The 434,041-nt window shown below is 36.7% G+C and overlaps 55 protein-coding genes and 1 long non-coding RNA gene across 94 annotated transcripts; 26 read left to right on the top strand and 30 right to left on the bottom strand.

The window, feature by feature from the left end:
* Positions 1-16,256: 16,256 nt before the first annotated feature.
* On the bottom strand, positions 16,257-19,565 carry LOC140765048 (G-type lectin S-receptor-like serine/threonine-protein kinase SD2-5). The gene has a single exon (XM_073103964.1). It carries the CDS (start codon positions 18,750-18,752, stop codon positions 16,257-16,259), a length of 2,496 nt encoding a protein of 831 aa, XP_072960065.1. The 5' UTR covers positions 18,753-19,565.
* A 2,137-nt stretch (positions 19,566-21,702) lies between these two features.
* LOC140765384 (uncharacterized) lies at positions 21,703-25,399 on the top strand. Of its 2 annotated transcripts, none has more exons than XR_012105180.1 (3): positions 21,703-21,917; positions 24,916-25,153; positions 25,260-25,394. It is a non-coding gene; the product is annotated as an uncharacterized lncRNA (long non-coding RNA). The 2 variants fall into 2 exon arrangements; XR_012105179.1 differs by having other exon boundaries at positions 21,705-21,917; positions 24,916-25,009; positions 25,260-25,399.
* On the bottom strand, positions 21,927-27,788 carry LOC140765382 (G-type lectin S-receptor-like serine/threonine-protein kinase SD2-5). Its single transcript, XM_073104441.1, has 2 exons — positions 24,887-27,788; positions 21,927-23,157 (listed from the first exon to the last, which is right to left on the bottom strand). Exon 1 carries the CDS (start codon positions 27,401-27,403, stop codon positions 24,908-24,910), a length of 2,496 nt encoding a protein of 831 aa, XP_072960542.1. The 5' UTR covers positions 27,404-27,788; the 3' UTR covers positions 21,927-23,157; positions 24,887-24,907.
* A 1,921-nt stretch (positions 27,789-29,709) lies between these two features.
* Positions 29,710-33,732, bottom strand: LOC140765111 (G-type lectin S-receptor-like serine/threonine-protein kinase SD2-5). Its single transcript, XM_073104031.1, has one exon. The coding sequence runs from the start codon at positions 33,394-33,396 to the stop codon at positions 30,898-30,900; it is 2,499 nt and encodes an 832-aa protein (XP_072960132.1). The 5' UTR covers positions 33,397-33,732; the 3' UTR covers positions 29,710-30,897.
* A 962-nt stretch (positions 33,733-34,694) lies between these two features.
* Positions 34,695-38,684, bottom strand: LOC140765811 (G-type lectin S-receptor-like serine/threonine-protein kinase SD2-5). Its single transcript, XM_073105063.1, has 2 exons — positions 36,182-38,684; positions 34,695-34,710 (listed from the first exon to the last, which is right to left on the bottom strand). Exon 1 carries the CDS (start codon positions 38,537-38,539, stop codon positions 36,482-36,484), a length of 2,058 nt encoding a protein of 685 aa, XP_072961164.1. The 5' UTR covers positions 38,540-38,684; the 3' UTR covers positions 34,695-34,710; positions 36,182-36,481.
* A 2,098-nt stretch (positions 38,685-40,782) lies between these two features.
* On the top strand, positions 40,783-47,732 carry LOC140766183 (uncharacterized). 2 transcript variants are annotated; one of them, XM_073105644.1, is made up of 8 exons: positions 40,783-41,013; positions 41,776-41,831; positions 41,909-42,033; positions 43,317-43,476; positions 44,012-44,412; positions 44,585-45,082; positions 46,389-46,470; positions 47,201-47,732. In XM_073105644.1, exons 1-8 carry the CDS (start codon positions 40,945-40,947, stop codon positions 47,346-47,348), a joined length of 1,539 nt encoding a protein of 512 aa, XP_072961745.1. In that variant the 5' UTR covers positions 40,783-40,944; the 3' UTR covers positions 47,349-47,732. The 2 variants fall into 2 exon arrangements, with proteins under 2 accessions (XP_072961745.1, XP_072961744.1); XM_073105643.1 differs by having other exon boundaries at positions 44,012-44,424; positions 47,201-47,730.
* Positions 47,733-50,004: 2,272 nt separating this feature from the next.
* On the bottom strand, positions 50,005-52,665 carry LOC140764860 (U-box domain-containing protein 4). Its single transcript, XM_073103680.1, has one exon. The coding sequence runs from the start codon at positions 52,507-52,509 to the stop codon at positions 50,311-50,313; it is 2,199 nt and encodes a 732-aa protein (XP_072959781.1). The 5' UTR covers positions 52,510-52,665; the 3' UTR covers positions 50,005-50,310.
* A 4,371-nt stretch (positions 52,666-57,036) lies between these two features.
* Positions 57,037-61,431, bottom strand: LOC140764233 (uncharacterized). Of its 2 annotated transcripts, none has more exons than XM_073102695.1 (7): positions 61,173-61,431; positions 61,007-61,075; positions 60,726-60,893; positions 60,320-60,490; positions 60,039-60,248; positions 58,201-58,286; positions 57,037-57,974 (listed from the first exon to the last, which is right to left on the bottom strand). In XM_073102695.1, the coding sequence occupies exons 1-7, from the start codon at positions 61,252-61,254 to the stop codon at positions 57,327-57,329; spliced, it is 1,434 nt and encodes a 477-aa protein (XP_072958796.1). In that variant the 5' UTR covers positions 61,255-61,431; the 3' UTR covers positions 57,037-57,326. The 2 variants fall into 2 exon arrangements, with proteins under 2 accessions (XP_072958796.1, XP_072958795.1); XM_073102694.1 differs by having other exon boundaries at positions 60,726-60,896.
* A 1,471-nt stretch (positions 61,432-62,902) lies between these two features.
* On the bottom strand, positions 62,903-68,031 carry LOC140765682 (uncharacterized). The gene is made up of 5 exons (XM_073104882.1): positions 67,646-68,031; positions 66,191-67,066; positions 64,241-64,441; positions 63,954-64,149; positions 62,903-63,382 (listed from the first exon to the last, which is right to left on the bottom strand). Exons 1-5 carry the CDS (start codon positions 67,811-67,813, stop codon positions 63,204-63,206), a joined length of 1,620 nt encoding a protein of 539 aa, XP_072960983.1. The 5' UTR covers positions 67,814-68,031; the 3' UTR covers positions 62,903-63,203.
* A 1,839-nt stretch (positions 68,032-69,870) lies between these two features.
* LOC140764601 (probable LRR receptor-like serine/threonine-protein kinase At1g07650) lies at positions 69,871-84,095 on the bottom strand. Its single transcript, XM_073103246.1, has 24 exons — positions 83,834-84,095; positions 82,978-83,146; positions 82,783-82,854; positions 81,885-81,953; positions 81,708-81,779; positions 81,553-81,624; positions 79,209-79,280; positions 79,061-79,132; positions 78,867-78,938; positions 78,674-78,745; positions 78,519-78,590; positions 75,804-75,875; positions 75,594-75,671; positions 75,361-75,420; positions 75,238-75,273; positions 75,091-75,140; positions 74,611-74,981; positions 73,911-74,106; positions 73,676-73,816; positions 72,976-73,124; positions 72,321-72,531; positions 71,951-72,185; positions 71,131-71,281; positions 69,871-70,402 (listed from the first exon to the last, which is right to left on the bottom strand). Exons 1-24 carry the CDS (start codon positions 83,982-83,984, stop codon positions 70,022-70,024), a joined length of 3,096 nt encoding a protein of 1,031 aa, XP_072959347.1. The 5' UTR covers positions 83,985-84,095; the 3' UTR covers positions 69,871-70,021.
* A 1,564-nt stretch (positions 84,096-85,659) lies between these two features.
* Positions 85,660-90,400, bottom strand: LOC140765784 (B-box zinc finger protein 22). Its single transcript, XM_073105016.1, has 4 exons — positions 90,020-90,400; positions 87,128-87,553; positions 86,413-86,719; positions 85,660-86,205 (listed from the first exon to the last, which is right to left on the bottom strand). Exons 1-3 carry the CDS (start codon positions 90,215-90,217, stop codon positions 86,441-86,443), a joined length of 903 nt encoding a protein of 300 aa, XP_072961117.1. The 5' UTR covers positions 90,218-90,400; the 3' UTR covers positions 85,660-86,205; positions 86,413-86,440.
* Positions 90,401-91,886: 1,486 nt separating this feature from the next.
* LOC140764276 (E3 ubiquitin-protein ligase CCNB1IP1 homolog) lies at positions 91,887-96,847 on the top strand. 4 transcript variants are annotated; one of them, XM_073102751.1, is made up of 9 exons: positions 91,887-92,133; positions 92,870-92,986; positions 93,150-93,222; positions 93,469-93,514; positions 93,598-93,628; positions 93,925-94,180; positions 94,289-94,452; positions 94,700-94,940; positions 95,192-96,847. In XM_073102751.1, the coding sequence occupies exons 2-9, from the start codon at positions 92,917-92,919 to the stop codon at positions 95,196-95,198; spliced, it is 888 nt and encodes a 295-aa protein (XP_072958852.1). In that variant the 5' UTR covers positions 91,887-92,133; positions 92,870-92,916; the 3' UTR covers positions 95,199-96,847. The 4 variants fall into 4 exon arrangements, with proteins under 4 accessions (XP_072958852.1, XP_072958853.1, XP_072958850.1 ...); XM_073102749.1 differs by having other exon boundaries at positions 91,934-92,133; positions 94,670-94,940; XM_073102752.1 differs by having other exon boundaries at positions 94,700-96,847.
* Positions 96,848-98,139: 1,292 nt separating this feature from the next.
* On the bottom strand, positions 98,140-101,792 carry LOC140764275 (trifunctional UDP-glucose 4,6-dehydratase/UDP-4-keto-6-deoxy-D-glucose 3,5-epimerase/UDP-4-keto-L-rhamnose-reductase RHM1). Its single transcript, XM_073102748.1, has 3 exons — positions 101,605-101,792; positions 99,112-100,682; positions 98,140-98,958 (listed from the first exon to the last, which is right to left on the bottom strand). Exons 2-3 carry the CDS (start codon positions 100,660-100,662, stop codon positions 98,494-98,496), a joined length of 2,016 nt encoding a protein of 671 aa, XP_072958849.1. The 5' UTR covers positions 100,663-100,682; positions 101,605-101,792; the 3' UTR covers positions 98,140-98,493.
* Positions 101,793-104,649: 2,857 nt separating this feature from the next.
* LOC140766016 (uncharacterized) lies at positions 104,650-106,389 on the top strand. Its single transcript, XM_073105391.1, has 2 exons — positions 104,650-104,767; positions 104,852-106,389. Exon 2 carries the CDS (start codon positions 104,854-104,856, stop codon positions 105,889-105,891), a length of 1,038 nt encoding a protein of 345 aa, XP_072961492.1. The 5' UTR covers positions 104,650-104,767; positions 104,852-104,853; the 3' UTR covers positions 105,892-106,389.
* A 137-nt stretch (positions 106,390-106,526) lies between these two features.
* LOC140766017 (early nodulin-like protein 3) lies at positions 106,527-109,145 on the top strand. The gene is made up of 2 exons (XM_073105392.1): positions 106,527-108,400; positions 108,549-109,145. The coding sequence occupies exons 1-2, from the start codon at positions 108,229-108,231 to the stop codon at positions 108,971-108,973; spliced, it is 597 nt and encodes a 198-aa protein (XP_072961493.1). The 5' UTR covers positions 106,527-108,228; the 3' UTR covers positions 108,974-109,145.
* A 1,280-nt stretch (positions 109,146-110,425) lies between these two features.
* LOC140765978 (uncharacterized) lies at positions 110,426-118,414 on the bottom strand. 2 transcript variants are annotated; one of them, XR_012105253.1, is made up of 13 exons: positions 118,074-118,414; positions 117,917-117,981; positions 117,624-117,722; positions 117,227-117,359; positions 116,553-116,612; positions 114,985-115,044; positions 114,708-114,830; positions 113,566-113,637; positions 113,323-113,460; positions 112,412-112,567; positions 111,417-111,518; positions 110,675-110,757; positions 110,426-110,483 (listed from the first exon to the last, which is right to left on the bottom strand). XR_012105253.1 is itself a non-coding variant. In XM_073105338.1 (12 exons), exons 1-12 carry the CDS (start codon positions 118,296-118,298, stop codon positions 110,725-110,727), a joined length of 1,266 nt encoding a protein of 421 aa, XP_072961439.1. In that variant the 5' UTR covers positions 118,299-118,414; the 3' UTR covers positions 110,426-110,724. The 2 variants fall into 2 exon arrangements, 1 of the variants encoding a protein (XP_072961439.1); XM_073105338.1 differs by having other exon boundaries at positions 110,426-110,757.
* Positions 118,415-123,062: 4,648 nt separating this feature from the next.
* On the bottom strand, positions 123,063-125,933 carry LOC140765620 (wax ester synthase/diacylglycerol acyltransferase 4-like). The gene is made up of 5 exons (XM_073104791.1): positions 125,613-125,933; positions 124,525-125,079; positions 123,836-124,186; positions 123,494-123,631; positions 123,063-123,378 (listed from the first exon to the last, which is right to left on the bottom strand). The coding sequence occupies exons 1-5, from the start codon at positions 125,829-125,831 to the stop codon at positions 123,235-123,237; spliced, it is 1,407 nt and encodes a 468-aa protein (XP_072960892.1). The 5' UTR covers positions 125,832-125,933; the 3' UTR covers positions 123,063-123,234.
* Positions 125,934-132,314: 6,381 nt separating this feature from the next.
* On the top strand, positions 132,315-136,568 carry LOC140764608 (uncharacterized). Its single transcript, XM_073103257.1, has 3 exons — positions 132,315-133,979; positions 135,251-135,706; positions 136,086-136,568. Exons 1-3 carry the CDS (start codon positions 132,942-132,944, stop codon positions 136,356-136,358), a joined length of 1,767 nt encoding a protein of 588 aa, XP_072959358.1. The 5' UTR covers positions 132,315-132,941; the 3' UTR covers positions 136,359-136,568.
* Positions 136,569-138,284: 1,716 nt separating this feature from the next.
* Positions 138,285-146,700, bottom strand: LOC140764607 (probable serine/threonine-protein kinase At1g54610). The gene is made up of 8 exons (XM_073103256.1): positions 146,113-146,700; positions 144,825-145,109; positions 144,288-144,605; positions 143,394-143,621; positions 142,150-142,250; positions 141,630-141,741; positions 139,779-140,219; positions 138,285-139,030 (listed from the first exon to the last, which is right to left on the bottom strand). The coding sequence occupies exons 1-8, from the start codon at positions 146,446-146,448 to the stop codon at positions 138,752-138,754; spliced, it is 2,100 nt and encodes a 699-aa protein (XP_072959357.1). The 5' UTR covers positions 146,449-146,700; the 3' UTR covers positions 138,285-138,751.
* A 4,281-nt stretch (positions 146,701-150,981) lies between these two features.
* LOC140765206 (mannan endo-1,4-beta-mannosidase 2-like) lies at positions 150,982-152,999 on the top strand. Its single transcript, XM_073104165.1, has 5 exons — positions 150,982-151,387; positions 151,466-151,663; positions 151,736-151,858; positions 152,083-152,297; positions 152,380-152,999. The coding sequence occupies exons 1-5, from the start codon at positions 151,037-151,039 to the stop codon at positions 152,774-152,776; spliced, it is 1,284 nt and encodes a 427-aa protein (XP_072960266.1). The 5' UTR covers positions 150,982-151,036; the 3' UTR covers positions 152,777-152,999.
* Positions 153,000-155,916: 2,917 nt separating this feature from the next.
* Positions 155,917-157,207, top strand: LOC140765400 (uncharacterized). Its single transcript, XM_073104465.1, has one exon. It carries the CDS (start codon positions 156,280-156,282, stop codon positions 156,886-156,888), a length of 609 nt encoding a protein of 202 aa, XP_072960566.1. The 5' UTR covers positions 155,917-156,279; the 3' UTR covers positions 156,889-157,207.
* Positions 157,208-161,019: 3,812 nt separating this feature from the next.
* Positions 161,020-161,686, bottom strand: LOC140766086 (early nodulin-like protein 7). Its single transcript, XM_073105498.1, has 2 exons — positions 161,475-161,686; positions 161,020-161,377 (listed from the first exon to the last, which is right to left on the bottom strand). The coding sequence occupies exons 1-2, from the start codon at positions 161,662-161,664 to the stop codon at positions 161,034-161,036; spliced, it is 534 nt and encodes a 177-aa protein (XP_072961599.1). The 5' UTR covers positions 161,665-161,686; the 3' UTR covers positions 161,020-161,033.
* Positions 161,687-162,517: 831 nt separating this feature from the next.
* On the bottom strand, positions 162,518-167,682 carry LOC140766052 (protein phosphatase 1 regulatory inhibitor subunit PPP1R7 homolog). The gene is made up of 6 exons (XM_073105452.1): positions 167,210-167,682; positions 165,903-166,133; positions 165,543-165,689; positions 165,286-165,428; positions 165,096-165,210; positions 162,518-162,934 (listed from the first exon to the last, which is right to left on the bottom strand). The coding sequence occupies exons 1-6, from the start codon at positions 167,459-167,461 to the stop codon at positions 162,854-162,856; spliced, it is 969 nt and encodes a 322-aa protein (XP_072961553.1). The 5' UTR covers positions 167,462-167,682; the 3' UTR covers positions 162,518-162,853.
* Positions 167,683-168,085: 403 nt separating this feature from the next.
* On the bottom strand, positions 168,086-169,210 carry LOC140765791 (uncharacterized). The gene is made up of 3 exons (XM_073105023.1): positions 168,979-169,210; positions 168,780-168,839; positions 168,086-168,432 (listed from the first exon to the last, which is right to left on the bottom strand). Exons 1-3 carry the CDS (start codon positions 169,048-169,050, stop codon positions 168,238-168,240), a joined length of 327 nt encoding a protein of 108 aa, XP_072961124.1. The 5' UTR covers positions 169,051-169,210; the 3' UTR covers positions 168,086-168,237.
* A 4,797-nt stretch (positions 169,211-174,007) lies between these two features.
* LOC140765164 (homeobox-leucine zipper protein ATHB-15-like) lies at positions 174,008-181,433 on the top strand. The gene is made up of 18 exons (XM_073104109.1): positions 174,008-174,973; positions 175,062-175,221; positions 175,325-175,425; positions 175,506-175,596; positions 175,693-175,792; positions 175,885-175,994; positions 176,095-176,178; positions 176,296-176,451; positions 176,596-176,670; positions 176,920-177,026; positions 177,102-177,291; positions 178,145-178,330; positions 178,460-178,537; positions 179,028-179,162; positions 179,280-179,599; positions 179,777-179,882; positions 180,500-180,649; positions 181,133-181,433. Exons 1-18 carry the CDS (start codon positions 174,771-174,773, stop codon positions 181,277-181,279), a joined length of 2,499 nt encoding a protein of 832 aa, XP_072960210.1. The 5' UTR covers positions 174,008-174,770; the 3' UTR covers positions 181,280-181,433.
* A 158-nt stretch (positions 181,434-181,591) lies between these two features.
* LOC140765165 (uncharacterized) lies at positions 181,592-184,169 on the bottom strand. Its single transcript, XM_073104110.1, has 2 exons — positions 183,976-184,169; positions 181,592-183,619 (listed from the first exon to the last, which is right to left on the bottom strand). The coding sequence occupies exon 2, from the start codon at positions 183,613-183,615 to the stop codon at positions 181,930-181,932; it is 1,686 nt and encodes a 561-aa protein (XP_072960211.1). The 5' UTR covers positions 183,616-183,619; positions 183,976-184,169; the 3' UTR covers positions 181,592-181,929.
* Positions 184,170-191,719: 7,550 nt separating this feature from the next.
* Positions 191,720-192,828, top strand: LOC140765167 (uncharacterized). Its single transcript, XM_073104112.1, has one exon. The coding sequence runs from the start codon at positions 191,875-191,877 to the stop codon at positions 192,547-192,549; it is 675 nt and encodes a 224-aa protein (XP_072960213.1). The 5' UTR covers positions 191,720-191,874; the 3' UTR covers positions 192,550-192,828.
* Positions 192,829-199,673: 6,845 nt separating this feature from the next.
* On the top strand, positions 199,674-208,336 carry LOC140764390 (casein kinase 1-like protein HD16). 3 transcript variants are annotated; one of them, XR_012105033.1, is made up of 17 exons: positions 199,675-200,260; positions 200,821-200,955; positions 201,058-201,131; positions 201,210-201,279; positions 201,391-201,446; positions 201,534-201,605; positions 201,716-201,810; positions 201,928-201,994; positions 202,130-202,259; positions 202,347-202,565; positions 202,659-202,801; positions 204,598-204,772; positions 204,899-204,989; positions 205,084-205,241; positions 205,347-205,535; positions 205,613-206,900; positions 206,991-208,336. XR_012105033.1 is itself a non-coding variant. In XM_073102946.1 (16 exons), the coding sequence occupies exons 1-16, from the start codon at positions 199,946-199,948 to the stop codon at positions 205,348-205,350; spliced, it is 1,725 nt and encodes a 574-aa protein (XP_072959047.1). In that variant the 5' UTR covers positions 199,674-199,945; the 3' UTR covers positions 205,351-205,485. The 3 variants fall into 3 exon arrangements, 2 of the variants coding, with proteins under 2 accessions (XP_072959047.1, XP_072959046.1); XM_073102946.1 differs by lacking the exons at positions 205,613-206,900; positions 206,991-208,336 and having other exon boundaries at positions 199,674-200,260; positions 205,084-205,112; positions 205,192-205,241; positions 205,347-205,485; XM_073102945.1 differs by having other exon boundaries at positions 205,613-208,336.
* A 1,374-nt stretch (positions 208,337-209,710) lies between these two features.
* On the top strand, positions 209,711-222,098 carry LOC140764718 (kinesin-like protein KIN-14M). 4 transcript variants are annotated; one of them, XM_073103437.1, is made up of 25 exons: positions 209,711-210,127; positions 210,218-210,375; positions 210,464-210,550; positions 210,644-210,920; positions 212,178-212,305; positions 212,397-212,480; positions 212,625-212,702; positions 212,772-212,864; positions 212,987-213,016; positions 214,505-214,972; positions 215,047-215,128; positions 215,230-215,325; positions 215,421-215,600; positions 215,761-215,867; positions 215,966-216,144; positions 216,343-216,507; positions 216,581-216,834; positions 216,926-217,089; positions 218,218-218,569; positions 218,645-218,753; positions 219,446-219,540; positions 220,142-220,210; positions 220,592-220,767; positions 220,868-220,921; positions 221,457-222,098. In XM_073103437.1, exons 1-22 carry the CDS (start codon positions 210,106-210,108, stop codon positions 220,204-220,206), a joined length of 3,273 nt encoding a protein of 1,090 aa, XP_072959538.1. In that variant the 5' UTR covers positions 209,711-210,105; the 3' UTR covers positions 220,207-220,210; positions 220,592-220,767; positions 220,868-220,921; positions 221,457-222,098. The 4 variants fall into 4 exon arrangements, with proteins under 4 accessions (XP_072959538.1, XP_072959537.1, XP_072959535.1 ...); XM_073103436.1 differs by having other exon boundaries at positions 212,208-212,305; positions 218,218-218,753; positions 221,457-222,097; XM_073103434.1 differs by having other exon boundaries at positions 209,712-210,127; positions 218,218-218,753; positions 221,457-222,080.
* A 280-nt stretch (positions 222,099-222,378) lies between these two features.
* LOC140764717 (ABC transporter G family member 42-like) lies at positions 222,379-231,894 on the bottom strand. The gene is made up of 23 exons (XM_073103433.1): positions 231,327-231,894; positions 230,530-230,739; positions 230,344-230,428; positions 230,045-230,204; positions 229,853-229,929; positions 229,726-229,779; positions 229,027-229,117; positions 228,205-228,506; positions 227,561-227,842; positions 227,162-227,478; positions 226,878-227,038; positions 226,677-226,792; positions 226,320-226,473; positions 226,039-226,194; positions 225,751-225,929; positions 225,231-225,563; positions 224,563-224,853; positions 224,356-224,439; positions 224,050-224,183; positions 223,670-223,897; positions 223,382-223,553; positions 223,030-223,284; positions 222,379-222,952 (listed from the first exon to the last, which is right to left on the bottom strand). Exons 1-23 carry the CDS (start codon positions 231,743-231,745, stop codon positions 222,683-222,685), a joined length of 4,530 nt encoding a protein of 1,509 aa, XP_072959534.1. The 5' UTR covers positions 231,746-231,894; the 3' UTR covers positions 222,379-222,682.
* A 2,567-nt stretch (positions 231,895-234,461) lies between these two features.
* LOC140765922 (B3 domain-containing protein Os01g0723500-like) lies at positions 234,462-239,448 on the bottom strand. 4 transcript variants are annotated; one of them, XM_073105253.1, is made up of 5 exons: positions 239,260-239,448; positions 238,786-239,161; positions 237,938-238,179; positions 235,925-236,083; positions 234,462-234,588 (listed from the first exon to the last, which is right to left on the bottom strand). In XM_073105253.1, exons 1-5 carry the CDS (start codon positions 239,347-239,349, stop codon positions 234,541-234,543), a joined length of 915 nt encoding a protein of 304 aa, XP_072961354.1. In that variant the 5' UTR covers positions 239,350-239,448; the 3' UTR covers positions 234,462-234,540. The 4 variants fall into 4 exon arrangements, with proteins under 4 accessions (XP_072961354.1, XP_072961353.1, XP_072961352.1 ...); XM_073105252.1 differs by lacking the exon at positions 234,462-234,588 and adding an exon at positions 235,431-235,545; XM_073105251.1 differs by lacking the exon at positions 234,462-234,588 and having other exon boundaries at positions 235,686-236,083.
* A 2,854-nt stretch (positions 239,449-242,302) lies between these two features.
* Positions 242,303-245,310, top strand: LOC140765163 (small ribosomal subunit protein eS24z-like). Its single transcript, XM_073104108.1, has 4 exons — positions 242,303-242,514; positions 242,602-242,772; positions 244,724-244,810; positions 245,057-245,310. Exons 1-4 carry the CDS (start codon positions 242,398-242,400, stop codon positions 245,096-245,098), a joined length of 417 nt encoding a protein of 138 aa, XP_072960209.1. The 5' UTR covers positions 242,303-242,397; the 3' UTR covers positions 245,099-245,310.
* A 7,763-nt stretch (positions 245,311-253,073) lies between these two features.
* Positions 253,074-255,065, top strand: LOC140765507 (protein DETOXIFICATION 51-like). Its single transcript, XM_073104631.1, has one exon. It carries the CDS (start codon positions 253,215-253,217, stop codon positions 254,781-254,783), a length of 1,569 nt encoding a protein of 522 aa, XP_072960732.1. The 5' UTR covers positions 253,074-253,214; the 3' UTR covers positions 254,784-255,065.
* Positions 255,066-260,329: 5,264 nt separating this feature from the next.
* LOC140764978 (auxin-responsive protein IAA16-like) lies at positions 260,330-263,494 on the bottom strand. 2 transcript variants are annotated; one of them, XM_073103875.1, is made up of 7 exons: positions 263,037-263,494; positions 262,651-262,946; positions 262,426-262,531; positions 261,251-261,510; positions 260,917-261,064; positions 260,733-260,796; positions 260,330-260,623 (listed from the first exon to the last, which is right to left on the bottom strand). In XM_073103875.1, the coding sequence occupies exons 2-7, from the start codon at positions 262,934-262,936 to the stop codon at positions 260,582-260,584; spliced, it is 906 nt and encodes a 301-aa protein (XP_072959976.1). In that variant the 5' UTR covers positions 262,937-262,946; positions 263,037-263,494; the 3' UTR covers positions 260,330-260,581. The 2 variants fall into 2 exon arrangements, with proteins under 2 accessions (XP_072959976.1, XP_072959975.1); XM_073103874.1 differs by having other exon boundaries at positions 262,651-262,949; positions 263,037-263,492.
* Positions 263,495-268,605: 5,111 nt separating this feature from the next.
* On the top strand, positions 268,606-279,797 carry LOC140766230 (uncharacterized protein C3F10.06c). Of its 5 annotated transcripts, none has more exons than XR_012105305.1 (9): positions 268,606-268,968; positions 269,123-269,283; positions 269,966-270,686; positions 271,642-271,745; positions 271,851-271,959; positions 272,102-272,161; positions 278,676-278,903; positions 279,118-279,346; positions 279,475-279,796. XR_012105305.1 is itself a non-coding variant. In XM_073105711.1 (8 exons), exons 1-7 carry the CDS (start codon positions 268,686-268,688, stop codon positions 278,867-278,869), a joined length of 1,632 nt encoding a protein of 543 aa, XP_072961812.1. In that variant the 5' UTR covers positions 268,606-268,685; the 3' UTR covers positions 278,870-278,903; positions 279,118-279,796. The 5 variants fall into 5 exon arrangements, 3 of the variants coding, with proteins under 3 accessions (XP_072961812.1, XP_072961814.1, XP_072961813.1); XR_012105304.1 differs by having other exon boundaries at positions 279,478-279,795; XM_073105711.1 differs by having other exon boundaries at positions 279,118-279,796.
* Positions 279,798-281,072: 1,275 nt separating this feature from the next.
* Positions 281,073-290,541, bottom strand: LOC140765513 (nuclear poly(A) polymerase 4-like). Of its 2 annotated transcripts, none has more exons than XM_073104641.1 (12): positions 289,816-290,541; positions 289,648-289,725; positions 286,853-286,960; positions 285,430-285,492; positions 285,182-285,343; positions 283,961-284,074; positions 283,811-283,873; positions 283,402-283,731; positions 283,144-283,308; positions 281,927-282,976; positions 281,739-281,815; positions 281,073-281,607 (listed from the first exon to the last, which is right to left on the bottom strand). In XM_073104641.1, the coding sequence occupies exons 1-12, from the start codon at positions 289,939-289,941 to the stop codon at positions 281,559-281,561; spliced, it is 2,385 nt and encodes a 794-aa protein (XP_072960742.1). In that variant the 5' UTR covers positions 289,942-290,541; the 3' UTR covers positions 281,073-281,558. The 2 variants fall into 2 exon arrangements, with proteins under 2 accessions (XP_072960742.1, XP_072960743.1); XM_073104642.1 differs by having other exon boundaries at positions 281,073-281,639.
* A 5,611-nt stretch (positions 290,542-296,152) lies between these two features.
* Positions 296,153-298,138, top strand: LOC140765377 (protein IQ-domain 26-like). Of its 2 annotated transcripts, none has more exons than XM_073104435.1 (3): positions 296,153-296,946; positions 297,040-297,249; positions 297,339-298,138. In XM_073104435.1, the coding sequence occupies exons 1-3, from the start codon at positions 296,563-296,565 to the stop codon at positions 297,927-297,929; spliced, it is 1,185 nt and encodes a 394-aa protein (XP_072960536.1). In that variant the 5' UTR covers positions 296,153-296,562; the 3' UTR covers positions 297,930-298,138. The 2 variants fall into 2 exon arrangements, with proteins under 2 accessions (XP_072960536.1, XP_072960535.1); XM_073104434.1 differs by having other exon boundaries at positions 296,159-296,946; positions 297,336-298,138.
* A 5,028-nt stretch (positions 298,139-303,166) lies between these two features.
* Positions 303,167-306,428, bottom strand: LOC140766218 (profilin-1). The gene is made up of 3 exons (XM_073105689.1): positions 306,263-306,428; positions 304,218-304,355; positions 303,167-303,598 (listed from the first exon to the last, which is right to left on the bottom strand). Exons 1-3 carry the CDS (start codon positions 306,383-306,385, stop codon positions 303,464-303,466), a joined length of 396 nt encoding a protein of 131 aa, XP_072961790.1. The 5' UTR covers positions 306,386-306,428; the 3' UTR covers positions 303,167-303,463.
* A 1,689-nt stretch (positions 306,429-308,117) lies between these two features.
* Positions 308,118-311,956, top strand: LOC140766245 (early nodulin-93-like). Of its 2 annotated transcripts, XM_073105734.1 has the most exons (5): positions 308,118-308,279; positions 309,325-309,386; positions 309,644-309,719; positions 310,696-310,742; positions 311,640-311,956. In XM_073105734.1, the coding sequence occupies exons 1-4, from the start codon at positions 308,201-308,203 to the stop codon at positions 310,701-310,703; spliced, it is 225 nt and encodes a 74-aa protein (XP_072961835.1). In that variant the 5' UTR covers positions 308,118-308,200; the 3' UTR covers positions 310,704-310,742; positions 311,640-311,956. The 2 variants fall into 2 exon arrangements, with proteins under 2 accessions (XP_072961835.1, XP_072961834.1); XM_073105733.1 differs by lacking the exon at positions 310,696-310,742 and having other exon boundaries at positions 308,119-308,279.
* Positions 311,957-313,162: 1,206 nt separating this feature from the next.
* On the top strand, positions 313,163-317,798 carry LOC140764301 (uncharacterized). Its single transcript, XM_073102785.1, has 3 exons — positions 313,163-313,466; positions 313,800-314,062; positions 317,542-317,798. The coding sequence occupies exons 1-3, from the start codon at positions 313,204-313,206 to the stop codon at positions 317,556-317,558; spliced, it is 543 nt and encodes a 180-aa protein (XP_072958886.1). The 5' UTR covers positions 313,163-313,203; the 3' UTR covers positions 317,559-317,798.
* Positions 313,960-322,727, bottom strand: LOC140764299 (endoribonuclease YBEY, chloroplastic-like). Of its 5 annotated transcripts, XR_012105008.1 has the most exons (13): positions 321,935-322,727; positions 321,138-321,389; positions 320,949-321,044; positions 320,228-320,417; positions 320,022-320,099; positions 319,830-319,930; positions 319,570-319,662; positions 319,230-319,301; positions 317,947-318,066; positions 317,812-317,862; positions 315,942-316,130; positions 315,190-315,597; positions 313,960-314,098 (listed from the first exon to the last, which is right to left on the bottom strand). XR_012105008.1 is itself a non-coding variant. In XM_073102783.1 (12 exons), exons 1-12 carry the CDS (start codon positions 322,256-322,258, stop codon positions 315,526-315,528), a joined length of 1,626 nt encoding a protein of 541 aa, XP_072958884.1. In that variant the 5' UTR covers positions 322,259-322,727; the 3' UTR covers positions 315,023-315,525. The 5 variants fall into 5 exon arrangements, 4 of the variants coding, with proteins under 4 accessions (XP_072958884.1, XP_072958882.1, XP_072958883.1 ...); XM_073102783.1 differs by lacking the exon at positions 313,960-314,098 and having other exon boundaries at positions 315,023-315,597; positions 320,240-320,417; XM_073102781.1 differs by lacking the exon at positions 313,960-314,098 and having other exon boundaries at positions 315,023-315,597.
* Positions 322,728-323,876: 1,149 nt separating this feature from the next.
* Positions 323,877-326,714, bottom strand: LOC140764720 (acid phosphatase 1-like). The gene is made up of 3 exons (XM_073103445.1): positions 326,162-326,714; positions 325,498-325,707; positions 323,877-324,159 (listed from the first exon to the last, which is right to left on the bottom strand). Exons 1-3 carry the CDS (start codon positions 326,569-326,571, stop codon positions 323,982-323,984), a joined length of 798 nt encoding a protein of 265 aa, XP_072959546.1. The 5' UTR covers positions 326,572-326,714; the 3' UTR covers positions 323,877-323,981.
* A 5,901-nt stretch (positions 326,715-332,615) lies between these two features.
* LOC140764719 (NAC domain-containing protein 75-like) lies at positions 332,616-337,894 on the bottom strand. Of its 6 annotated transcripts, XM_073103444.1 has the most exons (9): positions 337,801-337,893; positions 337,504-337,568; positions 336,974-337,131; positions 336,664-336,847; positions 335,707-336,293; positions 334,998-335,261; positions 334,461-334,559; positions 333,261-333,352; positions 332,616-333,176 (listed from the first exon to the last, which is right to left on the bottom strand). In XM_073103444.1, exons 3-8 carry the CDS (start codon positions 337,094-337,096, stop codon positions 333,272-333,274), a joined length of 1,338 nt encoding a protein of 445 aa, XP_072959545.1. In that variant the 5' UTR covers positions 337,097-337,131; positions 337,504-337,568; positions 337,801-337,893; the 3' UTR covers positions 332,616-333,176; positions 333,261-333,271. The 6 variants fall into 6 exon arrangements, with proteins under 6 accessions (XP_072959545.1, XP_072959541.1, XP_072959539.1 ...); XM_073103440.1 differs by having other exon boundaries at positions 332,616-333,352; positions 337,504-337,592; positions 337,801-337,894; XM_073103438.1 differs by having other exon boundaries at positions 332,616-333,352.
* Positions 337,895-339,909: 2,015 nt separating this feature from the next.
* LOC140766130 (uncharacterized) lies at positions 339,910-342,753 on the bottom strand. Its single transcript, XM_073105570.1, has 4 exons — positions 342,366-342,753; positions 341,789-342,073; positions 340,580-340,735; positions 339,910-340,475 (listed from the first exon to the last, which is right to left on the bottom strand). The coding sequence occupies exons 1-4, from the start codon at positions 342,651-342,653 to the stop codon at positions 340,074-340,076; spliced, it is 1,131 nt and encodes a 376-aa protein (XP_072961671.1). The 5' UTR covers positions 342,654-342,753; the 3' UTR covers positions 339,910-340,073.
* Positions 342,754-343,513: 760 nt separating this feature from the next.
* LOC140765556 (mitochondrial-processing peptidase subunit alpha-like) lies at positions 343,514-349,141 on the top strand. 3 transcript variants are annotated; one of them, XM_073104700.1, is made up of 13 exons: positions 343,514-343,727; positions 344,323-344,568; positions 344,666-344,962; positions 345,035-345,202; positions 345,291-345,458; positions 345,558-345,638; positions 345,756-345,822; positions 346,150-346,247; positions 346,507-346,579; positions 346,672-346,742; positions 346,822-346,871; positions 348,607-348,719; positions 348,808-349,141. In XM_073104700.1, exons 1-13 carry the CDS (start codon positions 343,689-343,691, stop codon positions 348,858-348,860), a joined length of 1,524 nt encoding a protein of 507 aa, XP_072960801.1. In that variant the 5' UTR covers positions 343,514-343,688; the 3' UTR covers positions 348,861-349,141. The 3 variants fall into 3 exon arrangements, with proteins under 3 accessions (XP_072960801.1, XP_072960802.1, XP_072960803.1); XM_073104701.1 differs by having other exon boundaries at positions 344,326-344,568; XM_073104702.1 differs by having other exon boundaries at positions 343,515-343,776.
* A 933-nt stretch (positions 349,142-350,074) lies between these two features.
* Positions 350,075-353,090, bottom strand: LOC140764206 (deSI-like protein At4g17486). The gene is made up of 4 exons (XM_073102642.1): positions 352,812-353,090; positions 351,682-351,969; positions 350,647-350,727; positions 350,075-350,505 (listed from the first exon to the last, which is right to left on the bottom strand). Exons 1-4 carry the CDS (start codon positions 352,942-352,944, stop codon positions 350,369-350,371), a joined length of 639 nt encoding a protein of 212 aa, XP_072958743.1. The 5' UTR covers positions 352,945-353,090; the 3' UTR covers positions 350,075-350,368.
* Positions 353,091-354,016: 926 nt separating this feature from the next.
* On the top strand, positions 354,017-357,863 carry LOC140766028 (pentatricopeptide repeat-containing protein At1g51965, mitochondrial). Of its 3 annotated transcripts, none has more exons than XM_073105410.1 (3): positions 354,017-354,799; positions 355,231-356,743; positions 357,447-357,863. In XM_073105410.1, the coding sequence occupies exons 1-2, from the start codon at positions 354,071-354,073 to the stop codon at positions 356,434-356,436; spliced, it is 1,935 nt and encodes a 644-aa protein (XP_072961511.1). In that variant the 5' UTR covers positions 354,017-354,070; the 3' UTR covers positions 356,437-356,743; positions 357,447-357,863. The 3 variants fall into 3 exon arrangements, with proteins under 3 accessions (XP_072961511.1, XP_072961509.1, XP_072961512.1); XM_073105408.1 differs by having other exon boundaries at positions 355,231-356,554; XM_073105411.1 differs by having other exon boundaries at positions 355,231-356,554; positions 357,454-357,863.
* Positions 357,864-359,420: 1,557 nt separating this feature from the next.
* Positions 359,421-362,908, top strand: LOC140765489 (nudix hydrolase 8-like). Its single transcript, XM_073104607.1, has 9 exons — positions 359,421-359,657; positions 360,167-360,411; positions 360,491-360,556; positions 360,707-360,844; positions 361,003-361,080; positions 361,464-361,514; positions 361,624-361,658; positions 361,890-361,998; positions 362,074-362,908. Exons 1-9 carry the CDS (start codon positions 359,552-359,554, stop codon positions 362,281-362,283), a joined length of 1,038 nt encoding a protein of 345 aa, XP_072960708.1. The 5' UTR covers positions 359,421-359,551; the 3' UTR covers positions 362,284-362,908.
* A 5,052-nt stretch (positions 362,909-367,960) lies between these two features.
* Positions 367,961-373,724, top strand: LOC140766022 (ATP-dependent 6-phosphofructokinase 3-like). Its single transcript, XM_073105402.1, has 14 exons — positions 367,961-368,374; positions 368,943-368,989; positions 369,125-369,164; positions 369,347-369,409; positions 369,494-369,631; positions 370,553-370,711; positions 370,851-370,904; positions 371,137-371,205; positions 371,309-371,438; positions 371,841-371,881; positions 372,019-372,243; positions 372,521-372,566; positions 372,664-372,818; positions 373,304-373,724. Exons 1-14 carry the CDS (start codon positions 368,123-368,125, stop codon positions 373,523-373,525), a joined length of 1,641 nt encoding a protein of 546 aa, XP_072961503.1. The 5' UTR covers positions 367,961-368,122; the 3' UTR covers positions 373,526-373,724.
* Positions 373,725-373,961: 237 nt separating this feature from the next.
* On the bottom strand, positions 373,962-377,120 carry LOC140765563 (serine/threonine-protein kinase Aurora-1). Its single transcript, XM_073104709.1, has 9 exons — positions 376,957-377,120; positions 376,321-376,422; positions 375,948-376,094; positions 375,726-375,821; positions 375,391-375,486; positions 375,224-375,320; positions 375,014-375,131; positions 374,410-374,482; positions 373,962-374,295 (listed from the first exon to the last, which is right to left on the bottom strand). The coding sequence occupies exons 1-9, from the start codon at positions 376,990-376,992 to the stop codon at positions 374,194-374,196; spliced, it is 867 nt and encodes a 288-aa protein (XP_072960810.1). The 5' UTR covers positions 376,993-377,120; the 3' UTR covers positions 373,962-374,193.
* A 6,125-nt stretch (positions 377,121-383,245) lies between these two features.
* LOC140765422 (zinc finger CCCH domain-containing protein 35-like) lies at positions 383,246-384,416 on the bottom strand. Its single transcript, XM_073104504.1, has one exon. It carries the CDS (start codon positions 384,397-384,399, stop codon positions 383,599-383,601), a length of 801 nt encoding a protein of 266 aa, XP_072960605.1. The 5' UTR covers positions 384,400-384,416; the 3' UTR covers positions 383,246-383,598.
* Positions 384,417-392,332: 7,916 nt separating this feature from the next.
* Positions 392,333-394,576, top strand: LOC140766163 (probable inositol oxygenase). Its single transcript, XM_073105622.1, has 11 exons — positions 392,333-392,489; positions 392,576-392,684; positions 392,761-392,842; positions 392,927-393,131; positions 393,215-393,274; positions 393,368-393,420; positions 393,530-393,652; positions 393,736-393,805; positions 393,885-393,963; positions 394,064-394,145; positions 394,234-394,576. The coding sequence occupies exons 1-11, from the start codon at positions 392,459-392,461 to the stop codon at positions 394,258-394,260; spliced, it is 921 nt and encodes a 306-aa protein (XP_072961723.1). The 5' UTR covers positions 392,333-392,458; the 3' UTR covers positions 394,261-394,576.
* Positions 394,577-395,761: 1,185 nt separating this feature from the next.
* Positions 395,762-413,837, top strand: LOC140766161 (K(+) efflux antiporter 4-like). Of its 3 annotated transcripts, none has more exons than XM_073105618.1 (21): positions 395,762-396,140; positions 396,714-396,757; positions 402,305-402,363; positions 402,492-402,570; positions 402,701-402,762; positions 402,851-402,926; positions 403,062-403,136; positions 404,048-404,119; positions 404,217-404,300; positions 405,654-405,722; positions 406,905-406,982; positions 407,175-407,263; positions 408,130-408,226; positions 408,338-408,391; positions 410,447-410,542; positions 412,158-412,346; positions 412,435-412,512; positions 412,701-412,745; positions 413,149-413,244; positions 413,336-413,399; positions 413,542-413,837. In XM_073105618.1, the coding sequence occupies exons 1-21, from the start codon at positions 395,894-395,896 to the stop codon at positions 413,565-413,567; spliced, it is 1,779 nt and encodes a 592-aa protein (XP_072961719.1). In that variant the 5' UTR covers positions 395,762-395,893; the 3' UTR covers positions 413,568-413,837. The 3 variants fall into 3 exon arrangements, with proteins under 3 accessions (XP_072961719.1, XP_072961721.1, XP_072961720.1); XM_073105619.1 differs by having other exon boundaries at positions 395,763-396,140; positions 413,336-413,432; XM_073105620.1 differs by lacking the exon at positions 413,336-413,399.
* A 2,050-nt stretch (positions 413,838-415,887) lies between these two features.
* Positions 415,888-417,530, bottom strand: LOC140765364 (transcription factor MYBS3-like). Its single transcript, XM_073104415.1, has 3 exons — positions 416,958-417,530; positions 416,543-416,739; positions 415,888-416,450 (listed from the first exon to the last, which is right to left on the bottom strand). The coding sequence occupies exons 1-3, from the start codon at positions 417,247-417,249 to the stop codon at positions 416,142-416,144; spliced, it is 798 nt and encodes a 265-aa protein (XP_072960516.1). The 5' UTR covers positions 417,250-417,530; the 3' UTR covers positions 415,888-416,141.
* Positions 417,531-423,339: 5,809 nt separating this feature from the next.
* Positions 423,340-429,575, top strand: LOC140764930 (ABC transporter C family member 8-like). Its single transcript, XM_073103797.1, has 12 exons — positions 423,340-423,498; positions 423,658-425,600; positions 425,689-426,009; positions 426,088-426,174; positions 426,276-426,893; positions 427,044-427,208; positions 427,320-427,614; positions 427,717-427,931; positions 428,018-428,323; positions 428,475-428,538; positions 428,637-428,876; positions 429,256-429,575. Exons 1-12 carry the CDS (start codon positions 423,486-423,488, stop codon positions 429,408-429,410), a joined length of 4,422 nt encoding a protein of 1,473 aa, XP_072959898.1. The 5' UTR covers positions 423,340-423,485; the 3' UTR covers positions 429,411-429,575.
* Positions 429,576-430,549: 974 nt separating this feature from the next.
* LOC140765515 (abscisic acid receptor PYL2) lies at positions 430,550-432,423 on the top strand. Its single transcript, XM_073104645.1, has one exon. The coding sequence runs from the start codon at positions 431,638-431,640 to the stop codon at positions 432,193-432,195; it is 558 nt and encodes a 185-aa protein (XP_072960746.1). The 5' UTR covers positions 430,550-431,637; the 3' UTR covers positions 432,196-432,423.
* Positions 432,424-434,041: the final 1,618 nt, after the last annotated feature.

Consider the following 434,041-nt stretch of genomic DNA (forward strand, 5'->3'; position numbering starts at 1 on the left):
AATAATACTCTATAGTTTGGTCACTATTATATTCTCAATATAATAAGTTATATACTATCTTATGACCCAAATTTGACTTTTCTTTGCCTTCTATAATACAAGGGATTGGATGAGGCGTAATTACTCCTCCAAAACTAATAAATTTTAATCTTTCTGGTGAACGGGATCAATGTGGTACACGAGTTCATGACGTATCATAGCAGTGAGTGAGCTTTCCAGGTGAGATTGTGCACTAAAATTTGCAGGAGAAATTAAGAGAGATGGAACGTATCACCTGCCGTATGTGAAAAAATCTTTTGGAAGAAAACAAAGAAATGGATCTGTCAACTAACTGACGGAGAATGACGTGAGACCGTGGACCCACGTATATTGGTAGAGATGGAACACGAGGACTCCAATTTTGGAACGCATGAGAAGAACTAAACTAAAGAGATGAAGATGAAGATGAAGACGATGATGATTCAAGGACGGCTTTTGCGTTTCAAGGTCAATAAGTTCAATTATTCAAATGTCAAACGCGATGGCTCGTGAAAATCATATGCCCTACGTAAGTTTGATATCGTAATGCTTAAGTAAAATGTCCTAAGTTTTGTCCTCTTTTCGATACACATAGGTTCAAAATAAGGACAGTTTTGGTTTTAACCAGAAGGGTATCTATCCCTTCTTTTTTATCCAAGGTAATAAATGTCTCGATATTTGGTACAGCCTAACGTCAAAAAACTAAAAATAAATAAAAATAAAATAGAAGAGAAGGACAAGTTAAGAATACGTAAACATCGTATACCAATCTTATCTTATTTTCAATTTTATGTGCCTGCATGACCCCAGAGTGTACAATCTTTCAGACGAACGTGTGGTGTGAGCTGTTTAGATCACACATTGGTGCACGGCAAAGCTGGCAGACCTTTTTTTTTTTTTTTTTCTCATTCATGAGCCCCAAGATTAGAAGACATTTTAAATCCCACCAAGATTTAGTTGTCTAATTTAGACTTCAAGTCATATATATCGTCAACCAATTACTTCGAATCAAACGCCGCCAAGACCTACTCCAAACTGTTGCGTTGCAAAGTTGGCAAACCTTAATACTCTGTTTTATTAGTACCAATATTTTTCACTATAAATAAAAAAAATTGATCAAATTACTTCTACTATTATTAAATTAGATTATATTTATACAGGGGTAATTAAGTTTTTTTTTTCTTAAAGTGGTTAAGTTTGAAATACATATGGTAAATTAAAATCAGGTTAAACTATAAAAGTGTAAATTATAATTTCTTTTAATATTTTTTTATTAGATGAGCTAACAGGTTAATAAGAAATAAACTCTCTATAATGTATCACTTACAAATAATGCCTATGAATGCTTAGTTTCTTAAGACTCATGCTGGTCAACATGTAGTGCTGCCAGTTAGTCAAGTAAGAGGCTTGCTATTAGAGTTTTGCTTCATCTCCTCTGTTTTTTCTATGTTTAAATTATTATTATGATACATGTGTTAACCGTTGTTCAGTTTGTACTACAGTCTAAGTATGGAGCTTGCTTTTAGGTCACTTATCTTATTTTCTCTTATCATCCTTTATATCAAGTTGTAATCAGTATATTAAAATGAATGATATGATCGGGTCTATGAAATTTTTTTTTTAAATACGCATAGGTGCACCTCATTATGAAAGTAAGATTATATTCTAATGCTAGGAGTGTCACAAAAAGATTGGTATCTCGTGAGTTAATGGAAAGGGATTCAAATTTATCATCTAGAGTTAAGGAACTCGGTAGAAATTAGCTCGATTTGTCTCCTAGATTAAATGAGTTCAACTTGGCTCCAAGCTTTTGATTTGGTTCTCGTTTAATTTAACAATATTTATGGCATAACCAATAATTAAGTCCCCTGTTAACTTGGTATGAGCCAAGCAGATCATGAATCTGATTCAGATCAAATCCAATCTAATCTAACTCAATAATATTGAACAACTTATCATTCGTTTGAAGTAAAAAGGAGGAGATGGACCCAATGGTCGATCGGGTTTGAAAGAAAGAAGTAACAAAAACTTTGGGATCACCTTATCAGTTCTTTTCTGTCAGGATTAAGATTTCACCTAGGTTGTCTCTTTTTTCTAATTGACTCATGTTGTTGCTTGAATATATTTATGAAGTGAATTCTTCTTCCATACTCTCCTTTCCATACTAGTGTTTAATATGCAAAAAATAATCTAGCTATCAATGGACTTGCGTATATAAAGAAAATTATGTTATGTGAACAAATTTAAATCAAACTATATACTGGTTATGAATCAATATATTGGATCTGAATCCTATCTTCAAAAAAAAAAAAAAAAAATGAATTCAGTTTTTAAGTACATCATGAGACAAAACAGATTTAATATTAATTGGAGAGAGAGGGTTAAAGTAATTCTTATTATTTTGAATCATATCAGACGGATTTGAATCTAACATTTTAGTGAATGGTTATCTTTATATATTCAAACCGATAAAGGAGATGTGTTTCAGACAAGAGATATTAATAACTTTCTAGTCCTTAAATTTGTGATTAATAAATTCATAATTAAAGAGGTATTGGGAAACCAGTACCTAATTAAAAGATAAGGAAACCAGATAAATATATCTATTGTCTTAAAATTAACATTAGGAATCAATTAGGATATTGAAGTATTTACCTTATGAAAAAAACTATATTTATAAATAATGAAAAATACCATGTTCCAAGCAGAATAAGCCAAATAACACAAGGTGCTAAATAGAAAGATTTTATCAAATTCAGCTGATTACATACAAAAAGTTCTTTTTTTTGACAAATTAAGCCACAGCTTATGTTTCATTGAAAATTAATTAGTAATGATTTTCCACCAAGATACACTAAGAAAATCAGTTACAGCAAATGGATCATCAACGAACCCTGCTAACAACTTCTAACAAAACAATCACCCTAATGACCAACATTAATTCACGGATAAAACATAATCTCAACTACTAACAAAACAAGATAAACCCAAACTTCTACCAAAACAGTAACATAATCCCTACTACTAACACATATAAAAAGTTATTAAGTTCCCTATATACTGCCCAACACACACACACACACACAGATAACAAAACATGATAAACCCAAACTTCTACAAAACAGTAACATAATCCCTACTACTAACACATATAAAAAGTTATTAAGTTCCCTATATACTGCCCAACACACACACACACAGAGAGAGAGAGAGAGAGAGAGAGAGAGAGAGAGAGAGAGAGAGAGAGAGAGAGAGAGAGAGAGAGAGAGAGAGAGAGAGAGAACTATAGCTGCGGAGGTGGATTGCTGGGCAAATCTCCTTTGGCAGTGGGCTAGCTCTAGATGGGTGCTACTCTTTTATTACATGCAAAACAAGTAGTAGCCAGTAGCAAGCTCCCCCCCTGCCGAAGGAGATGAACCCCAGCAATCCACAGCTCGCACTTTGTGATGCGGCGCCTTGATCTTTCCTAAGTTTTGATGCACTCTTCTTTAGCTTTTTTATAAGCATCGAGAAGTTAAAAGTTATACACTGAAAGGGAGCAGATCCCACGTCTCCGGCCCACTAATGGATGAGCTTGCTACACTCAGGGCACCTGGCAGTTGATGATCGGTTGCCAAGAATGCCATGCTCGATGATTCCCGACTGCAGAAAGTTCCAGTTAATTAGGGTTGTAGACGATCACCGCTCAGTACTGAAACTATATATTCGCATATCTCGAAGCAATGTAACTTTGAGGACGTGGATATCATGTTATCACGTCCTGTTGTCTTGTTCTTCTATCTATGCTTGTGGTGAAAATGATTGGCCTACATAGCATCAACATGTATCACTAATATTTTGTCTAATTCTAAGATAATATAATAAAAAAATACCTTATATTTTATTTTTATTATCATTTATGCACTATCTTATGAGTATTATTCCTAAAAAAAATACTCTAATATTGATTCTCTTAATCGAAAATCATTATACACATTAGTTAACTTAATTATGATATAAAATAATATTTATACACCTAAGTAATCAATTAATCTAAGTTAAGTTAAATGCCACATCATCTCCTTTAACAGTACCTAATCTATCCTCTCATACCTTTTCCACCTTATCATTTTCCTTTTAATCCTTTAGCATTTCTTATCTTTTCTTTCCCCACCTTACCTCAACTGGTAAGCAATAGCAATCTCGATGCAGAATCTTGTCGGAGAGTGTGGAATTCGGGGAAGAAGATTAGGAGCTGAGGCCGCTTTATCATTTGCCTCTTTGACGTCCAAAAGTTGAGATGGGTAGGAGAGAGAATGGATGAGAGATGCTAAGGAGAGTACAAAAAAAATATGTTTAATGGGGTAGGGGAGGAAAATGTAGGGAAGAAATCAAGAAGATGATGAAGAGATCATATTTCATGTGTAGATAGGGAAGAGATCATATGCTTCTGGAATGCGATTGGAATGTTATGTTCAACAAATTAACTTGGGAGAAAGTCAGTAGGGTCGTAATTAAGATGGATCACAATTTGCCTTCTAATCTAGTTTTGTTACACGTACATGCATGCGTGCTTATCTGTGTGCGTACGTATTTGAGTATATCTGTGTGGCGTTCGTGTAGAACTATACTGTAGAGAGTTTATGTTAATTAAGCTTCAGTAAAGAATATCGAGTATTAATCTAGCCACGAGTTCACCTTGAGATCTGTAAATTCCTGATTAATTCCAAGGTGGAAAAGCAAAATATAAGATCTCTCATCAAATATTTGATATGAAGTTTAACTCTATTTCCCCCACCATATGTAGACACATAGATATAAAAGAACATAATCTCACTCCTTTTGACTTTGGAAGCGTAGTGGTCGCTTTGAAGTTCTTATCTCTTGGATGATTTGAGATTGATACCTAATTCCATTCTCCTAGATCTGTTATGCGGCTATTCGGAGGCCCTAATGGTTCCCTCCTTGTCGGTAAAGTCTCTTTGTTTTCTGCATATAGAGCACTACTACTTTGAAAGTACCTGATCTGCAATCTTCGCAGACACTGGTGATGAGCATCGAATCAGAAATGCCATGAGGATGTTCGACGACAACCAAGAGTTCGCGCACAAAGCATAGCCCTCATGGCTGTCATGAGGACATAAAGGCGATTCGCTTGTGGATCCACTGATCGATATGCCTTCAGAAGGTACAGCATGCCATGCATTCATGCAAGAGATCATGAACACGATCACGCGTACAAGAATTTGACATGCATGCATAAATATTACATACCTATATGTTAAAATACTTAGTCATCTAAAGCTATTGTTCGACAGATTGTGTGAATAAAAGAAGAGTGTAGATTTTAGCTGAAATGCTGAGAGGATGAGCACATTCTCAGGTGCAACTCAGAAAGGGAAGGAAGCTCCCAAGAATAGTTCTATCTGGTGAGCATATCCAGTAGCATATCCAGATTTGGAGTGCAATAAAGTCGCTGCATTATAACTTTGTGGCAAGTGTTCGACGAAATGACTCGAGCATGTGGGGTATGAGAATTACAGGGCAGTTCTCCACTGGCATGAAGCCAAAGCAGGCAATGCTTTATGCTGCTGCTATTCATGCCAAAGGAGAATCGCCCTGCGATTCAATTCCACAGTCTTCTGTTCTTCTCTCCTCCAAAATGCAGTATCCAGGAAGGTATTAAATATTCATTTGCCTCCCATATATATATATATATATATATATATATAATATCATGTGGGTGGTCAAAATTTTGTGAATAGTTCATGCTAATAGTTTTGAGACTGACATTGGAAATCACTTCGCGGACTCAACTCTAACTCACCCCATTAGCATGAGGTACTTTTAAGCAGATATATGCACAAATTAATCTTCCGTTACACCTTTATCTTATGGGTTCTAATATCTGCTTGAGCTGATGAAAAAACGATCACAGATGTTAAAAATACTCGTAGAACATTGAAAAGATGTGAAATTAATACTGCGAAAAATGTGATGCACCATCAGCAAAACTGCTCAATCTTGCATTGCCAACAAATATTTAGCTTGCTGCATGCAACCTAAGAAAAACTAAGAATATTCATCTCAAAGCAGTTAGTAGTGATGGTGTATCAATGCTAGTATAGTTACAAACTTTTTATACTAGTATACGAGAGCTTATTTCTATTGTCGAACTCGTTATGGACATCGCCATTACGCACTCGTTGCAAGGCCTCTTTACTTCAACTATCCTCTCTCTTATTACAATCTCTTGAGATAAATGAAAAAGACACCCTTCCAACCAAGAGTGTCTCTCAATAGATCTCCTGCACAAAGATGTTGGACATGGCGAAGTACCGCTCAAAATATCAATGGCCATCTTTTTATCCGACTTTATTACCATCCATTGCAACAACCTCTTACGAGTCTATTGGTATCCCACAGTGACAAACTCAAATTCCATTGGCATAATGCTAAGTCCAAAACTCGATTAGTTACTTTTATTTTTTAATCTTAATTTTTTTAAAAATAAATTTAATTAAGTATGAAAAATATATTTATGAGTCATTGAACCGGTTCAGGGATTTTTAAACTCAAAAGGTAACAAGGCTTAACTTATTGTAAAATTAAAAAAGCATTTGTTTTAAATTAAGTCTCTTTATTTATTCTGTTGTAGTAATTAACAACTTAACTTTTTCTTATATAATTATATATTATTTTCTTTTCTCTTATCTATACAACTTTTAAAAATTAATTTAATAATAATTTAAAACTACTATTTTACCCTTATTAGATAGCACATAATTACTACTATTATTTTATATATAATTAAGAGTATTTTTATTATTTAGTTTAAAATATTATTAATATTTAATAAAACAATAAAATAGCTTATACTGTTATTACCTCCTTTTCTGATATTAAAAATTAGAATTAAAATTCTTCTTCTAAATTTGGCCCTATTACACAAGTGAAAGTGAACGGGCCTAATAGAACTGCTTGATCAAGTGTCTATTCCATCCATCGTCCTCACTCGTTGACTCCTTCAAACAAACATCCCCCTCGTCCAATGCCATGCACACTTATTGGGCAAGGAATTTTGTCAAAGAGGGTGCGAGCCAAGTCAAACAGATTTAAGCAAACACAAATTACTTCGTTCTCTCGGTCGCCATTGAAAATACTACGCAATTCCTTTGAGACCATACAAATTCGTCGCCATGTCTGAACACAGTTCAGAGAGACTTTAACGCAGCACTATATATATCTAAACAGAACCAAGCTCTCCCAACTCAGCAGATAGTAATGGTGGCAGAACCAAACTAAAAGTTAATGCCACAAACAGTTATGCAGACAACGAAAGGATGATAGTACAAATCTAGGATGCAAAACGATCTTCTGGGAAAGTAAGATTAAGTTGAGCAGCAGCCAACTTTCGTTACTGCAGAAACATCATCCACATTTGTTGATTCCAGTGAAGAACACAGTGGCCTCTTCTCCCCCAAGAGAAATGAGGGATTTTGGTAGGAAAGTGGAAGAGCCGATCGAAGAGAGTGACTTTAAAGCCGAGGTTCAAGGTGGCTGTAATTTAAGACAGGTAGCGTGAGTTTAGCAGGTGAGGGAGCTGAGGTGTAATTGGCTGACATGGGCGAATGAGTGATATGGTTAACAATAATCTTTTCCATCTACCTCTCCTAAACTACTATTTACTACACAAAAAATAACTAATAAAAATCTTTCAAATACTCATTTTGTTAACTTGCTATGATATTTTTTTATAAATTATCACATGTAAATTATATTTATAGTTATATGACATATCTATTGTCATCATTATACGACATCTATCTCTACGAGTCTTCTCTAACCATGGCTTAGAGCTTATGAATTTCTAGCCTATAACACTTATAGGAGAAGAAGAGACGAAGAACAAAAGATGCATGACATCTTCATCTCTAACCGCTCCCATGGGCTGACCCACTTCATCGTCCTCCTCTGTTGCATCTCTCAGCTATCTCCCCCTCGCCTCCGCCGTCGCAGATATATAGGAGGTAACCGATCCCCATCCCCATCTCTTTCTCTCCTCAGATCTCCGACCGATCCCCATCCACGCCCATGATGTTGCCATCCCTATTGGTCGCTCTCGCTTGATCTACCTCTCCTACCATCTTCGAAACCCCATAGCCCTATGCCCCTCTCCACCAAAGCTGCCTACCGCTTACCGCTTTGATTTCCTCCCTCCCTAACGATCTCCTCACGCCTTCCCCTTCCTCTTCTCTCCTCAAATCTCTGATGGATCCCCATCCTTCTCTCATGCCCGCGTCATCGTCGTCGGCCGCTCGATCTGCCTCATCAGCCATGGCGCCACCATCCTCACTTGGACTGGCCACGTCTCTTCCCGCTGTCCGACCCTCTTCCCCCATAAAAAGTTCGTCGCCGCCGCGATCGCCGGCGAGATCTATGTCGCTGTTGAGTAGCGACTCCTTCCACACCTCCGGCGTCGAGGATGATGGGTGGAAGTTCATCACGAGTTGGAACTATAATTTCTTAATGTTTGATGTTGTTCTATGGATTTTGGTTAGAATTGAATGTAAGGTTAAATAGTTAAAATTAACATTTGTGGGTCGTATAAAATATTATTTGTGGGTTGCATAAATTTTGTAAAGATATCCTTTTATTTGTATGGTAGATCGTTTTATACTGAGTGAGTAAATCAGTAACTATTAATTTTTATATATAATAAAATAATAAAATATTAAACATTAGTGTATTATTCTATTTTATTAACATAACTCGTTTAATATCCGAATCATAATCTTATTTATAATATTATTTATTTATTAATTAGATTATGCTTGTATTAAGATAAAACTAATCCGGCTAAAATCTTATCCGACCCGAACCCATAACTATATAGAGTAAGTTTTTTACTTCTAGTACGAGTGTTCTTCTTCCACCCCTATCCTCGAGTCCAAGTCATTGCCTCCATGCAATGCCAAGACCGGCCCAACTACAACTTGATCATATAAAGCCAAGACTAGCGCTTAAGAGCAAATGAGGATTTAACACAAATAGAATAACTTATTTTAACTCACTCACCTAAACCTCCCGCTATTATATGGAGACGCATTTCAGTCTTTTTCATCAAAGATGTTAGGAGAGAGAGAGATTTCAATAGCTCAAGAAATTCGATGTGTAAAAATAAAATTCACTCTTTCGAGCTAGTGAAAACCTTCCAAATATCCTTACATTAGTTTCTATATAGCGTATTTCTCTTATTTTTAAAGGGGAAAAGTGTAAGGAATTTCGTATACCAAAATACCCTTTCCTTCTCATAAAATCGATGTCTTAACTTCTCCAACTAGCTACAGCGGCATCCCATCTTCTCCAATCCCAATATCCTTCTCATCTTATTGCAAGATCCCAACCATTCCCAACAAGGTGGGCATCCTACCCTTCTCCATTCCAAGTTCTCAACTTCAAATCTCAAGATTCCAATCTTTTCCGACAAGCTGCAGTGTTCCTAACAAATTTTAACTCCTAATAAATCTCCAATCCACAAGTCTCTAAAGCTAATCTAGTTAAATATTTGTTGCTAGGATTGATAACTTCCACAACTAAGATAGGTTAATTACTGCACTGGTGGGTAGCAGTTGCGTCATTATGCAAACCGTGGGTTTATTATGTACTGGTTGCAATCTTTCTACTACTATGTTGTAGTAGTAGTACTTATTTCTTCTGGAACTACGTAAAATTGAACGGAAAAAGGAAGAAGGTGATTGTGGAATGATCAACTTCTTGTTTGCCGGAGCACGCACCAACAATGCTTTATGTGCAGCTTCTACATTCTCTAGGCGCCCCTGCCATGGCTCCAGATAGTGTTTTGAAGGAGCTCGTGCGATGGAATCAGTCTTATAGGGATCTCTCTCTCATACTCTCTTTAGGTTCAAAGTTCTATTAGATAGTGACAGAGAATTGGTAAGAGAGGAAGGGGATCGCTGCGAAGGAGAATAGGGAGAGAACTAGAGCTCAATGGAAAATAAGACTGTGTATTAAAAGGTTTAGAAGGTTTAGAAGGATGAGAAATTCTTTTAATAATAGAGTCTATGTGTATCAAAAAAGGTTCAGAAGAGATAATATAGAAATTGAGTAATAATTCATAGCATCGGTGTGGAATCATCCACTTATAATTTAATAAGACTGATCTAGTTTATGTTGTGGCGTATATGATACATAATAAACAATGGCATCCAAAGCAAGACAATTTAATATAATTCCCAACCTTAATTGTCTCTTTTAACGTTCTATAATTGTCGGAAAAGTTAGTTGATGTTTTGTTTCCTTAGATTAGGTTATTCAAATTGGTAGGTCTGTTGGACCATCATTTTGCAACCATACCTTAGGAAAAGATGAATTGATATGCAAATAAGTCGATTTGACATAGTTTTAGTAATTAATGGGGAAATGGGTGATGATTTAAGACAAACTATTTAGGTATATACAGTATAATAGAAGATCGTCTCCATTTATTGTTAGAATATACGCTTAGGCTGGAGCCAAATTATTTTCTTACATCATGTATACTATTGCCCTTTTGAAATATTTTTCTAGTACGTAATATGATTCTTTGGTGTGTTAATGTTGAGATCAATTAGCTTATCAACGATTTATACTCGCTGTCCTTCTGCATACTAACTCATTGGAAGTTATAGGTATGCAAATATTATTTATTTGTGAAGTATAAATATGTAGGCCATGTTTATATAACTAATGTTCTCCAATGCATTCGCATTTGTTTCATGCACTCTAAAATATCATTAATGATTAAAATACAAATTATAAAGAATTATCACCTATAATCATTTAAGTTTTAAAGCAACTAATGAGTTAATGTGGTGACCAGATGTCTTAATTAAAATCTTATTAATACATGAGAACATTGCATGTTTAATTTTTTTCCAAAAAAATAATATTACATAATTTACGGAATTAATTATAGGTGTTATAAAAAATTAATGAAGAGGTGTATGTAAACACAACAAAAGTTTCAGAAATCTAAGAATAATTAACCTTAATAATAAATATAGAAATTATATTTAATTTCTGCTAAATTTTCAAAATATCATAATTACAATATTTTTTTTAAAACATATCATAATTGCGGTTGAAATCTTTGTACTCTTTTAAAAATATTATTTCGTTAGTTAAATTTAGACAATCATAATTAAAATTAGATCAAAATACTGTTTTATCTTTGTATTAACTTATTTAAAATTGTTCAAAAGCTATTTAATATTTTACCCAATATATATCATAGTATCAAGAAAATTTTATCTTCCTTTATGTATGCCACAAATCATTCTACAAGACAGAGGAGTATTTTAATAATTCACATATGCTTGTTAACTTTAACAATAATTTGTTAGAAATATTTATTAAAAATTAACTATAATAATTATTTTAAAAGAGTCAAAAGATTCTACTAGTAATTATAATATTTTTAAGTAATGAAAATACAAGTATGATGTTTTTTTAAGTGCAATTATGTTAAAATAAAAATAAAAAATAAAAACCCTCATAAATATAATGGAGCTACTAACCACAAGTTTGCTTTGTAAATATCATTCCCCAATCTATTTGCCCAACAAATCAACAATATATATAAAATAGACCAATAAAAGAGAAGCAAGCGAGTGGACCAATTCTAACATGCAATTTGACCATCTCATCATGCTTCCCACGTCCACTTCTACTATTCAACTCATACAACCGACATCCACGTCCCTTTCCCTCCCCACTCCCACCCTCCTCAACAAACCTTTCTTTTTCCCCCATATCCCCCATCCAAACATACCAATTAAGCAAAGCATCTCCTATTCCTCTCTTCATCTCTCTCTCCCTCTCTTTATCTCTACTCCATGGGAGATGCTCACATAGCCCATTCATTAGATTCACCAACCTCAAGCTCAACCTCGTCAGGGTCTACAAGCCTATCTCATGAACCATCGAGAAAGATCCAATTGGTGTCAGCAAAAGTCTCCGACGGTCTGCTCGTCAAGTATCCAGACATATCGGAGCTCGATTTCGAATACGAGAAGAGCGGGCTCTGGTCGCCTCCGGTGGCCCGCGCCGTCTTCTTGAGCTCCCGAGGGCATATTTGTACCAATGACCACATGCTCCAGAAGCTTAGAATCGCAGGCGAAGGGCGGCGGCGGAGAAGGAGGAGAAAGGTTTGCAGTAGATAATGAACGTAGCAACAATATCTATATATGTTCTTAAGAAGGAAGTCTTGGTTTGGTCTTGCAGGTATTCTGGTGCTGGTCATCAACGAATTGAGTTTGGTCTCTGATGTGGTAATGCAAGAATGTGTACAGGATTGAGATTTTTATTTGGTGGTAATTAATTTTACCATTCTTTTATTGGGCAGTTTCATAGTTTCTAATTGAGAAATACTTTCCATTGATCTTTTAAATGGAAATATGGATCTTGTGTTCTCTTTTCTTTTTCTATTTTTTTTTTGGGGAGGGGCTCACATTGTCCAGATCTATTTTGTTTCTGAGAACTAAATTGAAAAGATGTGAAGATTATTTACAAGCAAGGGTTTGATTAGATGGAGGTATCAAGCAGATGGAGTTAAGTTGGGCTTGGAATCTTTCCCTGGAGTAACACCTGACAGATATGCTGGAAATCAGAACATGGAGCATTCCAGCTGCTTGGTTGTAACTACTGGGGAGTTGATTATGAAGACAACAAAGTACTCTTTAAACGTCATCAACTCCACGTGATTCTGGCAATATTTTTAACTACAAAGCCATCGCTTTAAAAAGACCAGTTGCTGGGCCATGTATGTAATGCAATGAGCGTGCTGGAAAGCAATTCAATCTCAATCGTTCCTTGTAAAATAGGATATGAACAAGTACACAATTTTTCCATACTTTCTTTTATCCTAATAATTGTTAATCTATTTTTTTTTTTAATTTAAAAGCTCGTAGGATATAAATTAAACAATAAAATTAGCATCTTGGAAATTAAGTTTGGACAGACTGCACTCGGTAATTCATCAAGAGGTCCAAGTTCTAATCATTTGTGCTGCAGTTGGACTTAATTGCCAGATGCATCCGATGTAACAAAGAAAAGTATTTATTATATGGAAAATCACTAAAAGAAGGTCTTCTATTCCAAGTTGCTGACTTGAATTGAATCATCAAGATGTCGTTATTGATGTGCAAATACCCAAATTGGTGAGGAGAGCCGAAGTAAAATCTTTCACCCTTAAATAAATTTAAATAGAATAGTAATAATTTGGGACAAATTAAATATTAGTAAAGTTAATATCAATATCAATATGAGAATTCCAAATACAAGATGCTAATTGTAGAGAACTTCAAATACTCAAGGTAATCACAAATATGAACACCAAATCAATGTAAACCATAAAGAAAAAGGAGGGAGAAACAAAGTTTACATGATTCGACGATGTACCTATATCCAGGGGCGGAGCAATCTTCAATCCACTATGCAAATATTCAAATACAAAGAGTTTACAACTCTAATCTCACTCTAAATAATGGTGGCTCTCCTCTACAAGTTTTTCTCTCTTACAAAATGCCCACACAAAACCTTAAAATCCAACATTTCTATTTATAAGGCTAGTTCACATTGGGTTTTTCCGCGTCGCGTTTGAACGCAACGAGCCCAATATCAAAGCAGTAGAACCAAAGAAGCGTTTGAACGCCCACGGGGTGCGTTTGAACGCGCCCAATGCAAATACAGACTGACATTCAAATGCTTGCAGAAATAGTTACTCTCGGGTTGGCTCGCGTTCAAACGTGGCTGGGCAGTTCAAACGCCTGCATCACCCAGTCTCTGTTTGGGAACTGTGTTCGAACGCCCCCTAGGGCCCATTCGAACGCACTGGCACACTAAGCGTACAAAATACTGAAATCTGAATTTGAGTCAAATTCCAACAGAGATTACATCTCATAAAGTTTTCTATTCACGGATCATCACAATTCACAAATGTGCACAGTAAGCAAATTTAACTCTAAGCAAGAAAGGAGGTAATTGAGGTGTTGGTTTAAGAGCTAACAGTAGTAGACCAAGGTGTATATGTATTGGAAACAAGTTTGAAATCTCTTAAATGAGATGCTTGGTTTTAAATAATGGTTCTTATTTTTGATTTCTTCTACCGATGATCTCATAGATTGCTTAGCAGTCAGTAAAGAATCATTAGCATTTTTAATATGCATCATAAGGAAAAGAGAGCAATACTTGAAAGAGAAAGGCGTATAATTTAACCAAAGGAATGATATGCGAACAGACAACTTACCATCATAGAATGACGCCCTTTACCATCCTACAACTCACCAAGTCGACGACGACGTCGTCGTCGTTGTCGTCGACCCACAAGTCTTATCAATAGGATGGCTGTGCTTTTATTGTTCCTCTTTGTCGCGATCTCGATCTGTCCCTTTTCTTTTGTCAAGAGAAAGCCCCATAAACGAGGAACTTCCTTGGAACATTTGGATGATTAGGAGCAGAAGATTAGGGGATGGCATTGTGTACACAGTACACCGCATCTTGAATTTTAAAATATTTATTAAATACAAAATTGTAGAGGATAGAATAATTCTACTAACATACCAACCAACCCTGGTATATTTTTCCCATGGCTAAAGATGTCATAGGTTCGACTCGAACTCAAAATAATAATGTGAAGAAATTATTTAGTAGTTTGATGACTTAGCTTAACGATTCGATTTAGTTGATAGCTTAATAGTGCAACATACATAACTTAAAGCCTAGACTAAGCAGTCTTTCTGTATCTAAGGAATGTTGACCCTTTGTCCAGCCTACATTTAGCCTTCTGGTTGATGAAGGATTAGAAAAAAAAAAAGAAGTCTACTACAGGTATATATATATATCTATTTATATATTTATATATTTATATTATCTGAAATCGATCAGTATTTATTTTTAAATACATTAAAATCTCTAGTAACCATTTCAAATTTAATCTATATTTAACTAAAATATATGTTTTATTATATAATGAAATCTGTAACAGGTGAACTGAATTTAGATCTAACCATAATAAAATAGATATAATTTACGCTCACAGCTCGGGCAAGGACAAGCGCAAAGGGACAGTATCTAACGGTTCTGCCACGATCAGCGGGACACGAACGATCCTGTGGCCTAAAAAAGCGGCAAGCAGGCATACTTCAACCCATATACTTATTGTATTTTATAGGAGGTGGGTATGCGAGCAACCTGTTTGAAGAAATGCCGAGTAGGACTTTTGTTTTTTCTTGGAACGGATTCTTGTGCTTGACATTTTAGTTTGTGATTGCAAGTGCTAAATCACGACGTCTTGCTTTACAAGCTGATGGGATTTAACGCACCGTGAGGACATGGCGGAAGAAACAGAAACGACTATATTTGATCTGTGCAGTGGAGTTGAACATCATTACGAATTTGGGACATGTACCCAAAGGATTTCTCTGCAAGTGCTGCATCTTGCTCTCAAGAGTTTATGAGGGTTAATGGCTGATCTCGTGATTAAAGGAATAAGAGGGATGCTGTAAGTTTTAAAAGTTTGATATATTAAAGATTCCTCAACACCTTCGTGAAAGTAGATGTCCTGCACATATAAGAAGTTTTGGATGTTGGAGCATTTATATGTCTTCCGCAAGATGATCAACAAGAGAGATAGCTCTGATCAAAATTTTCGGTGACAAATATCCATGCACAACATAATTTGCCTGTTTTCCATTCAGATGAGCGCCCATAGTTGCATTACTTTCTATGGAAGCTTGAAGAACTGTGGAATTATTGCAAGTAAGTAATATTGTAAATTCCATTGTTTCAGTGTACCATTTCCCTTATTTTTGCTTCTAGAACTATTTAGTAGATAGTGAAATATGAGAAAAAAATTCTACATATGCTTTTTTTTTTAAAATCTTTTTTTTCCATATAACAATGTTTGTGCTACAATATTGATAAAATGCATATCTATCTGTAAGGATTCCTACCCATCAGTATTTATTTGACAGAAAGTTACGATCCTAACACACCACATCAGGAATCTTGGAGATAGGAACTGCATCAAAGAGATAATTTCACACAGTTAAAATAGACGAAGCTTCTATACAAGTATAGACACCCAGCAATGTTGTACAATAGCTGTTTAGGAACAGAAAAATAAAAGAATACAAGATAATGTTCCATAGATGGAAACAGAATAGTAAGAGAACATCTTTAGCTTATATGAAGTCTCTTCATCTTCCTGATGTTAGGAAAGCAGATGGAGAATCTGGGCCATCAAAAATATCTCCTTTCCCTGACAAGGATGTAGCTGCAGTGGTAGACTCATAGTCCAGATTAGATTCTGAATCGGTTGCACCTTCTAGAACTTTCACTACCTGTGACATGGAAGGCCGTCTATTGCTGTCACGCTGTAAGCACCAGATAGCAAGTTTTATCACTTCAATTGCTTCTGAACCATGCAATTGCATATCAGAGCTCTGACTGTCGACAATGTCCAGTAACTTGTCTTCTTTAATCTTATCTTGCAGTAGATTAAAAAGGTTCGCACTTCCTTCAGGCTGAGAAGAGTCCAAATTCTTTCTTCCACTCACAATTTCCAGGACGACAACACCGAAACTATAGACATCAGCCTTCTCAGTAATTGACGAGGTCAACCATTCAGGTGCTAAATAGCCTCGTGTTCCTCTGATTTTGGTCATTACATGGCTCTGATCCCTGTCAATAAGCTTAGCTAACCCAAAATCAGATATCTTTGCATTGAAATTATCATCTAGTAAGATGTTCCCTGGCTTAATATCTAAATGTGCAATTTTTTGCCTGCATTCTTCATGGAGGTAGGACAGACCCTTTGCTACATCTGTGATAATCTTGCATCTGGTTTTCCAATCAAGAGCACCACGTCGATTTTTTCTGAAGATCCATTTATCCAGTGATCCATTGCTCATATGCTCATAGACAAGTAGGCGATGTGACTTATCAGAACAAAATCCTATCAACCGTACGAGATTTATGTGGTGAATGCTACCAATTGTCATGACCTCTGCCAAGAACCCTTCCTTTCCTTCAGAAAAATCACTCAAGCATTTCACTGCAATTTTAACATTGCCAAGCTGTCCCTCATAGACAGGCCCAAATCCTCCTTCCCCGAGCTTTTCACAGAAGTTGTTCGTGGCTTCCTTCAGGAGCTTATAAGAGAATCTTGCTGGCATTCCTGCTGCTCCTTTAAAATCCTCCTCCTCTTCCATCTCTGTTGCTTTCATTTTTCTCAGTATGATAAGGATTGTACCAAAGATGATGACTAGAATAACCAAAGATGCATGAGAGATAGCTGAAATCAGTTGATCCTTAGAAGATGTGGACTTGCCTAGTTTCTGCACCTTGAGATATGCTGATGAACTATGATCAATTACTTCAGGCTGATTGTTCATGAGTGAGAAAACCTGCGTCCTCAAGTAACAGGAACCATTAGAAGCATTTTCGCCATATTGGAAAAAAGCAGCTTTACAAGAACAATTCCGTAAACATGCCTCCTTGCAAGTTTCTTCATCAGTAACCCAACCATCCATGAAGTTGAAGTACGTAACATTGTCAAGAAGTAGAAGCTGGTGATCTTGCATCGATTCGCAAGACAGGCTGGTAACAAGGGAGCAACCAAGATTAGGTTGTCTATCATTGACCTGTCTGAAAAATGCAGAATTATCGCTAATTTCGCTAGGGCAACTGCACTGCCCTTTTGAGCAAATTCCATATTCTCCACATACCATGGGATAAGCACAATCATCAGGGTAAACATGCAAGACATCACCTAAGTAATTCCAAGTACCATCCCATTCATAAATGCGCAAATGTCCATCAGACTCAAGCCTCATATATTGAGCTGATGAGGATGAAGGCAATGATATTCCTGCATATTTAGTACCAGGACCAACAGAAATTGATAGGTTCCCATTAGTAAAAGTAACACGCATTGTGTTATTCTCTGCTGTCTGAGAATATGCTGAATCCACTGCTTTTGTTACATTGACTCGCTTTTGATAGTAAATTTGTGGAGGACTTGCATCAACAAATGCATACAGCCCATCAGCGAGGATGGTGATATAGAACTGACCTCTTTTCCAATTTGTGCTGGAGACACTGGCCGTCAGCCTCTGCCCCTCCCTCAGAGACTGCCCAAGAATGAGCGAGTCGGTTGGGTGATCAAACGACTGCCACACCGATGCGCCAATTGAATCATAGAGAACAAGATTTCCAGACTTTGTCAGATAGATGCCGGAGACAGACCTGCCAGAAGTGTTGGTGGACCAGACTGCAGCGCCATCAAAGTCACGGAGGACCAAGTCGCCATCTCCTGTTAATTGGAGAGTGGCATTATCACGAACAGGACGGTCACGGTTGGCAGACCAGATGACCTGGAGGCCAGTCCTGTTGTGGCAGGTGATGTTGCTGTTACTGCCACCGCAGACGGTGAAAACCGCAAAGAGGAAGCCAGTACAGTTGCCATTACAGAAGAAGCCACAGGCAAAAGAGGGTTCAGAGTTTCCAAGGCTTTCTTGGAGGAGGATGGCGCGAACGGTCGAGCCATCCAGATAGCTTGCATTATAAGGGAGGGAATTGTTGTTGGTCCAAAGAGAAGAGAGAGTAGCAATTGGGTAGTCCAAGGACCAGGCTTGGAGGAACAAGGAGTTGGCCAGGGAAAGCAGGAGGAGAAAGCAGTGAATAGGATGCATGGTTCTCCCACTTCTTGGTTTAGAAGCAGTGGTCCGGCAATCACAAACTTTGAGGTCGCAAGGTTGAAGATGGCCAAACAGTTTGATTACGCGGGAAGACTAGAGAGGCTCCCACGTTTCATAATTCTCATTTCTCAAATACATTGCATTAGCCATACAGCTATCTGTCAATGGATAAATGGCAAGTTGTGTGAGTGGAGAAGTAGTGGTATGCCTGTTAGATTAAGATCATACAATAATACGTTTTTATTTTCAACGGGAGAGGAGAACAATTCAATACAGTGCATATTAAAATCATGTCCTACTTACTGTCTCTAACTGTCTATTAAACTCATTATCTCAACATGTGATATGCTTTACCAAATAGAAAAATATAAAGAAGATATAGAAGATTATGCTTTTGCTAGTGTGACCAAATATTTATTGTGTTGTAGCATTATGTAGCTATTTGAATCTCAAGTCTCTCTTTCAATTAAAAGCAGGGAAAAACCAGTTGGACACAGATGATTTGTTTACGGTATTAATTCTCGTATCAAGTCAGAAGATCTGAGTGAGTGTTTTGCTTTAGGAAATGTGATCTACGAAAGGTTCTTGAAGGATGCCATTAAGTATTGAGAACACAACAGACCTTCAATTCTGCAGTAGACTTCTCCAAACGAATAATTCAGCTGATTGTTGTATGAAACCGGGCTCTCTGACAGATTATTTTGCTTCAGGAAATGCAGTCTATGGAAGGCGATACTGTCATTTGCCTTACGATCTAGCTTGTTTCTATTATACTTATGTACATGTGTTCCTCGCAAACATATTTTGTCAAAGAGAGATAAATTGTCGGCGAGATTCTAAATCATTTCCATCTCTTTGAGCAAGGTCTTTGCCGAGTGATGTTAATTATTGTACTCATACATTAATAAAAGTAAAGATATTGTAGTCATACAACTACACAAGCAAAGGGACATGCAAGTATGAATGTTTGATCTAGCTTTGGTACTAAAGACAGAAGAAAGGAAGAGAGAAACTTAGTCGGCAAGGTATATTTGATAGATTTTAAAACTAGATTTACTTTATAGCAGAGTACAAATTGAAGATGACTGGGGAACACGCTTCCTATGCTATTATGAACTAGAGACTTAATTGGATTAAGACTTGCCAAAGTTGTTGCATTAACATGTTTGCTTTGAGTTTAGGGATCTCTGAACTAGTTTAGGAATCCATAAACTAGTTCGGTAACTAAATAATTTTTTATTTTTTTTATATCTAATCAAGTTTACTCTTAAAAAAATTAAGACTAAAAAATGAATTTAACTAATCGAGTTTGAGATTTAGTCAAAAACCAAATAAGGCCTTCTTAATTCCTAGAGACTTTAAAAATATTTATAAATCCTCATCAAATTAGTATTCTTAATTGGAGGATCTCCGAATTACTTTTTTTAGCAAATTGTTCGTATGAAAGAAATATCTATCTTATATGGTTTATCATAATCCAAGGGACTCCCCCACCCTTCTCTACAGAGCCTATAAATAAGAGAGAAAGTTAGCGGGTTACAATTCACAACATAGCTTAATATTATAAGAGATTATGAGAGATCTTATAAAGGATTATGATGCAAATATATAGAGATGTGTGAATCTTGTAGCTACAAGAGAAGTAGAGAGAGATAAGTTATGTTGAATTGAGAGTGATTTTTCTTTGCATTTTCTCTCGTGATCTACATAGTTAAACCGATGAGATCTCTATGGACATAGTCCACATTTGTTGAATCACGTAAAACTTTTATCTCTTTTATAATTATATTTCTAACTTTTTTTCTTAAATTCAGTTAACCTAGAATCCCATGGTATTTATAATATCGTATACACTCAATGAGAGTGATTTTTACCACTTTGATTAAGATAAAAAAAAAATGAGCAGACAATAAGCACATTGCATCACTTTAAATGCCATGATCTCATCTCAACTATTTTGCCTCCATTTATATATTTTTTAAGGAATAATTCCGTTTTGACCTCCTAAACTATCACTAATTTACATATACTCTCTAAACTATTTTATTACACTCTTTTAGCTAAGAAAAATATTCACATATGCTCTTTTAAACTAGGGGTGACAATCAGATGGAGTTTGCTAGTTCAGGTCATGTCAAGAAAATGTAAATATGAGCATAGACCTATTTATATACTTGGTTAGAACTTCTAAACACTAATACCACACATTTATTAAACGAGTTCATGGGACATAAACAAGATATCGAGTGGCATAGGTTGTTCAATTTTATTTAAGCTATTCATTTTGGAAACGAGTCTTTTCAAGTTATAAACAGATTGTTTTTAGCTTATAAACGAGTTTCTTCGTATTATAAACTTATAATAGGTTAGACTGTTATAAATAGACTAATCGGGTCGTAAATGGGCTATCATATCATAAACGGGTTGGCGGGTTGGATTAAATAGGTTAAAGTAGTAAACCTAGACATGACCTATTTAATAAACAAGTTAGAAGTCGGGTTATAACGATAATTCAGGGGTCCAAATGAAATTAACTTCTTTCTATTTATAGATGATCTAATGATGAGCTAAGTTGGTAAGTTAATCACAAAAATAGATAAAAACTCTAGTCTTATTTGATTTAAGTTAGATAAACAACCTAACTCTCTTAATAAATCAGTCAAAACACTATATGTATATAGTGCTCTAAAATCAACAAAATAATAGACCTAGCATCCCATAATCTATTGAACAAGTGGAATAAACCGTAGATCTTAAAAGAAAAATAAAATCTCACTTCGAACTTTTGAATTATTATTATCTTTTTTAAAAAAATTTGTAACATAATTTTGGTCCAATTTTCTTGTTTTTAGTTTAGAGATATATATAATTATCTTTTTCTTAGTTTAAAAAGTATATATAATTTTTTCTTAGTTTAGAAATTGTGAGTGGGTAATAAAAAATTTCTTAGAGTTTACATGTAAAACAGTGAAGGTTCTTCAGATGGAGAAAGTAGAATTATAAAAAGAGAAGATAAAAAACGAGGCCTTCTCGGAGCTGAATTCCTCTTTGTTGTCTTCAAATCATCGCGGACGCAGTTTTCTCGGATTCACGGCGGAAATTGGAGCCCTAGATGTTGTACCCCAGATCCACTCTCTCATTCACGGTCAACTCCAAGTGGTAAATCAGATTCCCATCGTCAAATTTCTGTTCGTTTCTCTTAAATCTGATGCACTTCACGGTTAAATGCACCTCTTTTTTTTTTAATTTTCCTTTAAGTGTTCTTTGTTGATAAGTTCCTCGAGTACACTTATGCGCAGTTAGGTTTGGAATTATGTGAAATTATTGTTAAGAAGGGTGTTCCAGATTCATGTTGCTGACTTGGTAGTATAAATTGATGTTATTGGGCATTTTGGAACCATATGGAACTTCGAAGATTAGTGAAGTATATGTTTATAATTTAGGAATTTTTTTGCTTGGATGTTTGGTTTGGACTCTGCGAAAGTAATGAGTTTTATATGTATTATAGATAGTTATTGAATGGAACGTGTTTCTGCTTATGTAACCTCCATTTTCCTTCTTCCTCCTGATTTCTCTCCACCTTTAATTACTTTTTCTTCTTTCTATAAATCAAGATGATCTTTTTGTTCACTCAATATTAGAGATCGATCCTATCCTGGCCTACTCTTTAACCATAATTGATGGAGATCTGAGGTTACATCACCTCTTATATATGGGTACCTTCTTTGTTAGTCTTTTTATTTGGCTGATCTGGTATCATTTACAGGGATATTGGTGACTATCAACAGTGAAATATCTTATACCTTATGAGAATGCTTTAGAACTAGAATAAGAGTTTTGAAGATTCTTATTTTCAGTTTCTTTGATACTTTCCCAATTACTTTGTTATTGAAAATTTTCGCTTCCTCTAAAGATTTCTTAGTTTTCAAACAAGTTTGGTACTTCTGATCATTCTGCAACACCATATTCCCCAATTTTCTGAAGCAACCAAGCAAGGTTGGGATATTCAAGCCATTTTTTTGAAAATAAAAGGAGGTCATTGCATCTCTTACTCCTATACAACCCGGACAGGTGATCTTTGGTTAACCCAATACCAGTCTTAGCATTTTTCTTGATTTTGGTGAGGAATCAACTTAAACTCAAATGATCTTCTCAAAAAGATCTTGCGGACAGTCTTGTAACAAAATTATGGTGAAAAACTTTGAGGATAAATTGAATCGAATCATGAAAGCAGTTATCATCATAACATTAGACAATACAAACATAAAAGTATCACCAATAAGTCCACACATAATGTTTACAAACAGACAGAGAACTTTAGTCATGAATCAACAAACTTGCTTACAATGTCGGGATCACAACATTCGAAGTTACTTAAAATGGCCGCAATCCTTGATCTCTGCAACACAAGGGATGAAAGAAATAACAAGACTCAATAAGTATCAATATAATAATTGCTATCGTAGTGGACAAAATAATCATGCAAATAAAATAATTGTTGCAATATCTCATTTTAGTGAGTTTCAAGTTTAACTATCGTGTCCTCACAAAAAGCCGAATAACCAAATGCAACTTCTAGAATGTGAATTTCGCAGTATAACTTTTGAAAAAACTTTCCTTGTCTTGATCTGTAACATTTGAGATGTCCTGTGTAACACTACAATGAGATAAATGCTGGTAGTTTATGAAAAACAATCACTCTTTAATTATTAAAATGGTTACCGGCAATTCTAGCATCACAGATATGTCATCTTTGACTGACAAGGGGCAAATGAGAATGAGAGGGAGAGGAAGGCCAAGATAAATTGGAGGCTAGGGTGGTTATCAGAACTTGTAATGGTTGCATAATAGGTTTGATGTTCTATGTGATTTTCATCATAAATCCCTACTAAGGTTCTTTGCCTATTGGAGATTTTGTATGATATTGTTGGGTGTATTTTTTTTATTTCTTCTGGAGTTTTGGGTTGTTATGCATGTGCGAGTTGTTTTTGTTCTTCCAAAACCTTGTTTTTAGATTTATTATATATCAAGTACTATTTTTATCTTCTATCACATTACTTGGTGTTAATTGTCTTGGTTATGGCATAAATAGTTCTTGCACTCAAATGTGGCACCTCATTTTCATGATAATAGTTCTCACATATTTTGCATATACTGATGCTGAATTCATGCAGTAAACTGCCTTAATAAAGTTCAGTAAAATACTCCAGGAACCTGTGGTAATGTCCTAAACCTTGCGGCAACCACACAGTATTATCTAGACTCTTGTTCTTTCTGGTTTCATATTTTCAGAATCCTAATCATCTCTATCTCCAATCTGCATTAAGTATCACTCTCATGAAAGAGTTTAATACTGTATTAAATCTACTATCACACAAAACAAAAAGCAACTAACTAACTAACTAACTAACCAAACGCTGTACCAAACCTAATTCTTCTGTTATGGCAAGAATGTAAATAAAGCTCAAGTAATAAGCTATCAGAAAATGATCAAACCTGGAATTGTCTAATGTTGTACTGCTTAAGATTCAAAACTTGCTTGCTTTAATACTAGTTGGAAGTATTAAAGTATCCGGAGGCCTAGGTGATATATCTTAATGATCTAATAGCATTTGGTGTGCATCATTCCTGGTAACAATTTATGTCAGCCAAAGCTTGCATTAACTTCTTTCTCTATTTAATAATATGTTTCAGCAGCAGTAACTAGCAATTGATCAAAGAAATATACATGTTTTCATTCTTTGATTTCCTCGTGGCTTATGAACTACTTTAAGATTAAATGATATGACAAATTTCCAGCTTACGAATAGTCCTTAACTTGACAATATAATGACTCATCAAGACAATTGCATTTTCAAAAGTAAATGCTTCATAATCATGTCTGCTTATATACAGAGTCTACTTCAAAAACATATATACAATTATGCAGATATTTTGGATTTATCTGGCTACTGTTATATCAAACAAGGCCCATTTAGTTCATCAGTTCAAAAAATTGATTTGCAGTAAACAAAAGAAGTAACTGAAGCAGACCATAGAAGTAGTATCATATTTCAACTACTTCAGGAAGAGAACATGAAGAACACAATATGTTTTAGGCATGTAAATGCTCATATCATTACTGTTACCTGCTGATAGAAGTAGTGTTCCTATCTAGGTCCTGAAAAAGCTGATACTGAAGGCAGACTTGAAGAATCCAAATAGATTGTGCTAGACGGTGCTGAAGGAGCAGAGATAAATTCATAGTCTAGGCAAGTTTCCACATTCATTGCACCTTCCAAAACCTTCACCACCATCGACATTGAAGGCCTTCTACTGCTATCACTCTGCAAACACCACATTGCAAGCTTCATCATTTGGATGACTTCTTCCCCGTGCAATTTCAAATCACTGCTGTGACTGTCTACTATATCTAACAACCGATTTACTTTCATCTTCTCTTGCAGTAAGATAATCAGATTCGCATTGCGCTGGGAGTAATCCAAGTTTTTTCTTCCACAGATAATTTCCAATATGACGACACCGAAGCTGTAGACATCAACCTTCTCTGTGATGATTGAGGTCAACCATTCAGGTGCTAAGTATCCGGGGGTGCCTCTCATTCTAGTCATCACTTGGCTCTGATCCCTGTCTATTAGCTTGGCCAGTCCAAAATCTGAGACCTTGGCATTGAACTTGTCATCTAAGAGGATATTTTGTGGTTTGATGTCAAAGTGAGCAATTCTTTGCCTGCACTCCTCGTGCAGATAAGTTAGACCCTTGGCTATGCCTGTAATTATTTTGCATCTAGTTTGCCAATCAAGAGGTACAACTTGGTCTTTGTAGAAGATCCACTTATCCAGTGAACTATTGCACATGTACTCATAAACCAGAAGCCTATGCATCTTCTCAGCACAGAACCCAATCAGCCTCACCAGATTGATGTGATGAATGCTACCGATTGTCTCAACCTCGGGTAAGAATTGCTGTTCTCCCTGATTGAAAATATCCAACCTCTTGATAGCAACTTTTTCATCACCTATTTTCCCCTCGAAAACAGATCCAAATCCACCCTCACCAAGCTTTTTAGAGAAGTTGTCGGAGGCTTCTTTCAATTCCTCAAAAGTAAATCTTGTCGGCATTCCAGGAACTTGGTCATAATGTTCTCTATGCATTTGACTACATTTTCTCCGTGCGAAGATAATTATAACTATGAGGATTGTAGTTGCTATTCCAAGTGTGACACCTATTATAATTCCGGTTTGAGAAGTCCTTTTCTCTTCCGATGTTGGAGAAGAATTAGGACCAGGACTAGGAGGTGAGGGGATGACCTGTACTTTAATATATGCAGAAGAATTGTAGTGAGTTTTTGTAGGCTGATTTGTACGCAGTGAGAAGAGCTGAGATGGCAGGTAGCAGTAGCCATAAGAAGTATTCCCACCCTCGTACTGAAAGAGAGCAGCTTTGCAAGAACAGTTGTTCAAACAGGCCTGCTTGCAACTCTCTTTACTCATTCCCTTATACTCTCCTGCACCGAAGGAGTAAAGGAAGTAGGAAACGTTATCCAGAGGTAGGAGCTGGTGATCTTGTGTGGCTTGACAAGAAAGAGGAGTCACCCGTGTACAACCAAATTTAGCTTGTGGATTATTTATCTGGCTGAAGTGGTTTCCAGGGCAGCTGCATTCCCCCCCAGTGCAAATTCCATACTCTCCGCAAGCCGTCGGGTAGTCGCAGTACTCCAGCTTGTTACTGAAGAGATCCTTTGCCATCTGCCAATCATGCCTCGACCTATTATATTCGTAAAGCCTCAAATGCCCATCGGACTCCAGTCTCATGTACTGATCTGAGGTTGCCGAAGGCAATGAGATCAATTCCTCCGGCTTATCCGGCTTGGTAAACAAAGTTAGGCTGCCATTGGTAAAAGTCAGGTATGTCGAATTATTCTCCGGTTTACTCACATTGGTTGTGTAGTTGACGTAGAGTTGGGGAGGACTAGAATTGACAAAGGCATGCAACCCATCCGCAAGGACGGTGAGATACAACGGACTGTATGTCCAATTGGTGGTGGAGATGTTGGCAGTGAGCCTCATTCCCTGGCGCATCGACTGCCCGGAGACCAGTGAGTCCGTCGGGTGATCGAAGGACTGCCAGACCGGTGTTTTATTAATGTCGAAGAGAACCAAACTGCCGGATTCGGTGATGCTCATGTTGACGACTGACTTGCCTGGGGTGTTGGTTGACCAGACAAGGGTGCCGTCGGAATCGCGGAGCACGAAGTCCCCGTCCTTGGTGAATTCGAGGGTGGCATTTTCGCGAACTGGGCGGTCCCGGTTGGCAGACCAAATGACCTGGGGGAGGCCTTCGTTTGTAATACCGCCGCGGCTGTTGGTATTGACTATGAAAACGGAGAAGAGGAAGGCGGTCCAAGTGTCATCGGAGAAGAAGCCAGCGGCAAAGGATGGGCCATCGGGATCCGGGTTTTTCCGGAGGAGAATGGCCTGGGCCTTGGTGCCATCCTGGAAAGGAACGTTGTGGGGACCGGCTCGGTTGTTTATCCAGAGAGTGGAGAGGTTGGCGGTGGGATAGTCGATGGTCTGGGCATGGAGGCTGTGCAGGGATAAAGAGGTGGCTAAGAGGAGGATACACAGGTAACGCTCCAAGGCCATGGATGTTTGACTATTGTGGGCGGAAAAAACTGGGAGAATTTGAGGTACTGTCTAATGTACAGTTCGGATATGGCCGGAAGTTTGGTATTCAATTGCCAAGGGAGACGATGGTTTCGTCGTTGGAAGCTCTCAAAACCACGCCTCTTAATCTGCGGTCGTTCGAAGTCAACGGCTCTACTTAATATTTTTAATCTTGTTTCGTGGATGCCTCTACTCGCTAGTTGCTGTGATGCTGCAGAGTTTGGTTTAATGATTTTCTAATTGTTTTTAAATAGTTCAAACTACTCTAGTTTTTCCTCTCTCTCAAAAAAATATATATAAAAAATTCGCTCTTGTTTTGCCTTTTCAGAGCTGGAAATGATATATAGAAAGGAATTTTATAAATATGACAGATTGACAGAGCCAAATTATCTGTAATTAATATAAATTCCATTATATATGTTTAATTATTTATTTATTTATTTATTTATCAGTGTCAACGAGTAATATTTGCTAACTAAAATATCACTTGTCTGTTAAATGTTTCTGTCTTCCGTAAATAGATCCGATATTGCGGGTTAAAAGAGTAAAATTTGATATTGCTCCTAACTGGACGATTATTTTGATTGTCCAAGAATGCACTAGACAGTTGACCTTTTATTTTTCTATTTGGGTCTAATTTATGAGTTGATGTTACTATCTTTTTGTTTATTGTCTTTATGTAACTCCAACGATATAAAGTATACGGATCTTGTTCTTAAAGAAGAATTCATCTCTTCTAATATCATATACTCTAATCGAGAAAGGAAAAAGCAGATTAGGGCTGTCAAAATATTCGAGTCCGTTCGAACTCGTTGATTAAGCTTGGCTTAAAAATAGGTTGAACTGAGCTTGATCATTAAAGCTAGGTTCGAAATTAAATTTAAGCCAAGCTTGATCCCGAGCCGGCTCGATAAGACTCGAATATATATATATATATATATATATATATATATATATATATATATATATAATATGAATAATATCAAACTAATATAAATCATCGGATCAAAACCCTTTCACCCATTCAGAATTTCAGCAATTAATTTTTGATACAATTATCTTTATTGTTTGTAATTTTTATTTTAGTTGCTTGTAGTTTTTTGACACAATTATCTTTGTTACTTGTAATTTATATTTTGGTTGCTTGTAGTTTTCTAACCCATTTATCTTTATTACTTGTAATTTATATTTTGATAATATTTATATCTTTATAGTTGAATTGTGTTTTATTTCAAGCTTGATTCAAGCCTAAATTAATTTAAGTTTGTTCGGGCTCGAAAATGGTTTGAAATTGATAAGACTTGAAATTGCTAATTTAGCATCTCATTTAAGTTCAAAATTAACTCGAGTTTGAAATTGGTTCAGATTAAAATTATTTTAATTCAAATTTGATTACAAATACAGACTTGAAATTAATTTCAATCCAAGCTTGATTATAGCGGAGCTAGATCAAGCTGGGCTCTTTCACACCCCTAAATCAGAGACAAATACATCATTTAGCCACTGTGGCATCCTCGTTCATTCCTGGTACAAAGTCCTAGAAGAAAATGCCGGACACGAAGCCTATCTCGAGACGAATCCAACTTTTCTTGCTCGGATTCATGGGGGAAAGCGGAGCCCTAGATATATCCTCACGGAGATCCGGTCTCCCGTTTCCGATAGGCTTCAAGTGGTACATTCGATCCCTATTGTCAGATTTCTCATTGTTTTTGTAGATCGATGGCTATCTTGTTTAGTTTGTTGTCAAGCTCATCATGATAGTTTTTCTTGTAAATTAGTTTACTCCAGTAGAAATTAGCATATCATTAGGTTGGATTTATGCGAGTTTGGGGATTAAATGGGCGTTCTGGAAAAAAAATTGCTGACTTGGGAGTGTAAGTGCTCCCTTGTTATCAGAAATCATATGCTTCGTCCTAAACTGGAATTTGTAGCCTGCGTGATGTTCTTAACCCATGCAGTATTGCAGTGAGTTATAGTAATTGTCGGATATTTTCGCGGTTTGATATGTGTTCTTTAGACTTTTCTGCTCTTCTCCTGGCTTTCCCATCTTATGCTCTCTAGGTCTACAATCATAGTGTTAGTATCTTTACTGTTGGTCTTGCAATTCCTGACCTGATTTAGAGTGTACTCACTAGCAGGCGACGTCTCCGTCATGAGAATGCTTTCTTGGAGATGAGATCCGACCTTTCTTTCTCAGATTCATGGTGGAAATTGGATCCCTAGATGGCTAGACGTTCTGTCCCAGCTGCATTCTCTCATTTCAGATGGACTCCCAAATGGTAGATTTGATACCTACTATCAAATTTCTATTCATTTCTCGTAAATCTATTGCAAATAATGGTTAACATTCACTTTTTCCTTTTCGTGTTCACTTGAGTGCACATTAGCATATCTTATGCACAGTTATGGTTGGATTAATGCAAACTTATTGTTGGGTGTTTTAGATTTGTGTTACTGACTTGGTAGTTTGATGTGATTGGATATACTGAAGCCATCAGATGGAAAACATAGATCTTAAATACATTCATATAGCTTCCAAACCCAAGAACAATTTTTTCCTTTAGCTTTTGCTTGTCAAGGATTAATGAAGTATAACATTAAGATTTTTTTTTTACAATATTCCACGAACTTACTCTTTGATGTCTTTTATTTCTGTTTTGGGGTCCTATTTTGGGTTGGATTATGTTAAAGTTTGGTTAGGGTTCTTTCGAGTGCCCGTCAAGTTAGATTACTCTATTATGGTTGTTTAGATGTCTGAATTGGAGTCTGCAGAGTGACAAGTTTTATACAACTTGTAAATAACTACTGAATAAAATACTGGTTTTGTTTATGTAACCTCCAATTTTCTTCTCTCATAATTTCCCTTCACAAATGATTTTATTTTCTTCTTGCTAGAATATGAATTAAGAGGATATTTTATACCTAACATTAAAGACCCATCCTATCTGGGCCTATCTCGTAATTCTAATTGCTGAACGTCTGAGGTTACATTGAGTGAAAAAAATATGTTCTCATCTTTTTATAGATATATTCACTTTATGGATATTCCATAGTCAACTGATTTTATGACTTAGGAAGTCTTTAGAGGGTAAAAATGATGCAAGTTTTGTTGTTTAAAAGCTCTTTAACTACACTTGAAACACAAAATACCTTTTTACCTATACATTATTGGCACAACACATGTCATGACTCCCTTACTACAGATATATCATTCATGAATATGTTTGTTGATCTATGGCATCCACTTATATGACATTTTCACACATAATTGTGCATTTGTTATGGATATTGTTTCTAGTTACTATTATATCAAATGAGGTTCATTAAATTAATCGTCAGTTTAACAAATCAACAAGTAAAAATGAAAAAAAAAACCAACTTATCACATTGCAATTACTTGACGAAAAACATAATTATTTTTATATTGAAAATATTCATGCTACAGTTGTTACCTGCCCGTGGAAATTATGTTCTCATCTAGGTCCTGATAAAACTGATGCTGAAGGCAGATATGAAGAATAAGGAGGAACTTTGCTAGGCGTTACTGAAGTATCATTGACAAAGTTATATTCTAGGCAAGTATCCACACTCATTCCACCTTCCAAAACCTTCACCACCATCGACATTAGAGGCCTTTTACTGCTATCATTCTGCAAACACCATATTGCAAGCTTCATCATCTGGATGACTTCTTCCCCATGTGATTTCATATCATTGATGTGACTGTCAGCTATATCTAACAACTGATCAACTTTCATCTTCTCTTGCAGTAAGTTAATCAGATGAATATTTTCACTGGGCTGGGAGTAATCCAAGTTTTTTCTTCCGCAGATAATTTCCAGTACGACAACACCAAAGCTGTAAATATCAACTTTTTCAGTAATAATTGAGGTCAGCCATTCGGGTGCCAAGTATCCAGGTGTGCCTCTCATTCTAGTCATCACTTGGCTCTGATCCCTGTCTATTAGCTTCGCGAGTCCGAAATCTGCTACCTTTGCATTGAACTTGTCATCTAATAGGATATTGTGTGGCTTGATGTCCAAGTGAGCAATTCTCTGCCTGCACTCTTCGTGCAGATAAGCTAGACCCTTGGCTATGTCTGTGATTATCTTACATCTAGTTTGCCAATCAAGAGGGACAATTTGATCTCTGTAGAAGATCCACTTATCCAGTGAACCATTGCACATGTACTCATAAACGAGAAGCCTATGCGTCTTCCCAGCACAGAATCCAATCAGCCTCACCAGATTGATGTGATGAATGCTACCGATTGTCTCAACCTCAGCTGAGAATTGCTTTTCTCCCTGATTGAAATTTTCCAAGCGTTTGACAGCAACTCTTTCATCACCTATCTTCCCTTCAAAAACAGTCCCAAATCCACCTTCCCCCAGTTTCTTAGAGAAGTTCTCGGTTGCTTCTTTCAACTCCTCAAAAGTAAACCTTGTTGGCATTCCAGGAACTTGATCAAAATGTTCCTCTTCATCCACCTGAAGACATTGTCTTCGCCCAAAGAAAATAATAGCAATGAGGATTATAGCTGTTATTCCACTTGTGACTCCTATTATAATCCCAGTTCGAGAATTTGTTTTTGGATTAGGTGATGAGGAGTTGACCTGCACTTTAATGTATGCAGAGGAATTGAAATGGGTTTTTGCAGGCTGATTCGTCTGCAGTGAGAAAAGCTGTGATGGCAGGTAGCAGTAGCCATCAGAAGAATTTCCACCCCAATACTGAAAGAGAGCAGCTTTGCAAGAACAGTTCTTCAAACAGGCCTGCTTGCAACTCTCTCCACTAATACTCTTATAGTCTGCTTCAATGCCCATATAACTGAAGTAAGAAACATCACTAAGAGTTAAGAGCTGGTGATCTTGTATTGCTTGACAAGAAATAGGAGTGACCGGTGCACAACCAAATCTGACTAGCCGATCGTCGAGCTGCCTAAAATTCTTTCCAGGAGGGCAGCTGCATTGCCCTGCTGTGCAAATCCCATATTCGCCGCAGGCTGTCGGGTAGGCGCAGTAGTCCAGGTTGCTACTGAAGACATCCTTCACCATCTGCCACCCTTGATCCTGCCCCAGCATATTATATTCGTAAAGCCTCAAATGCCCATCGGATTCTAATCTCATATACTGAACTGATCTTGCAGAAGGCAATGAGATCAATTCGTCCGGCTCACCCGGCTTGCTAAACAAAGTTAGGCTGCCATTGCCAAATGTCAGATTCGTCGAATTGTTCTCCGGTTTTCTCACCCCGTTACCATAGTAGACGTAGAGTTGCGGCGGACTAGTATCAACAAAGCCATACAGACCATCAGCATGTACACTGAGATACAACTGACCTTGCGTCCAGTTTGTGGTGGAAATGTTGGGTGTGAGCCTCATTCCCTCTCTCATCGACTGCCCGGGGACCAGCGAGTCCGTCGGGTGGTCGAAGGACTGCCAGATTGACGCGTTATTGCGGTCGAAGAGCACCAAATTGCCGGATTCAGTGATGTTCATGGCGACGACCGACTTGCCGGAGGTGTTGGTCGACCAAACAAGGGTGCCGTCGAAATCGCGGAGGGCCAAGTCCCCGTCCTTGGTGAACTGGAGGGTGGCCTTCTCCCGAACCGGGTGGTCCCGGTTGGCGGACCAAACGACCTGGGGGCCGCCTGTCGTAGGGTTGGTAATACCGCCGCCACTGTTGGCATAGACGATGAAGACGGAGAAGAGGAAGGCGTCGCAAGCAGAATTGCAGAAGAAGCCGGCGGCGAAGGAGGGGCCGTAGAAGCCCGGGTTTCTCCGAAGGAGGATGGCCCGGACCATGGAGCCTTCCGGGAAAGTGACGTTGTGGGGGAGCGACTGGTCATTTGTCCAGAGAGTAGAGAGGTTGGCGGTGGGATACTCCAAGGTCTGGGCATGGAGGCTGTGGAGGAACAAAGAGGCGGCTATGATCCGGAAGATCCACAGGTAATGCCCCATGACCATGACCATGGTTCTGTGGCTAATTGAGTGGAACAAATTTCGGGTATGTCGCCAAGCTTTGCTGCTTAGTGCTCTCGTCAAAGCATTGAGTGGTTAGGTAATAGGAACTGTATTCTTCTAGCTCCTTTTCTTTATTTTTGTTTTATTTAAAACTAAATAAAACTGCATAGGGACTAGGGGCAAAATACCAATACATTTTTTTTGTTATTAAAAGACCAGTGCCACTACTTGCCATGCGATCTTCACCAGCCTGTATTTTATATATATTGTTTAGTCTTTTTATGCCCGCAGAGGCGCAGATCCGTTGAGGAAGGAAGGATATATTTTTTATTTTTTTTATAGAAGTTAATATTTTTGGTCAGTGCCAGTACTTTTTTTTGTTGATGAAAAACAATATATATTAAGTTGTTAAATGGGTATAAAAAGTCTCTACTACTAGAATCGAAGACCAAAGATTAAATAAGTTCAGAGGAAAATTTTCTATTCCAAGTACAGCTGAAGCTAATGCTTTTTTCTTTTTGATTTTGCAAGCTAATATACAGTAATATTAATTTGATGAGATATGTGGGTAATTTTATAATTTTTGAAAATTACAAGTTAGGTTTTTAATATCATCGATAACAGAGGTAATTGACCAAATAACAATCAGATTCTTCGAATTAGACTTTGAAGCAATATCTTTGCACAGTACAAATTAAAGCTTCTTTTATTGTTGTGGCTTCGATTATGAGTGTTGATTTGTAACAAAAAATAATAATATTTTTTTATAAATCAGTCATCACGGGTACATATTACTTGTTTAGAGTCGGAGACAGACTAAAAACTAAGGCAAATTAGTAGGAAAATTTCAATCCTAAATACAATCATATTCTAAAAGTTTACCTAGATTTGACAGTCAATCAGCAGCGTGATTTGTTTCCCTAAATACATACGTAATTTATAATTTGATAATTATAAGTTAGGTAAATAATATCCTGTGTGAGACTTTTCACCAGCAAAAGGGAGGATAAACTATCTTTGATAAACCCTATCAGTCTTAACATCTTTTATAGATTTTGGTGAGCAATCAACTTAAAGTCAAATGCTTATCTAATCTCCACCAAAAGATCTTGTGGACATTCTTATAAGTTACGGTGAAAAGTAATGACGGTAAAACTGAATCCGTTCATGAAATAAGTTATCAACCAAACGTAAAAGAATTCCCAACAAATATACAAGAATAACTTTTACAAATAGAAAGAGAACTTCAACCATGAATCATCAAACTCATTCACAAATGTCACGATCACTACACCCAAAACTATTTACCACGATCCGTGACCTCTGCAACACAAAGAACGAAATAAGAAATACAGCTCAATAAGCTACAAGCTACATACAATTCACTATCCTATTTGGACAAAGTAATCAAATAAAAAAATATATGATTTTATGCGATATCCCATTTTAGTCAGTTTCCAGATACAACTATCATTTCTTCACAAAAAGCAGATAAACAATTCAACTTCTATTCTGAATTTCACAATATAACTGTCGACAGAATTTTCCTTCATAAATTTGTTGCATTTGCCAAAATTGGGATGCATAGTATACCACTGCAATGAAATAACGCCAGTAGTTCATGAAAAACAATCACTTGTATGTATGAATTTGATCACCAAAGTCCTAGTTACATGGGTACAACTTTATATGTCCTTTGGCTGATATCTAGTAATATCCATAATAAGGAGTATGATGGGCAATCACAATAAGGTTTCAAGGAGTTCATACTTAAACAACATATCTGATAAAAGTGGCACAAGTATTTTTGCAAAATTTGATCACTTGCTACAAATTTTAGAAAAGTATCTGGCTGTAATATTCAGGTTCCTGAATCTCAAATTAAATCATAATGCGTGGAGATCGGAAGCTGAGATGATTGAAATTCTGAGAAAGATGAAAGGAGAAAGAACAGAGTCTAGATAATACTATGTAATGATTGTTGCAGGGTTTAATACATTACCAGGGGTGTCTTTAAATTTCCCTAACCTTTATTAAGGAAGTTTACTACGAGATTTCATCGTAGCCTATGACAAGAATTTAAATAAAGCTTGAATACTAAGACATCAGAAAATGATTAAACATGAAAATGTTTAATGTTATAGCGTTTCAGATTCAAATCTTGCTTTCATGCTAGGTGGAAGTGTTGTAAATGTCCAGGGGCCAGGGAGATGTATCAGTGATCTAAATTCTAAAGGTCATTAGTTGTGCATTTTCTAGATATCAATGTATGGCAGCTAAAAAGTAAAGCATTAATCTCTTTCTGTGGATAATAATACGTTTCAGCAGTAGCAACTAGCAATCAGTCAAAGAGAATTACGTAGTCTTCCAATTCCGAAATCTGTGGCTTGTGACTAATTTAAGATTGAAGGATATTATAAAATTCCCGCATAAGAATAGCACTTAACTTGACACGTTATGTATTAACTCATTTGCAATTTCAAAATTAAGTATTTAATGTAGAGAATTAGAAATAGTACTTCACTGTCATTACTCATTACAGATTTATCTCCCATAGTTATGTCTGTTTATAGACAGAGTCCACTTCAAAAACATATGTACAATTATGCAGTTATATTGGATTTATATATATTTAACTTGTTACTGTTATATCGAATTCAAAAAAGTGGCAAAAGTCTGCAGTAAAACCAAACAAGTAACTGAAACAGACCATGTTGCAACTGCTTCAAGAAGAAAACATGAAAGCACACAATAAAATTTTTAGGCATGTAAATGTTCCTACTATTACTGTTACCTGCTGGAAGAATTCATGTTCTTATCTAGATTCTGAAAAAGCTGATGCGGAAGGCAGACTTAAAGAATCCAAATAAACTTCACTAGACCTCACTGAAGTAGCAGCGACAAAGTTATACTCTTGGCAAGTATCCACACTCATTGCACCTTCCAGGACCTTCACTACCATTGACATTGAAGGCCTTGCACTGCTCTCACTCTGCAAACACCATATCGCGAGCTTTAACATTTGGATGGCTTCTTCACCATGCAATTTCATATCACTGCTGTGACTGTCAACTATCTCTAACAACTGATCAGATTACATTTTGTCTTTCAATAAGCTAATCAGAGGAATATTCTCATTGGACTGGGAGTAATCTAAGTTTCTTCTTCCGCAGACAATCTCCACTATGACAACACCGAAGCTGTAGATATCAACCTTTTCTGTGATCATTGATGTCAACCATTCAGGTGCTAAGTATCCAGGTGTGCCTCTCATCATAGTCATCACTTGGCTCTGATCCCTTTCTATTAGCTTGGCTAGTCCAAAATCTGCGACCTCGGCATTGAACTTGTCATCTAAGAGGATATTTTGTGGCTTGATGTCCAAGTGAGCAATTCTTTGCCTGCACTCTTCGTGCAGATAAGCTAGACCTTTAGCTATGCCTGTAATTATTTTACATCGAGTTTGCCAATCAAGAGGAACAGTTTGGTCTTTGTAGAAGATCCACTTATCCAGTGAACCATTGCACATGTATTCGTAAACCAGAAGCTTATGCATCTTCTCAGCACAGAACCCAATCAGCCTCACCAGATTGATGTGATGAATGCTTCCGATCGTCTCAACCTCCGCCAAGAATTGCTTTTCTCCCTGATTGAAAGCATCCAAGCGCTTGATAGCAACTCTTTCGTTACCTATTTTCCCCTCGAAAACTGACCCAAATCCACCTTCTCCGAGCTTTTCAGAGAAGTTCTCAGAAGCTTCTTTCAACTCTTCAAAAGTGAACCTTGTTGGCATTCCAGGAACTTGATCAAAATATTCCTCCTCATCCACTTGATTACATTTTCTTCGCACAAAAAAACTAATGATGACGAGGATTGTAGCTGTTATTCCAAGTGTGACACCTATTATAATTCCGGTTGTAGAATTCCTTTTTACTTCCAGTAGAGGGGAAGAATTAGGACTAGGACCAGGGGATGGTGGGATGATCTGCACTTTAATATATGCAGAAGAATTGTAATGAGTTTTTGCTGGTTGATTCGTCTGCAGTGAGAAAAGCTGTGATGGCAGGTGACAGTTGCCATCAGAAGAATTTCCATCCCAGGACTGAAAGAGAGCAGCTTTGCAAGAACAGTTCTTCAAGCAGGTCTGCTTGCAACTTTCTTCACTCATACGATCATAGTCTGGTGCAGTGTTGAAGTAAAGGAAGTAAGAAACATCATTGAGTGTTAGGAGCTGATGATGTTGTATTGATTGACAAGAAAGAGGAATCACCGGTGCACAACCAAATTTGACTTGCCGATCATCGATCTGCCTGAAATTGTTTCCAGGAGGGCAGCTGCATTGCCCTTCAGTGCAAATCCCATACTCGCCGCAAGCTGTCGGGTGGTCGCAATAGGCCTTCATGTCACTGAAGAGATCCTTCACCTTATGCCATGCTTGTCCCTGGTCTGACGTATCATACTCGTAAAGCCTCAATTGCCCATCAGACTCCAGTCTTATGTACTGCACTGATCTTGCCCAAGGCAAGGGGATCGATACCTCTGGCTTTCCCGGCTTGGTAAACAAACTTAGGCTGCCATTGACAAATGTTAGATACGTCGAATTGTTGTCCGGTTTACTCCCCGTGATTAGATGTTTGGTGTAGAGTTGGGGAGGACTAGAATCGACAAAGGCATACAACCCATCCGCAAGGACGGTGAGATACAACGGACTGTATGTCCAATTGGTGGTGGAGATGTTGGCAGTGAGCCTCATTCCCTCGCGCATAGACTGCCCGGGGACCAGCGAGTCCGTCGGGTGGTCGAAAGACTGCCAGACCGAGGTGTTCTTGCTGTCGAAGAGCACCAAATTGCCGGACTCGGTGATGCTCATGGCGACGACTGACTTGCCTGAGGTGTTGGTTGACCAGACAAGGGTGCCGTCGGAATCGCGCAGCACTAAGTCCCCGTCCTCGGTGAATTGGAGGCTCGCTTTCTCGCGAACCGGGTGGTCCCTGTTGGCAGACCAGACGACTTGGGCAGCGCCTACTCCAACGTTTGTAATGCCGCCGCCGCTGTTGACAAAGACTATGAAGATGGAGAAGAGGAAGGCATCGCAAGCGGCATTGCAGAAGAAGCCGGCAGCAAAGGAGGGGCCGGAGAAAGTCGGGTTCATCCGGAGGAGGATGGCCCGGACCCTGGTTCCGTCTAGGTAAGTAATATTGTGGGCAATGGATAGATCATTTGTCCAGAGAGTGGAGACGTTGGCAGTGGGATAGTCGTAGGGCTGGGCATGGAGGCTGTGCACCAACAAAGAGGTGGCTAAGAGGAGGATGCACAGGTAAGGCTCCACGGCCATGACTGTTTGGCTATAGTGGGTGAAAAATATGGGAGAATTTGACGTGCTGTTATAGACATTTTCGGCTATGACCTCAAGTTTGGTATTCAACTGCAGAGGGGTGGTTCGTTGCTGATTTCCGGTGGAAACTCTCAGAACTATGGTTTCTAATCTGCGTACTTCCTCTCTAATTGTTCTTTTTTTTTTAAGTTCAATTCTCTAATTGTTTTTAAGTAGTTCAACTTGCTCTTGTTTCGCCTTCTCAGAAAGGAAAATGATATCTACATACTAAGGAATCCTATTGATAGAGAAACTTATCTATAATAATAATACCCCTATATCTCTATCTATTAAAGTCAATTAGCCTAAAAAAATAGTATGGACATAATTGTTATTTCACTATAAATTGCTCTGACATTAGTAATCTTTGCTCTATATTACTAATTTTTTGTCTTCCCAGTTAAGATGTTTTCCTACCTATTTATAATTGGATTAAGTGGATTAACTCGTTTATACCAAATATGACTATATTAAACTCAAATTTGTTTAAAATCCTGGGTTGAGTTAAAAATTAACATCCTTGTACCATGTTATTTATTGTAATTAAGGACCTGCATTTGTTCATGTTAAATTTGGATCTATATTAATATTTTGATAGTTGAATTTAAAAATTCTAACCAAATCTATGTCCCTACTATCATAAGAATTTTAATCAAATCTATGTCCATATTATCATACAACTATCTCATTATAAGAATAACAAAGAAAGAATAGAATCCTTCTCTCAGAAGAAAAAAAAAAAAAAAAAAAAATAGAATGAGACATATACTTCTGCGTGACACTTAGATATTCGTAGTTTTTATTTTTTGAAAGAAGATCCATAGTCCAATAATTTTATTAAATTCAATTATTTTTTACAAGCTTGATACACAAAAAAATAGGGGATATTTTGAAGAGTTTCTCAACCGATATTATAAGAAAAATAAGCATCAAATTCTAAGATCACACAACATTTGAATAAAAAACCCTCAACACCTTCAATCAAAGTAGACAAACTAACTTAGGCTTCTTTTCAAACCTGATGGTTTTTGAAGTAGATAACAGAGTATTTACTATCTTAGCTTTATGCATGTTGGTTCACTGCAGGAGATCAAGAATATACTTCTCTTTGAGTTGATAAAACCATAAGCAAGGAGAAAGGTTCAAAGTTCGTTGTGCCATGCCTAAGCAGCTTGACAAAGACCATAGAGAGCTTTGTCTAATTTACAAACATGAGAAGGATGCCAAGAGTCAATAAAGCCTTGAGGTTGTTGCAATATATAGAATTGGATGAAACTAATCCCACCATTCTAAGCACAAAATAGGAAGCTGATTAACTGAATAGGAGAAGGATCTCACTAATCAAGACTACATAATAAGAAACTTGATGTTCCCACTAACCACATGTTAACTTTCCAATGGTGGACGTGACATGGACGTGTCAACATGGTGCTCTGCCAAGAGGGAGGAGGAAAAGGTAAGAGAAAGAAAGAGGGAGAGGGAGGAAGGAGGAGAAATGAGAAGGGAGAAATACCTGCCATGAAGGGGAAAACAACTCCCCTCTCCTCCCGGTCGAGGGAGACTAAGATATTTGAAGGGAAAACACTTCTCCCCTCCCATACTTTTTATCTAAATATTTAAAATTTATCATACATCAAAAACAATTATTATATAGATGATTTAAATTAATTATAGATGTAAAATAATCTTAATATTTGGAGTAAACTTTTTAAGACGAAGATAAAATGTAAAATGAAACAAATTTTAAAATAAAATGAGCGATACTTTAGACATTATATTTCCTATTTTTTTATTCTGTCAACTTAGATTAAAGTTAACTTCAAATATTTTTAATATTTGAAAAATAAATATAAAATTTGAATGATAAAATATCAATACGGTGAACTATGACAAAAGGAGGGCTGTTGACTTCAATATGGGCTTCGTTTTGGGCCATTGTCTTCAATAGTACGACACGACACACATCAATCCGTTAACCCCAAACCCCTGGTGGTGGTGTTAATTATTTTTTCATTTTTTGTACGCATACAAACAACTCCCCACCCAAACTCCTGGCCCTGGGCGGGGAAAAGGCGGGAAACGAAGACCTCTTGGAGCGGAATTCGTCTTTCTTTCCCGCGCCGCCGCCTCTATTCAATGATCGTCTTCTAGGGTTTCGTTCCGGCCGTCCGTTGCTCGGATTTATGGCGGAAAGCGGAGCCCTAGATATCCTCCCCCAGATCCATTCTCTCGTTTCCGATCGGCTCCAAGTGGTAAATTTGATGCCGATCGTCAAAGCTTCCGATCGATCTCATAGATCTACGTTTAAATTTTTAGTATTTATTTTTAATTGGTTCGCTCGAATAGAAATCAGCATATCTTTTTTAGAGTTTGGGTTGGTGTAAACTTGTCAAATGTTAGAGCTACGCAATTTCCAAACAAGAGAATGGGGATGTCTTTTGATAATTTGCGTTCTGCTAGACTGCTCTGATCTGGGCTATGAAAAGCTATGCTGCGAAATTGTTAAACCCTCTGCTTTTTTCACAAAATACTAATGAAGTTAGGGTAGTGTGGTTGGTCTATGATTCCTGTGCTTTACGACACCATGAAGAATAACTTATTTTGTAGTTAAAAGTTATCGCCGTTAGTGGCGACATTCCTTTTACTAGATTACGAATTTATGTACTCAGATTACAGGGTGCATCAATTACATTGGAGTTCAAAATAGCAGAATACCTCAATATAGGACTTCCAACACCTGGAGCGTTAATAGTCTCTTTCTATCCCTTTCAAATGTAGATAGATCATGACTTTTCAATGTCGAATAGGTCAAGCACGAAATGAAATACAAGAATGATAATTTACAGCAAATGGCTCTATTTGTTTTCATTGACTTAGGATACTACTGTACATGGTCTGGTGAATGCTTTTTGAGGTTAATGAATGGTTATATGGTTATATATTGTTTGTGAGTAAACCATGTTTAATTTTTTTTTTGTATTATAAGCTAATTTGATTTATGAATTTTGATGCAGATTTCATATAAGTGGCTGAGTCGCAACTTTTCGGTGTCTTCGAATTATGCCAAAAAGTAAATATTTCGATAATTCTATCTCCAAGTATTAAGCTTCTTAATATGTTTCAGCAAGTTGTGAGCTGCTGTTTCAGGCTGCTTCAGGAGTTTGCAGACAAATATGGAAATGAGTTGAAAGTTATATACTCTTTGTCTGGATGGTTAAAGAGCGATCCTCAAAACTATTCTGTAAAACTTGCCTCAGGCCTTAACCTTGAAGGTAATATGAAGTTATGAACTTATGAGAGAAGTTTTGACATTGTAGACAGCTTAATCTTCAGTTTAACCTAGCAAACAGTTTTCACATTCCTCCGGTTAAACTTTTTATGGAGTTTCTTTTTCAGTAAATGACGGAAAGGGAAAATGGAAGAAGCAATAGTTATTAAAGAAAGCTTTCGTTTGCTGCTTTTATTGTTACAATAATCATTATTATTATTTGGTATTATTCAAAATAAGTAAATAACTTTGATTTCACAATATGAAAATTTTAATTTGTGGGCAATAAATTCTCATTCTTGTGATGATGGATAGAAACAACAGCTTGCTTCTATGGTTTCAGCAGACCACCTTTCATCTTATAGACTAAAAGGTTGTTGACGATTAGATGTTCCTCCCTGCTTTGTGTATTTAGGTTTATGACATTTAAATTCATCTATACTTCTGCATTCAAACTAAGTTCTAGGTTCTAGCAATGACATGAAAATTATGAACAATTTTTTAGGGATAATTTTACTTAGATCATCTGAACCATTATTATTATCTGTATGCATTCTCTGAACTTTTTTTTGCTATATACTCTCTTGATTGAAATTTCTTTTAGTTTAAATGTCCATATAGTTTTTTTTTTCTTTTACTTTAGTTCAAGTGAGTATATATGGACATTTAGTTTAAGGATTGTGCATGAGTAAAAAAAAGTTCAGTGGATGTATGTGAAAAATAGTAATAGTTCAGAGGGATCTAAGTAGAATTATCTTCTATTTTAGGTCGTCATATATGGAAGCTTGGCAGCTAGTTAATATGAATATAAACGAAGATAAAAGGGAAGTCATTATATATCAGTTCATTCAAATGTCTCAGTAGTTGGTACAAAGTTGTTGAACAATCATTTTAAAGCTATCTCAAGTTGAGTTAGGGATATTTTGTTATCTAATTGCATATCAGAAAAGGCTTGTCTCATCGTCAGTACTATACTATGGACCTTTAATTACTGGCACAGAGGATAGCTTCAACATAGCTTTTTTGATTTTTTTTTTCTGTTCCTATTCATTGATTGTACTTATTGTTTGTGTATCAAGGATATGTGAACTAACTGTATTAGCAATTTCAAGTTTCTTAATGGAATATTTGTTGTGCTTTCTGGAAAGAAAGAGTGAATTGTATATACTTTTTTGAAGTTCTACGAAGTGGATAATACTAGTGTAGATTCTGAATTAGAATTCATATTTAAATATGTACAGAAATCCTGTAGTTATTCTGAGATATTGAATTCTCTATTTGTTGCAGATGTGAGACAAGAATTTAAAGATACTTGTTCAGTTCAGGTTTACAGTGTTCAGGCTTGCATCCCAAAAGATCTTGCAGTGCTTTGGAGTGCTGAATTTGTACAGGCAGAGGAACTATTTAACGAGCCCTCATCTGAAGAAAATTGTTTGAGAGATAATAGGTATATATTGCTCCTCTTGCTTGAAGGGATTGTTTGTTCATTGGTTCTTTTATGAGCATATTGTTTATACAGACAATGTGTTCTTGAGCATATTTTCTATGGATCTTTAATATTTATTGAGGCATTTCTTCTTTCTAGTCCATGTTTACTAGCTTCAAGCCTTCTATCATCCATCTTAAATGATGATGTAGCAGGAATAATTTACCTCATGAAAATTTTCTCCATATGCTTGTAAAGAGAAATGGTCCCAAATGTACTAGGTTATTCAAGGCTTTAGTGCTTTGATAATTGACATGTTGTTTAGCCATTATCTTTCTATTATGGTCCTATTTAAATGAAATATAATGTAAGTATAGAAAGAGAATTGATTATACCAAATATTACTCTAAAATGGAGGATCTTGAGGGCATGAAACCAAATATGGAGATTTCGGAAATGCAAAAACAAAAGTTTATTTTCTTATCCATATATCTCTATCTAGCCTAGTTTGGGCAGTCATATCCACTTCACTGATATTGATAGCATCTAAATTTAGGTTTTGTGGTGTTTCAAATTCCTTTGTCAAGCGCATTGTTGATGGGAAGCATACCAGCCCTGGTCCACCAAGGCCCAGGAATGTTATGGGAACAGTTATGCAATCTAAATCTACTAGTATTCTGAAAGACCAACCAGTTCAACCTCATATAAAAGTGGAGGGACAGTCAAGTGCAAAGAATGAGTCAAATACAAGTGATATAGATGCTTCAGCAATTATCAATAAACCTAGTAAGCAATTTCCGGTTAAAGAACCTGTAATTGCTGTCCAGGCAAGCAAACAGAAAGGTCAAAATGGGAAAGCCTTGTCAGGAAATACTGGATCACTTGCTTGTCTGTGGGGGCGTGCATCAGCAAAACCAAAGGCTCTGAATCCTGCTAGAGAAAGTGTCAATCATAGTGGTATTGTTGCTGGTACATACATTTTTACCTGTTCTTTCTCCATGCTTTTTTTTTCTCTTATAGCTTGAGCACTAGTAATAATTTCTTGTGCACCCTTTAAAAATTTCAAAATTCAAGTTAGTCTGTTATATGCTTTCTGATTGAGTTTGGTTTTTTCTTGAACGACATTCAGTTACAGCTGAAGATCAAATATGTGCAAATGAAGCAGCAGATGCTGCTAGTAGTGATGATGAAGAATATGATATATATCGTAAGAGGCAACCTAATAGTTCAAGCAGCAGAAAAAGAAGGGCTGTTATTGATTTTTCAGATGATGATGAGGAGGAAAACGTGATAAGTCTTGCATCACCAGATCCTCCAAAAGAGCATATATCATGTTCCTTATCCAATGCTGAAAACATCATTCTGGAACAAAAAGAGCACAAAGGAGATATAGTTGATAATATGCAAGAGGATCCTAAAGTAGGAAATCCTGGATTGTCACCAGATGTGATAATAAGTGGTAGCAAGGACATGATTACTGGGATATCCTTGCGTGAGAAGAGCCATAACCATTCCTCAGGAACACACACTGAGAAAGGTAAAATGGACCAGAACACCAATTCTGCTTCAACTTCACCCAAAAAGAGGAAAGTATTGAAGACCCGGATTGATGATCGTGGGAGAGAAGGTATTTTGATAATGTCACTTGACGCTTTAGTTTGTCAGTTGTTCAGCAGTCATCCTAATCATTTGATATACCAATATTTTTTGCTTGAACTTGTTAGTTTGGTTCTTTTATCCTCTTTGTTATGGTTCCCTGTAGTCTTATCAGTAACTCCCTGAATAAAACATAATTCTCCCAGAGTCCATGAAGAAACCTGAGTTTAGGGCATGACAGAAGTAATAATAAATCTGAGGTGGAGCTGTTTAGCTGTTAAAAAATAATACAGTACTTGCAAAATGGCATCGATTGAGCATGCTGTTGTTTTATTAAATATAAGAATTTACTAGCATTTTAATAAGTTAGCATGTCTTTAGCATGGAAAGGAAGGTTGTACGACAACCCAGAGTCTTATCAATGCTAGTACAAAGTAGTATCTTGGTGCTTGTAGAGTGCATCATATTTTTGGTTGTCTCCTGTTGATTGCCAGTTCAATGCACTTTTTCAGCTTGCAGCAATCTATTAGCATAGGGAAATTCTTGCAAATGAGGATTGTGCTAGTTGGCAGATGATACTAGTAGCTTATTATCAGGGAGTATCCTGTGATGAGTCTAATAAAATTTTCATCTGTTGCTTTACTTGTCAAAAGTAATTTCATAAACAAATTTAGGGACATAGCCCTTCATTTATGCTAAGTGAAACCGTGGATTATGGTGAGTTTGTGGTTTGAGCATGAAAAAGGGGTAAATCAGCTTATGGATTGGTTGATTATATTTATCCAGTTCTGCGTGCCTTATATTTCTGAAGTCATAGATGCTTTCTTCCTTAATTTTGGCGCTTCTTTCTGAGTGAATCATTTTTAGTGATGCCAGTCATTTGGACTGGGGAAATAAAATTTTGACTAGGACAAGATAGGTAGCTTCACGCTCTGTCATAGGGGCAAACATTTTTTGACAGTGTTGTGATTGGATTCATTTGTGGAACTTTTACAATCTACTCTTTTATTAAACTTGCAACTCTTTCTAGATGCTTTGAGAATACAATAGAAATGGCTGGTAGTATCTAACTATTTTTTGGCCTTACATAATTTAATTGTCTGTTCACTTCAACCTCATTTAGTGGATTGATGAGCTTCTTCCTTCTTTCATTCCCATATTTCTGTGAAATTCTTGTCTATTCTTGATTTCTTGTTGGTAGCAAAGGTAAAAGAATCTTTTCTTTTATAGCTTTCTCTAACAATTTTTTGTTGTACTGTTATATACTATATCAGAAATCTTCCTTTGAAGGATAAAATGTACAATATTCATTATCTTACATATCTGTTGTATTTCAGTAACTGAGGTTGTTTGGGAAGGTGAAGCTGCTGCGAGTGATAAGATTGACAAGCATATTACAGATAGTGATGCTGTGAACAGGTACTTGTCAAAAAAATGATATGCTTTCCAGCTATTCTTATTATTCTATGTTGATATGTATTGGTTTTGTTCCTGAAAAACAACCTATATGTCAATGTAGCTGGTATAGAGTCTTGATATACTGCATAGTTTTTCCTTCTCTGCTGGACCATAGTTAACAAATCTAAGATATGGTAGATACACTTAGTTAGAATCATGGAAAAGAAAGTAGAATGTAGAGTTAGGTAGATCTCGGACTAATTAGATGGAATGCAATTTCTGTAAATCAAGAAGACATCAAGCTCCAGACAGAATTATTCTTTATCTTATGCCTAAACCATGGAAAACATAATATTTTCATTTTAAGAGTTGGCCGTGAAGGGGTAGAAGCATCAATAAGCCTCTTAAGCACCAATTTTATGAACCCATTCATTATCTTGGAGAGATAGTTACTTGCCTTTGATGATATATTCTTTGCATAAAGAAGTATATGTGTGCCCATTTATTCTTCATCTAGGTAAATTGATAGATTAAGTGGTGTTTATTATTATCATATTATCTTTATATACTGCAATTACTTTTGTATTTGGCAGGATATGTTCTGGTAAGTACTTAGTAGACAGCTATCTTTTTCCTTATCACTACAATTTGATTCCTTTTTTTCAAGAAAAGTTTATTTCTGTATGTTGGCAGAAAATAATTTACTGTCGAACTGTGCTGATAATTTTTATCTCCAATTTATAATAATCAGGCCTTCTATGCCTAGCAAAGCACAGACGACAGGGAAAGGTGACAAACCTAATCCTGTGGGCAAGACTACTGGTAATAAGAAACCAGCAAAAGGTGGTGGAAAAGATGCTAAGCAAGGAAACATCCTATCCTTTTTCAAGAAACTATGATACATCCATATGTGATATTGCATTGCTTTGGCAGTCTGCTATGGGACCGGAAATCATGTCGGATAATGTATGAGGTGCAAACAAGAAGTTCACTTGTAGGCAGCAATGCTAGCATGGCAAGACTAGAAATTGTCACTTCATGCTTTTGTGTATTCTCTCGCTGCCCTGTGTGCTAATAGTGACATTTTCTAGTGGTAATAATTCATCAATCAGCTTATATGCTATAAAATTTTGTACGTTTGTGTTTGCGGTGATGAAGCAGAAAGTAAAAACAGGATGTCACATTGTCTACTTCGTAGGATCTGCGACTTCTGGATACAATCTTAATGCCCTTTGTGAGCAGAACTTGAATCTCTAAATGAAAATAACTAATAGGTGCGTACGATCGTTATCTTGTTCTTGGATTGTTAATTTGAAGATCTGAGAATAAGAGCCCCATCGGGGTAAGAATGTTGTTTAATTGTGATAGTTGGGATAATTGATAACATGTTATTTTACAAATCGCATTCTATATTTTATTTATTTTGTGATTTACACCTGTCTTTGATGATTTTATAATTTAATCTTTTATTTTTTTTATGATTCTTGTTTAATATTTTAACGTTATTTTGACTAACTGGATTAAATTACTAAAATATTTTTACCATTATTTTTTCACTCTCTACTAAGAAGACAGGTAATTTAGATATTAAATTTTTTTTATATATTATAAGAAAATATTAATTCATTGGTACTGTTTTAATTTACAAAGGAGGTTAAACGATAATTATATAAAAAAAAATAAGAGTCGAGTTATAAAACTCTTAAAAATGTGGTGTGAATTTTATAATAAATAAAATATATGATGTGATTTGTAAAAAAGATTTAGATAAAAATGATCAAATTGATCTTACCTTTTTCTAATTTAATATAGATATTTTCCTTTTTTTAAGAGAAGATGGAAAATAGGTTTAAAATTAAATACAAATTATAATTTTTTTTATAACTATTGTATTATTTTTGCACAATTAATTTTAGAATTTTTGGCTAAAAATTAATTTGCATAATATATAAATATCGTTACAAATAGTATTATAGATGAATATTTCATGTCAAAATATTTTTATTACAAACATATTCTAATCTATTATAAGTATATATTATAGTCACATTATAATATAAGCACTAGAAATCTAAATTGAGATAAAAATTGGTTATTCTAATATACTACCAAAGGCAAACTGGTTTAAAACTTTAAAAATAAAAGAGTTAAATAAACTTTTTTTTAATCTCAACCAAAACTTGAGATAAAGTAATCCGAAAAACCTCTTTTATTCCATTTTTTTTATCTCAACAATCTAGCATCTGTTTGTAACTGATTTCTGAGATAAAAGAGGGTTTATCTCAGATAAACCTTGCATATATATATATATATATGGAAGACCTCTGTATCTTTATTGAGCAAAAGTTGCCGTAACATGAGAGAATAGAAGAAAAGATGGAGGAATAAAGGGGAGAGAGAGACTCTTGTTTGGATGAAAATTTTAAGAGAGAATAAAGAGAAATGAAAAGAAAGAAAATGCTCTCTAATTATCACTTTTTACTTTCTCGAGCTTGATCGAGCCAATCTTTAATCAAGTTTGGATTGAAATTAATTTCGAGCCTATTTTTATGATCAAGCTTGAATTGAAATAATTTCAATTCGAGCCAATTTCGAACTCGAGCCAATTTTGAGTTTAAACGAGCTTAAACGAGCTGCTTAATTAGCAATTTCAAACTATTTTTAAGCCTGAGCAAATTTGAATTAATTTAGGCTTCAATCAAGCTTGAAATAAAAACTAATTCAACTATAAAGATATAAATATTACCAAAATATAAATTACAAGCAATAAAGATAAATGGGTTAGAAAACTACAAGCAACCAAAATATAAATTACAAGTAACAAAGATAATTGTGTCAAAAAATTATAAGCAACCAAAATATAAATTACAAACAATAAAGATAATTGTGTCAGAAAATAATGGCTGAAATTCTGAATGGGAGAAAGGATTTTGATCTGATAGTTTATATTAGTTTAATATTACTCATATTATATATATATATATTTGAGCATTATCGAGCCGGCTCAGGATCAAGCTTGGCTCGAATTTAATTTCGAGCCTAGTTTTAATGATCAAGCTCGGATCAGCCTATTTTCAAGCCGAGCTTGATCGAGCATTATCGAGCCGAACTCGAACAGGCTTGATTATTTTGACAGCCCTATTTAATAGTGTCCTAGTTAAATTCATAGTTAAAAATATTCCTTTAAGATGGGGCATAATCTAATTGGCAAGAGGAGAGAACTATTCTCTTTCTCCTCTTCTCTTCAATTTTTTTCTCCTTTCATTAAGGTTAATGAGATATCTCAAATTGCGCCTACCTACCTAAAATTCACTGAACATGTCCTAAATGAAATGTCGATACAATAAAATCATCATATGATCCTCACATGTATCCCTTTTTCTATGATAACAGCTGTGAGTGGCTTCAAGCTCGTGCAGTTCTTTCATCCAGAAAACTCACGAATTAAAATTGCACACCAAGTGAAACAAAACGTCCTAAAACAAAAGTCCAGGTAATTTTACAACGTAAGTTGGTAAATGTGCAAATAAATTATAATAAATACAACTCTCTGTAGAACAACCAATATGAGGTTTGTACTTTTGACTCCACGGCTTGCTAGCCACTTATAGATAGAAGATGAAATTTACCCAAATTCCGGAAACAACTCATAAATATATATATATATATATATGACAGAATCCAACTTATACTTGGGACTATATATTCATACTTATTTACATGACATTCATTGCATAGATCAATTTTGCATTCACCTTTTATAACTCTCACCTTAGGAAGAATGAAAGAATTTGGAGACGGACAAACTTACCAATTGCGATGACCATAATATATTGGGAACCAAAAGGAAGACATTTAGGCTTAGGGAACCGGCACCGATATCGCCATCGGCACTGAAACTGACAGATCTCCCCTCCCAAAGTTCGAAACCCGCCTCATCGAACTGTTCCTCACAAGCGTATGATCTATTGCCCAACCATTTCCGATCACAATTGCCGCAGACATATCGCACCTCTGGCACATCTTTGCAAGCAACGCGGCCTTTCTTCTAGCTCTCTTTGTTCCTGTGAACAGGATGTTCTGAATCAGCCCACCCAGTGCCGGCACTCTGGCCACCTTCCGAGTCAATGTCGGCCCACAGCGGCGGCACATCTCCTGCAGCGCAGCAACTGCGTTCTCTTTTCCCTTGGGGCTTCCCCTCCGCAGAAGGCCCACCAGACTAGATACCGTGCCATCCCCGCTCCCGACGGTGTGGGCAACGGTCGGGTTTTTCATGAGCAATGCGAGTGCCCCCGCCGCCTCCTCCGCCACCGCTTCATTACCCAGTGCTCCTGCCAACGCCGTGACTGCCCCTGTCTCCAGCATTCCCACCCAGCTCTCTGGGTGAGTCGACAGATTGAACAGCGCCATCACCGCGTCCTTCTTCCCTCTTGGAGTGCCCTTCGTCAACATATTGACCAATGCCGCGACGGCGCCCGGCTCACTCATGATCATTTTCTTGTAGTCATGAACCACTGACAGGCTAAACAACGTGGCCGCCGCATTCTCCCTCGCATCCACGGTCCACCCATGTCTCAACACGTCGACGATCAGCGTCAACGACCTCTCCTCCTCCATAATTCGGCTCTTGTTCGCCTCAAAAATTGACAGGTTTAGTAAAGCCGTCACCGCATTCTCTTGCGCCACGGAGTTGGAGGAAGTGAGTAAGTTGCAGAGGAGCGGAATGGCGCCTAATTCAGCAATGAAGGCTCGATTCTTCTTCCCGGTCTTGGCCAGCAACCGGAGCTCGCGCGCCGCAACCGTCTTGGCATCATCCAAGCCATTTGACAACTGCTGAACCAAAATTTCAGCTGTTGCTTTGTTTGCTTCGATCGCGGCCTTACTGGTAGATGCCGCTGCGCTGTTCTCAGCCGCGCCATCGGAGCTCTCAGGAGTGTCGTATGGGATCCCGCAGGCCGCGCACCACTGTGAGATTAGATTGCGGAGTGCTCGATTCGGCACGAGGCGGTTGTGGGAAAGCGACTGTCCAGAATTGGGGCAAGTGTAGTGCCCTTCCTCCATCCACTGCACAATGGAAGCGCGATCGTATGTTTGCCCCGTGGAGACGATGACCGGTTCGCGCATCAAGTCAAGCGAGATCGGGCAGCAGAAGTCCTTGGGGATCGCGAAGGACGAGTCTCCGCTCCAGCTCACCAACCTCTTCTTCGACTTCTTGAATTGCTCGCCCGAAGAAGAAGAAGAAGAAGAAGACAGCGTCGCCGCCCCGAAGTCGACCTCGACTTCTTGGCATCCGAGGAGCAAGAATCTACAATACCTCGCGAGGGCAACGACGCCGCCGAGAAGGGGCAAGTCAGCTTCTTCTTCCATGTTAAAGATCTGCTCTTCCAAGAACTCGATCTCGATCCTGAACGACCTGGCATCGCGGATGGCTAACTGATCGACGAAAGAGGATTGGAACTCGGCTGGATCCGGCGCTTTTCCTCGCGCGAAGTCGTCCAAAAAGGAGAAAACTTTGCGACGGAGCTCCTCGTCTCTAGGATCCACGTAGAGTTTTGATGTCCTGCACTGCCGTCTGAGTAGCTCGAGGTGCTCCCGGACGTCGTCGGAGAGGCGGAGGCCATCGAGGGGAAGGACGTCGAGCAGAGTCGCCAGTTCCTGATCGAGATCGTGGAAGTTTCCAGAGATCTGAGGATTTCGAAGCAGGAGCCAGAGGCGCCCGGATTGGGCGATGTAATCGAGGAGCATCTTGGCGCGATAGAGCAAGATGTACAGCTCCCGAAAGCAGAGGGTCACGGAATCGGGGAAATGGCGGGAAGACGGGTGGGATTCGATCAAGAAGTCGAAGAGAGATGAGAGGACCGAGACCTTGCGGATGAGGGATCGCGAGTTCCTCTCCTGGAAAGGAAAAGAGGTGGAGAGGCGGGAGGCGACGAGGCGATCGGCAGCGGCAGAGAGGGTTTGAACGAGGGCGGCGCCGGACAGGTCCGCCGGCGCGAAGTACGCGCCGCCGACCGGCGATCTCCGGCGCCGGTAGGATAGGAAGTCGAGAGACAACGACATCCTCCGAAGTTTAGGGCTTCGCCTGCTGAAGAATCGATTGCTCACTTCTCCTCTTCTTCAAACTGGATTCTTGTGGATTTGGCGATTGCTAAGATCACGGATTGACCTCGACCGGCGATCTAATTAGGGTTTCTAAACTGCGGAAAGGAAGGAAGATTAAAAAAAAAAAGAATTATATATAAGAAGAAGAAAAGGACGATCTTCGCCGCGTGTAAAGTCGTGAGAAAATTTCCAACGCGTTTTTGGTGGACCAAAGCTTTTTAGTCAAAAGGTCTCATCTCTCTATCCCCTTCATATCAATTACCAGCTGTGCCTACTTTGCCTGAGATGATACTAGGGGTGGTTCGGTAATTTAGCTACATTGAGGAAAGAAATTAAAAAATATATATAAAAATAGAAAGAAATTCAATTTCTAGGGATTAGCACACAGGGTAGTGCATTGGTTGTTGGCTGCACGGCGACGGCATCGATGCGGGCGGTGGGACCGACATTTGGTATAAGTTATAAAATAAAGTCAACGGATGCGTTGGATAGACGACGGGAGAAGACAAAGACTGTTAGCGTGGGGTTCGAGAGATCCGGTTCCATGGCTTTCCTTGCGAGCTTTCGCAGACGAGGGAAGGTGGGTCTGTCGGCCCCAGCGACCGCGCTACGAATTCAGAACACGAAGCAATTCTTTTTTAATTATTATTATTATTATTATTATTGAAGATGGAGATGCTTCAATTATTCAATGCGGTAATGGACCACTATGGTGGAAAAGGGTAGATGATGATCGGTAGCTTTCACTCACATTGGAATTTATATTTTTTATTTATTTTAATACGAAAATTAGAAGAAGAATAAAATTTAAAATAATATTTTAACTAAACGGATATGGATAATTTTAAATAAATGATCATATCTTAAATAGATATAAACTAAATTTGAAATAAATTATGGTTTTTTTTACATAATTAACACAAAATATTAAGGGTTTTAAAATAATAAAAAAATTCTTACATGTCAAATACATATAAAATTAGCAAAATCGATCTTTATGAACGACATAAAATATATAGTTAGTACTAATATAAATATATACAATCTAAATAAGCAAACTAAAAATAATAAATTATTTAAGAAATATATGGGTAACCAGATATCTGTATCAAATTTATGCTCAAGTACTTATTAATTCTTGGGTGTATCCAAAAAAGTATATCCAATCTGTACTTTTATCCAAATATGTATTTGGGTTTATTAAAAAATACATTCATATCGGAATTCATGTTTAATATTTTTCTCAAAATTTCTACCCCTCGGGCCGGATAGCTAGGGTCAGAGTTAATTTGAGCTATTTTCATCCCTACTTAAGGGTATTCAATCCCAACTCTAAACAATTTTATTGTGTGAAAATTATTTAATAGTTGGTAGCTTAGTTTGGCTTGATGATTTAGCTTAAGTTAAATCAATGACTCAATAATGCGTCTACTTAAAAGAGCAATTTGACGATTTGATATAGTAGATCAATGAAATTCAGCTCGTAGCAATTGTTCAATGGCGTTAGAACTTAAAGTTTAAACTAAACAACTTAGTATGTTAACTAAAATATAATAAGACTAAAGTATTTTTAAATATCAAGAAATTATCGACTCTTTATCAAGCTTGTATCTAGTTTTTGGACTCTTGAACGAAAAAAAAGAAGAGTGGGGGTAATAGAACAAATATAGTTCTACTACTACTGCTTCCTTTTGTTATCTAAGGCTGTCATAATTCATCAATAAATAGGAATTTATTCTAAAAATATTTTTCATCTCATATCCACCACCTAGATGGTTAGATACGTGGAAAACTAGAGGCTATTCCTCTCTTATTCACATTTATAACCAACGAAAAGAACTATCGTTCCTTAACTGCTACTGTCGTCCACAACCTGAACCACAAGACAAATGTGCATCATGATATGCCACGGAACTTGCTCTGTCGATGACGTGGCAATACCAGGACAACTGATTGTAATCTTCTGAACACTTGCCTGCTTTTGTGTAAATTTTAATATTAATTTATTATCACACTTCAACTATCTAATATCTCTTTTTCTTTTTCCTAATACTGACCCCAACTTTATTAGGGTTTTTGCCGCTCCTCTGTAACAGAGGTTCTTCCTTTACCACCACCGATCTCCTACCCCCTCTCCTGAGAGAGAGAGAGAGAGAGAGAGGTTTTACCCACTCTAAAAAGCTTCTTTTCTCCTCTCTGAACCATTTCTCTTTCGCCCTCTTCATTCCTCTTTTCCTTCTCAACCTTGTCCCTCTCTTTTCTTTCCCTGTTGTTGTTGCTCTCCGAGAGGTTGCCATCTTCATCACCAGCGAGAAGCTACTTCTTGGGATAGAGACATCTCCTTCCTCGAATCTATCGTGGCCAAGCTTGGAACCTTTGAATGCTCCTTCACTGCTGTCCTCAACCGTCAACGTCCTCGGCCTCGATGGCGCACTCGTTGACCTTGCTGATCTCAGTCCGCACAACCTGTGGCTTCTCCCCTAAGCCGTCAAGCTCTGTTCCCACTCCCACGCCCTCTACCCTCCTTCAATGATGAAGACTCTCAAGTAGAGCCTCCAGCTTCTACCACTTCTGATGATTGCAATATTTGGGAGGTCTTTGCGACCCACTTTATTGCTAATTAATGTTTGTCGGTGCTCTAACTTTGTCCCTGTGTTGCAATGCTTCGGGGAGGTGTTTGAGACATCTGTTAAGTATAAGGAGGGTAAAGTGATTTAACCTTAAAAAATATTAAATAACTATTTTAGTTTGGAATTTTTTTTCCCTTTATTCTCTAATACGGTCTTTAAATATCTTAAATTGATTGATAACACGATGTTTTTAATAAAAAATAAATAATTAATTAAGGAAAGAAAAGTTAGAAAGGTTTTACAAAGTCGAAGGAGTAAGTGTCATGACTGGATTTGTAAAAGTAGATAATAGTTTAGAGAGTTCTAAGTATAATTATCTCTTTTTAAAAATAATATAATTACTTACGTTAATTATTGTGGTATTTCAAAATGTTTTGTCCTTACATAAATCATTAAAATTAATTTAAAAGCTATCAAAAGCTATCATTAAAAAAAAAACCTTTAACTTTATTGGCTCCAAAAGCTTCAATCGGAGAGAACTATGGGACTATGGCCTCCAGAATTAGTCCATTGATAAATAATGACAACTATTGGAACTTTGGTCTTGTTTTCTTTTTCTTTTTGCAAGTCATCGTCAACATTTAGCTTTATTCCACAAAGAACCTTAAAAGAAATTAAAAAAATAATAATAATAATCTAGAGTTGCTTCTTTCACACGAACGTGTCTTCCCACTTCACATTATAAACTAGAAAATAGATTAAAAAAAATCAAACCATTATTCATCCTATTAAAACTAATTTGGATCGAAATTTCATAGAAGGTTAGTATAGATTATAAAACTAATAATTAGCAAATAAACCACTTCGAACTCTCTAAATTATTTTTTCAAATTACTATGTATTCCATCCTACACACTATCTTTTATTTGGCGCAAATAAGACGTGTAATCGTCGTCATCGGCATAAGTTTTCTTCTAATTTGAAAGGCCATCAAGAGGGATTTTTCTAATCAAACCTGCAGATAAGACGAACGAGAAGAAGAATGCACTCCAGAGCCATACGACTAAATAACAAGTCTTTGCTAAATGTCAATTAGCCAACCAACTAGGCAACTACCAGCTTCTAATCGCAGTCCAATAACTGACAAGAAGAAAGAGTGGCCTTCTTCATAAGTACACATGGCAGCTAGAGTTTGCACAGTTTCCGTGTTTGCAATTGAGACTACTAGTGTTGCGAGATCGTGTGGAAAAAATGATCATTTTCTGCTCCTTCTCAAGTCTAATTCAATGACTTGAAGTGCTATAATCTTACAGCCAGAGGATTTGGTAGCAAACGGATGGGAAAGATGATATATATATTTCCTGTCCTAATATGGCCACTGGTTATGACTATTTTGTTGTGTTTGTAATGGAATTTGCTGGAAAAGAAAGAAAGAAGAAAAATCTCATAATAAGACCGTAGTACTTTTCTTTTTCTCACTGGGAAGTTGAATGTACTTGCATGTTGGAATGAAATTAGTCCTAGTATTGTGCTGACTATGCCTGAGCTATGTTCATACTTGGCTCGGAAATTTTGATCCTAAGCCAATGCATCAAGTATGGATTAATCAATTTCAATTTGACCTTTTTTTTTTAAACTCGAAATCAAACTCAAGCGTAAGCTAGCTGCTTGATAAGCAGATTCAGATGTATTTAAAATTGAGCCTGATTCGATCCCAAGCTTCATTCAAGTGACGACTATATGTTAAAACCTAAGGTGGAGAGTTAAAAGGCCTGCGGAAGCAATACATAAAAAGGGACAAAATGTGCATGTAAGTCAACACTGCATGGTTATTAACATTTTGCAAGCATAGGCTTGAGAGGGGACACATATCAAGAAAAGAGAGCAAAAGAAAATGGACAACAAATTGTACAGAAAACAAGCTAGAAAATGCAAATTTATTGTTACGATCACACTTTTTGCAGGATATTTTCAGGACAAGATCACGAGATGGCAGAGAATATTTCATGTAACATCTTGGAAGTAATGAAGTTGCCAGTCCAATCACCAGTTACTCAAAAAAAAAAGGTGAGACAACTCACGATCAGTATTTAACTAGTGTTTGATGGCCATCACATTTCTAAAGCACAGTACTGCGTCCACACTGGATCAGTATAAAACAAGCCAAGCAAACTAAGCAGTGGCATAAGTTGCGGACTTACATTATTAGTACCTGAAGGCATTCTCTGCACTATATTTGCTCCTGATATTGTAATGATCAAACTTGGGATCAGCATAGTCCATTGACTTCATTTCAGCAGATTTTGGCTCTGCCCCTGCAGCTCCATAAGCAACCTCTCCACTCTTATCTCGGTGGCGATATCGAATTCTATCTTTTTGGCTCTTTGCACTCAATTGTGGAGCCTCTGCCGAGCCATAAAATTCTGCATAGTCTTGTCTCTTTGAGGATCTGTGCTTGCCAGAGAGTGAAGAATCCTTGAATTTGGGTGGTTTGCTACTTTTCTGAGTCTTCGGTGTAGCGTCATTTATGATGGCAGGAGCATGCAGGGTGTTTGATATAGTTGGAGGGCTCTTCAGTTTCTGGGTTATGGGTGGCTCTGCTACGTCCTCAGGCATGATAAGACTATCTTTGAGAGGAGTGAGGTTTCCTTTCGCTCTACCACGTTGCAGGCTTAGTGGAATGAAGTTGAGAAGCAGATTTCCAAATGCTTCAATAGCAAATTTGAACAAATCAGTCAGAAGTGTCCCAAGAGATGGCCACCCAGCACCAGGTTCCTCTTTTAGGCTTTCCACAATAAGAGGGGTCGTCTCCATAGTATTATTCTTTAATTGTTCATCCTCAGAAGTTTGTTTCTGTACAACAGATAACGTCAAGAGAAACATACTCTGAAAGGCTAATTAAGTCAACAATAAGTTCCTTAACCATTCACAGTAATTTGTGTAGAGTAACAGGTAGTGGCAGAAAACTTTAAACTGAATCTACTACTGAAAAGAACAAGCATTAGGCATTGGCATTGTAGTATTGGACAAGCATTGATTTGTGCAATAAATGATTGAAAGTTTAAGAAGCATGATTTACCTTTTGAGTGGTTGAGGGTCCAAAGCCGTGGTGCAACAAGCAAGAAAGATATCCAGCCAAAACTGCGCCAACTACCATTATAATATCTGCCAAAAGAAGAACACAGAACATATAAATTAATAAGTAACCAGATCTTCCAGTAAACATTGCATGGAAAAAAAGTTTAAAGAAAGTTATATTAAGAAGAAGATTGACGGCTGCAACTAACAAGAAACTAAATCAAACAGACTTTGTTTAACATACAAATGAGGTCTCATCTGTTTTAAACAGGGACGAAAAAACTTAGATCCACCAAGATACTTTTCTCGCAGCTGATACCAACTGCGAATGAATGCCTTTCGACTTGTCTATTTCGTACTGCAGAATTCTTCCTCATTTGGATGTGCATGGAACACAAATATTATAGAATATAATCATTCTGCTATAACAAATATTATAGAATATAATCACTCGGCTAGATCACTAAAGAGACCTACTAAGCGCTAACTTAGGTCACCCATTCATGTCACAACACTGAAAATAAGAATTTTCAAGATTCAAGTATTTGCTATGAGAAACAAGTACCATCAGAAAAGATGTAATGAAGAACATTGGATCTCTTAAAATTGCAAAAGGGTGACAAGTTTCATCAAGCTGAACAATAGTAGACAAATCCAAGACCATTAAGATAAAGAGATTACTTTAAAATTTTGTTTGCATATTGCCTTATTACACATTTTCTAGATAATGGGTTTCCAACATTGTTACTAAAGGGAAATATCTCTACTCTACCCTCTCATATCTTACTACGCTATGTGCATCAACAAACAAAGACCAAATATATATATCTAAAAAATATGCAACATGGAAAATTGCTGGTTAAAAGTTTTAAGTGACAGCAATTATTGGCAATAAAGATTTTCTATTACTCTATAGGAAATTTTCAAGTAACAGCAATGTCTCTCAACCTTATGACAAAATTTCATCATAGGTTTGAATCCAAATACATTCTAGTGCAATTTCTTTCACGGAAATCCAGTTGTGCAGATAGCATATTTCTCAAAAGCATACCTTCCTTATTCATATATCCAGATATGATCACAATGCTGTAGGGATTAGCATCTTAATTGCAACCAAGAGTAGCTAATTTTGAATCAAACATTTGATTTCACTTATATTCGGATGACAAAAGTAAACGGGCTTGTAGCTTGATCTTAAACTGATATTGTTCTGACCTTGCATTTCATACAGTCCAGAAGGATACTTAGATTTAACCTGTAAGGCACTGTAATAGAAAATTGAAGCAATCACAATCCCAGGTATACCATGTAAAGTGAGTGGTTATTGGCACTTTAGCTGTTCCAAATTTGAGAAGAGCATCTAGGGGTTTATGGGGCATGAAGACAACATACCCCAATTATCAGAGGTATTTTCTTGTGGCCGAAGGCACACAACCAGGAAGCTTGGGGCAAGCATAACCATCATACCAGGTGACACCTCTAACTTTTTAACATTCATAAAGGACTTCAGCATCTCTTTTCCCAAGTAAATCTAAAGGAAATTTTAAAAAATAAATAACGACCTTATGAATCTATATCTGAGGTCCCAGATCAGAGAATGAGAAATAACACTCAAGTTCCAGTTCAAAGAATGGAAAAGAGAGAAATAGATGCCCAAAGGAAGATTTCAAGCACTAAGAAGTAAGCACAAGCATAAATGCTCTATACCACATCATTTCTAGCTTTCCACTCAAATTGTAGTCCTAGTATTCACCAAAGATGCCAACTGGTTATAGATGAAATAATCTTGGAGAAATCCATTTTGTGAGATACTAGACAGTGATATAATAGAGCCCATACCTGAAGGTGCAATTGAGCTGTAACTGTTATTACAATCTTCTTGCTGAAGGGCGATTTGGCGAAGAGCAGCATTTCCACGGTCAATTACTAACAAAGAGCAAGTTTTTCCAACATATACCACATCAAAATCAGTAGAAAATTTAGCATCCTCACTGGGCCCATCTCTATATCCCGCAACATTTGATCTTCCTCCAGCAATTGTTGTCACTCCTGCAAGGGAACTCATACTTAGCAACTGGTTAAAAAGAACTTTGCATTTCCTATACCAAATAGCACGCCACCTGCTTCTCCTATCTTTCGAATAGCAAGATTAGCGGTATCTGCAACATAGACATTCCCCTTGTTGTCCATAGTGACACCTTTCGGATGCTTAAAGCGAGCATCGCTTGGCTTACCATCTACATGTCCTGAATACCCCTGGAATGACCCAGCAACCAATCTTCCCCTACTATCTGCAAAGCTACTATATCAGACCGATGCTATTGTATACAAAAATCAAAGTTTATATATATTTATATATATATATACGTGTGTGTAGAACTTGGAATCTAGAATGAACATAATCACAAATTACGAACGCGATAGGGGAAATTAGACAAATAGATTGCGTACTATTAAACCATGAACCAGATCACAGTAAAACTCATTGAACTCAAAAGATCAAAGCTTTATACGATATACGCCTACATTGGGAAAGAGGCGGAGTAATCCGCACAATGTTATTGTTCACGGCGTCCACAGCAAGGAGTTCCCCCTCCGGCGAAACCCGAATGGTGTGGGGCACCACCCCAAGCTTGTCCCCCTCAACAAGAGTCTCCACAAAATACCCATTCTCAAACTGGAGAACATTCCCATCTGCTGCCAGAATCAAACAAGCAAGATATTACTCGACAAACACAACTACTCATCAAACATTTCAACACATTATGGCAAAAAAAAAAAAGGTGCAGAAAAAAGAACGTACTGACCACTTTGGGATGTCTTGGGAGAAGTTCTCGGCCATTTCACTACGGAGGACAGCTGCTTCAGAATAGCTCCTGAGATCAAGCGAGAAGAAGCCAAGGTAGGTGAAGAGATATGGAAAAAGAAGAGAAATGGGGAGAAATGAGGAGAAGTGGGTATGCGTCAAATTACCTGAGGTATAAGCCTCTGCTTCGAATTGGAGGAGGGCGGTGGAGATAAAGAGGAGGAGGAGGAGGACAAGGGATCTTCCCATGGCGCTTTCTTTGCTGGGAGAAATGGAAAGTGCCTTCCTTTTCCCTGCTGCTAAAGAGGGTTCAGTGTGAAGTGGTGCTGCTACGAGACGAGGGAATCATTTGGGAAAGCGAGGGTTATAATAAATGCTACTAATAGGATGTTGGGATTTCAGAATTTTAGCTTTATTCTCCAGCAATTTGCTTAGATGAACAATAAGCATTTGATGCTTAGATGCACTACTTTAGCACTTCTACTTTCCGGTCCTATAATTGGAAATTTACAAATAGCACCTTATATTTAGCGTTTATTATTTATTTATATTCTTCCTCTTTTTTTTTTTGGTTAGAAGTCATATATTACTTCAAAATCCTTGTGTACACCTTGAATGTCTCTGTGCATACAAAAAAAGGGTCGAGGAGACGTCCTGAAGAACGAATCTAATCGACCAAGGGAGAGCACGATCTCCTCGGATGGAGTTGATCTGGGTAAAGAAATCATACTTGAAGATGACTAAAATCCCTGAGCAAGGAGAAGTGCTTTCACTTTCAGGAGCCTCTCAACATTTGTTTGGAGAGGTGAAGAAGGTTACAATGGGAAAGCACCTGCAGAGAAAAGGAGCCATTGTGGTTCCCATATCTCACCATTGGAGGGGAGGTTGTAGACGAGCTATCCACGTTAATTATAATCCAAGGCGTTAATGGAGTAGACCACCGGCTCCGGTTCAATGCAAGCGCCAAGTTGGGATGGGAGGATGGTCTAGTCGGGCAACTTGGAGCAGCAGAACTCCCATGCCACAAACTGAGAGCAAACGAGTCATGGCACCAAGAGAAGATATTGAAGAAAGTAACTGAGAGCTTATACGTTATCAATCTCTAAAAAGCTAAAGGTAGGAAGCAGCCGAGAATGAGATGGAATATGTCTTCCAGGAAGGTGAGTCATCTCCCAAGACTCGGGAAGGGAGTGGTGTTTAAGTCTGAGAAATGACACACAGGGCTTGACAGAGAGATAGGGCAAGGTCAGCCTAAGAATGCCAAAATTACTCCACCTGAAAACTATCCGGTCAAGGGGATTTTCTACCCAAAAAACGGGGTTAAGTGACACAATTGCTTGTTTAGAAAAGTAATCCTTTTTTTTCAATAGAAGTATTTTTAATTAGACCATGATCACACGAATGTAAATTATAGTTTCCTGAAAGGTAAAAGGTATGGGCTTCTCACGGATTTGGATATTCCTATCCTCTCTAAAACAATATTCCTGTCGAGTAATCACAACAAATATACAACTCCAAACCAAGTAGTGAAATAGTTAAACTCCTACGCTTTTTTTAGAGATGGAGATTTAGTGATGTCCCAAATAATTCAGTGCTATTGAAATTCAAGATGTTCGTACCATAATATATAATAAAAGTCCCTTTAACTACCTAAGCACAATCTCATTGGCAACTGTGAATCGTTTTAAGTTATGCAAGATAACTAGTACTTATCCATATAAACCAAAGGTCAACTGGATGCCAAAGGCTCGGTCTCTTTCTTGCATCATGGAAACGGTGCTGTAGAACAACTGCATTTTCCTGTCGAAAGCTTGGAAACTATTTTAACAGTGGGCCATCTAAATCACATCCCTTACGAATACTCATCAGCATATGAATATAAAAGCACAGCCAGCAGATCTCATAACAATCAAACTTTGCAAGCAATCCCCCAAATAGAGGGTATCCGCTATATATTCACACTAAATTTCCATTTTATGTACAGTAGGTACAGAATAGCATCTGATAACAAATATAAAGTTGTTCGTGTTACCAATGAATGGATACTTATTTGTCACCTGTACAGTTCAACTTCCACCAGTTGTTTCATCATTTATGTGAAAGAATAGCCTCTTAGGGCTTGCAACCAGAACCAGATCGATCTCATGGAAATCATAGACTGAAAGGGTGATGCACATCTCATATCTAAACCTGGATGACTAATTCAGCTTTCCAAATTTATCGGATAGAGCTCGGTAGAGAATGGCGGCTGCTGGTGGCCTTGGCATAGAACCAAGAAGGATGTCTGATGCCTTGACTGGAGCACCATAAAAGCGGGAATTTTCTGAAGTTCGAGTCGTGACCATGCTTCCATTGAGTGCACAACCTATAAATGCACCTGGAATACAAAATATCGAAGATAATGCACTGATGGCTACAATAAACTACCACAAACATGAGCAGTATGTGAGGGAGCGGGACAAACAAAAGTGCTTGCTTGTGGGAATTTCATGATGAGCAAGCTTGTGAATCTACAGCAATATAGTTTTGATCCAATTCTTTTATAGTTCTGGCAACTACAATAAATGCTAGATGGAACAAACCAACCGAATAACAAGGAGATAATTGTAAATTGCGCAGGTAAAAAATGGCACATTGGAAATCGTCTAAGAAACATGATGCTATTAACCTTCTCCCTCTATTTCCCCTGATGAACAAAAATGACACCCATACAAAGAAGGTTAATTTTGTTTAGTTGTTACTTCAATGCATATAATATTGTCTAGGAGATTGTGACAAACAAGAATAGCAGCAGGAAATAGTGCAAAATGACTATAGTGAGTTCACTAGTATGTATCTTAAATTGTACTATGAGAAAATTATAGTGATATCATATAATGTATGTGTATAACACACATCTACGTATACTTGTATATTTTTTATTTGAAGGTTAGTAATGTGAATCATACCTTTACTGCAGCTGTATGTGTAACATGCAGCATAACCACCATCACCTGCACGTAAATCAGCTTCAGCTGCCCGTCCGATAATACCAGCAGCAGCACTAATGCCAGCCCCGACTGATAAATGTGCATTTCCACTGAAAGTTCTCACTGCATCTTTGTTCCGCAGCACAATTATGAAGTCCGTTAACTCGCCTCCAGCCTATGGGAAAAAAGTCAAACACTCATATATTACTCAGCTTTCCCTGGTTGATAGAATCATAGAGCTTTTTCCATGCTACAGATATCATTACCTGAGCTCCCCATCCAAGACCAAAAGTAGAAATGGCAGAGGGTGGGGACCAGGAACCATCATCTCTCCGAGCTACAACCAACCCAGTTCCAATTTTGTATGTGACCATCATCCCAGCATTTACAACAGTAAGTATTGCAAGGCCTTTAGCTTGTTTAAGAATAGAATCAGGGATGGACTTCTCTCGTTTCAGTGAACCCACCTGAATATCATTCATAGCATATGCTTCATTAAAGTCGATAACTTTGCATCTAGGCAAGCACATTCCTCATTCTAAATAGATCTGACAAAGCTATAGAGAACAATTTAATTATATCATCTCAATCTTGTTTCAACATGTACACACACAAGCACAAATCTTAGAAGTGTGTTCGATTGATTCAATATTGATGAGATGCACACATTTGAGAAAGCTTTGTGAGGATTCAGCATAGTTTCATAATCCAGTGTCATTGTGCCAACCTAAAATCAACTCCATCAATAAACAGCATCAAGATCCAGGAAGTGAAGATTAAGGTAAGAAAAAAGATATCGTAAAATCTAAACAGTTCATTGGTGAATCAGTGACACATTTGTGCAGTGCTCTCAATTATGTAAATCGAAGTTGAGGAGAAATATTCTGATTGGAGATAATAGACATATCCCTGTATTGCCAGGGCTTAGATTAAGAAGGTTATGCTTGAAATAACATCAGTCCTAGTGGACCAGAACAGCTGCTACTTTATCTTCTTATGTTGAAAAGGCCCTCATCCCCCCATACAAAATTCACTTCCAAGAATAAGGATAGACAAGGGTTCTAATAGAGAATTGAACTAGATATATCAAGTAGAAAGAGACAGTTGAATCAAGCATGAGCACAATGGACAGCAAACTTAGTCCTCCCACAACCAGAGCCTTAGTTTGGATAGGTTTAGTTAGGGTATCTCTATATATCAGGTTTGCAAACTTGAACTTCCCGAAGCTGACTAAAAGTCAGGTCACATTTGGTTCAGAGATCAACCAAAGGTGCACCCACTTATACAAAAATCATATACCTTGATAAATATCTTATTGTAGATGTATTCATAGAAACCTTCATTGCTCCCCCACACCCCCCACACTCAAAATCTTTACCTAGTTGTTCTCTTTCTTTAGAATTGTCCTGAGTCTTCTATATGCAATCTTGGTTTCTCCCTAGTCACCTTGCTTTCTCCCTAGTCACCTCTTTTTCAAACTGCTACATAGGCTGTCCCACCATCATTTTCTATTCTCCTGCTTAGCCTTTACAACCCAGCCCATCTCTCTACCTTTCTTTGTTTCACACCGCTATCCTTCCACATCAACCCCTGCCCTTTCCTCTAATTCTCCTCTCCCTTTCCCTTGCATAGTGCAGGGCTCTCCTCCCAATCAATGTTACAAATTCCCAATCAATTGAGTTCATCATATCCACCTCTAGACCATTCCCTCATCCCCTCACATCAGGATAGCAATCCCACCATAAAACACACGAAGACAAGGCTCTATTCTCCTCTCCTTGCACCACCATATCCATCTCATCTATAGTAACATCTACGCCACTCTAATTGGTCCATCAGTAACTCAAAGCTCCTAGTAACCACTGATAATCTTATAGATAACGAAGTACTTCCTTATAATTGAGAAGCCAAAATAATTGTACATCTTCAGAGAAAGAGCTCTTAAACTTGAGAGGAACCACTAGAGGGTGCTCTATACAGCAAAGAATACTTTGTATCTGTTTACTAAATTAGAAGATTTGAAGGATACTACAACTGTCATGTTATCTAAACCACCTCTCAAGTGAATATGGGAAAAGCCTACACAGAGCTATATAAATTTCATCAGATGAATTTATCTGCTTACATATTTGTAGTATTGAAGATAAAATTCTGCAATAGAGAAGAACACTTGGCAAATAAAATCAGAACACATCAAGTCTAGCAATATAATATACCTTATTGTAACCACGAATTATATTTGCTGCCTTGTATATCTCGTGCTCCATTGTTCGCCCCCAAGGGAAGTTCAACCATGATCTCAAGGTGCTGAGATCTGTCAAATCATGAGTAGGAAGTTGTGAAGCACGACTCACTTGATCCATCAAATAAGGTTGAACACTCTCTAGTCGCACACAGCAGACATCACAGACCCGTTGAGGTTCCCCAGTTCTATATTTTGGAGGCAGCAAGCTCCTTCCTCTCGAGCATTCACTGCAAAATAGTCCACCACAAAACCGGCAATGATGCCGACAACACATGATTGGATGAAAACGTATATTACAAAGCATGCAAGCAGTTGCAGCACTGTCCGGCAACCACTTTGTTGGCTCTGCCTCAAGGATCTCCTTTGTATTATTAACATTGGCATCTGTGAGTGTGTGGGACATCTCCTTCCAAGCTTCTTCAAGTAGATGGGTGGACGCCCATGACATCCCATAATCCCCAAGATCACAAGAAGCAATAGAACCTACTTTGCCTCTTGCTGTAAGAATAATCTCAGAAACAACATCCCACATAGTCATTTCTTTATTTTCTCCGTCAAATTGATCCCAGCTCATTTCCTCCTCAGGAAAGTATGCACCGTTGGAACTAAAGCCCCTATGCCATTCCTCATGATCACTTTCTGTCATTGGAGGGACAGAAACAGGTATCCAGATGCCAGTTTCTTCATAAAGCGGGGAGCCATAATAGAAGTACTTGCCTGATTTCCTACTTTCAGAATCTTGGCACTTCTCGGTCTTGCAATTAGAAGCCTGGGTCTCTTCTGTGGCGCATGATGTATCGTTCTTTGAAGGAGATTCACTATCATTCTGCTCCATTTGATCAGAGACCTAATAGTAGAAAAGGAGAGGTAGGAAATAGAACTATCATCAACAAATTAATTCTTTTATAGAGCATAATATATTTGGGAATTAAATTTCACTTGCTTTAGAAATCATTGGCACAGAAAGCTAATAGTTTAGCAGAAACTAGGATACTCGAACTTGCACAAACTATTTCATTTTCACAAATGTGCCTCTAAGTACAAAAATATCGCGTATTAAATGGTATCTTCGAAGATGCAAATGGAACCAGCTATTCCCCTATCTCTAAATCTAACAAGTGTTTCGTTTACACTTCAATTCACATTATACTACAATGAACAACATGCTAGTGCTTTCATTTGAAACAATTTCGATACTAACAGAAACTAGACAAGAACAGAACTCTCATGCTTCATAAACTCAGTTTGCAATTAAAAGCGTCCAGCTTTCCACAATAGACATAGAGGGGCATCAAGAACTCGCAAGATGATCAAGAATCCGCCAAAATTCCCACCCCCCCACACACACACACAAAAAAAAAAAAAATCAATTCGCAACAGCAATTTTGACCGGAGAAAAAGATGTATGCGGAAGGGAACAGATCACCTCTTTGGGGGAAGACGAAGGCGAGTCGTCTACCCCTCCTTCGGGAACAGAAGAACCCCTAGAAACACCGAATTCCTCTGTCTCGGAGGGTTGGGAAACCCCATCGGAATCCAGCGGCTTTGGCTCGCAATCTTCGACTACAGGGTAGAGTTTCTCCGTCTCCGCCATTAAAATTAGCGATAAGATTCGATCGACGACGTCGAGAAAGAGAAGAATACTTATATAGGATTAAAGATTAGGGATTAGTTAGTAGGGATTCGGGGGATTCGAATTTCGAAAGGGGATTTGGGCAAAAAAAAAGAGAAGAGGGACCGACGATTGCCAAACTCCGAGGCGAATCGCAAGAGTAAGGAGTTGGGAAACCTTTTTGTTATCTAGTAAATAACACATGCGTGGAGGTAATCTCACTCATTGTATGACGCTCACCGTGTTTTAGACGACTTGATTTCGCGTCCAAGGTTAATAAATAATAATAGCTCGTAATCTCTTTATAATTTTGAATTCAAATCTAATTCGAATCTAATAAGAATGTTTCTCTTTTATATTCAAAAGGAGATATGCTTCGAAAAAACGTTAAATTGATATCTCAATAACTTTTTAGTCCTTAATAAATCCGCAAGTAAAGGATTACTAGGAAGCAAGTAACAGATATATATATATATATATATATATATATATATATATATATATTGTTGGTAGGATTAACATTAAATGTTAGAATAAGATTAATATTATTTAGGGCCAAGGATTGACCACGGGCCGTCCTAAGTTTGAGCGAGTTTAAGCCTACCACTTATAATACAACTAGATTGTGGCTTGAATTGGGCTAGACTCCGCTTGGGCTTGAAAGCTCTGTTCTTCTTTTTGTTGAAAATATTTTATTAGATTAAATATATTTTATCTCTTATATTTATGTCTAAAATTATTTTACTCCTCTATATTTATGACTAAGTGAAATCATTAATTTTTTATTAAACTTAATTGAATAATATTAAAATGGTCAAAATACTCCTATCATATTTGTTAAAGAAACATACAAATTTTAATATAATATAGTAAAATTATAAAAATAGTCATGATACTTGATTACATTTAATAGAAAAATTAACAGTCTCAATTTAGTCTAAGTATAGAAACTGATCTGAGATTTTTAAAATACATGGAGTAAAATAATTTTATGTTTAACTCTTTTTTATTTTACCTTCTCCTTTTGATAATTTCAATTAAAAATAGGAATTTTTATAAATCACACCCTACATTTTGCCTATTTTGTGATTCGCACCCCGTCTTTGGGGATTTTATAACGCGACCCTTCCTTTTTATAATAATGTTCATTTAACACCCTGAGTTAACTTAACCTAACTATTATCAAACAGAGCTATACCAGAAAGAGAATATTCTGTTATAATCTATTATATAATTTATAATATTCCTAAATTACCCTTGTACTCATCTCTAATTTTATTCATAACTTAAACCTTTATAATTTATTATCTCATAGCTCCCCAAACTATGAAGAACATCCCTAAATGTCAAGCTGACCTCAAAGCTTCCAAACCCCAAGCAATAGCTCCCCAAACACCAAGCCATTGGAGTTGAAGGAGCTTGTAGTCGGAAGGTTGCAGCTTGAAATTAGAGCTTCCCAAAGCCTACATCACCAAAACATCAAGCAGTCGAAGGTTGAAGGAGGTTGTCTTCCGAAGTTGCCCAAACAATAAGAGCTTCTCCAAGCCTACATCACTTCTCCTAAGTTGGGAATTTGTGGGTTAATTTCTATAATCATTTTTGGTTGAATGCCATTTTGGGGTTTTAGGGTTTAAAGACAACTCAACCCCATTTTGGGATTTTAGGATTTAAAGATGATTCCTTAAGGGTATTTTAGTAATTTTTAAACTAGAGTCACATAAACCATATAACATGGTTAATGTCAGTTAGCTAAAGTAACGTTAGGGTGTTAAATGAATATTATAGGAAAAATGAGGGGTCACGTTATAAAATCCCCAAAGACGGGGTGCGAATCATAAAATAGGTAAAATATAGGGTGTGATTTGTAAAAATCCCTTAAAAATACCATGGAAAAAGTCATCGTTGTGCTCAGTGGTTGGAGTTAATGTTTGGTAGACTTATAACCTCTGAAGTTGTTACTCAGAAGGACAGATTTTGTAGTGGAAATATTTTGCATTACTTTCAGTCACATAATCCTGCAAATTGCTACTCACACTACATTAACCAAACTAGGGCAGTAAGCAAAATTGAAACATATAAAACAACAAAAGTCGGGGAAATAAAGATTCAGAAAGAAGGGAAGAAGGTTAAATTACACGTGTACAATTAATGAGATGATGGACAACATGATGCAACTTATTTTAGCTTGACTTAAGCCAAAATCGAGTTGCCTTCAGAGGATATGCTTGCTGAGTGAATGTGGGTAATTTCCCAATTGCTTTGTAGGGAGATCGATGAATCTGTCGACATTCCATATGCTGAAGCACCAATTCTTTGCCTGTTCTTACTGAGTGTTTGGGAGCCATTGTTATCCAAATCTTCTTTTGAATCATGATCAGGGGCAAATTCGATAGGGATTTCACTGGAAAGCATGCCAACGACAGACGACATCGGAGGCCTCATTGCAGGAGATGTATTAATACAAAGAAGAGCCACCCTAAGCACTCTCAGTGCCTCTCCCTCTGAGTAATCAGAACCCAGGCCTGGGTCAACAATGTCCAGAAGCTTTCCTTGCTCCATCAGGGAACCAGCCTACAATCAGTAAATAGATGAAAAGAACCACTTCATATACTGCCTTTTGATAATCAACATATGGAGCAACTCGGGAATATAGAGGAATGCAATTAGCCCTGTTTGGCTGGTGAACAACCATGACATGCAGTGGATAGGTATGGTTCTTATCATCACATAAATGAGAATCTTATTCTTATTCATGTTTTGGTGTTGTTAATGTGTATATGTGTCCATACATTTTATATAGTGTCTTGCGGGACAATATATCATGTATAATGTATATATTCATCTCTTAATCAGAGAATAAGACTGAGCTGATCCTCTTCTAGCAGGTGTTCAGTTGGAGAACAGTGAAATGTTGATAAAGATCACAGGGGCCTATCAGTAATGGAGGCAGAAAGGTCTGATAAGAAAGAATTCATAATATCCCTTCTGACCAAGTGCGATTGGTGTTTTGGAGAGAGTGTTTTATCGGTTATTCGGTAGATATCCACCAAACGGAAGTGTTTATTCATGAATAAGCCCCCTTTCTGGTGGACGAAACACTCAAACTAGGTATATATCTAGCTTTTCCATCATCAATCTTTTTCTCTTTCTTATAAACTGCCCATGTTTGTCCATATATGTTAATCTAACAAAGCTATTAAGCCTACTTAGGCAAGATTGTATTCTACTTCATTTACCATTATAACAAATTCTTCTTTTAAATCAGTATAGCTTAAAAAAAAAGAAGAAGACAAACATACCCAATCAAGAAGGTAGAAGAACTCCTCATTTGGCAAGCAATTTGTGTTGCTCTTTCCACTGACTAGTTCTAATGTCACTACACCAAAACTGTAAACATCTGCTTTATGTGTTAAGCAACCCCTTGTTGCATATTCAGGAGCCATATATCCACTGAAATATGAGGAATAAATGTTAGATGCATCAAGCAAGTATCTTCTACAGTTCTACCTTCATTTTACATTGGAAATTGCAGATGAGAATTTTTGGGCAAACACTTAAGGTACTTCGCTTTTCCAGAAAAAGCTAGAAAGGGCTCTTTCCTTCGTTCATTTATTAGCAAAGCCTAATTATGCTTAGCATTGTTTACAGCAGATATCAAGCTCAACTCGAGATATTACTGAGTCATACTGTTCGTGACCAGGTCAAATGATTTAAAACTTTGAATCCCTACTCCTAGGGGAAAAGAGTTTAATAATAAATCATCTAAAGCAAAGTTTGATACTGATAAAGGACAAAATGTCCTTTCCTATAACAGATGAGAGCATGCCATTCTCAGGCTCATCATGTGAACTTAGAATGCTAGAATTTCCCAGAATATTCCTAAGATTTACCAAAATAAAATGATTATCAGCATATTGCATAAGATTTCCCTGTATGAAACAATAACCACAAGAGCATAGCTTTAGTCAATGGAAAAATGGAGATGATGTGCTACCTGTATGGTAGATCACTCTTAACAATATATGCAGACAAAAAGTTGAGTATTGCTTCTAATCTCTGTGTATCATATTCTATTTTGTTTGATTTAGAAAGTTGGAAAAACATAGAGAAATGACTTACACAGTTCCAGCAATTTGAGTGCTCATGTTCTTGCACTCCTCGTTAAGCTTAGCCAAACCAAAATCAGATATCTTAGGATTGAGATTTTTATCAAGAAGAATATTGGCTGCTTTGATGTCTCTGTGTACAATTTTCAATACTGATTCTTCATGAAGATAAGCCAAACCTTTTGCTATCCCTAGGCAAATCTTGTACCTTGTCAACCAGTTCAATTTCAATTGATGTTCCACACGACCTGCAAAACACTTGATTCTCATAAAATATTGTCAGAGAATATGAAAGTCCATTGAACTCTTATTAAGTGATTTTATTGGAGCAACAGTAATACAACACAAACAATAATGCATGAAGTATGTAGCTGCAAGTTTACCAAATAGTGCACGACCAAGGCTGTTATTTTCCATGTATTCATATATGAGCAGCAACTGATTTTCTTCAATACAACATCCGAAGAGCCTCACAAGATTTGGATGTTGTAGAGCAGAAATAATGCCTATCTCATTCAGAAATTCACGATTCCCTTGCCTTGACTTAGAAGAGAGTTGCTTGACAGCTACTATAGTACCATCTTCTAGTATTCCCTGATCACAGTATGTAAATCAATTTCATACTGAAATTTGAAAGCCACTGCATCATAATTCTCACTTTATAAACAAGATGTTGCAAATATATGAACACGAACATTAGGAGGTGCAACTTTTATATTTTGTCTGTCTGATGTTCCTGAACATATCCTAAGGGTACTTGATACCAATTTCGGATTTATAGGGGAATTATATGATGGTCTATAAGAGATGTTGAATGCTTGGGTATTCTTCATGCTGCATCATAGAGTTTTGCTTAGGATCATTTAGTTAATGAATCTTTGAGATTAATTTTAATGCTTATTCAAGATTTCTTAGCAAAAGAATTACCTTTTTTTTCAATTATGAAGCTTTTATATTTGCAGTCTCTTTTTCATAGTCAATTTCCTAAGTCTCGCAATGTATCATATTTTGAATGACAATAGAAAATTTGTTGATTACCCTGTATACCGCTCCGAAACCACCCTCTCCTATCTTGTTTGAAGGATCAAAGTTCTTGGTTGCATCTTCAATCTCCTTTAAGCTGAAAAGATATTGTGCCCGTGCTTGAAGCTCGGATGCATTTCCTTCCATTAAATGGCCAATATATCCTGTGAGTACGATACCCAAAAGAGAGAATTTTAAAACATCACTAGTAATACATTATATTTCTGAATTTAAGATGCAGATATACATGCAAAAAGAAAATTCAAGCATTTAATTGGTCTTTCTAAAGAGGGAGATGCAAAATTGATAGCCATGTCTGAGAAAAGTCTCTCCATAAACCTTATTAAAATATAAGTCTATGTAGCAACAAGCCAATATTTTGCAATAAGTATCCAGTGCACGAAGCTCCCACCTACATGGAGTTGAGAATAGGAGGTGTACACAGTCTTACCCTCATTTTTTAGAATACTATTTCCAAGTCTTAGAACCTTAGTTTCTTGGATACAAAGGAGCAGGACTTACCATGTCACCAAATCACACCCTCTATAACAATGATTTGGGTATATAATTTTTCTGTCACAGTAAGTCAGTTATATTGAATCATAAAAACTAAGTAATATTACAGCCTTACATGAACTAAATTGCTATCACAAGTTCACAACCAAGAAAAGAGGAAGAATTATGAAAAGTATCACTAGTCAGAAGATCAACTCACTTTTTCCTTTGAGTCTCTTCCCTGGCCAGAACCTTTTAGTACAAAGGAATAGCAAGAGAATTAGAAAGAGTGAAGTCGAAGCTGCGACAACACCAACCAATACTCCATGAGAGACTCCTCTGTGTTTATGCCAGCGAGGGCCTACATTTGAAGGATATGGAGTAACACAATGCTTCCTGAGAAATATATTGAGTTGAAGAAAGAATAAAACAAAACTAATCACTTTGAGACTTACTACGTGTAACTGATATGGCTGAAATAAGAGGTCCATATACACCACGGTCAGGAATGGCTGTGGTACCTTTCCCAGCCCAGTAGAAGTGGATTTCCAATGTATTGTCCGTCACTTCAGCAGTAAATTCCTTTATGATCTCACGATCAGGACCACCAGCTTCATCTTCAATATTGAAATCCTTCAAAACTTTCTTTCCCTGCAGGAATCTAATTTGTCAAGATACTGGATAAGCATGAACATTGGTCAGAACAGCATCAGAGAACCATAAAAGTATTAGAGAATAGATGTTGTTCCTAGTCTATGGATTATCAAGGACAAAAAAGGAAGAAGAAGATATTCCCTGAAAATCACATTCTTCATTTCCTCATAAGCAAATACAGATAGTAGTACTTTTATTATTTCTAATGTTCACGCTATCATGAAAATATATACTAAATATGTTATTCTTGTTCAACTGAAATTAAAAACAAAAGGATACAAAACAGATCTTGCAGTTAGTAGTATATTGACTTTAAAGATCTTACAGGCTAGCTAAAATCAGTCCCTTAATTTTATTTATAGCTTCTAATAATACAAAGGTTGTATAACAAATGAAAGACATCAGATGAATTTGTGAGCTAATATTTATGACCTTTAGGCACTATATTGCAGACCAAATTTTCTGGAGAATAATGAAAAAAAAAGAAGATAAACTAATTACCTGGAGAAGTACATCAAATACACGCTTCCCATTGCTAACAAAAGTTTGATTTTCTGTGAACATGATCTCAGCAAAATGAAGACGCACTGAGTAGTTGCCATTATATAAGCAACGTCCATAGTACTTCAGTGAGAGAGGCGTTAGACGAGCTTCAGTATATAGCTCTGTGTGAGTTATATTAAGTATTGACGTGTTTCTAGCAATATAATCAGCATCTTCATTTCCCACAAAGTCCCCTGTACTGCTGTATGCCCATCTTTCATTATCAGGCTGATAAAATGTTGATGTACCTATCTGCGATGAGTCATCCTCATATTCATTGCCATCAACAATTACCATTCTACCACCACAGTTGATGAACAAGGAGTCATCTGCAAAATGTCCACAAAGTACTTAATTGAGAAGATCATTGGACATTTTTCTTTTTGACTCTGCAAAAAACTTGTACATTTTCATGATTATATTATAAAATGAGCTTACATTGCGGATATGTAGCACATGGAAGATTGTGTTTCAAGCAATTTGGTTCTCTGGGACAAAAGAACAGCTTTTACCGCTACCTCCAAAACAGACAAAGTGATAAAAAGAATAATAAATTGTATTTGGGAATTAGCATCCAGGACTTACAGATCTTTTGAAGATGAAAAAGTGGCCACCATGTTTCTGTAATTATATAAGAAACTTCATGAACACTAAAAGGAGGCACCAGATGGAAGATTTGCTAAAGAAAGCTTGACAAATTTCACTCACACATTTGCTTGTTGGCAGTCGGTCGGAGTGCCACCAGTAAAATTATTGTAAGAAATGTCCCTGCAAAGAGATAGTGAAATCATAGCTAGAGACTGAAGGATATCTCTATTCACAATTAAGTTATCCGGTGACAGTTCCACAGAAAAATATATTAAAAACTACATATACCAGAGTGAGTACCATGTACTAGTCTAAACTAAGAAAAAGCTGACAGCATGTATTTTTCAACGTACATGTTCACTTTGTTGCTTCGCTTATTTCTCAACATCCAAGAAGGTATATCTCCAGTTAGTGTGTTGTCAGTAAGATACCTATAAAGGAAATTACTATCAAGCCTGGTATTGTTCGTAAGAAAGAAGTATGAATATTGAAAACATTGATGTTTGATGTAGAATTCTGACAAAAGGAAAATCTTAATATTCTCACATAAACAGATGTCTTACAAGTATTCTAGTTCATCCAGCCCTTCAAAGTTTTCGGGGATTTGACCCGTCAGGTTATTGAAGCTTAGATCACTGAAAAAGAATTTTAAATTAGGTACCTACCAAGAAGTATGATACCGTTCAAATTTGAGTATCTCAATTGCCTATAAGCATAAGAAAAAACTAGAGAAGTGGAACTAGGAGGACAACCAAGAAGAATGAGATGCAGAATAAAGACAATAGATTCTTCTAGCAAACTCATACAAGTAGTAGTTGGGAAAAAAATTATAACATTATTGATAAATTTACTTCATAGGGTGATCTCATTGATCAGCTTTTATATGCTTACATGCATAAAGTACTAATTCTAGAAATTTGAGGAGCATTACACTGGAAAGATATCACATCCAAAACAATATATAAGGAGCATGACTTAATTTGCATTCTTCATTTCAATTACTCAATATATGGTATCCCAATTATCAAATTTAATGGTGTTTAGCTTAAGGGAATCAGACAAGGTATTTGCCTCCAGGATTTTGGAGCTGCAACTAAAGGATGCAAAATGATAAGTGAAGAACCTCAAGATGTCTGTTAAGGTCTTTGCAAGGTAATTTTCTTATATGGGGCTTTGGAACAGTTGAGGACTTTATGATATTCCAAATTGTTTGAAGTTTCACCCTAGACGGGACAGTAGTGACTGAAATTTATTCAAAACTAAAGTTGAAACACGCCTCAGGCTAAAACTGTCAAGATTATTTATTTTGACATTTCTTTTGGACCAAAATCAGCTAACACCAATCTAATTCAGCCTAAAATATTCATTTTTTCTGGGGTCAAAACCTAAACCGAAAGTTCGAACCGTGATTTTATTTCTAATCATGTGGTTGGCTATTTTACCCCCACCAAAGTTAATTTTGTCTGAAAATGGTGTATAGCGAGTACTTATACAAATCAGGTTGCAACTAGAACAGTAAAACTTGGAATGTAAATCACTTTCCAGTAGGATTTCTCTTCATTGGCTCACAGAACATAATAATCTGGGACTAGTTGAATGATAAGATTTCAGTGGATGAGTTAGTTATTGCAGGACTCCCTTTTCTCTCTTCTTGTTCTTAGTACCATCCACTAATCTCTCTTCTATAACTTAATTCTTTCATCTCTCTTTTCATTTGCATTGGTCTGTAATGAATAATCATACAATACTGTTGTTCAAGGACTTGTTTATGATACAAAAAGAATAATACTTTTTGTTCTTTACTCCTAACATCATCCCTTCATTTATCTTGGTTTGGCAACTTTCTCTTATTTACTTCTAAAATCTCTACCTGTCATGAACTGGAGATGAAGAAGTGCAATATCGACATTTTCCTAGGTACCTCTCCTCCATATTATGTTAATTATCCTAGGGAAGTTGGCAATGAACCAGGTGGATATCCTTAGCATGCTTATGAAATTCTTAATTATATGTAAAAAATGACCATAGTAAGATGTACCTATCTTAGGACTTATGTAAACTCGAACGAATGTCAAAAGATATTTTGCAGATTAATTCTATAACAGGAAGAACATTATATGGGAAGTTGCCTATCCCATTTTAGTGTAGTGCAGCTGGACTCAATTACCATGATCACCCTCAAAAGTTCAGTATAGCAACTTGAAAACTAGATCACTATAGTCTCTATCTTACAGTTTGATACTAATCAAGTCAAATCTGATCATATCATGAGGTCATTGGACTCGATGAATTAAGTATATTTATCTTTTAACTGATTCATGTTTACGTAAACCATTAAGACAAGTCTAATTAAGTCATATAAGCCACTAAGGTAAATTCAATTAAGTTATGTAAGCCACTAATGCAAGTTCAATTAAGTCATGTAAGCCTTTAAGATAAGTTCTAATTCGAGTCATATAAACCTTTAGGGCTAAGTCCGAGTATGACTCATTGTACTCAACATCTATATAGAGAGGGATTGGATTTCTTTGTTTAAGAAAATCCAAGCATTCAAGCATTGAGAATTAATTGAGTTTAGTTATTTTCTTATTATCATATTTATCGTTTTTATCATAGCCATTAGATCGTCTTAATCTTTATATGAGTAGATCGTAATCGTAGAACCTTTCTAAGCACTCAAACTCTAGCCACTACCTTTCACCAGCAGCCACCCTACTATATGGCCGTCCACCACTACCCTTGATCATCCGCCACCCTCCAACGACCTCCGCATCGTCCGATATTTATCGTTCTGACCTTTCTCCACTGTTCTAACTATATTTTTTCATCCAGACACCTTATTAGCGTGAAACTAGAGCTATTAGAACTCTATCTCGTGAGTCTACCACCACTTAAATTTTTATCATTTTATTACGTTCAGATCGTTCCAGATCTGATTCGTAACTCAGCTCCCATCAGTTTTAGACATAACTATCATAGAAAGAGTGCCCATGGCCCAACAAGCAACAGAATTGCAGTCTGATATTTCAATAAAAGCACATCTTTTTCAAAAATCAAAGTACTTTGCTTGTCCATCTAGCACATTTATATTCCTTTTTAGGTTGCACAAATATACATGTAATGATGTAAACATGGACCTTCTTGGCATTTTCAATATTTTCTATCTTTAACCCTCAAACATTATAAATTGGTTCCTCCTCTTGCACTCTTATTGCAAGTTGCTATAATAAAAGTTATAAAGCACAAATAAGTAAAATATCCACCAAAAAGTAACTTACAGAACTTTTAGATACTTCATCTGCCCAAGATATGGAGGAATTTGGCCATAAATTTTGCAATTTCTCAGGACCCTGTATCACATTACAATAAAATAAGAACGTAAATATTACAAAAACCATGGATAATTGGAGAAGAGCTTCACAAGCTAACTCACAATTCTGTCAGATGCTCTGCATTTAGTAAGGGAGGAAATGTCATGCTTGGTCCACTCAAGTCAGTTACCCTCCTGATTAAATGACAAGTTATAACTAAGAGCAATTCCAAGTAAACTTTTAGGAGCAAAGTAGAAATTCAGATCCCAGAGAGTTTATTCAAGAAAATAAAATAAGTGTGGAAGATGCTCTTACAGTTCAGTCAAGTTTCTCAGCAAAGAGATGTTTGATGGTATAGGCCCAATCATTGAAGTGCCTTGCATGTCTCTACAAATTTAGTTTATCAAGAGGCATCGAGGTTTCAGTATCTACATCTTACTTTTCAGCCATACTTACATTTAAGTTTCAAACTATGTGTAGTTGACATCTAATATAACAATGAGACTAACATTCTGTTAACGCGCCTCCAGTTCTGTATGAAATCCGGAATCTTTCCTGAGATGCCATTCCCATCTATCCGACTGCAGAAATATAATACAACTTATAATTTGATGTTGAATCAAGAATATGGATCTATCAGATATGAAGGAGACATACAAATCTGTCAGGTTTGTCAGTCTGGCAAAAGTCAAGGGCAACTCTCCTGTGATGTTATTTGCAGAAATGAAACTGTAAGAGAAGAACGAATAATAATTTAAAGAAAACCTTAGAGAATACATATTAGCAAAACAACATCAGATTTAAACTGAAGTACAATGGCAAGCCAAAAAGATTTCTGCATTTCAATAAACAAAACCAGAAAACTAGCAAGAGATGCAAAATGTTGTTCGTTTTTCATTATGACATTATTTTCTTCCAACAAATTTTATGACCTAATATATCCTTAATCCGATCTTCACACCCTTCATTCAAGAGAATTGCATGCTGACTCTATTGATGCCTTGCCAATATGGGTCAAATTTTGTCGGATATTTAAATTTTGGGTCAATTACACTTTGATCCCGTAAACAATTGAGAATAGTCAAACCCACAACATTTTTAAATAAGGTTGTGAAATGAATTATAACCTTAAGCAAGGCACGAGGGATGTCGCACGGCACACCACCATTAAAGATCATGATGACCTTGAGGATGGGATAAGTGAGTTCTTGTTGAGACTTTGTGAGGGCGTTGAGGGGTTGTTGGCAATGAGATTAGTGATGGGGTGGTGATTATTGTGGTGGTAATGGTATTTATGTAGGATTTGGGTTGGGAAGAAAAAGGAGGAAGACATCAGGTGTACTAAGAGAAAAAGGGCCAAGATTTAGGATGCATGGCATGGCACGGAAGGGGAGGGGGCCCTAAAATATTAATAGTGGTGATGATGAGGTGGTGGCAGTGAGGTTTATATTTTGATTTGGGAGAAAATGAGGGCAATAGGTTTTGGTTTATCTTGAAGTTATGTGCTAAACATGTGAGAAATTATGTTTAAAATCCTAACGGTAGACTAACTGAAACGCTCATTTGATCAATTTTAATAATTAGAAAAATTTACATATAACACCCTACTTTTTAACGAAATTGTGATTTACAATTTACATTTTCACTATTTATAAATCGAGCCATATGATTTAGCGAATATGTGCAAAAAACATCATACTGTTAGATCTGTTAGTTAAACATAACTAAATCTCTAAGTTAGGTTAACTATACTGAGAATATTACAAAAATAACCTCGACCAATTTATACTTATGCAACTTATGCTAACTCAACCAACCCAATTAAATATAACCACTAAACCCAACCTAACCCAGCTAAACTTAACCACTAAATCCAATCTAACCCAACTAAATCCAATCTAACATAACTAAACCTAACCCAACCCAACTAAACTACGAAATTAAACTCAACCCAACCCAACTAAATCCAATCTAACATAACTAAACCTAACCCAACCCAACTAAACTACGAAATTAAACTCAACCCAACCCAACCCAACTCTCCTCCACCGTCTGATCTAAACCTAGCCCTCCTCTCTCATCCCTCCTCATTCATGCTTCCCTCTTTATCATCCTGCACCGGGACCTATACTCGACAACGTTGGCAATGCTGAGATCTGAAACTCTAGCAACGCTGGCTCACTCAACATGGTCGGGAAGCCATTAGAGGTCAACATCCACGCCGACTCACTTGACATGGCCGAAAAGCCATTAAAGATCAACGCCCATGCCAGCTCACCTTGACATGTCGGAAGCTACAGAGCAGCCGTCACTTGACATCTCAGCCCATGCTAAAATGTCTCAAAGAAGCCCAGGTTAGGGAGCGGATGCTGCCGAGTTGAGTACGATGAGGTTGAAGTGCGGTGAAGCCCAAGTCGATGAATGAGAGAATGAGAGAGAAGAAGAAGAAGAAGAAAAAGGGCATTTTAATCATTTTAGAAATAAAAAATATCTAATTAATGCCTCATTTTATGTCATATGCCCAAATGGTGTTGATTTAAATCTAACCTAGAATATTTTCTGTACATATTTGTTAAATTATAGAACTCAATTTGAAAATAGTGACAATATAAAATGTGAACCACAATTTCGTTAAAAGACAGGACGTTATACGCAAATTTCCCTAATAATTAAAGGGGGTCAAGTTATAGAGGAAAAAAGATGAGGCGGTGAAAGTAAACTTAACCTATAACTAAGGAGTTCAGAGTGTAATTTAATCCTCAATCTTTGTAGTAACTATTTCAATATTGAGCTTAAGTTTTCACAACTCTTTGCTCATTAAATACTTAGGTTATTTGTCAAGTTTTTCTTGATTGATAATAATTTCATATATTACTTGAATTCTCTAAGACTGGTTTATCATGAATCAACTCGAGCCAATAGCACCCTTCTCAAGCTAATTAGGATGCAACAAGCTAATAAAGTTTTATAGTTTCACAGAGGAGAAAGTCGAGGGCCTCACAATCTTTCTAAGGTGCTCAAGAAACCAAGCTCTGGTGGTATAGGGCCTTCAAGCTGGTTGCCTTCCAGTTGCCTGCAATTCAAGTTGTTGTATCATAATAAGTTCTGTAAGTTCTTTCCCCTCCTATTCTACTAATAATATTCATCAAGACTTACAGTGACTTCAGCCTAGGCATTCTCCCAAGCTCCTTAGGTATTTGTCCAGACAGGCGATTTCCTTGGAGGGACCTGAAATACTCACAAAGTATCACAGTTATTTCAAACAACTAATAGTGTCATATAGCTTTACAGACACCCAAAGATGACATAATAGAGGGTTAGTAAGAGACATACAGATTGAAGACTGGAAGGCTGGCCCATGCCGCAGGAATTGGACCTTTTAGATAGTTACGAGATAGGTCACTGTTGAAGAAGTTATAGTTAATAGAAAATATTTTCTATTCAACTAAATAAATCTTGTGAGACGAAAACAAATGTAGAATTATATGCTAAATTCCCATTCTTCAAAGAAACAATAAAAAGGACAGATAGCATAGCAGAAGTCCTAAGAGAAGGATCGCAACTAGGGGTGTCAACAAGCTGAGCTAAGTTCCACTTGAAATTGATAAATTCAAGCTCGAGATTGGCTCAAGCTTGACGAGCTTAGTAATATCTAGTGGTCGAGCTCGACTTTCCCAATTACACAGTTGGCTCGGCTTGACTCTATTTCAAAAAAGCCTCTTGCAATATTATCATTGTAGTTGAGTTAGGCCCTTTAAAGCATATACTTCCCAATGTGGGACTTAATGATAGCCTAATATGACTTAAAAATACACCCACTTAAAAATAGTTAAATATTGTATTCAAACTATGATCACCATGCCAAGAGAAGAGATGCTCCAACCAGCTACACCAAACAATGGTCATGTAAACAAAGTAACAAACTATATATATATATATATATATGGAGCCAAGCCCAGCTTGAGCTCGCCTCATTTAATAAACGAGCTCAAACAGCTTGTGAGCCCACAAGCTAGATTGACACTCCTAATTGCAACCAAAAGTTTAACAGATTGGGGTCGCATTGGATGATATCCTTTGCAAGACGGCAATGGTTTCCGTATAAGTTAGCTTGTAATCCACCACTCTGTCATTATACACAGCTATACAGAAAGTACTTATAAAGTCTTTTATGCCATACTCTGTCATTAACAAAAGATTTAGAACTTACAAGTTTTATTTAATTACTTACAGGTATGTGAGATAGGTAAGGTTGACTATTTCCTCTGGTAGTACACCTGTAAGATTCTGGCGCATAAGCTGCCTACAAGTCACAAATTGAGAAAGCATGAATGCGCACAAGAAAGAAGGCAAAAAAAAACTGAAGACGTAATCAATTTACAGAACTGATGCTATCAAAAGATTCAAATGGACAGGATGTTCTTACAAGCTATCAACATGGCAAACAGTGTGATTATTGAAGGAGCAATCACAAGTGACATTCCTGATTAGAAGTCCAGTTGTGTTGACCCACCCTCCAGACCCACTGCATGGATCCACATTGAAATCCCAATCCTTCATCTTAAGCTTGTTTCCTATCTTCTTTAGTGCTTCCACTGCAACAAATAAAACAGAAGAATAAAAGAAGAAAAGGGAAATGGATCAGCAACTATTATCATGTGATTACATATGAGAATATTAGGAGCCTATACATGACTATTACTGTTGTTACATCTCTTGGAGAAAAGAAACTGAAGTCTATCGACACTGATTTCCACTCGTATAAGTTACAATAATATCCAAACTCAAGAGTACCAACAATAAGGATGTTACCCGATTGATCAACAAGTCTACTACGATGAGAGCATCATAGGATCTCATTGCAGCCCTCTTCTAAAGAGAAATTAACTGTGAGATGCTAATCCTTGGAAACTAAATAAATGAAAGTGATCTAGCATGATGTGATTGTTGATCAACAATATTAATCCCCTGAGCAATGAATTTTCAGTAATGAATCTTCAAACAATTGTATGCAAATTAAGAAACAAGCACGAAAAACTACCTATTCGTTTGACTCACTTTATATAATGATATAGTCATCAATTTTTGGAAACAAGACCATTAACCCTTACTAATTTGGGCTCATTGAGCTGCGGATCCTTTACCTCTACTATGCTCTGTCCCAAGAATACTTTTAATGCTTAAAACTGTACATCCGTGTTATCTACTGATCTCATTTAGCCCCACTACAAACAAACAAACAAACAAACAAAAAGCAGAGCGACCTTTTAGCTAACATTTACCTTCTTGCTGCGGAAGCGACTGGGCTTGGCATCGAAATCTACTACCCGAGCAAGTGAAATCGAGCAGAACAAGCAAGAAGACGAGGCAAAGGAGGCTGTCATGGTGGATAAGACGAGAAAGCGGCGGCGGAGTTGGGAAGAGAGCTCTCATCTCCTACTGCTCGACCCTGGTGGATCTCAGCGTTCTTTGTCTCACTACTTGGGACTCTGCTACAATGTAGCCCACCGCGTGTGCTGTGAATGCTCGTCCCTTGTCGGTGTGCAAGATTTGAATGGTCGTATTTTTTTGTTCTAATTTATTCTTATTTTATCTTATTTTCGTTGAATGTACGTGACGACTACTAGTCTACGAGTTCGCTAGTTAAGAGATCTATCACGCGCAAGAAATTAGAATTACGTCTTTATCCGCGACGGGAATTAGTATAGTAATGTCCTGTTGCAGGGGGATTGGATCCCCTGCAGGTATGGATACAGGAATTTAGTCATACTTGGTTGGCGTTGACGAGATTGATTTGGCGGCTAACGATAGGATACAAGTAGTCTTGACTATATAAAGTTCCGACAGTGGAGGCTGTGGAGGATCATGTCTCTTTCGGATTTTGCCAAAAATATCACACCCAAAACGGGGTGGGATAAAAGATAATTCTTTCTTCACTCCATATATTGTGACCAAATGGAATCTTGGTAGCTCGTTATTATTACGCATTGTTAGATAGGATAAAGGATAAGTATTTCTTATCCCCTATTTTAATTTTTTGAACTAATCGTTAAAGAAATTATAAATATCATTTAATAAATCATGATAATTCTTCTTACTTTAGCAAAGATCTTAAAATAAATTTGACTATAAAATTATCGAATATTCCATCTTACAAAACTCTTATCATTAACTAAGGATAGAGGACTGTGGACATTATTGGATGATATTTAAGCTGACGTGTAAACCGTCTTAAATATGTATGCACCCAAATATTATATTTATCCTAGATGCAAAAGGCCAACAGCATAGACAGTGATATTAATTAAAAGAAAAATTGGGGGACTTGTAATTTACCAAATGTAGTTTGGCCCGATTTTAATCTACATCTTTGTAATTTAAATTTAAATACTTAATCTTCTTATAGTCCCAACTAAGTTATAATTATTAGTCTAATATAGCATAAATAGTCTTGATTTAAGGATGAAAATGATAGTTTGGTCTTCAGCTTTTTTTTAAGACAAAAAAAGATATTGGTGCTAATAAAATGCAATAAAATTTGGATAGAATATCTAACGGTTATAATTTGATCTGATGATAGGAATTAAGTGCTTAAATTGAAGGAATAAAAAATTAAGTATACCACGGCTACATAGCATTAAATTGTAATATACCCAAAAAAGTCAAAAGCATAATTATCAGCGTATAACTCACTCAGTCAAAGAATGATAAATTTAGCAGCCTTGTGGGTCAATAAGGGGCCACTTTAACTGATAGGAACAGATTGATACATGGAATTTGACCTTATTTATGTCATTTCCAGTCAATAGATATCAATTCATACCATATTCTACGATCAATTCATGGAATTGGAAGGCAGAGCAATGATAGAGAAAGAGGGGAAGAAAAATATTGAGATTTGCATCAACGAACAGGTAAATTACAATGTATATTTATGTCCTTTTTTTTCTTTTGCTTATATTCACAACATATTTGAGATGTTTCTACTCACAATCAATGCATACAAGACGCAACCAAAATCTTAGTGAAACTTTGGGAAGAGTGTAAGTTTGATGATACTAGTTCTAGATTTTATACGCACCAAATAACTCTGCAACCATTAAAAGCATCAAGAAAATCTAGGTAATAACCATACCTAGAATAAGAGTAGACAATTGAGCTTCATAAGTCCATAAAAAAATTAAGCACCATTTATGCACAACAATGCTTTTCTAATTCTGCAAAGACATGGGTCACCACAACCAATAGGACTACAATATTGCTAGTTTTATGCTCTACAGCATGAACATATATCAGGGAGCTCTGCTGTTAGGCTCCATGATCATTTCCTCACTTGAAAATTCTAGAAAACAAGATCTCTACTAGCCTTACTACTGTAGCATATTAACCACTGTTTGAAGTGTAAAAGAGAGAATGCATGTTGACCTTACATCAGGCCACATCTTAGCAAGTAAAAAATCCATCAGCAGCAACAACAGCATGATGGAGTTATATTATAGATCATTCCAAGTGAAACCTGAAGGGATTCTCCTCCAGCACCACTTGCTCATTTTGCGTGCTACTTTAACCAGAAGAACTTGCACACTGTCATTGGCATTCATACTTCTATCTGAAGGAGCCTGCAATGACAAACTCCTTACTGCCAAATACTTGCCTGTCACTCAACAAAGGAAAAAAACATAATTAGCATGTGAAACTGCAATAGGTATCAATACAATAACCAAATGCTATCCCACTAGAAAATACTAGTCGAAAGCAGAAGAAGAAAGAGGCTAAGTGGGCATCTGAGTAAGGTTCTAACTTCTAACAGGAAAAAGATGTATCTACTATTCATTTATGCTTAACATCGAAAATAAGGAACCTTATATGAGACCGACTATTTCTGATTGTCACCATCGTCTAAACCGCTTTGGACCAAAGGCTGAGGTTTTGTATCTAGTAGGACTTTGAGAAGAACATATATCAGGCACAAATGCAGCGGTTTCAGATGCAGGATAATGTAAGTTCCTTTGCCAGTGGAGCCCTGAAGCTGTTGGTGGTGAAGGGATTTCTGGCACTGTCCATGGAATATCAGGCACCTGGCCCAAGTATTCATCAGTATCCAACTCTTCATCAGCAGAACCATAAGGTGGAGAGTCTCCTATGCTTCCAAGTTTACCACTCTCAGCCTATCAAACACAGATTAAATCAGCAAGCGGAGTAATTTAAATGAAAAGAATTTCTACGAGTATGTTACAACTCCTGATTTTTTATGAATGGGGTACGTTATACATCTCTAGAAGACCAGTAAAATAGAAAGATTTTAAGAACTTTAAAGACTATGAGTTACAGGTACGAAATTGCAAAACTGGCTGCTCTCTAAAGGGAAATGGTATTCTTCAATCAACTTCACATCTCGACAGCAAACGGTATGCAAGGAGTTGGTGTGAAGTCTAAGAGGAAATGTGCATAGTAAGGGGCTAAACTTAAGGGTGTGTAATGAATGCTTATTGTTGAGATGAGCTCTAAAATCCAGACATACAATATGCTCTTTTTAATTATGTCCATGCAATAAGGTATATATGTTGAGGGCTGACCTTAGATGAACCATGTTCAGTAAAACCAATACTGTGGTTATATTCACTGAATCCAAAGAACTCGTCGAGCGGCCAATCTCGCATATTCCCAATCATAGTGGTACCTGAGAATGACACTCTATTTGCTAGAAATCCATCTGTGCCTAGTTGGCTGGAAAATGGTGCATTAGGTTTATCCGACAATGACATAGAAGGGCTTCTTTTTGGCGACGATTTAGATGGCGCTGCTTCAGTTCTGTCTGCTGCATTCAACTGCTCATCAGCAATAGGTGAAGCTGGCTCTGTAGGATCAAGGCCAACTTGAACCCCTGTTAATAGAAACCTTCGGTGGAGAGAAACATGAGAATTTGCTGTATGTACTGAAACGTCACAATTCCTACATAACAAGGCACGATCTTCCAAACAGAAGAAATAGCCAGAGGCTTCCTGAAGCAGAAGAAATATATTTACCAAGAGAGAACATGTCAGACAAGTAAAATACATCTTGTACAAATCTGAATGTATATGATAGTGTAGAAATGTAAGATGGATTCTGAATTTCTCCAAATGTACCTACTCCAAGATCAATATTTGCTAGCTTTTTATTGAATGATTCACACGGTATAGTATGAGTTAGTTTATGAGGCAAGCCAATCTAGTTTATCTCCTTGAAAATTGAAATAGAAACAAATAAAGTCCCCTTTCTAGAATGTGCATTTTTCTTTTCATCAATCTCTAATTGCATTTATATTTTGATTCACACCCACAAGCAGAAAACTGTGAGAATAATGTAGAACTTATGTGAGCTTCTAAACTATTTAGCAATAAACCCTTGTGATGAACAAACCAAAACAGGAGGAGAATCATGGACTAGTTCGTATCTTCTAGTCTTAGGGATCTGCAGAATATATGTACCAGTATTTCCAAATTATGACACAATATATAAAATCTTATGCTCAGGATGGTAAAAAGATAAATTGATCACAATGCTCACCTTAATAGTTAATACAGATCAACAGTACAAAAATTTGCACTATTATGTATATGTAAATGTTCCCTAATAAATCTTCAATATCGTGAATGGTGAAAATCTAGAAGAGAGATCGATATAAGGTATGTCTATGTTGCCTATAAATATTAAGTACTTAGTAAAATATGTTAGATTTTAGTATAGACAAATGTGTACAAAATATTAGAAGTATTTATATATATATGTATATGAGTATATATACAAGTGTTGGTAAGATTTGATTTAAAAATTTATAAATTTTAAGTCATACTATTCAAAGTGTGTTCAAACGCACCGTAGAAGTAGTTTGAAGTTACTAAGACATGTTCTCGGTCGTTCAAATACACCTTGGAAAACGTTCGAAAACCGTTTGAAGATATAAAGGCATGGCTTTGGCCATTCAAAGACATTCTAGTTGTCGTTCGAAGATACAAAAACTCAAGTCAGGTCGTTCGAACAATGGCGATTTTGCATTCGAACGAGACCGCGAATCTTGCAAAATCTGAAAATCCATGAGACCTCATTTGACTAGAATTTGATCTTATCTTTATAAATTATATAAAGATTAGGATGCTCTAATCCTAGTGGCCATCAATTATTATTTTGAGAAGACGTTTTTCAAGAAACATTGTTTTTCACCAACGGAGGCTCTATTCATCTTCTATGCATAAAAGGATTCGTCTTAAGAGTTGACATGATGGAAGATCAATCTTGAAGATTATTAAGGTCGGAAATTAATCACAATAAGCAATGGATTGCAAATCAATCACAGAAAGTAGTGAATCGCGAGGTCTAGTGATTAAAACTGTGTCAGATAAAGTTGTGGAAATTGATAAATTGTAAGTCAGTCTTATAAACAACTATGCTTTATTAATAATTAGTTTTATCCTATTTTAGATTTGTGGTTTTTTTAACTGTTTGAAGTTTTTCACGTAAAAATCTTAGTGCTCATCTTTGCTTGATTCATTAATTATTATTTTGCATTTTATTTACTTAGGTAGTATATCCGATTTGTGCAGGTAATGGTAAGTTTTGAAACATCAAGTTCAAAAAAGATAAAATTTCTTGGAGGCATTTTTGTATATCACCACTTAATACTTTTTGAGATAAATAGGATCCTATGATACCAATTAATCTAGTCTTAGTCGTGTCAGGATTAGATCCTAATTCTCGTTTTAAAATAAAATTTTGCTTCTCCCTCTTGATCCTAGTGTTCCACCTCCTCCTCTGTTAAATATAAACCAATATGTGCCACTCCAAGTCAAAAAGAATCGAATTCTCTAAGAAAACAATGCTACTGCTCAAATCATTAAGAGCCAATAAAGGCAATGGCAAACCGTTAGTGATCACGAGTGATTTTCTCTTTAAAAAGACTAACTTCAAATCAAAGTTAGATAATGGAAAACATAAGGAATAAAAAAAGAGAATTTTACAAATCACGTCCTACATGTTATTTATTTTGTGATTCACAACCAATCTTTAAGATTTTTGAAACCCGACCCCTACTTTTTTCTTATAATTCTCATTTAACATCCTTCGTTTATTTAAATGATACCAAAAAAAAATATTTCGTTATAATATATAAAATAATTTTAAATATTTAAATGACTCTTGTCTTCTTATAGAAGTGGCAGAGAAGAAGAAAAATAGTTATGAGGATATTTTAGTAATTTAATCGATATTAATTAGTCAAAATAACGTCAAGAAGGAGTTAAACTAGAATTATAGAAAAAATAAAGGGTCAAAATATAAAATTATCAAAGACGGGTATAAATCAGTAAAATATAAGGTGTGATTTTGTAAGATACCAAAAATAAAATAAAAATCAATCAATCCCCAAATTATTTGAATTGGTTGAAGAACACATGTTTCATGAAAAATATAAATGGACAAGGAGTTGATACCTGGCAGATGTCGCACTTAGGAACCATCGGCGCCGCCGCGCCGCCGCCGGAGGAGAGGAGCGGTACCCTCTGGTGCTTCCCGGCGAGCTTGTTGGCCGCGTGCACCTTCTCATCGCACGCCCAGCAAAGCGCCGCCTCGTCGGCGCAGCATAGCACCTTCGCCTCCGCCGCCTCGCACGCGCTACACTGTATCCTCATCTCCCTACCGAATCGGATCAAAGATCTATCTCCTTCTCCTCCACCTCAAAGGATCGTGGATACAATCCCTAATTTCGCCTTCGCGTTCGTTCCCCTTTCTTCTTCACCCTGGGGTTTTAGAGCGGACAGGAGTGATGGTGAATGGATCTGAAGGAGCTGTCATTCATAAGTTCGAGAGGTTGGGGGAGAACAACCGAATATAATAACGCGGGAACAGCCGACGGAAGATACTACCAACCATCTTAACGGACACGTGGCAGTTCTGCCGATGATGCAACTTCTTCTATCTCCTGCGTCATGGATTATATACACACACACACACACACATGGAGTTCCTATCTAAAATTAAAATTGTATAAAAATTAAATCTCTATTAATTCTCGTAAAGCAGACAAATTGGGGTTGAAAAAACCGACAGGTGGCAAATCTTTTGATCCTGTCAACTTTATATTAGAGTTAATTAGAACGAAACTAAGAACAAGATGATATAAAAGATGAAGCTCATTTGAGTTTTGTATTAATTTAAGCTATTTGCTCGTTAACCTATACAGTTTTTAAGAACTCACGCTTTAGTTTAGTGTGATCTTTTTTACTGAGAAAAAGGAACAATATATTTGTTCATATATAGTGGACCCTCTTCTTGCACGTCAAGATGACATGGATTTCGTAATCTCGATACAGCTACAGAAGCCTAAACAAGGTGCTGCGGGCCCAAGGAAAGGAACCAGTTATAGGATGACAACTAAGTTAGGAAATAATCTATGGTGTTGCGCCGACCGCAGCTTTGAGATATTGTGGACCGCTGGGTAGTGAGCTCGCAACGTGGCATCTTTCTGGCGACATAATAGATTCTGGCGTCTGCGTGGAACTTTGGAAGATATCCGCTCGAGATTATCCGGTTGCTCCCTTGTCCAATATCCGGTCAGGCGTGTCTATTCTTGGAAACTTGTGAGAGGTTGGTTGGTTATATGCAAGTTGGCAACTAGCATAGTTTTGCATACTATGACGAGGACTTGGGCATGCACATATTCTTTTTATAACGAAGAAATATTCTTATCCAGCTTAAATATATAGTTACTTCTGTAACTAAATTGACTTATTGACATATTTCAAAAAAAAGAGAATATATTTAATAAATTCAAAAATATAATAATTGCTTCTAAAATTATTTGCTCTTTTAAAAATATTATTCGGTTAATTAAATTTAACTATTCATAATTAAAACTTATATTTGAAAAATATTAATTTTTTATTGTACAAATTATTTATAATAATTTAAAAGTTATCTGATGTTACCTAATATCATAATTCAAAGAAAATATTTCTTTTTAGACAAGATAAAGACCATCTAAAAATATCTTACACTAAATTTTAAGAAAGAAGAGTATGTTAGTTATTTATATGTATATATTAACTTTAACAATAATTGATTATAAATATGTTTTAAAAAATTAATTATAATGACAATTGTAATATATCTACCAACACTCAAGTGTTGCTAGGTCCCTGAAATGAGATTGGTAGTTGTTCTTGAATCAAAAAATGTGACTGCCCTTAAAACGCTTGAACATAAATGAAAGGTTATTACTCAGTTACTCAGTATGGATTATTCATTTTAGTCCCTTTCAAAGTTCAATATTAGTTCGAGCATGTATTGCTGGGCCGGGCCCCCTGCTGCTTAGCTTTCATCTCACTGACTTCAGTTCAAAAATGACGCTATAAAAAAGAGATTGCCGCCGTTCTGGCTTTCTTCTTCTCTTCCTTGCCCCCGCGAAACCCCCCAAAGGAGGCGACGCCATTCTTCTACGATTCTTCTACAAGAGATCTCACTACTCCCTGGATTCTTATTCTCTACCATTGTTGTACGCCGCAAGCTTCAGATTTAAAATCTCCGATCTCTTCATCGTCTTCTCACGGTACTACTCTGATCCGATCATCTTTTAGACTCTCTGATGCGAACTTTTCTTTCGATCCGTGTAATGTTAGATTCTTTATCAGATCTGCACGAAGTAAGCGAATTTCCAGCTCGTTGTGTGCCTTTATCAAGATTTTGTTAAATGTAAACCATTATAGGGTTTCTGCGTTCAAATTTCGCGACATATATTTAATTTAGTTATTTTTTTGGAATTTTATTTACTTTTCACGTTGATTTGTTCGTATAGTCTATGCTAGATGAGCAGGAATTGGCCCTAAAATTTGGTATAACACCCCTGAGGTGATGGGATGGATCTACTTGCCTCTATTCTTAGTCCCCTAAGACTATATGTATTTCGTGGATACATGTTCTACCTATGAGACTTCACAGATTTCTGAGTGATTTGTGCAATTCCTGACAAATTTGTGAATTTGATCCGAGAATTTCTTTAGACCGATGAACCAAGAAATCTAGTATTAGTGATGGTAACCTTAACCTCCTTTCATGTAGACCACTTTCAAGTATTCATCTTGATTCTTGAGCAAGCAAAATAATTGGTTTATCTTTTTTTTTTTCTAGTTATTTTAATATGATTTGCAATGCTAGTAATAGTGGACAATGGGTAACATTGAAATTGAGTATTCATCTGGTCCTATAGTCACCGCCTCTCATTCCATGGATATTAATTATTTTCAGTATGACTATGATCCCTCCATTTTGTTATTGAATTCCTGCAGTTAAAATCTCTTTCTAAGTGCCATGGAAGTAAAAATTTCAAGGTGAGATGAGGTGCAACGCTTGCTGGAGGGAGTTGGAAGGGCAAGCCATAACAACTACATGTGGCCATCTCTTATGTATGCAAATATTTATCATTTTCCCTTCACCTCGATCAAAATAACATTTTATATATGCCACTAGACTGAGAAATGTAGAATCTAGACATGCTATACTTTTGAAGAGAAGAAATCTTAGAAATGAACTGTAACTGTTATTTAATATCGTTAACGTATTGAATAGGTCCTGAAGATGCTAACAAGATACTCAACAATGATGCTGTTTGTCCAATTTGTGACCAGGTCCTCTCAAAAAGGTAAGTCTTTCTTCCTCTAAGCCAGGATCCTCTTGTATCTACTAATCTTCTCCATTGTGATAACAACTTAACATAGCATTCTTCTAGTAAATACTGTTGCCTTGTTGATGTTATGTCCTTAGTTAGCTGTACCTTTTTTAGAAACAAAATCAAGGAACAACTTATTGCTTCTGGTGAACATACTTTCTCTTTTCTATAATTCTATTGGTTACTTCTGGTGAACATACTCTCTTTTGATTTTTTCAGTCTCATGAGACCTGTGGATATAAATCCTGGCGATGAATGGATAAATGTAAGATATATAGTACTGTTTTCCTTATATACACAATTTGTTTTCCAGTACTCATATTTTGTAAATGGATCTTTCTGTTTCAGATGTCTATGGCTGGAATTTCTCCGCAAATACGTATCCTTGAATCATATGTTTGCGATGATTCATTCAAATATCTTTAAGAAGTTCATCTGAAAAAAGGCAAAATTTCTTTTATAAGTTGGTAATTTGTAATTGAAGGTCTCCTTAAGCTAATTCTTGTGTTATCAGTTAAAGACAAATAGGATCTGAAAAAAATTGGAGCTACATGTTATGCAATCATGCAAGCATTGCCTGACAGCAATTAAAAAAATAGATAAAGAATTAAGAAGTCAAAGATTTACGAAGAGTTTCTCTTGTCCTTTTTCTTTCTTTGACCCGATAAAAATCAGTTATGAAGAGTGCATACAGAAGCGTGATGTTCTATATTGGACAAAAAGAACTAGAGATGCAATACAAGATGAACAAGATTGTTGGGCAATGCAGGCAGAAATGCGAGGTTATGCAGGCCAAGTTTACAGAGAAGCTGGAGGAGGTGCACACTGCCTACCAGAAAATGGCCAAAAGGTGCCAGATGATGGAACAGGAATTGGAAAGCTTGACAAAAGATAAGCAAGAGTTACAAGAAAAATATGCTGAAAAATCTAGGTTGTACCTTTAAAATCCTCAGAATTAATTTCACTGTCGGATTTCCGTCTTATCCTGATATTACAATTGAATCTAGTCCTGATAGATTTTGTTCTGAAAACAAACCAGGCAAAAAAGAAAGCTTGATGAGATGTATGATCAGTTAAGAAGCGAGTATGATTCCGTGAAACGTTCAGCAATCCAACCTGTAAATAACTTCTTCGCAAGATCTGAGCCAGATTTGTTTTCAGGCATGGCTAACATGATGGAGGGGAGAGACCCCATCAGACAGGGTAATCTCAAAGCTTATCATCCCGAGAAAAATTATCAATCTAATTAGCTCACTTTATTGATATAAATAGTCAATCTACTCTTAAAATTTTGAAATTGATTTTAATATTTGGTTTTCACCTAGAAATTAGAATTCCATCTTTGCTTTTATTTCACTCAGACAGCTATATGAAGATTTGCTTAAACTCTCCACAAATACAGCTGATTTACTTGTTGCAGATCGATCGGTTCTTTCTCCTGAAACTCCAGGGCGGAGAGAAGAGGTGTGGCCTTCAGCAGCAAGGCAGAAGAATTCCAGCTCAGGTGCTTTCGAACTTTCTGGAGGTTCTCCAGCCCATACTGCAGCAGCTCCTGTTGATGGTGGAACCAGACGACCAGCACGCACCAGCTTTGGAGCTGGTGTGAGCAATCCTGCAGCGGCGTTGCGGAATCTCATAATCTCACCCATGAAGCGTCCTCAGCTATCACGTAGCCGACCTCACATGTTCACGTAAAGACTCTTCCCTCCCTGATAATATGTATATAGACACACACATTAGCTATTTCAAAAATACTTCAATACACAATTGCCTCAGTAGGTCAAGGAAAATATAGTCAAATAGATATTTTGATACAAAATATATCAGTAGGAATGCCATCTGTTGGTTAATATCTTTTATTTTAGTTGATCAATTTGTTGTTGCTTCCCATTTGAATACTTCTGGGTTAAAATATAGCTAATTGATTAACCTGATGTTTCAGGTTGTAGGATGGGAGAATAGCAGGGAATGATGCTTTCCAGTCAAATGCTGTAAGCAGTTTGTTCTACTCTGCTGTCTCCCTCTACTGTAGTAGTTGAATCTTATATTAGATGTTATTGCGAAGTCATGCAAAATATAGTACTTTTTTGAAGGTCAAAAGGAGGAGACAAGAGCTGGTTCTTTTTTCTTTATAGAAGGAAAACTTAGTTGATTACAGATTGGTGGGTGAATACAAATAGTTTAGTTGTGTAAATTTCCCTCGAGTAAGAATTATTTGCTGGGGCCCATATTGCTGACCTCCCAGAGGTAAGTGGGCTCAGTTAAAGAGCCGTATGTGAATGATGAGAGGATTTAGTGTTTGCATTTGGGCTCTCAGATTTGAGGGGAAGGAGAAACAGAGTGAGTAAAAAGCACCAGAAGCATGAGAATTTATAAGCACGTGATCTGGTCAAACTCTGAGTTGAATTTAAGTCTAAATTAGTCCAGGTCAAGAACTAATCATCAAAAATATAAATCCAGAGAGATTAAATCATCCGAAATATATAAAATCAGTAACGTCATAATCCTCAATTCTCCTTTCAGATATCTAAAAAAGAAAAACCTAACCCCCTGTAATCGTGAGATCACAATTCTCCGGCAATAAAGGAGCAGGCCAAACTTTACCACCAGAAATAACGTATCATTTAGCGGGCCTTAAAAGTAAAGTTAGGATGCATCAGCCAGAGAGTAATGACGATGCACATGAATTATCCCATACAGCTATACTCATGATGCATGTGAAGTATCCAGCTTAGCAGCACGACATGTCTTCTTTACGCCACGAAAGTCACGTTGCTCCACGTAAGGGAGATCAGTCTCTGGCACATACAAACAATGTGACCTGAGAACAGAGAATTCAGTCGGCATGTGTAAGGAGCATCATCGCAAGAGTAGGCTCGTTTCAGTATATATATATAGAGAGAGAGAGAGATAGATAGAAAGAGAACCGTTGTCAAGATTTAGTGGACTGGATCCATGTGAAGTGTAGCGTAATCGGTACGGTGACTGGCTCCATGTAAAGTTAACTTACTTGCATGACCCCAAGAAAAGTCGGTGACGGTGGACTTCTAATATTAATACCACTAGGCATCTGAAAGCTGCGTGTGCTCCACGAAAATAATAGGCTTACCACTGAAAAAGAGAAAAGAATGTGATGCATAAAAAGAAAAATAGAAATTTGGAATTAATGCTTAATGTCCAGTTTATGTTAACACCTACTGTAACTTGATCCAGAATACAATGATCTTAACGAAAATGGTACCTGATCCTTCCTCTTCATCAAGAAGGCTCTGTAGCATTTTGTGTCCTTTGCTCAGAGGTCATTAAATACGAACTCAAAAAATGTGGAGAGAGAAATATAAAATATTATCTCAGGAACAAGATCCAAGAAGTGAGGCAGATGAACAGAAGAGCAAGGATACAAAGAAGACAAAACTAGTTTGTAGCAACTCTTTACATGTAAATGAAAATGACATGAAAAAAAAAAGACCTCTGAAATGTTTCTTAGCTTCTTGTAGCTTTGAAAAATGGTTGAATGTTTCCTGTCCAGGTGACTGTAAGGAAGAGCGGACTAAGAAAGAAAGCAATTAGTCTAAGCTCCCCAAAAAAAAAACAAAAAGAGAATAAAAGAGCTTGAAAAGAGTTGCACAATATATTAGACAAATTAACAACCTGGTAAGACAGGATTATCTATCAATGACAATTAGCTGCAGAAAAAAGAACTTGATTCAACAACAGCAGCCAAAGAACGGAATAGACCAAACTCGGCCCCACCCTAAGCTGATATGTCACCTGTGCATAAGGATGGTTTATTTTACCATTACAAATAGTCAAAATAAAGCAAAATGCTTGTGCTCTAGCTACCTAGCAGGCAACAAATAGAAAAACTTCCCTGAAGAGTTGAAGCATAAATGCGTTATATATCCCTGAATGGCCTTCATTAGTCAAAGAAGAAAAAGGAAAAAGACAAAAGAAAAACAATGTACATTATTATATCGAGGTAACTAATACCAGGAGAATTTTACTTAGCTAGATGTCACAAGAATGCAGCACAAGAAGGTTCATTTAATGTCTGTAAAAATGGAAATGTAGAAGGACATGAAATCCACCTGCAAAAATCTGATATAAGAGATTTGCATTCTTTACCTTGTAACCCTGTAATGCCAGTTCCCCCACAAGCCCAATAAGCACTGGTAAGAACCTGGTACATAGTGTTGACATGCAATAAGATCAACATGAATTTAGCTACATGGTAAGAACCTGATTGACATTAAATATATTACAGACCTTTGCACATAGTGTTGTATCCTAATTTAATCAACAGGTAACAACTGGAAATGCTTTATCGATTGCTGCAGGTGAAGTAACAAATTTCTCATTACTAGTATCCAAGTTGATCTAATCAATTCATAATTTAGACTCCAATTTTTTTAGAGTACAGATTTCTCTTCCAAAACACAAACACAACGCACTATGTTTATGTGCACACAAAATAGCATGCATAACACAATGTACACAAAGACCAAAAGCATGAACACACTTGCTTACAGCTATATTGAACTTGTAAATGCCAGCAAAGAAAACACTACATGGAGTAGATGTACGGAAGTACAACCGCAGAATAGTTTTGAGTTAAAAAATAATAAAATCATTAAGTTCACTTATATCTAAATATAAAGTGGTTCACACCAGAAATTAGATGCATTTTACTAGTATTCAACAAACATAAAAACCTATACAGCGTGTCTAATGAATGAGGCACCTGTGAGGCCTGAAGAGGGAAAGATGTAACTTATCTGTCCATTGCTTGAGAGGTTGTTCTGAAACATGCAAGACCATACTACATAGCAAAAGTTAGAGAATAAAAACTAATAAAAATTTCAAGATGAAAATTCTGAGGATAGATGGAAATAGCAATAAGGATATGAATTTCATTGGGTAAATCAATTAAATAGAAATTCAATAGACTACAATTTTTCTCAAATGGACTAGTCTTCCATTTCTAGGCAAACTAAATGCCAATGTACTATAAACTCAAGCAGACAAGACAAGACCACTAAAAGAACGAAACAAGAGGTCATGACAACTTGGGGAATTATCCTCCCAACAGAGGACTTGCCCTTCTACAATGTGATAGTAATAAAATCAATATGATGAATAACCTGACTTATAATAGGGAAAATGCAATGGAAGACAGAGATCAAAGTTCTGCTAGCTATTACAGACTGTAAAGGTTAATAAAGAACTCTAGAAATATTGGTAGCTTCAATCAGCTATCCCACCAGCCGGAACCTTCCTGTTGGGCTCAAAAACATACTTGATCAGTGAGTCTTTGATAGATAGCAACTCTGGGAATTCATTCTTCAACTTTGAAGCATCCATCTCGTTGTTGCTTCGGGCTGCAACAATTACTTTTGCCTGCTCTTCAAGGGTAAAATTGGCCCACTTAAATTTGGGATCAATGTAGCTCTTGTACATCTCCAAGATCTCATTGTGACTGACAACGCCAGGATTAGTGAAGTTCCATATGCCCTTACAATTCCTTTTTGCCATCTCAACTGATATTGGCAGAAGCTCATCCAAGACTGTCATACTGTTTGGAATGTTCACCACTTTATTGTAACGAGATATCTTTGTAATAAAATTGCGTGGATTGTTGAGGTCAGAAGATATAGGCATACGAACTCGTAGAGTGCAGACATTCTCGTACTCTTTCAAAAGCTCTTCAACCTGCATTGTCCATGAAAAGGTGATGAGAGTTATAGAAGATATACAATTTAATGGTAATCACAGATACATTATCAATTCACAGAGCAAATCTAAACATATCAACAGAATTCACAGAGTAAATCTAAACATATCAACAAAAAAACCAGTGTTTACCATAGCCTTGGTCTTCGAGTAGAATGAGCCAGCAAAGTTTGGCTTGTCTTCCTCCTTAAATCCAATGCCTGACCCTTCTGGGTGTCCATCATCATATTCAAAAATGCACCCTGTAGCATAATTCATCATTAATAACCCATGTTCTCTGCAGACGTCTGCTAGATTTAAAGTACCCACAACATTGGTGCGAATAGTGTCTGGCTTGTGAGATTCACACCAGTCAACGTTAGGTCTACCAGTTACACCAGCAGCATTGAAGACATGTGTTGGTTTCACAGTCTGAACATCTAATAAGAGCTGAGAACGCTCTTCGAGACGACCCTTTCCATATTCAAATGGTATATCTTGCTTCTCACATATCTTCCCAAGAAGCCCACCAATCCATCCAGTCCTACCATAAATCAAGAATTTAAGGGAGGGCTTCTGAGAACTGCTCTTTGAAGTAGGAACCACCAACTTCATCTGATTGTTCGTGAACTGATAAACCATGCCCTTGTTCTCTTCAGAGCCCTCAAACTGACCAGGCATCATTAGCATCCTTGGATGAGGCAAAAGTGCACCAGAAACATCGCCCCACCAATTAGGATTACTTGTATACCATTCAATAGTCTTCCTTAGTCCTTCCTCCCATATAGTCCGCTCTGACCACCCAATATTTTTCAGTTTCTGGTCATCTAGGAAGTATCTTTGATCATTGAAGGGCCTGTTGTCAACAAATTTAATAACAGCATCAGGATCGAGCGAGAAAAGCTTACAGATATCCTTTGCCACATCTATCACTCTCCTCTCTTTTTTCGTCCCGATATTGTAAACATGCCCAACTTCTCCACGGTGAAGAACAACCTCAAATGCCTCTGCGACATCCTCACAGTAGAGATAGCTCCTAACATTAGATCCATCTCCATGAATTGGGAGGGGCTGTCCTCTCATGGCCAAGAGGATAAACTTTGGGATAAGCTTCTCAGGGAACTGATTGGGCCCGTACACATTGTTGCCTCGAGTAGTTATAACAGGTAATCCATAGGATCTTCCATATGCCATAACAAGCATCTCTGCCCCAGCTTTGGTAGCAGAATAAGGGTTTGTCGGCAATAGCTGGGAGGCTTCATGATTTCCAACCACAGCATCCTCATCGGTCTCTCCATAAACTTCATCAGTACTAACATGAATGAACCGTCGGATCTGGCCAGTGACTTTGCAGGCCTCAAGGAGGACATGAGTACCATAAATATTATTCTTAGTGAACTCAAATGAGTTGCCAAAAGAATTGTCAACATGTGTCTGGGCTGCAAAGTGCATAATGGTATCAATGGACTCAGTGATCAGGAGGAAGTTGACAAGGTCCGCGCTAGCAATATCTCCCTTGACAAATTTAAAGTTAGGGGATGAACGAGAAGGAAGAAGGTTCTTTAGATTAGAGCAATAGTCAAGCTTGTCGAGAACCACAATCTTGTAATCAGGGTAGTTCCGGACTAGGCGGTTGGCAACATGAGAGGCAATGAAGCCAGCTGCCCCTGTGATCAGGATGTTCTTAGGTTTATATGACGCCATTCTTCTTTATTTTTCAGTACCTGTAAGCCCAAAAATAAAAAATAAAAAAAATCAATAAACGGTTTCACAATGTAGAAAAGCAAGACAATTGAAAATAATAGTATGCCATTTGCAGCAAACAACAAGTAATCAGAACAAATAAGAGAGACCGTGATACACAGAAATCCATAATTAAATAATTCTACAAATTTAGCCGAATCACATTTGTTAGAGCAATCTCTAGATATCAAGATAATAAGTTTCACCTAGAATCCAGTTACTGCTGGCAAAAACATACTGGCCCAAATGCAATGATATATTTAATATTCGTCCGAGGCTAGGAAATAAAAAAATGAAAAAAAAATCATTTAATATTCATTCTTTGAGATCTAATCAGTTACTAGATGCGTTGAAGACATCATTCCTCAGTTCATAATGAAATGGTAAACCTAATTAAGGAGATCTTGTCAGGTACAAGAGAAACGAAAAACATTAAACAAAAAGATATCGCACATCTACGTTACAACTCATTCCAGATCTACCGGAAACTGCTGGCAAACACCAGCGCAATGTAACACTCGGATCAAAATAAACTAGAGATCGGCCTCCGGTTAAAGAACTCCACTAATCTAACAATAAAGATCCAACATCAATGGCGAGAAATCTACCACCTAAAACGCATTAATCACAAGGAAACTCTCGATCCGGCGCCAAGAAAGGTAACGAAGACGAAATTGCTCCAGAGATCAACGATTCCATGCCCTAACCCCCAGCTTCACAAGCGCAAACCGAAAGAAAGATAAAAAAAAAAACTCAAAATCCAGGGAGATTCGGACACGAAAAGGGCACAAATCTCAGATCTGATCCGAATTAGACGAAGTCGACGCAAGAATCGAAGGTCGAATCGAGATCGAATAGATCGGAGAGATTAGAGAGATGAGAGCGCGAGAGAGAGAGACTTACGGATTCGAGTCGGTGATCGCTGAAGAGGTAATGGCGGGAATGGCGAAGTATATATTAGCGCAGCGAGCGATCGAGAGAGAGACACGAGAGGAGAAGGTTCGTTGGCGAAGAGAATTAAATGGACGAGAGCGAAGGAGAGGGGTATGTTTTTTTCTCCCCGCAGGCGAGCGTGTTCGATGGGGTCTGGCTGTGGCCTGTGGGTGGTTCGATTTATATCTACGCTCGTCTTTTTTTCGGGTGTCTTTATTTTATTTTTATTTCCTTCTTTCCTCTGTTCGCGTTTTCCTTTTCGATCGGCCCAGCTGTAAACGCGGTCGCGGTCCGTCGTCCCGATGCGAAGGTCAGGGTCATTTCCCGGATGCCGCACCGCTCTCGGATCGCCTGCATCCCTAGATGCAGGAATCTACTACTCATATATATACTTTTACCCTTGCCCTCATCTACTGTACTAAAAGATAAGTTCTAAAATAAATATCACTCTTTTGTTATTTTTAAAATAAAATTTTTATTATAGTAATAACTATTTTTGTATTCGCTTGTATTCTGTAATAAAAGTATAATAATTATATTTGATGCGTGATATATCGTGAAGAAAAATATTAAAAAAATATTTTATTTTTTTATAAAATTATCATAAATATCTTTTGAGTTAGTGTATAGTATTAAAAAGTAATTTTAATGTATTCTAGAATTTGTGTCATATTCTAAAATAAGAAAAAAATTATTCTTAAAATGTACGAGGCTTAAATTATATATCCTCTTAAATATTTTAAAATGCTCGTTTTATTAGTTAGCCGTTATAACTTTCTATTAAAAATAATGCGTGCGTATTATGCCATCGAGCCGTTATGATTTTCTATTAAAAATAATGCGTGCTTATTATGCCATCAATTTTAAATCATCTAGGAATAATTTACATTTACTGTTAAAAAAATAAGAGTAAAATAGTAATTTAACAATTTTTATTAACAAGGAGATGTACGTATAAATTGGCAAAAGCTTGGGGGTATTAGTGTAAAAGTAAGTAGTCATACTCTTTCCATGGCTAGTTTTCAGCGAATAATAGACTGCCGTGTAAGGAGAGAACGCAGCGCGTTCTATGCACCCGTGGCTAGTCGTAAGATAGTTTCATTGGACTTTTTGCTGACGCGGCAGCGCGATAGTGCCATAGTGGAATCTAATCGGTTAAAGGGTAAGGCTCATCACAATATTCAATATATGGGGAGGTAGATCTGAAACAGGTAGGATGTGATAATTTCACCGGTTTACGATATTTTTGGAATTAAAATGCAATAAAAAAGTTGGGAGTTGTATGGATTAATTTATGATATGTTGATAATAACTCTTATTGCTGCTAACGGTGGGTTGTTGGGGCAGTTGGTGGTGAAGTTAAAGAAGCAACAAAGATCTGCTGCACTTGAACCTTAAAAAGGGCCCACAAGTGGTTGTTGGTTCTCAAATGCATGCAGGATTGCAGGCGTGATGGATTGGGATATTGCTACTTTGCTACTTAGTTTGCTATTACCTACTCCCATTTCGTTTCGGAGGATGTGGAACATAACTTTGCTACCTACTACCGTTTCAATTTTTTTTTAATTTATTCGTTTATACTCTTTTATCATGCATATGTAGCGCTACTGTATGAGAGAACCGAGTTTTTGATTACTAGATGTGTTTGAAAATCACTGATTCGATCGATACTTTTTAAATATAAATTACTAATTGAATCGATAATTGACATACAATTCTTTTCAAAAAAATTATATAAATTACTTTTAATTCTCATTCACTTGATACATGGATCCGCCTCATCTGAATTTTAACTATCTTCTACACTTTTTTTTCATTTAATTTCTGGTACAACAAGAAAATAGTATTAATATGATAATCAAGAGATCCCAGGTTTTTGTCATTATATTGCTGATATTTATTTGCCAATCATATTCATATGTTTTAGGTACATTTATGACTTGATATTTACAAGATAACCCCCAAATAGTGAGAGCTCAATAAAACCAGCATGAGTAGTTGGATATCAGCGGTGTTTGGTTTGAAAATTAAATTTATTGAACTCAAACACAAGCTAAGTTGTTGAAAAAAAAAAAAATGAGCTGAACAACCTTGCTCGTGTTGAGATCGAAAAGATCGGGCCAACTTGTGTTTTAGCTCATTTAGCTTAGCGAGCTAAGCCAAGCTCATTCGGAGCTTAGTTTTATTGAACTCAAGCACAAGCCAAGTTGAACAAATGAGTTGAACATCCTAGCTTGTGTTCAGCTCAAAAACATCGAGCCAACTTGTGTTTTAGCTCATTTAGTTTGGCGATCTAAGTTAAGCTCATTCTGAGCATAGCTCAACTGACTAGATTAATGATCTAACCATTGAATCCCAATCTAAAGGCTTAGATATCTATCACTTTTAATCAAGTTTCAACCGTCAGATTTGGGTATATAGATCAAGATTAGGTTATCATGCCAGCGAGCTAAGCTTTGTTCATATTTGGCTCGTTTATATTTTGCTTTATATTTAATTGGAGTTGCTGCTGTCGTTGGATTTGTTCAGTCCCAGAAGTGGAGATTATTTGGATCCCAAGCCCCAGTAGTTAAACTTACACTTAAATATGTGTAATCTTATGGACTGGGTGAGGCCTATGAAACGAGACGAGGGCCTATCTGAGAACGTTAGGAAAATTTTCTAGAGGAATTCTAACATGTAGGAATTGAGAAGTGCAAGTAAAGAATTCTATACAGTTATTTTTCTTAGGATTTATTTAATTTATCATGTTTGGTTAGTAAATTTTGGAGTTAAAACATATAGAAAGAAGAGAGTGGGAGCAGGATTTGGTGGTGGATGGAAGAGAGGAGAACGGTGATGTGAGAGAGCCTAAAATACTTTATCATATAATTATATCAAGCCAATTCGTATGATGGTCGGATTGAGTCTAGACTCATCATGTGGTCGGATTTGAGTCCGTAGGAGTTGACTCTGGCCAATTGCTTTTAGAACTGTTGCTGCATTTGGTTTTGTAGGGGGCCCAGTCCATTGGGGTTAGAATCGTCTTGTAGTCTTCATTTCGCGGTGGCTTCTTGATCCGTCTAAGCGTCTTGGATCCAGTTTTCGTCAAGCTTTTCTCTGACCAATCTCCCTCACCGTCGCATTTTACAAGGTGAGAATTTTCATGGCTAATTCCTTCGTTATGCTTGGAAATTTCCCAATTGCAACTTATATAATTGCTGTACGATATGCTCAGTGATGTGGATTGCACTGCGAAGGGCAATTAGGGCATTCCATGGCTCACAGAGACAAGGAGCGATCGCTCTTGCTTCTTGTGTTGTGATCTTAATCACAACCTTAGTTCTAATTAGAGGAAGACCCAGTTCCCCTTCTGAGCTCCCGAGCACTTTGAAATGGAACAGCTCTGAGAATTCCACCCAATTCCAGCCTTCTCTGCAGTCCGTGAACGGTACTGATGTCATATGGCAAATACCCACTTCGCCAAAAGCGGTTCTTTTTATAGCCCATGGATGCAATGTCCGAGCTACCAATTTCTGGGATAAGTCGTCCAACTGCCCAAGTTGCGATGGATTGCCTGAAGAGAGAATTTTTGTTCTTCAAGCCCTAGAACGGAAATTTGCGGTATTGACCATCTCTAGTTTGGGGAAATGTTGGTCATTTGAAAGGGAGATGGAGAATGTTGAATGGATCATCAAATGGTGGATTCGAAAATATAAGCTTGAGGGTCTTCCCGTTGTGGCTTTGGGGGCTTCTTCTGGTGGGTACTTTGTATCTGCACTTGCTGCTAAGATGAAGTTTAGTAGCATCACTATTATGATTGCAGAAGGACTGTTTGATGATATGGGTGCACCAAAGGGATACCCACCTACTCTTTTTGTTCATATGCCGAAAGACCGCATCAGGATGAGCTTGGTAGGGACTAACATGAAAGCTTTAAAGAATGAGGGAGTTGAAGTTAAGGAGATTAAATGTATGGAGTTCTCTTTGACTCCAACGTATTTATCTGATAGGATCCCTGGTTTGGGCCAGAGCTTTGCCGTTAAGTTCCTTGAGATTTTTCGTCATAAGGGATTTGTGGATGACAAGGGATATATGAAAAGTGATGGTCGGCGTACTCCTTGGAAGGACGCTCTTAAGGAGAAGAATCTTTTATCTGAGAAGTATGGCTGGATTAATCATGTGGAAGAAGAGTTAAATCTTGCATATGGGTACCATGAATTTTCAAGTTTACAATCTGATGATATTTTTGAATGGTTTGAGTCCCACATGAAGTGAAAGGGACAAGTAGTCTTTGAAGTTTGGCCCTCTTAGGACATGGAACACTCATTATTTTCAAGTTCCCTGATAACAAGATGATGGGATTTTTTTCAGGATCTTCTTCTTCAGGAAAACATGTTTAAATCTGCTGAGTGTTATTAGCTTTTTGAATCTGGCTAGGAGGCTTTCAGGAAACTTTGAAGGATATTGCACGATTTGTTCATAACATGGCAAGCTTAACCTTCTTTGCCAGGACATCCCAAAACATGTCAATCTTGGTTATACATCATCCCACATAGTGCAATCATAACATGGAAACTTCTGATACTTAAGGTATGTTTTTGTGCTTGTTTGATCTCCTACTTATACTTCTATACTTGGATGTAGCAGTGTCAAATCAGTCCAATTGTTCTGAAAGTGTGAGAAACTTGTAGCAGTCAACTGTAATTTCTTATTTGAACATTATTTAGTTGTCATGGCAATCCTTCATATTGCTTACACAGCAGTTGTTTGGTATTATGAGATCTTAGCCATTTAATTTTATCCATAAACCCTTAACTAGTACCAGATGTTTTCTCTCAATATCTAAAGCTTGTAAATCTAGTTTACAGAGAAAGGAGATTTTTGGCCAATTATGTGGGTAAACGCCGCAGTTCAAAGAGAGCTATCGTTTTATCTTCAAGCTAAGCATATTGGTACTTTTCAGTTAATAGATGAACTGACAACAAATGCATTTCTCATGAGTGGTCAGTCTCTTCTGAAACCTTCTGTGGATGCCTTTTTATTATGATTTTGTGGATCTAACACCCTTCTAATGCTGCCTTAATGTTGGATAAGACTGATATCCTTTGCTTATAGCCAGAAAAGACTGTATGATTGCCTTTATTTGGGTCTATACCTGGATTCAGTTTCATCACCACTTACCAATTAACATTTGCTTTTTGAATGTCTTAGAATGTGTATTTGTTTTAATAAGTGAAGTGTTGGTGAGTCTTCAGTGCAGCTATTTGTACAACCAGAACAAGAGTAGATTAAATTGAGTAGCTTCTTAGAACAGATAGCTTCTCCATTTTGCATCTTCACTTGATATTGTAGCTTTAGTTTAGATGTTGAGCAAGATAAAGTTTTCCTTGGGCAAATTCCATGAGATGAGGCAATATAGGCATGCATGAAAGATAATACAATTTCAGGATCATTGTTTTATAACTGCTGATAATTATTAAATTTAATGACTGGCTAATATTTTTTTTTGGTGTATAAATAAATAGTTTATATGTAAAGACCAAATTAGTACTTTTATAAAGCAGCTTATTCTTAAGATTAATGAACTAGATCACCTGATACAGCTATGCTTAGATGAGCAAGAGTATAAAAAAAAAAATTCATAAATCCAATACTAGAATTAGCCACACCCAGTCCACCCCCCACTATGGCTTAACAAAATTGAAGCTCTCCTACTGAGGATCAACCAAAAAAGAGCTCTTTTCCTCCATAGGAATAGGCCATGACACCTCCTCCTGTTCCAAAACTCATCCAGCCAGATCCAAAATAATCCCAATTCTTCATTTCCTTTTTAGCAGACCCCCTAAACTACTGTCAGTTTTTAATAGCCCTTTTTTATATTTTCTGACACTTTAATCCTATAGTTGTCTATTCAAAATTTTCATTAAAAAAAATACCCTGTGATTTAATTTTAGGCCATCTTAGGACTCATCTTACACTTATTCAGAGGGAGATAAAGAGAAAAAAATAATTATTTTTCTACGCGAAGCCGGAGATATTATAGTTAGTTGAGAAAAAAAAGGAAAAAAAAACCTGTGAAAATGGATAATAAAGCTAATGATGTACGATTAGCCCCATATTTTCTCCAACAATCTTAGTATCCAACAATCTTAGTATACTTGTCAGAATCAATAGAGCTAGAAAGAAAAAAAGAGAGAAAGAGAGAAGGAACTCCAAATCACATTTCAGCACAGGAGAGACGACAAGGTGGGACACTGCAAGCAGGTTACCGTTGGATCCCTAGGATCTAGCCACGTGTCCGACAATCATTTACAAAAGAGCGATGCTACGTAAAGTCGTAACGGAAGAGCGAGCCGTTATGAACACCACCATGCGGCCAATGCCATGCGCCTCGCAGGGCGCCGGAGAAATTATTGCGTTGATAAAATTAGCCACCTCTCATACCATCCACCACCTCCTCCTCTATTTAAACCCCACACCATTCTCGCTGCCTTCCACTCTCGCTCTCTCTCTCTCTCTCTCTCTCTCTCCCTACAGAAAAGAAAGTGATCACTTAAGCTATTCTTCGTCCTTCTTTAATTCTTAGCTCACTAAGTAAGTGCTCCGGAGGAGATGAGGAGCGGTTATAGGCATGCCATTCTTCTGCTATTGCTTGCTCTGGTGACTAATAAATGTTTAGCTTATGATCACTTTGTTGGTGCCCAAGATGGTTGGCTGCCTAACCCTTCTGAAACTTTCGACCACTGGGCCAAGAGGAATAGATTTCAAGTCAACGACAGGCTTGGTACTCTCTCTCTCTCTCTCTCTCTCTCTCTCTCTCTCTCTCTCTCTCTCTCTCTTCCAACTTGGTTTTCTTGTAGTACTTTTTTAACATTTCTTTTCTATATCCTAACGCCTTGTCTTTCATTTGTCTCAAATGTGGGCTCAATAAGTATTCAAGTATGACAAAGAAGAGGACACAGTCCTGGAGGTGAGCAAAGAACACTACGAGTCATGCAATGTGACCAACCCCTACCTTAAATTGGAAGGTGGCAACTCAGTGTTTGACCTAGCTCGCTCGGGGGCATTCTTCTTCATAAGTGGAAAACAGAGCAATTGCGAGAAGGGTGAGAAGTTGATCGTTGTGGTGTTGGCGATTAGGAGAAAACAGAGCCCATCACTGCCTCCATCTTCGGCGCAGGCGCCGAGATTTACTTCGAGCCCATCGCAAGGAGATGGCGCGTCGCCGGCTCCTCCTCCGTCGTTGCCTGATGTTTCTTCCTCTTCCTCCTTCTCTTATTCCTCTGTTCTAAGTGTCTCGAAGCTTGGCTTTGGAATAATAGCTCTGTTCCTGGGCAAAGACTTTTTTGGTTGGTGACTTTATAATTTGAATTTGGATCATTTTGTGCGCGTTAGAATGCATTGTGGCATTTTAGATGTTTATTAAGGTTTGAATTCAGAGTCAGATTATTGTGACATTTGACAGCTATTAATTGGTATTGATTGAAACATTCTCCTCGAAAGGACCAACTTGCTAAGCAATAAAGCAACAGTTTTATGATTTAATTCGTACGTTCTACACCATGATATGATGCAACTTGCTAGCTCTTGCCTCTAGTTGATTGGAGGAGAATGTTTAGTATTAGTAATTTAACTACGAAGAGGTCCATCACTGTAACTTGGTAAATTTATGATAAAGATTATGAGATCAATTCCTTTGTTCGTGAACGTTGGTTGAGGTTAATATTTGATAATTTTTTCCAAAATTTATAGGTGAATAGTTTATAAATAATACATCAGTTTCATTTTCTAGCCTAGGATTGTAATCATAATAGTGTTCACAACCAAACCTAGGAGCAAATTTAAATCCATACCCTCACACAAATATCAAAAGAATTTACTTGGGATGATGAATTGAATGCACCATGAGTTGTGACTAAGTTTTCTTGAAAGCTTTATCTATTGTCGCCATCTCTTTGAAAAGGTTGGCTAAGTTGCCTTATATACTGAAGACCCTCTTATCCAACTTACAGCATGCAAGCTCTATTAATTACAAAAACAAAAATTGACACACATGCCCTGAATTAGCATACAAAACCACACCCATAGTATGATTTCCTAAGTAAAGATGTTATTATTATCTCACCTAACCTTACCAACACTATAAGAGTTTCCCTTTGCCAATGAAGAGTTCTACCTTACCAAAGTCAGCAACAAGACTTAAATTAGAACCAAGGATGTAATTTTAAGCAGCCCATGAAGAAGACATATGCAAGCCTTTGTAAGTAAAAACCTAATCCACAAACTCTAAGTTTTAACTTTTAAGTGGAGGGCAAAGATGAGAGAAAATATCATATTCATACACTTTCCTTGTATTTAACTTCAGAAATACCTTTTCTTTGACCGCATATACCATCACAAGCATTATACTCTGCCCACATTTCTATTACAGATGACCAGAAGCAGCATGACACATGCAAAGATAATAAATTTATATCTTAAGAATTTAAAGAGCTATAGAAGAATTAAGTGTGCTGATGTAGGATACCAAGATGGTAGTAAATTTAGTACGTGCCACACAAAAATTTCTCAAAGAAAATGTTACCTTTTAACGAAAAATAGGAGCAAGAAACAGACTGCCCATCAAAGGAATTACGAGACTACCCGAAGCAAGATTGATTTGGACCAAAGTCCATACATTTAGCTCCAAAACCACATTCCAACCCTCACCTATATCTTTGGACCAAAGACCAAAGTCCCAACTCTTTTGGATATCCAGCTTAGGACAAGCTCAGGCATAGGCAAAGGATTACTAAGGAGCCAAATGCAATAATTTTAAGTGCCTGGAAGCTCTTGCTTAACCTTAGCGAGCTAACATGTTTACAGCACTGAAAGACACATACATGTAGTAAGTTATCTTTTACAGCTAAGAAAGCAAAATATCAAAGACAAAGAAAGAAAAAACATGACAAAAACAATAGAAGTTGGTAAGAAGACGCAAGGAAAGGCTAGAAACCAGCACCAACTTGTTTCTTAATATTTCAGTGACCGTGCAAAACCTTTTCTGCCGTAGACTCACCTTTTTCTTCTGAATCATAAGAACTCTGGCTCTAGCCCATAGAAAACTAATCAAAAGAACCACCATCTTCGTTGTCTCTTCTTCTGAATCAATAAAGAAACAATTTTACATTTAGAGAGAATTAAGTAGAACACACACACACACAGAGTTCAACTCATATATTGCAATGGACTTCACGAATGCTTTCAACTTACAACTGCACCAACAGATTAAACCATCAATCTCATGTTAAGAATGTTTTCACACTTCTTTTTCTGACCACTGATGGCTTAAATAAGTTAAAGGACAATTTTACTGCCCTGCCAAGGATTGGGATTCATCTAAGCATGAAGACTTTCATGGCCAGAAATGGTCTTCAGAGAAAAAAAAAGGAAAAAAACATAATATCTTTCATTTATTTTTTCTCTCAAAGAAAAGTCTTTCATTTGTTTAAATGATTTCCTTTTGATAAAAGATGTGACTGATTTGCAACATTTTAGACGATCTGTTAGGTGCGTGACTCCTTGAGGAGATCTGCCAGGTTAGCCACAGCGGTCACTTTGCTTAATAGTGCATATGAAGTACCTTTAAAAGATGAAAAAAACTTATGCCACAATACTAAAAATAAACAGCAGATTTGGTAGGGATGATAAAGCAAAAAACGAGAAGTAGAGAATAAGGTGCATGGGAACTTTAACAAGTAAATATTAGCAACAAACCAAAAAATATCAGACACAACAAACAAGAGGGAGAGGACTCGAACCTTATTTTCTTGATCTGCTTGTATGAGTATAGACTTCGGAAGAACTCCTTTTTCAATGCTCTGGGTGTATGGTTGCACCTTCTCTTTTAATAGATCATTCAACTGTAATTACATCATACATAAGCTTAAGTTAATCTTATAACACTACTATGACTACATTACATATTACACACATACACAACAAAACATTTATTTATTAAGGCATGTCTAGTGCATATACACACACATATAGTTAACATGTCGCTAGCCTGTACCAACTACTTTATAGAACAGTAATGTTTTATATTTTATATTCTAACATCCTCATTTATTAGTTTTGAAACATTTCCATAGTCTCACGAAATGGACTTGACTTAAATGGGTGAAAATTTAATATTTTAAGGCAAATGTGAACTAATAAAATTTGAACCAACTAAATCTTCTCTGATACAATATTAACTTGACAACCTCTCTAAAAGCTTAAGTTATTAGAAAACAATAACTTTTATATTTATAATCTAACATAAACTATTTTGCAATTGATGCCCTTGTAGATGTAGAATAGAGTTACCCACATGAAACTGAATAGTTTTTGTGGCCTTTTTTCCGACTACCTTGCAAGTTATGATTCTTATGTTTCTCCCAATCCCTTCCCCTCTCCTCACTTATTCATTTTCCCTAGATCCATCCAGGATTTAGAACTTGAAAAACAAATCTATAGCTTTATACAACCTCACAGTGTAAGTTTCATAGAAGAATGAAAGGAAATAAATAACGATATGTGCCAGTGAAATATCGGCACTATAGTTATTTTAGCCAATGTTGAAAGAAGAGACACTGCATGTCTGCATGTGACTCCTTTGTTCTTAATTTTTTATTTTCCCTAATTAAATGTTGACAATAAATCAAGATCGAGCTCTTAAATAGCACGCTAATGAAAATCATTATCACATTCAAATCAGGCAGTAGCAAAATGAATGGTGGCATAAAAGATAAAGGTAACAAAGAACACAAACCTTGTCCTGGCGCCATTTGGTTTCCCACTGGGAATCAAGTATTTTGTCAGCAATTTCTCTTTGGGCTTTAAGAAGAGTAGTCATCTCAAGCAACTTCTTTGGATCTTTTAGTTCCTCCTCAGTCCATGAAGATGAATTTAGTGGAAGGTCCAATTCCTAAAAATACTCTAATCAGAACTTAGAACAATAAAGACGTCTCTCATATTCTGTCTCTCTCGGAAATATGCATGCTAAAATTAATGTAAATATCATTCATCACTACTGAAATTGATTGAAATCATTTATCGAAAATACAGCCCATCTGAAGTGAAGATCCAGTTGAAGTGACGAAAAAATGAAAAATTCTATAGGACAAATTTTGCATTATGGATCTGGATTTTGGATGCCTAAATTATGAACAACAATTTTGCAAATATCAAGATAGGAGCATAAGGTAGCAGTGAAGTCACCCAGCAGTATGTGCTCCTATTTTAACAATATTTCAGTTGTCTCGTAGGCTGTCAGAATCTCCAAGGTCATAATTAGACATTTGTCAAAAATATTTACATATGAAATACATAGAAGAAACTAGCTAAACATAGTGTAGATACAAAGGTTATATTCTACAACAAAGAAGTTGGAGAGATAAATATGAAATAGGAAAGTAGGGAACCATCCTGAGGGTGTGGCGTGACAGTCTGTCCGAATCTGGTATGCATGCAATTTTCACTTTCAGATGGAAAACTATGAATTTAGCATTTTTTGAGACATATATATTAGAAATTCTTGAGCTTGTTAGAAATGACTTGAATATGCTCAAAGAACCATGAAAAGAACATGCAGCAGCCTAGCAATGGAAGATCACATTCTTAGTTTTTTACAAGAGAAAGCACATAAGTAGACTAGCAAGTACAAAAGATTCTACTTCTTACACCCCAATTTTGTGGGCGAGGAGGTACATCAAGCCTCATGACTTCTGCCTCTAGTGCTTTCTTAGCCTTGTAATAAGGAATATTTTTCACAATTACTGGATCCTCCCTAGCACGGACAGGATCTAAAGATATAAGGGCCTGAAAAAGTAGAAACCAGTATCAGAACACAAGAGGTAGTTAGTTCCTCTTGTTCGCGTTTATGAGAAGAATCCATAAATTCCACGGTAGTAGGGTAAGACTCACATCTTGAAGGTGCTCCCAACCAGGCTTTCGCTTCACAACCACATCTCGAAGTTGATCATAGCGCATAGATTCCTAAATAAATAAAAAATACCCATGAATGATCAACAAACAAGAGCTTCTAATAGGAGTCACCTATGACATGAGTTTCAACAGATTTGTGAATGCAAAGTTTACCCCAATATCAAGGTGGCACATAGTCAGAATTATGCTGGTTCCGAGTTTCTAATAGTAGCAAAAGGATTGTTTTCTCATGTAAAATGCTCTAAGTATATAGTTTTATTCTCCATCATGTGATAATTTATATAATAACTGCACCAATCTCATCTGCCTCATAACTCATTCCTATAAATAAAGAACTCCATATAATTAATTTCATATACAATACACATTTTAGATTCCGTAGGATAGGACAGATTGTGTGCGTCTTAATTTTCTATAATTGCTACTCGACTGTATAAATATGCATGTGGATGCTATATACAGGGATCAGTCGTTGCAGATTTTTCATCACTTCCTATAAGCTCCCTGCTAACCACCGACAATGCAAACTACTTCACTCAGATCCTTACAGCTTCTAGCACAATTTTCTATGTTAAGTCACTCCACTTCATTTGTCAAAGGGTTTCCAATCACCATCAATATTTCTAAAACTTATGCTTTAAAATTCCAAAGTGAAATTTCACGACCTTGAAAAAATATATTATTTTAAACAGCTTTGTGGCAGAGATAATATCAGGAACAAGTGAACAACATTATTAAAATCATAGATTGATGCAAATGACAAATTGTGACAGCATAAGCTACGGTCTTAGTTTAACTTGGTCCCTATTGTAGACTGGAAGCCTTCCTGCCAAACATGCAATGCTGTTATAGCGCATTCCTTTTGAGAGATTTAAACAAATCCTAGAAAGAAATGAATGAAGGCATAAAAAGCTTGTGCAATATTCAGCAGTAAAAAACCTGAATAAGCTAAATAAAAACAGTTAAACTGGAAAAGTTAAGATCAGAAAGCAAATTTAATTTGTTTGACCTATTAAAGTTACTTGTGATGCATGAATTAAATCTTGATGACAGCAATTTACTGTAATGCCACAGAACAGACTGTTATGAACTAAACAAATGTTTGACAGCAATCCACCTACCTTGTAGGCCCACCAAATTTTTTGCTTGACATCATCATCATAATTAAAACCTCCTAATACTTGTGGCAAGGTGATTAACCAAAAAGCTGCAACCTTTGGATCCCTCATGCTATGAATAATGTTCTGAGAGAAAAAGAAAAGCCGCATAAGCAACAGTACCAACAAACAGAGATAAAATGAAGAAACCAGTTTATCAATTAAATAATTATATCAAGAGAACTCAAGCAAGTTCCCTTGCACATATATGCATGGGGAAAGAAAAGGTCATAATACTTACCTCATAGGGATAATCCATCTTCCTCATAACATTATATGCTTTCCAAGGGGGCTCCATGATCTGAGTACAAATAAAAAATTTGCTATTAGCAAATTAAGATGTAAAACTAACCGTGTTTTGGACATTGCTATTTTTGCATTTCACTAACCCAAAGAACTACCAAATTATCATAAGAAGCAGAACTGCAGGAGAAGTTATAAAGTAGAAAAGACTAGCAGTATGTTAAGCATATGGGTTCAGATTATTACAAACATTTTGTTTCAAGATCAAGCTGTTATATTTGTCAGTTCAGATTTGGCAACATAAGGTTCAGACTGATAGTGGACCTAAACATAGGCACATAGTACAAACATACTGACACCCATATCCAATCCTAGGGCACCATGAAATAAGAAGAAAATCTTATCACAGTCTAGAAATTGTAATAAATTTCTTCAATCAAAATGAAAAAAACTTGATCTGATTGGTTTTTATAGCCAGCATTCATCCTGAGCCAGGATCGAACTCACTTTATCTGATTGGTTTTATAGTGAAATTACATAATGGAAGAAACTCCAAACTCCAAAGCATCCAACACTTCCACAAAAAATAATTTACATAATTTCAGATGGAAGAAAGCTAAATATGTCTCATTTTAATATGGTTTGGGTTTCTAAAGGAGAAAGCAAGTTTCTTTTCTTAAAACCTTTAACTGGAATAGTTGGGACAAAAGAAGTTCCTCAAGATTTCACGAAAATAGGAAAAGAAACGATTTAACCTAGAAGCTGCAATAAAGGATTAAACAGCTTCAAAAAGAACCCTCTATGAATAAAATATTTGATAATTTTGGAACTCCTATGGTCAACAGTGAAAACTTGATGGCGCTATCACATGGAAGATCTAAGTATCAACTCTGTTAAGCAGTCACATGATTTGTTAAGTTAATGATTAGTCCCAGTTGGTTGCAAACTTGCAACTTTCACACAGCCCCTCAACCATATGTCGCCCAGATTCAAGAACCACATATATGCTAACCCCAACTTGTCAAAACAACTTTACCATGTCCATGTCTACAAATTTTGCCAACCCAACCACACTTTCCTAGAACAAGCAATAAACATATGAGGACATAAATTAGGCGGCCAAGCTGTAAAGTGAGTTGATATATTTTTTTTTTCGTTACCTAATTGAAGAAACACTGTAATCCGAATGTGATCAAGACAGTTCATTTTAAAGCTAAGTAAGAAGATTAGCTAACAATATGACAATAACCACAGTCAGCTTTACCTTTCAAATCTTGAAGAATAATTTGCAAGAATATCTGTGTAGTGTTGTAATCTTACAATGCTATTCTATAATAATTAGATTTTTTGAAACAAATGAAAATTTTGTTCCTGTTATTGAAAGCTTATATCAACATAAAGTTCAGGAAAAGAAAATTAATGTATTGAATAGTGTCAAGAGATATGGATAATTTCTTCTTACTTCCAGTCCTATTGCAACTATTATAGGGATAATTTTGGGAAATAGGAAGCTCAACTACATATATATCCAATCAATCAAAAAGGTAATACAGTAAGTCTACTTACATCATCTGCAGATATCCTGATTTGCAATCGATGTTTGCACTCCGGGCAGTTCATTACACCCTGCAGTATTAGGTCATAAAACATATGGAAAAAAGGAGAAAGGCAACTGCCAAGAATATGTATAAGGGGATGATGCAGCATATGAAATTAGTAGAAGCATTAATACTTTGTTTCATTATTTTGAGATCTCATCATAATATTGATGTTCAGCACAAAGTACCATTCGCAGGAGGTCATGGAAGAATTTGGATTGAGCAGCCAGATAATAAAGATAAGATATCATTGTAAATTCGTAATACTGGAGTATGATGATATGATTCGATCTTCATAAGACTTGTGCAGAAGTTTAGAAAGACAAAGTACATATTGCAGAGTAATTAATTCACGTAAACTTGTATGTATAGAACATTTCAATAGATGCATAGTCATATAATGACACATACACATCAAAATACAGAACATAAAGCCCAACATATTGTCTTAAAAAAGATTGACAGCAGAATTAAATGACAAATGCAGTGTATCTAACTATTAAACATAAGTCAACTATTGGAGATAACTGTCTTAAGACTGAGATAATGAAAAGCTGATCCATGTACGAAACGAACTCTAATTAAGAAAAGGGGTTTAAACTAAACAGCTAGACTGAAGCATGAAATATGTATATATCTTACAGATCCATCACAGTCAGGACAGTCTTTAACTGGCAGAGGTACTGAAAGATTAATAGCAGAAGGAAGATGGACCAGCTCCGCACGATTCTCTACAATGGCCTCTGCAACATGTTCAGCTGTTGCCCGCTCCCCACTACAAAAGAATGTCAAGGAAACTGAACATAGGTCATTGTACATTACGTACTTACCACTTCGAATATGTTTGAATCCCGAAAGCGAAGATAGTCATATGCATAACAAAAATCATTTCAAGGAATTCGCATGTGAAGAAATACCAAATAACAAAGACAGAAGCCAGAGAAAGTAGCAGTAAGAACTTAAAACAGAAAACAATCCTCCATGAGAAAAAGAGATAGGCAGATTGCAACTTTGCAAATACCAACAAATTTCCAAGTACCTTTTTGGGCTGTAGTTTTTCACTTGATAATTCACTCTCCCTGTGCCTTTGCACATAGTACATCGTAATGCTTGCCATCCATTGCAGGTTCGACAATTCCTACAGTGCAAAGAAAGAAAATAGAAGGCAATGGCACCAGCTACAAATCCTATATCAGAGAGAGAATTGTGCTATTAATTGCAATTGAAGTGCTCAATTGCAGGTAATAGCAACTCACTACCCCTGGTAGTAAATACCACTAATCCTCCAAATAATTCAAGAAATCAACAAGAAGAAGAAAAAGAAGCAATCACCTCTGGCACAGCACCTTCTTCCCCAGCTCCAGCGCGATGTCGTACGTCCCAAGCGTCGCCACCAGCTACAAACCAACTCACACAAATTAGAGTTTCCCCCGAAGAATTCAAGAAAGTAAACGAGCATAGCAGACTAGAAGGGGATTGAATTCATTACAAAGATGGCGGAGAAGGAGACGCGAGAGGCGAGCTCGGGGACGCCGAACCCTCGAGGAGCGGATCCGGCTACGTCGTAGGCGAGGGTGAAGGGGGATAGCACGACCTTAATGGGGAGCTCGAGGAGGTCGAGGATTTGCTGGCCGTAGCGAGCAGCGAACACCTTGTAGTGCACCTCCGCGAACTGCTTCGCCGCCTTCAGCATCTTATCCGTGCCCCGCGCCATTGGAGAACTCCGAATTCGACGCCGAGCTCCTCCTCCTCTTCTAATGCCGACGCCGGCTTCTATGAGGAGTGAGTCGAGCGGGAGAGAGACGATAAGGGGAATGGATAAAGAAAGCACCTCCGGGGAATTTTGGGGGACGGGGAGGTTTAAGGGTGTTCTTGGTTCATTAACGGGTCGGATGGAAGGGTCCCCGCAAGAGTGGAACCGACCCGTTAAGGAAGTGAGCTGGAACGATGGAAACGGGCACATGGGCTGAAATTTGAGTTGGGCTTAGTCCGAACCCAATGCAAACAACATGTTAGGCCGGGTACGAGTCGGGTCTAGTTCCAAGCCCGACCCGACCCGACCCAATGATCCAATAAAGATTTAATTAGATCAAATAACCTTTACAAAACTCTGTCATAAAAGTTTAGATAATACATACTTAGATTATAGTCATAACAGTAAAAAATATAGATTTTTAAATATCATAATAACTATTATATTCTTTTAAATATCATAATTACTATCGAACTTATGAAACCGTCACAAAAATGTCTTCTAATTAAAATTAAACTTAGATTATTAAAAGCCTTTTTTTCTTATCTAATTTACTTAAAATTCTTATAAGTCATACGGATTCTGATATCGTAATACAAATATTATATGAAACTAATTCAGTAATAAATATTTTATCCTTTAAACTTTAAAAAAAAAATATTTTAGTCATTTATTTATTTATTATTCCAGATAACAACAATTTAGTTGTTAGATGTATTCTATGACTATTTGGTAAAAGAAACTAAGCATAATGATAACTTCGAAAATGTAAAATTATTTTAGTGACAATTAGGATACTTATAAGTTTTCAATGCCAATTATGTTAAAGATAAATAAATAAAACTCTTCTATATATAGTTATTAAACAACATATAACTTGGACTATTTTTTTCTCTTTAGCTCCAGGATAAAAGCTATAAGTTGAAACAAGACATAAAACTGGACACATACATTTGGTTGGATCCTGAGTTACAAAGTGGTGCATGTATCTATATAAAAATATAATACTTCCTAAGAGAGTACTCCATCGATTCGTATGACGTTGTCATGTCGAGGTGATCATGTCATTGTACTCAAAGTAGCAACACAAGTAGTCGAATCAAGACACCTTGACTTCTTCTTTGTATCCAAGTAGGTAATCAAAGATATGTAAACGTTGACTTCTTTTTCTTTTTTCTGAACAAACGACAAAGCTTTCTAACTAATACATAACACGCAACATAAGTAAAAGATCTTGTAGCCTCCAATGGTACCTTTTTCAAATTACACTGTCTTTCTCGTTGAGTATGTCGCAATTATTGTCACGTACTTTTCGAAATTTAAGCATCCATGTGTGTGGAGATAGCCAAAGATGATTTATGTTCAGAAACATACATTCACTTTATGATAGAAAAAGTTGGTACGAGAAAAATGTTTGGTGCTTGCTGGCTAATTCACGTACGATAGTTAGTTTCATTGGTGGTAGATCATATTTGACATATAGCTCATTTTAATATTAATATTAACATTATATAAAATATACTGCGTAATTTATAATATTAAGAGCCAATGGGAGACAGTGCTCTTCTGGTTGACCAATCACATGTCTTCCCTCCTCTTCTTCGACGTCAAAATTCGTGCACTGTTACTAATTGGTCGCCTTGTTTATATATATATATATATATACGCTTTTGTCGCCGGAAATATCGATCGAATCCCACGTTCGAAGTTTAACTTTAGAGGTTAATATTTATAAGATAGAGAGAGTCAAGGTCAAGCTACTTAAATCCCTTCTCAATCTTTAACAATGTACCACTTGCAATACCCAATATATTAATCCAACCAACTTCAACGATGATTAATGTGTCTTTATTTATTTATTTCATTTGTTTTTGGAGTTTTGCCATATATGTCATCCTAGACTCAAAAGTTTTTGTGTAGATATCATTCAGTTTGCTCTTTAATAACTATTAAGTTTAAGATCTTAATAACTAAATAGATGAAAAAACTTGTGTATAATTTATAAATGATATCTATGCAAATATGAACTTTAGAGTGATACAAACATAAATTAGAGATTTAGAAGGATATATATAGAAAAAAAAAACTATACTTTTTCTTTTTAATTAAATCTTGAACTTAGACCATGAGTCTATGACTTTCTAATACCCATCTCATTGGATGTGATCTATAATATTCTTAGAGAAGAAACCGATTTGGCAATCATGTGCCATGCTTAATAATTTGAAGTAGTTTAAACCACACAACTAGAGATTGAAAGTTGGCAGTGAAATCAACTCATATATATATATATATATATATATATATATATATATTAATAAATGAGATTTATTACACTTAGATCTTTAAATACATAGATCCTTTTTATAACTCTCTCGATCTACCTTACATCTTTTACTGTCCAAAAATATTAATAAAAAATATCAAATGATTATTATTTTATTTTGTTTGAAATAAGGTTAAAATAATTCGTAGAGAAGGTAAAATTAATCATGTGATATTTTTTTAATAAAAATATAGATAATTAATGGAAAGGGCATTCGGAGGGTTTCCATAGTTAAAAGGTTAATATGTTACAATAAATAAATAAAAAAGATCCGTATTGAAATGGTAGTATATATATATATACACGAAATATTATTAACAGAGCAACTTTGTTGTAATGACAAAAATGCTCCTATAGCCATATATTTATTTTACTTGTGATTCCTCCGCTAATAGTAATTTTAACTATGTAAATATTACTTCCCTCTAATATAAATTTTAAAAGCGTACACACGTAAATAAGAAGATTGTGAGGGTGTATATGCAAAAGAAGATAGACGTTCCAACTAATACTAATCTAACAACAAGGCCACCTCTCTTTAATTAGCGAGCTTAGAGTAGCAAGAGTGCGACGAGCAAAGAGAGAATGGCGACCTCCACCGTCACCTTTCCCCGGCCGCCGCTGTCTCTCTTCCTGATCACCATTCTCTTCCTCTCCCTCTCCCTCTCAGTAGCCATGGACACAAACCTCGCGTCCGCCACGACGAACGACCACCCGGAAACTCTCATGGCGCTCAATCCGCGTTCGGGAAGCCGGTTCCTAGCCACCAACATTCGCTCGGCCAAGAACGGCGACTACTGCGACCCGAGCGAGAAGAAGTCTTGCTCGGTAGCGAAGGGCGGCGGCGCGGGGCAGCGACGACTCAAGTGCTGCGGCAAGAAGTGCACGGACCTGCGGACGAGCCGGAGCAACTGCGGGGCGTGCGGGAGGCGGTGCGGCTTCGGGCAGCTCTGCTGCAAGGGGAAGTGCAAGACGGTTGCGTACGACGTCAAGAACTGCGGCGGCTGCGGCGTGGCTTGCCGGGCCGGGCTTAGATGCATGTACGGGATGTGCGGTTATGCGTGAGTACGGGTGGGACGCCGGGTTTGAGGTTTGAGTTAATTAATTAATCTACGACTAGTAGATGTATTGTTATAAGATCCACTAGAGGTGGGCGCGTGCAAATTAATGGATGTTTACTACGACTTCTTTTTTTTAATATTTAACGATGTATCGATCAGTATAATAATACTAAGAAAATTTGCTCTCTTTGTTTACTTTATATATATTTATATATATATATATATATATTTTTACGAATCACATCCTATATTTTACTTATTTTATAATTTACATCTCGTCTTTTAGAATTTTGTAACACTGACTGTTCCTTTGTCCTTATAATTCTCATTTAACACTCTGAGTTAATTTAGATAATCCTAAAAAAATATTTTATTATAATATATAAAATAATTTATGAATACTTAAATTATTCATGTCTTTTTTTTTCTCTTCTGAAAGAAGATGAAGAAGAAGAAGAAGAAGAAAAAAGGAGAAGAAGAGGACGAGGATGGAGATGGAGACGAGGAAAAGTGGAGATTACGACCGAGACAATAATGATAGTGGAGGAGGTAGTAGAGAAAATAGTAGAGGGGTATAGTAAATAAGAAAAAATGATATAAGTTTTTTTTAGTAATTTTGTCAATATTAATTAGTTAAAATAATGTCAGTGTATTAAATGAGAATTATAGATAAAATGAGGGATTGAATTACAAAATCCCAAAATTGGTAAAATATATGATATAATTATAAAAGTCTCATATATATATATGATCCACTACATATTGATGGTCCAATTAGTTGCATGCCCATGAGCATACATAAAGGATTAGAGGTCCAGAGCCCAATTCAGCTCATCAGGACCATTGTTAAGACCTATCACCCATCCAAAATCCATAAAACCGATATCGAGTTAATCCTCTTCAAAGATTAGCCCAGCTGTCTAAACCACCACCACCACCACCACCACCACCACCACCCCCCCTCTCTCTATATATTATGATCCACTACATAGTGATGGCCCAATTAGTTGCATGCCCATGTGCATATATATAGGATTAGAGGGCCAGAGTCCAATTAAGCTCAACAGGACCATTGTTAAGATCTATCATCCATCCAAAATTCATAAAACCGATATCAGGTTCATCCTCTGTAGAGGATTAGCTCAACTGTCTAACCTATATATACATAATAACGAGAGCCCAACCGTCTAACCAATTGTCTAAACTATATATACATAATAACGAGAGCCCAACTGTCTAACCTATATATACATAATAACGAGAGCCTGTATCGACCGGTTATGTTAGGACCAACCAATTTGCCCAATTGATTCGGGACTCCGAATTAAATGGTGCAAGTTGGTTCTCACATTGCGCAATCCACATTAATCACTACAAGAATTAATATACATTAAAATTTTGGAAGGGATACAAATAATATATCCCTCCTCATCAATTTGATATAATTCGTAAAATACATGACTGAAAAATAAAATATTATTAGTATGTTTTGATTCTTTCCCTTTCAATTTCACTTCCCTAAAGTTGCTTCATAGATCCTCTGAAAGGACTTTTCCATGTATGAAGTGAAGAGTTGGGAGTTTATGTAGCCTTTCTCTGCTCCCACTGCGACCTTGAGCTTGCCCATGTAGCTAACCACACTTATGGTGAGGCTCTACAGATGGGTCAAATTGAATCCAATTAGTAATTAGGCCACTAATCCAATGGATAAAATTAAATGATATATATATATATATATATATATATATATATATATATATATATATTACCTGAGGTACTCCTACCACCATGAAATGGAAACTCTTCACAGGATGGTTGGCCATGGCCATTTTCTCCATGGGCCCAGTAAGATTTGAGATTGTCATGGATGTCTTCTTTAGGGTTGCATGTATGTACTTAGCAGTTGCCTGTAAGAGAGAAGAATCCGACTCTCGTTCAAAAGTTTAAGCTATCAGGCAAAGACCTGAGAGTCTAGATGTATAAGCTCTTCTCACTTCCACTCAATTTCTAATATGTGATCGTTTCTCTCACATGTGATACTGAACAGTTTCAACTAAACAATTGTAATGAATTATTGTCATTTCAGCTAATGGCTTAGGATATAAACATACCTCTGGACCTTTGATTTGTCTCATCAATTCAAGTAGTCTTCCAGTGAGATAGACAGATAGGGAGCTCCTCTTTGCCTTGATAATTTTCCTTGCTTTGATGACAAAGTCAAGTGGGTTGGTCTTCTCAGCATCCTTGCACTTGGGGATGGAGACATGCAGGAAACCAAATTGGTTTCCCCATGGGGACTTGGCATTGGATTTGGTCATGTCTTGGACTCTCTGGTAGTCACGGATCACTCTAGTGTTGAGCAGGACCAGTGAAGTTACTTGGGCAGTGCCTTGGCCTGCAGCCGCTTGAATATAGAGTTGTGTTCCATAAAAGATTACTCCACTAATGATGTCATTTATGGTCTGCAAATGATTAAGACAACAAGCTCTATATTAATTAGTTTTGATATATGGTGTATGAGGACATTAATCAAAACACCAAAATAAAGAACATTGTGAGTAAAGTTTAAACCTAACTACTCCCTAATATTGGAGAGATGTCAAACGAAAATTTTCATTAATCTAAACGGTAATGGTCGGTTAAGTGTGCCAACTGCAGGATATTTTTGAGACATCAAAAACAAAACATAGGAAGTCCAATAATAATCCGGATTAATGTCCAATCTATATAATCTATGGGCTCTTAATTAATTAATTATCAAAAAGTAATAAAGCGAAAAGATTAGAAATGTTGAGCTTACCCCTCCGAGCTTGGACTTGATCCTCCTTATATCATCAAGGGAGAACTCAACATCAGAGATGATTATAGGCCGGAACTCGAGCCCGGCGACCCCCGACCGGACCGGCGACACGTCATCATCCGCCAGGTTACTCTTCCAGATGCCCCACCCGAAGTCCCTGATGGTATTCGCACAGATGGACGCAACTCTCCTCGCCCTCGACGACCTCTCCTTGCCCACCTTCACCTTGGAGGAAGGGAAGGTGAGGGGCAGAGAAGGGTCATCAGCTCTCTGAAGGCAAGCGAAGAGTGCGGCCATGAGAGAGAAGCCATCTCCTAGGGCATGGTGGAGCTTGAACACGATGGATCCCATGGATTTCTTCGTAGGGTACTTGATGATGTGAATCTCCCACAAGGGTTGGTGCTGTGGGAGCTGCCTCATGGCTATATCGGAGAGGTAATCTTGGACGTAGTTGTCGTAGGAGTCTAACCCTGGAGGGAAGACTGGGACATGGATGTGGTCTGGTAGGTTGACTTTGACTCGCTTCCATTGTTGGACTCCCTTCTTGTCTCTCACCTGCATCAACGAGCAAGGTTGGTTTCAACGAATTAATTAAGGGCCTAAATTACTTCGGATCCTATATCCGTAGTTTGTTTGAGAAAGTTTTAACAGCTCATGAGCATGTATGCCTCTTCGGTTTAATGTCACCCCAATACCACATCACATGTAGCTCTCATGAAATTTTATTCTTGCCGTCATAAATGGGAAGGACATCTAATAAGTTTCGACTGTCTAAATACAAAGTGAGACGTACTAGTTGTTTCAAGTTTCAAAACATCTGAAGAGCTCTGTCTACATCGCTGGAAATTAATATGGGAATCTTTATAATCAATACTCTTATAGAGAGAGAGAGAGAGAGAGAGGCTTTACGTAATTAATTGTTATTAAAAGATTCAAAAGAGCATAATCACTACTACATTCTTCAAAATATCATAAGTATGAACCAAAACTATGCGTTGCAATATATTAATTAATTATCTCATGGCTAGCTATCATCAGCACTAAGAGATAAAGTAAGGAGATAATTAAATAAAAGAAGCATTACGTACAATGATGGAAGAGAAGCGTGGGGTGACGGGCAAGAAGAGCTTCTCCAACGTCGCCGTCGCCGGCGAGTCGTCGATGGCGATCTCGGACTCGAACACGGCCAAGACGCTCACCGACAGCGCCGAGCTGTTGAAGTATTGCCCGGTTGGGCTCACCGGCTCAAACCAAGTGTTCTCCTCTTCTCTCTCCACCGTTACTCTCATCTCCTTGGTCTCCTCCATTCCTCTCTTCCCTTCTGACTCTACTATCTTCTTCTATATGTCCTTTCCTTCTATATTACATATATATATATAAAGAATTAGCTGGAGCAGAACAGTTCTGCATGAAAGGGATAGTACTGCAGCTACATGATGTATGAGATCACTCTATGCAATAATATATACAGAGAGATAAGAAATTAATTTGGTAGATGGATGAGATTAAATAGGATGGGCAGCTGGGCCAGCTTACGCATACGCATTGCTCAAAATAGTTATAGACATGCACGGAGTTGGGTTGGCATTCCTTTATGATCGTCCTACTTTTTCTTCAGTGCTGATGGAAATGGTGGACTGTTGTGAGTTTTAATGCAGCAGAGAGAAGGTATTATTTGTTTCATTTCTTTTCTTTTCTTTTCTTTCTTTTTTAAAAATGAAACAAAAGGAGCTCGGCCTGCAGGCAAGTACGTATACCTGGGCCATGCTTCATAACACACAGAGAGGTGTCTGTCTGCTAGCAGGCTAGCTAAACCTAATGCAGCCACTGTGCGAGAGGAGGCTCCCACCTCACATCCAGCTGCTACCTTCGTATATGCTACAATGGCGGTTCCTTAATTCGTGCTACAGTTTCTGCAACTATTCGAGGGCCAGCTGCAAAGACACTGGCATTGGCAGCTGCGAGAGCCTTGCATCTCTTGTGTTTGTCCTTCAATGAAGGAATCGTCGTCCTCGTCTCTCTTCTTCTTTCTTTGTCTGTGAGACAGGAAGAAAGAGATTGATTGCTCCCAGTCTCCCCCCATGTGGAGAGCCTGCGTTTGATTTGGACGTACACTTCAAGAATGAATTCGATTCAAATTTTCTTACTCTTAAATGAATTGTATGCATTGCATGGCCTTTGTTGAAGACAGAGCAAGCCTTATATTTGAAGCATAATTATTTATACCAACTAAAAGAATATTTACGCAAGGATAAAAATTATTATTTTACAATGGGTTACTTGTCTACTGGTATATTTAAGTTCCAAAATTTAAGGGCGATTTTATTTTGTATTACTTCAAACATAATAGATCATGTGGAGAGAGAAGAATTCTTATATAATTTCAGTTACTAGATGAGGAGAAAATATTTTGAGCTGAGCTGCAATAAATTAGAGAGTTGGATCAAACTTCTCTATACACTTCTTTAATCCGAGGGGGGAAAAGAAGCGATTTTGTTCCGATTGGGCAAAGAATAATTTTGCATTTAGCATTTATGGACCTGAGGCGAGGCGAGGCGGGGCGAGCTTTAGACCGAATCCGAGTCGATCCAATAGAGATTCGGGTTCGGGTCTGGTCAAGCCCAAATTAGATTTTGGGCCGGATATGATCGAGCCTTTCAAGCACACCTATGATTTGATATCTACTCTTAAATATTTCCTTTTTTAATTTTAAGATTAAATTATCACTGTTTATTATATACCCTCTTAAAACTTTTTTTTTATTTCCTAATGAGAAAACTCATAGCCAAATTTCATTTCAAAAAATATAGATATGTAATATAATATAATAAAAATAAGAAATAATTCTATCTAGACTTCCCGAATTATTATCATTTTTTACCGTAATAAATTATTATTATGAATTTTTTCATAGTAACAGTGATAATAATTCAGTTTAAATTAATTATAAATTAGACATAGATTAGTCAAAAATCATAGCACAGTGAATCCAAAGTACACATATAATATTTATGTAAAAAGTCTAACAAATATTAATTCTAACATTCACGAGAAAAATTAAATTTATAATCTCTGTCATGAGCTTACGGAAACTGATTAGGACGTAAGACAACTGGGTCTACCATAATTTATAAGTAAACGTATCCAACTTTCCTATTTGCCACCAATACACTTCAATTATCAATGGTGGCATATTGTTTAATTAATATTCTCACATGAGTCATCCTTTGTTCTTTAGCATGCTTGCATGAGAAGGGACCATGCCAAAGCATATTATTATGCACAATACTTAGTTTAGAAAGCAAATAAATGCCTTTCAGCCTCCATCACGCGTCCTGATAAGGAGTCCCATTCACATTAAATGTCAATATAATTAACTCCAATACCATCACCTATTCCATTGACTTTAGATGCTATTATTGGGTTTTGAGTCTTTGATTGGATGTGTTATATGTTTATATTACGTAATACTTACCCTATGATTTAGGAATTTATTGAATGGTACGACTACCCTATGTTGGGGCTGTTTAATGAGTTGTGGACCAAAATATCTTTTTTTTTTAATTTTTTATTTACCAAAATTCAAAAACTCCTGTTTAAATACAACAGGACATTAGTAGTACTTCCTTGATCTATATTTGTTTATGATAATTTACCTATATTGCTGATCTCCATCCTTCACTATTCGTAATCCCAACTATATATTATTTTTTTATATAGAAAACCCTTGGGGGCGAGATCTCATTTATATAATCAAAGAGTTACAAAATTTGATAGAGGAGAAATAATTAGAGAAGCCCTTACATATATCGTAACAATAAAATGCTAATAAAACCTAACAACTCAAGAACCGAAGTATAATACCGAACAATAGACAACCCTAACGACTTAAAAGCTAAGCAGGATGTCCAACAACATACAAGAGAGCTAGGGCGATGATTATTTGAGCAAGGCCCCACAACTCGGAAAAAATATTTGTAGAACAAATAAATATGATATCACATGATGGGCGTGGAAAATCAGCGAATCATCTAGCTCCAATAAATACATAGGTACAAAAAAGCTCAATGTTCGACGACATCATTGTGACCTCCGTTGGCCTAAGCACGATTCTTCATCCAACCACCTCAGAATAATTGAAAAGAAGGATTGCATTTTTTTATATATAAAATAACATATTAAAAACGCCACAAAACATCTCCAAACCTAACTCCTCTCTAGGTATTATGGAGACTAAAGTTATTGTTTTCCTAGCCCCTGTTCACTTATAGAATAAGAATGGAATAAGCATAAATATTCTAATTTTTAATACCGAAGAAGAGGGCTAACACTAGTATAAGCTATTATAATATTTAATTCAATATTAGTATAAGGTGTAATAATTGTATTTAATGTGATATAAAGTTGGTATTAAAATAAGGTAATTATATTGGAAAGTAGTGATGTTTTAAACCCAATGATAAAAATACCTTTAACTATATGTTAAAATAGTAGTAAATATCATTTTTCTGAAATAATATTTTTTTATTAAAATTGTGGACTTAAAATACTCTATATTGTACTATAAATAAATAATTACACACTGCGGGATAATATAGAGTTATAAGTCCGCACTACAGAAATAACTTTGCACTATTTATATAAAATAATAATGCACTAAAATAACAGTGCATTAGAGGATATAAAGAGGAATTATGGAGTTTTAAGTCTGCATTCTATATAAAATAATCATACACTAGAATAAATGAATAAACACTACAGATTAATATAAGGTTATAAGCCCACATTATTTTTATTTTTGCAGAATTTACTAGTTCAAAAAAGAAAATCTCAATTATAGGTGAGATGTTTAAAATTCAAAAGAAGAGATAGATAAGAGAGAAAAAATGATAATTGATATTTAATAGAAGAGATAACGGAGAAAAAAAGAATCTCACTAAAGTGATTTATAATTAAATGTTATCTAATCTAAAAGTAAAATAGTAATTATGAGTTATTATTATAATATTTTTTAAAAGTTGTTTGGAATGAGATGAGAGAGAATGATAAATTACTATACTAGAATAAAGTAAGGTATTATTTAGTTACTATACCAGAATAATGATAATGAGACTTATTCTAGATTAAGTTTATCCTTATTCTACAAGTGAGCTAGTAGTAAATATCATGAACTCTTCACATATATATATCTTATCCTTATTTCCCTTGCGATACAAATAAAATCATATCTTATCCTTATTTCCCTTACGATACAAATAAAATACGAAATAAATTATATATATATATATATAAAATTAGATTTTCTAGAAAAAATAAAATATTAATGAAATCTACAACGTAATCAGCCTCGAGTGAATACATTTTCAACAAATAGATTAAAGATTCACATAAAATTTAAGAAATTCACTCTTTTATAAATACATTAAACTATATAGATATATGAAATTCTATTCAAACAACACTATAGATCTATAGAAACTGGTATACGAAGAACCGAATGAGTCAAATAATCCGACCCGTTTTCAACCCTCGTTTCTTTACTTCCTAAATTCACATGTCATCATGGACGAAGCATGCGTGTAGTAGTCAAAATCATCGACATTGCGTTGAATAGTAGTTGGATTATTGATAGAATTAAAAGAAATCAAAACACCACATTAATTTGACTTTCTTACGGAAGGGCACAACAATAAATATAATATACTTTAATCAAATGGTTTTGATTTTGACATTACACAACATGACATTAAAAATAAGAATATGTTTAGTATTTCATTCCAGAGTTATATTTATTAAATCTATTAATAACATTCTGAATTCATATATTTTGCTTACGACTTAATTAATAATGTCCCAATTAAAACAGTGTTCTGATTGGTTGCTGAGAGTTTAATGGACATATGATTAGTCGTCTGATTGATAATATTTTGAAGACTATTTTAGTTTTATTTTAGATAAAGGAAAGAGATAGGAGTAAGATAGTTATTTGACATTTTGTGTTAACACTATGGAAGGGGAAACATATTAAATAGTTAGAGAGAGATAAAATATTACAAAATATAAATAAATAAAAATAGGATATTCTAATATTTTCTTGTAATATGGAATAGTGATGCACTAATTATCTTTAATATCGCATAAGGTTGAGATAAAATAAAATAAGAAGTGAAAATAAACTCAAATACCTTTGATTTAATATATAAATTTAAATTAAAGAATTTTTATTTTTTATAGGTATATACTGTATATTTATAAGTATGTAATGAAATAAGTGAGAGGTACGCCACGGGAGTTAAGGTAATAAATTTGATTCGAAACTTTAAGTGAGTGACAATAGAGAGAAGAATTAAAAAAAAATAACTTTATTCAATGAAGGGTAAATCTATAATTAGACTTATGTGTAAAAAAATTAAATAATATTTCTAATTTATGTCTAGAATAGGAAAAATATTCTAAGCAAATTGGTAAATGGAGAGAGATTAAAATTTCAGTAAACAAACATCCCTTAAAAAAATTAATATAGCAAGTTATTTTCTAACTCAACTTTATTATGATAAATATTATTTGATTTGATATAAGTTAGATTGATTGTATAGATAGTAATGATAAATTGATATATAATTTTGATGAATTATATTTATATTTTTAAATAAAACTAATATGATATTTAACTACTATTTTAGAATAAGTATATCCTAGATTAAACAAACAAGTTATTTATGAAATAAAAAGAAGTTAATGGGTTGAAAGAAAATACATATAAATATCGTAGGATTAAATCTAATCACAAACAATTATTGTGGTTGGGCAGCACGGTATTAAGTTTGGAGTAATAGTTCGGTGGTTTAGTATATTGATTAAAATTTGGTAGCGTCTTGGTGCTTCTATATTTAGCGTACGTGTTTTTAAATAATAATTAAAAAAATAGATGAGGCGTAACAAAGAAATATAGTGGTTTTATTTAAAAGGAAAAAATAATAATAGAACGGTGGAGCCCGGTCGCATCTGTGATCGCGACAGTCTCTATTCCTCTTCCGCACGTCCCCTCTTTTGACTTTTAACCATTCCCCTCCGGGCCCCACTCCACCGCCATTAATGCTTTCAAACGAAAAACAGCGCTCCCCTGCACCGTTGGTTGCAGGAATTTTATCCATCTCTCAATCTTCCAGCCATCCGATGTCTGCCTGGGATTACGACATGCAGGCGATCCGGTCGTTCTTGGTAGAAGAATAATTCTTGGGTACCTTAGGATGTACCCCAGTGGTGTGGCGATGAGGTATCGAGGTTGGACCATTCTCCCGCTTTTAGTTGATCCTATGAATAAATAGATAAAACCGTATCTTCCGTTGGATATTCTCACAATATAAGAATATTATTATCATCATATTGTAACGATTAAGTATAAAATTGTTAAGCTTGAGTGCGAATCCGGAAAAGGCTTTAATATAATAAGCTAAAACTAATCTGAAAAAAATCACCTTTCGTTAGGATTTCGTGTACGTCTAAGGGCAAAATTGGAAACATGATCTGACTGAGATTTCCTGCACTAGTTGTCAACCTACAGCGGCGAAAGTGCCAGTAATTTTGGGGACATTTTGGGCTGCAGCTTGCATTACTCGGAAGGAGGAAACTCTCAGAAAACGTATTAGATACGGATTCGGATACGCGGGGGGAGAGAGAGAGAGGAGTACGGAAGAGAACGGAAAGTGAGAGAGAGAGAGGGGAAATAGTCATCGATCGTCTCCTTCGTGGTTATTGGAACGAGGAGGAGGAGTTCCTTTTGCTCACCCGAAGGTGATATTATCTCGTTCCCTATACGCGTATTTCACCGAGAAGGGCCTCCTTTGTTCTCTTTCTTTAACCCTCGCCTCAAAGGAAAATTCTTCCTTTCCGTCGTTTTCACCGGATTGTAAGATGTGGGTGCTCTTCAATGAACTGGATTTCGTACTCGGGTAGATGGAAGGTGCTCCTTTTACGCCGGCTTGCATTGAGCTTTGATGATTCTACGGGGGAAAAGGAGCGATTTTTGGTGTGATTTCTACGTCGATAAGGTGGTAATAATGATGGGTTCTGAGCCGTGCACCGGATGGGACCTCAAGTATTTATTTTCCTAAAAGAATTTGGTTGTTGGATGATTGGTTGCCTTTTTAATTATAGGATCTTTGAAAGCCCTATCTGAGGTGGGGAACTCTTCTTCGTCTTCCTCTATTTGGTTTCATATGTATTCCACTGGTGGACGCCATTAGAGTTGTTTGATGTATATGGAACACGGAATCGCATCAAGGCGTTGCTTAAGCTGCTGCTTCCTTCGCGGATTTGAAGGGGTTCTGGGATCTGGGTTCTGGTTCGATTGTCACTTCTAGCATGGAACTTTATGTTGCAAAATTTTGATATTCTTGGTATCAAATTTTGCAGTCATGGAGGAGAACAACAGCTCTTGGTTGAGAAGGGCAAAGTTCTCGCAGACAGTTTACCACCGGTTAGATTCGTCTCGGTTGCAGGCAATCTCAGTCCCTCTCCAATCTGACCGTGTTGCAGAATTGAAGCCAAAGAAGAGTGCAGAGGCCCCTAAATTGTCATCAATCTCAATGCCCGTTGATCGATATAGAGATACAACATCGAAGCTGAAGGGTTCGGTTAAGCATTCTAATAGTCTGCCGTCAATTCCCTCCTTACTCGAACATGATAGCAATCATGCTGCAAACCAGAAGAAGTCGAGTTTAGAATGTCCTAGCTTTTCTTTCTATCCTGATCAGGGCTCAAATTTAAAACCAGCGACTTCGAATTTGGAGACTTCCAGCTCGTCGCCCCGCCCTGGCCAAGATCCTAAGTTGAAGCAAAAGAGGCCGAATGCTAGAATGGTTTCCCGGTCTTCAGTGAAGATGCAATTAAATACTGGTTCTCGTGAGGCGAATTCTAAGCCCAAGGAAAGGTCTCCCTCTCCGATTCCTACTACCGTTCTTTCAGATGTCTTTAAGGAAGCCAGGGCTAGTGGGAAAAGATTCGCAACTCCGCCTCCTCGTAGGAGAGGATCGGATAAGAGTGTTTTTGGCAAACTGTTCTCTAAAGAAGCCCACGATCATCATATTTTGAATTCCTTATCTTCTCCTAATACTAGTCCTCTACTGCACTTCTCTTTGATGAAGGATGGAGAGAAGGGATCGAAGGACAATTCATGGGCGAAATATTTCGATCATGGTGTAGGGAGGGTCACTGCAGTGGAGCCAAGTGATGATTGGACTGTTGATCTGTCAAAGTTGTATTTGGGAATTCGGTTTGCCTCGGGAGCTCATAGCCGGTTATATCATGGTATCTATAAGGAACAGCCTGTTGCAGTTAAACTAATCAGGCAACCTGATGATGACGAAAATGGAGTAATGGCTACGCGGCTGGAGAAGCAATTCAACAGAGAAGTTGCTTTTCTGTCTCATCTCTATCACCGCAATGTGATAAAGGTATGCGCCGTTTTATCTTTTGTAGGTGGCCACAAGTGCCGTCATTAATCTCATTCGTCTTGCATGAATGTTGATTGCTGTGTGCTGGTTGATCTGGTAACAGTTGATGAAAAATTGATGCTGTGATTAGTTGTTGGAGAATGGGTTGTGGCTTTATGATGATGTCCAACTATTGCTTTTTCCTCATTCTTTTGATTATAATTGGAGAATACTGGATGCTTTAATTTGCTAATCTTTTTGTATTATGCTTCTCTGAGCATCTGCATCTACTTTTGAATTTTATGTTGAGGATAAAATTGTCCAGAAAAGGTTCTGCTAGTACTTTATATCTGGGACTGGTTCCAATAAGTGCTCTTGGTTGAGGATGTTTACTAGAAATTAGACCATTAGAGGACTTACAGTTTGGAGATAAATTGTCAGGAAAATAGCGAGTTACTTCAAATATATATGGTCGAGCATTGAATAGTAATTAGTTGAGTTGGTTAATGGAATTGAAATTTGTTTTTGCTGATTGGAAGATTAGAGGATTAAATCTACAGGTTCTTTAACTCAACAATTTACTTGATTTGGGTGCTTACTCATTTGAGTGAACAGTTTTTGCAGCATATCTGGTTAATTAGATTTTTTAAGTTCTCTGTTGTTGAACATATTTGTTTCCCTCATAACTTGCACAATATATTTAGATTCTTTCTTTTTTTTCCCCTACCTACTAAGTTCAGAGCTGTTTGGTGATTATGTTCATCTCTGTATTGAAAACTTGAAGCCTCCGCAATTCTTTAAAGCAATTTGGTTGAGAAAATTTTGAGATTTCTTTAAAAACTACACTGTTGGCACTCAACGAAAGCTCTGATATAATGAAACATTGTCTTATCATGGTGCAATGTCAAATATTTTTGTTGATGAAAAACTTCGAGATCTTAAAGCTGAGGAGTGGGATTAGGGATGCTTTTTTCCTGTCATCTTTTATGGTATTATTGAATTTATTTCACAAACCAATAAGATTGGCAACCTTGACGCCACTTGGATGTGGAATGGGAAACAATCTGAACGAGAGAAAGTTGTTTTGTTTTGCATATTTATGATCATGTAAGGTTAGGGCATTAGGCTTTTACCTCTGTACATAAGCTATAGTATGTCAAGGATAATTAACCAAAGTAGTGTCTCCTAGAATAATGTGCATTCAGCCTAGATGTGTTTCTTCTTGAATGCTCATGATGGTGATGCATGCCTATGGCAATTTCTCCTCTCATGAGTGTCTATCATTGATGCAGCTAGCAGCAGCCTGCAAAAAACCGCCAGTCTTTTGCATCATAACAGAGTACCTTTCTGGTGGTTCCTTAAGGGCCTTCTTGCACAAACTAGACCATCAATCCGTCCCTTTAAAGAAACTTATTTCAATTTCTCTGGATATCGCTCGTGGAATGGAATACATTCACTCACAAGGAGTTATTCACCGTGACTTGAAACCCGAGAATATTCTCTTTGATGAAAACTTTTGTGTGAAAATTGCTGATTTTGGAATAGCCTGTGAGGAGGCCTTTTGTGATGTATTAGCAGAGGACCCAGGAACTTACCGGTGGATGGCACCTGAGATGATCAAATACAAGCCTTATGGCCACAAAGTAGATGTGTACAGTTTTGGACTGCTGTTATGGGAGATGGTAACTGGAAGAATACCTTATGAGGAAATGACTCCTGTCCAGGCTGCTTTTGCTGTGGTTGATAAGGTATGTTTAGGAGTATTTATAAGTCTTCCTTTGATTTCCATAGCATATATCTTTTTGCCTTGTATGTTTATGCATTTATGAGTATTATGAGTTTGTTTATGCATCAATTCCACTACCTTACTTTCACATGTTTAAAGCCTTTTGAGACAAGAAGTCGAAAAGCTACTCCATTTAATCATAATGTATTTTTTTAATGGTTTCTCTTGCATAAACCTCCTTGGTCCATAGAGCTTTTAGCTTCCGCAATTTATTTTTCTATGCTTGATCTGTTAATTGGCTGCTAATCAGAAAATAATCCGCAATTTTTGCTTTTACTTTAACTCAGCAGTTGGCTGTAAATTATGTTAATATATCTAATGCAAAGGTGATGGATTTTCAGAACATGAGACCAGTGGTTCCTCGTGAATGCCCAGCACCTTTAAGAGCCTTGATTGAGCAATGTTGGTCATTGCATCCTGAGAAGAGGCCTGAGTTCTGGCAGATTGTGAAGGTCTTAGAACAATTTGAGTCTGCTCTTGCTCAAGGCGGCTCTCTTGATCTGATCGAAAACTTAACCTCTCAGGATCATAAGACTCGGCTTCTTCATTGGATCCAGAAGCTCAAACCTTCGCATGCAGATGGCTCTGGACAGCCATTGCCTAAATTGTTGTAGTAAAAGTTTCCTTTCTTTTTAGTTTAGTTTTGTGTATGATTATGATGTTTATTCCATAGCCTAGCTCTCAGAAAGGTTAAATGGACACGTATTGAATTTTTTTTTTAAAAAGAAAAACTTTCGTGTCCAAGTTTGGTTGCCTCTGCATTCAGCCATGAGTAAACTCTTGTTGAATATTTAATAAAGAAAAAGATCAATAGGATTGTCACATAGTTAAGGGAAATGGAGGTAATAGCCATTCTATTACATTCTTGCTGATAAATTTCCTTTATATTCTGAATCAAAATATTTATTTCTTTACTTTTGCCTGGGTGATTGCACTGCAGGACATTCTAATCTTGTTTCATGTTTTTGTCAAACATTTATCCCAAACTCCAAACCATGTAATACCTTCATTAGTGGTATCATATATTGGATTTAGGTCCACATTTGATATATATATATATATATATATATATATATATATATATATATATGTTCTTTACTTAGATACTACTTATTGTCTAACAGCTAGTATCTATTCTCTGTTACTTATTTCATGAACAGAGTAGGGGATTTTGATACACTTTTGTGGTAAGTACAGTCCAATACTCTGATTCAAGCAATCACACTAACACTTCTCTACCTCTCCTATTTGAACTTGGAGGATTTTCCTCTGCAGAGGAATTTTTTTCTTCTCCATGGTTGCTGTAAAGGTTTTACCATATTCATCATGTAAGACAGCATAAAAAGTTATTATCTAATACTTTTTTTGATTAGCTTTCAGCTTCCTTTTTCTTTAGTGATTTTCCAGGGCAGTCGAACTCAACCTCAGAGTAAATATTTGAAGCTATTCAGAAGATGAGGTTCTAAATCATTGTAGTGAGATGAAAGGATTCCATATTGTTGTTGCATAGATGAAGCCTCTTACTTATGGAGATACGAGTACTGGCACTTTTGTAAAAAAAAAAAAATGAGCCCATGTAGTATGTCATTACAGCAACCACAAGAAAATAATCTAAGACAATGACTCCCAAACAAGAGTTAAGACACTTGCAAGTACTAACCAATTCTACCCATGTGTATAGGTATCGTTTCCTATGACCAAGGATGATTGACTCTAACTCTAAACAATTAATATAGAGAAATATTATTTGGTTGATTTGATGGCTTGATTGTTTGGCTCAACAGTTCGATTCAGTTTATAGCTCAGCGATGTGGTTAGCTTTGAGAAACAGTTCGGCAGCGTAATGACTTGGAGCATCTCTCAACGGCATTTAGTTCGGATACTTATTCAGCGACACACATTACTTGAAGCTACTAGATTGTTGGTTTGGCTTAACAGCTCGATTTAGTTAATGACTCAGCAATGCAGTTAGTTTTGAGAAACAACTCGGCAGCACAACGAACAGATTTTAGCGACGTTTAGTTCAGAGCAATTATTCGACGATGCATATTACTTGAAACTACTAGATAGTTTACTATATTAGCTAAAATTTGATAAAATCTAAGTAGCTTGATAGTTAAAAAAAGTTACACTTTGTCTGGCCTATGTATAATCTTTGGGTTCATGAATGATAAAAAAGAAAAAGACAATCAAGTACTGTACACAGAGGTGGATGTCCATTTACATTTAAACTGGTGACTTGACTGGAGACATTGAATTGAGAAATGCTGTTTACTTGGGAATCTTTCATCAGGAAGCATTAAGAAATTTCAAGTCTTTCATCAGGAAGCATTGAGAAATATTAATGAGGAAAACTAAGACAAAATTGGTGCCCAAAGTCGCACCATTGACAGGGATACATCACCAGAATATGGCAAAAGATCTACCATGACAAGCTCAAAGAGATGCCTCAATTCCTTCTAAGATATTGCAATAAATTGTAACATAAGAATTAGATCAAACCATAAAAAAAAAAGTAAAAAATTTGGATCTAAGAGTCATGAGTTAAATGCAATACATAACTGATAAGCTGCAGAAATAATAACCTAACCTTCCACATCAAGATCAAATTTTCATGTTAATCCAACTTATCCTAATTAACGATCCACAATGATGTCATAATATTTACCCTGCCTTAGTAGTCAGTGCTTGGTATAGTCATTAGATGGTATTGGATAATTAGGTTAAATGGGGAGCAACGACATGTTGGGCTTACTATGAAATTTGAAAACTTGTATCTGGCTCTGGACTATAAACAAAACGGAGCTCTTTGAATGATTGGGCTCAAATGACTACACATGCCTCTCGACCAACAAATGATTCCTTTTATAAGACCCAACAAAACATTTCATTGCCCTCAACAAGTAGTAACTGGACTGCTCCCAATTTCAAATTTGTAATCATACAAAGGGTCTAGAGTGACTATGGATTGTGTTTTGAATGCTGATAAGTGCTCTCACCCAAGATTTTATTGCACATCTCCACGACTTGCGGCGAAGAGTGGAATAGACTTCCCGCGGCTGGATGGATAGACCGGAAAAAAACCCAGATCAGCCGGCTTGACATCAAACTGGTTACCTTCCCCTTGGGTTTTCCTCGCTTTCGATTTGTCCCGCCGGGCTCGTCGGAAAACTTCTTGGATTTGGCGATCGTGATCCTTGAGCATCTGATCAACATTGTTGGCTGATGGGCGTAATAGAGGCCCAGAATAATGGATCTTGTTTCCTTTCAGTCCATATTCCTGCTGCTGTAATCATGACATTGAAACAGATTTTTCCATGAGGAGTTATGAAAGTAGACAAGGCAATAAAAATGACTGATAGTGCTCGCTGGGTGACACTGACTAGTTTGTTTTCAAAAGCTTGTGCAATTCCTAAGTGCTTAAATATAAAAACAAGAAGAGAGCAAAGTATACAAAACAGAATTGAAGCAAAATTTGAAAAACTGTTCAGCAACTAATAGAAAGTCGGATCTGAGGAAGCCTACCGTCCTATCCTATCGAAATACATGCTTAAATATCTTGGCCTCGCAATTAAGTGTATCGAAAGGAGATACCATGAAATAGCACATTCACATACTAGATACAAAGAGTATGAATTTTAAAATTAAGGTTATAGTTTAACCATGCAAAAATTATGAAAAGCTTAGTTATTGGGAAGAGGGACATATTTCAGATAAAAGGAAAGAGACAGACCATTAGAATACCATTGTCCTTGACATAGATTTTACCTTATAATTTTGATTAGCCAGATGATGATTTAATAAAATAAAGACTAGTTAGGTGGAAAAGGAAACTAACATATGCAACTAAATTAGTTATCAGGGATGCAACTGTGGAGAGCAATAATCCACATTATATGGACACAGTCCTCAAGGACTCCTCTAAACTCTTTTGTTACAATATAATATCTAGGAAGTTTTTTAAGTTATGGTTACGATTCCTTGTAATCTAAAATAAAAACAGTGTTAGGAAATAGCCAGCTTCAATTACTTACAACAGGTGGATCCATGTCGTGGCTCCTTTCATCTTCTCTCTGATGTAGCATCTGATCACACTTTCTAGTTGCAGCCAAGTTCTCATTAGAAGATTCAGTCAACCTTCCCATGGGTGCAACTGGTTCTGCTTGAGCACCAATTCTTTTTCTATCATCTGATGAACTATTTCTCCTCGCTACCATTGATCTAGGCAAGCCTGACAGATCGGCAAACTCAGAACCTTTAGGTATATTATCCTCATTTTTCCACATCTTTGACAATTGAGTCCGATGGGCCAAAGGTCCAGACTGGGATGATCTACCAGAGCACTGATCCTGGGAATCTTCACTTGCTTCAAGGACAGGAGTTGCTCGGGGCGGTTCAATAGGAAATCCAGAAGCAACTTCCTCCTGACGCAGATTGAACTTCTCACTCCTAGAATTATACAGGCTAATTCTTTTCTGGAATCAAAAGAGGGATTAGTGTAAAGTCGTATACCAAGTAAAATAAGAAACTCTCCTGGATGTCTGTCATAAATGAAAGATATCCTTCTGGGAGAATATAAAAGTGTGTTAGAATTATACAATAACATCAACAACCACCAACAAGCATTATATTTTGGGTCAGCTATATGGATTCTTTTTCTCCACTCAATGTATGGTAGCACTATTACTGATAGTAAATTACTACATTGTGAGGCTGTGAGCAAAAACCATACAATTGCTTACAAGAAGAATTACCATAAACATGAAACCTGCTGTGTATTTCTCTTTTCCCAAAAGAAGTTTATATTCCTGAATATAACTAACCAAGTAATACAGGCCGGCCAATGCCGAACCATGTAAGACTTATATAATTGAGATGAGAAATAATGAAAAACTGCAGTAAAGCAGATCACAAAATTGGACACGTTAACGAACTTTTGTCCATTTCCTCTTCCTTGCTAAAGTTTCAAGCATGATGTCTTATGGAAGGAAAGACCTGACTCCAATCTAACAAAGAAGGCACTTCAAGTTGGTGTGATCTTTAAATTCCTAATTCTGAAATGATCTTATCTTTTGCAACCTCCAGGGTGAATAATTTGGTAATAAGATCTGAACCATGCTATTCACTTGACCTATAACTTAATCATTATTAGTTACTCTACGAAAGCATCAAAGACTTTGTATGCAGGCAGAAGATTGTGATTCAAATGTTCAAAAGTATTAGCAATCTGATAAAATATTCAAGGTCATCAGACAATTAATTGTCATTTATTTATGGTTAGTACCTTGACGTGACATGAGTGTGAAAGAGGTTCAAGAATCAGTTTTCTTTTTATAAGGGCTTAAAAAAAACAAGTGCTAAGTTTCATTTCGTTTCTCCAAAGATGATTGTAGAGAGTCAAGCTTAGGGCCTCTTGTTTTGATACCATAATAATTTACTAGCTTTTCTAAGCTTAAGCTCTTAAAGAATGGTATTTTTAAAATTTTAATCTTTTATATATAAACATACCATCGAGTGTCCATCAATTCTAAGCCTGTGCCAAACAAGGCTGATTGGACATGCACATTTAGTGCTGCCACTGGTGTGCCAGCACTGCTGGTTGATATGCATAAGCATAGAACTTATTGGCATAAGGCAGTTCTTGGTTAGGACACTCTTAAATTATTAGATTAACCTATTTCCACTGCTTATATAACTGGTCTGAGGAAATTTGAACATCATAATATCCATAAAATATTTTTATTTCAGTAAACTACAAGAAAATGAAAAGAGGTTAGAAGGTTAAAAATGATTTTGCCTGGTAAAGGACTTCTGAAAGAAATTGAAGGTAGAAAGTAAAGAATAAAATAATATGTAACTAAATACATGCAAAAAGAAAGTATTACCTGCAGTGATGAGGACAGCTCAGCATTTGCATCAGGTGCTGGAATGGCTTTTGACTCTCTCAGTCTTTTATCTGGATCGAGCCTTTGTGCTTTGCTTCCTACAGCACCATGCCTATAAAATGTCACAGTGGACAGTCAGTGCTATTACTCAAGTAAAACAAGGTTATAAATTGATGCATTGGGAGAAATAATCTAACTGTCTAGCATATGGATTTTCATAAATAACGCAGTCGCATGATGAAATTACTGACATGTGTATAGCCTTTTCAACAAAATCAAACTAGATATAGCTTCTACGAAATCAAGTGCAAATAATGTGGGTCATGAGATGCATCTTTCTGAAATACCGAGTCCTAATGAAATCAAGCAGAATGGCAGATATGAGACGAAAATTAATTCTGTAAAAGCAAGTAATATGCACATTAAGGTAGCATAGTTTAGGCACCAATTTTGAAAAGAGAACTTCAGTAACAAGAGTAAAATGATTCAAACAATCTGCATACAAATAGGTAGCACAGACCTTCGGGCTTCCTCATCTCGTCGTTTTGCGTCAAACTCTTTGCTTGGGGGATACTTGGGCAAACTCAAAGGGTCACATGCAAGTGGCTCCATCGTAAAGAACTAGAGAAAAACAAACATAATTAGACAAATTTCTTCTGCTTCAAGAACAGTAATGGATGGAGAAAAAATTTGATGGCTCAAAAGTTGTCGGTTTGCCATCATGCGAAACCTAGTAAAAGATAGCAGTAGAATAGGACAGGAAAAAGAAGCATGAAGCAATTCGTTGGTATCTATCAGTGTTGAGAAGAAGTGGGCGGAAGAGAATTCGAGATTTCAGTGCAGCTCCTTCATTCACTTGACGTTCATGGTAATTTGGTTTTCCACCCTCTTAATGGCATCTAGCCAAGTACAGCATTATAACTCTACATGGCAGAGACAGTTTCTGTTTCCCACTAATAAATCCTTCTCAAAACAATCCTCCGCAATCACCTTATTAGAAGTGCATGTTTATTTGAGTCCTCCAAAAGGAGAGATGGCAAAAGAAATAACAAGGAGAATATATGCAGCTTCTACAGATAGTCCTCCTGGAGACATAATTCACATACAATATGTCCCACAAGTGAATTACAATATTACATTGTTGCCACCATTTTCATATTACTTTATTAATATCTCCTTTGAGGCAAGAGATGACTGCTGAACCTTCCTGAATGTACACATCTTTGAACGAATAATGTTTACCTCAATAAAAATTCCATCTCAAAAAAATAAATCTCTGGCTGGTTAGATCTAAACCTTCAGAGTGAACCCTAGTTTACAAAAGAAAGTACAACAAAGCGATAAGACAATTACCGAACAAAGGGAAAATAGCATCAACTGGTTATAATAGATAGTAGAGCATGTTCCAAATAAAGTGCTGATTGCAAGAAATTAGAGCTGATGTCTATTATGTAAGAGCAAAAGATTAAAAAAAAAGAAGACGACAAAATTGCATCAGAGCAACAATCATGATCCTACTATTAGGTAGTGCTCAAGTTGAGGGAACTATAACTAAACTACAACTAAAATGTCACAAATAGTATAGAGAATACAAAATTGATAGAGCTGCAATGAAGTAATTATGTGCTATAATAGCAACCATTGATTAAGAAGAATACTGAAACAAAAAAGAGAACTCACCACCAAAAACAATTTTCTAATAGATATAGTTACACAATCTTAATTTCACAGTATCAGGCAGAAGATTCTGTGGAGCTTGCATACCTCACTCTTGAGGGCAGAAGCAGCAGTTCCACGATTGGCTGGATCTATTGATAGAAGGACATCTATTAATTCTAGAGCTGGAGAAGGGAAGTCCTTAAATGTTTCTTCGACACATCTTCTATATGGTTGTTGCGGTTTGAATATTGTGGCATGAGGTAGTTTAGATTTTCTCCAATAGTCTTCAGATGGCGAACCGCAAAGCTTGAATATTTTGTGCAACTGCTCAACCTATGAAAGCATTGACATGCAAATATTACGACAAAAGGAGAAAATCATAGCCTTGCTGTGCAGGTTAGTTAATGATCCTTTCCTACCATTCAACTTTACTTAGGACCATATAAATTTGAAGTAGAAGAAGAAAAGAACTCTATCAATATGAACTGCAGGCTATCATAGGGATAATGATGAAAAAACATACTGAAATTATGTAAGTGATTGGTATACACACTTCTGGGTATCAAATTTAGCTAAAAATGACGAGATGAGTTGGAACTTCCCAGTTTATACTTCAATTTAGGTCAGTCATGGCTATGGCTGTGGAGCGGCCACATTTATGGTTGCCGCCACAGTAGCCTAGCAGGGAGGAGGCAGCTGCCTGAGGTATTTGTCTCAAAAGAAAGATAATGGACTTCTTTTACAAACAAAGAAAATATGGATTGCTTGTACGAAAGTAGGGAAAAAAAGGGATGCAGTTTTTTTTCCAAAACACAAATGATTTTATGGGAAAAAAGCACTAAAACAATAAAAATAAAGTTGTTCCTAGTGAAGTCAACTACCTAGGGCACTTTGAATAAATAAATACTTATTGTTCCCCTAATAAACATTCCTCAAATGATAAATTTGATTTATATCCTTAAGCAAAAGCAAGAAAGAGTTTCAAGGAAAGCAATATACCTCTGTTCGTCCGGGCATTATGGGTTTACCCGCATAAAGTTCAGCAAGAATGCAACCAGTGCTCCATAAATCCACAGCGACTCCATAATTTGTGGCTCCGAGTAAAAGTTCTGGGGGTCTATACCAAAGAGTGACCACTCGACTGGTTAATGGGTGTCGTTGGTCAGGATCAAAGAAACTTGCCAGACCAAAATCCGCAATTTTTAAGATGCCATGGTTGTCAAGTAAGAGATTAGAACCCTTGATATCCCTATGCAGAATTCCATGACTATGACAATGGTCAAGACCACATAGTAGTTGTCGCATGTAACATTTTACCTACAAAATAGCACATACATGTTAACTTAAATGGTATCTGCAAAACTGCCCTAAATTTCTTCATGACAAGCATTGTCCTAGCCGCTTATAAATCATGTTTTATTTGCAGATTGAATATCTTGAATCCAATGAAAATTTAAATGACGCACTGATGCAGTAAGAAAGTAAGACTGGTCAAAAGTGATGCATCTAAATAGATACCCCAACCATTTCACAAACCTGGGGTTCAGTGAACTTGAGCCCAGGAAAAGAAGCAAGCCCAGCAAGATCATGTTCCATGTACTCAAACACAAGGTACAAACTGCAAGACATTCGTGATGTGACTAAGCCTTCCAGCTTGATTATATTTGGATGATCCAGTCTCCGCAAAATGAGAATTTCCCTAGCCATAAACTTTACACTTTCAGGTTCCAGATTGTCAAACCTCACTTTCTTCAAAGCAACAATTTTGCTTTTATCAAGATCACGAGCTCTATATACATTACTGTACGTTCCTTGGCCAATCTGCATAACCAAAAAGAAAGAACATAATAAAATACAAAGATTGAATTAATATACTTTAACAAGTATTATTAGCAACAAATTCATCAAGAGGTAACTAAAACGAATAGGTAAAAAGGTTGTTCTATAAAGCAAGTGACAATGCACCGGAAGTAAATCCAAAACATTAGTATCATGGACTCAGCGCACCAATGTTTTGATGCAAGTGAAAACAATGAACTGCAATATGCCTGAGAGAGACGATTTGTCATTTCGTGTAGGGGACAACCACAAAATAGACACTAGGCCAGCAGTACAATACTTATTTCACTTAAAGAAGAAAGAAATACTCTAAAAAAATTAAAACTAAGAAATGAAACCAACTAATCAAGTTCGGAGCTTCAAACCAAACAAACCCTAATGTATCAATCTTGTTCTCCGTGCTAAAGTACAGTTGACATACGCCTACCCATCTCCAGCTTTAGCCACTCTCTAACAATCGATCAGTGATGATATGAGATGAATAGGGCAGTTAAAGATTTAATTATTCAAAGCATGCTTTATGCCGATAATATGTCTACAACTTCTAATTCTGTGAGTAAACATGAGATTGTATTCCCTTCAGCATCATCAGGTCTTCAGTTATCCTATCTCTTCCTCCCAGTGCAAAGATCATGTCCTACTGCTCCTTTCAACACCAGTGCTATTAATTCATAATTCGACATAATTCCCTTACACCGATTTACTAAATTCAGGACTGCTCAAGATAAAAAATATCTCAAAATCTCAAATCAATCATTAGCTATAGTATTCTTCCAAGCCAAAGACATACTGACTTAATTATTCAAAACATATCTAGAATAACAAGTAAACAGTTTTCTTTTAATATAATTTGACAAAAAAGCCCCCAAAAAGATTCTTTCTACCAAAAGGTAAAACAACATTCTTCCAAGTTTACTTTTTCACTTACAATTGAACGCAAAAAGAATTCGTTAATAACCAAAAGAAAAGAAAAAGGAAATCTTACTTTGTCAAGCTTCTCAAAGGAATCAGCGCGACGAGGCACCCAACCCCGAATCGCCTCTCCGGCCACCGTCGCCAGCCACGGCGGCCAACCCGCCGCCACCTGCTCCCCTTCGATAGCCTTCGGAACGTTCCTCAAAGAATCTCTACAATGCGCCACCCTATCCTTCTCCCTCCTCCTCTCCACATCTCCGCCACCAACCCTAATCGATCCACTCCTCTGCTTCCTCTCCGCCGCCACCCCTCCCCCATCTCTCGAGGACGCGACCTTCGCCGACCTCGAGCTCGGGCTCTCATTGATATCGTCAATGGCGGACGACTTGCCACAGACGCACCCCATTCCCTCGGTAGAGGGGCCCGCCTTCGCCTATACGGCTATTTCCTCCTGCGCCGCAGCCGCCGCCGCCAACTCCTCGTCCGGGACGAACATTACAAATGGAGACAAAGAGAGAGAGGCAAGTAGACAGATTTCTAGGCTTTCCTGCTCTCCTCTCCTACTCTCAGAGCACCGGAGAAGGGGAGGCGAGTGGCTTCTTCGGGTGGGGGGTTATTTGGGAAGTTATCCATCAGCGAAGTGGTTTTCTTTCTGTGGGAAGCGAGATGCCACTCCTACAGGACTGCATGAACTTGGCTACATCCGGACTCCGAAGTCCACCGCGTATCCGGATGTGGTCAATTCCTACAATCATAGATGCAGGGAGATGTTGTACATCTGTTACACTTGTACGACGGGGGTAGTGAGATGCCTACTACTAAGCTGTCCTTAGTTGAGCTTCGCGTAAGATTATGATTGGTTTGTTGTTGTTTAAGTTACGTAATGAGAAGAATCTGGTAGTAGATTTGGAGGAGGAGGCACTCCACGTGCATGATGACTCAAATTGCAGTGGACCAACAGTGTTCAACATAATTATTACCTGATCTGCTCACTATATATATATATATTATAAAGGTATTTTTTCATAATTATCACTATAAGTTTTTAAAATATCATAATTATAAAAGAAAATGGTAGTAATAATAATATTTTAAAGAACGTAGAGGCAATTATGACACTCAACTCTTTTACTGGTAGTTATATAAACAACTATAATTATAAAATATTAAGAGCATTGCTTATCACCTGAAGCTTTTGGATCACGGTATCATTATCAATAGGATGCATGTAAAATTCTTTTACTTATATCTATTCAAATTTATCAAATGTTTGAAGAAATAAATGTATAGAACTATTGAATCATGCATGCCAAGGACCACGTTGGCAGAACTTGCTAGATTTGGTCTGAAACGAAAGCGGTTTTAGAAAGTAAAAATGAATAGAGGAATTGTTAACTTATTAGTGTTTAATAACATTAAAAGTATACAGTGAAAGTAAATAAGAATGGAATATAATATGTTACAAAAGTTACAATTCGGCATCCAATCCTTTTTAAAAAGAGTTAGCAGAATGAGTTAAATCTCAAAAAGAAAATTTGGGAAAATGGAGACATTTATTTTTTTTTACTCTATTTATTTATCTGTACATTACATAGCGATGAAATTTTATAAAGTTGTCGTTTTCCTTCTCTGCTTTTCGGGGTCTCCTTGTATCTTGGCTGTAGTAAATTTCTACATATGGGGCTCCATAGGATCAGTTCCCAATTAGAGGGAATCATAATATCATATAGCAACAAAAAAAGCCCATAATTGCTAACCAACTATAATAGAGTTGGTAGGTATCATTTTCCTGTGACTAAGGAGGTTATGTGATCAGCTCCAACTTCAAACAATTATTATGGAGAAAATTGTTTGATGGTTTAGTGGCTTGATAGCTTAGTTTAATAGCTCAATTTAGTTAATAGCTCGACATTATAACAACTTGGAGCATGTCTCACTGGCATTTAGTTCGGAGCAATTATTCGATGGTGCGGCACGTATGGCTTGAAGTCTAAACTATACAGCTTACTGTATTGGCTAAAAGTTTAGGTGCTTCTATATTTAGAGAGGATTGACCCTTTATATAATTCATATCTAATCTTCAGACTCATGGATAATAAAAAAACCCATAATCGGTTAATCCTCAAGGTCTCCTGAGCAAAGAATACAAAGTACATGAGCACAACTCTTTTGTTTTAAAAAAAAAGCCCTTAAATAAAATTATTTAAAAAAAAGAGCCCACTGAATAGGAAAGTTGGCCTGCAGTTGTTATTTGTCTTTACTCCCAAGCAAACCATGTGTAGGAAATTAAAGCATGAGTTGTCATGAGGTCGAGGAGTTTGGGAACACATTAGTGACAAGTGGACTCTGTCTCTACTTGGACAGACACAAACATCCAACTAAGCTTCTCCTCTCCACAACCAATTTCATCTGAATCCTATCCTATCCTAACCCCCAATTCAAATTAGAATAAGAAAAAAAATATATTATTCCATATAAATCTTCCTATACTAGTATAGAAAATAAACAACTACTAATCTTAATATCTCAACAGTAGTTCCCTAATACCTATTTCTTTCTCCTCTTTCTTTATTATTTTATTCTCAAAGAGTATTCATAATAATTTTATAAAAAATAAAAAATATATTATTTTTTTTATTTTATAACAGAATTAATTCATAATAAAAAAATATCATTTTGAAAATAATAAAACAAATAATTATTCTAGAATTAATCCTAAAGTAAAGGAGGCCCTTAGTGTCAGGACTTGCAAAGGGTAGGTATAAAACTTCATTTGGTTTTGCTTCTCTATTATCATTTTGTTTGTAATTTGTTTATTGTCTACTTTCCTCTCTTCCAGAAGCTCCACCCAGTCTTTGCCTTTCATAAGAATGGGGATTTGTTGAAGTATCCAAAGCCTGGCCCAAGCCTCTAATCCACTCCTATTTTGTTTATAAACAATTTTATTAAGTATGTCTTAGTTAAGTAACATATTTAATTTGTGTAATTAAACCTATATTTATGGGAAGAGAATTGAAAAACGAAATCAATTCAAGATTTCTTTTAAGAAAAGAATCAACACAATTTAGCTCACATCGATCAGACAAATCTGAACTAAGAAATTTCAGAATCAATTTTAGGTAGGAAATTTCTTCTGGGATTCAACCTTGTAGAAACTGCAGACATTCTTTAACCTCTCTATAGGAGGAGTTTGGGAGTTATTTGTCCGCCTATGCCTTGAAACATTTAGAAGAATTAAAATAGGGTCATCATTAATCGAGACAAACTTCGAGTAAAAGAAGCCAACTTCAACGGCTAGATGACAGACGACCTAAGATATTGTAAATAATTCTCGTAGTTCTGTGCTTGTCCTTAGTTATCAGTTCTATTTTCATGGTTTGAATAGTAGTCTGTTTTTTCCAATTCTAGTGGGGTTCAGGATTTGACTGTTTAACATTGACATTGATTTGAATTTTGACTTTTACTTTTTATATTATATTCGGTCAAACTAGTTATCATTGGTGAGTCCGAAATATTACATATGAGCCGGATAAATAATCAATTGTCTCTAGATATAAAGACACTTAGTCGAATAATTGCTCTTCACCAAACACTGTCGAGACATATTTCAAGCCGTTGGACTGTCGAACTGTTCCTCCAAGTTAACCGCACTGTTGAGCAATCAACCGAATTGAGTCAAGCCACTAAACCATCAAACAATTCTTCCACAATATTATTTGGGGTTAGAGTTGAACCTATGACCTTTTTGATTATCTGCCAACTCTACTAGAGTTAGTTGGTTAGTTTCCGACTAAAATTTCTATCTCTCACCCAATAGTGAGATCTTATTTCACATATGAACCTATTTAATAAAATTTGACTAGAATTAACCAACATAGATAGAATTCCATTAATTAGGCCATATTTATTAGTGTGTTAAAACCGTTGCCACGTGGATCGACCACGTCATCGGATACCTAACAATTATTCTTCCGGTAGTGTCTCTTATCTCTATTTTTGTTTATTAAAATTAAGTACGATCTCCTACAATGGGCCTCGGATGTACAGTGTACTAACCACCAAAGAGACGAGACGGGCTGAGCTGCGATGACTCGTCGAGGCGGTGATACGTTTGTCGGTGCTTATAAAAAGATTACTCCTTTGGTAGGATGTCATATTCGTGCAAGCTATGTATCAGACCAACCTTCCTTGACATTTGATCTACTCTTTACCAACCAATAGATACACCGATTAGGATCATAATTATTGTCGAGCTACTATATGTTTTATGAATAATTACGCCTGAATTTATTTTTCGTGACATATCTCTTAACTATGAGAAACTTCCAAGATGACACGACCAACTTTAGATTTTATAGGGATAATATTTATCTTATTTGAAGTTCTTCTATTAATGTCGTCGATGGGTTTAATAGAGATTATCTTTTGCACACCTTGGCAGGAAGCTCCTTTTATGATGTGATGGAAAAAATATGAGTTAGATACGCAAAAACCTTGAAAATAATAATAATAATAACAAACTATGGGACATTAGCTTTTCATAGTGTCTAAACTGAAGAAATACTTCTCCCTTATGAGTTCTCTGTCTCTCTCTCTCATGAATGATTCCCTCCATTAGCTTTTGCTTGGTCAGAGATTGCAAGTCATAACAATATAGTTGGAGTTTAGTGACATATCTATTTGTAGGAGTATGTCTACATCATTTTGCACCAAGGGAAGAAGAGAAGAATGGAACACTTCATAGTGAATTTTGTCCACTCTCCTCATATGGCAATGAGATGGATATTTTAATAATTACTCTGTTTCTTGTACTCTTGTGCGAAGAACTTTTCTTGCTCTCCTAATTGATGATTAAGTTGTTCTACCTAATTAATGGGTCCATCTTATTTAAAATAGTCATTTAAATATGTGATTTTATTGAGACACATCAACCACATATGAAATACAATACGAGCTGGACACATGAAAGCATTTCTCTTCTTTGTTCTAACGCAATGAAAGCAGGAAGTAGTTTGCTCTATCCAGTTCTCGGTGTTGCTACTTTCATAGCCTTCATACACATCCATGGAGTTTTTTATTTCAATTCTGAAGAGCCCAAATTTAGCTTTGTTCAGAGAGATGGGAAACAGCTGATGTTAGATGGAAGGCCATTCTATGTCAATGGCTGGAATTCCTACTGGTTGATGGATCAAGCAGTGGAGATATCCAGCAGGCAGAGGGTCAGCAAAATGTTTCAGATTGGTGCAAAGATGGGCCTCACAGTTTGCAGGACTTGGGCTTTCAATGATGGTGCTCACAATGCTTTGCAAGTTTCACTTGGCCGTTTTGATGAGAGGGTCTTCAAGGTTGAATACTAGTTAGACATTAGCTTTTAGCCTTTTGTTATATTTGATCCACCAAATGAGTAGTTTGAGTTATCGCAGGCGCTCGATCGAGTAATTGTCGAAGCGCGAAAAAATGGAATCAGGCTGCTTCTTAGTCTGGTCAACAATCTGCAACACTACGGCGGTAAGACGCAGTATGTTAAATGGGCATGGGATGAAGGCATTGCATTGACCTCCTCAAATGATTCCTTCTTCTTTGATCCTTCCATTCGAATTTATTTCAAGATTTATTTGAAGGTATGAGTATGCTTGGCTATTTTGATTCCCTTTGCATAATTCGCAGTTGGATGATATAAATTTCTTTTGCAGACTATACTAACAAGGAAGAACCACTTGACTGGAATTGAGTACAGAGATGATCCAACTATATTTGCATGGGAATTGATGAATGAGCCACAATGCATTTCTGATTCATCTGGTGACACTCTGCAAGTAAATATTCACCATTTTCCGAAGATAATGCTGCATATTAACTTAAATAAACCATAGTGACAAACAAAATGGGGCTATTATGCATTTATTTCTAGTATGGTTGTCAAGTCTAATAGGCCTTCTCAAGAATTTTAGGAAGTTCTTGTCCTTATCTTTCTGAATTGATTAGAATTCATACAGCATAGAAAGGATTCAATTGATCTTTGCTCTTCAAAGAATTGCAGGAGTGGATTGAAGAGATGGCACAGTATGTGAAGTCAATTGATTCCAAGCACCTTGTGACGATAGGACTCGAAGGTTTCTATGGCTCAACTAGCTCTCCAGAGAAACTAAGTGTGAATCCAGGAGCATGGTATAACACCGTAGGATCAGACTTCATCCGCAATTCTAAGGTCTCCGCCATCGACTTCGCATCGGTGCATATTTATCCTGATCAGTGGTACCAATACACTACTATCTAGTCCTCTTCCTTTGTGTTCTACATTATCAAGCAGAAAATTTTAATAGAATGAACTTTTCAGGTTAATGGATGCTGAACTTGATAAAAAGATAGAGTACATCTCCAAATGGATGGCCTCACATATTGAAGACGGCGAAGAAGAACTAAAGAAGCCAATCTTATTCACCGAATTCGGTCTCTCGAACAAGAACAAGAATTTTGATCATTCTGATAGGGAGGCATTCTACAAGACTGTCTTTGATTCTGTGTATGAATCAGCAAAGAAGAATGGAGCTGGAGCAGGTGCATTGATCTGGCAACTCCTGGTTAAAGGGATGGAAAATTACAATGATGATTTCGGAATTTTCCCCGGAGACAGACCTCCTCTTGACAATCTAGTAAAGGAGCAGTCGTGCCGCCTGGCGGCTTTGCGGCATGGCGAGAATTTAGCAGGAAGGAAAGCCAGAGAGATTTGCTGAAACAGACCAGTTGACATTTCTTCAATGCAGTGGCATTTTGCTGCACCAGATGATACTTCATTCATCTGGAATCTGTTGCATGGATTTCAATGTAGATCACACACACAGACTATTGATTTTGGTACAGTTATGGACTCAGAAAAGGAGAAAGAAAGATGTTCTGATTCTTTTTTTTTTTTTCTTGTGAATCAAAATGGTGGCTGGATTGATATCTTTTGCATTACATTGTCTCATAATGTACTAGTTGTTTCAATTGCTTCACAATTTAGCTCCAATTACTTACATATATTAATCAATAACCAAAGCCCATGGGCTTGGTGGTGTCATTGGGCTATTTGGAATATGAGCTTCTAGATGCTTAGTATTTGACAGAGCAAGTTTTTCCAAAATGACAAAGGCATATCCTAAACTAAAAAGGATCAATCCAAACAAGAATAAGGGTATTTTTATTTTTATTTTTTTGATAATTAAATTTGAGTACTCAATCCTAAATATCAATTAGTTATCAATGGTGCAAAAGGCCCACAATTCATAAACCTATTGGGTGGCCAGATTTTGCCCTCTAGAGTACCAACTATTTCTCATCTTTACATAGACCTTCTTATTTATTGTTTATAACATATTAACACTTTTTACTCATATTAGATATTTAAAAGACCCTTTTCATTAGTTATCTGTTATGTTTTTTTAGTACAAAAATATCATTTGAATGTCATGTAATTAATTTTAGATATTTGAGAGTAAGAATTGTCTTGTCTTTTGCATGTGTTGTACCGGCACTACTAAGAAGAAAGAGGAGAAGAAATGGAAAGGAGAGAGAAGAAAGGAAAAGAAGAGGAGATCAAAAGAGGTATCGTGTTGTTTTTGCCCCACCATTGCTCTTCCGTCGCTGTCGCTATCGCCTTGCCCTCGCCTTGGCCCATCGTCCTCTCACCCTTGCTCTAGCTATGGGAGGAAGAGGCTGAAGGTAGCGACGATGAGGCTTCGCAGCAATCCATAGGAAGAGAGGAGTGTTGTTGTCATCCCTCGTGCCATACGTAGGTCGTGTGCGTCATGTTAATTTTTGCTTTAGAAACTATTTTATGTTTCGGTTAAAAAATAAATAAAATAGCAAAATAGTTATTTAATCTTTTTCATTAGTATTACTGGATAGTTTCCATCGACCCTAATAGAGTGCTATGTAGGGTTCAAATTTCTCTATGCTGAGTGCCGTAAAACTCACATCAACTCCCTCCTTAGTCTTTCATGTCACTATCGTTTGAGCCGTGTGTCGTGCATCTCGTCGACCCTAGTCTCTGCTGTCCGGCCCAGCTGTCGACGTCCTAGTCTGACCGGTTTTCGCCTTGCCTTGCTTCTAGCTTCGCCTAGGTTGCAATGATCTACCATGGCCTAGACATTTTTGGGTTTTAATCTATGTTTTAATACTGGAATTTCTCTGTTCGTGGATGTAATTGGCAGACCTATTCTTGAATTCAAAGGTTTGCTTAAATGGGGTCTTCACGTGGTTTTATTATATTCACCGGATTTCGTTACTTGCGAGTTATTTTTCCATCTGCGCTTGCTCCTTTGTTGGGTGAAGCTCATGCTATTATACTTATAGTGCTGTCATGATTGGCAAAATAAAAGGCTTACGTCTAGAGCGTTCGTTATATCTCCTCTATTTTTATTATACTTGTTTAATCTGTAATATAGCCAAGTGTAAGACTTGTTTTTTAAGATTCTTACCCTATACCCACTTCCGTTTCATATATCAACTTGTAATCAGTTGATACAAATTAATGATATAAGAACTTTCTCTTTAAAAAGAAAATTCAATAAGGTTCGAAGAGATATATTACTTAATCAAAAAGGAATAAAAGAACACTTATCAAAATGGGTCATAGTGATGAGATCTAAATAAAATTATTCTTAAAGCTGCTGGATGCAGACAGTGGTAGTAGAAAATTGAGAATATCCAAACCCATTGGGAAACCTTAATTTTATTTTATTTAATTAACAAGAGTAACAAGACCTTTACCCGTCCCACAAAACACAATAATAAATGCGACATGAAATCCTAAGACTATAAAGCGGCCTCATCAAAGTGTAGGTCAAATCGACAATGAGCCCTAATTTTTTCCCCACCACAGCATTCTTGTGAAAGATGGATGGATGGATAGAGATTTGGCCTTCTCATCACCTACTCGTCTATTCAATATGAATGAATAGGAAGGCAGCAACAGCCTTCAAGCTCCTGTCCTTTCTCAATGACCATGACAATAAAGTCAATTATGGCTACTCTTTTCCTTTCACAGTTTTATTATATAACTACTTATTTTTTAATCTTATTATCATCCTCACCTAATTACCATTAGGATATTTTGCTTTTCATGTCTCAATTTTTTTTTTCTGAGTTAACTTTAATAAATAAAAAATATCTCTCGTTTTGAATTTAACGACCGATTAAGAAATTATAATTTACCTTCTTGTATTTTAATTTTACTGAATTTTAATTTATGCTTATGTGCCAGTAAAATATTGGATAAAAAATCTAACCGTTACAATTTAATGTGAAATTGGATAAACTATAATTTTCTCATTAATTTATAATCTGAAAACTTTAAGTGCTAAAATTGACTGAGAAATGCTAAGATTGTCAAACTTCTTTCTATTTGTTAGAGCAACAGAGCCTTACCATCAAATTAAAAAGATGTATATCTTTTGTTCCATCTCTTATTAATGTTAGCGATATGTACATAGTCAAATCACGTAGTTAACTGTCTATCCATGTAGAAACACGAATGATTAGGAATGACAGCCATGAATTCTATTAAAATGGTTGGTTAGAAAATTAATAAATAAGACTATTTCTCTTCTTTTATCATTCAAGAGCCCGAGATATAAAGTCATTTAGACATCACTAAACTTTAATTAATATACTAAATTGTTTGTCTATATTTGAAGCTGTATATGTTACTCTGAACAAAACGCTCCAGAGACGATGCTCTGAATTATCAGTAGCTTCTTCAAGTCAACCACATCATGAATTAACTAATTTTTTTCACAATAATTATTGAGGTATCAATAGTACAAGACCTTAGGGAAGGTCCACACTATTACTTCATCTCATATTTAGGAAAATTACTGCAAGATGATCGTCTGTACATTAGACTGCATGAGTTTGTTGCATACTTGGAACTTTGAAGTGCAAGGCAGCTGCAACTAGAAAAATGAAATTGATGGCGTCATTAGGAAAATAATAAAAATAAAAGAAGGACAGAAGAACTCTAAAGGAGCCGAGCCGAGCCGAGTTAGATTTTTTAGACTCGAAGAGAGAACGGATCGAGTTAGACCCAATTCGCATCGAGCCGAGCTTAGCTAGGCCCAGCTCGAGCTCGGCTCGTTTACACCCTTGGAGTCCTTGATATATATTAATAGTTGTGGACACTGCACACCTCGACCCTCAACCAAAACCTCTACTACATCATCTACATCCTCCACCAAAACCATATTCCCCAACTCAAATGGGCATTACGTCGAACATCTCCAATGCATCAACCACTTCCACTTCCTCCTCCTCCTCCTCCTCCTCCTCCTCCTCCTCTCCCCCACCCAAAACTCCCCAAAAGCGCAGCCGCCCCTACCGCGGCGTCCGCATGCGGAACTGGGGCAAGTGGGTCTCCGAGATCCGGGAGCCGAGGAAGAAGTCCCGCATCTGGCTCGGCACCTTCCCCACACCGGAGATGGCCGCTCGCGCCCACGACGCTGCTTCCATCAGCATCAAGGGCCCCGCCGCCGTCCTCAACTTCCCCGACCTCGCCGCCTCTCTCCCCCGCGCCGCCACGATGTCCGCCCCCGACGTCCGCGCCGCAGCCGCCGAGGCCGCCGCCATGGAGGCCTACGTCAATCCCAAGGAGGGGGTGGGGAAGGCTGCGGCGGCGGCGGAGGAGAGAGCGGAGCCGCCGAGCTGGGACGAGCTCGTGTTTGGCGACGCGGACGACTTCGTGTTCGCTGATTCATCGGGCGAGTCGTGGGGTTACGCGGATGATTTGGGATTTGGGTTGGATCAGATGTGCGGGTCGTCGGAGGGATTTGATCCAACTAGCTTCGCCACTCTGTTGTGGGATTTATGAGAGACGAAGGCTCCTCGAATTATAATAATAATTATTATTATTATTATCAAAATTTTCTTTTCTTTTTAAAAATAACTCTCCCATTTGCTCTTCTAATTGATCATTTGGGCATAAGTCTTCTTCAATGACCCAAATGATCATATATGTAATGTAAATAACGTCTTTGGAAAAGATTGAGTGGGAGAAGAAAAGAAAAGAAAAATTATGAAAAGTATTCTACTAGTAAAAAATAAAATAAATATTGTCCAACATTTGTTCTTCTTTCTAAAGGTGGATCTTTCTAACATTGGGGTTGATGTCTCGATCATTATGTTTGTAAAGTTAGTGGGAAAAGTATGGCAGTACTAATTGCCAAGCATTTAAAAATATATAAACTCTAATTGTTTATAACGTGTTTGTGGTGCAACAACGTTCCACGGAGTGTGCAACGTCTGGTACTAGAGAGTTGTCTTAACAACCCTATACAATCCCACTGTTTTTAATTTGCATTCTAAACGAAATATAAACTAAGAAAATTTCCAAGTAAATTTATAAATAATAACCCCTGGGTATTGTAGTATATATACTCTTTTTTTTTTCACTCAGGAGTAGTTTAGTAAATCTTGTTATTAGTCAAGAAATAATAAGGTATCATCATAAAATTAGAGACAAAAGGGAGGGAATAGATCGATTATATATAGCTTAAGAACCAGATTTTTAATCTTAGAATTACTAAAACATAGGGTGTCATTCAAATTTCCTATAGATTATTTCTTCTTACCAACAAAATAGTGAGGTGGCAACATTTAATATATATATATACATATAGACATACTCTCAGGCTAGTCTTCAAAAGTTGATAAATTATTGTGGCATTATCAAGTACTATTTGTCAACATCTAGCTTGGCTGTAAATAATAGACGTATATACTAACAATAAAATCTTTGGGACCCCAAAAGCTATGATGATGATGATGAGTATGAGATACGTCTCAATTTTTACTCACAATCGTATGATATATTATCAACTGAGGCTTCTTTGCGACTCCCCCTAGTGGTTATCTTGGGATAAAAAATATATTTATGCATGGTTGAATATTTATACATAGACATTTATTCACATCTCTCTCTCTCTCTCTCTCTCTCTCTCTCTCATCTTATTTGTTGTTCAATGTTTGCCATGAGAGTGAAACAATCTGTAATGAATTGTGGGATTAGAGCAAATAGAAGTGTTATGGCTAAAGAAGTTCATATTTTGTTAGGAGAGTCTCAGTTTGGTTGTTCTCTTTGATGGAGTTTTAGTGATATTAATTCACTTGGAGTGTAACATGTGAATTAATGGTTCAAAAGATAACTTAAAATATGAATGCGTAATATATATGTACGTATTTATGTACATATAGAGAAGTATTATAACATTTATTATAATAAGAAGTAATATATATATAGAGCACTAGGGCTAGATTATTATTTTTTAGATTATAAATGTATGTTAAATTATTGAAAGAATAGAGTATGTATTAAAAATAAAGTTTAACTCTTTTATAAGTATTGAATATCCTCGTGTGAAAACAATAGCAGACTTCTAATCTTTCTCCACCTTGGCATTTATTTTTCGAGACATATTAAATAAGTTTCCTAGAGAGAAGCAAGAACTTTAAACTATTATATGTATATGTTAAATTATAATATATCTTAAAAAATAATAGCTAATATTTTACAACTATTAACTGTACCTTTGGGATTCATAAAGGCTAATCCCCATTTAAAAACTAATCTTTCTCCACTTCAGAATTTGTTTTCCTTAAGTGTTAAAGCTTCCTTTAAAAATATATATATATATATATATATATATATATATATATATATTGCCTTGAGTAGGAACATATCAGTATTGTAGGCTTGATAATATAAGTTCACTACAATGGACTATCCATATAATAGTAGAGAAAATCTTTCATAAACGAGAGGTTTTGTAATCGCCACGTCTCTCCTTTTCATGGCACCTCTCTCTCTCTCTCTCTCTCTCTCTCTCTATATATATATATTATATATATATAATATATTGATGACATGCACAAAGAAGACAAATTAGTGGGTAGATCTATATACATACGTGGATGCTCATCTAGTTTACGTGGTCAAGTGTCCTAAACATTAACGTGAAATAACACTTGTCATGTTAGGCCAATTCAACGATCAAGAATTAAAGACAAAGATGATGTATAAGATGGAGCTTTCTAATGCTCTCAATGTCACGACTCATACCTAATATCCCATTTACTATGGATAAATTAAGCTTATGATCATCATCTCCTTTGAGAGCTTTGCATATATGAGGATTCTCACCCATGGATTCTTTTCGCCATTTTGTTCGAGATCCAGTGGTGTCATGTAGCTGGGATTTGTTTAGAGATGACACATGATGTGTGGCAAGTTTCCATATCCGGAGCTATATCATCTTCACATAAACAAATTGGTGTGAATATATATATATATATGTATAGTTGTGTAATTAGATTATAAAGCTAAAGCTTTGGAATCTTCAGTTGAATTATATTGTATTTAGTCATAGTGTGGGGTTACATATCTTCAAAGTTTAATTGTGACGTTACCATCTCAGAAATATTTATACTTTATAAATAAATAAAATTTGTATGTAACACTCTATCTTGAAAAGAAGATAAAAGAAGAAAAAATAATTTTTTTTAATCTGATTTGTTTTGTTTCTTTTATTTTATTTAATAATATCATAGTGGTACACATAGTAGCCAACTAATTGATTGACTCACAAATAAAATTTGGATGGTAAAATATAACAAATATACGTATATATATATAATCAAAATAAATCTATTTATTAACTATAACTTATCATCGGATCTATAAAATAGAGATTTTACAGTGAGAAAAAAAAATTACTTTGGCTCATAGGAAATAAGGAAGGGATTTTTCCTTTTAGTTGTAAATGAGGATGTCATTGTTAGAACTAGATCTAACCTGATCGATCTGTTTTTCCTCCTGCATCGATCATGTGAGATACGTCAGACAACTACAACCTCAAAAAAGTCTTACGGTGCAGGGAAAGAAATAGTGGTAATATTCTGAAATAGTTTTATTATGATGTTTAACTAATATTTTAGAATAAAAAAAGATATTCTAGAATAAGCAATTTTGTTATTTCTAAAGTTAACGGGTGCTTAGACTCTCTTGCCTAAAGAAAAAGAAGTAAGATCATTCTAGTTATTTTAAGTAAAATATTTATAGTTAATAGAATATAGATCCTCTTTTTATGCCATATGTGCAAACAATGTTAGTGTTAAACTAACCTAGGAAGATATTGGGTATAAATTCCAACTACTTTAAAAGAGAGAATGTTAAATATAAATTTTCCTGTAGATAATAATAGATCTGTGAGTAATTTAATACCATTACCACCTTCCAATTCGAAAACAATCGAGACTGGCCTAATCTCTCTCACAAAGTACAAGTGCTATCTATCTTATACCAGGAAGGAGAAATGGAATGAATACTTAGTTGACGTGTGCTCAAACATAACATAACACGTCAAGAAATAAATCTTTGGCAAGAATCTTGGGCAGAATAAATAAATTTATTTAATGTTTGGTAAAAAGTAGTAGCTTGTTGAGAAAAGATGCTTTGCTGGCCAAATTAATACAAAAGAGAAGAAGGTTAGGTTAGGTTAATTAATGCAACAACTATTAATTATGCAACTAGTAGTCATTCTGGTGGTATATGAATATTAGAATAATCTAACGATTATATTTTTCACCAATTTCTGAAGCTGTAGACAAGAAAAGAAAAAAAAATATATAATTATGAAGGCTAGTAGTTTCAACTATTTAAACATTAATTAAAAAGTAAGTTGCTTCTACTTCAGAAAGACTGAACAAATTAATAACTCGATATATATACATGGAGGTTGCAATATAAACATGCATTTGCTTTTAATTTAGTTATTATTATTCTAAGAATGCATGTAAACTTCGTAACTTTTGATTTGTTCTTAATAGACACCACCAGAAATATTGAGGAAAAAAAAGTTCATAAAAAACGAAATAGAAATCTAAATAATCGAAATAAGAAGCTCCCACAATATATATCAATTAACTTAAATCAAATCTGCTACAATATAATTAATTAGATCAATATGTAAAACACCAAGGCATCATCAAGACTGCACTTATACACACTAATGCATGAAGAGATGCATCTCCCCGTGAGGCCGCAGCACTCGGAAGTGGCCCCGGCGAAGGCCCCGATATTGCTGACGTCGCCGGCGACTGCTCCGCCACCACCTCCACCATCAACCTCTGCCCTTCCTTGCAGTGCTCAAGGTATCCGCTGACAAAGTAGTAGTACCCAGGCTTTTCGAGAGTAACTACAGTGTTGCCATCCTTGAACAGAGTACCACGGCTTGTGCTCTCGTTGCAGTGGTAGTAGCCTCTCTTGTCCACACCGATCACTGAGTCATTCTTGTACACGAACACTGAGCCAAAATGTTAAACATAGCCAACTTAATTACTTTGTCATATGTGCTAAGAGAAGGAAAAATTAAGGGATGATTGATTACATAAAGAACTCACCAATTGAGTCACCGACATGGAATGTGATCTTGCTAGCCCAGTCCTCGTACATGTTGGGGTTGTTACGGTCCGGCAGCCGCCAGCCTTCGGCGTCGCCGACTTTGTATTGGTTGGTTGCCATTATGGGGATCAGTGAGGAGGCGGTGACGATGGTGGTTGCTGTGATGAGGAGGGTGAAGAATGAAGCCATTTCTTCTTCCTTAGTATCCTTAACTCAGTACTAGAAATATTCTCTGTCTTCGTTGGATAGCTTAGTAGGAGTTGTTGAGAGGTTAGAGGAGTTCTAACGAGAGGTTATAGAATTTTTGGGTTATGCATGGAACGTTGCAACGAAGGGAAGCGGAGGGTTTTAACGTGGACAAAATTAATGACCGTTGCATGGAGTTGGTTTTGGTTGCTCGGCTGGAGAAGCGGAGAACGTGGTATTGGGATGGAGGTAGCGGTTACAACGGTTATCAGACAAATCTAGATACTTGTCAAAAGAAAAAAAACTAATAATAAGATAACGATTTAAGGGATATATTTGTATTTCTCTTGTTGGTGTTTTGGTCTTTAGTTGGAAAAATGACGAATTTATATATCCCGTTTTCTAGGCTCAGGCTTGGTTACTAAAAAGGATCGTGTTTAGGTCCTAATTCCTACAAGTAAACACAATACAACTGTAAGAATTCATTTTCCCTGCGAGTCCATGCTATCTTGTGTGCTGTTTATTAGATTAAAGGCAATATTAAGAGGAATGATGCCGTTTTAACAGTATGAGAATTAACATATTGGCACAGCAGGATTCGATCTAGATTAGAGGAATGAGAAACTAAAGGCTTGCTTAATTTGAGACTAAGCCTCGAACTTAATTAATTAATTTTATCTTTTAATATCTTAACTTAAAAAAAAAACTTAGTTAAGTATAAAAAAAATAAAAAGATCTTTAGTTACTAAATTAGGTTAGGGTCCTTTGAACTCTAAACTCACATCAAACAGGGCCCTAAGGTGACACATGCATGAAAGCAACTATAGTGGTTTCATTATTTGTAACACAGGAAGACTAGTACACCAAAAAAGCAAATGCTTAATTTGAAGATATCAACCACTACCAATTTCGGCTAACAAACATTATTTGAATATTTGCAAAGTCTAAACATCCATATAGTTTCTTCCAACTTACAGGAAGCATTTATCCCAAAGCTAGGCTACAATTACTGATGTATCATGGAAGAAAAACATTCGGCACAATGAATAGAAAGCCTCTCCCCAAATGATAAATAGGATGCTCTCCAATTAGATAGTTCTGACATATGATTACCAGTCTCTAACTCTGTATGTCAGATATATTCATCTTGGTAACCTCTTTCGATTGTCGGTATGAGATGCTGATTGGTAGATCACATCAATATATTTGAATCAATCTGCTGAAGGTTTGGAAATATTTGCTTTAAAGTACTAGAGTATTTCGGGGAGCTAGCCTGCAAAATATGTACCAAATAAAAGCATTTCAATACCATGCTCCATCAGAAGAAAGAACATGACTTGCCCTAGTCGTCCACTTTCAACATATTGCAATATTTGTATACATTCAAAATATAAGGTCAATATATTGTTAGCTGTGCATGAATCTTTGGCAATTAATTAGATTTACAACACCAGTTCACATAACAAATAACAATTTTCAGTGTCCATCAAAACAAAACCATATTCTGTTCGATGTATGAACCTTTGTTTCACAAGAAATTACTTAGTATGAAAGCAAGTCAGATCTGTAGGAAGCTAAAAGAATAGCCATCAACTTATATACTAGACCAATCATGTTTTATTACTGAGAGATTTGAGGAAATAAGCTTAGAAGCATGCCCAAAGCCAAGGTGGGAGTTCTGGACTGAAATGTCAGGTAAAAAAGATCGACTCTCCCTTACAGTGTGGTCATGAATGAACTATGACGATGACTGAATTTATGTTTCAGTTGCAACTAACTGTGGGAATACTCTTCATACAGACAACCATTTTGTTAAAATTTGCTGCTTCCTTTACTCATTTTGATGTATGTTTATCTGATAACTAAACTAGTAATTAGTCAAGAAACTTTCGGGTCCATCAATGCTGAACAATGATAGAGGGTGCATATAACTTCGAAATTTAATGAAACTGGATGAAGTGAAAAAGAAAATGTTCAGTTAGGTAAAAGAGATATCAATATAGAACTAAAAGATGAACATATCTATTGGTTACTACTAAACAATGACAAAATAAAATTACAAAAAAAATTATGAGGACACATGTCTCAGTGTAAAGTCAATTCCTTGATAATTTGGTTATTTCTTAGATGCCTTACGTTGCAGAATCGCAGATAGACTGATCAGATTTTAAGCAAGCAAGTTGGTACTTAGTACATGCTGACATTTTCATGAAAGTCTACAGCTCTCTCCAGATGGGTTTAACAAATAAGCTGTAGAGGAGACAAGACTTGTAGAACCAAAAGAATTATGGGCATGGCTTAAGTTATAGCTGGCAGAAAAAGCCAGTTAATGCCCTAAAAGCATGAATTTGTATGGATTGGCCTCCCACATATGCCAAGAACTTGGATTTTTTTGTATTGATTCTAAGATATGAGAAACTCATTACTAGAACACTACGCAGTTAGAGTATAGACCTTAGACCATATCATTCTTTCTTCCTCTTAGAGTCTCTATTCAAAATTATGTAAAAGCACCCTCGTGGCACCAATAAATTTAGTGTGGTTTGTTCTCCCTTTATTCAATTTATTTTGATTGTGACCTTCAAGTTTCCAAGAAAAAATTTGATAATTGCAAACAACATTTATGTTACGATCCGACAACAAGAGTCGAGTCGAGTTAATTGATTTTGTTTATTATTTTCAAATTAAAATTAAAGCGAATTGGATTCGACCTACTATAGCTCTACTCCTATAAAATATGAGTAGTCATGGGTTATTTATTAGTTTAGTTAATTTTTATTATGTCACATTTACCGTTTAATCATAACCGTCTATTTTCCTAGGAGTAAATTTAATCTATAAACTATAACTCTACCTCTAAACCCTAGCCATCTTCTACTTCTACGAGCCACCCACTCATATAGCCGATCTCTACTATGCCACGGCCATTCGCCACCTTCCGACAACCGCCGCAATGTTGGTATTCTATTTCTGTCCAGATTCGACCTTTCTCCATTGCTTCATTAATATCTTTTCACTCCAACTTCGGAATCACTTTATTCTAAAGCTATTAGATTTGTAACTTCTAAGGCTACCGCCCATAAAATTTTCAAATTTTTTTTGCAAAAAGATTGTTCTAGATTTGGTCCGTAACAATGTACATTGACTATATGCTTTTAAATCCTATGATAAAGTCAATAAGTGTAAAGGAGGCAGAACACATCGTCTAGCCTATGGAAGGAGCAGAGAGACCCCATGAAGCTCCATAAAACCTAACAGACTCTTTTAAAATGGGCACCTTTTAGACAAGCTCCAGAGTCAATCTACTATATACTTCAATGTTCAAATCTTACGCGTAAAAAGGAAAAAAAAATCCAATATATCTGAAAGATTTAGAGTCTAGGAAGTACAATAAAAAATAATAACAACTTCCAAATAAGAGTAGAAAAGCTTACACATGGATTGCGTTCAAGGTATATGGTTGTGAGTTTCTCCCTTGAACCAGAGACAGCAACTTCTATTCCCTCTAGTGATGCTATTTGGTTGTCATTCAGCCATAAGTCTTCTAACCTGTATTGTGCAACCGTAAAGAATAACAGAGCAAGAGTATTGACATATGGTAAATATAAGAACACGCATCCGTACCTTGGTAAGTTCTCAATATTGTCTATAGCAATTAATTTATTAGATGAAATGTCTAAAACACGAAGATTTTGCAATGTAGATAAACCTTCCATCTTTTCAATACCATTATGGCTCAGGTATAGTTCTTCTAATGCTATACATTCCTGAAAATAATGAAGCAGTAAATGAGTATCTATTAGAGACATGTATAACATAAATGAGTATCTATTAGAGACATGTATAACATAATAGCAACAAGAATAGACTGAAGTTCATACTTCAAATCCTGACATTGAAGTCAACCGGTTGCTCTGCAAGCTTAATTTTCTGATGGACTTCAGCCCACATAAGTTGACAGTCCTGATACGATTACGCCCCAGCCACAACTCTTGTAAATTAGTCAAGGCCTGCAGATTCTCCATTATCTGAAATGCAACTGGAACCAATCAACAAAAAGGACAGAAAAAAAATAAAAAAGTAAGGGGAAGTACAGATTATGAAGTAAAATTTTCAAGCAAAATTCTACTTTGCTGAATGTTTACAACATTGATACAAGAAATTACATATTAAATCACCTAAAATCTTTCAAAGAAACCATTAAGTTAATGAAATTCACAAATAAGAAGAAAAAAACTCACCCTTAATCTATTGGAACCAAGTTCAAGAATTTCTAATACATGGAACTGTTCAAGTTCCTCTATCTTTGTGACTTCATTCTTTGAAACATAAAGTTCCTTAAGTGTGCTTGAAACCTTTGACAAACCATTCAAGGATGATATCTCGTTGAAGGAAACATCGAATACTAGAAGACTCCTAAATATGCTTGCATCAGGTATCTTAGTGAGCTTGTTATCCCTGAGAACTAGCTCCTGCAGAATAGAAAAACTTTCAGATAACAATTCATAGCATGTAAGATTTCTCTTCAACTACATGAAAGTTCTAAAACTATTTTGGAATGATAATAGGTATTTCTCAGGTGCATTACTAAGATAAGGTACACAAGTGTTTCCAACTAAATGTTCTTGAAGGGCCTCCAGAAATCCTGCACTCGTTCTACTCCTTATTCAAGTAATGTACCAAAAGATAGGTGCTAAATTCTTTGAGAGAGCACAATATGGTATGCTCTATGCTGAACAAGAGAATCACAATTCACAAGTTGTCTCCTCAAGCCTTCAGGTTTACAGTTCTGAAGGGAAAATAGCACTGCCAGTACATTAAGTAGAGACTAAGAACTAATACCACAAATTCAGAAATAGAAGAACTTTAAAATTAAAATTAGAAAAAAAAAAAACCCTTACATGCCTGACCCTCATCACCCTACGACACCAGGTGCACGATAGTCAATGACAAGCCTTACTGAGTCAAAGCAGTCGCCAATAGCAGTAGAAGAAAAGAGATGGATTTTTAGGTTAAAGCCCTAAAAATTTAGTATGTGAAGGCATCCATATGTAGAAGGCTCGCACCAATGAGGGGCTTGGGGAAGCCACAACATACATAGTCTTACCTCCATTACTGGAGAACTAGCTCCTATAACTAGAAGAAATGACTGCAAGGAGGCTAGTCTAACTATCCTTTTCAATTTCTGATAGGTTGGTATAGTAAATCCTTATACATGATTAAATCCAACCTGATTAAAGATGTTTTCCAAATTATTTTGTATTCTTCTAATATTACATGCAATTGTCAAACCAGTAATTTGATTCCAACGAAAAGAATCGGTGCGTTACTATTAGACTATCACATCAAAATAACGCAAATGCTAAAAATCGGCATAATTCTCGATCAAGAAACAGCACCAATACCCACGCAATCATATAGTTACTTGTCTTCAACCAAAGTTACCAAACTCAGCAACAAGATTCACCAAATTGCCGACACTCCTCGATTTCATTAGGGGAAAAAATCAAGAAAAATAAAGAAAATAAACAAAGTAACCAGGGTTTACTAGCAATCCGGCGATCGCATTCCACCCGGAGACAGGCTCTATTCCGTCATCGTCGAAGAGATTCTGGCGAAGCGAGAGCTTCCTCAGACGCGACAAGAGAGCGATCCGTGGGTCCAGCTTGGTCAACCGATTCGCCGTGAGATCCAACTCTTCGAGGGTCTCGGGGATATCGACCTCGCTAAGATCGTGGAGTTGGTAGCTCGTGAGATCGAGACACTCGCCCTGCGTCTCCTCCTTCTCGTCCACATCCATCCTTCCTCGCCCAAATCCCTAGGGTTTAGAAACCTAGGAGGGATTTAGATGACAAGGGCGTGGATGTGGTTACCGCTCCTGTGAGGTTACCCGTGAAGGGAGGCTGGGACGGGGGGGATATAAGAGAGAGGAATTCGAGAGCTGGAAAGGAAGAGATACCGGGAACGGTGATGGAGAGGTGGCGGAAAGTAGCGTAGGCGAACCTCTGCACGCGCTCCTCCCGTGCCATTCTTCGCAGTAGTTAACGGGTCGGGTATGGTTCAACGAATCCAGTTTAATTAACTGATCAAGGGATTGAGTCACCAGTTTCTCTTTTTATTATGACATAGTTGTACGACTCTCTGAACTATTCTAAGTAGGCCCCTCTCTTTTCGTAACGCATTGACTCTTTTAACTATAAAAAATCTCTAAAATATCTCTTCCATTAATTATCTTGCTAGATTTTTCTATTAAAAAATAATATATAAGTGTCGCATTGACTATTTTAATCTTATTTTAATGAAAGAAATAATATACGAAAGGTTTTTTAAAACATAGAAAGGCAATGGGTACCATTAAAAATAAGAAAGTGCATCAGAAGGTTCTGGTGTATCTTCTTTTTATTAGAGAATAGAGAGTCATAGAGCTTCTTTATTTCATTAATAGAGATTTTAAAAAAAATGTATGAATTGTATACATTCACTCAGACCACTCCAAGCAACCTATATAATTTATTGCTCCTTATGATACTATAATACATATATATATAGATATATAGATAGATGAATTGGTACATCTCAAAATGGAGATGATAGAGTCTCTCTTCTGGTGATCCTTTCAGAATGTTCTTCAGCGTTGTTCCAGGAGCATGAAGCATCCCAGGATTCACTACAGACTTCACTTTCCTCTTTAATCTCCATAAGCCTATGGACATTATTCTGCCTCTCCAACTCCTTTTCCTTTTCTTCTATGGTTGATATGCCCTTCATTCCCTGCAATACTTAGTCAATTAATACTATTGAAAATTAACACACATACTATCATATATAATAACCTTAAAATCTGTAACTAAATCTTTTTCAAGATAAAGATAACAACAAAAAAGGTATCAGATTTTAAGTTCTAGTTATATATATATAACATAACATTCTCTTATTATGTAGATGGTGTTAGGTTAAAGTAAACTTACAATGTTTTTAAAGCACACAATGAAGCAAAAGAAAATATATGTATATGAATCAAATGATAAAGATCCATATAGTAGAGCATGAAAAATAATAAAAGCAATAAGTGTAGTGCTTTTGATAAATTTTCTTAATTTTTTTGAGTAGGAGATTACCTCAGTGAAGATGTTTGAAGCTTCCATGGGCTCCTTCTCTTGGATCTCCATTGCTTCCTCCTGCATGGCGTGCATATATCTTTCAGTACCATTAGCACCAAAATAATCATGCATAGCTATCTAAAACAAGAAACCAAGGAGATCTCATGTAACAATTAGAGTTAGGAGTTATGCATGCATGCAGTGATAATGTACATACCCTGGCATTGTTCAGCTCTCCAACGTTCAAGGTTCTCGGTTCCATTTCAATTGACCAGCGAAGCTTCTCCATCTCCAGCAATTATATATTGCATCCAAAGAGTGTTGATGAGATTACTAATAGTAAGCTTTGAGCTGAGAAATGGCTTTGAGAAGAAGAGGAGAAGAAGAAGAGAAGAGAATGGAATGAGAAGAGAAAAAGAAAGGATGGCAGTTTGGTCTCATCCATGCACGTAGTGATCGCCATGTGATGTTGTTGATGGCTTTAATTAGTTTCACATGGCTAATGAAGTTATCGTCGTAGTCCAAGACTCGGTGGAAGAAATGGATGGCCGAGAGGAAGCATCGATCACATGACCGATGTGGTTGGGACACAGTTTGTTAGAAAGACTACCTTTCGCTCGCTCACTACTTATTGACACAAGTCTCAGCGTTTGTAAGGTTGTGGCAATACGCTCAGACTTGATGTGATAATGGTACAATGTAATTATCAATCGATCCATATTGTTAGAGATCACACTTAATTCTTTTTAATCTATGTCATGTCACACATAAATATATATTTTGCAAGATATTTCTTTTCTTACACAAAATGAGATAAAATGAAAAGAATAGCGGGAGAAATAAGTATAAATTGAGATTATGATAATAGCTTAGTGATCGAGTCCTATTAATTTATTACAAAAGATTATAAGTTTGATTCCACTACTGCATGTTCACGATTTGGACTCATTATAATTATTTCTTGGAAGGGTTCTAATTTTTTTTTTTAAATTTATCGCCACAGTTATAAAGAGTATTGCTAATATTAACAGCCAAAAGAGTAACCAAATGAGTAGGGTAGGACCCTTACCATAATTTTACCTAAGTTTACGAGCTAGCCTGCAAACTTATTAGCTTCACGATTGATATGATATATATGCAAAAAAAAAAAGATAAAGGGATAACAAATGTTTGTAGTCGTTGATGATGGAAGAGATAGTCGGGGAGTGCAATCGGGGGAGCGCAAGCTGAAACTTGCCCCACTAAGCTTGTTGAGACTTGAATATAAGCTATTAGTGTTGAGGTTGAAGAACCATGAGCAAACCAAGGGGAGTTTGTTGGATTAGGCGCCGGAGTCTCAAAATATTCGTAAGGGATTGAGTTCTCTCCCAGATTAATTATGGAAGTTCTTTAACAGAGTCCAACACTAGATTATTTTGGTAATTCCATATTTTTCCATAGTAAACACTAATTACAGTAAACGGCGGTTTTGTCCGGGCAGCAGAGGGGCATGGAGCCGTGTCTGACGGCCCAGCTTATGTGTGACGGCCCAATGGGCCAGATACCATTAAGGCCCTTTCTCTATAATGTTATGAGCCTATGGGCTCATTTCTAAGGTGCAAAAGCCGCTGATGACTCCACATAGGCTGCAGACTTCGGTTCTAGTCTCCACACGACTAGGGTTTTCATTTCCCTCGAGCTAAAACCCTTTCCTTTTCGTCCACCGCTCTCCTCCTGACAGCCATGGCTTCTCGTTATAGCTCGATATCAGCCCGCGCCGTCTCTTTCCTCAGGCACACCTCGTCGAAGTCCACTCGCCCCCTCCTCTCTCCCGCCTCGCTTCCTCGACCTCCTCCTCCATTTCCAAGGTAAACGATCCACGCATCCGTTTCCCTTTGTTCTCCAACTCGAATGCGTTCTTAGGGTTTTCATGCCGTCGCCTCTTCTATCTAGGATTTCAAGAGAGTTGGGTGCGCTGCAATCTCTGATGCCGTTCCACAGCGCGGTGTCGTCGGCTCGGCTGACCTCGCGGCTCGGGATCGATTCGGCGGGCGGTTCGAGATCTTTGTCGCAGGGTACGCTTTGCAGTTCCAACCCTGGGGTCTGATATCTCCCGTGTTTTGTTTTAATTGCTTTGAGTAAGGCACTGGCTCTTTATTTGTATTTTTAATTTACCAAAGTTTACTTTTGCCGTTTGTTCTTCTTTTAATTGATTAATTTTAAATGGCTACTTTCTTTTTTGGGTATTATGATTAAAATCTTGGTTAAATATGGAGGCTTGAGTAATAAGTGCATTGTCGATTTAATTGTTGATCTGATCGTGTTTACGTAGGTTGGGTGAATCCATTTAGCTATTGGAAATGTGAGTAAGTAAGTAGGTTGACTGCTTACTGGGAATCTGGGAAATTTTAAGGAACAAACAAAGGTTGAAGTACCAAACTTATCGAGCAAGAAACTTGCAGGACTGACTTTGGATATTGTTCATGTGACTGAATTATGTGACTTATAATTAAGATGAATTTGGAAAAATCAGGTCGACCATTTGATATATTACAATATGAATATGTTTTGTGGAGGCTTTCTCAACTCATAATTGAGTAACGAGTTTCATATTTAATTTGCAAAAGAGTTGAAATTTTGTTTGTGAGATGAGCTGTAGGAATGTAAGGTAGAGTAATAAAGAGTGGGCATGGTTTTATTGTTTATACATAATTATGGGTGGACTTTCTCTTTGGTAGCATGTTATAATTTCCTAACAACTCGATGGTAAACTTAAACTGTGTACATGCTAACTTCAAATTGTTGATTCTTATAGTATTTGAGAGTCGTAGGGAAAAGTACTAGTAGAGTGATGTTACAACAATAATTCGCTCATCATATCTATAAGACTATAAATATGTTTTATCAGCATAAACTTTAGAGTTTGGCTGATTGAACTGAAATATGATATGTGAAGGGGTATACTTGCTTTTATTCTAATTTTTCTTGTGTTGGATGAAAACACGAGAACTGTTCTAGTTGAATACATAGTGTTATGGTTAATTTTGTTTTGTTTGACATCATTGCGGTGGGACCATGGTTAGCACAGTATTTTTTTGTTGCATGGGGGATTGTTGGTGAGTTTTTGGCACACTTATTGATCTGTATGTTTCAGTGCACCAAGTTGGCTACTAGCCACATATAGGCCTGCAAATGTGGCACTACACAACATAGGTCATAGAACTCCATGAGCAGCTATTACTAAGCATTTTAACAGCTTGCTACTTTTGAAGACCTATGGATATGCCATTTTATGAGAGCTGTCATCTATCCTTGCTCCATAATTCTCACTTTCTCTATTGATGCTTGTTTTATATGATGTTTTGTCAATAGCATGATTCTTGAACTGTACTTGTTTCACATGAGAAGTTACCATATGTGGCCTAATTTTGTTTCAAAGGATTTGCTAGATATATGAAGAAATAAATTTCAGTAAAATGTACTGTGCTCTTACAGTAGTAGGAGATGAACAGCTGAACTAAGCTTTTATCAAGCTAGGACCTAGGTAATGCCTAGACTTTCATTGAAACGTCTGTGAGAATTGAGTCATCCTCAGGGTTGAGGCTTTTTCTGTCTTCCATAGTTTCCATGGTTCTGTGGCCTTCATAGCCCTGGAGTTAAGGTGTTATTGCAAGTTGGCCTTTCCATATCACTTTTGTTCTTTTGCTTTACATTGCTTATAACAAGCTTAATAATTACCTTTTTGGTATCTTTCAGAAACTGGTCTCAGTGTGCCTCGATGAAGGTTTATTATGTTGACTGGTGGAGCTTACCGTCTTCTGTTCCAATAAATCTCTTTTCACCTCCCTAGTTAGCTATATAATATGAGACATCAGCTGTGCGGTGTTAGGAGGAATCCAGGCATTTGTAGCTGCCAGACATTTTTGTAATCAACATGGTCATGTTGGACCATTGTATGCAGACTATAATCGAAGGATCAGTTTTTTCTCAGATGTTTCCAAAGAGACAAATAAAATGATCAGTTGCTTGGTTTATATTTTGCTTCGTCCTACAGTTTATTGATTGTGCTAATGGTTAAAAAGCTTTCTGATTTCATAAATTTTGCTGTATGTCTTCTAACTAGAGTTTTGAACCTGTGGATTTCTTCTATCATCATTGAGATGACGTTTGGTTGGTTAATAGTTCCCAACTATCCTCATATTCTCAAGTTGATCACCAGCTCAAAGGTTCCAATGACAAGAATTCACCGTATCAAACTATGCAGTCAAAAGTGCATCAAGGACTCATCCAAAAGACTGACATGGTGGCCTTGCAAACACTTCCAACATGTGCCAGAAATGATAAAATCAAACGAAAGATGCCAGTGGAATTATGCTGCCCATTTGGGGGCTCTTGTCATTAGAAATGGATTGGCAATCTAACCTTTTGAACCCCACCAGCACTGCAGCACATTGCCACCACTTCTAGTATATTTTTTAAGACCAAATAAAGCCCAAGTTTGGTGGTATCAAGATAAGAATAGGATATTATTAACATAACAACTTTATTCAGTGAAGAATAAAGCTGAGCTTGGTGCTAATAAAGTAAGAATAAGACATGCGCATTTATCCGGTCACATCTGAGTCCAGTGGATTGCAAATGACAAGTTCACCCTTTTTCTTTTTCTCTCTTTCCCGCCGTCCGTGGGCCAACCTGATTCTGGCTATCTCCTCCGAGTTTCTAATATTTTATTGCGTTGGATTTTATCCTTTTAATGCTCAATGATGATTACTGGGCACATTAGCATGCATACTTGTTAAGCAAAACTAATATAAGGATAAAGGAAGAACTTATCCATCTGGTTCACAGTATACTATTGTTTTATCTATATAAGATTTTTTTTTTTCTCTTTTCACTGTATGAGCTTAAAGACTAAATTTGAGCCGGACAAAAGGTAAAATCCAGAGACAGTTATACTCCATCGAGCTTTTAGCTGTCTAATGTTGGCTTCAAATCATATACGTCACCGAACAATTGCTTCGAACTAAATACCATCGAGACCTGCTTAAGTCATTGCATTGCTAAACTGTTCCTTCGAGCTAACTCTACTGTCGAGCTATCAACCGAATCGAACAAACTATTAATCACCAAATATATTTTTTTTAATATTATTTAAGATTGAAGTTATGACATAATCTTTCACTATTACGAATTAGTGGAGAAATGTTTCCTCCCGGTATAAACGAGCGGATAAAAGTTTTCAGCTCTATTTTCGATTACCCGAAACCAAAAAAGAAGAAGAAGAAGAAAAAAAAAAGTGTTTGAGAATGAACGTACGAAGTCAGCATAAATACTATTCTGGGTTAAAGACGAGATCGAGATCGATCTTTTTCCGTTCTCTTTTACGTTGTTTAATCCCTCGTTTGTGTACTGGAGATGACTTTTTCGGCGCCGATCCGATAACGAGCTGCGAATCTTGAAAGATATCCAGATGCCGAGGAATCGCCTTTATTCTTCGATCTGAATCAGCGACTCGTCCTCGTCTAAATGGTTGCTTCTCAAATTTGTCCGAAAGCTAAAGGTACGACGGCTCCAATCTCGAGAGACCCTTCTCTCTTTCTTTTTGAGCTCCGGAGAACGAGAAATCAGAAGCTGGGAGGAGATATTCTCGTAAAATATTTAAGAAAGGGGGAGAGAAAAAGAAGATTCCTCGGTTAGAATAAGAAAAGAACAAAGCAAAGCTTCCGAATCTTTGAAGGCATCTGATAAAGCTTTTCAATTATTTGAGGCTTCCCGCTGCTAGCACTATTGGATATACCGCAGCTCTACAAGAATCTGTAAGTCATCGTTGGTTTTGAACTCCTTGGACGACTCCGATCTCAAAGGTGCGGTCTTTCTCGTGCTTGCTGTTGTCTGGATATTGGATGATTGCTTATTTCCTCTGAGAAGGGAGCTCGGTTTAGGATAGAATGGTAACGAGGAAGAAAATGTTGTAAACTTTGGTGCTCTCTGACTTCCTAGTTTGAATTCTTGAGGAAGATTTGGGGCTAGATGATGTCTTGCAAGGAAGGGTCGAGCGGAATGGATTCTGGGAAGTATGTTAGATACACCCCTGAGCAGGTGGAAGCCCTCGAGAGGCTATACCATGAGTGCCCAAAGCCGAGCTCGCTGAGGCGGCAGCAGCTGATCAGGGAGTACTCCATCCTCTCCAATGTGGAATCTAAGCAGATCAAAGTTTGGTTCCAGAACAGGAGGTATACAATTTAATGCGGTTCTTGAGCTCTTCTATATATATAAACTTTGTTTTCCAATTGATTTGTTTTGTTTTGTGTTAATTCTTAGGTGCCGTGAGAAACAGAGGAAGGAAGCATCGCGGCTTCAGGCTGTGAATAGGAAGCTGACTGCTATGAACAAGCTTTTAATGGAGGAGAACGACCGGTTGCAGAAGCAGGTGTCACAGTTGGTGTTTGAGAATAGCTACTTCCGGCAACAAACATCGAACGTAAGAATTGGATTGATTAATGGATAATAGATCGGATCTTTGGTTCCATCGTCCTCTAATTTGGGTTGTGAGATATGCTTTTGCTTTGTGTGTCTAATGGTAGGATTCGGTAGCGATAAGAGACACGAGCTGTGATTCAGTTGTTACAAGTGGTCAGCTCCAATTGACGCCTCAGCATCGTCCAAGGGATTCCTCCGCTGCTGGGTATGTGGACTTGGCATTTACTCATTCACATATTATATTTTTTTTGGATTATGGCTCATTGTTTGCTATGCTTGCTGTAGGCTTATATCCATAGCAGAGGAAACTCTAACAGAGTTTCTAAAGAAGGCCACAGGAACTTCTATGGAGTGGGTCCAAATGCCTGGAATGAAGGTTGATCGAAAATATCTCAGCTAATTAATTTACTTCTTAGAAGTTATTCGTGCATGTTTCCCTCCATGACACATTGTAACTTTTATTATCATGTAGCCTGGTCCAGATTCCATTGGAATCATAGCTATCTCACGCAATTGCACTGGTGTGGCAGCACGAGCTTGTGGCCTTGTAGGCTTGGAAGCTACGAAGGCAAGTTCTAGTTTTCTTCAACTTTGTTGTAGCTTCTAATTCTAATTTTAAGATTGGCTAGTTAATCTTGTACTAGTTTTTGTACATATCAGGTAGCAGAAGTTCTTAAAGATCGACTATCCTGGTTCCGTGATTGTCGGTCTGTGGATGTAGTAAATGTACTGCCGACTGGAAATAATGGAACAATTGAGCTGCTTTACATGCAGGTAAGTTTTTTTGGGTGGTAAAGATTAATGTGTTTGGGCCTTTGGGTTTTGGTTTTCAAGTTACAGTATACATTTCAACACTTACATGGCTTATTGATAGCTATATGCTCCTACAACTTTAGCACCTGCTCGTGACTTCTGGTTGCTGAGATATTCATCATCTCTGGAAGATGGAAGTCTAGTGGTAAGTTAGCATGTTCTACATCACAGTCTGTGAGATCAATATACAATTGCTATTCTGCCCCTTAAGTAATGTTTTCTTATTTTGAAACTATTAGTATATATTACTTTCGTTCTCCAGGTCTGTGAAAGATCACTTGATAGCAGACAAGGCGGTCCAAGCTTGCCAACAATGCAGTCCTTTGTCAGGGCAGAAATGTTTCCTAGTGGATACCTAGTAAGGCCCTGTGAAGGTGGTGGCTCTATTATACACATCGTCAATCATGTCAATTTGGAGGTACTAACAGTTTTAACTACCTTGACTGGATTCTTTGGTAATCTTTATGTTCATTTTAATGATCCATTCAGTTCACTTTCCAAAAAAATGGCTTTTGACTTTTTTTCAAATATGTTACTGAAACTGAGCTGCTTGATGAATCAGCCTTGGAGTGTCCCTGAAGTTATACGGCCCGTATATGAGTCATCTACCATGCTTGCTCAGAGGATGACAATGGCGGTTAGAAGCACTTCTTGTACCTGATGTTGCTCAAGAGTAGAACTTGTCATAGTAGAATGAATGCTTTCTTTTTCATTGAAATTTGTTTCAGTTATTTCAACATGAAAGGATGAGAATTGAGAAGAATCTCTCTAGCATTTGCATGTGCATGTGCTACATATGCCAAAGTAGCATATGAAGAAAGATTAATACTGAACTGCCCATTTTTGTTACTTGTTTTGTTGATTCATCATTTCTTCTGTGGTTCAGGCTTTACGCCATCTTAGGCAGATTGTGTGTGATGACAATCATTCTACTGTCAGCAGGTGGGGCAGGCAACCTTCTGCCATAAGAGCACTTGGGCAGAGGCTCCTTCGGTCAGCATATATCTTCACTTATTCTTCCGATATTTGTTGTTTTCCTTTCAGGAAGCTTACGGTTTACGCATGCAGGGGTTTCAATGAAGCTCTTAACAGCTTTGCAGACGATGGATGGTCCATGATCAGTAGTGATGGCATGGATGATGTTACTGTCCTTGTCAATTCATCACCTAATAGGATCATGGTTAATTCTGATGTTACCAATATATTTCCCTCCATCAATAATTCTGTGCTCTGTGCAAAGGCATCTATGCTTTTACAGGTCAGTCAATCGAAGTTTGAAAATTTCATCAGCCAAAAATTTTCATGGTTTGAAACAAACAATTAAAATGGAAGCAGCTTAGCAGATCTTTTATTGACTTTAAGCAAGTGATGCTTGATAGGGACACTGAATATTGCTTAACACAGATATCGGCTATATATATATGTATATATATATATATATATATATAAGCCTCTACAAATATTACATACTTGTGCATGCTTATATTGTTGTTTCATTAAGAAGTTGCTTTTCAACATGTGATGTGCATAAGTAGGCAGATTACTAACTTATTCATCTGGAGCAAAGAAGAGAAACTAGATATATAAATAATTAGTTGATTGAGGCGTGAAAACGCAAAGTTGGTCTTCTTCAAATTAGTGCATCATTTCCAATAGAATAGCATTTAGGAACAAGTTCCGTTATAAATAGAAACATCCAACCTAGTAAGATATTTTCAAATTGACCTATCTTTGAACTCTCAAAGGTATCCCAGAAATATCAGGATTTTAATCTTGTTTTTATAAAAAGAAGAGTTTGTAACAGAAATAATACAATGCACATCTATGAAGTATCCAACGAACGATTGCATTGGATGTGTCATCCGATGCAATGCGGATCGTAGTAGTTATGCATGCTTCCTCTTCAATAATCTAGTATACTCTTCTAGTCACATACATGGTGGTGTGCTAGGCTTTCCAGATGATAGTCTCTGTAGAGTCCAGGGTAACTAGTTACAATACCATACTGCCTCCTTTCAATATTTTCTGAATGCCTAAATTTTTCTTTCACTGAATATTTTAGAGATTCAGACCACCTTTATACATGGGAAATTTTCTCAATTTCTTAATAGGATATATCTCCAGCAGTGCTCCTGAGGTTCCTACGAGAGCACCGATCAGAATGGGATGACCGAAACATGGATGCATATTCTGCTGCAGCCATCAAAGATAATGGATGTACTTCTCCAGTTTCTTGCTTTGGTACTGTTGATGGTCAGGTCATACTACCTCTGGCTCATACACTTGATCATGAGTTGGTGAGTAATTTGTTCAATTGGTACAATGAGTTCTGTAAGCATATGTTGGTAAAATTTCATCTTTTTTTCTTTTCTCTTCTCCATTTCGCGAGCTTCTTCTTATAACTGTACTTATCCTTTTTGTAACAGCTTTTGGAGGTGCTTAAATTGGAAAATGCTGACCAGTACCAAGATGCTCTTATGCCTCTAGATCTGCTTCTCTTGCAGGTAAGTCTGATGCTCATTGCTATTATTATATGCACACAAATTTGCTTGCCTACTCAGTGCTGAATGTGGTGTATGCTATCCTTCTAGAGAATAAGTAAGAAAGCATCAGGAGAAGTCAGATAACTTGTAAAAGCTGTGGTTCTTGTATAACTCCTTACAAGATTATAAAGGTTCAACTAAAAGTCTAAAACCTTCACACTGCTAGGAAAGCACATAAATATTATGATCCAGAGACGATAATGTAAATCTAGTAGTGACCATTTCTTTCTCTTCAATTTGTCAGTTCTTACTGGTACGTATGTGATTGAAAAACAAATTGTATGACAGTAACAGTGGAATCCCATTAAAGAAAATGAAAGTTTCAGGTTGTTTATTGCAGTTCGCATTTCTTCTTACTGGAATAACATTGTCATGTTTTGTTTGTACCATTTTGACTATACATATAGTTGTAATGCACTAATCATATTCATGTTAATGCTTGCCTTGGCAGCTTTCAAGTGGAGTGGATGAAAATTCTGTAGGAACCTATTCTGAGCTTATCTTTGCCCCGATAGATGCATCTTTTTCTGATGATGCACCATTACTACCTTCTGGTTTTCGTATTATACCTCTTCATTCTACTGTGGTAAGAACCAACTGATCAAGAGAGAAGGGTTATCTTGTAGTTACAGCTGGTTACATAAAGAAGTATATCTATCAATAGGCTTTCATTCTTCTCCCGTGGCTTAACTTTGCAACACAGGATTCCACAACCTCTGATCGGACACTGGACCTCGCTTCTGCTCTTGAAGTGGGACAAACTGGAACCATGTCTTCTGGCGATCACTGTGGACATTGTTCTAGATATGTTATGATGATTTCATTTCAATTTGCTTTTGAAAGCCGCCTACTAGATAATGTTGCATCACTGGCTCGACAGTACATCCGAAGCATTATATCATCCGTCCAAAGGGTTGCACTTGCTCTCTCGCCTTCACATCTTTCTTCCTGTGATGGTTTCTTTGCAACACCTAGAGGTCCAGAAGCAGTCACACTTGCTCGTTGGATTTGTAGAAGCTACAGGTTTGCCAGCTCCATCAATGACTTAAATCTTTATAATGTTCAAACTTTTATTCGTTCTATTGTAACGTTTTGAAGAAGCAAAAAAGCAACAATGAGTAACCAAACAAGATTAGTTGGTTTCTTGCTTTCACGAAGCAAAAAATTGCAAATTACTTTTTTTATCTGTTTTCCGTACAGGGCTCATTCTGGAGTTGAACTTTTTAAACATAATATAGAAGGCAGTGAATCACTTCTCAAATTGCTTTGGCATCATCCAGATGCTGTCTTGTGCTGCTCTGTGAAGGTCTGCATTTGCTCTCTTATTAATTTCCCATTTCATCTTTACAATGAAACCTTTTTTTAAAGTTTGGCCAAGGAACTGGTCGTGGTTTAACTTGGGTTTTGGAGAGTCAGCATTACTATATGCAAAATAGATGCATATGACACTTCTACTACCTTCTAGGTTATCTTAAAATTCTTGATTGGATTTATATCTATTTCTTTAATTATATGATTCTGCATTTGTTCATTTCTCAATAATTCTGGTCAAAATTACAAGGCCCTGTTTTGTTGGACATCATTTAGAGTGAATGTTACATCTTTCATTTTGCCTTCATGAGCTCCATATGCAAGGAAAGTGTAAATTCTACCAACAAAAAAAAAAGAAAGGGTAAAAGTATTAAGGAAATATTGCCTTATTATGATGTTGCCTGAAGGGAAAACTGATGCCTTCTATATTTCATGACTTAGTTTTTTAGGAGTTAGAATGATATAATATAAATTCCAACAGTCTGTTATCTAACAACTTGGAATAAATGTTGGGGAATTACTAAGGAAATATGCAGTCGTGGCTCATAACCTCTCTGAATGATTCTTCTCTTTCATGATCAGTGTGCTGTTGCTTCTGTGTATTTTATGCAGGCTCTGGCAATCTTCAAATGTGCAAATCAGGCAGGTATTAACATGCTTGAGACAATATCTGTGGAGCTGCAAGATATAACTCTGGAGAAGATATTTGATGACAGTGGAAGGAAGACTCTTTGCACAGAGTTGCCTCGCATAATGCAGAAGGTTTGTGTCATTTCCTCATTTAAGTGTTGATGCAATTGGAAAGTATTTGGATTCAATCAATTGGAACTGGCTTCCTTACGCAAGATTAGCTTTGGTATGACTATTAATATAGCTACATGTCAGGTTTTATAATCTGGATTTTGAGATATAATTAAGTAATTTATTCCCAATAAGATCCATACATTTATATATTTGAAGCATCAATATTAGCTTAGTGGTGCTAATTATCTTTCTCCCTGAAAGTTCAATTTAAACTTTTCCACAAATCTCATCATATGGTACATATCATACGTATATAGATGTGAACATACCGAATTAAATTTGGCTCTGACTATGCAACAGATACAGTAACAAATGACCTCTTTTGGAAATAATGCTGTATATGCTTACTAGTTTTCCTCAAAAGAAAAGGACAAGTTGTGCAGATTATCTACAAACTGTATTTATTTCCTGGCATTAACATCAGATACTTTCTCTTGGCAGGGTTTTGCATGCATCCAAGGTGGGCTATGCGTTTCAAGCATGGGCAGGCCTGTTTCTTATGATAAAGTAGTGGCATGGAAGGTGCTGAATGATGAAGGCGATGCCCACTGCATCTGCTTCATGTTTGTCAACTGGTCATTTGTTTAGGTCTCAGAGCAACTAAAGCGAAACAAAAAGAAAAAAATAAGAATAAGAATAACAGATGCTTGTTCATGCTTATTGTGCTAACTTCCAATCTAGTATATCCCCATTTTGTATGGAAAATATTTTCCTCAATGTATACTAGCTTATCATTAAACAATATGTATCTAAAGAATATATTTTGAGCTCGTTCCCTGTGGTCATTTTATGGAATTATTTTCTATCTTCATGTTTAAGTTGCTTATGCTCTCTCGAAATCAGTGGATATCAGAACAAACACCAGACCGTGCAACTCACGGCAAGATGTGCATATAGGAAGGAGGTTTAAATGAATAATATTGCTTAAAGGAGGTGGTGCACAAAGAAAATCTAAAACAAGTCCACAGTATGGATATACTCTGCAAATTTCTTAATCAATTCAACGAAAGATGCATAGAGAAGAAATAGCAGTTCAGATATGAAAGGAAGAAAGGGCATGAACGTGACGAAATTTTGATGGACCTTTACAGTTGCACTAAAGAGAAATTACCCAGTTGCAACGCCTACATCATCTCTCTTCCTTGCTTAGTCTAACTTAAAAAAAAATTTGGCCGTTTCAATGTCCGTAAGCTCTTCATCATCCTTCTGAGGAATCATCAAATAGCTAAACACCATTCTTACTCTGCGCTAACTTCTTCCCCTTTGTCTTCATTCGCATTACCAGCCAACAGGGGCATATTATCACCAGAGTTGGAGCTGGTTTCGTTTTCCTCCTTCAGTTCTATCTGTATGTCCTCAGAGCCACCAGTGGTACTCGCAGCCACAGAAACACTATTACCTTGGGATCCACCTAGCTCACCATCATTAGAGACATCGATTTGTTCATTCTTATCTGATGAATTTGCTGCTCCAACTGAGCTCTCGTCGGTCTTTGTTTCTTCTGGAGGGTTGTTGCCAACTTTTTCAACCTCGGAAGCTCCATCAACTGAGCTCTCGTCTGTCTTTGTTTCTTCTGGAGGGTTGGTGCCAACTTTTTCAACCTCGGAAGCTCCATCAACTGAACTCTCTTCGGTCTTTGTTTCTTCTGGAGGGTTGTTGCCAACTTTTTCAACATCTGATCCAACTGCCTCTCCTGCAGTAGTAACACCATCAGCTGTCCCTTCCACCTTATCATCTTTAAGGTTAGAGACATCTTCTGCTATAGTAGCATTTTGACCTTCAGAGTGAACTGATTTCAGATCCAACACCTCACTGTTTGTTGCCATTTCTAGATTCTCTTGGCCATTACCAAGTGGTAACTTAGAAAGCTCGTTATCAGATCCTGTGTCAGTATGATCCTCTGAAGTAATGTCTATTTGGGATTCTACAGTTTCCCCTTTAGCAGTCTCATTATTAGCTGGCTTCGCAATGTCGTCTTGTTCTAAACCGGATGCAGTGGTGACTTCTTCCACAGATCTTGGGTTGGTATTAGCAGCTTCCATTGTGAGCTGCTCAGTAGTTTCAGAATTAGGAGTGGTATCTCCTCGGGATTCATCTGTATCTCTCTGCGCATTCTCATCATTGGTTGATGCTGGATCTTCTTCATGACTAAAACTTACAATGTTTTTGGCATCTTCAGCTGTGTCAATACCCATAATATCGGACTTGGAGCTAATGCTTCCTTGTGAATCGACTCCTTCCCTTTCATGAACTTCATCGTTAACGGATCCTTCCTCTGTGTTATCACTATTTTCCTTATCAAATGTGGAGTTTTGAACAACATTCTCATCCCCTTGGTGTTCATTCTCTTCTAAGGAACCATCTTCTCCATTTGTACTTTCACTTTGATCTGAAAAATTAATGCCATTCCTTTGACTATCAAGCCTGAGAGCACCCTCAGGGTCTTCTTTTGTACCCTCACTATTTACTTCATGTCCATCATTGATATCGGAATCGGTATGATCTCCATAGCCAATTTGCTCCTGTTCATGTTCTTGATTGAGAATGTTTGTCACATCTCCTTCTTGTAATTCCTCAGCTTCCTTCACAAAAACATTTTCGCCATCCTTCTCTGGCTCAAAATCATCAGGTCGACCTCCATTAGTTTCCTCAGATTTGAAGATCTCATCAAAGTGACTATCATGGTTGTCTAGGTTGACATTCCTCTCGTAGCCTGCTTTCTCCTTGCGCCCCGAGAATACGTCATCATCTCCCATCCTAATCCTCTTCTCCTCGTATTCATTCTTCTTATCATGTGAATGCTTAACCTGGTAGAGCAGCCAGATAACAACTCCCAAAAGCAAAGCCACCTGAAGTATCTTCTTGACATTGGACCCTTTGTTCCTCTGGCTCCGGTTTGTCGAATAGTGAGGCATTGTAAACATGAGACTGCTTTGCCAAACAAAACAAGAAATCGAACACATTAATAATTCAATACAGAATGAAACAAAAATACAGAAGATCTATATTGTCTCAAAAGCTAGCAAACTAAGAATGCCACTCTACCAAGAAATCTCGGAAAAAGGAACCCAGAACAACTAGATCGGGAACGCATGACGTCGAATAAGATCAATTAACAAAAGATTCCACCGCTAGAGAAAGAAACCTTTAAAACCGAAACAGAAACCAAGAGGAGGGCATAAATCGAGAAATCCAAATCCGCATTTCCACTCACTACCTTATACAAATGCAAAGCTTTAACCTTGAAATCATCAATACGCTGATGGCCAGAGAGGTTATCGTACCGAATAGTTTCCAGCAGGAGGAGGAGAAATCTCGGAACAGGGACCGGAACGAAGCGATCGAGGACAGAGCACTCAGTAGATCTGGAGCATTCGTGTCCTAAAGCAGCACAATGCGGAGAGATCTCGAACCTTTAATTGGACGAGACGATCGAGCGCGGAGGGGAGAGCCACTCAGCTACTGAGAGAGATCTGGGATTAACTAAAAGAAAGGCGGTTGCTTTCTTGATTCCTTTTATTTTATATTTAATGGCTTTCGTACTCTAGCGGAGTAGCGGCACGGACGGAAGACGAGCCTTTTCTATTGGACGAAGTCCATCCATTCGCACCACCTGACTAGTGTCGGTTGATCCAAAATTTAAAAAAAAAATCACTTTGGATTCTAGTTTTGGCTTACTCTGAGGTGACCCATTTTAATTACATGATTTTCTTTTATTTTGATTTAAATATTAAAAATAGGAAAGTTCTTTTAGGGGGTGTAAACTAGTTCGAGCTGTTTCGGTTCAAGCTCAGCTCTAAATTAATTTTGAGTCTTAGAATTGAGCTCAAACTTGGCTCAGCTCAACTTGAGTCAAGCCCGAGCGGAGCTCGAGTCTAAAATAAGCCTATCTTCAAGTCTTATTCAAACCGAGTCGGATTAAGCCTAAGCTAAACTGAAGAAGATGAGGCGGCACCGCGGCGGCTTGCCACTGTCGAAGGAGGAGGAGGTGTCATCGTAGCAATTTCCTGCTACCGAAGGAGAAGGGAAGAAGAAGAAGAAGAAGAAGAAGAAGAAGAAGAAGAAGAAGAAGAAGAAGAAGAAGAAGAAAGCCATTGTCGAAGAAGAAGAAGAAGGAGGAGGAGGAGGAGGAGGAGGAGGAGGAGGAGGAGGAGGAAGACTAGGCGGGGATTTATATTGAGTCTATCAAGTCGATTTTAGCGGCTCAGGCTCGGCTTAGCTCTGACCGAGCTGAGTCGAACTCGAGCTTCAGTCGAGCCGAGCCCAAGCCAAACCCGAGCCGAGCCCAAGCTAAGCCCAAGCTGCTCGTTGAGCTTGACAGCCCTAAATTCTTTAAAGTGAATACTTTCTTTCACTTTTTAATAATCAAACACTAATTAAAAATTAAAAATGATAGTTTACTAATGTACTTCAAACTTAAGGTATTAATCTCTCAACCCCTCCTGGTTTCTGTCCAAGTTGCAATGATTAGACTTTCTATCAAAAAATTAACCTACACAAACGACCAAATTATATCTATCATTAGTGGGGTCGACATTTTTTTGTCATAAGAGCTGGGTGTTTGGCATCATCACTAAAAGTTACTTTGGTAGTAGATCCAAAATTATAAAAATTCCAATATAGAGTTTTACGTTCCTAGAAAAAGTCTTGTAATTTTGAGGTAAATACTTATAGCTATCTACTTTCTAGCTATCCATGACTAAAGGTGATCATCGGATGGTTCGAGCTAGGTATGGCCCAAGTTTTTCAAGCTAAATTTATTTACGGCCCGGTTCACCAATTACTTAGGCTAGTCGGATTTAAGCAAAGTTAAAATATTATAATATGTTATTGTGTCAAATATTATATCGGGCCGAGTGTAACATGCCAGATTATAACAAAAATATCATATATCACAATGGGTCAATGTAATAGGCTCTCGTCAAAATATTTTAGGTTAGTTTTTCATTGAAACATACTCATATAAGAAGTGTAGTAAGTCGGGCCCAAATCGAGCTCGGGCCGAACTTAGCCCGATTAAACTTGAGCGGTTCCGGCCGAGTCTAAATGGGACTGGCCAATAATTAGCCCAATAATTAGTGATGTTCCAAAAATCACTAGTTAGGATCCCTTCTAGTAATAATATAATACTATTTTATGAGAAAAAGATAGTTATTAGATAAGTTATATCTTCACTTATTTTTTTGCTTTTATCTATACTCACAATACTCCATATATGATAGCTTTACAGTGACTTACATGTCTTAATTAATGCTCAACAAACTAGGCTAATAACCATTTGAAATTAGTATAATTTCTCTATAATATACTTTTATTTCCATATAAGCTTAACTTGAGTTAATTAAGCTTAAGAAGCTATTTAATGAGCGACCTCGATTTGAGCCAAATTAAAAAGAAAAATGAACCAAGCTCAAGCCCCAAGTGTTATTAAAGGAAATCAACAGTCTTTTGTATGCATATGGTTTTCAATATGTTCAAGGGAAAAAAATAATGAATTAAAAAAAGAAAGAGAAGATTTTTTTTGCCATTTTCAAGTTCAAACCCCTCCAAGAGTTTCTAAAGTTCACACATTGTGTGGATAACTTTATTTGCTTAATTAATATAAAATAAATAAGTTTTAGTCCATTGGGTTGGGCCGAGCTTGATTATAATTCCAGTGACTCAGACTCGATATACTTAATATAATATATTTTATTTTAAAAGTATTTATAACTATAATTTAATATATTCTTATATTTTGTTTTGCTAATACTTATTGATTTATAATTTTCATTATTATTGGGCTGAGTTAAAAAAAAATAGAGATAATTTTGCCTTTTTACGGACAACTTAATGAAATCATAACTGTTAGTTAATATATAATAATATATATTATTTTATTATTTTATTATATATGGAGTCCGGTGCATTAAAGTGCACCGAACTCTTGCTCTATTTTTAGCTCCATATTTGAAGTCCGAGATGCTCTTATACAAAGCTTTTAAGAGTAGCTATATAAAATTTAAATATTTTATACGATATGTATATTAACTTTTTAATATATATATATATATATATGCTTTTAATTGGGGTGGGTCAGATGAAATTTGTCAGGCGAGTGGTTTGGAACAGAGTTGGTTTAAATTTGAAGAAGATAGAGCTAATATTTCGACAGGTGTCCAATACGTGACCATAATATAATATAATATATATATCTTTTGGCGAGATGAACCTTGAAAATAGATTGAATCTCCCACTCACTCGCTAAGATTGTGACATGAAAAAAACGGGCACCAATGTCTCGATTTTGACAAACTAGCCCTCCGGAAATTTTCTTTTCGGTATTTAGTACGATTCAATACAAATTTAATGAGTTTTATCGGTATAAATGGGTTGAATCGAAAATAAATATAGCTTATGTCTTATTGATGTCTCTCGGAAACTGCTGGATTGGAGGATGACGACTTCTAAATATATGTCACTGAAAATTAAAGGACTTTTGTGTGAAAATTTCTCCCCTTCAGTATTTATTTATGCAAGGAATTTTAAATTTTTAAAGAGCTGAATCCCATAAGGCAACAGTCGTATAAATTTATATTTTTAATTTTGAAATGAATTAAACATAAGTAGACCCACCGTGTATATTTATTGTGACTTGTCATCATTTTTCTTTATAAATAGAGCGTAAAATTAGAATAAGTGCTGGGATGTGAAGATGAAAAAAAAAAAGGAATTGATACGACTTGATCAGATTGAATCTACTCCCGACATTAGAATAAACTTATTTATCTAGTTTGATTTTACTTGAAAAAATAAAACCTTTTGTTGAGGGTGTTCGAACGCTAGGGACCCGCGTTCGAACGGGCTATGCGAACATCTGCACACATTTGAACAGTCCCACATTCAAACGAGTCATGGCTATTTGAACGTCTGCACGCGTTTGTAAAGATAGATAACGGTATTTGCGAGTTTGAACACGATCAAGCGCGTTCGAACGCACCGCAGTGAGAACTTTTGGTTTTTAGAATTTTAATTTGATTGTTTGGATCAAAAGGAGTAAACCTCTATAAATATGTGGAATAAATTCTAATTAGAGTTTATCTGATAATTACATTGGTATTGTTGCCCTTATCTTCCTCCTTCTTGCTCTAGCCATTGGCGCCCTTTCTCATCTCCCTTCTACTATTGCTTAAGTCCTTGGTCGACCTTCTCTTACTCATAATCTCGCTTTTTTACGATAATTCTTCCCCTTCCCTCCAAAAGAGTTCTCCTAGCACTTATCTAGCCATTGAAGGGCTAACAAGTTAAGATTCATTCGACCTTCAACTACTGTTCGACTGATATTTCAAGATTTAGCCATTTAAATCTTGAGATCTTAGATTCGTTGGAAAGCCCTTTTCAAGACCGACAACATATTCAAAATTCAATAAGATCCGACAACTAAATCCTCCGAAATTCTATTCGAAAGTCACATCATCAAACTTGTCCAAAATTAGATGCGTCGAATAAAGCCGGTTATTTATAGTGAGAAACTTAATATTTAAATCTCCCCATAATTATAAGTTTTATGTCTCAACTTGCCTAATAATCAACTATTACGTACTTTGTCTTAATCATTGGTGCTTATCTCTTATCGGCCCTACCGCTTATTAATCCCCAATCTTTCCAACCTAAGAAAGAGCAAAGGGCATAAGTCTCAAAGTTAAGGCGGCATGGACCTCCCAATTGGCTTTACTTTAAGAGTTTTCTCATCTAACTAATTAATTAACTTGCAGTTTGGTTCACTTCACTAGAAGATTCATAATTCACATCCGTTATCATATTAGAATTTAGTACTATTTTAAACAAATTATAGTTTATCTCATGTAATTTAATTTGATTTTAACTTATATTTTTAATACTTTTATACATAGGCACTTAACTCATCGATCCTAAACTAACGATGTAATAAAATTATCTCTACCGGTTAACTAATAATTGAAATTTAAAATTCAGCTAAATCATCAGGGATAAATTGTAATTAAATTCTTGGTTTGCTAAATCATACTTTTGCTCTATGAACTATGACTCAGTATCACGGCGTATTTATAAGAACAAAATATTTGGTGAATCATACATTATTATTCTTCAAAGTGTAATGTGACATATATTGAGGCATTATAAAAGGTGTTAAAAGTATAGTAATCTAAGGATAATGAAGAACATCAAACACTTAGTTGTTTATAGTATGTTGTTGGACTGGAAGACTTCCGGAACCCACCAAGAAATTAAAGAGAAATCTCACTGAACCCAACATAAAATTTAATGTAGTATTAGTCTCTATCCTGGGGAGAAAAGCAATAAAAAAAATAGACAAAGAAACAAAGAGAACTCAATAATACTTTATTTATTTAGTTATTTTGTGGACATTGTTCTCTAGTGCAACCTCCATGAATCTATCAAGAAAGTAGGAGGAAAGAAAAGACTTTGATTTCGTATAATATATTGGTAAAAGGTGCTTTCACTTTGTGAACACTACTAGGCCACGGTGAGCTCTGAGTTATCATAAGAAAGGAACATTAACTCCTCTATATATGATGGCTTTGCTTATAGCTGTAAGAACTAAGAGAGATTAAATTATATACTTTTCTTAATCTTTTTTATTTTAATCTCTACAGCAGCAGTATTAATATCAATATTTTGTAAGCTTCATCAAGTAACAAGAAGCACATATTCCTAAATCCATGGTTTGGTTTTCCTGCCAATACCACCTAATAAGTAGAAGTTGTTCATGGTTTTGTGATGAAAGAAAACCACCATGCATGCATGGATAGTATATTATTGCACACAATCCTTATCACTTCTCTCTCTCTCTCCCATTGTCTCTAATAATTATCCAACAAAGGATTCAAAGTTAGAATAAAGAGCAATACTTTGTGTCAGTGGAGGAAAAATAAATGAATAGATCTCTGGTTTCTCCCTTTGCTTTGGTTTCTTTGATAAAAGAATACACCAGTTTGGGTTCATTTGCTCAGTCTTTATCCTTCCAATGGATAAGCTTGAAGCTGTAAGGTGGATTCCCGGCAAGTATATATATATATACTAAATTGCAACAGTTAATATTTTGTTATGAAACAAATAATAATATAGATGGCCAACTTATTCTTACTCGTATCTCCATTAACAATCGTTATAATTTAATCTAGAGTGGAGATTAAGTGAGTAAGTTCAATTAACCTAGTGGAAAACTGGAGGATTTTTAATTTTTAATTCTTTTTGAATCATTAAATTGATAAGGTTACTGTAAAGAATCTGGGTACTAAGTAGTACGTACCCACTGGGATTGGAATTTGTGAAGATTTCCACGTGCATAGTGAGGCCAATAGGATCCCTTTTTGGCCTGAATGGTGTTCAACTTTTTGCCAACCAACTCGGCCATTAACTTGACTGCTTTTAAGCTTTAACCCAAATAAGAATATCTAAGTGGGCTGATTTGTATCAAAATTTTACTTGGTTTTTATTTGTATTATTTTGACCCATTTTAGTTTTTCTTTTGCAAGTGAGACTTTTTTTTTTATTCTTTCATAGTTTATCCTCGTGCTATGATAGGATATGCGCAGCAGTTGAAATATTCATAATCGATTGAATTTGAATAAATAAAAAGAAAAAAAAATTTAGTTGTGTTTTGTACTTTGTAATAGATTTCATAGTTATTAAACACTTATATTTTTTTTAATTATATAATATTTTTATGAGTTTCATAGTTTTATTACTGAATTCACAGTTATTAAATATTTTATATTTTTTTGTTCTATAGTTTTATTACAAGATTTAGTAAACACTTGTCTTTCGAACTAAAGTATCCTTGTCTTTCTTTATTCCTTTGCCTTAACTTCTCGTATTGCCTGAAATACAATTGGAAAATATCTTTTAGTTGTTCCTTATTTGTTTCATAAATAGGGAAAAGAGAATGAATATTATAGCTAAATTCCCAAGAGTATCCCCAAGGACCCAATTAGTGGAATCTTAAGGTGTGAATTAAGCAAGCAACCATCCATTATACTGCTATAGCTTCTATTTAGAAGCAAAAGTAATTAATGAATAGAAAAGAAAAATTAGAACCCCTTTAATGCCAATGGAGAGGTCCCCCACCCCACCCCACCCCACCCTATATGAATCATAGCAATTCCAATCAAACTAAGCAACCATTGGATTCATCAGCCTCAACTGGCCTGTGGAAAGCCAGCTCCAAATCCCCTAATACAAGAAAAAGACACTTAGAAAAGTCTTCTTGAGCTCTGAGCTCTTACCAACTTTTGGTGAAGAGGGTAGAGGAGGGAGAGGGGTTGGAATAAAGACTGGAATTCCATCTCTTGGAGGCTAAGTAATGAGCTTTGTTTCCTGCAAAAAATGTGCTACTAAAGTTGCATTACAGCTTCAGTAATTATGACCCAAAAAGACAAAGATGTCTGGGTTTCAAGGTTTCTAGGCAATCTATTGTATGCCCAAATAAATACAAACTTTAATTAATTGCTCTCTTTTTCCCCTCCCCCCCACCCTTCCCCTTTATTTATTTATTTATTTATTTTCCTATTGGTGGGACTGCAACCAAACAATTAGATTGGCTAAGTATAAGAAATGCTCCCATTGCCATTATAATAAAATTAAGAAAAAGAGAGGGGGGGTGGGGGGAAAATAAAAAATAAATTAAAAAAAATTGGGTGTCCCCTTTTGGAAATTAATAGGAGAAGAGGACCGTTGAGTCCAAACAGCGCAGACTCCTCTTTCTGCCATTAAGGGGATACGGTGTAACGTACACGTCACATTTAAAACCGGGCCCACTATGGCCACGTGGCGCAGCAGATGTCGGCCATTCACTGTCTCGGTGGTCCCTTTCGAGCTGGCCAAAACACCACTTCGTTCACGAGTTACCATTCCACGCCGTCCTCCGATCTAGAAATTTTCCCTTGTTCGAGGACCTTTTCGTAAAATGCGACAAGAACGTCGCTCTCCTCCGCTCTCTTTACCTCCCACTTTAAATACCCCACCTCCTCCTTCCATCTCACTCGCACCAAAACCAACATCGAAGAGATCTCTCTCCTAGATCTTCCCCCTCTACTTGACTAGTATATACCACAATTCTCCCTCTGTTATTTATTTCAGGAAAGCCCTCGTGAGAAAGAGAATTAATAGAAACGAGGACGGAATCCGACACGGCCGGCGAGATGGAGTCGAGCGTAGCCAAGCGACTCTTGAACGTAGTGCGCGTGGTCTACTACATGCTGCGTAAAGGCTTCTCCAAGAGGAAGCTGACGATGGATCTCCACCTCCTCCTCAAGCGTGGCAAACTTGCAGGAAAGGCCCTGGGAAACCTCATAAACTTCCACCACCACCACCACCACCACGCCGCCGGTGCCGCAGCGGGGGCAGCAGCCTTCTCCTGCCGCCACGTGGACCCAAACCTCGCATTCTACAACCCGAGGGAAGTGGAGTTCAGCTGCAGTAACACCCCCTCCTTCCCTTCCTTCCACGTCACCAAGCGAAAGAATCGCCACCGCGACCGCCGCCACGGCGACGGCGAGGAGGACTACTACGAGTACGACGCGGTGGCGATCGCGAAGGCGTTCGAGATGCTGAACGACGAGGCGTCGGAGTGCGGGTCGGTGGCGGCGACGCCGATGTGGAGCTCCGGGAAGAGCCCCGCCGTGGTGCGCCAGCTGCGGATAACGGACTCGCCGTACCCGATAAGGGAGGAGGAGGGCGAGGCGGACGGCCGAGTCGACAAGGAAGCGGAGGAGTTTATCAAGAGGTTCTACGAGCAGCTACGGCGGCAGAGGAGCGTGGCCGCCACCCCGGAGTATAGTCACAGCCGCCGGGGTCCGGTGGGTGGCCGGGGTTGAGTTTTTATTGAAGTGTTTAGTTTAATTAATTATCCTCTTACGGGTTAATTAATTAATATTGGCTATAGCTGGTAAGTACTGCAAGGGTGTTATGGCTGCAGTGATGATCATATTATTATATAAGGTCTTGGGGGTCTCAGATTTTCTTGCAACCTTTTTTTTACACCTTTGTCTTCTTCTTTCATATGATCAGGGATCATAATGCTACATATAAAAAAATTGCTATGATTTGGTTGCAAATTTGGACAGATTTGCATAATGGAATTCTTAGTTTTTTTCTTTTTCTTCTTTGCAAATTCTTGTTTGTTCTCGTTAGAGTATATGATCAGAATATTCTTGAAGGTTTAATCTTACTATTACCAAAATCTAATGCCCTCCTATTTGTTGGTATGCTGTCTGGATTACTATATACAACTTCTCTCTACTATGTGTGAAATTAATCATGATGTTTGTTTACAACTTAAGCCCTGGATTTGCAGTAGTTCTTGAATCCAACTCTATACCTAATGCAGTATATTTTTTTTGATTATGAACCGTGGTGATCAGTTAAATTAAATTAAATCCAAATTGCCAATTTGGGTCCACTTTGTCCACCATTTTAGATATTGACTAGTTCAAAAGAGGAGGTCCCATTTAATAAGAATCACTAGCAAAATGGTACCTATTATCTCATCTACCACGGTTAACAAATACTTAATAAAATTAATATATATATATATATATATATATATATATATATATATATTTTTTTTTTTAATATTCGTGTGTTCACGCCCGTTGAGATTTACTTTAAGTTGTCACCGTATCAAGCTGCTCCTTCAAGTTAATTACACAGTCGAGTCATCAACTAAGTCAAGTTATTAAACCAAACTACTAAATTAGTAAATAATTTTTTTCATAATAATTATTTATTATTAACTTTGGCAACTCATAAGAAGAGTGAACAATTGAAGTGGTGGGTTTCCTCCAATGACACTTGTTGCTAAGGCAACAGCCTTGATGGCAAAAGCCAAATCAATGGACGGCCAGGATCTAATTTGCAAGAAAGAGATAAATCCCACTTTGCCCTTTGATGACCACGTTATATTAGAATAATATGTACATGAGAACCACGAGAGACGCACACTAAAGTTAATAACTTTAGCTTCTTTTCTCTCCTTTTGATGGCCATGGAGTTCAAGTTGGTAGTTTAATAGAGACCATGCAATTCTAAAGTGTTCTCATTTAGGTCTAGCAGAAGTCCTTTTTCCGTTGGTTTTAATTAATTACTTAACAAGAAAGCTAACTCTTGAGGGTTAACGCCATGGCGGGTGCTTCACATTTTCCTCTCGGTTTATTTACTAGGGTTTATAGTCATGATCGAATTTGTAAGAGTTTCGGAGTTTATAGGGTTAGCGGAGATTCGGTGCGAGTCAGATACGTGCAGATTAGTTTGGTATATCATCAAAACTCATATACACATCAACACATCGATTACGCACATCAAATAAACCATGTAGTATAATATTTATAAAAGAATAAAAACAAAATTATGAATGGAGAAATGGTCAAAATATGATGGTGCCAAAGTGCTTTACTTTGTTATGGGAATTTCATGCTGCAGTTTAAAAATTGCGTATAATTGAATTTTGATATAAGATCAATATACCTTTTTAACTTCACCAAATTTGGTGCTCAAAAGTGACCTCCTGATTCGAATATACCAGAGTGGGTGTGCACTTTGGAGAAGAATGATTCAATTGGATTCTAGGGTCAACTAAATTATGTCACATTGTCTTCTATGGAAAGCTTGTCGACCATTTTCATCAAGTGGTCGATCATGGCCCCAAATTGGCTGCCCAGCTTTTTAACACAAATGTTGTATCCATAGGATTAGTTTGGTTTTAATCATTAAATTGCTAATTAAATTGCCCCAAAACACACTGATGTGATTTGCTGTTATTCTCCTGCCCTGAATCAACCAGTTGTAGGGTCATTTCTTGCAAAACAAAAGGGAAAAAGATTATAGTTATGATGTTGATCAAGTGAAAGCTTTGCAGAAAAGGACCTTCTTGAAGAGGGAGGAAAGTTTTTTTGAGGCCTTAGTTGCCTTCTGTGTTTGAGAAAAAGCCCCTTTCAATGCACTAAAGAAGATTCATATCAAGATTCCCAGGAGGGTTAATTTCCTAGCCTCATCTCAGAAATTTCTTTTATGGACCAGATGATTATGATTGCTAATTAAGAATGGAGTACTTCTGTAAACCATATTGGGCCACATCTCAGGCCAACAGCCACTAATTGATGGAGATGGTTCAGAAGAAAAAAATCTCTTGCAAAGATTCTATCTTTAGTTCATGATCATTATTAATCTAAACCACCATTAGAAGTTACAGTGACTAGCAACATTTTAAAATTTTATGGTAAAATATTGTGGCAGATTGAAAGTGCATGGCACTGCACTTTGAGGGTTCATGTGGTGTTTTTTTTATAGGTTTGGTGGACAATTAACACCATAATTTATGTTAAGATAAGTGTCAAAAGACTTTATAAGCATGCTTGTGGTACTTATTCAAATGCTACTTTAGAGTAATACACCATTAGCTATATATTAATGAAAATAAAAGGTTTGTTAATTTCCATTAAGCACCACTAATACTCTTAACCATTCTCATGCAAAGCTTCAAGTTAAGGCATACTTGATTGGTACCTGATCATTAAGAGTTTTTTACTGCATAAAATCCTAGAAGAAAGTAGTCATTTGAAACTTGATCTACTGAAATATAACTATTAAACCCTTCAGAAGAACATCAGGTAGATCTCAAGTTCTGAACTATCACTGATATTTACTTTCTAAAAGATATATTTGTTAGCAGCAGTACTGCATATGAGAGTGAGTTTTCTGTTGGTCATAGCTTCCTTTTCATTTTGATAACTTTACAATTCAATACAATTGTACAACAAAAGGTGTTGAAAGATTATAGAGGCTTCTGCAGATAAATTGAAAAAAAAAAGGATTGTGACATACTGAACATGTGGGAAACTCAGATTTACATATTAACACCGCAACGCCGATGAGATTGTGCGTTTTCACCTTTTATGCCTAGCAATTACAGAAAGACATCTAAGATCTAAGATGCAACCTAATGAAAATATCTCAAAAGAAAGTCCATCTGCTTTTCTAGCAAGCTTTATCTGAAAAAGGTTATCAGACAAGCTTAGTGCATGCTGTCTTTCTGTCGAGCCATTCAAAAGGATCCACTACTTCACCTTATTGTGTTTCTTTGATCTACCATCTTTTCTTTGCTTTTCTTTGTTGTTTTCCCTTGGATGAGTATTTGCTCACATTAAGTGTTCAACACTATCTACATTCAGAAGACTACAAAAGTTAACAGCTAAGTAGGCAGAACCACAAAGCTTTATGCAGATGGCAATACATTTCAGCAGTGAATAGGAGAGCTCTAATTCCATTAGGGATAGAGAACTAAAGCGAGCGCAAGAGGTTCACAGCAAATCCTTCTAGAGGCATAGAGTGATTGCATTTCGATTATGAAATAAAGGCTCGATAGGCGATAAGACGTTATCCATGGCAAACACCAATTATGTTGTGTAAATATCCAAATGGGTGAAGGAAGCGAAAGCAAGACCTTCACCCCCAAATATCACAAATAGGAATAGTGAAGGAAACCCAATGTAATGTTTGGGAAAAACTCGAAAGAGATGTTAACGGTGATAGAATAGCACTAAACAAGTTTTAATTACGGATTAAATACCTTAATGCAAGCAATCACCAAAGTAAAAGCACCGAAGACAATAGAGAGAGAGAGAGACAATATTTACATGGTTCGTGATGTGCTTACATCCACAGACGGAGCAATCTTCTTTACTTTGTAAATCCCTCATTTATAAAGAGTTTAACAACTCTAATCACTCTCAATACAATAGTGGCTCAACCCTCATAGATGTTTTTCCAATTATCAAGTCTTAAAAACATACTTTAGTATTTATAGGCAGGTTTAAATTTTGGGTTTTTCCGCGTCGCGTTCGAACGCTCTCGGGGGCACGTTCGAACGCGCCTAATATCAATGCAGTAGAACCAAAGAGGGCGTTCGAAAGCAGGAGAGGCCATTCGAACGCCTACATCATAGACTGCTCTCGGGTTGGATCCGCGTTTGAACGCGGTTGGGCCGTTTGAACGCCTGCATCAAAGGCTGCTCTCGGGTTGGGGTTTACGTTTAAACGCGGCTGTGCCGTTCGAATGCCTGCATCACTGTTTTTTGTCTGGAACCCGCGTTCGAACGCCCTCAGGGCCCGTTCGAACGTGCTGACACAAAAATACTGATACATGCTGAAATTTACTGAAAACTGAATTTGAGCCAATTTTTAACAAATTATAAATACTCTAATTGTAAATGCTGAAGAGAGATATATGTGGTCTGTGATTTTGTTTTTCCTTGTTTTCCTTAGTGCTTCTTTTGGAATTTGGAGACATTTGAAAATTGATAGAGTAAAAGAATAGAAGTAATTCAATTTGCTCCATTCTCATAACATGGCAATTGTGTACCTGATGCCATAAACAAATCTATCGTGTGAAGTTAGTGATTTAGTTCTGATGTAATGGTTTCAGATGCCATGATGGTTCTGATGATGAGTAGATTTCAGAGCCACTACTTCTGCAACTGGTGAAATAAAAGGAAACGTTCTAGCTGTTCAAAAACTAGAAAACTAATGCGACATATGATGGAAGAATTAAACGAATAGTCGATCTCCAATGATCACTTCAGCTCAAAAACAGGAATCATTCTTCTTCAAATTCCAAACAGCCCAAGTTTACCTGCCACATAGGCTGTTCAAGGAAAGCTTCCTAAAGACACAGTAATGGATATAATGGAGTGTAAGAAAACTAGATGTAAGATAATCAAATTGGCAAATTGCCCCCTCTTGATTGGCAGACTAGATTTAAGATAACCACAAGCAGAGCCAAACTAATAGACAGGGATCAGAGCATGCTGTCTTCCCATCTTTTCATCCTCTGTTCCCAGATCCTTTCTGCTATTCTGAACTCGACTGCTTGGCTTTGGCTCTCTCCCTGGTTTTGCTTTCCCAGGTATCAATCACCCTTCTTCAAACTCCAGGACATAGTGGAGTATAGGAAACTTTTACTGTTAAGCTGTAGAGAACTTGTGATTCATTTATAGGGAATTGAAGAAAAGAGTGAAACTGTTCATGTCTCTGTTCCTGTTCGACTTGCTTTAAGATTTACTCACGAATCTCAAATCCAAGCGTTTGATGAATTGGGCTGGATTTGGTTCAGGCCTCTAACTCCAAGCCTAATCCTTTTGTAAAGGCCCAACCTGACTAGGGATCTGCGTCCATATAACTAGTCGAGCTTTTTTCTATCCAATCTTGAAACCTGGATTCCTACTTGTATCCGAGTATCTAATAAAATATGATTTAATTTAATTTTTTTTGAGATAAAAGTCCTTAGACTCACTTTACATTAATAAAAAGTAGAAATATATCTACTCAGTATTTTGATAAATGAGTAACATATCCTATGATTGGGTTTATTCCTTGGCACATAAAAAAAGGTAATGTGGGCATTTTATTGAGAATAATCTCTCTAATAGGATATTTACAAATATTGTTAAAAGGCAAATACTTCAATGCAACTTTAAAAATTATAATCTTAATCCAACGGCTATAATAGCCAGTTTTTATACCCGGTACTGGTTTTTTGGTACGAGTTGCAAAACCACGTTAAGTAAAAAAAGAGTATATTAGTTAAGAAGATTTAATTACGTATGTCTAACTTCCCAATTTTCTTATTATACCCTTGAAGATCTTAACCATTAGATCTTCATCAAACTGATTGATAAACAATTAACTTTACGTTACGAAGAAGTGCTCTACATATTTTTTCTTCCGTTAAGATTTCTCTCTTAAATATAATTATACCTTAATTATAGGAGATATTATTTAATATTAAATAATTTAAATTTGATTATTTGGAGATAAACTTCAATTTAAATATAATTCTCTATCTCTATCTATTAAAATTTAATTTAAATCAATCTTAAACAAATAGGAGATATATATAAATAATAAAAAATAATTAAAAAAGATAAAATGTAATTAAATTCTCATCAAGTTAATTATAAAAAACATCAATACCCTTATTTTAATATATATACATTACTTTTAGTTAATGATATATATGTCTCTTACTTGATAAAATATTAAGATAATATAATTGTCAAAAGATAACGTGCAAGATTATATATTTTAAAAAAATTACCTACTGAACCGATAATATCTTTCATTCCTATTATACCCTTAAAGATCTTAACCGTTAGATTTTTATCAAACTTATTAATAAAAAATTATCTTTATTGCACGGAAGAAACGCTCTTGTTAAAAATATAGGAGCCAATTTACAAATATTTTAGAAGAGAAAGTTCTGCAAGAGCATCTCTAACCCGCTCCTAAACTTAAATTTGGAGCCTGTTGGAGCTCCGATCAGACTTCAAGTAGGACTCCAAATTTGAAACCCATCTAAAAATTTAGAACCTAGCTCCAATACTATTTAATTTTTAAAAATATTAATTTTGCTTTATAAAAATTTAATCCGAAAATTTAAATTTCATTTGTATCCTTTATTAAATAATTTAATTAATTAAACTGAATATATAATTAATTTTTAATAAAAATAATAGTATTAGAATGCTCTGATCGAGATCTTTAAAATAAGTCTAATATTAATTATTTAAATTGTTTTAAATATTTTATTTTTATTTTGTATAATATAATTTAATATTTTAATTAAATAAATAGTAATTTAAATTATTTATGAAACTATTGAATATCAATCTTATTATAAAAATAACAATGATAGTTTTTTAACTATATATATTTTATTAAAAAATAATAATATTAATATGACTTATTAAATAATTTAAAATTATATATATATATATATATACATATTATATTAATTAAATAATAAATATAGATTACGGTGCACTGGCTCTATATTTGAAGCCGGTGGGCTCCAATTATAGAGCCTTAGTGGTGATTTGTGCAAAAAGGAGTTCTAAATCTGGCTGATACATCGGTTACAAATAGCAGTTACTAGAAATTTCCGTGCCTCTGCTGCTCACAGCCTCTCTCTCTCTCTCTCTCTCTCTCTCTCTCTCTCTCTCTCTCTGATTCTTTTTCTCTTCTATCGATCACCTCCATACCCTCGAGAGCTCAATCCATCGTCTTATCCCTATACGCGAAATCGAATTCCGAATCCCCCGTTCCCCCCCTCGATCTCGGTCCCGAATCCGACATCCGTTCATCTTTAGGAGGCATCGTTGTCTTGTGCTGCGATTTAAAGGAATCTAGGGTTACCGGGATGGGATTGCGTAGGTGAGCTATGCCGGAGCTCCGCAGCGGGGTGCGCAGGGGCCGGGCACAGCCGAATCCGATAGTGCAGGCGGAGAGGCCGACGACGACAAGGAGGAAGAGGGCGCCGAGGAACAGGCAGGATTGCTATGAGAACGTGGTGACGAGGTCCGTTGAAAGGAAGGAAGTATTTACGTTTCTTGAAGGGGTGGGTGAGATCGGGGACGAGAACAAGGAGGAAGGGGTTGGTGAGAGGAAGATGGACGAGTTTGATAGCGGAGCAAGGAGTGCAGATAAAATCCATGTTGCTGAGGACGAGGGGAGCAACGCGCCTCTCCCGGAAAAGGTTGGTTTTCTAGCTTTCTATCCGGTGCGATTTGATATAATCCTGGAGTTCTTTGTTATGTGATGAATGATTGTTGCATTGGTCTTCTCCTGTTTATTTTTCCTTTCTCTACCAGTACGTTGATGTTGTGATGCTGTTTACATAGTGTTCATAGTATTGCAAGTAGAATATGACGGGGACTCCACATTGCTGCAAGTTATGATGGAAGAATTCACTGTTCTTTCCCCCTAATGTGTCCTTTCTTTGATTAGATGTACATGGTAGTTTTTTGGTGAAATGAATTAGTATCCAAGTGATCAAGAATTTATGTGCCACCGACATGTTTATGCCTGGTGGCATTCTACTATGCAGATATAGGGTTCTCATGCCAGGCTGTGCTGGATTTCTGTAGTAGTGTGCCTATCCATTGATGGCTCGGACTGTGCCATCCTGCACAAAGATCGATGCTCTTGATATGTAAAAGAAAGAGTGTATTCTACCTTATTCATATAGGATTTTCATAGCTTTCCTTGCTATGTTCACTAATCATTTCTCTCATTTACTTTCTTTCTTTGCCACAGGTCCAGATTGGCAATTCACCTATTTATAGAATTGAAAGAAAGCTAGGAAAGGGAGGATTTGGACAAGTATACGTTGGTCGTCGCATTACTCCTATCAATGCAACTGAGCGGGCTACTGGTTCCAATGCTTTAGAGGTGATACTCTTTCTTGTGCTGAGGCCTGATGATTTTTTCTTCTTCTGTAAATGAAATTAAACCTTATTCTTATGCTTGCTGTCATGCATCCATATATTTCAGGTGGCGCTAAAATTTGAACATGGCAGTAGCAAAGGATGTAACTATGGACCTCCTTACGAATGGCAGGTGTACAAGTGAGTAGTGCCTATCCCTTTCTTTCTCTTATACAAATTAAAGCTTTCTAACTTAGTAGATGAAATGACTCTGTGCAGCACTCTTGGAGGCATTCACGGTGTGCCACAAGCCCATTATAAAGGACGCCAAGGCGACTATTATGTCATGGTAATGAAGCTTTTCTTACGATATAGTCTACAATGATATGTGATGTTAAAATTTCTCATGTAGGTTATGTTTCAGTTGTCTAATTTATGAAACAATGGCCGATGACTGCAGGTTATGGATATCTTGGGTCCCAGTCTATGGGATGTTTGGAACAATAATTCTCATACGTGAGTATATTACTGGTATAGTGATTGCACCTTGTTTTGCTTGTTTTTTGACAACTTGACTGAGATATTTCTTTGGAGATTGTTTAGAATGTCTGTTGAAATGGTTGCATGTATTGCTATTGAGGCAATTTCTATACTGGAGAAGGTGCACTCCAAGGGGTAGGTCTATTGCATTAGTTTCTTTTGTCTTCTCTAGACTTTTCACTGCTGCTTTGTTGCACAAGAAACATTTGTTTTCTGATGCTGTAAGCATGTCATCACTATGACAGATATGTGCATGGAGATGTAAAGCCTGAAAACTTCTTACTTGGGCCCCCAGGGACTCCTGAAGAGAAAAATCTTTTTCTTGTTGATCTTGGATTAGGTAATCTACTGATACTGTTGACATTTCATTCTGTTATCTTGGTATTTACCTTTTACTTAGTTCCAGGGTTTATTAACAGTGAAATGCCTTATTTATTTTCATTTATCTTAATACCAGCGACTAGATGGAAGAACAGTGCTACAGGGCAACACGTTGACTATGACCAAAGACCTGATGTTTTCAGGTGATATGAAACTCATTGTTGTAATTGTAGTTTCCATAAACTAATTTGTTACCTTGTCTTGTTCTTAAATAATTCAGTCCTCATTACCCTCTTATTGTGCTTTTTGTTGCTTAATTTATTTACTGCACACCGCAGGGGAACTGTCCGCTATGCGAGCGTGCATGCTCATCTTGGAAGAACTGGAAGCAGGAGAGACGATATGGAATCACTTGCATATACACTTATTTTTCTCCTCCGAGGCCGCCTGCCTTGGCAAGGGTACCAGGTTAATTTTTGAACTCCATTGTGCATCACTAGATATGTTGTTTCGCACTTGATTATCTCATCCATCCTTTTCTTTTCCTGTTTGTAGGGTGAGAATAAAGGCTTCCTTGTCTGCAAGAAGAAGATGGCAACCTCTCCGGAGTCTCTCTGTTGCTTTTGCCCTCAACCTTTTAGACATTTTGTCGAGTATGTGGTAAATTTGAAGTTTGACGAAGAACCTAACTATGCAAAATGCATCTCTCTTTTTGATGGCATAGTAGGTCCCAATCCAGATATTAGGCCAATTAACACAGATGGTGCACAAAAGGTACATTTAAGTTCTACAGTGTAAATCTAACTTTTAACTTTTTTTTTCTTCCCAAATGACTTGTCTATCTCATTGCTGGTTCGACATGTACAGCTAATTTATCAGGTTGGGCAGAAAAGAGGTCGACTCTTAATGGAAGAAGAGAATGAAGAGCAACCAAAGAAGAAAGTCCGAATGGGGATGCCTACAACACAATGGATTAGTGTTTATAATGCAAAGCGGCCTATGAAGCAAAGGTGAGTGCCTTAAATAATGAAGTATGCTTTATGAAGGTGGAAAAAGGAAAATCGTGATGTAGAATTGTTAGTTATCAAGTTGAGTGCCTTTGGATGTCTTTTGTCAGGGGTAGAAATGGTTCATATCTTTATGCATATTAGCCCTTGTGGCGTTGGAAATTATTGGTTTTTTCCTGATTTACATTATATTTATTTTATATGCAAATGCTTTACTGCCATTGCAATTGAACCTTTATTCTTGAGTATGAAAGCCTGTGACTGTTTGAGAGCAACCAAAGCAAGATGCATTTGTTAGATGCACTTTCAGGATGCTTTATTTGTTCACCCTATAATGCGATGATTCACCATGCTTTAATCCTAAAAGACCTATCGTAGGTGCCAACTGCCAAGTGATCATACATGTAATTGAACCTTCAAAGTTCGGACTTCCTCTAAAAAATTATGCAGTAACTCAATGAAATATAAAAATGATAAAATACTTGAAAGCAAGGATGGCTATGCCAACCAGCACTTGCCGTGTTGGTGGTGACACGACACCTGACACGGAGTGTGCCAGTGGCACACCCCCGTGTTGAGTCATGCCAATTTGGCACAGCCGCGTGCCAATGTGGATGTTATTTTATGTTCAACTAGATATTAGTTTTAATTATTAAACTATTATCAACTAATATTATGTGTTGAATGTTAATTATGTATTCAATAATATTATATAATATTCGATTATATTATGGAGTATTCCGGTTCTTGGCTTCATAGTGGAGCGTTGTCATCGACCATATTGTGACGCCACCTCCTCTCCTTTGCCACCTCTCCGTTTACCCTCTAGAGCAATACCCCATGTGGGACTTGCAATGACTCAATGAAATATTAAAATGATAAAATACTTGAAAGCAAGGATAGTTGTGCCGATTAGTACTTGTCGTGCTGGTGGTGGCACGACACCTAGCACAAGGTGTGCCAGTGGCATACCCAAGTGTTGAGCCATGCCAATTTGGCGCAGCCCCGTGCCAATGTGGATATTATTCTATGTCAACTAGATATTAGTTTTAATTATTGAACTATTATCAACTAATATTATGTGTTGAATGTTATTATGCATTCAATTATATTATATAATATTCGATCATATTATGGAGTATTCAATCATTAATATTATTTCTAATGAATGTATTCAATCATATTTTGTGTTGAATAATATTTATATTTGACTATTGTTTAATCTTTAATAAAATTGGTCAGTTACAAAAATAATCTAAAAATAAAACACTATAATGTAGGTTTTAATATATATATATATATATATATATATATATATGTATGTATATATTTAAACCAAAAATAAAAAATTGACATGCCTAAGATCCAAAAACATATTTAAATATACTAAATTTTTTATTAAAAATATGTTGAATGCATGGATGTGCTGTTCGACATGCCCCATGCCACTAGCACGGGCTATCATTGCTTGAAAGAGTACGCAATTATATGCAGAAAACAAAGAAGCTCTTTAAATGTATTTCTTGGAGGAAAGAATCATTGGTCTGATGGAATAAGTCAACAAATATTATAGTTTGGTAATAGAAGTAGAAAAGCTCAAGGAAAGGTAAACTTTTTTCTAGGAAAGGAGCTGCAAACTAATGAAATCACTAGACTTTTGAAGAAGCTCAATTTTTGCTAATACAAAGTATAAGGTTAAAGTCAGAAAGCTACCAACAATATCTCAGAATTACTATGTATATGCATATTCCAAATATTAAGTATTTGTTAATTGGTTATTTTTGAATTGTTTGTCGTAGGTACCACTACAACGTGGCAGATGCTAGGCTGGCACAGCATATTGAGAAAGGAAATGAAGATGGTTTATTTATTAGCTCAGTTGCTTCTTGCTCAAATCTATGGGCCCTGATCATGGATGCTGGCACTTGTTATACTGCTCAAGTTTATGAACTCTCTCCGTGTTTTCTTCACAAGGTGAGTAGTTACTTCTTAATTTATTCTGTTTTTGTACACTTCAGGAACATGATAATTCCATTTAGGGAACTCATATACTTGTAAATCTCTTTGCATATTAAATTTTACTTTCTTTGTCCATGAAAGGAGTGGATAATGGAGCAATGGGAGAAAAATTATTATATTAGTGCACTGGCAGGAACAAACAATGGTAGCTCTTTGGTAGTAATGTCTAAAGGTAACTCTATTTATTTTTATCAGGTTGAATTGTAAACAAAAATGCTAAAAGTGTTTACACATATGCTCAAAATTTATGATATAATCTTCTTTAGGTACACAATACTCACAGCAGTCCTATAAGGTTAGCGATTCATTTCCCTTCAAGTGGATAAACAAAAAATGGAAGGAGGGTTTCTTCGTAACTGCCATGGCCACTGCAGGAAGCCGTTGGGCCGTTGTTATGTCCAGGAATGCTGGCTTTTCAGATCAGGTCAGTCATTTTCTCTACTAAACTTGGACAAAAAGCTTGTGGGATATGTTCCAATTAGCTGGGATTGGGAGTAAGCATACGGAATTGTTGATTTTATATTTCCAGGTAGTGGAGATTGACTTCTTGTACCCTAGTGAAGGTATACATCATAGGTGGGATAATGGTTTTCGAATTACTGCAACTGCTGCAACATGGGACCAGGCAGCCTTTGTCTTGAGTGTACCCAGAAGAAAACCTGCAGATGAAACACAAGAGACACTTAGAACATCTGCCTTTCCTAGTCAACATGTAAAGGTGAGGATTTCTCTTTTCCTTTGTCTTGTAGATAAAAATGATAGAGCAGTTATAATGACTAAGCTTTATGCTTGCAGGAGAAATGGGCAAAAAATCTATACATTGCATCTGTTTGTTATGGAAGAACGGTTTCTTGAAGTTCATTTCTACTTGGGATGGTGGAGAACATGCAACTTAAGCAACAATCCTCATACATCTTTTCTCTTTGGGTCAAAATGCCCATATCAAATGAGGCTACAAAGTTTGATATGCAATATAATTTTAAACTTTTACTTGTCTTACATGTTAGTTATAGCTAACAAGTGGTGAAACCACTGTCACTTTCTGATATTGCCCTTGCATGATCTATCATATGATGTAGTAGGCATCTTTAATTATTTTTGAGTTTGTCGTTTGTACAGCAATTAAGTGTTTACTTGACCATCTAGGAATATATGGATGTCAAGCTTAAAGCTTTAACTTTTTATGCCATGACATACAACATGCAGTTTATCAATTGAACTTATGTTTATTAAGTTTCTTCTGGCTACTATCTCCACATAAAGAAAGAGAACTGCTTAAATTTTCGTCTCGTTTGTTGATAGCATTTGCACTTATTTTGCCTACTTCATGTACTCCCAAGGCAATGTTATCTTGTATTCTTTTCTTTAATTATGGTGCTTTGGCTTCATATCATGTTATTTTCAAAATGTGTCAAAAAAATTCTTCTTTAAAGGAGAAATATTCTAAAGAAGAAATATTATTTGAACTTTAGTTTGCTTGGATGTAGAGTCTTTTTTACACTGCAACCGCTCTTTATATTGGCATGCATTTTAAGTGAACATTGTTTCTATATTTTTCATGTATATTTGGTCGTTTGGTGTAATTCATTGTTGAATATAAATAATGCTTGCATAAGATTGTTTGTGGATCAGAAAGTGTTGTTAATTTGTATTTTGCTGTTCCTCCTGTGGCTTTCAGTTAGCTTTTTGTAAGATTAGGCAGAGGATTAACATGCTTGCAGCATGTGCATCATAGTGATCTTTTTTCTATGTAACTATGTTAACCAGCATGTGAGATATAGGATTCTTATCTCTACTCCAACATTATCTCTGAACGACATTATATAAATCTAAATCATATCTCAGTGGCCCTTTCAAAGTGCTTTAAGGAACTGTTATACTGACAACCATATTTTTTATTCTTATTGAGAATGGACCTGTTATTGGCTATTTTTAAGAAGCTTTGCCCTGTCCTACTATTTTTTCCGAAGGAAATTGGCCTACATTAGTTCACATAATCTGGAAGCAGTAGAGTAAACAGTGGCCAAGTATTTTGTCTTTCATCTTCATGGTACAAAATTTTGTACTATGCAACATATACATGGTAATCAAAATTATTTACTGTGTCTGAATGTACTCGTATTTCAATTATCGGCTTGGTAAACTGGTTGTAACTTTGTTTTTTACGTTGTAGTTTGCGAAGCAAGCATGAGCATGTCAATGGAGGTCTCACTCGGTCAATGAACTTCCTACAGTGATTAAATTTGCTTCTTTTTCCTTTCTTCGATTCTTTATGTTTCCTCTAGCACTCTTGTGAATTTTATTTGATTATCATTTTAGAAAAAGCATTGTAAAATGGTTAACTTGACTCTTCGGCATGTGCTTCTGCGCAAGATGCTCAAGAGTACATGGTTGTGCGCAGGAAACTAGTTGTGTTCTGTTAGTAAGATACTGATGACCAGATATGTTACATTGGATTGGTAGCTTGGGAGGTTGATCTGTCTGTATGTTAACCTGACATCAAATGTGACCCAGTTTTTGAGTTAGGACTGATTTAGGATATCAGTCTTCTGCTATCAGGCTAAAGTGGCTTTTATGAGATATTAATCATGAATTGTACTGCTTTTTTTCATCATAATTGTGTCTATTCAGAACATGTAAGATTCTTTTGGTTGCAGTACCTCATCACTTCTCTTTCTGTTTTTTGGTGATTAAAATAGAGAATTTGCCACTTAATAATGTGTCATCTCTCTTGTAACGTTATAAATAGTTCTCTTGGATTTCTGACATGGATATCTCTGAGAATAGGATTTGGTGGTCTGAAAGAGCTGGAACTTTTCGCATCCAGTATAACTATGTACCATTGACAGAATGGGCGTTGTCATTGATGTGTCATTTTTGGTAGAGACAAGGGTAGTTTTCATTCATCTTATTGTGGTTTTATATTACTGTAGAGTCCTTCATGCTTTTATTTTTCAGTGGCTTCGATGTTCTCTGATCGTTCAGCATAAAACTATCTATCTGAAGGATGAATTCTTTTAGAGTTACCTGCTTAATATCAAATGTTGGAACAGCTCCCATGTACCTAAGAATCCCGAGTGGCACAATATTTCCCCGCTCTTGTTTAAATTTGATGTGGTACGAGTAATTGAAAGTTCTTCACTAACTTTTGTGATAATTGCTAATCTTAGTTTCATGGAGAGTATGGTAAGCATCTTCTCGTATTATTCTTCATAATTGATTAGAATATATGACTGATCTGTAGGAGAATTTTATAATTCTTTAATGAAGTTTTATGAAATGGTCTTAGGTGATACTTCACCAGAATGCTGTCGAAGGGTGACAAATAAACTAGTGAAGTATGGAGCGACTGAAGCCGTGAACCATTATCAAGGAAGCAGGATGAAGACTGGTGGGAATGCCGTTGGATATTGATAGATTGGCCTGAATTTGACTTGGATGTAGATTTAGTACACTGTTATCCTTGTGACACTCAGAATGATGTCCAATACTCTATGCGAATGACAATAATTTCATGCAGTTGAAAAGATCAACCTAACCAATACTAAGAAATATTTTTCTGCTGTCTTTTCTTTTATTAGAAGCCTTTCTGCAGTTACTGTGACAAAGCAGAGCCAGGAAAAACAAATAATGGTTGTGTTTTATTTCTATTATATCTCGCACAGAGAGTCAGAGACCATAATTTGGTACCCATGTATTCTTCTTCTTTAGTTTCAATCATGTCCTTTGTTTTTTAAACTCCAAAACTGCAATTAATGCCAATTATTCTACTTGCCAATTGCTATTAATATTTTTTCATCAGCACCTTCTATTATTTGATCCCTTTTCTAAGGTTTGTGCTTTCATGTATCCCATATTGTTTAGACCAAATATCATTGCAGGGTTCCCTGTTGCATTGTTACAAAACGTGCAATATAGTCAAACTCGACTGCTTTCAGATGACCAAATATCATGGCAGGGTTCCCGAGAAAGACGTGCTTTCATGGTTGGAATACTAACATTGCTTTTTTCTAAAAAGGGCCTGTCTTTTACAAAAATTATCTAACTCCCTCCCTACAGTTATAATCTTTTCGCAAAGAATCCTAAAGTTTAAATTGATAAGACTCTGAACTTGAAACTTTAACTGCCAGTGTTATTTATTGTAAGAGTGAGTGAAGACGTTATATTCTCAACCAAAAAAATAATAATAACAACAATAATACAGTGCCCGTGCCCTAATATTGTCATATCAAAATTTAAGTAGATATACTCGTCAAATTATTAAAATACCTTTACTAAAATAATTATTGGAATACCCATTGTGACATAAATAATTAGTCTTTTGCGGAGTGAAAATGTAATAATATTCTAGTTAAATAAGTAGAAATCAACTCGGCAAACACTCATATAATATAAATCTTGTTATCCATGTGAGCAGTATTACCCACAGTATTATAACAAAATTTATATGATTGTGAGGATAAAACCAGCACTTATGAGGTCATTATAGGCATCGACGAGAGTAACTCAATTTTTTAAGAAAATATCAATTAAATAAGATTAGATATTTCTTTGTAGATTCTTAATATGGTAAGGCAAGTTAACCATTTGCAAATTTCCCATGTATATATTTACGGCGGGAAACCACAACGGTGCTCAATGCCGGACGCCGTGCCAATCACTACTAAACTCCGACAATCGAGTTATATTTAAAATTTCGATTACACGTTGCCACGCCGGTTCGTCCGAAATTACCATCGTGCCCTCCTTAGCCGCGAAATAACTGCTCCTCGTCGAAAACTAACAACCTCGTCCGGATCGTTGCGAAATTAACGCCGTTATCTCAGCAAACGGAAAAGAAGAGAAGCTTTTCAGCTCTCCCTCCCTCCTCTCCGCTTTCCTTTCGTCTTCCTCTACTTGTCTCTACGAACTAAAAATAGAATCCAAGGTTTTTCTTTCTTTACCAAAAAAAAAACAATGAGAGGAAAAAAGATAACCCATAAAAAGGTCTCTTGAGAGAAGTCCAGGGGTTGTCCACTTGGCCACGACTCCCGCGTCTTTCGATCTCCTCTCTTCCCTCTCCTCCTCTCCCTCTCGTCGCGCCTTGTGGCCTCGATCATTTTGTCCTTCATTTCATCGATGGAACCGTACGATTCGATCCAGCTTGGTCAACGTCGGTAGGAATCGAAGCTGGATTGATGCGAGAACCGGAGCCTCGTCCTATGATTAGTCCGGTGTTGTAGGAACGAGGAGAGAGAGAGAGGCAGAGAGAGACAGAGGCAGAGAAAGAGAAAGAGGGGGAAGAAGACATGGCGAGCAACCACGAGATGGGTAAAGTTTGAAACTTAGATTCGGTTATTTCGTTGATCTCTTCGTTTTTTTGTATCTGAAGCGGTTCATTTATTGTTCCGATGCAAGCAGCTAAGAAGCGATCGGATGTCATAGGATGGCTTAATGGCTTGTTCTCAGATTTTAACATGCCTTTGGATGCATCCGAGGAGGAATTTAGAGCGCGGTTGGTTGATGGAACAGTGTTATGTGCAATTCTTAGAAGGCTCTGTCCTGATTATTTGGAAGAGGTCTACAATTGCAGAAAACGGTGTTTTCTTTTTTTAATTATTCTTGGACTGGGTATAGGCGGCAATCTAATCATGATCTATACTGCAGGCTCGAGGAGGTGATCATGTAAACATGTTTCTTTCAGCTCTAGAGAGATTGAACATGCCTCATTTCAAGATTTCAGACCTGGAACAGGTATATTGCATTGATATGACTGAATTTAAAAAAGATTGCACCTTGTCTTCTGCTAACACTTCAAGTTGTTTTATATTCTTTATATCGATACAGGGACCCATATCTGCAGTAGTTGTGTGTCTTCTATCGTTGAGGGATCATCTGATCTCTCGCATTGGAGAAGACAAGGAGCCCAATTCACTAATCAAGGGTGACAGTGAGGCGAGAAGGAGATGGAGACTATTAGAAGGTAGTAGGTTGGAGGCTATGGATGTTTTAAGAAGGGAGAATGCTCAAGGTAGTCAGAACACTGAAGGCCTAGGACAGGAAAGAAAGCAAAGTTTATTGGAAACAAAGTTCCAACGGATCCTAAGGAATTCTGTTATGTCAGGTATGCCCATGCTCACATTTGTTTGCACTTGTACAATTGAAAACTTGATATGTTGAAGTTGGTTGGGCTAACGTAGAAAACATAAGGGAATATCTGGTGTTGTGTATAAATATGTAGCATTACAGGTAAAGATAGGTGATCTGGAGGAGTATTTATAACAATACTACAGGTGCTTAAAATCCAACATGAAAAGGATGAGATAAATTTATTGTAGGTTCCCCTTATCAATTCTAGTTTCACACTGCATATATTAGCTTGCCTAACAGGTTATGGCAGTGTAGCACGCATCTAGTGTACTGATCAGATCAAAGAGTATTTAATTGAGAACTTTGACTTCAGAAATTAATTGTATAGCTGATTATACTCTAGTTACAACTATGTATAATCTAAAAATAAAGATTTACCTAATCAAATTTAATCTAGAAACTAATGTAGTTCCTGGGTTTGTAATTTGTAAAACCTTTTAAACGAATTCCTGGAAGTCTTTAGACTGAAGTTGATCCGATGGCTCTAGCCCTAAAATTTCACCGATATCATAAATATTTTCCTGTAGATTTAATATTGTCAAGGAAAATCTCAAGTTTTTGAGCCAAGGTAGTATCATTAAGGTGATGTAGCCATTATACATGAATGATGATTATAATGTGCAATATTTTCCTTTCTTATGTGCCTTCAAATGTCTGATTCTGTCCCCCTCATGGAAGAGCTCTTTCTAGCATCTTCAGCTGAGAATTTGAGCACAAATGATACTAGCATCAGTCATCTTTACATTCTAAAGAAAATGTGCCCATTCTATAAGATGAACGGTTATGTTTCTGCTAATTGGATGTTTACATAGTACACGACTAATTGTTGGATAAAATCTCAATATCCTGCTAGAAATAGAATTACCTTATCATTTTTTTTCCTTTTTCAATCTTTTTGGCAACTTCTTGCGCGTGGCCTCATTTTGTTTTACAATTACAGGCCTCAGTTCCGGCATGTCAGAGCTGAATGCTTCAGATGATTTCTGCATGAAATGGAACTTCTTTTATCTGAAATTTTATTAAATAGTTCATATTAGTTGATTAGATGTATCAGAATAGATCATCGCTATGCACCACTATTACATATTATTGCTTACATTCTTTATGATGCCATTAATTTCTCTTAAAAGAAGGCCATCAATTGTACATATGTAATAATGCCCTAGAAGAAAGTTCCATTGAAATATTTTCAAGGAATATATTGAGTTAAATGATTATGATTCTTTTGTAGAACCATCAAGTCCTCTCTCCCGTCACGCAGGGCACAAGTTCCATGAGGTTTTCCAAATGAAACAAGGGGGTTATTCTGATATTCCTGCTGCTAAGATTTCTGAAATGATGAAATCAAATAGCTTGGATGTAAGCTCTAAATAATAGCCTCAAGAGTCTACTTCTTACTTCTAATACAAAATGGATATATGCCTTGTTTTAATAAGAATTCTTGCTGCAGAATGCACCAACACAGTCACTGCTGAGTGTCGTGAATGGGATTCTTGACGAAAGTATCGAGAGAAAGAATGGGGAAATACCTTATGTAGGCTACTGAAATCAACACAGTTAGTTTATTTATATCATCCAAATAGTTAACTTTTGTTCTTTTACATTTATTTCTTTCACTTATTATGAAATGTAACTCTCTCTTTTCTAACATAGTCATGCTACCATTGTTTTCGTCTAGCGTGTAGCTTGCTTGTTGAGAAAGGTCATACAGGAGATTGAACGTCGTATTTCAACACAAGCAGAACATATACGAAATGTAAGATGAGATCCTTTTGCATTCATATTTCCGTGGAATATTTATTATGACTTACTTACCTGTCTACAGCAAAATAATCTTATTAAAGCACGTGAAGAGAAGTACCAGTCAAGGATCAAAGTGCTTGAGACACTAGCCACTGGGACAAGTGAAGAAACTCAGGTAGTTATGTGGATGGTGATCATATCACATGGGTAAATAATGCACTGATAAGCCCTTGTTGCTATTAGAGCTTGCTGTTGTGAGATGATGTACTAATTGCTTTTTTTTTTTCCATCTTTCAGATTGTTGTGAACCAGCTCCAACAGATTAAGGTCCATTTCACATCTATGAATCTGCTAGTTGTCTTTTATGCTCTTCATTTAAGTTCTTTTGTAAACTATTTCATTTTCAAGTTTTATTGAACTTATAGATTTCTATTTCCATCTGTCCAACACATTGTTTCCTTTACACTTTGGCGGTCTTTTTTTTTTTTTGGTTGATATTATTTCATTGCTTACCACAATCATAAATAACACAGTTTAACTTCTCACATAATCATATATACAGTTATGTAGTTATGTATAGTATATACACACATAAATAGGTATATATACACAAATGATGTGTGTGTGTGTGTGTGCGTGTGTGTGTTTATATATGTTCAATTGTACCTAATGAATAACCTAAATGAACACTCTGGTTGTTTTTTCTTTGCACAAGCATGATGATGTCAAAAGTTGATTTACCATGGAATAAAATATGTATTGTCCATTCACAATGATATTCCATTTAATTCTATGGATTGATTGAATTCAAGTAGTTAACCAGGAGTACAGGTTTGCATTTCTTAGGAACCAATAAATCTCAGAATGCAAAGATCAGTTATATCAATCACATCTGGTTGCTGGATTCAATTGAAATCAAATTCATCTCTAGTTCAGCTTAATCCATAAGCAGCAGCAAGGGGCCATTTTTAGTTTGACTGTCCTATAATCCAAGGCACCAAGTACTCTATATAGTATGTAGCATTGTATTTGCTGTTGTCTTGCAGTAGCATCCATGATAAAACTTTACCAAAGGATCTGCGAAGTCTTGGTTTCTGAAAGGACACATTAGAATGACCATGCTTAATACCACTACAGGTTAACAATTGCATGAATAAATTTGAGATAGATCAGACACCAAATTATAGATTCAGTATGAGAATCCTGTTCCAGTTCTTTAAAACAGTGCTCTGTTTAAATGCATGTGCTGTTTTATCTGTGACAATTGGCAAGAAATAAGTTGTGCTTCTGTTGTTACGCTGTTTTAACTTTTAATGTAATTGTGGGATGCAAGGATGTTATGCAATATCTTTGTTTTCTAGGAAATTTATTAAGTAATAACAATTGAAGGCTAAACACCAATATCAAACTCTGTAAGTTTAAAACTTTTCTAATGAAGAGGACAATATACACTATAATCCACCTATGTATTAGAAATCCATGGGCCAATAGCCAAAGAGAATGCATATCGAGTGTGCATAAGCCTAACTTTAATATCAGAAAGAGGAAATATAGGTAAGGGCTAATAAAGGATAAACATACATTATTTGTATGGTCAGAACTTAGAAATTAGAAGGTCAGCACTCAAGTCAAACTACTGTATCATTGTTGCAGACCCAGGATTATCTCAACCTAGGAGGCTAAGATGGCTGCATGAATAGATACAACTTCGTACATGTTAAATAGCTAACGTTCCTGAACACTATTCTTTATGTATTCTGATATATGAAGCTTCCATTCTCTAATATTACACTATAACCATAATTCTTGTTTCAGACAAAGAAAAACAGGGTTGAAGAGAAAAGGAAACTTGAGGAGGAAGATGTGGTTAGCCTGATGAAAGAAAAGGAAAATAATGATTTTATAGTTTCAAAACTTAAGCAAGACCTAGAAGAGACTAAAAAATCATATGAAGAACAGCGTCGACTACTTGAAACTAAGAAGGAAGATGTAGTTAGGATCATGAAGGACAAAGAAAATAGTGATCATATAATCTCGAATCTCAAACAAGAACTGGAAATAACAAAAAGGTTACATGAGCAACAATGTCATCGGTTGGAAACCAAGGCTATGGAAATAAAAGTGGAGTTGGAGCAGAGGATAAAAGAAGTTGAACTCTTATTAGAAGAGTCAAGGAGGAGGACAAAAGATCTTGAGACATTTTCAGAATCAAAATATCAGAATTGGAATGAGAAGGAAAATATATTGCACAAGTTTATGAGTTTGCAACTGCATTCAGTGCAGGTATCAGTTAATTTACTTCCGTTTTTTTAAGTTCCTTTCAGGTAGTTCAAGTCTAAGAATTTCTCTTGCACCAGGACTTGAGGTTGTCTTCTGTTTCGATCAGGCATGAAGTCTTAAATACTCAAAAGAAGTGGTCCGAAGAACTTAACAGCATGGGTAAAGAAGATATACCTAACAAGTCTTTCTGTTTGCATACTCTTTGTAAAAGTTCACGTTTTTATTTGGAGACTATGACACATATTTTCTTTCCTTTTTAGGCCAAAGGCTAAAAGTATTGACAGATGCTGCAGAAAATTACTATGCAACTCTTGCAGAAAACAGGAGATTATTTAACGAGGTTCAGGAATTAAAAGGTACCTATTATACTCACCTCACCTTATTATATGCAGTTAATATCGTTTATTGATCAGTGGTAATCAGCTGCTTAATTCTGCCACTTATTGTTCAGGTAATATTCGGGTTTACTGTCGGATAAGACCTTTTCTTGCTGGAGAAAATCAAAAGTTGACAACAATTGAGTATATTGGTGACAATGGCGAGCTTCTTCTTGCAAATCCTTCCAAACAAGGCAAAGATGGACATAGGATGTTCACGTTCAACAAAGTCTTTGCTCCTGTGTCCACTCAAGGTCTTCATAACATAGCAATTATATTTGTACATCTTCCTCTGTTATGATCCATTTTCCTAGTTTCAATTGGACGAACCGGCATGCATAGTTTATGGCAGAGGATATCATTGTTTATCATGCCTTAGGCACACTTCTGATTTCTTGTCCTTCTATCTGATAGAGGAAGTCTTCGTGGACATACGACCACTAATTAGATCAGTTCTTGACGGATACAATGTCTGCATATTTGCATATGGTCAGACTGGATCTGGCAAAACTTATACAATGGTATACAACTGTTTTTCTTCCAATATTTTTGACCAGATTTCTCTTGACTATCTGCGGCGCAATGTGCTTAGCTTACATTGTCCTTAACAATGTTTCAGACTGGTCCTAATTCTGCATCAGAGAAGGATTGGGGTGTCAACTATCGAGCTTTGAATGACCTTTTCCATATTTCTCAGAAAAGACAAGATACATTTATGTATGAAATCAGTGTTCAGATGGTTGAAATATACAATGAGCAAGTCCGCGATCTCCTCCTCAATGACGGCTCACAGAAGAAATATCCTTTCATGCATACTTTTTAAGTTATCATATACTGTGGAGTTGGTGATGCTCAACTTACCTACCCGCCACTTGGTAGAATTTGGAATAGTACATCCGTAAATTGATTCTCATTCCATTTTATATGTTTTTCCAACCTGAAATTGGTAAAGATCAGGTTTTGTTAGCAACACTATCTTTTCTTTAACTTCCACACACTTGGGATTTTGCATACTTCTCAACCTAATGGGCTTGCTGTTCCTGGTGCTAGTATGCATCCTGTCAAATCAACTTCTGATGTGATCGAATTGATGCAGATAGGGCTTGCCAATAGGGCTGTCGGTGCCACTGCTCTCAACGATAGAAGTAGCAGATCTCACAGGTTTCCTTTTGTCTGTCTGCCCCTACATTCTACTGCTATCTTTTATGCTCCTTACCACTAAGCTCTATTGCAGTATCGTGACTGTTCATGTTCGAGCAATGGATTTGAAGACAGGAGCTACTTTGCGTGGTTCTCTTCATCTGGTAGATCTTGCAGGAAGTGAGAGGGTTGACCGTTCTGAAGTTACAGGTGATAGACTTAAAGAAGCACAACACATCAACAAATCATTATCTGCTCTTGGAGATGTTATATTTGCTTTATCACAAAAAAGTGCACATGTACCATATCGAAATAGCAAGCTCACTCAAGTCCTACAAAGTTCTTTAGGTACTTTATTCCTTTTTCTACTGATAGATTATGTTTCTCTTATTTGGTCTTCTACTATAATTGTCTCGAACTAATACTCTTCATTGTGCAGGTGGACATGCAAAGACACTGATGTTTGTACAGATAAATCCAGATGTTCTATCCTATTCTGAGACTTTCAGTACTTTGAAGTTTGCTGAAAGAGTATCGGGGGTGGAATTAGGTGTTGCGAAGAGCCAAAAGGAGGGGAAAGATGTCAGAGAATTAATGGAACAGGTTGATTTTTTTTCCCTGTAATTATCTTGTATGTCTTACGCTTACCTTTTTGGGCAGTATTTCCTTGTTAATAACACAACTGTGATTTTGAAAAGAAACTGTAGCCTATCATTTGTGAAATAGGAATGGAAACAAATAATTAGAGGGTAAGATGGACTCTTCCCATTGCGGCCAGTAAACTGTAGAAAATATATGCTGTAGCATCATACTATATTGCTAGAGGAAAGTCTTAAGATTTTCTCCATCTGTGTTGGAATGGAATAAGCAGATAAGGGATGAGTTTTACTATTGGACAAAAATGAGATAGTTTAGCCTGTGCCAAAAAAGTTACTTGATACAAATATTCATTTTGATCAGATTCCATTATGCATAATAAGTAACTGGACATGTTGCTGTAGTGATTTTCGACATTCATTAAATATTTCATGTTGTTAAGTTTTTGCAATTATTCGTCAACCAATGTGGTCTAATTACTTGGAACCATTATCTTATTTCAACCCTTTTATTCCTTTTGGAGAGAGACAGTTGGAACTTAAAGCATTCAACCCAACCAGAAATCATCGCTGAGGGAAGTCAAACTCCTGACATCGCAGCGACTCTCTCCGCCACTGGCATGCCAGTCAACCTTAGTACCTTTATTATCATCTGCACTGAAGATAACTAGTGATCAAGCCGACCTCATGTAGAGACCCTCAAAGTGATTTCTGCAATGGCATTTATTTTATACTTTCTTGTAATAATAATATAGAAACAAATTATTTGCCTAATGCCACTTGCTGCTTCACACTATTGGACATCTTTACCTGATGACAAACCAACATGCATGCGCATATTATACAGTGCAAGAGAATAAATCAACTTTTTTTTATTTTGATTAGCAAATGAAGTACCCTCACTTGTTTTCAGTTTGAAACCTAAAGAACTGCCAAGGGAGAGAAATTAAGGGACTTGAATTTATCTGCAGAGTGCAGCTCATTTAATAGCTTAACTGGCAATAACTTCTCGTGAAATGCAATGACAACTTTTGGAGTACTCTTATCAAAGTTACTGGTCTTTCTCTTGATGAAAATCCTTCCATTATTAGGTACTGCAAGAAGTCAATTGTTTTATGTTCTTTCACCTTTTCAGGTGGCATTCCTCAAAGATACAATAGCAAGGAAGGATGATGAAATTGAGCATCTACAACTGTTTAAAGATAGAAAGACCAAATCTCCCAGCTTAAAGGCCGAAAGACACAGCAATTCTGAATTGAAGCATTCATCTTCCTCCCCTGGTATGTCATCACTAGGTGGAACCACGCTGCAAGGCAAAAAATTGTATGGTAAAATGACACTAACAAGTAATAAGGCAGCTTCAGATCCTGAGGTCTTCTCTGACTATAGTGATAAGCACTCTGAATCTGGTTCGCTGCAGTCTGTGGATGATATCAGGCAACAGAAAGAAACTGCAGGTCAGTCGAAGCTGGCAACAGGGGAGACAGGTCAGAATTCTGTAGACCTTGAGCTTGTGGGTTTTGGTGATGCTGATTCTGATGAACGATTAAGTGATATATCAGATAGTGGTCTTTCAATGGGAACTGAGACCGATGGTTCGATAAGTAGTGTTGTTGAGTTCACCCTCTTCCCTGAGCGTGATAAACAATCAGACACCACAAAATTGAAAGTGTGAGTTTGTCATGCACCTCCAAGTTCATACAGAAAAATTACAATGATGCCTAAACTGTTTCTTGTACATGTTAGCTGCGCAAGTTTATGAAGGTTATGATATACTTCATTACTTTGTTCACACTTGCAAATCTCTTCGTCATGATTCATTCTTCTCATATGATGTCTATAAGGTAGCTCCAACAATAGCTTTTTTTTGCTAACTAAATTAGTATTTACAATTTAGTTTGAGTAGAGGTTGCATTGAAGTGGAATACGTATCAGAAGAAGTCTGGGTATCCCCAAAAATAGAAGAGATGCTACAACTTTATGCATAAATTTTCTTCACAAAGGTTTTACGAATCAACTAAGATCAAACTTAGAGAAAAATGTCGTGATTGTAGACATTGTTAGCACACATCTTAACATTCCCTCTCATCTGAGGGGAAACAGAAGGGTAAAATGCACATTTAGAGGGTTGGAAGGAAGCAGTATTCATCAGCAGTCATCGAAGAACAAAAGATGAGGCTAGGGGGCCTGAACTAAGGCTTCAATAATTCTGGTATCCTTGTGAATTAGCTTTACTAACTTGTTAATGCAAAAAGTCAGTCCTTTAAGAATGAACCAACAAAATAGTGTTGCTTTTGCTTCTGTCACTATTTTTCTAAAGATTTTTATTTTATGTAATGTCCTTCTATTTATATACCATGCAGGTCTAGAATTCCAACACGAGTACCTAAGCCATCTCTCCAGAAAAGGCAAGCAAATGTGCTCGGACATAAACTGAAAGAAACACCAAAATCGCCAAGTATGAGATTGATCATCAAAATAATTTCTTTGTGAATTTATGTATACAATTTGTGCTTGAATTTTTCTCATCTACTGGAGGGGAACTGGATTGTTGCTTGTTTAAACTCATAAGAAGACTTTTGGAGTTGAACTGAAATTTCTGAACCGCAGCTTACTTTTTTGACATCCTTTGACTAACGATAAATGGAGAAGTAATGGGGGATAAAATGTGCACCCTTTTGGTGGAACTATTTATTGTAGAAAGATAAAGCAAAGCGCAAAAATGTGTAATTTTTTATTTCAGAACAATGAAACAAAGAATCTTCAAAATATCAACTTAGCTCACCTGCTATTCCCACAGAAGAATTACTTATTCGAGACAACAACTATAGGAATAAGTGGGGATGAACACGCTATATCCTTCTTAACTAGGTATCAGAGTATAGATTGTGTAAAAGAGATAAAAGATGTACACATGTTTAATTATTTCATATGTGCTTGTTGTGAACTGACACAAGTTATCCACCCCTTTTTCCCCTTCATGAAATAAGAATGTCCATGACCAATTATATGTCGTTCTGCGATGTGTACTGATTCTTGTAAATTCTCCTATAATGCAGGTCTTAGGAGAAGCACAGACAGCCAAGCAACATCTTCTCCCAGGACTCCAAAACGTTGGCAATAGAAGTGTATTTTCTTGGAATTTTTTTTCTGGCAGTATACTTTTGTATAGTGATTTAGAGAAAGCTACTAAGTATGTTTCTTTGATGGCTACTGTACTGTAGCTAGCTCACTTATTTATGGGATGACATTTCTTTATAGGATGTAATAGTAATATTCGTTCATTATCTTCTAATAATAATGTTTATGGTCATTTTTGGTGCATATTAACTTATTAAGAATGCATATATATTTTCAGCATGAGGATTCTCTTTGCATTTGTCAAATGAAAAGTTAATCCCCATGTGGCCATTTATAATAAGTGTTTATAGTTCACAGGGTCTCATCACTTCATGTGAAACATATAGGATGATGATCTACTGAAAATTACCTTGTTTGGATATACACAGAGTTTTCACTATCGGCAATGTAGAAGAATGATTTTCTCACTGTTCTATGACATATGAACATCACCAGCTAGGTGGGAAAAGATCTAAGAATTGAAGGGACTGATTTGCAGTTTTATGGTATTATTCTACTATCACTTGATGAAATGCCAGAGGAAGAAATTCAGAAGAATGAACAGGTATGCATGTTTGGCATTCAAGTATTTTGTCCAGTTAGTTAATTTGCAACTTTTCTCCTGGCACATGGTATTAATCTGTTTAAGTACTCCATGTTTGCAGCTTCCACTGTACAAACTAAAATCTGGTGTTGGACCAGGGGGCAAGGACCTCACGGTAAGAGCAATAGATATAAGCTTGTCAATGCTATTACTTGTTTCCCAAAGTCTGCACCTCTTATCCATATTAGATGAGTCACCAATGAGGATAATTGAAATGTTGTGACACTCGAAGAGTGCAACGAGAAAGAAGAATCAAAAGAAGGTTAACAATGTTAGAACAGAAATGTTTATAATGACCGAAATATATTGCTTTAGATTTAAACAAGCAGATGACAGGAGATAATTTGGATATGGTACACTTAATTTCACCTATTTGTACTTATAATGTTGATTAGACTTTTTGTGGCACTTAGTTCAATAGCATTATATTCAGATTTTCTTCTTTCATGGACGAATTTATAGTGTAATCTACAGGTCAATACAGTATGATATTATAGAAGTTACAAGGAAGAGACAGACTAATTCTGTCAGTACTGTTGCTTAGAAGTATTATCGTTCAAGTATTTTATGCCACCTAGTAGAAATACATGAGAATGAGTGATATATATATATATATATATATAATAAGAATACATAAAACTCCACTGCAGGAGTCTTAGTGAGGACATTGGAGCACAGACACGTGGTGACTGATGCAGTCTTAGCAGCTGATTACTTCACCAATATCATCTACATCTGCGATTTCAGCATCTTGACACAGTGAGACATTGGCGATTTAAATTGGTAGACGTCAACCAGAGGGTAGTAAGCAAGAGATGGACTTCAATCAATAGCTGTGAGCGTTTAGTGTTGAGGATTGTAAATTTTTAGTGTAATTGATTGATGAGTGTAGCTATTATTATGGATAATGTATGCATTACATTTCATTTCAATAGTTCCTCTCTTGACATTGGTAAAAGCTGATCTCATTAGGATTATGAGGCATTATTATTTCTAGGTGCAGTCTCAGTAAACTGCTGCTAGTTATAATTCTTACATCTGTTATTATTACCAATCTGATTTAGGATTCATAATCCTAACTGCTTTGATTGCATACATAGGAAGTGTTCAAATTAAGCAGACAGTACTGGCATTAACCTGATTATGGTCTCTTTTCAGCATATATCAGACAGAAGGTTTCTAAAGCAGCTCTAATCTGTATGGTGAATCTTTCAGGATGAAGTTGTGAAGCTCATGCTGGCATTGAATTATAATATTTCCTACTCTTTGTTGAGACAATTGGAACTGTATTATTCATCTTCTATATTGTTTCATCTAAAATATGCTGGACTACTGTAATCACAACAGTGGATATATCAATATCAATTAATCCTGTGCTGTACACCTTTTGTTATTCGTCGGACAATCTTATCATTTTAGGTTCTTCAAACTTTAGAAAATCTCATAGAAATACTACCTTGCTGGATAAATGATAGAACGCAAATTTAAGAGAACATATGCATAGAACGGCAATTTGCAAAGCCTACCAGATGTATACCAAGAAGAGAGAGCCACACAGAAACTCCTTGTAAATGATGATGCAAATGTACTGTTTTATTCACAGGGTGCCATAACCAGTAATCATATTAGGTATGATACAACTGTGCTGATTTCATGCCCCTAAAACACCTCTCTACGTTTACGCAGATTGGAGGAACATAATGAATATGTATGTATATATCTACAATAAATCAGAAAAAAAAAAGGAGAAAAGGTTACAAAATCTCAAGCACTCTCGCTGAAAGCATTTTGATATCGCAACAGCAAATCTCTCTCTCTCCCTCTCTCACTCTGCTTCAGCTTCTTTTCTTTTTTCTTTTTTGTCTTCTGCGTGCTCTTACCTTTGCTGGAAATTTAGTTTCTTGATGAAGAAAGCAAACAATAACGCAAAGAAGACAGAGAAACCCACTAATACTACTGCCACAACACCCATGAAATCGGTGTTGTATCCGAAATGGTGTTTGATATAGTATTTGATTGGTTGGTTATCTTGACCAGGAACACTGATAATATCATCCAGGTCCCCGTATTGTGTTACTATAAGTCCATAAACTGTCCATGCCAAGGGACAAATCCAATAGTACCAGACCCACCACTTGGGGATTCTCTGCAGTCCAACAGATAACAATCGTTAGTCTTTGAAAATTAATGAAAACCATAATGACGAAGGTTGAGCCAACTCACCGGTCTAGGGATGAAAAATCCTGAGAAGAGGTTGAAAAGCGAATAGAAGGTCGCAGCAAAGATTGCAGAAACTTCATGGTTCGGAGAGATTGAGACAGCCAACATCCCATAGTAAGTGAAGTAGAGGAAGGAGAAGAAAGATATGAAGAAGAACCAACAAAATTTAGCTGCTGTCCATTGAAAGCTCATCATGGAGTATACTATAAGCGTATAATACAACCCCTGAATGAACACATATGGTATCTCCATGATCACCTGCAGTAAAGCATACAATTATTGTGAATATCTATCGCAAATAGATCCACAGAACAATAAAAAGATGAACAATTCTCTACATTGCAGGAATTTTTACCTGAGCAATGGCATATGGCAGTGCAGAATACATTCCAGCAGCCCTTTCTCGATAGAACACTGTTCTCTCGATCGCAACGATGGGCTGCACAGTTGAACAATTATTAATGCCCACAAACATCACTGCTGTATACATGGACCCAATGACGATCCTAAGATCATTTGCACTTTTCCTGCACCATCAAAAAATTTCAAGTCTTAGATCTCTGCAATTGACTAGTTGAGCGAAGTTAAAGGCACAAGAAATACAGATCAACACTCTGGTGATCAAGCATTATCCGGTATTTACCTCCTGTTGCCAACTTTCCAGAAGATGGTACCAAGCAGCAAAGCAGTGAACAAGGTAAAGAAAAATCTGACAAGGTTGTAGTCAGGGCTCCTCCAATAGGTCCACCATTGCTTCCAAAGGCAGGCTTTGAACTGCCCAATAGTGGTCTGAGAGTACTTTGATGGGAAATACAGATCACTTGTACCAGGTGCTGGTTTACTTAGGTCATTGACAAGTCCCTTGTTACGCCTGGTAGCAGTGGCAATTAATGGTCAATCAGCATAATTGAGGTTTAAAAGGGTGGAGAAAATTTTAGAAAGCAATTAGAGCAGGCTTTCTGTGCAAACAGGACAGTCTGTAAAGGTCTCAACTCCCAACAATATGGTTTGCATTTCACTTACTGGTATAGATCTGATGACTTGTAGTATTCAGCAAAATCCATGCCTAGGCGTACTTCCGCAGCAATTGAACTTACTTCCAGCATCCATGTAGCAGGATTGTACTTGTCCTTGATTCTTGGAACCCCTGGAATCGCCTGGTCAACAAAATATATATGGTAATTACGAATTTGTCCCTTTTTTGTCATTCAACATTAAAAAAGAGTGATGGTTTCATACATTTCTTCTTATCCCTTTAAGTTTTTCTACTTCAAATGCCAAAAACTATTCATTCTACTAACAGATGCATGCAAGGAGAAGTTTGCACACCTCAAAATATTCAATCATCCTATGAGAGTTCCTGCCCAACGGTCCGGAGTATATAACTTGGCCTCCTCTCTTCATCAGTAAAAGCTGTCAGGAAAAGAATTTATGATGAGAGCGTCTATCGAAAATCACAACTTTCAAGCACAGTAATTTGAGAAACCAAAAGGAAACTATAGAGACTGAAAAGAAGTCTCTTTTTATTAGCATTACCTCATCAAAGGCTTCAAATATGTCGATACTTGGTTGGTGGATTGTACAAACAACTGTTCTCCCAGTGTCAACTGTATTCCTTACTGTTCTCATAACAATTGCTGCTGCTCTTGCATCAAGACCTGATGTGGGTTCATCCATGAAGATGATGGATGGATTAGCGACAAGCTCCACAGCTATCGTCAACCTTTTCCTCTGCTCTGTTGATAGCCCTGTAATTCCTGGAAGGCCCACTATACCATCCTTCAGATTTTCAAGCTCCACCAGCTCCATCACTTCATCGACAAATTTCTGCAAATGTGTTAAAGCATATAATCTTGTTAAGTCATTAGTTCTCCCGTACTCAAAAAACCGTATAATTATTTAGTAATTAGTATACATTTCCAGTTACTCTTCTACTAATTATAATATTGTTATATTCCTTTACCTACTTCTTGGCTCAATTTACTTTTTTTTAATGATGTGGATGTATAAACAGGTAACCATGTTTCCCTTTCTGATATAAAACAAAGGAAAAGATAGAGACAGAGAGACAAAAAGACTGCAATGATATCATTGCGAGAAGGAACCGAAGTATGTTTGTTCTTTTTACTGAATGAATGTAGAAAGCAACCTAATATGAAGAAAGCAGAACTTGGAATTAGTTATGGCTGCTGTTCAGAACTTACCATCTTCTCTTCATCACTGACTTCTTTAGCAAGACGGAGGAAAGCAGAGTATATCAAGGATTCTCGAACTGTGACCTGAGGTGAATGGATATCATTTTGTTCACAATATCCGGAGATCCTTGCAAACGTTGCTTGGTTCTTGGGGTAACCAGATATTCTAATGTCTCCTTCGATGTAGCCACCAGTTTTTCTTCCTGCCAAGACATCCATTAGAGTCGTCTTTCCAGCACCACTCACTCCCATAAGGGCTGTTAGGACACCAGGCCTGAAAGCTCCAGTCACCCCCCTAAGAAGTTGAAGCCTGTCTTCAGTCACTCCTTGTTCTTTCATTTCCTGCCATGCAAACCAAGTTTCCACCATTTATTGTTACTACTGCATCTGAAGCAGAGAAACTTGACAAAAATGTGAATTGTGATTTCTCTTCGTCATAAATAAGAATCAGATGAAATTATAAAATGCAATTAGTTCCTTGCCTAACAGTGGAACGTAAAAGAATGTTAAAATAAAGACCAGAACTCACCGCAGGCATATCGACAAAGTAATTTACTTCATCAAAGGACATTGCCAGAGGAGTGAATGGAAGAACCATTCCTCTCTTTGGAGCAACTGCAATGCCAGTGTCAATAGACATTTCCCGATTAAACCCATTGGACGCACCATTGGTAGTCTGAGCACTCATGCGTACCATCATCATTTCGCCTGGTAGGATTACAGATACTTGCTCTTAATTTTGGAAAAAGTGACATTTCTACATTCATACTTTATACTTTTCACTGTAAACAAAATATTTTGAACTGAGTATCCTTACTGGTGTTATTGCCATCTTTTGTTGACAAAGCACGAGGTAGAGAATCGCTACTTGATGCTGTCCTTCTAATCCTTGGGGTCCCTTTCGTTTCATCTTGGTTGGCTTCCATTTCCATTGCAGTTTCTTCAGATATAATAGCTTGTGGTTTGCCAAGAGCTGTTATCAAGCAATAGAAAGTGACAGAAGATTAAAATACTAATACATGGCCTTACATGTATCAATATTCCAGCATAAACAAATGGAACCTAAAAGTGCTATAATTATGCTAAATGAAAACTTACGATTCAGATACATGAGCGAGAGTGTGAAGAGCACATTGAAGAAGATGCTGAAACCTAAAAGTGCTGCGGCTCCGATCCAATACCAGTTATTATCTGTGAAGATATTAGCATTCTGGAGAATCGCTTGTCCTAATCTTTTAGGCACACCATTTTCCTGTCAGCAAGCAAAAATCTTACAAATCATTCTAACTTCCCAAAATATTAATCCTACAGATTAATGCTTCAATGGATTCGATAATATAATATAGATGAAAATCATGAAATCATGAAAACAAGGATCACTGTTCCAGCAAATGAGAGATTCACTATAAAGTGGTGTGCATGGTAAATGTTACATATTTGAAGATAGGAACTTACATTCACAATTACGTTCATCCACCTTGGAGCTGAGAACTCATTGACTGCTAGAGCATTATATCCGTACATCAGGGGTGAAATCCAGTAGCCCCAAATCCACCATTTTGGAATAATAGCTGGTAGGAAAATAAAAATGTGGATTTTGTTATAAAAAAAAATGTCGCCATAGCTCCATCAAGTAAACGGTGGTTACAGTACTACCTTTTGGAAGAAGAAAACCTCCAAGAACAAACATGACAAGCAGTGAGAGAGCCCCTCCAGTGTGAGCAATGATCATAGATCTACAAATGCCAGCAATTGATCTGAAGAGCCCAGCCGCCATCTGCTGGGTTAAGAAAACCAGAAGCAGCTGTTTGAAGAACCTGTGGCATAAAGCATAAAGGTTAGTACCAAAAAGCTTCATGCTATAAGTATCATAACATTCAAAGCTGCACTGACAACTAAATGATCGTACATGTTGTTATCTGAAAATATGGAGTTCTTACCTGCTAGCTTCAGGGGCAAAACCTATGGTGTAATAACTCATGACAACCCAAACGATAGACTCCATTACTGATAAAGGGATCCGCAGAATGACATTTGGGAGAGTAAAGATCCACGCAGGGTAGAAGAGGAGGTCCCGGTGCTTGTAGAACACCGGGAGCCTTGTGATGGCAAGAGAGAGCTCCGCAAATCCATTGAACATGTTCACAATCAAACCAAAGAGGAGTGCTCCGATATAAAGAAATCCATCATCCACATTCCTTGTGTGCATTCTAGTTCTTATGAACACAGTTGACGCAACGAAAGCTATCATGATGAGCTTCATATATAGATAAAGAAGGTTAGCCTACTGCATGAGAATATCGGTATGAAAAAGAGAGAAAACTATGCGACTCCCTCACCTGCACGGTCTTGAAGATGTATACAAAGGAATTGCGCTTCATAAGGAGCCACTCTTTGGCAAAGGAAGCCTTAAGGAGCTCAGAGGTGGAGACAGAGTGCTTCGAGAAGACGAGGGCAGCCTTGTGGCTGCGGCTCTTTTCATAAGGGACAGAAAGCTCGTTTTCCAGTCGGAGGCCGACATGGAACCGTTTGAAGCGCTGCGCAAACTCCGACACAGAAACGTAGCGATAAGGACTATTCTTGTCTGCCCAGTACTGCTCCTGATCCTTCTTTGATGTCACCTGATAATTGTTTGAGGTACAATGTTAGTTAGTTAGTTAGTTGGTTAACCGGTTAGAATATTAACTGAAATACAGTTCAGACTTCAGAGAAAAGCAAGTCAACTATAGGGCTTTCACACATATACCCCTATACTTCTATAGGTGGCCAACATTTAAAAATCCTAATCATTTAAAAATAACGAGACAAAATACCCATTTGTATATATAGTTATTAATTAAAAGAGAATTACTTCCTTTTCACTCTTAACTGGTTAAGATTTCAATTCATAGTTGTCAAATAAGCAACATGATTGTATCCCATTTTTTACATGCAAATATCAAATTTAGAAAAGTATATTCATAATTAAAGGTACTTAATTTACCTCCTGGAGGAAGTCAGCAGTGCCCTTCCGCTCAGGGCAGCGGAAGCCACAGGACTGGAAGAAGTCCAGGACATACTCACGCGGACCCTGGTAAACAATCTGGCCTTCAGAGAGGAGGATTATGTCGTCGAAGAGGTCGAACGTCTCAGGCGCAGGCTGGAGGAGGGACATGAGAATCGTGGCCTCACCCAGGTGCACAATCTGCTGTAGGCACTTGACAATTTGGAAGGTAGTGGAGCTGTCCAGCCCAGTGGATATTTCATCCATGAACAACACCTTTGTTGGCCCAACAATCATTTCTCCTGTGTACCAATTAAATCAAAATTTGATAGGCAGACATTGGTGGGCAAAATCCAGCTAAAAAAATTGGAGTTAACATATCTCTGATGGTTCACTTTACAGTATCTTTGACTGACTCAGTGGTACTCTCAAAGTGTTTTTCCAAGAACTCAGTCAGAAACTGAAGAGTAACTGAAACTTGGTGCACAAAAAGTTTGGGAAGCTGGTTATCAGAAAGAATACTTCTGTGAACAAAGAAGCATCTCATTGAAGATAGGGATAAATATATGTTGGATGGTCGTTCCAACTAGTTATGTGAAGATGTAACCCAGAATACTTGGTACTGAATGTGATGCTATATAATTTATCAATCAAGAACTTCATTACATTTGAATGAATTGCCAATATGATACTACGGACAAGGCTACAGTAATGATTGTAAAGCTGCGTACAAGCTTCATGTATTTCGAACTAGTTTACTCTTAAGTACTTAACCTAAATTTAACTCAAAACACAAGTAAAGATGGAAAATGAACTAATTACCAGTGGTAACTCGCTTCTTCTGACCACCTGATATCCCTCTCTGCATCTGATCCCCTACAATGGTATCCGCACATATGTCCAAACCAAGTATCTGCAACCAGTCGTCATGTCAACGTAATATTACACATCCTCCAATGATAAGATCGATAATTATAGCTATATATAAAGTCAAAATTCTGACCTGTTTGGTTCGTCATAACAAAAATTTATCATTAAATACAAAACTGTGATAAAGAGGGGTTTATCCAATCAAACACTTTTGCGTGTATTCCCTAATTATGGAACGTGTCAACGAGTATGGCATACTGCAATCTCTATCAATGCACCAACCTATCCTCCTCGACAAAACCACAAACAGCTCACCTGCATACCCCACCATTGGTCAAAGCACATGACCTTCCTGAAATAAATTAGGAGGTGGTTCACCGACCCATACCATGGGCCCCGCTATAAAGTATATTGGCGAATCAGGAGGTTACCATCTATCTCCAATTCCCTCATACTAAAGTAGTGGACTAAATTTTTTTACAAAAAAAAATAATAATAAACGGCTATACTCACCAACTATTTCCCATTTCAAAAGTTCTCCCACCACTCTACCGGTTTGGTACATCTACTATTTTGACCAATTAAACTAAGTTTCCCACCAAGTATTATCACAATCTTCTCAAGCAACACTTAATAGAGAAAGAACCATACCCTTAGAGTGTAATCTGTTTGAAGACTGCTCTTGACTCCCTCCATTGCAGTAGCCTGTGAAATTTAAATATGTCAAGTAAAATACTTCTTCTAAAGCACAATAAGGAAGTAATCAATTAATTGATACCTTCATGAAGAGATCGACTTCGGCGTCTGGAAATATTCCAGACTCTCTCTCCCTCCACGCTAGCTCGGATAGAAGGTCTGTGATCATTTAATCTTTGTCAAAAATTTCCCAACTTTTTGAATGGCCTTTTTTTTCAACTCCTTACTTTAATTTCCACGCAGCCTTAGCCTCGTCTACTGAAAGAGAATTTACCGTATTTAGTTCCGACTCCTTGACATCTGGCCGAGAAATCAAGTGTTTCCTTGACGGTCATCTCGCCGACGTGGACGTCGGTCTGGCTGATATAAGCCGCCGTCTTCTGGGGCACGAACTCGTCCAGCGCATGTCCGTTGTACGTTATTTCCCCCCTTGACTACAATAATTAAACATAAAAAATTAAAAAATTTACCGTGGGTGATTGGATAGTATTATTATAAGCTGCGACAGGACAAGAACCAGTGTGGTTGGATTTGTGAACCCACTAGGTTTAAAGAAAGAGCAAGTCCACAAACCTTGAGAGTTGGATCCAACTTCCCTGCTAGTGCAAGCAAAAGTGTTGTCTTCCCGGATGATGGTGGACCCAGTAACAGTGTCATCCTAATCAAGGGAATCTATAGTTAGTAAAAATCCAACTCCAAATCCAACATGGAATTTTGGTTCTAGATTTTGGACATGATTTTAACTGATCATGCACTCACCTTGATGGTTGGACGATCCCAGAGACATCATTGAGGATGGTGAGCGTTGTCCTCTTTGCCATCCTCACACCCGTGAGGCCCACCGCGGACTCAGCAATGTTACGTGCTGTGTTCCACAGTGTGGGTAGGGCCCTCGTGCCGAGGTGGCATTTGGCTTCGATCGTTAAGTGCTCAAATCTCACCTCCACTGTTGGGAGTTGTATGCCAACCCTGATGCAATAAGCAATAGTTTATATATATTTCTTTTCACGAGATTCTCATATCATTTGGCAAGAAGAATGGTTTAGTGGGAGAGAGCCAGCCTGCAAATCCAATCACTTTCAGCTCCAAACCCACATATGATATTAAGAAACAAAGACAAAGTTTGGTTGTAAAAACAAATGGGTGGTTGGGTTTCCTCTCTCTCGGAGTAGATAAAGTGGCTAAATTAATGACGTGTTGCTTATCACAATTAAGACGTGTCAAGAAAAGAAGTAAGTGGTCATTGATCTAATTTCCCAACCTTTTGTGTTTTCCTATTTATAAGCACATTTAATTGCAAAACTTAACAAGCAAACTATGAGAGGACTAGCATACGACCGAGCAACTAACAAGAAAAAGCTTTAAAGAAATTATCGCAATTGAGGTTTAAAGTTACAGTGAGTCTCATGGCGAAACACTTCTTTAAAAGAAAAGGAAAAAAATAAAAGAGACAACAAGAACTCACTAAAATTAATCTTTTAAATAAAAATTAATAATAATAATAATAATAATAATTGAAAGGAAAAAAAAAAAAAGATAGCGTTAACAAGTGATACCTATCGATCCTATCGCGGAGTTTCTTCAAGAACCGCTCGTTGTCCTCCTCGGCGATCTTGAAGAACCTCTCGATGAACTCCTGCCGCTCGCCGACGCCGAGCTTCCGGACGTCGACCTCCCGGTGCTCGTACCTCCCCACCTCGCCCCGGCCGCCGTCCGGCTCGACCGCGGACTTCAGTATCGCGGTGCGGAGGCGGTCGTACGTCGGCAGCCTCTCCAGCGCCGCCCACCTCAAGGCCTCCTCGTCGTCGTTCATCCCTCCTCTCCTGCTCCCCATCGACCTCCCGTACGAGTTGCCACGTGTGAACACCTCCTCCATCCCCCAGTTCCCCATGTTCATGCTCCTGCTGATGCTCCGGCTCAGGTTCCGGCTCGCGCGCCGGCCGGAGTCCCACACCCTTTCCATGGTGCTCTCCATCCTCTAAAGAAATCTTTAGAGAGATCAGAGAGCCAGATGAGTAGAGAGAGATAGAGAAGGGGGTTCAAAAAGAAAAGAAGAAGAAGAAGAAGAAGAAGAAGAAGAAGAAGGAGAGATTGAGATAAAAGAGTTTGGACTTTGGATGGTTGTGTACGTGTGGCGCTACTAATTATATCACAGTTTGAGGACGCGGTTGACTTGATGCGAGGTGTAGTTGGTGGTGAACTTTTCTAGGAGACCTTTTGGGGCCCAGAGATGGTAGGTGGACGGCTCTTATCGGATCGCCTGCAAGACAAAGTTGCAGGAATTTTATACGCCGAATGCACTCGCGCGCCAGCCTCCTATTGGCTGATAAGCGGACACTGGCACAGTTTGGGTTGCAGGAGATCGGAAGGGGGGGGGGGGGGGGGATAGTGGCGTCGGCTTAGGAGATTGGCTTGGTGTGATCTGTATTTAAAGTTTAAGCTTTAATTAAATTACGATATTAATCAGGAAATTGGAATTGTAACTAAATTGCCATCTTCTAGAAGGCCTAAAGATGAGGAGTAAAAATCCCGCAGGCCATTATTAAAACTGAACTTAAATCTTTTTTCAAAAAAATATTCTGCTCTTATATAAATTAATTAAAATTATATATCGGTGAATGATAATGGAATTCTGAAACAATTAAGATTTCGGTGAAAATTTTAATATATTTAAATAATATAAAGTCAAAAAAAATGGTGCATAGAATATATTTTTTAATTACTAACTTAATCAGCTATTACCATAGAGTAATCAAAGTTGTTAATTAGCCATATATAAGTACTATATTCTAAGAGTTCTCAATTAAAACTGGCTTAGTTTATCTCACAAAGCTAAACAAATTGTCCATCCATAGTGCTTGCACCACAAACTCTCTTAGGGACAAAAAAAATATCACCATCCTAATTAGAGGAAACATGTCAATTAAGAAGAAAATTCTATCAAAACCATCCTAATCCTACCACTGTTCTATCCAGTGATCACAAAAGCAGAATGGTATTTGTATTTATTGAGGCACTAAAAATAAAACAAAAGAATCCAACGAGCTATATTAAAGAGGCAAATGGAGCTTTCCAACTTTGAATCTTTTAGTGTGTGCAATTATTCCACGTCCAAGAATTGTCTCCAACTCCCAGGAACTATTGGAGGTGGTGGAGAATAGAATCATATCATCCTGACTTTAGCCATCTTGAGATTTAAAAAGTAGGTTTGGTAGACATAGAAAAAGAAAAAGAATAACTTTCCTTGCTCACAACTAATTGATAGGGCTAAAAAAGACAGAAATAAAACTTTTTTGACCAAGGATTACTCCAATTAATGGAGTTTACTGGAATCACCATGACATCTTTGAGAGGAGTAATTAAATAAAACAATGCTTGCACTAAAGCAATCAGATCTTATCTAAGTAGCTTTTATTCTGTTGATTGGTAGTTGAGTAGACTTTTTCTTAATGTAGACTTAGCCATAGCTCTTTGGATTAAGACTGGGTTACAGCCTTGAAGACTTCGTATAGAGTTGGGTGGCAATAATAGAGAAGAATACAGGACTATGTCAGATGGATTTAAAAACTTGGTGAAAATAACCCATACTTAATTTTTCAAAACTGTACATATTTAAAGTTGATATTTGTTTGTATATATATATATATATATAACAAGCCTCGTATACAAACTCTTTTCTTTTCTTAATAAATACATGCCAAATATAACTAACTGTTAAACTTGCATCATCGTTCCATTCTGTTAAGGATAAACATAAAAATAAGAAACCCTATTTCAAATAAAGTAAAATAACATATTATCCTATTGATATCTTTTGGTTAGGCATGGTTAGATAAGTAGCTCAAAATGTATACATATATTGTTGAAAAGGTAAATTTATCCATCCCAAGAGTGTGACATGCGTTAGAGATAAGAGTAGGTCTTATCTTGACCCACTACTCCATCCTCAAAATTCCTCATTATTGATTGGTATCACACCAACCTAGTTTTGCCTCTCAAGTCTTCCGGTTCACTGGGTCCAACCCTCCCAAGTCATAAACACCTTGAAGGAGTTTTAAAAAATTAAAAATTCAACTAGTTTTCTCGAGTAGATGACTTTTAGAGAATATGTACACGCATAGAAGAATCACAATGTCAGTACTTTTGTTTAATATGAAGTGTTCTCTCTGTGAATAATCTTGGATACTCATAGATAGAAAAGTTATCATAGTTATGCTGCAATTCTAAACTCTCATCATGTTTGTGATTCTTATTGCATAAATAATTACCTACTCATACCATATACTCTTTTGGTGAAGTTTCCTTTGCTTGATTCTAGTCTAAGACCATTTCCCACTGTAGTCAACAATGTTCTTTCTCACTGGAGTCAATTGGCCTTTTGGGTGCTCTTTTTTCATTCAAAGAAGAAAAGAGAGAGCAGACCACCAACCTTAGGTTGGGTTTTTGGTGGCCTTTTTAGTGAGTTCATATGGTGGAATAAAAAATAGATTAGTCCAATGTGAACATAATGTTAGTCTGATTGACATGTTTAACACATTGAGTTGTGTGATAGCCATAGATGGAGGGGTTGGTCAAAATTTGTACACACACATCACTCTTTGGTAGTTGTGTGGGTTCGTATTTATTTATGTGAGAGATAACAGGAGATTAGAGACACCAAACTGAGTGGCCAATCCATCAACCAAATAGTCTTTCTACCTGCCGACCAAGGGAAACTTTCTCTTTCCTTTTGAAAATGATTCAGGCTTTCCTTTCTGGTGCCCTTGGGATTCAAATCTGAAGACATTTCTGAGTATAATCCCATTGGCCGCCCCCCTCCTACATAGAAGAAGTAAGTCCAAGTATTATTCCTCTCGGAATAAGAACAGTTTGCAGGAAAAATTAAAAATAATAAAATTAACTCAAGGAGTAGGGATCAAATATGGGTGATAAAATAAATGCAAAAAGTAAGATATTGTTTATTTAAATCTTCTTATCTTTTGTTTATTTAAGACTACCCAAATTGAATTATACAACTTCAGATTACTATTGTTATGAGTGATGCTGTAAAAATTTAAAAAAAAGAAGAAGCATTCTTCGTGCTAATAACCCTCAAATTAAATATCATTGATGATAAGAGGATATTTCCTTGTAAGCCCAAGTATGGGTTAAGTAATATACACCCTGAATTATACTACTGGCCCCCTATGTCAACAGCATCTCAAGGAACCATCTTCTTTTCCCACTCTTATTGTAAATGCTTTCATGGGTCCTTGTAGTATCTACTGATGTGTCGATATTTGTCAAGTATAAAAAATATATATAAAGAAAAAGGTTTCACCCATGAAGACAAACATCTAATACCTCGGACGTAAGACAAGAAGATAAATATCTAACACCTAGGACTCTGCCAGGTCATAATATAAGGATTGTGAGAAACGTTTGCAAGCATAGCATTTACTCACAAGTAAATGCTGACATGCTGCCATTACTACGACTATTTATTTATTTTGATACGTTTTTATCCTTGTCATGCCATATGACAAAGTATTAATATATGCCCGACAACATGAAGCACTGCTTCTCTTACAGTCAAGTTTTGCAGGAGGAATGCTAATAGGCACCTTATCCTCATATCATCTGTACGACTTGCACTTCAGTCTACTGGGAATTTTAGGTGGAAAAAATCCTTCAGGAGTGCGATTGCGGCTGTTCCGGTGGATCCACAGCAGAATCTTAGGAATGTGGGTGATTTTTTTTTGTTTTTCCATTCAAGAGTCCATGATAGCAATCCAGCTGAATTCAAAAAAGATACTTCATATAGCAGCAAGGAGCATGATGAGCTCAAAAGGCAAGAGAAGAGGAGCAAACTTGCACGAGAGAATAACACAACTCAGTGGAACAAACAACATCAGTAAGCATAAGAATTTATCAGGTCAAAAGAACATGTATCTTCGAGCTAGTCATGTCTACATTATTTTAACAAAAGAGGAGACTTCTATGAACTCCATCAGCAAAAGGCATTTATATATACTGGAAAAACTTTGTATGACAAAAAAGGCATTCTTATGTCCTACTTCTTAGCCTGTGCTTTAGATTCCTCTCCCACCATCTTGAAGATATAAACGCGCAATTCAATAGGACCTATTAGCTCAAATGCACATAAATCGCCTACCTCAAGTTTATTACCACGTACAAAAGCTGACCATCCCCCAGATATATGACTTGTCCTTGGAATGAAGATGATGACCCAAGCCTTCCCAGTAGGATCTCGAAGGATCAATCTTGTCTTTCTCTTAGGAAGATTTCCGTGTGAAAAGCTAATGGGTACCCTCTGTGCCAAGATAATTATAGTCAGTTACACTTACATGAAGCCTAGACCTACAGAAGTAAATGCGGCATTGCTACTTGAAATAAGGTTTGTAAGAAAAAAAGACCTAAGTGAGAGCATATGCTTTTCTATCTAAGCTTAAATTATCTCTGTTGGCAAACTACTTCTACAGGCATGATCACTGTAAACAGATCTACATAAGGAAAAAAAGAAGATAGCTGATGTCCATCATTTATATATCTTTTCTTTTGTATCAATCTATGATCAATAACAGCATTGCCAAGTTTTGCTGACGCCTAATGATGCCACAGGGTGTCACCTATTGCGGTGATTCAACTTGTCCATGCACTCAAGTGGTCTGATTTCGAGTCAAAAGGACAATCTCCTTGTGCCAGAGTAATGCTATTGATTGTGGTTTTTCTCTTCCACTTCAACATCATTTTTTCAGGCTTTCTACCTGCGGAGAATTCCCATAACTTGGTATATAAAGGAAAGTAGCTTCCAAGAGCAAAGATGTCAAGTACTTACTTTATTCAAGGGAGCACCACCTTAAGTAGTAGGCCCAGCCATTTCATGATCATCCATAACTTTACAATACATTGATTTAAAAAAGAGTGGATATGCACTTTTTTTATGCCCTTTCATCCTTCACTTGACAACCATTATCTAGATGAAGATCAGATTCCAGCATGATATACTTATTGCATAGAAAGTCATCAATACATCCTTTATCTAATACAGATGATATTGAACATTGTATGCATCAAATAAGCATATTATGTACTTATCTCTTAACAATGAATGAAATAACAAGCAAAGATGATAAGTAGATCGTCAATAGCATTGATGTATTCTATAAGGTTTATATAATTTGCAATATGCTTAAAAATATGAAAATTGCATAAAAAACATCTAGAATCCTTATGTGAGTATATGCACAAGTTTTATGAAGACTCATGCAGAAAATCAAAGAGAACGATAAATTTTAAAATTGTAGTTCTAACCACTTTGAAAGAGGTTTAAACCAAATATAGAGAGACATTTTAATGTGCAAGCATTAGAATATTGGTTCTAACCAATTAGGGAAAGAAAATCACAAAAATTGTAAGAAACAACTTTTTGGCCATTTTTGTTCGAATTTCTGTTTGGTTTGACTTTTTTGGATTCTTTCCAATGGCTTCAAAAACTAATTTTGAAGGCTACAAGCACTCTATTTGGAATGGATATTTAAGAAAGTTCTAACTTTACCTTAGAAGTTGTTTTCTATCTCTTTGGAACATCTTTTGACAACTATTGGAGATCACATCACGACTTTAGATGGAATATGCTAAATCAATTATCTACTCATCATATCTATATCAAACCTAAAAAAGCCTATGTCTCGAAGGTCACCAAAACGGAAGGATCAACATCATGGGTCACATAGAAATCAATCACTAAATGCAGTGCATCTTGAGCTCAAACGAGCAAGACCTTACAGATATAGTTGTGAGGATCGACGGACTCTATAAGTCGTTTTTGTAATTACTATGGTTACTAGTTATTGGTTTCAATCTATAGTTTTTTAACTAGGTTTGAGGTTTTTTCATGTAAAAACTTGTATTTATAATCATCTTTTCATGCTTTATTTTCACATTTTATTATTGATAAGACGTGGTATCTGATCTCCTAGAGTGTTTTATATTTTTTCACAGTCAATAACTTAAATTGCATAAACAACAAATTGTAAAACTTCTCCTTCAAAGGTACTATGTAAAAAATATTAATCCAACTAATCTACAACAAGAGATTTTTACCACGATAAATATTCATGACGAACCAATAAAAGGATATGAAAAATTAATGCACCATACTCACTAGCGTGTAGGACTTGTGAATACTAGATGGAGTCATTCTTGAAGTAAAACAAGGTAACTTCGAGCAAAACGAGTAAGCCTTTTTTTCTCCTTTTGAGATTTGTTGTTCAGGTACATGTTTACTTCTTGAAAAGTAATCCTTCATGCATTTAGCCTTTGAACCAAGAAGACCGATTGCCGAGCCATTCTCTGCTGCTTCAGTTTTAGCATGCGCACTTAGTTTAGGGAATGGCACACTTCTTCCTGCATGGTATCACTTTTAAGAACATGGTAAAAAAACATGAAGCAAAACAGGCACCATGGAACCTCAGTGATGTACTAACAAGTCAACTAAAAAAAAAAGAGAGTACTTTTATTGTGTAGGGCAAACTAGTTTCGAAGTAAACAATGTCCTCTGTTTTTCTCAATAAGTCTTAAAATAGTTCCTCCACAAAAAATACAAATAGTCCTTGCCCGATAATCATGCTTAACTATAGTAGGTGAGAAAACATCCCTCATAATCCAAAGTCATCTTCTTTGTGATGATGGAGGCAATGGAGATATAGCCACCCAGATACTAATGAAACCCGGTCCTTACATAACAAGATAAATTACCAAATAATGTACATATGTTTCTCTAACACCATTGCTAGCAACTAAAGGTAAAGGGGAAAAAAATGTATGGCCTTTTCAATCAGAAGTGTGGTTAAAATCATTTCAATTTATTGCTTGTGATTCTCTTCTGGTCCCACTAGCAACTGCTTTATGGATCTTTTATAGTTCTATCCTCGGAAACTTACTTCATGCAGTAGAATATCAATAAGTAAAATAAAGAGAACATTTGTATGCAAGTAAATGTCAGCCAGTTACCTTCCTGCGGAAACTTATCAAGCTCACCGTCAATTTCACTTCTCTGCGAAAAGGAATCAAAATTCAGGGATCGCTTCACGGGGATTACTTGTCTACTAACCCCCTCACGAATCTTGGTTGCTTTCCAGCCCTCCTTCTCACACGCAGTTGTATCAAAAATAAGAACACTGAAATGCATATTTCCCTCATGTCGGAAAACTAGGAATTCACACTCCTCGAGAGAATGACCGTCTACAAAATTCGCCCACCCACTTGATAAGAACGTGCCATCGCCGCTTTTCTTTAACTCTATGCACCAAATCTCTCCTTCAGCGTCATGGAGGATGACTTCCGATGCTTCGTCTGGTATATTCCGCTCGAAATTTGGTGGAATTTTCTACAAATTACATTGTTTTAACCAACACTTTGTAAAGTAATATTAAAGTAAAGGAATAAAGAATTTCTCCAATAATAAGAGGAGATGAGAGGACTCACCAAGCGATGAGCGAAGTCTCCCAAGAGGACTTTAAAGAAGTGAGGCTTCCTCGTCAAGAGGTCGTTCCTTGGTGGCGTTTTTCCCGCCATTTCTCACAGTAGAAGACCCACAAAAAGGCCAAACTCTTCTAAACCTTGAGATTATGATCTAGAGAGCATCAATGTGGTTTCGGAGAGTAAGACGAAAAGGGTCGGAGAAGATGGTTGTCAGGAGTGCTACGAATGGTGGTAGCTAATCAGAGATGCAAGAGCGCTGCTTTTGATGAGAATTTGTACTGCTCTGACCCTTCCGCCGCCATCGAGTTGAAGTATCAAGAGCACGTATATTAAATATATATTTGTTTTTTCTGTTTCTTTTGGATTACTTTTTTTTTTTTATTGGACACTTTGATCATATTTCTCACCCTATGTAAATTGATAAATTATATTTAAAATATAATTTTTATTTATATAACATGTCTAAATCTTATGTAAGAGCGTATGCATAAGTTATGATAAATTATAAGATAATTAATAAAGAATTTAGGTGAAAATGTTATTTTGAAGTCAAAGTATCGAAATGATTTTAAAATCGTTATTGAAATGCTAAAACAATCACTATGTATTCAACTCTCTACTCTGCCGAATAATTTGAATTTATCTACATAAAAAGGTCGTTCGAATTCAAAAAGGTGAAGTTATGTTGGAACAGGTGAAGTTACATAGACAGCATAATATTTGCGAGAAATATGTTTGGAGATAGTTTTATACTTATCTTATTTCTAATAAATATTTATCTTATTTTTTAAAAGTATTTATACTTATTTTTATTTTATCTCTAAAAGGTATGTAAACGGTTTAATCTAACCCTAGAGGAGGTCATCGATCATTATTTGGAGATCATATTTTTTTAGAATGATTAATCATAGTTTTGACATCATTTTTTAAGGTCATCTATTATCTTTAGTCATTGAGGTTTATATCACGAGTCTAGCGAACAAGATTGATATAGATTGAGTTGTGGGAGTCAATGGGTGATCTATAAGCTTATTGTTAACTGCTACAAGTTTTAGTAATTAGTTTCGACCCAAGTTTAGATCTATAGATTTTTACTTTGATTTGAAATTTTTTCACGTAAAATTTTTTCTGTTACAATCATTTTTTTACACTTTATCTTTCACATATTATTATCGACAGTGTGTGATAAATTCTATCTCTTAAGCGATTTTAATGTTTTTCAATTTGTATAAAAACATACCTTAAAGAATTTGCATAGGTTTATTTTTTTCATAAGATATTAAATAATTATTTTATCAAACCTCAATGATCAAAGCAAGCATTATAATTAATGAGCAGCTACAAGTCTATACCCACGACTATTTGTGTTATGACTTGCTCTGACTCTCTCTTAATGATATTTGCTTCACATGCTTAGGTTGTAACCTTGGTAATCCTATAGCCTGCTTATAACCTTTATAACAATCACTCACCGGTTCTCGTAGAACTCCCACTAAAACGAAAACCCCTAAGTAGCTCTTCCGTTTTCACAATGATTACTCTATTAATCTCCATGAGTCTCCTGTAAACCCTTACACGTTCCTTCCCTTTTATAAATCCTAAACGAAAAAATGCAAGTCACCAAGATTACTTCAATTCATATTGAAATAACTCAAGGATTTATATATATATATATAATGAAACTTTATTTAGAAGGCAGAGCAACGGGTCAGGAAAATTCATATATAATAAAATATTACTAAAGAAATATTTTAAAAAGAAAACAATATTCACAAATCCTTATAATTATTCAGAAAATGATATGGCCTTACTTGAGCTTAAAACCAAAAAATAAAAAACAGTAACATATTAACCTTGTATTATTATAAATAAAAAATAAATTAATAATAATAATACGTAAGCCTACATAGCTGTGGGCTTGCAATTATAGACCCACAAAAGAGGCTTATATGTATTGTAAGCCTGTTTGAGGGGTTTACATACAAACGAGGCCTACAAAGCCCACAAATTAATAATTTAAGATTTTCTCATTACTAAAATAATATTATTTTTTATTTTATCAAAGTTCATTTTATATCATATTAAAGTAATAATTACACTTTAGTCTAGTTGGCAACCAAATACCATATTTTTTAAACAAAGTCAAAATACTTAAACTAAGGCTAAAAAATATGATTAGCTAATTTAGTTTGAAGCTTAGTCTTGAATCAAATAAGAACTTAAAGTTCATTTGAACATACTATTTATCAAACACAGTTCGTCCTTTAGAATAATTTGGTAAATTTAGCTTCTTTACATCCATATTTCATCCAATATTGTACCATAATTTATACATGATAAAGTAGGAAAGATATGTTATGAATCATTTTATTTGGTCACAAATTTATTTATTACAAGATTATATTCTCGAACGCACATAATTTAACCCACGACAAATTTTTTCATATGAGGAATAATTACACTTTTTGCATGAACGTGGTCTTTTGTCAATACACTACACTACTGATTGCACTAATATATATTACATAAGTAACACTAGAATTTTCCTTTTATAAACTATATAAATATTTTAAATTTATTAGAGGAGATTTATTATAACAACTAAGGTTTTTTTTTTTTTTGCATGCATAATACACGGTGATCATGTATAGAAGAGCTCAAATTCTAATCTTATTTTCGAATCGATGAGCCAAAGATAGATAGTTTCTATGGGAGAATAATGTCTTAATATTTGTTCATTAGTAACAGAAAGCATGCTACAAATTATATGTTAAATATTTATGCACTTTCACTGTCACTAAAAATACACCTCAATTTTCGAAAAGGATTATGTTCCAATGATATAAACTACTTGATTTTTTTTAATATGAATTAACATTTTTATTTCTTGCTTCTCAAGAGAAGCATCTAAACCACCAAATATAAGGCCTAGCCCGGCCCACTTGGGAAATATAGTCTGAGCCAACCCCTACTTCCACTCGCGAATCTTAAAGCACTCTTTCCCATCCTAGGGTTTCCCTATTTATAAGCCTCGCTCTTCTACTCTCGCTTCCTCTTCCTCTTCCCCTTCCTCTTCCTCCGTCTCCGCGCCGTCGTAGCAAAAAAAGAAAAAAAAAAGAAAGAGAGAGAGAGGAGCAAAAGATGGCGGACTCGAAGGCGGTCACGATCCGAACCAGGAAGTTTATGACCAACCGTCTCCTCTCCAGGAAGCAGTTCGTCATCGACGTTCTCCACCCGGGAAGAGCCAATGTCTCCAAGGTATTGGATTGGATTTGGATTCGATGGCATCTCTCGCTGCTTTTCCATGTTCTAGCGATTTAAATTTGTACTTTTTTTTGTTGGAAGGCGGAGTTGAAGGAGAAGTTGGGGAAGCTGTACGAGGTGAAGGACCAGAACTCGATCTTCGTGTTCAAGTTCCGGACGCACTTCGGAGGAGGAAAGTCGACTGGATTTGGGCTGATTTATGATACGGTTGAGGCGGCGAAGAAGTATGAACCCAAGTACCGGCTTATTAGGGTATGAATGTTTCTCTTTTTCCTCTTTTTTTGTATATTTATGTTTACATTTTGTGAATTGTTGCTCTAATGAGTGCGTTGAAAGAGATTTCTACTTCTTTTTGGTATTATTTTAAGATCTGTTAGTAATGTCATATCTTTTCTGATTCCTGATCTACTGCTGTCGTGTGCTTCATTGGTTGAGATGATAAGTGCCGTTAGAAAAGAAAGTTCTTCTAGGTGCACGTTAATATGCTGTTGTTGGTTTGTATAATCTATTACGTAATAAAGATTATTTTGTTGCTACAGCATCTGTAGTTTCATGCAATGTGAATGGTGTTACTCTAATCTTTTTCTCCGAGCTATTCTTTTTTATTTTCTGCCTTTCTTTTGGAACATAGTGGGAATGCTGCAGCAGAAATAGCTTCCGTAATATTCTAAATTCCAAACAGAGGGTGTTAAGCATGTGTATTATGGGAATGGATACCTTGTTAGGCATACGGGCTGTATGATTGCAAATATAAACCCTGTTATCTTTGTTTTTCCTGCATATGAAAGGTTTAAGATAACCACAATTTTCTTGGTTTCTTGTCCTTTTTTTATATCTAGATTCCTGGGTTGTGTTGAACTTTTTGTGTGCTTGTTCACACTTACAAATTTTGATTTGCTTTTGTGGAAGAACATTTCCCATATATCTGGAAAAATTTTGGTCAACTTTTTCACTGTTAGCAATTATATGAAAGAAATTCAGAGAATGAATCTATGTAGAAATAGGTTCAGTGGTGACACGTATGGCATGTGTCTTGCATTCTTGCCCTAGTCCACTACTCTGCATAGGACTGTAGGAGCAGCAGCGAGATTTTTATGTATTATGGCAAGAGTCATCTTGTCATGGATATTTTGTATTTCCAGTAGCTTGATAGGAAATAGAGGTATGTGATAATAATCTTGGATCCCTTTTTTACGCAACATCTGGAACTTAACCCGAAATCTTCATGTTTAAGGATGTGCTTAAGATGATGCAGAGTTATAGTAGCCCAGGTTGTTGGTGTTGATTTGTTGATGTCAAGTTTATTTTCAGATGATATTTTGGGGATCTCCAATGAATCTCAGAACTGAGAAATTAAAAAAAAAAATAAGCATTCAGTTTGGTTGTTAAGAATCTCAAATTGAATTCCCAAATGCCACATATCCTGAATACCCAACGTATGTCAATCCTAAGGCATGTAGCTTATCGTCACTATGTTGGCTGACTTCCATCTCTTTTCTTCTTGCTCTAAACTTTATAAATTAACTAGACCTGGCAATATTGTAAACTAATTCTTGAATCCCGACTTGCCGCTTTTCTAACATATTTCTTTGCTCTTGCTGGTCTTGCACTTTGAACGACAGTCTAGCTTATTCAACAGGAAATGTGAGTCATAATTTTGTAAAATAATTCAGGATCCGAATCTCATACGACGAAAAAGTGATTCTAGAGGATTTTATTTCCACTGTTGGGTTGCAACAAGTTCAATCATCATATAAAAGTTTGTCAGGTAGTGCAATCCGTTGGATTATATGTTCATCTAATAAAGCCATCCTCGATATATAGTGTGCCTCTAGATTTATAATCCTTGGGTTTCTTGGTTTGACCCACAGTTGGTGTCATTCTGTTCTTGTCTCAGACCAGTATTCTAATTCCATCTTCACAATATTGATTTATGATCTCAAAAGTTATATAAAGCAAACTGCATGATGCACCTTTTCTGGAAGACTCATGCCTTGTTTTTCTGGAGCGAGTTGAATTTTCATCTCTGGTGTAGAGTATTGGTTACAATCTAGCCATAGTACCTTCCAACATTGATCAATATATATTCGCATGGTATCCTTGCAGTATTGTTTTTCTCTCTGACACAAGAATTATATTGTTGTCCATACTTTGAAAATGATTACGAGATTCTGGTGTTGATATGGATATACTTATTTTACAGAATGGACTTGCAACCAAGGTTGAGAAGTCAAGGAAGCAGATGAAAGAAAGGAAGAACAGGGCAAAGAAGATCCGTGGAGTCAAGAAGGTGAGTTAATATTTATTTGATATCTGTTCTGACTTCTGAGGAAAACTCTTGGGACTCATTTCTTCAGTTCCTTGAATGATTCCTTTTTTAACCAAGATTAGGCCTCCACAATCAACCTGACCATAGATTGCATGGTGATCTGGTCTTGCATCCATTTATTCTCGATAACTTGCTACTCATCTTGTAATTTAATCTGTTGTCTCTACAATCTGAAAATGCTGACAATACTTTCTCTTTGATCCACAGACAAAGGCTGGGGATGCTGCCAAGCAAGGGAAGAAAAAGTAAGGGAGTTATTTTTTCTTGCAGGCTTCTATTGCTTACTGTCCATTTTGTCTTGGCGAGACGGACATTTGGATCTTGGAGTCCTGCTCCGATGGTTAATCTTAGTTGATGAGATTCTTAGGATCATTTTGTAACTCTCAGTTTTCATTCGGCAATGACTTTGTTAAGCTTGTTCTTGACTAATTTTTCTCATGAACGATATCATACTTTTCACATGTTTTACAGTTTTGTTGGTGATACCTGCTATGCTATAAATTAAATGCTCATTCATTAATTGTTAATCATAATTTAAGCCATAGTTATCAGAACTGGGTGGGCTGATTAGTGAATCTATCAGTAATGTGCAGTCAGGATAGATCTTTTCTAGGTTGCTCATACATGATTTTGTTTCAACCGTCATCATATTATTAAAATGAAAACAGTAACTTATACATGATTTTGTCTCAAGCCATGATTTGGTGTATTAAAACTTAGACATTAGTTAAAAAAGAAATAGCTAAATAATAGCAGAAATATAGTTGCATTATATTTTATTAGTAGTTTTTTTAAAACTTTTTAGGATTATCTAAAGCTATAAATGTGTTATTGATATTTAAAATAATTATTGTCTGGTACAATATCTCTGATTCAAACACCCATTGGTTGAACTAGAGTTCTATATGGTGTTGTGAGAATGTTGTTGCACAGCCTATCTTCTATCAGTACAAGCCCAGGAAGCCATTAATTATTTTAACTTGTAATGGCGAGACAGCGGTGATGAGTTGCGGACTTGATAACAACTCTTTGCTAACCTCACTCTATATGTAAGGTTCTATCCAGTACGCCATCACAAGAGATCACGTTCAAGTTCTATTGATTAGTAGGATTCTCTATACACATCACACGATATCATATACAAATTTCTGTTTCTGTTTCTGTTGATGATTAGATTTTCTACAAAGTTTGCAGTTTTGCCTGTAAACGGCGTCGAAAAGTCCTCATCAACAGCATTTTGAACATAACTTGCCTAATTATCCTCATCAATGTTCAGCTGTTTGTGCATCAAGATGGGCCATCTAACAATTAATACCTTTTCTTTAACTACAACTTGATGGTGAGATGCATTGCACCTCACGAACCAAGGCGATATTAATTCGATTATGTCAATTGCCAACATGCGATCCTTCTCCCCCACCACCAGCTGCCTTAATGGTGGATAATTCACGTCGCTATCCTGTTTCCACCTGTGTCAGCAGCGAATAGTTCCTATTAACTTATTCCCTATTTATCCGAGTATGGCATCTCTGTTAGCTTCACTGTTATTCAGTCGTTATCCTGGTAGAGAGACATCATTTATCCTCCTCCCCCGGATAAGAAGTCAGCAACCGAACTTGCTTGCTTGGGGAGCCTTATCCCAGGTCTAGTTAAATCACTGTATCCCAAAGACCAAAGTAAGATAACCATTTGTGTGTTGGATTTGGAATAGTCGATTGCAACTGTTGAGCATGGCTGGCTGCCTCTCTTATTCAGGCTTTATGGCAGGCCGATAAAGTGATCGATCCCTTTTAATCAGCGGTGAATGAAGTCTACATACTTCTAAGACTATAATAAATTCCTCATACTTCCATCTCCTTTCAAAAAGAGTTGTGGGCTATCTATGTTTCGTATTAAGTTGCTCATTAGCTTTATAAGGGAAAAGTCAGATGATGAGGTGGGCGTTAGACCAAGAGAATGTAGACAATTACTACGCAAGAGGGAGATCGATCAAAGAAAAACGCAGTGGCATATCACCATCTCATTAAGATCAATCTAACATTAACATTGAAAGGTTAATCACAGTGGAGATCTGCTGGCTCCCCTGTAAGTAATAGTTACGTACACATTGAAGGGATATATTAATTTTACCACAAGAAGCTAGCTTATGTTGACTACTAAGTAATTCCTAGTAGTATCTCTGAGAAGTAGGTAGAAGAATTATTTATGGTTGATTGTCATGCCGATTAATTCAAAGCCCGTAGCTTTCAGACGACAAACCATGCAGAACTAAACATCCCATAGGTCGGTGAGATGATAAAGACAGCAGATATGAAACCTTTAATTGTTTAGAATATTCACAAAGGTAATAAATACTTGACCAATGTGAACAAGTTTGGGAGTGTGAAATTGCATATATTGACTAATGAGATTAGCTGCTGTTGATGTAGATATTTCCAGATTTATTTGGAGGTTGACGATCGACTAAATCATTTATAGATTTATCCTTACAAATTCATAGTGAGACATATGAACTGAGGCAACTAACAAAGACATTATATCGAGATTAATAGCGGTGAATTTCTTCTAGTTTTGCATCACTCACATTGACAAAAAGAATAGAAGATCATGAATTCTGTGTCCCAAAAAAAAAAAAAAAAAAAAAAAAAAAAACACTATCACGTAGAGTTCTAGTGTATATGATGTGAGGTGTGACATCAGAACTTGAGTTGAGTCCTTTCATACACATTGTACTTCTAGCTAGTTTTTAATAAATATATAAATAAAAAGGGCAAATATTTTGGTGTCTTGCTTGTGTTTGAATAGCCATGCATGAGTGACGCTATCATGGCAACTAGCTGATGAGCAACAAAAGACGAGAGATAGCAAACAACATAGAGGTCAAGGTTAGGTGTGAGGCGACGATATATTGAAGGTGAATGAACAAACTTTTACCATGCATGCAAACAGACTAGGCCTCTTCATGTCACGTCGCATTCTGCATCACCAGCACTTACGACTTCGAGCCACTGTTGAAAGAGATAACATCCAACTCTTCTTCCACAAATTACTCTCGATCATATTCTCTCACTCTTTCTCCTTGTTAGACTTTGTTTGCTCTTCTTATGTAATGCATAGTTTGGTTTTATATTGCCCACATGATAGCATAGCACTTGATTTGATCTGACAAATCCGATATATGACAGAGATCACGGGTTCAAAGCTACTACCTCCCATGCATGCTTATTAGTTATTACAAATGATATTGCGTAGATTTTGTGATGTTTATGATTAGACTTAATTGTCCAGAATACAAATATATATTCTAATAGGTAACTAACTTATAATCAACTTACCAGTTGATCATCTATTAATATAATAATAATTAATTAAAAAGTTTATGTTAAAAAACAAAAACAAAAAAAAAATCTGAGGGATGCGTTGCATCTGTCTCCCTTAAGGACAGCAGATTTCGTGGTATACCCAATGAGGCACCGACAAGTACACCCGAGTGCACCGACTTCCTGCAACCGGGGGGTGTAGGCGAATCTCCAGGCGGGAAAGCGAGGGAACAGTGTTCGTGATCGGGGGATAAGCCCATTATTTATTAGCTTTATCGGTGGGGGCCCACCTTATCTCTTTGGGCCTTTTGGGCCCTCCCCCGGGCGCACTGTAGCGCCTCGTCTGCCAGCGCACATCGGACAACGGGTGACGACAGGGACGGCTACAGTGCGCCGAAACAGTGGACGTGCTGCTCTCCTGCGGGACAGACGGCGTGGAGTGGCGCCAGGTGGGGGTGCTGCCGTGCGCAGGTTAGGGCGGCCGCGCACGTTAGCGGCGGCAGCTGCTCGTCGTCGCCGTTATCCCTGCACGTCTCTGTCGGGTGGGCCTGTCTCCTTGTCACGGACAACGGTACCAACCGTACGTTTACGCATAGGAATCCTCTATGAGGATCTACTACCCCAATATTATAAAAATATATATATATATATATATATATACTTCATTCACATAAGACTCCAAAACGATGAGAACATACTAAATATATAATGGATGTGATCATCCAATCAATATATAGGCTAACTATTAATTACCGTTATAATTAACGATGCCTATCCTCATGTGTGTATGTATGTATGTAGATACGTGCATGGCGACGATGATATTGGACGGTGTAGGATGACTGATGACGTGGAAGTGGATGCAGTATCAGGAGCCCACAAACACTCTATTAATTAGCTGATCAACTTGCCAAGCTGGTCATTGGCTGCATTCTGCTGCACTCCACGAGTCCAGCGAATCCACTCGACCCCACCCTTATCAATATCCTCAACTTTGCTCAAAACTCCTCCATTCTACTCCATATATATATATATATATACATATATACATATATAAACTTAGAATTAGAAATATACTTATCTCACACAACGATACTGGTTCAATGCACATACCATGGTAGGGTTTCTCTAGGTTCGTCGCATGTGACTTTTCTTTATTTTTTTTGGCTAATCGTATATTACAAGTGGATCCTAGTACTGCACCATCCTTGTCATAGATATACTCACCTAGGCTCAAAATACTATTCTATTCTTTCTCTCTGTGATCAAAGATAAAATAAAATAAAATACTGAATGCTTAATTTGTAATGTGGTGCATTGAACGTCCCCTAAGTAGTTATCATTACATATATAATACGAGGTGGAAAGATAGAAGCAACACAAAATATGAATACATAACATGTTAGTACATAGTACATGTGAATATATAGGCGCTTAGATAACCATTTATCCTTATTCAGAGAGTGGAGTTAAAAAACGAGGACAGAACTGAGAAGTTTAACAGGTCCAGATGCTCGACTTCCACGTGGCGGAACCTCATTCATTAGTTCCTCGCATCCCATGCATCCCACCGACCTCCGCAATTCCGCCACGTCACGTAGTAAAACTTGATGCAGTTTGTACAGCTTCCGACATGGCCAATGCTAGTATTTCACCGCCGTACGCAGTGGCAAAAAGATTAATTGCAAGACGACGACGACGAGCAGTAAAAGTAATTGTGAATTAATACTCCCCCCTCCCCCCCCCCCTCGGGGAAAAAAAAAAAAACAAGGTCTTTTAAAGGGACCATGTGGCATAAAAGGAATACCAGCGCCCGTACGCACGTGTCGATTGGTTCCTCCTTGGATTCAGCAGGGACCCACGGGGACACCAGGGTGAGATCGCGGCCCTCCGGTAGGTCGATCGACGGCAGAGGGAAGGCCAGGTAGGCGAGGATCCGTCCAAAAGGGAGTTTCTTTCTTTCCTCTTTTGGGTTGGGCACGAGGCTACGTACGTAAGCTCCCTTAGCCAAGTCCCCACCGTACGATTGGCGAGGTGCAGGTCCACGATACGGATCGTGAGCCGCCAGATTAGTCCCCCACATGGACATGCAGTGGGGTGGAGGGGGGTGACGTCGAGTAGAGTAGTATATTAGTATGGTCCGTAATTAGGGAGGTCATCCGGTCGATAGTCAACCCTAAAAGAATATCATCGGCAAATTCTAGTGCGATGGATGAATCAGCTATCATGTAGCTCAATATGTTGGCTAAATTTTAATGGCGATTAAAAGTATTTCTGTATTAAGTGAAGATTTTTTGGTCTTTGATTAGCTGATATGTAGCGTTTGAGCTGCTGAATGATAAAAAAAAATATCGTTAGGATAATAATTATCTTTAATGTGAGATGAAGTTGACCTAGACAATAGAACTTTTGCTTGTCTTTTATGAATTTATGGAAATAGCATTTGATTTTGTGTAAAGTGGATATATTAATAAATTAACTAATTCTATGTTTGTAATCAGAGGTGTAAATGAGCTGAGCACAAACAAGCTATCTCCAACTCAATTCAACTTGAGCCGAGCCAGATCAAACTTGAGCTAAGCTCAAACTTTTTTATCAAGCCATATACTAAATTAGTCAGACTGAGTATAAGCCTAAAACCATGATGACATAAGGAGGAGAAAAAGGCTTACCAATAATGGAGAAGGAAGATGAGAAGGTTGACCAAGACGGAGGATGCATTTTTGGGATTGTGAATGCTATATTCATCAAATGTATAAACCAGGAATCGATGGAGTTATGCTTAGATATGTCACGTAGAACTAAGCCCAAGCCTTAACAAAGCTTGAGTTGCTTGTTTATTTTGACACCTCTATTTGCTATACATGCATTACCATTTTCTATGAATGTAATAATTATATAGTAAAATTCTTAATGGGTAGAATGACTACATTAATACTTTCTCTAGGTGTGCAATGCTTCATTTAGCTGCGTGCAACATTTGAGAGGTTGATGCTACTAAGTGTGCTATGTTTGAGATATTGTGGTGTGCTACAGTGCAATGTTTGAGAGGTCATTGCCATACGCACATGATTGACTTTATGATAGCCATACTCGATGTATGCAATAACTAGATTCCATCATTCTCTATCTATGCAATGATAATATTTTAACATCTATTCATAATTCTGCAATGCATGCTTGACTAAAAACTGAGATAAGTAGGCGTTGGAGAGAAAATATAGTTGGAAAATTGAACGAAAAAAATGAGTGGAAACTTTCAATCTTTTAATATCTTAGGTAGGTGATGGGTGGTGGGAGATAATTTTTGAAATAACTTTAGTGACTTAAATTAAAATATAATCGGATTTATGCAGTGGTATAAGATTTTAATTTGGATAAATAGTATTTTTAATCTAGAGCATTGATAATATAATATTTACTTTCCAATTTAGAATGGTGTTTTCTAATTTAGAATTGAGAAAAATATATTTTTTTTAATTTGTTATTAATGATCGTCGTCGGACGTCAGATCTTGCACTATACTTTTTTATGTACCTTGCACCATAAACGGTGACCACTTAGCCTCCTCCTAAGTTAAAGTATATACTCTCCTTCTGCTCTCCAACTTAAACCCTTGATTCTTATTGTGCATGGGTGGTCTATTGCTACCGGACTGGGATGGCCGACGATAAAATGCTAAATACTATTCTTGAGTTCGATACTTTGCTTTAGTTATAATTTAATCTATTGTAGGCTAAAGATGAGGTTTTGTACTAAAAAGGTCATCACTCTATGCTCTATTTTCTATGTGTATCAAAACTATATTGTTGTTATTTCTAGATGTCAATTAATTACTCTAGCTTACGGGCTTTCCTTATAAAGAATTGTTGCTAGGAGTTATCGGGCTACATAACGTACAGTGATACTGAGGCAACAACAAGTTGGAGTTGTAGTTGTTGACTTCCTCCATTCTCTAATTAAAAATTAATTATGGTTGACGACTACTTTTAATTTTCTTTAGCGAGAGATAGCAAAATCTTATGATGGCATCTCAGTATCAAAATTACAAATCTTCACAACAAAATTATTGTTGTTAAAAGAATCTAATAAATCTACTGTTGTTGATGGCTCATCATACTCTATAAAACAAAATTGCAAGGTCCAATTTTTAAATAGCTGTATATAAGGTTTGTACCATAATATAATACCACTAAGGTGATTAATGAGAATCTACGTAATGCTTACTTCAATAATCAAGAATGATAAGGAGTTATATAAAGATATAATTAAACATAGGTAATTGTTAATCTCCTATGCAAAGAATTCAGATGGCCGAAACATAGGCTTGTGCGTAAAATTTCGTCACCTTTTTTTCTCTGATATATGAACATTGGTAGGATAGAATATTTTATTACGTTATTTGCTTAATGTATATTCGGATCGATATTCATATTTAATTTGTAAATATTGGAAAATATTGTCACTGAAGTATACAGTATAATGGTTTAATAACCATATTATTGTGATATGAATTTGTAGATATAGTCTAATATATAATAAGAATGCAGTGGATGTGTATATCTATCCAGATAGATTTATAGTTAGGAATACAAAACGCAGTGGATGGGTCGGGTCGAGTTGGATTGGATATTTATATGACCCGTCTTGTTGCTCAAATCAAACAAGCACATTTATTATTAGTCAAATTTTTGAGCTCTTCTCATGTTATAGAAAGTAGACAGAGATAGTGATGGAGGGCAGAATTAGAAAGATAGATACGCTTAATAATAATATATTTACCTTAAATGGGAAAAAACGCCTTGATTAAAATTAATCCCGATCTTACCTTCGGTTCCTCCTCTGTATTTATAGTCCCATACTCGCAAACGCGAGAGAGAGAGAGAGAGAGAGAGAGAGAGAGAGAGAGAGAGAGAGAGGAGTTTCATCAAAGAAACAGAGCATTCTCCGATCTTCTTCTTCTTCTTCTTCTATCTCTCTCAAAGTTTACATGAATCCTTCAAAGATCTCACCTTTCTGACTTCCGAAACTCCAAGCTATATACGATGTGCAACAACAGCAAAACCGAGACCGGCGCCGCCGCCATGGAGGAATCCATCTACCTCACCTTTGTCCCCTTCTCCAATCCGAGCAAAAACCCACTTCCCAAACCCACCTCTCTACCTTTCCTCTCAATATCCGAGATTTACCAAGAGTCGACTTCTCTATTTCGCCTCTCCTTCCCCATCGCTCTCATGTCCCTCCTCCTCTACTCGCGCTCCATCGTCTCCATGGTCTTCCTCGGATCCCTCGGCGACCTCCCCCTAGCCGCCGGCTCCCTCGCCATCGCTTTCGCCAACATCACAGGCTACTCCGTCCTCTCTGGCCTCTCCCTTGGCATGGAGCCCCTCTGCTCCCAAGCCTTCGGGGCCAACCAATCCAAGCTCTTATCCCTCACCCTCCACCGCTCCATCTTCTTCCTCCTCTGCTCCTCCCTTCCCATCTCCATCCTCTGGCTTAACATGGCAAAGATCCTCCTTTTCTTGAACCAAGATCCCGAGATCACCCGATTGGCCCAAAGCTATCTCCTTTTTGCTCTCCCCGACCTCCTCTCCTTCTCCTTCATCCACCCGCTCCGGATTTACCTGCGCTCCCAGGGGATAACCTTCCCCCTCACCGTCGCGGCCGCCGCCGCCGCCGTCTTCCACCTCCCGGCCAACTTCCTCCTCGTGACCCACCTCGGCCTCGGCCCCCCCGGGGTCGCTGCCGCCTCCGCCGCCTCCAACGTCGTTCTCCTCGCCGTCCTCGTGCTCCTCCCGCCGCTCCGCCGCCACGTGGCCCTCCGAGCGCCACCCACGTGGGAGTCTCTCGTCGGGTGGGGCCCATTGGCTCGGCTCGCGTTCCCGAGCTGCGTGTCGGTGTGCCTGGAGTGGTGGTGGTACGAGCTCATGATCGTGGTGTGCGGGCTCCTCCCGGACCCGAAGCCGGCTGTGGCGTCCATGGGCGTGCTCATCCAGACCACCGCGCTCATCTACGTCTTCCCCTCATCCCTAAGCTTCGGGGTCTCCACACGCGTCGGCAACGAGCTCGGCGCCAACCGCCCGTCCCGGGCGCGCTCCGCCGCCGCCGTGTCAGTCGCCTCTGCCGGCCTCATGGGCCTCGCCGCCATGTTCTTCGCCTCCGGGATAAGGAGCCGGTGGGCCCAGCTGTTCACCGCCGACGGCGAGATCCTTCGTCTCACGTCGGCCGCCCTCCCCATCCTGGGGCTCTGCGAGCTCGGCAACTGCCCGCAGACAGTGGGCTGCGGCGTCCTGCGGGGTAGCGCGCGGCCTGCTCACGCGGCGCACGTTAACCTCGGGGCGTTCTACTTGGTAGGCATGCCCATGGCCATCTTATTGGCTTTCGGGCTCGGCCTTGGTTTCGTCGGCCTCTGGATGGGCCTCCTGGCGGCCCAAGTATGCTGTGCTGGCCTGATGCTCTACGTCGTAGGGACCACGGACTGGGAGGCCCAGGCCTCCAGGGCCCTGCTGCTTACATCAGCACCGACGGGGCCCGCGGATATCGAGGAAGGGAAGGAGGCGGAGGAGGGAGGTGAGCCATTGATCTCGATCACCAAGTCCGACATCCAAAGGTAATGGAGGAGGAGAAAAATAGGTGGAGGTAATTTTCATGGAAATTATTGGATATTTATATGGTTTTCTCTTCTCTTTGTTTTTCTTTTCTTTTCTTTTCTTTTTTCTTTTGGCTTTTTGTTCTTAAATCTTCCATGAGTAATCCAAAAGGTTTCTAAATTTTCTTTTCTGATGGGGTTCTGTTTGGTGGATATTGTACTATTGCTGATTGTTTAGGAGTTAGAAAGAGAGAGAGGGGGGGCTGCAAAAGAAGGGATTTTGTATTTTAATCAAGTGTTATTTGTATTATATCCAGCCAACTCAAGTATCATAAATGTGATGGATAGTCTTAATGACATCTCAACCGATCCTTGATCACTCCTCATTAGTTTGGCAACATTCTTGCTTGGAGAGTATGGATGAAGTTATTCGAGTAGGGTCCTCCTCTCCTTTGGTTAGGAGAATGCATGGCCTAATGCATCCATCCACTAAACTCATTAACTAAGTTGGTAACAAATGCTCTAAGAATAGACTACCGATATCTTTCTCTATCCTTAAAACTCTTTTTGAGAGATATTAATTGCATCTTATACAAAAACATCCTTTTGTCTTCTTCCTAAACAATTTCTTAACGAAACCTTGAGATTAATTTATGGGGGTGGGGGGAGGGGTTTGGGTCCCTTTCTGGTGCTCCCGGTGGGAGGGGTGTCAATCTTGTGCACCAATCTCACTCTCATATCCTCTAAATAAATCGAAAAAAAGAAACCCTACATGTACCTTTCTTTTCCTTAAATGGACGTGCTAGCTTATACTCACATGAACGTACCCATTCTATCTCTCTCCCTCTCCCTCTCTCTATCTATGTATCCATCTTATTTATCTTTATGTTTTTTGGTCCCCCCACCCCTCTTCTCCCTTTCTTCATATGATGTTAGTTACACCCCAAGTTCCCTGGCCTCGGACATAGCATGGTAAGGATACCTTGGAAACTTTTCAAACTGTTTGTTTCCGAGTTACATCAATATGTCGGAATATTGAATTGGGTACTCTTGGAAAAATATGCTTCTATGTCCTCTTTTGAAATAAACTTGCGTGAGCCGATTGGTGTAGGCCGTGATTTTGTCTATCAAATACATGCGATCGATGTGAAGACACTTGTAGACCCGCTCTTCTTATGGCCACTTGTTTTTGCTCCATGAGTTACATATTTTACTTTTATCATTTCAGATGTATACCATTACATTGACAAAATAATTGCTCATGATGAGAATTGGATGGTTTTCATCTCTAATACCGTGCTAGAGAATATGGAATATAAGCAGGAGGTTAACGAGGTTTAAAACCCATGGCTTCAACAACAACAACAACAACAACAACAACAAAGTAGCTTTAATATCATATTACATAATCAATTAATTTAAAATCTTAACTTGTTTACATAATAGACCAACAATAAATACATATCATGGCTTTAACATGATAAAGCTTAACCGCCAATGCACATTATATATAAGGTGGTAGAGATGGGGATTATCTTGCACATAACCCATATCATTTATCTCTCTCACCTTACATTAGGTATATATATATAGAGAGAGAGAGAGAGAGAGAGAGATTGTAATGTACATTCCTAACCTCATTTTAATCCCAAGCTTCATAAAAATAAAAAATAAAAAAGGAAGAAGAAAACAATAAATCAACTCGTGAAGATAATATCAAAGCATGTGATAGATATCTATATAGGTGGCTGTAAGATGATCTCTTAATAATGGAGATGTGCATGTAAAGCGTTAGGTGCTCCTTTGGAGCCTTATCGATCGCCTAACCCCCATTCTCATCTAGGAAGATGATCACATAAACTACCAGTGGACCATGCAAATATTCCTACTAAGATCTCCCGAGTACAAGATGTCTACAGCCCAAGAATTATTCAAATGGTCCCAGGGATCTCAAACTGGGATTGCCCCCAAAGACTTGTTTGCACACAGTACGTGATAGCAGTCTTCCAACAAATCCCATATAGCTACTACCATCATCTGGCCATGTTCCATCTTGTCACAATGCATGGGGACCCAAACTTGCTTCAAAAAAAGCTTCTAACATCCTACATATATATATATATTTTTAACCTAAAAGTTACTGACTGGATAGTAAATATTCAGTTATTATTAAAAGTAAAAGTTGTCTTTCCGAGGGGACGATGATACTATTGCAGAGGTGAGTGAGACAGATTAACTTAAGCACGAGATACATAAAAGTAAAATAAAAGATGTTCAATAATAAAAATAAAAATAAAAACTTTTTATTTGCATGCAAATCTCTCAAAACACTTGATTTTTGCATGGATACGTCTTCACACATAGCAAACTTAACTAATCCATACAACTCCATCAATTTAACTATCAAAAGGATCAGACATACCCTTATTCTTGTTTGCATATATTATATTATTTCGTTTGTTAGGTTACTACGATTTTATCTCAAAGATGTTAAAAAGTAACCCGAAAGGGCTGGTATACACATAACTAAGAATCAAAAAAGAAGAAACAAACTATATGGTAGTAGGGCGTTGGTTATAATGCAAGCAAAAGATAAGGTATTCTTCTTTTTTTATAAAGGTTTCAACATGGCAAAGTTTGAACTGTTCAAACACATGCCTCTGGGATGTAGTTGCAATGGATGCAGCCATACATCCATCTACTAGTTCATGTGATGAGGGGAAGCTATCGATCTATAAACCTTTGGAAAGGAATTAAAGATGGAATTGTTATGATGTTAGATTGGGATGGGTGCATGTGCTTGCCTCCCTTCCAACCGGAAATGCCAGAAAAGGACCCGTTTGGTATTTAATTAGGGAGGCTAGAACTCATTCTAGTGATTGGTGAGGACCACTAGTGTCTATTAATCCAATCTTATTGCCACCATATTCCATTGTTTTGATTCCTAACCTTAAGCTTAGTGGTGAAACAAAAATATAAAAGAAGAGTAAAGCATTCCCCTTTTAATTATTACCATTTCTTTTTTGTGTGTAGATTGTGAGATTTTCTCTCGCGGCATCAAATTCTAGCGCATATAGATCCACATCCACTTAGTAGTAGCTCTTTATGTGCGACTTAGTACCACGTTACACTTTTGAATAATAAAAATGAATAATATATATTATCTAAAATATAACACTTTGCTTTGAACAATGAGAATAAAGATTGTAACATTTTAAATAACTCAGAGAGCAAACTATTAGGCTATATTCAAAAAAAATAAGAAGTTGCATCCTATGAATAGATTATCACTTAGCACATGATATTCCCTAAAGCATCTCTCTGACCACATACTTGCAACTGGATATTTTTTTTGCTTTACTTATATTGGAATGCTATAAGATTCCCCAAGTAAGTGGTGGGCATCTTTCCACTGCTCCTTAATTTTAGCATAACAAAAGTTGGCCTTTTGCTAATTCCATTTGCTTATCTTTTTCTAACCTTGTCCACCTGAAATGAATCTATTGTCAAGTTGAAGTACTGCACCTCTTTTTTGGGTCATGATATATTCATATATATATATATATATACACACACAAACATCACCCATCCTTTCCTAACCTTAGCCTGTTGAAAAGAACCTGTCATCAATGGGCCATATCCAAAGAACCAAGTAGCTCCAATTTGGGCTTAATTAGTACCGACCTACTGACTCTATTAGATTAATGAATTAATTAAGTTAACTTCTCTTCCTGGTCAAAAGTTTTATTCTGCATTGTTGTTGGCAAGTTCATTGCACCAAACTAGCATTGAGAGGAGAAAATAAAGTGGTCTTAATTTTATGCGTAAAGTGAGGAAGTTTTTAACACAAGGAAGCTAAAGATGTAGGTGGTGGTGGCATACTGCCATACTGGCATGCAAAAGCATCACTCTGCATGTACTTCATAAACATTATCATCATACGCAACTATGCATTGTCATATGCATCACATCTGTTGCTATGGATGTGTCTGCAGGTCTATAGGGTTATGGAAAGAAGGGCAGGTGAAGTACCCAATGTGATGGCATGGCCATGAGGTTGTCGACCCGAGGAGCAACAAAAGGAGAGCACAGTATCTCTAGGGCTTATCCTATCCTTGATTAACATATCTTTGCATGTGACCCGGGTGAAGCATCCATGCATGCATGCAATGCAGTGGTGACGATGGCATTGTTGTCTATCCTAAATATGGCATGGATATGTCTCCCAACACATGGCCCAGACGTGGTACATGCATGCCGTTCATGCCCTCATGTCCTCTCGGTCCATCATCTCCATCCCCCTCTTAGGTTGACACAGGGGCCCATCTACAATGACCAGTTTGATGCGTGAAGAACTGGGAGTCCAAGCTATAATTACATACAAGGGGGCAAAGTACCCCTTTCAAAGGAATCATAACCCCTTTCTTGCTTTGTACTGGTGATCAAATCTTTTATGGTTTATATATATAGTGTGTTGTCGCAGTAGTTGCTAGTACTCCGCCGCCGCCTGGGATCGATCAAGAGCAAAAGTAAACTAGTACTAGAATGAAACAACCAAGGTTGGGTTTGAATGATGTCCTAAACCAGTGCTTATCAATCCAATTAATGGCTTCTTTTCCATCTCTCAACCGATCATTGTGGTGGGAATCCTGGGCCGGCCCAATAGAAATTGAGCTAAGCCCAATTTGATGTGAACCCAACCGCAGTAGTCCAATGACTTCTATACTGGAGCTGTATTCGAGTCTATGGATGACTCCACGTTGCGGTGATTTAGATGAGTAACTCGACAGCAAGACGGATTGAAGTGATACCTTAGCAGCGTTTAGTTCACAGCAATAGCTCGATGATGAACACAACCTAAATTCTAAACTAAAACGACTTAATATGTTGACTAAAGCTTGATAAAACTTAAGTGCGGGTGCCTCTTGGTCTAGCGTTCGAACTTCTGAAAGATAAATATATATATATATATATATCTATACTATTAGGGCTTAAATTTGTTACTCTTATGTAAGCAATTATTGATCACACTATTTGGGAGGAATAAGTGAATCGGAGTTGAGAAGCACAAGATTATTGAGAACAAATTGCTGCTGTCAGGTTTAGAGATTTCTTAAATTGCTTTCGGCACTATAACTCAACTCACATATCTTCCAAATAGTTTCAGAATTCAACCATTCCTCTAGTATCTGGTATCCAAATTAAAACTTAAACCCCTTAACATGGTCGAGGGGAAGGGTTGAGCTATTAGATAGTTGACAAGATTTAAATATTATAAAAAGATTACTCCAAACAGCCCATATGAAGGACAAATTATAGTCATCAGAATACCTCTTTTAGGCATCAGATTTGCTTGCTAAAGAAGAAAATAGAATGGAAAGCTGTTGCTTGGACATAAATGCAAGGGTGATTGGCCTAAGTTTGGTGATGCAGTGGGACCTAGTTAGGCTTTGTTACTTGTTGGAGTGTCTAAGGTGGATGCGTCCCACTGTTTGCAACTAAGACCACTGTTGAAAGTGATATAATCCTCACCCTTAACTAATTTTCATAAGCATTTCAGTATAAGAAGCATGAAGTAGAAACTAGTGCTTTCCAAGTAGTAATATTTGACAGATAATATAAAGGAAATTGCTACTCGTGCATCTCTGCGGATGTTCCTTTTTTCCCCTCTGGCAAGAACCAAAAGAGCGAAAAAAGAAGAAAATGCCCACACATTCAAAAAAGGAAGAGAAAAGAAGAGATAAAAAGCTCTCATCAGCATGCATCTCCCAAAAGGAAGATAATTTTGATGGATGATCGACCTGAAGACACTGTGTTTCCAACTCAGCACTGCGTTGCCGTTCTTTTTCTGCTGACCGCTCTCAACTGAAAGAAGAAGACGATGTCAAAAACCGAAAGTAGAAGTAATGTCTATCTAAATCTTGCAAGTGCTAAAAGCTATAAAGTTATCATAGGATCAAACTTGCAGACTTACTGATGATGCAGAAAGGTCAGAGCTTTTCAATACTCGCAATCGTTTTGCCGTCGAAACAAACATGCTGTGATCATTTCAGTGAAAAAGAAACATCGGTTCTCTTAGAATATAAAAGATATATTCATGTCTTATAGAGTAAAATTTGAAGCAAAAGAAAAGGAAGAGAAGGTTTGCAAATACTTACTCCCATGGAACATCACCAACCAACATCCTGTCACCTTCATCATCTTCATAAACCAGAGTATATTCACCACTTCCATCGAGTAAACCAGTGATTGCTGGCTTGTCTAGAGAATTCTTCTGACTTCCAGCAGCAAGAGGATCCATTTGAGCTAAATTTAATGTAGAAGAGAAGAAAACACAAAATGCTCAGATTAGCACTTAATTTCTAGTGGCATCTAATTGATATTGATCAACTCTACTCTGCCTTAGAGGAAAAACTTTAGTACGATTTCTTGTATATAATTATTAAGAGATGTTGCCTTAACTGAAATGTCTGGTTAATTTTAGCTGTATACCTGCAATAAGGCCTCGGAAGAGCTCATCTACAGTCAAAGAAAGCTTCTCATAGCTATTGTAGGCTTTCAAATCCACTTTTCTACCAATAGGTATGCCATCCATGTTAATTTTCACAAACAAGCCCTTTTTGTCATTCTTGAGCTTAGTGGCAGTCTCTGCAACTCCATTCTGTGATTCAGAAGATGGTTTGGAAGTGCTGGCAATATTCTTTCTGAAAGAACGAATAGGAGGCCATCCAACAACAGGAGTGCTGGCAGTTCTGCTCATAGAAACACAAAAGGAGTAAAGAAATAAGAAAATCTTCAAAAATATTTTTCTGGAGATTATATCTTTATTAACTTGAAGAATCCTGTGCTCTACTTTACTTTTGCAAGGAATACTTCAACTGAAGATAATTTACTGAAAAGTAGTTCAGAATTATACAAGAAGCCTGTAATCTTAGACACAAATATAAAGAGTAAGAGTAACCTAATAAACATTATCCATTATTTACATTACACCTATATATGAAAGTGTTGCCAGATTTTACGGAAAGGATACCTCTGTTCTTAACCTAAACAGGTCAAATACAACAAGAAAGAAGACCCTACAAGCATTATGAAAGTTTTGACAAGATAGTTACATACTGGCAAGCAGGATCTCAGTTGTATCAATTTTAGATAAGGATTTCTTACCAAAAGGGAGAATATGTAGTAATAATTTGAAATAACTTAATAAGAGAAAGTTAAGCGGAAAAAATAATCATATTCAGACATGAAAAAGACCTACTTTTCCAATATCCCACAGAAGCAAAGCATTCTTGGCCTGAATTAGTTCTCTTATTCTGCTTATCCATGAAAGAAAATAGATATCTAATGAAACATGAAAAAGAGCTACTCTTCCATCACCAACAGTGTTATTAACTCCTAAAGTTTCCAGCAGTATGGCATAGTAAAGAATGACCCAATAATACATCAGTATTCTAACACTTAAAACTTTATTCCTCTCTACATAAAGTTCAGAGCACAAGCTTGTGAGAGGAAAAATCCAAACTTGACAAAGATCTGAACATAAACAACCAGGAATTGAAAGCTAGAATGTCCCCGCTGTCTTCAATAGAACAAGCATATGGGTATAAATATTTCTATTAGTTAGGAAGAGCTAGAGCTGGATATCCAAAGGTCTATGATGATACCTTGTCTGAGAACTATTGTTGGATCCAGCTGCGTTCCCAGCAGCGGCTGCATGTGCTACTGGAGGACCACATGCTTTTTTCTCAAGGCTCTGCTGCTTCTGAATAGCTACAGATGCAGAAGAAGAAAAGGAAAATTAAAAGTATGACAGGGAAAAATAAAATATCATGAGAATTAAAGAGACCATTGAAAGAAGAAAACCAAGAACTGATCATTTGTAATAATACCTTCTGTGTTTGGTTCAACAGCACCAAGAAACACTCTTTTGGCTCCAGCGCAAGGCTTGGAACCATTGCTCTTGGCAACCTTGGAGGAGTAACCCAGTGATAGGGTGGAGTCGATAGAGAGCCCCGTTTTCCTCCCTTTTGCTTGTAGCCAATCTTCTCCTCCAGGGAGACCAAGCTTTAGCTCCAGCTTCTTCTCCTCTGCAGCTCTAAAACCATTACCTCCCCAACCCATGAGTTCAAGAAGCTGAGGGCACCCTTCTGTAGCTCTTGTGAGACCTTCCTCCATTAATTGCTTTCTTCTGGGCAAGAAAAAAGCTATCAGAAACCAAAGAAGAGAGACAAAAAGCTAAAGCTCTCAACAAAATGATATAGCCCATGGCACCCACCTTCTCAAACGAGCAGGAACACAGAAAAAAGTAACAACCCTTTGCTCAATCTCCCAGGAGACTAAGACCCCAAGCTAAGAAATCAAAGACCCACTTGGAAAACCACCATGACCACCAACGGCCTCGAAATAAGATCTTGGGAGGACAACAAGCAGGGAGAAGAAAGCTCCTCGGCTTTTGATTGTTTTGTTTTCTTCCTCTCCTCTCCCTCTGCTTTTGATTGTTATGTTTTCTTCCTCTCCTCTCTCTCCTTTCTCCTTCGAAGAAGAGACTGTCACTCAGACAAGGTATAAGAGCACGGCAGACATGAGAGATTCCATGATCTCACGCAAGTATTCGACAAGAGGGAGCACCACAGGCGTGCTCGCTATGACAATTGCGCGCTTACCCAAAACCAAGCCAAGCCAAAGCCAACGATGGAGATGTGTTATCCTCTCTGTCTGTCTCTCTCTCTCTCTCTCTCTCTCTCTCTCTCTCTACATGACTACATCTCTCTTTATTCAAGGGGGAAAGGTTGTACGTTAAAGTTAAAACCGCACAAATTAGAATCATAACATTTCAACTAATCCTAACATAAAGTTTCTAGATTGGTCCTACATTGTTCCATTTATTCTCCTAGCAGCACGAGAATATCTTAGACATGCACCATGCTAAAATCCAATTATGAGAATAAAGATAGTGAGGATAGGATAAGATAAAGTGATAAACTCCCCCCATTTAGTGCTCTAATAAATGAACAGTATATGCCATAATGAGTAATAAAATGTGCGTTATTCTTAGGAGATCAAAGAAAAGGTGGTGTTAGGGCCCTGTTTGATTGCTGCACAAAGGTCTTGATACTGTCATCAATGGATGGTATTATTTGTGCTATTATTGCAGTTTAATCTGGAGGATAGGATAGTATGGTATAAAGTTAACTTATTATATAATGAACATAGAGAGTTTTAACTACAAATATGCTTCCTGTTAGCTCTCTAACCACATCAAAAACTAGAGTAAAAACGTCATGACTTTGATTTTTATTATTATTCACATCTACTCATATAAACATTTAACATTCGACCTCTAACATAAACTGTAATAAAGTAATTAGTGAATTTATATAGGTCGAAATAGAAAGCCATAAGTTTGAATACCCTATATATTTTGTATAAAAGGTTAACCAGCATGCTAACTGAGATCATGTATATATCCCTAAATATTTGAGATATTTTGTGCCTTTTCCCGATAATATAGTTATCTTTCTCAGCAAAAGAAGAGCTTAATTTTTTAGAGTATTAGTCATTAGATTATGTTTAGGAATAACTAGGTTAACTAATGAAGCAGGGGTTGAGTGAAAACTGGAAAAGAGTGCAGTGGAGAAGATTTGCATGATCCGGTTTGGGTTATTAAACACGCACATTCCATGATTTTGTCTGCCCACCAACTCCTCTCTCTCTCTCTCTCTCACTCCTAGTAAAGCTATCTCACTTTGACATAAAAGCCCTTGCTTTAAAAAATATTGTGTTTAACTCCTCAAAAGTTTCCTAATTACATAATAAAAGACTCAATCTATTTAATTTTTTATTTCCGGGGGTGGGGCCCACTTTTTATCCTTGTTCCGAGTAGCGTGAAGCGGTGATAGGTGCCAGCTTGGACGCAGGCGGTCAACTCTGCAGGACCTAATTGGCCCGGACCCGGTGTCCGGTCAATTGGTGTCGATAACGAAACCGAAGAGAAGAAGACGTTAACCATATATATATATATATATATAAAATTACGAGGCCCCTCACTAACGTACGCGTGGGGGTGGCTCGTGACCCCATTTCCCGACCAAACAAAACGTTCTCAGGGAATAATTTAGGCTCGCTCGCATTGGGAACTACACCACATCTGCAGTACAACCTTCTTCGCCTCACATGAACATTATTATAAAAAAGTCCACTTTCTTTTTTTTCCTTCGCATTCTAAATAATCTGCCTCGGATTTTATTAAGCATACGATATAAGTTATAAGTTCGAATTTTCTCGTAAACTAGTGTCAGCGTGATCTAATAGTTTTACCGACACGTGTCTATATATATATATTATATATTTATATGTCACGTGATGGTAACCTTAGAAGTTGGAGGTGTTATTATTATCTTTGATTTTGATTTGATATAAACAAGAGTAGATTTAGAAAATATTTTATGTTATGTGATTAAAATATTATTTATAGTTGCTAAGATGAGGAGAGAGAGAGAGAGAAAATGAAGGATTAAAATGATAATTAATCATTAAACTTTATTAATAATCATTTTGAATCACCTCAGTTCTGCCTACCATGATCATACTAGAAACTATATATGGTCAACTCTAAGACTCCAGATCTTGAATCACTTGCAAATGGGAGTCGCTGTAATCAACTGTCGTGTCAACTATACGTAGAATGATTATTGATAACAGTAAAGCTTTTCTGTTCAAGGGTATGATATATTACTGTGGTATGTATGTTGCCTAATGATTTGAGCTTTAAAAAATAATAATTAATTGGCTAAAGTAATATAAGACTTACTTTTGTTTCCCATTCTTTTAGTATTGTGATATAGATTACTGCATATTTTGCTATCTAAATATTTGTCCAGGTACGATTTTATAGGTTATGTTAGAGCGTATGATATATATTATTAGTCGATAATAATAATTTAAACATCTTAATCAACCAATTATCTAACAATCATAACTTTGCAGAGTTGTATTACACAAATATATACATATATGTATGCATGAGCAAACATCAAATGATAATAAAAAACATATATGTACATAAATTACTACTTGTGTTTGATCAATTACACTTGGATAGCTACATATTAAATTGGCAATCTAAGGTTTATATAATTGGCAATGTGTTTTAAAATATACTATACATATTAAATTATTTAGAATATTTGTGCAAGCATGCATATACACAAATCTTATGTTGGTCTGTAAAAATATAAAAGAGAAAGACATATTTTCTAGAAGTGGGTCGAATTAGAAAAGTTTGAAACTTTTTAATCTATAGGCATCGACTGATAATAAAAATCAAGAAAAATACACTTCATGAATGAACAATAAATGATAAATATTACTAAAGGTGTTACCTAGAACTAATCATTGGGCCCAACCAGCTCGAGCTCGGTTTGGGCTCGACTTAGCCCAAGGCCGAGATGGTAATAGACATAGGGGTGAAAACGGGTCGGATTAACTCCGACCCGACCTGCTATCCGACTCGACTCGGATCGGATTCAGATAAAAAATTTCTATTTGATTCGGATACGGATAGAATTTTTGAAAAAAATTCGGATACGGGTCGGATATATTTTTCGGGTTCGGATACGGATATCGGATATCCGTTTACTCGCATATATTTTTAAATGATTTATAGTTTTTAATTTACTTAATTTAAATAGTAAATATTAATATTATTAGTAATAATACATTATATATTATTTATAGAGATTAATTTCTTTAATTTTATATATTTGACATAAAAAATTTATTTGTTGTAAAACTCTTAATAATTTTGTGTTAGTTATATCTAAATAAAATATTATAATTATTTTAAATTCAATCAATATCCGTTTAAGATCCGATCTTTTATCCGAAAATTATCCGTATCCGTATAGTTAGGATATGATTTTAAATTTTGCTATTTGTATCTGAACTAAAAATATGAATCCACATATGAGTTTAGTACTATCCAATCCGTATCCGATCTGTTTTCACCCCTAAATAGACATGATGGGTTAAACTTTTGCCTGCGCCAATTAGCTTGAAAGCTTAATCATTATGTACACCTATAGTCGTAGTGCCACGTAAGATATTTAATTTATTGAATATCACTATATAAGAACTATTCATACGAAAGCTAACTAAACTATTATTATAAAAACTCATTATGCTCTGTCTGATACAATATAATAATTTTTAAACTTAGCGTATTATGTTAGTGGGCAATACTATAATATTTTAGTCTCACTCGAATATAATCCAGCTCGAATAATTAATGAGTAAAATCATAAAGAAATATTTAAATCTAATTAAGTCGATAAATTTAGCACTAACCAGCTGGGCCAGCCTGCAATATAATCACCTCTAGTGTTACTATGTTATTTCATGGTACCCATAAGATTAAGGTACAGATGCACTTTCTATGCTACTGATGGACCTATGAGTTTAAATATTTATTCAGAACTAGACAGGTAACGAAATTTCCAAGAAAGACTTGCCTAATGGTAAGTACTCAGTAGCCTATCCACATATCACTCCGATTTTTAATTTTTAAATTTTTAATTTTCAAATTATCTGCTTCACAAAGAAAAAGTTATTTAACCTTTAGGACTCCATTCCAGACTTGGATTTCACTTCAAGGAATCCAAATTTTCTGTTATAGAAGACGGAGAAGAAACAGATTAATATGGAAATGTAATCTTTATACACAATATTAGTATCTTATTCTTGGCTTCAAATTGTAACGAATTTTCTTCTACATAATTACACCTTTGAAACTGCATTATTGTCCACCTCTATATAGACACTCTCTTTTTTGGCAATCAGGCCGTAGCCCTGTTTCATTGAAGCCCCTGGAAGGCGCATTAGTCTTCTACATTCGCCATATCCTCTTTTGCTAAGTCCAGCAATAGCTTGCGAGCTCGTTTTACCGCTTCTTCTCCCTGAGTTTATGTCCAGCATAGGAACAAGAATATCAGCCTATGTTCAAATGCATAAATAGATTTTGTATAGTTTTAAAAGATTCTATTATTTCTTTCCAGCTAGATACTCCATATTAAGGCACTTAGCCAAATATATTATCTTTTCTTCTATTTATTCAACTTTAAATTTTCAGACTAAAACCAATCTTTTACTTGCTTTATATGACTGTTAATTCCTATAGTTTTCTTCATATGTCGCAACACATTGTCACCAAACTTGCACCTCAGGAATAAATGATCGATCGTCTCCTCTCTCGAACAAAAGATACAGTTCAAGGTTCCCGTTCACCCTCTTTATACGAGATTGTCTCTGATTAGAACCATATTGTTACTACGGACACTCTTATTTATTTGTATTGACGCTTTTAATTATAGAAAACCTCAAAGCTCCGCTAGAGTTTAGGGCTAAAAAATAATAATAATAAGTTCACCTTTTTAGCTAGGAGTAGGGCAACTTCCTTCTCCCTCTCTTTTCATTTATATTTTATTTAGATAAATAGAATATAAGAAAACAGAATAGAAAATAAATTTTTCTTATTTTATTTGGATCGAATGTAATTGAGAGAAAAATATGAAGAAAAAAAAACTGAACTGAACTGAAGATAGGAAAAAAAAAACACAGTGCCATTTCAACAAATTACATATTATTTTTCATCGTCTTATTAATATTCTGTCTAAATAAAGTTATCTCTTATCATCTTTACAACATCGACTGCATACATAAAGATCCGATCTGAATGTATCTATCTGCCTATCAAGATCCGATCCAGATTGGATACGGACTGAACTATACTAAAGCGACCCGATAACGAGATCGTATATAAGATTCGTTCGGATCCGAACCCTAAACCCATCTATTCCTCCGAGTTGAAACCGTTCCCCCTCTTTCTTCTTCCTCTCTCCTCTGAACCTCTCTTTCCTCTTCCATCGCCATGGCGGCGGAGCAACAACTAAGCATCTACAAGGCTGCGAGATGCATAAAGCGCAGTGAGAACTCTCTGTACAATGCTCTCCGCTCTATCTATGAGGATTCCACCTTCGTTTCCGAGATCGCCGCGCTTTGGCCGGACCTCCCTCTCCTCGCAAATCTCCGCTGCGGCCTTTGGTATTCCCCTCGCTTCGATTCCACCTGCTACTTTAAGTCTACCGATGGCCACAACAACAACTGGTCCTTCTCTACCTCTCGCCTCAACCTCCACGTCGCACAACTCGCCGGTATGCGATTTTGTCCTAGTGTTTCTTGGGAATCGGTGAAATTCGGATCTTTATTTTGAGTTTCTCTAATTTAGAGAAAGGTAGGATGTTTTGGTGGATTGAGGTGGGAAAATGTGTTAATATTTATGTTCCTTTTTGTGCATTTTGTGTGTAGGGCAGAGAGGAGGTTGCATGATAGTTGATTCGACCAGGAAGGGGAAACGGTTTCCGGATTCCATGTCGAAGACTATACCAATATGGGCTTGCGTTTTGAATCGGGCGATCAAGAAGCATTTGCAGATGATGGCTGGATATGTTGAAAGCGATGATGGATTGGTGAGTTTGAGTATTTACTTTCTATGATGCTGCACCATTGTTTACTTTCTATAATGCGACGCGACCAAGCATAGACTGCTTCATTATGGAAGTGTTGGTAGAACTTATCCAGACTTCGAAGTAACTTCTTTATACCATTAAACTATCGTGCTTAAATTTCGCGAGCCTAGGGATTCATGATCATATTATTACATTACTGTTGCATCTGATACATCTACTTATCATTTTTCTGTAACTTTCTGTTCAAGAAGAAAGAAATTCTTTCATCGAAGTTGTCATGAATTTAACAAAGAAAGAGTTGCACAACTAGCTGAAGTGGAAGTACAAGTTTACAGGGAAAATGGAACAGATTCTGCATTAAATAAGAATTTGTCTATATTATGAACATCTGTAGGTTGGGTTTCAGTAGGAAATGACACTCAGGAGGATTAAGCAATCCTAATTGATTGTACAAGTTTTGGCGTTTCTTTTTGTAAGTTTAATGCTGTACATGCTTTAGAAGCTTCTTAGCATTCTATATTACATTATCATCATATCATGCTCCATTATCATTTGCAACCTGCTACAACATTAGTGTCTATAGGGTACTACTGAAAGATGTTCAACAATGGTTCAGTTTCTTATATTTCTGAATGCCTAGTTTTGCATTTTCCTCGTCATGTTGATCATCTCTTTCCTGTAGTCAAGTACTTCATCGAATGAGCGTATGGAAATGAGACCCATCCCTGTATATTGGGATAGCTCGTTACATCTTCCTCTGTGGGTTCTAGACACCGAGAAAGCTGCTATAGAAAGGCATCTTGATGAATGGACGGAACAGTTTGAAATGTGTGGAGCTGATATTGCTTCTCTTGCATCTAATGTGAAAAAGCCTTTACGTCCATTGTGGATTTCTCAGAAGTCCCTTATCTGGATAAATGACGTTCCTGACTCTGATTCGTGGGATTTCACTCCTATCATTCTACTGTCGTCATCAGCACCTGTTGGAATAGCTAAGCAAAGGACATCGTCAGAGTTCAGCTGGCATTATATTCCTGGAGCTGGAGATGATGAAGAGAGTTGGGCACGAGGTCTATCTCCTAAATTATTTTGGAAGCATGCATTTGATATAATTGATGCTGGGCCTGATCTTTGCAAGCATCGAGTCGCTGAAATCGTTGAAAAAGAAAGGGTATATCGTGCACAAAGGGGTGAATATTCTCCACAAGTTACTGTTAAGCCTTCAAGGATATTGGTTAACAATGAAATGAATGAACCTTATGTTAATGGGGAGTCTACCATTAGCTGTCAGTTTAGGGACTCTGATCTTTCTACCAATTTCATGAGTGTACAATCTTCTAATGACAAGCAGTCCATTTTCTGGCTTGCTTCAACTAATCTTGCTGTGGCCTCGACTTTACATGGTATGCTGATCTTTTATTCTAAACTTGAATTTGCTCTTCATTATCAGTATCTGATGCTAGTTTCGGTATAATCCTTGATGTATGACGACATTTACATGGCTTTGGCAAATTTGTGGCTTGTTGAGTCATACTTTGAATTCTTCATATGGGGCTTAATGAATCTCAGTAATGAGCCTTTTTGTTAATTCAAACAACAATAACAGCAACAAAAACAACCACCAAGACTTTAGTCCCAACTATTTGGGGTGCAATTGTTCATGAAGTATGTGTTTCCTGATACATAAGCAATAAGATTCAGGAAATTGTTTATTTTTGCATGAATGTATACGATATAAATAGTAATAGCATGATACGGGTTAGTGACTCTGGGACTAATTGATACTCTATATGCTGGTGCTTTCAACCATGTAGACCATCATCCAAAGGTTTATATTTTTGTTTTAGAGCCTCTATTTACAAAAAAAGTTGCATATATGCCCTGTCTTCTAATACATAAACAAATACAATCACTTTCTCCTTTTCTGTGCTGATCGAAGTTTGATTAGATTTTGTATTGATTTTATGGCTTTGGTAAAGACCCTCTTTATCTCAAAGGACATTTTGGAAAGTAGAAGTTTTAGCAGAGTTTCTCATTTTGTGAAGTGTTCACTTAGAGCTTCTCTTTTGAAAGGCATGAAGCATGGATTCACAAGGAACATGTATATATTGCTACAGTGAGTAATTAACTTTAAAGGAAAGTGCAACTTACTATGATACTGTCCTTTGATGGATGTGAAGAATAAGGGATTTATCACAGACTTAATACATAAGAATTGGTGTTACTGATACATTCATGGAGCATTTAGATTTGATTTTGTCTAGGTATCATACTGCCTTTTTCATTCTTACGTCATGAATGCAAGATTAGTTCCTTTTCTGGTCATCCAAATTTCAACATATACTTTTGTTTCTGCAGTAACCGATGTATTGGCTGATGTCGACTGTGTATTGAATTGTGACAGCAATTCTAATTTGTTTCCTGTGCCACCAGCTGATTCTTACTTGCATCTACCTATCTTGGTGGGTGAAGAAAATATGAGTTCATTTCTTAAAAGATGTCAATTCTTGACTTCATTTTGCAGTCATTGACTTCTTTCCTCTAATATTTTTTTCTTTCTTTTGTAGAACTCAAAGGTGGACCGATTTTCCTTGTTTAGAAATCTGCCATCAGCAATAGATTTTGCAAAGTTAAATCTCCCTAAAGGGAAAAAATTACTAGTATGTTGTCACGACGGTAAGCTACTATGCTAATTTTATTATTTTTTCTCCCAAAAAAGGCTGTAGTTCACTTTACTTTGATAATATGATTTCTTAGTAATGTAAATCTTACTTTGTTAGTGTCTAACAATTTAAAATGCTGCCTACTCTGCTTGTAGGAGAAGATATTAGTGTTTGCGTGTGTCTAGCTATCTTGACCTTCTTATTTGATGTAAAAGGTATGGCAGCTTTTCTTCTGATTTTGTATTGCATATTGCACAACATGCTTGCTATTGTTTGTAACAATAATTGTCTTATTATACTTTGTATTCGATATATGTCATGGCAATGGTTTTACGATGACTCAAGTTGCTTATGCTGACTCTTCTTCTTCATTGGGCTGGGATTGTCCACAAGCAAGATAGATTATTAGTATGAAAACACTTAACTGTCATTTTTGTTATCCTTGTACCGGTTGTTGCTGTTGTTAGATTAAATGATTGAGACTTTTGCCTTAAAAACTCAAGTTACATTTCAGGTTGTACTTTCTCCCAATTGTATGTTTTCATTGTAAATTCTTCATATTTCACTTTGTTTTTGTTGATTTGCTATTGCCTTACTTTTTAAAAGTGTCTGATAACGAAAAATGTGAGAGAATGAAATGATTATAATACAGATTTTTGATTTGTTTCTCTCTAAACATTACAGAGAATAGAAGCTGAAGTTTTGAAAATACACGTCCTCTTGATGTCACTCTCATTTTGATGCGACAACTTTAATGAGCAGATTTTTTGAGATTATGCTTTGTTTCGTAAGAGATATATAAGAGATCACATCCATTGCTTTTTTCCTCGCTAGTATTGCAACTGTCTATCTCATTCTCAAAAGGATAGTTTAAATTTTTACATGATAACTTTAATTAGCTGATTATTTCAAAGATACTCAAACATATTGAGATACACATGCATCATCGTCATCGGTTCTTTATACCTCTAATATTCCTAGTTTTAATAGTAAATCTGTTTCTGTTTGACATATAATTTGAGTAAGAGATGAATGTTGATGTTACTTTAAAAAGAACCAAGGTTGTTTCTTGTTGATAAACCTCCAATATTTCCTCTGTATACCAACACGTTTGGGAGGTTCATAAGACAATACCAGCACGTTAGGGAGGTTCTTAAGACAGTGGCAATCACTACACCGTTCCGATTTTTTTTTTATTTTCTTAGTGTTCTATAGGACTAGGTGTTGTTAATATACATTTTCAATTATTAGAAAGGTGGAAACATTTTTGATTGATTGCTATACTATTAGATGGAAGTCAAAGGAAACTGCCGATATAGTGAGTTTGCCAATGGACGGCGAAGAAATTTATTTTGAAATGAGGGCGAAGAGAGTTGAAGATAAAGGAAACCGAATATTATCGAAGAATTTTTGTCAAGAGAGATTCCTTTCTTAGCAAGACATTTTAATAACTCTAGTCTGATTAATCACCAGAGACTGGAGATTATTTTACAGAAGCTTGCAGAGAGCAATGTTGGAGAAAACATCCTTGATTTAGTGAGGATGTATATATATTGTACATTTTTTCCAGTATTCTATTCTAGAGGAGTATTCTATTCTAGAGGAGCTACTACTTTTGCTCACTTAAATTGTCTTAGTATTTGGAAGATATCCCTTTACTGAGCCGATATTCTTGGGCTGGTGGCTGGTGCTGACCATAAGTATCTTTATCTTCCTTAATTACTATGATAAATAGGATGGAGAAATTTAAGGTGAAGAAGAATCGGCAAAAGTCAGAGATCTATATCTCTAGTTGTTCTCTTGTGCGTCATTTTAAGTCCTGTACTAATCTATATTGTCTGCGTATTTTTTAATATGGAGTATTTTAGGCTCTAGTTGCCAATAAGTGCTTCTCTAGTTATCCGCGAATGAAGCGGTAGGCTTGAAGAAATACCGTTTTAAATTGGATAATTTTATGGCAATCCTAAAGGCCAATGATTTTGTTGAAGTGTTGGAGATCACAACGGAGGAGCAAGAATTGCTTGCAATAAAAGATTGGCCTTTTGATATCGTAGCGCCCTATGATGTTGCGAGGCCCTTTCTTGTTGTTGCCATAGTAGATGAGCGGCCCTCTAAGAATAACAAGGTATTAATAGGACATTGATAGTATTATCATAATTCACTACGTGGGTTGGCACAACTAGGGGTGTAATCAAGCTCTTGAAATTGAAATTAATTTTGAGCCTATATTTGTGATCAAGCTTGAAATAATTTCAATTCAAGCTAATTTTGAGCTCGAGCCTAAATGAGCTTATCAGTAAGTAATTCAAAGTTTTAATCAATTCGAGCCAAATTTGAGCCTAATCAAACTTGAATTAAACTAAGCTTGATTTAGACTTAAATCAAGCTTAAAATAATGCATAATTCAAAATTATAAACTAATAGAATCAAAGTTATAAACTCTATAAGATCAGATTACATATCAATCCACTTAAAAAATATTAGAATATAAAACATTTATAGTATACTATAGAAATATTAGTCATATTGTATATATATTATAATTATTTCAAGCCTTATAGAGTTCTATCAAGTCAAGCTTGAGCATGCTTGATTACTTTGATAGCCCTAGGCATAACAAGTGGAGGACAACATGAGGACAATCACTTTGGCCTTAGCAAATTTAACAACCGAAATACGGTTGTTAAGATCTTAACTTAACCGCGGCAAAAAGTCGAGGAGTCCTTATTCTCCTATGTCATCTTCTGCATCTTATTTGGACAACCCTATTCCCATTCCGAATAGAAGACAATTGAAGAGGACCAACCCATAGTCCTTGTGTCCATAAAAAGAAGAAGAAGAAGCTAGAGAGGAACCATACAAAAATAAACAGAAGGTTGTGAGCTCGACGACTAGCGTGCTTCACTACATCCTGACAAATTACACAAGTTATTTCGCTACCTAAAATTTCCCTCATCATTACTCATCAGTAGTCAAAGCGAGGGGATGCAACCTTATAGATATTTACATTTAAGTTTATAAAAGTTTATTTTATAATTAATGTTAATGTATTTAATTAAAGAATAAATAATAGATTTAAATTAAAGGATAAAGAATTGATATACATTATAGAATGAAGAATTGATGCACTTTAGAATTTTTTTCTTCCTCAAGTTTTTCTGTGCTTCTCGGATCGTGCATTTTTCTTCTTCCACCGAGCCTATATAAAACAAGTAGCATAAAATTTACACAGGTAGTGCAGTTATTATGTAGACTACTAACGAATTACCTAGCTTACTAAATAATTACGTAGCCTACTAAAGAATTACACAGTTTACTACATAATTAGGTAGGTTACTAAAAATTACGCAGGTAGTGCAGATATTACACAGGCTACTAAAAGTTACGTTGGTTACTCAAAAATACGAAGGCTACTAATGTAGGTTACTGAAAAATGTAGGCTATAAGAATTACGCAGGTTACTCTCCTATTTTTTTCTAGCTTCGGTTGCATATTTTGCATGCGTCAAAGAGTTGAAAATCATACACAACCATTCTTGCATGTCCATGGCAAATAAGTACAGGTGTTTTTTATGATGCAACGGGATGAACCAATAGGGGCTATTCATAACATTATGGATGAGATCGTGTCTCAACTCTTTCATTGGAGCATCTTGGTTCCTTTCTCTTCAACTCTCTCTTTGCCCTTATTCCAAAATAAACTTCGTCGTTGTTCATTTGCAAACTCACTATGACAACATTTTCCTCCAACTTCCATCTAATAGTATGGCAACCAATATTTTTCACCTTTCCAACAATTGAGAATGTATGTCAATAACACCTAGTCCTAGGGAACACCTAGTCCAGGGAGCACTAAGGAAATCAAAGATGGACTGGAATTGTGTAGTGGTTGTTACTCTTGTTAATTTTTTTGAACGTACAGATATACGGAGGAAATATTGGTAGCATGGCAACGTGAAACAACCTTCGTTCTTTTTGAAGTAGCATTAACATCCATCTTTTCTTCAAATTATTTGTATGACAGAAACAAATTAACTATTAAAACAAAGAATATCAGAGGTCTTACGCTGGTTTATATTTTATTATGTGGGTATCTATAACATTACGTAGGTATCTAGTGGACTTACGTTAGTACTAAGCGTTTTACGCAGGTCACCAACGTGAAGGGGTTATGTTGGTCAATAGTGAATAAAGTAGGGCCCTAGTGAATTACGTTGACCATTAATGGGTTACACTGGTTCATATCCTATTTTTTAGGTATTTATGGAATTATGTATCGCTAGTGATTTACATTGGGATCCAACGAGTTACGTTTGTCAACAACAAATTACGTGGGTGCAAAAAATATTGGATATTGACATAAAGCCTAAGGATTGACTTGATTGCAACACTCTTGTGGGTCCAAAAAAGGTTTATCATTCGACCTAAACCAAAATAAGTAGAGAGGTTTATGGTTTACTACAAATGAGATGAACAATTAGCGATGACGAAAACTATTTACAAGAATACAAATTTTAGGAAGATAGATCAATAGTAAAGATTAGCGCCATGTGGAAAAGGGAAGGCAGCGACAATTAGAGTTCCTGGTGGCACATGTGCTAAGGCAAAACTTAAACTATACTTTTGAGAAGGAGATGGACGATTGCAAATACTAGTACAAAGAATGAATGGCTGATGCATGCGTATCTCAATGTGATCGGTTGCTATCTTTGAATTAGTCTACTAATTAAAGCTGTTGTGTAAAAAATTAAATTATCCTTTTGAGAACGAGATGGATAGTTGCAATACCTGAGAGGAAAAAAATAACGGATGTGATCTCTTGCGTATCTCTTTTGAAGCAAAGCATAATCTCAAATAATCTGCTCATTGAAGTTATGGTGTCAAAATGGAGGTATGGCATCGAGAAGACATGTACTTTCTAAACTTCAGCTTCTATTCTATGCAATGTTTATATAAAAGCACCTTAAAAATTGGTATAATTTAATCATTCCATTCTCTCACATGTGTCATTGTCCGAAATTAGTGAAATATGAAGAATTTGCAATGGAAACATAAAATGGGGAGAAAGTGCAACTTAAAACATATCTCGGATTTTTGAGGCAAAATTCTCAAAAATATATCGCAAGTCTAGAAGGTTTTCGTTAAAGAATTTTAGTTTTCGAGTTTCATTTAGGACATTTGGGGAAAATGTGTAGGTTTTCAAGGAGGAAATACATCAAAGAAAAGTGTAATGTCAATATTGTGTAGTAGTTGTGTAGTGATCAGAGGTGATCATTGGGCTCGACTTGTCCAAACTTGGCCTTAACCCGCTTGATTTTAATCGGGCTAAGCCCAACCAGAGCTCGGTTTGTGTCCACGTGGCTCATCCTGTTATGCATGTCTATTCTCATTATTTTTTTAATTCCACATCAGATATTTAGTAAATTAGATATTAATATATAAGTATTGTCCTATGAAAGAAAACTAAAATATTTTTATAGACCCATTACGCTCGGCCCGATAATATATAATATTTTAAAATTTGACCTGTTATATTAGGCTCAATATCTCATGGGCTAGTAGGTGTGACAGGCTATAAAATTCTAGCCTAGCTCAAATTTGGCCCGCGCGATTAATGGGTTGGCCTATGAATAAATATTTAAGTTCGATCGGCTCGAAAAGCTCGACGTGCCCTATGATCACCTCTACTAGTGAATTTTGTTGGATGAACTACCATATCTCAACTAATTAGGAGTTTGGCCTATCAGAATCACAAGAGAAGATTTGCATTTGTTTTTAGGTTTAAGCAGAGCAAGGATTGCTATGCTTGTAGCAGACACTTGCCGCAAATTTCACTGACTGTGCCACAAGAATAGAGGTCCCACTGCTAGCCCCATGCAAGAGAGAGAGGGAGACTACTTACCATATCAAGGAGCCTCTACCACTTATGACACTCTCCTTATCAAGCTCTTGTCGTCGCTCTTCTCTCCTTATCATAGTACCTTAAGAGTGATCAGCCACTTAAGTTAGATCTGTTTTGCAGATCCTTGTTTATTTTTTGATCCATTTGCCATCATCTTCTCCAGTTTCCATCGCTAGGGCATGACAATAAGGAGGTGATGACAATGAGGAGAGGAGGGTAATTGCTTTGCAACAACACTCTCCACCATTAATTGCCTTCTCCAGCCAATCTACTTATTAATTGCCTTTATGAGATAGATTGCTGCTAGTTTTTCGACATGCATTGTGGTACACATTAAATGACATATTGACTTGATCACATGCAAACCAAGACTTTAATTTGCCCAAAAGAATTGTACCCATGTGTTACATTCTTTTTCTCATACTAATCTTAGATGTACTTAGTGGTTTATGTTAAAATATTTTTCAGTGCATGAAGATGAGATACACGATAGGTGGGTATGTAAGGGCTTGACTTGCAAGCACACAGGAAGTTACATTATAGCAATTGCAGCTTAGTGGACCTGTTGCTCTTTTTTTGTGTGTTTGTGTGCTTACTATAAGCACATCTAACAGACTCGCTTTACTGTATATCAATTTGTTTTTAAACCATTCTTCATTCTTTTGCTTATGCATGCCACATTTTATGCATGCATTTAGTCTCTATTTCCTTTTAAATCGATACTAGGTTGCCAATATTCCTGGAACCATTCTTAGTTGACAGAATACTGACTATTTTTGTGGGGAATCTTTTTTGTAAAATATTTATGGAAATAATATTTTTCTTCAGGGTCTTTTGATAGTGGGAAGTCCTTCATGCACGATAACATAACAAAGTGGGAGATGAGGAAGAGGCTGGTATTCATTTGCAAGTTTGCAATAAATGCACGGCCATCTAGAGGAAACCTGAAGCAGGTTTTTGGTTTTCTTAGTAGGGAAAAAGAACATTTAGTTAGCGCGGCAAACATTGATCATGATTCTTAGATCATCTGCTTTGCTGATTTGGTTCTACCTCACAGTAAGTTGCCTCTTCTTCAATTACTTTCTCTGTATGAGTAAATTAGATTAACTGCCAGAATGGGCATGAACATGCCAGAATATAATGAAAAGATTCATACCAATGGTCTGAGTTACTTCTATATGTCTATACTAACTAGGATCTTTCTTTTTGTGAAATTTATGTCTATTCAAAAACAGTTTTCTTCATACGTTTTGCTTTCATTTCTGAACAGATGGTACTGTCTAGAAGTGCTGTAGCTTGAGCTGCAGTGTGTACACTTTGTGCAGTCCAAGTGCTTGAGCTAGAAGAGTTCTGAATTGCAGGGTTTCTATAAGTCCAACTTGCAGTATTTGCAGTCTGGTTTCAGATATATTATGCGAGGACAAGCTCCATTTCTCTGCTATGTGAAGCACTTACAGGCGATCATTTAATGGGTGGCACCCTCATATTGGATTTGTAAAGTAAGTTCTAGCTACACACCCTCTTCAATTATTCCTCAATTTAAGTCAGTTTTTGCAAACTAAAATGATGATCTTAAGTTATGTTTCTTCATACATTCTAATCTATCACATTTGAATTACTTGGAAAGTAGAGACAAGCATATGTTGTCAGCAAAGAATCCCAGTGGATAAGGAGGACTTGAAGGGAAGTTGTTCTACTCCACCTCTTATCATAAATTGTAATTATTTAATGTACCAGGGCTATTAGATCTCTTGTGAATCAGAATTTCGCATTTCTTTTTCTCCTCGTTGATTTTATGCCGTTAGATAGGGAAGGAAATTTATTACGCTACTTAATTATTGTATAATATGGGACTTGTCGGTCTCTTAGACCAACCTCTTTATTTAGTCAAATATTGTCTTAAAGAATTGATTTTAGGGAGACTTACTCCTAGCTTTGAACTATTGTTCATTTCTATGTAGCTCTTTCAGATAGGCTCAATGTGTGATCCTTACGAAAATGGATGGAACATGGGTCGGCTTTCACAAGTATAACGCACGTCTTATAAGCTCCTTAGGGATCATTTTTTTGTGTGTTTCAGAGAAAAGAGAAAGGTTAAAAAGGATGAGAGATATTACGATAATTACGGGATTAAAAGTGTCCTATAAAATAAATAAAGAGGTCTGTACAAAACGGACTATGGGTAAAGGGTCTTGGGTGGAATTAACTCTAGATTTTGTGCCTTACTGTTAGTCTTAAAATTTTCATATGCCAAAAATTACTAGAAAGAAGTCGAGTTTTTGACCAAACTAGTCTTGTTTCAATTTATTTTTATCAAAATAGACTATTCTTAAAATTTATTACTAAATAAGATCTAATTTATTATAATTTTAATTAAAAATATTAAATTAATTAGTGTTTTATCTCTAAATAAAAATGTTAATTAGTTTAGAGTTTGTCTTGTTCTTAAATATTAATTAGTTCAGCGTTTTGTGTATATAATTTTTTTTAATTTAATCTTTCAATTAAAGAAATAAATTACTTGAATCAAAACGCCGAATTGATTAGCGTTTTTATTATAAATTACTTAATGATCAAAACACTGAATTGATTATTATTTTTATTATGACTACTACAGTAATTTATACTCCATTTTAAATATAAGTTTGAGGATAATATATTCTGATAAAAAATTAAAAAAATAGTCCTATTTTGATCAAAAACTTGAAAGAAGTGCATACCTATGTTACGTTTTGCGTGTGTGCAGAGTTACCTGTGTTATCACACTGATCGGATGACCCTCGTGCTTATTGGTAGAATAATATAGTCCAAAATAGATAATCTGTTAATGGTCAATCCCACTCGAAGTTGACCAAAGTAATCGAGATTAAAGTGAGTGAATTAAGATTCCTCTGGCCATATTCATAATCTAGTGCATCTTCCTAAGGAACCACAACTATTAATCATCCAAAAGCATTTCAAAATCCAACGCTAGATCCGCAAGGTTGACACAACAGAAAACCCCAGGAAATAATTGCAGAAAATTCGATCCAAAGAAGAATACCATCTAAGAACAAATTAAACGCCCTAAAAGAGAGCAGCTCTAAGAAACCAAATGAGAAAAATGTAAAATAAAGAAGGCCAATCAAACTGCTGTTGGCATATTTGTCAATAAACCTAATCACAACAGCAACTTAGGAGGTCGCAAACAAATAAATGAATTCAAAACTAGATAACAAACAATAATGACGCGATAATGTAAGGGCAAACTTAGATTGTTATATTACAGGGGGGGGAACAGTATACAAAGTATTTGGTAGACGAAAGTTAAGGAACATCACTGCTAGCCTAGTCTACGTCTATCTACGAGGGAACATCCACCCTTCCAGCACCTGAACCCACAAGATGAAGACATTGAATGCCAAGAAAGACTGATCCTAACCAAAACCTAATAACCCCTACCGAAAGGAAAGGACAATGTACTCCGCCATGTCCTGGAGCACTAAATATAATTTTCCTGGAGCTTTGGTTGTTCAAATCATCTGGCCATTCCACTTCATAAAACAATTATTGTGCATCATTTTCCCATGTCTAACTTTTGGTGAAGCCCATGCCACATTTTCTGGATGCCCCAAACGGTTTCCATCCGTGACAATCCATGTGCAAAAACACAAATCAAGGCCAGTAGCTTACCCACAGAAATGACAGGTGAAGCCTTCCCTTCCTTCGAAGTTAGTGATCCTCGTCGCCTTGCAGCTGCTTCCAGCTCCAGCTGAAGCTTCTAAATCTCATGCAGTGGAAGTCAGACTTAACCTATCATATAATTAAGAAAACAAACAACCAGACAGGACAGTATGAAGAAAACAGAGAATAAACGTCCCAAATGCAAACTTTTAGTTCAAGATGACGTGCCTCAGTGCTGGTTTCTGGGAAGAATCGGAATTCACACCTCCATGAGCTTCAAGAACCACTCCAACCCCAAGGCTTGGCTTCACAGATTGGAAAACAATAAAGAAGAAAATAGAGCAAAAGAAAATTCAGAGAACATGTAAATTACCACATTAAAATCTCAGAAGGTAAACATGCACCAGAAGCAAGACCTCTAACTCATCTGTAATGCCATTCTCTACTGCTCCATTTCCATTTAAATGCTCATTCTCCGAAAGGGCTTTTCCTATATCTGTCCCTTGTCTGTTCTCCTGCAATTCCTCTCCATCTCTACCAAGGTTCTCTCTGCCAACAAGCTGTGGTGTAACCTTCGTGGATATGCCTTTTATATTGCTGCATACATTCTCTGGTGGAGCTCTGCAATTTTCTGTGTGTGAAGTCCAGTTGCCTTGCTTACTATCAACATATACCCCATCTATCGCCATACATCTGGTGGCCATAGCTGTATTTTCCTCGAAGTTTTGATCCACCAAATCCACCTGTGAGCTTGACTCATAGGTTGGCCCTATGTCGCCATTCTCATCAGAAGAGAGTGTCTGTCTGTGCCTATTTGTGCTAATGGCGCCAAGATTCACTTGGTTATCGTGCATACTTAGGTCATCATTTCTCTGCAGGCAAGACATATCCTCAGTATTCTGTGGACTAACTGATGGACTGGCCACCTTAGCCCCTGTAGCAGTACAAACACCATGAACTTCAACTGTCATACTGCCACCAAGTTCAGGTGCAGGAGACATCTGCCTGCATGGGCTAATGGATGTCCGTTTCTCAGGTCTGCAAGTTCTAGAATCATCTTTATCAGGATCACTTTTTCTCTTGAGTCGTAATTCTGCAGATCCACCACCCTCACATTCCATAATGCCATCTTCAGCACAAACTTTATCAGACTGCTGCTGGTTTGCAAGCCTGGATGGACGGGGTCGCTTATACCCTTCTGGAAATACATAAGTTGGAATATGCTTCCTACGAACATGAGAAACATATAACTCCATTCCAGGTTTCCAAAACATGTACATGTTGACTGAATGCCTGAACTCCTCAACTGTTCCACGTATATCAAATTGTTGGCCTTCTTGTACTTTCACTCCCTCTTTTCTTTGCAAACCCATGAAAAAGGCACAGTGTGCACATTGCTTTGAAGGGTCTACATATTCATATGGATATGGATGGCATTGCAGCATCCCGTATGTGTCTCTCTCAATCTGTTAATAAAACACAATAGAAACAAACAACTAGAAATGTGAGACACAACAAGTTCTAAAGAAAAGTAATACTACTTAGAAGATTCCCTCCCTCTGCAGATATAACATAGTTAAATCCACCTAAATTATAAACGCAGTCAAGAAAACCCTAAGGAATAAGTGCTTACCTTCAGCGTCAACTGCCTCAGACGAGACTCAACCCATCCCTTCCACAATCGAAGATCTTCAACATCCACAGCGACAATGTCAACTTGTAAATAATTCTTGTATGTCTCAAAGAAAAGGTAAGGCTCGAATAAAGCACTCCAACTGGCCTTATTCAACTCAATATCCTACAAAAAATAAAATAAAATAATGAGTCTAGAACTCTAGATTGAGAATATAATTTATGCTACAAATTCTTTCGAGGAACGGAAGCCGCATACCTCACAAATTTTGTTACCATTGTGAAACTGCTCCATCATAACCCTAAGCGTGCTCGTTGAAACATTATAGCTAGAGTTCATGCATGGATATGCTGGTGTAATAATAGGCATATGATGAGTTCGGTCACGAGGATTCTTACGTGGATCCCACACAGGAAAACCAAGTTCGTCCTCCTCAATGGCACACAGCATCACTGGATTTGGCCAGCGCCACTGTGTATAAACCCTGAAGAATCTAAAAACTAGCATACTTGGCACAGCATTAGGATAAAGCTGGCAGACGCGAGCAACCAATAGAGCCCAATTAACACCACCAAGAAACCCAGTCACCTGATTCAAGAAACAAACAGGAAAACAGATATTCAAAGATTTCATACATAGTAGAACAAACAAAAGGAAACCAGCTTACATTCGAGTAAACTCCCCGTCTTTTTGCCCAGTATTTCAGGCATCTGAGAGTTGTACGGAAATTCTGCAAGAAAAAGAAAGATAAATATAATATTGTAGAGGGCAAAGAACTGTAAATACGAAAAGAAAAGGGGTTATTCATAATAATAACCTCAATATTAGGAACAAGACGAAGAATTTGGTCTGCAACCCTGCAGCCATTTAGACTTCTAACAGTAGCTTCATCGACATTGTAAAGGACAGATCCTTGTGAGATGTCTAAGTCCTGTAGAAAAGTAGTAGCAGCAACACTAGATGCATTAACGATACATATATCAAGATGGGCATGATTATAAATAAGTTGAAAAAATACTAGATATTTTACACACACAAACATATATAACATAATATGCATATGTATGACATTCATTTCCTTTTCTTTTAAACACAGAAAACAATGAACCAGCCATAAAACCAATGACAAACGGTGCATTGGTGACTAGATGATGACAGAAAATTTACCATCTGCAGATACTGAACACAAATAAGCAAAAAGGTTTCATAAGCAAGCGTCTCCACACAAATAAAGGATTTATAGCTTCCTCAAGCAGAGCTCAACTTGTTTCTCCAGTTGGGATATGTAAAAGAATGACGTAAACATCAAAATTCATAGATTGCATTGCTTTCACAAAGTTCTGAAGGGACATATGATCTCTCCCCCATCAGGCAGGCCAAGATAAGTTTTAACACTTCTGCTACTATTCAATACCTCTCATGATGCATTTTTTTTACAATCTTGAGGCAATATCAACAGCTCAAAATGTGTTATATTATACAAGCACACACACGCGCGCGCACAACAGTCGTTGGATAAATTACTTTTCATTGAAAGTGTATATAGTGCACAGAACTTTCAAGTTTCAACAAAAGATGCAATAGAAAGGTAAAGTAAAAGAAGTTCCATTTCATGAGGACAGAAGGAAAGAACACTCTTCAATTAGGCTGCTTAAAAATGAAGCATAGAAGTGGTCCTCAAAGTAAGATTTTGCAGCTAAATAGATCATTAGAAAGATTTTACAGCAAAATAGATCATTAGAAGAATACAAACTTGTAGTTCTCAGAAGTTCTTGACCCAATTAAAAACATCAGGGAGGTATGGCAACAAAAAAGATTGTTAACTGTTAACTAACACAATATAAACATGTCATCCGTGTTTCTAATAAAACAATAGTGCAGGTTACAGCATGGGAATTTGATTATAGTCCATAAAAGCGAAGCAAACTTACAGAGATGCACAGGCAAAATGACACTGAACAAATATTATTAGCACATGGTGACAAAGATACATGATTGAAGAACTTGCAGAAATCAGCTTCCTTCCCAGTAGGTTTACCTGGGGAACAACTAAGAGAGAGACACTGGCATAAAGGAGATCAATAGATATTCCACAAAATTTGAGTTTCATGACAGGAACATGGGCATCTGGAACAGGTTGTAGTTCAGTCACTTCCTCCATTTCTGCTAAAATATCATGCAAGATGATAAAGAAGTCCTCCTGCAGGAAGTAGGTAGCAAATAAAGTGCCACTAGAGAAGATAATATCTAATAGATCAAACCTCAAAATAATAAGAGAGAAATCACCTCTCGATTAACATAAGATGGCCCAACACAGAGAGTATCGATATCAGCCCCAGGTCCATGAACCTACCAGAACATATATCATCTTCAAACCTATACAAAATTCTTCTACTAGGAAAAAAAAACAATGAAATGGAAGCATTTCCGATAAAATTCTTCCAATATAAAAATAAAACAATGAAACGGAAACATTTCCCGATTCTCGAAATCAGAAATTGGAACAAAAGATTCAGTCATGATACAGAATTGTTTAGCATTCATAAGAACACTTCAACTTACAACAAACTACTAGTAAATTTCCAGATTTTAAAGCAGAAATTGCATGAAAAGAACAAGAATAAAAAAACTAAAAGACAGGCAACAGTATATATATCTAAAGAATCAGACTAAGACAATGGAGTAGGATACAATAACAAGAACAATGCAAATATTGAACAGTACAAATCATATAATATTTGTACTAAAAATAAAAGAGCACCGCCACTAATCGTGCATAGCCACCTCAGATGCATCTGTTGCCAACTTATCCCCTTTCCAATGGATTATGTTAATCTCTAACTTTTCCCTATGTTGCCATGCAGCAAACTCTGTAAGTTAATATACAGATAAGCGAGAACTTCGAAATTATAACCCTCTGGAGAGACATGTAAATCTAGTAGTAGTATGACTAATATGCATGTTGCATTTCACATCCTAAAAAGTTAAGTACCAAGAAAAATATTGATCCAGGCACAGCCTTAATGTTCTTTTAAATCTACATAATTTGTACCTTGTTGTTAATTGAATATTTATACTAAATAAATGTGGTTTAATTATTTAGTGTTTTAAGAGCATAGGGCAAATGCGGAAGGTAAATCCTGACCCCATACGAGGAAGCGTAAGTAAACTTAAATAGCCATGAAAGTAAAGGCTATGTCTACTAGACAACAAGCTGATTTAATCTAATCTACTGATTCGACCCAAAAAAGCACATGCCAGTTTGTATCTATTCCAATTTCCAACTTAATCAGCAGATGATTAACTGAGTCATTAGTTAATCTTGCATTTCCTCTACATCAAACAATTACAGGGGACAATAGTTTCCCATAGTTCTATTCCTAGCTTCTTTAGATCCAACATATATTATCATTCTTCTTCTGTGGCTCAATATCAAAACAATGAAAAATAGAAAGCTAACAGTAAGCAATACACAAGAAGAGATATGCTCCATAGTTGGAATAGGGTCAATGACCTCCTCTTTGCAGATAAGGGCTGGATAGGGTGGTTTTCAAGATCAAGTAATTTAGTATAGCACAATCTTTCTATTATTTATGATTAATTTAAAATATATATGCACACCATGTATTATTCACAGCTACAAACTACCAAATAAGCTACATAAGAAAATAATTAAAATCTCCATAGAGCAGAAATCAACATGTATTACCCCTAGGCGGTAAGATCCAAATGTAAAAATGAGAGCATTTGCATCCTCCACCATTTGATCAGTGTACCCTCTTTGGCGAGTTAATTGCTTCACCCAGGCCTTAACAATCTAAGAATCCAAATGAGTTTAAATAAGTTCCACTGATAGCTGAATGAAATTTTTACAACAATTAAACCAATAGCATATCTGCACATGATATACTGATAAATAAAGAAGATAAAGAGAACACATCAAATGAGAAAATAAGCAAGTTCTCCATGTTCATTCTGACAACATTAATAAAACAAAACTTGGTTCAATATGGATGAGCAAGATTTAAAATTTTAACCAGAAAGGACCAGATTGCATAGTCATGTTTTATATCCTCTATTTTATGTAAGGGAGAAATTTATAACTTCAGAAGATAACACATGATCCTACATCTCCTTCATTCAATGATTCCTTTTAATGCCACCAATTGAATATGTTATGTTCAATTTTATCATGACAAAGGGATGGATACCTATAAACAATTATAAAAAAATAGATCCATTCAACACTCTTTAACTTATTTTTTTTGAACTAATTATAGTAAAAGTCTACAGAAAAAAAAAGATTTCATAGTTTAACTTTGGTGACATTAAATTAAATTTGGTTGACTGGCTTATTGAAAAAAAAATTGAGAACAATAAAAATGTCAGACAATTGGAGTACGGTAAACATAGACAGAGATAGAAGATATACAGACTTGCAGAAATTATGATGAAGTTCCAAATTAATGTCATACAATGAGAACAGTTGAAAAAAGAATGGTCATTTTGAAAAAGCAACCTAATTTCCCTCTTTCTTGACTTAGTAAGCAATTGATGGAGAGCCATAGAAGAGAAAAGAAGACTACCATCCTTTGCGGAATTGGATTAGTTTGCTCGTTGAAATGCCATAAGGCGCGAACAACATCCATGATACAAAAACCAAATCAGAATGAGGAAGAAAAAGATATCATGATGTAAGTCAATGATTCCTTGCATAGTAGGTCGAGCAATTCTTGGTCTCAATCAAGTGACTAATTCGCATAGAGGCATAACACATATGAAAGTTCCAACAGATCTAATTCCAAAATAGAATAAAACTCTACTTTCCTGAGTATGGCACCCTTTGTGCGGTAGGAAGGACAATTGTAGATTTCTTCTTAAGGCGGATATGTGACGAAAGTAAGTCGGGCTGGTGAGCCACCCTTAGAGGATAGGACATCCGTCGAACCTTTTTACTCAAGTAATCAACCTCCTTTGAATGACGACAGCCTTTTGTAATCGTTCTTGAGTGTAGATCCAAAAATAAGGGTTTTGCTTGCCCAGTGTGGATGAAAAGATCTGGGTTCCCACATCAATGAGCCCAAGCCAAAAGTTAGGTCGGATCAGAAATTCTCTAAGGGGCTCTTCTAAGTTAACAAAGATATACCAAAAAGTTCAGTCTGGAATCAGTCAATCCCTTTAATGAATCCCCTGATCAAGGGTGAGAAGTGCAAGCAATGACCCATTTCACATAAAGGGAACGCTCAAGCCGTTGTGCCTTATAGCACCCATTTTCTTGCTCCCTTTGCAGGTTCTTTCGAGCCATGGAAAGAGCAAATAACTATGGCTCTTGGCCCAGACAGCGTCCTAGGCATAGAGGAGATCAAAACAAGAAGGAACGCCTAGACGACGACTCCTGTCCTGAGATGCAATAAGTAAATAAATAGGTTGTTCCACCCCCTTATCCCCAAAGATGGTAATATGTTCTAATACAATGTCGCTCCAACTTTCTTCATCAGGGCCTAAGTTGGCGAACGATCCCAGTCCAGCCCCTCTTTTCAAGGGTAGGTATGAAAAAGAGAAAAAAAATTACAATGAGCTAGATAAGACTAGAAAGTCCCGCCCTATACCACTACCACTAATTGCAGGTAAGCGAGAAGATCATCAATCCAAAGCACTATTTCGCTTCATGATTTAGGGAAAGCTTACAATATTATTCCTAGGAATAAAATGGTGGCTTTTTTATAAGAAGGGAGTGTCTAGAATTTACGAGGATACTGTCAAGGATATGAATGATGAAGCTACAACTAATGAGGGATAAAACTTAAGATGAATTCACTAGAAACTCCCCGGTTGTACAATATCTGTAGCTAATATTGCTTTAATTGATGAATCCATAATATGATTGATTAAGAATTTAAGACGAATTGAACATGCAGGAAGACCAAGTAATGTACCAGGTTGGTGCAGCATCTCAAAGAGGCAATCCCAGGTTGTCATTCTACTATTTTACTTAACAACCTAACACAAGTTAGGTTCTCGGAAGAACACAAACCATGTCAAGCAAAAAAGAATCTTTTACTATAGCAACTTGTGAAAGACCAACAAAAATATTTTCATAAGAAGAAAAGAAAACTAATCTGGGAAATGGGGAGCCCTAATAGAGTGAACCTTATTAGATTTTGCAGGGAAAAAAAGTTGAGATCCTTTAATACAGAACATTCAACCATTTCTCTGAAATTTGATGCATGATGTAACTAATGGTCTTTCATTAAGATGACTATATATGAGTGTTATCTAGCCTCACTGAATTACTACAGTGATTATATACAACACTGTGAGTTTCCGTAAGAAAAATTCATCAATGTGAAATCTTATATAAAAGCTTAGTAGATAAATTTCATAGTATCCATTGTTGAAATGTATCAATGAGTAATTTATAAGACAGTACAACTGCTAATACTGCAACAATCTTTAAAGCAATGAACTTGATATGGCAAGAGCAAAAAAGAAAGAAATATCTACCTTATCAATTTCTCCGAGAACCTCCTCTCTCTTTGCAGCCTCTTCCTCGCTTTCATACAGCCCAGCATCAACCAAGAACTGTAATGAGATAAAACACCACGCATAATCAGTATATAGACAGTATAAGATCAAGCTACGGAATCACATCAATCACCAAACTTTCCAGACCTTTTCTAATTCTGCCGTCCTCTGGAGATCAGCCTCCGAAGGCCCAGCAGTTGATATTGGCTTTGTTATACCATATTGCTTCGGAACCCTTGGCCCATTGCCACCCATGTCATTAGAACCACCCATCCCGCACACGCGAAACAAATTCCTACAAAAAGCTAAAGCAAACCCCGCAAGACCCTAATAAGATACCTGCCCTATTCCTAACAAGCACTCAAGAAATTATCTTTTCGACTCAGATTAACGACAAAATCAAATAACTATCCCTTAATTTTCTAATTAGGCCAATCCAACTAGCAAATAAAAATCCAACGCGATAAAAGAACAAAATTTCCTCTTTCTTTTTATTCCACCGACCTAAGAGCCAGCCCTGATCGATCTAATCTCAAACCGTCAAATCAAACCCTAAAGACCCACAAGACATCGTAACGGAACCCTAGATAACGAAATCTATAACTCTAAGACGCTAATCGAACGCAAACCAACAGAATCGACCGACTTGATCAAGAAATCTTTCGGAGCCCTAAAAAACTAAATCCGACATGGAATTCGAGGAGATCAGAGAAGAGATCCGAAGAACCTTCGGCGCCGACTAGATCTGGCGAATGGAAAAACCCTAAAACTGCGAGCGGCGAGCGGTTTACCCACGGCGGCCAGAAAAAGGAGAGAGAGAGAGAGGAAAGAGGAGAGAGGAAGATAGGAAGAGAGAGAAAGGACGGGTTAAGACTTAAGAGTTAGCCGGTTGGTGGACGAGCGCACGTTTATTTAATTTCTTAATTAATAATAATAGTAGTATTAGGTTTCATTAATCCTGCCGTGATTAGGAGAAAGTAAAATAGAAGGGTGGTATTAAGAAGGTTCTACGCGGTCATGGGGACCGCGGCTTTCTTTGGTCGGCGAAGACGTTGTGTTGGTCAGCCGGAACACCTTAACTCGTAGTGAAATATGTCAAAAATATCTCTGACGTTTCGTTGTTTTCTACTTAGAATCAAAACATCGAACGGTGAGTAGTGACCGATCATGATTCTGAACGGCCAGGAATGATTTTTCCGAGTGGTGGTAGGATTGCCAGGTCAGCGGACAGATCTTTTTTCATTTGGTATTTTGCAATTTAGCACATAGATTTTATCGTTATAGTAAAACGATCCGTCGTTTTGACATTTTTGTCCATTAATTCTGTTGCTTAGTTATACTTGCAAAAGCCAATTAACCACCTCCTCGTAAGGCATATTCTTAGTAAACTTCACAAATAAATATAAAAATATTTAAAAGACCCCTTGTTTGATCTTAAAGTATAATTATCTATTTATCTTATATTAAATTAAAAGACTTATTCAAGAGTATTAAGGTTATTTTGCATAATATCTAGTATATTCCTATGTTTTAAAGTTTTTCCCTTTACAACTATATTTGAAAATAGGATGGGGGGTTTTTAAATAAGAAGATCTTTTTTTAAAATAAACCTTGAGTATTAATATGTTCTCAAATTGCCGAACCTCTATGTTAGGACTCTAGGAGAATATCTAACCTTGTTCTAATTTGATTGGAATAAACTTTCTATCCAGTAATTCAATTATATATATATATCGATGGACCACTAATCTACTAAACGGATTTGAATCTGATCCGATAATTACAGCAACTAATTAACTATTGGTTCTCAATTATTTTAGGATATCCCACCTGTTGCAGTGCATGTGAGAATTATCCTTATCCACCATCTTATATATTAGAATAATTGTGTAAATCTGACCTATAAATCCACTTGTTGCCGTGCTATTGGTCCAGAAAAGTCAACTCCAACTTTCGCAAGTAAGTATCAGCAAATTATCAAGTTGTGAAAACATAATTGATCCTTCTAATTCCTCTTCAATTGGATTCAAATATCTTATACAATTTTTTAATTATCAAGCAATTCCCTCAATTAGCTAATATTTTATCTGTTGCTTTTATCTAAAATTGTTGCCATAAAACTATGGCCGATCACTTAAAAATCATTCATCCTATCTCTTTTTAAGAAAAAGCCGATAGACAATAAAATAATTATGGTAAGTGATTGACACATAAATAAGATGAGAAATAGAGCGACAACTATTAGACATAAGCTCTACACCCAATTACATCAAGCAAAACTATAAGTAAAAGAATGCATCAAGTCCGAGGGCATCAAGTAAAGATTGATAAATAACGATCCAAGCAAATTCATAGATGTAGAAAGCATCGAGTCTGTCTGTGGCTTTATCACGATTCAGTAGTCTTAGGCATAGCCGTGTGAATCTCCAAGATAAGAGAAAAATATCACTAATTTATAATGGTAAAACTGAGGGAAAGAAAAGAAGAAAAAAAAAATTAACATAATATATCGACTAGTATCACTATCGCCATCAACAATTCATTGGAGGAGGGAGTAAGACCTTCATTCTTCCTTAAGAACAAATTGCAAAGGATATGAGGGGTCACAAAAAGTTCCATACGAGGCAAGGATTATAGTGGGGAGGGCCTATGCCCCCTCCCGGCTTTAACCTTCTACAACCATCATCCGTCATGATGATATTAGAGAATTATGGAGAGAAAGAGGAAAGGAGAAAGATAGTGCCTTAGAATAGAGAAAATAACCCTCCCCTGGTTGGAGTGACTAAAGAAGGAAAATTAGAGAAGGTGATGACGTTGTTGCCCAAGTCGAAGCAGGTGAGGGACAAAATGTGAGAGGAAAGAAGCCTTACCATTGAGCTTGTCCTATCTAATTTAAGAAATTCATATTCCTTATGAATAACCAATATATTATGAAATAAAAAAATACAACAATATCATTCCAAAGCAACGAGCCATAGCTTATAGCACTTAGTTGTACTAGTTTATTAGCTAAAAATTGTAGCAAAATATTTTAATCATCTCACCAAAAATAATACAAGCTTAATATATTAAGCAAACATAATAGTTACACAAAAGTAATTTTTTCAAAAGACCCAAGATTGTTCATACTATCTAAGAAATAGAATAACATAAGACTTCTATTTAAATAAATTAAGTATTAGATTACATAACCATTGTCTACATAGTGTTAAAGTTTGACAAATTTGGGTCTACTTCGGTATGATAATTTTGGATCCGATCGAACTAGAGATGGAGTATTCATGGATGGGCAAGAGATTCAGATCAAATAGGCCATCTCAAGATAAGATGGCTATCTCTCTTTACTGTCCTAGCAAAGCGCTATGCTAGGGTTTGGTTTTTCTCCCCTCACCAATAAGGTTTTCACCCGCCTCCTCTGGCGGTTTTCCCCGCCACCTTTGGCAATTTGTCTTCTCTCCTATAGTGGGTGCTGATTTTCTCTCTTGCCTTTCTTTCTTTCTCCCTCTCCTCTTTCTCGTATCCCTTAAGTACCCTTTTGTCCTTGTTACCACTCTACCTTCATTGTTGATCGTCATCGTTGTTTGGGCTGAGTACCGTGGTACTTGTCGATCCCTTTATCGGCTTCGGTATAGCCATGATCGGATTCGAAGGTTGTGGATCTCACCGGACCTGTTCTTCTCTACACATCCACACTAGTCACCGGCCCCAGTCTCGAACTGCCCGCTCCTCGCTTTTCCTTCGTCGTGCCTCGCCTTGCCTTGGTCTCCATCATCGCACCTCGCCCCATCTTGCCACGACCTCCATTGCCCAGCCTCGCCTCGCCTCACCTAAGACTCCGCTGCTGCACCTTGCCTAGCTTTCAACGACACTGACTTTACGATCTACCCTGCCTTATCCTATTTTGGGCCATCTATTTTCTGTGTATTAAATATCTATGTGGATGCAATAGATTGTGATAGGCAGTTCTTTGCTCTCCCTCGCACTGTTTGTTTCCTTTTTCTCTTTTTGGGTTTGCTTGTTCTATTTCTTGGATTCACATGTTTACTTAAATATGATCTTTAGGTGTTTTATTAAATTCACTAGACTCCGTCAGTGGTATGCCTATATCCCTATCTAAGCTTGCTTCTTAGTTGGGTACTTAGTTTTCCAAGACTCATACTATTCTACATGTAGTGGTGCTGGCTAGCTAAGCAAGAAGCTTATTACTAGAGCATTGCTCTATCCCATTTATTTTTTTATTATACTTGAATACTTGTTTTGATACTTGTATTAATTGTTGTTGAGTCTAAAATGTAGCCAAATGTGGGGCTTACTTCTATATATTTTTTTTCTTTTCATCTTTGTATCAAGTTGTAGGTTGATTAAAATAAATAACATAATCAGTCGACAGACTTTTTTTTTTCATGGGGTCATATTTCATATTAATAAGGGATTACAATTATCTTATTAATTTTAACAACAGTTGGGTTCCATCAATATATGATGAAGCTCATGGATTGGACTTCCTCCTAAACATTAGGATTGGTATTTGATGGATTTTCCCCTATTGTGCTATATCTGTTTGGTTTATATATACGTTATGACTCATTTCTTATTAGGGTTGGCTCGTATAATACGAGCCAAAGCTAACCCATTAAGTAAAAAAAATTGTAATTTTAAAACCCAAACTTAAAGTTGCAGCTATCCAAACTTTAAATTGGATCTTGTTATATAGACTTCATATAAATCTTCACACCCATACATTCGTGGATTTCTTAATTATGGCCCATTGTAACAATCTATGGTCCCAATTGGGCCAATTGGGCTTCATTGTTGTTGGGCTGGAACCTTGGGTTACCATATCTTAGTAACTTCTCTGCTCTTTTGCGTTATCCAGCAATAATTCTCTCTGTCTCTCTCTCTCTCTCTCTGTCTCTCTCTTTTTAAAACAAATACACGTAAAATGAGGACTCTATTTGGAATTCTTTATTTTGGCAGACTCGAAGAGATTGCATAAAAAGAAGCCATCTTTCTCCTTAAATTCTGCATTAAAACTGTATCAATCCCTCCTCTCTTTTTTTTCTTCTTCTTGTCAACGTACGATTTCTCCACCAAACTCCACGGTTTTTATGCAGTGTGTTGTTTGTTTGACACTTTGACTGAGTTATCGAGAGAGCAAGCGAGCAAGCTGCTCCTCCTCTTCTTCTTCCTTTTCTTTGCTTTTATATTTGACTTTTATATCATCTCGCCTGCATCATATCTGCAATTTTATTTACACTCTCGAGAAACAAACTTTATTCTTCCTCAAAAGACTATCCCTTTTGTTTCTAGTAAAAGATTCCTACTTGCCTACGTATAATTTGATGTCAACGTTTCTTATCTCAACATTTATAACGTACCCACACGGATCACAAGGCGAGTATATTAGGGTCTAAATCCTATAAATGGAATATATAGATTTTTAGTATCTCTCTAAGTAACACAATCTTATATAAACTTTATTTTCTCCCTATTTCTCTCTCTATATCTATTTCAATATCTTCATCAACCCCAAGAACTATAGTGCAATACAGTTGCCAATTCATCAATTGGGGTTAGATTCTAGGGTCATTATCTTATATAATTAATTTATGGCTAAATTATATTACAGCCCCTAAAATATGACTCAATATAACTTTTGAAAGAAAAGGAAATGATGTTCCGAGTCTTACAACCTCATAAATTATTACTGTTGATGAAGAAGTTGAACTTTAGAAGAAGTGAGAGAGTTTGATAAAATTTGGGAGATCGGGAGATTGAGAGGAAGAAATTAAATTGTAAGCAAAATTATGAAAGAAATTGCATTGGGCCGAGATTGAGAGAGAGAAATCCGGGAGAATGGAGGGAGAGAGAAGGAAGTCAGGAGAGATTGGAAGTTCCAGTGAGAAGAGTAACAGAAATTATAAAGTTCACTGTTAGTAGGAGAAATATTGTAGAATTAATTAAGAGAACAAGTGTTTACAAAAGATAAAAGGAAGTGTAAGTTTGAGAAGAAAGATGTGGACAAATGAGAGTAGAAATTGGTCATTTATTCATTTCAAATAGAAAAACAAATAATAAATAAACAGAACGTCCATTTTGAAATAGTTAAATAGTTAAAGGGAGATTTTAGTATTATATAATTTACTTTTAATTTGTTTTTATCTCAAATGGGTCTACGTTTTGCAACATAATTACATCGTAAAAAGCTTCTATGTATCTCCACTGAAGAAAAATCCAATCTTGTGATCTTTTTTCTGAGGTCAGCTTCCTCTTCTTCTCAATTCCAATTCATCTCATGGTCATTATGTGGTTTAAAGTTTAAACAGGGGAGAGAGAAGTAGAAAACTCCAACGTCCTTTCCTTCTGGGTTTGAAGTGTTTTTGCTCTCTCCCTCTCTGTCTTCTTGCGCTATTCTTTCCCGGAGAATATTTAGAAACAAGAGCTGCTTCCTCTCTGCTACTACAATTTGAACTCCCAGATTAGAGCCCAAAATCTCCTCACTTTGCTTCTATAATATTTTTTTTCCTCTATCTCGTTTTTGAATTCTGGGTCTGGCCCTGGCCCAGTTGATCCCATCTCTTTCCACCGCTCTCCCTTTTGTTTTCTACTGCGTCTAAGCTTTGGGTTGTTTTCCTGGGACATCCCTTTTGTCTTGTAATGCTCTTCTTCACGAGGAGTTGACAGGTTTTTTCTCACGAAAAATCTCTCTCCTTTTTTTACATCTTTTATATGTCACTGTGTAAAGGAGATTCCTTTCCTTTGAATTCTTATTCCGTTTGGTCTTCTGAGTGAAACCCATTTCCCTCTTCGTCTCTCTCTCTCTCTCTCTCTCTCTCTCTCTCTCTCTCTCTCTCTCTCTCTCTCTCTCTCGGAATCGCGAGCCACGACCGAGAGATGGGTCGGGCTATTAGGTGGCTAAGGAACCTTTTGGGTGGGAGGAAAGAGCCCAAGGAGCACAAGGAGTACGCTAGCTATGGCTGCTTCGATATGAGGGAGAAGAAAAGGTGGAGCTTTGCGAGGTCTACGAGGGATTCCGGCCACGAGGTTGACGACCCCAAGTGGCTGAGCTCGATGTACGCCGAGAGGACCCAGGAGCAGGGCACGCACGCCATCGCGGTGGCGGCGGCGACGGCGGCGGCGGCCGATGCAGCCCTCGCGGCTGCGCATGCAGCGGCGGCGGTGGTGCGCCTCACGAGCCAAGGGAGAGGCGCCAAGTTCGCCGGAGCCCATGAGCAATTTGCTGCCGTTAAGATCCAAACTGCGTTCAGAGCATACTTGGTAATGTAAAAAAGATCAACTTTTTTTTTTGCAATTAAGCCCTTGTCCACTGTTCTATTCTCTCTCGTTTTCTTAATTGCCATACTATTGCAGGCAAAGAAAGCTCTCAGAGCTCTCAAAGCCCTCGTTAAATTACAAGCACTCGTTAGGGGATACCTCGTTCGCAAGAAAGCAGCTGCAACGTTGTACAGCATGCAAGCTTTGGTCAGAGCCCAAGCCACTGTTCGAGCTCAGAGATCTCGCAACCTCGCACCACCAAGTGATCCAAAAACCCAACTAGAATTCCACCATAGGAGATCTCTCGTACGTCTCATTTGCTTTAAAAAAAAATGGCACTCTTAAGTTCTGTCTAGCATCATCTAACTCTCTCAAATTTTCCCTATTTATAGCAGGAAAGGTACGAATTTGACAGGAGTCCAAAGATAGTCGAGATGGATACATGTCGACCCAGGTCAAGATCTTCCCGTCGAACTAGCCCGTCAGTTCTAGACCCAATGGAAGAACTCATCCAATACCCCACTTCCACCCCCTCTCCCATCCCGGCGCCGGCGCGCATTTCGGTACCCGATTGCCGGAAATTCCAGGACTACGATTGGTGGGCTACCGCCGCCGTCGCCGACAAATGCCGGCTCTCGGCGACGGCGCAGAGCACCCCTCGATACATGGGCTCCTTCCACAATGCCGATGCCACCAATTGCCCCAACTACATGACCAACACGCAGTCTTTCGAGGCGAAGGTGCGGTCTCAGAGCGCGCCGCGTCAGCGGCCGGAGGCCACGGCCGCCACCCTGACCCCAGCATCCAAGAGGCTTCCTTTGAGTGAAGTACTGGTGGAGTCCAGAGCCAGCTTGGGTTGTATTGGAAAGCAAGTGAATGAGAATTTTAACTTCAAGAGAGCAGTAGTTAACAGGCTTGACAGGTCCTTAGAGTTGTCGTGTAAGGAATCTGGAGAGAGGGAATTCTACTTCCAGAGGAAGTGGTGATCATATCTCATCTCATCTTGGTAAAAAAAAAAGAGAGAGAGAGAGAAAAAAAAAAAGATTAGTACGTAACGAGAAGGGGGTAAGAGATCATCTCTTATGTTTTAATTATTAGCAATGTTTGTGTAAATTAATTTTTGGGTGTTGTTGGGAATGGCCGGTTAAATTTGCATGCTCCTGGAACATGGGAGGGTTAAATTCCATTTGAGTTATGTTGGTGTGGAATTTAGTGCATGTGATATGGGAATGGCTTTAACCGACCAGAGACACTGTAGCCATGTCATGTATGGTGATGGTAACTTGGGAGCTTGGTCGGACGGCCGTAGCTGCTGCTTCGTGACTTCCTATCTCCTTTTGTTTCAGGCCGTATGCTGCTGTTCTTCCCATCTTGAGGAATACCTACACTGATCTCAGACAGAAAGTACAATTATTTAGATAAGTATTTTAATTAAATCGGTGTCACTGTTATAATACGTTGTAACTATTTGAGGCTTATCTCATCGATCATAATATGACTATTAGTCATAAGTTCTTAAAATGAAATGGAGAAGAGAGAAAAGAGTTGATAGTTGATACCCTAGCACACTGTTTCTCTGTAGTAGAAGTAAATGTCAGTTGACACATTTTATGCATGTAAGTCTTCTAGCCTGTGTTTTTTTAATCATTATGTGCCAATCAAAGGACACCTTAAGATTCTCATATTTTTTTTTAAAAAAAATCCATGATCGTAGAAGGAGAAAATTATGGTACCACCTTTGCCTTTTCAGCAATATTCTTTTGGCAGATTCGACCCAATTCATCGTTTTAGTATACAATTTCAGAGTAGTACTACTTTTCAAGTAATCAATGGAAATTCTTTTTTTCCCTGCCTACTGCTCAAAATATTTCAGTGATACATATAACACGTAACATTTTTAATTAAATTAAAAAATATAACTTAGTTACTAGACTACATATTTTACATCAGGTTAGTGCAACTTCAAAATAATTGACGTGCAATTATGAGAGGAGTTATTAAGATTGTCCTTGTCTCCCTGGGCATCTAATAAAATCGTGCCTTACGGCACATGTCTCTTGGCACTGTGCGATGACCTTTTTGCAACTCATCGGAGGGAGAAATCATCACCATTTTTGTACTCCTCTATTTGGATGTTATCAACGCAGCAGCGCTCCTTTGCTTCCTTCTTTCAACAAAGTTGGTATCATATATCTCCTAAGTTAAGATTTATATGTTTATAAAATAGGAACATTAATGCTTATGACTACATCATGTAGTCTAGTTAGCAACTAAAAGATAAATTTTGAATTTTTTTTTTTAATTTTTTTTACCACCGACTAATTAGCAACTGAGAGAGTGCAGGATATCAGCAGTTTTTCTATTTCGGCAATCATTTTGACATGGATTTGATTGATAAGAGAAACTATAATGATTATGTCTTCATTTGGTGTATATATACATATATATTAGTCCTGTCTGTGCTTGCATCACACTGCCTCGTGCTCCTCCTTAAATTGAACTGTCCTCTTGAAAGCGGAGGGTAAATTTGGGAATACGAGCCTAAGCCGCATCCTTTTAACACTTCCCCTTTGTCTACTAATGCTTTCACTCTTTATTCACTGGACCAGAATACCCCACCGACTCCCCCCCCCCCCCCCCCCCCCCCCCATGACGTAGCCTCTCGTTATTCCAACTGACCCGATAAAAGGGACCACTTATCTCCTTGGTTATTCCACATTTGATTGATTGACTAGTATTCTATACTTGTTCTCGGATAATGGAACTCGATCCAAAGCCATTCTATACTTCTACTATTTGGAGTCACAGCCAAAAACGACAGCACGATTTAGTTGGGCCGTGTTCTTTGGATTTCAAATTTAAAAGTGTAAAATACTAGTATGTTTCGAGTTTGAAAACCCAAGATTCCCCCCGCATCTGGGCCCTCCAAAAAATTTTATGCGGATTTTTCTACGGCTCTGATGTCCTATGAAGGATTGCAATCCAAAACATCTCTGACATTAGTGCTGTTTACGAGGCTAAAATGGCTAATGCTCACATGTACGTCTGGCATTGGATTCACAAAATAAATGTTTGTTTTCGCTAAATATTCTCTTCGTAGGAGGACACCTGAACAACAAAAAATATAAATAAAAGGTGTTCAATTTTTTGAAACTTGATAGAATAGAGAGTATAATTTTAATTTTAATTCTATTTGTCACATATATATATATATTCCGAACTCTAATCTTTTATTATTGAATTTGTTGGAAATTGGGAGATTGCTATTCGATTTCTTCCTAATTAACTTGTACGCAGTTTTTTTTTGTAGATTAGATTTAGTTTTTAAATTATTTTTTCATTTTACTGGTTTGAAAGCTTACTTATTTCTCAAATAATTTTAAAAATATATTTGATTAAAAAATTGACCTAAGTTGGCCCTACTCAATTAGTGGGGGGTGTCTTTCTATAAATAGCCCTGATCTAGCTCTGATAGATATTTGCTTTTATAAGCTCAATTAACGAGGCTTTCCATTTTTTTCCGTTTATATTTTGAAAGATATACTCTAATAAAGTAAATATGGGACCAATTTTTTATTAGAATTTTTACAAATCACATCCTATAATTTATCTATTTTATAATTTATATATTGCGTCTGAAATTTTATAGTCCAACCATTTTTTTCTATATAATTTCATTTAATATCGTAATGTTATTTTGACTAATGTCAACTAAATTATAAAAATATTCTTATCATTCTATTTTTTTTATATCCCTTCACCATCTTTCTCATCTACCTCCTCTATTATCGTCGTCGTTGTTGTCATCGTCGACCGCCTTTCCTCGTCTTCCTCCTCCTCATCCTTTTATTATTCTTTTTTTAAAGAAAAAAATGAAAAAAATAGAAGTAATTTAAGTATTTATAAATTATTTTATATACTATAATAGAATATATATTTTTTAGTACGGTCTAAATTAATTCAGAAGAATTATAGGAAAAAAAGTTATATTATAATATCCTCGATGATGATAGGGTGTAAATTATAAAATATAGGTTGTGATAGGAAAAACCACTTTTTTTTATTTAGACTGTTCTATCTTGGGTTTCCCGAGGTTTAAGTGCACGTATTCCGATGTTGTTATGCTGCTTAATAAATCTAATCTAATCTAATCTGATCTAAGTTTAAACTAATCTAAGTCGAAGAAAAGGAGGTCTAGCTGGCTTAGTACGAGATATAAGCTCTCTTTTGGCACAAGTATGTGCAACTATAATCTAATATTTTTTATATAAAATATCATCGGAAAAATAAATAGATAAATGAGACACTTAGCTTTAAACTAGACAACATTAGCATTCCATTTAGAAATATCATATTTAGACTCCAATTAATATTTTAGAGAAAAGAAAATAAAAAGAAAGAGTGAAATAATATCTTGACGTTTTTCTGTCAAACTTGTCGAAAGATGATGAATACTAAATTAACAGAGAGGTATAAAAAGAATAAAATCTATGTAAAAATGAGCAATAGTTCAAAAAGATATCGACGTAATTAACCCCTCCTCTCGTAATTATAACAATTTTTGTCATGCTTCAATAATACATTCAAGATAGTGAGAATCTAAGGAGTTGTCCTTAAGCTATCCTCACATCTCATAGCCATTTTCTCTGATCACATTCATGGTCCAGTCCCTAAGAGGGTCAATTAATGTCTTAGATTTGGGACCTCATCAAACCTATTTCACAGGCAACCCGGAGCTTGCACTACAAACATAAATAAATGCAACTATACCCTACTAAAAGAAACACTATCAATTTTTTTCAATTATGAAAGTACTACTATAAAAAGATGTAACGATTTATAGGTTTTTCTTTTTTTTAAAAAATATAATTGCCACCGAAAACTTTGGCGCTAAAATCTTTTGACTATTTTACAATTTTGTCGTTATAATTAACTTTTAACCAAATATTTTTTAACATATTGCTGTTAAAATTAACAAATATATATATAAAAGACTAGTAATTTTTAAAAAATATCTAAATTCTATTTTTAATCATGATTAGTTAAATCTAACCAAAAGGTCGAAAAAGCACAATGATATTTTAAAAGTTTTCAGTGGCAATAATTTATTCGCCCATTTGCAAAGTAAATACAAGGTTTACAATCTAAACTCTGGCTGAAACTTTTTGAATGTGGAGCTACAAATGAATGAGAGGCACAGGATGAGAGATTTGAATGAAAGAATGATCAGTGAAAATGGTAGCAAACAATGGATCCTGAGATGATCCATTATGTTGTTGACATAGATGAGTAGATTAGATTCTGAATACTGACAGCAATTGTTCACTACTGTGCAACTAGGAAACATGCAACTCAGCACTGTTAACCTCCCAGGACTAGGAGCAATAGGTACAAGAGATACCTTGTCATGTTCTTATAAGAGATTTTGTCACACATGCAATAAATTTTGATGCTCTAAGACAGTACATAGTTGGATAGTTGGCAAGTTGGATATCAGTAGGCAGGTAGGGTTATACACTGCAGCCACTTGTGTGGTAGCATCTCTGCTATACTCCACTTGATGTCCTTTTTTTCTTTTCTTTTTTCTCAAATGTATCATCTTAAAAAGAGTGTAAAAATACATCAAGTTTCTAGACAGATAATTAAGAGTATCTTTGTACACAACTGCTGATAAATTAGATGGTGCAGAATTAGTCCACACTGAAGAAATATCCTGAGAATGCTGATTAGCCTCCTTGTGTCCTTGATGTTAATTGCAAAAGCATTCTCTTTAATCTTGTACAATCCTAAAGAACAATCATTAACTCCAGAAGTCTTAAAAAGAGTTTGTGTAGTGGAAATTCTTTTATTGTGCAAGTTATATCACACAAATATGCATTCAACAAATTCAGTTTATCTTTAAAAACTAAAATAATAAAGAGTTGAGCACAATGTTGTATATTAATCTTTTCATAAAATCATATTTAGCAACATACTTTCTGATGATCACACTTAAAACTTAAAAGAGTGTTTGTTTAGTCCCCTTTAATTGTTTGAGCACTATGTCATTGGCAATTTACACCTTACATTCTTAACCTGTTTAATTTTGTTGATTCTGCTGAACCTTGCAATTCTAACATATAAGCCCATATAAGCCCATACTGTATGGATGAGCATTAAGTGTATCATTATGTCAAACATAAGATTAAGCCCACTTTATAACTTCACTTACTGAAGCATATAATAAATCCAACATATATCCATGCACATAAATCAACAGAGTGAATGTACAACACTTCTTCAAGCAGGCAGCAATTCATTATAAAATAGTTATCACCACTAAACGAAATGATTAACCCCCAGAATAAAAATTACAGACATCTTCTGGGTAGGAGACAACGCCAACAAACAGAAGATTTTTTCCACAAAACATCCAAGATGATTTCAAGCCAATTATTCACTGCATAGTTTGCAATGTCAGGTGGATGCAAGCTCACTTCAAGATTACAGAACAAAATAAGAGTTCCAATTTGCAACAAGCTCAAAAGCCCTGATCAAGAAGGTAATCACCAAGCCTCTCCACCACAATGTTGCATTGCCCAGCAGTCATTGGCTCATCATATATGCCAATGATCAAAGCCAGATTGGTTTTCTTGACGGTAACTCCACCAGAACCCTAGATAGGAACCAAGAAGATAAACAACCATTTTTTAGTACTTAATAGCACCAAATACCAATTTCAATAGAATATATGGCTGCAGACAGGTAATACAGAAGGATGAGCTCAATCTTCTAAGCATTAATTGTGAATTTTAGTTCTTCAATTGCAAGAATGGTAACTTAGCTATCACAGCTTATCCCTATGTAAAGGGGCATTTCTTTTCCAGCATATGTAATACTAACGAAAGATGAAAGCAATTTTAACTGCTTTAACCCAAGTGATCTTCTCATCACTGTTTGCAAGTTATTTAGTTTATGAAGATTATATGTCAAAATAAATGATTTACAAGTAACCCTTCTCAAATAGTTGTTAACTTAACATACTAGAGACTAATAGCATGTTCAAGAGTTATAACAAGAAGCGGCTAGAATGACTTTCGTAGCGCCATGCATCAGGAGTTATACCTTTTCCTAATAAAAATACAAAAAGATGTTGACAATCATATTGAGAAACCAAAACATAAGAACCAAATGAAAATATCCAAGCATAAAGCTTTTGTGATTTACTTTCAATAGCTAATTAGAATGGAACAAACATGCAATTCACACAAAAAAGATGGAACATGGCTTCTAACCTTCTTCCCTCGAATGACAGCTCCTGGTTCACCTTGGATGACCATGTATTTTGTACCACCAAGGTATAAACCAGTTGGTGCAAGAGTTCCAGGTTCGGCAAAGTCATTCATAATGCCAGTAATCTCCTCAGGCTTGAACTGCAGCATACAGAAACAGGAAGTTCATGAAACGATGAGAAAGCGTTACAGATAAAAGGCACAGACCATGTTCACAGACCATGTTTTATGAGTAATGAGTGCCAATCTTTCTAACAATCCAGTCTAAGAGTTATATGGATAGCTTATAGAAAAGGTTCTATATGACGTACAACTTGTTTGCATTTAATATTCAATAAAATATAGCATTCCATATGGTGATTATATACTGAGAAGAATTCTAAATAAAAACTAAATGTACTACAGAAATGAGAATAATTATAATCATAATTCCATATTTAAAGGTTCAAACCCTAATAAAACCAATTTTAACAGTCCTAGATGGTCCAGTATTACCTAATGAAGATGAGGAAGAGGGAGCCATATTGCAACTATGTAATAGATGTGAAATAGTTCTTTTAGGACTCTAATGATCTGATCAAAGGTTGAAGCTTTAGGTTAGATCAAGATTGATACCTTTAACTGGCCATTCAATTCGATCTCCATAGGGATCCTAATCAGTTTGATTGTTTGAAGAACTGAGTTTCAGAGGCAATCTTAAACTAAGGTTAGCCAACATGCACCCTATCATCACAAAAACTAGTCGTATGGGAACAGTGTCTCGGATAATGAGTATAATATTGCAAGTCTGACCCTCCTTGGACCATACAAGAGTATCAAGATCCATCACAAGGACATTACATTATATGTGTGGAAGAGGAAGATTTATACAATCCATATAGGCATCCAACTACTAATATTTCTTTCAATGCTTAAATTTTTGGTTACATCTGCATCAGCAGATTCTAGTAAAAGGAAAAAGTCACATGGCCTATTAACGCACTCCCTCTCTTAGCCTTTCAATCAACACATTGGAGGGTCCATCAATGACATAAATCAGTTGAACACTATTATACCTCAAACCTTTGACTTTCAATTGTACCTAACCTCATTATTTAAAGGAGATTAGTGTCATGACACTTGGGCATGGAAGTAATGGAATTCTCCTTTACAAGATGAACTCAACATAACCATTTATGCATGTGCAATTGCTTGTTCCGGATTAATTCTGGCTAAGACCAAAAATGGAAACCCGAAAGGTTATAATCAAAAGTTCAAAACCAAAACTAAAACATTAGTTTGTCCCATATTATTGATCAAAGATTTATAGTGTGCATATCTAGACTGCCTAAATTCTTAGTTAGTAAGTTTATTTGTGTAAGCCAAGCCAAAGTTCTCAACAGGGAGAACATAGCAATATGCCTCCTCAAAAATTGACAAACATAAGCCTTCTAAACAGTATAGTAAGACAATGGATGCATAAAGTTTCTATCATGGCAGTAGAAAGACCACAGTTGTTAAATCATGTCATGTGATATAAAAAGTGATTTTGTCACAAATGTTGGTATCGACTGTTAAAGTCATTCTAGAATTAATATAGAGAAAAGAGAACTGAATGCCATAAGAAGATTCAGACTTCCCCAAGAGTTCATTTTGAGCGATTTCATATGCGCGCAACTGTGCATTAATCTTGCCTAAGAAGTGCAGCACAGAACTTGAAGCAACACAAAAATCTAGAACTCTGCCAAACCATATACATGCAAAGTAGAAGACCAATCTATACTATAAATGAAAAGTAAAAAGGAACAAGCATCAGTTCTGATGAAAACCCCACACAAAAAGAGAGGAATGGATGTTGATTTTGATTAATATTTAGTTGCAAGTAAAAATCCAAATGAATTTTCTTCGAAATCCCAATTCGCCTCCCTCCCTCCCTCCATTTACACCAACAAATAAACCATCAGATCTATCAATTCGTCAACAAAACCAACGGGATCGAGAGGGTAAAAGGAGGGATTCTTAATCAAATCGAGGCAAGCAAAGGAGAATCGGAATCGATTTCGGCACACCTGAGGGAAATTAGCGCTCTGCGCCCAGGCGCTGCCATCGTGGCCGACGATGGCGGCGGCCGTGAGAGTCTGACCGTCGATCTCGCACATCAGGTGATCGTCGACATACGTTTGCCACGACATCTTTCTCCTCCGCTCTCTCTCTCTCTCTACCGCAGCAAAATCAATACCTTGCTCTCTGCGTGCTGGCTATTTATTCGCTTAAACATCGATAAAGGGGATACGAAATAGCGTTAGATCTCCGACAACGCGACATCTCTACGGTGTAGATAAAAAGGAATAATCTTTTGGATATGTATAGATTCTGTTACTCCATATATAGTAAAAATCCTCCTATAGTTAACTACGTATTTTGTCGAACAATGCAATTTTATCCTATGTAGATTGGACGAAAATTAGTTTACCCACTAATTCTTTTTCATCACTAATCCTTTTATTAGCAGCAGCAATAGATGGGATGTTTGACGACGACAACAACAACAACAACACTGCCATGCAAACTTAATCTTTCATTTAAGCTCAGCTTATTTAAATTTGTGCCACCAAAGCCTGAATTGAGCTTGCCGAACTCAAGTTGCTCAATTATTTGGTTATTACCTAAAATTTATTTGATATAAATTTATTTAAATACATACCAAAACATATTATACTTAAAAATAAATAGATTTAAAAATAAACAAAATCTACTTTCTTAACAGGTTAGGAGGATTGCGATATCCACCTGACATAAGTTTGAGGAGTATTTAAGGTACCCACTGATGGAAACAGTCAAGCTATAAAGTGCACTGATTGAATGATTACGGTGACTTGATTTGGATACAATACCAATGAAAGAAGACCTAATTGAGATCTTAGTCGATGCAAAAATAAACTTATTATGTGAAGTAATTATTAGCAACAAACACAAGACACTCGTTCTACTCAACTAATCAACGAACATAGAAAACAATGCATCTACTTCATGCCTAACAATAGCATAGGGAGGAGGATATTTTACAAATTGAAATAGAAATATAGATGAACATTAAACCAAAAGACTAAACTACAACAAAGATATGTATGTAGAAGGGAAAATAGTGATGAAAAGAAGGAAGCACACACAGAGGAATAGTAAGGTTGAAATAATTTATCAGAGACAGAGAGGTACAATCATAGTTGGCTGACAGCTAGAACTGGATTCCAGCTTGGTTACCATCTCTGTGCTCAGTCCTCTTTTCTTACTTATATATATATATATATATATTGTTTTGGAGAGACAAATATATATATATATAAACTTTGGATTAGACTAACACTAAAAAAATAGTTCATCAAACTGTAAATAAAATTTGTCTAGAATAACTTAAATACACTTATTCTATTTTTTCCTTCAGTTTTTTTCTATGGCATGAGATTAATTCTTCTTCCTTAAGCAAGAGATTTCAAAACTGATTGCTGCTTCTTTCTTATCAAAGCAAGAGATCAAATAGCTTCAGGTAAAGTTGAATATAATTTTAGTAAGAGTATTTTCATAATCTTATTATTATAGTTAACTTAACTAAGAATTTGATTGAGTTTCATTAAGTTTAGTTAACTAACAGTTGAATGCTTCTTCATATATTGATAAAATTATAGGCTCAATCTGTGAATATTAAAAATAGAAAAGAGCAAATAGGTTAAAATGTATGGTGTTAAATGCAAATTTTCCTATTAAAAAACAATTAAAAACGGTGAAAGGGACAAGGAGGGTTTTTAAGCAACAAGGCTAAATTGTAGGTAGTGATATGCAAAAGTCCTTCACAGAGATGGACATTCACTGGACTTCTCCATTGTAAACGCCTAAATGGACAGAGATGATCTAACCACCGTATGCAGATAGATTTATGCGAAAGACCACCGAAAGTGAACTCCGCTTACTTTGGAGAGGAAGAATAAAAAAAAGGAAAAAAAGAAAGAAAGATGGCGAGCAAGAGGAGCAATTTTATGATCGCTTCGCCTAACGAAAAGAAAGGAATCGACTCAGAAAACTCTATCCGAGGTATCGATTCCACTGATTTCCCCGTTTGGTTCCCCATATACTGCTCAAATTTGGCTTCCTTTTGGTCAGAAGTTTGAGAACCGGTTCAAAAATGATCCTTTTAGAAGTTTCTAAATTTCCCTACGAGGGAAGGTTTCAGGGACCCGATGATTTGGAGAAAAGGGTAGAATTCGTGTGGTAAATTATTGCAATATGTCTTAACCATTTTGGCTTTGACGACAGTAGCATGATTTATCTGGTTGATTGATGTTATATGTTGATAAATTTAGTGTTTAAGTCAATCTTATCTTGGGAGGATTTTGTCTTCGATGTTATGTTGTTGGATGATCTGATTAGCCCTATGTTTTTCCTATCAGGAATAATCTATTGAATTATTCATAGTTACTGGTCTTGAAATTTTCAGGTCTTCCAGTATCACTCCATAAAGTGAGTAAAATGTTACCCATGGAAATTAAAATGTTGTGTAATATGTATAGAATAAGTACGTTATGCATGATATATGTATGTCCATGTACTTACGGTTAGATTTATCAATTTTCTTCTCAAAATGATCATGGAAGGGGCTGGTGCAATGTTGACTTGAGATGTTTCTCGGGTTCCTAATCCAGATTGTCCTAACTTGCAAGTGGTGGATAACTGGATATGTGAATTATGTTGGCGAGCATGAAGATTTCCTTTATATGCAAAAGTTTAACAACTCTATGATGTTTTACTAAATTTAACCCTGCTTTCTTACTCTAATGACTTCTATTATCCTTTTCATTCTGATACTTATTCTTTTCTTGCTGCCAGTATCCTTTCTCGGTACTCAACTGTCTTTTATCTTCATATTAGAGTATGACAGTTACACTAGTTAATCAGATATTATCTTGGTAATACATTGTTTTGTGTTTATTGTTTACAGACTTGATATTCTTATTGAATGCTAAAGTACTGCTGTTGTCCTGTTAGTCTTCTTATATTTCTCATATGGTAAACACTACGTTTTGATTGATTCGACTTACTGACTTGTTGTTTTGGTCATATTTATGGCTCTCATCTGTAGAGGCTGTTCGCAAAGGATTTAAGACAGCTGCAATTGCAGGAAGTGTTGCTGCAGTTCCAACAGTAATTTTCCTTCTCTACTTTGTTCTGTAATTTTTTTGTGGTAGATGAGGTTCTATGTTATGTTATCTCTCTATTAAAGCTTGTGTGCTCTGGATAAAGGTCAAATATCGTGCTTTGCTTCTTCATTTTTATCATGCAACTCTGGCTCTCGCAAACAATGTTAACTTTGGTAGTTATTTAATGTATTGAACTTTAGCTAGATGATTCTTTGCATATGCTTCTAGTTTTATCTTCTCTAATATCATTCTACGTTGCAGTTGATTGGTTGTCGTACTATTCCGTGGGCTAAAGCTAACCTCAACTACACTGCACAGGCACTTATTATATCAGCAGGTATAGTGCTATGGAGAAGCATAAGAAAATATGGTCATCCAATGGTACCTTTAATGTAATGGTGTTTTTCAATTTTCTTTTTATATTTTCATTGTCTACGTCATTAACTTACTATTTTAATGAGTGAATCCACACCTTTTAGCCCAGTGAATTGAAAAGCCACTGCAAAGTTGAGTTCAAGCGAGTACTAGAAACTTGTTCCCCTCCACTCTGCTTTGAAGTTGAACCTGAGATTAAACGAATATGTTAGACCTAATCCCTAGGGCTGGTTGGGTTCCATGATGTATGTATATATCTATGAATATGTCTGTGCATACTTATGTTTGTGTACTTGAGACAACTAGACAAGTAAACGTGAGCCTATGAAACCATTGAACAAGTAAACCACAAATCTGTGCCTTTACAATTCAGTTAGATACTTGGATGAGATATGTTCTCCTTGTTTAGCTTCATTTGAGTAATGTCCTACACTAACTAAAGGATTTTCACATGTTCCATTGCTTTGATCCAAAAATATTCTCTCTTGAGTGTCTTCCTCTTCCTCTTTATTTTACCACTTCTTCTGCCAAACAAACAGATGCATATGGTCGCACGAACATCCCCTACTAATCAGATCAGTTTCTAGGGTATCCATCTAAAGAGCCATATTTAAAGAAATATGTCAGAGATAATGTAGGACGAACGCAGTTGAAATTACAATGTCGAATTATTAAAGGTGCTATTTCCTGATGGACCTGATCATAAACAACGACTAACATTTTTTCTTTTGAGTTCTATTTTATCCTTATTTACATTCTAATAACTAAATTTCTTGCACCTTATATTGTCTGAATCTAATTAACCGGAGTATATTCAAACCATGTTATTTTACTTCAATTATGCTTTCCTCGGACAATGATAGAGGGATAAAATTAACTTTTACTCATATATCTCAGATTGATCTTTATTTTAACAGAACTGTATTACTATCTTGCAGAAGAGTAGATGCTCTCCTAGATATAAGAGTGGACTGCTTATCTTCAGGTGTCCCAAGTCTACCCAACATTTTGTAACATTATTTTTTGCATTGGACAATATGTCACATTCATAGTACACAACTTTGTGTTGTGCAGTATACACTTTGGCCTTTTGTTATTCTAGACCAAAACTAATCAATATACTATAGCAAGATTGACAGTCTAATCCACCTAGCAAAATATTCTGCTTTTGCATTGTTGGAGACTTCTCATTTGACATTGCAGCTAATATCAAGCCATTCAATTCTCTTGTTCTATTTTTGGTTACTTTGAGAGGATATCCTGACAAAACAAGGTCCTTAATTATCATCAATCACACATTGGATAATTTTACAGAGGAAGGTGCTATATCAGAGTTTTTGCTTGCGTTTAGTTATTATCACTACTATCGATCCATTTATGAAGCTTAAAGGAATATTTCTCTTCATATTGCATGGAAATCTTTTGATATTTTAGGGAAATTTTGCCTGGGTGATAATATGGTTGGCCTTTTAGGAGTTGCAGTAGTCATATTGTGAACTTCTGAAAAGAATGGCAGCCTTGGGAAGGTAGCCTAAATACTCCAGCCAAAATTAAGACTGCAGTTAACCTGGTTTTTGAAGAACATAGCTGCTGTCAGTTGCTGACCTTACTGGTTGTGCTCAATGAGCTAGAAGTTTGTCACTGCTCATTAGATCAGCAAAAGTAACTGTTATTATTTTCGGCAGCCATGTTCCATCTGCAACTCCATCTTGACATCTGCGTTGTATATTTAAGTTGTTCTTGTTTGTTAGAACGGTTCCTCTTTCCAGCTTTATACCTTCAGATTTTATTTATATAATTTCTCATGTATCACTCTGAACACTGAATTATAGTATAATCATGGTCACTAACCGTCACTTACTCTTTGTTTGCTGTTTGGCAGCTTCTATAGCTGGCTTCTTCATTACTGCTGACAGAACTATCCTGGAACGTGCGAGAGAAAATACGATAGGGAAGTATGACAGGAAGGCCTGATGAGGAAAAGGCGATACAGAGTAGATTCTATAAGATGGTCATAAATGGCCGTCAAAGCCTAAAGAAATAACAAGATCATTTATTTCTTCAATCCTTTTCAGTTCTTCTCTTCTTATTAGTACCAGAACTGCAGTTCCTTCATCAATTCTGCATAAAAAGTTCTCAATTTCCTTGTAAGTACCTATTGCCCAATTAAGTATTCCATTTGCCTAGGTGAGCTCAAAATTAATCTTCTTGGATAATTCTTGTGCCTTTTTGGATGCTTCGATTTTTCTTGGATAAGAATCTAGCTATCTATCTTTAATAGTAAGGAGATTTGAGTGGATAGCAAACTAACACATTCAGGCTTCAGCAATGATTGGGGTATGATGCCTAGACTATCCAAAACCATGTTCTCCTAGAAGATTTTGCCCCTTGATTCCTCTCTACTCATCTTTCATTGAATAGGATATGGATAAAAGGTAAGCAACGAACGGCTGTGATCAAAGCAGAGCAGAGATCAACAACCCTCGTGATCCGTGCAGCTGGACAAATGGCGTAGGTGTATCACGATCAATATGCAATTTAACAACACCATCCACTTGATTACTTCTTATCTTTCTTTAATTTCTCTTTTATTTTTTTTTTGAGATCACGTTGCTAACGACGCATCACCACGCATTTCCATCCACGTCCATGCAATTGCTTGTATAATAAAAAGCAACCCACGCATCGCCATTGTGTAATCTTATTTGGTTGTTGGACAATTGATGCTATATCTTCTCTCACTGGAAAGCAGAAGAGCGAGGATATATATCTTTTTTTTTGTTGTCATTTTACACCTTTTCGGATGGCTAAATTACATTTCACCCCATGAATAATAAAAGGTTCCTTTTGCACGTATGCCCTTCTAAAATTTCTTATTACATGTATGCCGCTCCAAAGGTGATATTTTTATACGTATAAAACCCTTGTTTTTACATGAGTTTTTATGAATACCCTTAAAACTTAAATACTGATCTATTTAACAAGAAAGAAAAAGATTAAAATACTCTTATTTGTTTTGCATACATTACTGTCGCATCTTTGTCTTTTTACCTATTAAATAATTCATATTGTAAAAAGTAACTATAACGGTATCCATACAAAACTAGTAGGTTTTCAAGGGTATATATACAAATACAAAATTTAGAGAGGTGAAAAAAAAGAAGTGTTTGTAGGGGAATACATGAAAAGAACCCAAAATCACACATTTGACTCTTGCACTACTGAGTCCAAATTTAATGGGGAGCAAAATTGTAGTTTAATTTTTTGAGATTGATGAGGGACGTATATATCTGAATTAATATGTCGGACCGCCCACGGAAATGTTACCCTGCAAAGCCAAGTTGCAGGGTTATATATATACACCAAGAAGTGTTTTATTTTTCGTACCCATTTTGGATTCAAGAGGTCTTTTCTTGCCTCTTTAGGTTCCAAAATCTAGGAAAAAGATGGGGGAAGGTCTCAAGCAAATTTATGGGATCTCATCGCCTCGGTTGGAAGACACCATTGATGACATCTCTGAAACAACCGCATTCCTCTCCTCTTGTAACTCCAGTGGATCTTTGTGCTCATCAACATCACACCTCACAGAGGATGATGATGAAACTTCATCTAACACTAGCTCGTCATCACCGGTGTCAAACACATGGCAGAAGGATTCAGACGGACCTTTATACGAGTTATCTTCACTCATATCCCCACTTCCCGTCAGGTGCTCCTTACTTCTATGCTATGTTTGATCTCTTATTTAGTATAGCATGTTGTCATGTCTTAGCTTCTTTTCTGACCCTCCGAGTTCATACCCACTAAGTTTAATTGAAGCCAGGAGATTTCAAGGGCCATAAATACTTTAATTTTACTAAACTACTTTGGTTGGATACTGAAATTCTACAATGATGAATGCTTTTGTTGGGTAATTTCCTCTACTTGTGTATGTTTAATAGTGTGGGCTAGGCTATTTAGCCATTCATTGTCTGGATTCAAACATTTTGCCAATGTTCAATAAAATGTTTTAATATATATATATATGTATGTCTATTTGCAGAAAAGGGCTGTCCAAGTACTTTCAAGGGAAGTCCCAGTCCTTCACATCTCTCTCTGATGCTAGATGTATAGAAGATCTCGCGAAGAAAGGGACTCCTTACAACAAGAGGATGAAGACATGCAAGAGCTATGCAAGAGGACTAGATGCAACCCAAAAGCAAAATTATGTACCAGGACCAAGTAACAGGACCATATCGAAGAAGCCCTCCGGGGTCTCATGTGTTTCTTCGCTACCAAGAAGCAACAGCAGCAGCCTTTTATTAAGTAAGAAAACCGCTTCCTTGTGCAGTACAAAAGACCCTATATTACAATATACTTGATGAGTAAGTCTTGCACGGTTCATTACAAATATTCTCTATGATGTAGGAAATCAGTATCTATAAATCCTCAAATAATTTTGTGCTATCGATGAGCAAGTCCTTCCCACTCATCTCATGAAATACATGAGATTTTCCATTACGCATAATGAAATTTGAAAACAAATTTGACAAGCAGAATGCTGCATATATGAACACATTTTAAGTTTCAAACTGTTCCGTAAAATGCCAAAGAAATTTGTCAGCGTTTACCACTGGTACGATCTTCTCTCAAAGCGGCTTGTTCTGATCCACAACCAATTTGGACAAAAATTAGAATGAAAATTTTAAAAGATATTTCGGAGGAACTAAATAGTTGGATCGACATGAGATTTGAATATATTATAGCTCTGGAAAAAAAATTCCGACGAAGCCAATATCTAGAAAATTGGATGACTAAATCAGGAGATATCGTTAGATCAGTAGTCGGAGGTTGAGATGGACAGATCTACGAGAGAAGACTCTGAACTAGTTTTTGGATCCGTAAATAGAGGCAAAGACTTGAGATGGTGGTAGTGGACTTGCAATGATGGGGTGGCGCCGGTAGAGGAGGTGATGAAATGTTAGGGTTGGTAGTGGTGTAGAACTGTAGGAAATAATTTAGGAAAGATGAGAGCAGAGAGAAGGTGGACCATTCCTTGGGGTCAAAGGAGGCGGTCGAACAAGGAGGTAAGCGGCTTGGTGATGGTTGAACAAGGGAGAGGAGTATTGAGAGAATAAAGGAGATAGACCAACCAGGGTTTCAATAATCCCCAGCTCCATCTCAAGTGCACACCATAACATTTACAGGTGGCTCCTTACTCAATTAGCCAAATAATACAGGCTCGAGTCCAACTAATCCACCTAAGCAACAATTCATTCACATAAACAAAGGATTAGAAAGCAAATGCACATAACATAGGGTCTAAACAGCAAAAACAAACTAATAAGCAATTACAAAGATAAAATAAATAAATAATTAGCTAGGGAGTAAATAAATAACTTTCCAAGGAGTAAATAAATAACTAGGCAGAGTTAGATGTAAATGACCCTTACCTCCCTCCAAACTCAATGGGATTGAGTTCGCCCTTGTGGCTAGGTCATAACACCCACTCACTGTATGCAAAAGGGTTGTTCGTGGACCAAAGATTCCAACCCTCTATTCTAACATAAAATGGGATGTCAGGAAAAAAGAACTCTTGTAGGGGGAAGTAACGATCAAGATAAGCAAATAGACTATTATCCTCAGGCAATTCAAGCTTAGATTGATAATATATCAAACAGAAAACTTATGAACAGAACCCCTGAGACCCTGTTAAAAAATTGTACACTTCGTCACGTGCTCGCCCTTGATGGCAATTTTGTATTAAGAACAGATTGATCCTTATTGATTCACTTCAACTGCAATGCCGCCTCAGTCCAGATACTACTAGCCAGCATTGCTCCATTACCAATAGGCAAGTTCTGTTGAAAGTTGAATACAGGGAAACTTTGTTATCTTCACAGCAAGAGTATAATGAAATCCAACAAGGTTAACAGAGGTACATAAAAGTTGAAATTAATTTTTCATCATTCAACATTCCTCTACAAAATAGCAAACATACAATTGTCTCAAGAAATACAATACGCTATCTTAGTGACGAATATGCAAATAATCACCCTTAGATGTGGATAATTCTACCTGAGGTCTAATTACTGATAGCACAAACCCTTTGCATTATAATCAGAAACATGATGCCATCTGTGCAGCTCCTTTAAGAGAGAAGGAATATAAAAGATAATATAAGTTAATGAAAGAACATTTCTACCTCATCTGAAGTAATGCCTAGGTGATCCAGCAGCATTCTTACACCACTGTCCTTTGAAGTCCCACAGGGTATGATCTCAAGCATATCTGGCAGAACCTGGATAACACTTGCTCGCTTCTTTGTCGCCTCTGACCAATAAGGTCGCAGAATAGATGAGATCCCCTCAGCAGTGTCAAGAAAAAGCAATTTCTGTAAGAATGTAGTATCTTCAGTAATTTTAGCTTTTTAGGGGGTTGTCTCAGCCATCTTAGTCCAAGTATAAATAGGCATGAAAATATCAGTTTTTCAATAATGACAGGTGTCCTTGGTGGAAGCATTAGATTCCTCAAATATCTTAGGCTAACTATGTCAGCAACCAGAGAATGGAAAGGTATGAGATGGAAGTATAGTGCTACTGTGCTAGACATGAAATTGAGACCAAACAATCAGAAAAATGCATGAAATCAATAAGTAAAAATCTCTGGTACATGGATCAAATGCAAAAGAAGCTATGATATTAGTTTCAAGAAAGGAAAACAAACGAATTTCCACCTTTTGCAGCCAGATCAATCAAATCACTGCTTGAATTGAGGCAACAAATACTTCAGAGAGACAGGAGAAATATTCAAGTCTCTGAACGTACGACGATGAACATATTATATCAAACAATGGTTGACATGCAACTATTTCATTTATCATTTATGTTGATCAATTCAATCATTCTCGGATCTGAATTTGATCTTTGATTGAATCAATTGAGACATAGAATGATGTATTAGGTTTCATTTCATTGTTGGGTCAAATTGGTTTTCTTTTAAACTTGATTTGGATTTAGTTTGAGTCTATTAGAGTTGTATTAGGTTTAATTCTGATTTCTTTGTAATAAGAATCAGTGGTAAGCTAGTCACAATAGGAAGTACGGTTCCTATTTAAGGAAATCAAACTCTACTTGTATGGAAGATTATTATTGATCTTAAAATAAAAAAAGACATACAAAAATTTCTCTAATTTCTTCATGTGAAGCATGGAATAACGGGGTATGAAACTTTTTGGAGTGATCAGAGTCAATCTGACTTATCTGTTTACCCATAATTTTTGCTCTTCACTGTTTTTTGAGGTTCAGCACCACAGCACCTTGCCACGGCGGTACTGTAGCATTCTACTGCCAGATACTGTACTACCGCACTGCTGGGTATAGATCTCAAGATACCGAGAATGTACCGAGCGTTTGATATGTGGATTTTGAAGCGAATCTTAAGGAATTAATTAGAAAAAGATAGTGCTTACACTGTGGTAACTATTCTGCCTTCTTTAGAATATTATTATTTACTATCCTAGTATCTTATTCTTTTTATTGCTTGTCTTCCTTCTATCTCTACATCTTATAATTTACATCTCATATTGCAGGACCTTTAGGTTATTCCCTCTGCATATAACAGTTTTATTACATGTTTATTTAATTGTGGATTTAATTCATACGCATTAAGTCTGACTCTTAGGTTGTCCTACATCAAGAACATAACAAAGTAAAGATTGCTTAAGAAAATTGTATCTCGTAAATGTCCATATCACTTGTTATGTCTTATGTTCTTTATAGTCCTTTTCTTTTGTGCTTGAGCAGATATTCTTGATGGATGAATTATGTTAATATAATACTATGAAGGGCACCTATTCTATGTATAAACATTGTCCACCTTCGCCTCTTCATGAGGTTATCTATGCAGCTATGCTGCTAATTTTCCTCATTTATTGTGGCTTGACTTCTCTTGATTTCACAACACACAATTTACTGCCTGCTAATAAAGTATATTGATTCAGATAGCATTTTAAACTAATGGCATCTTTTGCTGGAACTTATTTATACATACATTAGTATTCAGCAGAAATTTACCTGTATACTGGAATATGCTAAAAGTTGCTGAATTGAAGGCATTATCTCTGCCTGCAAGAAGGGAACTTCAGCATTCAGTAAACAAGCCCGTTACACAAATATCTATCTGGCAAAATATACATATTCTGGTAGTACCTTTGGCTCATGATAAATGGTATGCAATGAATCAACCAAAGGATGCCCAAATAAAGTTAAACATTGCTCCTGACAAAATGCTACAAGAGGAACTTTATGTTCCAATGAATACAAAAATGCCTGCAGTTGAACAAAAGTTTAGTATCAACAAATATACAGTTTGTTCATCTTTATATGTGTCCATATGCTTGCTTATGTTTCTATACATCTTTGAATGGATGTACTCATTTTCTTGTGTGATATATTATATACTTAACATAACTCCACAGATCAGTCAATTTGGTTTCAACACACCAGTGGTGAATGCCACAGAATCTGTAAAAGTACTACAACAAGCCGTGAGTAGCAATTATTTGGTATTTGCTATACGGATCCTTTTCCTCCATTCAGCTTAAAGTGAGAAAACTAAATTAGAATGTATGTCGCAACAACCGATTACTATGAAGGCTTGGCAGCAGATGACAACCACTGCATGCTATCCAAACTCTTCCAAAATCAGTGAAACTGTGACATACTAATGGTAAATGGCCATTAATTGTTATATTTCTTTTAGGATAATGAGGTTAGTTATCTTTTAAGTATACAACAGTATACTACAGGAGAAAACAAGTGATTATAAAGTACATGCAATATAAAGTTGAGTCCTTGTAGTCATTTCTATGCAGGAATCATGCAGTGCTACTTTTGAATAAACATTCTCGGAGCAATATTTTTCCAGTATAAACCCAAGAGAAATTGAGAAAGTCCGCCATGTGTCACATTGTTATCACCCATTTTTAACATTCTATGAAGGATTAGGGCATGCTATCTGCTTGTACCCCACTTTCCAAATGACCAACTTATGAAGAAAAGACAGGAAAGAAATTTCAACCAAAAGGAGTTCAAATGAAATGACTCAATAAGTTAAATAAGTCACACAAAATCAAATACATTGACTAGTTGAAAACAAACATCCAGTGGTGTGCCTTCAAGATTAGCAAAAACATCATATCTTTTTCTGGTAAACCCAGTCAAAACTAAAAACTACCAAGATTGATAGACAAAAGCAATAGCAATGTAATACAGCAGCAACTTATAAACATTAAGAGATAAGAACTCATGAATGAAGAGAATATTCTTGATTTATGTTCTCATTCAGAGGAGCTGCAAGAAGTAGACTCAATTAATACGACTATTGAAAAGACAAATTTTTTTTACATATATAAAAATAATAATAAAAATGAGAAACATTAATAACTAATAGCATAAATAAGAAATCAGTTTCAACAATAATTCTTCTTTACCTCTCTGCAGACATCCAGATCTAAATTTGCTTTGTAAATCTCTTGGCCCTGCCTCCCATAAATAAGTGACCCCTGAAATTTTAAACAAGAAAGAAATTCACCTGTCAAGGCAATTAAAATTCAAGAGAGTCTATCTGGGCATATACAGTAGTTTCTGATGAAGTCAATTCTAGTTTCTATTTGTAAACTTAAAAGGATGGACATGCTATAAGTAAAGGTGATTACTTTAAGTCTTCAACATTAAAATATGGTGTCTAGATATGATACGTATTTGACATAAACCTCACTGACTCAGCGATTGTCGATTAATAAAAAGCACAGAAAACGAAAGAAGAATAACCTGTAGAAAGACGCCAGGTGATAATTCAGATATAATACCATCTATTCCATCAAAGTTAGCCATCTTGAGAGCTCTTATAATGGCAGGGCGGCTCTACATTTCAAATCAGCTATATTATTTGATTTTCAGAGAGAGAGAGAGAGAGAGAGAGAGAGATAGAGATAGAGAGATCACAACTCAATTTACTTCAAAACTAGTATTGGTTTCATATGTATAAAAGGCGAAAAACTATGAAGGATAAAAATAGAATCCATACTCACCTTTCCAGTAGTAACGGCTATCTTTACTCCCATGGAAATTGCTTCTCTCATGGCTTCTGCTGACCTTGTAGTTATTTGGCCTTCATTGTCCTGGGAAATACCTTATTGACATGGAAAACATTAAACTATTAAAGGGAGCCCAAACTTTGAAAGAATACCAGCAACAAACTACTAGTCGCTACCTGTGCTCACCATCAATATCAAAAAATATATAGCTGAGTTTTGGTTTATGAGAGTCTACGGTGCCCTCTTTCTTCATATTACAGGTAACTTCTATAAAAAAATTCCAATTGTGAGGACTATTTTATAAGTTCTGGCACCTCAAAAAGTGTTACAGAAAGTAAACAAGTAAGATAATGTCCATATAATAACAGGAAAAGCCTATGCTAATGACATACAATGATACTCACTATCAAAGTCCCCTGCCTGAAGGATTTCATCAGTTACAGCATCACATGCACTCTTAATTAGACCTTTCCCTGTCCACCCAAGACTCCTTAAAATATGTTCCTCTTCCTTTTCCATTTCAGCTTCGGCCTCCTTGCTAATCTCATGATCAAAGCCCAGTAGATGCAATAAACCATGAACCTAATCAGATATGAAGGAGTTACGACATTTAGCTGATGCTATTTCTTACACAATTCCTTTTAGCAGACGTTAAAAGATGCTCCAGTGGTATATTTGCATAAACACAACAGTAAATGGAGGGTGTGTGCCCCGTAGTTTCAAAGGGATTTGCAAAAATTAAAGACATTTTCACCTTACTTTTAGCAGACAAGTTAAAAGATGTTCCAGTGATGTATTTACATAAACACAACAGTGATCTCAGTGTGCAAACGCCTTCCAAATGGTTTGTTAGTTAACTACTACTAACAAGCCAAACCACTAGAGCTATGCTGAATATTTCTTTGGTACTAGCTCTTATAGATAGTTTATCTTCTGGAAGGTTCTCTCGTAATTCCTAAGATTCTATACTCCTTTGTTTTTCCTGGCCCTTTTGCATCTATAAGAGCCCTCTCTCAAGAGCAGCAAATGATATCAGAGGCATAAACAGTGAATTTATATATTGTCAGGCACATCATCGAAGAACAAAAAGTCATTTATTGAACAAGAACTAACCATGAGAATTCGTATCTCATCAAGAAGTGTATGCCCTCTCTCCTCTGCTTGTCGTGCAGCCGTTTCAGTAGAAATTACGATGTCACCCAATAATAACTATCAAACAAAAAGAAACATCTCATTCCATTGAAACAAACATCAAGTAGCCAAAACATCAAATAGGGAACTAGTCTCAAAGAAATGCCTTACCATGGGAAGATCAAGTTCAGGGACATGTTGTGACATAGATAGAACATCAGTAGGATGATCCTCATCTCTCCAATCCTTATTTAGTTTTCGGATAAAATCATCATTGCAAAGCAATAAAGACAGCTCGACCTTTTCAAACTTATCATCATCTTTAATGGAATTGTCTCTGGTTTTATAGTCTGAATCTTTAAGATCATCAAATGCAACCTTCATTGCCTTAGCAACATCCATTTGCAGTGTCTCTGCAATATCCTGAAGAAGTACTTCAGTATCACACATTATCATGCAGGTCGGCAGGTAAATATGCTATATGAAATGCTCCTTGTAAAGTATAAAATTTTCAAAGCATGCCAACGTACTCTGCAACACAATACTGATGACAACCATATCAATTTTATGCTCCTGAAAAAAGTTGTTTGGAGAAATGGGGTTCATATGTAACAGATACAACTACTTCCTATCACCGTAACTATATGATGGCTGGTAATCAAAGGAGAGAAATATAGTTGCATTCCGGACGGAATAAAGCTACAGCCTGCACAAAATTCGCATAAACCTATATATATTGAAGGCTTAGATATAATATCCTGACTAATGTTCTGACTTATAATCAAAACAGAATTGAAATACCGAGGTCTCACCGAACATTAAAGTAACCCATTAATGAATCGAAAGAGACTAATTTCTCCAATTAATGCATCGAATAGAATAATTGAATCAATCACAAAATCTAACAAATTCAACAAACATCGAGTCAATTGATCGGAAGCAAGGAACTCCTAAACCCTAGAAATTACCAAAATCCGCGGATCCTCAGGCAGTTCTTCCTCGATGCAGATCTCGACGTCGAGCTCCAATGCCTTCTTCTTCTTCTTCTTCTTCGTTACCCCCGGCCTCCTCCCAACCTTCCGATACGCCCTAAAGGGCGTCGCGCGCGACCGTCCAAGAGGCCTCATAGCGCGCGAATCACGAGGCAATGTAGAGAACAGAAAGAGCGAGGAAGAAGAAAGCGAAGAGGAAGCGACCGCCGGTATCCTAAACGTCCGCCGGCGGAGAGAGGCCGCAATCGGCGGCGGAGGACGGGAGGCGAACCAGAGAGCTCGAGAGAGGAGTCGCGCCATGGGAGCGGGAGCGGGAACAGAAGGGGTAGTAAAAGATTTAAAAGCAGGGGCAAATGAACATCACCGAGGAAGAGGCGACGCGTGGCGATAAATCAGGGTAGAACTATGTTTCATCATGCGACCAGTACCACAGAGAAGAAGATTGACACGTGGGTGGTGATAGTTCGTGAGCGTCGTTGTTTGGTGATCGACTCTGAACAGCTCGTCGCAGCGAGTATTCTTCGAGTAGGCTCGAAGAGGTCTTGGGCCGGCCCAGCCCGTGCGGCTTTTGGGTTCGGGACATGATCGTTATTTAAAATTCTTGCGCTGCTTCTCGAGAGAATCACGTGACGAGAGAGGGATTGGCTACGCCATCTCCTCCTGCCCATTGGTTTGCTTAATCCTGTGTACTGTGGTACCACGAGTTGTATACTCGTATGGATACCAACGTCGCTTCTATTGAACGTTAGATGTTTTGGTAGCCAATCAGCAGCTGCCAGTGCATCAAGTTCCTACATACGAAATTGCATACGATCAGCTGCCATGACACCTCTTCTGCACAATGTTTGAATATAATTAAAGCAAGATATATAGTCTTCGTTCTTATCCTCTTCTGTCCCTTTGCCATTCGACAAACACGTTCTTATCACAATCATAATATCGTTTTACTTACCCCTCTCAACTATCTATAAGCTTAAACTGCACCAAAGATCGTCCACATCCTGGTTCTTATCCTTGACCCAGTTTACAGCAATGTACCGCTGGTTGTTACGTTACAAAGTTACGCCAGAACCAAAAACTACTCCGGTCTCTAAATCCTATACTTGTCTATATAAGGACATAAGCAGCCAAAACAAACCAAGAGCAAAGGATATCACAAAGAAGATAGGAGATAAGAAAGAGATGGAGAACGGGAAGAAGGGATCCAAAGGTCATTCCAAATCCGAGCAGGGAGGCCGCAAGGATCGGCGATCGGGCACCGGGATGAACGGCGAGCCGAAGAAAGGCGGGCATGGGGGAAAGTTCACGTGGGCCGGCGGCCATGGCTACGGCGAAGCAGAGGATGTTGCAATGGAGAAGGGAGCAGTGGATGCCAATGATCCTAACTATGAAGACCCAAAAGAAGTAGAAGAGGAAGATGATAGTGGTGTAGAAGCTGCAGCAACAGTAGTAGCTCATTGAGATGCTCCTGCTCTTATGACATCTTACTGCAAACCTTTTGCATGGATTTGCGAAAATAAGTTCTTGAGAGATGTGATCTGTGCATAGGCTTTCTCTCACATCTTTAAAATGTTGGATTTCTATTTCCTCTACTAATGCAGCTCCAGTGTTGGATATCTTTTTTCTTCCTTTTTTTCCAATCTTCCTCATGTTATAAAGCAGCTTAAATTAATCTAACCATGCAGGCATGACCGTATGAAATCTGGGTAATTAATTGATAAGGCATAGAACGCATAGTTCTTAATCTTTATATAGAGGTAAAATTTTCACATATTTTGCCTAGAAATTATCTGGTTATTAGAGGAAATTTTGGATCACTTCCAGATTCTGGAACCTGCCGATAGAAATATGTAAGTAGACAGAAGTTTTAGAGAATTGAACAACATAGCATCACCTCAATTACTATACAGAAAATAAATTGCCCAGAATGGATCTTTTTATTGAAAATACTAGAGTCAGAATGAACAGGTTCTGAAAGTGCTGAGAAACATCAAACATACATTTGGCTGTCTTATGGCTCACATCAACCAACAAAGTACAAGGGATTTGGGAGCTTGAAAGATCTTATGGCCATTGGTAAACCCAACAAGTCACTCCATTGATCCCCAGAGTTGCCATGAATCCTGTATCCTTGAGCTTCTAACTTCGCTCGCTTCTCCGCTTTATAAACTACAGCAGGCTTGCCAATATCAGAGGCTTCCCTGTCTCAACGCAAATTATCATCAATGAGTAAAAACTCGAAAAATCCACCAACAACTAAGTGTATTTCACATATCACATGATCATACTGTATATCTTATTGTATTGCTAGAATGGATTTCAAGGCACTATTCCAAAACTGAACTAGTTACATTGCAAGACTATAGCTAACTTGAAGAAAGAAAAAGGCATTAGTAATATATCATCACAGACTCTCAAGTAGAGTAAATGATAAAGGATGAAATGACGGGTGACAAAAACATGATGAAAAAAAGAAGAAGAACAGATGTCTAGCACAATTGCTGTAATTCACTTATGTAACTTAATGGGTAGAAAAGACATAAATAAGCAAAATTATACTAGCTCAAGAACACAACCAATAGGATGCATCGTCAATTCAAAGCCCTATCCTTGATTTTGCATACAAAGTTTGGAACCACATTACAGTAAAAGGAGTCTAGCTCATTCTATATTATTGTGCATCATATATAAGCAACTGTTACAGTTCCTTTAAATTCAAAATTAGTTACAGTAAAGAAATCGAACTTGCAAATCTTGTGACGGCAAGGTCTTAGCTTCAGAAGCCATTCAAAAATCACACATGTAAAGTACCATTTGAGCTGTGAGGAATCAGTAATCCTAGATGAATAAGAGGAATGGAAGATCAAGACCAATCTTTGAGCAAATTCAATTAAGTACTTGTGTAGTGTTCTAGGTTCATACTGAAGGAGCTTTGTCTGGCTCCTCATACATCTTCACACTTTCTGCACCTACATAACATCTTGGAACGTGGTTTGCATGATCTTGTGTTGCAAGATGATGAAAATAAAAGCAGCATATCATCTAGATTTTTATCTAAGAATCTTTTGAATGAAAATTCTAGAGATATTGTCTTGCTCCAACAACTTGGATACACTGCCAAGTTTTCAGGTAAGTTCTTCTATAAGAATAACAGCAAACCATAATTGTTCTTAATATGGAAACAATTTCAACGAGTTTCAAGATGCAAGGATATAGGAGAGGAAAGAATTCCTTGGACATAAACTTGCAAATAGAAAGAAAACCAAAATATTTTTGTGAATCAAATTCAGCTAAATTAATAAATATTCTAATCAAATATACGTGCCAATTTCTCAGAGTACTATAGCACAAATCTGGAACCAATCTATGAATAAGTATTTTATGATTCATCTGTTCAGCACAAGCACCAGCTTGGTATGAAGCAATTTATCCAATCAATCGGTGTAATATGATTGAGATTCGAAGTAATAGGGAAAAATTATGAAAGTAGGAGTAAAGCTAGATACCTCAATTATGAAAGTAGGAGTAAAGCTAGATACCTCAATATGAGCTTTGTCCAGGAATGATATCCGGCAAAGGAGAGATTCGCTTCCGTGACATTCCGCTGAGCCTCAGTTCGACCAGTCAAGAGGACCAAATGGAACCCAAGATCTATGAGTTCCTCACACAGCTTAAAGCTTGCTGATAGTGCTGCTGCCCTCGCCAAATTTACCCATTCGTTGAATGAAGTCTCATTGAATACTTCTAATCTAGAAATTTCCCAAAGCATGAAATTTATTTCTATATGCAAAATCCGAGCTAAATCTATAAAATTGGCAATTACTTTCACAAAAGAGCACGCCACTTCTGTATAATGATGTCCACGTACATTCATCAAAACCCACAACCAAATATATCACATTTAATTTCTACCAGCAGCTAATCCCCTAATTAAACTGTCTAGAAATCGGAACCGCTGCCCCTCCAGCCTTGTAATCCGAAATAAAGACCGAAAGAGTTTGCGAGTAACTAAACCCGAAAACTTATTCCACTGGCTAGTTACTGAATGGTTTCTTCTTATGCCATTAATGACAAGAGTAGATAGAGAGTTAGCCACATGAATTTGACACATAATCCGCAAAAAGGTAACACCTTTTTACTCAACCCATTTAATCTACAAGTACTAAAGAGCAAAAAGGAGGAATTGGTAGCGACAAAGGTTACCCGTATTTATTGTCGGCGTAATATGGAACATTAGATAGCAACGTCTCATCAACGTCAAAGATCCAAACATCCTTCCCATCTCCGGCGACCTCCACGGACCGGGCGAACGCCAATGCATCGGCTCTGATCACATCAGAGTCCGACGTGTACTGTTCTCCGTTTATGTACGCCTCCACGTACCCGAGGCATTTCTCCGGGATAGTCTTCCAGGATCCAGCGTTGTTGGTCTCCACGGAAAGCCTCCAGCTGTCGCAGGAGAAGTCGTCTCCGTCGCCGTCGGAGACGGCGGCCGTCTCTTCGGGGACGATCCGAAGGAGGGAATCGGCTGTGGCAGATGTGGAAGTAGATGTGGAGGTGGAGGTGAGGAAGAGGAGGAAGAAGGGGAGGAAGAGGGATTGGAAGGGTCGCATAGTTGAAGAAAACTCAAACCCTAATAATTTATTAAGTTCTATCTTCCTCTCTCTCTCTCCCTCCCTCCCTCCTTGGAAATGGAAGGCGAAGAGAGGAAGAGGATATAGAACTGAAGATTAGAACTCGGAAGCACTTGGTACGATTTTTTAATCAATTAATTTATTTAGGAGATCGGTAACTTTGCAACTATTGATAGGCTATAATGCTAAATGGGGATTTGGTAGAATTTTGACCAATGAACTGATGAGGTTTTCTCTCAATATATTAATATATGACACCTTAGATATTGTTCATTTATGATAGGGTGGATTTTATTTCTCCATCTGATGCTATGGGTAGTTTTTATCTAGTATAAAGTTAGTTACACCTAGTAAAAAATTAATGCCAAATATATGATAATTTTAAACTTGGAAGTATGTGCAAGTAACAATTCAAGATGAAATTTTAGGTGGACAAAAATACCTCTCCTCCTCAACAGATTTTGACCCCTCTTGTGCACAAGGCTCATTACTACCCTCATCCTCCTTGCCGTCACTCTCCTCTCCAAGCCCAGTGTCGTCATCGCCTCTCTCTCTCTCTCTCTCCAAATACCTCAAGAATCTAATCTTTACCACCTCCAAATTCGAAAGACCCTCCTTCTTTCTAAGACCTCCTAACGTAACCGTAGCCTCGACTAACTCTCTCTTTGCCGATCATCGACAAATGCGAGGAAGGCCACATTGTTTATGAATCGGCCGCCTAGGCTTTCATCTCAATCCTCTCTAGCTATAGCTGTGAAGTCATCAAGCTCATAGAGCTCTTGGCAATGAGGAGAGTGGCAATGGATGGGCGACAAGCGCAAAGTGCTTGGAGTTGGTAGACGAAGAGGCCATGGCACCGGATGCTAGCAAGGAGTTGGTAGTTCTCGAGCTAGCGGTGAAGGCCCTCATGCTTGGAGAGGGACATGGTGGCATGGATGGAGGAGAGGGAGGAGGCTGCAGTGGAGTGAAGGGAGGTCATCGATGGTCATTTCTAGGGTTTGGGTAGGAATATAATAAGGGAGAGGAAAAGGGTTTCACGAGGAAGAAGGGAGAAATGGTTCGTGGGTTGGGAGAAATGGGGATTAAGGGCAATGAAGGAATTTAAAAAATAATTAAAATATTTAATAGTAGCTAATCCACTTAACTATCCTATTATTATCCCGTCATTATAAGTGGAAGGGCAATTTGGTCAATTCAAATATTCTGTCAAAGGATGAGGTATTTATGATAATTCAAAGGTTAATGTGTACCAAAAATGTTCAAGAAGTCATCCTGAAAATGGGTGATAGTTTAGGGGGTTAAAAAATATTTCTCCCTTTTTTATAACACTTTAATAACTCATGCTGCATGAAGGAGAGAGTCACTGTGAAAAATCAAAAGCCTGGCTGAGAGCTTTGATCACGGTTTTCCTGTGGAAGTTCAGAAATAGCCCTTTACTTCAAGGGTGAGAGGGAAGACTTTGAGAAAGCATGAGCACCACCCTCCGAACCTCACAATCGATATTTTTATGAAGCTTTATGTTGGCCATATAAATCTAGCTTTTCTAATCTACTCAACTGTTATGAACCATTACCATCTCAATGGTTTACAAAAAATACATACAATTTAATTATGGGCCGAGGTGAAGTAAGATGAGGGGACTTTGTAGTCCAATATGCCTATCAGGACCATTACTTGTAGGCGTAGGCGTATGTTATTGTTATTATAACTCGTTCTTATACAGAAAGTGGTGGCCATGAAGAAAACTCTTTCTCTCTCTCTAATATAGATTTCAATAATGTGTGGATTAGGGAAGTTAATTAGGCTATTGATTGGCTTACTAATTATGGCAAAACTCTTAGATATGGGTGTTCGCATGATAATTTTTCGGCTAAGCTGTTTTAGTTTTTAGTCTTCAACTCTAACGAAGCGTTTTATAACAATAGTGACTGATTTTTAATATATTTCTTTTTTATAAAATAATTATTTAATATCTCTCTCTCTTTCTAAAGATGTTAATGGACAATAATAAATTAATTTTCTAACTATCAACTTTTTTTTTTACACAAAAAGAGAGAGTAAAATAGCCTTTATTATAAATAAAACACCTGAAAGTCATGTAATTTTTGTAATAAACAGATAATGAAAGAAATATTTCAGAGGTGTCGGCGTGTCGCGTAAAATAAATGGACGAGTCTAAGATCATCCTCCAGCTGTGGTTTGATTTGAAAAAGGTTCATTCAATTTTAGACTTGGAGTAAGTTGGGGGAAAATAAATAAATAAACGTAATTGACGAGGTAAAATTAGGAAGGAGTAGGATCGAATCATTCTCCTTTGTTTTTTTCCCCCTGTCTTTGCATTGAAGCAATCTCTATCGTACCTTCCGAAGTGATGCTTAAACGAAGAGTCAAACAAACACCTTCTTCTTGCTAGGATGAATGAAAGGTCAATTATTAGACCTTTATGGCGCCGTTTGGTTTGACACTAAGCTTTTAAATTTGATTTGTTAGTCTCATTCCTTGAATTATAATTTCGTGTTTAGTTCTAAATTTGATTTGTTAGTCTCATTCTTTAAACTATAATTTCATGTTTAGTTCTAAAGTAGTTTAATAGTATATTTATTATTTGTGATGTGACGTGAAAAAGTAAAAAAATGTTGATTTTAAAGGAAAATGGATGAGATATAAATTTGATGAATAAAATTACTCTTGATAGTTATAATTATAAATTATAAATAATATGTGGTGTCTATAATAGTTATCTGTGGACTTAAGTGTAATTTTTAAATTGTTTGTGGACTTAAATATAATTTGCTGGCTTAAATAAATATGAGAAATATATTTGCAGGCTTAAGTAAGTATATGAGATATACTTGAAGGCTTAAAATGAATATGTGGTGTTTATAATAGTCATTTGCGTGTTTAAGTATAATTTTTAAATTATTTGCAGGCTTATATGGTGTCTATAATACCAATTTGCTGGATTAAATGAATACGAGAGATATATTTGCTGTTTTACGTCTTATATAAGCCCAGAAATTAAGTCCACAAATTGAATACACTAGAAGCGATTAAGCCCGCAAAACAATGTTTGCTAGCTTCTTTTATAAGCCAACTATCTAGCATTTGTTGCCTTCTAAGTTCACAAATCAGCTAATTTAGTTAATCTTAACCCCGCAAATTTATTTTTAAGCTCACAAAACAACGATTACTAGTTGGTTTTGTAAACCAGTGAACTAAACTTTATTGCCTTTTAAGCATGCAATTTAGCTAATTTAGTTAACTTTAACCCCACAAATTTATTTTTAAACCTATAAAATAACGTTTTACACCCTTTTTAATAACCGACGAGTTGCTTTTATTTTATATAATTTTTTGTTAAACCTACATTAAACAATATTGTTAGTAAAAATATTTAAAAAACAATTATATTTTATCTGCTCAGATTACTTACACTATTTTCCTTCAATTTTATTTTATTTTTAAAGTTTTTAAGAACATAATATTTACAATATAAATATTTGAGTATTTTAAAAGATAGAAGAGAGAGAAAAGAAAAGAAACAAGATATAAGATTGACGAAACTGATAAAATTAGAATCAAATTAATACAATAATAAAATTTATATTTTATTATTTAATTATATATTGAGGATTGAATTTAATTAAGAAAAATAAAATTATTTAAGTGTTTAGTTACTAAGCTAGTTTAGGGTCCCTAAACCCAAAACAAAGCGGGCTAGACAACTTCACAATTTGCAGTGTGTCGACGATTATTGATTTCCTCACTCTACCTTGGTGCATGGGCCATCTATGTTATGGACCAACCATAATGTAGCTAAGCCTTGATATGCTATCAAAGGGGCTTTTGGTGGACTCGGCATTCCAGGCCCAGTGTAGTGTATTGGCTCATAAGTCACAGCAGACTCGTTCAATTTTGCAATCACTATTCTTTTCAAAATGTAGGTCACCTACCATACTAGTTCTTCACATTTATAACAAAGATCCAAAAGCCAGGGCACGGACGACAATAAAACAAAAATGCAAGGTGTTATTCATAAAACTTCCTATGAATAAAGATAGAGGACCGTTAAATTCAACAGAGTAGCAACTCATTATAATTTGCGAGAATCCTAAAAGAGAGAGAGAGAGAGAGAGAGAGAAAGATAGAGAAAGATAGAGAGCCCATGTTCTCCAATTCTCCCTGTCACTACCCAATTCCTCTTGCAGCTTCTTTATGGAACCGAATCAGAATATTAATGGAGCCTAACAAGACTAACCCCATGTCTTTTGAAGACTATATAGAAGAGAATCCAAGATCTTCCACAATTAAAGAACAAGAGATTGATCATATATAAGCTTTTAGCCTTTTTATCGGATTGAGATTCGGTGTTACCAATCTCATGATTGTCGGTCCAGCCATGCGGTTCGAAGTGTGCCAATAATCAATTCTGTTTATTCAACGGCTCTAATTATAATTATTTAAATTCTACTATCCTCTGTATTATTGGAGGTATCGAATATGTGCGATCAATATTAATACGATAGTACATTTCTAATAGACGTCAAAATTAACTTAGACGAATTGTCCAACGCCACGATCACTCTCTTTTTTCTCTCTCTACTCTGGAAAGGGACCAACACAAGCATAGTAAATTATATTCTATTTTTTTTTAACTATTCAAAAGTTTGAATACTAGATATGAGGTTGGACAAAGAACCAACCCTTCCCACATACAAATACACTTATACTCTAACAAACTTTAGCTAACATACTAAAATATTTAATTTATATTTTAAGCTCTGTGTGTCGTTGGACGTTGGTCTAAATCGTGCTGCTCCTTCAAGCCGCTGCACTACCGAGCCAAACAGTTGAGCGAAGCTATCAAACCACCAAAATAGTGTCTCCGCAATAATTACTTAGGGTTAGAATCTACTCTGCGATCTTATTAGCCTTGCCAACTTTACTAAAGTTGGTTGATTACATTCTATTCCATTCGATGCCCACTCGGAACCAAAAGCATGGTCTTGGTACAAGGATTCTCAGTTGCATCAAAAATTACAAATAAGCCTTTTGGACGTGCATTGGAGAGCAACATGAAGTATCTCTCTTGGCGGGTGCAGTTGTCTTGGTACAATGATTTCTCATGGGGGTTGAATATCTTGGTCTACAGATAAGGATAAGAGGAATATCAGGTAGGGAATAAAGGGACAATTATGTTTTGAATTTTGTTTTTTTAATGTGCCTATCTTTTGTTGTTTAGAACTATCCAGCTAGCTCATGCAATGCTAAAGCGTCCATTTGGCAAAAGACCCTTCAGATTCTTCTTAGGTCAATATATAAAACTAATCCCATATTCTCTTTAGTCTAGAGATGGATCTGCCAATGAGTTCTTAAAAGAAAAGAAAATCCTCATGAAACTACACAGAAGGTTCTGTAAGGCTATCGACATGCACGTCAAAGCGATATATGGAGCAAAAGCATGCACGTTCTCTTTCTCTCTCTCTGTCTCTCATCAGCATTAATTGTTACAGTACTTATAATTATCCATGGTTAAAAATACGGCTGAATAAAAAATATTTATATTTTTGTCTTTCTCAAGTCAAATGCTAATGTATTTTGACAGAGATCAATATGGGAGAATTGTAATACATTTCGTATTCTACAGTCTACAAGTCAAAAACAATATATACAACTAGCTTAGAGAGAGTATATATATATCTCTACATTATCTATTCATTAAAGTAGGTAAAAGCTAAGTTAAAGAAACTTCTTGGATGCACAGCTTAGATTTTTTTTTTTTTTATAATCTAGACAATTATATATTTAATCGTACTGTTTGGACAAGAATTAATGGCATTAGAAAAAAAAAGGATTTTGCACTCAATAACAACCAAGTAACATGAGAGTTGTATATCTCTCATAGTCATGCAAATAGCCATGTCAAACATTAATTAAGTTTGGCATAAGAGATTGCAGTTACCCAGTTACCCTATAGTACTTTAAGACAACAAAGCAAGTAGAAGCAATTCTAGGGCAATATATTTAGTTCAAATGCCAATTTATTCTTCAGTGATCCAAGTCTCCAATACATTTTGGCGAACAGAACAATGTTAGGTAACATTGCAGCATCTTAGTAGGAAACCCTTCTTTGTTTCCACTTTATGTTCGTATTTCACTTTGTCTAGCATACAGAGAAGAAAAGCAGAATAAAGAATAATATACCACATAACTGATATATATTAATTATTACACAAGAAACATAAATTATACTAATTAAAAGTTATGATGGAGATGATGAGGTGATGGCAGTGCTGATTTCAATGCAAAGTTGATTGCCTCAAGGCATTTTTGCCTTCCCTTCCCTTCTACTGTCAGCAACAACACCACCTTTCTTTTTCTTTTTATGCCTCTCATCTCCTCTCTTTCTCTTTTTTTTTTACTCTCTTTTTCTTTCCACCAACACCTTTGTCTCTTTGATTCACCTTGGATTATATACGGCACCTAAATCTTAGTAGATGGGCCTTCCATCTCGTTACTTATCCATTCTCATTGGATGAAGAGAAGGGAGAAGCAACTTTTTGTTGTGCAATTTGCTGCTCCTCCTTGAAATAAACAACTCCAGTGTAAGTCTAAGTATTGATGATGCTAAGAATGATGGTGTTCTGTTAGTTTTTCTTGGTTTTCACCTCCTTTGTTGTTACCCATGATGATTTGGATTGTCAGATGACCAGTATGAGTACTGCCATTCTGTCTCTTGGGAGTGTGGAATAGAGGGTTCCTGGAAGAGCATGCAAAGAGTTGTAAAGGATTTAGTTCAGGTGAAAAAATAACTGAACTTAAGAAGAAAGAATATATCAAATTTCTTTCAAGGAATGTGCATGGTTGAGATAGTTCAATAATATATTTTGTTACTTTCCCTTCATCTTAAGAATTCAACTTTAGTGAGCAAAATTTTACAAGGGTTTCCTAATAAAGATAAGAAACTGCAGCCATAATATTGAAACAAGAGATGCTAGAGATAAAATAAGAAGTGTTTAACATATTAGTATCACCACTCAAACAGAAAACCCTCCTTTTACTTTTTCTTTCTCTTGTTCACAAAAGAGCATAAAAGATACATATTCTATACTAAACCAGTCTAAAAGGAAAACAACCTACAGGGAATAACCTTAGTGTTTAATTTCATCCATGTGAATTCAAAAGGAAAGAAAGGCTGGTCTTGTTTGTGAATTTGCTCATGAAAGGGTCAAGAAAGTCCTCTCTCTCTCTCTCTCTAGATCCTATTTTTGTTGGCATGCTAAGAAAGCTAGATAGGATCAATAGAATAAGTAAAGGATGCAAATGGAAGGGAAAGGATACAAATTGTTGCTTTGCTTCAGAAATGTTCTCCTCTTATGAAACCAGATGGCCCCACTTCCAGTCTAAAATTTAATCCTTTCTTCTGTACAGCTCGCTTTGTCTAACTATGAACGTAAGCCAATAAAACTAAACTACCCTTTTGTCTCTTTCAAACTTACCAAGTAGTACAGTTACTTATGATACACTTGTTGCAGGGAATTGCATAGGAAGGTAAATGCTAGGTTTTAATTGAAGTTATCCACTTTGCTTCTTGACTCTCCCCCTATGTGAAATTATCTCGAGGAAAAGAAGACTTCTATCTGTCACTTTTCTTTTCCTGTCGTAGCATTGCTTGTTGTAGAGTCAGGTAACTGTGACAAGCCAAAAGCCACACTATATGGAAGAAAGTGCAAAGCTACTTATGTTGGATTAATTTGGTAAAATATAAGGAATTTTGAATCGTTCTCTCTATCTCTCTTTTTTTTTCTTCTTTTTTTTCAGAAGAGAGGGAGGGAAAATCCATTCTAGGTTTAGGGAGCAACACTTACTCCTTTTGCGCCTGCTGAAGTGCAGCCCATTATCATCTCTTCCAAGCCAGAGTTTGATCTATGGTCAAGCTTCTGCTGCTGCTGTTGTTGTTGCTGCGTCTGCTTCCACGAATTTTTTTTCATAAAAAGAAGAAATTAGGAAATACAAATGTTACTAAGAACAAATGAAAAAAAATAAAAAAGTAAAGAATCTAAACCATGTCCTGCTAATAACCTAACAATCATTGATCTTATATTATTTAGCGAGAAAAAAAAAGAAAAGAAATGAATTATTATCATTTGAGGCATTGTTCTAAGCTCACATATTTAATGACATATTAATAAGAAAGACCTTGTATAGTTTCCCCCCAAAATAAACAAATTGACCTAGTGAAATTTTTACTTAGGAACTCCTCTAAATCAATATATATGATCTCATTATCGCCATGTCCTTCAAAACCTCAAAGCTTTTGGAGAATGAGACTAATAATAATACTTCTAATATTTTCATAGTGTGCAAAATAACCAAATCTAGCTACGGCACAATCTAGTATATACCTGAAACTTATCAGCTCGAAGAAGCAAACCCGACACATGGTACGGGTCGTCGAGAACCATCGATGTCTGGTGAAGGGGAGGAGGCGAGATTATGGTGGAGATGGGGTCCGTCGGCCTGCTCATGTGGAACGCCGCATTCGGATTCACCGGCCGGTGCTGGTGCTCCTGGTTCATGTGGTGCTGATGCGATGGCCTGTGGTAGTGCTGATCATGCTCCTCATGTCCACCATCTCTTGCCTTGGATGCCATCTCTCCTATGCCCACCTGCATGCATGGCAGTCTCAACTCAATCCAATCAAATTCCGTGTTGTTCCGGGGATCTATTTAGTTTGTCGATAATTAATCCTCGGAGTTGAATAAAGTGATTTGATCATTCTGAAGAAAGAGGCTGGAGTTGACTAGTAGATTATGTACTGTTCATATTTCATATTCATGCATTGAACTTCTCTCCCGTGTAAATGATATATATATATATATATACACGACTTCACCATGCACCATTTCATATTCCATGGAAGTGTTTGTAAAAAAGACCAGAAACACCATTAATTTCCTTCCTAATTTTCTTTGGAGTTAGTGTTAACCACAAAGAAATTACAAGAGAATAGAAGGACCGTCCAAGAAATAAAAAGAATATATAAGGTCTTATCTACAAAATTTGATACTCCCCCAACAGACAAAAAGACTAGCTGGGTTCGTAGAAACTTACCTCATCAAAGCTTTTCCTAAACGGAGCAAAGCTGAAGCTATCACCCTTCATGTGCTGCTGCATCTCGATAGCAGCACTGTACCCAGAAGAGAGCTCATCTCTTTGGCTTATCACCTCTTTAGAAGAGCAACTCCCACTTCCACTATCCCTCCTATTCTCCACTCCCTCCACAGTAGTTGCTACTGCGACTGCGACTGCTGCTGCTGCTGCCGCCGCCGCCGCCGCTGCTGCACTCCTATCTGACAAATTGCACTGCCTTGGTTGTGTTTGATAAAATATCTTAGAGACCACCAGCTCCCCTTCCTTCTCCTCCTCCAGCTCTCCAAGATGGTATTGGTGCATAACCCAGTTGGTCTTCTCAGGCTTCCTGTGCTTCCCAAAGTTGGTGTACAGAACCAGTATCTTTTTGCACCCTTTCTGCTTGCCGTTCACCATGACAGGCCTTGTCTTGCCTGTCTTATGCCACCTTGTCTCTCCTCTCTGGAGATCACACTCTGTTTGGATCTTCCTCCTCTTCCTTGTGCCAGTGGTGTAGGCCTTGGATGGCCTGTGGAAGAAGTGCTTACTAAGCCCATCCCTTGTCACACCTGGAATAATTAAAGATTAATGCATTGGAAAAAGATAGAAATTAGCATGCAAAGTTAGGTGTGACCAATTGGAGTAGAGCTTCAGTTTTTTCCTTGTCAGATGCAACCACCTTCATAGGTTAAACCAACCCTTTGATAGGTGGGAAAAATATATCTCATTTGGAAACTTCTCAAGAACACATATCATCTGATAGAGACAGGGAGAGAGAAGTAAATTAAACTTGAGGTGAGATGCTTGAGCATGGAATTGTACATGCATCCACTCAGTCAAATTTAGTCCTTAATTTCTAAAAAAGGCAAAGAGAGAGAGAGAGCGAGAGAGAGAGAGAGAGAGAGAGAGGAGGAAGTAGTGTGTTCTAATTATGATTACCTGGTAATTTTTCTGGATGGGTATAGCAGATGCCATCTTCTCCTTCAATTGTGGGTATGAACTCATCTATCAGAGGGTGGGATTTGGATTGGTCCTCTCCTGATCTAACCTTAGCCTCAAGGTGCTCTATCAATTCTTGGTCAGTGGGATCAAACTTTACTCCTGCAGGTAGCCCAACCCAATCCTGCATGCAGTACATAGCATGAAATATACAATCTTAACTCTCATCTTAGGAAAAAAAAAAAGGAACTACAAAATATATACTTTATAATTATTAAAACTCTCATATGATGCATGATTATTTCCTTACTGGTTTCCTGTGGAGTTCATGGCCACAGCTTGGGCACTGCTTGGATTCGCACATCCGATGTTCTTCGAGCTTCGCATCGATGAGATTACTGCTGCTGACTGCATCTATGTGACTCCTGTTCATGTCTGCTTCATGGGCTTTCAGCAACCTTCATATCTCTGAAACCATGCAATCTCGATTACCAATCTTGGTGCACTATCGGAAGACATGAAGCAGAGAAAAAGAACATATATATATATACTTCTGCTTAAATTCCTACATTAAGAGAGACCCAGATGGAAGAAGTAGAAGAGAGAGAGAGAGAGAGAGAGAGAGAGAGAGAGAGAGAGAGAGAGGTTGAGCTATAAAAATTAAAACATCTTCCAGCCATTTCAAAGAAGAGACCAGAATTCCATATCTACTTTAACCGAAGCCCATGAGGAAAAGGAAAAGGTCCATAAAACACACACGAAACACCTTTAAACCTACACTAGATTGAGATGTGTCCATCAAGGAGGTTAGAGAGAGAAAGAGGGATGAAGTCTCGCTACCTTTGAGTGTATTTAGGGTTGAGGTTAGTAAAGCAAAAGCAAAGAAACGGCCTCCACAGCTGTTACTGCACACACCCAAAGAGCCAAAACTGATCACAAGACATTAATAAAACTCAGTACATCTATCAATATATATGTGTGTATGTGTGTAAGTGTGTGTGTGTGGAATCTACACCTCTAGCTGATGACCCACAACTTATACTTAAATTCTTCTTGCATGTAGTAAAATGGAATTACTCTAAAAAAATATATAAATTAGAGGAGAGAGAGAGAGAGAGAGGTATGAGAAGAGCTCACATGGGGTTGGGGGGTGTGTTGAAATGATGATCCTTTTTGGCATGAGGAAGGAGGATGTATAGATTGCTTCAAAACCAAGGCAAATGAGAGCAGATCACACATGATGGACATCAAATAAACTAAACCCAAATATATAGAATACCCACATGCCCGAGCAAACTTCAACTACAAGCAGCACCATATATTATAATATGCTCTTGCTACTTGGATTGCCAATTGATACTCGATCGTAAGTACTCTTTAAAATGGAATAACACACCTATGTGTGTATTTGTATGCGTATGTGTATTTATATGTACGGTCTCTAGAAAAGGTTGCATGCATGGGGAACTTGGTGCAGATTGTCTCAACCCCTAACTATTGATAGGAATTTCGAACTTGGATTATTTATTTTTTCCTATGGGTTTGAATCAAAATAAATGGAAACAAAAACTTTGAACCATATAGGAAGATTGCAAGAAATTTGTGTGGTTACGGTTATAGGTGATGATATATTTTGGGGGTAAATTATAGTTTATTCCCCAATGATTTAAGCATTTACTTCATTATTTTTTCTTATAGAATCCAAATTAAATTACAATTATTAGATATTTCACCTAAAAGTATTAGCCTAAATATTACAAAATGATGAAACTACTGTTACCATCTTTAAATTATACTATATTTATTTATGAGTAGTTAAGCCTTTTTATGTTCCAGCTAAATGGTTGATTAGTAGTTACAACTTCGTCTGAATTATTAACTCACCAACTATTTTGAAAACTTAACCTTTTAGAGTAGTTGATGAGTTAACATGATATTAAAATTAGAAGTTATGAGTTCAAATTCTGTAATACACATCTTTATTTAAAAATATAAAATTTTATTTATTTAAATTAAATTTATGTTTTTAGGTCCTTCGAAGTGTTTTAGTTTAGCGAAGAAAAATGTTAGAAGATAAAATATAAAAATTTGAATACATGAGTTTAAATTACATGGAATAAATTAAAATCTGGACAAACCAAGTAAGCGAATCATTAATTTTTCTTTTTTTTTTTTCTAGTTGCATGGGAGTAGGAGAGAAATAAGGGTTACAAGTAAGTCAAGTGTAACTTGTTCTTTCTTTTTTTGTCTCTTTAGGTACGACAGTGAAGGGAGGAGAGGTTGATAAGGTTAGGTTTATCTATACTTGGCCATCTCAGCTATCACACTCCATCGATCGCGAGGATCAACCTCTCCCTCTTTGAGAGAGAAAGAGAGAGAGAGAGAGAGAATTTATTCTCACTCCTAAAAATGGAGAAAGACTACATTTGGATGATATATCTACTATTTCCTAACAACCTAGAATTTTTTGGATGAATGTTGATATCAAAGCCATTTAATTAGTCAACTCTACATAGCAGATCGCCTGCAGGCTGCACCCCTGACTGCTGGACTTTTTTAATCCAGGCTGCAGTGGATTCAGTAGCAAATTGATGCAAAATATTTCTCCCAAGTTATTACAAGCCAACAAAGAAAGTTGGGAGATGCCAAAGTATTTGATTAGTGGATGGGACTGAAACGTTTATGAGTTTCATATCAGGTGGGAGGAGCCATTCGTCCTTTACTTTATTTGGTGAACACTGTAGGATGCTTTGAGGAAAGGTTTGCTATGTGTGTGTGTGTGTGTGTGTGTGAGAGAGAGAGAGAGAGAGAGGTGTAAGAAGAAGGAAGAGAGACGTCTGAGTTGGCTCATCTGTAATTTTCATGGAGAGGCCAAGTAGGCTTCAAAGAGGTAAACCAAAGATTACGCCCCCACCACTTGATCCCAATGGCGAAGTCGTATCACCTGCTGTAAGTGGTGGAGAGAAGGTGACCGATGTCCACTTGTGCCAGACTCGTTATAGTCATAATTTGATCTACTGTGGTTCGTTTCTTCAGAAAGATAATTAATCTACGAATTCATAATCTATGTAGTAATAATAAAATATAAACTAAAGATTTTTTGCCGGGTTGTGTAGGAATAGATGCCCCTGGGCTTGAAAAAAAGAAGACATGGGTTAGTTTTGCATGTACACCCTGGTAGTGTGTAGTCATTTTGTCTTCTGTGTGCCATAAAAGAGGGAGTAAATCAACTAAATTAAATACAACTTTTGTCTTTCACATAAGTACTCAATTTTTGAAAGGTTTCACACTTACAATACAAATTTGGGAAATTATTCTTTTCCTGTATTATGAGCTTAAAAGCCCAGATTTGGCCACAATCAAACAGATGGAAATGAGAATAAATATTAGTGAGGCAAACGAAGCATATATCAAGAGTCTACTTCCAACGGAATGAATGTCGAGACATCACTAATTGGAACTTCAGCAGTTGAGCTGCCATGAGTGTTGGTTGATGTTGGCATCTCTTTCTCCCTCCAAATTGCATGAACTTCATCAGTTCGAAATCTCTGGGTAAATGTTGATTCCTCCATTGGAGTGGTCACACCATGAGCAAAAGCAAGGAGACCAGTATATGCTATCATAGCCCCGTTGTCGATACAATATCTATCATCAGTTGAAAACAACCTACCTCCCCTCTCTGAGCACATTGTCCTCATCATCTCTTGCAATCGCTCGTTGCAACCAACACCACCAACAATGAGAATATCTTTCGTATCACAATGTGCCATGGCTCGTTCTGTTATTTCAACAAGCATAGCAAACACTGTTTCCTGGAGCATGATTGAAGAAAACATCATATCATCCATCTCAGTACTATTACTAAATCAGCATGTGTACCTTAAAGGTAGAAAAAACAACAACTAAGCAAAAAAACCTGCAAGGAGTAACATAGGTCCGCTGGGGTGCATTCGTTATTCTTAAGCTTCTCAGCTGCAGTAGCTTCAATATAGCTCAATATTCCACTAAATGAAACATCCATGCCCTTGACGACATAGGGAAGATCTATAAACTTTTCTCCTTTCTTTGCAAGCTGAATGGTATACAACACTATCAGTAACTTCGTATGTATAACAACGAAACAAAGATTTAGTTCATCTGGCAGGCACAGATGTACTGATGCAACAACAAGATGTGAAACAGTAAAGGATCTGAAAATATGTTAACTGCATATAATCAGAATCATACAACAGGTTCTTCCCTCCCCACTCAATTGTTTTAAATTCCAACGAGAATGGCTCCAGGTTCCACAAACTTCAATGACATAAAGAATTCACAATATTTGCTCTTATACTGAAGATTTAAAAATACGCAAGTAATGGATGATATATGATCAACTGAATTGAAAATTAATATTATTAATTAACCATGAGAAACTAAACAAAACCGATCACGAGGTTGAACAATTACTAAAAATGATACAGTTTCAGGGATAAATTTGTTGATGAACTTAAGTCTAAACAATGTCACTATACTAGAAATAGAGTGAAAAAGAGCAGATGTCTGCCAAACCCCTCGCTCTCACTGCAACTCATGCCAGCAAAGCGGCCAAGGGAAGACAGAGTTCAATGTTTGCCCATCACACCTTTACAGTGTGCCACTATGTGAACCTCTCCCGTGGAATACCACGCCACCCCATTTCTTAAGGGCTAGGCGCTCGGCCATGGGCATGTATGACAAGAGTAAACTGCTTGAAACATCCAAGTATACAACATTTATAAAGTGATAAAGAAAGTAAGCCAATTATGATAGACAAAGAGATGGAGGATGACAAACTATTTGTTTCAAAATAAAATGCACACATTATGTTTGCTTATGAAGATCTTATCAAAGCATCTGAGTATATTTTAATATCTCTAAAAAGCTACACCCTTTTCTCTGCATGATCACCAAAGTTAATACAGATAGTTGACAACTCAAAAAATCCACTTTTTCTCCAAGTAATAGCTAATAAGAAATAAACCAGGCAATAAATGAAGAAAATTCCATCTTTTAGTGACAAACAAAGAAAAATTTCAAACTGTAATTAAATAGTATGATAATAACAAATAGGGAAGAAGTAAAAGTAAATGGATAATCAGCAAACCTGCTCAATATTATATCCCGGGCTAGGATCGTTCGATAATTCAAGAACCCTGGCAAACCTATCAAGACAATTTCCCACAGCAATATCAATCGTCTCACCAAAAATCCTATACCTCCCCTCACTATACGCAATGACCTGGGTATTCCCTCCACTCACATATAAAACCACAGGGTCTTCGGCCCCAGTCACGACTCGACCCATCTCAATATGTGCAACACAATGGTTTACAGCAACAATGGGCTTATTCCATAACTGGGAGAGGACTCGAACGGCGATGGCTGAGACCTGCTTGAGGTTACAATAACCAACTCAGTTCATAAATAAAAAATACCAATTTATTGTGGTAAGTACATCAAAGTACAAATTTTTAGTGATAAATAAAGAAATCCCAGTTGTTAATAATAATAAAGAAAAGTTCCAATTCTAAGTAATAGATAAAGAAAAGACCCAAATTTTTCGTTATAAAATAAATAATAAAAAATCAACTTTTAGTGATGAACAAGGAAAAGATACAATGTTTAGTCATAAACACCGTTGTACTTACGATAATGCTGAAAAAGGGAAGAATAAAGAGGACCTGGAGAGGGGCCCCCATGCCGGGGCCCTTAGTGTAGCAGAGGCAGTCGATGTCGCCAACGGAGAGGTTGGCCTCGGCGAGGGAGGAGAGAAGGATGGGGATGAGGTGGTGGAGATGGTGCTGGGCAGTCTCCCGGGGCAGGAAGCCGTGTCCGGGAGGGGTGATGTAGGTGTGTCGAGGGTTGGACAGAATGGAGCCGTCGAGGGTTACAATTCCGATGCCGAGTTTGTTCGCCGAGCCCTCGAAGCCGATGGCCACGAGCTTGTCCTTCTTCTTCTCCGCCGCCATGGACGCTCGATCGTGATGGAGGAGACGAATGGTATTGGGGCGGGAAAGAGTAGGAAGTGGAGGTGGAATAGATTAGGAAAGACGAGATTTAGGGCTCGTTACTCGTTAGGGTCGAAGAGCGATTTACATCAACGGATAGGTCGGGCCCAAGTTGGGCCGCAATGGTCAGGCCTGGGCCCAACCTAAATGGGCTATTCTTTTTTTTTACCACAATATTTATTAGAGAATTTTCTAGATAATTAGGGAGAAAAACTTTCAAAATATTATAATAACCATTGCATTCTTTAAATTATTATATTTACCACTGACTTTATGGTACTTCCAAACACTAGTTAAATCTAACTAATTACAGTTAAATTGAACTTAGATTAACAAAAGATTTATTTACAATATGTTATAATAACTTTGTTTATTAAAATAGTTTAATACATTTTACTCCTCGATAAAAATAGATTTACATTAAAATGTTTTCTATTTTTTTTATCATAAAAACTCATTATCAAATTGAACAAAATTCACTTATCTTTAACCCCTTGTTTTTATATAAAAAAGTTCGTAGTAATCCTTAGCAAAATATTCATATGAGAAAATTTTCTATTTTATTCAAAATAGCCCTTTAATAAAAGCAGAAGGAAAATTTGCTAATTTACATATGTATTTGAATATAGTATCTCTATTTTTCTCTTTTAAAAAAATAAAAAATAAAAAATAAACTAAATATTAAAAATAAAAAGAATCTTAAAAGTGAGTAGTTTTCTTTGGCACCTTTGAGCAATTAAACACTTAAAATATAATTATCTGATTAAAATTCAGGATAAATGTGATATTTTTAACATTAAGCCTTAAAAAATCCTGTCACGGCGTCCACCGGACACGCCCGAGTCCGCAGTCGTCTCCAATTGTGGAGGAACAGAGCATATGCTGCTATCACTAGTCTCCGTCTTCTCTGGCGATTATATCATCTATTCCTCTCCTTATCGGGGAATAAGTTGAATCTTATCGGAGTGTCCAATCTATAGACCTCCTCCTCTCATCATGTACAGGGTTGCAGTTTCCCACCTTAGGGCTCTCAAGGTTTGATCTTTCACAAGCCATAACCCTCGTCTAACTTACTCATAATCTCGTGAGTCTTTGAGCCCCGATTTCCAGTTATTTATGTTAGGATTTGATCAATTCTGATCTGGTTTACATTCACTTGACAATTTATAGTGCGAATTTGTGGCCCGATTACGTAATTTTCGTAGATCTAATGGTGGTTCTTATTTGGAACTTATAAAGTTTTAGTATGTTGATTAAAATTTGGATTAACGAAGAAAGATGCTATACTCTACGTTCTTGTTTGATAATTAATTTTTAAAACTTTCTTTTTTTCGATCTCGAGGCAGCTAATTATTATTGGTGTAATGAATTTTGATGGAATGTTCTCAATATTAGGGATGTGCAAGTCTCAAGTTTCTACTGGGACTTTAGAATTTTTTCTTTCTAATTTGATCTATGTTTACATTTTATGTATGTATAGATATTTAGTCATATGCACTATATATATAGATATGCTTCCTAGTAACAGAAACTATATATGAGAAAATCGTCGTTGAAGTAATTCTTGATTTTTGCATTATTTGGTGATGGAATCGACATTTGAAATTCTCGTATTGTGTCATTTTTGTAGCAGCATGATGCTTGTGCCCAAAATCTGGAGGCCACGGTGAGATTTGCCAGCACAAGTGTTGCAAAAAGGTCGTCAGGTGGCTTCTTTAGCTGGCTTACTGGTGGAAGGTCCAGTCATGTTCCACCTCTAGATTTTCTGCTTCCAGGAGTTACAATTCCTCCTCATCTACCTGATTATGTAGAACCCGGAAAGACAAAAATCACAACTCTTCCGAATGGCGTGAAAATTGCCTCTGAAACATCTGCAGTATGTATTCCTTTAACATGTTCTCAATTGCCATATTACCCGCATATTGTTATATTCCCAGTAGACGGTGCTAACTTTCTTGGATTTGATTGATCAGAGACCCACTGCTTCAATAGGATTGTATGTTGGTTGTGGTTCTGTAAATGAAACGCCTACGACAACAGGTGCCGCACACCTGCTGGAGCGAATGGCCTTCAAAACAACAACGAATAGAAGCCACTTGCGCATTGTTCGTGAAATAGAAGCCATTGGAGGAAGTGTTACAGCATCAGCTTCCCGTGAGCAGATGAGTTACACTTATGATGCTCTCAAGACTTACATGCCCGAAATGGTTGAAGTGCTTATTGATTCTGTGAGAAATGCTGCTTTCCTTGATTGGGAGGTGAATGAACAGGTTATCATCTTACCATAATCAATTAGTTGCATTTTAGCCAGATTTGGTGCTATATCAACTTCTCTTTTGCAGCTGAAGAAAGTGAAAGCGGAGTTAGCAGAAGTTTCTAGCAATCCACAAGGTTTGCTTTTAGAGGCTATTCATTCTGCTGGTTATTCTGGTGCACTGGCACATCCTTTGATGGCGCCAGAATCTGCAATCAACAAGTTAAACAGCAACATCTTGGAGGAATTTGTTGCTGTAAGATGAAGTACCCGACTCATAGTACATTACGTTATCTATTCTCAGTTTACTGCTCCATTATGTGTATTGATTGGAATCATTTCAGGAGAACTATACTGCTTCCAGGATTGTCCTTGCAGCATCAGGTGTGGAGCATGACAAATTATTATCTATTGCTGAACCACTTCTATCTGACCTCCCCAAGGTGGCACAACCAGAGGAGCCAAAATCTGTGTATGTTGGCGGTGACTATAGATGCCAAGCTGATTCATCGGTGTGTACCAAAAGCACGGAGTCTATTTTGTCTGACAAATTCTATTGGATTCTTCTGATCATTTATGTCGTTTCCTACTGGTAATTATGGGGATGACAGAAAACACATATTGCAATTGCATTTGAAGTTCCTGGTGGCTGGCGTAAAGAAAAGGATGCTGTGACGCTGACAGTACTTCAGGTTCAAGAGAAGAGAAGCAGTTTATGATTTCTTTAAGTTAGGCATAATTTTGATTCTGTAACTATTATGTTGATGATTCTTGAAGAATATGAACCAGACTGGTGCCATGTCATCCAGATGCTTATGGGAGGTGGTGGCTCATTTTCTGCTGGGGGACCAGGAAAAGGGATGTATTCTCGGTTATGTAAGTAATATCTACTCTGTATTCTCGTTTACGTGAGTAATATTTACTCTGTTTATGATGTTCCATGTGATATAATGATTCAATCTTGTAAGATTTAACATATAAAAGCTGCCAGATGAACATGCTGCCTGCACATGCCATAGAGCAAGGCCCTCTTGGTCTATCTCGATTTTCAGTACAAGCAGCTTATGAGGTTCATGTCTTTTTGGGGGGCTTTGAGCTATTTAGGGCATGCACAAAATTTTAACTCACATAGGCTAGTAGATAAATCTTCACTATTTCAGTCTACTAAGCACTCACCTTTTATTTCTTATCTATCATATACAGATCTACACGTCTTAAATGAGTTCCAGCAAATTCAATCTTTCTCAGCTTTCAGTAGTCTTTACAACAATACTGGTCTTTTTGGCATTCGTGCAACCACCGTAAGCTACTCTGCTTTTTATATGGTTGTGCTGATTATTTGTTTTCTTTGTTTAGCTACTGTACTTTTCCTCATCTATTATAGTTTCCCTCTTTCAGTACTATTGCTTCACGAGTTGCTCTTTTCATGGATGACTATTTTCTTTCATGAGCTTTCAGTTATGGATATAAAATCTTAGTTGCCATAGTACTCCTAGCCTTTTTCTTGCATTAGCACACACATTTACACCTTAGCCCCTAAGAGTTCCTTGTTCCATTCAGAGTTCAGATTTTGTTCCTAAAGCTGTTGAATTGGCAGCCAGAGAACTTCTTTCGGTTGCAACTCCTGGGCAAGGTTGGATCTCGGTCCAAATTTGCTTAACCTTTTTCATTGAGTTGGTCTTTTCTTTTCTCTTTTTGAAATTTTTGGTTCTGCTTTCTTCACAGTTGACCAGGTACAACTAGATCGTGCCAAACAGTCAACTAAGTCTTCACTGTTGATGAATCTGGAATCAAGGGTAATGATTGATTTACTATCAACCTGGTAAAGACACTTGCTTGGCAGCTTCAACCACTCACTGTCTATGCATTTTGCAGATGGTAGCATCAGAAGACACAGGACGGCAGATTTTGACATATGGAGAAAGGTACATCTTTTTCATAATCCTTCATGGATTTTCTTTTCCATGAGAACTATATAAAGGAGTTGAAGAAATACTGTGGGAGCAGGGAAAAGCAGAAGCAATTGTGAGAATGAGTAGGGGGCAACATTCTTGTCACTATTTGCTAGAGTATCAGAGTCCTAGAGTATATCTATAGTACTTCTCAATTTCTCATAATAAGAAAAGATTTGTCAGAGTGCCAATGTGGCAATGAAATTTCAACATGGGATTTACTTATTAATGGCCTTTCTGTTTGTGAGAGCATTCTATCCTTTTCCTTTTCTTCTCGCGGGGTCCTTTACCCCACATCTAATTAGTAACTACCAGTGAGTGAAGTCCAAGAGTAGAACGTATCAACTGTTTATTGCTGGGTTGTTAGCCGCCCCAAGTTAGTTTCACAGGTTAAATCTGTCGACCCTTAAGATTTAGGTGCTTACTCGACTAGGCAGCTGCTTCTTAAAATATTGAGCTTATACTTAAAATTTCTTGTTCTATACCCAAAAATACACATGAAATAGCCACTTAATCTTTTGATTATTTGGTTATTGATGGATTAACTAAAAATTTTCAGTATAAAATTTCATAATGTATGCCGATTACATCATTTTAATTGGTGATTTTAAGATAGGATTGAACACAAGCTTGGAATATGGAGAAGAAACATAGAATCTTATATGTTTTAGATGAAGATCTAAGGCCAAGTACATAGAATGCCACTTGAGTTTATTGAGTCAGAAAATAGAAAAAAAATATTCTTGATGAACAAGAAGTATTAAAGAGGGACTTACTTTCCTCATGTTGAATTTGTTTTTTAACAAGAATCAGAGGTGCTGATGATTGCATTTCAGAACAAGAGTAGGATATCTAAAATGGATCAGATTGTATAACATCTTCATGGTCATTATCCAAGTCTCTCCCAACAACATAGGGTCAGCTTGAGCTCACTTAAAACATGAGAAAGACTCCAAAAAGTGACATCAACTCAAAATTTGTGCCACTTTCCTGGAGAAAGAAGAATCAGAAAATAGAGATTGCTTTAAAAACTATATAATACCAGATCGGGGGTAGAATAGAGTACCTTCTTGGTTGCAATTCATGCCCATGTAACGTAGAAGCCGAACATAAACTTGTGCTCAAGAGATAGCTGTCCATACACTGATAAGGGTTGTATGGATTCTCGAAGCTATCATATCTCATTTAATTTGGGCCAGTCTACACAACGTGTACACCCTATACATGTATCAGAAACTTTTAAACAAGAATTGTTTTATTTTCCACTAGAAACTAGCATTAACAAGAAATTTTAAAATGAAAATGTTAATGTGGATGATTAATGGTTAAACACAAGAGCTAATGGGTAGCACGAATGGAGGATAAGTGAGAATCAATAAAGATTGTTTGGATGGTTTGAAGTTTCACCCGAGAAGGAACAGTAACGGTTGAAAATTAATAAAAACTAAAGCCGAAACTCATTGGGTAAAATCGAAACTATCAAGATTTTTAGTTTTGACATTTATTTTGGACCACAATAAACTAAAATTATTCTATTTTGGCTTATAATATTAAATCTTTTTAGAGGTCAAAATTAAAAGCAAAATAAAGAATTTGGGCATTTCATATTTAGAATTCCAGTAAAACCTTTGGTTTCTCTCTCTCCCTCTCTCTCTCTATGCCAATCATATAAATTTGCAACATTGTGTTTCTTGTATTGTTTTTGCAGGAAACCAGCGGAGCATTTCTTGAAAGCTGTTGACGGAGTTACATTGAAAGATATCACTTCCCTTGCTGAAAAAATCATTTCATCGCCGCTAACCATGGCCTCATGGGGAGATGGTGAGTTTCAAAGTAGATCCCTGTTTTTGTCTTTGAACTTTTTTCTCTCATATATCATCAGTAATATGGTAACTGTTTCCTGATGCAGTTATCCATGTTCCAAGCTATGATTCTGTTAGCCAGAAATTCCATGCCAAGTGAATGTTTCGACGTCTGATGATGCTCGCATTGTATGGTGTATCTTAGTAACCAATTTTCCTGTCCACTGCTTGAGGGCATATCTGCTGAAAATAAGAACCAGAGTGACAAAGTTCAACTGGATTAATAATATCAGGGACATTTTAGTCGTAATTCCTGTCTGTTGTCTATAAATTTAAATGGTCAGTAACTGATACCTATCTTTGCTCATCTGTTCTTGTGGTTGTGCCTCTTGAGTAGTAGCGATTTATGAATAAAAGATTATATACTTAACGTTGCGTGTATTTCTCTTTCTACATTATGAGATGTGAAATCTTGTTGACAGCAACTCATTGTGCTACATGAATGGCGTTCATTTTAGTTTAGCAATTGTTTGGAAGATACCCAAAGCTTAAATTCTTAATTGTACAATACTGTAATATTGCACTTCATAGCCATCTCTGCTGCTTTAAGTGCGATGGTGCAAACGTAATCGTAATCTTTTGATGAATATATCAAGTATTCAGACAGGAGGGACAGAGTCCAACCAAGTCGAAGAAAACCTATGCTCCTGCCCTAGCTGAGCTAATTGATTGGCAGCCATATTAGCTTTCCCTAAAGCAGTGAGAGAAATACACAAGAAAAGAACGATAACATACAGAAGATATCCAAAATAGTTCACCACCTCCACAGTGGATGTTGACTGGGGTCACAGAATCATATTCGATCCGTAAGTTTGATAGGTGGTGATCCCTGACTTTTAGGAGAGCAAACTTGCAGACTTGACGGCTTCGGGATGCAAGGGATCAACAGCAGGAGAGGCAGCCGCCCCTAAGATGATAGGAGTGCCATAATTCCCACGATAGCATTCTGAAGTGAGAAAGCACCATCCATATTTGAGTGGGGATGGTCCCAAATAACGAAGCATTCCAGTGGCAGAGAGAGCGAGGAGGCCTGGGCTTAATAGCATGAGGACGCACAAAAATAACTCACCAGACTCCACAACATGAACCAAGGACTTAAACATGACTTGCAGGACAATAGACGTTTGCTGCTTAAAAACAATCTCGTTGCGGCTCTTCCACAGTTGCCACATCTCGTAGTGCCTAACTAACTACTTCAAAAAAGAAAAAAGAAAAAAAAGAAAAGAAAGAAAAGGAGTGATTCTGTTACTCATGTAGGCACGGTCACTGTTTGCTAAACAATGATTGTAGACAAATCAGGAGAAACTCTCACAATGAATAATATATATATATATATACATGTTTTTCAATATTCTCATTTGCTAGCAAAGAACAAGAATTTCGAAGTATTGCCAACACGAAAAGTAGCTGACAGACAGATGAACAACACGAACATGAAAAATAAGGGGAAAAAATCATCATAGTTAGTGAAACAGCAGATGAATTTAAGTAACATAAAAAAATAGAAAAAAGAAATAATTGGGCTGAGGTTACAGAATAGGGAAAAGACAAGATCACTTCACTGGACATTAATGCACACAATTGGTTTAGCAAGAATTTGGCATGCTTTCATCTTTGAATCTCCTTCACTAATATAACATCTCCACCAGAAGATGGGGAAAGGAGGCATCTGTCTTGATCAGTATCATCACTCTCGAAAGGTTCATGCGTGGTAGTGGTGATTATCGAGAATGATTCAGACCCATCTTTTAGACATGAAAAGAAACAAAGAATGTGCAAGATTTAAGTAATGATACCAAAAGCTAGTAGTGATACACTTCAAATAATAACAGGAAGAAACATCTGAGCTGTACAAGATCCAAAAAATGTTCAGGGATTTTACTAACCTGAGAAACCATGGTAGTCAGAGATTTGCTTAACTTCTGGTATCTTCATGCTCTCTGGTAGAAGGCAATTGCAAATGGCACCTGAAAACAGGATCAGATCATTTATTTAATAAAAATAGAGTCAAGTATTTCTTAAGACAGACACAGAAGCCTTTGTTATAATACCAAAAGTCTTAACTATTGGAGATCATCAAAAAAGACAAAACTGAATTATAAAATTGGGCATCTTAATTCTTAGTCAACGATCACGCAGACACTACTAATCTTGATATTTGCTTGAATATTTATATCTGAAAAGAACTGACTAAGATATTCTTGTCATCATGCTTAAGACCAAACTATCACTAGGATTGATAAGATCAACTGTTTTGGATGTTGTATAAAATTGTTTAACAGGAAAAAGGAAAGAGTGAAATGAAGGACACTACAAGTACCGAATGGGAACTCCGCATACCACCTGGCTACCCTATATTCAAAAGTAAATTGGTAGGTCCATAAATTTAGGCACCATTTTCATTTCCAATTAATATTCTCTCGTGTATTTGGAAATCCATATTAGTTTACTACAATTTTCTACAATCTGGCTACCCTATATTTAGAAGTTAATTGGTAGGTCCATAAATTTAGGCACCAATTTTCATTTACAATTAATATTCCTTCATGTATTTGGAAATCCATATTAGTTGACTACAATCTTCTATAGATTTAAGCAGGTATCTCCAAACTAAATTACTGAATGGAAAGCTAACTGGTTAAAGCTTTAGAAGCTAGTTTCTGATTCATTTCTGCATAAATACTAAATCACAGAAAAGTCAGAAAAAGGCTGTTCTTGTTGGTCAAAATGTCGCAATAATTTCATATATGTTTTACTTCTTCTGCACCTTCACAAAGGCCAGCCATCTCACAATTAATGCATGGCATTGAGGCCAAAAATTAGTGATTGTAAAATGTCGTAAAAAGAAGCAATGATACTGTTATTGTAAAACCTCAGAGAAAGCAAGGAAACAGAAGATGCAAAAGAGCTTCCTGACATACCTATCTTGGCAAGCCGATTAACCCAACCAGGGATACCTCTTTCTGTCAATTTCAAACTAACTTCATCTGTAAAGTGATTGCAGTTTTTAGAAATGAGTTGATAGGTGTCTCCATGATAGTCTGCAGCTATGTTCTCCATGAATTCCCGAAATTCATTGGGATGCATATCTGTACGACCTAATGAAATGGAACATCTATAGATATATCCAGGACATTTCTTTGGTTCCACCTCAAACACCCCACTTGATGGGTAATCATGAGCTCCAAAACCATATTCCAAGCCATGGACTGTAACAGAACAATTCATAAACAAGTAAATCATGTCGAAAGAAAGCATATGGATGCTTGAACACTAAATCACTATGAATAAACATAAATAAACAACATCTTATGTGTATCTCGTGATGCCAATCTTAAAGTTACGACAATCATATTCTCATGCACAACCAGAACAAATGGAGAATACATTTTTTCTACAATAGAAGAAAAACAGCAAATGAGATGCTAATCTGAGGAATGAAAGTATGAAACAAAGGACTACAGGTCATATTGAGATTAGAGTATATTTGAAGAAACAAAGGACTAAATGGGGGTCGAGGTTGATGATTAGTATAGTTATCTTAAGCATGCATCAACTGGCAGAAACCTTGGTCAAAATAAAGTACCTTCTTAAGCAGAGGCTCGATGCTTCCAAACAGGAACTTAAAACGTACATGCATTTAGGTAGACTATAAAGTATAAAGTATATAGTATAAAGTATAGATACTCAGGATTTATTCCATTTCCGTGGTGGTTGACTACTACCAGAGATATCAAAAGATTCTTTCGATAATTTTAAACAATTTGTCAGAATCAACCGTTATACTCTATCGTTCCTTTTTCTTTAAAACAATAGGGTGAATTATCATTATTAGAAGAAAAAACCTAAAATATTTTGATGAACAACTCTTGCAGATCTCGGTAATTCCCTTCACGCTCATCTAACTTCCAAAGGCAGGATTACAATCTAAAAGATCATAAAGTTACCAAGTCAAGCGCGATTCATACGACGGGCAGCTTAAATCGTGATTCCGCATCATTCCAAGATCGAACTTTTACACAAAAATGAAGGTTAAATTCCCCTGGCTCACCTTCGATTCCGGAGTGGAAGATACCGAGGCCGCACCAGAAGAGGTAATTGTTCAACGGGGTGAGGTCGTAGACGTTGAGCACGACCGGGAACCCCTGCGATGACGGCGAGCTCGAGGAGAAGGCCGACCCCATTAACTGCCCCCAATTCGTACCCGTCGTCCAAACCCTAGGGGTTTCTTTGAACTCGAGATCTCCGGGGAAAGAGAGGGAGGAGGAGAGACAGCGCAATAATAGGGGTGGGCAGAGTACGACCGAAAAGGAGCCAGCGTGGAGTCTTTGAGTCGTGGGACTGGAAATCGAACTCTATTGGTCATACGTAGCAGCTGTTCGTCTTAGAAGAGATCGAGGCCGTCTGTGGGTGGCAACCGGGAATTATGGTATGTACACGTGGACAACTTTATTGTACCCACCCACGTATAACAAAATTTGGTGTAAAGTCTATCACTTCACTTATCTTATATAATATTTAATTAAAATATATATACACGTAATATAAATTATAAAATATATTTAAGAAATATATAGACTAAATGATGCCTAGACTTATTTATTTGAGGTTTGGGCTAAACTAATAAGTATCTTTTATCATAGTGGGAGGAGTTAATAACCCAAGGTGAACCAACCATAGTAGAGGGTCCTTGACCGTCCCCACCTCATTGTTGGCATAGCCACTAGGCACTAGCCCATCTTCTTATTGTTATTATCTCTTTTGTCGCAGATTTATCTATAATCTCTCCTCCTCCATTGTTTTGCGTTGGTTATGGGCCTGTGGCCACTAGGCCAAGTTTGCACGGTGGTCGCGTTGGATGGATGTAGAACCTTGGCTCTACTGTCTAATTTAAAAAAATTACATTACCTTTCTATATATTTTATATCATTAAGTCACACTAAACTTTCTCCTTAAGTATTATTTAATAGAAGCACAATTATGTGGTTATATATGTTAATAACTTTTATATTTGTTGTTTACTAAAAAGTACAAGATGGTGTGTGGGACAAAACAAAATGTAAATAATAAAGTAATTTTAGTTGGGGTGAAAAATAATATTTAACCATATTCTTAACCTTATGAGTAATCTACCTAATTTATTCGGTATGTGAATATAAATTTAGATAACATGAGTCTTCTTTTTATTATAAAAGTAATCATGTACTTGGGGAAGAATACATACCCAACCCAATCCTAACCCAACCCAACCAAATTTAAACTTAATACCCTTCGTCTCACCTGACCCGCGTCCAACCGACCCAAATAACCATGCGACGTCTTCTCCTATCGCCGTCCCGACTCACCCGGACTCGCTCCCTCGCCACCAATTACACCGCCCGAATCGTCCGATCGGACTCCTCCGGCCGCGCCCTTGCCGTCGAGGTCAACCCGCTGGAGCTCGGCCACGACCCACGGGGCCATGCCCTTCCCCGGCGGGACCTCATCTGCCGCGCCACCCATATCCTCCTCTCCTCTGCCTCCTCCTCCGACCCTTTCCTCGATCTCTCCGACTACCTCCAGACCCTAACCCTTACCCTCACGCCCTCCGAGGCCTCCGAGATCCTCAAATCCATCCGCCGTTCCGACCTCGCGGTCGCCTTCTTCCGCTTCGTTGCCTCCCTCCCTGGATTCCGCCATGACTGCTTCACCTATAACCGCCTACTCTCCATCCTCGCCTGTTCGGGAACCTCCGCCGGCGATGAGGTCCGGCGCCTCGTCGACGAGATGGAAAGAGAGGGAATCAGGGGGAGCATCTCGACCGTTAACATCTTGATCGGGATCGTCGGGGCGGGGGAGATCGGGAGGTGCTTGGAGCTGGCTAAGAAGTGGGGATTGAAGCCGAATGGATACACTTATAAGTGTTTGGTCCAAGCGTACTTGAGGTGCCGGGATGCAGAAGGGGGGTTTAGGGTTTATGAGGAGATGAGGAGGAGAGGGTATAAGTTGGATATCTTTGCTTACAATATGCTCTTGGATGCGTTGGCGAAGGCGGATATGGTAATCTCTCTCACCCTCTTGCGTATGGTAATTGACGTATCTAAATTGTAGGGTGGTTAGACATTTCTTGGATTTGGAAAATGCTTAGATGAAAAAGTTGCACTCAATTCAATTCTTAGATTTGGAAATACATTTTCTTTCAATGTACTTTCTTAATTAAGAATAAAAAGTTTCATCTTTCGATGTACATTTTCTTCCAATCCTTGTTTTGCCCTTAATTCTTGATTATTTACGGTACTTTTCTTTTATAAAAAGATGGTATATTTTCATTTGGCTGCTCGTGTTTGTTCCTATATAAGCATGTTGTTGAATCTTGAGCTTTTTTTTTCACTTTTACAATAGGAAAGAGTTTCAATTTTCTTCCCCTTTATTCTTCCTGTTACTTATCCAACGCTTCGATCTTTGCAGTTGACAATGTTTTAATTAAACAGGTCGACCAAGTTTACAAGGTTTTTGAGGACATGAAAAGAAAGCACTGTGAAGCAGATGTATATACGTATACTATACTCATCAGAATGTCAGGAAAAACTGGGAAGACTGATGAGATTGTCACTTACATTGAAGAAATGATAAAGAAAGGATGTATACTCAACCTGATTGCTTTTAATACTATGATTCAGGCACTTGGTAAGAACAGGATGGTGGACAAGATGATTTTCCTTTTCTCCAAGATGATCGAAAATGATTGCGGACCCAATGAATTCACTTATAGTGTAATAGTTGATGCCTTAGCAACAGAAGGACAACTGCATAGACTAGACGAGATCGTGCAAATATCTAACAAGTACATGAACAAGTCAATTTATGCATATCTGGTAAAAACATTGTGCAAGTTAGGACATGCAAGTGAGGCCCATAGCTTATTTTGTCGTATGTGGAGTTTTCATGACAGAGGAGATCGGGATGCTTTCATTTCGATGCTTGAGATACTATGTAATGCAGGAAAGACATCTGAGGCCATGGATCTACTAAATATGATGAAGGAAAAAGGGATAACTTCTGATATCATCATGTACAACATGGTATTTTCAGCTCTTGGTAAGCTAAAGCAGGTTTCCTATTTATGCACTTTGTATGAAAAGATGAAACTTGATGGCATTTCACCTGATATTTTTACCTATAATATACTTATCTCAAGCCTAGGTAGAATTGGTCTAGTTGACAAAGCTTCTGAACTTTTTGAAGAAATGGAGAGTACTGATTGTAAACCTGATGTCATAACTTACAATTCGTTGATAAATTGTATGGGGAAAAATGGGGAGTTAGATGAAGCCTACATGCGGTTTAAGGAGATGCAAGAGAAAGGATTGAATCCGGATGTTGTCACTTATAGTACCCTGATTGAATGCTTTGGCAAAAGTAATAAAGTTGAGATGGCTTGCAGGTTGTTTGATGAGATGCTCACAGAGGGATGCATCCCTAATATTGTGACATATAATATTTTACTTGATTGTCTTGAGAAATGTGGGAAGACAGCAGAAGCGTTTGAATTATATGCAAGTTTGAAGCAGCAGGGATTGACGCCAGACACAATAACTTATTCAATACTTGAACGATTAGAAAATGGGTCTCAGAGATCATTAAGACTGCGCAAGCCAAGTCGTATCACTGGTTGGGTTGTCAGCCCTTTAAGATGATGAAGACCACTGTTTCTAAGTGGATTTCTGACAGGATTTTTCCGCATCGTCGAGCCTCTGATGTGTTGCCCAGGACAAGTGAGAAAGATCTTGAGTTCAATTTGGAATATAACAGAAGGTGCCCTTCCTATTTCAACTATAATATTGCAGTAAATTTGATATTATAGTTCATGCAACTTTCTTTACTGCTGCACAAATATGTCCAAGTTCAGTCAACGGAAGAGCTTTAATTATCTCATTCACCTGTTTCACTAAGCTAATTCTCCAGACTTACAGATTTCCTGATGCTGATTAGTGAGCTGTTGAGGTTTGTGTAGTTGAATACAGTGGCCTATATTCTATCCTTGTTGAAATAATGTCTTAAACAGAAAATTGAAGCGACATATCTTGTAATTACAGAACAATGATGTTAAAATATGATTGTAATCATTTTCTTGGTTGCTAGGATCATACTAATTTTCAAATTCTTCTTGTTTTGAAACACATACCTGCATGGCACTTTGCTAGTACTGCATGTAATATGAGGCATCGATATCTCATAATCTATGAACTTCATATGTAACTAAATATTTTGTTGTTGTAAAATGCATTCCTTCTGATACTCATAAATTCAATTTTCCTGTGCATATATAACTTTGTGCTTTTATGAAATTCATTTTTCCTGTGCATGTATAACTTTGTGCTTTTATGAAATTCATTTTTCCTGTGCATGTATAACTTTGTGCTTTTATGCGATTGAACACATGGTTCTAAATTATTTGGTGTATTCACTCTTTTCCAAGACAACAATATACATTCACGAGCATTTAAAATGATATGTAGTTTTTACAACATTTTGGTAAACCTTTCTTGCTGCAAATGTTCGTGACCATGGGCTTCTTTTCTGTGCGTATTGTTGGCATCTTTTATGTTGCATTTTTTCTTGCTTAGCACAAACTGTTATCCACTATTCAGATATGTCTTGGTTGAGCTCTCTGCAATCTGAGACTGACCATATCTTTCTGTGGTAGGTTCTAGTCATTCTACAATTGCTCAATTAGCACCTTTCCTCCTTTGAATTCAGCCCTCTTGAACCATTGTAAGAGTGGGACAACAAACAGAGGATGCTGGTTGCAGAAACTCTACAGGTCTCTACAGGTGCAACTCGTGTGTGCTGGAAGATGGTGTTCATATGTTTGGTCCTTTTGTTTTTGCAGCCAAGGCCGTTGTTCTTGAACTCATCTATATCAATATTAGTATTAGTATTGATTTTGCGACCAGTTCAAATACTAAAGATATAGCCGTCTCACTATTATATCTGGTTTTCCCAGATACTTATTTTACTTCATTGCAAATTCTTCTACCATTACTATTGGATACAGCAATTATTTAATGTATATATTGTTATTCATCACTGTAATGAATAATAGAGACGCTTTTCTTGTCAATTTAGTGAATATAAATATTCGATGTGTAGCCCAAAGTCTATTGAATGTTGTTGATCAATTGGGTTTTGCTATATTGATTTAAAGCAGCTTAACTTTAATCTTCTATCCACCATTGGCATTCTTGTGCTAGAGGGCATTTTATAAGCAGATAATTCTGTTCATGAGGCTTCCCACCCCAACCTCTACTGGCCAAGCCCGCCTATTCTTTAGGCGCCCACCGATCCACAGGCTGTGGATAAAATTGCAAGGAGCTTTATCGCAGTGAGGAATGTCTTGCTGTTCTAGTTATAACTTTCATTTGATCAGCTACGGTGTGGAATATGCTGCTCTTGTGGTCTCCTTTCCACCACATAGAGGCGATTGGATTCCTTTTGGCTTTTCTTTTAATGATTCGTTTGGGCTTAGCTTTGGAAAGAAGAAACGTTTCCCGTTATTTATTTATTTATTATTATTATCATCATTTTTTGAGAAAAGATTTCCCCTAATTTATCAGGATAAGATCCAAGTGGATTTGTATCATTGATGTAATGAAATGCCTTGTAACTTTTTAAAGACAACAAGGATACAGAATATGCTTTCAATTGGTGGATGATGGTCTTGTTTGTTAGCAAACTTTACTCCTGTCTAGTAACTAAAGGTGATTTCATATAGGAGTAAAATCTTCCCTAATTACTTGACTAACTATAGCCTTTTTCTTTCCTTCTTGTGGTGTCTCTATAACTATGCTCTTCCCAGAAATACTCCCAAAGAGAATAAATCATACCAAAGTTTGACTGGAAATGAAAGTTATCTCGCAGTTAATATTCTGAAAGAAACATTTCACATCTCTTGCATTTGCTGTGTAATTTTGTCATGGCAGTCAATGTAACAGGAATGGAATCTAGGTCCCTTTTAAATGTTAAATCTTAACAGACATACTCATCCACACTGCTAACCTGATGGCCAGTAGTGCATTTCAGAGGAATGCTTTTCAGAGCAGTGAGGTTAGTGGAATCCGAATATCAAGACATTAATGGTGAAGTTGGTCATCTTACATGTACTTTATATTGCACTGCATGCTTACATGTACTTCATATTGCACTGCATGGAATATTACTAACGAGTCTTTTCTGATACGGACAAACTAAGCTTTTGCAGAGGGGAAAGTAGAAGTGTTGCAGCTCATCTCAATCCAACAACCAGTTATTTGTGTAACAATATGCAGCTGAAATTTGTCAAGTAATTAGGCAAATATCAACCATGGAAGTTGCGGAAAGGCATGCAGTTGCTTAGATCCCAAACAGGAACATTTTTAAAGAATGTAGCTTGATGGAAATTTGACAAATTCTCTGGAATAAAAGAAGATCCTCCAATATGGAACTGTCGCAATTTTATAATTGAGCATTGGAATATGATCATGGATCAATAGCTTGTATCATCTTATTGTGTATTACTATCAGAATCTGACAGATGCACAACTGTAGTTATCGATTGGTTCTACTCTGTCTATATTTTATCCTTCCACCTCAAAGGTCCTATAAACAAAGGCCGCTTTCAGGTTCTACTTGTGATGAATGGGGGCATATGCTATGCTTTCGCCATTTGCGCAACCATATCCATCTTTCTCAGGAGCTAAATATATATATGATCTGAAGCACCCCTTGCATTGCCTACTGCTCTGAATTTCTGTACATTTTGTAACAAATACAATGGCTTTGATCGACTTGCCTTCTTCATATTTGAAGTACTACTGTAAACTCTCCCAACGAGCAATTCCAAGGATAAGTTGCATTAGTTTCAGTACGAAAACAGAAGGTGAGAGGGAGATAAATTTATCTGTTAGTTCTTCTGCTACCCTGTCTTTGTTCTTTACCAATCAAGTATTTTAACTTAACTATACACTTATTTTGATTTTCTTAGTACCTTTTGTTTTCAAGTTTCTGTAATATCCTGTCAATGTCTATACTACCTGTTATATGAACCACTACTATAGTCTCTCTCTCTTTTTCTTTTTTTCTTTTTTCTTTCTTTCTTTCTTTCTTTCTTTCTTTCTTTCTTTTCCTTTCCTTAGCCGACATCAATCAACATGGAAACAGGGAATTTGACTTTGATACTTGAATGTTTACCATGTGCTTATGAAATTACAAGCACATGTTGCATATGGATTAACCCATGACTTAGCACTTAGCAGTACAATTATCCTACTTCAATTCTTTCTCATCATGTAATTGCTTATATTGAATCCATAATATGCTATTGGCTATTGTTCAATTGTCCGCATACTGATTCCCTCTTAACTTTCTCCGTTATGAGAAATCTTGCAGCTCCGATATTCAGATTACCATGCTTAGAGACTAAAATTATCACAAGGAAGCCAATTGTATTCCACAAGAATATGAGAAGAATTAATGTTGTGTCCCCAAATGCACCGTTTATTACTACCACTGAAATATTAGATGCCTTCGAAGATGAATATGATGGAGCTATTATCAATCCTGACTGCTTGCCAGACACTTCTAATGCATTTGCAGCCATGCTTCAATCTTCACTTTCATATTGGAGGCTAAAGGTTCTATCAAGCGTACTTATATATATCAAGTATAAGTGATGAGCAAATTAAAGATCTTTTTTCTCACTTTTTATATCAGGGAAAGAAAGGAATTTGGCTGAAGATTCTAGAGGATCAAGCTGACCTTGTTCCAATTGCTTTGAAGGCAAGCTGTCAACCTTATTACTCTCTAAGAGATTAGAAACACTTTATCGAAAACAGACTCCATTTTGCAAAACCCTTTAATCAGAAAATTTCTAATGAAAATTATTGATTACAGAACAAGAATATAACACTTGTTTTCATCCTGTCTCAGGCAGGGTTCAGTTATCACCATGCAGAACCAGGATATGTTATGTTGACATACTGGATTCCTGATGAACCTTGCATGCTGCCTTCTACTGCAACACATCAAGTGGGAGTAGGAGGATTTGTCATCAATGACAGTAGAGAGGTTTGCAGTTTCATATGCAAAACATATGCTTATGATTGACGACGAAAAGTGCATGAAAAATTTGAGAGCTAATTTTTGCCTAGAACATCCTTTTTATGTACTTTTTTCATTTCGGTTGCTTGATACCTTTCTATTTACTATATCATTTGGTTGTTTAGGTCCTTGTTGTGAAGGAAAAGAAATGCCCTTTAAGATGTTCTGGCATATGGAAATTGCCTACTGGTCATATTGATAAGGTATTAATCCCTTGTCAATGCTCTCTCTCTCTCTCTCTCTCTCTCTCTCTCTCTCTCTATATATATATATATATGTGTGTGTGTGTGTGTGTGTGTGTTAATATTTCTCAACAATGATCGCAGGCAATGAACCAAAGATTCCTCCTAGCATTCTATGAAACTAAAATTGATCAGACTTGCCTATGAAAAATTTCGATAACCAAATCTTAGTTAACTTTGTTAATAATTAGGCTTCTCTTCTATGTCACTGTTCTACCCAACTGAGGCTTTTTAATACCCTACAGATAAGAGTAACTTGATGCTGTTTAGTCTATCTTCTCACTGATTCTTATTTTCCTTAACTCCAATGACCAATAATTAGTCACTTTGTTGATGCTTTCCAGTCTGAAGATATATTTTCTGCAGCAATAAGAGAAGTGAAAGAAGAAACTGGGGTAATGAGAAATAGTTCTCTGTCATTCGAGCAGAATTATTTTTGTATCCTTCAAACTTATGCTAAACTTATAGTGATCTTTCTTTTCTTCTTTGCCTTACATTTTGCAGATAGACACCTCTTTTTTGGAAGTGGTAGCTTTCAGGTAATGTGGAAATAAATTCAGCAAACACCGCGCATATTTTGACCTATAACTTTGATAGTATCTATAACCTAGGTTGACATTTATCAGTTTGCTATCTGGATAATGCAATATAAAGAAGAATTTAGCATGTCATATAATCCACAGATTCTTTTACATTTTTCTCCATATTAACAACTCTAAGTACAAATATATGGGCTTCACTTCATTCTTCTCTTCTGTTGACATTCATAGGCATGCACATCAAGTCACATTTGAGAAGTCTGATTTGCTCTTCATATGTATGCTCAAGCCACTGTCATTTAACATCTCAATGGATGAGTCAGAAATCCAAGCAGCAATGGTACTACTTCAAATCTTCTCATTTATTCACTTACTCACACTTCTAAATTATGAAATTGATGTTATTTTGTTGCAGTGGATGCCTCTGGATGAATTCCTGAACCAGCCATACCATCTGGAGGACAAAATGGCGAAGAACATCATCGATATCTGCGCTGCTAGACATCAAAACAAGTATCTTGGATTCACAGCTCAACAGATGATGTCAAAGCTTGATGACAGATTGTCTTATCTCTACTACAGAGATCTCAAGGAAGCAATAGAAGAAAACCTTGGAGAAGAATAAACACACAAGTGCTGGATGTCTGATCGAAGAAACTTACTTGTCCAGAGAATAAATTTATGTGTTCTTTATCAAAAACTTCTGGAAAATAGAGATCTACAAGTGTTAACAAGTATTACTATGAACTAATATCAACTATTCAAATAGAATCTTAAAAGAAAACCAAAGTAACCTTAAAAACTTAATCCTATATAATGTGTGTCTACTATCCTGAGCTAGTTCACATAGTTTTTTTTTATATATAGAATTTTGTACAAATCACCACCTACAATTTAATTTATTACAATAAAAAGGAGGTTTTCACAATAAGACTAGATTTAGGTGGTTAAAATCAGACCAAATATATATATATATATATAGTTCCATGCAGGATTAAACTTCCTGTCACTACCAAGACAACTCATAGAGGTATTTGCACAACCAGCACTGATGTTGAGGAGGTCATGGTGGCGTATTAATAGCTTCTCCATTGTTCCGGCATTCCGACAAACATCTTGTGGACAACAATTGGAAAGATATTCCATGCTGCAACTCGCGGCGACGTTGAATTGAGAAAAGCCAAATGGATGGTTTACGTAGGTTCGGTCATTGTCGACCACAAGCAGCAAGTGGCAACAAATGGATGTCGAGTTCTAGCTGCCATCTCTTGGCTTGAGGTTAATAATTGTTTTTCTAGTGTTGTAAGGACAAAGAAGACACTAAGACCTAGACACAGAAATTTAATCAAGGTTTCTTTTCTTTCTTAAACATAATTGTTGCTGAATTTTTTTTAAAATAGTATAATTGTCACTGCGTTCTTTAAAATATTATACTTAGAACTAGAATCTTATTATTATTTTTTAACTAATTCTAAGCTCTAACGATTATAAATTTTTGATAACTAGGCTAATCTTTCCACGAAACGAACTTTCAATGAAAAATCTATCAAAGATCAACCATAATACATAGAGAGGGTAAATTGAACTCATGATTCGAGCATAGGGGTGAAAACGGATCGGATACGGATCGGATAGTGCTTAACTCATATCCGGATCCGTATTTTTAGTTCGGATACGGATTCGGATACGGATATTAAACGGATAACAAAATTTAAAACCATATCTTAACTAAACGGATACTGATAATTTTCGGATAAAGGATCGGATCTTAAACGGATATTGATTGAATTTAAAATAATTATAATATTTTATTTAAATATAATTAACACAAAATTACTAAGAGTTTTACAACAAATAATTTTTTTATTAGTAATAATATTAATATTTACTATTTAAATAAGCAAACTAAAAACTGTAAATTATTTTAAAAAATATGCGGATAAACAGATATCCGATATCCGTATCCGAATCCGAAAAATATATCCGACCCGTATCCGAATCCGTATCCGAATCGGATAGAAATTTTTTATCCGAATTCGATCTGAGTCGGATCGGATAGCGGGTCTGGTTGGAGTTAATCCGACCCGTTTTCACCCCTATTCGAGCATGGTTTCTGCCCGAGTCCATCCGTGTGAATCTGTCAGACCGATCGTCTGATAAGCGCCAAAGTTTTTAGTAACAATTACAATAAAAATCCAAAATTTCAAACATACAAATATATTCCTTAAAAAATAAAAGTATTATTTTCTGAGATTCCAAAGTTGCATGCCATGAAAATATAAGAGAAATTATAGTTGGTGAGAACATTTACTGATCTAAAATTAAAGAGAGTTGAGCTCGTCATAATTTTAATATTTTCAACATCACAACGGTGTCGATTATCAACAAACACCAATAAATACATAGAATAATTCTTCCATTATCTTAAGAATCTAAATTAATAATAGCGATGACGTCTTTGAATAGCCTTTGTAGTTTAATTTATATATAGCAATGGTGTTAGATGACTAGACGAAGATACTATTATAAGTTTTAATAATGGATAGCTTGCAGAAGCAAAGTAGAAAAAGAAATTAATAACTATTAGTGCAGGAGAGACATAAAGAACTTTTTATTTCTAGGTTCCAAAGTCATCTACTTCACTATGTCATTGGACAATAATTTGTATATATATATATATGTTGGTGTTATTAATAAATCATGCAACCTGGAATCGGAATAAGTACTTATATTGATTTATTTTATGATTGCACGCTACCTTAAAAATAATCTCTATATGCTTGTTTTAAAAAGGGTTAGCCATGAAGAGGAGAGAGCAAAATAGAAAAGGTTATTAGAATAAAAGGTATCTACTATTTAGCTCTTGTCAAAAATCGTCCACGCAAAATGATGTCATTATGTTGTTGCCAAATTATTAAGAGTATCTTTTTATTTATATTGTTAACTTGTTTATAGCCTACGGCTTGAATAAAAAGTCAACCCTTCTGTATAGGGTTTCAAGGGAAACTTTATAGGTGCAAAGTTTCATGACATTGTTGATGACGATCTTGTACGCAAATTCGAAGGTGGAATAAGGCACTCTTTTGACACAAATTCTAGACTTAAATATGGTAGATAATACTATACAGAAAAATAAAATATTAAGTCTCAGGGCACAAAATAAAATATAATAAGAAAATGCGACTCTAATAAATTTACATGAGCAAAAAAAATATCCTTGTGAATTCTTGAAAGAGTTTGGAGGGAGGAGCATAACACCACGACACGAGTTAGAGATCTAGTATTGTAAGCGATAAAAATCTTAAGGTCCAATTGAACGTTCTTTCACTATCGGCTACCTCAGTAAGACTTGGGGGAGGCAAGTGACTGGGCCCTTCCTTGTCTCGCACCATACCACATTGAATTGCTCTAGTTAAAGCACAAGGCCGAGCAAGGCATAGGCAAGTCAAATAAGGGTTAGTATAGATAAAGGGGGGAGGATAAGCTAGCTTCTACTAACTGTAAAGGGAAGGAGAAAAGGAGAGGAAGAAGGCAAGAATGAGAGAAAGAGACGAGGTAGCTCCGCTAGGGTCTTCTAATATTCTCCACCTAGAATAAATCACAACTTTTTTTTTTAATTGAGAATATGAGTTGTATTCAGCTAAATGTGATTCTCTCTGGAATGATTTGGAAAGAAATCGTAGCAAAGTAAGTTACAAAACCATAGGGGATGAGGCCCACCAAATTTAAAACATAACTTCTTGTAGCTAACCTACCTCGATTCGCCACCTAATTAGCAACCTAATTATCTTTTCTAAATACATGTTGCACACGAAACCTTGCAATCTACTGGCAATCGCTAAGCATTGGTCTTGACCCTCCATGGGCACGTGGTCTTGCCCTTGAGGATTCTAACTGCATCAAGAGAATCAGTTTCTAGAATCAATTTGTACTCTGTTATGACCAATTAAAGCCTCATCTAAATAGCCCAAATTTTTGTGACAATGATGGAGTCATTTGAGCACGCCTCCCAAATTATTATTAGAGACATTCTGTGCCTATTCCTTATCACTGCCCCTGCACCACTTTGGTAAGCACCATCCGCGTATGTTCCATCTGTGTTCAGTTTCATCCGCCCACTAATTAACTCTAAATTTCTAGAACTGCCTAGACTAATTCCTCTACAACATCCGTACAGGATCGAATCAAAAACCTTCCAACTGAGGAAAAATCAAACCTCTCCAAAATTCTTCTAATTAAATTTTCTCATGCTTAACTACGGGATAACTCGGAAGACCAAAAAAAAAGCTGCCATCTAGATGATCTGCTCAACCTTGACTACTAGAAGGATGTCGGAAAAATGGGGGAAAAACTGAAGGGAGAGGTAAAAGGGGAAGTCTGCCATTCATGTCATCCTACGGAATTGAGAATTTTCAAAGTTGTGGGTCAATTCTTAAGGGCCAATAAATTACTACAATCTAATGCTAGTTTGGATTCTAATAGAATTTTTATATATGTTTGGATTCTAATACGAATTTGTGAAGGACGAACCAATAAATATATCTTTATTAGTATTCAATTGGTTCATATGTTATTTTAAAGATCACAATGTCGTAAGAAGAATTGAAATTGAAATTGAAATTGCTTGTTTTATGCTAAAAAAATAATAATATTGATCTCTATAAAGCATGCGCATGCATCCCTTCCCTGACGTCAAATGGCACCGTTGTGCGAGAGTGCTTTAATATTCCCACCTGGACCTCTAAACAAATTATAAATAATTAGGTCTTAGGTCATGGACGGCCAAGATTCATGGGTCCACATACCCACTATTTTTCTTTTTCTTTTTCAATTCCTTAAATTAAAATTATATACTATAACAAGAGGGTCTATATTAGGGTGGCAATTAGATAGAATTTGATTCGTGTTTAGTCATGATAATACAAATACGAATATTACTCATTTATTAGTCGGATTATACAAGTCGTAGATGAGTTATCGAGTGACACAAGTTATTTAGATTTTAGATAGATCTTTTTTTAAGTTAAAAATAAAATTTTTATATTATAAATAGATTAGTCAGTTCGTAAGCATGTTATCGTATCATAAATGAATTACCGTGTTATAAATAGGTTGATGAATTAGATGAATTGACTTGTTTACGGTCCAAATTCAATTATACAAAACCAAATATATTTAAAATAAAACCCCTTTAGAAAAAAAAAAAAAAAAAAGTAAATTACTTGGATTATGTAAGAGGTGGGTCCACGTTTACTTTAAGCAATAAGAATTTGTGGCCACCAAGTCCTGGAAAGAAAAAGTCATTATTCCCCTCTAGAAACTATGAAATTAGAAAATGGTTCACGTTGAATCCGTGTTCCCAACTATAAAGGCATTTTTATTGACATGTCATTTGAGCTACTAAAATACCCTCGTCCAATATTTAAAACTACGGGCTTGCCCTTTTGCCCACAGTGATGCCAATGGACCTCGAAGGTACTAGAAATTAGAACCACATTTGGATCTAAATCCTTGCGTAATAAATAAGCCGAGCTTAACTTAGAATAACATTTATAATTATAATTATATATATAATTATATTTTGAATTATTCGAAGTATGGGTGAACCTATATAATGCCAATAGATGGCCATTTCAAGCCACAAAGAAACTAACCTAAATTTTAGGAGGAGATGGAAATTTTTATTTATACTAATTTTACAAAAAAAAGAGGGGCTAAATAACAAAAATAGCATAATATTCTAAAACCTAGAGGGACCATAACCCTTTAGCTATATATATGTGATTCCACTATTGTTTTTTATTTCAAATATGGGCAGAGGTACATCGTGCCAATTGCTAAGTGAGCTCCAGAAAAGAAAGTTGATAGATATATATTATTTTATTAAAAATTATCATACAATTAGAAGTTGGATAAAAATAAATTAAACAATAATAAAATATAGTTCCAAATAAATATAAATGTTCGCACATAATTAGGAGGTAGAAAAATTTTCTATTTGGTTCCTACTTTATAATCAATAAATGATAAATCTTAAAAATATAATGGCAACTCTGTAAATTTACCCTTAAATCAAAGTCAATCTTGTTGAATTAGTTATAATTTGACCCGCATCCAAATTAAATACATCAATCTAAAAACCGAGGAATCTTCGTAATTCAGTGGTGTCTTCGTAATTCTGCTCATTCCGAAGGGTGTTTTGAGAATCTCCTTTGTTTTCTTTTCCTCCCCGCCATTTCCTACTCTTCTTCTTCTTCTCCTCCTTCTCCGTCGCAATCAAGCGGACGCCAACTAAAAAACGAAAAGAGAAAGAGAAAGACGCCACCGGTTTCGTCAAAACCTAACGATCTCGAATCCCCTATAAATTTGGCGCCCCAATAACTCCCCCTAAAAGAAACCTCTGCCTTCTCCTCCTTCTATACTTCCACGAGACCCCAAAGTTGTAATCTTTCCTCCCTTCTCCAATGGAGTCTTTGCCTAATCCTTCAGTGCCGCAGAATCTCGTCGTGGATTCAAGCTCGAACCATCTCCTCAATCAGAGGAGCGCGCTCTCGTCGTCGTCGGTGAAGGCTTCGGCGAGCAGCGGCGACTTGAAGCTACAAGCGGCGAGGAAGGCGGGGAGTGATGGGATAGTAAGGTGCAAGATTGTCCGCGGTGATGCCGGTTATGTTCTTGAGGATGTCCCCCATCTCACGGATTACATCCCTGATCTCCCTGTGAGTTTTTATTTTAATTTATTTTTCTTTTCGTGTTTTCGTACTAAATTCTCTGTTTTGGGAATCGATTGTTTTTTTGGTTATTTATCTCGATTAATTTTGCTCTGTTATTTTTCTTTTTTGTTTAAATTTCATCATTATTGGTATAATTATTTAATCTTTCAAACATATTTCTGTTACATCTTTTAATTATTTGGAATTAATATTGCCTTGATGGGAAGTCAATATAAGTTATGACATCATCCTTTAATTTATGGCGAATTTGCATTTTTTTTTTTCATCCAGACAAGAAAAGAAAATTGCAGCCCAAATTCATTGTTGCTTCGATAATATTAGGAGTTATACACGCAGTTACCCCTTGGGTGATTGGAAAGTGAGTCGTTGACAAATTCTGGACCTGTAAACTTGGACCCCACTCTTTTGAAAGCAGAAATTATGGGTCAAAATTGGGACTGCAGATTAATTTTCTCCTAGTTTTTAATTTAATTAATCATTCCCTTAGATTCAACTTCATTTCATAACGATTACTTCGGGCCATTATATTCATTTCTGTTTTGTTGATCTGCAGACCTACCCAAATCCACTGCAAGATAATCCAGCGTATTCAGTGGTCAAGTAAGATTCTCTAATTAATTGTGTTTGTATATAATTTTCTCCAAGTCTACTATCATTTTTGTTTGTCTCCGTTTCATTGGATGCCAAAATGTCTCTCCATTGAATTATTAAGATTTGTGTGCTTTGTTTTCACAGGCAGTACTTTGTTAACTTGGACGACACTGTTGCTCAGAAGGTGCACAATTCAGTATCTTTTCTTTTACCATTTTAAGGTTTTCTTCTCAATGGTCATTGAGCATCAATGTTTGAGCTCGTAGTTGGCGTAGGTTTTAAGAGTTGTATTGCCTGTGGTACATACAAAATGTTGAAAATTATTCGTTTTGGTTGTTGACATCTATGTATTTATCTGTTGCACAGATTGTGGTTCATAAGAACAGCCCCAGAGGGACACATTTTCGGCGTGCAGGACCTCGTCAAAGGGTAGGTCTTGATGCTCATCCAGCTATCCTGAAAGACTGAAATTTCTTTCGCTAAATTTGTTGAGATCTTTTGTGTCCTTCTCAGGTGTATTTTGAGTCAGATGAGGTGCGTGCGTGCATCGTAACATGTGGAGGCCTTTGCCCTGGTCTTAACACTGTGATAAGGGAGATTGTCTGTGGCTTGTCTGATATGTATGGTGTCACCAAAATCCTCGGCATAGAGGTGAGAGTCGTCAATTTTTCATTATTTGCTCTCTACATACTTCAATGCTTATGTCGGATTCTTTTATTAGCTGAATCATCAATATTTATAGCTGACGGCGCTTGTTGCTCTGTTAATGAACTTATATTATATGTAGTTCAAAGTGGGAGAAATCCTGATATTGTTCCTATCAACCACAAAACGTCTTTTCTGTTGGTTCATATCATGTTATTCCCTCTAAAACAAGTATTGTATCAATTGCTGAACAAAGCTTACAGTAGATTACAGTTCCATGTTTCATTCTCAACTTATAAGCATAACTTTGCACTAATTATAGATGGAACCGGACAATTCAGAAAGGATTACCCATTAATACTAATGTTAGTGTAAAGTTGATTTATCCTCAATTTCATTCAAATGTGTTTTCACCTTGCCTATAGCAGTTTGAGGATAAATGAAACCTTAAGATTGTAAAGTTGGAATTGTTTAAAGCTTGATGTTTATTCAATTGCTCAGTGTATTATTATTTGCATTATCTGTTGAACCTCAACATGAAGAAGTATCTAAGGAATTGATAAAAAGAATGGTAAAGAAATAGCAAGCCTTATGATTTCCTTACTTGAAGAAACTGGAAATTGTTGATTGACTTGAATCTTTATAAATAAATGACAAGTATCACAACTCACAGAAGAGTCTAAGACTGAGGAAACAATCTCTCAATCTTAATATGTTGGTAAGACATCACGCACTCCCAAACCGTCAATTTCCAGGAACTTCTTGTACTACATCTTTCACGTCCAACCAACCGTCCATTGGCAGGAACTTCATATACTAGGATGGCCTTAAATAAATTATTGAAGTCAAGGACTACATTTAGCACCTAAAACATGAAACTATTGTTGTCTAATTATCTAAGTTGGTTTTTGTTTCCTCTATTCATAGGGTGGATACAAAGGCTTCTATGCTCGTAACACAATTCCCTTGACTCCCAAGAGTGTCAATGACATTCACAAAAGGGGGGGAACTATCCTTGGAACATCACGAGGGGGCCATGACACTACAAAAATTGTTGACAGTATTCAAGATCGTGGAATTAATCAAGTAAAAAGACATTCTTTTGATAGTTTAGTTTTCAAATATTATGGCATTTTAATTAAGTTTATTATCCTTGAACAGTAACATAATTTAGATGTCTGGAATCGGAAACTCTTAGTTTGACTTAAGTTTGCTCCTTTTCCAGGTATATATTATTGGTGGAGATGGTACTCAAAAAGGGGCCTCTGTGATATTTGAGGTAAGCAAAATAGTGCACTATGTGAAGGCGAGACTAAGTTGATGTGGATATATTTATCTCTTCCATAATCTCATATTACCCATATAGTGAAAACTGAAAACGGATGCATTACCATCTTGATTTCTAATACCATTTCTTCCTGTTCTGTTTGGGAAACAGTAGTTGATAGTCCCAGAATGATGAAAGGTATCATAAAAATTGTTGTTTTGATACTAGTGAACATGATTTACAGGAAATCCAAAGACGGGGCCTCAAGGTTGTCATCTCTGGCATTCCAAAGACTATAGACAATGACATTGCGGTAGTTTAATTCTCTAGTACATCTTCACATTCAGATTATTTGGTGGTTAATGCCACAGAATGTCAAAATTGGTGTTTAATATCATAATGCCATGTTGATTCAGGTTATCGACAAGTCATTCGGTTTTGATACTGCTGTAGAGGAGGCCCAACGAGCAATAAACGCGGCACATGTGGAGGCTGAAAGTGTTGAGAATGGCATAGGCGTTGTGAAGTTAATGGGTCGCTATAGCGGTAATTTATCTACCCAGTTGTACCATCCTGATGTGATTATGATTTCTAGTTCATTTCTGTCATACTGTAGTCATAAAAGCTTATTCTCACCTATTATTGTTCTTTGAAACAAATGCGTTATGTTGTCTGTTTAGCTCATCACCTTTTAGGATTATTAACCTTTTGATTACGATGGAGGATTCAAGGATCTAGTTGTATACATATATCATGGTTTTGATCCTTCAATGTGCTAATAGTTCCAACTTCCACCAACAGTTTGAATGTATTTCTTGAATAGTTTCTGAGTCAAGGAAATCTATAAGCACTTGTTTAAGTATTGCATGACTTGGAAAATCTGAAAGTACTATTTGCTCAGGATGTAGCTTAAACAAGTTTAACAATAATGACTTTTTGTTTATGCAGGCTTTATTGCAATGTATGCTACTCTTGCGAGTCGAGATGTGGTAGGTTAAATGTCTTCAACGATTTCAATCCACTGTTCATAGTTATCTAATTTCCTAACTTATTTTCATGTCACTAACAAGAAAAGAGTGAACAATTTTCTCATAAGGAACTGATGACCTCTATTTCATTTTATCAGGATTGTTGCTTGGTTCCAGAATCGCCATTCTATCTAGAAGGGAAAGGTGGACTTTTTGAGTTCATGGAGAAGCGTCTCAAAGAGAATGGCCATATGGTTATTGTCGTTGCAGAGGGTGCAGGGCAGGCACTTATTGCTGAAAGTATGCGGTCCATGGATCATAAAGATGCTTCCGGAAATAAGCTTCTCTCTGATGTTGGACTTTGGTTGTCTCAAAATATAAAGGTAGGATTCTTGATCGGAATATTGGTATTGCTAGATGCCTCAGGCCAATACTGTTGCAATTGCCCAAACTATGGATAATATATGGTTTTCCTCTTCTATTTAATAGTCTAAAGCTATTTTCTCTTCTGTGACCATGTCAAAATATCTGGTCATTTATTATTTCTTTTCCTGAATGAGATGATGATACTTCTTGTCAATTGTCATGGTATATTATCATGTATTAGACTGGACATGCCATATTCTTTGAAATTAACCAGTAACTTTCTATATCATGCAGGACCATTTTGCAGGAAAAAAGATGGGCATGACTTTAAAATATATAGGTCTGTGGGATGAAGTTGATCTTATTTTTCCTGCTCTGCTAAGTGTTAACACCATTTAGGTAATGATATCTTACCATTAGTATGTTCGTTGTTGCAGATCCTACATACATGATACGTGCAGTTCCAAGTAATGCATCTGATAATGTCTACTGCACATTATTGGCACATAGTGCAATCCATGGGGCCATGGCAGGATACACTGGTTTCACTGTTGGCCCAGTTAATGGAAGACATGCTTATATCCCCTTCCATGTAAGTTGAACCTTCTCATCATCAAGCTTCATTTCTCCGATAAAAGAAGAAAAAAAAATGCACTTGCACCAAAAGAGTTAGACATATTTCCATTCTTAATTTGTGATTAATGTTTATTTTTCTTCGGCATTATTTAAGTGCCTTGATTTCCTCTACTAGAAGCAGACACCAAATTTAATCTGCATGATGTGAATATGTGATAAATTCATTTTGAAGGCCTTAAGACCATACTACCATCCCCAGCCTTTTCCTGCACTTTTGGCTAGATTCACCAATGTCCTTAATAGCAAGAAAAGACTACTTGTGCTGCAACATTACTATATAACTTTTATAACGTCAAATATATCAATGACCATATACAATCCCTGCATCTCCCTTCGGAAATTAAATGCACTTTTCAAGCTTGAACAATGAAGATGATCAAAAATCTTTCCTTCTTCTTCTTTTTTTCCAGTGCTAATATTCTAAGTTTGTCAACATTGCAGAGGATCACAGAGAAGCAGAAAAAGGTTGTGATCACCGACAGGATGTGGGCTAGGCTACTCTCTTCAACTAACCAACCAAGCTTTCTTAGCAATAAGGATGTAGAGGAAGCAGGTAATGAAGAGGAACCACCAACTCAATTTCGGGATGGAGATGACAAAATGGTAGATGACCGAGTTGCAGACCCTGAACGTGATAGCTCAGTTTGTAATGGTTATCTTTGAGATAAAAACATTGCTCAATTCGCAGCAGCAGCACCTGCAGATCTGTAAGATGTATACTTCTACCTCTTTATAGTCATGAGTCCACTGCTTTCCGGCACAAACTTTTACTGTGACTTTGAAGTCGATCAATTTTTGTAATGGTGAATGACTTTATTTTGTAAATATGTTTATGAGGAATAAAAATGGATTTCTTTTCAAATTCTAGCCAGATTGCTGGTTGAGAAACATATGGTACGAAAACAAGAAGATTTGGCAGTAGGCACCAAGACTGGAAAAATCAACTAGAGGGACAGGAAGATAGCAAACAAGAACAATAGGGTAAATGTACTCTTGTTGTGCATTAGTTTGATACTCTGCACTCTCCTTGACACACATCGCAGTACTGAAGTAAAACCACTCCGGAACATTACAAGATGAAAGAATACCGCTAGAAAAACCATCAGCCAAACATATATTGTCATTTATAAATTCCAATAAATGTCAACATTACAAGATTCAGACTGGCAAGGCACTGTTTATCGATAAAATCTTCAGTCATTAGGAAAAAGTACAGTCGTTCAGATATCCAATTTGCATATCTGGCACCCCCCAGTGACTCAAATTTGTAACCAATGCTAAGAAGAATTGAACTTGTTAAAATACAAAATACAAGACATAACCATCGATGATCACCCTCTATAGAAGCCAGAGGGATCTGCATTCTGGATTATCCATGGATGCTCAAGAAGCTTGTAAAGAGGAAGGCGTTGCGAAGAGTCTTTTACAAGCATCTGAAAACCACAAAAAAGAACAAAAAAAAAATGGTTTACTCAAGGGATAAATAAGCTTATCATCCTCCTCCTCTTTCAAATAAAGTCAGAAAAGAATGTGTGTGAGTCCCTCACCTGGCTAATTAGGTCTTTCGCAGCTGCTGAAACAACAGGCTTTGCAGGGAACTTCAGATCGACTTTGACTATCCTGCATCCAGGAGGAAGTTTTAAGGAATGGATTTAATAAACAGTATATATAAGAGTGGAGTCATCAGCTGATGATAAATTGCATGTTTCACATTAAAAATTAGTGATGTTTTAAAGATATGACTATGATAACATTAGATGAACTGTAGCATTTCCACCTTTCTGTCTATGAGAATCTGTAAAAGAGAGAGATTCACATTCAATTTCTCTATAACATAGCAATTGTGCAATTGGTGGTTTAGACTTTTGTAAATTGTGCAATTGATAGCAAGTTACTTTTGGTCATATTTCACATACAAAGAGCCATTATTTCTCTACTAATGGGAAAGTACCAAATCCATATTAAAATATATGAAAACCTTATACTTTGAATGATTCACATTTAGACAACACAATCTGGATGATGATGATATGCTTAGCCTCAGGCTATCCCGTAAAGTGCAAAGACCATTCATCATTTGCTACAGCCGGTAGTCTAGTTGACGCGAGCTAACTTAACCAGAATATTCATATGATGGTACATCAAAATTACCTCCTGTACGTATCTGAATGCTCCTTAGCTTCAAATGGTGGCACCCCATAAAGGAACTCATAGCACAGGACACCTAAACTCCATATGTCAACACTAGCATCATGTTCTGCACTTTCCACTGCAATAAAGGCACAAAAAAGTTCAAGAAATAACTCAAGATATGGGCTAATTATATAAATGAGATAATCGGACAATTAGGAGTTAACGTACCCATTTCAGGAGGAAGGTAATCCAGTGTACCGCACATTGTCCGCCTGCGGTTGAACGTGTGCACAGACCAGCCGAAGTCTGCAATTTTTAACTCACCCTGCCGAGAAAAGCACATTAGCACAAAAGAATCAAGGTAAGAGAAGCAATAACAGATGATAAGAGGGTACCTGCACTCCAATCAGAAGATTCTCCGGCTTGATGTCTCTGTGGATTACATGCTTCCCATGGAGGTAGATCAATGCTCGTGCCAGTGATGAAATGTACTACAAAATATTGTAATCAATCAGTACAATCGAACAGTTCTGCAACACATTAGATGTATAGTTTTCAAAGATATATAAGACCATATCAATAAGACAATACCACGAGAACAGTGGTGAGACTCGTAGGGCATTCAAATATTGGATTAATTCAAGTTCTAGCGCTATAATCATGTAACTTCACAAGTTGTACTCAATGCAACATTTGATAACTCTCTCACTCGAGGCATATGACAACTCACCGTAGCAGCCCTTCTTTCACTGAAGTACTTGCACTTCTGCAATTCCTTGTAAAGTTCACCTTTTGCTGCATATTCCAATATCAGATAAACACGAGTCTGCAGTGAAACATGAGCAAAATTAGGCAAGTTTGACAGAAAGATAATGGTCAATCAAACTAAAACTCTTTTATACCAAGAGATAGATAACATTAGTAAAATATCTATACAAAGAAGTGTCTAGACCTGATCATAGAAGTACCCATATAGCCGTAGTATGTTCGGATGCCTGAGGTGGCTCTGTATCTCTACCTCGCGGCGTAGCTGGTGCTCCACTTGAGATTGTTTAAGCTGGCTCTTAAACAAAACTTTCAAAGCCACTATATGAGTACTCTGTCTCCAAGTAAAAAATTTAGAGTTAGTCAACATTAACTGATAGTTCCAAAAAACTAGAACTACCCTGATATAATCATCTACCAAGTCAGATTTCTATGTTAGATAAAAGAATTGATAATAATAATAATAATAATAATAATAATAATAATAATAATAATAACGAAATAAAAGAACAAAGATATAATTAGAGAAAGAAGGAAACCAGAGAAGGAACTGAAAGTACCTTCTTTTCTCTGGCCAAATAGACATGACCAAATTTTCCTCTTCCAAGAGGCCTTCCAATGTCGAAATCATTCAAAGTCCACCGCTTCTCGACCACGGATACCTGCGAAGAAGACGGCCAACAGATCTTCTTAAACTCTCCATACAACTCCAAAATGACGACATTCAATCACAATTACAGAACGTCACAAGAAGAGAAAACTTTAACCGAGAAAGAGCACAAAATAAATGCCCAAACTTAACAAAATTTGAAGCAATTAATAACGGTAGAGGGAAACCCTAGTTTATTACTTTCATATGCGTTGACCAGGAACCAATCATGGTTTACGAGGGATAAAAGGAAATATAATGTCTAAAAATTCTTCTTTCCTCCAAAGAGAGCACTAAATTCTTCTAAAGAGAGATGCGATTTAGGGATCCTGAGGAAGCAATTTTTTTTTTAAAAAAAAAAACATATCTTTCCCCGATTTCTTGCCTCAATTCCAAGAACAAACAAGATCGCGATTGAGTGGGAACACTTCACATCTTAAGGTCAATGGGAATAACAAAGTGGATCTCAAGGTAAACTGAGGGGAATCCAGTTCCAAAGGCAACATTTTGGAACCATCCCATCTAAAAGATTCGATCTTTAGCTTACCTTGTCTTCCTGCTGTGTTTCCGCCGCGATCGCCATGAGATGAGATCAGAGAGAGCGAGAGCGAGAGAGAGATTCCGAAGTTGATCGATGGCAAGGCAGGGGAGGTGGAGAAACTTGGGGGAGGGGGGATTTTAGATGTGTTACTGAGTTCGCAACGGTCGGATTTCCGCAAAAGATGCCACGTCAGCGGGAGGGACAGCTCACGGAGTTGGTGCGCATTTGAATTGGGGACCGGGCCTTACAGGAGGGGGTGAGTTGAGTTAAGTGGGGTGGAGCTTCTTTGTTCCCTTTTTACATTTCAGTGCCCAACTTTTTAAACAATCTTTACAGGCCAAGTGCGAACGGACATTAAACATTACAGCATATGGAATAACTTGGAGGGTTGATTTGCAAAATTTCCATGTGCTGGGCAGCGCTACGGTCCGACTCTCGATAAACAAATGTGAATTATTGATAAAAAAGAAAAAAGATAAATAACATTAACTCTCATAATTTAAAAGAAAAAATGATGAAAATATTCTTAACTAAGATAGGGGCATTTTCATTTTTTATATCTAAATTATTCTGATCTTAATAATTATTTGACTTCAAGGGATGTCCTAACAAAAAATATATAAAAGGTTATACATACAAAAATAAGTGTTTTGAGAGGTATACGTATCAGGTAGAAGTGCAAATAAGCTATATTTTCGGAGTATACATGCAAAAAAAATGAAAAAGAAAGGCTTATAAATTCATCCATTATTAGATCATCCATATTATATATCCTTATGTATTTGTCTAGATAATATTAATCACTCTCAACAATATCCATTAAAGCTCATCTAAGCTTTCAAGATGGATAATAGATTATGTTGAACCAGATAGAGACTTAGTGAGGGATAATTTTGTGGCATTTTCCTTTGGCATAATGTCTAATGTATGTTTACTCGTAGATTTACGTGATTGATGCATTGATGCCATGAAGTAACCAAGTACGATTTGACCTATCCCTTTACTTGTTGTTTGAATCTAATGTACCAAATCAATGGATTTTAACATATGATTGATTCCACCTCCTCAAGCTTTGTAAATGGACGATCTCGCGAGTTAGAACCTTTCTGTGATGGTGTGTCACAGGTGCGCTTCTAGTTAGATCAGAATTTCACCACTTGATCCAACCCATTGATGATAAATATTCTTCACTTCAATTGCCCTTTTGCCTAAGCCACTTGGTTTTCTAGTAAACTAGCGCTAAAACTTGAAGAAAACCTTGCAATGTTTAAATGCCAGCTCTCAATGCTAGCTCCCTCCCTCCTTTAGTGTTACTTAGCATTCTCAGGTCTATGTGGATATGAAAGGTAAGAAACATAATTATTTTCTAAGGCAGGGTGGCTTCTTGTGTGCTGTGATGGACGAATCGAATTCACTTGCGAGATCGTGAGCACACTTGATGATCATGATAGGTTACTTCAATCTATGCATGGTTACCTACTGGCAAGTAGAAAAGCTTTGGATTCGATAGGGTCAAACTTGTGAGATCAAATAATATCGGTTGACCTGAGCTAGGTTGCTCGGCTTAGTTGTATGAACGGGGGCTAAAAGTGTAACATCCACCATCAAATACATGTGTTGATCAATGCTCCAATGCAATAAACCAAAGAGAGTCCTACATTTCTAATATAATATAGACCACAAAATCCTATAACACTAAAGGCCACAATATGCCACAAAATACATATCTGAAAATATAAGCAAAATGCATATGCATGGATTACAAGCCATCAAACTTAAGTTTGCAAAAATAAAGTAAATAAAAAAAATTATAAACTAGTCTTCGCTAGATCTTCCACAAGCTCGGAGCTATCTATTGATCTAAAAATATTTCCACTAAAAGATGATGAGTATAAAGCCCAACAAGTTTCTACTTCTACAAACTAAAAGTACGACAAATAAGGATGTAACAATATCGTAAATATGAATATGCTCTCATGATTACAATTGACACGTCAATATCATATACTCATCATAATCGCATCTAATAAGTATATACATTAACAATCAATAATATGACATTCATCAATCTGGACTATCATATCCTTAACTACGAACTCACATTGAGCTCTAATCATAAGCCATGTCAACAATATATAATAGGATATATATATATATATATATCATGTCAGACTATCAAGTTTCTAATTCATACTCAGATAGAGCTACTTTCATAGGTCACATTAATACTCACATACAAAGGCCACATTAACACTCTCGTCTAACCATACAAATATCCCTAAGAGATAGTAGACCATAGTGGTAACTTGCTAGCCCATCATCCGACAAATAGCATGACCGACTATCTACCACCACAGACTAAGAACCTCAATTGTAAGTCCATCACATAAGTCAGTATCGATGTATGATACTACCATCTAAGTCTCGGTTCCACATCATCACACAACTATATGAAACATCATGACTCGGTGCTCACAAACGTTCTCATCCCATGTTATCGGGTAACATTAGGTCGACGTCATCTTATCCTTATTTCTCTAGCTTAAATACCCTAAAGGTTATGACTCTCACCAATCAACAATATTTCACCTATCGCTCGACGAAACGATTGCCTAATTATATGTGATCAACAGACTAAGACATCAAATGTGAGTACTAATATATATAGGTATAATAATATCTTCCACGCCTGACCTTGGCTGAGGAGATATCGGGTACTATCAAGACAAAGAAGTCAGTTCCTTTATGGTCGTGCACGTGTGATGATGTCACACAATAAAACATTACATTCTCTACACTACTCCTAGATTATAGAAATTTTACTTGCCTAACATTGCTTTCCAACAACTAGCTGAAACTTTCACGGGATCATTCTCACATAGTGCGAAATCTATCTCGATAATAAAGATAATAAAATATAAGTGTTGCTTTTCTAACACAAATTAATTAAATAACCCCGTTAAGGCCCGCTATAGGCTTGGATAGGTAAATTTAAGAATTCATATTATTAAAAGTGTTTTAAAACCATTCACCTCAATTTATCGTTCAAATCATTATTATCTATTTATAACAAATCATATAGATAATATTTAATTAGTCAGTTTCATTAAATAAGCTTAACACCATTTTTCTACATTGATCCGTATTAATTCTCCAAATAGGAGTATACTTTGACCACCAACTTCTTTTGTTAAAATTTATTTAACCAATATTATAATAACCAAGCTAACCCCTCAAGATGATTAATATATAAGGTTTAGATTGACATGGATAATTAAATAAAATTAAAAAAAATACAAATCCATTTGGGCCAGCCTAAAGCCCAAAGCATTGGGCTAAACTGTAACTTCTCAAAGAACACAAATCAACTCATCAAACTTGGGCCTAAAGCCCTCGACCCATTAAGAAAGTCATTTAGATTGGGCCATAACCCAACTCATAACAACATAGGCTGGGCCAAATCCCAGCTCACAACCACACAATGGGTTAGTTTGCACCTAGCCAAACCTAACATGAGTTGGAATAACAACAGCCCAACCCCACCACCAACTTAATTGGGTTGGGTTTCGACCCAACCCACCAAGAGGAAGGAGGTGGCTGTCGGTGCGCACCACCACCGGTAGCTAAGCCAGCATGACAACTGACACCCAAAGTGGGAACAACACCCGAAGTGCTACTTAGCCAAAGACTGAGCAAAGAGCCATCTCTGCTAGGAGAGCTCTACAATAGGGAGGAATAAGGGGTCATTGACGATCATCGCCTCCAACAAACCCAAAAGACTGCACTAAATCCACCCACATGACACACACAATCCACACGAGGTGGTGTACAGCTAGCTGAGGTAGTCGACGGCAATCAAACCACACACCATGACTGGTGGCCAGGGGGATGAGTCACCCAACAAACCTGAGGGGCACAAAAGACGACACTAAAAACTTCATCTCGCGAAGAGGAATACTTTCGACTAACCGAGGGGAGAAGACGATGATGGTATTAGCTTGGAATCATCCTCGAAAGTGGACAGGAAGAGGCCACTTGGTGTGACCTCTCCCGAAAGCAAGGAGAGTCCGCATAGGGCCACCATCAAGAGAGCTTTACAAGGAGAAGGTCCTTGATCGACACGAGGTCGACTCAAGGTTGCCGATAGGCACGCGCGCTCATATATATATATATATATATATATATATATTACAGGATGTTACAAACAAATTAATAGATGGTTAGACTATTTATGTGGATTATTGCTAAGATGCCCTCTATACTGAACCTCTTGCGATGTTTGAAATTTGGTAGTCACTTACAAACAGTAAACTTCTGAGTTTAAAGATAATTAAGAAGGATAAGAACAACGTCATATCTACTCGCTAAGTTGATTAAGTAACAACCAAGGTTAAGGTTAAGGTTAACACACTTCCGAGGCTTCTATTGTCTCCTATCATATTCAATGGTCTCCTGTATTTACATTTGAGCACGATCGAAATCATCAAATACGCGTGATATGTCATCTATCCGACAACCGCCGTGAGGTCGACCCAGATAGTAATTAACTGTCATTTTAGTCAAGTAGGATTCGATGATTACTCTTCTCCACCGTTGGTCCCAAAGTGGGGATGTCACGCAACCACCACACCGACATGACACTCCCTTGGATTATATTGAACACCTGGCACTTCTAATCAGCTGCTGCCTAATTTCCAAACAACTTTTATCCCTCGAGTTTTGCATCTTATCGAGGGTTTATCAATGCATATTTATATCTTAATAAAATATCTTAGAATATATCTATACTATCAACTTTTATCACGAGAAAAAAAAAATTAAGAAATTTATCATAAACACCTTAATTTTATTTTTATTATGATTCCAATGCGGTGGATCCTCGATAATGGCTTCTTATTCCCACCGACACCAGAATAAAAGATATCCTCACGTGATATCCACATCCCCACTATCACAGAACGGATAACACCGACACGACACTACGCGACGAACAACTCTATCCACACGAGTAAGATTAACCAAATTCCAAGTCTCATCACCTCGGAAAGAAAGACGGAGCCTAAAAAAGCCGATAAACCTCCCGGGTCCTACGCTTTGAACCACGTGAAGAGATGCGACCGGATAAGTAAGTCCCCAACTCCGGATAACTCGTTCGGATAAGATGGGAATAAAAAGAAAGAAAAACAAGGAGAAGGGAAAGAGATGGAGGATAAGTTAAGAGGCGAGTAATGAGTGGGGAGGAGAGTACGGTGTTGTGTAATAATGAGTGGCATTATTCCATCTCACACGATTAAAGGAGACGAGAACTGAGAAGAGGAGAGGAGGGGAAAGCAACAAAGAGATGCTGTCTCTCTGGACCGGACATGCTTAGATATTTTGCAAAGAAGGACCAACTTGACTTTCTTTAACATTAGAGTTCTTGTACTCGTTCTCAAAAGTGCCACGAGATGCGAGAGAGTGGAAAAAGCAATTAATGAACGAGTACTGTCTCTCTAGAGTCTTCACTCTTTGCTCAGATATTTTGCAAAAAGTTTAGAAAAAAAAAGAAGATATTTTGCAAAGAAGAAACCTACTTCCCTATTAAAATATTGAAATTTTTTTTATATGCTGTACTCTTTTTGAGAGACATTTCGTGAGTTAAATTCAACGGATCAAAATTAAAATCAGATTTAAATTCAATAAAAAAAATCATTTTCATATAATTTAAAAGTTATCCAATTCTTACCCTCTTCATAGTAATAAATAAAAAACTTTATTCATAAATATTTTATGTCTAAGCTTTAAAAAAAAGATATTTTAATTAATTTACTAAATTTTAAACATATTCGGTTAGAAATATTCATTAAATACCACAATGACATTTTCTAAGAGTGATTTTAGTGCCAATTATAATATTTTTTAAATAAATATAATATTATTATGATAGTTCGAAAGTTTGTATCTCTAAACTATTATTTTATATATATATCGTCCTTTTCTTCTTGTAAGCTTTTTTTAATATATAATAACCTTCTAAAATAACTCTATTTATATCGATATGAACAAAATAAAAATTCTTGTAAAACAAATAATAATTCAGAGGATTAAAAATAAGTAAGTAATTTTTGAAATAAAAATAAAGAACGTCACACGATAGTTCATCTCTAACTGTAATTTTTGACGGTATAAGATATAAGAAGGTCAAAATAGAACTCTATTTTAACTTCTGAGTCTCAAGGTCCAAAGCAGCAAACCACCGTCTCACGTCTTAATGATGTAAGAGTTATTAGCTAATCCACTTCTTTCTTTACTTTAATTTTCTCATTAAGTTTCGTATAAATTTGCTGAACAGAAAAGCGAAAAGTATATTACAATATTGAGAAAAATAAAGCATTGCATCTAATTACACAAGTTAGACATGATAAACAATAAACACAAGCAACGATCACATGAAACAACAGATCAGAAGTTAAGCTACACCATAATTTGCTAAGAAATCAATCGAAATCAACAACTTTGCACAGCCATTGATGCCAACTCCTCTTCAGGATCCAATCCAACTCTCCGAACCCAAAACAAATTCATCCCTTTTCACTTTCCCACGACCATCTTCGCATATATCTACAAAAATATCTTTTAATATTCACAAACAACTTGCATGCATGACCATCAGTTCACCAGCTCAAAAATCCAGTCCACATCGGGCTCCGACTTCTCCATATTGCTCTCCCTACTCATTCTCTCAAACATCTTCGCCCTCAATCCCCTCCCCGACTCCACCCTCTGCTCCCCTTCGGCCTCCGTCATCGTCGGCGTCGAAGGTGAGCTACCAAACCCAGCGCCAAACCCAACCCCCCAAGCACTCGACGCCGGCTTCACCTTGGCGAGCTGCAACCGCCTGAAGGACAGAAGCACCTCCTCCCAAGTCGGCGACACAGGCGGCGACTCGCACGGCGGCGAAGTCGGCGGCGACATCAGCGTCGAAGTCGGAGAGGAAGAAATTAAGTACCTCATCGGCGATCCATCGTACGAGTCCACCTGCTTCTGAGGTACCACCCTCAGCTGCTCCTTCGTGTGGGCAAAAAAGCAAACACGCCGCGTGCACGCCGTCCCGTCCTTGCAGGGTTGAGTACGGTAGCGGGACGGGTGGAGCCAGCACTCGAATACGCCGTGGGCGAACTCGCACAAGTCCCCCCGATTGCAGCTCCCCTTCCGGTACTCCGGGCACGCTATTCCGGAATACCGGTACTTACGAGGGTCCCTTCGACGCGCCTTCTCCCCGGGGTGCGCATAGGGGCACTCCGTCCAGTCGTGGCTGCGCCCGCGTGCGCACCGGCGCACTTTAAACTCGTACATGCGGAAGTCGTCGAGCTCCGTCTCGTCGCACGCCGTCAGATCGTCATATAGTGACACCGGCGGGATCTCCACCGTTGGGTTGAGACGGCTTCGTTCTCCTAGCATGGATATCATTTCCGATAGTAATTTTTATACTGGGTTATGGAATGGCTCTGGAAGTTTGGGACAGGGGTATTTAAAGGCAGAAGGGAAAAGTTAACCGCGGTTAAGATAACCGGGGTTAAGGGAGATATCTGGGATAGGGACGTGACGCCGTTAGATTAGTGAGGCGGTGGAAAGGGAGGCGGAATAGGGGAATTAGGATGAGGCGGTGGGACACGTGGCCATTGGAGACTGCGTTATAAGGACACGATAGAATGGGTTGCAATATCTTATTCCATATTTATTTAAATAATAAAAGAAAGATAGAAGGGTATAATAGGAATTACATTGCGTATTGAGTAGTATCACGGCTGGGTTAACCTGGGTCCAGTTTGTTTGTCATCAACATGATAAAAAAAAGGATTAGTAAACTAATTACCTTTTAAATTACAGCTGAATATGACAGTAAGTTATTTAAATTAAACTACTAAATATATCGGTCAGATTTTTAGTTATAGTGTAAAATGCCAATAAATTAAAAGGATATAATAGGTTATATGAAACATCACTATTTTTTTAATATCCTGAGCTCATTCTCCAGTGTGGATAAAAAAGCTGAAAAAATTAAGGTACTCCATTAAAGAAGGAAAGAATATTTTAATAAAATGGAATAACTTTATTTTTCTCCAAAATATAAGAATAAAATATTATATAATTATTAATATAATTTGCATGTGATATAACTTATGGATGGAAAAAGTAGTAAAAACCTAACTGAAAAAAAATATTTAAGATATTTTAATAATTATAAAATAGTTTATTTTTTTGAGCTCATGAAATGATAATGGATCTGTCAGAGATAAGATAGTTATTCAATTTATCCCTAGATTTGGCATGTTCGTACATTTATTATTATTAATCTATTAAATAAATTATGCTCTTTGGCATGGTTGTATTCGAGTTGTATTCAAGATTTCATGTCATATTTTGACAATATATTTTCATGCACTACGGTTATACCAATGATTATTGGTGATATTATACAGATTAAGTTGGTATAAGTTAAAAAAATTCAATCAGGCGATTCAAAATACACAACATATATATATATATATATATATATATATATATATATATATATATATATATATCCAACTCTTGACTTGCCTGCTAAGCTCCACATTTGAGAATGGTAGATATGCTAGATGTCATGGGGTAATAAAAGGACCAATGGTCCAATTTGGACCGAAGCAAGCTAGCAGAAACGGACAAATTATTTTAGTGGGGTAAACAGCAAGCTATATATTATTATTATATATATATATATATATGTACATTAGAGCCCATTGAAATCGAAACAGTCTACAGTTCAGTGATCTCATTAATTGAATTAAATATAAGCTCTCTGGATGCAGATTTAGCTTGACCATGGCATTACTTGGTGCTAAAAGGAATATCTACTAAAACGGCTCCTTGATTGCCATTGAGAACATGGATGTTGGATAATAATAATAATATTAAGGTCTTGTTCATCATTAAGTAGTATTCTTTTCTTTATCACTATGATTGATACTCTTTGGCTAGAAGGATAGAATGATATATATGTCAAAAGTGAAAAATAGTAGAAACAAATGGTTTGTGAGTGTATTTTTAGATCTTTCATTGTTTATCAACCTTTTGTAAAAGAGCTGCACATCCCATATCCCATATATCACTGTATAGTGCCAGCTCGGCTTTGCTAGGGTTGGGATTTCTCTTTCTTCCCTCTATTGAGGGTCTTCGTCATTGTCGGCAGTTGCCGGTGTACTCCTCCCTCTCCCCTCCTCCTAGAGTTAGTTGGGAGGAGAGGAGGGGCTTTTCCCTCTAAAGTAATTCTCTCCTCTCCTTCACTCTTCTTCTTCCTCCTCCTCCCTCTTCCATTCTCGTTTTTTTCTTTCTCCTCATTCCTCCTTCCTTCTCCTTTTCATTTTCTTCATTTTCTTCTCATTTTTTTTCCTCTCCCTTTTGCTTGACCAAGGTCGTCGTGGTCGAGGCCACTACAACCATGGCCATTTAGGACGTGGTCTCCTTTCTCCCTCCCTCCCCTCAACCTCTTCCCCTCTCTTTCTCTCCTTTTCTTTTCCCTTTATTTTCATTCATACCTACCTCCCTATAAGTGTACATGAGCGAAGCTTGAGTAAACTGGGCCTAACTCGACTCGGTTTGATGGTGAGTTGGTTACTAGTGAAGACTATGTTTCTGTGGAGGCTAAAGACTGGAGCAACGGTGAAGATAGAGATTGCCTCAGTGGTGAAGATGGAGATGTGAGTGACTGGTGGTAAGTAGTGAGTTGGTTACCGGTGGTGAGGCAATGAAGATGCAGTTTTGGTGGAGAGTAGAGACTAAAGAGGGTCGAGTTAGGAAAGGTCTACAGTAGCACCTATGGGGATTAGGGATAGGTAATGTCATAATGGTTTGTGGACTTTAGGGAGAACCTAGGGTTTGTTCTTTATTAATATAGATTATATCAACCATTGGATCTAACCTTATATATATAACACGAGCCCAAAATCTTAACTTAGCTTAGCTCATTTAGAACTCGAGCCCACGGTCTTTTTTAATAGCCTTACACCTCCCCATAATGTTGTCCCTTGTTGGTGACTCTCATCCGTCGACTTTACCTCCTCCTAAAAGTTGGCTCCGCCACCTTATCTTAGTCTGTCATTGTTCGCTGCCGCTTGCCTTTCTCTTTTATCTCCGATGAGAGTGGCAGCCATGAATTTTTGTGGCCGCTGAGTCACGGTTTCTTAGGTGGTGTTTTGTTTTAGATTTTTTTGCATAATGTAACCACACCTTTTTCAAGATTCACCGAAGATCAAAAGAAAGTTTAAACTATCTATTATGTTATGTTTGAATATGTTAAGTGCTCATTCAGATCTTAATATGTCGTTAGAGCTTGATGCTTCTCTTTTATAGTTTTAGTAGATAAGTTCTTCAAAATATCTCTGATTTTATGTGTGCCAAGCTTGTCAAACATGATAGCTTGTAAAATATGATTAATTCAGCGAAGTTATCTGCCTGGCTATTCCTCGGAAAAAGAGAGTACTTAAAAAAGAATACTCTGAAAAAGAATTTGGACTAAACGGTGTCAGTCAAAATTAAAACATCGGTGTGATTGGAACACTGAAATACTGTCATTGACTGTATTATCAACTTTATTTGTTTGACATCTTGTATTAGAGGATTTAAACTCACAAAAACAAACGAGAAGAAAAGGGTAAAATAATTAATACATAGATTAATTTTTGAGCTTTTTTTATTTTGAAATACAAATGCTAGGATATAGAAGAGTTAAATTCATTAATTAATGTCCCAAGGTTAAATAGAAACAAAAGGGAACTAAAATCTAGGCATGCATTAATGGTATCCGATCTATGATAGGAGATAAACTTTGGTGCCATGTGACAAGTGCATGCTTTAACTCGTGCCTCATCATAGAAACCAACCACGTCGCTGCACATAGCTTACCACCAAAGGGTTAGACATGGGAGAGAACTCAGAGAAGAGAAGAAGAGAAGAGAAGAGAAGAGAAATAAGAGAAAGAGAAAGAGAAAGAGAAAGAGAAAGAGAAGAGAAGCATTTGGCTCGACGTACGAGAAAGTGAGAAGAGAAGGAAAAGAACGAAACAGAAATCGAACTATTAGTAGCATATGCCGACTGACGTAGTAGCTAGCTCCGATCCACGTGGCAATTCTAGCATGAGGTTCTGTGCCACCTCGTCGGCTCCTCCGCACACGTGGCAGCTACAGAGCTTGATAGATGACGACGTGGCGTCGAGTTGATCAGCTGCAGCCCCCGGGTGCAGGAATCTTCTGAGAGATCGAAAGTCTGTGTAATACGTACGTGGATTAGGAAGCAAGTAAAGAACATTGAAACATTACAAACACAAAGGATCAAAATAAATGTGAGAGAGAAGACAAGCTTGATGAGCACGTCTCCGTAATCTTTTGACTTAGTTAGGCGAGAATATTATTCATTATACTATATAATAGGGGAATCATAACACATCGACGACGACGACGACGACGACGTAGAAAAGCAAAAAATATCTTATGAAAGATTTGCTATGTGGAAGGATATGAAAAATTAAAAGAGTGACGGGATGGTCTATAATTATACTCCATGACCCATTCAAATACTTAACGTTATAACAGCATACATACTGTTTCCTCATTTTTCTCTTATTTATGGGCTCAAAATATATTGAGAAGCTAAAAAGAGGTGACCTTCGTCTCCACTTTGTCATTGTGGGCCTTAAATATATATATATATATATATATATATATATATATATATATATATATAAGCTAGCATTTGGTCGATGCATAAGATATTTATTCATAAATTCAGTTTTTCTTTTATATATATATATTGTAACACTCTCATTTTTTTTAAGAAACAGGCATACTTCGATAATATATGGCAATGCAGTAATATTATAATATTTATATTTATACTTTTATTATTGGCATTTATATGTGTATCGCAATGATTGAATATATGTTTATACATTATATGCATTTAAGTATACTGATTATGACATATATGTTGTTAGACATTGCACCACGTGCACTTTTTACCGAGTAGTTAGATCATGTCTCAGTAATATTATTATACCCACTTGGCATGAATTAGGATGCACATACAGTATGTATACATCAAGTAAATTGTATGCCAGATTTGAGTAGATGTGATGTCGATAGTCAAACACGATCTTAGAAATGACGTTTTGTGAGATAAGATTTATAGCTTTAGTGGTATCTAATTACGTAGGATTATGACGTATTTTTGAGCTAGGGGCCTATGATTCTCGCATGGGGTGCAATAATAAGCATGAGAATTAATAGGTTCACAACTTGGGGTCCTCAGTCCGGTGGTCATTGATAACGAACATGCCTAGTATCATCAGGCATGTATGAGCAATATTATTCTAAGTGTCTATCCCTCCACGTTATTTAATGCTCTGAGAGATCATACGATGTTATTATCTATTTATGATATTGAGGCTCTCGGAGAGTGTAAGCATGACCTATATTGTTGTTTTTATGTATTACAATATTTTTAATTTATAGAGATGTATACCTGATAGGCATTATGCTCACCATCTTTGTATGAAATATATATTTTATTATGATATTGAGATCACAGAGGAGCAGACGATTACTAGGTAGATTTTTGTTTAGTTTAGTTTTTTATATTTGATTATTAGATTAGTTGTGTTGCCTATACGAGAGTATTTATCTACGTCTAGTTGTATCATGGACATTAGGACATGTATTTGTATTTTTAGTAAATTTTAGTTTTTTATATAAAAATATCAATAAATGAGTCGTATGAGAACTATGTGCATTTACATAAGCTAGAGGTGTAATAGTTTGGCACAAATTAAATCCTGTCACATCACAGATGACAGAATGTGACGAAGTTATATCTAAAAAGATGAGGGATGTAATTATCAATTTAGCCCTCACTATTCAGAATAATGAATATGTACTTACAAACGTATAATATCTTACTATAAACTAATATATATTATTATAAAATATGCATAAAAAGAATATACTATAGAAAAATAATATTTCCTCTTATCAAAATAACCTTTTCATATTCTATCAGTCCAACACATACTGAGTAAAACAAATGAAAAGCCTCTCATGCATCTTTATATACTATGGAAATATTCAAACAACCCCCTACATTATAACATTTTATCTCCTTTTCTTATTAAAAACCCCGTCATTTAAAAATTAGCACCGTACCATCACCATCGTAGCACCCTAATATTACTAAATTAAAAAAATAGAACTTCTAAGATTATCAAAATACTTTGCTCAGAGAACAGATTGAATATCCATATAAAACTAGTTGTAAGGATTAAGACAAAGAAATTATATGATTGTGAAAGTAAAACCATTATATATGAGATCATTATCGGCATTAACTAGGGTAAATTAGAAACTTTAAAAATAATAATGAATACTATTTTTTTTTAAAAAAAATTATATGTTGACGTGAAGTAAATAATTACACTTTGCTCCTCTAAACTTTGTCTCAGTATTATTTTACCCCTCTCAATTATAAAATTGTACATATTATCTTTTACAATATCTAAACTGTAACACTTAGAGTACGAGAACATATTAGGGTTTTTCGTTTGGTACGAATGGATCAGGCCTTGGGCTGGGCCAATGAGTCGGGTTGCGGGCTTCGAGTCTTGAGCCCAACTATGTCGAGAGCCAGCGAATTTTGATTCGCGTTGGGATCAGGCTGGAATAGTGGTTGAATTAGGCGAGCTACTACCCAAGTCCAAAACAGTTGGGTCACAGCTACCTACTGACCACTTAACCACTCTCGAACAGAGGGACAAATGGACAACGATAGATTCTTCATTTTGGCCATTTGAGTTCCAGAATTTAGTGTTGGTGATTTACTGTTTCTGGGGCCACTTAACCACTCTTAGACAGAGGGACAATGATGTATCTAACACTTTGTAACTAACCATGCGTATAAAATATAAATATTAGGAAACTTTGCATTTAACACCCTGTATTTGCAGTATACATCCTTTATGCTCCCTATTTGCAACTCAAAACTTATGTTTTATTAAATATGTGTACGAAGGGAATATATTTTTCTGAAAAAGTCTAAAATACCCTTCTTTGTTCTTCTCTCTTCCCCTATCTTTTATAATGAGATTACTTCATTCCTCCTGCAGCATAAGCTAGCTCCATTAAACTAACCTTGCAAAAGATATCAATAAGGAAGACAATAAACCCTAAGATAAAAGATCTACGGCACCCAAAGGTCTAACCCTGGGCTAATTGAGAGTAGCATAGATTATGTATTCTAATCGAATTTGTAGTTTGGGTTTAATATTTCAAAACTGGAATATAAATGGAATTAGATTATGTCGAGCTAGGTTTAGGTTGAATATAGATTAAGTATAATTACAAATAATAAAAATAGAGGGAGTTAAATGCAAGTTTCCGTAAATGTTATAATAGCCGATCTCACTTCATAAGAATCTTCAACAGATATCTCAAAGACCTTTAGCAACCAACGGAAAGGAATACGCCACGTTAGCGCGTGACGTAGATTATAAATACAGAGAGGAGCATGAGAAATTTTTAAAACAAAACAATCTAATCCTTCCTTGTCTTTTATTTTTCCTCCAACGAACGAACGCGTATTTATTATTTATCCTTTGCATTTTATTTTTATTGTCACATAAAACACGTGGCTTTAACCAAAATATAATATTATAATATATGATTAATTTACATATTACACCCATTTACTCCTGCATATTTGAACAAAAATACAAATAATCAACATAGAGCTCTAGTGCCGAGATAGACAAACAGTATGGGCGTACTTTGTTATGGCTTGCCAAGTTGCCGTTCGTCTGTTCACATGACGTTGTTCTTGTTCTACGGTACAGAAGTTTATATGTGGCAGAAACTATACACAGACGACGTATCTAATCTACCCTTCCTATCTTGTAATAATTTAATTTATCTTCGTAGCATACCAACAGAGAAGTGTAACATGGATAACTTATCCTTACCATAACTTTTTTTTATCCGACTTAGACTTTTGCCCCCAATCTATAAAATAAGATCCGAACCTAAAACGTATTCGGATACGGATTTAATCTATGGATCCGTATCCTCTCGTCTCTGCGCGGTTCAAGAAACCGCCGCCTCTGTTCTCGGACTCTTCTTCTGACTGGAGTCCATGTCATCGGGGCCCCACCCCCCCTAAAGTTTAGTAAACCCGTTGTCGTTGATGGCTTTCCCACGCAAGGCTGAGTCATAAACCCCCTTAATTTATCCCCCATCGGATAATATCTCCAACTCTTCCTATTCTGACTTGTTCACCTAATCCTATTCAGTTAGTTATTATGCCGCTGTCAATCCTAATTTTAGTCTATTTCTACCTTCCTCCCGGTCTATAAATACCCTCTTCTCTTCTATCCTTGGAGGCAGGCATTAGTGTTGTTTGATTGTTATATTTATTCTTCTCTCCAAGATTTGATTTGTGATAGTTGAAGATGACCATCGTCATTGAGGAGCCTCGAATTGGTATGCTTGCTTTCTAATCTGCTAACGTTCCTTCTCGATTACATTGATGATTTCCAAAAGTTTTGATGGGATGGGATTGGTTGCAGTGGTGATCGAGGAGAATAAGAATATCCACGCTGACCAAAAGGGACTGGAATTGGTGCTTGATGCTGGCTTTGCCATGCCAGATTCTAATGCGTTTGGCCACACTTTTAGGTGCGTATCTGTACACGTCGTCATTGTGCTTTAGCCTTTAAGATGGCGCACACTAATTCATGTATAATATTTGCAGAGACTACGATGCTGAATCTGAGAGGAAGAAGACTGTGGAAGAGTTCTATCGGACTAATCACATTAACCAATCCTTTGATTTTGTAAGTATGAAGTGGTGGCATTTGTTTGCTATATTTTAGTTTTGTTGGCTTTGGACCTTAATGGAGTGAGAGATTGATGTGTAGGTGAAGAGAATGAGGGAGGAGTATGGCAAGTTGAATAGGGTAGAGATGAGCATTTGGGAATCCATTGAATTGCTCAATGAATTCGTCGATGAAAGCGATCCTGATCTCGACGAGCCGCAGATCGAGCACTTGTTGCAAACTGCTGAGGCAATCAGGAAGGATTACCCTGATGAGGATTGGCTACACTTGACTGGCCTTATTCATGGTAAATATGCTTGCCTATTTTGCAGCAAATTGCATCTAATGGGATTGATATCTGATGAAACGATTCTCCTTTTGGGATTTTAGATCTTGGAAAGGTTCTCCTCCATGAGAGCTTTGGGCAGCTTCCTCAGTGGGCTGTTGTGGGTAAGAATTCATTTTTGCTTCCAAATCTCCCAGAAAACAAAGATGGAGTCAGAAATTGTATCTGAAATAACTGAACTGTTGCTTTTATTCCAGGTGACACATTCCCTGTTGGTTGTGCATATGATGAAAGTAATGTTCATTACAAGGTACTCATACTCGTACATAAACTAATCATAACCTCTTCTTTTTTTTTTTAAAGAAAAAAAATCTTTCAGTGGTCTAAATCAATTACATTATGTTGTGAAATTTTTGCAGTACTTTAAGGAGAATCCTGACTACAACAATCCTAAATACAACACCAAGTTTGGAATATATTCTGAAGGATGTGGACTTAACAACGTTTTCATGTCGTGGGGACACGACGACTATATGTATTTGGTATGCTTGACATAGCTTAGAATTTCTCTGAGTCCATCCATTTCTTTGTGATGGATATGAATTTATTTGTTTGTCAACCTCAGGTGGCTAAGGAGAACAAAACTACATTGCCTTCCGCCGCCCTATTTATCATCCGCTACCATTCATTTTATCGTAAGCGAACAAACTCGAACAAATGCTTTAGTTTCTCTCTCTATCAGTACTCAAATCATGCATGATGTTACTCTTTCAGCTCTGCACAATCATGGGGCCTATGAATACTTAATGAACGATGAGGACAAGGAGAATCTTAAATGGCTACATGTATTCAAGTAAGAAATATATTTGATCTTTTTATTTTGATGGATAATTATAACTCTAATCACAATGAGAGGAATGTTAATAATACCTTGTTTCTTTTACACTGTGCAGCAAATATGACCTCTATAGCAAGAGCAAAGTTAGAATTGATGTGGAAAAGGTGAAACCTTATTACCTCTCCCTCGTTGAAAAGGTCAGCCTTCCATCTAAATTTATTTAGACTTAATCTGGACTTATTTTGATTGGTTTCCTCTAACAAAGATGAATTCTTCTACTTGCAGTATTTCCCTGCCAAGCTGAGATGGTGAATAACTTCGGATACCGATTCATTTCATGGTCGTCTTCGAGAAATTAATCTGAGAAGTTCCATGTAGTATTACATTGTTTATTCATGTTAACAATCTATAATGTACCTCTCCATATATGTCATCCTATCTTCCTCAATTATGTAATATGTCTAAGGCAATTGCCGAGCTGATTGGCTCATAAAATTGAGATTATGAAGAAGTCTCCTGGACTCCTTGCAGCTTGGTTCTGTTAATAAACTATGAAGCTCTATTGTAAGTCCACTCGTCTCGTCATATTGGCTTATTAATAATAAAAAAGGTGCAAAATTGGAGATCATTTGATTTATTTATGGTTATATCATATATTATTGTGATGCTTCATCTAAACTGAAAACGATTTGATGGATGTCTCCATTTCAACAAAAAATCATCACTCAATACATATGTTTCACCAAAATCTTGCATATTTTTTTAAGTCAGCGATTTTAAGATTCAAACTCAAAAATTCTAACAATATGATCTTCTATAACTATCTTAACACAATTCTATCCACCTAAATCTTTTATAGGCAGAATGAATAAATCTCTTTATCCTGCAAACTAACATCTGTTACTTACCATCTCCAATCAAACTCCATACTTGATTAAGCCAACGAGTTTCCATACTGAGCCTAAATCACTTTTGCGAAAGGGGGTTGGTAGATCGACGAGAAAGTTTGGGCCCACTACCTTTCTGGTATGGATTGGAATATTCCCTGTGAATCTAAGATCCACTATGTATATGATTACCTGCCAAGTGCCAACTCCTCTGTCTGTTTAGATCTTTGTTCTAATGATGCTTTGCTTATAAAGATATACCAATCTTCTTAGATACCACAATCAGGATACAAACACGTGCTGAATTTATTAATGCACTGAGGTTAGCATCTTGTTAATAAAAAAATGAGTAGAATGGTAGAAGTATCAATAATTTATGGGTGGCATCTAAAAATGTAGCCCAAAATCGCAAGAAGAAAGTAGAATCTATCCAAAATTTAACACCCTTACTTTTGAGATCTCTCTCTCAAAAACAAAATAAAAATCCTCTACTTTTTATATGAAAGAGATCCACCCTATCAAATATTTTAATTATTATTTTATACATAATCAACCTAGATGTAAATTAGAACTCACAAAATGTTTGGGGGTTTTGAGAATTTTTTTTATCTTTTTGCAAACAACCACCTATTTTGATTATTTATCACATAAAAGCATGTGGTGTTTTTTTAAAAATTGTAATAAGGATAAAATGCAGGTCTTGATATGCAAAAAAATCCAATCCGCACGAAATCGGACGGTCCGATCTGCCACCTCGATGGCCGACACCACTCCGATCCCATGGCAAGCGTCTTGAGATCGCATCCGTCGAATCCTCCCATCACACACATTGGACGGTTTGGGATATCCAGATCAGGTGCTTCTAGCCGAAATTTACAAGAACTACCCCTCATGTCAAGCCTTTTCAACAGATCTCGCGCATTAGACAACACTAGTATCACGCCATATTCGAGGGGTGGGTGGTTTTGGTTTGCACTCCCTTTTCCTCTCTATTCCTTTCTCCTTTCTCTCTCCACTTTAGCCTTGATCTCGTTCCTCCCACCTCGCTTTTTACGGCGATGAGGAGTCGTCGCCCTCGTCGTCCTCGATCAGGCGTTCTCCTCTTGTTGTTGTTCTTGATCGTGGCGCCGGCGACCGTCGCCGGTGACGGTGCCGGCGAGGGCGAGGCGGAGGTGGAGGTGGAGGTGGAGGCGGAGGCGAGCAATGTGACGGAGATCGCGGCGGCCGGGAAGGAGGAAAGCTTCGCGGACATGATCGATCGGGCGCTGCAGAAAGAGTTCTCCGAGAGCGAGCAGAACGGCGGAGGTGAGTAGATCTGCGGCCAAATCTAGTGTTTTCCTTTGTGTTTTGGGTGTCTAGGATTCTTGATTCGGGAGGGGGCTCCACTGAGGCAGTGGTCGCAGGGTTTGGGGCTAGGGTTTCTGGATTGTTGAATCTGGCGAGGTTGCGAGCTGATCGGGGTGATTCCTGGCTCTGGTGCACTTTCTTTGACTTGGATAGAGGATTTTTCGTTTGTTTGTTTCTGTACTGACGCTACTTTAAATGATGCATAAATGCTAGTATAGAGTCAATTGAGACGAATAAAGTTCGCACATTGATACGAGGAACTTTATTAATGATAACGAGTGAATTTTCTTCTTCTATTAATTGAATCTAGAAGTAGATGCGAGGTTACCGCTTGACATGCTAGTTTCCTAATAATTATATTTAACTTACCTTTTTGGATCTTTCTCCTTCCATTAGCATCACTGGGCAAAACGAGGGTTAGTTCTGCGTATCACATGGTTTTGCAGGGGGCTGCTGCTTGACTTTTTGATTGACGAAATCTCAATTGAAACAGATCTGATTCTGAATTGGGTTGTCCTATTTTTTTTGCAGAAACTGACCCTGGTGGCTTTAACAACAGTGTCGCCGAAAAACAGGTTGGGATTTCTATCCGTTTGCAACTTCAAATATTTATATATAATGAAGGAGTTATCAATGCTGATGCTTATTTCTTTTTAAATTTATAAAAGTAAGAAGTTTACATACAGCAAATTGTAACCATACCAATATTTTCGTTTTGCTAGATGTAGTACCTAAGATGTCTTTAGGATCATCTTGTTCTGGGGCATAACATGTCTTGCAAAGTATTCATTTGTATACCTAAGATATAAAAGGCAAGTCATCATTTAATTTCTCAGATATGAAAGACAAGCCAGACTAGCCAGCTAATGTTTTGCAAGAGTTGATTCAAGAGTAAACCTTTTTGCTAGATTTTGCTATGTTCTATAATTTTTTGATAAGCCAATTTCTTCTTGCATGCATATTATATAATTTATGATGCTTGTTTCTTTTGAGGAAGTTCTGTGTTCACAGTCTATTTCTTGGATCCTCTTAGGAGTTTCATGCGGCAAAACTATATATTGTTATGTTAACTGGGATGTATCGATGGCGGGTGCTAATTTTCATATGTTTGCCTTAAGCATGATAGGCACATGTGGTCGCATGCATTTTTTGCTAGGCACCAAAGTTTCTAAAGTAGGATAATGATTATCTATGTGTTGCTTGCAATGTATTGAAAATCATTTTGGTGGCTGCCTTGGTGGGATAGCCCACTGAGCATGTGACTCCAGCTTTGTGGCCTACCTTTGGAGTTGGTGGGCCACTTTTCTTGTAGCGGGTCAACGCCATTGCCAGGAGTTTGGGAAAAAAATATTTTCTCCCAATCCTTCTTCGGTGGTGAGTGACGAACAGTAGAGGTATGCTCCATCTCTCAATCAATGTTTTAAAAGGCGGTCGCGAGTGGCGGGCAGTCACCCTATTGCCTAGCATCAAGGCGGAAGGCGAGTGATAAGACGGTCTAGTATTTTTAATTTATAAAAATACGAATTTATCACATAGAATATACACTAAATTATTAATATAGCATATATAAGTATTTTAACAGTGCACTACACCAATAGTATACTAATATAGTATATACAAATTACTAATATAATATATAAAATTTTAATATATAATAATATAGTATATAAAAAATAATAAATAATACCTCCACTAGTGAGACACACCCATTTAGTTCACTGACAGTCTGACACCCTCTCCCTCATATCTATTTTCCTTTTAACTTACATGTCCATTTCCCTAACTCTTCTTCGGTTCCTCTTGACAAAAAACCACCATGAGAGCTTTTGTATCCTTCCCCTTTTTTTATTTTCTATTTTCCATTTTCAACTTCATTTCTCTCGAACTCACTAGTGGAAGTATGAAGAGAGCGAGAGAAGAGTGAGAGTGAAAGTGAAATAATGAGAAAGAGAAAGTCCGAGGCGGTGGCCGCCTGTTGGGATGTGAAAAGAGAGCGAATGCGATTATGAGAGAGAAATCGTGGCCACCTTCTTCATGCTGTTGCTGCTTTGTTGTTGCTTTCTGCCATCGAGAGAGGAGCTTGTCGTTTGTCGCCGATCAAGAGAGAATGTTGAGTTAGGGCTCAAATTGTGGGAAGAGGAATATAGAGGATTGGGAATTTTTTAAAGGTTAGTTATCAAACCTGTTACCCGTATCTGCTTGCTAGCCTAACCCGCTAGCCCTATTAGACCTATTTATTCAGCCAAAGCAAGTTGCTCGGCTCGCCAAGGATGCCAAATCAGCTCAAACACCATTACACCATTGCATTGCCACTAAGCGGGGCGGCCGGTGCTTCGCCCTACCAAGGTGGCCGACTTTCAAAACACTGCCCTCAATCTCACTAAATCTTTCTCTCTTTCTCTCTCTCTTTCACCCGATCACTCTTGCTCACTCTCATTTTCTCTTGCGTCACTTACATCTATGGCCACCCTAATGCCTCTCTCATTCCCACACTCCTATCTACCTCTTACTCTTATGCTCATGCTTATTCTCCTACTCTCGCATTCCTCATTGGCTCCCACTATCTCATGACAAACACTTAGGGATATTGGACCAATAACAAAATTTAAAGCCATATTTTAAGTAAACGAATTTTGATAATTTTCAGATACAGATCGGATCTTAAATGGATATGGATACAGATCGGATAATGATCGAAACTTAAACGAATACAAATATAGATTAAATATAAATCAGATCTTAACATGATATAAATACAAATCAACATGTTGGACCCACCTTACTTTCACACAAAAAAAGGACTCCAATCTGTATGGGAAAAGCTAATTAAAACTTGTTACAAATAATGTTAAAAATAAAATAAAGCATTTTGAGGAAGGCTATTATCCCTGAAATGAGTAATAATGTAATGCCCTTAAGACCTTATCTAGCATAGTGCACCAAAGGATTCTAAAGAAGCAATGACAAAATAATAGGAATGGTCCATTTGGTTGCAACCGAGAAAAGCAGTTAGCATGCCATCTTACATGTCGATTACTTGCAACAAACTAGGGCATAAAAGCAACATAAAAATGATAAAATGAGCTCTTTTGATGGACAAAATGAACAAACTTATTGAAGAGCAGTCACCCCTTAATCAATGTGCCCAAGGATAGAAGCACAACCTTCCACGGGCAAAGATCATTTTTTAAGTTGCTTAACTTGTTATCAACAAATTTCCCAAGAGATTTTTCTACCAATTTGCAAAACCATGATGACAACAAAAAGAATTAGATGCCTAGTAGAATATGGAAAAAAGAAATGTCTTTTATCAACAAAACAAGCTAAAGTTAGAGACGAAAGAACTTATCTAATATAGTACAAATTAACACTTGGCTTACCCTTGAATAATGTTTAGACTATCAATCAAAGGACCCACCATGGTAAGATAAAACAATCTTAAAAGTTACTCTCTCCCATCTCCCTTGCTTACCTTTAGAAGGTAGTTGTCAAATCGTTTTCCTCACTAGCATAAGAGCAAAATAAATATTTAACAAGAATAGAAAGCTTTGATACATAAGTGAGGAATCCTGATGAAGAATAGAAGACTCACTCGAAAAGATCAACTCTCTAGTATGATTCCACTAGCTTCAAGTTCAAATACAAATTCAATTGGAATGCCATATTATTATGATGCTTACAAGCCTTATAACAATTTTTTGAACAACAGGAGGAAAATTTTCTATTTGATGTTAGCATAAAAGTAATCAATCTGACTAAGGAGGCACCATAAGAATGTATGCCCATACTCACTGGGATTAAGAAGTCTTAAAATATTAGTGAGTATTCAAATGCTATAGAGAGGAAAAACAACTACACTAAGAAGATATTCTTAGACCAACAGAAAGTTGCAGCATTGTTTATAACCTATTTGAAGAAATGCCAAACTCATAGATTATAAGAACACCAAACTATATCGAACCCATTAGGGATCCTTCTTACCTCATTTGCATACAAGCTTGATGGCATGGACACCAACTCGGAATTGAAATCTACGACTTCATTGGACGACCTCCGATACATGTTTTGGTAGCTCTCCCTGCCCAAAGAACCAAGAAAACCCATCAATATCAACCAAGAAATCAACACAAATGATAAATGAAACATGCAACTAGAGAGAGAAAGAGAGGAGAGAAACCTTACGGTCCACATGGAGTCGAGCAAGAGCATAGAGGAGGGAGGAGAGGATGAGATGGAGCTTCTCGACGACTGAGAGGTGGTGGCGACGAAGGAGATGAAGAGGGTAAGAGTTTCGTGATATGAGGAAGGTAACTAGGTAAGGATTTATTATGGGTTAATGGGTAGGATATATAAGTATTAATTCATAAATTATGTGGGTAAACGGATATCCGATATTTGTATCCGTATCTAAAAAAATATACTTGATCCATATTTGTTTTTTTTTTATAACCTTACCAATATTTGAATCCATATCTGAATCGTTAAGGATTCTTTGACTCGAATCTAATTTGGATCGGGTCGGCTAAAAGGCTGGGTCAGAGCTAATCCGACCTGTTTTCACCCCTACCACAACCCCACTAGTGGCCTTCCCTTGTTCCCCTCTCTCTTTCTCTTTGCGCATACCACCACCCATAGTCCTCGGATTTTTTTTTGCTACCATTAGATTATTGCTATTGCGAATTAGTAATTAGTAGTGTGTTAATTGTGATTTTTGAAATTGTGAAGGTGGAGTAGGGTAGGCTGGTTTTGCTATTTTGTATCATCCAATCATGTGTAATGTGTTTGTTATTTGTGAATCATGCAAGCTTGTGAATATATGCACTATATATTATACATGATATATAATTATTTTTATTTTTTATATATTAAAAATGTTGGACATCATAAGTGCCTATATATGCGGTTGCATACGACCTAAGCATTATACACTGGGATGATTGCCCACGTATCGTGGGACCCTTTCAAGATATTGGCCAGTTTATTAAAAAGCAGTTTTCACTTTTCACAGCTGCATAGGCGGCCGCACTTCATCGACCTTATGTGGCTCGGCAAGGTAGTTGGCCACATTATCAAGTTTTGGTTGGCCACCAAAACGGAGGTGGCCCAATAAACTATTAGCAGATTGGCAATCTAATAAGATATTAGTAAAAAAAAAAAATTCAAATCACAAAGTCACGGATTGCATGCAAATAGAAACATCTCTCATGCTTGCCGAAAGATGGACTGCGGTGGTCATCAACTAAACATCTATGATTAGTGGCCGTCTCTCTCTTTCTCTCATTCTTTGCCTTACCCACCTCCGGTCCTCCACCTTTCTCTTCTCATTTTCTTCCTCTATTTCTCTATCAGACCCCCCTCACCCTCTCTTTCTATACAATCCGCACACCCTCCTCACTCTTTGCTACCATCTTCATCCCATTGTTCTCTCCCTCTACTTATCTACCAAAACCCTTCTCATCGACTACCACCTCCACCTCTCTCCTTTCCTCCTCGACACCACTGCCACAACGCAACCATTCTCCTACCACACTCCTTTGCATATTAATAAGTGAGAATCGTTATGAATTAGTGTAAAATTGGATTATTGTTCTATAATTTAATGAGTTGATTATTTGAATTAGCATGAATTGAGTAATTTGTGAATTAATGTAAAATGTGAGTCATGTTATGTGATTCACTGATTTGATTATTTGGTTTAGTGTAATAGTGTGTGATCATGTTATTTATACATATATTAGATTATTACTGATAAAATTTTGCATATATATATATATATTATCATATATAATATTTTTAATATATTTCAAATACTAGACCTGCATATGCGTCTGCACACTGCCTATCCACTATGCGTTGGGGTTAACACCTCCATGCCCCAAATGCTTTTCAAAGCATTGCAATAAATGGAACCTAGATTGTTGTTATCTTCTTATGGGGATAACCTTCTATTTTCTGCGAGCAAGTTCATTGCAGTTCAGACGATGATGTTTGGAGTGAAGATAATATATTTCAGTTTGTATCTATTTTCAGATGTTGATGTTTGGAGTGGAGATAATTATATTTCAGTTTGTATCTATTTTAATTTGTACCTGAACTGATTTCATTTTCTTTTCTTTTGCCAGGCTGTTCTTGAAACTGTAGCTAGAGTTACTGCAAAGAAAAATGAGACCAAAGATGAAAAGTATATTCTTCTACGGAAATTTCATTCTGTATTTTCTGTCATTTATGAATGTGTTATCCACAATTTTGGAGAGTTTTGAGAAGTCCTTAAAATTAATATTCTGGAATTCTTGATATCTCCTATTCCAGGTCATTTCAGTTTCACGATGTTTTTAATCTGGATAATGAAAATCGAGGAGAGGACATTCCCACCTTAATAGATCGCAAGGTATTAGGAATTGCAACTTTTGGAGCTTCTTCTGACAGTTTAGACATTACTCAGTATTACACAGCTTGTAATGCCAAAGTCTAATATTTTTTTACAAGAAATGTATTTTAATGTTAAAAAATGTCTACAGGATAATGTTTTTATCATTTCAAATCCAAAGTCAAAATATCCTGTCCTACAGTTGGACTTGAGGTATGCTTGGCATTATACTGATATTATTTTTTAGATTCGTACGCTAATTGGCTTCCGCCGATATATTATCAAATGGAAATAATTGTAGGTTGATATCAGATCTTGTTGTGGTCATTGTATCTGCAACATGTGGTGGAATAGCCTTTGCTTGTGCTGGACAACCGGTGGGTGTTTGTGATAATATCTTTTATTGAAATAAATGTGCTGTATCAGTCTTTTTATGTATTTCCACTGGAATTACAGTTTTCCATGTACGCAAACCAATCTCACGTAAATCAGTGCTGAAAATTTTATTGCAGGTAATCACTGGTTACTTACTTGCAGGATCTGTAATTGGACCTGGAGGTTTCAGCTTTGTCAGTGAAATGGTGCAAGTAAGGTTCTTTTGCTTTTCTGAACTGCAGTTCTTATTTCTTAATACTTCATCCATATGCTTAAATATTGAATGTGTGTTTTGTCACTTACAAGAAGTTCATGTTAGTATGCCTTATTATAATCTTAATAGTACATTTTTGAAAAAGTAGAAAGTTTGATTTACATTTGAGCGTTAAATCCTGCATTGATTGTGCTGATGGTGTGTTATTGGGTAGACTTAGTACTTAAGAACTTCTTGCGTGCTAACACTTCAAGGCAAACTGAAGTGTGAAAAGTAATGGCTATATACAATTTGTAAGAAGTTAGTTTAAAGTTAAAATATGATGGTTAAAATGGGACAGAAGGATAGATGATAATGTTAATCAAAAGATAGCAACTGAATATTTGTAAACCTACTGAAAGAAAGAATATACTTTGTGCAGGCAAAATAGAAGTTCTGAATTAGAGGAAAGCTATTTTACTGACACAGGTAATTAGCAAACAAAAAGAATGAAGTAGCTAATACGGAGTCAACTTGTATATTATCATATACTTAAAAAAACAATATCATCCTTATTCTCTTTTTCTTTATAGTATTGTACGAAGAGCACTATCTTGCACTTAACTATTTTCAGAGCAGGAATAGATGCTTAACCAGGCTTAGAGTTCTTTATATATGCCACCTAGTCTGACGGTTAGCAGCCTAGAGACTGCCCTACCTAGGGCACCTAGTGATCAGCATACGAGTGACCTTAAGACTAATAAGCATTTGTATAAAGAATCAAAGATTATTTAATATTTCAGAGTGACATGCGGAATGCTGTATATGTTGTTATATGTACTAAGTACTAACTACTTCATTTAGATGAGACCTCTTATGTGTTGCTGAGCCTTTTTTCTCCATTTTTTGTCTTCACAATCATCGTTACAGGTAGAAACAGTAGCTCAGTTTGGCGTGATTTTTCTCCTTTTTGCATTAGGCCTGGAGTTCTCTACAACAAAAGTATCATCTAAATTCTCCATTCACCTTTCAAGACTTGGCTGTCTGGCTACTTCCACAACTATTTATTGATATTTGTTTTCTTATCATTTTATTACAGCTACGAGTTGTCCGTGCAGTTGCTGTTCTCGGAGGGTTACTACAGATTCTATTGTTTATGTGTTTGTGTGGTGTGATTGCCTCGGTTTGTCTCTGGTCATCTATCTTGTTCTGTATTCTGCTTCAGGAAGCATTATTTTTAAGACTGTTTTCTCTTTCATCAAGGAAGATTCATCTAGAAAAGTTCTAGCTTTATAGTGGGGCCACTAAGCAATTCATTTGAAGTGGTTTATTCCAAATGCATAGCACATGGCATACATTTAACTTTTCTTGAATCTTTTGATTACATAATAAAACAAATTGTCTTTCTAACTCTTGAATGATCTAGCGGTATGCAGGGAACATTGTAGGTAACATGTTATAATAGATGTATGGACTAAATTTAGATGAATGGAGAAAAATTATCCCTATTGCCACCCCATATAGTTGGGACAATAGGCTTGGTTGTCGTATATTATGACAGATTTAATTCTTTTAAATATGTACTTTTTCTTGCATTATTGATCTTTGCCAAAGATTTTGAATGTCTGAGTCAATAGTGGGATGTTCTTCTATTGTTTTTTATTGTTTCATTTTATATTTTTGGATCATTCAATTCTATATTATCATTTTGCAGGACCTTTTTTGGAACAAATGTGATGTATCTATCAAACTGACCTGACAAAGGAAAAGAGGATCAAACATTAGATCTGCCAAAAAGTTTAACAAAAAAAGGTTAAAGTGAAAGTGTGAAACTAAAAGAGTATGAGTATAATAATTGAGGAATCTTTAGTATTCCTTGCAGTAACTCGGTATTACCTTTTCATGGGATCATTAATATGTTTCTTAATAGTTCCATAAGAACTAACCATGAATTATTGATAAACGTATTAATGATCCCAAGAATGGATAATAACTAGTTACTACAAGGAATTCTTGAGAATTCTTTGGTAGACCTATGTGTGACATCTTATTGTAGCAATTATTTGGCCCTTGGGAAACAACCAGCAGCACAATTCATAGGTGGAACTGTAGCCTTTTGTTTACAGTTTCTTTTTAAACAACCTTGCATATAATTTTATTCTATAATTTAGAGCAGACATCTGCTCACTTGAGTGGATCTTCTAGTTTTATATGCATCTCCTAGTGGGATGTATAATGATCTAACTTAATTGAGTCAAATGACGTATGTTTTTGGACAACATTATTGAATTTGTGGAAATTTTTTGCTGCTTATAAATTTTTTTGGTATCTATATCATGTATACATCATCAGACATCTGAATAAGTATCCATCATATTTTTATTGCTGTCTCATGTTTTCTCATCATTTCTCAAGGCATAAAATACTGGTTTACCTACTCTTGTGTTTATTTAGACAAATCCTACTCAATAATTGAAGTAATTTTTTAATGCTATCTTCTCTCCCATTCTTATTTCTTGCCAATGGATGATTGCAGTTATGTGGAGGCAAAATTTCAGAAGGCATCTTTGTTGGCGCTTTCCTATCGATGTCTTCAACAGCTGTGGTACATTTCTAAATCTGATTGGGAATTCAACAGTTTTCACTTTTCAGATGACTAATGCATGTGAACCACCAATGAATAGACATAAATATGATTTTGGTTGCACATCTTGGCCCATATTTAATGTGCATAGGTTGCTTTGTTTCTATGTGGTGACTGGTTCTAAATCTAGGACTACCGGTATAATTAATTTGTTCTCTTCATCTCATGATAAGAGGCAGCTCTACAACTTTGTGGAAGGCCTATTTTCATTTGTGAATCATGATTGTGCAATAGAACATTTTGGATGGAATGGAACTAGAAGGATTAAATAACTTTCTCCAAGTACATGGGTGTTTAAGTTGGAAACATTTTCAAAAGTTCTGTTGGGTTCTTATCTTCGATTCGATGGCAGCTTACATTTTGGCTTTTTAGAATGCCTTTACATCATAATCTTTGTCCACTCTACTCTGTATATTTTGGATTTCTTCTTGAGACTTTGTTGGCAAGTTTGATAACTCTCCTCCCCTGCAACTAGCCTAGGAAACATGGATACACAAAAAGTCCATCCGTATCTTATCGGATTCCATATCAGATATGATGCTTGTCGGATACTTTAGAACGTGTCGGATACTGATACTTTGATTATCTGATTTTTTAAGCAGAAAAATAAAAAAGAGGATATTGTCGATACTTCTCAGGTACTTCTTAAATACTTTGAGAGTTCGAAGACAGCGCAAATTAAATGTTTTCTATTAGATCAAGAATGTTCTCTTTGCAACAAAGTCAAACATAGATGTTATTTATTTTGCATGATTTATGAGCTTGAAGTAATTAATATTAGGATTTCATGCCGCAAATGCATAATTAACTGACAATTTATTGATCAATGTTCTTTGCTCTTAATATAATGACAATCTGTTATAAATGATTAGCTCTTTAGATGAATATGTTAAAGATACTCTTGTACTATAATGTCATGATGATATAAGCTATCTTTATGGTTCTTGAATAAATTTATCTTATCCTTGGTTGCATTTGTTGTTTATGTAATTGCATATGCCTCCATCTTGTTGATCTGTTTAATATTCTGTTCTATGAAATAGCCCCAGTTTGCATAGTAGTTGTTATATAGGGACATTTTGGAATCCTAATAGTTTCTTGATTGCAATATTTTATTTTGATGGGTAAGTCACTATTGTACAGGTCTTAAAATTTTTGATGGAAAAAAACAGTATCAATGCACTTCACGGCCAAGTTACAGTCGGCACCCTTATATTGCAGGTAATAATGGACTTCAAGCCTACAGTTGCCAAACTATTTGTAAGATCCATAATCCTTTGGTGCAAAAGCCAAAGATAAAGACACTATGAGGTGCAAAGTTCATTTAAGAACCAAAATGAATTGCATCTATTTTTAAATGATCAAGTCAGACATGTGATCCTTACTTATAAATACACATTCTTTTTTCTGTAGGATTGTGCCGTGGGTTTGCTGTTTGCACTACTTCCTATTTTGGGTGGCACATTTGGTGTTCTTCAAGGAGTCATGTCAATGGCAAAGTCGTAAGTGCAAATCATGCATACTTTTCTACTATTAGTTTCTTTTTCCTGGATAGCTTTGGTGAATGTTACTTAGAACTCATACAACAAACTGATCCTGCAGTAATATCTATATAGTAGAAAACTGTTGATATATATTGCTTGATTTTGTGTTGAGTTGTAGTGAGGATTATACCTCCTTTGGTTCTGGTTTGAAGTATGTCTGATCTATAGATGATTTAGGCCTCGTTCACGTATGAAATAGGATTGAAATTGGATAACAATTTCTATTTGTTATTACTAAAATGCGAGATTTATTCTAGAATTAACTATTTCTATGTTCACTAGTATTCTGGAATAAAAGTATAATAATTACTTTTTATATGATATAAAGTGAAGAAAAAGATGGAAAAAAATTACATTATTTTTTATGAAATTATAATAAATAATCTTTAATTTGATATAAAGTAGATTGATGGGATAAATATCAAAAGCAAATTAGTAATTAGATTAGCGTGATATAAGATGTAATTTTGATGAATAATGTTTGTATTCTGGAATAGAGCTATTTATGATATTTAGTGTTATTCTGGTTGTATTACAGAATAAGAAAAAAGTTATTCCTGAAGTGAACGAGTGTAGAAAACTCCTAATACAAGTAAAATGGAGGATAGTTGATGTGCATTGTGCATGTCTGAAGCAAAAACATCTGGATTTATGTGACTAATATTTTGTACAGAAATCTAATGACTTAATTTATTGGTCTTGCATTTTCATTCTTTGAACAAGATCTATATTCATTTTCTATACCTCTCTACATTTTATTAAACTTCCAGACAGTTAAAGTAGTAAATTTATGTTGATATCTCGGACTTGAAATATCGAACCAGGTTGGTAGTTCTGTGCACATTCCTGGCTATTCTTTCCATTTTATCCCGCACTGCCGTGCCTTGGTGTCTTAAGCTGATGATAAGTCTTTCATCTCAGGTACATTTTAGCTTGCAAACTCTTCTTTTGAACTATTTAATAGAGACTTATCTCTCTTATTTTGCTCTTTTTCTCTTTTTTAATATTCTCAGTAGAATGTCATTTATGCAGACCAATGAGTTATACCAGCTGGCATCTGTCGCCTTCTGCTTGCTAGTTGCTTGGGTTAGTGTCATTCCTTTCCATTTGAAAGATATCTTCAGTGTTACTTTAAAGCGTATTAATTTGTCAATATGCCATTTACCACTTCTATTTTGTTTTCTTTCTGAATTTAGTAATCCTCATTTATTCATGAGAAGTTGCTTCATACAATTTACATATGGATACTAGATTTACTGGGAAGTGGCAACATGGATTTGGGAACTGTTACATAGTACGCTTGTGACAGTAGTGGCAATTTTCTCAATTCTAATCGACTGGCTATATTGTGGCGATTCTTGTGAGTAATATATCTAGCAATGCTCGGTGATTCCTTATTGACACTTTTTTCAGACAACTACTACATTCCAAAATAACTCTTGACTTTGACATCTTTACCCTTTGCCTTAAACTTCTTTTAGATTTTGGATTGAGCTAACTTAAACTCTTCAATATTTGATCCCAACTGAAGAAAAAGAATCAATAGAAGTTACTGACTGTAAATGCAATTTCTAAAGAATTCGTTGTACTTGTATACATAGAATTTTAACTTTATCTGTGTTGATCAAGTTGCCTTTCAATTTCAAGTATTTTCTTTATCTTCTTTCTTCTGTTTATCTTCCGAGTCACCTTGTGAGAATTTCCTTTATGCCCCATAACTTCGAGCACTTTCATCCTGTTAAATATGCTGATAGCAGAACAGCTTGATTGCAAATGTACAGTCTTAGTGACATGACTCAGAGAAAGGAAAACAAGATCTAAGGAAACTTTCCAAGTAATAGGAATCTCTAAAGGAGGCGTTTGGATGTAGTAAAACTTTTGCACCTACAGTTAGTTGCTCTTCAAAATCTTTCATGAATTACTTGTCTTACAATTCACGATCCAAACTACAAAATTTGCAACTCCTCTTCCAATCAAATTTGTTAACTTTACTCATCATTCAAGTAATAGAAGTAATTGATGACCACCTGCATAATCTCAAAGCATTCAGAGATGCTGGTACTTGATGTATTTATTCTCACTTGTGCTAATGGAGCCATACTGGGGTGGAATAGATCCATTATTCCCTTGTTTTGACTACCTGGTGCTAAGAACAAAAACAAGTTGACTTGAGAACAAACTATTAATAGGCAAGCAATGACACTTACTGAAAAGGCTTCCAAAAAACAAATATTGATGATGTCTGAGGTGAAGATAATCTTAATTAGAAGTCAATCTAAGAAAAATGTCTCCTTGGGTAGAATTATAGATATACTTAAATGTTCTATACTATAAATGTTTGATAACTTAATTGTCATTATGAATCTGGCAGTTTGTATTAATGTTGGACAACTAAAAGTCAGTCCCATCCCTTATAGTCCAGTATGAGTCAAAATCTTAAAGGACCTCTTAGATGTAAGAGAACATAAAAGGGGATGTGTTCTCTGAAGGCTGCTGCAGATTATGAGGTTTTAGCATTAGAGTTCTGCCAAGAAAAGGTGAGATTGAGCAGTCAAATGATCTTGTTATCCCCTTTTTCTACGATATGATAAATTTTGTTATGAACAACCTACATGTTCTAGAATGATAATCCAACACTTCTGCTGGTTCTAGTATTGGCTCTTGTTTCACAGAGAGAGTCACCATTCAAGGTACAACTTTAAGCTGGTTTTCTCATTTTCGATATTAATAACCTTTGCTTCAAGTGATTTCAACTGTGTTTCATGACAAGTTATTGTGAGATTCAAAGAGCTCTCAAATTGATTAACTACTTAAACACTTAGATACAAATGCATGTTGGTCCCAATTTTTTTTTCTACATGCCATTGCCACCAAGACTGGATCTAAGATGAATAGAATTATGGTTGTTGAATGAGAATATTTGGTTCATACCTATCTTTCACTCTTGTAGTTCAGGATCAATTTTGTTGACCTAAAAGTATGAGGGAGCTGTTTATACTATGCTAGGGTTAATAATTGATAACATCTTTAAACTATGATGTAAGAGTGAATATGGTGCACTCCTGAACAAAAGTTTGATGCACTCTTGAACATCTTCAAAATGCTTAATCGTTTTCTTATATGGAATTCTTATTGACACAGTGTAGTGACAAGTTGGGTTTGAGTCTTGAATTGGGTTCGTTTGCGGCTGGAGTTATGATATCAACCACTGATCTTTCGCAACATACGCTGGAACAAGTAAGTTCTTTACATGTTATAGCTGCTTCACGCAGTGGCGCTAATTGCTTGGTTTCTTGTCCTAATTTGAACTTGCATTCTGGGAATGGTACGTTTCCATTATTGGATTCCATTAGGTAAACCAGGACTTAGCCTTTTTGCCAGAAGTTAGGAACTAATCCATAGTATAGCACAAAGGTTTGTGTGAGGGATGGAAAGAGTCATCGCAGTACTGGGGTAAGGCCATGTATAATGTTTTCCCACCCCCCCATATCTGCTTTTGCAGGGCCCTTGAGCACTGGGACACTTTCTTATCATAATTCAATAATAGCTATATATATTATGTTTTCCCCTTTTTTTCACGTTATAGCTATATATATTATGTTTTTAAAGGAAATTAAGTGCATAACCTGAACTTAGTAGCATTTCCTTTTTTTAACATGGTCAGGGGTAGTCATCAGGTGTTAATCCTTTTATGAACAGTAGAATTTCATATGCCAGGTAATATTGAATTTGGTGTTGTAGGGAACAGTGATGAAATTCTTCTTCCATTATGCTGTGACATACTATATACAATCTTTTGCCTACTTACTAGGTTTCCATCAGACAATTCTCTTTGTAAGCAGTGTCTACATTCCCCATTCTATTCCTCCCCCCACCACAAAAAAAAAGTATACACACAGATGCATCGAATAGATGGTTATTCTCAACCTACCTGGTTACTGTGATACTGATATTCAATTTCAATCTCACAATGGAAAAGATGATCTGGTTTGGCCCATGAATATTTTTATCTCAGAAATGGGAGAAATCTGACGTGCTCTACTTTGTTCTTCTGGTTACTGTGATGTACTGATATTCAATCTTACAATGAAAGAGAGAATCTGCTTCTCAGAAATGGGAGAGTCTTCTTTGGTCCATGAATATCTTTCAGAAATGAGTACTTTGTGCATCTGGTTACCTTGATGTACTGATATTCAATCTCACAATGGAAAAGAGAATCTGCTTTGGTCCATGAATACCTATATCTCAGAAATGGGAGACATCTGATGTGCTCACATTGAACTCTGGTACTGTATACAAATTTGAGAGAGCGAATAATTGTTTAGGAAGAACCAATTTAATTACAACCTAGGATATTATGCAAGGGAATGTAGATTTAATACATTTGATAGAACTAATGATGGGATAGTGTATGAGATGTGAATCATGTGATAGGGTACAAGGTGGTGTTAGGAATGGAATATCATACGCTTGAAGTAAGAAAACGTAAGGAGATCAGTGTATGTGCTTACAGAAGGTAACTGTAACATGAGACAATGCAGCTGAATTCTCATTTGGAGTGCTCATGTTCGAGAAACATCTCTATTAAAATGAGATGTTGAATATATAATTACAAATGTGGCTTCATTATCATCCCTGTAATTTGGTGGCAAGATGATTCATGAGTTATTTTGCTCCTGATTTATTAGAGAGCATTCTGTATGTGATCTTTATAAAGGATGTCTTTTCTAATATTTGATAATAAATGTTTGCATTATTATTGCTCATCGTTTTTTAAGGGAAAACAGAAGAAGACCTTCATATGTAGTAATCCATTATATGTTCTCTTATTTCAGGTTTGTTCTTTCTGCAGATAGAACCCATCCGCAACTTCTTTGCAGCTCTTTTTCTTGCAAGCATTGGAATGCTTATTCATGTCCATTTCCTTTGGAACCATGTAGATATCTTGCTAGCAGCTGTAATTCTGGTGATCATTGTGAAGACATTTGTTGTCACAATAGTGGTGAAAGGATTTGGTTACAGTAATAAGACAGCACTACTTGTAAGGCTGGATTATGTTAATTTGTATATCTTGTACTCTCGAAGTATTAGTATTTTTTTCAAACTTGAATAACGTGTTACTTTTGTAGGTCGGTATGTCTTTGGCGCAGATAGGGGAATTCGCATTTGTTCTTCTTAGTCGTGCTTCAAATCTTCATCTAGTAGAGGTGATTTTCTTTGTATTTACTATATAACTATATTTCAGTTGACAAATACTGTTATGCTTAGCTTTAGATGTGAAGGTGAGCAGTCAGTTCAATCAGTTGAAGTGAATTTGCAAGTATTTAAGATTACTTCTAAGTTCTAATATCTCATCCAAATTAATCATGTAACCTGACATTGATATCTTCTTTAGGGTAAACTGTATCTGCTGCTTCTTGGGACAACTGCTCTTAGTTTGGTAATTACCATTTACTTTCGCTTTTCCTATTTGATACATTTGTGGTATAATATCTTAACATCGACTTGTGCCAATTATTACTGTAATATTTTTGTTTGTTATAACAAGTTTGACTACAGTTTACTGTTATTCTGTGGACGATAACTCTTTTTTTTTTTGTAAAATCAAAATTCATTAATGATATCTGGCATAAATGCTGGGAAAGAAATTACTACCAAACTCATTGCAAGTGTAATACACCTGAAGTCAAGATGACCTTCATCGCCTTCCTAAAGAAGGGATGGTATCTTAATGGATCACCATTGATTTATCTTATCTAATGGGATGAATGCCTAGCATTATCCCTATCACACTTTCAAACTTCTTTTATTGAATTTCAAGTAATTGGATGTTAATCATGCAGGTGACTACGCCATTCCTGTTTAAATTGATCCCTGCAGTAATTCATCTTGGTGTTCTACTTAGATGGTTCGCTCCTGATACAAGTCAAACATTAGAGGTACTGTATCTTATCATATCATGTATCATCTTTTCTTTGCAATGAGGATTATTATCAGTTCTGATTTCTTAGTGAGAAACTGTCTTTCCAGTTGGGGCATAAAAGTGATAGCCTTCGGGTGGATGGTGTTAAGCGCATAAACTTGATGGTCCAAGGTTCTCATAATTCATGAGGGAAAAAAAGTTCAAGTACACCAAACAAACTTTAGATACTGGCTAATCTAATGAGCTTCATAAAAAAAAAATTAATTCATGTATCCAGTAGGCATGGTTATCTGACTCAAACTCACTGTTCCAGGAGGGCGTGAAACAAAAAGGAGTTAGATCTCGTCTTCCATTGTGTGCAGATCCTTTCGTGGCATAGCTTGCTGCCAGGGCCAAACAAGAGGCTGATAAATACAGAAGTACCAATAGTTTTGGCAGCCTGGCACCAGAGTTCTTCGACCTGTGTGCTGGTATTTTGTAACATACAAGCAATGTATCTTAGTTGATTGATTTAGTTGGGCAGTTTTGAGGTTGGGACTCTCATTGTAGTAACCTAACAAGGTGTTGATTATATTAATTTATCCAAGGCAGTTGAGGTTGATTAGTCGATTTCCTTTTCCCCCTCTGCTTGCCCTTGTACTCCGTCCTCCTGTCGTTTGAAGAAATTGACTACTACATGTTGCAGCAGAGCTCTAAAAGTGTGACTAGGAAGCTTGCAGCATTCAAAATGCAGTTGGATTTTGATTCTTTCCTTCTTTCATTCCATAAGCTGTTTAAAGTTTCTCGAAATCATGTGTAACTTTTATCAGAAACTTTGTGTTGTGTTGTATTTTGAAACATCTTAGTTAGTTGTGAAAGGGATATGTTATGTTGAAATTTCTGTTTGTTACTTCCTTGCACAGACAGACTTGTATAAGGTCCTTGAAACATCCGTTGGGCGAGACTGGAGAACCATCATTTCCTTGGGAACTTACCTAAAATGGTACCCTCTATATCAAAAATGGTTTGTCTCATGCTTTATTGCGCTCAGTGGTTCCTCTCAAACGGACGGCCACTAATGTTTTTCTTGTGCATGGGATTTAAGAGGCTTTTTGAAAAGAAGGTTCATAGACCGATGTCATAGATCTAGAAGGGGTTACGAATGGCATGCAGCTTGCTCACCCGTCCAGAGGCCAGAAGACCTCATTCGGATGGCTTGCTTAGCCAAGTTGTGCGCATATGCATTGCTAATTATGTTGGTGAAACCTAACTTGGGCTAATGGTTCTTTGCTAGCAGAAGCTTATAGTCAAGAGCTACGTGATAAGTTACCCAGTCCAGTTTTGACTCATGTGAGTTGATAAAATTGACCGAGGTCTGACTATAGCTAAATAGCAATGCCTCGCAGTCGCAGCCCATCTTGCTTGGTTGAGGGAGTTAGTCGGAACAGGGTAGCCCACTCATTCTGCAAGGAATCGAGCAGTGTTTGCTGAGAGGTAAGGTCATAAAATTGGACCAAAAATTTGGAATGAGTGAAGGTTCGGAACTTCACCGGTCTGTTTAGCTAGAAGTAGGCGCGAGCAAATAGATCCCGATTGAAGCCTTCCATCCGTTCATCTCAAGCTCAAATGCTATCAAATTGACATTCTTTCCTGCGTCGACGAACTCGAGATTGCCATCAGGGCCCCACGCTTTCGTAAAGGGCCACCTTGAGCCCGATGGGGTTATGGGGTTTGCTGGTGGTACGCTTTCCTACAAGGCAGATGTGGGGCATCCTGGAGGCAATATTGTTTTCTTCTAGTCTAGAGATATAACCTCCTCCATGGAGTCTCCCATGAGAAATTCTGTAAATTTCTTTATGAGTTCCTCCTCGATGGAGGTCATGACAGGTAGAGAAAGGAAAGGAGTCTCGGGGGAAACCTGTAGCACTGAAAGAAGGAGGGCTTCTGGACCGGTGCTTTGGGACCAAGCAGTGAGAAGGGAGGGTAGAAGTAACTGAAACCAGGTGAATCATTTGGAGAATAGTGAAGGGTTTGGCCAGGAGCCAGGAGTGGAGGTGGTGGTGAGGAGGCTGAGCAAGGTAACTAAGTATCTTGGTAAGGAGATAAGGAAAATTCTCATGGAGAGGAGAACGGGATTTAAGAGGTTGGTGCAGTCTAAACATCAGGAGAAATTGTTCTGAATCAATAACCATAGATAAAACTCTACTAACACAATGATTTGCAATAAACTATTATATTCAGCAAATGCTGCAAGAAATTACACTTGCCAATCAACTTGGGGATGCTGGCCCAAGTGAAGATTTGGGCAATTCTGTTTCGTCGCTTGAGAAATATTTCAGAGGTTCATGTTACATTGCTCCCTTTCAGAAAGAAAAAGGAACAAATTGACACTGCAACAAATGCTGCCCCACAAGTTGTCGCGGACTGCACAAAGATGCCTAAATAACTGTTATATGACGCAGTATTAGCAGGAGATTGGACCAACTCTTTAGCCACAGAAATGGAAAGAGATGCAACCTCTGAAAGATCTCCATTGAAGAGGAATTTGTCTGAGATTAGATAGGCACTTTTGCGGTTCATGCAACTAAGTTGGTCTACATATCGATCTTGCTTTATTCCAAACAGGGGGTGGTGGGTCATGGCAATGGAGAATCATGCATTGCAGTATCATGCTTGTCCTTCTCATATCTAGTGCTCTGAAATGAGCTCACCTTTCACCTTCATTAAATTCCATTACCCATGATGAGGATATTCCACTTCTGCTATGACATATCCAACAGTACTGAACACTCTAATTAAGTGCATCGTAAGCACTTTTATTTCATTGCGATACATGCATGACCATACGCATGAGAAAGCATCAACTGCATAAAGGATTAAAAGTTTGCCAATTTGAGCCATATTCTTCTTGAAAGCTTGACAGCTTCCAACCAGTCAAGTGACTCTAATCGATCCTAAATAATAGCTACTCGGAGACGGCATATTTCGATCCGATGCCCTTGCGGGTGCAATCGTAAGCTCTAGATCCGGTGGTTGGAAATGAACACCAGGCTTTGCCATGAATGAAGCCGACTGTGCTATAAGACTAAGTGATGAGTTAGTCTTCTTTTCAGACGGATTATGATCACAGATTAAACTGGAATTTTTACTAAGTGTCAGCAAAGAAAATTGCTGTTCGGAGTACTGATGTTTTAGCTCAGAACTTCCAGTAATCTGAATTGCCTTCTCATGACTACCTGCAACCTGAAGAAAAAAGAATATTAAAATAAAAAAAGAGATTGAATAATTCCTCTGAACATTAAGTTCAGTGGTCATTGAGATCACTTGATACTTACCACATCAAAAAGACTAGATCGACGTTTCTTTTGCTTAATGCTGGTTTGCCTAAGAAAGTACTTCTGAGCATGGCTGGCCACTTGTGTTGGAGTTCTTGTGGTCACAAATTTCCTTGAGATCCCTCTCCAATCTCCTCTTCCAAGTTTCTCAAGGCCAGATAGGAATGTCCTGTGTTCTTCCTCACTCCATGGAACTCCTGCAAATGATTCCAGAATCATCAAATTTAATATCATGACATAAAATTCAGCAATCGAAACCTATGGTGAAGGACACTAATAAATCAATTAAGTACTTTTTGTTTTTTGTTCTACATCTACATGTGTTAAACTTAGCAACAGAATATCCTCATTAGAAGATTAAATAGCAATACAAAAATTCCTAGGACACAATCTAATTAAAAAGTAAGAGACTCACCCTTCTTCCTCTCTTGTGCTCTGCCAATGAGACAATCAGAGATATAGCCATTAGAGATCTTGTCAGTTGCTTCTTCTATCGAAGCAAGTGAAGAAGAAGATGATGAAAGAGAAGAAGAGGAAGAAGAAGAGGTCAAGCACTCCATACTAGAACATTTCGTCATAGGTGCTCCTACCTGAAGCTGCACCCCAAAAAGCCTCAACTTACCACCACCACCTTCTGGATTTCTTGGGAAACTGCAAGTCCTTGAGTTGTGTCCAATGTTTCCACAATGAGAACATTTCCTAACCATTCTCAATTCCTACAAATCAAACTCTAGAGAGATAAAAGAGAGAGAGAGAGAGAGAGAGAGAGAGAGAGAGAGAGAGATAGAAAGAGAGAGAGAAGAAATCTAATAGTCTCAAGATGGAATGGAGTTTTATGAGACGACCCAAGAATAATTATACTTGTGTGTGAGATTCTATATCTATCGTAAGTTTTGCCACCAGAGACAGTACATGATTTTGCTTTTGTTCGTACACGGTGTGCATTTATGCGGTCCTACTTATATTACATCTCGATCTTGGAGATTCTGCAAGTTGGATGCTAGTATTGGCAAAAGGAATAATGTTTTCTGTGGATATCGAAGCATGAGATGTTTCTCCATTTACCTATTTAGGTGAAGGTTGGTAGTTGGAAGTTCTTGCAAAATAAAGATAACGATCTAAACAATAAGAAAACTTTTCAAGTTTGGCGGATGTAAAATTTTGATACGCCACTAGAAAAATCTTAAAAACAGATTATTATATCTTTCAACTCTTTTATCTACTTATTTGAAATGTATGATATAATAATTAATTCAAACAAGCAATACAAAACAAAGAGAAAGATGAAGAAATTCTTATGACAAATTTTGACTTTAATTAGTTCTACAACGACAAAACATCATTGACCAAACCAGAAGAATGATAGATGAGAAAGGAAAATATTATTATTATTATTTTTAATAAAATTTTACCTACAAGCAAGCATATAAAAGGATATCGAAATCTGAGAATATCAAAAGGCAGAAAGTTGAGATGTACTTTTCTTTTGCCTAAACTAACTTGATCCATTAACTCATTAAAAGAAAAATCTAAATGGAACTAAAGATTTTATGGATAGATTCTCTCACTTTGGTTAATTAATTCTGCAGTGCCATGGATGGTAATGCCAAGTTGAGGGTTTTCCGACGAGTATTTCTTGTGCTACAACACCTCCACTTTGCTTTCATTCTCGTCTCTTTTTCGTTGTTAAGAATCTTTCTTTCTAAATAAAGAAGAATTGAATGCAACTGAGACGATCACTTTGATTGACTTGGTTGCATATTGCCACCTTTTTTTTAAGTGCCTAATTAGATTATTGTGTTGAGTTGGGTCTTCTTTTTTGCCCAAGTGAGCTGCTTATAGGCCTCTCCTTATGTTATCTAAGATTAATTGCAAGTGAATTGCTTCTCAACATCCACCAACTGATTAAGAATAATAATAATAAAGTTCAGCTGCAGGAGATGGCAATCACCCTTGGTGGTAACCATTATCTATTTCATTTCATGGAAAGGTAAGAGAGATGATACCATCTTAACTGCTGATTAAAATAAATAAACTCTCATTTAATTCCTTGACCTTCACACACAGTCTTTTTTTTTTCTTTCTGTATTACATACTCTGATTTGTATTTTTAATTTCATCTAAGAGACTATTAATTCTGTTTACTAATGGTTCCTGTATTAAAAAAAGAAAAATCCTATCACTTTCAAACTCACATTCCTGATAAGCCACCACTAGTTGAAATGATGGAATGGTAGGGAAGACCTTCAAATCCAAAGAAAAAGGCTGGTGGGATAAAAAGTTTTGGTGATCAGTTGCAGAGGAAACAAAGCAGTTGAATCCAAGAGGGCATTAGAGAATATTAGGCTTCTTTTGTTGGTAAATGTAAGTGCACCTTTCACTGCGAGGATTAAAACATTCTTACATGCTAGATAACATTTGAGCTCAATCGCATTCAATTAATTTGGGAACCAAAAAAAAAAAAACTATCTTTAATCTTCCATGATAAGGACTTCTGCACTTTTATACACAGATGACCAATGTAGGCAAAGTCTCAACAAATAGTTTGCTTAAGGAAGGAGCAAAGTTAAAATCATTCATCGTCGAAGGGTTTTCGGTTAAGGTGATCGCATCTCGATTGGTTCGGCTCAATGGAAATTAAGTACCATTTTTCAGACTCATTCAAAGTCAATAGTTTCAGCCAGTAGAATTACAAATAGGTCACCCTCATCCTCATGCCATTCCATTCAATAATGCTGAAGACTAATAACTAACACATGCTCTCTTCAAAAGAGGCACACAGGAACAGAGACATGGCACACAGCATTCCAAATAATTTAGACTTAAATGTTACACAAGTTGGTTGTGGAGACACTTTGAATCCTTCTATATCACCACACTTCTTTTTAATACCATGGCAACTGATGGAGGGCTGGGTGTCAGTTTCAAGAAAGAAACAGGCATTAATGTAACAAGAACACCAGAATAGCACTAAGCAAGCATATTACTAGAACTTAGAAAGTGCAAAAATTGAGCAAATCTGGATGCCTGTTCATCTACTTTTCTTTTACTAAAGATCTAACCTTCTTTCCTTGTCAATCCATGTATATGGGAAAAAACGACTGAAGACTAGTCATGATGCTCATCTGTCACCTACTTCAATTCGTTAGGGAAAGAAAGTCTAATCTCTCTACCAATTTGTCTTGATCTATTAACATGTAGTTGGGAATGAGGCATAATGGAGAAAGGTGAAAAAATAGATTAATACCATGTCTAGCTTTGATGATTAATAGGATAAGCCAAGAAGTCCTTGTGGAATATTTGCATGTAATTCTTTCACCATCCGTAGGAGAAGAAAAATGGCATATAGTACCATTGCCAGTTTGCAATCCATTTCAAGTGTAGATAGAATGGGACTTTAGATCTACTTCTCTCCCAGCTCTTCTGGAGTCCTAAAACAAGCCTTTACTAGCCACTAAAGTAGAAGCTATTTGGACTTTGGACCTACTTTTATAGTTCTAACATTCTTAGCGTTTTAAGATTTTTAATTTTTAATTTTTACACAGAGAGAGATAGAAATTTTATGATGTTATAGTTAAACTGTTAGATTCGAGCTCGAAAATATTCATATAACATGAGTCTTTTTAACTATCTAACGGCGGTAAGACTATTTTTTACTGAAATCTCCACCACTTTTTCCTTGTATCTCCTTTCTTAATAAGATAATTATAAATTAATTTTTGATCCTAGATTACTGAAGAATATAAGATAATACCCTCATAAATGCAGGATAAAAGCCTCACCTATACGTCATCAGTATTTTCCTAATCCATTGGCCAAACAAAGCGAGTTTGGTTAGAAACCTTATAGGAAATCCAAGTATGAAACTATAGAATATAGGGGGCTTTTGGGATCATTAATTGCATGGCCTTAAACAAATCCCTTTGATTTAGACGAGTGTGTCAATACTGCCTACTATTTGACCCAACGAGGGACGTTTAATCATACCAAAAATGTTTATCTTATGCAACCTGGAGATTAAAAATAGGGATCATACTAAAGTCAATTTCCACAAAGTACCTGCCAATGGCAAATATTAGTGTCAAATTCCTATTGATCCTTGTGTGACAGTGGGATTGCATTGCAAATATTTAATCATAGAGGTTAGCTAGTGATTAAAACGTAACGTTGCCTCAAGGTTTTTACTTTTTTTAAAAGATTATTTAAGAGTTCGATAGCTAAATATTTATTAGACAAATAGATACAGAAATATTTAGGCCCTATTAAATTGAAGCCGGCATACTAAATCATTTAGTTTAGATTTTAAGTGTGCGTCGCTAAGCTATTGTTCCGAACTAATAGAATTTCTCTAAGCTACAGTACTATAAAGCCATCAACGGAGCAGCCAAATGGTTGAGCCTATCCCTAAAGCACCACCTAATTCTAATTATACAGGGTTAGAATCCAGCTGCTGCCTCACCAACAAACTCTATTAAAGTTGGTTGGTTGTTGCCTGCAAGTTATCAAAAGCAATCTACTAAGGTTGGTAAGAGGTCACCTCTAATTTGGGTGATGTAACAACGTATGGTTATCCAAAGAAGACTAGCTAAAGAGAAGGCCCAATAAAATTGGGCATATGGAAAATTTGGCCCATCCTATAAGCAATTGAAGGATAAGAGTATGGCCATTTTCTTGGCCATCAGAGAGGATGCTATCAAAAGAGACACCACTATAGACATGAAGCTAATTTTGGGCCCAATTATATTAAAAAGATGATATAAAATTAATTCGTCTGACAAATTAAGCTTTTCTAATAAATTTTTTTTTAGGGTTTAGGGTTTTGCTGTGGCCTGAGGAAAATGATAAGCCATATTGATTTCTAGAGAAATGTATGCAGTGGTGATAAGATGAATTGAGCATTTCAAGGCAAGCAAACTCAATCTTTTCTCATGTGGATCCAAAATTGGATTGCATTCCAGAGTGCTAATAAGTTAAAAGTCTTGCAACTGAGTCTAATTTACCAATGAAGATTGTTCTCCTTTCTTTTTTTTTCCTCCTTTTAATTTTAGGTGACATTTCTGGAAGACCATTGACTTGTTCTTTTCATTTCTAGCTTGCTTACTTATCATGCAGCCCTCCCAAACCCCAAGAAGAGAGGACAAATGGAATCATATCTATCTATCGATGCTTAAAAATATATTGAGAAGATAAATGGAAACAAGTGAGAGGGATTCTTTTCTTTTCTTTTCTTTTCACATTATGAAATAATTAATCCAATGATACACTATTATGTCTTTAGTATGTCATAGACTAATAGAGCCTCAGCTTATTAAGAAGAAAATGTTAGAAATTACATATATAGTCATCAAAGAAAATTTAAGACAAAAACAAAAAATTACCAAAGAAATGAACTACAAACTCTATCAGTAATTTCCTAATCTAAATCCTCTGAAATAAAAGTTTTCAATAATTTTACGCTGTTCACAATGTGAATCATGACAAGAACAATTCAAATCATGGTGTGTCCCAGAGAATTACAATCAAGGGAGGCATGGGCATCAGAGGGTCCTAGTTATGATGCTGAAGAGTACTACTATTATTATTATTATTATTGTTATCAATCTCAATTATTTTCTATGATTGGAATAAGAGAATTTGGATGAGGTAGAGATAGAAGGATGAATTAGAAAAGGTAAAAAAAAATAAAGAGTAGCTAGAATATTAAATTTAAGATAGAGATTTTTTTTTTCATAATAGATGAAGGCAGACCGGTAGAAATTTAAGATCGATTTATAGTTTTCTTCTTAACTAGAATATGCACAGTATCCAGCTTCATTAAAATTTCCCAACTAACATTAGTTGTGTCACAACTACTTACAAAATATTTTTAATAACACTTTCATATTCCATATATCCATGTAAAAAGGGGATGTCTTCTTATGTATAAGATTATTATTCATTGTGCTGTAAAATGACTCTTCTTCACTACAAGTTGAGCTTTGTGAATGGAATAAGTGAGAACATATTCCATACATAGGAAATGGACTCTTTTTTCTTTAATCTTTTCAATCTTAAGCACCATACAATTTGGGAGATCCAAACTACTGCCGTTGTCTTATCTAGGTGACATCATTTCTAAGATAAGATAAATTGTCTTATCTTTACTAAACGGAACGTCCACAGCTGCACCCAATCTATGCATATCCAAGAGGATATTTAATGCACTCAGCAAGAGTATATTTATATGCCGTTTGGTTTTATGTTTTTAAAGAATGTTAAATGAGGGATTAATTTAAACAAAATTTTTTGGGGGGGTATTTTCTCTCATTTTTTCTCATTAAAAGTTGAGAGAATATATTTGTACTTAATAAGAATAGACGTCAAGATGCAGCATGTGAGTCAATAGCCCTTGAAAATAATATTTTACAGAATCGATAAATTAAAAACTAATTTTTATTAATATGTGTAGATGCACTTTACAATGTATCATTTTTAATGAGAAAATTTCATATATATATATATAAAACTTAAATTAGTTAAATAAGATTAGAAAGGCAAACATATTAACCAGCGAATGAAAAAAAAATAACCATATCAATAAATTACAATTTAGAACACATGTCCCAATTTATATTTCTCGTTGAGGGTGACAGATATAATGCAGCCTTCTTCATATATCCAAATATATATTGATCTTTTGGTCACAGAAAAAGAAAGAATTGTCCGAGTATAATTTATTTTAATGAAAAGTCCTTGTCTGATACGGTTCACTCGAAAGCAGATAAGACAAACTACTCTGTAGTCCATCTGCTGGTTATTATTTTGATCAAATACATTTTCTTCTTTGATCTTTTCTTTACTTTCTCCACATGCCATCTCTGATCTCCATTGTCCCAAGTGCTATATAAAACACTTATTGCAGAAGGAAGGACATAGAAATATTGGCCAGAATTAATCTCCAAAAATGGCTTCTCTTGGTACTATGTAACATTCCCCTTTCGGTGCTCTTTTCTTTATTTCTCTGTAACCATTTAGTCTTCTGTTCACTTCTCAGTTTGAGCTTGTTATTGTTTCCAGCATGTCTATAGATTTTTCTGCACTTCTTGGTACTACTTTGAACTTCTCTTGGATTGCAGGAGGTTGGTTTCATCCACTATGTGGGTCAGAGTTCTCCTTGGGATCAGCATATTGTCAGAGAAATCTGATAGATTTTGCCAATCTCATCTTCCTCGTTATTTACAGTTTTTGTGTGCTGTCAGCTTGCTTCAGAAAGCAATATCCGAATTGTATCAGGCATCCACGCTGGGATTTCGAAGCTGTTTCGATATGTTCTGCAGCAGTTGGCATTGCATACATCAGTTCTGGATTGCTTAATCTATCTAGCAGTAAGGAAAGACCGGGGGAGTTGCTGGTATTCCTTTTCAGAGGCATGATTTGGATAGTTCTTAGTGTTTCCTTGAGCATTAACTCATCCAAATGGGTAAAAGCTATAGCTATGCTCTGGTGGACTTTATTTTCAATCTTTATTTCTGCATACAATTTGAAAGTTCTTGTGAGAGCTCACAAACTTGGAATCCTAGAGATGGTATCATGGCCTACAAACTTTCTACTTGTATACTGCACACTAAGTTACATAACTAGATCGAATATCCATCAAGATGCTTCATATGATAGCTTGTCTCAGCCATTCTTGATCAACAAATGTGCAAACAATGTCGCGGAATTGTACAGAGCTGGACTACTTAGTCGGTTGACGCTTTCGTGGATGAGTCCTTTACTCCGTTTAGGCTACTCGAAACCGTTAGCCCTCAATGACATCCCAGAGTTAGATTCAGAAGATGGAGCACTGCAAGCCTCTGAAAAGTTTTTAAAGGAATGGAATCTTCAGAGACAGGATAAAGATAGTAGTAATATATCGTTAGTTTTCATATTGGGCAAGTGTTACTTGAATGAGTTGTTGTCGACTGGGCTTTATGCATTAATGAAAACAGCCTGCTACTCTGCATCTCCATTGTTGCTTTATTCATTTGTATTGTATTCTTATCATGAGGAGAGAAATATCCAAATAGGCCTCTTCTTAATAGTTTGCTTCGTTGTTATAAAGCTTGCTGATTCCTTATCACAGAGGCATTGGTTTTTTGGATCAAGGAGGTGCGGTATGAGAATGAGATCGGCTCTAATGGCAGCTATATTTCAGAAGCAGCTAAAACTATCTAGTCATGGAAGGAAGAATCATTCTACCGGCGAAATCACCAATTACATTGCAGTTGATGCCTATAAGCTTGGTGATTTCCCTTACTGGTTTCACTTGGCATGGACTCAACCACTTCAGCTCATCTTTTCTGTAGCCATACTCTTTTGGATCGTCGGTTTGGGAGCTCTTCCTGGTCTAGTCCCTCTGATCATTTGCGGGTTTCTCAATGTCCCGTTCGCAAAGGTGCTGCAGGGCTACCAATTTAAGTTCATGGTTGCTCAAGATGAAAGACTAAGGGCTACATCTGAAGTCTTAAACAATATGAAGATCATTAAGTTACAGTCATGGGAAGAGATGTTTAGGACAACAATTGCGTCTCTCAGAGATTTAGAGTTTAAATGGCTGGCACAAACTGAACTTAAAAAGGCCTATGGAACTGCTCTATATTGGATGTCTCCCACTATTGTATCAGCAGTAATTCTTGCTGGAACAGCAGCCATGAGAAGTGCTCCTCTAAATGCTACTACCATTTTTACGCTCCTAGCAACCTTAAGAGTTATGTCAGACCCAGTTAGAATGCTGCCTGAAGTCCTTTCAATGATGATCCAAATCAAGGTATCATTAGATCGCATCGCGGTATTCCTATTAGAAGATGAGATTAAAGAAGAGGATGTTACGAAGATAACTTCACAGAATTCAGATCTTAGTGTTGTAGTACAAGACGGTAGTTTTAATTGGAACCAAAGTGAGGGTGCTCCAACATTGAGGAATATTAATTTGAAGATGCTCAGAGGACAAAAGATAGCTATATGTGGACCTGTTGGTGCTGGAAAATCATCACTGTTATATGCTTTACTTGGGGAGATACCTAAAACCTCAGGATCAGTAAGTTACTACACAATGAAACACTATTTAATATTAGACTTCAGTAAATTTTTGGATAACATTGTTATGAATTACTTGTTCATTTTAGGTCGAGGTCTTTGGTTCTGTTGCATATGTTTCACAAACTTCCTGGATCCAAAGTGGGACAATTCGCGACAATATCCTCTTCGGAAAGCCCTTCAACAAGGCACTATATGAGAGGGTCATCAAATCATGTGCCCTAGACAAGGATATCGAAAACTTCGATCATGGTGACCTTACTGAGATAGGTCAGAGAGGGTTAAACATGAGTGGTGGACAGAAGCAAAGGATTCAACTTGCTAGAGCAGTCTACAATGATGCAGACACGTATCTCCTGGATGACCCCTTCAGTGCAGTTGATGCACACACTGCTGCAATCCTTTTTTACGTAAGAAAAATTCAATGGGAAATCTATCTTTTGGATATTTATCTGTTTTAGTTAACGTTGAATAAAATGTACTTGCAGGATTGTGTCATGGCTGCTCTGAGAACCAAGACTGTAATTCTTGTGACTCATCAAATTGAGTTCCTGGCTGAAACTGATAGGATTCTGGTAAGGAGAATTCATATATATATACACACACACACACACACATATATATATTCTTAACAAAATGTTGGATGTTAAAACAAACTGAATGCTTGCCTCCCCAGGTCATGGAAAATGGACAAATTACTCAAGCAGGAAAATATGAAGAACTTCAGAAGTCCGGGGCGGCATTCGAGCAGCTAGTTAATGCTCATCATTCTTCGATCATAACATTAGATTCAGTGAAACATGAAAACAGAGTAACAGGGCAAAGAATGCTGGAGAACAATTTCGAATCTAGTGAGCTGCAGCGTCTAAAGCAGAACAGCAGCGAAGAGATTTCCGCTGATGGCCTTTCAGCAATCCAGCTCACGGAAGACGAAGAAAGGGAAATAGGAGATCTTGGATGGAAGCCTTATAAAAATTATCTTCATGTTTCAAAGGGTTCACTTCTTTTTTCTTTGGTCATCTTTGTTCAGGTTGCTGCTCTTGTTCTTCAAAGCTTGTCAACGTATTGGTTGGCCATAGCTGTTCAGATGCATCACATTGGCAGTGGAACTCTGGTTGGAGTTTATGCAGCACTTTCAGTCATTAGCTGCTTCTTTTCATATCTTAGGAGTTTGTTTGCAGCCTATCTTGGACTGAAGGCCTCAAAGACATTCTTCTCTGGACTCATGGACTCAGTATTCAAGGCTCCCATGTTATTTTTTGATTCAACCCCTGTAGGAAGGATATTAACCAGAGTAAGATTTTGTTATTCATAGTACGTATTAGCTGCACATTAGACATTCTAGAGATGCTTAAAACTTAGAGCTTAACAGTGCATGGGTTTTTATTTTGTTAAGAGTAATGTGGTTCATGTTGACAAGCCATGTTTAATTTTCTCTGCACAGGCATCTTCAGATATGAGCATTTTGGACTTCGAAATACCTTACTCCATTGCTTTCACTCTGGCTGGTGGACTTGAGGTTATTTTAATCATAATAGTCATGGCCACTGTAACTTGGCAAGTCTTAATCGTAGCAGTTCCAGTAACGATAGTGATGCTATATATTCAGGTGACTACCATACTACGTCAGATACCACTTCTGAGTTTCCTACAACACTGCTGAACTAGATAGCATTAATATGTAACACGTGTTGATGATAAACAAATTTCAATTTTGAAGGGGTACTATGTAGCCTCTGCAAGAGAGCTAGTAAGAATCAATGGAACGACGAAAGCACCGGTAATGAACTATGCAGCAGAGTCCATGCTTGGAGTGGTAAGCATAAGAGCTTTTGCAGTGACAGAAAGATTCATACGTACCAACCTCCAGCTCATCGACACCGATGCAAAATTGTTCCTCCACACCATTGCTGCACTGGAGTGGGTGCTTTTAAGAGTAGAAGCACTCCAAATCTTGACTGTACTTATTTCAGCTCTTTCCCTTATTTTCCTTCCTCAGGGAGTTATTACATCAGGTAATATGATGATACTGCTGGTCTATATGTTAATTGGTGTCATTCTGTTGATGCTGTTATTCTTCTGAAGTGTGATTATCTCATCTGCTTGATCTGTTTCAGGATTCGCTGGTCTTTGTCTCTCCTATGCTTTAACCCTCTCTTCAGCCCAATCATTTCTAACACGGTATTACTCCACCTTAGAGAACTACATCATTTCAGTGGAGCGAATCAAACAGTTCATGCATATTCCATCAGAGCCTCCAGCTACTATACCAGAAAGTAGGCCTCCACCTTCATGGCCATCTGAAGGAAGGATAGATTTGCAAGATTTGAAGGTGAGGACTTTCAACTACTTCTTGTCCAAAAATGACAAAATGAAAGAAAGCAAATAATGCTCATGTTAAATTTTGCTGGTCATCAGGTAAAATACCGGCAGAATGCGCCCCTTGTTCTCAAAGGGATCACTTGCACTTTTATGGGAGGAAATAAGATTGGTGTTGTTGGAAGGACTGGAAGTGGGAAATCAACTCTTATTAGTTCTCTATTTCGTCTCATAGATCCTGCGGGTGGGAGGATTCTTGTTGATAATCTTGACATATGTTCCATAGGCCTGAAGGACCTGAGGACAAAGCTGAGTATTATTCCTCAGGAGCCAACTCTTTTCAGGGGAACAGTTCGGAGTAACTTGGATCCTCTCGGCCTGCACACTGACCAAGAGATATGGGAGGTTAGCCAGTTCACTTATATCTGCAAGCTACTAGAAATTTACATAGTCTTGATGTGTTTACAAGTACTCGGATTGCTGCTGCTAAAGTATTTCTCCTTAGATAAAAATGTAAACTGATAAAGATGCATTTTGTTTCCACTTCTAATTGCAGGCCTTAGAGAAGTGCCAGTTGAATAGTACAATTAGCAACATACCTATTCTTCTTGATTCATCAGGTAAGTGAGTTTTATCAGAAAGTAGTTGCATACTTGCGGTCTGAAAGTTCTGATATTATTGAGTGACCTTTCTTTTCCTTTGCCTTTCCATGTGGTAGTGAGTGATGCTGGTGAGAATTGGAGCGCCGGGCAGCGCCAACTCTTCTGCCTTGGTAGAGTTCTCCTGCGCAAGAACAAAATTCTAGTTCTGGATGAAGCAACTGCATCCATCGACTCCGCCACAGATGCTGTCCTGCAGAGCATCATCAAACAAGAATTCTCAAATTGCACAGTGATAACCATAGCTCACAGAGTTCCAACAGTTACAGACAGTGACATGGTCATGGTCCTTTCTTATGGTATGTTAGATAAGAACCTCACTAATATGACAAATACCTTTTGGCTCTTTTTATTGGTCATGGTTTGCATCAGATAAGTTACGATGTCTTAAGAAGTTCACTATCTCCGAAACATAAACCACAGAACTTTCTGCCACGTATCAACTATTTGTAACTAGATATAGAGATCTTTGGATGGCATACTTTCTCATCCATGGTCGACAAATGTTGTCCTTTTTTCTAAATATCCTTCAAAACCTCTGAGATCGATCTTATATCTTACAACGCACAGTTGCATACTTTTGATAAGATCAAGTAAAAGAGTTCAAATTTATAAGGTCACGATAATTAATCGAAATTAACTTGCAGCTTACATCATCATCTTTTTTATTACTTGCAGGAAAGCTTGTGGAATATGACCAGCCTTCTAAGCTAATGGAAACTAAGAGCTCTGCTTTCTCTAAACTCGTGGATGAGTATTGGTCTAACTGTAAGAGAAACTCAGCTCATGATACAAGCAAAGAAGATAAGTTCGTTGAGACACATGAAGTGTAGCTGTGATGGTTGCACTTAGTATAATGTGCTTCATGTGGCTACTGCTTGTGCTTGAGTTATTATGTATTATTTGCAAAATATGCAGAATGAATTTAATCTAGCAGGTGTTGTTACATTTGTTTAAAGAAAAAAAGAAAAGAAAATCTAACTCATTAGTGTATGGTATATGCAACTTTCATATTCTTTTCAACTTGTGAGTGCTACAAATGACTGTGGGATATCTTTATATAGTCTATCATGAGAGATAAAAGAAAGAGAGGCAGAATTGATATATCATCAACAATAGAAAGAGTAGCTGAAATTTTCCCAGTAGTGTTTAGAAAGACATTGAGGCTTATTTCTCCTCACAAGTTGATGTGAGGCTATACAAGGTGACAGACCGAGTTGAAATTAATTTATACATGAGACTTTGTAGGTGGCATTAGATCCTAAAATCAACTTCTAATGTAATATAGCAAACTAACGACAATTTTATATATGATATTACAATGTGTGTGTGTGATTGTTTTCAGAGTATTAAGCATGTCTAACATAATAATACCTTTGTGATTTCTTCTTTCTTATAACATCACATAAAACTTTTGAATGGTTTTAGCGTATCAATGGTGATGACAAAATTACACATCATTCAAGTTTTTGTATGATTAGGATCCAAGTAACTACAAAGAACTTACTCAGAAGGAAGCAATGTGCACATAAGTTCCTCAGACACGCCAAAGGCTTAATGGCATTGCATGGCGCACATTAAAAAAAAAAAAGAAATTAAAATCGCTTCATTTACGTACGAGTAAAGGATTTTCCTCATAATATGTATGTGATGTTTATGCTAAAGCAACTCAAGCCTAGAATAACTTGACGTGATACCCAAATAAATTGTGTTTATGAGAGATGGCAGAGAGTGACAAGGTTCTTCGTATTCAGCCTGATACTAAGCTATTCATTACAGTAGTGTACAGAAAAGAAGGCTGCAGGGACAAGCCGCAGCAAGCACTGCAGAATAAGTCAAAACACAATCTCTAGGGCAATTGGTTCGTTGAACCCAGCTGGATCAAGTGATGCTCATGCACTCGAAGTCAGTCACTTGCTTCCAAATCAACCAACAGAGTTGTCACTTTCTTAGTTGAAATTAATTAAATTACTTCACAATCTAGAATCAATTTGTACAGAGTAAATGACTAATACATGTGCAACTCTTTGTCCCATTCCTTGCGGTTGTTATGCTACATGGTGACAAGAATGGCCAAAGTTAATGTGTGGAACCTCAAAGAGGTTCTCCAGAGGTCCAAGGTACGGCTAGGTGAGAGGAATCTGAGAAGTGAGAGATTAGGCAGCCAAAAGAGTTAGTTATTCACATGATCACGGTTAAGGCGACAACACTCCCGTTTAGCCTTATTGTCTTCTCCTCCAATCCAAATTCTCAAAAAGGAATAGCTTTTCAAAGTCCTCCAAACCTCATAAATGTATCTATCCTCAATGACAATGTTCTTATTCTTATTCCTATTCCTATTCCATTGCAACAATTGTAAGGCATGCATAGGTAAATAGTCAACCTTTAAGAGATTACATGTACCACTTAGTTATCCCTCTATTTATTCATGTTTATCGTCCTTGATCTTTGACCGATCAAAGAAGTAACCTAGGGATAAATTATCCTGAAGCCACATAAAAGTACTAAATAACAAACAAACCCATGTAAAAAAGGTAGTTAGCCTTTCAAATCTCAGCCACATTCACATGATCCCGGTGAAGGCGACAACACTCCCTAGTCTTCATCGTCCTCGTCACGAAATCACCAAAACACCCAAACCCTTTTTCTTTAAGGGAAAATAATATTCTACACCCTGCCTTTTTTATGTTTGTCACTAATTTACACCTTCAATTTTCCTTTATTACTTCAAAAAGGTGAATATATAGTTTTTCCTAGTCTATTTCTGCCCCTATTCTTGAAGTCCAGTTAGGGCTCAATCGGGTTCCTATTTCCATGTCCCACAATACTATTCTCATCCCATGCAATAGCATAATCTATGTGTCTATCTAAAAGGGTACATCTGTCTAGACAAAAATAATAAAAATTAAAAATGCACGCCACTGTACCTATAAAGAACTAATTAACAAACTAACCCATGTAAGCAACTACCTCCACCCATCGCTCCTCTCCACAGCTCTCCTCGCCATTTCGGCAAACACCTTAACGGCATACGAAAGACAGAGACAGAGAAAGGACGCCATGGACGCTTACCGGAGATCTCTCCAGGGCCTAACCCAGGCCGAGCTGCGCGACCTCGATCCGGTTATCCGCACCCACCACGCGTTCCCGCTGTCGCCGCGCACGTGTACGTCCCTCGTCACGCAGCGCGTCGACGCGCCGCTGTCGGCCGTGTGGCCTATCGTGCGCAGCTTCGGCAACCCGCAGCGGTACAAGCATTTCATCAAACACTGCGTGCTCACCCGCGGCGGCGGCGAGGTCGGCAGCGTCCGCGAGGTCACCGTCGTGTCCGGGCTCCCCGCCTCGACCAGCACCGAGCGCCTCGAGATCCTCGACGACGACCGGCACATACTAAGCTTCAGCGTGGTAGGCGGGGAGCACCGCCTTAAGAATTACCGGTCGGTGACCTCGGTGACGGAGTTCACGAAGGAGGACGGTAAGGCCTATAGCGTCGTGCTCGAATCATACGTGGTGGATATACCCGAAGGGAACTCGGAAGAGGACACGAGGATGTTTACAGACACCGTCGTGAAGCTCAACTTGCAGAAGCTCGCGGCGTTGGCAATGGCGTCGGTTTGAGGAGAAGAAGGTCTAGGTCACGGTTGATCTTGGGTTTTTTTTTATTTTTTTTATTTTTATTTTTTAGTATGTGAAATAACTCTTTTTCTTGTACGAGAAAGTTCTGATATTTTCTGTTTCTTTTTTGTATTTTAGTTTTGGTTGTTGATGCTAAGTGTTGGAGAATGGAGGTTATTACCTTTTCTCTCTCTCTCTCTCTCTTTTTAACTTTTTGTGTAGGGTTTGCTTTGTATATTCGTTTCTTCTTTCTTATTTTAAGTTGTTTCCAAATATATTTACATATAACACCTTACATTTCCGTCCATATAACTAAAACAGTTGCTTCAGTGAGGAACACAGAATGATTTTGGAAGTACGGGTGTTATATGAAAAGTTCTCCGTTTGCTGGCCGAGTTTTGGACAAACTACACCCGTTTTTATATTTTTACCCTAAAAAAAAGTTATATTTTACTGTAGCACTAAATAAAACAAAACGATAATTATATTAGTATTTTTATTTAAAAAAGAACACTGAAATAGTTAGCGTTTTACTAAAAAAATAGATACACATAAAATGCCGAAAAATTAAATATTTATTATTAAAAATACTATACAAGAAAGTTAAAGATAAAAATATTAAAAAAAATTATAACGTCGTATCTTTACGTTCGACTATAATGTTTTACAAAATAAAACCTAAAATATAAATGAGGCTAGTTTCGTCAAAAGGAGACCTACATATGCTCGTGCTTTTAATTTTTCCATTTGTCAGCACAATTGCAGCGGCAGAGCCAGAGTGCTGGGGCAAAGTATCAAATAAAAAACATTAATATTAACGATTTAAAAATTGTAATTATTCTCGTCGAGATTTTATTTTATGATAGCGGTCCAACCAACTATGTTATGATATAGTGACAATATATATTTGAGGAAAACGATGAGTAACAAACTTCGTTTGTTTGTATGTAAACTCTTTTCTAATTCATCTCTTATATATGAGTGACAATCAAATATTAGAGGTATTTAATGCCAACAACAATTTAGTGTTTGGTAATCACCGCTTGATAATTAAACTCACATACAATAAGATTAAAACATCCGGAAAAAGAAAAAAGGAGTAAAACTAATCACGATAATTAAATAATAATTATAGTAGCATGTATAAAAGCGTAGTCGAGGGTACAACAAAGTAGAGGCTCTGAGTGAGGAGACACGTGAAGGGACCTTGGGAGGCATGTGACCCCACACCACTAAGAATCTCCGGGTTTGGGTGCATATGAGACGCGCCAATGTCTCCTGCCACACCCAACCCCCAACCCCAAGAGGCTCTTCAAGCTTAGGCAACGACGAACAAACTTGAAAAGGACCATTCTACTTGTTTCCACACTTGTTTTCCCAGGAGTATCCATGATAGTAAGTTTTTAGATAGACTTAGTTAGATATAGCAGAGCTCATCTACTAGCTAGCATGAGTTCTTAATACATTATCAAACCACACTGGTCTCCAGAGTCCAGATCAACATCTTTTCAGAGGAGAAAAGCCATGCATCCTGTAGATATATAGTAGTGGGCAGTACTTTCTTCCCTGAAAAGATGCAAGACTTTGATTGATCATATATATACTCTCAGGCCAGTGAGGTATCTTGTAAAACTTCAATTAATGAACCACCAGAACCTTCTCCTCTGTTGAGATTTTCAACCTAGTTTTTCTTGGTATATGACAATGTCAAGCCTTGGATTTCACGGACATCCATACAAAAGCTTTCGTACACCACTACCTTGTTAGATTCTATGGACATTTAATGATGCATGGCTCATAGAGTCAGCTGCTGAGAAGAAGAATCACATGAAGCAACTTGGCGCACGTA

The sequence above is a fragment of the Typha angustifolia genome, chromosome 8, assembly GCF_048772165.1.
Source record: "Typha angustifolia cultivar Huaian chromosome 8, ASM4877216v1, whole genome shotgun sequence".
NCBI classification, from domain to species: Eukaryota; Viridiplantae; Streptophyta; class Magnoliopsida; order Poales; family Typhaceae; genus Typha; species Typha angustifolia.

Excerpts from the sequence above, each read along its gene's own strand:
- LOC140765048 (XM_073103964.1), bottom strand. The coding sequence starts at position 18,752 with ATGCATCCTATTCACTGCTTTCTCCTCCTGCTTTCCCTGGCCAACTCC.
- LOC140765382 (XM_073104441.1), bottom strand. The coding sequence starts at position 27,403 with ATGGCCTTGGAGCGTTACCTGTGTATCCTCCTCTTAGCCACCTCTTTA.
- LOC140765111 (XM_073104031.1), bottom strand. The coding sequence starts at position 33,396 with ATGGTCATGGTCATGGGGCATTACCTGTGGATCTTCCGGATCATAGCC.
- LOC140765811 (XM_073105063.1), bottom strand. The coding sequence starts at position 38,539 with ATGAACCCGACTTTCTCCGGCCCCTCCTTTGCTGCCGGCTTCTTCTGC.
- LOC140766183 (XM_073105643.1), top strand. The coding sequence starts at position 40,945 with ATGGCGGAAAGCGGAGCCCTAGATATCCTCCCCCAGATCCATTCTCTC. Across the intron at positions 41,014-41,775 it reads TTTCCGATCGGCTCCAAGTG|ATTTCATATAAGTGGCTGAG; the intron begins GTAAATTTGATG and ends ATTTTGATGCAG. Across the intron at positions 41,832-41,908 it reads TCTTCGAATTATGCCAAAAA|GCTGCTTCAGGAGTTTGCAG; the intron begins GTAAATATTTCG and ends CTGCTGTTTCAG.
- LOC140764860 (XM_073103680.1), bottom strand. The coding sequence starts at position 52,509 with ATGTCGTTGTCTCTCGACTTCCTATCCTACCGGCGCCGGAGATCGCCG.
- LOC140764233 (XM_073102694.1), bottom strand. The coding sequence starts at position 61,254 with ATGGGAAGATCCCTTGTCCTCCTCCTCCTCCTCTTTATCTCCACCGCC. Across the intron at positions 58,287-60,038 it reads CAGCTCAATTGCACCTTCAG|ATATTATAATGGTAGTTGGC; the intron begins GTATGGGCTCTA and ends TTCTTTTGGCAG. Across the intron at positions 57,975-58,200 it reads GACCCTCAACCACTCAAAAG|AAACAAACTTCTGAGGATGA; the intron begins GTAAATCATGCT and ends TCTGTTGTACAG.
- LOC140765682 (XM_073104882.1), bottom strand. The coding sequence starts at position 67,813 with ATGGCGGAGACGGAGAAACTCTACCCTGTAGTCGAAGATTGCGAGCCA. Across the intron at positions 67,067-67,645 it reads CTTCGTCTTCCCCCAAAGAG|GTCTCTGATCAAATGGAGCA; the intron begins GTGATCTGTTCC and ends TTCTACTATTAG. Across the intron at positions 63,383-63,953 it reads CACATACAGCTGCAGTAAAG|GTGCATTTATAGGTTGTGCA; the intron begins GTATGATTCACA and ends TTTGTATTCCAG.
- LOC140764601 (XM_073103246.1), bottom strand. The coding sequence starts at position 83,984 with ATGAGAGCTCTCTTCCCAACTCCGCCGCCGCTTTCTCGTCTTATCCAC. Across the intron at positions 81,625-81,707 it reads ATGCCTAGGCTGAAGTCACT|GCAACTGGAAGGCAACCAGC; the intron begins GTAAGTCTTGAT and ends CTTGAATTGCAG. Across the intron at positions 73,125-73,675 it reads GAAGAGACTCAAAGGAAAAA|GATATATTGGCCATTTAATG; the intron begins GTGAGTTGATCT and ends TCGTACTCACAG.
- LOC140765784 (XM_073105016.1), bottom strand. The coding sequence starts at position 90,217 with ATGAGGATACAGTGTAGCGCGTGCGAGGCGGCGGAGGCGAAGGTGCTA. Across the intron at positions 87,554-90,019 it reads CTAAGTGCGACATCTGCCAG|GAAGCCTCTGGCTATTTCTT; the intron begins GTATCAACTCCT and ends CTTCTGCTTCAG. Across the intron at positions 86,720-87,127 it reads CTGAACATGGTTCATCTAAG|GCTGAGAGTGGTAAACTTGG; the intron begins GTCAGCCCTCAA and ends TGTGTTTGATAG.
- LOC140764276 (XM_073102749.1), top strand. The coding sequence starts at position 92,917 with ATGAGGTGCAACGCTTGCTGGAGGGAGTTGGAAGGGCAAGCCATAACA. Across the intron at positions 93,515-93,597 it reads CTGGCGATGAATGGATAAAT|ATGTCTATGGCTGGAATTTC; the intron begins GTAAGATATATA and ends TTTCTGTTTCAG. Across the intron at positions 94,453-94,669 it reads GAGAGACCCCATCAGACAGG|ATCGATCGGTTCTTTCTCCT; the intron begins GTAATCTCAAAG and ends TACTTGTTGCAG.
- LOC140764275 (XM_073102748.1), bottom strand. The coding sequence starts at position 100,662 with ATGGCGTCATATAAACCTAAGAACATCCTGATCACAGGGGCAGCTGGC. Across the intron at positions 98,959-99,111 it reads ACTCGAAGACCAAGGCTATG|GTTGAAGAGCTTTTGAAAGA; the intron begins GTAAACACTGGT and ends TGGACAATGCAG.
- LOC140766016 (XM_073105391.1), top strand. The coding sequence starts at position 104,854 with ATGTGGATTGCACTGCGAAGGGCAATTAGGGCATTCCATGGCTCACAG.
- LOC140766017 (XM_073105392.1), top strand. The coding sequence starts at position 108,229 with ATGAGGAGCGGTTATAGGCATGCCATTCTTCTGCTATTGCTTGCTCTG. Across the intron at positions 108,401-108,548 it reads TCAAGTCAACGACAGGCTTG|TATTCAAGTATGACAAAGAA; the intron begins GTACTCTCTCTC and ends GGGCTCAATAAG.
- LOC140765978 (XM_073105338.1), bottom strand. The coding sequence starts at position 118,298 with ATGGCGCGGGGCACGGATAAGATGCTGAAGGCGGCGAAGCAGTTCGCG. Across the intron at positions 117,982-118,073 it reads TCTCCTTCTCCGCCATCTTT|CTGGTGGCGACGCTTGGGAC; the intron begins GTAATGAATTCA and ends GTTGGTTTGTAG. Across the intron at positions 115,045-116,552 it reads TCAGGATATCTGCAGATGAT|ATCATGGAGCCCCCTTGGAA; the intron begins GTAAGTAGACTT and ends ATTTGTACTCAG.
- LOC140765620 (XM_073104791.1), bottom strand. The coding sequence starts at position 125,831 with ATGGAGGAGACCAAGGAGATGAGAGTAACGGTGGAGAGAGAAGAGGAG. Across the intron at positions 124,187-124,524 it reads TCAAGTCCAAGCTCGGAGGG|ACCATAAATGACATCATTAG; the intron begins GTAAGCTCAACA and ends AATCATTTGCAG. Across the intron at positions 123,379-123,493 it reads TGGTGGTAGGAGTACCTCAG|AGCCTCACCATAAGTGTGGT; the intron begins GTAATATATATA and ends ACCCATCTGTAG.
- LOC140764608 (XM_073103257.1), top strand. The coding sequence starts at position 132,942 with ATGGAGGAGAACAACAGCTCTTGGTTGAGAAGGGCAAAGTTCTCGCAG. Across the intron at positions 133,980-135,250 it reads ATCACCGCAATGTGATAAAG|CTAGCAGCAGCCTGCAAAAA; the intron begins GTATGCGCCGTT and ends TCATTGATGCAG. Across the intron at positions 135,707-136,085 it reads CTTTTGCTGTGGTTGATAAG|AACATGAGACCAGTGGTTCC; the intron begins GTATGTTTAGGA and ends ATGGATTTTCAG.
- LOC140764607 (XM_073103256.1), bottom strand. The coding sequence starts at position 146,448 with ATGGGGTGCGTCTGTGGCAAGTCGTCCGCCATTGACGATATCAATGAG. Across the intron at positions 144,606-144,824 it reads TCAAGTTCACTGAACCCCAG|GTAAAATGTTACATGCGACA; the intron begins GTTTGTGAAATG and ends GCTATTTTGTAG. Across the intron at positions 143,622-144,287 it reads TAATGCCCGGACGAACAGAG|GTTGAGCAGTTGCACAAAAT; the intron begins GTATATTGCTTT and ends ATGCTTTCATAG.
- LOC140765206 (XM_073104165.1), top strand. The coding sequence starts at position 151,037 with ATGAAAGCAGGAAGTAGTTTGCTCTATCCAGTTCTCGGTGTTGCTACT. Across the intron at positions 151,388-151,465 it reads TTGATGAGAGGGTCTTCAAG|GCGCTCGATCGAGTAATTGT; the intron begins GTTGAATACTAG and ends GAGTTATCGCAG. Across the intron at positions 151,859-152,082 it reads CATCTGGTGACACTCTGCAA|GAGTGGATTGAAGAGATGGC; the intron begins GTAAATATTCAC and ends AAAGAATTGCAG.
- LOC140765400 (XM_073104465.1), top strand. The coding sequence starts at position 156,280 with ATGGGCATTACGTCGAACATCTCCAATGCATCAACCACTTCCACTTCC.
- LOC140766086 (XM_073105498.1), bottom strand. The coding sequence starts at position 161,664 with ATGGCTTCATTCTTCACCCTCCTCATCACAGCAACCACCATCGTCACC. Across the intron at positions 161,378-161,474 it reads CCATGTCGGTGACTCAATTG|TGTTCGTGTACAAGAATGAC; the intron begins GTGAGTTCTTTA and ends ATTTTGGCTCAG.
- LOC140766052 (XM_073105452.1), bottom strand. The coding sequence starts at position 167,461 with ATGGATGTGGACGAGAAGGAGGAGACGCAGGGCGAGTGTCTCGATCTC. Across the intron at positions 165,429-165,542 it reads CTTCAATGTCAGGATTTGAA|GAATGTATAGCATTAGAAGA; the intron begins GTATGAACTTCA and ends CATTATTTTCAG. Across the intron at positions 165,211-165,285 it reads AATATTGAGAACTTACCAAG|GTTAGAAGACTTATGGCTGA; the intron begins GTACGGATGCGT and ends TGCACAATACAG.
- LOC140765791 (XM_073105023.1), bottom strand. The coding sequence starts at position 169,050 with ATGGAGAAGCTTCGCTGGTCAATTGAAATGGAACCGAGAACCTTGAAC. Across the intron at positions 168,840-168,978 it reads GAGAGCTGAACAATGCCAGG|GAGGAAGCAATGGAGATCCA; the intron begins GTATGTACATTA and ends CACGCCATGCAG. Across the intron at positions 168,433-168,779 it reads CTTCAAACATCTTCACTGAG|GGAATGAAGGGCATATCAAC; the intron begins GTAATCTCCTAC and ends TAAGTATTGCAG.
- LOC140765164 (XM_073104109.1), top strand. The coding sequence starts at position 174,771 with ATGATGTCTTGCAAGGAAGGGTCGAGCGGAATGGATTCTGGGAAGTAT. Across the intron at positions 179,883-180,499 it reads TCTTGTGCTGCTCTGTGAAG|GCTCTGGCAATCTTCAAATG; the intron begins GTCTGCATTTGC and ends TATTTTATGCAG. Across the intron at positions 180,650-181,132 it reads TGCCTCGCATAATGCAGAAG|GGTTTTGCATGCATCCAAGG; the intron begins GTTTGTGTCATT and ends TTCTCTTGGCAG.
- LOC140765165 (XM_073104110.1), bottom strand. The coding sequence starts at position 183,615 with ATGTTTACAATGCCTCACTATTCGACAAACCGGAGCCAGAGGAACAAA.
- LOC140765167 (XM_073104112.1), top strand. The coding sequence starts at position 191,875 with ATGGAGTCGAGCGTAGCCAAGCGACTCTTGAACGTAGTGCGCGTGGTC.
- LOC140764390 (XM_073102945.1), top strand. The coding sequence starts at position 199,946 with ATGCCGGAGCTCCGCAGCGGGGTGCGCAGGGGCCGGGCACAGCCGAAT. Across the intron at positions 201,132-201,209 it reads TACGAATGGCAGGTGTACAA|CACTCTTGGAGGCATTCACG; the intron begins GTGAGTAGTGCC and ends GACTCTGTGCAG. Across the intron at positions 202,260-202,346 it reads TGCCTTGGCAAGGGTACCAG|GGTGAGAATAAAGGCTTCCT; the intron begins GTTAATTTTTGA and ends TCCTGTTTGTAG.
- LOC140764718 (XM_073103434.1), top strand. The coding sequence starts at position 210,106 with ATGGCGAGCAACCACGAGATGG. Across the intron at positions 214,973-215,046 it reads TGCAACTGCATTCAGTGCAG|GACTTGAGGTTGTCTTCTGT; the intron begins GTATCAGTTAAT and ends CTCTTGCACCAG. Across the intron at positions 216,508-216,580 it reads AGAAGTAGCAGATCTCACAG|TATCGTGACTGTTCATGTTC; the intron begins GTTTCCTTTTGT and ends GCTCTATTGCAG.
- LOC140764717 (XM_073103433.1), bottom strand. The coding sequence starts at position 231,745 with ATGGAGAGCACCATGGAAAGGGTGTGGGACTCCGGCCGGCGCGCGAGC. Across the intron at positions 230,205-230,343 it reads AGTTGGATCCAACTCTCAAG|TCAAGGGGGGAAATAACGTA; the intron begins GTTTGTGGACTT and ends TAATTATTGTAG. Across the intron at positions 227,039-227,161 it reads TTTGCCCCTGAAGCTAGCAG|GTTCTTCAAACAGCTGCTTC; the intron begins GTAAGAACTCCA and ends TTTATGCCACAG.
- LOC140765922 (XM_073105251.1), bottom strand. The coding sequence starts at position 239,349 with ATGGCGGGAAAAACGCCACCAAGGAACGACCTCTTGACGAGGAAGCCT. Across the intron at positions 239,162-239,259 it reads GAGACTTCGCTCATCGCTTG|AAAATTCCACCAAATTTCGA; the intron begins GTGAGTCCTCTC and ends TGTAATTTGTAG. Across the intron at positions 238,180-238,785 it reads TGATAAGTTTCCGCAGGAAG|GAAGAAGTGTGCCATTCCCT; the intron begins GTAACTGGCTGA and ends GATACCATGCAG.
- LOC140765163 (XM_073104108.1), top strand. The coding sequence starts at position 242,398 with ATGGCGGACTCGAAGGCGGTCACGATCCGAACCAGGAAGTTTATGACC. Across the intron at positions 242,773-244,723 it reads CCAAGTACCGGCTTATTAGG|AATGGACTTGCAACCAAGGT; the intron begins GTATGAATGTTT and ends CTTATTTTACAG. Across the intron at positions 244,811-245,056 it reads AGATCCGTGGAGTCAAGAAG|ACAAAGGCTGGGGATGCTGC; the intron begins GTGAGTTAATAT and ends TTTGATCCACAG.
- LOC140765507 (XM_073104631.1), top strand. The coding sequence starts at position 253,215 with ATGTGCAACAACAGCAAAACCGAGACCGGCGCCGCCGCCATGGAGGAA.
- LOC140764978 (XM_073103875.1), bottom strand. The coding sequence starts at position 262,936 with ATGGAGGAAGGTCTCACAAGAGCTACAGAAGGGTGCCCTCAGCTTCTT. Across the intron at positions 262,532-262,650 it reads TGTTGAACCAAACACAGAAG|CTATTCAGAAGCAGCAGAGC; the intron begins GTATTATTACAA and ends CTGCATCTGTAG. Across the intron at positions 260,797-260,916 it reads GTTGGTGATGTTCCATGGGA|CATGTTTGTTTCGACGGCAA; the intron begins GTAAGTATTTGC and ends AAATGATCACAG.
- LOC140766230 (XM_073105711.1), top strand. The coding sequence starts at position 268,686 with ATGGCGGCGGAGCAACAACTAAGCATCTACAAGGCTGCGAGATGCATA. Across the intron at positions 268,969-269,122 it reads CCACGTCGCACAACTCGCCG|GGCAGAGAGGAGGTTGCATG; the intron begins GTATGCGATTTT and ends TTTTGTGTGTAG. Across the intron at positions 269,284-269,965 it reads TTGAAAGCGATGATGGATTG|TCAAGTACTTCATCGAATGA; the intron begins GTGAGTTTGAGT and ends TCTTTCCTGTAG.
- LOC140765513 (XM_073104641.1), bottom strand. The coding sequence starts at position 289,941 with ATGGGTGGTTCTAATGACATGGGTGGCAATGGGCCAAGGGTTCCGAAG. Across the intron at positions 284,075-285,181 it reads CTCTCTTAGTTGTTCCCCAG|GACTTAGACATCTCACAAGG; the intron begins GTAAACCTACTG and ends ACTTTTCTACAG. Across the intron at positions 281,816-281,926 it reads GCATTACAGATGAGTTAGAG|CCAAGCCTTGGGGTTGGAGT; the intron begins GTCTTGCTTCTG and ends CAATCTGTGAAG.
- LOC140765377 (XM_073104434.1), top strand. The coding sequence starts at position 296,563 with ATGGGTCGGGCTATTAGGTGGCTAAGGAACCTTTTGGGTGGGAGGAAA. Across the intron at positions 296,947-297,039 it reads CTGCGTTCAGAGCATACTTG|GCAAAGAAAGCTCTCAGAGC; the intron begins GTAATGTAAAAA and ends ATACTATTGCAG. Across the intron at positions 297,250-297,335 it reads TCCACCATAGGAGATCTCTC|CAGGAAAGGTACGAATTTGA; the intron begins GTACGTCTCATT and ends CCCTATTTATAG.
- LOC140766218 (XM_073105689.1), bottom strand. The coding sequence starts at position 306,385 with ATGTCGTGGCAAACGTATGTCGACGATCACCTGATGTGCGAGATCGAC. Across the intron at positions 304,356-306,262 it reads AGAGCGCTAATTTCCCTCAG|TTCAAGCCTGAGGAGATTAC; the intron begins GTGTGCCGAAAT and ends TGTATGCTGCAG. Across the intron at positions 303,599-304,217 it reads CTGTCATTCGAGGGAAGAAG|GGTTCTGGTGGAGTTACCGT; the intron begins GTTAGAAGCCAT and ends GTTCCTATCTAG.
- LOC140766245 (XM_073105733.1), top strand. The coding sequence starts at position 308,201 with ATGGCGAGCAAGAGGAGCAATTTTATGATCGCTTCGCCTAACGAAAAG. Across the intron at positions 309,387-309,643 it reads GTGTTGCTGCAGTTCCAACA|TTGATTGGTTGTCGTACTAT; the intron begins GTAATTTTCCTT and ends TCTACGTTGCAG. Across the intron at positions 309,720-311,639 it reads GGCACTTATTATATCAGCAG|CTTCTATAGCTGGCTTCTTC; the intron begins GTATAGTGCTAT and ends GCTGTTTGGCAG.
- LOC140764301 (XM_073102785.1), top strand. The coding sequence starts at position 313,204 with ATGGGGGAAGGTCTCAAGCAAATTTATGGGATCTCATCGCCTCGGTTG. Across the intron at positions 313,467-313,799 it reads ATATCCCCACTTCCCGTCAG|AAAAGGGCTGTCCAAGTACT; the intron begins GTGCTCCTTACT and ends GTCTATTTGCAG.
- LOC140764299 (XM_073102781.1), bottom strand. The coding sequence starts at position 322,258 with ATGGCGCGACTCCTCTCTCGAGCTCTCTGGTTCGCCTCCCGTCCTCCG. Across the intron at positions 319,663-319,829 it reads TAGCCGTTACTACTGGAAAG|AGCCGCCCTGCCATTATAAG; the intron begins GTGAGTATGGAT and ends TTTGAAATGTAG. Across the intron at positions 319,302-319,569 it reads CACCTGGCGTCTTTCTACAG|GGGTCACTTATTTATGGGAG; the intron begins GTTATTCTTCTT and ends TTAAAATTTCAG.
- LOC140764720 (XM_073103445.1), bottom strand. The coding sequence starts at position 326,571 with ATGCGACCCTTCCAATCCCTCTTCCTCCCCTTCTTCCTCCTCTTCCTC. Across the intron at positions 325,708-326,161 it reads TACGCCGACAATAAATACGG|ATTAGAAGTATTCAATGAGA; the intron begins GTAACCTTTGTC and ends GGAAATTTCTAG. Across the intron at positions 324,160-325,497 it reads TGGACAAAGCTCATATTGAG|GGAAGCCTCTGATATTGGCA; the intron begins GTATCTAGCTTT and ends GCGTTGAGACAG.
- LOC140764719 (XM_073103440.1), bottom strand. The coding sequence starts at position 337,096 with ATGAACAGGAGTCACATAGATGCAGTCAGCAGCAGTAATCTCATCGAT. Across the intron at positions 336,294-336,663 it reads CCATCCAGAAAAATTACCAG|GTGTGACAAGGGATGGGCTT; the intron begins GTAATCATAATT and ends TAATTATTCCAG. Across the intron at positions 335,262-335,706 it reads TTAGGAAAAGCTTTGATGAG|GTGGGCATAGGAGAGATGGC; the intron begins GTAAGTTTCTAC and ends CCATGCATGCAG.
- LOC140766130 (XM_073105570.1), bottom strand. The coding sequence starts at position 342,653 with ATGGCGGCGGAGAAGAAGAAGGACAAGCTCGTGGCCATCGGCTTCGAG. Across the intron at positions 340,736-341,788 it reads CGGGATATAATATTGAGCAG|CTTGCAAAGAAAGGAGAAAA; the intron begins GTTTGCTGATTA and ends TATACCATTCAG. Across the intron at positions 340,476-340,579 it reads ACCTATGTTACTCCTTGCAG|GAAACAGTGTTTGCTATGCT; the intron begins GTTTTTTTGCTT and ends ATCATGCTCCAG.
- LOC140765556 (XM_073104700.1), top strand. The coding sequence starts at position 343,689 with ATGTACAGGGTTGCAGTTTCCCACCTTAGGGCTCTCAAG. Across the intron at positions 345,203-345,290 it reads TCTTGGAGGAATTTGTTGCT|GAGAACTATACTGCTTCCAG; the intron begins GTAAGATGAAGT and ends GAATCATTTCAG. Across the intron at positions 345,639-345,755 it reads TGACGCTGACAGTACTTCAG|ATGCTTATGGGAGGTGGTGG; the intron begins GTTCAAGAGAAG and ends CATGTCATCCAG.
- LOC140764206 (XM_073102642.1), bottom strand. The coding sequence starts at position 352,944 with ATGGGGTCGGCCTTCTCCTCGAGCTCGCCGTCATCGCAGGGGTTCCCG. Across the intron at positions 351,970-352,811 it reads CTTCCACTCCGGAATCGAAG|TCCATGGCTTGGAATATGGT; the intron begins GTGAGCCAGGGG and ends GTTCTGTTACAG. Across the intron at positions 350,506-350,646 it reads TGACTACCATGGTTTCTCAG|ATGGGTCTGAATCATTCTCG; the intron begins GTTAGTAAAATC and ends CATGTCTAAAAG.
- LOC140766028 (XM_073105410.1), top strand. The coding sequence starts at position 354,071 with ATGCGACGTCTTCTCCTATCGCCGTCCCGACTCACCCGGACTCGCTCC. Across the intron at positions 354,800-355,230 it reads CGTTGGCGAAGGCGGATATG|GTCGACCAAGTTTACAAGGT; the intron begins GTAATCTCTCTC and ends TTAATTAAACAG.
- LOC140765489 (XM_073104607.1), top strand. The coding sequence starts at position 359,552 with ATGGCTTTGATCGACTTGCCTTCTTCATATTTGAAGTACTACTGTAAA. Across the intron at positions 360,557-360,706 it reads TTGTTCCAATTGCTTTGAAG|GCAGGGTTCAGTTATCACCA; the intron begins GCAAGCTGTCAA and ends ATCCTGTCTCAG. Across the intron at positions 360,845-361,002 it reads TCATCAATGACAGTAGAGAG|GTCCTTGTTGTGAAGGAAAA; the intron begins GTTTGCAGTTTC and ends TTGGTTGTTTAG.
- LOC140766022 (XM_073105402.1), top strand. The coding sequence starts at position 368,123 with ATGGAGTCTTTGCCTAATCCTTCAGTGCCGCAGAATCTCGTCGTGGAT. Across the intron at positions 368,375-368,942 it reads ATTACATCCCTGATCTCCCT|ACCTACCCAAATCCACTGCA; the intron begins GTGAGTTTTTAT and ends GTTGATCTGCAG. Across the intron at positions 372,567-372,663 it reads CATGACTTTAAAATATATAG|ATCCTACATACATGATACGT; the intron begins GTCTGTGGGATG and ends TCGTTGTTGCAG.
- LOC140765563 (XM_073104709.1), bottom strand. The coding sequence starts at position 376,992 with ATGGCGATCGCGGCGGAAACACAGCAGGAAGACAAG. Across the intron at positions 376,095-376,320 it reads ATTTGGCCAGAGAAAAGAAG|AGTACTCATATAGTGGCTTT; the intron begins GTACTTTCAGTT and ends ACTTGGAGACAG. Across the intron at positions 374,483-375,013 it reads CATTCAGATACGTACAGGAG|GATAGTCAAAGTCGATCTGA; the intron begins GTAATTTTGATG and ends TCCTGGATGCAG.
- LOC140765422 (XM_073104504.1), bottom strand. The coding sequence starts at position 384,399 with ATGATATCCATGCTAGGAGAACGAAGCCGTCTCAACCCAACGGTGGAG.
- LOC140766163 (XM_073105622.1), top strand. The coding sequence starts at position 392,459 with ATGACCATCGTCATTGAGGAGCCTCGAATTG. Across the intron at positions 393,964-394,063 it reads AAATGGCTACATGTATTCAA|CAAATATGACCTCTATAGCA; the intron begins GTAAGAAATATA and ends TACACTGTGCAG. Across the intron at positions 394,146-394,233 it reads ACCTCTCCCTCGTTGAAAAG|TATTTCCCTGCCAAGCTGAG; the intron begins GTCAGCCTTCCA and ends TTCTACTTGCAG.
- LOC140766161 (XM_073105618.1), top strand. The coding sequence starts at position 395,894 with ATGAGGAGTCGTCGCCCTCGTCGTCCTCGATCAGGCGTTCTCCTCTTG. Across the intron at positions 402,571-402,700 it reads CCACCTTAATAGATCGCAAG|GATAATGTTTTTATCATTTC; the intron begins GTATTAGGAATT and ends AAATGTCTACAG. Across the intron at positions 412,347-412,434 it reads GTAATAAGACAGCACTACTT|GTCGGTATGTCTTTGGCGCA; the intron begins GTAAGGCTGGAT and ends TTACTTTTGTAG.
- LOC140765364 (XM_073104415.1), bottom strand. The coding sequence starts at position 417,249 with ATGGTTAGGAAATGTTCTCATTGTGGAAACATTGGACACAACTCAAGG. Across the intron at positions 416,740-416,957 it reads AGCACAAGAGAGGAAGAAGG|GAGTTCCATGGAGTGAGGAA; the intron begins GTGAGTCTCTTA and ends AATCATTTGCAG. Across the intron at positions 416,451-416,542 it reads GATCTAGTCTTTTTGATGTG|GTTGCAGGTAGTCATGAGAA; the intron begins GTAAGTATCAAG and ends TTTTTTCTTCAG.
- LOC140764930 (XM_073103797.1), top strand. Across the intron at positions 426,175-426,275 it reads CTGAAACTGATAGGATTCTG|GTCATGGAAAATGGACAAAT; the intron begins GTAAGGAGAATT and ends TTGCCTCCCCAG. Across the intron at positions 428,324-428,474 it reads CTGACCAAGAGATATGGGAG|GCCTTAGAGAAGTGCCAGTT; the intron begins GTTAGCCAGTTC and ends TTCTAATTGCAG.
- LOC140765515 (XM_073104645.1), top strand. The coding sequence starts at position 431,638 with ATGGACGCTTACCGGAGATCTCTCCAGGGCCTAACCCAGGCCGAGCTG.